This window comes from Sturnira hondurensis, unplaced genomic scaffold, assembly GCF_014824575.4.
Source record: "Sturnira hondurensis isolate 20B ecotype Veracruz unplaced genomic scaffold, ASM1482457v3 Scaffold0024152, whole genome shotgun sequence".
NCBI classification, from domain to species: Eukaryota; Metazoa; Chordata; class Mammalia; order Chiroptera; family Phyllostomidae; genus Sturnira; species Sturnira hondurensis.
The window spans coordinates 8,796,435-9,367,540 of NW_028096783.1; the positions used below are offsets into that span (position 1 = coordinate 8,796,435).

The 571,106-nt window shown below is 49.6% G+C and overlaps 8 protein-coding genes, 1 long non-coding RNA gene and 2 pseudogenes across 20 annotated transcripts; 4 read left to right on the plus strand and 7 right to left on the minus strand.

Moving 5' to 3' along the window:
• The first annotated feature begins 25,991 nt into the window (after window positions 1–25,991).
• Window positions 25,992–30,999, plus strand: ACRV1 (acrosomal vesicle protein 1). Of its 2 annotated transcripts, XM_037038238.1 has the most exons (6): window positions 25,992–26,043; window positions 28,130–28,198; window positions 28,355–28,522; window positions 28,598–28,681; window positions 30,058–30,177; window positions 30,875–30,999. In XM_037038238.1, the coding sequence occupies exons 1-6, from the start codon at window positions 25,992–25,994 to the stop codon at window positions 30,997–30,999; spliced, it is 618 nt and encodes a 205-aa protein (XP_036894133.1). The 2 variants fall into 2 exon arrangements, with proteins under 2 accessions (XP_036894133.1, XP_036894134.1); XM_037038239.1 differs by having other exon boundaries at window positions 28,130–28,203; window positions 28,468–28,681.
• A 14,287-nt stretch (window positions 31,000–45,286) lies between these two features.
• Window positions 45,287–64,246, minus strand: CHEK1 (checkpoint kinase 1). 2 transcript variants are annotated; one of them, XM_037038157.1, is made up of 13 exons: window positions 63,937–64,246; window positions 63,207–63,291; window positions 62,200–62,423; window positions 60,898–60,962; window positions 60,734–60,803; window positions 55,903–56,091; window positions 55,373–55,477; window positions 53,668–53,763; window positions 50,071–50,179; window positions 49,707–49,884; window positions 49,335–49,466; window positions 47,548–47,649; window positions 45,287–46,196 (listed from the first exon to the last, which is right to left on the minus strand). In XM_037038157.1, exons 2-13 carry the CDS (start codon window positions 63,269–63,271, stop codon window positions 46,101–46,103), a joined length of 1,431 nt encoding a protein of 476 aa, XP_036894052.1. In that variant the 5' UTR covers window positions 63,272–63,291; window positions 63,937–64,246; the 3' UTR covers window positions 45,287–46,100. The 2 variants fall into 2 exon arrangements, with proteins under 2 accessions (XP_036894052.1, XP_036894051.1); XM_037038156.1 differs by lacking the exon at window positions 63,937–64,246 and having other exon boundaries at window positions 45,289–46,196; window positions 63,207–63,312.
• Window positions 64,247–67,476: 3,230 nt separating this feature from the next.
• STT3A (STT3 oligosaccharyltransferase complex catalytic subunit A) lies at window positions 67,477–94,057 on the minus strand. 3 transcript variants are annotated; one of them, XM_037038154.1, is made up of 19 exons: window positions 93,956–94,057; window positions 91,888–92,005; window positions 91,110–91,170; window positions 88,844–88,965; window positions 87,666–87,811; window positions 86,179–86,269; window positions 84,513–84,619; window positions 83,652–83,816; window positions 80,174–80,354; window positions 79,814–79,969; window positions 78,905–78,996; window positions 77,829–77,984; window positions 77,412–77,600; window positions 76,404–76,520; window positions 76,185–76,287; window positions 70,770–70,958; window positions 69,634–69,749; window positions 68,105–69,105; window positions 67,477–68,030 (listed from the first exon to the last, which is right to left on the minus strand). In XM_037038154.1, the coding sequence occupies exons 2-18, from the start codon at window positions 91,973–91,975 to the stop codon at window positions 69,067–69,069; spliced, it is 2,118 nt and encodes a 705-aa protein (XP_036894049.1). In that variant the 5' UTR covers window positions 91,976–92,005; window positions 93,956–94,057; the 3' UTR covers window positions 67,477–68,030; window positions 68,105–69,066. The 3 variants fall into 3 exon arrangements, with proteins under 3 accessions (XP_036894049.1, XP_036894048.1, XP_036894050.1); XM_037038153.1 differs by having other exon boundaries at window positions 91,888–92,014; window positions 93,956–94,049; XM_037038155.1 differs by lacking the exon at window positions 93,956–94,057 and adding an exon at window positions 93,875–93,893.
• A 6,020-nt stretch (window positions 94,058–100,077) lies between these two features.
• EI24 (EI24 autophagy associated transmembrane protein) lies at window positions 100,078–111,812 on the minus strand. 3 transcript variants are annotated; one of them, XM_037038196.1, is made up of 11 exons: window positions 111,633–111,812; window positions 109,166–109,278; window positions 106,251–106,396; window positions 105,621–105,681; window positions 104,476–104,542; window positions 103,895–103,968; window positions 103,413–103,532; window positions 102,935–103,046; window positions 102,144–102,255; window positions 101,678–101,752; window positions 100,078–100,854 (listed from the first exon to the last, which is right to left on the minus strand). In XM_037038196.1, the coding sequence occupies exons 2-11, from the start codon at window positions 109,205–109,207 to the stop codon at window positions 100,692–100,694; spliced, it is 972 nt and encodes a 323-aa protein (XP_036894091.1). In that variant the 5' UTR covers window positions 109,208–109,278; window positions 111,633–111,812; the 3' UTR covers window positions 100,078–100,691. The 3 variants fall into 3 exon arrangements, with proteins under 3 accessions (XP_036894091.1, XP_036894089.1, XP_036894090.1); XM_037038194.1 differs by having other exon boundaries at window positions 103,844–103,968; window positions 111,633–111,810; XM_037038195.1 differs by lacking the exon at window positions 111,633–111,812 and adding an exon at window positions 111,427–111,611 and having other exon boundaries at window positions 103,844–103,968.
• Window positions 111,813–113,891: 2,079 nt separating this feature from the next.
• LOC118981461 (phosphatidate phosphatase LPIN2-like) lies at window positions 113,892–116,454 on the minus strand (annotated as a pseudogene).
• A 26,880-nt stretch (window positions 116,455–143,334) lies between these two features.
• Window positions 143,335–183,065, plus strand: FEZ1 (fasciculation and elongation protein zeta 1). Its single transcript, XM_037038247.1, has 10 exons — window positions 143,335–143,489; window positions 148,904–149,248; window positions 155,417–155,516; window positions 168,784–168,867; window positions 170,754–170,922; window positions 174,016–174,287; window positions 175,207–175,287; window positions 176,686–176,761; window positions 180,252–180,317; window positions 182,729–183,065. Exons 2-10 carry the CDS (start codon window positions 148,938–148,940, stop codon window positions 182,743–182,745), a joined length of 1,176 nt encoding a protein of 391 aa, XP_036894142.1. The 5' UTR covers window positions 143,335–143,489; window positions 148,904–148,937; the 3' UTR covers window positions 182,746–183,065.
• A 9,974-nt stretch (window positions 183,066–193,039) lies between these two features.
• PKNOX2 (PBX/knotted 1 homeobox 2) lies at window positions 193,040–447,604 on the minus strand. 3 transcript variants are annotated; one of them, XM_037038201.1, is made up of 13 exons: window positions 447,537–447,604; window positions 382,231–382,300; window positions 294,157–294,262; window positions 276,746–276,854; window positions 262,301–262,440; window positions 241,964–242,135; window positions 230,318–230,506; window positions 213,008–213,137; window positions 212,593–212,690; window positions 211,725–211,844; window positions 197,206–197,282; window positions 196,189–196,367; window positions 193,040–195,238 (listed from the first exon to the last, which is right to left on the minus strand). In XM_037038201.1, exons 4-13 carry the CDS (start codon window positions 276,830–276,832, stop codon window positions 195,012–195,014), a joined length of 1,419 nt encoding a protein of 472 aa, XP_036894096.1. In that variant the 5' UTR covers window positions 276,833–276,854; window positions 294,157–294,262; window positions 382,231–382,300; window positions 447,537–447,604; the 3' UTR covers window positions 193,040–195,011. The 3 variants fall into 3 exon arrangements, with proteins under 3 accessions (XP_036894096.1, XP_036894094.1, XP_036894095.1); XM_037038199.1 differs by having other exon boundaries at window positions 294,128–294,262; XM_037038200.1 differs by lacking the exon at window positions 447,537–447,604 and adding an exon at window positions 442,319–442,392 and having other exon boundaries at window positions 294,128–294,262.
• LOC118981462 (40S ribosomal protein S4-like) lies at window positions 405,298–407,547 on the minus strand (annotated as a pseudogene).
• A 50,390-nt stretch (window positions 447,605–497,994) lies between the features above and the next one.
• On the plus strand, window positions 497,995–517,676 carry TMEM218 (transmembrane protein 218). Of its 2 annotated transcripts, none has more exons than XM_037038307.1 (4): window positions 497,995–498,092; window positions 508,291–508,400; window positions 509,231–509,333; window positions 514,094–517,676. In XM_037038307.1, the coding sequence occupies exons 2-4, from the start codon at window positions 508,291–508,293 to the stop codon at window positions 514,226–514,228; spliced, it is 348 nt and encodes a 115-aa protein (XP_036894202.1). In that variant the 5' UTR covers window positions 497,995–498,092; the 3' UTR covers window positions 514,229–517,676. The 2 variants fall into 2 exon arrangements, with proteins under 2 accessions (XP_036894202.1, XP_036894201.1); XM_037038306.1 differs by lacking the exon at window positions 497,995–498,092 and adding an exon at window positions 506,272–506,938.
• A 2,942-nt stretch (window positions 517,677–520,618) lies between these two features.
• On the minus strand, window positions 520,619–544,974 carry SLC37A2 (solute carrier family 37 member 2). 3 transcript variants are annotated; one of them, XM_037038303.1, is made up of 19 exons: window positions 544,824–544,972; window positions 531,847–531,928; window positions 531,298–531,391; window positions 531,094–531,172; window positions 529,423–529,558; window positions 528,924–529,000; window positions 527,927–528,093; window positions 527,336–527,373; window positions 526,890–527,042; window positions 526,521–526,611; window positions 525,011–525,073; window positions 524,614–524,699; window positions 524,093–524,141; window positions 523,841–523,914; window positions 523,522–523,600; window positions 523,300–523,397; window positions 522,970–523,034; window positions 522,710–522,766; window positions 520,619–521,330 (listed from the first exon to the last, which is right to left on the minus strand). In XM_037038303.1, exons 1-18 carry the CDS (start codon window positions 544,880–544,882, stop codon window positions 522,736–522,738), a joined length of 1,521 nt encoding a protein of 506 aa, XP_036894198.1. In that variant the 5' UTR covers window positions 544,883–544,972; the 3' UTR covers window positions 520,619–521,330; window positions 522,710–522,735. The 3 variants fall into 3 exon arrangements, with proteins under 3 accessions (XP_036894198.1, XP_036894199.1, XP_036894200.1); XM_037038304.1 differs by lacking the exon at window positions 522,710–522,766 and having other exon boundaries at window positions 544,824–544,973; XM_037038305.1 differs by lacking the exons at window positions 520,619–521,330; window positions 522,710–522,766; window positions 522,970–523,034; ... (1 more) ...; window positions 523,522–523,600; window positions 523,841–523,914 and adding an exon at window positions 523,921–524,023 and having other exon boundaries at window positions 524,062–524,141; window positions 544,824–544,974.
• LOC118981512 (uncharacterized) lies at window positions 529,459–540,230 on the plus strand. Its single transcript, XR_005065356.1, has 3 exons — window positions 529,459–529,581; window positions 537,167–537,173; window positions 540,220–540,230. It is a non-coding gene; the product is annotated as an uncharacterized LOC118981512 (long non-coding RNA).
• Window positions 544,975–571,106: the final 26,132 nt, after the last annotated feature.

The window sequence follows — 571,106 nt, forward strand, 5'->3', positions numbered from 1 at the left end:
GAGTAATTACATTTATACAGTCCTAACATTATTTTGGCCCTTTGAAGGCAACCACAGGCTGATGTGGCCTCCGGTGAAAATGAGTTTGACACCCTTGCCCTAACTAATCTATTTTCTAGATTTCCTGGGACTCTGGGTCTCTTGTTCAATTCTATCCTTTCCCCAGGCTAGGCTCTGCCCCTTGCGGTTACCACTGGGCTCCTACTGCACGTGCCCCCTAGTAGAAGCACCTCTCCCTGCACCATCTTCACTTCAGAGGAATTTCCCCTTTATTGTTTTATCACTCCCCTGGTAATCCTGGACAATAACCTGTAAGTCTCCTTCCTGCCCACTTTGGGATTAGGTCTGAGGGCAGAGCACGCGGGGATCCCCTGGGGTGCCTGTGAATGCTGCAACTTCCTAGTGAATGTGGCTTATTGCCTGATTCAGCTCCCTAGTTTATTATTCTTGATGTCTGATTTCCTTTGCTCCCTTCCTTTATTAATATCTAACTACATACACTAATACTGTGAGAGGCTGAAACTGCAATTAGGTTAGGTTTTTTTCAAATTTTAATTGTTGTTCAAGTACGGTTTTCTTTTACCCCCATCCCGGCCCACCCATCCATACCCCCTCCCTCCCATTTCCATCCCCCCCCTCCAGTTTTTGTCCATGTGTCTTTTATACTTGTTCCTGTAAACACTTTCCCCTGAAATTCCCTTCTCTCTTCCTCCTGGACACTATCAGCCTGTTCTCTATTTCAGTGTCCTTGGTTATATTTTGCTTGTTTGATTGTTTTGTTGTTTGGGTTGCTGTTAAAGATGAGATCATGTGGTATTTGTCTTTTACCACCTGGCTTATTTCGCTTAGCACAGTTCTATCCATGCTGTTGCAAAGGGTAGGAGCTCCTTCTTTCTTTCTGCTATATAGAATTCCATTGTGTAAATGTACCATAGTTTTTTGACCCATTCATTTACTGATAGGCACCTAGGTTGCTTCCTGCACTCGGCTATTGTAAATTGTGCTCCTATGAACATTGGGGTGCATAGGTTCTTTTGGATAGGTGTTTCAGGGTTCTTAGGATATACTCCTAGCAGTGGAATTGCTGGGTCAAAAGGCATATTCATTTTTAGTTTTCTGAGAAAATTCCATACTGTATTCCATAGTGGTTGTACCAGTCTGCAATTCCATCAACAGTGCACTAGGGTTTCCTTTTCTCCAAAACCTCTCCAACACTTGTTTGTTGCTTTGTTTATGATGGCCATTCTGACCGATGTGAAGTGGTATCTCATTGAGGTTTTAATTTGCATCTCTCTGATAGCTAGAGATATTGAGCATCTTTTCATGTGTCTCTGGATCCTCTGTATGTCCTCCTTAGAGAAGTGTCTGTTCAAGTCTTTTGCCCATTTTTTAATTGGGTTGCTTGTCTTCTTAGAGTGGAGTTGTGTAAGTTCTTTATATATATTTGGAGATTAAACCCTTGTCTGAGGTATTATTGGCAAATATGTTTTCCCATATGGTTGGTTCTCTTTTTATTTTAATACTGCTTTTTAGCCATGCAGAAGCTTTTTATTTTGATGAGATCTCATTTGTTTATTTTTTCCTCTATGTCCCTTGCTCTAGGGGACATATCAGTAAAAATGTTGCTACATGAAATATCTGAGATTTTCCTGCCTATGTTCTCCTCTAGGAGTTTAATGGTGTCATGGCTTATATTTAAGTCTTTCATCCACCTTGAATTTATGTTGGTGTATGGTGTAAGTTGGTGCTCAAGTTTCATTTTTTTGCATGTAGCTGTCAAGCTCTCCCAACACCATTTGTTGAAGAGGCTATCTTTACTTTATTCTATGTTGCTGCCCCTTTGTCGAATATTAGAGACTTGGGTTTATTTCTGGGCTCTCTGTTTTGGGTTTATTTCTAGGCTCTCTGTTTTGTTCCACTGGTCCATGTGCTTGTTTTTATGCCAGTACCAGGATGTTTTGATTACAGTGGCCTTGTAATACAGTTTGGTATCAGGTATCGTGATCCCTCCTACTTTGTTCTTCTTTTTCGAAATTGCAGCTGCTATTTGGGGTCATTTATGGTTCTATATAAGTTTTTGAAGTGTTTGTTCTGTGTCTGTGGATATGCCATTGGTACTTTAATAGGTATTGCATTGAATCTGTAAATTGCTTTGGGTAGTATGGATATTTTGATGATGTTAATTCTTCCCATTCATGAACACCGTATATGTTTCCATTTGTGTCTTCCTTGATTTCTTTCTTCAGTGTTGTATGATTTTCTGCATACAGATCTCTTACCTCTTTGGTTAGGTTTATTCCCAGATATTTTATTTGTCTTTTTGCTATATCGAATGGGATTTTTTTTTATTTCTGCTTCTCCTATTTCACTGTTGGTATACAAAAATGCCTTTGATTTCTGAATATTGACTTTGTATCTTGCTTTTTTGCCAAATTCATTTATTAGATCAAGCAGTTTGGGGGTGGAGTCTATAGGATTTTCTATGTGCACTATCATCTCATCTGCAAACAATGACAGTTTTGTTTTCTCCTTTCTGATCTGGATGCCTTTTACTTCCTTTTCTTATCTGATTGCTGTGGCCAGGATTTCCAATACTATATTGAATAGAAGTGGTGAAAGTGGGCAACCTTGTCCTGTTCCTGATCTTAGTGGAAGAGCTTTTAGTTTTTGTCCATTGAGTATGATATTGGCTGTAGGTCTCTCATATATGGCCTTTATTATGTTGAGGAATGCTCCCTCTATTCCCACTTTGCTGAGTGTTTTTATCATAAATGGGTGCTGTACCTTATCAAATGCTTTTTCTGCATCTATTGATATGATCATGGGATTTTTGTCTTTGCTTTTGTTTATGTGGTGTATTACGTTTATTGATTTGTTGAACCATCCTTGCATCCCTGGGATGAATCCCACTTGGTCATGGTGTATGATCTTTTTAATGTATTGTTGAATGCGGTTTGCCAATATTTTGTTCAGGATTTTAGCATCTATATTCATCAGCGATATTGTCCTAACGTTTTCTTTCTTTGTTGTGTCTTTATCTGATTTGGGGATTAGGATAATGTTGGCTTCATAAAAAGAGTTTGGAGGTTTTCCATCATTTTGAATTTCTTCAAATACTCTGTGAAAGATAGGGGTTAGCTCTTCCTTAAATGTTTTATAGAATTCTCCTGTGAAACCATCCAGTCCAGGGCTTTTGTGTGTTAGGAGTTTTTTGATTACTGCTTCAATTTCATCTGCTGTATTGGTCTGTTCAGGCTTTCTGCTTCTTCTTCATTCAGTTGTGAAAGATTATATTTTTCTAGAAATTTGTTCATTTCACCTAGGTTTTCAAATTTCTTGGCATACAGTTCTTCATAGTAATTTCTTACAATCCTTTCTATTTCTGTGATGTCAGTTGTAATCTCTCCTCTTTCATTTCTGATTGTGTTTATTTGGGTCCTCTCTCTTTTTTTCTTGATGAGCCTACTTTCAGTCTGAGTGAATAATTTCTCCTGCTCAGTCTTCAAATTCACTGATTCTTCCCTCAGCTGTATAGAGTTTCTGATGAGCCTATCACAGGGATTCTTCACATTTGATATTGTGCTATTTTATTTCTAGCATCTCCACTTGACTTTTTATTAGAAGTTTTATTTATTCTGTGCCTGCTCATGCATGTTGTCTAACTTTTCCAATCAATCTTTTTTTTTAAAGATTTTTATTTATTTATCTTTAGAGGGGAAGGGAAGGAGAGAAGGAGAGAAATATCAATGTATGGTTGCCTTTCATGAGTCCCCTGCTGGGAACTGGCCTGCAACCCAGGCATGTGCATTCCCATGACTGGGAATCGAACCGCGATCGTGTGGTTTGCAGGCCCGCGCTCAATCCACTGAGCTACACCAGCCAGGGCCCTCCAATCAATCTTTTAACATATCAACTATTGTCGTTTTAAAAAGAAACAATAGACCCAAAAGGAGGGACTTTTGCTCAGCTTCACCAAGACTTAATACCTAACCCAGGAAGAAGACGACGGCTAGATGGAGGCTTGTCGATGGAGGCTTGTTGATTTTATCTTTTTAAAGAACCAGCTCCTGGATTCATTTATTCTTAGAATTGTGCTTTTTCATTTCTATGTCATTTAATTTTGCTCTGATCTTGGTTATTTCCTTCCTCCTACTAGCTCTGGGCTGTCTTTGTTGCTGTTCCTTGAGTTCTTGTAGGCGTAGGGTTAGGTTGTTTGCTTGAAATGGTTCTATCTTTTTTAGGTAGGCCTGTATCGCTATGAACTTCCCTCTCAGGACTGCCTTCTCTTGTCCCATAGTTTTGGACCATTGTGAGTTCATTTTTATTTGTTTCTAGAATCTTTTTGATTTCTTCCCTAATTTCATTCTTGACCCATTCATTGTTTAATAGCATGCAATTCAATCTCCATGATTTTCAGTGTTTTGGTTTTTATCCCCTTGGGGTTGGTTTCCAGTTTCAGTCCCTTGTGGTCAGAGAAAATGCTTGGTATGATTTCAATTTTCTTGAATTTGTTGAGGCTCATTTTGTGTCCTATTATGTGAATATATTTGAAAATCTTTGAAAATATTCCATGTGCATTTGAGAAGAATGTGTATTTAGCTTCTTTGGGATGAAGGGCTCTATATATATCAGTTAAGTCCATTTCATCTAGGGCTTTGTTCAATGCCACAATATCTTTGTTGATAGTTTGTTTGGAAGATCTGTCCATTTTTGACAGTGGGGGTTAAAATCCCCTACTATAATTGTGTTGCTGTCAATATCTTTCTTGAAGTCTTCTAAGATTTTCTTTATGTATTTGAGTGCTCCTATATTGGGTACATATATATTTACAATGTTTATGTCTTCTTGGTGGATTCTTCCCTTGAGTATTATGAAGTGACCCTCCGGGTCTCTCTTTGTGGCCATTTTGTGAGTTCTATTTTGTCTGATATGAGTGTTGCTACCCTGGCTTTTTTTTATTCCTGTTCATTTGCTTGGAATACTTGTTTCTAGCCCTTCACTTTCAATCTGTGTAGGTCTTTTGTCCTGAGGTGAGTCTCTAGTAGGCAGCATATGTGTGAGTTATGCTTTCTTATCCATTCAGCTATTCTATATATTTTAATTGGAGCATTTAATCCACTTATGTTTAAGGTTATTATTGATAGGTACTTAATCATCATCATTTTCATACCTGTGTTACTCTCTCTCTTTTCCTTCCTTTCCTTAAAGCAGTCCCTTTAGCACGTCTTACAGAGCTGATTTGGTGGAGGTGTACTCTTAGACTTCTTGTGTCTAGAAAGCTCCTTATTTAGCCTTCTATCTTGATTGAGAGCCTTGCTGGGTAAAGTAGCTTTGGTTGTATTCCTCTGGTTCTCATTACTTAAAGTATTTCTTGCCATTCTCTTCTGGCTTGGAGCATTCCCATTGAGAAGTCAGTTGCTAACCTTATTGGGGCTCCCTTGTATGTTATTTTCTTTTTCTCCCTTGCTGCTTTTAAGATTCTCTCTTTGTCTTGGAATTTTGCCATTTTTATTATGATGTGTCTTGAAGTGGGCCTCTTTGGGTTTCTTTTGATTGGGACTCTGTGTTTCCTGGATTTATGTGACTTTTTCTCTCATCAAATTAGGAAAGTTTGCCATCATTACTTTTTCAAATAGGTTTTCTAACCCTTTCTCTTCTTCTTCTCCTTCTGGTATCCCTATTATTCGGATATCATTACATTTCATACTGTCTTGGTTTTCTCTTAATCCCTCTTCATTCCTTCTGAGCCTCTTTTCCTTTTCTTGCTCTTTCTGGGTGTTTTTTCTACTTTGTCCTCCAGCTCCCTGATCTGATCTTCTGTTTCATCTACCCTGCTTTTGATTCCTTCTACTTTGTTCTTCAGTTCAGATATTGTATTCTTCATTTCCTCTTGGTCCTTGTTGATAGTTCCTATTTCCTTTTTCATGTTGATATAGTCTTCAGAGAGTTCTTTGTAGTTTCCCTGTAGTTTCTGGTAATTCACTGTGAGCTCATTGAGCTTCCTGATAATCATTTATTTGAACTCAGTATGTGATAGTTGAGTTGCCTGTATTTCATTTAGCATTCTTTCTGAGGTTTCCTTCCTCCTTTCCTTTCATTTGGGGATTGTTTCTTTGTCTTCCCATTGTTTTTGAGACTCTTCTTGTTAGCCTCAGCTTCTTAAATTGATCTGTTCTGGCTCCCTGGGTTTATGATGTGAACTTCTGTGGTAGAATACCTGTGAGATTCAGTGGTGCAGTTTCCTTCAGGTATCCTGGTGTTCACCACTTCCACCTACCGTTTTCTATGATCCGTTGGAGGGGGTAAGGTAAAATGGTTTAAGACAGCAAGAGAGTATTCTATGCTATTTATAGTAGCAGTCAGTAAAAAAGAAATAGGAGATCTTTTGGCTATGTATAGTGTTAACCATGATATTTCACCCAACTAGCCACTTTTTAGAAAGAATGGAAAGAAGATAAGACTCTTGTTGGGGAGGGAAGGATTGTGAGTTGGATCTAGAGAGCAGTGAGGTTGCGGGCAGTCAGATTCTGAGGCAAGGTGAGAATAAAGGATACTAAATAGATGTAGTGTGTAAGAGAATAGAGTTAACCACTACAGTAATAGAGTTCAGGAAACTGTGAAGTGGGCTAATATCTGGGAGGGGTGTTGTATAGTATTTACAATTGTATGGAACAGCTACTATTTACAATAATATTAGAGCAACTATCATATGACAGAACCTATGAGATCTAGATACCAAGAATAGACAGTATTGGACCTTCAGTAGTGTGTTAATGGAACACAGATGAAGTGAAGGACAGTAAATTAGCAATACACTATGAATGAGAGAATAGGGAAAACCTGTCAAATGATACACTATAACCAGCCAAGCAAAGAAGATTAACAGTAAGAAGAGAAATACAAAAATATTATTCAAATAAAAGATGTAAGAATGAAAAAATAATAACACAAATATGCAGTATCTTGCGGGTTCTTTGTAATAGCAAAGTGAAATTTGTCTCTCTGTCTCAGCTGTTGGGATGCCCCCTCTTTGGGTCCAACTCTGGTCTTTTCACAGTTCCAGGGGGTTTTTTTGTCTCATTTGTGGGTATTTCCCCAAAATGAAAAAAGCAGACTAAGGAAGGTAGAAGACGTAAAATTGGAAAAAAGGGAAGAAGGAATAAAACAAGAAAGAAGGAAAGAGAAGCAAAAGGAACTGAGAGATAAAAAATAATAAAATTTAAAAATTTTAAAATTACTTTAAAAAATAAAAAGAAAAACAAACAACACACACAGAAAATCTCTTGCTGGTTTCAAACTGGCCAAACCTGTTTTTCCGTTCTTGCTGGCTGCGGCAGGCTGAGGGGCAGGTTTACCAGTGTGGTCTCCAGGTCTCCTGAGGCTTGCATGTCCTCTCCGGTCCCCGGGTGTGGTTCCCAGGTGTTGGAAAAAGCTCTCTCTCCCCATGCCTGGCCAGGCCACCTCTGGTCGCACGGGCTCAGGCACACACTCCTTCCAGGGCTATGCGTGGGTGCTCACAGCCCCCTTGTGTTTGCCACTCAGTCCTTACTCCCCTGTCTGCGACTTCAAGCAACCAGGTCTCTCCCAGTGCTGCTCAAACCCTGCTTGGCCAGGGAGGGAGCACCAATCCAGCTCTCTCCCAAGAGCCCTGTGGCAGGCCTAGTGGGGCCTTGTTGTCCTGAAGCACTCTCCTTATCATCTGGTTTTTCAATGTCCGCTACAATTTTTTATCTCCTATTTTCATATATGCTGTAGTACTGTTGGCTGTCTGCTCTGTTCCTCTGTAGATCAGCAAGGTTTCTCTTCCATGTGTAGAGGGAAGTGGAATCTCATCTCTCTTTTCTAGGTGCCATCTTCTTCCTGGGTTAGGTATTAAGTCTTGGTGAAGCTGAGCAAAAGTCCCTCCTTTTGGGTCTATTGTTTCTTTTTAAAACGACAATAGTTGATATGCTAAAAGATTGATTGGAAAAGTTAGACAACATGTATGAGCAGGCACAAACTAAATAAAACTTCTAATAAAAAGTCAAGTGGAGATGCTAGAAATAAAATAGCACAATATCAAATGTGAAGAATCCCTGTGATAGGCTCATCAGAAACTCTTTACAGCTGAGGAAGAATCAGTGAATCTGAAGACTGAGCAGGAGAAATTATTCACTCAGACTGAAACATGAGGAGCCGTCCTCATCACATTCATACTAACAGTGGCAAACAAGCTCACAGCATCCAAGAGCTATGGGATAATGCCATACAGTCTGACATACACTATTTGTTTCCTAGAAAGAGAAAATGTAACAGAATATACACTCAAAGACATAATAGGCAAGCTTTTTTGAAAGTAATGAAAAATATCAAAACGCAGATCCAAAGAAACTGAATGAATCTCAAGTAGGATGAATACTAAAAACAACAACAGTATCAAACGGCTTAAAACCAAAGATCAGAGAAAATTGTGAGAACATCAAGAGCAAAGGGCACTTTGTGTATTTGTATTTGAAGGTAAACGGTGATAAAGATGTGTACTGTAAGTCCTGGAACAATCAGTAAGAATATTTCAGAAAAGAGGTATCCAGTCAATAATGAAAATAAAATGGGCCCTGGCTGGGGTGGGTCAGCGGATTGAGCACCAGCCTGTGAATCGAAGGGTCATCAGTTGCCCCCAGTCAGGGCACATGCCTGGGTTGCAGGCCACGTGCAAAAGGGCGATGCAAAAGGCAACCGCACACTGGTGTTTCTCTTCCTCTTTCTCCCTCTCTTCCCCTCTCTCTAAATGTAAATAAATAAAATCTTTTATAAAAAATAATAAAATTGAATCACAAAAATAATACAATCCAAAATAGGACACAAACATATCTGTATTCTCCTCTGAGAAAATCGTAAACAATCAGCAAGATGATAAATGTTAATCCAACCACACTAATAATTATATTAAATATAAACAGTATAACACCTTTCAATTAATTGCCCCAATTGTCAGTTTATATTAAAAGCCAAGGAAAAAAAGATATTTTACTCAGGAAAACAAACACATGGAGATAAGTTAAAAATAAAAGGGTGGAAGAAGATATACATGCAAACACTAATCCAAAGAAAGCTTAAGTGTCTATGTTATTATCAGTTAAAGTGGATTCCAGGAAAATGAATATTATCACAGGCAAACAGGGGCATTAGTTAATTATTAGAAAGGTTGATCCACCAAGAAAACTTAATAATACTACATGTTTTCTGCACTAACAACAGAATTTCAAAATGCACAAAGCAAATATCAACAGAATTGAAAGGAGAAATAGACAGAGTCGCAATAACAGTTCCAAATTTTGAAACTCTTCTGTCAGTAATTGACATGACAGGTGGACAGAAAACCACTAGCTCCATTGAGCTGCACCTATGGAATACACAGCAGTACTCAACAGTGCTTTCAAGAACATTCACAAAGACACGTGATACCTTGGGCCACAAAACCTTAAGAAATTTCAAATCAATCATACAGAGTATGTTTCCTGACTATAATAAAACTAAACTAGTAATAGGAAAATAACGAAAACCTCCAAATTTAAAAAATTAAAGGACATAGTTCTAACTGAAAGAAGGAAGTCAAAGGTAAAAAAAAATTTTAATATTTTTAATGGAATGAAAATGAAATCACAATATATCTAAATTTATGGGGCACAGCTAAAGCAATGCTTAGAGGACATGTATAACATTAATCCCAATCAAAATATCACCAATAATTTTTTTTTAAAATATTAGGGTGGTCAGTGAGATGGGCTGGGAAAGAATTCACAAATGGAAGAAAGTGCGGAAAGTAAAGGTTTTATTTTACTTTCCTAAGGGAGGGAAAGGGCTGTGCTGAGCTATGCACCAGCAGCAGCCCTGAGGGGTTGGGGCTTTGAGCTTTTACTGGGTGATGGGGTGGCTATAGGACAGGATATTTCTGTTGGTCTTCCACGGGCTGCAGCTTCTTTTGATGTTATCTTGGGGGCAGGGTCCTGTACATCCTGTTCCGTGAATTCCCGGAGCCTCTGAGCCTTCGGGGCATTTCCAGTAATTTTCTAGCCCTGAGGATAGAGGCTTATGAAACAATTAGGGTCAGTTATGTTTTGTGGGGTCCAGCCAGCTCTGGGAAAGAGGCCTTGAGAAAGTAGTCTTTGTCCTATTCTTCTCCCCTCTGGTTTTTGAGATGAATTTATTCTTAATAACCTGGACCTGTTCTGGTTCTGGGGAGTAGGGACAAATGTCTCTTCTTCTGGCACTACTTCCTGCAGATTATAAACACAGAGTTGGCCCTGCCTGTGGATCCAGGTACGGGTCATTAAGACAGAGAGGATGGAACTGGACAGCCAGAAAGGTGAGGGCTACAGCTGGGGGTCATTTGCCAAAGGAGTCTCCTAGAGCTTGGGCACTTACTCTGTTGGATGAAAGACAACACGTTTCAGGAGACATGGCCCAAAAGCGTCAATAAAGAGAAGAGCTGCAATAGGACCTAGGAAAAGAGTCAGCCAGGAAAAGCCAAGACTAGATATTGGCCTTAAAATTCCCAAAAGGGAGAGGCAGAGTAGTAAACAAATTCTGTATGGCTGACACTGCTTCAGTAGTTCTCAGTAATCCTAAATCAAGGGATGAAAGAAAAAAAATGAAACATTAGCTTGGAAGAAAACTAGAAAAATTAGGATTTGATTCCGTTTGTAGGTCAACATTGTGATTTCCATAGAAACACAACTTCTCTCCCTAAAATCGCCCTCACTTTGTCAAAGAAAATGCATTAAGTCCAGTTTCGATTTGGCCTGATGATTTGCATGAACACAGCAAGAATGGTGATTAACCAGATAGGCTCTCTCAAATCTGCTTGGCTGGAATTTTACAAGGAACCTTCAGACTGAGATCTAGTCAGACTCTCAGGGCAAAGAAGGCAAGCCACACAGCTGCTACCTGGTTTTGCCTGAAATACCCATCAGTTTGGGTGGATTCCTCAAGTTCTTGAGGTCCCTGAAATGTCTTCAGGTTCCTTCCTTGCCATCCTTCGGGAAAGCAACCTTCATGACTCACCTGGAAAGACTGTCATGAATCATGCAACCAAGTGAGGTACCAGGCCGTTTCTCCAAGAGGCTCTTACTGGCTTCAAAGGTGAATCTGAATTCCTTCAGGCCTTCTGGCGATATGCAGAGTCCAGGCGTGACCCTTCAATCATGAGGTTCCAGATGAAGACTTGGTTAATAAAACTGCATTTGAATACTGGTGCTATTACAAAGAGAACAGATTCTTTTTGTGCAAAAAAATGTGTTACCATGAAAATAATACCCACTAATTAAGGGTTGCTGAATTCTGAAGGGATTGGAGGGGAGACAAATATAAATGTTCCAATAGTGATTGTTTGCTTATGAGGGTATGCTTTACAAATTGCTTTAAAGGGAAAACAAAACAAAGCAAAACAAGCTTCTTTATATCTGGAAAACAAAATGAATTAAAACCAGCAATATTTTGAATCAATTTTTGTTTGTCTTATTTGCCTGTATTTCCATGCATCCAGTTAGTCCTTAGGGTTCCATAAACCTTCATTTACATTAAAGGTAAGACCTACTTAGATATCTGTAATTTAAAGTAAGTCAGAGTTCTTTTCATAAACCTTTCCAAAGACACATTTGCAAGTACATTCAAGTAAAACAATGACTGTTTATAAATGACAACATTTAAAATGATATGGTTATAGATTTGAGTATAATAAAATTGTTCAAGACCTTTGCTTCTTTGTAAGATATAACTTCCAAGATAACAATTTCTTGGTAAGTAATAATTACTATGATGCTACAAAAAAGGATAATATAAAGCCCATATTTTTAGATTCATCACATGATTTCAAAATATGTAAAGACCAAACACTATGTAAGATTTTAAAACACTGTACAGAACTTACCAGAAGTGTGCACTGAGCATTGGAAACAATTCATAAATTCCCAGCGTGTGGATTACAAACACCCAGAGTACCACTGCTTGATGTCCCCAGAGGGAACCAGCACCATTGGCTTGTCCCCTGTCATGTCATGTCACATTGGCTTGTCCCCTATTACCCCCGAGCATTTCCTGTTTGAACTTGGATTTAACTTTTTGCCAGTTTCTTCCCAGGGTAGGTTGAAATCTCTAGAGCACCTATTTTGATAATATAGTTACAGAATGACAAAACAAACAGAATAGCTATTATTATTCTGTTTGGCAAAATTTCCCATGTAATTTCAAGCATATTAAATAGGTGTAATTTTTTAAAGCTTCTCTTTCATAAGGAGAGAATATAAACCCTTGAGGCATTCCAGGTGCCCGTTGGAATAGGCCAAAGTCATTTCTCAGGTTTTAAAATTGAAACTTTGGGAAGGTTGTCAAGCAAGCTTAACTGAAAGATTATGACAAAACCTCATAAAACGATTAGGGTCAGTCATGCTTTATGGGGTCCAGCCAGCTCTGGGAAAGAGGGCCTGAGGAAGTGGCATTTGCCCTACTACAATATATCAAAATCTGTGAGGCACAGCTAAAGCGATGCTTAGAGAACATGTATAACATTAATCCCAATCAAAATATCATCAAGAATTGTTTTAGAAATCATTAAGCCATTTGAAAATCCTTATAGAACTGCAAAAAAACTAGAATCTTCAAAACAACTCGGAGAAAGAACGAAGTTGGAGGAGCCAAACTCCCTCTTTTCAAGGTTTGCTATAAGGAGACTGTTTGTTACCAAGGCAACATGGTATTGTCAGTCACAAGGATAGACATGTAGGTCCATGAAGAATAAGGAGAGTCCTGAAGTAAACCTACACCAGGATGGCCAATTGATCCCAGACGAAGGTGCCAGGCTAATTCAACAAAGAGAGGCTAGGATTCTCAACCAATGGAGCTAGGCTGATTGGACATCCATACGCAAACAACCCAGACCCGCACAGAGGGACCACATCTGAGGGAGCTGTACAGTTAAAAGCATGAATCTTACTGTGTGTCAATGATGACCTAATAGGATTTTAATTAAATTTACTGAGGTGACACTGGGTGATAGGATTATATAGGCTTCCACTATACAGTCCTAGGGTATAGGACCTGTATATTGCACTGCGGGCCCACCACTCAAGGTCAGATCATCTGCTGTTGCCATATGCTGGGTTCCCTTTACCTCCTCCCGGCCATGCCCTTCCTCTAGTAACCGCCATACTGTTGTCTGTGTCCGTGAGGTTCAGTTTTATTCGCACATATGAGTGGAGTCATATGCTTCTTAGTTTTTTGTGACTGACACATTTTACTTAGCATGATATTACTGAAAATAATCTGATTAAACAGAACTTGTTAAATGAATTTTGTAGGTCATGTAATGCAATATATAAAGCAACCAATAAAAGGTATAGAAGTATGTTGCAAAAATATCCATGACACATTATATTTAAAAGTGGGTTGTAATTTTTAATATATATGAATGTATATATATTTATATCTAAGTACACACAGATACACACCCTAACCTACTTCACATATTTTTAGTCTTGATCACTTTTACTTGACTTAATCGATAAATAAATACAAGAGAATGGTTGTGAAACAACTGGTAAATGGTGAACTTTAAAGCATTTATTTCAACTTCACTCACTATATCTCTTAGAATGGGAATATATACATTTTTTACCAATAAATGCCTAATGCTTTAAATGTACAATTACCCTATTTGCGGAAACTTGAAAATCTTTCAGATTCTTGAAAAATCACTCCAATTAAATGAAAAAAAAAGAAAAATTATTTTATTCTTACAATTTAAAATATATTCAAAATGACATTTTTACAGCAGCCCCAACTTTTAACCAAAAAGTCAGAACTGTAGTCTCACAAGCTTACCCAAACAGCCACATCTAACCTCAGGATCCTGATTCTTATCGCTGGGAAGGAACACCATGGCCCCTAAAACCAGGCAGACCAGCCGCTGGTTCTGTTCTCCCTTCTGGGCACTCACCGCTTTGTCCTTGGTTATTATTTTTATTTCATCTGCTCCAACACAGACAACTGCTCCAACTTTAAAGAAAGTGTAAATGGATGTGGGGCATTTAATATCTGTGACGCCTGCCCAGATTTCAGACCTCCAGCAATGAGAATCAGAAGACCTCAGTTAAGATTATTCTAAGGGACTTACTGGTACCAGTACAATCTGTTCCCCAACATCTATAGTGGTTTTGAATTACATGGTATTTCTTTACACCTGGAGTGCCTCATTAAATACCAGGTAAACACTTTGCAATCACAATAAGGGCTGAGAGACAAAATTCCCATGACGACTGTGTGATTCACTTAAGATAACCTTGCAAGACACGGCGCAGGCATAACGAAGATCAGGAATGCGCTCTGTAGGTTCCCGCAGTCTAAGAGGGCGACAACCCACTTCCCTTTAAATAGCCTTGGAGAGCGACCCGAAGATGTAAACAAGGGAAGCTCTGGCACGATGGGATGGGACTGCTCGCCATGTCTGCTTGTTGCCAGGGGAAGTGGGGCCCTTGTGGTGTCACAAGAAAAGCATTTTCAGGGACCCACAGGGAGCCTGAGGTCTGTTAGTAAGATCTATTGGGGTGACCACGAAAGGCTGCGCCCAGGCCCCCGTGTCTCATCTCCATCCGCTCCACTGTGGAAAAAGTCCAATCTCGTCTTCGAGCCCAGCCTCCCAGCAGCCAGGAGCCACAGGCGGCTGCTAGGGCCACGGGGCTGCTATAGAGAGATGCCCCCCCAACAGGGCCAGTGTCACCAGAGCAGAGAGAGATTCAATTGTGTGGGGCTGGGGAAGGACCGGGTGCTTTTCTGAAATGACCAAGCAACATCCCAATCTTCTGTGGGCTTGCATTGGATCCTCCCTCTAATCAATCCATTTTCTAGATCTTTTGGGGCTCTGTGCCCCTTATCCAATCTTATCCTTTGTGGGGGCAACTATTCCCGCAAGTTCCCCCCCCAGCCGCCACCATGGATGACAGTAAACAAGACACCACACGATCTGCTTGGGGAGGAAAGGTAGCCGATCCCCCAAAAGGGGAGGGCTGTGAGCAGTGGCCAGTTTCTCAGGGAAAAAAGGCCTCAAGCCCCTTCCTCCAGGGGCTTTTATCGAGTTGTAATATACAGAAATACAGGGTGGCAAGGATCAAACAGTAGATAACATTTCAAAGAAATCTGAGGGCTTAGTCTGAGTCAGAGTCTGTCAGGAAGGGAGTTTTGTAGAAACTTTTAGGATTTCTTGCCTAAACCCTTAGCATATGAATGAAAGCACTCTTAGCAGAGCAGATTTCACAGGTTTTTCAGGAAGTCTTTGTGATGCCAGATTCCCCCCCCCACTCTGCCCCCAGGATCCACTCTGGCAAGGCAAGGAGCTGCACCCCTCCCCATCAGGTTTTCAGGCTTAAGTGGATTAGAGCCTGGGAGTGCTTCTCCCGGGAAGCACAGGTCCGTTGCTTGCTCTTTGTTGCAGTCTCCCCCCCACCCCCAGTCCTTCCATGATGGCCTCCCAAGTGATCCTGTCTGGTTTAGGTTGCCCCTCCTCTGAGGGGACTTACCCGTCAACAACATAGACCATGCTTTGTGGGCAGGGAGAGGAAACTGAGGCAGCATTTGCTACCAAAGACAAGCTTTGTCTCCTGTGGCTCGCATTCCAGAGGTCACTCGCTCATCCTTAGCCATGGGAGGTAGTTACAACTCCTGAAACCAGGCAGAGTGGTCCACAACAATCCTTTTCTCAGACTACACTGACAGGCCCTTATGATTGCCACACTGGCTCCTACTGCGCATGTGCTTACCTCCCCCCACAGCCTGGGTGAGTGGACGGGGAGATGAAAAAGCTGGTCCTTCATCTCTATAGGGGAGGGAGTGATGGCAATGCCCTTGGCAGGGCACTGCTGCCATCCCCTGGGGAGTGTGTGAAACTATAGCTTTCTGGTAGATTAGGCTTTGTAGTATCTGATGCCCTTTGCTTCCTTCCTTTATCAATGTTTAGTACCTATGCTAACATACTTTTGCCAGTATTTTAAACTTTTTCTTAATTATGTATTTACTCACAGAATTAAAACACAAAAACAAAAATTCCAAACAACACCAACCGAAACAATATATGGGATTTATTAGGAAAAAAGCTAAACAGTGGAAAGCAGGAAAGACTGAGTATGATAGTTTGTATGTGTTTAAAACTTCAGCCCTAAGATCTATGAGTAGGAGAGAGGCAAGATGCTGAAGCCCTTGTTGACCTGGTAGAACTGGAGCCACTAAACTGAAGGGATGTGGAGGGAAGGGACCAGATCGTATTCATTACTGTACTATCAGCTCCGAATTCAGGGTTTATCAGTCAGAAAATATCTGTGGAAGAGAGGGGGATGGGTCTTGCTATGGTCCAGTCAAAGGTGGAGGAAGAGAGGGAGGGAGGGAGGGAGAACACCGAAGGTGGTGGGAAGGAGAAAACAGCTACTTGGTGGGTGAAGCTGTTGAAACGTCAATACCTACAGCTGCATAGGAGTGGGTTTCAGGACTTTGAAAGGCTGCGGGAGTATTAAAAAAAGGGGGTTGCTAAATGGGAGGCCAAGGCTAGGGAACAACAGACCAGGGTAAGGAAGGGCCAGGTCTCTAAAGCCCTGTTACAGAAAGACTTCTCACAGCAGCATACAAAATCCACTTGAGTATCTGGTCTGCAGAGAGGCATGGGGACGCACAGGTCCCTACCGCCCTGGGATCCATACAGGAACCTGTCACCTGGAGAGGAAGAAAGACCAGGAAAGAGGACCTCTGATTTGTGGCCTCCAAGTTCAGGTATTCGCCACATAAGAGGTAAAAAATAAATATTTGTTTTTAAAAAAGTGGTTCAGTGAATGTGGAGAAATAGCACGTTGTCTCTGAGGAGATGGACTGCCAAGGTGTGGAGGGACATCAGTCACCAGATCCACGCCCTTTCCCAGGTTCTTAAAAATAAAATTCACAGTTGCCTTCTGCCCCCAGGGCTCCTGAAACAGCCACCTCCCTCAAGATTGAGCACGGATGAAAATAAACAAGACATGACATGATCTCCTTGGGGAGGAAAGGTAGCCGATCCCCCCAAAGGGGGGGGATCGTCCCCCACCCGAGACTCTTCAGGCCCCACTCACCCCTATAGACCTTCTTCACAACGCACTGCTGGCTGCCTTGCATCTGGCAGAAGCTTTCCCCCGCTCAAGCAAACCCCAGTGGAGTTGACTAGATTGCACTTGAAACATTTTAGAGCTGAAAGTCAAAACTGGCATAATAAGGCTCTTCCTGCCCAGTTGGGGGTGGGGGTGAGGAAGGGGAGCATGACCAGTGGCCCAGACACAGCTGGACAATGACAGGTCCTCACCCCTGGTGAATTCGAAAATCACCCAGGTGATTTCAGGGGGACCTGGGAGGAGGCATGCGTGCCTCTGGGCGCAGGGTTTGTGCCCAAGTGCAGACGGGATCTCCCTCCACTTCCAGGGATGGAATGTGCTGCTGGAGGAAGGTCAAGTCCTACCCCGTAGTCAGTCTGACCCCACTGGTAAGGCTGGGGAGCACTCCTCCCAGGCCTCTCAGGAGTAGCCCACATCCACTGCCCACAGGCAAGAGACTGTCTTTGCTCCCTTTCAACTCCAATTTAGGGCTCTCAGCAAGAAAGATTGAGAAGTTGGGGAGTACTAGAGGTTAGAAATGAGCTGGGAGTTAGGTGAAAGCTTAAGCAAAATGGGGGCAGAGGGAAAGGAAGAAAGGGAAGAGGGGCAGAGTGAGGCCAAAATTGGAAGAAGCAAAGAGGAGAGGAGGCAGAGGAGGGGGAAAGAGTGGGGTGAGGTGAAGGCTGTGGTTACTCCTAAGGTTATGGGTCGGTCCTTGTAACTTTTTACTCACTTCCTCATGGCCCCTCAACTCACTTCCGTAGCCCCCCAGAGGGTCTGCTCACCAAGACACAGTACCCATGGACTTCCCAGATGCCCTGCGGGGGCTCACCTTGCAGGAAGCCCCAAAACAAGGAGAGGCCCAGCAGCAGCAGCAGGTGGAGATGCCAACCCATCACCAGCCCAGGACCAGGAAGAGCAGCAGCAGGTCAGACAGAGCTGCAGGCACCCAGCCCCTGTCCAGCTTTATGACCCCGCTGGTAGGGGCAGCCCACGGGAGAGAGGCAAAGGGCTGCACTTCCCCAGGACCCAGAAGGAAGGGGGTCCCTGCTGCCTCGGGCTCTGCACACGCCCACTGGCCGAGGACAAACAAGGGAGCCCTCTTATTTTATGGTTCTTCTACTCAAAATTTTTCCCAGGTTTTAAATGGGAGAGTTGTGTCTGCCCCACTCAGCCCAAGTACTTGGGAGATTAGGTGAGCTGATGAACCTGGAGGGGTGGGGCACCACACCCATGACCTTCCTGACTTAAGGGACCACTTCCCTAAATAAGGTGTGAGTCCAGCTATGGAAATCTCCTGATTTCACAGAAATGGATACATGCCCAGACTGCTGCCAATAAAGCACTCACCTCAAAATAGCAGACTCAGGGTTATTTTCCAGGCAGGCTGCCTACCAGACAAGATAGAGATTTTTATTTGTTTGTATGCTTGACGGATGTCATTTTAAAACACTGATCTTCTGAAACAGGGTATTGAGCTAGATGGGGTTAAAACTCAGGGTGCCCAAGACAATGTAAAAGCAAAACAAAAATGAGAACAAAAATCCTCCAAACCTAGCTAGGAGCTGGGAAAAGGCTGCACAGTAATTAAAAGTTACTTTGCATATAAATAACAGCTGGCTAGTATTATAGAAATGCCGATTGCTGTGCAGCTGGAAGCAGGGAAATGGGGTCAGGTCAGCAGCTCTTTAAGGAGTCCGGATGCCCCACCACTGGAGGGTAGGAGCCTTTCACGAGGCCAGCCTGCCCAGACTGATAAGGTAGTTGGGGAAAAGCTTTCCCTGCGCTAAAAAGGAAGGAACTCGTGCGACATGCAAGAAATCCTGCAAGATGAAGAAGACTCAGTGCAAGTATTTCAACTGGGCCCGCAGAGTGATTCTCTCAAACTCACAGTTCCGGGGTAAGAGCTGGAGAGCACAGAGACCCGGCTGATGGTGCTGGAAACGGTGGGAGCCTAGCCAAGCAAGGATGACTGGGAGAAGCTGGAATGCTGAATGGGAACCTGCATAGCTAAGCTGCAGACTGCTCCCCCCCCCCCCCCCCCCCCCGCCAAAGACCATATCTCTGATTGGTCTGGTTTGGCAAGGGGAGGCAGGACTGATACAGGGTGTAGCCAAGAGGGGTGCCCCAAATAGGGATTTGGAATGGGGTCCAGAACTTAAGATGTCTAGGAAATATTAGAAAGACATACAAGACGTCTTCATCCCTTCCCTCCCAACAGGCGTGAGTTGGGGGAAGGGACACATGGAGCAGGAACATGCAGAGCTGCTTTGTACAGCCACAGCTTTGCAGCTAATTCACCGCATGGTCATTTAACATGTCTATAACCTTTAACTGGTTGCATAGATATGTTAAATAGCTGTGGCCATGCTCTGAGCCAGGGGGATGGAGGGGACTTCCCCCAAAAGATGTAACTTGGGGGCAGGTCCCCCAGGTTATGGCGCCTGAGTGAGTTTGGAGAAGATTGGCTCCATCGCATGGGGCCACACATGCCCAGACTCACAATGTCAGCCCAGTGAACTTGGAATAGTACAGGAATGCTGGCAGGTGTAACTGATTGTAGGAGGAGTCGGAAATGGGGGTACAGAGGAAGATTGGTGCCGGGATTTAAACCCAGACACGGCAGCCACTGGAGAGAGAACCACGCAGTTCTGCCAGAGCGCAGACCCCTGCAGCTTCAGTGGAAGAGAACTGCGTGGCTTTGGAGAGAGTGGGGACCCCAGGGCTTTGGGGTGCACTCCTTGGCCACGTGGCTTAGGAAGCGGAGAGACTCTGCCTGGAAGAAAATGGATGCAAAGAACTCTTGCCTGTAGACCATGAGAAGGTGCCTCATGGCTTTGGATTAATTAGATATCCTGCCTGGATGGCAACACAGATGATGGTGCTGATAGCCTGAATCATGGCTGTTTGCATCTTTCCCTGAGATATGGTACCCTGAACTGAGGGCAGGGGGAGAAGGAAGTGCTGTGGGCATCTGTGGGTATCCAAAAGGACTTTGATATTTTAATGAAGATATTAGGTCACTACTTTAAGTCTATATAGCATTAAATAAACATTTCCTTTCCTTTTCACAAATCTCTGGCATTGAGAGCCATTTTTCCTATGAGACGGACAATGGAACCTAGTCAGGAGTCCTTTCGGTAACAGTAAAACATACCCCCTTGGCCCTGCGTGTGTGTGTGTGTGTGTGTGTGTGTGTGTGTGTGTGTGTGTTCTGTAACAGGACTGTGTGTGTTTAAGGGGCCTTGGGACTTAAAAACAGAAACCTGCCCTCATTCTAAATCTATATCACTTTTAATACATACTCCCTCTCCTTTCCACCTAACTCTGGCACGGGGAGTTACACTTTCCAACAATGGGCAACAGCCCCCTAAATCTGTTCCAGAAGCACACAGCCTGGCGTTCTCTTACAATCTGGAGAAAAAGTTTTGTAGCTTTGGCTTCAGGCTGCTCTGCAACCCTTAGCAGGCCCCATAATGCGGGCCCACCTTTATCCCAACACCGGACTCCAAGCATAAACTCACGCCTTCCCCTCTGCACTGCCCTTCCCCCCCCTCCCCAGCTGAAGAACAGGAAACAAAGGGAAACGGAGGGCTGACTGCACAGGCTGAAACTCCCCAGCCCGGCTCTGGAGTCTGAGGAGGCTGTCACATCCTCCATACCACAATTTTGATACGCCATACAGACTGGGAAACTGTGCTACAGAATAATGGTATCCACCTGATTCTCAAACAAGGGCCTACATGGTCGTTATACAGATGTCCATTTGAGAGATGAAAAAACGGAAAGGAGGCCATCGGCCCCAAGTGATAAAGAGGATAACTGGCAGAATCAACCCCAGGTCTGCAGACTCGATCAGCTCTGTGTTTGGACACCCAGACCCAGGGAAAAGTCCTGAGGTGAAAATCCACCTCTGTAATGAGAGGAAAACGGGAGGAAAAAAAGCTGCACCACCCCAGTGTGGTAATTAATGAGTTCATTAAGGGAAACTCACAGATGAGGGGTACCTCAGGTGGCTGCAAGACAAGAAAGATCCTGGTGCGCTTGGCAGGTGCCAGAGAATTCTGTAGGGTAAGGGGGTGTGTGGGGGGGAGTGGTCATGGGCACTAGTCCGTGAAGGCTACCAGGTAAGGGAAGTTATGTGCTTGACCAGACCAGCACAACAGCCTGTTCCAGGAACCAGCACATAGCAGCAGGCGAGAAAGGGGTGCTGGTTTATAGCAGCATGAACATCAGTCCCCACCAGATCGTCTCTAAGGAGGGCTTGCAGAAAGCAACCTCTCCTCCGGCCCAGGTCCAGCTTGTGGGACGGACAGTGGCCTCGTCATGGAAGAATCTCCCCTCCACACCCTGTCACTCTGACAGGGAAACCCAAGTTTTGATAGGTCCTAAGAGCCTCCAAACTCCTGTCCAAGGACCGGAAGGCAGTCTTCCTGCTGCCAGAGATGGCTCCCTTGGGTATGGAAGGTCCCTAGCGCAAGCTCCACATTGTGAACAAGAATGGATATATTTCATCAGAAATCATTTGTTTGTGATCTGCTAAGAGTAAGGTGTTTAGTAAATCTTCTTCTGGGAATTCATTTAGCTCTAACCCTAGAATGTTCTGGAGCGGGAGAAAGATTGTGTCCTGCTGCTTCGCCCAGCCCCAGCGGCTTCTTTTCTCTCCGCTCTCTGCAGCTTCTCCCTGACCCTTCTTCCAGAGCACCCATCACCCGAGCTCCCCAAGGCCGGGACGGCCCTACCTGCTGCTGTTTACAGCCCTCCCTGCAGTGGGAAACTAGACGAGGCTCATTTTAATCTGTAGGGTGCTGAGGGACTCAGCATGAATTGGGATTGGGGACAGATAACATCAGACCCTGAGGATGGGAGAACATGTGTCATTTTAATAAATAAATATATTAATATGGTTACTATAATACACTTGGAGAAAAAATAAAACCTAATTATGTTCTTGGTACAAATGACACAAAGCTTAACAAAGTGACCTCAGCACGTGCAGGCTTAAGAAAGCAGTCAAATACCTTCTCAGCCACCATCGAGGAGGTTAAAGGAGGCCTCTGTATATTCACCAAAAAAATGGTCTGCATGTTTTTTAAGATTAAGAAATCCTGCTCTGATGCTCTCAGTGAGGAAAGGGTGGAGGCAAGAATTCAGTTCTTCCCAGGCTCATGCAGGATGAAGCCAGGAACCGGAGACCCGCAGCCAGGGCAGCGGCAGCAGCAGCTCATCCAGAGCAAAACCCTTAAACTGCCTCCAAGGCCCCTCTTTCTCTGACTTCTCAGGGAGCCAAAGCCACCCCACCTAGGTTCTCTCCTGTTGCTTCTTCGATCCTGAGCCCTTCTTTGTTTCACTATCCCCAGCTTTAATAAACATACTAAAAAAAAGGAAAAAAATATACCAAAAAATGAGAGCAGTTTAAAGAACCTCTGGGACAGTTTCAACTTCAAGTGTACCAACATTTGCATTATGCATGGAGGTGCTGGAAGGAGAAGAGAGAGCAAGGAATTGAAAATCTATGTTAAGTAATAATAATGGAAAACTTCCTTAACTTGGTGAATGAAAAAGACACATAAGTCCACAAAGTGCAGAGAGTCCCAAACAAGATAAACCCAAAGAGGCCCACATCAAGGTACATCATAATTAAAATGTAAAAGGTTAAAGACAAAGAGAGAATCTTAAAAGCGGCAAGAGAAAAGTAGTTAGTTTCTAAAAGACTTCCAGCTGATTTCTCAACAGAAACTTTGCAAGCCAAAAGGAAATGGCCCAAAATAGTCAACGTGATGAAAAGTAAGGACCTACAACCAAGATTCCTCTACCCAGCAAAGCTATCGTATAGAATCAAAGGGCAGATAAAGAGGTTCACAGACAATAAAAAGCTAAAGGAGTTCATAACCATCAAACCAGAATTACAGGAAATGTTAAACTTTAAGAAAAAAGGAGTCAAAGCAGCCCTGCCTGATACACAGAAACAAACACAGGAAGGCTGCCAAAATGAAGAATAAAGAAACCTGGCCCAAATGAAGGTACAGATAAAAATTCCAGAAAAAGAGCTAAACAAAATGGAGATAAGCAATATCAGACGCAGAATTCAAAACACTGGTTATAAGGATGCCCAAGGAACTCAGTGAGGACCTCAACAGCAAAAAAAGATCCAGTCAGAAGCAAAGGGTTCACTAATTGAAATAAAGAACATCTCATAGGGAAACAACAGCAGAGTGGATCCAGAATCGAAGTCCAGAATCGAATCAATGATTTGGAACATAAGGAAGCAAAACATAACCAATCAGAACAACAAGAAGAAAAAAGAATAAAAAAAAATGAGGGTAGTGTAAGCAGACTCTGGAACAACTTCAAGGAGTCCAACATTCTCATCACAGGGGTGCCAAAAGGAGAAAAGGAAGAGCAAGAAATTGGAAATTTGTTTGAAAAAATAATAAAAGAAAAATTCCCTAATTTGGTGAAGAAAATAGACATGCAAGTCCAGGAAAGACAGAGAGTCCCAATCAAGTTGGACCCAAAGAAAACCACACCAAGACACATCTTAATTAAAATGCCAAAGGTTAAAAGACAGAATCTTACAAGCAGCAAGAGAAAATAGAGAGTTACCTACAAAGAAGGTCCCATAAGACTGTCAGCTGTTTCTCAAAAGAAACTTTGCAGGCAAGAAGGGGTGGCAAGAAGTATTCAAGAAGTGATGAAAAGGAAAGACCTACAACCAAGATTACTCTACCCAGCAAAGCTATCATTTAGAATGGAAAAGTCGATATAAAGTGCTTCCAGGATAACGCAAAGCTAAAAGAATGCATCCTCACCATGCCATTATTACATGAAATGTTAAAGGGTCTTACTTAAGAAAAAGAAGATCAAAACTGTGAATATTAAAATGACAACAAATTGAGAACTATTAACAACTGAATCTAAAAAATAAAAAACAAACTAAGCAAACAGCTAGAACAAGAAAAGAATCATAGATACGGGATCCTTTGAATGGGGAAGGGGGAGGAGGAGGGGGAGAAAGGGGGAAGTGGCATAGGGATCAAGAAGCATAATTGGTAGGAACAAAATAGACAGGGGGGTGTTAAGAATAGTATAGGAAAGGGGGGAAGCCAAAGAACCTACATACACAATCCAAGGGCATGAACTGAGGGGGGTATTGCTGGAGGGAAGGGGTTACAGGGCAGAGGGGGGCAAAGGGAAAAATTGGGACAACTGTAATAGCATAATCAATAAAATATACTTTTAAAAAGCACAGGTAATGGTAAAATGTAGTAAAATAATTCAGAAGTGACAAGCTTTTGAATATTTACCTTTGTTTCTAATATAATTTATTTGTCAATTTATATGTTAATTTAAATACTATCTGTGTCCAATAATCACTGGTAAATTTCCTGAATTCTTAACAATCAGCTCTCATAAGCCAGTTCAGGTCAGGTCTCAGCATATCACCGGTTGAGCACAATTATGAAAAGCCAGTCAAGTAAAAGGTAGAAGTTACTGTTATCTCCTTACTTACAGAATTCCCAGTGAAAATATCACTCACCTTATCTCTGATGTGATTGGGCATATCACAGAAGGGGAAAATCTATATGGACTACCAAAGAAAAGATTTCCCCACCTTTGAATGGTCTCTTTTTCAGGTTGCTTCAGTCTGACCATGGAGAATGTGCTGTCTCCAAAGGACTGTGCCATTGTGTCTACCCATCAGTTTACAAGCTGTGCTCTGGCAGGAAGGAGAGGCCATGGGAACTGAAGCTGGAGAAGCCCTGATCGCAGAGAGTTTTATTTGGAGTTTTGGCAAGACGATCAGGAGGAACTTCATTACTCAGGATTTTAGTTTTAGAAGTCAGTTTTGGCAACAGAAAAAAGAAAAGGATATGGAATGTTCTGATGAGGATAACAGAGATGAAGAGGAAGCTGTTACAGTGGTCCAGGGGAAGAAAATGAGAGCCTGAACTTGGATTATGGGAGAGGAATACATTGAAAAACTAGTTAGAGATAAAACTGATAATAGAATGGTGAGGTGAGGACAAGGAAGAAGTCAATGATAGTACTAAGCTAAAGGTCCCAGGAACAGAGTTGGGGTACAAATGATGGAATCACTAATAACAAATGTTGGGTTGAGGCATTCTGGGATATCCAGATAGAAATGTCCAGCTGGTAGTTAGCTCTGTGGGTGTGAACTAAGAAGAAAGGAGTCTGCGGGCCAGATCGGTAGATTCGGGAAGTCTTCATTTGTAGAGGGTGATTGGCCTGGTTAAGGCGTCCCACGGAGTGTGTGAAGAGTTAAGATGAGGTGGAACAGTACAGTCTCATTTCCCCTCCCCTTCCTCTCCTCTCTCTTTCTCCTTTGGTGTGTGTGACTATTCCCCTGTCCATCTCCTGTTGACTAAACCAAATCTGAATCCAAATCTAACCAGCACTCAGGCAATCTAATCAATAGAGGTTAGCCTTCTGGGGTACAGGGTCAAAAGAAGGCTAATATAGAGAGCTAAACAGAAAACAACCAACCAGCCACACTTCTCTGTCAAGAACAGTTTAAGAAAGTATATAGCTTTTAAGATTTATTACAGAGTATATGTTATTTTGGTAATAAGATTTTTACAAAATAGGGCAGAGAGCCTGAATACACCACCTTACACATGGCAAACACGTAACCTGCACTGGTGCAGTGTGATGGGTTATTGGAGGGCCCAGCTAAGAACCTGAGAGCACACCCCATTGTTAGCAAACATGGGTTGATTCTGAGGTTCTAGAATTCCCAGCTGCAGTGACTTAGCACTGGGAGCTTCAGCTCACAGTTTGTCTCCACGACTCTCGGGTGACCCACAGCAGGGTCCCCTCTTTCCCAAAATCCAGATGAAGGAGTTTCTCTTACTAATGTGTCTTTATCTGCTTGGATCGGCCAGAGGTGAGTCCTGCACGGGGTAGACAGAGGACTATAGAGGTAGATAGAGGATTAGCTCCAGGCAGATATATAAGGTGTTTGTGCCCTTGAAGAAGCAAGACCAGTATCTTAGTTACCCAAACCAATCTGACTCACAGTCATGAATAGCTAAACAAGTTCTACTCTGAGGACTCCTGAACCAGCTGACTCCTAGTTATGGCTTTACCGTTGGAGCCCACTGGCTTGGCCTAGTCCTGCTCCTACTTCTCTCAGCCACTCAGTACCTGATGATCTGTGTCAGGAGAAGATAGGTCTAGGGCTTTTGTGGAAGTCCAACAAAGGCTTGTTCCAGTGAACCGAGTGTGGGAGATCCCGTGTAGTTAATGTGGCAGCAAAGATCTAAGGTGACAGAAATGTAATGTGCCCGGAAGGCCATCTCAGAACATAGCAGGGCTATGGGCCTGAGATGTACATGCTTCTCTTTCGTGGTTTCCAGTTTGTATTTCCTCTTTCAGGACCCGCGTTCCTGGTGGGTTGTATTCCCTCCTTCTTTGTCCAGGAGAATGAGCAGGCCTGAGCTGTTGGTTAAATGACAAAGTGTTTCCTGGAACATGGGTTCTCAGACATTTTGTTTTCGGCTTTCTTAGATTCTCAGTGGTTGACTCAGAAATGTAGATACATAGCTACCTGCTGGTGGTAAGGTGACAGCCAGATGGTGACGCAGTGACTCATGAACTACATGAATGACTAAGAAATCCGTGTACTTCTTCAGGTTTCCTTTCTACAGCAGAAATGTCTCTTTATTAAACTTCTGTTAACTATTAAAGAATCAGTCAGATAATTCTGTAATAACTTTTTAAAAATAAAACCTCCTATTGCAAATCTTACCTTTCCTCCTTTATCCACATATTCTGATCTTTGACTTTCAAAGTCATTTATTTAAAGACTGCAAATCACCCAGAATGAGATGATTATTCAGAACTCTTACAGAGCTAGAGTACTTCGGGGCCTTAGGCTACCTCAGTCCCAAAGATCTTGTAATCCCTCTCAGTTTGGGGCTAGGATTGATGACTCATTAGTTGTAGTTCACTCACCCTCCTCTAGGTTACTCAATCAAATCAAGGAGTAATACTTCAATTCTGTTTGGTGCTACATTCAGGAAAACGAAACTTATGATTAAGGAATATCTGTCCACAGTCACTGATGAAATGGATTAAAGGCAGAAGAGACTGGCCAGAGGAGGATGGCCAGCTAAGGGTTCTGTAATTCCCAGTGTAAGGTGGGGAGAACAGAAAGTTCTCACCTGAACTGAACACTTAAGCAATGGGCTGGGCACTTCACAACTTATCTTACTGACTACTCATGACAGCTCCACGAAGTGGTGTAAATGTTATGTCACAAGGAATCTCAATTCAGAGATATATAAGCAAAGAATGATTTTATCTTAAAATTGATAGAAACTTGGCTTTGAGTCTGCAGCCCATGTGGATTAGCAATTGAGTACAGGAAAGAACTTGAAATTGCCAAATGAAAGCATATTAATTCCTTCTGATAATTTTTGTGTTCATTAGGTATTTGTCATCTCTAGTTTAAAAGTTTTCCTGTCCAAATGTTAAAACCTTCCACCCTCGATTTTAGCTACTATTTAGTTCTGCCACTGAAAAAAACTTGCTTTCTCCCTCTTATATCTCTGTTCTTCTGGCCTTCCACACGCAGAGGACCCGGAGTGAGGGCTGGGGCTGGGCTCCTGATTACATGAGTTGATGTCCAGATGCTGCTCTGTCAGGGACACACATAAGTTTCCCTTCAGGTGGTTTTGTGCCCAAGCCAGGGGCCTCTCTGTGCATTTCTTTATATTGTGAATCTTAAAATTCTTCCCTTTTATCCCAGAGATAGTCTCTGTGTTTCGTTAATACCTGTGTCCTTCATGGTCTCTTGGGTACTTAGCTGACCTCCTCCAACAACTGTATTATCTTTAGTTGCCTGATGTAAGTCCACAGGAAACTAGGGATCCCACGATATTAGCCTTACTCCACAGGAAAGTAGTCTTTGCCCCGGACACACTTTCTCTCACCTTCATCATCTCTCTTCTCTTCCTTCTCCATCCCAGGAGCATCGGGCAAGCCCGATAAGCCCCCTGGCTCTGTGAACCATCAAGCTTCAGCTCAGCGATTTTCAGGTGAGCACTTTTCACCTGAAAAAACAAACCCTTCGGGCAAAGCGGCTGTGTATGTGACTTCTCCAGGCAAGATCTCTCTAAGTGAGCGCCCTTCAGAAGAGCACACTTTAGTTGGACGCGCTTTGGGGGAGCACAGTTCGGGTAAACACACTCCAGGTGAGCCTGGCTCCGGTGACCACGCTGCTGGGAGTGAGCACACTGCAGATGAACTGCCTTCCGGTGATCAGCTGTCAGGAGAAAAGCCTTTCGGTGACCAGCCTTCCGGGGACCAGCCTTCCGGGGACCAGTCTTCCGGGGACCAGTCTTCAGGTGAACAGCCTTTGGGTAGAAAGCCTTTGGGTGATCAATCTTTGGATGAAAAGCCTTCGGGTGAACAGGTTTCAAGTGAAGAGGACCTAGGTGAACAGGCTTCAGGTGAACAGGACTCAGGTGAAAAGCAGTTGGGTGAACAGCCTGCAGACACTCCATCGTCCAACAGTTCAGGTGAGCCACATGGGGATGGGCGCCCATCCTCGACTTCAGGTGGGAAGTAGGTAACGCACCAAGAAACCCGATTTTAAGGGGAGAGTGTAGAAGAAAGAATAGTGAACAAACACTTCACAAACAGCTCTCCTAGAGACTGAGACTGTCTTTACAGGTTAAACAATTTGAAAGGCCCTCTTTTAAGAAAAATAACACAAGTACAAGAGGCCAGCATTCCCTCCAACTTCACTTTACATAAGAAACTATGAATACAAATGCCACAGCTGCCCTGGAAGGGGCTCCTGGAAGACTCATCTTCGGGAGCTTCACACTAAATCTGACTCTTAACAGATTATGTTACAATGCTTTGCAAACTCTGTCAAGAGATATTTAGCTCTGGAGCTGGGGGCTCTTTGTTTGTTGTTGTTGTTGTTGTTTATTTGTATATTTGTTTTGTTAAACATGGAAAGGAAAGCATGAAGACACTTTATTAGATCCAGAAATATGTTCTCAGGACAATGGCACTTCTTTGGCTTTTACTAAAAAGGGGTTGTTTGAGGAAGGAAAAATAAGACCCAAGGCTTGATGCCCCAAGTTATTACCAGATATAAATACTTCATATTTCACCCCACTGCATAAGTAGTGGTGGTACCCCAAATTTTCAGATGAGAGAAGTGGGACTAACACTGCATGGCTGGAAAATGGCCAACCTTGGATTCAAACTTAGGTCTGACTGCAAAGCCCTATTCCTTCCTCTTCTTATGCTTCCTTAACTAGGGAATGGGCAGTGGAGATAGTAAAAGAGGCAACATGGGAGCATTTCAAAGACAATGCCATTTGTGACACACTGATCTTGTCATAAAGGCAGTCTGAAAATAGAGAATGATACAGACTCTTTATAGGGTTGGCCAAATTAGAGCATTCTGACATAGCTTATTAATCAGTCAAATTTTACTCCAAGTGTTTGTGCTTGGGGGTACGAGCATGGTGGAGAATACAAAAGGGAGTCAGTTAAAAAAAAAAAAAGGGAGTCAGTTGTGTAGCAAGGTCTTCTTTGCTCCTATTGAGTCAGACATGGCAGAAGGCCATCTAATTATAAATGTCCGGGAAGTCAATGGGGATATGAATTGGAGTAAAAGTATAAGAGAGGTAAATCTGGGATTCATTAGCAATGAACATCATAGATAAAGCAGAGAGAATGAAGGACTCTCCTTTGGTACAGAAGAGAGATTTATACTCTATCAGACTCAGGGACCAGAGATCCCCAACAAGAACCAAGAGATGTAATGTGCTGTATACAGGCTACTTGTTGCCCAGCAACCCTCCCCAGATGTGTGACTCCTAGGTATGTCCCTGGGGCACAAGAGAATTTCATCTGGCTTATCTTACATTTTCAGGCCCAGCATTAAAATGTGTCACATGCTCTTACATGAATGATCAAGGGAAATGTCTTCGTGGAGACGGAGTCTGCACCGCTCACAAGTCCCAGCAGTGCATGTTAAAGAAGATCTTTGAAGGTACATGGGGACTTCATGAGACAACCTGTGCCAGAATGCACATCCGCCAACTTAGTACTCATGGGGAATAGTGGGGGGGGGGGCGGTTCACAGGATAGGGGCCTGAGGAGGGGTTGAGCTTTTGTTCCCAGAAACTTGGACATTCAGAAAAACCTTATCTTTTCAAGAATTAACAGAAGAATTCCAGCTACTGATGTAGAGGTAGAGACCCTTCCCAGCAGGCCTGGGATATCTTAAAAGGAGGCCAGGAGACAGGCTATCTCTTTTATTAAAGAAGGATGAGTTGCTCCTGAGCCAGTGACCTTAAGCTCAGGACTGCGTCTATCTTTTTTATAACTATATATTCCTAGCACTTGGTACAATGCTCAGTACATTGTAGGCATTTAGTAAATATTGAAAAAACAAATAAGCAATTGTCTACCAGTTTGTGCCCACAGGTTGTTAGACCTGTCTGAGTATATTCCAATACCTCTTTACCCATCTACTCACTCCTCATCCCCAAATAAGGGATCTTGATTACCTGCATCCCATAAACCACATTGCCCGAATAGAGGGAGAGGTCAACCGATGCAGGGGAAGGGAGGTGGAAGGGAGGTCTGACTCACGTCTGCATGCAGACACTGGGGACCCTGGGAGGACGGCTAAGGTCAGAGGCAGAAGCCTCCTGCTCACCACAGTCTGTCTCTGATTCTTTCAGCTGGAAAACTCCAATTCATGGTTCAGGGGTGTGAGAACATGTGCCCATCCATGAACCTCTTCTCCCATGGAACAAGGATGCACATTATATGCTGTAAGAACCAGTCTTTCTGCAACAAGATCTAGAAGCCTTCCTTGCTCCTGGCTCTGCCTCAGGCAGCAGAAATCCCCCATCAACCTCATGGGCTCAATTCATATTTAGTTTCTTTTCCAGTTAACAACTAATCACATGGGCCTCTGCCTGAGTGTCAGACAAGATAATCAAATATGATAATCAAATACCTCTCCTCTCCTGTTCATGCCAATACCCTTACACTTCTGTCCTCCCTTTTCTCTGTTCCCTGAACCCATCTCCCAACATTTTCTTTTTCAATAAATTCTGCATGATTAAAAAATACAGAGTCGAGAAAGACTTCTTTTCCCATCAGTCAGTCACAGAGTCAGCCTGCGTCCTGTACCCCACACACTGAATTGGATGTATTTTTAAACTATTCCACGTTTGTCAAAGTGTAGGTAGGGGTCCTCCAAGGCGGAGGCACAAAGAGGAATACAAAGCAGATATTGGCCTTTACAAGCTTAAACAGAGAGAGGATCCTTCTGACTCCCTTCATGTCCATCCCCGAGAGACACTGCCCTTTCTATTTATCAGTGTCCAAAACTTACCCCTTCTTTGGCCTTGACACTTTTAAGTCTTCAAGAGTCAGCTCATAATTACAATAAAATGACTCCTTTTTATCTGTTGCTAAAGAAATACATAGCAGGCCATAATGCTTAAATCTTTTTTCTCATACATGATGTTAGTAAATCATCTCAGCCTAGAGGAGATAGAGGAAATACAATAATAGTCCCTCTTACCTTGTATTAGCGTTACATTCTTCAAGGTGTTTTTACCTCTATTGCTGACTTTGAAGTTAGAGAAAGGGGACTACAATTCGAGAGTGGGCAACCCATAGCTGAAAAAGGCAAGGAAAGGCCACCAGAAAGGACCAGAGCTGACCAAGACTTTTATCTCAACTGTCTGAAACGTGTGTCAGACTTCTGACTTATGGAAATACAAGATAATGATTTTGTGTTGTTTTAAGCCAGTGTGTGGTAATTTATTACAGCAACAATGAACAACAAATACAAACAATTAGACAGAAAATTGTTGGGAACCGCTCTGCCTGGTTTCAGCAGTTGTAACTGCCTCTCAGGGATAAGACTGAGTGAGCAACCTCCAGAATGCGAGCCACTAAGGAAACAAAACTTGTCTCTGGTAGCAAACGCTGCTTCTGCTTCATCCCCTGCCCCCAACGCTTGGTCGGTTAGTCAGAGATGGGTACAACCCCTCGGAGGAGGGGCAACCTAAACCAGACACCATCACTCGGGAGGCCTTCAAGGAAGGACTCGGGGGACTGCAACAAAGAGGGTGTGATGGACCCTCGCCCCCTCACTACTCTGACATAGCCTGAGTGCCATTTCCATCTGGGAGAATCACTTCCTTCTCCCAGGAAGAGCCAAAAAACCTATGACTTGGAAGGCAGTGCAGCTCTTTGCCGGCTAGAGCGGGTTCCAGGTGATCAGGCGTAAGAAAGAATATGTAAAATCCTGTGAAGCCTGCTTTGTTTAGAATGCTCTCATTTAAATGATAAGGGTCCAAGAAGTTTGTTCCTCAAAGTTTTATGGCTCTTCAGCTATCTGACCCTGACTGAGAATAAGCTCTCATAGTTCTTTGAATACTACCTATTGTTTGATCCTTACCTGTGTTCTTGTGCAAAATGAACCCAATAAAAGCCCATTGAGGAAAAGACTCCTGGTCCTTCTCCTGTGAGAGATTGACCACCTTTCCTCCCCAAGCAGTAGTTTCATTTTCATCCGTGGTGGATGGAGGGACTTGCTGGCAAAGTTGCCCCTACAGGAAATTATCAAAGATACAGAACTCAAAATATCACAAACCAAAAGGATCTACTCAACATTTACACAACCTACCCAACAACAGTTTATACATTCTTTTCTAGTGCCCATGGAAAATACAAAAAAGACCCCGGGTCGATGTGGCTGGGTTGGAGTGTCGTCCCATACCCCCAAAAGTTGTGGGTTCGATTCCCAGTTAGGGCACATACCTAGGGTGCAGTTTCGATCCCTGGTTGGGGCATGTATGGATGGCAACCAATCAATGTTTCAATTTCACATCAATGTTTCTCTCTCCATCCCCTTCTTCTCTAAAAGCAAGGAAAAAATGTGCTTAGGTGAGGATTTAAAAAAAGAAAGAAAACTGACCATGTCATGGGCCATAAAAATACTTAAACAATAACAGAATTGAAGTCATACAGATGATTTCACCAAACACAAGGGAATCAAACTAGAAATCGGTAATAGATAAGAGGAAAATATCCAAATACATGGAAATTAAAGAACATATTTCTGAATCCGCCAGTCAAAGAGGACATATCAAAGGAAATAAAACATCACCTTTAATGAAAAGGAACACACAACATAACATTTGTGGGACACAGCTAATGCAGTGCTGAGGGGGAACTTGTAGCAATAAATGCATACTTCAGAAAATTTTAAAAGGCTCAGAGCAATTATTTAAGTTCTCATTCTCAAGAACCTAGAAAATACAAAGCAAAATAAACCCAAAGTAAGCAGAAAGAGGGAAATAATTAAGATAAAGGCAGAAATCAATAAAAACAAAACAGAAAAATAGAGCAAATCAATAAAAGAGCTGGTTCCTTGAAAAGATCAATTAAAATGGACAAACATCTAGCAAGACTGACAAAGAAAAAAAATTCAAATTACCAGTATATCAATGAAATGGGATACAACTAGAAACCCCGAAGACACCAGCAAGATCCCAAGAGCACACACTATAAACACTCTAAACACATATAAATTCTGACACCTTAGTTAAATAAACCAATTCTTTGAACAACACAAACGACCACAACTTGCTCATTATGAAATGGGTGATTTAAATAGTTTTCAGATTATTAAGGACTCTGAATTTATCATTGAAAAACTTCCCAAAGGAAATCTCCAGGCTGTGATGGTTTCACTGGAGAATTTTACCAAGTGTTTAAGGAAAAATTAACACCAATTGTATATAATCTCTTTGAGAAAACACAGGTGGAGAGAACACTTCTTAACTCATTTTAAGAAACTAATGTTACCCTGATACTACAACCAGACAAAGACAGTAAAAAAGACCTGGCTGGTGTAGCTCAGTGATTGAGTGCGGGCCTGCAAACCACATGATCGCGGTTCGATTCCCAGTCAGGGCACATGCCTGGGTTGCAGGCCAGTTCCCTGCAGGCCAACTCCCAGCAGGGGATGCACAAAAGGCAACCATACATTGATATTTCTCTCCTTCTCTCCTTCCCTTCCCCCCTAAAGATAAATAAATAAAATATTTTTTAAAAAAGACAGTAAAAAAGAAAGAAAGAAAGAGAGGGAGGGAGGGAGGATGGGAGGGAGAGAGAGAAAGAAAGAAAGAAAGGAAAAAACTACAGACCAGTATCTCTCATGAATATAGGCAAAAAAAAAAATTCTGAAGCAATATTATCCAATAGAATTCAGTAATATGTAGACAGAATTATACACCACAGTCACAAGGTTTCTTCCATGGCAAAGCTGGCTCAATATTTGAAAATCAATGTAATCCATATTAGCAGGCTAAAGAAGAAAAATTACATTGTCATATCAATTCTTACAGAAAAAAAGCATTTACCAAAATTCAGCAATCATTCAGGTTAAACTCTCAGAAAAACACAAACAGAGGAGAGTATCTGCAACTTGAAAAAAAAAAGCTACAGATACATTATTCTCAATGACAAAAGACTGGATGACTTCTCTCTGAGACTGGGATCCTACTCAACATAGCACTGGAGGTTCCAGTCAGCACAGTAAGGGAAGAAAAGGAAGTGAGAGGCATGGAGATCAGAAGGAGAGGAAGAAAACTGCCCCTATTTGCAGACAACTTGAGGCTCCCTATAGAAAATCTGAAGAAATCTATAAACACTCCTAGGACCAATCAGCGAGTTCAGCAAGGTCACAGAATACAACATCCGCTATTAATCTAACAAAATACACATATGTCATGTAAGCTGAAAACTGCACAATGCTGCTGAAGGAAATCAAAGATCTTTGTTTAAAATGGAGAGACACACTAACTTACCATAGGACAGTCAGTCAAGTCTGTGAAGTCTCCAAGCTGATAGGCCAGCTTTAGCAGAATTCCAATCCAAAGCCCAGCGGCGAGGAATGACGTCAGGAAGATGATGGACTAGGAAGCTCTGGGCTCTCTTTTCCCTTTAAACAGTGGAAATACTGTTTAAAAAATTAAAGCCTGGCAAAATTAATTTGATAGGAGCTTTGGAAAAACAGTCAAAGATTTACAGCAAACAAGTGAACACCCAACCATGAAAAATCCACATTAAAAATGGTAGGAAGTTTCCCGGTGTTTTCACTCCTTCTGCCCCATCCCCCTTTCCACCGTGGCCAGCGGCGGCCCAACCGCCTGTGCGTACACAGCCTCCAACCCAGGGGCAGACCTGTCTGTCTGCAGCGTTCTAACCTGTGGCAGGCGGGCGGGGCTGCCTGAGGACTGCCTTGTTGCGATCCTCTCCAGAGCTCAGGACGGGAAAAACAGAGTCGCTCCGATCGCAGGCTGGAAAAAAACGAGGAGAAGCAGTGAGCACTGGAGAGCCTCGCATCAAAGCTGCAAGGAACCTGCCGGTGAACACGTGTCTGGTTGGGAGGTTATGGTTTGTGGTGAGGGTGTAAATGGCGAAGCTACTGTGGCAAACAATACATGATACCTCAGGAAATTAGGAATTACCAGCATTTCCACTTCTGGGTATACAAGCAAAAGAATTGAAAGTGGAGACGCAGCGAGGTATTCGCACACCATATTCACAGGAGCATCATTCGCAATAGCCAACAGACAGAAACAATACAAATAGCCATTCAAGAATAAACGGATGAACAACATGTGGCATATAACAAGAAAATGACTATGGCGGCCTTAAAAAGGAACGAAATCTGATATGTGCTAAGTGAAGTGAACCGGACACCACTGAGCAAGTATTGTACGATTCTGCTCATAAGAGGAACTAGAAGGATTCCAACTCATAGACATAGAAAGTAGAATGGTGGGCGCCAGGGGCTGGGGGCAGGGTAAGTGGGAAGTTTTGTTTAACAGGTAAAGAGCTTCCGCTGGGAAGATGCTGAGGTTTTGGAAACAGACAAAAGGAATGATCACACAACAACGTGAGCATTCTGACTAGCCCTGAGCTGGGGACTTAAAAATGGTCTAAATGATAAACCATTTTGAATGGTTTAATAAAACACACAAAAAACCAATTCTATGTTTTATATTTTATCCCAGTAAAAAATATAACCCAGCTGGGTATTTGGTAGATACAAAAAAAGATTTTTCTGGAATTTATATGAAAAAGCCAAGGACTAAACTAGCTAAAACAATTCTGAAAAAGACAAAGTAGAAGGAACCACTCTACTGGAATTCATAGTACATGGGTGTGGTAACCAACACTGTGTGGTGTATTACTGGAGAGAGAGATATACAAATCAATGGAACAGAGCAGAGAACCCAGAAACAGACCCACACATGCAGACAACTATTTTTTTTTTTTACCAAAGAGCAAAAGCAATTTGGTAAAAAAGCAAAGGGCAAAAGGTATCTTTTGGAAAAAAGATAACCTTTTCAACAAATGGTGGTAGAAGAGGATATTTAGAGGCAAAATAATTAAACTCAAACTAAGGCTCACACCTTATACAAAAATGTACACAAAATTGCCCTGGCTGGTGTAGCTCAGTGGATTGAGCACAGGCCTGTGAAGCACAGGGTCGCCCATTCGATTCCCAGTCAGGGCACATGCCTGGGTTGCAGGCCAGGTCCCCAGTGGGGGACACATGTGAGGCAACCACACATTGATGTTTCTCTCCCTCTCTTTCTCCTTCCTGTCCCCCTTCTCTAAAAATAAATAAATGAAATATTTAAAAATTTACTCAAAATGCATCACAGTCTTAAATATAAAATGAAAGACCACAAAACTTTCAGAACATAGGAGAGAATCTTCAAGATCCAGGCCTAGACCAAGGATTATTAGACTATATCTAAGAGACACAAAAATACCATCCATAAGAGGAAAAATAATTGAACTTCACTGAAATAAAAAAAAGCTCTTTGCTTATTTTAGACCTGTTAAGAGTACAAAAAGACAAGCTGCAGAATAGGAAGGTATATCTGCAAACCACACATTTGACAAAGAACTAGTATCTAAAACTTACAAAGAATTTCCAAAACTCAATATTAAAAAACCCAATTAGAACATGATTGAAAGACATGAAGAAGCATTTTGCCAAAGAAACACTGTGGCGGTTAAGCACATGAAAAGGTGTGTTTCACATCATTAGCTTCTAAACGATTAGCCACCAGCCAGCAGAAATGCAAATTAAAATCACAATGAGAATGACTACATACCTATCAAACAGAACACCTGAAATAAGACATAGTGACAACACCAGATGCTGGTGAGGATGAGGAGAAATGGATTACTCAAGCACCGATGGCTGAAATATAAAATGGTACAGCCACTCCGGAAAAGGTTGGAAGTTTCTTCAAAAACTAAACATACCACGTGACCCAGCAGCTGCATTCCTCAGCATTTATCCCAGAGAAATGAAGACCACGTTCATGCAAAAACCTTGTGCATACAAGTGTTTATAGCAGCTTTATTCATGATAGCCAAAAAGGAGAAATAACCCAGGTGTCCTCCAACAGGTGAAAGGACAAACACGGTGTAGTGCACTGGTGCCACGGAACTCTACAGTTAGAAACGAGAATGAACTTGATCTATGGTAACCACCTGGGTGGGTCTCCAGAGAATTTTGTTGAATGACAAAAGCAATTCTAAAAGCTTAAAATACTGTATGATTTTACTTATATAACATGATTATGAAGAAAAATATAGAAATGGAGCCTGGCTGGTGTAGCTCAGTGGATTGAGCGCAGGCCTGCGAACCACACGATCGCAGTTCGATTCCCAGGCAGGGCACATGCCTGGGTTGCAGGCCAGTTCCCGGCAGGGGACACATGAGAGGCAACCATACATTGATATTTCTCTCCCTTTCTCCTTCCCTTCCCCTCTAAAGATAAATAAATTAATTAACTAAAAAAAAGAAATGGAGACTAGGTTACTGGCTTACTGGCTGCCAGAGGATGGAAGTGAGTATGGGCTATAAAAGGATAACATAATTTTCTTGGTGATGGAAATGTTCTGTCTTGATCATATCAGTGTTAACATTCTAGTTGCGATATTGTTTTATGAATGTTGCCACTAGGAGAAGAAACTGGATAAAGAATATGAAAGATGTTTCTGTATTACTGCTTACAATTACACCTATGAATCTAGGATTTTCGTAAAAACATTTAAAAAGGCACATTTACACTCTAACACACATATTAAAATACACAACAATAGTACATAAACTACAAAACTATAAGGTCACTTGATTGTACAGGAAGAGTATAAGGTATTAACTTCAGAATTTGATAAGCATGTGTATCATAAACTATACAGACCCCTCTCTAAATATAGAAGAGCTATAGTTTCAAACTAGGAGAGAAGGAGTAAATGAAATAATTTGTAAAGAAAATATTGAACAAGACAAGAAAAGGGAAAAAATACAAATCCATTGAGGCCAAAATAAGATGGTAGAAATCCATCTAAATAACGCAGTATTCATATGGAGCGTAAATGGAGTAGGTACTCTAGGTTAAAAGACGAAGACTATCAGACTAGATTTAAAAAATAATTTAAAGGGCTATATTTTACACATGATTGAGAAAAGTTAAAAGTAAAAGGCTAAGAAAGATATGCCATGCAAAGCAAGCCTGTGATGCTGGCTGTAGTTACTTGTTCGTTTTAATTTTAATTTTTAAAAATTAACATCAAAAACAAAAACATAAAACCATAGAAGTGAATTTAAAAAGCGTGTAGAGCTCTATGAATCAAGCTAAAAGCATTACTATATGCCTATAAAGAGGACTATTTCTAAATAAGTAGTTTAATTCATTGTCATGAGAAATGACAATGAATTAATTCTTTTTGTCATGAGAAAACATGACAAGTTTACACCTGTGTGCAGCCCACAAACATAACTCCTAAAATACATACAACAAAATTAATAGAACCACAAAGAGAAATACACAAATCTACAATCATGGTGGATTTTAACCTACTTCTTCTGTAATTCACTGAATAAGCAATAAGAACATAAACATTTCAATATAACTAAGTTGAATACAGAGCCATATATAGAAGACTACCCGATAACTATACACACCATATTCTTTTCAAGCACTTATTGAATACGTAGGCACCCGTGGGGTATTATGAACCAAGCAAGACTCAAAAAATTTCAAAATACTAAAGCATAGAAAGTATGTTTTATGACCACCTTCAATAAGCTGAAAATCAACTAAAATATTCATAAAGCCATTTACCATAAGCAATTCTACCCACAGGTGTATACCCAAGAGAAGTGAAAATGTACGCACACAGAGAACCCTGTGCCATGATGCCCACAGCGGCCTTTTCACAAGAGCCAAAAAGAAGGAGCCCAAATGCCCATCGACTGATGAGTAAAGAAAACGTGGCCCCCACACACAGTGAACTATTAGCCACAAACAAGAATGGAGTACCGATACACACTACAAGATGGGTGAACCTTGAACACGTCAAGACAAAGAAGCCAGACCCCCAAATCTGCATATTATACAGTTCTAGTTCTAGTAAGTGTTCAGAATGAGCAAATCCATTCAGACAGAAATCATTATAGATTAGTGTTTCTCAGGGGCCGTGAGGGGGAAAAGTGGTGAGTGACTGCTAAGAGGTAAAAGGTTTCTTTCTGAAGTGATGTAAGCATTCTGGAATCTGGCAGTGGTGATGGTTGAGCAACTTGCTGAACACACTAAGAACCAGCAAAAGAGGTAAAAGGTTTCTTTCTGAAGTGATGTAAGCATTCTGGAATCTGGCAGTGGTGATGGTTGAGCAACTTGCTGAACACACTAAGAACCAGCAAAGGGACCTTTTGAAAGGGTGAATTTTATGGTACATAAATCATCTCAATGAGAGTTTTTAGTTTAAAACAATTCCCAAGGTTTTGGAAATCCAGAAACTTAATTCTAAATAATCCATGGGTCCAAAAATCAATCATAAAAAATTAGAAAGATATTTAAGCCAAATAACAAAAAATACAACCCATGAAAATCTGTGGCGTGAAGTGGTACTTGGAGGGAAATTTAAAAATTTAAATGCTTATGTATACATAGTGCATATAGTTGACAGGATACCAGAGGACTGGTATCCTGAGTGTATATATTTATATAAGACACTGAGGACAGAGGAAACAAATGTGAAATTGCACCACAGAAATACAATCAGCAAATTCAGAGTAAAGAAAATTATAGAGTAAAACAGCTGCATTCTTTTACAAATAAAAATTGCAAGGGGGAAAAATCAGAGAGAGGAAGGGTGAAGGGGGAACTTATAGACCAAAAGTAACTTAAAAAACATTAGTCAATTGCTAATATAGACTTTATTTGGATTCTGATTCAAAACATATTGTAAAAAAATAATAAAATCTGGACACTGAATGGATATCAATAAAGAGCTGTAAGAATAATCTTTTCTCTTTACTGAATTTATTGAGGTGACATTGGTTGATAAAATTATACAAGTTTCAGGTGTACAATTCTATGATACATCATCTGAATACTGTATTGTGTTTACCACTCAAGGTCAAGTTTCCTTCCATCACCATTTATCCCCCCATACATTCTTCTACCCACATCCAACCCCTTTCTCTCTGGCAATCACCATACTGTTGTGTCTGAGAAAGTTTTGGTTTTTGTTTTTTGCTTAATCCCTTCATCTTTTTCACCCAGTCCTGCAATGCCCGCTCCTCTCTGACAGCTGTCAGTCTGTTCTCTGAGTCTGTTTCTGTTTGTTATTTTGTTCGTTAGATTCCACACACGAGTGAAATTATATGGTACTTGTCTCTCTCTGACTGGCTTATTTCACTTAGCAAATATGGGCTGCAGGTCCATCCATGCTGTCTCAAAGGGTAGGGTTTCCTTTTTATGGCTGAGTAGTATTCCATCATGTAAATGTCTCTATCCACTCATCTACTGATGGGTATTTGGGCTGCTTCCAAATCTTGGCTATTATAAATAATGCTGCAATGAATATAGGAGTGTATATATTCTTTTGTATTAGTGTTTCAGATTTCTTCAGATATATTCCCAGAATTGAAAATGCTAGGTCATAAGGTAGTCCCACTTTTAATTTTTTGAGATAACTCTGTACAGCTTTCCACAGTGGCTGCACCAGTCTACACTCCCACCAGCAAGGCACCAGGGTTCCCTTTTCTCCACATCCTTAGTGGCACTTGTTTGTTGATTTAACAATGACAGCCATTCTGACAGGTGGGAGCTGATTTGTGGTTTTAATTTACATTTCTCTGATGACTAGTGACATTGATATCTTTTCATGTCTCTTGACCATCTGTATGTCCTCTTTGGGAATGTGTCTATTCAGGTCCTCTGTCCCATTTTTTAACTGGATATTTCTTCTTGGTGTTGAATTTTATAAATTCTTTATAAATTTTGGATATTAACCCCTTATCAGATGTATCATTGGTGAATATGTTCTCCCATTCATGGGTTGTCTTTTCATTTTGTTGGTAGTTTCATTGGCTGTGCAAAAAAATCTTTTTAGTTTGATGTAGTCCTATTTGTTCATTTTTTTGTTTCCCTTACCTGAGATATATATCAGAAAAATTATTGCTATGAGAAATATTTGAGCTTTTACTGCCTATGTTTTCTTCTAGCATTTTTATGGTTTCCAGCCTTACATTTAAGTCTTTCATCCATTTTGAGTTTATTCTTGTGCATGATTAAGAAGGTAGTATAGTTTATTTTCTTTTTTCATGTATCTGTCCAATTTTCCCGACATCATTTATTGAGTAGACTATCTTTACCCCATTGCATGTTTTTGTCTTTGTCAAAAATTGACTCTATTCTGTTCCAGTGGTCTATGTCTGTTTTTATGCCAGTGCCATGCTGTTTTGATTATTGTGGTCTTGTAGTATAGTTTGATAGCAGGTAGTGTGATTCCTCCAACGTCTTTCTCAAGATTCCTGTGGCTATTTGAAGTCTTTTGTGGTTCCATATAAACTTTTGGAGTATTTGTCCTAATTCTCTGAAATATATCATTGATATCTTGATAGGAAAATGCATTCAATCTATACATTGCTTTTGGTAGTAGGGACATTTTAATGATGTTTTCATTCTGTCCATGAACACAATATATGCTTCCACTTATTTGTATCTTCTTCAATTTCTTTCTTCAGTGTCTTAGAATTTTCCAAATACTGGTCTTTTACATCCTTGGTTGAATTTCTAGGGTTTGTTCTTTTATTTTTGGAAGCAACTATAAATGGGATTGTTTTCTTAGTTTCCTTTTCTGATAGTTCATCAGTGGTGTATAAAAATGCAACTGATTTCTGGATATTTATTTTATATCCTGCTACTTTACTGAATTTATCAATTCTAGTGGGTTTTTTTATTAAGATTTTTTATTTATCTTTAGAGATGAAGGGAAGGACAGAAGGAGAGAAACATCAATGTATGGTTGCCTCTCGTGAGTCCCCTGCTGGGAACTGGCCTGCAACCCAGGCATGTGCCCTGAATGGGAATCGAACCGCGATCATATGGTTCGCAGGCTGGCACTCAATCCACTGAGCTACACCAGCCAGGGCTCTAGTAGTTTTTTTTTTTAGTGAAATCTTTAGTGTTCTCTATGTACGGGATCATGTCATCAGCAAATAATGTTTTTCTTCTTCCTTTCCAATTTGGATGTCTTTTATGTCTTCTTGTCTGATGGCTGTGGCTAGGACTTCCAGTACTATGTTAAGGGTGGTGAAAGCAGACACCCCTGTTCTGTTCCCAATCTTAAGGGAAATGCTTGTAGGTTTTGCCTATTCAGTATGTTTTTTGGCTGTGGTTTGTCCTAGATGGGTTTCATTACATTGAGGTATGTTCCCTCCCCTCTCCCTTTGCTGAGTTTTCATCACAAATAGGTGTTGGATTTTATCAAATGCTTTTCCTGCATCTATTGACACAATCGTGTGGGGACTTTAATCCTTCATTTTGCTTATGTGGTGTATCATGTTTATTGATTTGTGGATATTGTACCAACCATGGATCCCTGGAATAAAGCCCACTTGGTCATGGTGTATGATAGTTTTAACGCATTACTAGATCCGGTTTGCTGATATTTTCTTGAGTTTAGCATCTATGTTCATCAGGGGTACTGGCTGATAATTTCCTTTGTAGTGTCTTTATCTAGTTTTTGATTATTGCTTGAATTTTACTAGTTGTAGGATAATCTTTCCAATAACCAGTAATACTAAACTGGATGGCCATGTGGAGACAAAAATAATACTTGATCTCTATCTCTTATACACAAAAAATTATTTTCAGGTGGATTACAGACCTAACCGTGTAACCTAGAATCATAAAACATTTAGACCATGCAAGAAAATTTTCATAATCTTAAAGTAGGGAATAAGTCCTTACATAAGATATGAGTAAAGATCAATTCTCTGAAGAAAACAGAATAATGTGATAGTGACTGGAGGAAGTAGAAACATTCTGGCTGAGAGCCGAATGTACATCAGCCATGCATACTGCTGGGAGGGGTTCCCTGCAGAAGCTACAGACACCAAAGCCTGGAAGGGGATAAGCCTGGGCTCATTCAATAAAAAGCAAGACGCCTACTCTGCCTACATCACAGAGGAGTAAAGAGGACAGAGGGTGAGTCATGCCGGGCCATGTCAGTCAGAGGGGACTTTCTATTCCATTCTTGATGCAGTGGGAAGGCACTGGAGGTTCTTAAGCAAGGGAACATCACAGTACAATCCACCTTTTTAAAAAATGACTTAAGACCTATGCAAGGAGACTGAGGGAATGGGGAGAGGTGGGAATCAGCAAGAGAGGAAGTGGAAGATACTCATTTTTATTAAGAAATCCAGGGAGGAGAGATGAAAGAGGCTGAACCACAGTGGGAACAATAAAAATGAAAAAGTATTCAGCTTCCAGATACATTTTGAGGGCAGTTTAGATCAAACGAGTGTCTATTTCTTCATTAAACAACTATTTATCGCACGTTGTAATGTATCAGGCACTGTTCTATGTACTGGGGATATAGGGACAGATAAGGTCCCTGACCTCAAGGAGCTTATAGATAACATATTCCTATGGGAGAAGCAGACACTTCATAGATAAACAAACAAAAATACCCTAAAATGTCAGACGAGCATTACAATAAAACGCAGAGTGACAGAGGTGGGGAAATATTTTAGGTAAGTCAGCGAAGACTTTGCATAGGATGTAACACATACGTAAAGATGGAGAGTGAAGCACCAGCCACACTAGTATCCGCGAGTAAAGTACTCCAGGGAAAGTGAGCTGCAGAGGAAAGGACCTCGCGGTGAAAATGTGCTCCTGTTCCGCGAACAGCAAGGCCAGTGTGGCTGTAGCGGCACAAGCAAGCGGGAGAGTGGCAGATGAGGTCAAAGAGGTGGCTGCAGGACAGATTCCCACAGAGCCATGTAGCTCAGACAAACTTTTGAATTTTGTTTGAAGTGTGATGAAAAGACGCGAGAGTTGGGAGCAGAGAGAGAATGCGATCCAGCTTTCAGAACGATCGCTCTGACCGCTCTTCTAAACTCTGGGGGAATAGCAAAGCGAAAAGGAAACAGTGCCTTCAGTGTGGAGGTGTAAAGTGGAGTATATTGGGGATATGTTCGCTGAACTGAATAGAATTTGCTGAACTCAATGCAGAATATGAAAACCAAGGATGATTTCAAGGATGAAAGTCAAGGGTGATTTCTAGCGTTTTGGCCTAAGCAACTGAAACACTGTATGTAACGTTTACTGGGATGGGGAAACTAGAGAGGAACAGGGTGCGACACAGGATCAAAAGTTGTCTTGCGTCTTGAGATGACTATGAGTCCAGGGGAAATATTAGATAGGCTGTAAGAGGTCAAAGGCAGAGATAACTGATTTTGAGAGTTACTGATGGATGGATGGCTGACCATCTTCAAAAGCAACGTTTCTTCGTATTTGAGACTTTGCTGGCTCAATGCTTTAGAGCCACCTAGCAGCTGAAATTTATTCTTTCTATGGGTATACAGTGGCACAATTTACCAGTATATGAATACAAAGTCCCAACCTAATGCATTCAAGGTAATATAAATTTTATTAGAACAAAGTCTTAATAAATCTAAAAGATAAAAGAACCAGGAATCACATCTACTTCTATTATAGCTTCCTTATTTCTCCCTTCTCTCATTCCTTACCACCTAGAAGCTTAGCCACCAATGAGTTCACAGAGTTAGCTATTCAGTTTCAAAATAGAATTTATTTCTGTAATAAAGAATTAAAATATACCTGTGAAAGTAGAGAATAATATAAAAAATTTTAAAATGTGCAATAGTCATTTTAGAGTAAATGTAGTTAAGCATTAGTTTGTGCTCAACTTCTACTTGAAAGATCAACCAATATTTTATATTTATATTTTATTAACTACAGTGGGAAAACCATATCAACTTTCAATTTCAATGAATAATTGTAATTCAAGAATGAGTCTACATACCTCGTCATCGGGCCCTTTTGAAAATGAGTACAAATCTTGGGGATATATTTTCCGAAGTTGACTTCACAGGTGACAAGGATTTTTTTTAAACTAATTCATCCATTTAACCCAATGTGGAGGCAATATATACTTTTTGAATATAACCATTTTGATAAACATGGGACAAGAGTATCATCTTTCATTGTATTGGTATAAAAGCTGGTAAACTCATATATCCCCAAAGCTTGGTCTTCCAGGTGGGTCTCAAATTTAGACACTAAACACAGATGAAGAAATATCTAATGAATTCTATCCCTTCCCCAAAGTTTTATTTACAATTAAAATATAGGTATTATTTTTAGGCAGAACATACAACGATACTGGAAAGTGTTTGACCAGGATGAAGACAATTCTTCAGAGACTACTGTTTGCAGTTTGCACATTGGGATAATCTTCTCTAGGAAGAATAATGTCAACATAGCAGTACTATATTCACCAGGGATCCCAAAGCCAATGGCACGATCAAGTGGCAGGAAGCCACACCTTCTGGCTGCTCACAACATCACTCAGCTTCCCTTTAATCTTCAGGAAGTGTCTCTTGAATTCTAATCCATCACCCTGTATTAGGAATAACATCCAAAATTATGTCAAAAATCTTGGGAGAAGAAATGGCTACATGAACCATTCTGACTTGATTTCAGGCCCATCCCTGTTCCCACCACACTGGGCTCAGAGGGGCAGCCCAGTGACGTCCTGTCTGTCTCAAGGGTTGGAATCTCTGGACCTCAGCCACTGTTTCCACAGGTACCGGAGGTCTGTAAACTGAAAAGAAGCTATGCAACCACACTGAGCCTTGCCAAAGTGCCGAAACAAAAAAGCCAACAACATTCAGTGACAACAGCAATTGTGTTACATAGGCTCTCAACGATGTAATTCCACACCAGGCAAGCGTCGGGACGACAGCGTTGCTGCACATCTGGGACACAGAGAGTGTGACCTCCTCCTCCAACCTCCCTCAGAGCCACAGGCAGCCTCTCAGGAAACGGAAGGCACTATTTCTGTCTTACATGTCAAGGGCTTTAAAACTACATATAACCCCAGCACCAACAATTTCTAAGAAATAATGAAAAATGTGAACGAAACTATGTCTATGAATATTAATCATAGCATTATTAACAGATAAAAGTTCATTAATTATAATGTGCAAATATTTTTGACAAATCATAATGTTGATTAAAAAGATATATGTAAATTCAATAAGAAAAATTTGAAATGCTCCAAAATTACTAAGGGTAATTATTTTAAAGGTAAAAACAATTTAGGATGAATTTACTTTTCTTATTCATTATTTTTTTTAAATATTAAGATTTTATTTATTTATCTTTAGAGGGGAAGGGAAGGAGAGAGGGAGAGAAATATCAATGTATGGTTGCCTCTCATGAATCCCCTGCTGGGAACTGGCCTGCAACCCAGGCATGTGCCCTGACTGGGAACTGAACCGCAATTCTTTGGTTCGCAGGCCCGAACTCAATCCACTGAGCTACACCAGCCAGGGCCTTATTCATTACTTAGTTACATATCCTACAAAACCCAAAAACTTTTACAAAGAAAATGATATTTCCATAAACTGTATTTTAGGATAATGACAAGAACAAATGTTTATAGTATTAAATAAAAAAAGCAGGTACCATATATTTCTAAATGCTGTGTACACGTAAGCTTAGTAACATTTTAAAATAATCTCTACATAAGAGTATATTCATAGCTGAGTACACACTATTAGTTACAATAAGACTACCATAATGAAATATCAAAAATAAATCTGTGTTTTCCCTGGAAAATAAATTTGATTCTTCTTTTCTTCTTTAAACTTTTTTGTATTTTTAAAATTTCTACAGTGAATGTGCGCAAACACTTCTTTAAGCAAAATAAAGTTTTTATTTTGTTTTAAATATGCTGTTCTACGTACCTTAGAAAGCCGGAAGTCAACCAAAATCTTCTCATCCATCTCCACCAAATTCACTTTGAAGATCAGTTTATTGTTTCTTCTATCAGTTGTTGATACCGTTACCTAAGGCAATAGAAATCAGGTCAAGCCAGATGTGTGAGCAGAAGAAACTCTAAATAAAAGCTACAGCCCAGGTCGGTGATACTGCTGAGATAAGACTTAGAGACAAGCTTCTGCAACAGGAGCAGCGCCTGTCGACCGGCTCACTCCTGGGAGGGGTTTTCCTCTCCCCCTGGCTGTGCGTGCTCAGGCCAGCGGTAGCTAGCACACAGCTCCATAACCAGGGCATGAGACTGGGCGAACTCTGAGCCAACGAAATCAAGGTAGTACATTACCCAAAAAAAAAACAAGTGAAAGGAGAAGCAAGTAAAATGATTACAAATAGAATGAGAACAAAGCAAGATTATTAAAACATCAAAAAAGAAAGAGAGTCTGTACTTGTGGCTGACAAGCTACCATAGTTCTGATAAATGGGCAGCATGAAAACATCACACCACCTGAAGGCAGACACGAGGGGTCATGTATCACACGGTTCCATCTCAATGGAACGTCCAGAGTAAGAAGCCCACAGACAGAGAGTGGGTTAGCGGTTGCCAGGGGATGAAGAAGGCAGGAATAAGAAGTAACTGCTATTTGGTGCAGTTGATTCTGGGGGTGATGAAACATTCTGAAATTAAATGGTGACAGTTGTACAGTCTAGTGAATATACTAAAAACCACTGATCTGTACACTTTAAAATAGTTAAACTGGTGATTTTCATCCATTTTATGTGAATAACTTGGATTTTCATCCAAGTTATGTGACTTCTGCCTCAATAAATTTTCCTAAAAAAAAAGTGATTTTTTTCTCTCACTTATGTATATAAGAGTGCTCCAGACTTCAGCACATAGCATTTTCTCTTAACTTTAATTTTGAAGCTTAGAAACCTACAGAAAAACGAAAAGAACCATGTAATAAATCACAGCAAGCCCTTCACTGACCTTACTGACTGACAGAAGTATGTGTTTACTTGTCTCTTTTTAAGTGCTTGTTTTTTTGGTTTGTTTTTAAACTAAGTTATAGACAGCAGAGACTTCACTTCAATATGTTTCTTCTATGAACCAAGACACTTTCTCACAAACCACAATTTTAGGATCATATCCATGAAATCTGACACTGATATAAAAACAGTATAAGACCCACATTCACATTTCCCCTGTTGATCGAGTAACATTTGTTATAGCTTTGTTTCTTTAAGTCCACGGTCCAGTGAAAGGTCATGCATCGCATCCTTCATCAGGACTCTTTAGTCCCCTTTAACACGACAAAGTATCCCCTACTTGGGGGTTTTTGAAACGCCTACAGACAGTAGAACGTCAACGTTACAAATAGGCTATAATAATACAAACAGAAGTTGGTAAGCGGGGGCAGAGGTCGCAGAGGAAGTGTGGGGTTGTTACCGTGTTCACTCCTCTTTCACAGAAGGGAGTCAATTGTTACTGTTACAATTTAAGTACAGATGGGTCTTAAGGAAATAATGACGTGAGTCTCAATATTTGTAATAACTTACTAGTTATTAATAAATCTTTTGAGAAATATTATTCCTTAAGGTAAAGAACATTTTACTTCAGTTCCTCTCATTTCAATTGTTTATTTTTCCAACCAAACTAATTACTTTAAATTTTAAAAATGTACTGATGAAAGTTTTTTATTCAAATATTTAAATGTTTCTTTAGGAAAGGATATAATACAAAATCGATGAAATGTACCTGGTTCATACAGCTCTTCTTCCACTGATAGCCCAATTTCTCGCAAGTCTCCTTCAGGCACTGGTAAGACTTGTCTGCGTCCAATTTGGTAAAAAACCGTGTCATCCTTTTGACCAAGCGCTGCCAGGGATTCTACGTGCCAAGTAAAGAAAAGCAGGATTAATCCGATACCATCATATAGCTATTTAGAGGGAAAATTCTTTTCTGTGCTGTAAGACTCTTCTACATAAACGTCTCCTCTGATTATCTCTTACTTATCAAAACAATTGGTATGAAGTGTTAAGACTTTCAGATTTATACATTGAAAAAAACCTTTAAGGCAATAAAAAATACACGGCTTCCATTATTTTGCTGAAAACGAAATTCTCTCACCTGTGAGGACCCCGGGGTGCCCAGGAGCTGACTGTTCAGAAGCATGTGATCCGGACACGTGGGCTGGGAAAAGCTGATTCCCTGCACCAGCTTATCGATGCACGAAGGGCTGCTGTCCCACAGGGAAAGGCCTGTCCGCGGCTCGGGCTGGGAGCTGGAGTACCTCACTTTGTCCTCGCTGACGCGTTAGGGTGTGGGGGAAAGCGATCTTTAGATGAAATCTGCCAGGCCTTTTTTATAATACATTACACATTCTCACACCAGCAAAAGTGACAATCACTACTAAGATAAAACATACCCATGTATGACTTTCCATGGGAATATTACCTTCAAGAATTACTTGATCTGTGTTCATCGGTCTTACCTAGAAGCACTGTTTACTAGGGAGAAGTCCAAACTGGATTGGATGTGCTTAGAGAATCCGCCGGGAGACTCGGACAGACCGCCTGAAGTGACTCGGGGCCTCTTTGCCCCTGAAACAAATGAAGTAAAATAAACACAAATGCTTTCACCTCTTCTATGCAGAAACTTTTTAATGAACACAACTGGCAACCTGAAGCAGGAAAACTACATCTTAAGTCACTTAACCCCAAATACTTACACAATAAATGGCTTCTCGTACACGATTTTTATGAGGACTGGGGTCATTGTGAACTTATAGGACTCACTTGTCGAAGTGCACAAACCCTGACCACGAAGTATGTCCCCAGACTGGAGTACAAGGCCATAATTTTAACAGTACCATTTATGGTACCAGGGGAATGTTCTACGAAGACAGAGACTTAGCTAAAGAATCAAAACTTCTTAAAATAAAAAATAATTTATAATAATGGCAACAAACACTATGAATCGGCTCTATCCAACGTTCCTCCCTCCACTGAAAAAGCTTTAACAAGAATAACCGTTACACAGAAAATGAGTCACTATAAATTCATGGTTACTACCTTCAGCCGGACCCTCAACACCGACACTTGGTGCTGTGTTCCTCTAGTCCATTTCCTCTCCCTTTCTCCACAGTGACTTTCAAAAGCTCTGCACTCCTGTCGAACTCCAAAATCACCCTGCAGGAGGCACCCCATTTCTCAGTGCATGAGACCGTCTCTCATCTCCCAGACGATAAGGTCACTAGAAACCCCCTCAAGCTACACTACCGAATCTGCTGATTTACTTGCCTTCCTGCCCATCCTCTCCCCACACCAAATGTTCACCCCTCTACTTGTTCTTGAGCCCGCCCACCTCTCCTACCTCCTCAGGGACCCAGACACCCCTTTACTCCCTGTCCAGGACTGCCAGCCTCTTCCTTTCAACTGGATCTGTCCCCAAACCATTCAAACAGGCTTAAACCCAGCCAACCTTTTTATTTGTTAACCCATTCATTCAAATACTTTGGTAAGCCAACTCACATTTTATTAAGGTGGGAGAATCAGCATGCTGGTGTGCTGACAAGATCCAGGAGACGGGGAGAAAGAGGGAATTACTAGACAATGCCCCTGCAGCGGCAAAGGAGAATCAGGTCTCGTGCACGAGAGGCAGCGTTGGCTTGCATGTGGAGCAACTTATCCGTAGCAACAGGGGAGAAAACGACCGTATGAGCAGAGAGACAGTTAGGTGGGGGGAGACGGTAGTGAGAGCTCGTGGAAGTTCTCTTGTGACTGTCTCTGTCTCCCAGTGAAACAGGAAGTGCTGGCACTGAGACTAGGGAAGAGGTACCAGGGGCTGAAGGGAAAAGGAGAGGTACAATAAAGTGATTTAGGAGAGGGGGTTCTGAAAGAAATGGGGAGATGCGTTATGACTGCCTGGGAGAATTAAGGGCCCACTCGGGATTAGAGATCCCAAATTTAGAGTGAACATTGTTTTACGTTCCTGTCCAGTTGCAACTAGCTGTGCGGGTGTAAGCGTAGAGCTCGTAGAAAACAGGACCAAACTTGGGTTAGGTTTTGCCCATAAGTATGATGAAGAGAGAAAGAGGTAAGGAAGTTGAAGATGAATGTGCGCACAAGTATTACAGTGACTGAACTTTAAAATAGTGAGGGTGAAACGGAGGGCCTAGGGAGGTAGCAGAATTAATGGACTGCCAGCCCAGGTGGGGGGCGGGGGATCATTGGGGTCAGGGTGCTAGAGGGAGGAGGAAAAATAAAGCCGCGTTCGGAGCAGAACACCTGAAGATCAGAGAGCGCTAGCAAAGAAAAAGGTCAGAAAACGTGAGGCCAGGGCACTGGAAGGATCGCCCAGATGAATATTTCAGTCACCAAGAGCCACGACAAAAATTACGTGGCCTTGTGTTGGAGAGAATGACAACATGAAAGAAATTTTAATTTGGGGTTCAGAAGGCGACTGTAATGAGTAGGAATGATGGGTGGTGGCAGAGTCCAATAATGAGGTTTGGAATGAATCAGGGGTTGGGAGGGGGAAATGGGAAGAAAGGAGAAAATGACAATGAATAAAAAAGAGGATTTTTATCCAAGGGTAAAAATCCAAGGGTACGAGAGAGTGGGGAAAAAACATCTACTGTTTGAGACGCAGCAGTACCCTCAGGGGAGAGTTGGACTTCAAATAAAGTAAGGTGAGAGGCGAAAGAAACATCCAGAGAAGGGTTAAAAACTCATCTGCCTCCAGCTGGTGTCTTCTCTCAGCCAACGTGTTGACTGAGCTGTCTGCATTCTGCTTCTCTCCCTGGAGCGGCCTCCAGCCCCTGCACAAAGACTGTGCTCTAGCAACACCTCCTGGCCCCCCCAGAACTGTTCCTGCCACACGATGGAATCCACTGGACAAGTGTTTCTGTCCCCGGCCTCCACCCACTCCTTAAATGCTGGCGGTCCTTAGAATGTCATACACTCAATTTCATCATTGACCACTGATTAAATTACCATCTACTTGAAGAAAACACCGAACTCGACGTCTCAAGCCCAGTCCTGGTTCCTGGTACACACAAACACACACCTATTCGACAGTTTTACTTAGCTCCTCCAATGCAACACGTCCAAAACCAAATAAAATCCGCCCGCAGGTCTGTTTCCCCTTGAGCTACATGCAGTAAATGGTGCCACCATTTATTTACAGTTGTTCCAACTAGAAAGGAATCATCCTTGACTCCTCACGCTCTTCCTTTCCCACAGGCAAACAACCACCAGTCCTAGCCATTAAAGTTCCTCAATTTCTTTGGAATCTGTCCCTTCTTTCCAATTCCACTGCCACTAACCCACTCCAGGTTATCATCTTCTCACATCTAGGGTGAGAAACATAAAAAGCAACAGGGGGAAAAGTAGCCAGAAAGAGCTTTTAAAACTGAATATATGATTTGTCATTTCCTTTCTAAAATCTCTCAAAGGTTTTCCCAACGGCCTAAGGAAAGGCACAGAATTTGTAACAAAATTCGTAACATGGCTTACTAGGTCACGTGGCTTAGAAGGTCTCCTTCACAACCCGGTCGCCGTCTACCTTCCCCGCCTCGTCTCAGACTCTCCCCTGCCCTGTGCACTCGTTCACTCGGCAGCTCGTACCGAGTGTCTCCGATGCACCACACACTGAGACCACTGGGGAGACACGGGCGTGGTCCATGCCGTGTCAGCCTTCTTTCTTTCAAGTTCCTCAAATCCCCCCTTTCTGCACCTCAAGATGCCCCCAGGGCCACTCCCCCTGTTCTGAATGTGCCACTTGTCTTGTTAGTTCTCCTCTGGCTAACTCCCCTTTAATCTTCAAACCTGAGATGTAACGTGAGTTCCTCTGGAGGACACGTTTCCTCTGTCACTTAAGACTTGGTCACACAATGAGCTATACTGCCCTGACTTTCAAGTCTATGATTATCAGTAAAATCAAAATTATTTTTTTATATTTGTTTTCCCTACCACACAATCCCCGTGAGGACAGAGAACACAGCTGTCTTGTGCTGTTGACTTGTGATAGCGACTTTGCAAGTTCTTTCCGTTCACAGAAAAAAACACCTGTATGTTAAAGACCTTACCTTTCTTGAGTGGTTTGTTGTACCATCTGTCTTTTTTGATGTCTGGGATGGTAATCCTTACTGATGGGTTCTCAACGAGGATCTTATGCAGCAGAGCTGAAAACAAAACATCGAGACAACATTTACAAAAGAGTCACAAAGAACAGAAAACCTGCAGCCTGTGGCATGGAACAATCTCTTGGTCCCCTTATATCTGAATATTACTTGCAAAGGAGAGAAAGAATAAATTACTAAAGCTACTATATTATGGCTTTACTTTCATGCAGTTGTCCTTTGCTACTGTCTACACTTAGGACACGCTGCCCAGATCTGAGTCTCAGTTACTGGTAAAAAGTAGCCTATGAGCCAAGTAGAATATTTCTCCCTAGGTGACATTAACAGAAATATACAAGAAACTCCCTTACCCATTTTCAATATCAAACCTGTTCTACTGTCATGTTAAGTACTCATTCCTTCAGTTTAAAAAAGTTTACTTTCCAGTATCTTAAGGCATCTTAATTATCTTAACAAGGAATTCAACTCTCTTCTACCACAAAAATAATTTCCTAATGGGCAAAAGACTTAACTGAAAAAAATGAAGTCATAAAAACACAAGTAAAAACACAGGAAACTTTTTTCTAGTGATAGAGTAGAAAAGACCTTTCCAAACCTGACAATACAGTCAAGAACCACAAAGGCCAAGATAATAGATTTAAGTAAATAAAAATATAAGTTGTTTTGCAAGTCAAAATAGCATAGACAAAATTAAAACATGACAAATTATAAGAAATATTTGTAATAAATGCAAGGATAGGAGAAGAGGGAAAAGGCACATGAGTGGTGGTGGGAGGAGGCCTGACTTGGGTGGTGAACACACAGTGCAGTGCACAGATGGAGCGTTAGGGAACCGGACACCCGAAGCCGACGTAATTCTGTTACCAACGTCACCCCGACAGGGTCAATAAAAAACAAATAGATGCAAAGATCTAATGATAATACATTTAAAAAAAACTAATAAATACATAGTAGATATACAACTTCATTAGTACTAAATTTAAAATAACAAAAAAGAGTGAATATATATTTATAGGTCTATCAGATTATTTAAATATTTCTTAACGTAAATTGAGATTGTGATGAAATGATATAAACTTTCTGAAAAGCAACTTGGCAAAGTAAACCAGAATAATTAAAAAGTACATATATTCTTGACCCTGCAATTCCACACCTGGAGTTTTATTTTAATTAATAATTTAAAGGTATGGCTGAGGATTAAGTTATTTGGATAATCATCATATCTTTCATAACAGTGAAAAATTAGGAAGAAAATCTAAATCTCTACAAAGTGAACCAGATGAGTGTAATAAGAAATATCCATTCAGCAGGACACCCACAGAGTCTCACAAACAATGACGTGGGCCTGTAATTGTCGTCACAGAAAAGCTCACAAAGTTCCATGTATATGCAATTACATATTTTTGAATGTTTTCACAACATATCAAATATTAAAAGAAGCACAGAAGCACATATCAAATATTAAAAGAGCTATTTCTGAGGGATTATAGGACTTTTAAAAAATTTTTTATTTACCATGTTTAAATTTATCTACAAGAATCATGGATTATTTACACAATCATTTAAAAGTTAAAAACATGTAATAAAAAAATCAAACAGTCCTATGCTTCATTATCCAAATCCATGCTTTCAATCAGGACAACCCAGTTACCTAGAGGAGCAGAATCGATCTTTTTCCAAGGGTTGAGGTATGTTTTCTTCTCTTTCCAATCAGAATACTCCTGACAGCTGTCACTGGGCTGGTCCCATGGCAACTCTAAAAAGGAAACGAGTCCCAGGTTCCTGAGTGTTCGGATCATTATGCAGTAAAGGGTCCAGGGAAAAATAATCAACAATGCAAATCCATTTCCCCCAGGTTAATTCAATGCAGTGTTCGAACTAAGAGCACCAACTCACAGAAGTGTCAGAGGCACTCAGAGGTGCACCAACCACTCCCTGCCCTTCTCTTCCCAAAAGTATTCACGTGACTCTTGAAACCAAGAGCTACTGTGGTATTTCAATCATAGCTACACATCCCTCATTCTTTAACACTGCTGGGATTAGAAGTTCCAACCTAGTTATAAAAAATTCACTATTAAAATATTGTCATATAAACATGGATGCCCTTGGTTTCTTTCATTGATCTTGGTATAACAGATCTGTCTTTCCACAGGAGTTTTCTAACGATGACACAGTGCTCACCTCCAGCCAGCATTGCGGTGAGTACTATTCCACAGGACCAAACGTCAACCGGTTCTGCATGGAACTCTTTTCTCTTTATAAGTTCTGGAGCAACGTACGGTAAAGTCCCACACATCTTGTTCAACAAGCGCTCACGGTTATTATGCCGGAACACTGTCGCCAAGCCAAAGTCGGAGATTTTAAGGTTATCTACACCAAGGAAAAACAGATGGCACAGGGTAAAAATGTTTCATAACTAGATACATTTAAATAAATAGAGTTCTATTGGAAAATCACTGGTGTTACTTAAGCTTTATAGAACTTGGCTACCTTTAAAACGACCAGTTTTTAAAAGGAAGAAATAAGACATCATCCTCTAGCTAAAATTAGCGAAAGAACTCATCGCTTCTACTCAGAGAAATATCGTCCATGCACAGAAAGACCTTGGAGCCAAAAGGGCCTGCCCTTCAGGAAAAGAGCACCACTCCAGACCTGGGCTGAGTGCAGAGCTGAGCCCTTCCTGGGCTGGGCAGCGGGCAGGAGGCACAGACAATGATTAGGCACAACTTTGCAAGCAGCAAACAAGTCCTGCTGGCAGGAAGAAAATACAGGGGTGGGCAAAAGCAGGCTTCAGTTGTTCACATGGAAAAAGATACACAGGTTACGATTATTACAATCGCTTTATTAACTCGGTGTTTCACATGCTCACAACTATAAACCTACTTTTGCCCACTCCTGTATGTACAGACACACCAAAACTAAAGATCTACAAACCACTAGAACTTCTTGTTGAAGTGGGTAAGTTTAGAAAAGGAGGAGGAACTCTGTATAGAAAAGAAACCAGAAAAGCAAATTCCCACTCTCACTTCCCATCTTCAACACATACAAACTGCAGGCAGAACCTTCAGTTTAACTTGCGCCTGTGGAGTGACAACTGGAACAGAGTGACGCTGTGCTAGCCAATGTGGTGAGAGAAACCAGCGGAGAACACCAACCCCAGACATCTGATGTGCAGGTGAGAACGACACAGAACATTGTAAAACCTTGTAGCGAAGGAATCTAGTCTTAGGGTCAGGGAAGAATCCCTATTTCCAACCTTTTTAGAGGGCAATCTGGCAAAAGATTTCAAAATCTGAAATATTCACACTCTTTGAACTATCAATTTCTACTTCTAGGACCCCACCCAAAGAAATACGTGCACCTACAAACTCACAAACCTAAGACATTCATAGCAGTATTACTTGTAAATAACTTAAGTGTCCATCAATAAAGAAGTGATTAAATCTTATCATGAATGTACACAATGAAACTATGTAAGTAATTGTTTTAAAAATATATATCTACATGTTCTGACACAGAATTGGGTATAAGTGGGGGGGAAAAGGCAAGCATCATAATAAATATTCATTTTAACATGACCCAATTTTTATATTGGGTCTGTGCACAAATTCATGGCACAGTCATCACTGTTCTATTTGTTTTGTTTTTTTAATTTTTTTTATTTATTTATCTTTAGAGAGGAAAGAAAGGAGAGAAACATCAATGTATGGTTGCCTTTCGTGAGTCCCCTGCTGGGAACTGGCCTGCAACCCAGGCATGTGCCCTGACTGGGAATCGAACCGCGATCATGTGGTTCGCAGGCCCGCGCTCGATCCACTGAGCTACGCCAGCCAGGGCTGTTCTATTTGTTTTTAAAAGCTACAAGCAACTGTCCCAAAATAGGGGGATTCTTTATAAATCACTTACATCTGCACAATATAATATGTAAGCCATTGATGATGTTTACCTGTATCTGAGTTGGGAGGTCCCTACTGTAATTACCTTTACATTGACACAATCCCAATAAACCACTGAGATTGAGTTCCAAGTTGCTTATTAGTAGTAATCACTGAAAACACTAATGAGTGACCCCAGTAGTCCTTGGGTTTTGTCCTTTTGTTCTTTTTATGTGCAACATAAAACAGGTTAGAGAACTGCAAATAATAAATTCTAAATTAAAAAGTGTGATTACTTCTAAGAAAAAGGGAGGTATACCTGTGAAGGAATACACAGGAGGACTTTGACTATATTGGCAATGTTTTCTTTTTTTAAGATGATTATTATTGGATAGAAACAAAAAAAAATTAAATAAGATGCAAGATATGAAAAACAATACAGTGAACACCCATTCACCCAACATCCAGTGTAAGAACTTTCTCTCCTCTGAAATCCCCTTAAATACTTCCCAAAATATGTTCTCTTCCTCACCTTCTCAGAAATAAGCACCATTTCTGAGCTTTATTAAGCCCTTTCTTATGATTTTCTCCATGTTTGTATTCCTAAACAATATATTTGGTTTTACATATTTTTGAACTTCATAGAATCACACTTATATGAATTCTTCTACCATTTTTTTTGCTATATATCACATTCCAGAATTTCATCCACATAATTAATTGTAGCTATAAATCACTCATTTTGTCATTTGTGTGTTCTATTGTTCATAGATATTTAGGTTGTTTCCAGTTTTTGCTATTATAAATGAAAAGCCGTGAGCAGTGCATATACATGTAATGTTTCATTGTTTAAGCTGGGGGCACACTGGTGTTCACATGTATCTCCTTTATACTCACAACCCAAGCAGACACTCTTCTGCTCCCATTTTACAAATGAAGACAGTGAGGGAGAGCGAGGAGTGAAACAACTTACCCAAGGCCATACACCCTAGGAGGCAGCCTCGGTTAAACCTTGGTTCCAATGACTCTGAAGTTCAAGCTTTTAACACTATGCTATACTGCCTCTCATATTTTAGAGACATGTGATCCTTCTTTTCTTTCTTTTTTAAGTGTTTTTTTTTTAAGATTAAAAAAAATTTTAGAGAGAGGGGAAGGGAGAAAGAGAGGGAGAAAACATCAATGTGTGGTTGCCTCTAGAACGCCCCCTACTGGGAACATGGCCCACAACCCAGGTATGTGCCCTGACTGGGAATGGAAACAGACACTTTGCTTCAAAGTCTGGAGCTCAATCCACTGAGCCACGCCAGCCAGGGTTCTTTTTTTTAAATCCCTCTTTTTCACTGGATGTTATGTAGATTGAAATCGGCATTTAACAAAATGAAAATTATTTCTAAATAGTTTCTAAATGAGGAAGGAGAATTGATTATAATACCCTCAAGGCTTTTAGGATTCAAAAAGTAATAGAATGAAAAATAGAAGCAAAGGGAATTCTCCCAGCTTGTGCTTTCTTTTCTCAGGATTCATCAACAGGCTATTCTACGGTTCCTTTTTCCCTATATACCAGGTTTTCTGAATATCTAAAATTTTGCTATGTGCCTTATGAAACAACTTACAGAGGGCTAAATAACCAAAGGAAGCTCTTAGATAGTGAGGTTAGTAAATGACCTAATAAAAGGGTTGCTAAAAGATATTTACCAAACCATTAACAAAGATATTCACTAAAGCAGTAACTGGTGGGTTTCTGGTGATTTTTTTCTTCTTTATACTTTTAATCTCATTCCATGATCTTATTTGGTTTTTAGAAAGAGGAAAAAAACCCAAGGTTTTTAGTTTGGGAACAAAGTTTTCATTTTCCAGATATTTTTACATATTCACATCTCTGTTATTTATATAAGCTGGCTTTTCTAAATTTAGCCCCTTGTATGATGGTCAATTAGGGAGCTCAGGAAGAAGTCACAAAGAGGCAGATGAGACAGTCCACTGTTACTTGTGGTGGGGAACAATCCTGCCAGAAAACAATAAACTTCAACATTGAACGAAATCTGAAAAGCACTTTGGCCTAACTCTCCAATCAATGTTTAAATTCCCTCCCCAGTGTCCCTAATAATCAACAGTCTAGTGTTTGACGTACATGTTACAAATTCATTGTTCTCCAAAGCGACCTATTCCTTTTCTGGACCCATTAAGGGTCACCCTCGTATCAATCCAAGCTGCCCTGCAGTTTCCCCCCAAGCGTTCTGAAGCACTGTATGGAAGAGTTAGCAGGTTTCCCTGAGTTTTCAATTACTCCTTATTCTACAAAGTGTCTACACCGTCCATCATTCTGGTCACTCTCCTACAAAAGTCCTTCAGGGGCCCACAGGTCTCCCACAGTATTTCCCCCGGATACCCATTATTTCTGGTGTGGCCTCACCTTAGCTTTCCAATGACCAAATTACACTGGTGACCGTTATGAACTTTTAACCTGCTTTGCTGCCAAAGATATGCCTTTCAACAGTACTTATCTGGTACTTTTTTCAATCTAAATATTGGACATTAGATTTTTCCCTAATGGAAAACAACTTATTAAATCTGACCCAGCACTCTGGTCTGCTAAATTCATCCATTCAATTAGTTTTGAAAGCTAAATATTTTTGAAAGCCTACTATGTGCCGGGCACTATTCTAGTGCATCAACTAGAGTATTAAACAAAACAGAGAAAAATCACTAGCTTATGCAGCTAACATTTCTGTCATCTTTGTAGATCCTGATGCTACAAGCTAACACTTTCACTCTCTACCTACCCCTCTCAGTTTTAGCCGTAAAATCTGACCAAACTCCTTGCACCTTTACCCAAGGGAGAGATTAAAAAGTACAAGCGGGGCAAAGCTAAAGTCTGGGCTATTCCAATAAAAACGTTCACTTATTAATTCATTAAAGAGCTGTTTAAGACTATTCATCTAGTGAGCTACCCGGCACCTAGCTTAGATTTCTCTATCTCATCCATGACATCATGAAGGACTTGTGAAAAAGTTGCCCAAATTCCCAAGACTTTTCAGATTGTTTGCCCTGAAATGTCACTAAAGGAAAAGCCTCAAAATACCCTTATTTGGCTGTGTTAAAATAATTCAGGCAGCAGTGACAAGCACTAAACTTACCCCTTTCATCCAATAGGAGATTTTCTGGCTTAATATCCCTATGAGTTATTCCAATACCATGCAGATAAACCTACGTAGGAAGCAAAGGGAAGCAGATCGGAATTTAGTAACTGACTTCATTCACGCTAACTTTAAGTAAAAGGAGATGAGACAAGTGCACCTACCACTCCTGCCATGAGTTGGTGGAAGAACCTCTGAGCGTCTTGTTCAGGCATGCCTATGTCCGGCTCTATGAGAATTAATCACGAAAGTTAGTTTACCAGGTAAATATAATCAGGAATCAACCACACGGTCTTCTTATTCCTAAGATTAAACATTTGTGACTGAACTTCAGCAAGCACAATCTTATGCCAACAAAAGACTCTGGAGTCCAGTAATACATTGAATAATAACTCTCATTTCTTACTTAGTAACTTACTTAGTAACTCACATTTCCCCATCTGTTACGTGGTAAAAACAAATTAATATCACAGGAAAATTACAGAGAGAAATAACAAACTATTACCCAAACCAAGGACGCAAACCATCCCTTGAAAGTCCCAGCTTATCTTACATTAACCGTATTTATTTGATCTTTCAAATTGTTACACCAAATTCATCAAAATGTTACACCAATATTTTTCCACTCCTGAAATGTAATTGCCCAAGTGGAAGCCTGGGCAAATCTAAGCTAATTTCACTAAATATTTAACAACAGATTTAAACTTCCTATTTGACTTCTCACACCAAACAGTCACGAATGCCAGTGAAGTTTCTTTAGGAAACAGTTTTACTAAGAAATATCCTACTGTCAGTTATTTTATTATATCTTGATCTTCTCTATTAATTCATGATTTCTTTTACCCTCAACTCTCTCCTGAGATTAAATACTGGAGATTCTAAAAAATCAATTTTAATTGTTAACAGGAGGGCTTTAAATAATAAATTTAGGTCCACAGAAGATATTTTATGTACTTCTCAGTGTTCTATAACTTCAAGCCTTTGAGTCTGCATAGAACATTTAAGTAGCAGAAACAGAGTTTACTTCACATATATAACAGCAATCGTAGAAAACTAAATTATTCACGTAAACAAATAATGAAGAAATGTAACAACATGCTATTATTTGGGATCTGTAAATATATGCAATGATTTCATGTAACTAAAGTGTCTACAAAAAATTGCACAGGCAAACAATGCATCACATCTATAATATCACATCACATCACTTCACCATGAAGTGTCACCATTCCTACAATCTCCGAAACAACGTTACTGACCCAAATCACTTAGACAACTTGGGAAGAACGTTTTCTTGACAGACTTCATACTTTCAGGGGCTAAGTTGCCAAAACAAAACAATTTACTCCAATGTCTCTGTTGCATAAGCAATTCTGAATGGATGCTGACCAAAGAGCACACCCGTGTTTAAAAAACAAATTTAGAGACTTCTTTAGCAGAATAATCATTCAAAATCTTTTCCATACCTATGCGATCGAAAAGCTCTCCCCCGCTACAGTACTCCAGAAATAGATACTGGATATTGCCTTCTCTCCGGTGGCCGTAGAATTTCACCACATTCTCGTGATTTAACATTTTATTGATGCAGATCTCTTTCTTAATATTTTCTGGACAGTCTACGGCACGCTTCATGTCGACAATCTTCACTGCAACTGCTTCTTCAGTTCTTCTGTTCACAGCAAGCTGGACTCTGCAAAGAGAAAGGGAAAGTGATAACACTCCAGAGGCCTGAATTCCATTTCTTTTTAAAACCTCAAAAGATTCAACACGACCCATCCAACACTATTTTATATTTTACCTTTACCAAATTCCTCCACCAAGGAGAAACCATGGGAATGGTTCCTGCCATATTCTCAAAAGATTCAATTCATTTTTGAAAGGTGAGGCACAAACGAATGCACTGACATAATGTGCCAGTCCTGTGCTGTATAACCAAAAGTCATTGAACACACGCTTGAGAAAAGAAAATGGGGTAATAGCCATTCTAGGCCCCATCACGAATACACATCCTCTACTCACTCAATTTTAATAACATTACCTAACGTTTATTAATCCTGTGGTCACTATCTTAAGCACCCATAGGGTCAGTAGCATTATTGCTATCTTACGGCTAAGAAAACTAGGCACTCAAGGACATTAAGACGCTTGCTTAACAACAAAACAATGACCCGCAGGGCAAGTGACAGGCTGCCGATGTGGCTGGCTGGTGCCAGGCAGTCAAATTCCGTCTGATAGTCTGTTCATTAGGGCACTACGCCTAAACCCCAGGAAGGAGAATGGCGCAGGAGAAACTGACTTTAGCGGTCCCTTTCAGGTCTTTTCGAAGAAAATATAAAAGGAAACAAAGTCCTTACAAAAGATCATATAGCTTTCAGTCCCCACAGGTCTTGGATTTCAAATGCAGAGACCTGTTTTCTAAGCACCCAGTGCATTAAAATGAACAGGGGTGGGGGTGGGAAGGGCGCCGACTCACTCTCCGTATGCGCCTTCGCCCAGCGTCTGCACCAGATCCCAGTCTTCCACGAAGGGCACTGCCATGACTCCGCGGGGCACCCAGGCTGCATGGGGCAGGAGCCAGAAAAGACGCGGGATGAGTTCGAGGTCCCATCACCTGTGAAGCCGCAGGGCCCCACGTCCTACCAGGAGTCCTCAACATAAATAACAGCTCTGGTTTCCCCTGGCACCTCATCACCCATATTTCATTCCCGTCTAAACCACAGACGAGTACCCCAAACTGGGGCGTTGGGTCCCCTGCACTTCCATTGGCATGCACACTGCACGCTCAGACGCGGCCGTTCTTGTCCCGGGAGGGGACAGAGCAGTGGTGGTGATGAGACCTGGGGGCTGGTGCCTCCCGGGGGCTGTGGAGGCGAGTGGGAGGTACGGGGAAGGTAGCTACGACCACTACAGCTCCTCCTCTCTGATCCCGAAGCGTCCCCTGCCCGAAGGGGATCAGGGCGGGGCCAGCCTGCCCGGTGAGGCGGAAGGGAGAGCCGGGTGGCACACAGACTAGCCCAGGGGTGGCGTCTGCAGTCCCTCTGCCACCCAGACCGAGGGACCCCGGACCCCCCTCCTCTGCTTTCTGAAACCGCCCCTCGGGAGACTCTCCGAGCTCTGAACCCGTTGCTGTGTCCCCTGCATCCAATGCAGACCCCGAATTCCTCTGCAGAGACCCTCGCTACGCTGCCCGCCACCTTCCTCACCCGACAATCCTCTGCCTGCCACCACAGCAATCCAAGTGCAGCGCTTTTCCCGCCAAAAGTGGCAGCGTCACACTGCCGCAAAAGCCGGCGCCCTTGCCGTAAAGCAAGGAGGCGCGCTTTCCTGTTCTCCAAGTTTGGAAGGGTGGCGTCTTCCGTGGCTGGCGCTCTGGTCCCATGAGCTTCAGCAGCGGGCCTGGGCTCCTGAAGGGTCAGGAGGAGGCCCTGGCTCCCGAGGGCCCCCGTGCGATAGCTCTCTGAGACCAAAGGCGTCTTCGTCCGGGGCGGCGCTGGAGATGAGTGCTGGAGGTGAGCGTGCGCGCTGCCTCTTCGCACAGCTGCTCGGCCACCAGACAGGACTGTGGCCCAGGTTCACGCTGTCACCTTCCAGTGCGGCTCAGACCGAGCTCTAGCCGAGAAGCTGGGAACAGTGCTGAAAAGCGATGCTGAAGGGGCAAAGGAAGGTGCAGGGAGGTGAGCCCGGTCCTTCTGGAACCGACTGGGAAGGCAGCGTGTGCAGTCTCTTGTAGTTTGCGGTAATGGGGGAATGACCGATTTTGCCCGGAGTTTTCTGAACCGGCTCCAGAGCAGCACCTTAGCCCCGCCGTTTTTTGGAAGAAGAGCATCTGCATAGCTTAGTCCAACATGCTTGTTGTTCTCACCGTGGAAGAAACAGGCAGGTGGAACGAAGATTGCTTTGTCTCATTTCACAGTGCCAACTATAAAAGTAGAGTAACTAATTTTCATGAGCAAGTGCGTTCTGGAGAAAGGGGCCTGCTTGAGGATAAAATATGGAAAACTGAACTAGGTATTACCTCTTGACAGTGAACGACTGAGAACTCCATGAAGTTCTCTAGTTCTGGAAAGGGCCACATGCATTGAACATAACTAGCTCGATTCTGTTACTGGTAATGGAGTAAAATAAGTGTAAAATATGTCGCGTAATTAACCGTCATCCAGTAAATTTAATTTTTTGAAAAACCACTCATCTGTTTTAAAACTAGCCCAGAACATTCGGTAAGTTTGAACCATGACATCACAGGTCAGGCTTCATATAATAAAGTAAGTTTTCAAGTCATTTACATTTTCCCTGATACGTGCACTGTGTTACAAAGAATATGAAGAAACCAAGAGAAGAACTTGCTCAGTTTCTGTGTGTCTGGATGGAATTCAAGTTATCTTCGCTTGAAAAAAGGCATACAGATTTCAGGCAGAATACAGGGTTAAAGACAGCACATGGGAAAATAATTGCACACAACAGCCTCTGTTCCCTTCTCAGACCTCACTAAAACAGTTAAGTCTTTTAAAGACACAAGAATAGAATATGAAAAAGAAGACTTTGGCAAGTGAAGTCTTTAGAGAAAACAACGATGAATGCTGAAGCCAGCAATGAGAAAGCTGAAAAGCAACTCAATTTACATCAGAGCTTCCAGAAGGCTCAAGTTGAATTAGTGACACCAGGTAACTAAAATGTGGGTGAAGGTGGCGCTGAAAGGGAGTAGGCTGAAAGAATACTAAGAAGCAAATACACACCTGGCTTCTCTCCCTCTGTGAACCCAAAAAACTGCCCCGCCTCCACCCCAGGCTGGTGTAAAACTTGAGGGTAAATACATGGTATCTGAGCTGGTGAGCATCAGGGACAATTTAAAGGGCTGGGTGCCTTACTGAAAACAGATTATGCACTGAAGGCTGAACTTCTAAGCCTTCTTTCTGCCCACTACTCTTAGAAATCTGGCATTGTATCCTTAGAAGATAAACAAGCCTTCTCACAGGAATGTTACCTATATAAAAGGAAAGATCTACAGCTTTCCCAATGGAACAACTCAGCCAGACCACAGGAGTGAGGCTCACATTCAATAAGGCAGACCCCTCTACCTAAACAGACCTTCCAATAAGCTTTTTAGAATACCACTCTTAAAAAGAGCAGACAACCAAGAGTTTGAAAAGGCCTTTAATAGAAGTCAAAGCAAAGGAATATTAAAACAAAAACTCTCTTGGACATTATAAAATCTGATAGCAGAAAACAGGGAAACTACATAATTATACAGATCTTTTTTTTAGGAAACCTTCCAGAAGGAAGCATAAAGATAGTAAACCGAATAAGAATATTGAGCCCTGGCTGGTGTAGCTCAGTGGACTGAGCGCGGGCCTGCAAGCCACACGATCGTGGTTCGATTCCCAGTCAGAGCACATGCCTGGGTTGCAGGCCAGTTCCCAGCAGGGGACTCACAAGAGGCAACCATACATTGATATTTCTCTCCCTCTTTCCTTCCCTTCCCATCTAAAGATAAATAAATAAAACCTTAAAAAAAAGAATATTGGACAATTAATTAATCCAGAAAGTCCAACATCCAAATAGCTTATTTTTCCAGAAAGAAAAACAAAATTGAGGGAAATCCACAGATAACTCAAGGAAGTTTCCCAGAACTGAGGAACTTGACTTTCCATACATAAAAGTTTACCCAGCACAATGGATGATCCACTCCAAGACATATCACTGGAAAAATTTCAAAATACTACATATGAAGAGGTCTGGGGTGGGAGTGAGAGGGAACGTACACGTGCAAAAAAAATCAGAATAGTACTGCACTTCTCAACCTTTAGAAGAGAGAAAACAACGAGCCAATGCCTTCAAAATAATTCTAAGGAAAAGTTATTCACAGCCTGGAACTTTATCTAGCCAACCTACTGAGTATGACAGGAGATATGCAAGGTCCGAAGAAATTTATCTCCCACACACTTTCTCAGGGAGGTAGTTAGAGGTGACAAATCAAGAAGGAAGTCGGGGATTAACATACATAATATGACAGTAAAAGGATTCACCAACCCAACAGGTGTGTAGCAAAGCTGGAGTAAACCAAATGAACACAGCAAATGGAAGACATCTCTAAGACATACCTTATGAATCTGAACATATTAAAAGGAAGTTGGCACACATGAATGAGAATTTGGGGAGAAATCAGTGACAAGCACAAAAAGAAAAAAGAAAAGAAAAAACTCCCTCCAAAAAAGTTAGGGGGAAAAGTAGTAACAGTATACCATATGGCCTACTTGTGAAAAGCTCTAAGGTAAAAACTACCAAGCTAACTTACATCATAACTATAATGGAACCTTAAAATGGTCCATGGGAATAACAGGATGGTGAAAGAGAGCTAAATCTTTACTTTGCCCACCAGAAAGTCATACCACCAGATGATACCTAAAATTGAAAAAACTAACAGCAAAATAAAGCAAATTACTTAATGAGATGGAGGTAAATAATGTGAGAATCAGTGGAGTTGAAAGAGGTTGTCTCCCAGAATCGAAAAACACTATTTTGCTTTTTAGAATTGAGTTGTTTTTACACTAAGTGTACTATAACAATGAAAATGAAATGTAAATTTTTCAAAGAGAAGCTTCATGCAGCCTAAAAAGTAACAAAATTAAAATTATCAAAGCAACAGCTATAGTCGTAAGTTCGAGGGTTATCCCATATATATTATAGAGGAAGATCATTAATGATTTCTAAATGGTATTATTTATGTTGGCAAAAAGAAATTTAAAAAATAAAACTCAGAATAACCCCTTCCACTAGGGAGAAATTCTGCATACTAATCAAATAATGCACTTACATATAGTAAATCAAATACAGTTACATTAAATCTAAATCTAGTATATAAACTGGTTTGGAAGGTTAAGTTTTCTGGGTAAGTACACCTGGGTATACCCTCTGGGAGCACCATTTTGCTTTACTAAAAGCCATGTAACTGCTCCTGTTTCTTCAACAGGTAACAGTAAAGTTACCTCGTACTTTTTTATATGACTTCAGGTTTATACACATCAGTAATATGTCTTACATTATAGCAGTGTCCTACTACACTGAACGTAAAGCTATTTATCCTGACATTACGCACCCACGAGACTTTCAGTTTACTTTTTTACGTTTCCCTTCCCGTCTCCTGCAGTCAGACTAGTGCTGTTCTCAAGCTACTACTACTACTACCAATCCCCCCTCACTCGGAGCTTATTTGGCAAGAACGTCAGAACCAGATCACTGAGATAGTTAGTGGGACATAATGACAACAAATAGGCAGAGACTAAGGGATAAAGAAGCTCACCTTTACATAACTGCAAGAGTTTTAGAGCATCAACTAAAGGAAATGAGCAGAGACTAAAGGATAAAGAAGCTCACCTTTACATAACTGCAAGAGTTTTAGAGCATCAACTAAAGGAAATGAGCAGAGACATGAGCTGTGTTGTGGTTAAGTGAGAATACTAAAGAGCTGGATTTCAAATAGATATGCATGGTTATACTTTGGCTGACTCAAAAATACCCACTGACCAAGTTTTATACATAATGGGTGGAAGAGTTTCTTTTTCCACTGAGAATGAAAAGTAATAATGTCACTGTTTGCCTTGAGTCTTCAAAACTGCTGATTTATTCTCACTTGATTTATTCCTGCTAAACAGACAAACAAACAAACGAACATCTCACTAATCCCAAAGAAAAATGTTAACTAGTCGACCACCCCGGTCAACTAGCCACCCTTCCCCTTCATAGAGTCAAAGAACCTCCAAGGACGAGGCGTGCTGAGAGCAGAGACGCAGTGGCACGCAGCTGCCATTCCTGCCCAGACATGGCCCTCCTCAGTCCCACATTTATTCAGTTGGTTAGAATTTACTGAGCACCCACTGTGTGCAATTGCTCGGTGCTGCAATTTTTGAAATGACAAAGTGTGTATAGGGTCTGACCCAGTCCTTGACAACTTTCCTGGTCTGAGAGAGGCAGAATGCCACTACATAGCTGATTTAGGGAGCCAAAGCATGGATGAGGTCTGCTTTCTGTCCTTCTATCAGCCCACCATGAACTTCTGCCTTCCTCAAACTGGTCAAAAGTGAAAACAAATAAGGCACGTTTAAAAAAATTCCCTCCCTTTAATTGACCAAAGTAAAGCCATGACATTTCATTTGGTAACCTGCTCAGAATTATAAAAATCATTGCATTTGGCCCAGCCCATACTGCCCAGGGCAAAACTTCCAGACAATTCTAATCCCATCACGTTCTGCTGTTATAAACTGCATATTTAAAAAACGTCTTCGGCGTCCTAAATGGGACACACTCAGTGTGAAGAATATCAGAGCTGGAAGACATGTTTATGTCCTTGACAAGCCTCGATTATCCAGGTCCTTCACCTGCAACACAAAGATGTCAGTTTAATATTCACAATCAGGTCAACTTGGGAGAGCTTCGCTACCAAGCTGGGTCCCCCCTGGTCTGAGACTAGCTACTCTCTGCTTAGCCTTTTGAAATACCTCTGTGAGGGGCAGTGTAAGTGATGTACTGTCCAAATACATCAAGGGTTCTCAATGTTCTCTTACGTTAGAGATGTAACAAACTTATCTGTGACTTCGTGCCTCAAACCCTTCAGTAGAAGAAAATGTAGTTCAAAACACAAACACACACTTTCTTGCCCCTCACCCAAACCTGCTTAATCACTAAAAAATATCAAGTTCAACCCCAACTGGAAAAACACCACTGCAACCACTGCCAAAATGGTAGCAGACTGGGGTGTCCATGCTCTCAGAACAATCTAAAATGAAAAGGATAGAATTCTGAGTTGCAAGCTACTTCTCAGACATTAGAAATGTGTGGCCCACTTCGAAGTACCGGAGCCCAGCCGCAGACAGGACGGCAGCTTGCTCCGCATGCCACCTGCTCACCTTGTATATCCTGACCAGCCAATGCTCTGTGGTGTACGCTTCCTCCAGGACGTCGAGCTCAAAGTCTTTGTTCCCAATCTCAGCGTTCCGCACACGGTCAAAGCCTGGTGGGCGCTCTAGAAAGGGACAAAAAAAAGACACACTTCTTTCTACAGTGCTGACTTCCTAAGGAAAGAGCAAATCAACTTGGTAAATTACCCACGAATTAGAATGTTATTACTTAGCCTGCAGTTTTGCTTAGAGAGTAGGACCTGCCCAAAAGGACATCAGGTAGTAAGGACAAACCCAGTGTTACCCTATCCACGTCCTCTCCAAGAGGATGCTTCTTCTTATGTCTTCTAAGAGGTTGGGGGCTAACTCCCAAGCCCCTCTATTCCTGAGGATTGCCACCCTCAGGCCTCTGGGACACACCAGTAACCCCTCCACGGGTCAGAGAAGAGCCTATCAGAGCTCAAAGGCTCATATCTGGTTCAGAAACTGTTCCTAGTGCACAACTAAGAAACTGAAGTCAGAAGGAAAGACTTAACCTAATCGAATTGCTCTCAATATATTTATCTAAGAAATGAAAATTCCTTTATCTGTTCTATCCTGCTTTATTCTTTTTTCCACTGCAATACCCTTTCCTAAGAGACAAAAAAAAAAAAAAGGGTAAGCCCTGGCTGGTGTAGCTCAGTGGATTGAGCGCGGGGCTGCGAACCAGAGGATCACGGTTCGATTCCTAGTCAGGGCACATGCCTGGGTTGCAGGCCAGTTCCCAGCGGGGGACTGACGAGAGGCAACCATACATTGATATTTCTCTCCTTCTCTCCTTTCCTTCCCCTCCAAAGATAAATAAAAAAAATATTTTTTAAAAAATAACGGGTTAAAGCACAGACTCCAGAGCCAGACTGCCTGAGTTTAACCTGACTCTGCTACTAGTTAGGTGACTCTGGGCAATTAAGTATCCTATCAGTCCCTTAATTTCCTCATATATAAGATGGAAATAGTACTAGTATTTACACCTTTTGGGTTATTGTGAGAATTAAATGTGCTACAGACATAAGGCACTTAGAACAGTGCCTGGAATGTGAGAAAAGCTGTGTTAGCTACTAGCACTGCTCTTACTATCGATATTAAAGGGGTCAGGAATCACTCACTGGCTTCCGTGTAGACCTGTCCGAAGCGGTAGTAACACATCTTGTACATGAGGCAGTTCAGCAGCACAGGAGAGCCCTCACGGTCCACACGGAACTCCCCAGTTGGAGTGTAATAGTCGTGCTCCTTGATATGTCTGCCTGTGTCTGTGCTGCCTCCGATGCGGACCATCCACAGGAACTTGTTGATGTCTAGGGAAGAGAAGGCGGAAGAGCGAGCTGCTGCATCACAAAGGTTGCTGGAGCTAAACCACCTAAAGAAAAGGTCACTATTCCTAAGAAAACTCCCCAAATATTTTTCGAATGGGAAATGGTGCCCTTTATCTCATTTATAAAAACTAGAAAGACAATGTGTGGGCAAAACCTTTTTCCTCAAAATACACAGCCTATCCCATAGATTACTGGACTCCTGAAGCCCTATACAACCAGTCCGGACTTAGGTCACAGCTGAAGTTATTTTCAGATATTGGCTGGGGCTGAGTGTCCAACACAGTAGCCACTAGCCCTGTGGAGCTACGGGCACCGGCAACGTGGCGAGTCCAAATTCAGATGGGCTGCAACTGTAAAATACACACCAGACTTCTAAGGCACAGTCCAAAAACAAAACAAGTGTGTGCGATATTCAGTTAGAGAAAATGATTAAAATCCATTTCTAGGGGGTAGGAGGAAGGCAGAAGAGGGTCATGATGGGGTCAATGGTGATGGAAGGAGACCTGACTTGGGTGGTGAACTCACAATACAGTGTACAGATGATGTGTTACAAAATTACGCACCTGAAACCTGTATGATTTTATTAACCACTGCCACCCCAATAGATTAAATAAGAAAGTTAAAGATAAATAAATAATTTCATTTTACTTATTTTGATGTGGCTAACAGAAATTTTTCAATGACATATGTGCCTCCGCTGTATTTCTGTTGGACAGTACCAATCGTGGGAGCGGCAGCTTTACCAGAAAGGTACAGAAGGCATGAACACACCCCCTTTCTTGACCTACAGCTGCAAAGTTACAACTTCTGAAGCATCTCTGTGAGAAGCCAACATTTCTATGTCAAAATACTGATACCACTATCAACTCAACTTATCTCTGAGTACGGTACCCTCTGTACCTCCCCACAGGCTTTAGGGAAATGATGGTTAGTATAGAAAGTGTTACTGATCCGCAAGACAAAAAGATTCCTATCGCACCACTGCAGAGGATTCCAGGATGCATCACAGCGGCTAAGAACACAGACCTGGATCCGAACTGCCTAGGTTTGAATCCCAGCACTGCCAGTTCTACGTGGGTGATCCCCAGCAAGTTACTTCACCTCTGAGTGCTCCAGTCTCCTCATCTGACAAACTAGGAAAATGACAGTGTCTACCACATAGCTGCTAGAGCATTATGAGTAAGAGTATGTAAACTATCTAATGCAGGGGTGTCAAACTCATTTTCACAGGGGACCATATCAGCCTGCGGTTGCCCTCGAGAGCTGAATATAATTTCAGGACTGTATAAATGTAACTACTCCTTAACAGTTAAGTGAGAGCTCAGCGTTGCCACCAGGTAGAAAGGTGGAGGACTGGATTCTGACCTTGTGGTCCTTGTGTTTGTCACCTGTGATTTAATGTATCATTTGTAAGCATTCAATAAATAATGGTGCTGTCTTTATATAGTATCTGCAGTCTTACCTCCACCCTATAAATGGGAAAACCAAGGCACAAGACTTGCCTGGATCACACAGCCAGGACCCAGAACAAACAGGACCCAGAACAAACCCCAGGGCATCAACTCCACTCTCTTATAGAACTAATCCTGTAGCTTCCTTGTACGTCCTTGTGGTATGTTTAAAGCAAAAACCCAACAAGTTTTTAAAATGGAAGTGTACATAAACAGAAGAGATGATCAACAAAATGAAAAGGCAGGCTACAGAATGGAAATATTTGCAAACCATGTATCAGATAAGGGTTTAATACCCAAAATATATAAAGAACTGATACAACTCAATAGCAACATCCCCCGCACGCCCCAACACACACACATATCCAATTAAACAACAGACAAAGGACCTGAACATTTTCCCCAAAAATACTGAAATGGACAAATGGTACATGAAAAGGTGCTCAACATCACTCATCATTAGGGAAATGCAAATCAAAACCACAACGATCCATCACCTCACACCTGTTAGGACGGCAAGAGGTAACAAATGCTGGGGAAAACGACAGAAAAGGGAAACCCCTGTGCAGCACTATTAGTGGGGGTGTAAACTGATACACCCTCACGATGGAAAACAGTATGGAGGTTCCTTGAAAAATTAAAAATAGAATTACTCCACAACCCACCAGTCCCAGCTCTGGGTACACATCCGAAGGAAATGGGATCCTTACTCCAAAGAGACATGAGCACCCCATGCTCACTGAGGCATTATTCCTGACAACCGGGACGTGGAAGCCAACTAGGTGCCTGTCAAGGGATGAATGGATAAAGGAAATACGACACACGTGTATAGTACATATATGTACATACACGGATACTACTGGTATATGTGGTATGTACAGATCATGGAATACCACTCAGCCATAAAAAGAAGGACATTCTGCCATTTCTGACAACACAGGCAGGCCTAGAGGGCATTATGCCAAGTGAAGTAAGTCAGAGAAAGATGAATACTGTATGATCTCACTTTTATGTGTGGAATCTAAAAAACAAACTCACAGAAACTGATCAGACTCGTGACTACTAGAGGCTGGGGGGAGGTGGTGGAACTGGGCAAAAATGGGTAAACGGCACAAACTTCCAGCTATGAGGTAAAGAGTCCTGGGGACGTCATGTACAACATGATGACTACAGTGAATAATACTGCGTTGTTTAACTGAAAGTTGTTAGGAAAGTAGATCTTAGAAGTTCTCATTACTAGGAAAAAATTGTAGCTATGTGAAGGAGTAGGTGCTGACTAAACTTACAGTAATTATTGCCATATATATACATATGTGTATATATATATATAATGTCATTACATAATACAGCTTAAACTTATACAATGTTATGCGTCAATTACATCTCAATAGAACTGGAGAAAAATGGAAATACCATTTTTCCATAAATGATACATAAATGAATATGACTATGGTCTTAATAAACAGACCCCTGATCTACTGGATCATCAGTCAATGAATAATANGGAAATGGGATCCTTACTCCAAAGAGACATGAGCACCCCATGCTCACTGAGGCATTATTCCTGACAACCGGGACGTGGAAGCCAACTAGGTGCCTGTCAAGGGATGAATGGATAAAGGAAATACGACACACGTGTATAGTACATATATGTACATACACGGATACTACTGGTATATGTGGTATGTACAGATCATGGAATACCACTCAGCCATAAAAAGAAGGACATTCTGCCATTTCTGACAACACAGGCAGGCCTAGAGGGCATTATGCCAAGTGAAGTAAGTCAGACAAAGATGAATACTGTATGATCTCACTTATATGTGTGGAATCTAAAAAAACAAACTCACAGAAACTGATCAGACTCGTGACTACTAGAGGCTGGGGGGAGGTGGTGGAACTGGGCAAAAATGGGTAAATAGCACAAACTTCCAGCTATGAGGTAAGGAGTCCTGGGGACGTCATGTACAACATGATGACTACAGTGAATAATACTGCGTTGTTTAACCGAAAGTTGTTAGGAAAGTAGATCTTAGAAGTTCTCATTACAAGGAAAAAATTGTAGCTATGTGAAAGAGTAGGTGCTGACTAAACTTACGGTAATTATTGCCATATATATACATATATGTATATATATATATAATGTCATTACATAATACAGCTTAAACTTATACAATGTTATGTGTCAATTACATCTCAATAAAACTGGAGAAAAATGGAAATACCATTTTTCCATAAATGATACATAAATGAATGAGTATGACTATGGTCTTAATAAACAGACCCCTGATCTACTGGATCATCAGTCAATGAATAATATGTATCTTATCTTAAAATTTCCCTATAATGTAGTATCTGAGAAAACATTTTAAATCTTGTTTGTCTTCCACAGGGATATAAAGTAGAGCATAGGGAATATAGCTATTAATTTGTAATAACTATGTACAGTGCCGGATGGGTACTAGACTTAATAAGGGGATCACTTTGTAAGTTTTATAAATGTCTAAGCACTGTGCTGTACACCTGAAACTAATTTAATACTGAATGTCAACTATAATTGAAAAAAAATTTTTTTAAAGAAGTGCACTTTAGGCCTTNAGGGGTCAGTTCCCTGCAGGGGATGCACCAGAAGCAACCATACATTGATGTTTCCTTCCTCTCTCCTTCCCTTCCCCTCTAAAGATAAATAAATAAAATATAAAAAAATAAAAAAATAAAAAAAAAAAGAAATGCACTTCAAAACTGTATCTAGGTAATATCCAGTGCCTGTGCAGGGACTAGAAGAAAATACACCAGGAAGTAAAAATACCTGATACTTTACAAAAATTTCATTTGTTTTCTATTAAAAATTTCAAATGTAAAAAAAAAGAAAGAAAGAAAGGACAAGTGAAAAATAACAGAAAATGCAGGAAGGACAGCCTATTACTAAAAGATGTTTTTCAACCAAGGAATGCACCAATAAGTGGAACAACATTTTCACAACATTTTTACACAGCTACATGACCAATTTACTATGAAGGAGCAATTACTTCATCATCATTCAAACATCTGTATCAGCACTACATACACGTACAAATAAAAAAGATTTGTAATACCAAGAGTTGTTTAAGGATGCAGAGCAACCAAGAACTTCAAACAATGCTGGTAGGAACGGAAACTGGTACGACTACTCTGGGAATGCCTCTGCCTCTGGGAACTGATGTTATAAGAGGGTGTAGGTTCAGAAGTCCTTAACATTTAAAAGTATGAAAAGGTATTGCTTTAATTTTTTTAAGTTTTTTTTTAGGCAGAGAACAGTATTTAGATGATTCTTCTAAAATTATAGTTTTGCTAATAACCATAGGGAACATATGCTATACATACATACATGCATGTGTATGTATGTACAAAGTAGATAAAACATTTTAAGCTGGCAGGTCATTCTATGGCTTAAACCCACTAAAAAAAACATTAAATCTTAGATTCATTTTCAGAAGCCTTATGTTGTTTGTTTACTGTCTGTGGAACTCCTCCTCGGTCTTAGACAAGTACAGCAGGCCATACCTATATGAGAAATATTTACATTTACTTCCTACTTGTTGCAAAAAGAAAACGAAAAAAAAAGAAATCAAAATAACCAAAAGGCACGTTGCAAATACTTAGGGCCCTCCCCAACTAAGAAAATGTTAGTAACAGTACAAGCACAGAAACATAGGAGCATCATCTAGTTTTCTCAGAGTCTATGCCCTGTAGCTAGAGATAGAATCAAGTACATTACCATCAGAGGAATACCCAGTAAGGCCTCCAAAAATGACCAGCACATAGCTAACATCAAGCTCCCTCATGATCTCATAGGCTTTTTCTTCTGTGGATGCCATTGCCTAGAAAAATACGTGCACATTTCTCAGAGCAAAATTCCAGGTCATACGATACCTCATGGAGAAACACTCCCCACTAGGCCCTGTGGGCCAGATACCCAAATGATCCCTTTACTTACCTGCCCTACTCGAGAAATGTGGGTATTATTCCACGTGTTATTGTCCACTAAAATCGTCCGATTCGCCATGGCTGTAATCTGGTAGCCATAATCCCACCACGACATGACCTTCGCATCCTGAAAGAGGCATAGGAAGTGAAAACAACAAGCTTTCCACTGCATCCAAAAATCACATGCAGAGAATGGAATGGAAATGCATCTGACAGGAAATGAGGCATGGATAATTAATCAATTTCTGTACAAAACAATGCATGCCTAACCAGGAAACAAAGCTTTGCACTTGGTCGTACATATATACATACAACCGTAAAATCTCAGTGCAAACTACACAATCCAACATTCCCGATACTTTCACCACAGCTCACCTTTTACAGACAAGTGTAATGGAGCGGGAGGTGTGGGGGCTGTTCACTATTTCCAAATAAACAGCCTGGCATCATCAGATGATTGTATTAAATACATGTTTTTTAACAGCATCACAAAAATCAATTATAAAGATGGCAAAAACACAAATCACAGGTTATAATAGGGAAGGATTAAAAAATTCTCAAAGTTTTGACTCTTTAAAAATCTAACTCAGAAGTGCTATTTTCAATAGCTACTGCAAGGGAAATCCCTTCAAATCCTCAAATGGTTTCAGCCAAAATGCTAAAAGTGGTTATCATTAGATAATCACTTATGGAAAGCTTATGTTTTTTTTGCTTCTGTTTTCTGATTTTTATACAATGAACATATATTATTTAGCTATAAGTTTTTTCTTCCTTTGTAACTGCGATGGTCTACCCCATGAGAAAGTCACCACGCTGACAATACCAGCAGTGTTGACAACTGAGGTACGGGTCACCACAGAAGAAACCCTAAATTGAATGGAGGTGACCTTTAAGGCTCATTCAACACTAGAGTTCTAGTTACATGTTCTCCAAGCTTTCCACTCATCTAAAAGCTATGATTCCCTATAACATCAAATGTCCCACTAGCCGCCCAATGTTGCTCCTCCCAAATCTTTACCTCTGGAGTATTGTGACGAAGCCAAGAGTAGGCTTCTCGGAAATCATCGAAAATGATCCTGCTGCCATCCCCACCACGAGCAGAGAGCACGATGGAGGGAGAAGAGTAGGCCTCACTGGTCACCCAGGTCGAATGAAAGGTGTAGGTGATGAGAAAGAAAGCCATGACCAGTACCATCCCACTTGCCACCTATAACACGAAAAAATGTGTTATAAAACCAAATTAAATTTACATAGCACAGACCAGCTTCTTACACACAGTCAATGATACAGAGGAGATCAACCAAAACAACTCAGGGGTTAATTACAACCACTTACGACAGTCCTCTGCTCCCCTACTCAAAGAGATGTATCTACATGCACACACACACAGGCACACAGTCTCCCAACCCTGTTCTTGGTGTTGCACAATTCTCACTTCATTCTTAATAGGGTACGTAGAATCCTGCTGCTTCTTGCTCTTCTTGTCTGGACGACTGATGTCCAGATTCTTCATGTAAGTGGACAGCACCTGCGAGACTCCAATGCCAGAGAGAATGCACATCACAGGCGCCAACACCAGCATCAGACGCACCTAAACGAGATCGCAGTCTAATCAGTGGTGGACAAAATTACAGATTTCAACCTCTGAGGAGGTTATGACATCAAGTTAGGGGTTCTCAACAAACATGGCTTTCCAATGAAATAGAACAAAATGGAAAAGAAAAATAATTGATAAATCTACAGTAGTAGAAGCATGCATTTCTTAAACTTTGCTTTTCAGTTATATATGTATATGTGTCCAAGTAATTTAACATAAAAACATTTCTTTTAAAAAAATTCTTTGGGAACGAATTCTCAGCAACTTTAATATGGTAATTTACCTTGTAATTTTATTTTATTTTATTTTTTAAAAGATTTTATTTCTTTTCAGAGAGCAAAGAAAGGGAAGAAGAGAGGGAAACATCAATACGTGGATACCTCTTACGCGCCCCTCTAATGGAGGCCTGGCCTGCAAACAAGGCATGTGCCCTGACTGGGAATTGAACCGGCAACCATTTGGGTCACAGGCCTGTGCTTAATCCACTGAGCCACATCAGCCAGGGCAACCTTGTCATTTTAAAAAATCTATTTCTTAACTGTGGTTTGGGATCAAAAAGTGTGACAAACAGTCTTGTTACATTATATAAAATCTCTTCTGTTTTTAACCTAGCACAGGACAATCCTCAGAGGCATTTAAGGAAAATCAGTGCCTGGGGTTACCATCTCCAACAAGTGTCCAAGTGCCTCGCTCTCGCACACAGGTACAAACAGGAATTCGGGCCCACAACCACAGTGTGTAAGAGCCTCACACATTCCCGTGACGGTAAGCAACAGCTTTGTAACTCAGCCCTCAGAGGCTCAATGGGAAGCACCTGCACCATCATCAGGACCTTCTGACTCCTGCTGTGGAGGAAACGCAAAAGCACCTCAGAGTCAGTGGGAAGGTGTGCCAGGGCTGAGGGAACTACTCACCATCACAGCCGAAAAGTACATGCTGGTCACACCGTACATGATGATGAAAATCCGGGCATCAGACAGGTTGCTAAAGCAGTAATAGAGACCAACTACAAAAGCACAAGAAAAAAGAAGAAAACAGCTAAAAATAACAATCACAGATACATGCAAAAATGTTCACTACAGCACTTTTTAAAATAGCAAAAAAATCAGAGACTGCCTAAATGTCCAACATTAAGGAGGTAAATTATGGTGTATTCATAAAATGGAGGGCAACACATTAATTAAAATATTGCTATAGAGAGATGGACCATTGCCTTCTCCTTTACACATCTCTGTAACTTTAAAAAAACTAACAAATAATATATCTTAAATAGTATTTCTCTAAAATAATACTAACCAGAAATTATTACAATTCTTTGTGAAATGAAAAAAGTCGGGGGGAAATGTATCATCTCATTCATATTCAATAAATAACTGGATGAATATACATCAAAATGTTACAGTAGCAACAGACACGTGGTGAAAACTGAAATCTTTTTTGTACTTGTGTATATTTTAAAAATAGATAACTTACTTTCAATAAAAAAAAGTAAAAAAAAAAAAAAGTAAGTCCACTATATTGCTAAATTCTAAAACATATCTGGATTGGCCAGAAAATAAATTAGGTGAAAAGGCTTTACAACAAGCCATGCCTATTCTGGATTTCAATACCACCAAGAAGATAAATGGGAGGTGGTGGAACTGGGCAAAAATGGGTAAACGGCACAAACTTCCAGCTATGAGGTAAGGAGTGGGTGGTGGGAGAGAGGGACACTGCATGAGGTAAATAAGCAAAAAACAAAAGCACACGGACAAGGGTATTTTGCTTATTTTGAAACAAATGGTGATTCTTACAAAGGACACTTCAACACAAGGCAGACAGACCTGGAAACATGAAGACAAGAAGCTGCAGGTCAAAATAGTACGAGGACCAGGTTGTGGGCTGATGCTCAGACACAGAAGCAATGATGGGGATGTTGTTCTTGGCGTAGGAGGGATCCAGCAGTGAGTAGAAACGCCCCGTCCAGGGAGATATTTTTCCTGGCAGCAAAGAAACAGCAAATATTTCACAATCACTCCTGAAACAAAACAACCCTAACTAATCACAACTTCTCATTTTAATTAGATTCTCCAAGACAGAGGAGAACTAGGTCTTTGTTTAAATGCTATCACTACTTCGAGAACTTATTCCACATCCAAATCCATTTACATTTAATACTAAAAGCCACAATGAGCCTTCCCTACCTGTCAGCATGAGGAGAGCGCCCACGGTGAGAAGGACAAAGCCTACCAGGGAGATGACACTTCGGAAAAGGACTTCAAACTGCTGTGGGTTCAACTTGCTGCGCAGATAATCCACAAAGGCATGGATCTGGCAGAGACCAAAGACCCCGAAGGCCGCCATGTGCTCTGATGACAGGACAGGCTGTTGGTGAAAACATACTTATGAGAGCGGCATGGGAAAAGAGCGGGTCCAACCTAGACCTGAAATATGCTGACCCTAGCTAGACCAAGGGGTCAAATGAGTTCTGAAACCAACAAAGAACTAGGACCAATCTAGAGAAGGGTCTAATTCACCTGCTACACGGTCTGAAGAAAGCATATCACATCTCTGGCCTTTCCTCAAGCTACTACCTCTCAGCCTGTACTGTAGTTTTCTTTTCCCCAAAATTTGCATTCACTGAAATTCTCATCATTCAAGGCCCAATGCAAATACCATTTTCCCCTAATTCTGCCGAACTAAAGTCCATCACTCCCCTCTGTGGTTGCTGAACTTTAAATCTCTTCCATCACTTAAAAGTCTCTGTTTAGACCAGCTGTTCTCCAACTCTAGCAGGCATGGTAATCACGGGGAGCCAGGAGAGGGGGACTGCTGAGCCCCACCCCCAGATTTTCAGATTCAGTAATTGTGCCCTACCCACCACAATTTGCATTTCTATCAAGGTCCCAGACCCTGCTGAAGGTCCAAGAACTACGTTTCCAGAACCACATGCTATAGACCACAGACAGCGCATGTACTTCTTTCCCTGCAGCAAGACTGTGTAACCTCCTGAGGGACCAGACCATACTGTGACTTTTCACATTTCCAGGTTATTGGCAAATTGCATACAGGAGAGGATCAGTAAAGAAATACTTGCTGACCTGTAAACTAGGACAACATGGGAAACCAAACACATATTATTCTTTTATTATTATTTTAATATATTTTATTGATTATGCCATTACAGTTGTCCCATTTCTCCTTCATTCCCCTCCACCCTGCACACCCTCTCCCACCCACATTCCCCCCCTTTAGTTCATATCCATGTGTCTTAAGTTCTTTATCTTTTACATTTCTCATACTACTCTTGCCCTCCCCCCTATCTATTTTCTACCTACTGTCTATGCTACTTATTCTCTGTACCTTTCCCCCCCCAACCTCCTTCCACTCTTCTGTTGATATCCCTCCATGCGATCTTCATTTCTGTGGTTCTGTTCCTGTTCTAGTTGTTTCCTTAGTTTGTTTTTGGTTTAGGTGTGGTTGTTAATAATTGTGAGTTTGCTGTCATGTTAGTATACATGTTTTTTATCTTCTTTTTCTTGGATAAGTCCCTTTAATATTTCATAGAATAAGTGCTTGGTGATGATGAACTCATTGAACTTGACCTTATCTGAGAAGTGCTTTATCTGCCCTTTCATTCTAAATGAAAGCTTTGCTGGATAGAGCAATCTTGGATGTAGGTCCTTGTCTTTCATGACTTGGAATACTTCTTTCCAGCCCCTTCTTGCCTATAAGGTCTCTTTTGAGAAATCAGCTGACAGTTGGATGGGAGCTCTTTTGTAGGTAACTGTCTCCTTATCTCTTGCTGCTTCTAGGATTCTCTCCTTCATTTTTATCTTTGCTAATGTCATTATGATGTGCCTTGGTGTGTTCCTCCTTGGATCCACCTTCTTTGGGACTCTCCGAGCTTCCTGGACTTCCTGGAAGTCTATTTCCTTTGCCAGATTGGGGAAGTTCTCCTTTATTATTGGTTCAAATAAGTTTTCCATTTGTTGCTCTTCCTCCTCCCCTTCTGGTACCCCTATAATTCAGATGTTGGAATGTTTAAAGATGTCCTGGAGATTCCTAAGCCTCTCCTCATTTTTTGAATTCTTGTTTCTTCATTCTTTTCTATTTGGTTGTTTCTTTCTTCCTTCTGGTCCACTCCATTGATTTGAGTCCCAGATTTCTTTTCATCACTATTGGTACCCTATGCATTTCCCTTCATTTCACCTAGTGTAGCCTTCATTTGTTCATCTACCTTGCAACCAAATTCAAAAAATTCTGTGAGCATCCTGATCACCACTGCTTTGAACTGTGCATCTGAGAGGTTGGCTATCTTTTCGTTGCTTAATTGTATTATTTGTGGAGCTTTGATCTGTTCTTCCTTTCGGCCATTTTTTTTGTCTTGTCGTGCCTGTTATGTATGAGGGGCAGAGCCTTAGGTATTCACTAGGGCAGGGCAACCCAGTTACTGGGTTGTGATGCAGTATGTGGGGGAGGGGTCCGAGAGAGAACAATGGCGCTTGCTCCGCTCTCTGTTGGATTTCAGTCCCCTCTGCTGCTTCCCCCAAACAAACTAGGTCCTTCTGGTGCTGATTCCCATGTGGGTGGGCTTGTGTACAATCTAGGACCCTGTGAGGTGGGAGAGTTAATTAGGAGAGTCCAACTCTCTAGGAGAGTCCAATTAACTCTCCTCTGAGGCTGAGAGTCTCCCCCGCACCTCAACCCCTACAGGTGTTTTCCATCAGTGTTTTGAGGCTTTTATTTCCCGGCACTGGGACCCTGGGTTGCGTAGTTTGTCTCATTCCCCAGTTACCTGCAAGCGTGAATGTGAGACCGCCACTGGTCAGCCAGCTGCCTTGTGCATGGTGCCTCGCTTCTCAATTGCTGCCTCGCTGGGTCTGCCCATTGCCACCCCGTGCCCGGGGTCTGCTAGCCTCCGTCTGCACGCCCAGGGTCCGCCCACTGCATCTGCGAGCCCACATTGTCTTGCACACCTGGTGTCACTGCTTCCTGTGCCATGACCCCTCTCCACTCAGCCTGGCGACTCTGCCCTACCTACTGGTCTGGATGAATGTGTCTATTTCAGCTCCTTGGCTGTCCAACTTCCACACAATTCAATTTTCTGTCAGTTCTGTTTGTTATTTTGTTTCTAAATTTTTGTTGTCTTTATTTTGGTTGTGCGAGGAGGCACAATGTGTCTACCTATGCCTCCATCTTGGCCAGAAGTCCACATCATATTATTCTGATTTCATAACTGTCTCTTAACTCTGGAGAGTACTGTGGCTCATGGTTTGTACTCTGTTTCCCAAAGGACTCTGGCTTAGGCCCCATTAAGAAGTTCAGAGGTCATCATCATTGAAAAGAAATACAAATAACTTTGATCACTCACATCAACTCAGCTCCACCAAAATATCACTCTCTCCTCCTCCTTCAAACCCATAACATAAAGAGTCATAAATTCAAACTTCATGAAGCAAATATTAATGGAGAGTCATAAATTCAAACTTCATGAAGCAAATATTAATGAAGAGAAGACTTTAGTGACCAATGATTCTGTTACTTCAGTTAATGCAAGCACTCCAAGGTTAGACCTGTGAGTAAGTCTTACTCCCCTCACCAAAATCCAAGATAAATCGATCCAGTTGGAGCTGCTTAGAAAAAGCAGAAGCTAAAAACCACACTCAGCCGTGGGCTCACCTGGAAGCCCACGAAGGAGATCTGCATGGAGAGAATGGTGCCCAGGCAGTACACCGTACAGTAGGCCACATAGATGCGGTGGGAGAAGCGTCCTGTGAGCATCAGCACCAGCACATGGAGGGGGATCAAGTTGATCAGGAACACGTAACCTCCCCACGAAGAGACCTGTGGCAGCATAAACAAGAACAGTTCCTCCGAGCGCTCCCCCTCAACCACCACCATTGTACTGTAGGATGTTACCTGCGACCTTTTCAAAGAATACCTCTTTACAAAAACCGATAAACCTTATTTATGCCAAGTGGCATAAAGAGTTTAAATAACTGATTCCTTTCAACAGGAATTTCAAATATCCACCCATAAACCAAATTCACGCCCACTGCTATAACTCAATCCCATTCTCTAAGGCTCCTGACATCAAAATCACAACACGAGAGGCAAACCAGCCTTTAGGGTTAACCTGGACGCAATCTACTTGAAGTTCACATGGAGGGTTTAGGGAAACATGCAAAACATGAGCACATGCAAGTAGGTAACAAGTCTAAATGTACACATAAAAATCAGACAAATAAATATATACATAAAGGAAAAATTTAAGGGGAACATATCAGAGAAGAGAGTTGACCAACCTATATACACCCAGAGGAAAGAAGGAATCTGGAGAACTTTTAAAGTTAAAACATCTCTATCTTGCTATTTCCAGTCACTATCCATGCCTGCCTTGGATTAGTCTTTGTATGGATATAAAGACCTCTAGCTTGCACTCCATGGTCTCAAAGCCCAAGAGCTACTGCCACCTCCTACCAGTTGACCCCAGAAGGTATTCAGACAGGGACCCCCTAGAAGACGACAGGGAAAAGTTACCATGTAGAAATAAGCAAGGGCACACTTGGCTGCCCAATAGATGGAACCAGTCTTCACCGCTTTGATCCACATGTAGTAGGTGAGGAGCATGCAAAAGATGGCAATTCCTGCATAAAGAATGCAACGAACAATCAACAGAGGGTCATGCTGCCATCATGTTTAAGACCGCTATTCTGGAACTAACCACCTGCATTCTTATCTCAGATCTACTACTCATTTATAATACAACTAGTTTGCCTTCCTTTGCCTCAGTTTCTTGTGCAAGTGAGTCCATAATAGTTTCTACTCGGTAAGTGTTGTAAAAACAAACTTAATTGTTGCACGCAAAGCACTGACGATAATAACCCCCCCCCCCCCACAGCAGGCACTGAGTGTTGGCCAGGACCATTACAGTTCGTCCCAGGCACTGCATTCCCTGCCAGCGCAGCCCTGGGTATAACATGTCCTGTACCGTTCCACATCTCCTCTCTGCAACCTGGTCCTCACGCCCCGACTGCCCCTCTTTTCAATTTAATTTGGCCTTTGGAAGGCCCAACCTCGGAGTCCAGTTCAACCTAAACTGCCTCCAAAAAGCCTTCCCTGATCCCCAACTCTGAATTAATGTCTCCTTTAACTACATTTCCAAAGTACTCTGTTCTTACTTCTTTCACGGCACGCAACTACCTGCTTGTTAGGAGGAGTTTTTATAAGTCTGCGCTGTATTTATCTTCCTTAATAGATTACAGACCAACATAATTTTACTCATTAATCTATGTCTATAATTCCTTAATTATGAGCCAAAATCACCTTATTATCTTTCTTTATAATACCTAACACTGTTTCCCCAATAACACTCTATAAATATATGCTGAATTGAAAACAAGTCAGTTATTGTAGTCTTAAAAACATCCACTTCTCGCCCTGGCTGGTGTAGCTCAGTGGATTGAGCACAGGCCTGCAAACCAGAGGATCGCAGTTTGATTCCCAATCAGGGCACATGCCTGGGTTGCAGGCCAGTTCCCTGCAGGCCAACTCCCAGCAGGGGACACACAAAAGGCAACCATGAATTGATGTTTCTCTCCCTCTCCCCTTCCCCTCTAAAGGTAAATAAATAAAAATTTTTTTAAAAATCCACTTCTCAGCCCTGGCTGGTGTAGCTCAGTGGATTGAGCGCGGGCCTGCGACTCAGACGATCGCGGTTCGATTCTCAGTCAGGGCACATGCCTGGGTTACAGGCCAGTTCCCTGCAGGCCAACTCCCAGCAGGGGACGCACGAAAGGCAACCATATATTGATGTTTCTCTCCCTCTCTCCTTCCCTTCCCCTCTAAAGATAAATAAATAAAATCTAAAAAAAAAAAAATCCACTTCTCTTATCTAGGGAAAGCAAGCAAATAAATGATGTTAAAAGAAAAGTACCATTCAACACTAAAAGTTCACACCACTTTCATGAGTCCAGAGACGAGTCAAACACCTTCCGTAAGGAAAACCACCAGTTACTTTTCCACACGGGTGGCAGAAAGAGAATATAAACTTCTCTGAGGTCCCTTCTGCCCATTTCTAATCTTCTTGCCCAAATGCCACTATTGCTATTGCAAAACAACAGGTGTGGACCCAGACTCTAATGCACTTCAAGAAGTTCTACTGGGAAACGAAGTGACAGATCTTCTTTGGCATGTTAAGCCTTACCTTCATTGTCGTAGGAGCCGGCCACTGACCGGGAGATGTATCCGGGAACCACAGCAATCATGGCAGCAGCGAGAAGTCCCGCCCCTGCGTCCTGTAAGAAAAGAGGGGAGACAGGAAGTTAACACCAATACATCTCTGAGAGAGGAGAAGAGAAGATCCACTAGGCCATTCTGTACAAAATGGGCCCAGAGAACAGTCCAACACTTTCAAAGGTAAATGTGATGCTAGAAATGCTGGAAATGTTCACAGCACAAGACAGCTAAAAACTTCACACCAATTCTCCACGATGATACCAAGTCTGAAACTAAGTACACATATGCTGAGGACAGACAATCATGCAAGCTGTCAGACATCAGACACTGTCCCAGAATGGGCTGTTTGACTGGGGTCTCCCTAACAACACCTGCACTCCTCGGGACATAAGTCACACCTCTAAACACTATGCAAGTAGAAGCAAAGGAAGACAATTATTATTTGAGTTAAAAAGCCAACTAAGGTGATAACCTATCTGAACTAAAGATTCCAGGAGCTTACATATTCAAGTTGGAACATCACCAGGCAATTTGTGAGCTGAGGTGAGAGGACCAACAAAATGTAACCCCCACCCAAAGAGGAAGAACTTATCTATTAATAAGAATTAAATGTGGGCCCTGGCTGGTGTAGCTCAGTGGATTGAGTGCGGGCCTGCGAACCACACAATCGCGGTTCGATTCCCAGTCAGGGCACATGCCTGGGTTGCAGGCCAGTTCCCTGCAGGGGACTCATGAGAGGCAACCACACACTGATATTTCTCTCCTTCTCTCCTTCCCTTCCCCTCTAAAGATAAATAAATATAATCTTTTTTTAAAAAGTCTTTAAAATAAAGAATTAAATGTGGAACAAGGGCAGCAAGGAGAAGCACGAAAAAGCTGCCCAATTAAACTTGAGTTTCCCAAACCCTCCTACTGGTTTAATATCCTCAGGCTGACTATCCTAACCCTGACTCCATAGCTCCACAAACTACAAACAGCCTCCAAAGAGCCAGGGTCAGCAGAAACCTAGAAAACGAGTCAGTGCTACTGAGTCTGCTACAAAAGCCAAGTGGCTTAAGAATTTTTAAATAAATGCTTTTAAAAATAAACGAATAGCCACTAAAGTGTTCATTTCCAGTAGGAAGAACTAACTACTTTAGAATATGTCCTATAGTTATTTTTCCTCTCCCTTAGACTGTGAGACCTTCAAAATCTAAACCTGACATTCTGCATTTTACATGTTTACCCCCTTATATAGCAATTTACACGTGACTTTCACATGTTCTCTTCAAAGAACACAGTTGTGAATGTAAGAAACCACATACTCTGAGGAGGAGCAGAAGTGAACCCAACAGGCTCAGCAGAAACCGTTTTTAGCCTCCGGCTCCCTGCCACAAAGGTGCAGCCCCCACCCCATCTCCTAGAGAAGCTCAACAACAGTCATGCCCAAGCCTCCTGTCACCCCCAATCCTTCACCTTGAGCTCTTTGGTAAGGTGGTACGTGACGATGGTGGTGAAGGAAGAGAAGAGAGGGGCCAGGAACACACAGACATTCCGAATGTCGATGGTTATGTGGAAAAAATGGAGTACATGGTAGATTGCAGCGGAGGTGATCATTAAGCCTGTAACAGGAAGAAGAAACTCCATTAGGTTGCCCTCGGATAAAGAAGTTAAGGGAAGCCCTGGCTGGTGTGGCTCAGTCGGCTGGGTGCTGGCCTGTGAACCAAAGGGTTGCTGATTTGACTCCCAGTCAGGGCACATGTCTGGGTTGTGGGCCATGCCCCCATTTAGGGGTGGGAAAGAGGTCACTGACCCAAGCCCTGTCCAGGTAGCTTAGTTGGTTAGAGCACTGTCCCGATATACCAAGGTTGGAGGTTCAGTCCCCAGCCAGGGCACATATAAATGGATGAACAAGCTGATGTTTCTCTCTCTTTCCCCCTCCATCCTTTCCTCCCTCTCTTTCCTTCCCTTTCCTCTGCTTCCTTCTTCTCTGTCTCTAAAACCAATTAAAAAACAAAGAGGCACCTGATTGCTGTTTCTCTCACACACTGTTATTTCTCTCCCTCTCTTCCCCTCTAAAAATAAATAAAATCTTTAAAAAATAAAAAAAAAGACCCTGCCTGGTGTAGCTCAGTGGATTGAGAGTGGGCTTGCGAACCAAAGGATCGCAGTTTGATTCCCAGGCAGGGCACATGCCCGGATTGCAGACCAGTTCCCAGCAGGGAATGCATGAAAGGCAACCATACATTGATATTTCTCTCCTTCCCTTTCCCTCTAAAGATAAATAAATAAAATCTTAAAAAATAATTAAAATTAAAAAATTTTAAAAAAGAACTTAAGGGAAAGAGAAAGGGAAAATTCAAGCACCAATAAAGTGACAACACAGGTCTTGACAAACCACCAAAAATACTAACATAGCAACTACAGTTGGCCTATAAATTTCCCTCCTAAGGATTCAATCAGAAGCCTGGAATTTATGAGAAACCACCCATCCCTACCCTCCTATACATGCTGTCCTATTTATGTAAGATCTACTTTGAGGAATCTGTAATCGGAATGCAATTACAAGTGTCACAAAATGAAGACATCATTTTTAAATGGTGCAATAATATACAAATACCTGCTTGTTTAAAAGAAAACACCATTTCCCTCACCTGGGTAAATTGTTCCTCCGATGATCCGGCCCAGTGGGTACCAGGCCCGGTCATCAAACCAGTTATGGAATTTGTAAAATCCCTCCTCAGCAAGGAACCGGGTAGTCCGATAGTTAAAGTACCTACAGCAAGGAATAAAGGATCCATGTCTCCTCCTGTTCATATGCAGGCACTCACAGCAATTTGCAGTCAAGTTTATTCCTCAGATCACACCATTGAGGAACTTACCATTACTAAATAAAGTCAGTTTGGTACCAAAAAGTATGCCAAGCATGAAATCATGTTCTATTACTAGAAGTCTCATTTCTAGCTCCACACTTGTCTCAAATGAAGCACTGCTTCTCTCATAAGGAAATGCAACGAAAGGCTAACAAGATCATAAAGCTCTCTGGCAGGATACTTCGGCAGGCTGCTGGTCGCAGGCATTACCGCCAGACAGAGCGCCCAAGCACCCAGAAGTTGAGACAGAATAGACAAGGGCACCACACCACACACAAGGACACACGCCTGCATTTAAGGGATAAGCATCTCTAAAGATGTCAGTTTAAGGCCATACGCAGGATGGAAATTTTCTAACCCTCTCCATAACACATACTTCTTAATTCTCATGTTATTTAAAATAGTTCTAAATGCCACCTACCTAATAGTATAAAATGCAAATTACACTTTAAAATACTTGATATAAAACACTTCGCATTATGCATGGAAAGGCACAGTTGCTTAGGTCCAAGTTATATAACCCCTTAAGTTTCACACTTAAAAATAAATTTTTTAAATGGCAAAAATATAAACAAATAAATAAAAGGAACTGTTTCACAACTAAAGGTAATCATCACCAACTATCATTCCTGCTCAGCCCTCTCACCCCATTCCCTCCTTGGCCAGTCCAGTTTCAGCAGCTACAGCAGAACTAGCAGAAATGTCTTTCCTTCTGTCATTGCTAATGATTGTTATTTTGGTAACTGTCAAAGAGACAAGGGATAAGAGCAACAGGCAGTCAACATGTGTCAGAACTGCATCCTTTGCCAAACAGTAGGAGAGGCAGAGGGAGACAGCGGAGGTGTTAAGTTAGTGGGAATGGGTCTGAACTAGGGTCCCACGCTGGGCCTCCACTTTCTGCTCTGCAAGAGGAAATGTCAAATCACAAGATCTCTACAGCTCCCTCCAGCTCTGTGACTACAGTGCAGGCATCCTTGCTTTCCCTGACCATCTCACCGCAGAGCTTGCCCATTTAGAGGGTCTGAAGCAAAGCCCTGATTGGGCGTTAAGAAATGAAAGGATGCGAACCCTCATTCATGAGAAAAAATGTAAACCGTTTTGGCAGAATCCCAAAGAAAGTATCTGTACGCCTTCAAAGTGCTTTCAAATATCTATACAAAACAAAAGGACAAATTTGCAAATACACGCAGGAGCGTTCTGAATCAATGCTTCATAAGCTGAATGTACTATCTTTAAGATATCGATGGTGTGTCAAGAACCTACGATTCGGGCTCTCCAAAGTTTTAATTAAGCCTTAACTTTAAGCAATATAGCACAGTGACTCCAGTGTCTAGAGACAGAGAAACCCGAAGTCAAATCCTGGCTCCTCTGTGCACTACCTGTGTAACACTGATTTGCTGCTCCTAGCCTCAGTCTCCTTTGTGAGAAGGAGATAAAGTGTTCCTTCCTCTCAAAGGGTACATATCTAGGTTTTAGAGATAATCTGTAAGACAGTGCTTGGGACAAAATGAATACTCAATAAACGTCTTTCACCTCTATCTTTCATTTAATGAACAATATCCCTAATCAAACTTTCAATTTTGAAAAGCTTTCAATTTTTCTCAGAGACTTAAAACTTAACCGATAGGCCCAATTTCTACCATATAAATTGTTAAATAGAAATAAAATAAGTCATGGATCTGAAGTTCATGCCTTGTGATTTTCTTTTGAGCCTAAAACACAGCAGCCCCCTTTCCTTCAGTCTGTACCACTAACTGCTGACCAAGCTCAGAGGCCAGACGGCTTTTAGGGTAGCCAGATCTTAAGTGATAAGCAGGGATACCAGCAATGCCTCTGACATTTTCTGTAAGTTTAACAGACTCACTTCGTTGATTCTAACAGAAATGTTTCAGAAGAAAACAATTATCTCCTTCAGAAAACGTGAGGGGTTCCCCTGGTACATGTATATAAAGTACATCCCCACCACTAAGAGCTCACTGGAATGTGAATTTAAAACCCATGAACCCAAATGCTTCTCCAAGAAAACAGACCAGGCAAAGGTACTCACGGGTCAAACTCATGGATGACACTTTCGAATCTCAGGACAGCAAAGAGACGAGTGGAGAATGCTGCAAATACCGAGAATTGACATTGTAATGGTAATGTGCCACAGTAGTAGATAGTAGCATTATAAAGATAATAGTATTATCCATCACCCGTGTTCCAGGAATATAAAATGACCCCTGAATAAAATATTTATCCATCCTCCCCACATAAAAGAAAGAAAAGTCCACTTCCCCCTGACGATGGCACCTGCATTTTCCACGCAGGCAGGACACACTTAACCAGCTATTATTAACCAATGCCTGCAACGGTGCATTTGCCTATTACCACTGCCCTCAACTTCCACAGTCATCTTTTATATAAGGTCAGTTCCCAACGATTAACCTTAACTTTGCAGCAAACTAAGAGATAAAACAATCAAGACTATTCTTATAACTCATAAAAAGCTAAAGTACTTTAAAACCGAAAGCTCAAAAGAGACTTTCAGAAATGCTAAGACAGGCAAATAAACTGGAAAAAAATAAATGTCCTTTTGAAGTTAAGCATCCAAGGGTCCTCAGTATCTCTTTCAGCCCTATAAAAAACCAGAATCAGCCCAGCATGCTTCCCTTTCTTTCCTGGATGACCACTGGTCCTTTTAAAATCCTTGGGGTTTTTTGCCTTCATAAAGTTATACTGATGGAAAACAGCAAAAAGAATATATTACCATCTGCTAAAAATAAGAAAACCATTCTTGATTTTTTTCCATCCCCAAAGAAAGAGTGGTCCACATGCAAACTCACACAGCACAGCAGCCATTGAGAGAATGAGAAGCTTCAGAAGCGTGTCCTGCTTCTCATAGGACAGCCGCAAAAATCCCAGTTTAGTCATCTTGACATTGATGGGTGGCAACAGATGTCACTGAAACAGCTAAAATGGAAAAATCAAGACCATGAGATATCAGACACCTTCAATTCACCTAACTCACTTTCCTATTTTATGGTGGCCAAGAAACATAAAGGCGACAGGAGCTAGAGAACACACCTGAGAAGGTCAGGGCTAATACTAACACCTAAGTCTTGTTGGAATTATGGTTGACTGACAAGAAAGGAGGTGCAGATCAGGCCTAGGTGTCAAGACTAAAAAGCAATGATTAGACCTGTCAACATAATCCCATTTCCCACTTCCTCACAGCTAATGAGTACAGAAGCAACACTGGCAACCGTGTGGTACAAAGAGAGACAGGAATAGAAAGATGGGGGCTGGAGAAAGAGATGCAAAGAAAATAGAAAAGAGTGTAAACAGAGAAAAACTATATGGAGAGAATATTCAAGAAAAGGCAGGCAGGCATGAAAGAAAGTGAAGGATGAATATTGAGTACAAAAGTCGAAGTAGAAAGTGGAGAAAGAGAAGTCACAACTGAATTAGCACAACTTATAGCTGCAAACTGCAGCCTCAGTGGATTCTTCTGTTTCGAATACCAGCAGGGACAGCAGGGTCAACTCAAAGAGTGTGACTGATGATTAATGCAGGTATGCTTGCCATGTACTCGAGGAGAGAGGCAGATACACAGATCACTGCACTTCCAATGGGATACATCACACTGTAACTACTGTTCAGATTTCTACCTGCTTCTAATCAGCTGTCTCAGGGCATCTCTGTAATTGACACTACTGATTCAAGCCACTGATCCCAGGGACAGCTCATGGAATCACATGACAATCTGGAGGAAAAAGAAAATGTTTCCTGCTGAAGCGAGAAAAGCTCACAGGAAAAAATCAGATGAAAATAAAATGTTAAGGAGAGCATTAGGCACGGTGATCACTTGATAAACTTCTTTACCAAAGGAGGTTTAGCTGTTTAAGATAGTACTACCTTCAGAAACCCTCAGCTGGTCAAAGGCTAAGTTATAAAGAACAGAATAATAAAGGATATGCAACCTTGTTCAAGGCTGCAGGGGAGGAAAAAAAACTGCACCTCCCTTGGTCTTTTTTCAGTATTACTAGAGGAAAGGAGAAAGAACAAAAAAACACCGGACTGGGTGGAAGGCATGAAGAATCATACATTCCCAGCCCAACAGTGAGAAATCAAGCATCTTCTTCCATAATTCACTGTCCTAGAGGAGTAGTTTTACATATGTTCTTAATTATAATCCCAAAAGAAAGCCTTTATCTTGCAATAAAAAATAAACATCTAACAACAGGAAGTCAATATTCCAGCCACATCCCTCAGGTTTGTGTTTGTTCGCTGGAATGTCTGAAAAGAAAAAACTCAACACCACTGAGCTGATATAACTCGCACTCGAACCTCTACCTGAAAGCTGAGTACACGAGCTAGTAATTCAAGCCAGTTTTCGCTGTACTGCGGTCGCTTTTCGAACAGCCTCCGGCAAGTACGAGCAAAAGCACTTATCTTAAACACTTAGCAACCCTTCTCCTCCTCAACCGTGCCTGCAGACCTGGGGCACCCTTGCCTGCACCCTTTCTCACCCTCTCCAACTCCTTCACTCCCCTCCACCACCACCCCTTCCACTCACTCCTGCGGGTCCCACCTCCCGTCTCCCACCCCCACCGCGAGACAACCGCCACCTCGGCATCCTGAGTGTCTGCCCCTCCAAGAGCAGCCTCAGGATCCCAGCTTCCCTACGTGCTACCGGCCGAAGCGCACCCGCACCCAGACCTGGACATCTTTCCGACCCAGGACCCCCGACACCACGCCCCACACCCCACGCCCCTTCTTTTGCGCTCTCCAATCCACTTCCCCTCTCCACCCCTGCCTTCGGAGCCCCACCTCTGGCACTTCCTTCAGCCCTGCCAATATTCTGGGCCGCACCTGCCGCTATTCTCAAGTTTTATCGCACGGCCTTCTCACCTGTCCGGCGTTCCTCAGGAATCCGCTCGGCTCCCACTGCCATCCGCTCAGCGGTGCACTCAACCCTGGCAAAAGCCGGGTCCGCCTCCTGAATAGCTTCCTATTGGTTGGCTCACGGCCGACACGACACTTCTGGAGAACGATAGGGTTGTGAAGCTGTCTATCAAATACAGAGGCGTGAACAAAGCCGCGCTCCTATCTCTTAAATGGACAGCACAGAAGTCACTTAGCATCTAGGAGGCGGGACTTTATGCTCCTGCTGAGCTGTGACTGGCCTGCTAGTGAGAGCTAAGCGTGGACGGTACCAGCTCGAAGCAGTTTGGTTGAAGGCCGAGGAGTGACGTGTCGGTCAGCGGACCGGGAAGAAGTCGCGGAGTGGGAAAGGTGTTGCCCTTTGACCCCAGTCACGTGACCAGAAGGGGGACCGTGCGCGAACGAACAGCGGAAACGTCACGTCTCTGGGCTCCGATTATGAGGGTTTTTTTTCTTTAAGGTACAGATTGTTACCTAACCTAGGGTTAAAGCTTCCAGCCTGTGACAGTGAAAATGCAAGCGCTTTCCGGGGAAGACGGTCCCCTCTCGGACCGCTAGCTCACCAGCAGTTTGCTATCGCCCCCCGCCTTCCCATCCCCGGGAACCTGTGGTTGACTCGGACCTGGCACACTTGGGGCGTTTCCTTTTTTAGGCCTCGCATGTGCATCTGGCCTAAAGGGGCGGCGGGACTCGTGAAGGAACCCGCGGCGGCTGCACGCAGCCCTTCCCTAGGAGCCGGCCTGCGTGCCGTACCAGCTCAGCCCGCGAAAGCTGCGCTCTGCTGCCGCTGCCGTCACCACGCACACAGAAAAGTTGCTGAAGGCTGGCAGTTTCAGCATCTAGGAATACAACCCAACACGGCGCATTTAAATCATTTAAATCGGTGTTTCAGAATCGAGTACATTTTTCCGAATCCACGTGACCAGGCTCACCATTCCCAGACGCTATTAGCTCAATAAATGCTTGTTTTTATGTGTTCAATGTAATTTTAACAGAATGAAACTGAAGCTGAAGGAATTGCAGAATCTCAAGTAAATGCTTCTTCAAAACAACTTAGGTTTTTTTCTTAATAAGGGGGAAGGGAAATTAAAATAGGATTCCTTTAAAGTGGAAAAAAGTACAGTTGCAAGACCATTTAGATAGGGTTCTCATTTTATTTTTTTTAAGATTTGATTTATTTATCTTTAGAGTGGAAGGTAAGGAGAGAGGGAGAGAAAAATCAATGCATGGTTGCTTCTCGTGTGTCCCCTGCCAGGAACTGGTCTGCAACCCAGGCATGTGCCCTGACTGGGAATCGAACCGCAATGCCTTAGTTTGCAGGCCCATGCTCAATCCAATGAGCTACACCAGCCAGGGCTTTTTTTTTTAATGATTGTGTTTCCTAAAGGAAACTTTGAGAAGTTGAAATATACTACTCAGGGACAAAGTTTAAAATCTAAGCCTAGTTTTGGGACATTCTTTAACCCGATTGATAGGGAAAGATTTATTATCTATAAGCAGAATCAAAGTCAGGACAGCAGTCATTATTACAGTGATCACAAACCAAGAGTTCATGCATGAATTCAGCATATAGTTAATCCTCCTGAGCAAAAGTTTTGACTTTTCTTCTTTCAGAATAACTGTACTATTCCATCAGTTGTTTAAGATAAAGCTATTTTTAGATTGCTTTGTAGAATCATGTCATTCCTGTGGAGCTTTTGGTCTCTCCCAAAGTATCTTTTTACATCTCTTATATAATTGTTCAAAAGAAACATTTGGAGCACACAGGAGTAATAAGATCTATTTTCTTCTCCATGTGCTCCCCAGGACCATTTCCAGGTGTGCTGCTAAGCAAAACTACCAGGATTTCTTCTCAATGCACTGATGGTTCATGTTTGGTTGGATGTTTTGTTTCCTTTCATTAATAATCTATTTCTTGTGCTTTTCGCTTTGATAGATTTTTCGAGTAACTTTGAATGGAAAGCAAACAGTGCCTTTATTTTGTCCTTAATCACTAGCAAAGATGGGTCTAGAATTCTAAGAACCAAATTGGGACCATCCTGTCCCGTACACACAGGAGCACAGAAAGAAGCACTTTTTCAAAGCACTACAATTTTGCCTTCTGTTGGGCTGGCCAGAAAGTTCCTTTGGTCTTTTCTGTAAGATGGCTGTAGAACAATTACTTGTCTTGAACTTATTCAAAACAATTTTGTTAGATTATATTGTGATAGCTGTCATATCTGTGTGCATTAAAAAAAACATTAAAATTGATGAATGTGTATCCATTTTAATATTGAAGATAGAAGAAAATAGCACTTTCAGCATGTTATACTTTATTATTTGAAGAAAAGTAAAAGTGTAACTGAAACAGAAAGATTTGTGCAGTGTATGGAAAAGGTGCTGTGATTGATCGAATGTGTCAAAAGTGGTTTGTGAAGTTTTATGTTGGAGATTGCTTGCTGGACAATGCTACATGGCCAGGTTGAAGTTGGTATCGAACCAAGACATTAACTGAGAACAATCAATGTTATATAACATGGGAGATAGCTGACATACTCAAAATATCCAAATCAATAAAGTTATTAGTGAAAATGAAAAATGTATCTTCTTTCATTTTACAGAGGAAAAAACCAGACTTTTTGGCCAACCCAGTATTACCTGGAGTTATTTTTGAGAAGTCCAGTGCCAGTGTGAATCACATTCCTTTGTAGGTGTCCCATTTTTTTCTGATAAATTATTTTTCCTCAGAGATCACATCCATGTGGGTTTTTTCCTTCATTTTTCCTGCCCTGCACTTGTCAGTCCATTTCTATCTGCAAACTCCAATTTCCACCATTGGAGGAAATTTTTTATTTTACTGTCTCTATGTTTCTATTCATTTTCTTAAGTTGCTATTAGACAAATGTTGGATTCCTGATTCTTGGATACCTGTGTGATTCTTAACTTTTTCCATGTCTAGATTGTTTTGCTCTATGTTCTCTGAGATTTCCTCCATTTTCTCTTGCACTTGCCTCGCTGGGATCGCTTTTATAGGCCACCTCATTTTATGCCCGTAACTGCTTTAATTTGTCCCCTTTCTGTAACAGTCTGTTTTTGTTTCATTGATGCACTGGCCTCCTAAATGTCTATGGAAGTAGTTAACATTCTTAAGATTGTATTTATTTACTTTCAGAGAGAGGGCAAGGGAGGGACAGAGACATTGATTAGACGTCCCCAAATGGGGACCCAGCCCACAACCCAGCGTGTGCCCTGACTGGGAATCAAACTGGCAACTTTTCAATTCATAGATCTCCCGGCACTCAGTCCACTGAGCCACAGCAGCCAGGGCAGCCAGAATTAAAATGTGTTTCTAGAATCACATTTCCTCCAGGAACAGATAGTGTATTTGGGGAAATCTGAGATGATCCTGAGGCTACTCCCTGGTTAAGAATACTTACCTACATGGTCAAATGGTCACTATTTTCCCCAAAGCCCGGAAGCACTACAGAACACCTCAATATGAAATCACAGAATGAGTAAAACAAGAATGAGGCCAATGGTGTGGCCTAATCTCTCATCATACTCATTCTCTGAATTTCAATGTCTAGTTCAAGTTGAGACCTGTGGGAAATGGTAGCTAGCTATTTTAACACATAATTTCTAAAGACTTGCTGGATCACTTTTGTCAGTCTCCTTCACTGCACTCTGAGGTCCAAGTAGGCAGTAACCCTGTCTTTCTGGTTGATCCTTGAACCCACAGTGCCTGGCAGAGAAGGCACTGGGATGTTTGTTACACGATAGTCATCTGTTCTGCCGCCTGAGCCTTTTACTGGCTCTGTGGGTTCCTTTTAGGCACATTCAAAATACCCAGATGTATGGCCCCCATGGTTAAAAAGTCTAAGTGACACTGACCTTTCACTTCTTTCTACTTCAGAGTCCCGTAGCATAGACTTGTTCGGGTGGGGGTGGGGGTGCTGTTGGACCCGCTTCCATTGTACTGATGAACTGATAACCTTCACCAGGGCAGTCGCAGTCCAGGTAAACACAAGAGTGTAGAAGCTGAATAGATGTCCTACTTCTACACTCGATATGTAAGTGGGTGAAAAATGAAGAGACGGAGCAACTATAGTTGCCCTTTTATTCCCAGATGTTATCCTTTTAAGGTGGTTCACAAACCTCTAACCGTGTATTAATCTCCTCTGGGTCTGTCCTGATTCCTCCCTTACAATGTAAGAGCACTTAACAACCCAGCTCATGAATCGGTTCATTTGTTTCCAGCAGACTTAGCACACCCTGCCCAGGTCTGAAGCAACCATTTCTAACTCCTCCCGAGTTGTTGTAATGGGCAGCCTGTCTCTAGACAGGATAAAAGGGTAGTGTTTTGAACCACGTTTATCTGTCCCAGCTGTGATGTCTATCCCTGAAGAGTTTTTGTGAAAATGATTCCTTAGATCTCACTGATTGCATGATTAAAACTCATGCTGATTGTCATCTTTAGTAATCACCTAATTTCCATTGTAGATGTCACAGGACTGGCCTCTCTATGACACTAATAAAACTGTGGACCCCTCCCTTCCAACCACTTAAACTTTAAGCCTTTTCTATAGCAAGATGTAGCGCTGGATAAAATCACGTGCCTTCATCCACTCAACCTCCCTAACCCTTCTAAACGAATACTAACTTAGTTGGTACACATACAAATTCCAGGTGACAAACATGTGGCCACTTAAATACTAAGCTCATTTTACAAACTTAAACAACTACACCCTGGCTGGCGTAGCCCAGTGGATTGAGCGCGGGCTGTGAACCAAAGGGCTGCCAGTTCGATTCCCAGTCAGGGCACATGCCTGGGTTGCAGGCCAGGTCATCAGTGAGGGGCAGGCACATGAGAGGCAACTGCACATTGATGTTTCTCTCTCTCTTTCCCCCTTCTCTCCCCTCTAAAAATAAATAAAATCTTTAAAAAAACATATACAACTAATCTTAAGGTAATCAATTATCAGTTACAAGCTGAGGTCTTCCAACCATTCCCAAAACAACCTGGCATCTCTCCACAATTCTACTGGCAAATGACCACAGATGTCACAGAGGAGTATGGAAGTAAATCTTGTTTTAAATGATGTCTTTTACAGGTTTTTGCACAAGCTGCAAAACAATACCTACTTGTGAGATGCCCATTATTTTAAAATCTATACCTTGAACTTGGTTTTCATCTCCAGCACTGATTTTTAAATCCTTGTCTTGTACATAGTCAAGGTTTCTGTTAACCAGATGTTTCATCTCTTCTCCAATGAGAATGTTCAATACACTGAAATCTAGAAGGATCTCTCCATTCATGCATACACAGGAGAGACATACCCATAGACTGTAAAGCAAATAATTCAATAATCCTAAATTCTCTCTCGAGATGTCAACATGATCATCATAAGCACATAATCCAAACTTCCTCAGGGAACATTTTTCAGGACTAATCGCTCAGAAAACTGTAACCAGATTTACCCAAGACACTCTTGGATTCTATGACTACGTTTCTTGAAGTGATGGCTTATAAATTCAACCATCACACACCTTGTGGGAAACCAGCTAGCATTTAATTGTGACATCTGAAAATTGTACAAATGTTCTGACATCTGCCCCCTCCTCCCATATTTAGCATCTGTAAAATGACAGAGAAACACCACTCACAGGTTTAATGGGTTTAATAAGTTTACCCCGTCAGTTCCTATTTGCAGCACCCAGTATGCTTTTGAAACGCCAGACAGACCCGGCAGTGGCCGACAGTGAGTTCAGACCCGCAGAGTTTAGAGACTCAGGTTCTCCGAGCATTCTGTGTTGCAGTGGCACTTGTCCCAAATCAGTATGTCCCTGTAGTGGGGGACTTTGAATGTACCAGTGAAAAAAGCTTTTTTCCCCTTCAAGGGGAAGAAAAATCACTCAAAACCCAGCAGATCTGGCTGAGGTCTTTTCCTCCTGGCCCATCTCTNAGTGGCCGACAGTGAGTTCAGACCCGCAGAGTTTAGAGACTCAGGTTCTCCGAGCATTCTGTGTTGCAGTGGCACTTGTCCCAAATCAGTATGTCCCTGTAGTGGGGGACTTTAAATGTACCAGTGAAAAAAGCTTTTTTCCCCTTCAAGGGGAAGAAAAATCACTCAAAACCCAGCAGATCTGGCTGAGGTCTTTTCCTCCTGGCCCATCTCTTCAGGCTTATTTTTTGCAGTGGAGCAAGAGAGACCAAAATCTAACCTGAGTTACAAGAAACAAGACAGTGATGGCTATAGAGGGAGTGGCCAGGAGTAACCAGGGTACTCCTTTACCTCCCACATCCAATACATGTGCTTCACAGAAAAACAACAAAAATAACAGGTCCACAATATACAAAAGCTAGAATTACAAAACCCATTCATCCAAGGGTGGTGGAAGGCAGGAAGGGGAGGTGGAGGGGTCAATGGCACAGGGAGAAGAAGTGTTTAAATCAGTCCAGGCGTGGGGGCTGGCAAATGCTAGAAAAGAGCTGCAGAAAAACCTGTGGTCCTTTCAGACTGACAGGTGTTAAAAACCCACATACTGGTGTCAGGAAGATTGTGCCTTATGTGCACCAGAAACAAAAGTCCCGGTTCCTCATAAGGGAATATGCAGAGGGCCCTTGGCAGAGTGGGTCCTGCCTTCCCTGGTAGGGGAGGTGAAGGAGGAAAGAGCCGCACAGCCTCCTTCTAATCCCTCTCATGCCCTGTGGATGGCAGGTGAGTCAGTGGCCTGCAGCAGCCTTCGGTTTGGCAGGAGACGAATGAGGTGAAGGGAACTTCTCTGAAGAGGCTGAGCTACTCAGGGCAGACTGCAGGTAGACCGTCTTGTGGAAGAGTCTGTTGCTTAAGAAAACCACCAAGGAGAAGAGGCGCAACTGGAAAAGGCTAAAATGTAAGAGATCCAACTTGTTAGAGCCCCAGTTGACCAGAATTATTATTTAACAACTGAAATATGACATTAAATTTAACACAATAGGGGGAAATAAGACCAGTGAAATTTGATCAAGGAAGTACACATATTAGACTAACCCAAAGTGATCACAGACTGAGTTCTTTTGGGAAGTGATAGATCTTTTGACCTGCTAGAATCTTTACTGCTAAAGATTCATTTGAAAACACCTTGTTTTACTCTTATTATCAATAAACTCCTATAGCCAGATCACATGGCCCAATACCTTTGTAAGAAAGTTGGCCACTCTTACAAAAACGAGCTTAATTACTTTTATAAGTGCCTTATTCAGTGAATTGTTAAACTTTAAACAAATGTATAATAGCATTTTTAATAAAGATTTTATTTATTTTATTTTCAGAGAGACAGGAAGAGAAGGAGAAAGAGAGGGAGAGAAACATCAATCGGTTGCCTCTGGTACGTCCCCAACCTAGGGACCTGGCCCACAACCCAGGCACGTGCCCTGACTGGAATTCAACCGGTGAGTTTTTGCTTTGCAGGCCAGCACTCAATCCACCGATCCATATCAGCCAGGGGATATAACAGCATTGGTTTTTAAAACATATTTATGTACATATATATGCATGGGGAAATTTAGGGGATATCCCAGAAGTGCTTTTTCTTCCATTAAACTGTATATTAATGTTTCCAGTAATGTAAGAGGTCATTTTTTAAAATGTCTCATTCCCATAATTGTGATATTAAAGCCCCAATCCTTTACACAGAAAAACACTTTGGCTAATACTGGCTAATACTTACTAAGCTTTGCCAGGGGTCTTTGCTTCATTGGCGCTGATAATGAATAACGGAAAGAGGATAGAGAAGAGGCAGCCACTGTAAAAAAAAAAGAAAGAAAGAAAGAAGAGAAATAGTCAGTCACCTTTATAACAGCCATGACTTTGGAAAAGACATGAGAAGCCTAAAATTCCTTTGCCTCTGGTGCTACCATTATAGCTTAATAAACCCTTAATAAAAAAAGGTGGGGGTACATCTTTCTATGCACTGGATATGTCTAACACCGCTCTGGGGGGCAACATAAGAGAACTATGGTATATAAGATCCTGCAGACTAGATGTTAATACTGACAAACATCTATGACTATTTGCATCCTGATGGTCAAACAGGAATGCAGAACGCCTAGCAGAGAGAGAACCAGGCCTCCAGAAGATGCTCCCTCCACTGAGTATCAGTACTAGTCTCCCTCCAGTCCCTCTAGCCAAGTTACCTGATAATGTACGAGGACTGCATTGCTGTGAGGAAAGCCAAGGGCAAACCAAATCCAAAGTAGTAAGGCCAGTTCCTCTCTATGTTTGACAACCGCTGGTGCATTTCAATTCCTAAAACAAGGAGCCAATGTAGTTAAAATCCTTATTTCCTTTTAGTAAAATGACTAAGTGTGGTAGACAAATTATCTGAAGTTTGAGTTTTAGATACAGAACTGCCATTTGGAACACAGCTGAAGCATGTAATTCAGAACTGTCCAAATCTGATACACAGCTTCTATGCAAAGTTTTTACAATCCGATAATCACAATTCAAAGCTGGCAGGCTAAGTGCATCATGAATTTAACCCAGCACACTTTGTCAGGGTTAGTCTAAGGGAAGCGAGATGTCAAATAAAAAAGCAGCCATCACCTAGAAATTAACCTCTTTCAACCACACATACCCCCACAATTATGCCAAGGGCTTTTAAAATATCCCAAAGAATCTGAATGTGCTGACGTTACATTAATTTCTCTAATTTAGAATATCTCGTGCTCATTTATGCCAACTTCTGGCTCAGACCTACATCACATTAAGCACCACAGAGGGAATGCTGCATTGCTGAACCCCTCGGCATCGAGGTTAAGACTTAAATCCTGAAAGCCAAATGTAAGTTCCCCCTTGCCAAAGATGCTACTTCCTTCCAAAGATGGTTTGCTGAGGGCCTACGCAATAAATAGTTCTAGGAAGTCTGCTTAGCAGCAGCATTGCCCAACAGGGCCTCCAAGTTCTGAGTTTCTTTAGAGGGACTTACCTTTGTTAAACCAACGATATTCAAAGCAGTACAGTGAGTAGAGAAGGGACATATGCAGAAGACTAACCAGCTGACCAACAAGGTGGATGGGAAAGAGACTCACAAACATCCCCTAAAGAATAAACATGGAAAATCTTAATTCCGAGTCTTCAGAGACCTGACATGATTCACCTGCCACTTTGGGTCATTGCTCTCTGCCCAGACAGCTGCACAGCTGCGTCTCAAGTGCCTACAGAGCAGGAGAGTAGAGAATGCCGGGGTGGCAGGGAATAGCAGGTAAACTCATGTTTCCTATCATTCTGTGATTTTTTATTTTTAAATTGCCTAGTTGTTTCTGTAAAAGAAATGATTTAAAAGTCATTACCTCCCATAAAGTATAACTGCCCCAACACAAATGCAAATACCCTGTCTTTATAAACGTCCCTCTGGTGAACCTTGTCTTTGTAAATGTGTCCATGTACCCAGAGGCCAGCCTCACCTGGATGAGGAAAAGAGCCTGGAGCAGAAGGTTGAAGAGCATGTCAGCAATGATTTTGCTAACACTAGGGAACGGGTGAGGCTTCCTTCCTGACACTTCGAATGCCAGATCGGCTATATCCTGTAACAGAGAAAGTAGCTCACCCAAACAGGAACTGAAGGGCCTCAACATCCAGCCCCAAAGCTAAGGCCACTGATCTGCCCTTGGACCTGCCAGTTGAGAAAAGCCCCTGGACATCTGGCAATGAGATACTCTGGTGGCCTGAAACAATAATCCCATTTTACAAGAGCACAAATGTCACCTGCTGCCCGCTTGACCAAGGAAAGCTAGAAGATCGCTCTCTGCGTGGCCACTAACTTCACAGGCTAAAGCCTACCACCTGCCAACCCCCCATGCTGCAGGACCCAGTCTCTACTCTGCCCTACACCTACCTGAAACCAAATGGCATTCACAACTTTGCTAAGCACAAACAGGGGGAGCACCCAAAGAGCACTGAAAATCGACGTGAGGAAGAATTCCAGCCACGACCAAACATCTCCATGTAGAGAGGGATCACCTAAGAAAAGGAAAAAGAGTTATTAGTGTAACTGGAGAAATGGAAAACCAGAAGACCAACTAGGGAGCCCCTAGTTGTGACTATTCCCCGACTCTGACTGCCTCCCACAGCTTTGTTCCTTGCCAGCGCGTCACTGTACCTATTTTAGATAGTCCTACTCTTCGTAAAGATACCAATTCTGGCCAAAACTCGCCTTTGGAGTGGCCATAGGTAGGGGCTGCTCACCTGGTGGTGGCTGAGATGTCCCAATGACTAATGGTGCACAAGACACAGGAAACCTCCTGGGTGTAAACCCCAGCTCTGCCATTCACGAATGATTTAACCTCAGTAACCCACTTCCTGTTCCTCCCCATAAAATGGTCTCTATAACACCCACTCAAAGCGTTGTTGAGAGGTTTGAGTTAAAAACATCCCAAGAGCCTGGTACGCAGGACGTGTTCAGTACCCCAAGGGGGCCAGGAACAGCCGCCCACCTCCATCCCAGCAGACAGCGCTGCAGGCACTCACCAATAATTTGGGCCGTTACTGACTGAAGTACAGGAATGAACACGCGATAGAACAGGAGGAGACTGAACTGAAGGAAAGAAGCAGTGAGGTCAATATTAAAAGCCCTTCTTTAAAACAAGAGTTCGGAGTTTCAGGGTAATTGTTTTCTAGATGGAAGTGACCATTATAAATCAGAAGGCTTGAAGTGACACCACAATTGGACTTACGTCTATTCCCATTACTCCAACTGACAGGCACAAACTCTACACTGCCTATAAAAACAGTGAAACTTTTGGGGGCAGAGTAGGCAAAGTAGAATACTACTTTTCAAATAGTATTCAGGACAAAACACAGGTACCGACTAAACACACAGTAATACTGATTAATTGAAGGTAACACCTGAAACATCTGTGAAATGTTTAAATTAAGGAAATTTGAATTATGTTGAATTACAAGTCAAAGGAAATATTTAACCAAGGTACTCAAATTTCAGCTCAGCCTGTGTTGGTTCTCAGTGACTTGTAGGCCATCTCTCCTGGCGTGGGCTTCAACAGATGTCGATTCTAATAGACCGCTGTGACTACATGGGGGGAGAACCTTGCCCTTGTCCACCTGTCCTTCCCCTCTGACTCCCCATAAATGCTCAGCCAAAATGTCCAGACAGCGTCAAGAGAAAATGTTAACCTATGACGACATTAAAACTTGTGAGTCAGTCATTTTTTAGGAAAAATTAAAATGCTCTCCCTTTATTTCAGGGATAGCCCTTTATTTACACACAAGCGGTCCCCGAGTGAGGACCACTGCAGTTGCACAGGATCTTGAGTTATGATCTTAAGCATGTATGAGCAGGTGAGAGCTACTTGCCTCAGTTTAAAGAAAACAGTTAACTACTTTTTTAAAGATTTTATTCATTTATTTTTAGAGGGGAAGAAAAGGAGAGAGGGAGAAAAATATCAATGTATGGTTGTCTCTTGTGTGTCCCCGCTGGGAACTGGTCTGCAACCCAGGCATGTGCCCTGACTGGGAATCGAACCGCGATCCCTTAGTTCGCAGGCCCGCACTCAATCCACTGAGCTACACCAGCCAGGGTGAAAACAGTTACTTATTAACAGCAAAAATCTGAAGATGCTTATAAGGCACCTGGAAGTTAAGAAAAAAGAACTTACCCAGAACACGCCACCATTCCAAGCGCAGCACTGGAAAATTCTACTGACAATACGGGGCTCACTGGAAAAGACCACAGGTATTTAGCTTAGAAGGCATACGGGCCACTTCCGTGCTGCCGCGCAGTAGCTCTCCATTCTGTCTCTCTCACTGGTGTTCATTTCCCAGTACCTGTTGTTCTGTCTTCCTCATGGCAGTGAGAAAACACTAAAAATATTTCCAGAGAAGCAGCTTTTCTTAACACATAAAATTGATTCTCCAACATCCAAGACTGGAGAAGATTAAAGCAGGATGTCTGTGGTTCTATCAATAAATAAATCCACATAGGCTTTCCTAGAAAATAATTTTTTTGCGGTTCTTTATTCACCATTCTGATGTAAAAAAAACAAACAAACCAAAAAAGACCATAGTATCTGAGCAAGGATTATCACTAGAGCCAAGTTTAATTCAATGTGGGCGTATGGGGGAGAAGCACTGATAACATTTTGGGGGAAGAAAGTGAAAAAGAAGGGGTTACTAAAATTCCAAGTCACGACCTAGGGTTCTGATTGCATACTGAGGATCGGTCGCTGCCTGAGCACCTTCTGGGGGAGGAGGGCTCACGTGCTTCCGCGCCAGCCTCCGCGCCTCACCTCTCCTGCTTCCTCTCTGTGCTCTGGGCCCTCCTCTGCGCCAGGGCGCTGCCTGCCCTTCTCCGCCGCTGCTCCTCTCTCTTTTGCTGAATTCGCGCATCAAGCTTTGAGATGGTACAAATTCCCCAGATGGAGTCTTTGATTCCCTATAGGCAAGAGTATTATTTTTAAAGAGGGAAAATTATGGATCAGAAAATACTTTCTAAATTTATATGCAGTAAAGTGAAATCACAGTGGAAACCATTGTATTTATTTTGCTATGTGGCTTAAGGGAAGTTTGATGTTTTTAAAAAAATAATTCCCAATTTGCAAAAGAGTTGCAAGAACAGAAAACTTCCTAATACCCTCTCCTCCAGATTCACCAAATTAATATTTTGCCACATTTATTATTTTTACATCTATACAGACTTTTTCCAAATCATGAGTAGGTTGCTCTACCATGTCCCTTCACTTTTAATTCTTTGTTGTGCATGTCCTACATAATGAACAATAATATTCTTTTATGTAACTACAAGGCAGTTATCAACCTAAGGAATTTAATATTGAAATACTTTAATCTCCCAGTCCACCTTCCAATTTTCCCATTTGTCGCAGTATGTCCTCTACAGTACTTTCCCCCTCAACTGTCAGGCTTCAGTTCAGAACCATGGGTGTATTCAATCTGTCCTGTCTCTCTAGTGTCCTCTGCTCGGGGACAGCTCCTTAGCCTACTTTTCTTTTTGAAGTACACAGGCTGGCTGTTTTGTTGTTGTATTTCCTCAATTGTAGGTTTGTTTCCTTATGATTAGATACAGGTTACCCATTTTTGGCTGGAACATCACCTAATGTGCTCTCCCAGGTATTACATCCAGAGGCACACAGTGTCTGTCTGTCCTCGCTGGTGGTGTTAATTCTATAAACTCAGTCAAGGTGTTATCTAGCTTATCCTTTGTGCGGCTGCAGGTTTCTCCCCTTGCAACTAATGTGTAATCTGTGGACAGCCACCTCTGAGACCATTCTAATGGTCTGACCATCCAAATACCTGCTCAAGTTCTCTCACCCAGGTTCAGCGTCCACTGACAATTCTTGCCCACGTCAGTCGTAAAGAACATGATTGCAAAAGAGTGGGTTTTCCAATCCCTCCACACTAATCAATACCATAAAGCCAAGTTGCTGCCCTTCCTTATACTCTTCCAATATCAATCAAATACCTATAGTATCATCAATATCCTGTACTAAACCAGTGATACAAGGATAAATTAAACACTGGCTTCTCGAAAGGACCAGGGCTAGACCAAGGTTAGAGAAAGACACAAAGAAATACTTATTGTAAAAATGTGAAAAGCTGCAGGAAAAGAACATGCCAATAAGACAGAAACAGCATAGTAGTACGGCTGGAGGACAACATCTGTAAAGAGTGTATGATGGGGGACAGGGTTGTTATGTCTATAAAGACAGTGCCAGAGGCACCTGCCAACCACACTGGAAGAGCTTCAGCAGCAGAAAGGTTACTGTTCACTGCAAGCACCAGGACTGCGCTTCACACAGTTCAAAGGCCTGTGTTCTCTCAGCGACCCACCCAGATACCAAGGCATCTTCAATGAGCCAGACACTGGCCACATGGAAAAGCTCAAGAAACAGAACCTGGCAGGAGAAGTGTACAAGTAAACAGCAACAAAAATGACAGTTTAATTAAGTGCCACAACGCCTATGTCCAAAGCAGAGCTGTAGCACAGGGGTGTTCGATTTCATGAGGCAACAGCACACAAAGGCAACCTGGAGGCCGTGGCCAGCCCGGGTCTAAGGAGCGCATCTTCTCCTACTACTATTGGCTACAACACATTTTGGAGATAATTGCCAGGATACAGAGAAACGGACAAGTGTATGAACTACTGACTGATAAAACCATACATTGGCATGGCTTGCACCTGATCTTTACCTAAAAGTAATTTTTAGTCTCATTTTGCTTTTCACTTCTAAATTTTCTAAAAATAATTTAAATATTCAAGATAGTTGAGTTCAAATGGCTGTGGGCCTAGCATGTGCTAGAATGCAGACAGGATCCCCACCTGAGACACTCGAGTCTCCTGGGGCAGACAGACATGTAAAATTCGCAATGCAGAATGGACCCAGGGTTGAAATGTTATCATACCAGAATGGCAAGACAAAGGGGTAAAGGTATTAAAAGTAAATCACATTGCATGATGTCTCTCTGGCCCTTCTAAGACCTTCCATTTCCCTTTAACTCAAAGATCATAAACTGTGAAACATTCCCATTGAGAAACCAATCTCCAGCCCCTGCCCCTGCCCTTCCCCTTCAGAGGCAGCCTCTCCTGCTCCTAGGCATATAGCTAGAGGGGCCACAACTAGGACATTAGGCCTCAGACATCCATGGCAACAGAAGTTCATGCCAGTGGAAATTTGGGTGGCTAGGTTCTAAACAGGTATTTCTGGGACGTTTTCCTATGCATCATCACCTGCACCTTGTAGAACGAAGGCAGGGGTTTCTCTAATGTAAATTTCCAAATGAAACAGTTTAGGTAACAGTAATGTAACTGATGTTCACCGCTCAGTTTTGACCGACGTATCATGGTTACAGAAGAGGTTTACACTGGCAAACCCTAGGGAAGCATACAGAAGAGCTGTGTGCCATTTTGCAACTATTCTGTAAGTCTAAATTTATTCCAAAATAAAGTTAAAAGTAACCCAAAAACTCTGGACCCAAGTTGGCCAGAATTCTAATACGGGAGACACTAGAGAGATCTACTAAGCTTCTGCGAGATGCAGGATAATGCCTATCTCTTCAGTAGAGTGGACTGAGATGAAAACCTGCATGTGAAAGACCCAACAAATATGGTATCAACTCCAAAACACTTAAAAGACTTCCTAGTCAGTTTCCACAGCAAAAGGGTCAAGAGGTGGCTTGATGTACTCACCCTGGCAAGGTCCTGGAGAAAGGTTTTGACACTGTCGGCCATCTCTCCACCACCCACGCTACCAACTACATAGAAGACAGAGAGGCATCCCAAAATCTTTCATCATGAAGAACCTGGAAACACATAGAGCATAGTGGGGGGCAGGGATATTTACCTAAAGATAAGTTACTTCATGTACATTTCTGCATGATGCCGTTTTCCACATAATTATGTCTCTAATAGGAGGGCAGCAGAGTCTAGCACTGAGATACCAGGACAGTGAATGAAGTAAGATTATCCGTGAAACTACTGACATCTGCAGTTGATAAATTATTTTGTACTCACCACCCTTTCTCTTTCACAGGGGTACATTATTGTGGGACTAGCAGTCACCTCACTGGGACCCGCTGTCCCTAATTGCCTCCCCTATACATTCCAGTATCCTCTTACGCTATATTTATGCTTGATGTATAACCTCAAGCACTTCAATGAAAATACAAGAGCAAGATGAAACTTCTAACGAAAACTACTAAATACACACTTCATATACAAAGCCCTCTGGCACACAGTTGCATATAAGGCATGATGTGAAATTTCCCACCCTGACTTCCAAATAGGTCTCTGTATGCTTTCCAATTTTAGATATATGACTATACAAGTGCCATTTTAACAAGCATGCAAGAAACAGTGGATTTTAAACTAGGCCAAAAAAGTTCACGTGTATAAATATTCTTTCACTCACCACACCTTTCCCATTTTATTTCTCAGCTGAATGAGAAACCCAGCTTCAAAAATTAAGAACTTCAAAGGCAATATATATAAACAGTCTTAAGATCTATGTTCCCATTTACTGTTTTTAAGGGGAATGGAAAATCCGTTTTTGAAATTTTATTAAGAACTTGGGCTTCCAAAGGTGTCAACCCTGACTAAACTACTAATCTTAGGGTATTATCAATTTAGAGATAGATCATGACAGAATTTCACAGGCAGCTTGTTTAAACCTCAAATTTCAAAACAACCACCCTTTCCCTGACCTACAACCATTCCACCAAACTGTCCCTAACTGACTCTACTGGACCACTGCTGCCCAGAACCGAAAGCGGAGGGAACACAACAACAGCAAGAAGGTGACTTGCACAACACCACATGAACCATGCCCTACAGGTCAAACCCTTAGGTCAAACCCTACACAGATGCACTCACTGCGGGTAGAGAGGTTTCTAGGCAAGAAACTTCTCTTAAGACTCCCAATTAAAAACAAATACAAAAGCATCTCCAAGTGATAGATAACTCAGTGCCAAGGGAAGAGTAAAATGTCCAATTTTGACACATAGACACTAGTTTGTAAAAGACTATCACGAATTCACTCTTTACCAGCTACTTCCTAATCTATACAGTAAGAATATTAAAATCTCCATTTTTTTAGTATAATGTGCAATAACATGAAAACAGAAACTTCTCCATAAATGTAATCCCACTACAGAAGGAGCTACTTTGGGAGCCTAGGGAAGCCGGAAGCCAATGCCTTAGTGGGATTTCTCAAAGGGCAGAGAGACTGCAGCATGTCAGGCCCAGCCCAGAACAGCTTCCTTACCTGAACCTGGCTTCTGCATGTACCAAGTGGCAGGTTACCTACCGACCAGCAGTGGCCTTTGAGAGACAAGTCCCTTCAATTCTATGTGGAGATCCTAGCAGCTTTCCTACAGGACTATCTGGTGAGTTATCGGTTTGACAAATTGCCGAGGCGTGGAGAAAAAGTAACTTGTCACAGTCTGAGTCCACACAGACTTAGGGGGAACCCTCCAACGACACTGGAAGGACAGAAGATGCATCTGGTTCACATCAGGTTACAGATGGAGGAACTGAGAATCCAAAGACAAATAGCTTAACCCAAGATTACAGCAAAGAGAGAGGCTAGAGCAAACTTGAACACTGGTGTTCTAACCCTCAGTTGGACTTTTACCCCAGGGGACTGTTGTTTACCCGGAGCACCCCACGGACAAAATGTCTCTTAACCCTGGAAGTACACCTAACCATTAAATGCTCCCCATTCACTGGAACTTGGGAGGCACTTAGTGAGGCACTGACCCCAAGAGCGGAAAGCAGGGAGCGGTCAGACGCACACCAGGTGCAGGGAAAGTGAGCACCCTCCTTTTTACAGGCTCCTGGAATGGCTCCAGGTCCGCTCGGACGCGGCTCCCCGTAGTTCCTCGGCAAAACCGAATGAAAACTGTGGTCTCCCTCGGCAGCCACAGCTGGGCACCAGGCGCGGAGTCGCTCACCTCTCATGTGGGTCACTCGGAGCCTAAGGACGGCCGCGCCGCACCTGGGCATTCTTTTCCAGCCGGGGGTCCCTCCCGGAGTCACTCCCGCAACCACACGACCCCGAGCTCGGGCCCTGCTGGCCCTCACAGCTCTCACCACACTCTCCTTACACCCAGGGCTCTGCCGCGCGCCAGTGACCTGGCTCCGCCGAGACCTCACCTACCCGGCAGCTTCGCCGCCTGGGCCCGGCCCGGCCCCGGTCAGGCCCCTAGCCTACCGCCGGCCACTCGGATTCTCCCCGCCCGACCGCCGGCAGCCGCCCGGGCGCTTCCAGGGCCGAGGCCACTGCGCCCGCACTGGGCATGCCCGGGCCGCGCGGGGCGGTGGGAAGTCGACTGGCTCGGAGCCTGGGTGCCCAGGGCAGAGGGGGCGGGACCGATGCGGCAGAGGGGCGGGGCAACATGATGGGGCGTGGCCTAGCTGTGCCCGCATTGGGCATGCCTGGTGGGCAAGGGGCAGGGGAAGTCGGTGGGCGCGTAGCCGCCACAGCCGAGGGGGAGGGGTCGCAGCGGCGACGGAGGAGGCGAGGCCGAGCTGCTCTCGCACTGGGCATGCCCGGGCCGCAAGGGGACCCTGGGAAGTTGGGTGGGCGCTGAGGAGAGCCTCCCGGGGCGAGGACGACTTGGGGCGAAGGATCTTGGGAAATCCAGTCGGTCCACCGGGCCCCAGCGTGTTCCAGTCTTCATCTGGGCTTCCCTGGGTTCCCTGAACCCTTCCTTATCTCGCCTCTTCCGGATCCGCCATCCTGTACTTTGCGCTCACCCATTTACTTATGCAGGGTTGCTTGTCCAACAGGAGAACAATAAAATGCAAAAGTCACCTTGGTTTATTTGGTTGGAGATTTTCTGTAGCCAAAGGGTAGGAAGCCATAATGGGTTTAAGTGAAGCTTCAGATGATTACTAGGACAAACCGCCTTGCCATTTGGCTGCATTAGGTGTGCATTCTAAGTGATGGTTGAGATAAAAACAAAAAGTAAACAGAAGTAAGACTTTTCATCTCCGTCCCCCCCAGGCCACTTCTACCCTGGGGACAGCAGTTTCTTGGCATCAAGCCCCACTTATAACCTTTTTCTCCCTATTCCCAACCTCTTGTAGATATCTCACTCCCCATTTCTTTTGTGTTCACTTCCTATTTTCCTTTCCCTTTAGCTGTGCATAGAGCTGCTAGAGCTGGGGCTACGTATAGAATCATATTTTTACAACTAGAAGATACTTAGTGTAACCTTGTATTCACGGGGAACCTAAAGTCCAGATATCAGCGGCAGAACAACTACCCAGGCCTTCTGATTCTCCCAGTTCAGTGGTCTGGGCTGTTGACCTTGTCTCTGGGGGCCAACTTCCAGTCCTATTCCAAAGCAAGCCAGCCCCTACCCGGAACCTCCTGAAAGCTTACCTTCTCTTTAAGGTAGAGGATGCTCAAAGTTGGAACTAGCAAGATGGAAGAAGTGAATGAAGCATTTAGAATAAAAGAAGTCTTGAAGTAAAGGGCCAACCAGGAATTTATAGATTTATATGTGTAAACTCCAATAGGGATGTGGGCAGGAGGTCTTCTTTCTTATGTGTTTCAGCTGTGGGAAATCCCATTTTCACTGAGAACAGATCTAGGAATATCTACTTCTTTCCTTTTCTTATAAATATATTTATTTACTCCACCACTGAAGTCATTACAAAGAGAAGACATTCCTAAACTTTGCTTTTTTTCCATAAGAGTAAATCTCTTCAACTGCTTATTATATTGAACTATATAGGAAACGTTTTTATTTCTTTTGGAATTTTATTTTGATTCAAATGAACAGTCTATCTGCTAAGGCTTAGATATCTTGTTATAAAGACATTTAAGTGGTTTAATGATAAACTCATTATTGTAATTATTAATTACAAAAGTAGCAATTGCTCCAAATACTATTCTTTCTCAAAAGTGTGATTTTAGAAAAAAATTAGTAGGTATGAATCTACTCCAACTTGTTTCATGGAAGGAAATCTTTTTTTGGGGGGGGAATTACAACACTTTACTCTGTGCAATATTTTGGTCCACTCTCATTTAGCTCCTTTTTTCTTCCTTTTGAATTATGCAATGAGAAGAGCGCTCAGCACACACCTTGACACAAAGCGTGTGTGAGAACAGACAAGTGACAGCAACCCAGGCCTCCAACCTCATGTCCTAGGTCGGAGCTCCCCTTGCTTCTCCTGCTGGGACACTGAACTACAAATCTAGGAGGGTGAAGTAGATGGCAGTTCGACTGCAGGAGCTCCCCTTGTCCTTGCTGGTACTTGGCTGTCAACACAGGTCTTGCCCCACACTGTGGCTGGAGGGGAACCTAGTGTCTTCTGTCCAGCAGGTCACCTTCCCTAGCTGCACATCGAGAGACTGAGAACCTCACTCCCCCCTCACCTGGCCCCATGACCCCAGCCAGGGGCTGCCTCAGCCCAGGACATCCAGGTCCACTTTAGGGATTGGATCTCACCTGGAGCAGAAGGAGCTGAATTCTGGGCAGCAAAGGCAGAATTTTGTTCCTTGTTGAGAAGTGAGAATGTGTGCTCCAAAAGCTTGCTCAGTCTGTGACACGGTGATTTGTTTCCTTGGGTCCTTTCTTGTACTAACTCACCCTTGGGTTTCACAGTGAATATTCTGCAATCTAGGACCTACTTGTGTGTGAACATAGACATCCTTTGGACAGTTTCCAAAGGCAGCCTAAAAGGGTTGCTTAAATGGGGCCAACAGATTCTTGATGTCATTTAGACACTCAGTGTTGAATCTCTCTGGTTTATTTTCTATCACTTCCCTGTGGAAGGTAGAGAACAAGCTGCTGGGGACAGCATCAGAGGACCCCACGGCAAGATCGTGTGCCCTTTCCATCAACCCAGTGCAGGTAGCCCCAAATCATGTTGGCCAGCAGAGCAGTACAGAAACTTATAGCCATTCTTGGTGGTGCTGTGAGAGAGCTTTGCAACACCCAGTGTTTATTTATTTTTTAAATATTTTATTTATTTATTTTTAGAGAGAGGGGAAGGGAAGGAGAAAGAGTGGGTGAGAAACATCAGTGTGTGGTTGCCTCTCATGTGTCCCCCACTGGGGACCTGGCCTGCAACCCAGGCATGTGCCCTGACTGGGAATCGAACTGGCAACCCTTTGCTTCGCAGGCCCGTGCTCGATCCACTGAGCTACACCAGCCAGGCCAGTGTTTCTTTTTTAAGATTTTATTTATTTATTTTTAGAGAGACAAGACAGGGAGAAAGAAAGAGAGGAAAACATCAATGTAAGAGAGAAGCATTAATCAGTTGCCTCTTGTACGTGCCCACAACCCAGGCATGTGCCCACAACCCACTGAACTGAACCCACAACCCAGGCATGTGCCCTGACCGGGAATCAAACCAGCAACCTTTTGCTTTGTGGGACGATGCCCAACAAACTGAGCTCCACGGATCAGGGATGACGAGCCCAGTCTTTACCAAGTTGTGGAGCAATCTGTTCCAAAGCATCAGACTTGGTTATTGTTCTGAATATATCAGAAATGATGATCTTGTTATTCCGGTTTCACAAGTAAATGGTGCCTGCACAGTGGCAGGTGTCTTGAAACTGGGTTGTAATACTAAACATGACATCATTTGGGCCATCTTGGAGCTTTTGTGATCTGGTCCGAGGAGAGGAGGAGAGACTCCTTCCACACGGTCGTGGTCACGGTGCTGTGGCTCAGGGGCTCTGTGGGGATGGGGGCCACTTTGATTGATTCTTCAAGCTCCTGTAACTCCTCCTCACTGGATGAGTTATCCTCCACTGTCCTGCCATTCGTTGGGTTCATTGTGCTGGGTGGTGGGTCACTGGGGGGTGGTACCTCGGGTTTCACTTCCTTGGCCTCTGGCAGTAATTGGTCTACGATTTCTCTTTTACACCAAAACACCAGTTACCAGATTTCTTTGGCATCTTATCTTTGACTCAGGACTTGACTGTGGCCTTAGGCAAACTCTTCTGGAACAGCTAAGGATCATGAGAGCAACCAAAGTCCAGTTTTATTAATGGTTATATATCTGTATTACAAGGTTACGATTGCCTCTAAGTCCAGAGTTTTCTGCAAATTTGTGATAAGTAACGATATGCTCCAGGGATTATCTTTAGAAATTTCTCTGTTCTCACTGAGGTCCCCACAAAGGGAGAGAGTGACAGTAAGCAAGTTCATGGCAGAATCCAAGAGGCACTTGATGACACTCTTGCTGCTGTGCTTCCCATGGTCTGTGGGGACTGGGAGCCAGGCAGCAAGACTGACTCAGGCCACTGCCTGCAACCAGGGTCTAATCCACTTTTAGGGAAACAGAGAGCTGCAACCCCAGGTTCTGGAGCCTTTAAGTCATCTGGGTAGATATCCTCAGGTCCTGATGTTGCCTTCTCCTGTGGACACGTTTTTTCTTTGATGGTGAGTCTACTTTAGCTGCTGGTTTTGATTCCAAGGGTGCCTCCCCCAGTGATGACAGCTTAGGAAGGTGGTCTGCCTCTAACGTGGATGAAACTGGGCTCAGGGGGAGGCTGGAGGAGTTCTGCTGCAGAAATTGCATCACTCACCTGCTTACACAGGGCTCTGGTGTGGGTTTCACTACAGTACGGACCGTTTCTCTCACGGATGCATCCTTCTCAACCCGATGGAAGGAAATCTTGCAAATCCCAACAATTATGACATCATCTAGAATTAACAACAATAATAGTTACACCTTGCATTTTTAAAGAGTTCTCAAATACATATGCAAGATTAGAGGACACTTGTAAGATTTGAGACAAGTAGGTAAAGGTATTATTTTCATGGTTTTATAAATGAAGAAGCTGAGAACGAGCACTAAACTCAGGAGACTTGACCTCCAGTCCAGCTATGAAGTTTAGTTTCTACATCCATAACACAAGACTATGAAAATAAGTGGTGTCTATTTGAAGGTCCCTTCCATTTGTGTGGCTCCATACCTTCATGAATTGGTGACAATACCAGATCTAGAGGCCACATGTACCCTAGCTTCTAGCCTTGGAATCTTCCAGGGGTGAGAGATTTGATGATTTATTAAGCATGTACTAAGTACCAGACTTTTCACATTTATTATTTCACAACCACTGAGACAGGATGGTGAGAAGCTAGGAGAATTCCTTGGCAAGTGGAATAGGGAGCTGAGGCAGAGAGCTGAACACAACGGCTGAGCAATTCACAGCCAGATGCGGGACGTCACCTCCCTGGAGATAATATCTAGGCCTCAGTTGCATTTCAGCTCCATACCCAAAAAAGCAGCAAAACCAAGTGGGCCGTGCCAGGATCAGTTACAATGACTAACGTGCCCCTGCCCTGTTACTGACCAGTAGTGGAGACCACAACCCTTAAAAGACACACCTGGAAAACTGATGACTATTTTGCTGAAACCCTCCCCTGAGACCTCCCCTAAAATTTCCACCTGCAAGAGAGAGATAAAAGCCTCAAGACCTTTGTCCTCTCTCCCTTCCTCTCTCTCTCTCTAAGAAAAAATCAATCAATAAAAAACTTTTAATAATCTTTATATGAACTCTGGAAGTCTGAATGAGTCTCCACATCTAGTATGTTTCATGTAAATGGAATCATACAACATGTAATCCTTTGGTTTCTTTCACTTGGCATAATGTTTTCAAGGTCTATTCATGTTGTAACATGGACTTATGTAGTAGCAAAGAAATTAAAATATTTTATTTGTTTATATTTTATTTATTTATCTTTAGAGGGGAAGAGGAGGAGGGAGAGAGAGAGAAATATCAAAGTATGGTTGCCTCTCGTGCATTTCCTGTTGGGAACTGGCCTGCAACCCAGGCATGTGCCTTGACTGGGAATCGAACCGCGATCCTCTGGTTTGCAGGCCTGAGTTCAATCCATTGAGCTACGCCAGCCAGGGCTATACTTTATTTTTTTTTATTGCTAAAAGATATTGGTGGGGGACTCAAGAGTTGGAAAATTTTAGTTTTAGGTGATAGTCAATAGGCTTAGTAATTAATGCATGTAAAAAGCTATTGTTTCAGAAACTGAAGGTATGACCCACTCCGACTCCAGAAGACCACACGCAGTTCCACCTTTGTGCCCTAGGAGGACTGCAAATGATCAAGATGGAACCTGAGCCACTGTGCTCCAGGGAGAGAAGTTTACCGCCTACAACACAAAGAATCATCAGTCAACAGGTGGAAGAATGGTGCAACTTCTTGTCTAATTAACCTTTTCCCTGAATTCCAAATCCGGTGCCTACACTTTTCTTCTCCTTATAAAAAGGGTCCATTTGAAATGGAATGTAAGACAGTCTGTTAGGATACATAACCCACCCTCTTCTCAGATCGCTGGCCCCCTTGAATAAAGGGCCCATACAGATTCAATCCCTGTCTCTGCTTATTGGGTCTGAGAGTGACAGGCGGCACGAACACTGGCTTTTCCAGTTTCATATTCTGGCAACTCCTTTCTGGGAGAGACTTTAGGACTTGCCAGTAAGTCTGGGTATTTGGCAGAGAGTCCATTGGCTGGACTGGGGGCCCTGGGTTGTGGATTTGGAGACTCCCTAGCCGCTGCCAAGTGATTTCACTTGGGGGCTTTCCTTCCCCTACTCTTGGCACCTCCCATTGTCTTCCCTTTTTGATTGAATCACTGCACTTTCTGGTGCAGGTTACAATCCTGGGTCATGACTTAGATCATCAGGAATTAAGGTGCCTTCTGGTTTACAGAGCTCTGTCTGGTAAAAAGGTGTCTTCCGGTTTACAGAGCTCTGTCTGGTAAAAAGGTGTCTTCTGGTTTAATTCAGGTGCCTTCAGGTTTTATGATGTTGCAGACCTATGTCTCATAGTGAAACAAGAAAAGCCAATGTTCATGCCACCTGTCACTACCAGACCAAATAAGCAGAGACAGGGATTGAATCTGTATGGGCCCTTTATTCAGAGGGCCGGCGATCTGAGAAGAGGGTGGGTTATGTACCCTAACAGACCATCTTACATTCCATTTCAAATGGACCTGTTTATAAGGAGGAGGAAAGTGTAGGTAAGGAGTTTGGAATTCAGGGGAAAGTTAATCAGATAAAAAGCTGCAGCATCCTGTCATCTGTGTCTTGCATGGTGGTTTTTATCTGTGTCCTGCGTGGTTGGTGTCTCCCCCGCTGCAGCACAATGGCTCGGACACCATCTTGATGGCTTGCAGTCCTCCTGGGGCACGAAGGTGGAACTGCTTCTGGTCTCCCAGAGTCAGAGTGGATCATACATTCAGTTACTGGAACAATAGTTTTTTACATGCATTGATTATTACGCTTATTAGCTATTAGCTAAAACTAAAATTTTCCAACTCTTGAGTCCTCCATGAGCAGAATTGAGGGAAAAGGCCTCTGTTCTGGGAAACAGCCCTTTGGGGCAAATTTTGGCTGATTTGTCAACTTATGTTTATAAACCTATCACTAAAAAAGAAAGTGGTTTTTACTGTCATGCTGTTTGGCTTACATATTATATAATCTAGATTCAGGAGAGTGCTGGCCACTGAATGGGTCTTTAAATTACTGTATTATACTGCGATTAGAGTTGTTTAGTCAAAATCAAGAAAGTGGAGTGAAATGCTTTACCTAGAAACTTTTGTAAATTTACATAATAAGGATGCAGGGTTGAAAGGAAATAAATTAATGGTCCAGCCCTGGCTGGTGTGGCTCAGTGAATTGAGCGTGGGCCTATGAACCAAAGGATCATGGTTCGAATCCCAGTCAGGGCACATGCCTGGGTTGCAGGCCAGTTCCCAGCAGGGGACTCACAAGAGGCAACCATACATTGATATTTCTCTCCCTCTCCCCTTTCCTTCTTCTCTAAAGATAAACAAATAAAATCTTAATTAATCAATTAATTAATTAATTAATGATCCAGAGAAAAGGAAATTTGCTTGTGAAAAATAGCGGAAGCTCAGAGGAGAGGGCCCAGGAAGATCTGGATATAATGGCTGCTATGAGCATGGTCCAGGTGCCCATGGCTCCTCCAGCCCTGGGGTATCTCCCTCCCTACTCGGCTGAGGGAACTGGGGAAAGTGCGCCTGAACTTGTCTCACGTTCTGGAACCCATCAGGAAACCAAATTTAGTGAAGGACAAGCCCCAACTGGGGCAGGGCAATGCCCTTTGCGAAAACTTCCAGTGGGAGTGGGGCCAGAGGGCCAGCCTGCTGGATGTTATTGGGCGCATGCTCCATTTTCTACATTGGAAAAGCTCTGAAAGAACCAGAATACAGTCCTTTAGAATGGACGAAGCAGTGCACTCAAGCTTTTAAGTTCCTGAAGGGGCACCTGGCTTCTGCACAGACTTGATGGCTTCGAAACCCACTGAAGCCCTCTCAATTATACGTTCATGAAAGGTAGCCATTGCCCTAGGAGTCCTCACCAAATGCTTAGTGACCTTCCACAACCCATTGCACACTTGTGAACTAAACTAGACAGCACTGTCCTGGGGTGGCCCACCTGCTTAAGAGCAACCACCTGCAAGCTCTTAAAGGAAGCTGAAAATTTTCCCTGGGACAGCCTGTCACCATTTATGCATCTTACCAAGTGTTGAGCCTGCTGGAGCAAAAGGGAAATTTATGGCTTACTGCTAAAAAAAAGTGGCAGGTACCAAGCAATTCTCAACAATCCTAACATCTCCCTCAAAACTGTAAATAAGTTAAATCCTGCCTCTCTTCTCCTGGAGCTTGACTCAGCTGTGCTAATATGTGACTGTGCTGAGATAATCAATGAAGTTTATTCTAACAGAATTAACTTATAGAACCTCTAAAAAAAAGGAGTCTGGACTCTCTATGCAAATGGAAGCAGTTATATGGACAAAGGAACAGGAAGTCTGGGTGTGCAGCTGTGACACTTGGAGGAGTGTCACAGGCCTTGGCCTTGCCACCAGGAACCTCTGCTCAGAAAGCTGAACTGATCGCATTGACGAGGGCATTGGAATTGCCGCACAAAAGAAAGTGAATATGTATACCCACGCAAGGTATGCTTTCCTAATTTTGTATGCACATGGTTCAATCTGGAAAAAAGAGGACTATTGACTTCCAATAAAAAAGAAAATTAAACATGCAACAGAAATGTCCAAATTGTTAGAAGCTGTTCAGGAACCTGTACAGGGGGCAGTTCTACACTGCCTGGAGCATGGGACAGAGGACACTGACGTGGCTAGAGGAAGCAGCCTGGCTGATTGAGCAGCAAAAAGGCTGCTAAAACTATGTTTATAATGCTTTTGGTACCTGTTCTAGACTTGTAATGACTTGAACCTGAAATTCAACTGCATACAAAAGCTTAAGGTTGGGGTTTTAATAAAGAAGGTGCTAATAATGAATTAATTTTTTTAAAAGTTGTATTGCTTCCTAGACATTCAATAAAGCCAGTCATGACACATTTGCATAAGACCACTCACTAAGGAAGGGGCTTATTAACCATCTATATTAAACTGTGGTTCACAGGTCCTGGAATTTCTAAAGCCATACAAAAAAATAATTGCTAGGTATGTTATGTGCCAAAAAAGCAAACCCAAGACAAAGTCCCCAACAGAAAAAAAGAAAAACAATACCAAGGACAGTGCCCTCTTAAGGACTGGCAAATAGACTTCGCCCAGAAGCCCAGGGTCCAAGGGTGGAACTATTTGTTAGTCTTTGTTAACACCTTTTCAGAATGGGGAGAATCCTATCCTAGAACTAAGAAGTCCTGAGAAATAGTGAAAGCCTCACTGACAGAAATAGCCCCTTGTTTTGATCTACACAGCAGCGTCCAAAGTGATAATGGACCTGCTTTTGTTCCAGAAGTTACACAAAAGGTTAGTAAATTTTTAGGAATCAAGTCAAGATTCCACATGGCATGGAGACCTCAGGCTTCTGGGAATGTAGAGAAAATGAATCACATCTTAAAGAAATGGAGAACCAAGCTGGGTCAAAAGACTCATCTCCATTGGAATCAAGCTTTACCTACAGCCCTGCTCAGGATAAGGGCGGCTCCTCAAAGTGGAATTCAATGAAGTCTTTATAAAAGTGTATATGGGCAACCATTTTGGGCTATGATTGGGGTGGGAGATGTATATGTAAGTCAAGAAGTGAAGGTAAAGAAAAACGTACAACACTTAAATCAGACTTTAGCTGTAATGGATGACCTTGCCTATATTACAGACCTCTCCCCTACAAGTTCGCTGCATTCCTTTAAGCCTGGGGGTGAGGTGCTACTCAGGACTTGGAGGACAGCATCTGCAGAAAGCCAACTAGAAGAAAAGTGGACTGAACCTTAGGATGTACTCCTCACCACTCCCACTGCGATAAAGTTGACAAAAATAAAACCTTAAATTCATCACACCAAAGTAAAAAACGCTCAGAGGAACGATGGACCACCAAAGCTCAAGAAGACCCAAAAGTCATCTTTTAAAGACACTGACTTTTATTCTTTTCATTATTTTTGTTTAACCCCATGTTATGAAGAACTCGTTCCTTTAAAATAAAATAAAAAATATTTGGGTATATGTAGCATAAATATTCTAAACATTTCTAATTTGTCTTGCAGAAAATGTTAAACTTTCACTTCACATCTTAGAGGTGCTTGCACTCCCCTGGAAAGCCTTCAAAATTATACTTTGTTTAAGCACATCAATAAGAAAATAACCTACTCCAATATTTATAATTAAGGGCCTGTGGTAACTCTAAAGGACAGGGAAATGTTTTTCTTAAAATTCACTGATGCAGTCCCAGCTGGAAAGTGTGCAACTTTTGTCAACTGTACCAGAAACTGCTCTGTGTTTCAGCATAGCTTGCTGTTGCATACAACGTGCCCCTTATGTGGCTCTGCAATTAAATGTATTCCTAAGCCCCCTACCAGATGGTCTGATGATAGGCTACGTGCCTAACAACAAAATAAGGACTTCCATATGAAACTAATCTCATAAAAATATAATAGTTTCGACTAACACTGGGGAATAAGGGGGTACCCAGAAGTTGGAACATTTCAGTTTTAAATAGTCAATAAGCTTGGTAATTAATGCATGTAAAAAACTATTATTTCAGGAGCTGAGTATGACCCACCCTGACTCCAGGGGACCACACACCTGGGTTGCAGGTCAAATTCCCCAGTAGAGGGCGCTCGAGAGGCAACCATACATTGAGGTTTCTCTTCCTCTCTTCCTCCCTTCCCTTCTCTAAAATTAAATAAATACAATCATTACCAAAAAAAGAGATTTCATCACAGGTTTATTTTATTTTTCAACTGTACATCTGGTGTCCCACCTTTGTTCCCTAGAAGAGCTGCAAGCAATCAAAATACTATCTAAGTCATTGTACTCCAGAGTAAGACGTCCACTGCCCAACACACGGATGAAGAGTCACTGGTCCAAACTGATGGAAGAATGCTGCAGCTTTTTATCTGATTGACTTTTTCCCTGAATTCCAAATCCAATGCCTACACTTTTCTTCTCCTTATAAAAAGGATCCATTTGAAATGGAATGTAAGATGGTCTGTTAGGGCACATAACCTGCCATCTCTTCAGATCGCTGGCTCCCTGAATAAAAGGACCATAAAGATTCAATCCCTGTCTCTGCTTATTTCTTCTGGTATTGATGATTCAAAGAATTGTAGTGTACAAACTATTAATGCTTTCCACCGACAAGATGCTGAGAAATTCCTGTAATGTGCAATCAAACCATTTGCTTGGACAAGACAGTCCAGGAAAAAGTAAAGTAATGCTAACGAAGACAGTGAACTAGCTGTCTTGTGATTGCAGACAGGACTTACTTCATAAGAAGAGTGCAAATAAAGTCCTTAAAATAGTGACTGGAACGTACTAAGTACACAGTAAATGTAAGATTTTATTACTATCCTTATCTAACCTCTGAAAGCTAGATTTCTTTTGATGTGATCACCAGATGTAGAGTTGAAAAATAAAATAAACCTGTGATGAAACCTCTTTTTTGGTAATGATTTTATTTATTTAATTTTAGAGAAGGGAAGGGAGGAAGAGAGGGAGAGAAACCTCAACGTATGGTTGCCTCTCGAGCGCCCTCTACTGGGGAATTTGGCCTGCAACCCAGGCATGTGCCCTGACTGGGAATCCACCGGCATCCCTTTGGTTCACAGGCCGGCATTCAATCCACTGAGCCACACTAGCCAGGGCCTGTGATGAAATCTTTAATAAGGTAAATATCTATACTCTCTCCATTGAACTAAGTTTTGTGTTGCACTGGAAAAAGCTCACAGCTAGAGGTGCTCCTTGTTTTACCAGAAACAGAAAGATTAAAGGATAATTTTCAACAAAGGTGAAACAGGACTCTCATACAGATTTTTTTTTAGAAAAAGAACATGTTAAATTTTTAATTAATTATTAATGAGGGGACCAGTAAGATGTTATAACCAGTTCAAAGGAGAAGTTAAAGAAACACAAGTTCATATGGAGTAAAGGAATATAAAAATAAATTTACAAATGAATGGTAATCTGACTTTTCCCAATGTTCAGGGGCATAGTGAAGCCATTGAGTTTCCACTTGAAAGAGTTAATTTGCATGTATACAGGCAAGAATTGCTTTGCATTTCTATTAGTTATTTACTATTTATAAGTAGCTTAAGGGCAATGAAGTTGGTCAGAATATGCCATCCAAAATACACAGCTTTAGCATATTGATTGTTTTGAGCTGAAGGCATTTCTACCTAAAAGCAGGTCACAAAATTTCTCATGAGAAAGGTGCTCTTCCTAGACCAGGAAGAACATTCCCATCACTGGAGACTGGGATTTGAGGCTGAGATAAATCTGTCCAAACAGACCTGCTAGAAGAACCGCGGTCATTCATTAGATTTCCCCCATGTATTTCCTAGTCACTGTGCCACTTTTTACTGCCCCTCCCTCAAAGCCCTTTGTCTCATTGGGGGAGATCAGGCTCTTTCATGGGATCGAGGAAAGCATTCAAAGGACCCAAGCACGGGAGACTGTGGTGTGGCGCAATGTTTTATTCATGTGGATGGCTGCTCCTGGGTCGCCTTTCTGTCTGTCCTGCCATGGAAAATCAGAGCCAGAGATCCTGGGCCATATGAAAGCTCAGCTCAGTCCTGCATCCAGCCAGTTTAGCTTGTGGTCTGGGCTGCAGTCTTTTGTTGTGCTGGGGTATTCAGGCTCCCACCTGGAGCCTGCATGTGGAGTCTGTGCAGCCATTGGCCGCACAGCTGCTAAGGCCACATGACCATGGAGAGAGGATGCACAGGCGCACAGGGTGAGTGCAGGTCCTGAGCAAGAGAGAGAAAGAACTTCCGTGTTCCACTTGGATTATATTAGCTTGGTTTCGGATGGATCAGGTGCTTTTTCAAAACGACCAATCAACTTCCCAGGCTTTTGAGGGGGGTTTTGATAGGTTTCACCCCCCCTTAGACTGATGAGCCTCTATGGTCCAGCACCTCCTCCTGCATCCCCCCAGAATCCAGTACCGGAGGGGAATAGGAGGGGAGTTTTCATCCCCTTAGTGCAGCAATGCTGGAATCCCCAGGAATATATGAAGCTTCCTGGTGAAGCAAATGGGCTTGTGCTCCCCAGTTTACTAAGCTCATTGTCTAATGCCCGTTGCTTCCTTTCTTATTAATAATCAGCTAACTACTGATGGTAGGTAACATTGTGACTTCTCCACAAATTTATTATTTTTTTGTTTAAAAGTAAATAAACTCTTGGTCCTAGCTGCTTTTTCAGATCTTCATTTTCCTTATGAAGACTTCCGTGAGCACATAAAAATGTTTTAAATTTTTTCTGTTCTATTCCCCTGTTAATTTGTTTATGTCAGTTTAATTTTCGGGTACAGAGTCTAAGAGTAGAAGGAAGTTTTTCCTCTCCTACAGTCGTGGAACTCTAGAAACACATCCATAGGGATGTGCTCAAAACAATGGCTGGTTTTTCACCCAGAGTAGAGAAACCCAGGAACATTTTTTTCACTTATGCAAGGGAAGGGGTTCAGAACAAGCCTTCCAGGATGTGCCACTTTGACATGCAGATGACTTTGAGTTGAAGATAACCAAAGCACAGCCCTGGCTGGTGTAGCTCAGTGGATTGAGCACGGGCCTGCGAACCACACAATCGTGGTTCGATTCCCAGTCAGGGCACATGCCTGGGTTGCAGGCCAGTTCCTAGCTGGGGACTCATGAGAGGCAACCATACATTGATATTTCTCTCCTCTCCTTCCCTCCCCCTCTAAAGATAAATAAATAAAATCTTTTAAAAAAAAGATAACCATCCTGGCTGGTGTAGCTCAGTGGACTGAGCACAGGCCTGAGAACCAGAGGATCGAGGTTCGATTCCCAGTCAGGGCACATGCCTGGGTTGCAGGCCTGTTCCCTGCAGGCCAACTCCCAGCAGGGGACGAACGAAAGGCAACCATACATTGATATTTCTCTCCCTCTCTCCTTCCCCTCTTTAAAAAGATACATAAATAAATAAAATATTTTTAAAAAGATAACCAAGGCAAACCAAGGCACAAAGACTCAACAAGAACTTTTACCTCCCTCTTAACTGTCTAAAAGAATTTAGAGGGCCTGGCCCAGGAAGAGAACTATCACCAGAGCAAGATGTTAATAGTGGGCTGAAGGTTTTCATGGCGAACAACAGCAGATGCTAGACCTTGGTCCTTGAGATTGGCTAAGAAAGGATTCAGAACCAAGAACTCAAATATACATGCAAGTTTATTTAGAAAATCACAGAGGCAGAAGTGAGCCAGCCAGGCTGCATCAGCTCAGGAACCAAGTTACAGAGGCAAAAGGAGTGCCCTTGGAGCTTAGGAGAAAGGGAGCAAAAGTACACACCTTGAGGGAACAAGGGGGTGGGGAAAGATACATGCATGCTTGAGAGGCAGAGACAGGGGTGGGGGGGGGTGGGGAGAGAGAACTGAGTCTTTCATCTTAAGGAGCTTTATATGTTTTCCAAAGGTGGGGAGTTTTAGGGGAGGTCTTAGGAAAGGATCTCAATAGAATATTCATCAGCTTGCCAGGTGTGTCTTTTCAGGGTCATGGTCTCTACGGATTGGTCTGCGCTAGGGGTCATTAGTCATTGCAGCTGGCCGTGATGTCAGCCATGGCACTGATTCACAGTTTTCCTGCTTGTCTGGGCCTGGAGTTGAAACACTACTGAGGCCTAGATGTTATCTCTAGTTTGACCAAAATTCTATCTCTGTGGCCCAGAGACCCCAGGCTTTGTTCCTAAGATTATTTGATGCAGATCAGAACCTCATTGTCCTGAGGGCTTAGTTCTTAAGGGAGTGGTCTTGCAAGGCTTGTATGGGAGTCCTATGAGGTTATTCTCCAGCCCCCTTGTATCCCCCCTAAGTGGTCTACCACACGACTAGGAACGTGTCAAGGGAAGAAAGGGCAGGGGAGAGGCTGAAGCACATGACAAGAGGTGAAAGGTCAGGTGGTGTAAACTGCCCAAGCAGCTCTGTGGTGCGGAGGAAGGGTCACCCTGGGTGTGAGGTCCCGCCCTACAACACTTCTTTTCCCAGTTTTGCCCACTGCTAGGTACTCAGGGCTGTCGGCCCTGGTGACCTTCTGTACTAGGCACATTATTCCTATGCTGCTCACTTCTGTCTAACTGTCTATCATATCAGGGGGAGCTTGGAGGGGATAGTCGTTCAAAGTTCTCTCTGTGTCCTTATGTCTTTACAAGGCGTGACAAACATTTGCTCTTCCCATCTTCCTGAGCAGTGCCTTCCCTGTGAGGACCCAGATGGCTACTCCCTTCTCCTTGTGCCTCAATTGCCCAACCGTCTTTGGACCTCTCATCTACGTGAGGCTCTCATACATACAAAATTAATTCCTTGTTCTTCTGTTCATCTGTATTACGTCAATTTAATTAATAGGCCAGTCAAAAGAACCTAGGCAGGTAGAGGAAAATATTTTCTTCCCCAACACAAGCTAACAGGAATGATATTTATTACTGTTACCATTTTAGGTGTGATGATATTGAAGCGAAAGAAAAATGAGTTGCCTGAAACAAAGTGGTATGTTAGGAATTTCCCTCTCAATGAACATTTCAAAAAATAGCCCTCTTCACCTAGGAATTAAAGAGGCAATATTTTTATGACAAAGTTAAAAAAAAGGTTTGAACTGAATCTTCAGAGCCCAGGAATTAAAACAAAAATAAAATAATCCTTCCTTTGTGAGCTAGAGAGTCAGGGCTATGGGCTGGCTTGGCTTGGCTTTTCACGTTAAGCCACTAGATCGATTAGAACTCTGCAATTTGCTAAGACTTAAATACTTTATTTATTCCAGGTTTTAACAGTGTCATTGAAATACACTTCACATACCCTACATTCCACCCACTGTGGATCATATGGTAGCTCTACGTTTGTTTGGATTTCTTAAATTGTAGTAAAACACACATAACATAAAGTTTACTATCTTAACCATTTGAAATTATGCAGTTCAGTAGAATGGAGTAGATTCACATTGTGGCACCCCCAATTTCCAGAACTTCTTCATCTTGTAATTAAAGTCTGTGCTCATTCAACAACAACTCCAGATTTCCTCCTTCTCCCAGCCCCGGAAACCACCATCCATTTTCTGTTTCTACGAATTCCCCCTAAAGGGCTCCTATACAAGGAAGCATAGAGCATTTGCCTTTTTGTGACTGGCTGATTTCACTGAGCATCATGTCTTCAAGGTTCATCTGCGTTATACCATGTATCAGAACCTCCTTCCTTTGGAAGACTCAACAGTATTCCGTTGTATGGACATGTCGCATTTTGTTTATCCATCCATCCACTGACGACACTTGGGTGGCTTCCATGTCTTGTCCATTGTGAGTTGTGCTGCTGTGAACGTAGGTGCGACAGAGGAGAGACACTTTTTCTTTACTCTCTTTAATTCAGTTCCTGGGATCTGTGATGAAACAGACTAAAGATTAACAGTATAAAAATCACATAAATGTATTAATGTTTATGTGCACGGAAATTCACAGAAAAGAAGCTCAAAGAACCATTGAGCCCAGGGGGGCTTCTATATCCTTTTAACAAAAGAAAAAGAGTTTGAGCTCCAATGGACAATAAGTTGTGGAGAACTGAGTAGAAAATACATGGGGGGGGGTGGCGGAGAGGAAACTAAAGGAGTATAAGGACTATTTTAGTAAGGTCTGTTTATGCAAAATCATCTTGGTAGTCACGCCCCATCTTTGAAGATAAAAACTACTTTTCTCGCCCCGATTTCCAGGAGGGAGCACTTTCCTCAAACATAAGTTCGTGCTCTGCTTTTGGGCACAGAAGATAACTATGATTCTTTGAGGAACTGCCATTTCTTATTGACAAGTGATGAAAACTGGGGAAGAAAAATCTCATCATAGCAAAATCTGAATAAAGTAAATTGTGTTTCAAAAATTATGTGCTACTGTTGTAGGTGAAAATGGGATTCTTCCACAGAATCACAAGAAAAGTATTGTGGGNGGGGGGGGGTGGCGGAGAGGAAACTAAAGGAATATAAGGACTATTTTAGTAAGGTCTGTTTATGCAAAATCATCTTGGTCGTCACTCCCATCTTTGAAGATAAAAACTACTTTTCTCGCCCTGATTTCCGGGAAGGAGCAATTTCCTCAAGCATAAGTTCGTGCTCTGCTTTTGGGCACAGAAGATAACTATGATTCTTTGAGGAACTGCCATTTCTTATTGACAAGTGATGAAAACAGGGGAAGAAAAATCTCACCATAGCAAAATCTGAATAAAGTAAATTGTGTTTCAAAAATTATGTGCTACTGTTGTAGGTGAAAATGGGATTCTTCCACAGAATCACAAGAAAAGTATTGTGGGAACCCATATGGGAGGATGAGGGGCTGGTAAAATGTATTGGGATAGAAATGAATGCCCCAGGTTCCCAGTGCCTCATCCAGGCCAGGTGGCTCAGCTCTGTCCCGCTGCAGAAGTCCGGTCTTGTCTTCCCCAAGCCCAGAAGGAGGGCCAGGGTCCAGAAATGCTGTGCCATTGTCCTGACACCGGTGCGGTGCAGTGTCATTCAGTCCACACCAAAGCTTGGTCCAGCTCAGTCTCTGTCCTTCCGCTAGCGTAGTCTCTGCTCCTGGTTGTGCTCAGCGGCGCTGTGGCGCCTGTCGCATCCGGGCCTGTGCTTGGGCCCGCATTTGGAGCCTCGCTGGGACCCGCATGCTGCTAAGGCCCCCCACTGCTGCTACGGAGAGAGAACAAGTGAACACACCGGCAAACCTGTGCTGCCTAACGGAAGAGAGGCCCTAGTTACGCTTTGATTGCCTCGAGTTTGGGAAAGACTAGGTGCGCTTTCAAACTAACCAATCCCTTTTCCAACCTTTGCAGGCTTGTGCTGGGCCCTCCCCCTAACCAATTCAGTCTTTTCCCCAGATTAGACCCCTCCCCTTTACGGTTGTCATTTTGGCTCCTACTGTGGGCGTGCCTCACAATAGAAGCACCTCCCTCTACCATCTTGGCTTCTACTGGGCATGCGCCTAGCAGAGGAAATTTTTTTTTTTTTTTCCCTGCTGTTTTATGGGTAACCCATTCTTCTTGCTGGCTTTGTGGATTGGGGTCCTGAGAGTGGAGGATGAGGTGGTCGCCTGGGTCGCCTGTGATTACTACAGCTTCCCAGTAAATCAGACTCACTATTTGATTCAGCTCCCTAGCTTATTGGGCTTAGAATCTGATTCCATTTGCTCCCTTCCTCTATTTATATCTAACTAGCTACACCTACTTAACTATAACTAACACTACAACTACCTAAGACAAACCAGTAACAAAAACTGTGTATTTTACAAAGAAAATAAATAAACTTTTTGATTTTGGGATTGTGGATGACTAAAAATATTTTTCATCATTTTTGAATTTTGCATTAACATACATTCTATTTGAGGAAAAGCCGACTTTGCTTTTTGTTTTCAAAGCGGTGTGGCTTAGGCTGGTCAACTCAGGAGGAATACCATAAGGAGAAAAGCAGCTCATCAGAGGAGATACCCAACTGAGGAGACAGCAGAGCACATTTCGCACTGTGCCACTTTTCCAGCCAGACAAAGAGCCCAGATGTATTAGTATATTTACATATTAACAGGATCTTCACAATGTGGTGCCTATTGGACGCCACACTAGGCAAAACAATGGACTTGAACTAATGCCAGGCGCCTCTCTCCCAGTTTAGGGGATGGGGAATTTGAGTGGAGGTGGCAAGATTTGGTCCAAAGTCCAGCCTGGAGACATCAGGATAAACAAGATGTGTCTTCATGTTCCCTGGGCTGAGACCCCCGTCTGTCCCTTTTTTGTCCTGGGGGCAATAATGGTCTCCCTTTCTCCTTTTGTGGATAAGCCCTGGCTGCTGGAATGCAGCAGCTCTTCTTAGTAACCATGGGAACGTATTGGCATGGCAACCTGGCAGTTTCAGCAAAAGGCAGCAGTGGGGGGAGAGATGGAAGGGGAGGGGTGCAGTTCTGCAGAAGGAAGGAGTGGGCAGCCTTCTTTCCTGCTGAGGAAAGAAAAGGAACAGGGAAGATGCCTCACTCTCTGGATGGTCCCTCAAAGCCCCTGATGAGTTCAGACCTCACTCCATAATCCAGTTCAGGAGGGCCTGGGGAAGGGTAATAAACCAAACCGGACTCCAAGACCTAGACCTATTGATGCCTTCATATTCTAAAGTGTGGCTCAGAAGCACTGGGAAAGGGATAGGGGCTGAGAGACTCAGAGCAAAAGGTCTCACAACATGTGAGCAAATTCTGACATTAAGTTTTCATTGCCGGCAAAAATATCACACGGAGCTTTTGTCGGGCTCTGAGAGTCCAAGCACCTTTTCGTTAAAGATGTCTGGAAATGAGGACATTTTCAAGCAGCATCTAAAGCAAGAAATGAATCTATGCAAAAGGTTCAGGAAGGCTGAAAAGGTAGTAAAAACACAAACAAACAAGATCTACTAGGGAGAAAGAACTTTTACCGGAGAGGAAGGAGTGGGCAGCAGGACAGCTGACAGTGCATGCCAGGCCTCTCTCTCGGCTCACTTAGAATTCTTGTCATTATTGGTTTCTCTGATGGACAGGGTGTGAACCGCGGCTATTCTGGGCTTTGGAATCCGATGGTCCTGGGTGAGAACCCTGCCGTGCACCTTCCTTATTCTGTCTCTATTTCCTCATCTCTCAAGAGATCAGGATAGTAATACCTACTCTATAGGGTCACAGTGAAAATTAAATAAGGTTTTTAAAGTTTAGTTAACAGCAATACTAGTGAAAGCTCCGCGTGTGACAGCCACACAAACAAGAGCCTGCCTGTCACAAGCCTGGCTCCTCAGAAGTGGCCCTGGGTGGTTCTGTGGCATCATCACCTGACAGCTGACCACGCTTTTTCCCCTTTCTTCTTTATTTTTTAAATATACTCTTTATTATATTTTTCTTATTTTTTTAAAAAATGCATTCACTTTAAAAAAATAATAGCATTATTGAGATGTAATCATCTGCCATAAAAGTCACCCTTTTCAAGTATACAATTGGGTGGGTTTTAGTACAGTCACAGAGTTGGACAGCCATCACTGTTACCTAATTTTGGTATGTTTCCATCACCCCAAAAGAAACTAAAGAGGCTACACACCTAATTCACACAGTGAATAGCATTCACTGTCCATTCCCCTCTCCACATAGCCCCTGACATCCACTGATCTACTCTCTTTCTCTATGGACTTATCTATTCTGGATATCTTACATAAATGGAATCACATGATTTCTGACTTTCTGTGTCTGGCTTCTTTTACTTAGCATAGTGTTTTTAAGGTGCACCCATGTTGCAACATAGGTGAGTGCTCTTGTTTCTTTTTATGGTTGAATAATGTTTCATGGCATGTACCTACCACATTTGTTTATCCATTCATCTCTCCATGAACACTGGAGTTGTTCCCACTCTTTTTGGCCACTATAAATAAAGTTAATGACATTCAGGTACAAGCTATTGTGTGCATGTGCTGATCAAGTCTAAGTTCATGGTGAGTTGAGGACTTCCGGCCAAGATGGAGGCATAGGTGGAAACACTGTACTTTCTCTCACAACCAAGTTTAAAGAAAGTTAAACAAAGTTTTAGTAACAAAAATACAACCAAAACACAGAAAATTAAACTGTATGGAAGTCGGACAATGAACCGTTCAGCCAGACTGGTAAGAGGGGCAGAGCCAGCAGCAGAACAGGGTGGGCAGGAAAGATCCCCCGGACCAACCCAGGCATGAAGGCAGCCATGGGCAGATTCCAGGTGTAGAGTAGCAACGGGCAGACCCAGTGAGGGAACAAGGTGGCAGGCTAACTGCGGTCACACATTCTCGTGCAGATAAGCCAGGTGAGGAGCGGGCAGTGAGACACACCACACAGGCCCCAGCGGCAGGAAGCAGCAGAGGAGACTGCCATTGCCCCTTTCTGACCCTGCCCCCACATACAGTGTNTTTTTTAAAAAATGCATTCACTTTAAAAAAATAATAGCATTATTGAGATGTAATCATCTGCCATAAAAGTCACCCTTTTCAAGTATACAATTGGGTGGGTTTTAGTACAGTCACAGAGTTGGACAGCCATCACTGTTACCTAATTTTGGTATGTTTCCATCACCCCAAAAGAAACTAAAGAGGCTACACACCTAATTCACACAGTGAATAGCATTCACTGTCCATTCCCCTCTCCACATAGCCCCTGACATCCACTGATCTACTCTCTTTCTCTATGGACTTATCTATTCTGGATATCTTACATAAATGGAATCACATGATTTCTGACTTTCTGTGTCTGGCTTCTTTTACTTAGCATAGTGTTTTTAAGGTGCACCCATGTTGCAACATAGGTGAGTGCTCTTGTTTCTGTTTTATGGTTGAATAATATTTCATGGTGTGTACCTACCACATTTGTTTATCCATTCATCTCTCCATGAACACTGGAGTTGTTCCCACTCTTGTTGGCCACTATAAATAAAGTTAATGACATTCAGGTACAAGCTATTGTGTGCATGTGCTGATCAAGTCTAAGTTCATGGTGAGTTGAGGACTTCTGGCCAAGGTGGAGGCATAGGTGGAAACACTGTACTTTCTCTCACAACCAAGTTTAAAGACAACAAAGTTTTAGTAACAAAAATGCAACCAAAACACAGAAAATTAAACTGTATGGAAGTCCAACAATGAACCGCTCAGCCAGACTGGTAAGAGGGCGGAGCCAGCAGCAGAACAGGGTGGGCAGGAAAGATTCCCCCGGACCAACCCAGGCATGAAGGCAGCCATGGGCAGATTCCAGGTGTAGAGTAGCAACGGGCAGACCCAGTGAGGGCACAAGGTGGCAGGCTAACTGCGGTCACACATTCGTGTGCAGATAAGCCAGGTGAGGAGCGGGCAGTGAGACACACCAAACAGGCCCCAGCGGCGGGAAGCAGCAGAGGAGACCGCCATTGCCCCTCTCTGACCCTGCCCCCACATACAGTGTCACAACCCAGCAACTGAGTTGCCGCACCCTGGTGAACACCTAGGGCTCTGCCTCTCATACATAACAGGAGCGAACAGACCAAAACATTATGGCTCAAGAAGAACTCAAAGCCCCAGAGCCAATAACTCTAAGCCACCAAGATATAGCCAACCTATCAGATGCACAGTTCAAAACACTGCTGATCAGGATGCTCACAGAACTGGTTGATTTTAGTCACAAATTAGAGGAACAAATGAAGGCTAAACTAATTGAAATGAAGGGAAATGCACAGGAAACCAATAGTGATGGAAAGGAAACTGGGACTCAAATCAAGGGAGTGGACCAGAAGGAAGAAAAAAATGACCAAATAGATAAGTATGAAGAAACAAGAATTCAAAAAGATGAGGAGAGGCTTAGGAACCTTCAGGACATCTTTAAACGTTCCAACATCTGAATTATAGGGGTATCAGAGGGGTAAGAGGAACACCCATGAGTGGAAAACTTATTTGAACAAATAATAAAGGAGAACTTCCCCAATCTGGCAAAGGAAATGGACTTCCAGGAAATTCAGGAAGCTCAGAGAGTCCCAAAGAAGGTGGACCCAAGGAGGAACACACCAAGGCATATCATAATTACATTAGCCAAGACTAAAATGAAGGAGAGAATTCTAGAAGTAGCAAGAGATAAGGAGACAGCCACCTACAAAGAAGTTCCCATCACACTGTCAGCTGATTTTTCAAAAGAGACCTTACAGGCAAGAGGGGGCTGGAAAGAAGTATTCCAAGTCATGAAAGACAAGGACTTACATCCAAGATTGCTCTATCCAGCAAAGCTTTCATTTAGAATGGAAGGGCAGATAAAGTGCTTCTCAGATAAGGTCAAGTTCAAGGAGTCCAGTATCACCAAGCCCTTATTATATGAAATATTAAAGGGACTCATCTAAGAAAAAGAAGATAAAAAATATGAACAGTGAAAGGACAGCAAACTCACAGTTATTAACAAGCACACCTAAAACAAAAGCAAAATAAGAGGACAGCTAGATCAGGAGTGGAGTCCCAGAAATGAAGATTACGTGGAGGGTTAGCAACAGGTGAGTGGGAGGAGGAGAAGGGGGGAGAAGGTACAGAGAATAAGTAGCATAGACAGTAGGTAGAAAATAGATAGGGGGGAGGACAAGAATAGTAGGGGAAATATAGAATCTAAAGAGCCTGAGACATGTGGACATAAACTAAAGGGGGGAATGGTGGGGGAGGGGGTGTGCAGGGTGGAGGGGAATGAAGGGGGGAAATAGGACAACTGTAATGGCATCATCATTAAAATATATTTTTAAAAAGTCTAAGTTCATGGTGTATCAGGCCTCGTGGTCTGCATGTGATCAGATAGAGGCAGGCAGATGTCATTGCTTCTTTTTAAATTTCCTCCTTACTACACCTTCCTCTACTTCTATTTCATCCTTACTTTTGAAAAAAATATTTTATTTATTTATTTTTTAATAAAGTTATTTCTTTTTTAAAATATTTTATTTATTTATCTTTAGAGGGGAGGGGAAGGGAAGGAGAGAGGAAGGAAACATCAATGTATGGTTGCTTCTCGTGCATCCCCTGCAGGGAACTGGCCCCTGCCGGAAACTGACCTGCAACCCAAGCATGTACCCTGACTGGAAATTGAACCGCGATCGTCTGGTTCACAGGTCCACGCTCAATCCACTGAGCTACACCAGCCAGGGCTTTATTTATTTATTTTTAGAGAGAGGGGCAGGGAGAGAGAAGGAGAAGGAGTGAATCATCAATATGTGAGACATACATCAATCAGTTGCCTCTTTCACACTCCCATCTGGGGAACTAGCCTACAACTCAGGTATGTGTCTTGACTGGGAATCAAACTAGAGACCCTTCAGTTCACAGGCTGGTGAACTCAATCCACTGAGCCACAGCAGCCAGGGCTTCTCCTTACTCTTATTCTCATCTCTGCCCCATAGAGCAGTGTAGTCAGTCTCACGCAAATTTCCAGATAGGGCACTTTGACATACTCATAAAATATATTATTTTTTCCTCCCACAAAAGATATTCTTGGCCCTGGCTGATGTGGCTTAGTGGATTGAGCCCTGGCCTGCAATCTGAAAGGTCACCGGATCACTTCCCAGTCAGGGCACATGCCGGGTTGCAGGCCAGGTCCCCAGCTAGGGGTGTGTGAGAGGCAACCGATCGGAGTTTCTCTGACACATCAATGTTTCTCTCCCTCTGTTTCTCCCTCCCTTCTGTTCTCACTAAAATAAATAAATTTAAAAAGAAGAAACTGCTCCTGCATTTCAAAAAGCATTAAAAAAAAGGATATCCTGTCGGTGCAAAAGGGGAAGAGGGAGAGAGGGACGCTGATACATAGACCAGACTTATTTTTCAAGAACAGTTAAAATATCATTTAGAAATACTTTTCTAAACTTTCTCTTTGAGATCATCTATACATCCTAAAAAGTATATAATTAAATGAATTACTATACACACGCCATTTAGGAATTGCCTGTGTCCAGCAAGGCAAGGATGGATAGAGAGTTGCCAGATAAAATACAAAGATACATTGAGTGCCCGCTTAAATAGGAATTTTAGACAGACAATAATTTTTGGGTATAAGTCTATTCTATGCAATGTTTGTGAAGACTTACTTAAAAGTATTCATTCTTTATCTGAAATTCAAATTTAACTGGGCATCCCTTATTCCCATTTAGTAAATCTTGCAACCCTAGAAGGGAAAACTAAAGAATGTCCCATAGACATAAATCACTTTTATGACTGGATAACAACTGAGGTCTGGTTATAGGAAATCCCAGAGTAAAATGAAATATGGAATTAATTGGTAGATTTAATTCACTCCCTCGGTAGTGTTTTGTATAACTGACTGTATGCTTTTGCTTTCTCACAGTTTCTCTATGAAACAATCAGGAATCTACAAACGGAGAAACAAAGGCAAAGATAGTAAAAGACATTTCAAGATCCCTCGGTGAGGAGGACTTCTGCCAAGATGGAGGCATAGGTGGAGACACTGTGCCTTCTCCCACAACCAAGTTTGAATGCAACAAAGGTTTGGAGAACAAAGACAGAGCCAAAAAACAGAAAATTGAAGTATACGGAAGTCCGACAACCACTAACTGTTCAACCAGGACGGTAAGAGGGGCGGAGCCAGCAGCAGAGCAGGGTCGGGCAGGAAAGATCCCCCGACCTCAGCCCGCAAGTAGCCCAGATCCAGTCAGGGTGTGAGACAGACTGACCGCGGTTGCACATTCTCACACAGTGAGACAGACCACACAGGCCCCAGGGGGCGAGGGCTAACGGCGGTGGCACACTCGAGTGCAGTGGGACGAAACGCATGGGCCCAGTAACAGTGGCAGCTGCAGCACCTGTGGGGGCCGAGGCGGGAGGCGGCAGACGGGACACCATAGTTCCTCGTTGACCCCGCCCCCACATACAACGTCACAACCCAGTGACTTAGTTGGCCTGCTCTGGTGAACACCTAGGGCTCCGATCCTGCTATGGAACAGGCACGAACAACCCGAAAGATGGCGCAAGAAGAACTCAAAGTCCCAGAGCCGATAACTCTCAGCGACCGAGAAATTGCCAGCCTCTCAGAAGCACAATTCAAAACACTGTTTATCAGGATGCTCACAGAACTGGTTGATTATAGTCACAAATTAGAGGAACATATGAAGGCTAAACTAATTGAAATGAAGGGAGATGTCCAGGAAACCAATAGCGATGGAAAGGAAACTGGGACTCAAATCAATGGAATGGACCAGAAGGAAGAACGAAACATCCAACCAGAAAGGGATGAAGAAATGAGAATTCAAAAAAATGAGGAGAGGCTTAGGAACCTCCAGGACATCTCTAAACATTTCAACATCCAAATTATAGGGGTACCAGAAGGGGGAAAGAAACAGCCACGAGTGGAAAACGTATTTGAACAAATAATAAAGGAGAACTTCCCCAGTCTGGCAAAGGAAATAGACTTCCAGGAAATCCAGGAAGCTCAGAGAGTGCCAAAGAAGTTGGACCCAAGAAGGAACACACCAAGGCACATCATAATTACATTAGCCAAGACTAAAATGAAGGAGAGAATCCTAGAAGCAGCAAGGGATAAGGGGACAGTCACCTACAAAGGAGTACCCATCAGACTGTCAGCGGATTTCTCAAAAGAGACCTTACAGGCAAGAAGGGGCTGGAAAGAAGTATTCCAAGTCATGAAATCCAAAGACCTACAGCCAAGATTGCTTTATCCAGCAAAACTTTCATTTAGAATGGAAGGACAGATAAAGTGCTTCACAGATAAGGTCAAGTTCAAGGAGTTCATCATTACCAAGCCCTTATTATATGACATGCTAAAGGGACTTATATAAGAAAAAGAAGATGAAAAATGTTAACAGTGAAAGGACAGCAAACTCACAGTTATTAACAAGCACACCTAAAACAAAAGCAAACCAAGAGGACAGCTAGATCAGGAGTGGAACCATAGAAATGAAGAACACATGGAGGGTTAGAAACAGGGGGGTGGGAGGAGGAGAGGGGGGAGAAGGCACAGAAAATAGCATAGAGGGTAAGTAGAAAATAGATAGTGGGGAGGGCAAGAATAGTGGGGGAAATATAGAATCTAAAGAACTTGAGACACGTGGTTATAAACTAAGGGGGGAGAATGGTGGGGGAGGGAGTGTGAGGGTGGAGGGGAATAAAGGGGGGGGGAATAGAACAACTGTAATGGTATAATCAATAAAATATATTAAAAAAAGATCCCTCAGTGAGTTTAGGGTCAATTTAAACAAAATATTGTGATTGGCTTTTAAAAGAAAATGTAGAGTTTAGATTTATCAACTTTAAGAACAGGAAAAGATTTTACTGTAAGCCCTCTATAGTGTATAAAGATTTTATTTATTTTCAGAAAGAGAAAAGGGGAGGCGATGGGGAGAGGAACCTCGATGAGGGAGAGGAACATCTTTTGGTTGTCTCTTGCACACCCCAGCTGTGGACCTGGCCTGCAATCCGGGGCATATTTTTGTTGTTTTTTCATCAAGTGACTGCTATTCCAACAGAGATGACTACTCTGGAATTTATCATTATTCTTGGGGTTGATTTATTGTCAATTTTTACAATACTGCTTATTCTTTTTTTAAAGCAATATGGTCTTGCCCTGGCTAGTGTGGCTCTGTGGATTGAGTGTTGGCCGGTGAACCAAAGGGTAAGCAGTTTGATTCCCAGTTAGGGCACAAACCTGGGTTGCAGGCCAGGTCCCCAGTAGGGGGCGCTGGAGAGGCAATCACACATTGATGTTTTTCTCCCGCACTTTCTCCCACTTTTTCCCTCTCTTTAAAAATAAACACATAAAATCTTTTTTAAAAAGCAATATGGCCTTGTTCTTGTTGCATGTGCTTTGTGGTCGGGATTTACCTCAGACTGCATGGCTATGAATAGATTTTGAATCATGGGGAATATTCCATTTCCCTTGTGGAAACAAATCAGGGAGTTTAATCAACCCTGGAGATCAAGGGTGGGGATGAATATAGGCTTGAATTGCATGTTGGTGTTTGAGAACTACCAGTGATGGAAAACTCAAGTAGTTTTAATATATCAGCAGGTGCAAGCTCATCTTTATTTACTGGGCTGTGACTGACAAAGGTTTTCAATAAAGATTCAGCGACTCATTTCCAGAATGTCAAGAAAAACTGGCTTTTTCAAGATGGATTCTTCAAAGGAAGATCAAATAAGATGAGTGGAATACACACCATACTGTCACTGAATTTCTAAAGTAAAAAGTCATTACTAGTGCCCTGGCTGGTGTAGCTCAGTGGATTGAGCGCGGGCCTGCAAACCAAAGGATCGAGGTTCGATTCCCAGTCAGGGCACATGCCTGGAGTGCAGGCCAGTCCCCAGCAGGGGACCCACGAGAGGCAACCATACATTGATATTTCTCTCCTTCTCTCCTTCCCTTCCCCTCTAAAGATAAAGAAATAAAATATTTTTAAAAAGTCATTACTAGTTTACAACCACTCAAGAAAAGAAAACCAAGAAACAAAAAAGGACTAGGCAGCCCTGGGAAGCCAAGTTTCTCCTCCCTGAAGCTATCAACATAGAAACTGTGTGTAATGTCATATTGGTTTCTGAGTCCGGTGTGTGGCTAGACCAGATGATTGTGAAATGTTTTACATATTCCAAGAATCTTTGATTCTATTGAAGTAAATTAGGACTAAAGGCAGTTTAGTTTAGGAACTAAAATAAGCCCCTAGAATGGTATCGGTGTGATTCTAGCAGCAATTGTTTGTGCTGTATCCCCCACAACCAGCAGTTTGTACCTATGGCCGAGCCTTCTTTGTTTTTTCTTATTTATAGGCGCGGTGCGCCTTTGTACGTACCCAAGCTTTACTGCTAGTTCCCTCTGTATGAAATGCAGCCCCACCCTGGCAGAAGGTTCACTTACCCCTTAAAGACCTGTGTCAAAGGTGGTGCTTCTCAACTGGGGTGATTTTATCATCCCCCCCCACCCCGGGGGTTACTTGAAGTCTGGCGACATTTTTGGTTGTTACAACTCAGGGAAGAGGGTGGTGTTACCGGAACCTCGTGGGCAGGCATGCTGCTACACGGCGCACAACCCACAGGACAGCTCCCTACAATAACCCCTTAGTCTTAACTAATTACATCTGCAAAGACCTCGTTTCCAAACAAGGTCACATTCTGAGGTTCCGAGTGGATACAGATTTGAGGGAAGAAGCTTTTCGGCACACTACAGGTTTCGAGGAGTAGAGTTTGGAAACCAGTCTCTCAACTCTGAATCTCTGGAGGGCATGCCCTCATTTTTTTTACCTCCCCGGCTTTTAGCACAGGTCACAGAACGCAAAACAAACAAACGAAAATGCTGCCTGGAAGTTGCACACCTACGTTCACAGCAGCCACAAGGTGGAAACAACCCAAACGCCCTTAGACGAATAAATGGATAAACAGGAAGTGGCATATCCATACAATGAACTATTGTTCAGCTTAAGAAAAAGAATGAAATTCTTTTTTTAAAAGATACTCTTGTCTTTTTAAAAATATTGTGTTTATTTCTCTTTAGAGGGGAAGGGAAGGAGAGAGGGAGAGAAACATCAATGTATGGTTGCCTCTGGTGTGTCCCCTGCCGGGAACTGGCCTGCAAGCCAGGCATGTGCCCCGACTGGGAATCGAACCTCGATCGTGTGGTTCTCAGGCCCGCGCTTAATCCACTGAGCTACACCAGCCAGGGCAGGAATGAAATTCTAACATACGCTACAGCATGGGTGAAACTTGAAAGTACTCTGCCAAGTAAAATAAGCCAGACGCAAAACAACATTGTATGGTTCTGCTTATAGGCGGTACTTAGCACAGTCAAACCCATAGAGGCAGAAGGCGATTGCCAGGGGCTGCAGAGAAGAAGGAAGGGGGAGGGATAACTTGAATGGGTACAGAGTTCCAGGCTGACACGACGAAAAAGTTCTGCAGATGGACAGCAGTGACACCTGCAATAACAGTGTGAATGTACTTGATGCCACTGGATTGTACACTTAAAAACGGCTAGCACAGCCCTAGCCAGGCGTGTCAGTGGGTTGCAGCATCGTTCCATACACCAAAAGGCTGCGGGTTTCATCCCTGCTCAGGGCAGGTACCTAGGTCAGGGTGCACACATGCGGGAGGCAACCGATTGATGTTTCTCTCTCGTATCAACATTTTTCTCTTTTTCCTCCCCTCTCTCTGTAAAAATCAATAAACATACCCTTGGGTGAAGATTTTAAAAAGCAGTTAACATGGTAGGTGTTGTTAGGTGTATTTCACTGCAATAAAATGAAAGAAATGTTTGCTGGAAGAATAACTGCTTATGTTCAGGGCACGCATCCCAGATCCCTAGAATGTCAGTCTCAGCCTCCAGTTCCTTCAAATCCTCACAAAAATAACAACAGAATTCACTTATTGAATACTTACTCTATGCCAGCTGCTATGCTAAGCATTTTGCGTGATTGTTGTTTTAATTTGCACATCAACCTTGTAGTAGATACTGACATTCCATTTGACAGACAAGGAAACACACATGGGGCTCAGAGAGGGTAAAAAGCTTGCACAAGGTCACCAGCTAATAAAACACGGCGGGGGGGGTGTTGAACCCGAGTTTTCTGCAGAGCCCAAGGTCTCACTTTGCTGTACTTCCTGGAAAATTTCTCTCAAACCTGTGAGTCCCATGCTTTGCAGATGCGGACAGAAGGTGGCCTCTAGTACAGGGTCCCCAAGCTTCTGCTAAGGAAGACAGTAGCCAAGGGTTAAATAGCGCCTCTGTCATGCCTGGAAGTACTTTACACATAGTACTCTAATCCTATGACAAGTCTCCAAGGTGAGTGCTGTTAAATATCCTACTTCAGGGAGAAGGACCTGAGACACAAGAGGGTAACCCGCCCAAGGCTCAGCACTGGGTATCATCTCAGGAGAGCAGACTCAGGGACCTTCTAGCCCCCGACTTTCCTTCCCCTCTAGCAGGAAGAAACCCTCTGGTTAGTGACACCAGAAAGGCAGAATGACCAGCTCTTCCTCCTGCTTCATCGGGACCTTATTCCCTTGCTTTGCCTCTTTCTTGTGATTGAAATGTTTGTATAATGAATGAAAAAAAAAAAAAAGAGCTACGGAAAGGCTTCCTGCTGCTTTCAGCTGCAGTTCTCAGCTTAGCCCAGGCTCGCACCACTTTCTCTGGCCTCATCTAACTTGACAAAGTACTCGGGTTCTCCAAGCAGACACGCTCTTCCAGGTAGTTTCATGGATACTTGCGGTACTCCCACTTTTCACTGTCTGCTCTCATGAATTATTAGACAGGAGGTAAAAGCACCTATAAGCACAGGCATGTATGGACCAGATAAATGAACGAGGAGTAGATTTCCACAATGCCCTAGGCTCTTCTTTGTATCACCTAGTGAATTACCCTCATCAGAAGTCCGCCTGGGCTGGAAACCTCAGTCAGCATTATTAGCGTGGATTCAGCTCCCATTCTGCACCTTTGGGTGGTAAAAGTGCTGATCGTCTTTGGCTTGAGGTCTGAACTGGCTTGTGGCTGGCAGGCATCCCTCAGCTTGCCCACCCCAGCCCCAGCGGAGTAGAATGGGGAGTGGGGAAAGTCCAGGGGTCCTTGGAGTGTGTCTGTAGGCATCCACTAGCTCATCCACTCAGGCACCGCCTAGTTTTTTCTAGAACTTACAGCGTCAGGCCCAATGAGACTTGCGTCCCAAGTTACTGCACGCGCACAACTTGGATATCCTGCATATTCCTGTCGGGAGCAGAAAGGCCGATGTTAAAGGGGGCGGGGGGAGGCACTAAACTTATAAATATTAATAGAGGCAGCCACCTGCTCCAAGGAAGGCTGCGAATGTTAACAAGGAGATGACGCATGGGTCCCGCGCGTGCCAGTGGGCGGGAGCCCGAGCGCGGGCGCGGTCCCGGAGCCCGGGCACGAGCGACGGGAGGGGCGGAGGGCGGGTGGAGGGGAGCTCGCTGCTGCCGCCGCACTGCCCCGCAGCTGCTGCCCTGCCGCTCCCTCGCACTACGCTCCAGCAATTCTGTGGATGGAGGTGTCCCACTGAGCCCCGGGACCCGCCTCCCTCCGCCAGGACCCGCACAGGTGCAGTCGCGGGGGGCGATCTTGTCCGGACCGACCCACGGCCGTGGGTGGGGGGTTGGACAGGGTGGTAAGCAGGCCCTGCGACCCCGGGCTTCCCTGCCCGTAGGTCTAGAAGAGCCGCAGCCTCGCACCCCTTGCCGTGTGCCATCCTGGAATCGGAAAGGAAAAGCCCGGAGGCCGGCGCTCTCTGCCCAGGCGTTCGCAGGAGCGCAGCGGGGACACGGCGCCGGGCTGGGGACGTGGGACCACGGGCGCTGCAAGCAGCATCAGAGCCTGGGCCCCCAGCCAGGCCTGGTGCGTGTGTGTCTGAGTGTGACTAAGGGTGACCGTGGCTGTGTGTATGTGTATGGGAGTGTGACAGTGTGTGTACGTGTCAGCGCGCCGGTGCGGGGGTGCGTGTGTGCATGTGTGTGTCTGTGCACCCGAGCACGCGGCGTGGGGCCGGGGAAGCAGGGGGCCCGGCGGACGATGCCGGGTGGTGCGGGAGCTGTGGGTCGGTGCCTCCCCCGGTCTGTCACCTTAAAAACTCAAGTCGTCTCTGCCCCTAATAACCCGTCCTGCCTTCCGCTGTGCTCTCCCCGGGGTGCCAGGCCTTCCCCAGGACCCAGCACGCCTGCAGGGTCAGCACCCGGGCCGCTGCCGCAGGCGCTGGGGAGCGATTGTCGGACCACAGGACAGGTCGCAGAAAGGACGAGTGTGGAGGAGGGCGCGCTGCCCACTGTGGGCCCAGGGTCTCTGAAGCTCAGAGCGCGACGCTGGACAGAGCTCGGGGCGGGGATTATTATCACAGAGAGAACCTCTTGCCTATCTCTTCCATCCTCGCTGATCGACACCCCCAAATCCCTACCCATTCCTGTGTCCCCGTCTTGCTTGGCCAAAAGGACCAGTGGAGTCTGTGTGCGCCGGCGGGGTGAGCCCAGCTTTCTTGGAGCGCCAGCCATTGTGCTGCTTGGAGGAGCCTTTATTTACCCCCACAGGCCAGGGGCGGAGGGTAGGGGGGATGCGAGATGAGGGTGAATGGAGCAGCGGGGGGAGGGGAAACAGGGGAAGCAGAACCGCTAAGGGATTGCTGGCTTGTGTGCAAGGAAATACTCTTTCCGTCAAAATGTGAAGCTGGCACGATCTTGGGCACTGGCCGGGTGTTGCTGCGCAGCAGCAGGGAACCCGAAAGTGCATTAGTGGAGGGCAGGTGGGAGGGGCGGTGGGGGGCACGCAGAAGCGATCGATCTATGGGGCAAGTAATGGGAAGCAGAGGGCACTGTCCGGGGGGCCTCTGTGGAGGCGCGGTGAGTTCTCTGCTGCTCTGCTCCACTCTGCTCAGCTCAGCCAAGCAGGGACTGGGAGTTTGTCCGGCACCACTGAGCTGCATGAGAGGGAGGCTTATGTGTTTCCTACCAGGCCTCTGCTAAGCTCCGAGGTGCCTTTTCTTTTCCAAATTACACTATCTCTTGGGAGCCAAAAATAAATGGAATAGATTATAGTACGTAATCAAACTATACTCCTGCCCTCTGTTCTATGATAAAGAGAAAAAGATAAGACGAGCCTTCTATGGTTTCTTCTTTCTGTCATTCTTCATATGTTTTTTAAAAAAATCAAATTTGAAAGTACAGAAAAAAAGGGATAAGCGACTGATTATACTGACCCTAGCTTTTAAGGTGGGAGGAGACTCTGAGGCGACCTGCAATTAAGGCAGAAAGATGGGCGAGCTTGCCAGGATGCAAGAGCAGGACTTCTCAGTTGGGAGGCAACGAGGAAGAGCGAAAGAAGGTGAGCTGAAGGAAGGAGATAGGGGGGCACCGTTTCAAGAAGGGCTTCCAGCCCCAACCCAGAACCCCCTCCTCAAGACCATGGTAGAGCCAGTCAAGATGCCTGGCTCTCATCTCCTCTGCCGTGGCCGGAGGTCTTTCTACAAATTCTGGGCTCACTTTGGGTGTTGAGTGACTTCTCCTTCCCAGCACAGCTTTCAGTCTTAGCATCATCATGTCTGGCTGCCAGGCGTCACGCCAAGCTTCCTGGCTACTAGGCAGTGAACTGGTGGAAAGAAATCAAGCTACATTATGGGTTGTGATCATGTCTCTGGACTCTCAAACTCTGATGTAGATTTCTTCCTTAATGATCCTCTAGATGAATCCGTTTCTCTAGAGGCTACTGAGGATGGGTACTTTCAGCATAATCTTCCTGTTGCCAACATTCAAAACTCAATCTGAGTCCTAGATAGCCCTCTTGTTGCTGGTTAATTAGTATAGATTGTGCTATTTCAAATCCCCACCCCCTTGGTATCTATCACCTGCTCCTTCCAGCACACAGTCCCTCCTAGAAAAGAGTATACATTTAAAGGAAATATAAATTTCCTTTCCAGTTAACTTTCATGTCTCTCTGAAATGGGACCCATGATTCAAAAGGCTTGGACCAAATGAACTGAAAATACGGGTGCCTTAGCAAAAAAGATGATAAAATTCATTCAGCAATAGTTCTCTCACGTGATAAGCATTTTGAGGTTAGTGTGTCATAGCAGGGGCAGTTTTTCTGTCACTTGGAGCACTCCCACCCCACATTTCCATGGAACTAAGTTATTCCCATTTTCCTAAAATCACTGACATTTATCCGATACTGTGTATTCCACACATTGTGCCTAGCGTTTCAAAGATGGTCTCATTTACTCCACAAAATAATCTTCAATGTGAGCACTATTCTAAACCCCATTTTAGAGGTGAGGAAACTGAGGCACAAAGAGGCTGCTGATTTGCCTGCAGTCTCAGAGCTGGGAAGCGATAAGACCAGGGTGGGAATGCAGAGTCCAGGCACATCGTCATCCTCACAAAGTCCTACCTCTGTTGACACAGACCCCTTACCAGTAAGACCTTCCCTACTCACTGTTCAGTCTGTGATCTTATCTAAACTCACGTTGGCACTAAGGGCCCCCTCATCATTTCTGTGCCATAGGTGGGCCATTTTGGCAATGTAGAGAAACCTATGGGATCCTTCTCTGAATATGTTTTAAATGCATTAACTAAAATGTAATTATACTCAAGAGCCCTTGATGTCTGTAGACCCTCGGTGAAGAATCGCTCTCGGACGATTAGTCGCATGTGGCTCAATAGCTGTGGTGTCCAATAGGGTAGCCATTGGTTACATGTGGCTCTGGGGCACTGGAAACACAGCCCGTCCAAACAGAGACTTACTATGAATGTAAAATATACCCTGGATTTAACCAAAGGATCATGGTTCGATTCCCAGTCAGGGCACATGTAAGCCCTGACTGGTGTAGCTCCGTGGATTGAGCACGAGCCTGTGAACCAAATATAATACCCTGGATTTCAATGACAGTATGAAAAAGATATAAAAGTGTATCATTAATATTTTAAAATATGGATTACGATTTGAAATGGTGATAGTTTAAATATGCTGGATTAAATAAAATACATTATTATAATTAAGTTATTAAGTCCATATGTTATCAAATCAAGTTCCAAAGGTGTGAGCTCTATACCCCCGCCTCCAGTTTAACAAACGAGGTCATCAGGACCCACGACGCTTGTCCCTGAGCCAGACATCGACAAGTCTGTTGCCCCTTAAGCCTGTGTTCTTCCCAAGATATCATCCTGCTTTTGTATTTTTTATATTCTAAGGTCATATCATGTTGCGGTTGTAAAGTATAAATACTCAGAATATGCTTCGATGGGATGCTATGCCCCCTGACTCAACACCAGTAAAAGCCAAGGAAGAGCTGTCCAGGGCCTGGCATGCCCCTCACTTTGCTTATTTAGAGTTTTAGCTCCATAGAGATGGAAAATGGCACTCCTACCATCAAACCCAGTTTTTGCTGTCTGTTTGGTTCTTTTCAGGTAGTAGTTCCAATGTAAGCATCTAACTGGATCAAAAAATCACAGAGACAGAGAAGAGTTGGGTTGCCTGACTTTGTTACAAGGAAGGGAGTTTTGTGTGCAGACAGGGGTAGGATAGATAATGGTGCTTGTGCTGCCTGAAATTGAAAATGAGAAACTGAGCGTGGGGTGAGAAGATCGTTATTCAGTGAGTGCGCACTGATTGATTGCCTGGCCACAGGGCAGTGTGTGCTAGGAGCGGGGAGGGTGGTCAGAGGACGCCTGTGCCCTCAAGGAATTTAGATTCAAATTGGCGAAGGGCTTGAGGGTACACACAGATGGGTACATCAGGGACGAAGGCAACGAAGAGGGCCTGGAGCTGTTGGGAACTGAAGGGAGGTCAGAGTGTGCAGCCTTCCCGGGTGCAAGGTGCAGGGTCCAAGGTGTTCTCATGGATTCTGCTCTGGGACACACAGTTCGTCTTTTCTTTTTGTATCACTGTGAGAGAGAAACATCGATTGGCTGCCTTCTTGTATGCACCTGACTGAGGATCAAACCTGCAACCTAGGCATGTGCCCTGAGCAGGAATCAAATCTTCGACCTTTTGGTCCATGAACCAGTGCTCCAACCAACTGAGCCACACTGGCCTGGGCAGTAGTGGGTCTGTCTTTTACGGGATAATGGATCATTGACTCCATTCCTCTAGTCCCAGACACACGCTCTATGTCTGGGAGGAACTCTGGTGCTTGCTTAAAAGTCTCAGTCGGTGTTCTATTAGTTTCTTATTTATTGAGGAAGGTAGTCATATCCTGGGCCATGAATTCCTATCCAAAATCCTTGGGGCCAGGCATGTTTAGAACTTTGGTTATCTCAAGTTTTGGAAGGCAGTAATAGAGTGCATATTCTGTGTAGCATCCCATGGGAGTGAGGGAAACAATCTCTAGAAATGGGATAACAAAACCACATGCAGCTTTTATGTTTGCATAGATTAGGTTTACTTGCCAAATGAGCTTAGGTCAGGTCAGGTTTTGCCGCCAAGTAAGTTATGAAGAACCACCAGGTTTTGGAGCCCAGGGTTAAGGATTTGGACATACGTTGAACAATATTGACGTTTATTGTCTGCCAGCCGCTGTTCTAAGCTCTCCCCTGTGTTTGCTCCTTTACCCCTATGACAACCCTGAAACGCAGGTTCTATTATTATTTCTGTCTTGAGAAGACTAAAACGCAGCACAGAGAAGTTGAGAAACTTGCTAAGGTCGGAGCTGGCAAGGGGCAGAACAGGACGTGAGCCTAGGCAGTCTGGTCCAGGGGCTGCACGTGCACCACTGAGCTTTGTTTTTCAGAGCAGGGAATTGGAAGCAAGGATGTCTCTCAAGTTTACTCTATTTAGGTTAGCATTATTCATACTGACAATGATGTTTGAGCTCCTCAAGTGAGCAATAATGAGGAAGTACAGGAGCAATGGATGCCGGTAAAGTGGAATCTTTGGTTTTAGGGAGACACAGAGTAATGGAATGGGATTCCTATCGGTCAGCAAAGCTGGCCCGAAAGCCCAGCCCAAGCTCACTTTGTCTCATTTATTTCTCTCAGATAAACGAATCCTGAGAGCTGCAGCTGTGCCAGAATGGAGGCCCCACTAGTGAGTCTGGACGAAGAGTTTGAGGACCTCCGGCCCTGCTGCTCAGAGGGACGGGAGGAGAAGCCCCGGTGTTTTTATGGCTCATCTCCCCACCATCTAGAGGACCCCTCCCTGTCTGAGCTTGAGAATTTTTCTTCTGAGATAATCAGCTTCAAGTCCATGGAGGACCTCGTGAATGAATTTGATGAGAAGCTCAATGTCTGCTTTCGGAACTACAACGCCAAGACCGAGAACCTCGCTCCTGTGAAGAACCAGTTCCAGATCCAGGAGGAGGAGGAGACCCTGCAGGATGAGGAGTAAGGAGTCCTAGTTGTCCTCTTCTGCTTCGTACCAGAACCCTGTAGCTTGGGGCTCCCGGACATAGCAGTGGTTTCTGGCTGTGAGTTCATGGCTTCTTGCCTACATTTTTATGTCAGTGGGGCAGTGCCCAGCAACTAATGACGTGCCCTGCAGTGTCCGTTTATGGCCACCGGCAGCGCTTTCTTAGATGGAAAGAATGGCTGAATGTAATGAAGGAATTTTAGGAAATAGAAAGCTTTTCCTCGATACAAATAGAATTTCAGGAGCATGGTACATTTGGGGGGGGGTCTGTCTTCAGCTTTCTTTATGTCAGTGGGAATCCACCCAGATATCAAAAACAAATGAGGACCTGAAAAAAGAAATTAACTATGAGGAATCTATGTCATTAGAACAATTCCTTCAAGAAACACCAGAATTGTGAACATCTCCAAAGTGTTTACAGTCCCTTACCGCTGTAAAAAATATCTGTAAAAAAAAAAGATTAGGATGTGTCCAAATAGGAACATATATCAATTGAACAGAGAGCCCATGGAATTACCCCAGGCAACGTAAAGGTGGTGACTGGGAGAAGTGGTTTCTGGGTGGGAGCATCGCCCATGTCACCTACCAACTACCTTCTTGGGTCTGAACTGTAGTCGAGAAATGGGATCTGAGAAAAGAACTGTTTGGGGAGGGACTAGAAAGAGAAGGGGTAATTTGTCATATAAATGAAAGAACGGTGTTTGGGCATTTATGAAAAACACATGAATTCCCTGTAGAGATCAGAAATGTACCAGTCGTTCGTTAGGCATTGCACAGGAATGACACATGGCTGGTAATGGAAGTTTTGAGCAACTGTGCTTTGGGTTCTCTTTTTACGGACTTGAGTGGGAAGAGTTGGCCATAAACAAGCTGGGTAAGAGGCATGTCCTGGAGGCTTGGGTCTGACCGTATCTGGCAGACGGTTGCTTCTGTGGTGACTAATTAAGACTGCATCTCTGAATACAGGGCTACCCATCTGTGGCTTACTATTATATCCCCACCGTCTAATATAGTGCTTGGTGTGTAGTGAGTGATCAAATAAATATTCTTGAATGAACTATTGAACATTGAATGAGTTGGATGAGCAATAACAGCTAGCCTCGTAGGAATGTGTGAAGTATTTCTAGGTCTACCCCATTTCTGTCTTCTCTTCTTAATCCAGTCTCCCCTAAAGACACAGCCATAGAGAACATCTCACTCTGGTGACTGGTACCGTCTCCATGCTGAATGTTCTGATTTCATTTTACGTTTCAAACCAATCCTTTTTAGATACTGAGACTGTTATAATTTGCTCAACTCTTTTAAATCAAAAAAAAGGGGAAAAATGTGGAGCTTGATTGTACAGAGCATTTTTTTACTGTAGTTCATTGCACCAGGCAATGAACTAGAAATATAAGGACTATGAATTCTAATTTTCCTACTCTCACTAACTCACTACGTGACCTTGGGCTAGTCACTTAACTCTAGTTGGCTGCGTGGGTCCTCCTCTTTGAACCCTCCAGAGCCCAATCTTGATGAAGCGGGACTAAGGACTCTTGAAGAACCTAATTTCTTACCTCATCCTGGCTGCGCTCTGAAAATGACATTTTAAGATGTGTCCCATACCTTTTGCTTCCAGCAAATCATTTTTCTGCTATCTAAATCCCCCTCTGCCTCATTAAGGATGAAGGCCCAGCAAGCAGGTTCTTGCTCTCTCCCAGCACATCGGCAGAGGCCACTCAATGTCAATCACAGTCATGTGGGATTATTGGTTGTATCCTGATTTTCCTCACTTGCTTGCTTCATTGACTGACTCGGCTGAAAGACCGAAGGTTGAATAATTCCTTAGAGATCAAGTATGATTTGGGGATAATGTCGAGGGAGGAGGCTGGGAAGAGAGAAATGAGCACTCTCTTTTCTAGCCAGCCCAGGTATCTAACTCTTTACAACTTACAATAACATCAGAATTAAGTGGCATATTTTATTTTCTAGACACCTATTCAGATGTTTCAACTGTAGAATTATGGTGAGGTAACGGAGAAAGATAATTGAATATCTCATCTAATTGCGATTCTCCCGAGCATAGCTCTCGTGTTCTAGAAACTTGCTTGGGTTTAGGATTTGGAGAGAGATTTCACCTCCAAATGAATGGGAAGTGTTTTGGGTGGAATAGAACTGAACACAGAACCCCTTAAATCAAAAGCAATGGCGTTTTTGGTCAGACTAGCCTCCGTAAAGAAAGCACGACCGTAAGGCACATGCAGTCATTCCCTTTGAGGTCTGGTTGCTCTGATTCCCACTGGGAGTGTGTGGCTGCTAAGGAAATGGCCGAGATATCGCCTTGTCTCTGACTCTTCAGGGCACGGAGCCTTCCACGAAGGTTAGACTTGAATAACCTCTCCTGTTTTTGAATTTAGAAACGATTTCAGAATCTCTTCTTGGCTTAGGTGTGATCGCTCTTTATCACAAGAGACTGAACCTGGGGACCAGAGGTCCCCAGAGGCCGATACACAATGGGAATGGGCGGTCTCACCTCACCTCTTTCCTTATTCGAGTCCCTACCAGCCCTCCTCCGAGGGCCCTGGATACAGAGGGGCCAACATTTGAGAACACAGACAGTTCTGTTCTTTAGATGAAATCATGGGGTTAAAGGTGATGTTAAAGACACAGGCTAAGTCTGCACAATATATAAATAGCCTGCGGGCACCACACTGTAAGTTGAAGACAAATAAATATTAAATAATCAGCTAGGAAAAGCTGATAGATAACCGTGATTTTTAGGAACGTTCATTCTTTTCTTAGAGGTTCAGTGTCCCCCTAGAGAAGGCAGAGATAGCATTAATTCTGGTTAAGCATTGGGACGAATCTAAAAAGTTGTTCAAAGTCATTATTGTGCTAGTAACTCTAAGTGTTAACTGCGAGAGCACACTCATGTGAACACACATCTAAGGGTGGACATTGGCACAAGACACAAATGGACACTGGCCAAGGTTCATTTGAGGGACTTCAGCCTGAGGGGGTTCAGGGACTGGTCACCAAGTTGCAGTTCTGGGGCGCCCCGTACCCTATTTACCATATTGCCAGATGTAGATGTGTCGGGATGGGTGTGTGCAGCAGGGTTAGTGTAGCCTTGATGGCTACATTGCCCGTTTCAGCCCCGAGCTCTTGTCTAGGTGTATTATCACAATCCATACTGTTCGGTGTATTCGTCCTCTGCCAGCACCCTTCCCCAAATCCCTAGCGCTCTGCTGGAAGGCAGCGTAATCAATTCTGCAGGCCTCTGAGCCCAAGCTATGAAATACGCACCTGAAAAGACTTTTCTGTTATTTTCTGCCAACCGAATCTCGGGGCGGCAGGACATGATTGAGGCAACCTGTTTAATCTTAGCTCTTTGATGAAAGGTAGACTAGATGGCTGTCGAAGTCTCCTTTCTGCAGGATAAGAGTACGGAGCAGGCTGCGGCTCAGGGAGTGGGATTTTACTGTCTACCTCCGTGTTCCCACAGAGGGGAATTTGTTCATTTCCAAGGGCCCTGCTTACCATTGGAGAGTTAGCCTCTCTGGGGAGAAAGCCCTTCCCTCTCTCTTCTTCCCTCCACGCTCCTCAGTCCCGTGGCTGCCTGCCTGTCCGCGTTCTGCCTTTGCCTTCCATTTGCCCTTCCCTGGGCTGGGGATGGGGGCGGAAAGCAGCGTGCACCCCTGCTGCCCGAGCCATTGTCTTCTGCAGACTGGTGAAAAAGCACCGTCCGGAACAAGGTAGCTACAGATGTTTCGCACACAACCAGGTTCTGAGCTGCAGTCCTAGGTGTGATTTGGAACTTTACAGTGTTCTGTTGCCCGTGCCTGGCTTAAAAGTCATCCAGAGTTGGAGGAGTTAAATGGTTAGGAAGCCAGGCTCTATCGCCTGGATTCAAACCCCACCTCTGTTATAACGGCTGCATCAACTTACACAAGTTAAATAAACTGGCCTAGGTTTCAGTTCTTCCTCATTAGCATCTGCCGTACAGAGTGGTGAGGAGTGACTAAATCAATCCTCGGTAAATGTTTGGAATAGCACCTGGCTTACGGTGAGTGTGTGTGGGTTTCGTGTTGGCTGCTATGATTGGTGGGGGACGGGCACCGAATAAATACAGGAAGGGTCTGCGAGTGACTGCAAAGAGATGAGAGTCATTCTGTGAAGGTTGTTCACAGACCCCAAAGGATAGAGAGCTCCTCGAAATGAAGAAGAAAACCTGGACAAAACCTGAAAGAGAATGAAAATGGGGAGGAGATAAAGGGTTAGGAAATTGTCACTAAAAATCTAGAATTAGGAGATAAAATACAGTGGAGGATCGTGAAGGCTCAGATGAGAGAAGTTGCTGTTCCCTAAAAGATTTGCCAGTTTCCAGCTGTCACCTTAAGGATGTGGACAATTTGAAGATCACTGGACAATGTGCAGCCCATTGAAGTCCCCAGCTTCCATCCTGCCTAGGAGAGAGGGACACATGGCTGTGGACTATTTTGGGTTTTGCTGAATTTCATTTTCCGGGCACTTGCTGCAGGGGACAAATCCGAAGGTCAGTGCCTGCACGCATTTTTGTTAAGCTTCTCACCTCAGAGAATATGATGCAGTGATCTGATGCAAGCAGGGGGCGTCCCCACCTTTCTAGTGGGCGTGGCACTTGCAGTTTGGTCTCCGGGACGTCAAATCACGTTTGCCTCGGGGCTCTAGAATGCTAATGAGATGTGGATTTGGAATTAGGCCGGATTAAGGAGGTGCTAATAGTGCCTGATAGAGATTGGATTATCCCTCTGTTTACGGAGTAGACTCTGAAACCCTGCTGAGTAGATGTCTAGTGAACGCTTGGTGAGCGCTCCCGAAGTGCTTTCTCGTATTGTAGGAAAACAGTGAATGAGCGGATCACACAGGCACCGCCATTAAAGTGTGTTTTCGTGAACTCATTTCATTTTGTTGCCACTGCAAATTGTACGCGCCGTGCACTCGGAAAATCTCTTTGCTTATACACCCATGTATCATATAGTATTCCTGATTTTATATACGTTAAGCGTTAAGAACTCTTCCCTCCCTCATTTTATGTATCTGATTTTGATTTCAAGTGTCTGTGCTCTGTTTTGCTCTCTTTATAAATATATAAATAATAGATAATATATATTATATATAGTATATAATATATACTATATATAATATATACTATATATAATTTGCACTTATTGTTTCAGCATTTTAATCCACATTTTGTCGTTTTTTCAACTTGATCCGTATAGATTACTTACTTCAAATGGCTATTTTCTTGCATTAATGTTATGTACACGCTGGTTTCACAGGTGTCGCTCACACTGGACATGCGCAGGCCCGGAGGGCATTGCACAGAGGTCTCCTTTCTCATTCTTTAGTATTAACTAGAGCGCTGCTTGCTTCCGGGGTTTTCTACAATTCCCGTTGCTTAACTCACTTATTTCAGAATGATTTGTTTGGGGGAAAAGGGAGGTGGGAAAAGTCCNTCGAAATTTAAAAAAAATGTAATCAAGGGAGCCCCGTCTTCTCCCACCAAGAAGTGGTTATGTAGATAGAGGTGTGTTCATTTCTTCCTCGCATACGTTTGCTTTAGAGGGTCCATGATGGAGGCGGGGCACACTCCACCTCTGTCGTTAGAGGGCAGATTGTGGGCTCACTAAACCTGTTGGGTAATAAGTAAACATCAGCAATGTTCGCCCAGATAATGACCCTGCGCTTAATGAGATCCAGCCAGAAGATCTGCCTAGATCTCCCCTCCCCTCCCCTCCCCTCCCCCACTCTTCTCTGCCCATAAGAAAGGAAACATGGGTATTACTTAGTTTCCTGAGATGTGAACTATTTTGTGGAAGGGCAGATTTATTTTCTAGGGTAATTTTGTTATTGTCAGAGGTGGTCTCACTGTACTCTACCACGTGCATCTCAATGGTGAGAAATTCCTGTTCCCCGAAGCAAACACCTTGCACTTGGAAGCTCCCAGCCAGGGTGAGCCTCTGATGCGGTGTCTGAGCTGCCTTGCCCCTGCATGCTGGAAGACAAATGCCTCAGCCTGGAGCTCCTGGAGGCCCCTCTCCTCCCCCGCCCCCGCTCTTCCTTCCTCCTGGGGGTGGGGCCACAGATGGGTGCTAACAAGAGCTTCTCTTTGTTTCCAGGGTCTGGGATGCTCTGACAGACAATTACATCCCTTCACTCTCAGAGGACTGGAGGGACCCAAACCTGGAGGCTCTGAATGGCAACAGCTCTGAAACTGAGGTACCTCTCTGCTCCCTCAAACACCGCCCCCAACTTTATAGGGCTTGAGAAAATGTGGATTCCAGTTTGAAAAACACTTAGGAACTTAACAGTCTTCCCCATTAAACACTCAAAATCATTGCTGGGAAGGAGGAGCTGTAGATGAGGGGCACATCGGTGTACATGGGGTGACGAATTGTTACCTGTGAACATGGAACGTTAGGTGGTCCGAAGGAAGAGGAGGGCAATGGCTACCATGAGTTTCTTTTGTGTTCAAGTAATAATAGTTAAAAGGGACAGTTTAGTCCCACCAAGCCAGTGCTGAGAGCAGGTGCTGATGCTCTGTGGCCAGCTCAGGGCCTGGCTAATGACCAGAGTCGGGGCCCAGCTATTAGGGAGGTGGCCACACAATGGGGAGGAATTCTTTTTTTCTTAATTGTTGTTCTATTACAGTTGTCCCAATTTTCCCCCATTGCCTCCCCTGCCCAGCGCCCCCACCCCTTCCACAGTCCATCCCCACCCTGTTGTCCATGTCCAAGGGTCATTTATACCTGGTGTGAGGAGGAACTGTTTATGGAACTCAACCAAAGAGACATTTATGTTGCTGGACCTGAGTCTCATTCTGTGATTACTGATGTCAAAGAAAAAAAGTAGCATAAAGGCTTCTGAATAAATAAAGAAAATATTTATTTGGAGTTGATTTGCATAGGCTTTGGGGAGTGAACTTCCAGAGAATCCAAACGGCCCCTCCTAGCTGGTTCTACATATAAAAAGATGTACTCATTTAATGGCTAAAAGCCCATTTCTGCCTCGCTTGGTTTTCTAGTTTCAGCTAAAAAGGAACTTTGACAATTTCTTATCAAGAAGTGCTGTCAGGCACAGTAAATGAAGGAGGCAGGATGAGTCTGCTATTCCTAGGCGTTCTAGAATTAAGTTCAAGTAAAAGAGCTAGAAAGAGATTTCTCTTACTGCCGATATTTCTGCGTATCATTGCCCAAAGTAGCAGATAATCAGTTGGCTGATTTTGGGGGGAAAGGTGGTTGTATATGCTTCTTAACTCTTCCAATACTTAGCAATCCAAAATACTCAAACATCTCAGGGCTTTGTTGACCGCGGCAGGTAAGATGTTAACGTTAAGACTAAGATTTGTCACCAGACCGTCTCGGGTCCTGGTTTGAACTCCCCACTGTGTATTTTCTCCTGCAGTGCTTGTGTGTATGGTGTTTAGGACGTACCCATAATGCAAAGGGGAATATAGTCAATACAGAAACAAATCTAGTTACCGAAATTAAAGCAGATCCATTTTGGTGCAAAAAGCAGATTTTGCTTCGTTTTCGCTTTTGCCACCTTCCCAACTCATTTTGAGGATTAAGCCAAAGGACATTATAAGTTAACCTGCCCTTCAAAAGGACTTCCATTTATCCTCATTTGCAGATTTCCCTCAAGAGGGTTAATATTTCAGGGCAAATTGAATGACCCCGAGAAGGATGATGATCTTGAGCGTCGTTCCTTGTAGAATTTCTTCCATCTCACCCAGGGGAAAAGGCCAAGGCAGCAAAAGTGGATGGATCAAGGTTATTTCATTTCATCCTTAATGATCTGCATTCATTACAGTGGAAATGACTTGCTAGATTAGCCAGGGCTCTGAGTTCCTTCTGTAAAATGTACTGACCGGATGCCCTTGCCAAGCGGACGAACACGTCTGGTGGGCTTCTCTCTAGCAAGCTTGCGTATCTCTTCTTCTGCTTAGGTGATTCCTTGCCAGGAATCAGGCGTGTTTGTTCCCAAGCCTGTTCATGCTTGTCCTTGTGACTGTAAATAAGTCATTTAATTAGATATTATAGAATGTGTTGGATCATGACTGCAAAGAGAGTCATTTTTGCTTTAATGATTTTTTTTCTTTTTATTGATTCCAGAGAGAGGGGAAGGGAGGGAGAAAGACAGGGAGAGGAACATCGATGTGAGAGAGAAACATCGATCACTTGCCTCTTGCATGAGCCCCACCAGGGACCGAATCCGCAACCTGGGCGTAGGCTGTGACTGGAAATCGAACCTGCGACCTTTCACTTTGCAGGATGACGCCCAGCCAACTGATCCACTCTGGCCAGGGCATTTTTGCTTTTTTAAAATGGAAGTAACACATGCACATGGTTTTAAAAGTCAAATAATACTTTTAAAATAATATAAGACTAAAAACAAATGAAAAGAGCAGCCCTGGCTTGCCTTTTCCTGCTCCGTAGAGGCAACCACCTATCTTTCTTTGGACTGATGATCGTTTGGGCAGGTATCTCCAATTTTCTACGTAACACATTTACATTGCTGTTTCTTTGATGATTTAAAATGAGCAGTTTGGGTGTTATCTATTACTTTGTATCATGGAAGATAAGACTCAATTCTTTCATATCCCCTCCAATGCTCCAACTCAACCTACCCCATTCTAACCAGGGTTGTCACCAATGTATAGTTGAATCAGTGTTAAATATACAAGCCCATGGTTTACTCTGTAAATACTCCGTAAGTACTGTTTCTTGCTGAATCATGCACCGTGTGCTGTAAGAATATTTCCTCCCTTGTACAACCTTTTGTTTAATCTGGAGGAAGCCTTACCTTTTCATTTGTTTCATTTCCTTATATACCTATATATCATGAGTTCGACCCCAAACTCTGAGGGAACTCTAAATCTCAAAATCAGGTTTAAAAACAATCAGATATTCTATCAATTCGACTTTTTTCTACAAAACGTCTGAGCTTGTACCCTCTATGTTTCTGTCACGAACTAGCCTGGTTGTGCCCCCGCCACGCCACCCTGGTCTTGGGGACCCCCAACCTTCGTCTGGGGGTTTCTTCTTGCCTCTCTCCAGTCCTGTGCCTGACATTTTTATCTTTTTGTTTGGATGAGAAAAAATCAGTACACTCTTCAGAAAGAGTACAGAAGAATATGCATTTTAGAATATATGAGAATGTCTATTACTATGTCATCTCTTTGTTGAAGAGTCTGACTTAATAGTTATTTTAAGTTGCAATTTTTTTGTTCTCAGAATTCTGAAAACATTGTTCTTTGTATCATCTGGCTTTCAGTGGCTGCGAGGAGTCCCAAATCTATTTCATTCCCTGCCATTTTGAAGATTTTATAGAGAGGGGGAGAGAGGGAAAAAGAGAAGGAGAGAAACATTGAATGTATGAAAGAAACATTGAATGTATGAGAGAAACATCAACGATTGCCTCTTTCACACCCCCAACTGCAGACCTGGCCCACAACCCAGGCCCGTGCCCTGACTGGGGATTGAACCAGTGACCTTTGGTCCGCAGGCTGGTGCTCAACCCACTGAGCCACACCAGCCAGAATGACTCCCTGTCTCTAATATGGGACTCTCTTTTGATTCTCTCCAGAGCTTTTAGGATCTTTTTCTTTTCCTTTCTCATTTGAAATTTTGCAGTAATATATCTTAGAGTGAGTTAAAAAAACTTTTATTCACTCAATCTGCATTAATTCGGTGGCCCCTTTTAACCTGGAAGCCCGTGACTATATTGTAGAATGTTTTCTTGTGTTATTTCTCTGAAGAGTAATTATTTCTGTTTTCTGTGTCGATTGAGATGAATATATCATTTTCTCCTTCATTATGTTAATGTGATGAAATATGTGAGTTGATTTTCAAATATTAAGTCAAACTTGCATTCTTGAGATAAACCCAGCGTGGTCATGATGTATTGTTATTTTATGTTATTTTACTTTTTGGTTTTCTTTTTCTTCTCGCAGCTTTGTTGAGGGATAATTGGTGTAAAATGAATGACACTTATTAAAGTGTGCATTTTGATTAGTTTTGATGTGTGTATACATCAGTGAAACCGTCACCATAATCAAGATATTGAGCACATCTGTCACTTTCCCATTCATCCCCCAACCTCCAGGAGACCTGTTTCTGTCGCTAAAGATGGGTTTATACTTTCTAGAGTTTTATATAAAGGCCTGGCTGGTGTAGCTCAGTGGATTGAGCATGGGCCTGCAAACCACACGATCGCGGTTCGATTCCCAGTCAGGGCACATACCTGGGTTGCAGGCCAGTCCCCAGCAGGGGACTCAAGAGAGGCAACCATACATTGATATTTCTCTCCTTCCCTTCCCCTCTAAAGATAAATAAATAAAATATTTAGAGTTTTATATAAAGGGAATCATGCAGCATGTAGTCTTTCTTTTCTGGGCTGGTTTTTAAAACTCAGTATAATTATTTAGATATTTGTCCATTTTATTTTATGTATCAACAGTTCATTTTTCATTGCTTAGCACTATTCTATTATATATGTATATATAATACTATAATTTTGCTTATTCATTTACTTATTGATGGGCATCTAGGTGGTTTCCAGTTTTTAAACATTGGAAATGAAGCTACTATGAAAAATCTTGCGTAAACCTTTTTGTGGGCATATGTCTCCGTTTTTCTTGGGTAAAAACCTGTGAGTAGGATGTCTGGGTTACCTGGTGAAGTGCATGTTTCGCTCTTTAAGAAACCGCCAGAGTGTTTTGCAGTTTGAGAGCTCCAGTCATTTCACAACCCCATCAATGCTCCTTATGAACAGCCTTTTTAGTTTTCAACATTAGAGTAGGTATACAGCAGTATCTTCTTTTGGTTTTAATTTGCATTTCTCTAGTAACATATGATACTGAACATCTTTTCATGTGTTTATTTACAAGTGTGTCTTCTTCTTTGGAGAAGTGCCTGTTCAAATCTCTTGCCCATTTTCTTTTTGGTTTGTTTGTGTTCTTATTATTCAGTTGTTAGAACTCCTATGTTAAAAGGTAAAAAAAATGAAGCATAGTAAATTTATGAATTATTTGAGCAAAAATCAATTCAAATTGGGCAGTGGCAAACCAGAAATGGTTGGGAGTATTCCTCCGACATGAGGTAGGAAAAAAGACTTTTGCAGAGAAGAGATGGAAGCAGAGGAAAGAAGTTATTTGATTGGCTATAGTTTGCTTAAGTGGCTGTACTATTTGGGAAAGCCTAGTTGGTTGGTTGTGATTGGTTGTACTGTGGTTTGAATTCTTTTTTTTAAAGATTTTATGTATTTATTTTTAGAGGGAAAGGGAAGAAGAGAAGTATCAGTGTATGGTTGCCTCTTGTGCGTCCCCTGCTAGGAGCTGGCCTGCAACCCAGGCATGTGCCCTGACTGGGAATCAAACTGCGATCCTTTGGTTCACAGGCCCATGCTCAATCCACTGAGCTACACCAGCCAGGGCTGTGGTTTGAATTTTTAACCTTGAGGCATTAGAGATTTAGGTTCAGGTTTGCTTAACAGGCCACTGAGGCAGTAAAGCCTCTTCAGTCTAATATCCTTGTTTAATTAATTTAACACATGTATTCTAGATATAAGTCCTTTGTCTGATGTATGTTTTATGCATATTGTCTTCTTACCCATGGGTTGCCTTTTATCTTTATTAACATTATCTTTTAAAGATCAAATGTTATTTAAATGTGATGAAGTCCAATTTATTGATTTTCCCCCTCTTTATAGCGCGTGCTTCTTGTGTAGTATTTCAGATATGGCCAAACCCAACATCACTGAGATTTTTTTCTTAAGTGTTTTAGAAGTTTTGTAGTTTTAGCTGTCATAGGGTTTATGATCCATTTCAAGTTAGGTTTTGAATATGGTGTGGGGTAACTAGCCATGGTCTGTGAGTGGGTGTGTATGTGTGGCTACCCATTGTTCTAGTACCATTCATTGAAAACAGGATCCTTTACCTATTGAATTATCTTAGCAACTCTTTTGAAAATCAATTGGCCACATACGTGTGGCTCTGTTTCTGAATTCTCTAGTCTGTGTCATTGTCAAATACACATAAAAATATATGTATATTTTTATGTCAACATCATGCTGGATTTATTACTCCAGTTTTATAATAAGTCTTGACCTAAATTAGTATGTTTTCCAGCATTGTTCTTTTTTTTCAAAATCGTTTTGGCTATTTTATAGATCCTTTGTATTTCTATATAAAATTTGAAATCGGCTGATCAATTTCTACAAAGAGGCATGCTAGAAATTCAGCTGTGATTGTGTTAAATACTGGGACTGTATAGTTTGTATATTGGGACTTTTTCTTCCTCTATTTTCTGAAAGAATTGTGCTAGTTTGGTATTATTTCTTTCTTAAATCTTTCATAGACCACACCAGTCAAACCAGCTGGACTGGGGGCTTTTTCTGGGGAAGGTTTTTGATTACAGGTACAATTCTTTAATAAATATAGTTCTATTCAGACTTTCCGTTTCTTCCCGGGTTGCTTTCTGTTAAATTTTACTTTTTAAGAAATGTGTTCATTGAATCCGTCATTGAATGTTTCACCATAGTTGTTCATGCTGTTCCCTTAGTTTTTTACAGTCAGTAGGATCAATGGTGATGCCCCTTTTATTACAGAGATTGTTAACTTGTGTTTTTTTCTCTCTCTCTCCTTCACCCCTCCCTCTCATCAGTCCGTACAAGCATTTATCACTTTTACTCATCTTTGTGAAGAACCCCTTTTCTTCTCTATTGTTCATTTTCTAGTTTGGAAATGTCTTCCCTTAACTTATAATTTTCTTCTTTGTATTTACTAGGGACTTACTTTGCCTTTCATGTTTTAAGCTTGTTAAGATAGGACTTTAGATTATATTTTAAACTTCAAGAAACAATAGGGCTCTTTGTTTGTGCTGCTACGACAAAATACGACAAAGTGGGCAGTTTTCACACAACAGAAATTTATTTCTTACAGGTACAGAAGCTGGACATGGAGCCCAGGGGCCAGCTGTCTGGGTTCCGGGAAAGGCCTGCTTTTGCCCACGTCCTCAAGTGGCACCAGGGGCTCAGGGGAATTTTAGACATTTACCCACATACTCACCATTTTCAGTATTTTTATATTTGTTCCTGGAGATCTGATTTTCCACCATTTCCTTTCAGGTCAAAAAACTCCCCGTAGTATTTTTTGCAGTGTAAGGCCACAGGATGGCAGATTCTCTCAGCTTTCATTGACTTCATGTTTTCTTCCTCTGTCAGGGACCACAGCCTTGTACTGCCAGGGTCCAGGGCCGGCAAACAATTGGCTCATAGATTCGGCCCAGATTTATAGCCGTTCACGGCAGGAGGGGTAAGTCGGGGACCAGTTCCCCTCCCGTGGTTAGTGAGGCCATCTCTTCTGTTTCCACTTGTTGAAATTCCTTTAATTCAAGAGTTGAATGGAAAAATATCCTGATTTTTTTCCTTTTCATGTTTCATCTCCTTCTTTTATTTTACTCTCTAGGTGACTTCTTGACCTTCTCAAGTCTACTCTACGTTGACATTTGCTATCACATTTTTCATTTCTAAGAGCTCTTTCCTGTGTCAAGGAAGCAGTGTTTTCTTGCCATCCCTCTGAGGGGAGTGACGATGGGAAGGGATTTCTTCTGCCAACTGTATTGCTCCCCCCCCCAAATTATCAGAGAAAGTTCATTTAGAAAGTCACAGAGGTGGTAGTAGAAGTGAGCCAGCTGGGCTGTGTAGGCTCAGGAGACCAGTAATAGAGGCAGAAGAAGGGCCCTTGGAGCTCAGGAGAGAGAAAGGCAGGGAGAAAAGAGGGGAGGGCAAAGTGCGGGAGCCGTTATTGCTTTTGATTTTCCTTCGCTATAATTTGGTTTTGCTCCTGTCTCTCCCATCGGGAACTGTCCTCCAATGGCTGACAATCCCTGGACATCTTTTCCTATTTAAAGGTGGAGTCAGAAGGCTGAACTCTTTTGGCGGGGCGGGGCTTGCCTCCTGCTCGAACACCTGCACGGTGATCTGCCAGAAGCTAGCCGGTCATTTCGTTTGGGGACCCCCAATACCGGCATGTATCTGCAGGCCCTTTTTCTTAGACCGTGTCCCAGAAGTGCGCTGGCTACAAGGTGCAGTCGTCCAAAGTCTTGGCCGAAGAGAATAAGCCTGCGTGCTGGTGTCGTTGGACACTAGTCAGGGCAGGAGGCTGGGCGTGTGTGGTGAGTAGGCAGATTTTTACTCAATCCCGCCCCTTTGGGTAAGATCCCTCACCCCTACCTTCATGGGACTAGTGTCTCTGAGTCCAGAGCGTCCCTAGTTCAACCTTCCCAGAGTGAAATTTCTGGTGCTTTTTAAAAGAAAATCCTCCCTGAGGATATGTTTCTTGATTTTGGAGAGAGAGGAAGAGGGGAGTGGGGAGAGAAAGGTGTGGGAGAGAAACATCCATCCATCGGCTGCCTCCGGTATGCACCCTGACCAGGGATCCAACCCGCAGCCCTTTGGTGGATGGGACAACGCTCCAACTGAGCCCCTCGACCAGGGCGAAATCTCCAGTGCTTTTGAGAGGGAGAGGATGGTAGTGGCCTTTCCACAAAGGAAGAGAGAAGAGACCTGGCGTCTCACCGCTCCCGATGAAAAATCCCGATGAAAAATCCCGACAGATCCTTTTCAGCCACCTCCCACAGCTCCCTGAAATCCCCAGTCCTGAGCCTTTCAGGGTCTTCATTGCGAATCCATGTACCTTGGGCAGCTTCCCACACAGGGTTTAAACTCTAACTCTCTCTGGGTGGGTAGGTCAGCGTCTGCTCTCCGGGACCTCTTTTGCTCTTCCTGTCTCTTCTTCAGTTTGTTTTGTCCCTGTGGGACACTCTTTTTTTGACCCCTTTGCTCTTCCTTACAGAGGGTCTCAGGAGGACGAGGAGATAAATGTGTGTGCTCCGTGTCCCATGTTCCTTCCTTCTACTATGAAAGCAGAAATGGAAGCCATTTAAAATTGTGTTATCATGGGGATGATGCAGGAGAGAAGGTGAAACTCTCTATTCAGAGGCCTATCGTGGGAGATGTCTTGGCCTCATCTAGGAGCTTGGTGAATAAATAAATGCATTTTTATTTTTTCACATTTATATTTTTAGGTCAAAATAATATGTTTCAATCATGTATGTTTATGTGTATTGTTATTACGATTCACAATCTTTACTTTTATTGTTTTTTTAAAATTAATTAGCTCATTCTGATTCTGACTGTGATATAAAAGATGGTCTCTTTTCCCTGTGACTTTCATGAACAGGAGATGGCGGCTGTCTTGGACAAGAGGGCGTGGAAGTTCAGGGTCATTGGTTACATCTTTCTGTTTCCCAGGTGACCGAGCAGCTCGGTCACCCGTAGAGGTGGGGCTGAGTACAGGAGGCGGTAGTGCTACCCCGAAGTCGTGTCCTTTTCATTTGTTCATTAATTCTTTCAGCATCTATTTGCCGGCTGCTCGCTGTTGGCGGTGCTCTGTGCGTCTCACTGTGGGGACCCAGGGGCATTGACTACCCCGCACATGGGCATTTCCCGACAGCTCATAGCCCCAAAGGGATGTGGTAGCTTTTCCTTTGGGCTGGGTACATGTGGGTGACTTTCTAAATGTTTTCTACTTTCTGACCGGAGGTGAAAGTATATCTTTGTTCTCTTAATTTTGGTCAAGAAGGCAACCGCTCCTGTGAACAGGCGTGGCGAGGGGAGGAAAGCACTGTGCCGCAGACAGTCCCTTCTGTCTACGGACGCAGTAATTTGGAATGCGTCAGCAAAGGACCTGGTTAGTGGTCATAGTGAACACAAGGACTCACTGTACTTTCCCTTTCCTTTATTTTATTTTATATATTTTTAATCCTTACCTGAAGACATGTCCATTGATTTGGCAGAGAGAGGGAGAAAGAAAGAGAGAGGGACACCCACGCGAGATAGATGGATGGGTTGTTTCCCATACGTCCCCCAACCAGGGGTCAGACTCGAAACCCTGCTGTGCGCTGACTGCAAATCGAACCTATCACCTTCCGGTGCACAGGACAATGCTCCCACTGGCTGAGCCACCCGGCCAGGGCGGGACTCGCTGTAACTTTAAGCCGCACTCAGAGGACCCTGCAGTGAGATTAGTGGTGTCGCAGGCACCACGTGACAAGGCCTAAAGCCACACTCTTTACCAAAAGCACGAGGAAGGAACAGCTCGCTGGAGAGTATGGCCAGACTCTTTCTCTGGCTCTAGGTCTTCTTTGATCCGTTCTAGAAAGAAGACAAGCTGGAAGGACAATTCTTCTTGAAAGAGCCGTAGTTTACATGGGCAGTATGGCAACAGCTTGCAGTCTGTGTCTACAGAGACATTCAGGCCGCGATGACCTGGCCTGCAGATCATTTTTGACCGTGGCCTTCCCATTGCCACCGCCTCCCCATCATCACACGACAGGCTAATGGAACTCCTCGTGGCTATTTCTGTGCCTCGGTCGTATATTAGGAGTGAGCGTATTCATATCGCCTTCCAGGCACACAGTGCTTATCCACCTATCTAGCTACCGTCTATCAGCGTATCTGTCAATCATATCTTATTCATCATATACGTAAGTGCCGTCATTTTTTGAAAATCTCTTTCTCCCTGTTAGTTCTCTTCCAGCTTTACCTACCCCTACCCCTTCCTACTGTCTTCTTATCTCTGCTTCAGCCTAACGTGAAGGAACCCACTTCAAAGACCTCAGTCCGGTGGCCTTGGAACCGGAGTCTGTCAGTATCAGGAACAGGCAACTGCAGAGATCGGGTCACTGCTGTGACCAGTCTCATCTACAGAGCCCTTTCAGAAGGACTTAGTCGGCTTCCTTTTTGTGTAAACAATTAATGTACAAAGTCTGTCACCCTTATTCCTCTTGATCATCATCTAATTTTGACATTGCATATGACATTGTCCTGATCACAGAAGGCAAGTGGGGGTCTGTAGGTGACATTGTGAGGAGAGAGGGCTTGTTGAGAAGTGACAGCACCTGCTGAAGCAGAAGAGAGTCGGGCAGGACTGAGAGACAGTGGGGGCGGGGGCCCAGAGAGAGACGCAGGCGAGAGAATTAGGAGGGGAGGCCAGGGACGGAGTGTGCGTGGTAAAGGCAGACAAAAGGAGGGGGTAAGCCGCATGTAGAAGAGAAACTGGGCTTCCTGGCGAATATGTTGTGCATGCTTCTCCTTTTATTTATTTATTATTTTTAAATATTTTATTTATTTATCTTTAGAGGGGAAGGGAAGGAGAGAGGGAGAGAAACATCAATGTATGGTTGCCTTTTGAGGGTCCTCTGCTGGGAGTTGGCCTGCAGGGAACTGGCCTGCAACCCAGGCATGTGCCCTGACTGAGAATCTAACCGCGATCGTCTGAGTCGCAGGCCCGCGCTCAATCCACTGAGCTACACCAGCCAGGGCGCTTCTCCTTTTATTTGATTTTATGTTTAGTGTAAGGCTTCTGAGGTCTGGGAAAATATGGGGTAGGTACACTCCCATAATGCTAGGAACTCTAGGTAGCGTTCACAAGCTTGCAGTTGGTTTTCCAATCTCTTGTAACACAAGCCTGACAAATCCGAATCTAGGCTTTGTGCCAGAGAAGGAGAGAGGGGAAAGCTCTGACTAAGAGTCATTCATGCCCCGGCCTATAACATTTGAGCAGCGAGAAGATGTATCTAAAAGCCCCCCGCCTGCCTTCCACCAGGGACACCAAGGGGGGCCCTCTGGAAGGGAGAGGGTGTGGTTGAAAGACACCGTGTTAACAATCAGTGATGTAAACCCTCTAAAATTGGCCACGTTTTGGAAAATGTGAACCCTCTGTGTTTAAAATAGACTTAATATTTTAAAAATCCAGTTATAGACTTAACCCTGCTCTCAGATGCTAATGCAAAAAATAATCCAAACAGAAAACAGGATGAGCCATCTTCTACCCCAGGACTTTCTGGCCCTAAAAACGTTCTGCCCTAAGAGTGCAGCCGTGAACAGGCTGTGGCGCCGGGAGTTTTGTTCTGCATGGCGGGGAGCTGGGCAGCTGGGTGGTACCCCAGGCGGTGAACTTGGCAGAGAGAGGAGCATCTGGGCTCGACAGCAGAGATGGATGTCACCACCTGGCACATAGCCCCCCAAACGGTCCCATTACCTCCCCATCCTGCCCCTTCTCCAGGTTGAGCGCAGATGGCATTTAATATATATTTGATCAATTTTTTATGACATAGTCCTGGTTTTGAGCAAATGGAGACAGAAGGTATGTGTTTTGTTAGCGGAGTCTGCCAAGGTGGAGCTCATTGAAGAGGGAAGACGTTTCTGAGGGCAGACGGCTTCTGGCACGGCTGCTTGGGGTGGAACTTGGTGTCTTCGGTTAGAATAGGAATGCGTGGCCCCAGGGAAGAGGCGGAGGGGCATGCCAGCCACTGGTGAGCAGAGGAAAAGTGGGCTCTGCAGAAAGATTTCCTGAAGACATTTTGTGTCTACATGTCTACTTTGCACCTACATGACGTTCCAATTGGATCTCTGGAGACAGGCAGCTTGTTAGGTGATTTAGTGGCTTATTTTTTCCAGATTTGAACATACATGCCAGACTATGGCTGTTTGGGATGTGGGTGGTAAAGCCAGATAACCTGTGAATGCCTCAGTGGGCACCGACATCTAGAATCCTGATGGTTGTGAACTTCAGAATCTTACTTGGGATTACGGAGTTTCAGAACCACAGGGCAAATGTTTGACAGTTTTTGTTGGGTAGTTTGTCCTCTGGTTCATGTGGTCCAGCTGTTCCGTGTCCCAGATGGATTCATTTGTCCTCCATCAGCTGGGACACCCCAGGTTCCAGCAGTGGGACAACACTTCACCAAACTCTAAAAACAGGGCTCTCTGCACTGGAGCAGCCCCCCCCTTAAAATGCCTAATGAGGTAAATTCTGGAAACAAACCCTGAGATGGAAACTCCTTGTACAAAGAAGTCTGTCTTTGCTGCAGGAGTTGGTTCCAGAATCATTCCCCTCCAGAAGATTCCTGTTCACACAAGGGCAGCCCGCCTCTGGGGGAAAGAACAGTGCCGCTCCTTCTGAGTCAGACTGGCGCTGGCCGCTCACCCCTCGTTGTCTTTTGCTGAGCGAGCCGCACTCAGTGGGGCGTGCAGTGTGCTGGGGGCACATGTGAGGTTGGACAGGACTCTGGGGCGTCTTCACACTCCCTTTTAAAAAAAAGATTTCACTTATTTATTTTTAGAGAGAGGGGTGGGAGGGAAAAAGAGAGGGAGAGAAACATCCACTGGTTGCCTTCCGCACACCCCCAACTGGGGACCTCGCCTGCAAACCAGGCCTGTGCCGCGACTGGGCGTTGAACCGTGACCTCTCCATGTGTGGACCGATGCTCAATCTGCTGAGCCGCACCAGCCAGGGCCAGACTCCTTTCTTACCCAGTGGGTGGCTAGCGTGGCCTCTCGGGCAGTGTCATCTGTTCTAGAGACTACGGGGAACCCTAGTTCTGCTGATGGTCAACAGAATTCCATCCCCCCACCCCAGATCCATGACCAAGAGGAAGAATTCAACGAGAAGAGTGAGCATGACTCCGGCATCAACGAGGAGCCCCTTCTCACAGCAGATCAGGTAGGAGCAGCTCCTTGGTTCTTGGGATTTTTTCCCGTTTTTTTTTTTTGATAGAGAAAAACTTTAAGAGAATACACTATCACATCCCATGACGGCAGAAGAAAAATGCGCGGATGACCTGGAGTGTCTTTCGGAAGGGATTTCATTTCTCTTTATGCCGCAGTGTGTGCAGCTGCTGTGGATAGGAGGGAACCCAATTTCTGCCACTTGGCTAGGGGGGCGCTCTGCGTTTGGTAACAGCCAGGGGCTGGCCGGTGTTTGCTGACTTTGCTTCCTGATAAGCTTCATTGAAATTCATTGAGCCCAGAGTGCGGACTGCAAAACAGGGGCCACGCCCCTGTTCTTCCACCAACAGACGTGGTCATGGAGGCTTTCGTGTGCTGGGTATTTGCTCACGTTTCAGAGAACACTGAGAATTCCGAGCCTTTCAAAAGCAGGCTTAGAGACACTTGTCTTTCTTTGTTTGTCAAAAGATAAAAATAAAAAAGGTATAGTGCTTCACATGTGATTGAGTTAGTTATATTTTGGGCTTTAATAATTTATTCCTGGAGGAGAAGAATATTGGGTCTCTGGGTTTCTCATTGAACCTTTTAGTCAACAGCTGTGGATGGCTGTTCTGAGTAGGCACCACGCACGTTTTCTCACAGAGTAATTCTGAAAAGGCTCCGTTGGGAGCTTTGGATGCCAGAAAGCTTTTCAGTAGAAGGAATGCTTTTGTGTTTGTGGTAAAAAGTGGGATATAAATAGGTGAGGGTCCAGAGATTGAAGGGAACCAGGTTGAAAAGGACAGGGGTGAACAGTTATTTTTGTGAGTTTTTGGAGCAAGACAGCTCAGGGACACAATTCAGTGGTAACTGCTCTGAGAGAAAGGGACTCAGCCATACAATTTACAAAGGGGGCTGCCACTTGCTTGCCTTCTATGAATGGCTTTCAGGGGTTGAAGATTGCATGTCCCTTAAATTGATGACTAGAGAGGAGAAGGTTGGGAAGTAAAACGGCAGTTATGCTAAAGGAGGGGACCATACGTCTTCTTATCTCTGCTTCAGCCTAACGTGAAGGAACCCACTTCAAAGACCTCAGTCCGGTGGCCTTGGAACCGGAGTCTGTCAGCATCAGGAACAGGCAACTGCAGAGATCGGGTCACCGCTGTGACCGGTCTCATCTACGGAGCCCTTTCAGAAGGACTTAGTCGGCTTCCTTTTTGTGTAAACAATTAATGTACAAAGTCTGTCACCCTTATTCCTCTTGATCATCATCTAATTTTACTCTCACTTCCAGGAGCTGTCCTTCCACCGAGAGTGTAGATTAGAGGGGATTTCTTACCTATTTTCTGTTCTCCAGACCCTACACTTTATTACTTTATTATCTTGATTTTCACTTGTTGCCAGGCAGCTTTAGTTCCTGCCTAGAATTTTGGACAAATGGCCATTTCCCTCTCTGTCAAAAACCTCCGCCTCTGGAGTCGTGACAGGAACACTTCGTTGTTGTTTCCCCCCAGTCACACGCATTGTGACCACGAATGGACTGAGTGTGGTGTGAACGCTGGGTGGATAAAACACTTTCCCACTTAGAAGCAAAGTGCTCAGCAAATTGAAGTCAACGTTCCCTTCCAACAGCTCTGTTGCATTTCCTGAAAGAGCTGTTTATCTCCAATAAAGCTCTCACCTAAACACTGTTCTTGGAAGAAGCTTTGCCTAAAAGAAAGAGTGGGTGTAAGCCTTGGGTCAGATCTATTTTTATTATTATTTAATATTTATTAAGTAACAACATGGCTTTAGGAATTTTACAGACAGCAAATGAGCCATGTCCTTCTCTGATTGAAATTCAAGCCCAAATGTCCCTCCAGCAGAGGACACAGTCAGTGGTCTCTCCTGTACCTTCTTCAGGTAATTGAAGAAATCGAGGAGATGATGCAAAACTCGCCAGACCCTGAGGAGGAAGAGGAGGTTCTGGAAGAGGAGGATGGGGGCGAAACTTCCTCCCAGGCTGACTCGGTCCTCCTGCAGGAGATGCAGGCCTTGACCCAGACCTTCAACAACAACTGGTCCTACGAAGGTGAGGGCTTGGGGGCAGGCCTGCCGAGGATGACCCCTGCTGGGGCCAGGACTGTGCACGCACTTCACAGGTGGCCAATAGAACCTCACACCTGGGGAGTTGGCAACATCTTTCTTACAGGGCATCAGGCAGAGGGTAGCATTTTCAGAAATAAAAAGGCAGTTGAGCAAATCAAAATGGTAGAACTAAGCAAAGAGTAAGACTAAAGCAGAGTAGGTAGAAGAATTCTGAACCCATTATTCAAAACGATGCCACTATAAAAATCAATGAAAGTAACCCTACAAAAGGCAGTAATAATGGCTCATGTTTCTGGAGAGCTCTCTATCAGCCACCCTGTTCCAAGACTTCCTGCACACAATCTCCTTTCATCCGCGCACCAACCCCATTCGGGTTGAGCTGCGTGTTCTGAGAGTTAAGCAATCTTTGCAAGGCCACTGTTGCAAAAATGTGATTACAAGCAAAATCTCCTTTCACTCAGAAAGCCTTTCCATGGAAGCAGGAAGAAAGAAAACAATTTTCTCACTGAAGAAGCATTAAGTTAGAACATGACGTAGGCCATGAGCCACCCGCAAAGGGACTGCGGGACCAGAAAGAAACCTCACTCTTATGGAGAGCCAAGTGGCTGAATCCATTACACTAATTAAGGTTTGCAATTTGGAGTCAGGTGACAACAAAGGTCCCATTATCCTCCTCGAAGATTGCTTTTCAGAGCAATTCCCCAATTCTTGAGGAAACATTTCTGAGCCCAGAGACTGGCGAGAGGCTTATCTGGCCATTAAAATGACTGACATTCACTTGAAGAGGACAGAGAGAGAAATTCTGGGAGAACAGGGAAGTCAGGGAGGGGGAAAGTCTCCTCCTTTATTTTCAACAGGGAAAAGCAAGCCTCTTACTGTGACTTTGCATTTCTCCGTATACCACAGACGAGTCAGACGGGTGGGAGCCAAATTTGAGGCCAGGTAGGTTAACTCCAGTGTCCTGACTCTTAATCTGTGTATCGTATTGATTCCCTGACACAGATTTGTGGTAATTATGATCGTACAAACAAACAGGTGGATGAAGAATGAAATGAAAAGGCCCTAGCCAGTGTGGCTCCATTGCTTGGCGCATCATCTGGTAGATTGAAAGGTCGTGGGTTCAGTTCCCAGTCAGGGCACACAACCAGGTTGTGGATTTGATCCTCAGATGGGACACATATGAGAGGCAACCTGTCGATGTCTCTCCCTCACAATGATGTCTGTCTCTCTCTCCCCCCACCTCTTCCTCTCTCTCTAAAAGCAATGGAAAAAGATGTCCTTGGGTGGGGATGAAAAAATGGAATGAAAACATGTAACACAGCAAGGACAAAGTTGAGTATAAAATCCATCAATCTACAGATTGATGTCATTCTTCTCCCCCATCCCCTACAGGGATGATGTCATTCTTGCTGCAGGAGGGGCCTCTTCCCTGGGAATAACTCCTTTGGATGCGGGTGGGGGATGCTGGTGGTGGGGACTTAGGAACAATGGAGGAATAATGGAGGGAGAAGGTGGGTTGGGTCAGGACACACAGATCCAAACAGGGATTAGAATAGCAGGGGAGAAAGAGGCGTGACCTGAATTGGGCAGGGGAAATGAGACTCTGGCAGCGAGGAGCGGAGGCAGGGCGGTGACACTCGGGAGGAGCCTGTGCAGAGTGATGGAGTGGACTTGGCTGCGACTCCGCACTCACAGCTGCCCCGGTCAGGCCATTCTCAGCCATACAAAGGTCCCAAACATAGACACAGTCAGCAGAAGGCTCATGAGAACAGCTGAAATGCAGAGTGAAATGGCAAAGCAGAAGGAGGCGGACGGCGCCACAGAACAAAATAAAGGGGGAAGTTGGACCAAGTCAGCAAGTATCCGGGCAAAGTAGAAACAAAAAGGAAGAGGAAATCGAGATTCCGAGGCAGAAACAAAAGATGCCGTTAAAAAAGGGTACATTTGCTCTCTGAGTCCATTTTGTTTTAAATCCTCACCCAAGGATATATCTAGTGATTTGAGTGACAGAGAGAGGGAGAGAGAAAGAGACAGACAGATAGCAGATAGACATTGATGTGAGAAGAAACATACATTGGTTGCCTCCCACAGGGCCTCAACCAAGGATCGAACCTGCAACCTTTTGGTGTACAGGACGACGCTCCAACCAACTAAGCCACCTGACCAAGGTTTGAATCCATTTGAGATGAAGAAGTCTTACGGGATAAGAATTTAAAATGAAGTTATCTTGCCCTTTCCAATAGAGCTCAGTTGGTTGGAGCATCATCCCATACACCAAAAGGTTACCAGTTTGATCTCCAGTCAGGCTGCCTCTGGGAGGCGACCAATTGATGTTTCTCAGATTGATGGGTTTTTCCCCCCTCTCTCTTTTCCTTCCTCTCTCTGTAAAATCAATAAACATATTTTTAAATTTTAAATAAAATCACCCATCTCTCATGATCTCAGGTTCCCTCTCCGTTTTCTAATGGTAGTAGACCACTCAACCCGTTAGGGCCCATTTTCCACTCCGAGTTGCCAGTCTCCCGTGTGTTGCACACACTTTTGACTGCAGGCACTGTCGCACCGGACGACAGGCACAAAGAAGGCCTCCCATTGCTATGCTTGTTTTGCTCCTGATCAGTTCTGGGGAATAAGTACCACCCTCCGTTCCTCTTCAGCACCAGTGCCAAAAGCTCCTCGTAGCATCCCCTCCCACCACTGCCAATTCCCGATCCATTTCACAGGAAGAATGCGATATCACACAAACAGGGAAATGTGCAAGACCAAGCAAGGGATCAGGGAACCACGTGTCTGCCCACGTACTTTTTTTGTGGGCGGAGTCCACGGGCTTCCTTGGGGGCTGTGTCCTCTTCCTTCTTTGTTTCCCTGAGAGTGATGTTCTTCTCTGCAGACAACATACTGGCCCTGCCCTTCCCGGCTTGCCCCTAAATTGTGAAGGTCTTTCCTGGCCCTTTGAGGAGATGGAAGGGGTCTCCCCCAGAGTGGCGGTCCCACCTCAAGAGGCCGTGCCCCCGGGACCCTCTGCAGGGGCTCTGGCCTGAATGCAGGTGTCACCTGTGGGCGGTCTTCCCCGCAGGACTGAGGCACATGTCTGGCTCTGAGCTGGCCGAGCTGCTGGACCAGGTGGAAGGTGCCATCCGAGACTTCTCGGAGGAGCTGGTGCAACAGCTGGCCCACCGGGATGAGCTGGAATTCGAGAAGGAAGTGAAGAACTCTTTCATCACGGTGCTCATTGAGGTCCAGAACAAGCAGAAGGAGCAGCGAGAGCTGATGAAAAAGAGGCGGAAAGAGAAAGGGCTGAGCCTGCAAAGCAGCCGCGTGGAGAAGGGGAGCCAGATGCCTCTCAAGGTACTTGAGCCCCGCAGCCGCAGCCGGAAGCCTGGCTGCGTGACGTCAGAGCTTCAGGTCCCACCTCCAGCCCTGCAGCAGACTCAGAGATAGGCCTGTGCTGAGCAGTGACGGGGCAGGACACTGTGGTGGACAGTGGGGTGCAAAGAGGGAGAAGAGGCCACCTGTCTCCTCTCCTCTCCAGAGGACTCAGGTCTAACTGGAGGAGACAGGGGTAAACACGAGAAAATCATTGAATGTGTTCTCTTAGTCAAGACCTTAGAAAATTGGGGTGAAGATATTTAGGACTCGGGGTCAGAACGCCTGCTGCTTGCTGAGCTTAGAGGCCTGACTTCGCTCTGTAGGTTGTCCGTAGGGTGTTTCAGGATTGAAAATCAGGATGCTTTATTGTTATATCGACGGGATTCTTCAGACCAGTGGTTCTTAATGAGGGAAGCTCGGTAGAATTATCTACGGAGATTTTTCAAAATGCCCTGGCCTTGCTCTCTCCCATACCCACTGAACTGGGCCTGGGTCGGTGCATCTGGAAAAAGCATCCCGGACAAGGACCGTTGCTGGACATCTGCCCCTTCCCAATGACTGGGCATTTTGCTTTCTTCCCTAAGATTTTTGCATCATCATCTGTCCACGTTTTGCTGCACGGCTGTATTTTCCTATTTACACAGCAGGGGTGGATATGAAGGGACCCTGGGGGTGACTTGCTTGGATAGGAGTCTTTGAGACTCTTTATGCTCTGAGAGCCCAGGGTTACATTTGACCTGTCTCTCAGCCCAGGTCTTACATTTCCTGTCCAGTTGCAGGCCTCTGAGGCAGTTGCCTGGGCCGAGTGGTGGGGGTCATGGGTCTGGGTGGCTGGGGGAGGACACACAAGTCCTCCTGGGGGCGGCCACCAGCATTTCTTGAGTCTCTTCTCCCCCAGCGCTTCAGCATGGAAGGCATCTCGAACATCCTGCAGAGCAGCATCCGTCAGACATTTGGCTCCTCGGGAACTGACAAACAGGTACGAGTTGTCTCCCTGGTCCCCGCCCCCTCCTCCTAGACTCGCGACTTGGTCCCCCCACCCCGCGCCGGCAGAGCAGAGAGTGGCGATTCGATAGGATTATCCCGGTGCGCCTCGGCGACCCGGGTCCTCACGTTGCATCTACTCTGCAGGAGGAACAGAATAAAGCTTGATACTCGACACTGCTTGTGGACCTACAAGTTTACTTGTTTTAAGAACTAAATGCATAAAAAGGGAAACGCATTTGATGATCGGTCCCATGGGAGAGCTTAGACCCGCCCACGGGAACTTCCTCCCTAGTCGCCTGCCCAGACTGTGAGCCACGCGGTGGCCTCTGCGAGTTGGCTCTGTGCGGTCAGTTACGTGCCTGAGACGCATCTCTGGTTACTCAGATGGTGTTCAAAACCTTCCCCGCGCGCCCGCCTGGCGCTGACCGCTGGTGCTGGGCCCCCAGGCACAAAGATGGGTAGTTCCGGCAGTTCCGACTCCTGCACCCGTGGAGCGCACAGTACAACAGCGGCGGCCCGTGTGCGAATAGACGAGGGCGAGATTGTGCAGTGAGTGCACGTAAATTATGTACGTGTTTTACACACGTTGAGAGCTGAATCCTAAGTGTTAGGATCCTGGAACACAATCTGGGAAGAGATTTTAGGAATGTTTAACTCAGTCCCCTTATTTCACGGCACTGCGAACTAAGGCCCAGAGAGGTCAGGCAAGATTTTCCCGAAGCCACACAGCTGTAGGGAAAATAATGTGTGTAGGGGGCCAAGGGGCAGAGCGAAGACTAACGTACAGTCTTCTGACTTGTGGTCGGGAGGTCTTCTCACTCACTCTGCCGGCCGCCCTTAGAGCCCCTGACAAGGTCTTGCTGGCCTAGTGCCTGATACTCCGCCGCACCGTCCCGACCCCCGCCCGCCGAGAGGATTTTGTTGTAGCAGTGCCTCAAATCCAGCAGAGGGCGCAAACCCAACATTCAAGTCCAAGGGCTGGTTGAGGTTCTGTTGTCGCCTGTCATTTTGACAAAAGAAACCATTCACTCCCAAATTGCAATACAAAAGGTAAGAAAAAATATAACACCCTCTCTATGCTCCCAGCCTGCATGAGGAGAATCTCACCAGGACTTTTAGGTAACCAAAGAGTTTCTAGTGTCTGGAAAACGCACAGGTTGGAATGGCGGGACAGTGTGTCCTGGCAGTCAAGTCTTAGTTTGTCAAGAGGCACGCCCCAAAGACAAAGCTCCTGAAGTGGCGCTGTGCGAGTTAGCGTGGGTGTCGTCGAGCATGCACGGAGCGTGTTTGCTAGGGAAGAGCACAGGCCCCGTGCAGGTGGTCTCACACGTCTCAACCCCAGAGGACTCGCAGCCAGCGTCTCAAGCCCCTCATGCTGTTTGTCTTGTAGTACCTGAACACAGTCATCCCTTACGAGAAGAAAGCCTCGCCTCCGTCGGTGGAAGACCTCCAGATGCTGACAAACAGTGAGTTGCTCTCATTCCCAGCGAGGTCAGCTACTCGTTTTTCGGCACCCTTCCCTGTGAGTTGCGTCCTTGGTGCTTCAGGCCTGAGATTTCGGGGAACAGTTCTAGATGCGCTCTGTAGCGTTGCCTCGCTTCCCCCTGGGGGGGGGGGGGCAAAATTAAAGTACTCTACAGCGATGCCTCTCCCAGTTCCCTCATGGGAAAAGATTTGCCAGAAGAAAATAAGCCTGTGAAAAAGGTTGGGGGAGGGGGCGGGGCTGCGCGGGGACATTCTGGCCCTCCCAGCAGCTGTTCTCCAGGCTCCGCGTTCTCTGCAGGGCCTGTTTTCTCCTCCGCAGCTTGAGGACACGCCTTGGTCTGAACTTGCGTGCCCAAAGCAGGGAGCTCGGTCTGTGGGGCTGGCTGTAGTTTTGATGAGAAGCAAAGTTTCTTGGGTGGGGGAAGGCCGACTGGAAAGAAGAGAGTCTGCTTTTCTTTTCAAGAAATGACTGCCTCCTCTCCTCCACTTGGGCTCTATTGTCAAATATTGATAAACATTCCGAGCCAGGAGAGAAAGCATTGAGTATAAAGAGCCTTTTGCAGGTAAAATCTCTTTATATACATCCATCACTACAACCCCCCACGTGCCGGGTCGCGTGGTGTGAACCATCAGTGTCAGCTTGCTTCTTTTAGGAAGAGAACCCTAGGCTGAGATGTGACAGGCTCAGTGAATCAGGAGCCGTCCGTCTCCCTGGCAACTGAGCGCTGCGTGAGTGGCGTACCAGCCAGGCTGCCCAGCCCACCGCAGCGCAGCGGGGGCGGCGCTGCGCCCGCCACAGGGGGTACCTCGGCGGATGGGAGAGGAACTTCCTCTGCCCAGCTGAGACGGATGCCTGCTGAGCCCCAGGGCTAAAGGGGACCAAACGTTCTCATTTTGATCAATTTGGGAAACTAAAGCAGGAGGTGCCGGCAAATAGAAATCCCGCTGACATCGATGAGTCCTGCGTCCTTGAGACTCCGGAATTTTAAATTCAAAAGATGTTGGCTTCCTCCTGACTCATTTTAAACTCCTTAATTTGCATAAATATGCACTAAGATTTTTTTTTCAAGGAGCAGATAGAGACGAACTAACATTTATAGGTGTTCGTGTTTTCACAAGTAGTCAGCATTTGGAAAATAAATTGGGCAAATGATGAAGGCTGCTATACACAAAGTAGTCTGTCATGGTCTAACAAAAGGAAGAGCCATATAGTTATTACAGATCCTTGTTAAGGAATTCAGTGGGAAATCCTTTCATTTTAATTAAGAAACAGTGGGTTGGCTGACATTTTTTAAGCTCACTTAAACAATCGTAGCTAGAGTATATCAATCACTTAGAATACCGGGGAAATACTGAAAAGTGAACAAAGGAAAATAAATAATTCATTGTCCCCTGGACTGTGGTTACTGTTTTGATGTCCTTCAGCTATGACATTTCATGTCTTTTTCATGTAGTTGGGATTAGACTGGCTATAAAATTTTGTATCGTGATTTTAGTCACATCAGTTAACATTTGGTTAACATTTTTTATGGCTCTCTCTTCTATCCTGTGGATATACCACAGTCCCATATTTTATTCCCATGAAAAGAAGAAAAATGTCCTCTTTCCTGAATACCGATTCTCCTGTAGGTTATGAGAGCTTTTTTTTACAAGTCCTTGTGTGGATTTGTGGACAACATCTCCTCTGTACTCTACTCCAGAACAGGCCGGAGACCAGCTGTGGGCACTGGACAGCCCATACAAATTTTGGATTTTGGAGATCAACTCAGACACCTATTGGCTGAGTGCCCTTCTTGTATTTTTATGGCTGCCTTCTTGGTGCAGCATCTGGTCTGGCTTGTGCTCAGTTGCAAAGCATCTCCAGCCCCTTCAGTTGACATGAATACATGTCAGAAATACAGAAGAAACAACACAAAAGAAGCCATTACCTGGGGGTCCTCGGGTTCAGTCTGTTTCCAGACCTGGCCACCGACTCATGCCAGTGCCGGCTCTGTTCTTCACCCTCTCCTGATTTTTAGGATCGAGGTTCAGGACCCTGCCCCAAGACTAGGCAGGGTCATCCAGGAAGAGCAAGGGCGTGGATGTGGGTTGGGCACCTGCCTCTGCGGTCGGGGCTCCCTCTGCACCCCAGTGATCAGGGCCTGCTGGCCTTTGCTGTTTTCTCTGCTGGCAAACAGCGGCGCCTGCTCGCTGAAAAGACCCAGACACTGTGGACACGTCACAGAGAAAGGAGCATCCCCTGTGGTCACGCTCTCAGAGATAACACCTTCTAACGGTTCCATGCATGTTCTTCCAGGTGTTTCTATGAATGTTATCGTTTATTTAAAAGTTCTTTTTTCACTGTTGAGTATGTCTTTTACATATAGATCTCTCTCATTTTTCATACACCTATATAACACTACGTGGGCCCTGGCTGGTGTGGCTCAGTGGCTCGAGTACTGACCTGCAAACCCAAGGGTCTCTGGTTCGATTCTTAGTCAGGGCACACACCTGGGTTGCAGGCCAGGTCCCTAGTCGGAGTCCCGAGAGAGGCAACCACACATTAATAGTTCTCTCCCTCCCTTTCTCTCTCCCGTCCCCTCTGTCTAAAAATAAATAAATAAAATCTCTTTAAAAAAAGACTACGTGGGATAGAGTTTATTTAAGGAATCGTTGATGAAGAAATCCACCAGTAGCCACCCACTCCTTACCCTCATTTTTTGATATTATAAACAAGGCCCAGCCACTTCCGTAAAGGATTTTCTACAAGGCGACTTCTGTAAGGTGAATGATAAGCATGAGAAGATGCTACCTAGTTTAATAGCAGAAAAAGCTATTTTAAAAACTTGTATCAAAAGCCCTTGGGCTGTAATAACACCTCATCGTGTGCGTCCCGTGGAGCCCTGTCCCGTTTCCATAAGAAGTCTGTACGCTCTTTGGGTCCATCAGTATCTTGCGTTTCCACGCATTCTAGTGCTGTACTGGGCATGACATAGAACGTAAATATTTGTCAGATGAAATTCATTTGTTATCAACAAACTGGAGGTGAGGGAGTTTTCTGATGATAGGTTTGTACGACTAGAATGTCTAGAGGCAGCGTGATGGCTTATTCAGTGATGCATTCTGACATTCAGATGGACTGCATCTGAAAGCTGCTTCTTTTTAAAAATGGTTTTATTTCCTTATTTTTATGACTATTAAAGATATCCACTTAGGAGATGACGTGGAAATTATACAAAAGCAAAAAAGAAAGGTAAAAAATAAAGAAAAAAGAAAAGGAAGTCACCAGCACTTCGACTCTCGGTATATTCACCACCGCGGTGAAGGCTGCCTCTTGACAAACGGTTCTAGACTTTCGCTCAATGCTCAACCAGTGTCTGGTTTCCTTGGATCGTTTCTTACTCACTTGGGCTTGGTGGGTTGTTTGGCTCTAAAAGTGAGCTTTATGCCTCGATGATACCGCGGCTCATCTCTGTTTCTCTCCTTCCCTAGTTCTCTTTGCCATGAAGGAAGATAATGAAAAGGTGCCAACTTTGCTAACCGACTATATTTTAAAAGGTAAGAGTGTCCCAGCCCTGGATGGTGTGGCTCAGTTGCTTGAGTATCATCCACAAAGTGAAAGGCCGCAGGTTCGATTCCCAGTCAGGACACATGCCTCGGTCGTAGGGCTGGTCCCTGGTTAGGCTACATTGAAGAGGCAACCGATGGATGTTTCTCTCATGCACTGATGTCTCTCTCCCTCTCTTTCTCCCTCCCTTCCTCCTCTCTAAAAACAAATAAATAACATCTTATAAAATAAAAATAAAAAAAGAGAATCCCAGCCCTCTGAGAACAGAAGTGGTCCTCTGGGCCCTGCCCCCAGGACTCCCGCTGACAGTGTGGACTCTGCCCTGCCTCCTTCCCACACGGGGCAGGGCCGGGGGGGCGGGGCAAGGGGACAAGGTCAAGGCCCTCATGGTCATGGGGTTTGCCTTGGGCTGTTGCTTGGAGGCCCGAGAAGAAGATTCCATTGCTCCTGTGTCACCAGAGTGACTATACATGAGAAGTAGCTAAATCAACAAAAGGCTGATTGTGACATTTCTGGGGAGCTGGGCTCTTTAGTTGGGAAAAACAAAGCGTGAGGACGCCATTAACAGTTTCCAGCTGCATAAAGGCAGCAAACATGAGTCACAATGAGCTACCTCCTTTCATAACTATTTCTCATTGTATTTTGTATTTATTTAGCAAATATGAAAGCAGAATGAGTGATATAATGTACTTTTAGGTACTTAACATCCTGCTTTAACAATTAGGAATGCATTGTCAATTGTGTTTCATTAATAGCCTTTCTAACTTCTCCCTTCCAATTATTTTCAAGCAAATCCTAATTCTATTTTCCATACATACATATTTCAGCATACATTTCTAAAACATAAGGACTCTTGAAAAACATATCCACAATAGTATCACAACTAGGCAAATAAAACATTTCTCAATATCATTGACTATCCAATGGTGTTCAGATTTCCCTATAATATATTTTTCAGTTTGTTTGACTCAGGATCCAGTGAAAGTCTACACTGCAAATGGATCTGTCTCTCAGTCTCTTGTAATATAGGGCCTAGGCTCCCCCTTCCTGCCCCTCTCTCCTTAGTCCTTGACTTTTTTTCTTGAAATAAGCAAGTTGTTTGCCCTTAGATTTTCCTCATTCTGGCCTTTGCTAGCTGGTTTAATTTAAGGTGTCCTTCCATCTTTTGTGCTTCCTGTTCATTGGCAGAGCCAGAGACGTGATCAGATTCAGTCTGAAATTCTTGCTGAGCGCTATGCCGTTCATGGTGCTGAACTTCCTTTAAGAGACATGTACAGGCTCTGGTTTTCTTCCTTTCTGTGGCATTGATACCTGTGTCAGTAATCTGCCCCGGCTGCTAAAACAAAATAACCACTGCCTGGTTTAAACCACAGCTACTTAGTTTCTCACATTCCGGGGGCTAGACACCCATGATGCAAGTGCCAGCAAACTTGCTTTCTAGTGAAGACTCTCATCGTGCGTGGCTTGTGGACTGTGCTCTTTCCTTCTGTGCGTGAGGAAAAGAGAGAGAGAGCTCTCTTCTGTCTCTTCTTATAAGGACACTAATCCTATCAGATCAGAGTGCCACCCTTATGACCTTCCTTAACCTTCCTTTTTCAGCAGCTCCATCTCCAAAAACAGCTGTCCTGGGGGGTTAGGACTTTAGCATATGGACTTGGGGGAGACACAGTCTTCAGGCCTTAACAGTCTCCACTGATAATCAGCCATTGTCAAGATCCTTTGCTGCACCAGTTTTTGCTCCGCACGCACGCCACCGGGCTGGGTTTCAGAAGGCTGTGGAGCTCCCTTACGGACTTCTGAACTGTATTGTTTCCATAAGGATCAGAGAGATTAATCTTAACTTTCTGCAGAAGGGATTTAGGCTAAACATTGGGAAGAACTCCTGACTCTTAAAGGTTTTAAAAGAGCAGCAAATTTCTCCAAGGACATTTTCAAAGAAGGTTTATAGAAACGGGTTCCGTAAGTCTGGGAACCTGGGGGCTAGACTTTTCCCCGCATGATCCGCTGAAATGTCAGTGAATTTATAAAACTAGTTAACATTTACTGGGCACCGTCTACTTGCCTCTGAACCACCCTTTGGGGTAGGCAAAGGCACAGTCTGTTGTGTAGATGAAGAAACAAGTAAGAGGGGCGAAGTCTTTTCCTTAGGGTCGTGGAATTAGAAACAGCGGATCCAGGGTTTGGATCCAGGCAGACGGGCACTGGAGACCACACCCTTATGACACCAAACAGCCACCTGCCATCAGCTCTCCTTTCTTTTGCAAGAAAGACATGTGACTGCGATTATTTCTGATTCTAAGGGGGCGGCTCTCTGCTGAGGATGCTGGTGGTGAGCTGGTCTGCCCGCTCTCAGCCCGGGCCACTGTGCCTTGACCTCTGTCCTCTCCTCTTCTTTTCCCAGTGCTCTGCCCTACCTAACCTCGCCCCTGGGAGCAGCCTTGCCGCGGAGGTCACTGAGCAAGAGTCATTCCATCACAGGGACTGCATGACACCACGTAACCTCCGGCCTGTATTCAAACGTGTAGAGCTTAACCTGGATTAAACACGTGCAAATGCGCGGGTCCTTTGCTGTTGTTGGCTTCTAGTCCTAGTAACCATTGGGTGCATGACAAGGGGCAGGGCTGGGGACAATGCGGCCTGCCCTCCGCCTGTGTCGGGGGAGGCAGATGCCCTCGCCACTCATTATGGAGTTTGGCTCCAGCCCTCAAAAACAGCTTACACTTTAAACTAATTTTGAAATAAACCTTCATTTAATTAATATTCTTCATGTGCTTTGGAGTGTGATGTCTGGTAGCCCCATTACCAATCCTCCAGAGAACGGCTCCCTCAAGTGATGGCCCATGTCTGTGGTGGCTGCATGGTGGCCAGCGATAGGAGCATACCGCTGTGGTCCCAGTGGGGCTGCAGGTGGCACAGACAAAGGAGGGGGCCGTCCCCAGGCTCAGAGACCTTGCGCCTTGGCAACTGTAGAGGGAGCTGCAGGATGTGTGGTGGGAAGTTCTGGGTGGGGGGCTGTCCGCGGTGGGGAGGCTGTGGAGTGAGCAGATAGAAAGGGAGCTCAAGGAGCAGTCAGGCAGCTGCGCCCCTCCTGGAGAGACGGCCGGCCTGGCTCCCAGAGGTCCTCCACAGCCCCTCGCCAGGGACCTGGAGGCTCAGGGGCTGGAGGGAGGCAGCTCTGTGACCTGTTGGAGCTTGTGGGACTTCACCTGCTCTCCTGCCTGTCCCCAACGACCCCCGGGAATCGTATCCCATGACCGTGCATACCCAGCCCTGCCCTTCATGTCAACCTGGGGTTCCAGCGGCTGTCACCCTCGAGTGCCGTGTCTAGCACTGGTGCCGGACAGCTGCCAGCCTTGCTCAACTGGTAGGTGAATACCGCCGTCGGATCTGGGCGCTGGCTCAATTCCACACCCAGGGCTCTCTTGGCTTCCTTCTCCAGCTGCAATGATATCAACCTTGCCAATTGCCACCGCTTTATCTCAAACAAAAACTTTCATTTAGCATTTGCTAAGCACCTGCCCCTGGCCTTAGCATTCTCCACACATGGCCTCACGTCACAGCGCCCGCGTGTGGCAGGTGGGTGCCGCTCCGCCCCGATGTCAGAGACGACCGTGCTGAGCAGCAGCATCCGGTTTCTTATCCCATCAGACCTCTGCTCACAATTAGGAGCTCAGTGTTTGTTGAATGAAGGGTGGTGACTTCACAGGGGCCACGATCCACACAGGTGACAACAGAAGGCATCCTTGGTGCCTGCCTCTCGCTTTCTGGGCCTTCCCTGGGGGGAGGGGGACTTCCCCTACTGGGGGCACTGCTCCAGTGCCTGCAGCTCGGATTTGGGCATGTACATGGAGTGGAGTATGGGTGCGCACAGAGCTCCTCCTGCCACGGAAGAGCAGCAAATAGGTACGTGTGCACATTCTCAGGAGTCAGCGAACGGATGGGAGTTCCAGACTTTGACGCCAGGGTGACTTTAGCTCTGCGTTCATTGGTGCTCCGGCCAAGGGTGCAGGGGGTCACTGGCACTGGGCGGCCCTGAGCGAGTGAACACCGCCCACAGCGGGGTTCGCCAGTCTCAGCAAAACGGAAGCACTGACGGCCTGCCTCGGGTTCGTCAGATCTGGGTCAGCCCCTCCTTTCCCCAGTTTGTCTTGCCAGCATGCGTCTGAAGCAGCACAGGCCAGCTCATCAAAGCTGCTGGCAGCTAAACATACATCTCACGTGGCAGGCAGGCCCTTCCCTGTGGGGAGGGGTGTGTCCAGGAGGGAAGCCGAGGCTCCTCTTCTTGTCCTGTCATCCATGGGGGCTTTGAGAGGGAATAGTAAATCAATTTCTCCTGGCTTTTTTGCCAAAGTATAAACGCAGAACTCCAGGCCCTACCCCAGATCCACTGAGTCAGAAGCTGCACCGTGATAAGTCTGCAGGCAGCTGGTATTTGTGGTACGTCGTGGAGAAGGTCGTCTCTAGGTCTCCAGTGTGGCTGCAGCCCCGGCCCTGGGAGATGGAACCTGAACAAAGCACAGGTAGTATGAGAATGAGCACAGATGAACGCCACTCTCTCCCCCGGCTTCCTGTCCTGCTTTAGGACCTGAGGTCTTGATTGCAGAACTCAAGGCCAGCCCCAGAGGTCCACTCTCAGAGGTCCTGGAAAGCCAGCTCAGCAGGGTGGTCTCCTAGGTAGGGAGGAGGGTGGTCTGGCCCTTGGGTACTTTTTTTAAAATTATTTTTTTAGAGAGAGGGGAAAGGAGGGAGAAAGAGAAGGAAAGAAACATCAACTTGTGGTTGCCTTTCATGCACCCCCAACTGGGGACCTGCCCACAACCAAGGAATGTGCCTTAGCTGGGAATCGAATGGGTGACCCTTAGATTTGCAGGTCAGCACTCAATCCACTGAGCTACACCAGCCAGGGCTGGTCCATGGGCTCTTTAACTGAGGTGTGTTCCCATCAATGAAAGGCCCTGAGGTGGATTTGGCCGAGCCTACTCGCTTCAAGTCCTAGGAATGGCAGCTCCATCGCAGAGCCGGGCAGTGGCCTTCACCGGTGCCAAGCTGAGAGGATCTGATCCTATAGGATCCAATCCAAGGAGGCCCAGCCATTTTCCAGACAGGTTCTCCCCACATTCCCCGTCCTTGTAGTTCTGTTTCAGGATGGGAGACAGATGTGATATCTCAGAAAGAAAACCCAGAAGGAAGGGTGTTGTGGCCCTGATGCCATTGAGATAAAATGGATTAAAAAATTAAATCAACCTTTTTCCTGCTGGAATCGCACCTGCAGCAGGAACATCATCCACTCGTGGCCAGGGAGGAGGAAGAGATGGAGGCGATCAGTGAGAAGGATGGGCCCCCAGCCATTTTAGGATGAATGATAAACTGAGTCCTCAAGGACATCAGCGAGTCCATCTGGTGGCCATTTGGGAGCACCCACTGTGTGCTAGGCAGGGAGTCCTGCCACTGGGGGCACGTGGTGTCTCACCAAAGGTGTAAGCAGGGAGCCCAGCACCCACTTTCCTTGCACTTGATTTCCGCGGAAGGCAGGAGAGGTGGCTGTCCTTGCCCAGCTAGCCTCTGTGATTAGTATGCGTGGAGAGTAATTAACTGCTGCTCTTGGAGAAAAGACGCTCGCGTTCTTGATGGAGCCTGATTATTTATTTTCTTGGGAGGGTGAGAGCACGTTAGGATTTCTGTCTGAGCCTGAGCCTTGCCCTCCTCCCTTTGCCGGAGAGGGGAAGCACAGGCCACTCCCAGGACCAGAACGGGGCTGTGGCTCCACATTAATGCCTTTCTTTCGAAAGAACAATGAGCCACCTTAGCCCACAGCTCAGCAGCTCCACACCGCGCCCAAGCCCTCATGCATATTCATCTTGCTTCAAAGAGCACAGCATGGAATATGCAAATTAACCAGGCAGGAGCTGGTTGGCATTTTGATAATAGCTTTGTCTGAAAAACCCCAGAGACATGTGCACCTCTAGTTCCTCTCCCTCCCTCCCTCCCTTTCTCCTTCCTTCTTTCTCTCTTTCCTCTACCCTGTGTCCCCATCCTCATTCTCTCCTCAGCTCTCCACCTGCCGGAGAAGAGGACGGTGAATCGCAGAGCCGGAGAAGCAAGTCAGGGAAAGAACCCGGTGTCCGCATTCCAGTCCGCTGTGTTTTCACTTTATCCTCTTGCTCTTCCTCCTTGAAGAGACGCGTTCTGCTTTTCCCCTTCCTGGAGTGGGACCTGGTCTGACAGCGCCTCTGGCCCTGGCCTGTCCTCAGCTCTCAGTGGGGCCCCTCCCACTTCATCTAGGCTCCCATTCTCTCTCTCCCCCAAACATGAGCTCCCTTCTCTTTGTTCTTCCTCCATCTTCCAACCTGGTTTTTCCTCTGCCCGCAGCATTCAAGCCGGAAAAACACCAAGAACCTGGCCTTGCCCTCTGACAGGCTAGAAGGCGTCACCCGCACAGGCCGAGGGCTCGGAGGGCTCGGAGGTCAGCTGTCGGCACTGACCTCACGCCTCAGTCTGACACGTGCCCATTAGCAAATGTGCAGTGGACCTCCTGTTGCCGCCTCTGCACCCCAGTCTGTGGACGGTCCGCAGAGGCCTCTCCCCCAGAGCAGTTCCTAGAACAGCACACAGTGCCACTTCCTCTGCAGAGGGGACCTAGGTCCTTTCCCCTCCCCACAAATGTAGATGGCTCAAGTTTAGGAGCTGGTGGGCTGCGGGGTGGGGCGGATGCTGGGAGAAGCTGGTTAAGGTTTGCATCTGGGTCCCTGAGTGCTGTTTCATCTGGGACCTGAGCGGAGAGGAACTAACCCCGGGCTGGGCTGCTGGTAGCTCTCGGGATTGCAGGAAGCAAGGGTGTGGGGGCTCCTCTCCTGGCTTGGAGGGCCAGCCCTGGTCAAGCGGAGGCTTAGGGAGAAAAGTTACCCCCAGGAGGAGTGTGTGTTTGCCATTGGGTTGAAACCTTAGCTCTACTACATAGATCATCTATTTAATGTCTTTGAGCCCTAGGTACCCCATTTGGACATGGGGACAATAATATTAACAGTAGTACTAGCAAAACGTCCAGGGTTACTTGGAGTCATCTACAGTATCTAGCGTGTATGCTACATGCTCAATCCATTGTGACTTTTGTTTTACTCGTGAACTTTGAAAAGCTTAGAGAAAGAGTTGGCCCTAAGGCTTCCTGAGCCTGGGGGATCTGATCATCGTTTCAATTCGTTGGACACAGAACCTGAAATTAAAAACGAAATGACTCAAAATGACAGGGTGTGACCTGTTCCCCTAAAATCAGCCCTATCCCTATTACCCTTTATCCTCACAAAATCCGGCTCACTGATTGCTCCACGACACCTGGCACCTGCTGATTTTAGAGCTGGGGGCCTCGGGGAACCCTGGCCGAAGACAAAAAGTGAAGAGGCAGGAGTTGTGTCATATTCAAGTTCATTAGTGCAAAGCAGTGGAGGAGTGACGGTCAAATCCAAGTTCATTTTGTGCTTCGAGAGAAGATTCTATTTTCTTCGGTGAGAAGACTGGTGGAGTGACAGAGGGGAAAGGACAGACCACCAGACACCCTTAGAGAAGCTGCAGGCGCTTTGTGACCAGGCCACACGATAGGACGGGAGGACCAACCCGAGAGGTTCGAGAGAGGCGATCCCGATCTCCGGAAGTGTCGCCCCCTTGTAGTAAGCAAGCCTTGAAGACCACAGGTGCGCAGTCTGGAGCGTTTCCCCGTCATCCGTGTGTCTGCAGAAGGCAGAGCTCAGATCACGGTGGGAGTGGGGGTTGGGCGGCTCGGGGCGGCAGTTTGCTCTTCCTGTGCGGAGAGGCACTGGGCAGTAAGGGGAGCTGGCCGTTTACAGTGCTGAGGACGGGACGCCTGATGGTGTGGGCAGGTTGGGCTTACTGACTCTTTGTGACCTTTCCAGGGCTGAGACATGAGTTTTTCCTCCCAGGCTTGGATTCTTACGTGCAGACACAGCTGGGAGGGGCAGCCTTGAGAGCATCAGGCATTTTGGGCTCCCAGCAACTGCGCTGCAGATTCTTTTCTGAAATCGGGCTTGGGTGCCATTGCTGCTCGGCGTCACTGGAGAGCTTTTAGAATGCACCTACCTTGGCCCCACCCTCGGAGAGTCTGACTAAGTAGCTTGAGAGGGGAACTTGCCTGTGGCGCGGTTCTTGAGGACTCCTGGGATAGGAGCTGTGGGGAGACAAGACGCCACTGGACCTGGAGGTGCCAGGCAGATTCCTTCAGGAGAGCGAAGTTACTTCATCGCCTCCCAACATGTGGACACACAGCAGCATCCAGTCCAGAGGGCAGCAAGGCAGGTGAAGCGGGCTGGCCAGGGGGCGGGGCTTGTCCAGGAGGAGGAGCTGGGGAAGGGGCTGCGTTGTCCTGGAATCCCGGGACGAGAGTTTTGCAGAGTATCAGTCCGCTGAAGAGGAGCATGGCGCCCACGCCCTCTGACCCCCTCGGCGTGCAAGTGAGGCAGCGAAAGCGTTAGGTGGTCCCTGTGTGTAAGGGGAAGTTATTCGCAGCATCTTGGCCAACTCCAGGGAAAACCAGTGTTCTTCTTTTCCTGCAAAAAAGCATGGAAGGCCCACGAGTGAATGGAGTCCTGGGTGTCCAGCCTTGTGGCGCCTCTGGGCCGCACTGGAAGGAGAAGAGTTGTCTTGGGCCACACATTAAATACACCAACACTAACAAAACAAAAAAAATCTCATAATGTTTTAAGTCAATTTGCGATTTGGGGCAGGGCTGCATTCATAGCCATCCTGGGCTGCGTGTGGCCCTCAGGCCACAGGTTGGACACACACAGGCCATAAATGGGTTTGGTATGACAAAAATTCTGCAATACTATGGGGAGAAACAACCAGCCCAAATTCACAAAATAACAAGTGGATGTGAGACACGTGCGCCTGAAGTGAGTTCTCTGAATAATGCTTGGGTGCAGTAAGATGAAAACACATCTGAAATGAAAAGGTATAATGAGAAGTACACAACTGAAGGGAATTGTCTTAAATGGCTGATCGTAATGAGATGAACATAAATCGCAAGGCTGGTAATGAATGAAAAAAATCTTGCCTGATAATACCAGGTGTAATGTCTACACCCGAAATAAGTGGTCTCAGTGCACTGCGTGTAATGAGATGCATATAATTTTAAAGAGTGTAATGAGATGAAAAATAAATCAAGCACTTGTCTTAAATGGAAGCCGTACGAAGATGCACACACCTGAAGGGCATTGTCCTAAATGGGTTTGGTTTAATGAGATGCATTTCATTTGCAAAGGGGCTAAATGAGATCGGCTCAGAGAGAGGCTGAGAAATAAGAAAGCATAAGATACCTACACTTGAACGTGGTATAATAAAATCTGTGTCGTCTGTGGGATGGAAAGAAGACGCCAAAGTGAAAAGCCACACAGAGCGTGATGAGATCGGCTTCCCTCTGCCAGTCCTCGGGGACCCCTCGGCCTGTGACGCTCTGCAAGGCTGAGTTATCCTGTGTCCCTTCCCCATGTCAGGCACAGAGCAGGCACCACTGAACGCTTACTGAATGCGTACCGGGCTCAGGGCGCTGCAGTTCGTATAGCGAGAGGAAGTTCACACCAGGAACTTCCAGAGGCAACTGAAAACTCTTTTCTGAGAGTGAGGTTTCTCGGAGTCTTCGGGCATCTTACCTAGAACCTGGGGAGAGATGGGTGTGGGGCCTAATCTGCATTTATAACAAGTGACCTAGGTTGCTTTATGCCCTGAGGCTCCGAAGGCCTGTAAGAGGGCAGGTGGGTGGGTAACACCTGAGTGGAGATGTCTGAAAAGAGACACAGGTACGCTTTGCAACTGGTACACCATCAATTGCAAAAGTATCTTTACTTCCACCAACAATATGTCATCTCTGTTTTTTCTTTTTTTCCAAAGGCAGAGCCCTTCTGCGCCATCTGTTTTCTCTCTTGATGGAGCAATGGGCAGACAGAAATAGTTCCCTTCTTAAAAACAACCCCTCACCCCTGGCCCGTGACGTGTCTCGGCGGGATGGGCATCATCCCAGAAAGTGGAAGGTCACTGGCTCCATTCCCTGCCTGGGCAGAGGCCTGGGTTGTGGGTTCGGTCCCCGGTTGGCAACCAATCACTATTTCTCTTTCACATTGTTATTTCTCTCCCTCTCTCCCCCTCTCTCTAATAAATAAATAAATAAACTCTTAGAAAAACACCACTCAAATTTTGGAAAGGCATAAAAAAGTGGGGGTGGGAAAGGGGCGCCTAACTAATCAATGAGCCAACCAACTAGGGCCAGCCTGGGGACTGGCCGCTGCCCCTCAGTTTCAGTGTGGGGGCCGCCTCAGTGGCCGCTGCCAGGGGCCTGGAGACCACACAGGGAGGAGCTGCCGCGGCCCAACCACACCCAGTGGCTACTTCGCGTGAATAGACGTCCTGAGCCACTCGATTGCCTGATGTTTCGAGAGAAACTAGGAATCTGAATTTTTATGTGCAAGCTTTTACAAAAAAAATTAAAAACAATGTATGGGCCAAACAAAACGCACCTGCAAGCTGAATTTGACTTGCCTCCGTGTTTGATGTGAGAGCCTCTGGTTCTGCCCCTCGGAATACCAGAGTCTGAGGTCATGCCTAGGACGACATCTAATCTTAGCTGCTAGGGGACATCCTGAGCACACGTTTAGTCTCAATCTTTTTTTTAGAGGCGCTCTTCCTTTCTGAAAGAGGAATTTTCTTTTATTTTTAAAAAAGATTTTATGTATTTCTTTCTAGAGAGAAGGAAAGGTGAAAGAGAGGGAGAGAACCATCAGTGTGTGGTTGCCTCTTGCGGACCCCTTACTGGGTGGGGGTCTGGCCCACAACCCAGGCCCGTGCCCTGACTGGGAATTGAACCAGTGACGCATTGGCTTGCAGGCCCACGCAGTCCACCAAGCTACACCAGCCAGGGGTTCAGTTTCAGTCTTGTACGAGAACGTAAACTCCTTAGAGGTAAGAGCTCTGTCATTGTTGGACCACGACTGTGTCCTTGGCATCCAAAACTGCCTGGGTCAGAGTCCGTGCTCAGTAAACACCGAATGAATGAGCCCAAGCAGACGGCACGTGATAGCACCACTGCCTGCACCTCATCCCATCCCAGGCCATAGGAAGCACGGCTCTGGGCATCAGCTCCCTTGACTGGGACTCTCCCAATGGGAACGGTCCAGGATGGGTGTTGGGGCCAGCAGTTAGCCTAAAGAGTTCCCATGGCCCTGATGTCAGGGCTCTGTTTGGGGGAAAGAGCTCTGCCCCCGCCTTCTCTCCAGGCACACTGTCCCATCTCACGTCCCCAGGGACGGCCGCACACCTCCTCGGGTTGGATGGGGTTTGGGCTTTGCGCAGGGTCCCTGCCTCCTCAAATGTAACCGCCCACACCTTGAATGACTTAAGAAGTCTTTTTTCCGGTTGGCAGCATGGCCGAGAGATGGCAGAACGTGGGAGAAAAACTTAGGAAGGGGTGGGGAAGGCTGCGGCAGGCTGCTCTGTAGTTTCTTGGAACAGTGGTCCCTGAAGTGTGTTTTAGGGGACACTCCTACAACTGAGTAGATATGGCTTGCCAAAAGGCAAATAAACGTGGGGAACAGGTTGAACAAAGTTAAACATGTTTCTTTCCTGCAGGTCTTTTCAGAGGCTTTATATAGTAATGTGCCTATTAAAACATCACTAACAAAACATAGTATCATAGACTCATTTGGCCATGGATTTTTTTTATAGCTTATCTTTTAATAGCGTGTTCTCTGGAAAAGACTTCTAAAGTCTGCCCGCTTCCTGACTCTGGAAGTAAGGTTCTAAGGGAACCTCTTCTTTCAGGTCTTGAGCCTTGCCCCACTCGCTGGAGGCCCTATGCGGAGCTCTCCGGGTGTGACAGGGAGGGGTCGAGTGGGGTGGGGGCTGGGCTCAGTGACAGCAGTGACCCGCAGGGCCACCACCAGCATCTGAGCTGCTGCGGACCCATTTTCTGAGTAACCAGTGCCTTCCCCATCCTCACGCAGCCTGGCTCTGGGTGTCCACGGGTGAGGGCAGACTCCACAGCCTTTGCAAATATAAACAGGAACTCCTCCTCCTGCTCCCAAGTGAAGCTCTGGACATCTTGGCAGCAATGCAGCAGCGCCGGGGGAAGGACACCCCTAGGCTGAAGGTGAGGACAAAGCCTGCCTCTCACTCACCTGGAGAGATGAGAGACAAGCTGCTCCCAAGTTTCATCTTACCCCAGGGAGTTTAGCGTGAACTCTGGGGTTCAAGGGCAGGCTCCCCTCTGGAGGCAGAGCCAGGACTGAATGTGGCGGCCAGAACTTGCTCTCGGCAGGGCAAGGTGGGCATGTGAGGGCAGGGGCACAGCGGTGGCACCAGCGTCAGTGAGGAAAACCCTCGGAGCCCAGGATGGAGAGGGGAAAAGCAAGGCCTCCAGAGGGAGGCAGAAGCTGGTAGAAGAAGGCACCCACATTCTGAGCTCCCCACTGTCCTGAGGAAGGTGGCCGGGAGCGGCAGCACAGGGAGCCCTCCAGGCTTCTCTCCCCGTCTCTCTGCCTCCGAGCTAGACACACGTGGCAAGTGTGCCAAACTTGGCAGTCTCCCTCCTGAGGTCGCCAGAGAGCCCTCTGCCTGCCGCCCTCCACAAGGTGCCTATTCCACAAAGGTCAAGCTGAAGCCTCCTCAAGCCCACAGTCCCGCTGACCGCAGAAAGAGCAGCACGCAGCGCAGTCACTGTGGGTAATAAGATTTACTGGAAACGTCTCAGCCACATTCCGTGCTGGTTTGGTGGATACATCAGGAGGTTGCATAACATCAGGCAGGTGGAGGGGCTGGGAGGACGCGTGGGCACGTGTGTGCAGGTGCTGGGCTGCGGTGGTCAGTGGGTGTGTGCGCGTCGGTGCATGCGTGCCGGTGTGTGTGAACGAGAAGAACCAACCGGAAAAGGAAATGTATTTTGTCCCGCTGCACGGTGCCAAAAAGCTAGACTTTCTCCTACCTGTGGCATCAAAAGGGAGTAAAAAATGATTGAATCGTCAAGATTATAAATAAGGTTATTTGTTTTTCAAAAATCCCTATTAAAACATTAAATATCAGCTCTTTTGGGGAAGAAATACATTCATCTTAGGGAGACCTCAGGAAAGTGGCCGTCCTTCAGCTCCGCCCCAACCAGGTGGGGGAGGGGAGCCCCCAGAGGGCCCGAGGGTCCCCTCACGCTGAGCCAGGTGGCCATGCACGTCCTGCCACAGGAGATGGCCGGCGAACAGTGTACAGTGAAACTGCAAGTCCGTTAAATTAAACTCAATGGGAAACACGTGTGTGGTCGGTCCTGCCTTCACAGCCGTCGGGGTGAGTGAGGGGCGGGGTGGGGTGGAAGGGCACCGACCATGGGGACCAGAAGTTGGGGTGGAGGGTGTGTGTCAGGGCAGATGGTGGAGGGCCTCCTCCCTGCGGGAGCCCCGGGGCCCCAGGGCCGTGTGTGACGGTGGGGTGCAGGCTAGGGAGATGGGTGGGGTGCCACTGGGCTCTTAGGGGCCACTCCTGCGGCACCCCCCACACTTTGGAAGTTGATGGGAGGAGGCATGTAGCACCTTCTCCAACCCCTGGCTCCTCGCTGGGCTGGATACTTCTCTCCAGGTTCTTCTGCCTTCTCTGAGGGATCGAATGAAGAAGCGGGGTGGAGGCTGCTGACCTGGGCCTGGAGCAGGGGCGGAAGGGCTCCAGGCTAACCGGGCCCCACCCCTCTGGTGGTCTGCGGGGAGAGGGTGGGACGGATGAGGCGCTCCACCCGAGAGCTGGAGCATTGGGATAAGACACCACTGTCCTGTTGTTACAGGAGCTCAGTTCCTTGACCGCCTAGGGACAGGTGTGCTCCCCAAAGTCACTTCGATGCGGCTTCTAGCCCAGGTCCTGCTGCCTCCTTGGGTCCTGGAGCCAAACCAGGTGAAGGGACTCCTCTTAATCTCCTACAATGTGAGCTCACCACCGTACCCTTTGTTTCCGGGAGACCGGGCGGGAGGGAGGGAGGGAGGAAGAGCAGTTGGCTCTGGGGGCTCCATCCCTCTCTCCCAGGTCCACGGTTGCTGGAGCCCAGAGATGGGCCCTTGGAAGAAGGAGCTGGAGCCCTGTGGAATCCAGGCCTCACTCTGGTCTACACCATGTGATGCCTCAGGCCTCACCAGTCCTCCAGACACTGGCTCGATGTTCGGGCTCCCTCCTGCCCTTGAATGTCTCTCAAAGGAGCTGAGAACCTGTGCAGGGGGTGGAACCCAGACCCCGCTAGTCTCTGTCTCTTCTCCTAACTCTGTCCCCTGGAAAAGGCTCTCTGCAAACAGCACTGATCTGCCTCACAGTGCAGGGCTTGTAAACGAAGCAAGTCCTTCCACGGGGGGAGGCCTCCGGGTGCCATCCGTCCTGGAACTCTGATGAATCCGGATCTCACTCCTGCCTTTCCTCACTGGCGGATGGACTGGCCCCACCAAACCGAGTCCTCCGCGGCTCTAGGGGAGCAGGGATGGGGTACCATGGAAGCTTGGGAGTTTGGAAGGAGCAGGTGTCTCCTCTGTGTTTTTTCAAGCTACTGATTTTGGGAAGCTGGGACACAGCTTCCTCGGTGCTGCCCGCCAACGTCCCCTGCCCCCCCACCCTGAAACCCTCCTGGCAACACTCCGCTCCTGCCGGGCGATCAGTGCCATCTGGGCTACCGACTACTCCAGGGGGTCACTGTGTTCCAAGCCCAGGTCACTGACATTCGTCGTTTGAAGCTCGTCAGCCTCCTCCTCCAGTTCCTCTTCCTCTTCCTCTTCCATCTCATCCTCGTCCTCTTCTTCCGTCCCGTCCAGTGAGTCCTCGTGCGCAGCCATCATCGCCTGCTGCATGGCCATGGTGGCATTGTCTGAGGACAGGGACTGCAGGTTGTCCAGGCTGATGGAACCTGCGAGAGAGAAGAGGGCAGGTCAGGCCCTCGGCCTCAGATGTGGAGAGTTCAGCAACCGACCATGAACTTGTGAGCCCCTTCCACCCCATCCCCAGCAGCATGACTCCTAGTTACCATCACCGAGCACCTTCTCTGTAAATGTGTTACATGCTTTTGACTCTCTAACAACCCTGTAGGGGAGGTGTCATCATCCCTCCCAAAGAGGAGGACACGGAGCCTCAGACAGTGAAGTCACTAGCTCACGGTGACAGTCAGGGGTGAGAGAACTGGCATTCTCTCCCTGGCTGATCTGGCTCAGAGCCTGGTTTTCCCACTACGCCTCACAGGACAATCGCCCATCACGTAGAAACCACCTTGCAACCACATGAAGGCGTGTGTACAGGAAGGTGTGTACACACGCATGCACACTGGCACCCCCCCCCACACACAGTGGTCCGCGTGTGCTGTGCTGTAGTGTCTGGCTCTGTGTCGCCCACTCTGCACCAGGTGACTGGCGGTTAGAACAGTGCCTGTGAAGGAAGGTAGGAGGGGGCAGCTGGGAGGGCAAGGCCCTTTCCTGCCTCTGCTCATGAGCCGGCTGCCTGTCTGGTGTTTATGGCTGGCACTCGGGAAGCTGTGCAGACACTGCCTGGCCCTGAGCAACGTAGGGTGAGTGTGGGGGTGGGGCTCTGTGGAGCCGTCATGGGCTCAGATGGCCATGGACTCCCACTGGTTCCCCCACTGCTTTGGGCTTATTAAAATGTCTGTGCAAACACCCCCTTCTTTCCGGCTTACACACAGTCTTTGACGGGGACCAGGGAGGGACAGCTATTGCGACAGAGGGGCCCCTGCCTCTCCAGCAGGTAGAGGTTCAGCCCTGGGATCTTTGCACAGCTATCCTGAAGGACTTCCAGGGGCCTCGCACCCACCAGCCCCCAGGCTAGAACCCACTCAGCCCCAGGCCTTACCATCCGGGCTCGTCCCTGGGGCGCCCCCTTGCTGCTGCAGCACACCTGCCGCGATGGAGTTGGGCCAGAACCTCTGAGTGGGCCGGTGCTGCGACTTGATCTTCTTGGCTTTAGGGGCGGGGTCAGGGTTGCTGGCATCCAGCATGGGCTGCAGGATGCGCCTCCGGGCGTTGATGAACCTGCCCAGGGGCGAGGGTGGACACCTGGTTAGTCACTCCTGGGTGGTGGGTGGCCACAGGTATGTGTGCCCGTGTGCGCGTGTGCGTGCAGAGAGGGCTAAGCTGCTTCCAGACTCTCAACAGCTGATGTGCTGTGCAGAACAGACTGTGGTCTGATCTGGGGGGGTGGAAGCCCAGCTGGGGAAAGGCCCTGGGCACTGAGGAGCTCAAGGAATCACTCGGTGAGCATGAAGCAGCGCAGGGCGAATGCAGGAGGATGGTCGGACACCTGTACTCAAGACCCATCAGGGTCAAACAGAGGAAGGGAGCGCCCCCCTTTGCAAAGGCACCAACCTCTGGCTTCTCTGCAGACAGCCAAGGGCTCAGATCAGGGAGCCAGCCTTCGGGCACACTCCCCTCCAGCCAGACCCCTCTCTCTGAGATTCCTAGGACAGCCCAGCCAGACACAGAGAGGGGAAAGTGAGGTCCCTGGCAGGTCAGAACAGCTGACTCTGCCTCTTCCTTCCCACTCCTACCTTTGCAGATGTTTTGGTTTGCGGTTATCAGCTCACATAGAGAGAGGTAGACCAGGTGACCGCGTTTTCTAACCAGTGATGTTCTTGGCACTGCTTCCCAGCAGAGGGCGCTGAGAAGCTGCAAATGGAGCCACAAGGGCCTGTGTGGGATCCTGGCCTGCCACTTCCAGTCCAAACCTGTGGACTGGGGGGCACTGGCTGCAACTGAGGCAGGACTGGGCGTTCTGGTCTCTCCTCCCTGCTGTGCATTCTCCTGCCAAGCAGGCACCTCCCCCGCCACCTCCCCACATCTGTGAGTCTCTGGGCGAGCGACGCTAACTCACCAGTTATTGACTTGCAAGAGGGTGAGGTTTGTCTGGGCCGCGATCTGCCTCTTCTCATCCTCCGTGGGGTAGGGGTGCTGAAACGAGAGGGGAAGGGCTCATGTGGGGGGACAGGTGGTGGCCTGGCCCCCTCAGGGACCATGCCCACCTACAGGCACTACCTGGGCGAGGCAGCCCCCATGGTTTGGAAGCCCAAACAGGGAAAGTGGAATGTTCAATTCCCAAAGCGTGGGCCTATGGCTTGGGAAGCGGCTGCCCCTGCCTTTGGCGCCACAGTTAGGGGGGCATGGCTCTCAGCGCAGCCCCCCATCCTGGGACCAGGGCGGCTTCCCTGTGGGCGGATATTGATCGCCTCCAAGGCACTTTCCACCTTTTGCATTTGGTTCTCTCCCCACACCCACCCTGGCAGGCAGGGCGGGCAGAGCTGGGCTGAGGACTCACAGGGGCACCGAAAGCCCACAGGACTCTCAGCAGGTGGCGAAATGAGTCAATTCGACGTGAATGAACTGATGTGTACTGTGTGTATACTGTGTGCCCGGGCTTATGCCAAACCTCCTGGGAAGCCAGAGGCACAGAGAAGGATCCAGACCACTTGTAGAACACGGGTAACGGTGAACCGTTTTCCTGCTCCTACTCACTTATCCAAGCACATCGCCAACACTCCATGACAGTCCAGTTGGGCAGCGTCATCCCTGCTTTGCTGAGGCAGAAACTGAAGGCCTCACCCTCATTTCCTATGCAGTGGCCCCAGTTTGGAGCTCAGATCTTCTGATTTGAGTCCAGGCCTCCCCCCCTCCCCGTGTGATCACGGCCCTAGACCGGGCCAGTGGCAGGCGGGGGTGAGCATGGAAGGGGTGAGGGGTCCACACAGTCTCCAGGGCACCTCAGTCCGTGCACCAATGAATGACACACGAGTCTCTCTCGGAGACTGTGGCAGAGACCACGTCCTCTCGCGTCATCGTCGTCCACATGCTGTGACGCACGATGGCGGCTGAGTGAAAGCGGAGACAGAACAGTGGGGGCCATGGTGTGGGTCAGGAGTGCCCCAGAAGCTTAGGGGGGAGAAGGGTGTTGGCCGGAGGGTAGGGAAGGCTGAACAGGCCACGTTAAACAGTGGGGGAGTTTTGAGGGGCAGTGGGAAGGGGGCCTGTCCAGCTACCCCGGCTGCAGAGCCACATGGTAACTGGGTCTCTGTGTCTTTTCGGGCCTTTGCACAACACCGACACCTGGGAGGCATGTGATGCAGGGGCGATGGGTATTTGAATGGGTCAGAGCGCTGCCCTGGAAGCCGGAGGGGATTCTGGGGCTCCTAGGGCAGAGGGGGGCCAGGATTATGCCTTAAGGCTGAGGTGGTGTGAAAGCGGTGTTTGGGCTTTCCAACGTCCCAAAGGCTGGGCCTCTGATTCTGGCTCCATCCTGACTACCTGGGAGCTCTCAGGCGAGTCTGTCCCTGAACCCTGCACCCCAGAGCCCTCTAACGATCAAATGAAATCACACTTGCAAAGTGCTCGGTAAGAGGCGGTTTTTCATGTTATTAGCACTGGAGGGTGTCGCAAGGTGCGTAAGGCTCTCTGAGGAGCAAGTCTGAGATCAACAGTCCTGGGGGGGCCTCATTATCAGTGACAACGGTGGCCCGCTGCTCTGTGGCCTCGGCACCCCACCTGAACGAATTGGAACCAGGTGTTGTTTAATTCCCACCTCTGGCCCGACTGCTGAGCCAGGACGCAGGCCCTGCGAGCCGCACAACATGAAGATGCTAACAAGGAGGAGAGCACGTCCGTGAGGAGGAGCCAGTTTCACCTGATCGGGAGGAAGCTGGAGGCGGGGAGGCTGCAAGGAGAGGCTGCGGGCCCCACGGGGCAGAGGAGCTGGGCTCTGTGCATCCAGGGCCCTCTGGGGAGGGCGGTGCCCTGTCCTGCCACTGCTCCTTGGGGGTCCCGTCCCCCTTACCGAGGAGCCAGCTGCCTTCCTGTCCATAGCCAGAGAGTCTGAGAACACAGCGAGACTTTTTAGCTCCCTTGGGCCCCTCCAGGCCCTCTCCTGCCTTCATGCCTTTGCAAATGCTGTTCCCTGCGCTGGAATACCCTTCCCCCTCTTTCCCTGCATGAGTGAATCTGTCACAGAGAGGGTCCTCCTGAGGCCTTTCCCAACTCCCTGTGGCAAAGTTAGTCTCCGCTGAACTTGAACGAATGCATTTAGCAGTCAGAGTAGCAGTAGGTGGTAACAGGTGTCTCCCGCCATCCCGGGAGCTGATCCCAGGCAGGGGCCCGGTCTTATCAGACGTCGTGTCTCCAGTGTCCAGGCCAGCAAGAGGCAGAGTGATGTTCAATGTCCGTGTGTGGAACAGATGAGTGAACCAATACAAAAAGAAGACGGCTGGCCGATTTCCTTGGCAGAGCAAAGCTGGCCTTGCCCACCATGGTGGTCCACCCGCCTGCACGTTCGGGGAGGCCGCTGCAGCCTGGTGCCCACTGGTGGGAGATGCATGACCGCTAAGAAAGCAGTGGGGAAGGTTCTAGGCAAAAGGGGAAGCCCTCTATTCAAGGGCAGTGTGCAGTCCTCTTGGTGCTAAGAGAAGGGGGGCCAGGCTAGTCAGAGAGGACTCCCCATGGACATGGGCCTTCTGTGAACTTTGAAGAATGGCCATCCTAGTGAAGGAGCGGATGGGCCTCCCAGCGGGAGCCCTGCACCAGGACTTATGTTTCAGCCAGTCGGATGGAAATCCTTCCACTGTAATGACCTCCAGCCCTGGCCAGGTGGCTCAGCTGGTTGGAGTGTCATCCCATACACCAGAAGTTCGCAGGTTCAATCCCCAGCCAGGGCACATGCCTAGGTTGTGGGTTCTATCCCTGGTTGGGGTGCATATGGGAGGCAACTGGCTGATGTTTCTCTCTCTCTCCACCTCTCCCTCCCCCCTTCCTTCTTTCCTCTTTAAAGTCAATGGAACATATCCTTAGGTGAGGATTAAAATAAATAAATAAAAATATAAAGGAAATCTGTCAGCCTCCCATGGAGGGGTAGCGTTCGCTGTCTCTAGGGGGCTCCTGGTTGGGCCTCCGAGCAGAGTGGACATCACAAACCCACAGACTGACTCCTCCGTTAACTGGAGCGGGGCAAGGGGGCATCACAGAAGCCGGCCGGCTGCTCTCTGTGGCTGAGGATACCAACCCTTAACCTCCCAGAGTGCAGGCCCACACCCCTCCCTTCTGGGACCGTATCCTGGGAGGCGTGTGTCGGAGGCCATGGGGTGAGCCGCAGCGGCTGGTCCCGCTCCGGGACAGGTGTGTTAGCCAGGACATTCCTGGTGCCACATGGGAGTGCCCCTGGGAGCGGCACGGCTCCGCCGCCTCGGACCAGATGGCTCTTGAGGACACAATCAAAATAGCCTGGCCCCGAACAGACCTGGATTCGGTCAATGCTACTTTTAGCACAACTGGAACGGCTCGGGGCCAAGGACAGGGTGGGGAATCCAACGAGACCGGGGGAACCACCGCGCCCTGGCCATGCTGCCCGATGACCTCTGGAGAGGTCAAGTCCTGCACCCACCCCCCACAGCTGTGTGACCTTGGCAACGTGCTGCTTCCCATCTTCCATCCCCGGCTCCCTCAGCTTTCATGGAAAATAACAAAAGAGTGTCTATCCCTGGGGCTTTGGGGACGATCAAACGAGATCACGCAGAGACGCCTCCCAGACACCCTCATGTCGCTGAGCACTCAGTCTCCAGAGAAGGGAGCTGTAGGGTCCACCCCGAGCAGGTGCTCAGAAATCCAACCCCAACTGTCCCCGCCTCTCTCTGACACCTCCCTTTCCAGCCCCACAAGTCAAGTCCCACCTGGGCTCTGTTGAAGCTGGAGGCATCTTTCAGTTTGAAACGGGTTCTGCCCCAGGGTCTTGGGTCTGAGAGAAGCTTGCCAGGGCTGGGTTACAGGCCCCTGGCCACCTCGGTCACTGAAAGCCCACCCGAGATTATCCTTCCATCCTTCCACCTCCTAGCCAACGCCGACAAGCCTGCGGTGGGCCCGGTCACTAAGGGACACAGCTCATGGGAAGGAGCAGCTGGCCAGCGTCACTGCTCCCTGCTGGCGGTGGGGCAGGACTAGAGCCAGCGTCCCCTTCCCATTTCCGGCCATGACCAGCACAACACAGGAGTCAGACACACCATTCTCACTCATGACCGAGCGTCTGCTCTAGGAGGCTCAGGGGCCAATCAGAGGGAGGCAGCACGGGGGTGGGGGTCCCCGAGACAAACCATACTTCATCATCAATGGCAGGGTGCACCTGATTCCAGAGGTGCTCAAACGGAGAAAACAAGCCTTGTAGAATGGAGAAGCACAGTACATCACCCAGGAACTTGTCTCTCCTACCCCCGCTGCCCTGGCTCAGCCCTCCCGTCCTTTCTTTCATCGTCTTGTTTCTGCTCCCCGCCCCCTTACAGCGGTGTGCACGCAGAAAAGCCAAGAACTAAAATGCAGAGCTTCCTGGGTTATCATGACCACCCACGTGACCATCACCCAGGTCAAAAACAAGACACCGTCAGCCCCCTTCCGTCCCATCCCAGCCACACGCCCTAAAGGAAACCGGGTTTTCATGGCAGTTACTTTCTCGCGTTTCTTTATCATTTTAGTATTCATATTATACCTTTAAGCCTCATAGTTGGTTTCTGGACTCTATATAAACAAATCATGCAGTGGGTAGTGTCTCCCTCCGTGGTGAATTCCTTCACAGTGGTCCCATGTAACTGTAGCGGTTCATTTTTATCGCCGTCTAGTTTTCCCTCCTGATAATCTACTGTCTTCCTTTCTTCGCCCTCCTGAAGTCTCCAAGCTGTTCTCCCTCCCTCTGATTTCTACTCGGATCCATCCCTCACACTGGTAGCCTAACCTCCCCCCCGCCCCCCCCCCCCCCCCCCGCCCCTTGAGCTCGTTCTGATTGGCCCTCCCATGAGCTCTGAGCACTCACCTTCCCTGGGACCTGGGATTCCACAGGGGGTTTGTTCAGTGGTCTGTCACCCCAGCCAGACAGACTGCAAGTTTTTGAGAAAAGGGGCCGCACCTTCCCTTTCACCCCCACCTCATCGGTGGGGAGGAAATGCCAGGCACGTGTTAGGTGTTCCATGAATGCCTGATCATAGGCACCGTGGGGTTGCTGGCACTTGTCACCTTCCCTTGTGTACCTGTGGGTGTGAAGGTGGGTGGGGGGAGGATGGGGGAGCTTCAGGGATCCTGTCTGCAGGGTCAGGCTGGCTGACTTAGTAATAGTGCTGTCCCCGCCTGGGCTGTTTCGTGAGTGTCTATGGGGGCAGAAAGTGGGGTACTCAGGAGTCGGGTGGGGCACGCCACTCAGCTCTCCAGACGTGGCTCAGAGGCAGCCGTGACAAGTGGGTGAGAACGTGGGTCCGGGCCCCAGCCTGCCAGCTGCAGTCCTGCTTGTCACCTGCCTGAGACCCCCGGCTCGTTCCTAAGCCTCTCTTCAGTAAAATGGGGAGAGAATCCCGCCTCCTCAAGGCTGTGATAGAGATTAAATGAGCCTGTATCTGGAAGGCACTCAGAACGGCGTCTGGCGCGCACTGCGGGTGTTTGTTAAATAAACAAATAACAAGGAAAAGAAACCTGCTGCCCTGAGCATGTGGCTCCACCTCCGTAGAAACCACAGGTTGTTTCCCCGACAGATGCCAAGCCCGGCTGCCCTTCTGCACACGCCTGAGTGTGCTCCTTTCTGCCCGAGGTTTCCCCTCCAGTTCGCAGGGCTGGAGCTGCGCGCCCGGTGGGGCATTTTCTCCTAACCTGGGTCTCAGGCTTTTTTAGGGGGGTTTATGTGAGGTTGGAAATCTCCCCTGGCCATTTTCTGGGTGGGATCTCTGGCTGAAGCTGCCCGGGAAGCACTGTGGGGCGCTGCACGTGTCCTGCTCACCACAGGGAAGGTGGGGCGGCACCTCTGGTCAGGACTAAATTCTAGCCACTCTTCCAGGCCCAGCCCCCAACCCAGCGCCTCCCCCAAACCCTGTGAACTAATGCCCTGGAGGTCTCCCCCACCCCAGGGCAGCCTCACCCCCAGGGCAGGAGGAACTTTCAGCCACGCACCTGAAGCGAGTTACAGGTGTGCGGAGACACTGCCGCCCTCGGCCCCGAGGGTGGCTTAGTGGAGGGAGGTCAGGCAGTGGGGGCCCCTGGCTGCTGTCCAGCTGCGGGCAGCCTTGTGGTGCTGCCGTCACTTTCCATGTGCACCATCCTGGGAAGTGGGGTGGGCACTTGGCTGTGCAGCGCCTGGTCACCCGGTCACTCGGTGTGGCAGCTCCTCTGCTCTGGAGCTGTGGAAGGTCCCTCTGTGGCACGCAGGCCTGCCTCCCCACTCGCCCGGCTGGAGAGCACAGGCTGTGCCCGGATGTCAGACGCTCACAGCTCTGCCTCTTCCCCCACAAGAGGCGTTTCCACCACATACCAGGTGCCTGGAGTTCAGAGCCAACTTTGAACACTACGGAGTGCTGACTTTACAGAGTGCTCTGCGCAAGGACAGGGCACGCGTTCTCACGGACTTCTCCAGGCCCCTATGCAATGGGAATTGTTATTTGTATTTCACACACGAGAGACTGAACCCAGGGGTGTCCCACACTGGCCCCGGTCACGCCAGTGGGGAGGGCAGAGCCAGACTCACACCCTGCGTCGCCGGCCACACCCACACTCCGTGCACCTGAGCACCTGTCAGGCACAGCGCTTTTCAACATAGTGCCGATTGTCTTCGCCACAGGTAGGCCTTACCATGTCCACTTTATGAGAAGGAGATTAACATCCGAGAAAATAACTGACCCGTCCAAGGTCATATAGAAAATTTAAAAATGGAGCTGGGCTCTACCTCAGGCCTGTCTGCCTCCAAAGCCCCGCACTCCAGGCTTCCCCGACCCAGTGAGTCCCTTCTGCAGCCCGGACACCCGGCACCATGTCCCTTTGGTCATGTGACATGTCTCCTGTCGGTCATCTGAGCAGACACCCCCATCCTGGCTGCCCTTCTCTGGACACAGCTCGCCAGAGGACCTTTGGAAATCTGATGCTCAGTCCTGGATGCACCATTCTGGACGTGTCTGACCGGCGCAGATGGCCAGAGTTCCCTTGTCTCTCCTGATCACCCCACTCTCGGAGCCTGAGTGCGGAGTGTTTGTACGACAGCACTTGGGGATGCCATGGGTGGAACCCCTGAGGTTTATATGTATAACCTGTCCTCTAATTAAATCACCAGCCCCCAAGTGCTGAGGTCATGTCAGGTACCTGGAACTCATGTGTGTGTCTAGAACTAGAACATGTTGTTTTTAAAAACAGCTGATCTCCGGACTAGCCTCGAAGGCCTGTTTCGGCGCTCAAGACCTGTGTTCTGGCGGAGAGGGTCCCACAGGCGGCAGGACGGACAACCAAGATCTCCCTCTTCTCTCAGGGACAGAACTAGACCTGGGGAACTCTGAGGTGGGTGGGCACTGACTCTGTGTCAGCTTCTCCTGTTTCGCGGCCCTGGTGACACACCCCAGCACCTGTCCTCACAGGGCCCTGGGGCTTTCCTTCAGTCACGGCGTTCTAAATCTGAGGCCTCCGCATCTGGAGGTTTAGGGCCTCGTCCCCTGAAACTGTGTTTGTGATGATGTAGATCAGGCTTTCATCAGATTCGCAGAGGGTCACGGGCCTGGAAGACGTGAAGAATTGCTAGAAACCACCCCCCTGGCCACCCCATTCTGGCTTGTCTGCTCAAAATGCTGCATTAAAAAATGTCTCTTCATCTTCTGCCACTAACAAGCACTGGCACTCTTCCCATGAAGCTGATCTTAGCTGAGTGGGAGTAGGAAAGCAAGCTTTGCACTAATTCATACTAAACTGTGAATGAATAATAGCCTCCTGAACTCTCCGAGGCATCTGCTTCAGGCAGGGATGGGATCATTTCAAATGGATCTCGGATGAGTGAAGTTTTAGACAACAGAACACCGTAAAGGAAAAAGTAGCAGACCAGATATTCTGCAACAGGGGCGGTCAAGTCTCTCTGAGCCATTTTCTTGCTTTTCAAGGTTTTCTTACTTTTTCTTTCACAGATTCTCCGGGAGTGTCAAGACCTCGCAGCATTTCCCAAGGCAGGACGGCTGATGGGGACTCCCTGGGTGAGGCTGAGGGAGTCTGCTGCAACAGCTGCGTTCTCTATCAGGACAAAGTGCTTTTACTCCATCATATTATTCCATCTTCACGAGAGGGCTATGAGCTGGAGACTGTGGTCCCCATTTTACAGCAGAGAAAACTGAGGTTAATGTGAGGTCAAGCAACTTGTCCCAGGTCCCTGGCTAGATGGAGGGGCAGAGAAACCCCAGTCCGGATCCTGCCTTGGGGCGCCATGTCCACTCCATAGACTGCGCACTTTCTGTTGGTCAGAGATCTGATTGTTTCTCGTCAGCTGGACAGATGGATGCTGTAAGTGGGCCTCCGGCAGAGATAAAAGCAAAATTCCCTTAGGGCTTCACGCAATGCTAGGCACAGAGAAGGCGGCATGGCTTGTGAAGACTGCTGAGTGGCCAACGGCGACACTGAGGTGCAGAGGACAACACTGGCCAGGTTGCGCCTCCTTGGGCCTCTGTGGCCAGTGGCCCACGAGCAGGGTCCACGCTGTGCTGGGCACACCGCTGCCCCACTGCCCCTAGAGGGCTGCCCAAGCCCGGCCTGGGAGGCTCTTATGCAGTGGAATCTGCCAGAGTCCCTCAGACACGGGTGGGCTCAGGATAGCAGCATCTTCCAAAAGCCAGAAAGGAGAAACAACCCACCGTCCATCAGCTGATGGACAGATAAACCAAGTGTGGTTCACCTGTGCTGTGGAATATATCTGGTCATATTGGAATGAAGCCCTGATATGTATTTATTAAGAGGTGGATGGACCATGCATACATTATGCTAAGTGACAGAAGCCAGTCACGAAATATCGTGTATTCTATGTATGATTCCACTCCTGTGAAGTATCAGAAACAGGCGCATCCATGGAGACAGAAAGCACATCACTGGCTTCCGGGGGCTGGGGGGCGGGCAGCTGGTGGGTACTGGGCTTCTCTCAGGGATGGTGGGAACAACCCGGAAACAGTCGGTGGGGGTGATGGCACAACTTTGAAATACGCTCCACATCTCTGAATTGCACAGTTTAAAAGTAACTTTTATGGAATGTGGATTATATTTCATAAAAAGTCAAACAGAAAAGCACTCCTGGTGCTTTTTTGTGACTATGGCAGCTCCCGGGAGGGCTGGGAGCCAGGCCTCAGCTCGGTGTGGCGGGGTGGAGAGCAGCTGCCTAGCGGACGGGGCTGGGGCGGCAGCAAGCAGCGTGCAGCTCTGGCCCCGCCGGATGCTGACCAGGCTGTGAAGGTGATGGGTGAAGAAAGCACAGGAAAGGAAGAGAGCGTGAGGCGGCCTCTCCACACCTGAAAACCACGCAGGCACGTCAAGTCCGACCCCTTGGCCAGCATCGGGCTTTGTGCCTCCGCTGAAAGCCGGGGACCCTCTGCTTTACCTGCTGGGGAGCCCAGAGACGCTGTGGTTTCTTGGATCACTGGGGAGGTAGCGTAGTCTAGCGGGTGAGAAAGTAGAGCCTTGAGTTATACAGACCTGGGTTCAAATCCTGCAGGGCCTTGGGGCCTGAGTTACCTTCTTTGGGTCTAGTTTTGCTGTTTGTAAAATGTGGGTGATAGCAGTGCCCACTTCCTGCGGGGGCTGCATGGGTCAAGAGACAAGGTGGGAAGATGGGAGCCTAGCCCACGGCCATGGTTAGCGAAAGGGCAGAGCCTTGGGCACGACGGTGGGGGGCTGCTGGGGCCGGGTTCCCCCTGTAGGACCCTCCCCCTACTCTTCCCACACAGAACATTCTTGTGAAGCTGCTCCTGTGCTGGGGTGGCTGGAGCACAGAGAACGGTCACATTTTTTATGGAAAGGCACAGAATCACCAGGCAGGGCGGGGCGGGGCAGGGGGAGGCTGGGACCTGGAGCAGCCGACAGGCCAGAAGCTGGGGAGGAAGTGCAGCCTGACCCTCCACCCTCTGCCAGCTTTTCTCACCCGGCCTGCGTTTGCTATGGGACCACTCCTTCCAGCGGGAGTCTGGCCTCTCCCAGCCACAATGCATTAGCGGGAAACCGTCACTGGGGTCTTCAGGGACCCGGGAGCAAAGCAGCTAATGGATGAAACCATCCAGTCTCCCTGCAGCCGACCAGCAAAAGGGCTCCAGTTTACTCTCCATCCCAGAAGCACTTTGTCATCCGCACACACTCCTGTGGCTGCTACTGACACAGAACCGTGGCGACGACAAGAAGCCTTGGACACAGGACAAAGAGGATCAAAGAACACTGACTCGCGCCCAAGAGGAAGAAGACAACAGGAAGAGCCAGCATTTACTACAGAACTTCCAAGCTTGCAGACTACGGTACAACACTCCCCATTTCTTCCGTAAACCATCGGAACCGATGTCCACACTGCCCGCAACACTGGAGCGGAGCGGGCTGCTCCGCAGGTGCGCAGTGGCTGATTGGTCTGCTCATCAGCGAGTCAGCGGTGCTCGTGTCAAACCGGTTTACGCCAGTTATATGTGTTGCAATCATGGAATCAACCCAATGACACTCGAGTCCACAAAGAAAGAGTTACTGTTACTAAACGCACACACCGCAGCACAACCTAAGTGGAACGCTTTGAAAAGACAGGAGACTCGGGTTTGCTTCAAAACACCACCCAGGGAGGCACAGGGAGGCAGATGTCAAGAGACTGGAATACGCAACAGAAATCCAGGAAGATCCTGCAGCCAGCCCACTTCCCAAATGTCAAAATTCTTCTTCCATTTCAAGCAGAGATGGAATTTATAGATGTTATATTATAGGAGAGCTTTGTGCAAGTAAAACGACAAACTTTAATCAGAAAAAGATCTTGGCCCTGTACCAAAAGATTAGTGAATAAATGTATGTACATCTTTTAAACGAGAGTAAAACGTGACTTTTTAATGGTTGTTCCTTTCCATAACCAGCTTTTCCCATTACCCTGGACACAGATACCCCTGCAGCTGCCCCTCCTGCACCGGACGTGAGGACGCCTGGCTATTGGGGTTTCTTTCCTACAACTGCACAGCTACTACACGCCCCACGCAGTGGGGCGTTGCCCCAGAACTACAGTCACAGGGTGGTTCTGCAAACGGCAGTGGAGACAAGGGAGACTGAGAGTGACCACACGTGTGCGGGGAGAGTGCCAAGCCACACCCCCGCTGACGAAATCACAATGCCCCCTCCTATGCTGAGAACACAGACACAGGCAAACCCCGTCTGACCCAGACTTCCCCAAACCCTCCCCAGGAGTAGCACCCCGACGCCCTGCTGCCCACGACTCTTTGGCACGCACTGGGGCCTGCAGAAGAGGCGCTGCGTATGCTGCCTGGTCTTGCGCAACTGGCAGCTGAACTGGAGACACGAGGTGCGTAGATCTGGCGCACATACCTCCACACAGGACAGGTAAGTAGCAACAGGAGTCAGTATATCCTCATGGCAGTAAAACCAGCAGGGGTCACAGGTCAGAAACTTAGGTCAGCCCTCTGCTGCTAATTGATTTCCACACATTTGGGGCCTTAGCCTCAAAAATTTGCCCCACTGTTCTAGAAAGTGTAAAGGGAACTAACGTTTCTCACGTGCGACTGTGTGTCAGATATAGGTTGTCTCACTTGATTTCCATAACCATGGAGAAGGGGTGTTAGCTCCTTGTTCAAGGAAAGGGGCCAGAGCGAGGGTATGGCCGCTGGGCAGGCCTCTGTCCACGCCCCTGTTTGCTCGACTTCTGAGTCCAGCTCCTGTCCGAGGTGCTCCGTCACCAAGAGCCTCTACTACCTCTTTCCTGAGCTGGTGTTTGGGGGGTGGACCAGCCCTGGCCTCAGAGGACAGCTGGATCATGCCGTGTCCCTACAGTCTAGACTTGTCCCTCTCCTCCGTAAGTTCTGAGTTCTGTCTGAAAGACCCAGAGGTCTCTCCCTTGTCCCCTCTCGATGGCTGCTGCAAGGATGGCACTCACAGTGGAGGACCTCGCTGGGGCTAAGTGCTTTATTAATGGCACCCATACTGTATGCCCCCCGAGCTGGAGAGGGTCTGGGGGCGGGAGGGTGCGGGCGGAAAAACCTTACTCATGCTATTCACTGAGTCCTCCCATCGTCCCAGGTCCCTCTGGTGCAACCCACCTGGGTTCCTCCTTCTCTTCCGCTTTGTGCTCCAAGTACCCCTCTCTCTTTTCCACCTTGACCTCCCTCCACCACCCCAAGTCTGGCTGGCAGGGGCTGGGAAGCTGAAAGAGAAGGCCCTGAGCTACAGATGAGGCTCAGCAGGAAGGGGTGAGAGCTCAGGGTGCGAGCTGAGGTCAGAGGGGAGGCACAGCAGGAGGGACCCATAGGACAAGCCCCCAGTCTCGGGCTGGTAGGCTGTGAGGGTGCGTGGAAGGTGGCAGAGGAGCCCACGGTGGGCGACGGGACTCGGGGAGGGCGCTGGCCCAGACGCCTGGGATCTGGGAGCCTTGTCTCTCGGCCACCTGTCCCTCCCACACCTGCCTTTTTTGCCCTCACAAGCGAGTTTGCAGGTATGTCCACAGCTGTTTTTAAGAATGTATGTGCCTGGGAGGTGAGGGAAGAAAGAACAGGGACTAACACACATTGAGTACCATTGTGCCAGGGCCTTGGCAGTGACTTTGTTGCTTCAGCATCGTCTTCACAAGAGGTGGGTGTGACTGGGCGACAGAGCGAAAGGTGAGGCCCAGGTGTGAGCTGAGGTCTGGCTGCCTCAGGAGCCCAGGTGCTTCCTACCAGCCCTCGGCCCCACAGCCATGCCTCCCTCACCACAGGGCTGGAGGCCTTAGATCTGTGCTGGGGAGGGCGGCTGCCCGCCCCTTGGGCACAGAGAGGATCCTAATTCAGGAGCTCTACTTCCCACTACAGGGGGCAGGGAGGGGGGGGCTGAGCATGGGCCCCTGGGGAGCCCGGCAGAGCCTGTCAGCTCCCGGGCAGTGGGGGGACCAGAGCAGGCAGGGGACCTGGGCGTCCCCACCAGAAGCTCGAGCTCCTGCGTCAGGGCTGCTCCCAGAGGCCTAAGGCTGACCCTGGCCCTGGCCCCTTGGCTTCATCTCTCGGCCCTGGAAGTCGTTCCAAGCTCTTCTTCTCACCTCAACCCTCAGCTCTGCAAATTAGGTCACTGTGTGTCCCCGGGGGTGTTTTCAAGAGGTACTCCCTCAGCAAATGTCTGGTGGCCCCAAGTCCCTGGAGTGGGAGATATGCGTGGAGAGACTCAGAGGTCTGGCCACAGCGATTACCCCAGAGCAGTTCTTTCCAATCCACCAGGCGCCCCACATTCCTGAGGCAGGGTCCCTAAGATCGCACATCTGAGAGCCATGGCCTCAGCCTGGGCCCTGTGGCTTTGGGAGGCGCTCCTGTTTCCCACAAGGGACTGTGCAGTGACTGACAGATGGACAGACTGATTCCTGGAGCCATTCAAGTGAGGAAGAGCTTCCTTACTCTTGGTTCTTCCCACACTGCACAGGCCAGTTTATGTCCTCAGTTATGGTCCCGAGCTTGGCATTTGTCTGGTGTCTGTGCACCTACGTCCTGCCAAGCCAGGCCGAGAGCTTCCAGACCGCTGGGCACCCACCTGCACTCAGAGAACCTACCTCCCCACCCAGACACACACACACACACACACACACACACACACACACCACAGTCCGCCCAGGCACTCACTGGCCTTCATTTACCGAGATGGCTCTTGGATGGCGTTAGGGGAACACAGTCATTGAAGTCATGCTTGACGTTCAGCCAAAGGCCTGCTACTGCACGAACCCTGCAACCCCAGCTCCTGTCTCGCTGGTACACACAGCAGACCTCTTATCAACGTCACGTTTGAACCTCAGGCTTTGTCTCCATTTCACAAAAGTAGCCCCAGAGGCTTATGGGAGCATGTGCTCTGCCCCACAGAGCTGAGCCGGTCCAGAGAGGAACCAGGACCCCTCCGCGTCGGTGGTCTCGACCAGGGCTCTCCTGCCCTGCGCCTCATTGGGGGCTCTGGGCAGAAGGAAAGAGACACGTGTGCTCTGCCTCCCCAGTGGTGGGGATTCTGGGAAGCGGAGGGCAGAGTGGGAGTGTTTTCTTCCTCACAAGGAGGCAGAGGCCTGCAGGCTGCTGTGGGAGAAGGGCGCAGGAGCAGGAGGCCGGGCGGGCCCCACAGGACGGGGCCCCGCTCATGAAACAGTTCTGCCCACCGGCCCAGGGCTCAGGTCTCTGCAGAATACATCTGTCCCACCCCCTCTTTGACGTCCCCCCCCCACCCCCACTTTTGTTTTGCAGCAGCAGCAAGCACTAGAGATAGCCTCCCAGCTTCTAGTCCCACAAGACCCTCCCCTGTGACTTGGCCTCCAGAAGGTGACATCTCCACCCCAGAGCCACTCTCCAAGGCCATGCCCTCTGGAGACCTGGGGGTGACAGTGGAGCCTGGTGCCCCTGGCACACACACACTCACCATGAGATGCTGGAAGAGCCAAGAACGCATGATATTGGTGGCATGCTTCGGCAAGACGCCACGTTTGTTCTTGGACTTCTTATCCTCATTGTCCAGGAGGGAAGAGAGGTCAAGGTTAACCTTTGGGGCATGTGGAGAAAAAAAATCGGCATCAGCAGCCTGGTGCCCAGCAGCTAGGGGCCTGTTGTCATAGCGATGGCAGGCTCTTGCTGCCAGCCCCCTTCCCAACTCATCCTAGGGCCCTGGGGGGCCAACGGGCAGGCGGGGGGAGGGGTTGGAGGGGCATGAGAGAGAAGAAGGAGGGGGCAGAGCCATGCACAGAATACAAGAGACGAAATTGCCGTAAGCTGCCCAGTAGTTAGCATTTCTGGAGGCGCTGGCAGTGTGCAAAGCAACTTCCTGGCCGGGACCATGTGAGCCCTCAGGGCAGCCTGTAGGTTGGCTGGGCTGTGCGCAGTTCCTCCTGTCAATCCCCCTTTTGTGGACAAGAACTCGGGGGCTCACAGAGGTTGGGCGACTTACCCACAGGGACAGAGCTACTGTCAGATCTCAGGCCTCTGGCCTCACACCCTCGCACTCTCCCCTGTGCCCCCCCTTCTGTACGTGCTCTGCCTCACTGAGCTCCAGAGGGGCTCCAGGGGCTCCAGGGGCCAGACCAAAAATAGGAAGAGCCTTTGATGTTACCCGGGAGGCAGCAAAGTCCCAGGAGCTGGTAAACCCCTCCAACACCAGCTTCTTACCTGTGAATCGGGGGTGAGGTTAGCTCTTCGAAAAGTAATGGGGACTGTGTAAGTGACTTGTGAGCAGACGCTCTGTGGTCGCCCTCCCCCTCTCCCAGGCAGATGAGCACACCCTTGCTCACACTCACCTGTGTGTTCTGGATCTGGATGGCTCCCTGGGGGATTGCTTGGGTGACCACCTGACCCTGGGAGGTTACCATGGTAACTGGCTGGTATAAGGCTCCACCTGAGGAGACAACCAGGTTTTGTGTGCCCTGTCATGGGGGCTGGTGCAGGGGGCATTCACATGTAAACAGTTCTGCTCCGGAGACCTTCAGCCCCTGTGGAAAGGGGTGGGATGGGGGATGGAGGTGGCACATGCTGGGGGAGGGACAATAGCCTTGCTTGGCCTCTGAGGGGCCCATGAGACTGTGACCCAAATCACAGTCGAGTCCTGGTGCTAACCATGGACGAACTTAGAGAGCACTTTGGGTAAGAAACCCAGCGGGCAGCCCCCCTTCCGTTTCCCTTCCTGGGGGTGTCCCCACAATCCCCTGCACCAACCTGACACCACTTGTGAGTTGACAGTTGTCATGGCGATGCTGCTCTGCTGGAGCGCGGAAGCTGGGACCACAATGCCCTGGGGGTTACTGGAGACTCCAGACATGGAATTGGGAGAGTTCTGCAGGAGGTCCTGGAAGCAAGGGAGGCTCCATGTCGCCACAGCCCAGACCCTCCTGCCCCCTTCCTCCTTCCTGCCTGCCCGCCCTCCTCCCTTCTCCCTGTCCCTGCCCAGACTCAAATCCGAAAGGCTGTTCTCATGGCTTCTAGAACGAGTGAATGAGAAGGTTCCATATTAAACATCAACCAGCCAACCAACCAACGACAGTCACCCACTGAACCATTCCTTCCGGTGCGAGCCTGAGCCATAAATTACCCCAGGACCCCACATGGTCCCCACTTGGTCTCGCTTTGGAATTTCCACCATTGATGCCTGGGTCCAACCCAGAGATTCTAATTTGCTTGGTCACGGGGGTGGTTGGGGTTTGGGGATTTTAAAAGCTCCCAGGTGATACCAGTGTGCAGTGGGGTGAGACCAGGCTTTACCTGCCAGCACCACCGTCCGCACACTCGGTCGACTCCATGAGCCTCCCCCCTGGCCCTGCTCACTTCTGTGCTCACCTAAGTCACAGCGCTTATTACACCAAGTCCACACACACGGCGGCCTCTCAACTTTTACCTCTGTCTCCTTAGCACCTAGTGGCTGCTAGAATACTTGTTAAATAATAACTGAAAATGGCCGTCTTCGAGGGGCATCTCTCATGAGCCTTGACCATTTCATTGGTTCCTTCCTCGGCTTCAGGCCCCTGACACAGACCCCACAGCAGACAGAGTCCCTTTGCCCCACGCCATCAGCCTGCAGCCCCATTTTCCAGGGCACAGTCTTGCAGTTAGTTTCTGCAGTAGCCAAAGCAGCCAAGAAGACCCTCCCCACAGCGCCCCCACCCCTGCCCCAGCACTCTGCTCCCCTCATGGCCATTTAGCAGCTGGGCAAGGAGGTGCCCAGACTCAATGCTGAGCAATTGCACCCGGAGGCAAAGGAGGCTGGGCCGCAGGCCGCAAGAAGGGGCCGTGAGCTCTCCTGGCTTGATGGCTGGGCACACGGGGAGTTTGTGAGGAAGGAGCTGGGCGAGGGTGAGAGGTCAAGGCCTATAGGCTTCCGTTGCAGAAAGTGAGGTAGGCNGCAGTTAGTTTCTGCAGTAGCCAAAGCAGCCAAGAAGACCCTCCCCACAGCGCCCCCACCCCTGCCCCAGCACTCTGCTCCCCTCATGGCCATTTAGCAGCTGGGCAAGGAGGTGCCCAGACTCAATGCTGAGCAATTGCACCCGGAGGCAAAGGAGGCTGGGCCGCAGGCCGCAAGAAGGGGCCGTGAGCTCTCCTGGCTTGATGGCTGGGCACACAGGGAGTTTGTGAGGAAGGAGCTGGGCGAGGGTGAGAGGTCAAGGCCTATAGGCTTCCTTTGCAGAAAGTGAGGCAGGCAGCACATGAGGTGTGGTGAGAGGAGCTGCAGAGGACCTGCTGGGGTCTCTCAGCTCCTCCAAGCACAGGGCGTGACCCTGCTATCTGCCAGCCGCCAGGAGCTGACACTCTAATGCTCAAAGCCTGGGTTCCTGCAGCATGTGTGGAAGGGTTTAGACGGGCACGCTGTCAAGTAGGGGAAGGGAGAAGACTCCAGCTTCCTGACTTTGTTCTAGGACTGGTGGTCGCTTGGGCCTTCAACCTCCAGGGATGGTCTCGAGTGCGGGGTGGGCAGAAACGTGTGTTTGCAGGAACCTGCAGCCAATGACTGCGCACCAATGGTAAGACACAGGAAGAGTGGCAGAGGCCCAGGGGACAGCTATGGCGGGCGCCTCCCAGACCCAGGGACCTGGGAAATGACAGAGCCCTTCAGGAGGTGGGGTCAGCCCAGTGAACCCCTGGGGCATCTCCTCCAGAGCTGCCATTTGTGCCCTCCTGGACTGGGCCTGGCCACAGAGCTGGAGGTGTGCCCTCCAAAAACAGGGGTCACTGTCCCTCCTCCACCCACCCATGTCTGGCAGGGCCCCTGTCTGAGGCCTCGCTTCTATTCTTGGCTCACCTCCACTGCTGTGGCCGTGGGGAAGGGGCAGGCAGCTCTTGCTCCACCTCCGACCCCCTTTCTGGGACTTGGGGAGCACCTCCCAGCGGGCGAGGTTTATCCTTCGAGCGGAACTCTCGGTGTTCCCACTCACACACTGTGAGTCCAACACTGAGTCTGACCCGTGGAGGCCTAGAAACTGGCAGGGCCCTTACAAGCCACATATTCCAACTTCCTGAGGTCAAGTAAGGAGCTGAGGCTTAGAAACCCAAGTGCTGTGTTCAGGGGCCCAGCTGGTTAGCAGCCCCAGGACTTCACAGCCCTCCTTCACCCACAGCTGCCGAGAGCTGGGCTGCACCGGGCCCCTGAGGCACAGGGTTCCAACAAACACTTAGTGAAGGCCAGTGGACAGAGGACCGAGACCCAGGATTGCAAAGGCAGCGTGGGTGCCCTGGGGAAAGGCAATGGGAACCAGCAAGTCAGAGCCCTTCTGTCTCCTGGTGCAGAGAGCCTGCTGACCTCCAACAGTCCGAGAGCCCGAGCCTTCGCCTATGCATCTGCCTCAAGATTAAGTTCCTCTCGCCCACATCCCAGCCAACCGTTCTCACAGGGTGTGAACAGCACAGACATCATTCAAAGCTGAAGTGAACTTGGAAGGTCAGTTTCAGCAAGGATGCGGTCCCTCCATGCACACACCCTGAAACTGAGGGCGATAACTTTCCAATGTACTCCTGTGGGGACTCAGCCACGCCATGGTGACCCTCTGTGGGGAAGGATATAGGGGGATTTCCAGCATTAAAAGTCATCCCAGATTTTCCTACCCACCCCAAACTACCCAACAATGTTAGAAAGACACAAAGTCAGTGAGATAAACCCGAGACGTACACCGTGGGATCCAACCACCACCCACTTCACTCTGCAGGGGCCAAAGGCTGACCACCGCCCTCAGCAATCACCTCGGCAGTTTGTTCCAACCCCGGCTGGTCCTTGGCCTTGCGGCCTGGCCCACCTCCATGCCAGCTCGCCCTGTCTGGGTGACTAAGTGCATTGCATGTATTGGATCAGACGTTTTCCTTTCCTCTTACTCTGGGCTGCTGCTGGAAGGTGCTGGGAGGCAGACGAGCTCTATTGGCAAAGGACAGGAATGGAGACCCACAGGGGCAGAGAGCCAGGGCTGATTCGGCCACAGCCTGGCTGGGCAGAAGAAAGAAGCAAAATCTTGGCATCCCCAAGGACTGAGGAAACGATATTCACGCCTCACGTTTGTAGATACGGGTTGACCAGCAAGCCCGCCTGGGCCCTGGGGTGTTTGCAAAGACACAGACTCGGAGCCATGGAGTCGGGCCTTCGGCAGTCTGCATTTTCACCGACCTGCGTCAGGGGGGATTCCCTGTTCATCACAACACACACCGAATATTAGAGAGCGCGCTTTCCCTGTGCTATTTCACTGTCCTGTCCCCACAAATGCTATTGCTTGAAGAGGAGCTGAGTTCCAGAGAATGGAGGTCATTTCCTAGAGTCAAGTAGCTGTGTCCCGAACCCAGGTCTTTCGGTTCTGAGCGTACCGCCAAAGCTCACGGAGGGAGACACGCTTCGGGGTCAGACAGCCAGGTGCCTGCGTGAGCACAGTGACGGGCACCTGCGGGCACCCAGTGAGTCACTTCCCACTCCCTCTTGCTAAAGGCAGTTGGCCAGAAAGTGGCACAGCCATGCTTGACACCAGCGCTGCTTGGACCCTTTCCTGAGCCATAGAAGAGATTCTTCTGAGGCTCCACACCTGGCCACGGAGGTGGGTCCCTCCATGTGCCCCGCCCCCCNGCTCACGGAGGGAGACACGCTTCGGGGTCAGACAGCCAGGTGCCTGCGTGAGCACAGTGACGGGCACCTGCGGGCACCCAGTGAGTCACTTCCCACTCCCTCTTGCTAAAGGCAGTTGGCCAGAAAGTGGCACAGCCATGCTTGACACCAGCGCTGCTTGGGCCCTTTCCTGAGCCATAGAAGAGATTCTTCTGGGGCTCCACACCTGGCCACGGAGGTGGGTCCCTCCATGTGCCCCGCCCCCCGCCCCGCATTCCTGCCTCCTTGCCTAAGACGTTCCGGGGCCAAATGTGCACTCCCGAAGTAGAAGCTGTAGTGCCTGACCAGCTCCGGGGCTTGACTTTGTAGCTATTTCAGGTTGACTCTGTCTCTATGGAGACCCGTGCTCTGAACCTCTGGGAACGGTCTTAGGTCTTTCTGAGGAGGGAGCCACTGTTGGCAGCTGTGGGAGCCCTTGGGGGAGAAACTGTTAGCCAAGCACACGGTGTTACTGTCTTCTCCCCAGCCTCCTTTGGAGCTTAGCCAACCAGGTGGAGGCTGTTCCACCTAGATCCAAAGAGAGCTGCTGCCTCCTCAGCTCCCGTAATGAGGGACAGGGCACATTTGGGACCGCTCCTGTGATGTTTTTCAGCCTCCCGTCTCACGTCTCTGCTTGAATCGTGCCGACACCAGCGGCTGAAACCTGCATATCCAGCTCAAGAGCTCTTCATCTTGTTCCACCAGGGACACGGCACTGTGTCCCCAGGCCTTGGGAAATGGCTGGGAGCCAGGGTATCCTGGGCATCCCTGGCTTCGGTGGTGGGGCCATTCCACCAGACTGGGGAGTGTGCGGCCTCCTACTTTCTAGTAGTGAGATTTTCTGGTAGGAAACAGGCCAAAAAGCTGAAGACTTTCACAGTTTCTCAGGGATGTGTCTTCTAGGGCACAGGCCCAGTGACTCAGGAGTCAGGGGAAAGCTGGCTGCCACCAGCTGCCCTGGAAGCCTGCCTTGTCCCGCTGCTTGGGCGTAGGTTCCCCAAGACACCCAGAGCCTCACAGGAGGGGGCCCAGCAGGAGGAGACGGGCTCAAAAAATGGTGGAGAGCTTGCACCCCTGGACTGCACCCATGAACCGGCTGTAGTGCCGGGCAGAGTCACTCCTGCTCGGTGGATCACAGAGGTCACTGGGTGAGTTTCCCCCCAAATCTCATCTTTGGGACCAACCCCCCCAAAAAAGACTTGTTCGAAGGAAAACCTGACTGAGAAAAAGTGAAAGGCTCTGGGACTGCCTTTGGAAGCTGAGGTGGTGGGGGTGGTTGGGGAGCGCACATGAACTTGGACGTGGCGGGCGGCAGTCAGCCTGGGAGGGGCTGGGTCTGACCAGCCGCCACAGGTCTTCACAGTTACTAGGGAAAGAGCTCGTGCTGCCTGGGAAGACTTGATTTCCACTAAAGGAAGGAATTTCTGGGATAAACCGTGATGGGAGGAAGAAAGGAGTGAAGGAGAGAACTGATAGAAAAGTTATCTTTTTGTTTTGAAATGCTGGAATTTCTGTCTCACCAGGATGCCTGTGAAACAGGGGAATAAACTGGACGACCTGCACAGGTCCTTCCACCCGAAGATTTTTAAACAACCAATGCCATTCCCTACGGTTTACTGGGTGCATGGCTGGGAGGAGAGTGGGTTGAGGGAATAGGGGGCCAATGGAGAGTCTGGTGGGGCCCCAGCGGTCTGCCATGAACACACCCGGCCACTAGGCGTCCCTGCTGATCCACCAGCTCCAAGTGGTTCCCCAAAGCCTCCCCATTCCACCCCCTAGCCCCTCTCCCTGGAGGGTGGGCTTGTTCTCCCACATACCAGAGCTGGGGTGTGGGGAGATGACCCAGAGTGCCTCACTGCCGCTGGGAACTTGTCTTGACGGACCCCTGCGAGCCCACCCTCTTGACTAATGCATCTTGGGGACCCTTAGTACTGGACATACAGCACACTGTGTTTTCTTAGCGTGTGGCTTGTTTCCCTAGCTGGGGCGCAGGTTTTCTGGCTGCAGGGTTCTTGAGGGAAGAAGGGTCTGTATTTGAACTGCCCCAAGCTGCCTAGCACGGTGTGGGCCACATGGTAGATGCTCGATACACAGGTGGCGGGCCTGGGTTTGGACCTGAGATGGGGTAAGAGCATGCCTCATGGGTGTGGGGAGGTCACTGCTGTCCCCAGGCTCAAGTTCCTGGCAGTGTCACCTCATTCTGGCAGCACCAGCGTCCTGTCTCAGGCTGGGAAAAGCTGAGTTTCCAAATTCAGGGAAGCCAACTGCACATAAACAGTCGCCTAATCCTGTGCTTATTCCACTCCTGCTGGGGGCCTTAGTCTCAGGGAACGGCTCTGGCCTGCAGGGATGGGAGCAGCTGCAGCTCTTCCGGAACATTCCTTCACAGAAGGGCAGACCTGCTCAGGTTTCACTGGACTGGCTGGGAGGCTGCCTTCTTGGTCTCCTGGACCCCTGGGCTGGGGCTGGGGGCTGGGGCGTGGCAGGGGGAGAGTTTAAGTGCCTAGGATGGGATTTAAGTGGGGGAGCTCCTAGAAATCAGTTTCCCATGGCTGTGGTCTGGGGGCGTCCCCTTTTCATCCTAGTGGTGCCCCCGCAGGTAGGCCGCCTCCTCCTGCTCCTGCCCAGCAGTAAGATGCCCAGCCAGACCCTCAGGGTGCTCGGCCACTGGGCAGGATTTTCGGGGGCCTGACTGAGGTGACTGCCCCCCACCTCATCGGCCTCCTGCTAATCTCGAAAACACAAACTCCTTGTGCAGGTCAAAAGGCAAGTCCACCCTCCCCAGGGAGGAATGGACTGATGAGGCCCCTATTTTTTTTTAGGGAGTAAGTAGCACAGCTGGCGAATTACACCTGGTTGGCCAGGCCCAGGATCGCAGAATTGTGTTCACTTTGCACCTCTCTTCTCCCTGCTCTCAACAGATTAGCAAATCCAAATTCTTGCTTCCTAATAATTGGGTTCTTGCTCTCTAGTCTAGAAAGCCTTGGGCTACAGCAAGTGGGGTCGTCCCTCCTTACCCAGATCCCAGGACCCCTGGTTATCCTCCCTGCGTGTCACAAAGAAAGCAAAAGGACTTAGCATGACAAGCAGAACACCGACTCTGCGGCTTATTAGACGCATGACCGTGAGCGAGCCTGCGTCTCAACTTCTCTGAACTTCCCTCTCCTTGGGTGCAAAATGGAGAAAAGAATGTGCCCTTCACAGCCTCCGTGAGAGGAGTAAGGAAGACGATGCGGGTGAAGTACCTTGTACCCACAGTGCCTGAGATGGAGGGGGTCCGGGAACTGCAGACGTTCTCTCCTTCTCTGCCAGGCCTCTTCGGGGCAACAGGGGCTACACAGTCCATTTGTCTCCATCATGTCTCCAGCCTTTACCACACTGCCGGCACACTCCCCTACCTTTACAATGGTTGGTGATGGGACATCCCTGCTGGCTTCAAAGCACAACCCTCCCCCGCAATTTGGCTGCAAGACCCTTTGTTATTCTATTCATGGGTCACAGCCATTTTTGCACGTTTGGAACTGGGCAGGCTCAGTAGGTGCTTGAGTAGATGCATGAATGACCGCGCCTCCTCTCCAGGGCTCTACAAGGCTGCCTCTGCTCCTCACCTCTCCTGGATTTCTCTCTCTCCTGGGAACACTCATCTTCAGAGGTCACAGATAGTCTCCCCTCAGAAAAGCCTGCCTGAGGTGCTCCCTCTCCTGGAAGTCCTTCCCAGGGCAGTGGCCTGCAACTTCTCTGGTCACAACTTGCCTGATCACAGTGGGCAAAGCCTTCCTGCTGCCTCTCTAGCCCACACCAAGGGTTGTTCGTTCTGTCTTTGCAGAAACAGACCTGGCCATGAGGGTGGGCAGATTGGGCCTGGGCCTTCCCTGGGGAGGAAGAAGGATGCTGAGTGGTGGCCGGGGAACCTCAAACCACACAAGTGGTTTGCTCCACCCAGACCCCTTCTTGTAGCTCCTGCAGTCTCTTTGGAGGCTCCTCCTGGGCCCTTCCTTGGTATGCCCCGCCCCCGAGCCTCCTGGGGCTCACGTCATTCAGCTCCTCGGTTGTGACTCATAGCCTCTCTCCCTGAGACCGGAAGCCTCTCCTGCATGATTCACTTGTGTCCTCATAGGGACCTAGCATGGTGCACACCAGCCATGCCCTGTGAATGCTTGGCCACTGCACGAGAACTGTGGCTCAGTCCGGTTGGCTGGCACAGAGCTGGGGTTTACAGCTCCATGGAGACAGAGGGATGGATTTCAGGTCAAATTAATATTTGGCCAAGGCGGGAGTTAGATTCTTGCTAGTGGAATCGGTGCGCTTGTGCCCTCGAGATAAAGACAGGAGGACACCGAGTTCGAGTTCCGTATGAGCCTTCTACTGAGGAACTGCTCCTGCAAGAAGCCTGGGCTCTGAGGAGTCAGCAGGCCCAGGCGTCACTGGGTGCAGGCAGGACAGGATGCTTTCCCGGGGATGTGGGGAGAAGGGGCTGTGGCCCAAGTCCTTGAAACTGTGCTTCGGTCCTCAGCTTGGCAGAAGCGGCCTCCCTCGCTCCTCATCCCTGCTGCGCCCGCAAAGAGAAAGCGCATGTATGGAAACGGAAGACCAAGCAGGGGTGTGCCCTGACCTCATAGTGCCGGGTGGGGACACAGTATAATATCTGAGGTGGTGGTAAGGGGGGCTCATTGAAATTAAAAAACATCTACTTTGCAACACAGGGCTGAGTGATTAGCACACGGGGGAAACCATGAGCCAGCAGTTTGCAACAAAGCTGGCAAGGCTACTGGAAGGCTGATCCCGAGGCTCAGGTTCCAGAGAGGACACCCCTCCCTGGGCCAGGCTGGAGCTCAGTGCTGCTACTTCAGGCTGGGGAGACAAAGACCCGAGCATGGTGGACACGCATGCGCATGCATGCACATACATCCACACACACACACATGTGCTGGACAGTGTTTTCCTCTCTCCTCCCTGCATGGGCTCCTGCTCCTGATCTCCTTCCATGGAAGGCCCATGCCAGCCACAGGCCCATTCCTGACCTCAGGAACCCGGGTCACGGATGGGGAAAGCAAATGTTGCGTCCTGCTGGCCTCCACCCCTCTCCACACAGCTCTGACTTTGCACGGGCCCACATCCTTCACCTCAGGGTTGCCGCCAGTCCTCCTTCCGTCTTTTCTGCCTGTCTTTCTTCACCTCACTTCGCCGCTGCTCCAGTCCGAGTCTCTTCCCCCACATTGCCCTTTTCTTCCAATCCTTCAGCTCCTTCGGTCCCTCCAAGCCTTCCTCTTGAGTAAGCCCCTTGACGCCTTCTTTCTTTCCCTTCCCTTTCCCTTGCTTTTGTTCCCTTCTCTCTCCTCTGGCTTCCTCTTGCCTCTCCATCTCTCTCTCCAGCTTTCTCACCATATGACTTCTTTTGACAGATATTTACTGGCCAGCTTGCACGCACAAGACCTTGTGATGGCTGCCATCGGGCTACCTGTCCCTACTCAGAAGATGTTTGTTATCTGGAAGAGGAAAATGAGGCTTACGCAAATGATCATAAGATAAAATCACATGTGATATTCACCGTACAAATGGCCCAAGGGGCTCCAGCTGTTAGCCGAGAGGGAGAAAAGTCCGTTCCGGGCGGGTGTCAGGGAGGTTTCCACTGGGAGAGCGGCCCTTTTCTGGCCCTTGAGGAAGAGGCTGGATTTGGCTCTGCAGAGCTGGGAGGCATCACAAAAGCAGAAGGGCGGGGAGGAAGGGTGACTTGGGAAGGCCTTGCACGTGAGGAGGAAAGATGTGAAAACTCCAGGGAACCCCAGAGTTTTTGAGCAGGAGAAGGATACGAACAGAGCACTAGGAAGGCAAATCCAGCAGCAGGAGCTTAAAAGAGAGGTGTGCGTGGACATGTGCCCACAGGTGAGAGTGTGGCTGTGTGTGTACGTGTGAGTGTGTGCGCACACACGGGTGTGGGGGGGTGCCGAGGACGGCCAGAGCCAACAGGAGAGCAGGTTCACAAGCCCCGGCATGGCCTGTGTGTAACGATCTCATCTGCCCACTGAAGCCTGAACCACGGAGGTGGTGGCAGGCAGGGGTAATGAAAGGACAAGCCTGAGAAACGCCTCAACAAGTGTCTTCCCTTCTCTTTTGCCCGACTGTCTGATTCTGTTCTAAGCGGACCAGGGCCTTTCCACAGCAGCCACCTCAGGGCCAGCTTCCTGGTCAGGCAGAGCTCTGACCCGGGTCTCCGCAGGGACCAAAGTTCTTTCCTCTCTCCTGGACCTCGGAGGCACTGAGTGCTGCCAGCACCCCTGAGACCCTACCCATCTGGAGCCCATGCCTGAGTCTCCGCCAGCTCTGTGTCTAGTGACCCTGCCCATCCGGATGCACTGCCAGCCTCCAGACCCCAACCCTGAGCGGCCGCCGTGACTGCCAAGCCCTCTGGCCCTCTTCTCTTCGCCCACTGCCCTGGTAAACCCCAAACACCAGTGCTTGGGGTTGGGCTGGAGGGCCCAGGATGGGGAGGCCCAGCACCTCTCCAAGGGCCTGATTATTTCCAAAGACCGGTGCTAATTTTCTGATATGATCCTCGCATCTCTGTGAGGCACTAAACCCTCATTACTTTTCCTGACCGATGCATTCTAATTAGATCAACACTTAAAAAAAATTCACAATAGCCACAGGATGGCTTTCCATCTCATTAACTCCTCACTTATTATTTTCATGAAAATTACTGATAAAAATGTGCATCTCCATTTGATGGGGCCTCACAGCCTCCTCGGCGCCTATCTTGCATCTCTCCTGTCACCCAGGCTGCGCAGCGTCGCCATGGCAACCCACAATAATAGAAACTAATAAATTACAAACGAGATGCTCGTTGAGCAATTATTGTCCTCTTTTATGCAAGTTTCTTGCTAATTTTGATCATAAGGGAAAGTACAATAAGACTCTGAAGGAATGAGTCTATTTCTGGAGAATATTAGCAAGCAGAAATCCGGGCGGCTGTTTTCAGATCTGTAATAAAGTGATTTGGTGATTGCAAGCAATGGGGAGAGGAAATAAACTTCTGGCCTCCTGTCCCATGCACTGTTGTGCCTCACAGAGACCCACTAAGGTGGGTGTGATGTGATGCTTGTCATCAAAATGAGCAGGGCATGGCTGGCCTAGAGGTCACCCTGTCCCATCTTCCGCCTCTACTAACTGAAATCGCCTGTGTTTGTCCTTAATACTTAGGGATGAAAAACAACACCCCTTTTCTGAGGCACTCTTTCTGGGGCTTCCCATCATTCATCCTAGAAGGTTTACCTGGATCCCCAGCCTGCCCGTCTAATGAGAAGAGGCTACTGTGGGACCCTCCTGGGGACCCTCTGTGTGTCTGTCCTGGACTCAGAAACGCAGTGGGACAGGAAGAAAGGGGGCCACCTGTGGCTTATGCAGATACCAGCGAGTTTGATGGAAAGGTATCAGCAGGTTCAGTCTGTAGGTTCTGGGAAAATATTCTGTGGCACCCAGGAACAGGGACACAAAGGCAACCAGCCGTTGTCGTGCTCAACACACCAACGTGGGTGGAATGCACGCCACAGCCCACGTAAGGGCCAATGATCCCGAGTGCTTTTCGGAGGGCGTAGGGTGTGTTGTATTTTAGGGAAAAAGGGTATCTTTCCAAGGTCGCCCTCTCTTGCGACTACACTGTCTTTAGTAAGCAGAAGCCTTGCTCTCTCTCTCTCTGGCAATCGCGGCACCCCATGGGCATGGGTCAAATGTTTAAAGCCATAAGGGTACTCGCAGCAACAAAGCCACCTGTGACAGGATGAGTTGGAGGTGGACCAGGAAGGAACACTAGGTTTCCTGCCAACTGCAAGGAAAAGTCTATGCAATGAGAAGCACACTGTAAAACACTCAGAAGCCCATCCCTGTGGCACAATCCCCAATCAGGTTTTAGGCTTGGAAGAGAGAGCAATGAATTTCCCTTTCAATTAGCTTTTTTTTTTTTACAAGTGCCTCTGTGTACTCTTTCTTTAAAAGCTGCTTTTTGCAGCCCCTTTGATTCTGCCTTTCCCCTCCACCTGCCTGCGAACAGAAAAACAGATAGTAAATGAGTGTTTCGGTTTCAACCAGACTCCAAAGATTGCTTTCAGAACTCAGAGTCAGTTAACAGGGTTGTTTATGAGTGTCTCAGCTTCTTGCAAAAGTACCGAAGATAAGAAGCATTCCTCCCTCCAGCGTGAGATCTCAGGCCTGAGATCTCAGGCCTTCCTACGTGAGTAGGGGCCTTGCAGAGGCATCTGGGTCAATCCCTGAGATGTGCAGGGGCCTCATAAGGGACTTCTAATCACCGTAATTGAACTCTCAGCTTGGTCAGGGAGCACGATATAAAGGTTGGTCACCTGGCACTTCGAGCCCCCCCTTGCAGTCTTAGACAGGTGGGAAAAACCTGAAACCCATAAGCGGGGTTAGGGTACCCTGGATACCAGGCAGCCCTCCCTGACAGTTTTCACCAACTGTACATTTCTGACCCACCACACTATACTCCCTAATAGCTAATTAGCTAGGGTTTACTACGGACCGCAGAGTCTGAAAGGGCAGAAATCGAAAGTAAAAATGGAATCTTTTACAACAAGAATGGGCTCCTTAAAGAACAAGAGCATTGTTTCATGCTAATTTAGCAGTTTTTCTTAAAGCTGCTGTCTCCCCGATAATGGATCTTTAGACTTAGTTTTAGGAAAAAGTTGGGCAGAAGTTGAAACAGCACCAGGTGGTATAGAGATAAAGACTAGTGTCTCACTCCCTCATTTAGAGGATTTAATTTGAAAATACTGGTTTGCATGAATTTTATTTTTGTTTCTGTTTGAAAAGTAACGTCTCATTCTCAAAACGTTTTAGTAAATAGAATGAGATCTCTAATGCTGTTACATCACAAAGTCTACCCAGAAAGAATTTAAACTGATTATTAAAAAAAGAAAGAAAGAAAAGATCTCACTTCCCTCAGATAGTAAAACGTGCAAGAAGAAAAACAATGAGAAAATGTCTGTTTTAACTGTTTCTGAATCCTCTTTCTGAAGATCCAGGGACGGCTTCATCCCTGGGAACAAGCTATACTGAGCTTAGCCTCCTCCCTCCCTCTTTTCCAGCCTCCCTAAAAAAAATTTCAAGGGCACTAGATAATGAAACAGTTCACTTTAGAGCACATTCCAGGAATGCAGCAATCACCAAGAATTAAAAAAGTAAGTAAATGTATTTGCCAGTAGAGAAAAACTGTTTCTAAAAGTTATGAATGTGTTCATAAATTTGTCAATCTAAAGCATGCTATAAGTGGGATAGGAGGTGTGACGTGTTAAGGAAATATTAAGAATCCTCCTTGTTTATGCCAGAGCTGTGATCTTTTATTGTAAAAATAAAATATAAGTGTACTATCTCCCAGGAAGAACTAGCCCTTCTCCACAGAAGACTGAGTATTAATTTTTAACTTGATACCTATAAACACTGATCGTTTCCTTGGGGGAGAACTGGCTATTCTCCCAGAGGGAACCGTTAATTAATCGAGTCACAAAAGGCCCTTGGCACATAACCACTTTTGTCTAAAACATGTTTGAGCAGAATCCCCTCATACTCCCCATTTTCCTTGCAAACTCACCTAAGAACTACCAAGTCCTAAAAACAACATGACAGTTAACTTGCTGCTCCAACTCATTGCAGCTTGCAAAAAAAGTAGAGGGCCTGTCTTTCCAAGTAGAGAAAAAAAAGGCACTTTTAAAACTGAGGCTATTTTTCAGCCAACTGCCCACTACCTGTTGTAAACTGGAAAGCCAAAGGTTAAGGGCTTAAAAGAGCCCTCCCAGCAGGGTGAAAATCAGACCTCCTAAACTACACCAAAAAAGCAATAAAAAAAGTTAAAAGACTGTTTCTTTATCATTCCCAAGCTAAGCAAATTATTAAAGAATGTCCTGATTGCCAAGCCCTTACTAAGGCATCTCCATCCATGGGACTTAACCCTAAAAGACTAAGTTCTGAAATGATTTGGCGAGCAGATGTCACTCATTACTCTCCCACTGGAAAATTCAAACACATGCACATTTCTATTGATATTTACTCTGCATCTGCTTTAACAGGGGAATCTGCTAAAAATATACAAGTCCATTGGCTTGAAGTCCTTCAGTCATTTGGGTCAGCTTCAGCAAATTACAACTGATAATGGCCCAGGATATCTTGCCCATTCTACTCAGGCCTTCCTTCAGCGTTGGAATATCCAGCATAAAACAGGAATACCTTATAATCCAACTGGTCAGGCAATTGTTGTAGGGGCGCATCATACCTTTAAAAATCTTTTCAAAAAAAACAAAAATGGGGAGTCAGGAGCCTACCCCCCAAAATTTGACTATGTTGGCTATGTTTACCTATAATTTTTTAAACTATGATGAATCACTCTGTACTCCAATTGAGAAACATTTTCAGAAGAAAGAGCCAAAGTCATCTTATCCTCAGGTTTTATACAGAGATCTGCTGGGAAATGGCTCTTGACAAGGCCCTGTAGATCTCTTAACATGGGGAAGTGGGCATGCATGTGTTTCCATCCCTACAGGTCCTGTCTGGCTTCCAGCTAAAAGGGTGACACCTTATCATGAACAAAACAGACATCAAGCTCCGCTACCTGGAAATGAAAACTGATCAGCTAACAGACCAGATAACCCATTGGAAGAAAACAAGCACTGAATTCTGGTGCCAAAAAATGTGATTTATGTTGCTAAGTATTTACTAACTTATTTTTTTGTTCATATTCACACTTTGTGTTTTCCTTTAAAGGAGCAACTTTATGCTGCAAGCAAAGAGCAATACAGTAATTACTATCAGCTTTCCATAGTAACTACAATTGGCCTGCATACCCAGGAGAGGATTTATCAAATTCTCAATCCCCCTCTGGTTCCTCCTTGTACTTTAGACAAAAGCCATAAAGACTCAGTCTCTTGGCCTTTGTGTAGAGGACCAAATGCTACTATTGCTTTTCTCCCCAAAGGTCCTTTTGTAGTGGAGAACGGGGGAGCTAATTGGAAAGTACTGGCTAAGCTCGGCACAACAATGTTTTTGGCTCTGCCTCGAATCCCATATACTAACATGTGGTGGGAAGGGCCTGGTCCTGGGCACCTGTAATCAGAATTGTTTCTCCCAACCACACTAGCCCATGGCATTACAACTCATGGAAAATGGGCTTGCCTTTTATTGCTAGAAAACACCTGTATAAAAAAAAACTTTAAAGCCTCTATCAGAATGGCCCTCTAAAACAAGATTGGGTCACAGTGTGTACCTCTCACCCTTACTTGTTTTTGGCAACTCCAGGGACAGCTCAAGTCTTTTATAACAAAAATTTATTCTTTGCCTGTCCCTGCAGGCTCCATATATGCCAGCTGTCTTACTCATCTCAATATCACTCAGTTAACCCTCACTACAGTTTATATAGTTAGGAGACAAACTCAGCTATGGGTGCCAGTTAATGTAAGCAGAGAATGGGAAGATCCCCATGGCATAATAGTGCTTAACTATGCACTGGGCTCTTTAAGAGTCTGAGAGTTTGTTGGCACTTTGCTTGCATGTATTGTTTCTGCTACAGTTGTCACAGCTACTGAGGCCACGGCAGCTGCTGCCCTCACTGGGTCAGTTCAAACTGCTCATACTGTTGGTGTTCTCTTAACCAACTCCACTTTAGAAATGCTTCAACAGGCCCAGATTGATCAAGCAATCCTGACTCCACTTTCTGCAGTTGAATCAGCGCTCAACTGGATCGGTGAACGCCAGATTGCGCTAGTGACCCGTCAGCAGCTGACCTGGGATCCTGGTTTCTCCAAACTGTGTCACCCCACTACAATGGAACTACAGCCAACACTCCTGGAGTGATATTCCACATCATCTAAGACTAATTTAAAGGGACAAATCAATAAATTGCAACTAGAGTTACATCAACAGTTGCAGGACATTCAATGCTTAACTAAGCAAGAGATTCTTCAAACCCGTAATGATAATCTTGGTTCATTAAACCCAAAACACTGGTTTGATGGACTCAGTCTAAGGTTGTGGTTCATTGGAGCCACTGGTTGGAGCCATTGGTTGATTTTAATAATGTTTTGTATATTATGACGCATTTACAAATTATTTGCCCAGGGTGGCAAAAGAGACCACCAACTAGCAAGTCTTGTGGGATACATCACCACAACAGCCTTAACAAAAAGGAAAAAAGGGTGGGAAATTGTAGGGGACCGGTTTGTCTTGGCCTGGCAAATGTGACTCAGCTCTGTGTGGAAAACATACAGAAGTGAAGTGGTGGGCAGGAGCCAGACCTTCAAACCGAGTTTTCCCGTGGGAATCAGGCCTAGAAAATGCATACAGACTGTTATGGCTTGCTCTTGCTGAAACTCCATCACCCTTGTCTAAAACAACAAATGCATATTGTCTATCTTCAAGGTAATTCCAAAGCCTGGGTGAATTTTCCCAAGGACAGAGCTAATCAGCTCATCGCCTTTCCCCTCTGCATGTTATTTTCATTTCCTTGATTGTCCCTAAAATGTAGACAATAATAGTCTATGTAACAGATAGTAAATCTTTCTCTGCTGTAAGACCCGAGGAAAACAACGAAAGCCTGTCCACCTAAGGGCCGATGTGCTCTCCCCTTGAGACAGTGGCCGAGGCACCCACAGGCACTCTCCCCTTACGAGAGTAGCCATGCTGTTCCCTTTTTCGCCACAGAACTGTTGTCACCTGTGCACTTATTCTTGTCATCAGCCACAACAGACGGACTTTGCTGGTTGGGGTCCGCCATAATTCTGCCCTGGAGAGAAGAGCCCACCCTCACCCAGAACACACAGCCACAGTTTTTCACGATTCCCAGTTTCCAGGATGAAGGTAACAGGTGGCTCTTGAGAAACAGTGACTTAAGGTGACATTTGCAGTGACCCTGAACCTTAGGGAGACAGACGTGCCTGGCCAGGGCAAGCATCTAGACAACACCCAGGGAGAAGCAGCCCCCAGGGTACCACTCTTCATCTTTCAGGCTCGCGGGATTTGCAGCAGGGCCCCTTCCCCAAACCCTCCTTCTCAGGAAACCGGGGAGCTCAGCAAGGCTTTTTGTGGGGTGGGGACATTTGGGTCCTCTCCCAGGTCTGTCCCTGTCTCAGCCTCCAGTAAGGCTTCCCGTCTACTTAACTCATGTGACCATTTCTTGGGGTATCTTGGGTCAGGAAGCCAGGAGTCACGTTGGACACTGTCCCTTTCAGATCGGGTCATCTCCAGGGAAGACGTGACTCTAGGGAATGCCCTGTCATGGTGAGCACTGTCGAAAAGGCACTAGGGTGCCTGATGGGTAGAACAAGGAGTTTGTCAGAGGAGGCCCTCCCGGTGACAGGGTCTGCTGAGGTGACCTCAGGACATCCCTGCATCTGACTTAGGCGCTAGGACCCAGCCCTGTGTGTTACCTGTGAGTGAAGATTTATGGAGGGCTGGTTGGGGGAGTAGGGCCCCCCGAGATCATTCCTGAGCAGGTTATCGCTATGCATCTTGGTTTTGAGGCAGGTGATGTAACGGTTACAAAAGTCCTTGCAGAGTTCATTGACTTTCTCCAGCTCCAGCAGGTGGATTCTCAGGACCTGGATTGCCTTCACCATCTGCAGAGAGGGAGGACAGGTGAGCCCGGTGTCCCTGTCACATTCCCCTCGCTGCCTGGACCCCCACGCACACCAGTAGGGAGGAGCCCGTGCCCTGGCCTGGGTCTGTGCCTCCTCACCCACGTGATCCGAATTCTCACCGTCCACTGCCGAGGCTTGCCTGCCTCAGGCCCACTGTTATTGCTGCTGTTCTTGAGGCAGTTGTGGTGTTTGCTCTGAGGAGAGTGTTTGCTCCTTAGAGGCAGGAGACCAAGTCCCGAGCCCCAGGTCTGTCATTTCTGATTTGTGTGGCCTTGGGCAATTGCTTAAGTGCAATCTCTGCACCTTACTGTCTGACAAGGGGGACATGATGTCCTCTCCGACACCGTGCAGGTTTGCTGGGGGGATCATGTGAGGGGCTGCTCCAGCTGCAAAGCACTGGAGAAGCATAAGGAAGACTGAGATTAGAGACTCTTGCAGGTGCCTCGAGAGCCAGGAACTGTCCTTAACCACACGTGCTGAGCACGTCACGGAACGCAGGTCACCTTGCAGATGCCGCAGTGGTCCTCGCTGACTGACTGAACCATCCAGCATGACCTAGCCAGGCACCGGAAGACCTGACTGTGGCAGCCTTTCCTGTGACTTGGGTTGTACATGTGCCTGTCTCTCCTGAAGGACATTCCTAACCTTCTCTTGTCAAGAAGGTAGTTCTCCACTGAAGTTTTTCTCTTTACCATTGTTATCAGCATAAAGGGGAGGCACTAAGAGAAGTATGGAGAACAGAGGATAGAAGAAAACTTCTCTTGGCCCAACCATTCTACAAGAATAATCATTTTTAAAAATTTTCCACGTGCGTATATTTTAACATAGTTTCTGTGCATGCATGTTTGTGTCCTGTTTTTGCCCTTGGTTTACCCAATATAGTTTTGTAAGCAGCAAGATTGTCCTGTCTATTCGCCCACCCAGACTGTGAGCTTCCAGGGGCAGCAACGGCATCTAATTTGCTCACCATGCACCAGCACAAATGGATACCAAATAAATACTTATCGAATGGGTGAAAGTCGTTGAGCAAACATATTTTTAATTATTGCAAGTTATTCTATGTGTGTGCCATATTTAACCAATTCCTTGTTATTGGGCATTTTAGATGACTTCCAATTTTTCAATTTTATAAAGAAAATGTTACAGTGGCTATTTTATAAACTTATAGCTTTTCCTCATGGTTCTGCATTATTTCCCTTGGGTGGATTCCCAGAAGTGACAGGAAAAAAGCTATGGGCATTCTTCACGCTCATGATAAATATTGCCAAGTTGCTTTTCAAGAAAGCACTGTTTAAACAGTGTTGGTGCCGGTGGACATCCACAAGCAAAAGGGTGAATCTTGATCTACATCTCACATCTTTTGTAAAAGTAAATTCAAGTGGGTTAAAGACCTAAATGTCAGACATTGAACTATAAAACTTTTAGGAAAAAAAAACAACATCAGAGGAAATCATCAAGACCAAGGACTAAGCAAAGAGGATTAGACTTGACTCCAAAAGCACAACCCAGAAAAGGAAAACTGGATAAACTGGACCTCATCAAAATGAAAAGTGTTTGATCTTCAGAAGGCCCTGTGAAAGTAGATGAAAGGACAAACAGACCAGGAGGAAAAATGTTTGCAAACCTCGTAGCTGACAAATGACATACTTAGAATGTACAAAAAGCTTCCAAAACTAACCAGTAAAATAACAAGCCGCCCAATTAGAACACGGGCAAAAGACAACATCAGACTTTTTGCTGGAGAGGCTATACAGATGGCAAATAAGCCTGTGGAAAGATGTTCAATGTCATTAGCCATCAGGGAGATGCAAAGGAACACCCCAGTGAGCTATCACTACACACTTACAAGAACGGTTCAATAGAAAGCAGCGGTAACACCAAATGCTGGTGAGGGTATGGGCACAGGACCCCTCATACGTCGTTGAGGGTACGTAAGGTGGTGCCGCCCTTCTGGAAAGCAGACTAACAGTGTCTGACAAAACTAAGTGCGTGTTTACCATGCAATCCAGAAATGGTGCTCTTGGGCACTTAATGCAGGGAAAGAAAAATGTAGAGTTGCACAAAAAACCCATATGCAAAGTTCACAGCAGCCTTATTTCTAACAGCCAAACACTGGAAAAAAAAAAACACATTTCAGCAGGTGAGTGAATACAGCATCTGTGGTACAGCCCGATCCTGGATCAATACTTGGTAACAAAAAGGAACGAACTACTGATACACTTGATAAGTTGTGTGAATTTCAAGGACATGATGCTGGAAATCCAGTCTCCAGAGATCACGCCTCTGGTGTGCTGGAGGAGGCCATTTATGTAACACCCTTGCCATGACAAGATTATAAAGATGAACAGAGCGGTGGTCGCACGCAGGCGGTGGGGTGGGGGAGGGAGGGAGGCAGTGTTCTGTGTCTTGACTACCAGAGTCTGTATGTGCCTGTGTGCATGTGATAACATTGCACAGAACTAAACACACACACATGTGCTCGTAAAACTGATGCATCTGAGTAAGCGTGGTGGATTGCATCTTGTCTACTTCCTGTTGGCCAAGTTGTTCTACAGTCCTGAGAAGGGAGTCAGGACTTCCCTGTATTAGTTCTTATGGCTGCTTGTGAATCTATAATGACATCAAAATAAAAAGCGAAGGTGGGGCTTGCTGCCTTTTGAGGGCTGTCTACGTTGCCACAAGTAATAGCAAAAGGCCCTGTCTCACCTCCCCCTCCCACTTCAGGCTGGTATTTTGACGCCCAGGGAAACAAGGAAGGGAATCTGTCCCAGAGCATCTGACTTCTGCTGGGGGAGAGCTGCCAGCCCCCTCCCCTCTGAGCTCCGTTGCCATTTCAAGTGGGAGGTGACTAAGGAGAGTCCCCGGGTTGGCCATCAGAATCGTCTGATGGGCAGGCGCTGTACTCAACTAATTAAGGGCTCCTGGAGACCTGAATTAGAAGAAGCATCATTCCAAGAAAGAAACCAAGAACTGTGTGTCTCCACACAGTGCTCAGTCACAGGGTCTGGTCCTAAGGAAGTGCTCCCTCCACGCGGCTGTGACTGGGGAGACTGTGCTGTCCTAGGCACAGAGGAGAACGGTGACCTTGGTATTGATGATCTGAACTGAAAAACTGGAGTTAGGTACTGCAAAAATATTTGCTCTTGCCTGAATTATCTACTTGCTTTGGCTATGAAGATCCTGTTTTTGTCTCTCAGAGTAATCAGCACAGTATAAGGGGTTTAATAAATACTCGTTGATTGATTGATAACAATACCGAACATTTCTTATTCTTACTACGGTTCATTCCCTGAGTTAGACCTATGGCGTGCCTCTTACCCACTCCACAGCCACCCCCACAAGTGGGTGCATTATTGCCCATACCTCGAGGTAGGAGGGAATGGAGCCCAGAGACGCTGTGTAACATGCTTAAAGTCACACAGCTGGTGAGTGGCGGAACCAGGACGTGAAGCCAGGTTGCCTATGTCGCTTTGCCCTCAATGGCGGCTCTCGGAATTTATGGAGAAAGAGAAAATGGCAGTGTAAATGGTACATGGTTTAGGGAGAAAGTGGCTCCATGGCAGGAATTATGGGATTCCAGGAAAACCAAATAGTTTGGGGGACATTATCATTATTTCCAGAACCCTCCCTCACTCAGCCGCTAGGATGTCTCCTCTCGTACTCCTGGCCTGGCCCCCAGGGGTCCGAATACCTCACCCACGGGAGTGGCTGCTTCCTGGAGGCGGGGGATGTGGGGGTTGGACTGGCAGGTGCCTTCCGTGTCCGATTCTCTGAACGTCACCGGGGTGCCTGTCCTCAGCTCACTGATGGTGCTGGGAGGGCCGCCTTCTAGGTGAGCAGAGGGTCTGGACCCCCCAGGACAGGTGGCTGTAGCTGGTCCTCAAGGCTCTCCCAGTGACAACCTCGTCATGCCAGACTGCCTCTCTGTTTTCTCAGTCTGTTTATCAGATTCTTCCGTGAATCTGCCGGCTTCTCTCCTGCCTTAACAGAAAGTGCTTATCCAGCCTCCCGTAGGCACCAGGAACACCTAGTGTCTCTCTCAGCACAGCGCCCCTGAATTTAATGTTACCCACTCACCATAAATATCGTCTCACTACGTGCCATACACTGGGCAGGGCCTCTAACTTGAATACATTGTCCTATTAGCTTTGTCTTCTCCAGGCAAAAGAATCCTAATTCCTTAAACTTTTCTTCTCTTTCTGAGCTTTCCCTCACTGGCCTAGTTTTCATTTTTAATCAACATTTTATTTGCTTATTTATTTTTGAGCCTTTTCATGAAGTAACACACACTTTCACATACAGAAAAGTACACATATGTATTCATTTGTTTAAAAAACATAGCCCATAAGTACTTATTATTACAAAAAAGGATCAGAAAATGTGAATAAGTGAAACAAAATAAAAGTAGGATGTACCTGACGGGCTCTGCTGAAATGAAACGCACACAGGGCGCCTGAGCGGACCTGGTGCTTGGTGCTCAGCGGGGGCCCGCCTTTTGGTCTGATAAAGCGCAGCTGAAGGATTACTTTTTCATGGAATAGTAGACTTGGTTTAAAGATTTAAGGGGGTAGAATAAATCATAATGGTATCCGAGGCGATGAATATGTAGGGCCTATTCAGTGTCAGAAGAAAAGCCCGGCAAAGCCATCACCGAGGGGCGGCTGCCTGGCCGAGCAGAGGCCCGTGGGGTGGTGGACTGTCGAGCAGCCGGAACCTGAGTCCAGGCCTGCAGTTGAGAAAGTGGGCGATATCGGGCCAGGAGCCTGACTTTTCTGAGCCTCAGTTTCCTCATTTGTCAAACGGAAATATGATCATCCCTAACTCACACGATTTGCTAAGAGCTAAGGGGAATAAGAATATGAAACTGCTTTAGAAACCACAGGAAACAAAGAGCATGTGCATTTTTAAACGCCTTTTAATAATTTCTAGTATCTTGTTGGCTTTTGCAGTGCTATCCCATCTTCAGCTAGCGGGAAAAAAATCATTTCTGGTTTTTCTTCTATATTCATGTTTTATAAATCATCCTCTGTCCTATGCGTTTGCAGTTTGGGGGTTTTGCCTGTAAATCAGAATAGAACTCTGATTTATTAAACTACTTTTCTAAATAACCAATGCCATATAAAAAGTTATCCCAAATTTTCTAGAGCAATAACAATTCCACGTAATTTAATATCACCCTCGACTGTGACAAATGCATCCTTAATGCCTCTCCCCAGGTTTTGCTTCGCCTTTCAGCTTTTCTCCCTCCCTGCCTTTCCAAAATACGGAAACAGCCCTAATTTTCTATGACGTGCCCTTCAAAGGAGCAGAAGGAGCTGCAGCCTCACACTTCCACCTCGGACCACGGCGCGGCAGCCCTGCTGGTCCCGGGGAGGAACATGGAACCCATGTTCCCTCTGAAGCCACGTGGCGAGATCTTCTGCACCTATTGCTTCCTGCTTGGGCGTTCCGGCCACGTGTTTTACCTCTCTGTCAAATTTAGGATGATAATAATGTCTGCACTGTAGGGTTACTGTGATAATGGAATAAGATAATGTATGTACATGTCCTGGTCACAGAGTAGCTCTTTGATAAACATCAATTCTTTATGCCAACATGGGCCCTTCACAGCCAAGTCCCTTCTGAAAAGTGGCCTCTCTTGTAGGATCACGGCCTCTTCACTGGATGGTAATAAATCTCACCTTTCAAAAAAAAATTACATACAGAGCACTTTGCCAGTCGTGAAATGCTTTTCACTCCATTAGCTCATTTGAGTCTCATAACCACGGGACGCATCTCTCCCGGAGACAAGGGGACTGAGGCTTGGAGACTAGGTACCCCGCGAAATTGCACACGCCGTTGGGGAGGCGCTGGCCGTCTCTCATCTAGGGGCTGGGGAGCTGAACGGCTCTCCCTCGCTTACAGAGGAAGGAATGTATAAACACACACGCTCTGATATTTCCTGGTGGTCATTAGGGCAGCCAAAGCTAAAATCGAACTGGGAATTTTTCTAAGTGCAAAGTCACAGGAACAAGAAAGGGGACTTGGAAGAAGGATGGGGACTAGGGTCTGGGAACTGCCGATGACTGGGCGATAGAACGGGCATTCTATGGAAGACATCACACATGACAAGTTAAATGCTTTTGAGTGAATGGCGTGGCGCTTCTCCTTGGACGTCCTCCATTGGAGAAGCGGTGTGGTGCGGAGGCGGGAGGTGGGCTTTGGGAATGAGACCCGCCTGGCGCAAACACCCATGGTTCTGAAACTTGCTGGCTTTGGGTTCTCGGGCCTTGAGCCCTTCCTCTGTGAGTTGTGGGCAGGGCCATGGTGAAAAGTGAAGAGCAGAGCAGAGGCTCGAGAACAATGGGTTTGGGAGGCTGAGGCCAGCGTCTTCCACCTGCTGAAAGGCCCAGGACAATGCACGTGACCTCTGCACTTTACTTTCCTCCTCTGTAAAATGGGATAACAACAGTGGCTCCCTCGGAGTTGCACTGAGCGGGGGCTGAGAGGTGGCTAGGAGGGAACTGAGAAAAGACCGGTGAGAGGGCAGCGTGGCTGCGAGGAGGGCAGTGCTGGGGCCCCTCCGGTGACTCCCCTGCCTTGTGCCAGCTGTGTGCTGTGGCCAGGGACAGATGTCACCTTTAGTCTCCTTAAAGTGGGAATAGGAATCATCATAATATGTGCCTGTGGGTTTCAAAATAGACATTAGTAAGAAATTATATGACAAGTGTTCAGAAGAGACCCTGCCATCTGATAAGTGCTCTGTAAATGTTAGCTGTTGCTAGCTTGGGTTGTTCTTACCTCCTCTCCCTTTCTGGGTGTCTGCAGGGTTTCCCGCTCCTCTCTGGGAGCAGGCCCTGGGGGCTGGGGCGACTCTGAGTGGGGTTGGTGGGGCCCTCCCGGCCCAGACCTCTGGCCTGGCTCCTCTCCCGGCCTCGGGCCTCTGGCCCCGTCTCTGCAGCGTCGACCCCAGGGCCTGCGGGGCCCCATTTTGGAGCTGGCTTCGTGGTCAGGCAGCCATAATCTCTCCCTCGAGCCACACCAGGGTCTCATTAAAACGTGCCCCATAAATGTTAAAAAATTTACACATAAAAAAATTCCATGCATGTAACTGAAACCGTAGGTTTTACAGCCTCGGTTTGAAATCTTGCATAATATATAAAACCGTGGCCCTCCACTGGGGGCCCGTAAATCAGATTTTATAAAACAAAAAGCATTTACCTTTCAAAGGGGTTTGAGGAACTTGCAAATTTTACAAACTTTACCAACTGCCAGTCAGAGGCTGTTGGACCCAAGCAGGAGATCAGCAGGCCAGGTAAGAAATGGGCCTGGTGAGCACGGACGGGGTAGGCACAAGAAGTGGGGTGGGGAGTACCTCGGTGCAGCTAGCCAGGGGGCACTCCAGCCCCCCCCCCCCCAGCAGCTGGAAATGGGAAGTAGACAGGGTCAGAGTGTGGGGTTGAGGGGAAAGGGTGCGGGGGAACTTGGATAAAGGAGGACTTTGTTGCCCCCAGGGAGAAGAGAGGTGGGTGCCATGGTGGAGGGGGCACCACGTCAGGAGTCAGCAGGCCTGGTTCTGGCCCCAAGTCCCTTCCCTTCTCTGGGCTGCGGTGTCTGCACCCATTAAACAGACATGCTCCTCTGTGGAGCCGTGTTTCCCCTAATGTGTGCAGGAGCAGCTGGCCAACCGGGAAGGGGGGCTCCCTCAGGAGCTGCAGCCTGGGTGCCTCTGATCCCTGGGCAGAGCTTGGCCAGCCGTTCCCGAGGGAGCTTGTCTGGGAGACCCACCTGGGAGCAGGGCAGGGTACAACCTGCAAATTGCTTGGAGGAGGAGGGGGCAGCTGGAGGTGGGGAGGACTCAGGACCCAGGAGGGCTTGGTGGGGCTGGGGGGAAGGTGGGTTCAGAGCTAGAAGTCCCAGGGTGGGACAAAGTTTGGGGGACCCCAGTGTCCTCCTGACAACTACATCAGTGAAAGTCAATATTCAAGGGCAGAAGAAAGCCGCCCTGACACACACACATATATAAAATAAATCTCCCAATTATCTCAGCTCATTTGCTTGGGGTCTCTCATTTTATGTCCCTGCTCCACTGCGCAGTATATCTGTCCGGATAGAGAGTTACAGTCCGTTGGGCTACGTGTGCAGGGTTGTAAAAAATACAGATGCCAGATTAACTGGCTGAGGCGCTCGGCAGCTGATTGAGCTGATAATGACGCGATCTGACCTTTTTCTAATTTCTAATTATGTGCATTTCGGCTGTGCTGGCTACATGATTCTTGTTCTAATGACGGCCCCTGCGGTTGGCCTCCCCACCCCCGCTCCCCACAGGGGACTACAAGAGGGGCAGCGAAGGGCACTGCTTGGCTCCCCAAGTGAAGTTTCGGGGGGCTGGGAGGCAGGGCTGGGAGGCAAGGCTGGGAAGCTAGAATGCCTCGCCTTCAAGATGCCGCATTTGAGATCGACCTTCTGGATGACACGCGTTCCTAAAGGCCACTTAGTCCCATGAGCCACCTCATGAACGAGTTTAGTGTGGTCACTGGGGAGGGCATGAGGCCCACAGGGGAGGAAACCCAGCCTCTGGGGAGTGAAGCCCTCAGAGGCACAACATGGTCAGCGGGGAGCCTGGCCCCGTGGCTTTCATCTCCACTGGATGCTTCTTCTTCTGCCCCTTTCCCATAACTGACCCACCATCGGGGGTCACTTTGTAAAGGACATGATTGCCTAACCACGATGCCATACCCTCAAAACTAATACAACATAATATTGACTGTAAACTGGAACTGAAAAAAAATTTAAATTATTTAAAAAAAAAAGAACTAGTCGACCTATCAACCAGTTGTGACTAAGGCTAACTCCTCTAGGTAGATCAGGTCCAGTGAGTAGATGGGAAGTCCAGGGATGGCTCTGCCCACTGGCCCACCCCCAGCCGGTGGCCTGAGAACTGGGAACTCTGCAGGGTGAGGGCTTCGGTGGCAGCTTCTACAATACCCCCTCCCTCCGTCAGGCTTAGCGCAGAGCAGGCACTTAACGGAGTCTGTTGGGTTGAATCAAGAAATCTGCCCTGGGTGGTGTAGCTCAGTGGATTGAGCACGGGCCTGCCAACTGGACGACCATGGTTCAATTCCCAGTCAGGGCACATGCCTGGGTTGCAGGCTAGTTCCCAGCAGGGGACCCACAAGAGGCAACCATATATTGATATTTCTCTCCTTCTCTTCCCCTCTAGAGATAAATAAATAAAATATTTTTTAAAATATTATTATTTCAATAAAATAATAATAATAATAATAATATTAATGATATTATAATTATTTCAGTGAACGGACCCAGAGAGCCCCAGGCAGTGCTGGCAAGGGGGGGCGCACAGAGCGGGGCACGTTTTGGCATTTTCCAGGCTGTTCGAGAACAGGAGGCTGCCCGAGAACAGGAGGCTGTCCTCGGTGGGCCTTCCAGAGCTCACCTGGCGGGCGGCACTGGGCCAGGTGTGTGAGGCTTACATTCCCCAGACTCCTACCTCTAAGGAAGGTTTCCATTTTTCCACACCCCTCAGTCTCATTTTAGGTGTTTCCTATCAGCACAGGCCTCGATTTCGTAACAGGTAAGGGAACAGAGCTCTGACCCCCTCCCCTAGCCCTGGCCCATGCCAGCTCCCACAGAGATGGCTGCCTCACCCCCGAGTCGGTGATTGCTGCAGGCATAGGTTCTGAAGGCCAGTTTCACGGCTGCTGTGCTGGGATTCTTATCAGTGGACCAGCGAGGCAGGGCCAGACCAGCCTGCACTACTGTCTGGCCAGCTGGGGACCCACAGGGGGAGGGCTCTCTGGGAGCCTGAGAGACAGGGTCTGGGCCCCTGAGGAGTGTGGCTGCTCTCTCCGGCCCAGGCAGAGGGAGGCAGGGGGGCACCAGTGCTCTGGGGCTCTCGGGCACCTGCACCGATGCTCCCGAGGGCAGCAGGGGCTATCCTCTGGCCCAGGCCTGCTCCCTCTCTGAGCGCTGCCCCATCCTTTCACTGCCCACATGTCCAGGCCAGGGCGGGCTCTCCCGGTAGCCCCCTGGACTCCATAAACATCACATTCAACCCTGGAGGGAAGCAGTGGGTGGATACCTTGCAACACGTACTAATGCCAAAGTAACTGAATCCGCCCTGCAGTGCACCACCAGTGCCGTGTGTGGGCGTGTTTCTTTCTTCCTATTTGGAGCCACGGCTGCTTTTCTGTTTCCCTTCTGGGAGCAGGTGCTGGCTGACCTCTGCACGTGAGCGGTCAGCACTGGAATCAATCGATTTGCGGAAGAGAGTTTTGCAGGGTTTCCAAATTCACCGTGCATCATCTGGGTAAGCCACCCACAGAAGAATCAAGAATTGCGGCTCATAATTCCAGGAAGACTGTTTTCACAATGAATGAACAGAGCACCCTCTCTGTTACTCTCTCTCTCTCTCAGCACAATTCCCGGGCCCAGCTAAGAATTTCAGATGCCACCTGATCTGGTGACTAGCAAGCCTTGGTAACTGCAGTCGCCCAGAAAACAGACAGCTGTGGATTCACCAAATATTCAGATTCACAATTTCCTGGGGGTCAGGCCAAAGAATATGTATTTTCTAAAAAAGCTGTAGGGGCGCTGGCCGGGTGGCTCTGCTAGTTTGGAGAGCATCATTGGAGCAAATATTGGAGCATCACTGTGTGCACCAAAAGATTGCGGGTTCGATTCCCAGTCACGGCATGGACCTAGGTTGTGGGTTTCATCTGCAGTTTGGAGCATGTACAAGGGTAAATTGATCAATGCCTCTCTCTCACATTAATGTTTCCTTCTCTACCCCCCTCTCTCTAAAATTACTGGACATATCCCAGGTGAAGAATAAAAATAATAAAAATAACAAAAAGCTGTAGTGATAATCTGGATGACAAACTAGTTTTAGGAGCCTGATCTTCTCTGTCCCCTAAATGGGCAGGATTATCCCTCGGCCTCCTTTGCAACATGACTGTGTCTCCAGGTCTTTCTAGCTACTGCTGTGCTTGAATACACCGGCCACCTCATCCTCTGCACAGTAGCGCCCAGCTCTTGGCTCCTCTCTGGGCAGCCGGACAGGTGTCCTAACACACCTGTAGCAGTTCCAGCCCTCGGAACTGCTACCCCAGACATGTAGGGTGCAGCAACCCACCTTCCCTCCTGTCTGCACTGCAAGAGGCTGGGTAGGGGAGGCGGGTGCTGCCGCGGGCGGAGACCAGAGAAGGGGAGCGCTCCAGCAGCAGCGCCTGTCCTGCAGCTCTTGGTCTGAGGGACTTAGAGATGGTTCTCAGCTGCTAGGGAGGGGCGCATCGAGTGCCTCTCCCACGGCGGGCACGCAGCACTTTTTTGTTGAATGAATGAGTGAATGAATAAAAGGATCCTCTCTAGAGCATTTGGAGAGGACCCTGGGGTGGGGAGGAGACCCTAGCCAGGGTGGGGCTGGAGGGTCGTTACCAGATTGTCCAGTTCCGGGTCGTCGCTGAAGAAGGGTTTGTGCTCCTGCTCCTGCTGGTGGACGAAGTTCTCGATGTCCACGTCGAAGCTGGCGGACGTGATGCACTCAGAGCCCTGGGTGGCCTGTTCACATTTCTCAAACAGCAGCGTCAGCAGCGGGAAAAGAGGGTGCCTGTGGGGGACAGCAAGAGCTCACACATGCGCACACAGACGCTGGCTGCCGGCTGGGCTCAGAAGCCACCAGGGTCCCTTTCCCACACTCCCATCGTTTCTTCTCCCAAGGTCCCCCTCCTTGAAAATGTCCCCAGTCTCCACAGTCAGCCTAGATGGCAGCATTTCATGTGCTGGTGGGGAAGATCCTGTCTCCCATGCCTGGGGCCTCAGAGGGCCTGCCTTCCTCCCCACGGGGGTGCCTAAGTTTTCTCTTTGGTACAATAAACTGGGTGGACATTTAATGAGAGTGATGGGTATAACCCTTCTAAGAAGTAGGTGTCCATTTCTGGTTCAAGGTCCACCCAGGAAGGAAATGTAAGAAGTGTCCAGACAAGTCCTGGATGTGAACCTTGGTGGTGGGACACCAACCCATTCCTGACTGCCTGGAGCCAGCTAAGGGTGGCACCTATGTGTCGGTGAGTGTATTCAGGGCAGGTGTGTGAGCCTGAATTCTGGCCCGCACCTGCCAGACAGGTGTCTCTGCTTGTCCTGCATCTATGAGCCCCCCCCAGTTCAGGTCGGACACCTCAGAGCGTGAAACCACCTCCCTGTACTTGCCCAGCACCGCACACTCCACACGTTTGGAATGAAATGATGATTTGCAGACTTATTTGCTCACTGTTTTCCTCCAGGACTGCCCTGTCTGAATGGCAGTTGTATCCTCAGGGCCTTGTCCCGCATGCTCATGGTGAGCACTTGCTATTCAGTTGATGGCAATGACTCAGGGGGTGGAGAGCATGTGAGCGAGTGTGAGCGGGGCATGGTGTGGTTCTGGGGTGTGTGATGTAAGCGGAAGGGCTTCCCTCGCCGGCTCTGTGCGTCTCAGCTGAGATGTCACCCACTCCGGGAAGCTCCCTGGACTGCTCCTCCCCCACGCTGTGCAGATGGCTCCCTCAGCTCTTTGCTTTGTCACCTGCCTTCCTCACTAGAATGTGAGCTACCTAAGGGCAGGAGGCAAGCCCACACCACTCATCACGGTCTGCTGAGTCTAGCAAAGATGTGGATCGCACTAATCTGTGTGCCTGCGTGCATATGAAAGTGCATCTCGCTCATTTCTCTGCAGTGCATGCAAATTGCTGTGTTTTAAAAACAAGCAAGGATGCCTGCGTTTGCATGAGCTGTTGACACTGGAGCCCCAATTCCTCCCATGGTGGTCCCCACAATGCATCTGCATGCTGGGACAGTAGGAAGCAGGAAGCATGTACCTGCCCCCCCCCCCGGGCCTCTGCAGAGGGATGTTCTGGCCAGCACGGTCCACTAACACTCCTGCAATGATGGCAATGTTCTCTGCCTGCTGTCCAACATGGTAGCCACCGGCTAGTCGGGGCCAGGATGTTTAAAATATGACTGTATGTCTCGGACACTGAATTTTAAATTGTACTTAATTTTAACTCATTTTAATTTAAATAGCCGCATGTAGCTTGTGGCTACCATATTGGAAAACACAGTAAGACCTGAAAAGGCATACAGACTGTGCTTCCCCCCGCAGCACGCTGTGATTAAACGCACCAAGAGGAGAACCGAACACTCAGCCTACACAGTGTTTGACGGTGCAGGGGGCAGCCTACAGGCCTGATCCATTCTGGGATTCTAATAATTCCAGGCCAAAATACAGAGGTGCTTAGCCCCCTCCACACTCAAACCCATGCCTGCTGGTCTTTCTACTCAGGCTCAGGGGCAGTGGGGGTGAGGGGAGATAGATCTCTACTTCGCGTGAGCTGCTTGCCTTGTAGAGCCTGATCTGGACACTCTCCCCAACCCTTGTTGTGGGAGCTAATGCAAAAGCAGGGGGCCCTTGAGGCTGCAGGCTGGGTTATAGTCCGCTAGGGAAAAAAGGGTCGGTGCCGAGGGTGGCCCATCTGCAGCCCCAAAGCTCTAGACGGTCTACCCAGCACCACCAGGAAGCTGGTAGGGAAAACGCTGGATTCACTTAGCCATCTGGCTGAAGACAAAGAGAAACCAGGTGAAGGGGTTAAACTCCAGCGTAAGTCTTCATTTGCAGCCACTAATACCGCAGCATATTATAGTCTAATCTAACCTGATCCCAGTTTAATGCAAGATTCTCCTGGCCCTGAGTGGAATACCAAAGGAAGCCTTGGTGGCTGTAATTTAAGCAGAGCCTGCTGTGGTTTAGCTGAGGGACATGAAAGGCAAATTCCAGACGGTGTTATGAATTATTGCGCCTGATGAACCTTCCTACTCTCAACAGATGCCTGCTGCCATTTAAACAGCCACTAGATCAATTAGGAATGAAAGGCACAAATCGACTCTGCACAAGGGCACTAAATTACCAGGAACTAATAATCCGCAGCACAGTGCCAGGTGGTGGGGGGCACCCCCACCGGTCACCACTCCTTTCCTCCTCACGTGCCGGAGGGAGGGTGGGCAGCTGCCGAATGAAGAGGGGGCAGTGTGCGTGCACGTGCGCACGCGTGTACCTGTCGGGGAGATCCAGTGTGTGTGTTGTGTAAGTGCGTGGTCTGGTATGTTCCTGCCATGTGCACACACAGTGTTGGAACTACATAGCGCAGATGTGTGTGGGTCGGTGTTAGAAGCTGGGGTGCAGGTTTTGTGTACTATGAGTACAGAGCACGTGTGCCCTATGTTGTGTGCAGTGCATGTGCCTGTACCACGTGTTTTCTGAATGCACTTTGTGCGGGGACTGAGTGCTATGTGTGCGCAGCATGAGTGGCATGTGGGGTGGGGAAAGAGGGACCAGCTGGTGCCTGTGTCCCCCATGTACTAGCACCAGAGTTGGGGTTGGGGCTGAAGGGTGGGCTCCTCTGCTCCTGTCCCTGTCCCTGCAGGTAGGAGAGTGGTCAGGGCGGGCGTCTCTGAGGAGGTGACCTTTAAGTTAAGCCTGGAACAATGAGGAGATGGTCATGCAAAAATCCAAGGCAGAGGCATTCCAAGCAGGAGAAAAAGCAAAGCACTTGAGTTAGGAACGAACCTGGCACACTTCTGGAACAAAATCTAGATGAGTGTGGCTGGAGCAAGGTGGACAGGAGGGGAGTGGAGGGAGATGAGGGGGAGGAGGTGAGCAGGGTCAGACCATGGGTCTCAGACAGAGCTGGCCTTGCGGGGAGTGGGGCGAGGGGGTGGAGGCATTGTCACAAATGCTGGGAACAGGGGCGCCCCTCCTGCAGAGCCACAGCACGGGCCCTTTTCATGAACCTCTCACTTCTAGGTGTCAGATCTCCCCAGAATGTGTGTGTTGGGTTGTGAGTATCTGAAGGTGTTTTCTGGGGCTTCTGTGATGTCTCAGAGGAAGGAAACATGCTTTCCACCCCCACCCCACCAAATTAACCAGGGGCCCATGAGCACAGAGCTGGCTTCAGGGATGTTGGCATGGCTCCCCATCTCCAGCCCCTCCCCACCTGAGCCAAACTATCAGTTTCCAAATCCTCCCTACTAGTACCCCACCCTCTCCAGGCTCCTTCCCCTGGTTCTACCTACCCCAGCCCCTGGGTTCCTGAGGGCAAGAGTTCAGGTGGCACCTGGGCTCAGCCACATTTTTCACATGGGCCACAGCCAGGGTCAGTGACCGCCTGTGGCACTGGTGCTCTGCCCCCCTGGAACCCTCCATAAATCCAGACCGTCATTGGGCACCTGCTACCTCCAGGGTAGAGGCAGCTGAGACACCGTGCACCACCTCCTGAGAAATAGGCTCAGCTCCCCAGTGATTCAGTTCTGCTGTGGGCTTCTCTAAGCCTGGTCCCAGCCCTGTCTCCAGCCCTGTCCCCAGCTGCCCAGACCACAGCTGCCGAAGAGTTGCCCTGTATTTCTAAGCTGCCCACCAACACCACTGCCTGAGGCTGGAGATGAGGCAGGCAGCCATGGTCAAAGGCAGGGACCCTGAGAACTGGGGTCTTAGTCACCTGGGACACAAATGTCCCTGTGTGTTCCAGGCATGAGATGTAAAGAAGGATTTCCCAGCAGGCCTGGGATACGGGCCCCCCGAGCTCCTCTTTATCTGAATTATATGGGTGTAAGGAGTTCCCACTGGTGCTGTCCAGATCTCTCTCCTCAGAGGCTAGAAGCAGGAATGTGGGAACTCGGACCGAGGGCCCAAAGATGATGGACAGGATGTGAGAGACGGCCGCTGGACTCTACTTCCAAGACCCGAGGGCCTCTGACCTCTGTATGAGCTCACCTTTTTTGCCTGCGCTCACCTCTCTCCTCCTCCACTTCACCTCGGCCCGACCGCCCCTCCACCCCAATCTCTTTTAAGCCGTTCAAAATTTGGAGGAGATAAATCTTACTGCCCCAGTTCGGTGAGATTTGGAGCCTCGTCAGTGCAGAACAAATAAAAGGAGTGAAGTGGCATGACATTTTACCGCAGAAGAGAGGTCGTTTCCAGCCACTAATAAAAAGGATTTGACACAGACTAATAAAGAGAAATGAATTTCTCTAATGGACTAATTTAGCCCACTCAGCACTGTGCCTGGCTGTGGGGAGGGCAGGCAGAGCCGGGGCAGGGAGGGTGGCATGGCTGGAGGAGAGGGCAAGAAGAGATGATCTCAAATCACATTTTATTGTTTCCTTTTCCTTTCCCGAGTCGCCACGCCTGCCTCAGCCTTACTACCTCCCCCCAGGAGCACCTGAACCAAAATCAAGCTCAAGTGCACAGTTCCTGATAACAAGCAAAAGGAGTAAGGGACCCCTCCTCCACAGGATCCCAGCCCTGCATGAGTCTCAGAAGGCGATTAAGCTGGTTATGTTGATCTCTAAAGGGGCTTTAAGCCTGGGTTTGGTTTAATTACTTCTGGCATTTCTGCCTTCACCAGCCTGGGACGCCCAGGTTGGGGCAAGGAGGGGTAGGAGCTGTGTCCCCTCCCCCCACCCCAACACACACCTGGGCCCCAGACTGGGCTGGATTTTGGCTGCAGTCCTTTGTGGAGGTGAATGCCCCCCTCTCTGTAGCAGCAAGACCGCTTGTTCAAGCTCCAGTTTTAGTGCAGTGCAGAGGGATCCCCTACACATGCACCCACACACCCCTGGGAAGGCTTCTGAGAGCGCCCGGCGGGCAGGTAGGCCTCAGCACAGCCCGCTCCAGCCCTCCCCGCCTCGGGACAGAGGCTCTTAACATGAAGTGGCTCAGCAGGTTTCCCTAACATTTTCAAAGACCTGCTGGTTTGGAAACCACAACTTCCTGGTAATTTTTACAAGTGCTCATCCCTGACTTGAGGTTGCCCTATAAGGCAGAAGCTTATTTCCTTTTGTTAAAAGGAGTCAAGAAACGACAAGAGGACCCTTTTCTGCTTTCTTTCCTTCTTCCTTGGGCAACCTACATGAAAAACATTTTTTTTTTAAACATTTCCTCCTGCTTAGAGGGTCAGACACAGAGAAGCAGAGAGAGGAAAACGAAGGAACGCAAAAGTATGGAGCTTTAGAAAGGTTCAGACACACAGAACACACGAGACAGGGACGGGAGTGGTTAGGTAGCCAGAAGCAGAGGGACACAGCCCCTCGGGGGCGGGGGAGCGGTCACACTCAGGGGAGCCGCTGGTGCTGATTCCCTTTCTGGGTGATAAACCCTGCGATTCACCGTGGTGCGGTCATCGCTCCTGAGTCTCTCAGCCGTCTCTTCCCTTGTGACCTTGGCCAGAACTGCAGACCTCAATTATGGGTCCAGCCAAGTGTGTGGCAGCTTGCCTGGCTGTCCACCTTCTGTCCCCGTGACTGGCCTTGGAGCCCCCAGGTCCATCCCGAAGTTCACCTCACAGCCCAGCCTCACCCAGCAGAGGGGGGAGGCTGCGGGGGGCCGGGGGGGGCGGGGGGGGCCGGGCCAGCGCTTCTGCCCTCCCTGGGCCCCAGTGGCATCTTCCAACGGGGGTGGAGGGTCGGGACGAGGACAGACGATGGTTGGGGTGGGGGGTGGAATGTATGGTCAGAGAGCAAAGTTGCTGGGTGGAGATTTTCAGGGGGTTCAGAAGCCTGGCCTGGGTCACACTGCTGAGGAGAACCTTACTTAGCCTGTGGGCTGGTGAGGTGGCAGGAGGTGGGGCCGGCAGTAACCAGGCTGGTGGGTGGCTCTCCAGCCCCCCACAACCGCATCTCTGCAGACACACAGTGGAGGTCTCGAGTGGCCGAAGCCCCACCACCCTGGAAACGATATTAAAGGGCCGCAACTTTGATCCTCTATTTCTAGTGGTCCAGGTTAGAGGTCACTGGGGTCACAGAATCGGGGACAACACCCCAGAGCCACTTTCCAGTTCGGCCCGCTGCCTCTTTCCTGGGCACCTCTTCATGGCCAGAAGGCTGGTGACAAGTATTCATTCCGAGGACTGTCATGACATTTTTCCTGGACGCCAGTGAAATCAAGTTGACGTCCTCAGATGAACACCCAGGCATCCATGGTGTGGCCTCAGCTTTGTGTTCCGTGTTTCTCCTCCCCAGACTCGGCAGCATGTGTAGACGGACGGGTGCAGGTGGCCCAGGCCCCTGTATCTGAGCCATCCCCCTCCACCAGCTCCAGCAAACCAGGCTGCCGTTGCCTTACTGGTCCTTCCACCTCATCTGCCCACCCCACCTCCCTGCCTCCCTGCCTGTCCTTTCTGATCACCTACAGGCTCAGCTCTAACTGCCATCCCTCCTGCAAAGGCTCCCCACTGGTAGGTCCAGCGAGAGGAAGCCTTACCTCCCTTTAACCATCAGGAACGCTTCGGGGTGTCCACCTGCAATGCACCCTAACTTAGGGTGAGAAGCTGGGCATCTGAAACGAGGGCAGACTTTTGAGTTGCATAACTGGGTGACTTCGGGGCATGTTCTGGAATTTCTCTGAGCCTCGGTTTCCTTTTCTATAAAACAGGGACAACACCACCTCCAGGAAGGCAGGTGTAAGGATTCAGTGAGGAAGCGAGCCAAGTGTCGCATGTACAGTGAGCTGCTCCTTTTCCCTGGAATGGTGTGTACGGGCACTTTTTTATCCAGAGCAACCTCAGCACCAATCAATCCACATTCCCATCTCTACGGACTCATTTGGCAGGGAGAACAGGCCCATGGCCAGTGTAAACGGAGGTACAGAAAGAGGAAGAGAGGCAATGTACAATTTATCAGAAACCCAGAGCCTCGTTTTTTAAAACCAAAAAAACACTGGCGGTGAGAATCCCATTTCATCTCCCTTATGACATTCAGAACTGTGGTTGCCTGTGCACAGACCGGCCTTCCTCACTACACAGTGAGCCCCTCTGGCCCACGACCTCCTCAGACCTCCTTCTGAGTCCCCAAGGGTCAAGCACCGTGCACGGCACACAGCAGAGGATCAGAAATATTTGGTGAATCGCCCTGGCTGGGTGGCTCCGTTGGGTGGAACATTGTCCCGTACACCAAAAGCTTGCAGGTTCAAAAGCTAGTCAGGTACGCATGGGAGGCAACCCATCAATGTTCCTCTCTCTTTCTCCACCCCTCTCTCTCTAAAATCAATAAAGAATATCCTTGGGTAAGAAAAAAATGTTTGGTGAATCAATGCATAGGAACAGATGACGGAATAAAACAGCACCAACTGCAAGAATGAAGGTTCTGAGACACAGCCCTGAAGTTCCTTCCAGCTCAGAATGCATTCCCACCGCAGTCCTGGGTCAGCCACTGCCACCTGTCAGCCTCTAGCCACCGTCGCCCAGGAGGACCTGCCTCCTCTGGGCTCTGTTGGGGTACGGGGGTCGGGGCTGGCAGGGTCCTAAGGGGAGGGGTGACACGAAGGAAGTGCCCGCGCAGCCCTCCACGCTGCTGCCCCTCGGAGGCACCAGATGGAGAGAGCAGAGCGGGGTGGAGGAGAACAAGCCAGCAACTCTTGGTTGGGTGTATTTTTGCCTCAGGTGTGACGTTAGCGCCATGCGGGTGTATTTTTAGTCCTGCCCAGTGGGCGGTATGTTAGCCTGGGCTGTCTTGGAGATCACTTCTCCTTGCTAAATTGGAATCGCGTCTCCTAGCGTCTCCGGCTCCAACTGGCGCTCCTCCCCCACGTGGTGGCCACGTCTATTCCTGGCAAGTGGGGGCCCTGGGCAGGCCACAGTCCCGTCTCCCTGCTTCACATACATCCGAGCATACACACACCCTTTCTCTCTCTCTCTCTCTCTCTCTCTCTCTCTCACACACACACACACACACACACACACATATCCTTCCCTGTTGGCACATTTTTAAAAATGTGAAATCGCAACTAAGTGATTGTTAAGGCTGGTCTTTGGGGGCAAGAATCCAAAGAACCTAAAACTGAAGCCCTGGTGGGATCTCATGTCTGGCCCCTTCATTTCCCCCCACCCCGTTTTATTAAGGAATAATGGATACACCTGTGTAAGTGTAAGGTGTATAGCATGCTGGTTGGACTTCCGTACATTTATAAAATGATTACCACAGTCGGCTCAGATAACATCCATCTCCTCACAGAGATACAATAAAAAGAAGAAAAATGAAAAAAAAATGCTCCTTGGGATGAGAACTCGGGATTTCCTTTCTTAACAGCTTCCCTGTCCACCACACGGCAGTGTCGGCCACAGTCTTCGTGTTGTGTAGCATCGCGTCCCCGGGACCTGTTTGCCTTATTTATGACTGCAGTTTGTGCCTGTGACCACTTCCTCCAGCTTCCCCGCCCCCTACTGGTGACCACAAGGATGACCTCTTTCTCTACCGGTTTGATTTGTTTGCTGTCTTTTCAGAATTCACCTGTGAAATCACACAGTATTTGTCTTTCTCTTTCTGACTTATTTAGCATAACGCCTTTAAGGTCCATCCACGTTGTTGCGAATAGTAAGATTGGTAAGATTACCTGCATTTTTATGGTTGAATCATATAGCCATACATATATATGTATATATATATACATCTTCTTTCTATATTTCTCCATTGATGGGCACGTAGGTTGCTCCCATGTCTTGGCCACGGTGAATAATGCTGTTATGAACATAAGGTGCAGACAGGTGTTTGAGTTCGTGGTTTTGTTCTCTTTGATGTACTATCCTCAGAAGCGGAGTTGCTGGGGCAGGCGGTAGCTAAGGTTTTGAGGACCCTCCGCACTGTTCCCCACAGTGGCTGCACCAATTTACCGCCCCACGGTGAGGGCTCCCTTTCCCACATCCCCACCAGCCTTTGCCATCCTTGGTTTTTCATCATCCCTTCCTTTTATGGAGAGGTAACTCGGGCCCAGAGGAAAGAAGCGTCTTTCCTGAGGTTAGGCAGCAAGTGAGAGGCAGTCCGAGCTTCCATCCACGTCACCAGGGATTTCACAGCCCCAGAGAGAAAGCACTTCGGGAAAGGGATGGTGGAGAAAGTGGCGCCTGCCGTTGTCCTTGGTCACTGGCAGTGACGAAGCACACACCCACACACAGTCGGTGGCACTTTGTACGTTACAGGTGCGTTCCCATGTACTTAACTGCGTTTAAACACCCAACACTCTTATTCCCATTTTACTGATTAGCATACTGAGGTGCCATGTGGTTAAACAGTCACCTCCAGCTCCTAAGTAAACGAGCTGAAATTTAAATCTGGGCATGTAAACTCCAAATGTGGGCTCTTCCCCCTTCCACGTACTATCTTTGAGTGGTGATTGGACTTCCTTCATCCTCCTCCCCCTTAACTCTCTACGGTCCTCGTGTCCCATGTGTCCTGGAGTCCCGGAGCTGGGCCACCCTGTGAGGACCAGGCCCGCTGCCGCCCACGAGTGCCCCGCTCATCGGATGAGCTTCCAAAGGAAGCTTTTCTCCTCACACTCCCCTGTGTGTTTGGACAGGGCTTTAACCTTTCCATCCACCTTCCATTTTCTCCTCTGATGCCTCCAGAGCCGTTAGGTGATCTGCCCAGTGGTGGAGCCAGAAGTCAGACTGAAGTCTCAGTGTGATGGTCTTGACCACGAAATGGACCAGCGCTTGGGAAGCGCAGAGAGTGGCACTAAGACTGGCTTAGTGCTGCCCTGGTGAGAAGCCACGGGCCATCTGCACCGGCAGAGACCCTGCCTGCGGTCTCTCCTTCCGCCCCAGCCCCTGCCCCCACCTCCACACACACCAGCAGGGGCCTAACTGCTGGGAGCAGGTTCAGTCCAGCGACCCCTCCAGACGAAGCCCCCACTCACTGCGTGCCTTCTCCCTGACAGCACTGTCCAGTTTGCACTGGTTGTCTCCTTTAATCCTGACATCACCTGACCAGATAAAAGTCACTGGGATTCCAGTTCGCATCTCGTACTGGTGTGCCTCGTCCTCGCCAGGACCTTTGACCTCTCAGCTCTGCCTGGGCCAGGTGGGAGCTGTGGATGCAGCACGACTCACTAGTTCTGCACACACCTGCTCCCTGGGCCACCCAGGGCAGCCTCTGGGCCTGCAGCGGGATGTGCAGAGGCCGGGCCAGGGGGCAGGGGTCTTCAGATGCCTAGGAAAGGCAGGGAACCGGCTCGCCTGGTGCCAGCAGGGAGAATGGGCATGGTTTTACATCCAGATTGTGGCTCCAGCAGAGTCGTTCCCCTGACTACAGGCAGCAGTTGAGATGTTAGTTCTACGCCAGCAAATCTACCTCCTTCAAAAGGCCAGCAGTGTCTGCTAGAGCCCCAGCCCATAACGCCCAAGGCAGGATGCAGCCTGGAGCACCTGCTCCCAGCACCTGGTCCAGAAGCACCTGGTCCTGACTCCCACCTGGCGTGGCTGACCTTCTCCCATGACCATTCCCCCGCAACCTCGCCCAGCACGTTCCGGGAATGACCAAGCACAATGCCATGGAAGGCACAGGGTTAAGCTCCAGGGTCAGCTCCCTGGAGCCAGAACACCCTTTGGTCATGAGGTGGAAGAGTTCCCTCAAAGACACTTCATTAGGAAGGACCAGTTCCCAGGCTCCTGGCCCAGCTGCTGCTCAAAGGACTGTCACCTCTGTCCAGCCCCAAGCTAGGGGTTCCTCCCACCCCATCTTCCAGCCCTGCCCCAGGAAAGGCAGCTGGGCTACCATTCCCTGGGGTTTCACCTCTCTTAGGATAACTAGTGCAACTCTCCCACACTGCACTGCGGGCCAGCAGCTTGCAGTCAATTCCGCAGACACTTTTCTGAGGCCATCTTATGTGCCAAGTTCATGACAGCTACTTTCTGTGGCATCTTTCTCCCACTCCTCAGACTGAGTTTTGCTTCTTGAGAACCCCTCCTGGAACCCAGTGGGACACTTTACACACAGCAGAGCTCGGTGCACGTTTAGCTGGACAGTGGGGTGAAGACCACCCATCCAGGAGCCCTCTCTCGTCTAGATTCTTGCTGCATCACCTCTCAGCTTTATTTTGCAGCCTGACCAAGCCCTGCTTGCATTCCCCCAGACTTTTTTAAAAGATTTTTATTTATTTATTTTTAGAGAGGGGAAGGGAGGGAGAAAGAGAAAGAAACATCAATGTGTGGTTGCCTCTCGTGTGGCCCCCACTGGGGACCTGGCCCACAACCCAGGCATGTGCCCTGACTGGGAATTAAACCTGCGACCCTTTGGTTTGCAGCCTGTACACAATCCACTGAGCTACGCCAGCCAGGGCACCCCCCCACCCTGACTTCTGATAGCAGCTACCACCTGCAGAGGGCTCGCTCTGTGTCAGATTCTTTTTCCTAATCCTCACCTGAGGATATGTTTATTAATTTTAGAGAGAGGAAGGGAGAGAAAACATCGATGGGTTGCCCCCCACCCCGTACATGCCCCGACTGGGATTTGAACCCATAACCTAGGGATGTGCCCTGACTGGGAATCAAGCCCACAAACTTTTGGTGTATGGGACAATGTTCCTACCGAGTCACCCAGCCAGGGCCATATGCCAGATTCGTTACCAAGCTCTTTACATGCATCACCTCACTTAATCCTCATGAGGATCCTGATGAGGAGAGAGCACTGTTTTTAGCTCTGTTTCACAGATGAGGAAATGAGGCTCAGTGGTAGTGTCCAGCTGTGCAGTCAGCAGGCAAACCCAGGCAACCTAAGGTCAAAGGCTGTGATCCTCACCCTGGATCCCACCCGTCGAAACGCACTCAACCCCTTCACATTTCAAACAGCCCATGGGTCACGCGCCAGTCCCTCCATTCCACCCCCCCCACCCCAGTCTGCCTAGCAAACACTGATCTGCATGGCAGGTATTGTCATATAAGATCTAATTTTGGTCTAGCTATCACGATTTTCTTTTTACAGTTAGGAAAACAGAAGGCCAGACTCATAAACAGAGAGCAGGCTGACAGCTCTGGGGGCACTGGTCAGGGGGTGGAGGGGTTGAGCGGAAAAGAAAAAGGACTCATGGACAGGGACAGCAGTGTGGGGACTGCAGGGGGTAGGGGTGGGTGGGGGTGGGTGGGGGCGGAAGAGGGTATAAAGAGGGTAAATGGTGATGGAAAAAATACAATAAAAATGTTTTAAAAAAGAAAATGAAAGGCTCAGAGACTAATGTGCCCAAGGTGACAAAGCTAGTTATCATCAAGTCTATTTCCAGAGTTCGTCCCACTGCCCAGCACGGCCACTCTGCGGCATTGGCACCTCGAGCTATAGGGCCATCCGGATCAAGCCTGGGACTCCGGTGACCTTCAGAAGGATGGTCACCAGGGAGCCATGTGAACGCTGCCGCTGCCCTGTTCTGACCTTTCCCCAGAGGAGTGTGGATTCTAGAGGGGCCCAGTCTGGATGAGAAAGGAACAGGCATGATATCCACAGGGCTCTAGAAATGTGTGTTGCTTTTATTGAACTGGAATGCGACAGCAGGTCACACACGGGCAGGGGAGGTCTGAGTTTGCGGCTTGCGGAGAGAGGGAGAGCAGGCAGTGCTGGAAGGAAAGGTCACAATTCTGAAAGCTGAGAAAATAAAGAGGCAGAAGAGTGATGTGATGCCTGGCAGGGTTTCTGGCGCTGCCGGGAAGGAAACTGTTCGTGCATTATGTGGGAAAGGCTTGGACTCAACTTGGAGAAGGTGGGGAAGTTGGGGGTGAGGGGGAACCTTTACTCAAGCAGATGAAAAGAGATAGACAGTGTTGGGCACGCTCTAGTAAGGAGAGAATTCACTATGTTGGGGTTAAGGAGAAATATCACAATTGCCAGCTCTTATAAAGCACGAACTCTGTGTGAGGTACTGTTCTGAGTATTAATGTATTAAGAGAGAAGCTTTCAAATTCGGGACCAGACGTAGACCAGACAGGCCAGCGAAGACCAAGGTTATGGCTAAAGACAGGAGTAAAACCATTCCAAAGAATTGACTGTAGATGTGCTGAATTGTTTAAACACAGAGACTATGGGCCTGCAACTTGGCCACCTGCGTGGGGTTTGTATTCGAGGCAGGCGAGGGCCACCTGCGCCTCTTTTCCCAACTCTGCTTAGTGGCAGCACATTGGTAGCTTGAAATGGGCCGTGGTGCAGGCGTCGACACCATGGAGCCTGGCAAACGCTACAGATCAGGGCTCTCCTCTCTCCTGAGAGCCAGTCTGCCGCCACACCACCTGGGACCACGGCATGTGCACGGGGCACTGCCTGGTCCAGTTAACAGGCCCATTCGACAAGCACTGATTTGGTACATCAGCCAAGCTGCTGGCTCTAAGGTGGTGCGTAGTGCACCGGGGATAAATCAATGAACAAAACAGATACAGGCCCTGACCTCACCAAGTTAACGGTCTGGTAGGGGAACCAGAAATAATGTTCAGAGACTTCTGGCCCAGATGGTGTAGGTAGACACACTGTGCCTCCTCGCACAACCAAAATAAGTACAACAACAATTTAGAGACAAAATAACAAACAGAACTGACAGAAAATCGAACTGTATGGAAGTTGGACAACCAAGGAGTTAAAATACACACATTTATCCGGACTGGTAGGCGGGGTGGAGTGGGGCGGCCGAGTGGAGAGGGGTCGCGGCACAAAAAGTGGTGGCACCCGGTGCACAAGGCAACCCCAGGCACACAAGACGGCAGCAGGCGGACCCTGGGTGTGGGGTGGAAATGGGCAGACCCAGTGAGGCGGCAACTGTGAAGCGAGGCACTGGGTGCAAGGCAGCTGGCTGACCAGGCGGTCCCACATTCACACGCAGATAAGCTGGGCGAAAGTGGGGAGCGAGACAGACCGAGCAACCCAGGATCCCAGCACTGGGGGAAAAAGCCTCAAAACACTGACTGAAAATACCTGTGAGGGGCCGGCCAAGATGGAGGTGTAGGTGGAAACAGTGTGCCTCCTCCCACAACCAAGTTTAAAGACAACAAAGATTTACTAACAAAAACGAACCAAAACAGACAGAAAATTGAATTGTCGGAAGTCTGACAACCACGAACCATTCGTCCAGACTAGTAAGAGGGGCAGTCAGTGGCTGGGGGAGAGGGGCACTGGAAAAAGCAGCCGGACCGACCCAGGCACACAGGTGGCGGTTGGCACATCCCAGGCATGAGGTGGCAACAGGAAGACCCAGTGAGGGCGCAAGGTGGCTGGCTGACCACGGTCACACATTCGTGCGCAGATAAACCAGGTGAAAAAATGGACAGTGAAACAGACTGGGCAACCCAGGGCCCCAGCACTAGGAAAGAAAGCCTAAAAGCACCAATTGGAAAAACTTTCAGGGGTCGAGGTGCTGGGAGAGGTTCCCAGGCTCACAGAGTTCTTTGGAGAGACCCACAGGGTCCTCAAGGGTACACAAGCCCACACACCTGGGAACCAGCACCAGAAGGGCCCAATTTGCTTGCGGAAAGCAGCAGAGGAGACCCAAATCTGAGACAGGGCAGAACAAATGCCTTTGCTCCTCTCTGACCCCGCCCCCACATACAGCATCACAACCCAGCCACTGGGTCGCCCAGCCCTGGTGAACACCTAAGGCTCCGTCCCTCATACGTAACAGGCTCAAACAGACCAAAACATTATGGCTCAAGAAGAACAGGTCAAAGCCCCAGAGCCAATACTTCTACGCCACCAAGAGAGAGCCAACTTATCAGATGCACAGTTCAAAACACTGCTGATCTGGATGCTCACAGAACTGGTTGATTTTAGTCACAAATTAGAGGAACAAATGAAGGCTAAACTAAGTGAAATGAAGGGAAATGCACAGGAAACCAATAGCGATGGGAAGGAAACTGGGACTCAAATGAAGGGAGTGGACCAGAAGGAAGAAAAAAATGACCAAACAGAAAAGAATGAAGAAGCAAGAATTCAATAAAATGAGGAAGGCTTAGGAACCTCCAGGACATCTTTAAACGTTCCAACATCCGAATTATAGGGGTACCAGGAGGGTAAGAGGAACAGTGACAAGTGGAAAACTTATTTGAACAAATAATACAGGAGAACTTCCCCAATCTGGCAAAGGAAATAGACTTCCAGGAAGTCCAGGAAGCTCAGAGAGTCCCAAAGAAGTTGGACCCAAGAAGGAACACACCAAGGCACATCATCATTACATTAGCCAAGATTAAAATGAAGGAGAGAATCCTGGAAGCAGCAAGAGATAAGGGGACAGTCACCTACAAAGGAGTACCCATCAGACTGTCAGTGGATTTCTCAAAAGAGACCTTACAGGCAAGAAGGGGCTGGAAAGAAGTATTCCAAGTCATGAAATCCAAAGACCTACATCCAAGATTGCCCTATCCATCAAAGCTTTCATTGAGAATGGAAGGACAGATAAAGTGCTTTTCAGATAAGGTCAAGTTCAAGGAGTTCATCATCACCAAGCCCTTATTACATGAAATGTTAAAGGGACTTATCTAAGAAAAAGAAGATGAAAACTATGAACAGTGAAAGGACAGCCAATTCAGTTATTAACAACCACGCCTAAAACAAAAGCAAACTAAGAGAACAGCTAGATCAGGAGCGGAACCATAGAAATGGAGATCACATGGAGGGTTAGCAACAGGGAAATGGGTGGGGAGAGAGGGGTAAAGGTACAGAGAATAAGTAGCATAGATGGTAGGTAGAAAATAGATAGGGGGAGGGCAAGAATAGTATGGGAAATATAGAAGCTAAAGAACTTAAGACACATGGACATGAACTAAAGGGAGGGAATGTGGGTGGGAGAGGGTGTGCAGGGTAGAGGGGAACGAAGCAGGGGAAATGGGACAACTGTAATAGCATAATCAATAAAATATATTTAAAAAAGGAAATAATGTTCACACAATCAATTAATTGTGAGTGATGCCACAAAGGAAAAACACAGCCTACTCTTGAACACCTCGAGTTTGAAATGCGCGAGCCCAGTTATACAAGGAGTTTTTCCCAATAAATACATGGCCCTATATATCCACGGCTTTTTTGTCCACGATTCAACCAAGTGTGGGTCACACGCCAACAGCATTTTGCCTTCCCAGCTTGAGTTCCCAACCGCAGATCAAAAGTACTGTGTTCTGTCTGCAGTGGGTTGAATCTGTGGATGCGAAGGGCTGACTATAGTTAAGTTTTAGGGGAGTCAAAGTCATAGTTGGGTTTTTTACTGCCCCGGGGTCAGCACCCCTAACCCCCTGGCTGTTCAAGGGTCATCCTATGGGCGGCAGCAGGCTCTCACCCCCTGCATCTGATTCGAAACTCAGATCTCTCGCATCGTTACCGGAGAAGCAAAGTACAACGGCCCCAGTATTTTCTCAGTGCTCAGGCCTCCATGCAGCGTTTCCCATCAGTAACAGGCGACTTCTTCAGGCTGAGCGGGCACTTCCTGGGCTCTCGAAGAGGCTTCCAGCCTCAGGGGTGAGAACCACCGCGAGAGCCTCAGAGCAGTCTCAGCAAAGCCAACCTCCTCCTCCACTTGCACCTGGCCAGGCCAAGCTCCTTGCCTCGCTCCTGCTCCCCAGGACATCACGGTTTCCATGGGAACCCACTCACTTCAAAGGGGAAGGAAGGAGACAGAGGGGAGGAGGGAGAGTGAATGCTGAATTAACCTCAGGCTCTCGGCCCTTCTCTGCAGCTGCTTGGAAACCCAACCAGCAGGTTGGGCAGCAGCCGCACACCAACACGAGGCTACACTACAACCTCTTCAGGGAAAATACCGGGCTGAGGAGGAGAGACCTGAGTGGGCCCAAGGCTGCAGGCCCCACTGTGTCGGGTGGGGAGGCCGCCTCCTCAGACCCCTTCTCAGTTTCCTTCCTGGGCACAGACACAATTACCCGAGACATGCGCCCAATCACGGGATCTGCTCAGACCAGACTGCAGTTGTTAATCTGTGAGGGACTCCGGGCTGCCTGGCTGATTAGCCCAGATGATGCTCTGGTATGATCCAATTAAAGACAGACGGGGCCTCCCCTCTGCCCCTCCCTGCGCGCACTCACACACGCACTGTGCCTGCATCCGAAGGAGCCAGGACATGTCATTAACACAGCCTCATACACAAGGAAAATCCCAGGGGCCCTGGCAGGACCCCTCCATCACAGGCACCTCGCACCCCTCCTTTTTGTCACACTGCCCCTTTGCCCTGCGGGGGCTGGGGGGGGGCAGTTGGCAGGGAGGGGCCTCCCCTACTCTCTCTCTATCTTCAGTTTTGGGAGGGGCTGCGGTAGGGGCTCCCAAAAGTCAGTGTGGGCACTAATCTGAATTGAAAGGGTCTTGTTACATCTATTGACATGAAATGCCAACTCCCTGAGTGCTTTGGAGCAGTCAGGCTGCCCCAGGCAGGCAAATCTAATTAAAATTACTTGTCCCTACAGAGGGCCGGGCTTCCTCCCAGTCATCTCAGAGGGCTACAGAGAGGGCAGCTGGCACTAATGAGAGAGGTGTGGCTGTGGGAGAGGACCCTGGGGCAGGAGGTGGGCAGGGGCTGCAGAGCAGAGAGGCTGGGCAAACTCCGAGGGCTGTGGGGGTCAGCCTGGTGGGAGAAGGTAAAGCCTGGGTGTGAAGGTGAACAGGAGGAAGTGGCAGTTCGTGGGAGGGAGGTGGTCCCCATGGACACTTCCCACAGGGGACCACCTGCCTCCCCTGCAGCTTGGCCTGGGTGGGGAAGGATACTGGGGTACTGGGAAGGGCTATGGGGCCCAAGGAACAATTGGTGGGAACAAGGGGACCTCTACAGTTTGTGCCAGACACGGTGCCAGGCACACGCACGGGCTGTGTCTTGAACTGGTTGACGGGTTTCCGCCATGAAACTAAAGCTCAGAGGCTAGAACAGCACTAATCTGGGGGTCTCTCCAGACTCCACTCTGTGCCCACCCTAGGTCCCTGCACCCAGGGGGCCAGGCGGGTGCCCAGGATCAGGCTTTAGCGTGCATATGAATCATCTGGGATCTCGTTACAGGCAGATCACCAACTGTGAGGCTGGAGTGGGGTCTGAGATTCTGCATTTCTAATCAGCTCCCAGGTGGCACCAGGCTGCTCCCTGTGGGCCGTCCTTTGAGTAGCACTGATCTAAATGGGGCGTCATGGCTGTACCCCAAGTCATCAGACCATCAGACAGCTTCCAGAGGCCACGTCGTTTTCCTCTCCTTTCTTGCACCCCCCACAGAAGCCCCAGCCCACCATGCAGGTTGACTTGCTGGTGGCCATGAAGCCTCTTCTCCCCACACCCAGCCCCTTTGGCGGCGGGCCATGCCTGCAACACAGCGGCTCTCTGCTGCCTGGAAGGCTCCACTCCCCCCGCTGCTCCTCCTGGTGAACTCTCCTGCTAGCCTTTAAGACCAACTCTTACTCGGCCTCCTCTGTGAAGGCTTCCTGCTAGAGCTGTGTCTGGAGCGACCGAGAACCGTGCCCTTGCCTTTCTGGGGTTTCCTCTCTCCCCTGCATGGGGCCAGCACGGGGCCTCCACCTAGACACAGCGAGGGTTCAACAGAGCACGTGAAAGAAGGAGGGGAGGGATGACAGGCACATCCAGTTCCCTGATGGTTGGGGGGGGTGCTGGCTGGCCCCCAACCTTCGAGTCTGTCCGACAGGACTATGACCAGATTGTGGTGTCCTTTGGGGCCCAAGACAGAGCACACACACGTGGCCTTCAGGCAGCTAGGCCTGTGCACTGGACGGGCAGGGAGGGGAGGAGGGAAGGGGAGCCAGCACTGATTTATTTTTTCCTCCAGGCCCTGCAAGGACCCTTGGGCCGGGATCTGTGGACCAGAGCTCCCTGTTCTGAACTCCCAGCTGTTGGCATTAGAGGCATTCAGCTCACCTGAGCAACTAAAAATAATGCTGATGATAATGATAATAACAGCGGTAATCATCACCATTACCATAAAGGCACTGTCATTTGAGGGTGGGGGCAGCGAAGAGGAAGGAATCAATCTTCTTCCTATCTGCCCTGGGTGGCCCACTGCGCACGTTGCGTGGTTAGCACCTGTTGCAGCACGTGTCGGCCGCAGGTGAGCTGAGCGCACCCGGACGCCTGGACGTCTACGCTCGCATGGCGGACGTGAGCAAGGCGCCAGCCTCAGGACCAGGCATGACCCAAGCACCTTCTCTCAGTGCTGTGTGTTCCCGATGGACAAGTGGGAGTTCGGTCCCCTCTGGGGCCCTACTCAGGCCTGCCCTCAGGTGACTCCAGCTGCTCACCAGCCACAGACATCAATAGGACTTTCCCTGAGCTCCTCCCTGCTCAGGACTGTCCAGGGCCCAGCCCTGGGGGCTTGGGTTGGGGCAGAGGAAATGAGTTCCTGCTCTCAGCAAAATCCCCATTTGGGGAAGGGGGCCAGAACCTCCACAGCTGCACACAGCACCTGTTGCTAAAAACCAGAGATTACCGCGAATCAAAATGTGGTTCAAGGAACAGCTGCAGGAGCGTCCCCAGGAATGCGTTTACAAGTTCATATTCCTCTTCCTAGAGCCGAATCTACGGTTCAGCATTTCAGAGCAGGGAGCCCCAAACACACATTTTAACATGCTCTGCCAGTGATTTTCAGGCATATGGAGTCCTAGATGGCGCAACAGGTATCCGGTGCTCTTGTTGGAGTAAAGGCAACGAAAAGGCGAGGAGGCAGGGAGGGGTACCCAGGCAGCTGCCGTTTGCTGAGCTCAGGATTTCTGGCTCATTAGGGCTCATCTCCCCGGCTGGGATGAAGAAGGGCTCCTCCCAGAAAGTATCGCAGACAATTCCAGAAAGCCAGCGTCAACCCCCGGTGGCCAGCTGAGGGATCTCTGCATTGATTTGCGAGAGAGGGCCTAGCAGCTGTTGGCCGTTGTCTTTGATGAGCCCACCCACTGGCTCGCCAGCTCCTCTCTCACAGCTCTGGTCTGAGGCCGGTTGGGGGCTTCTCAGCACAGCCAACGCTCTCCTACCTGTACACAGCTCGCTTGTCAGCCTCCAGCTGGGCCTGGGGGTCGATGGGGGTGCTGGGCACGGGAGTGCTGGCAGCAGCTGCGGGGGCGGAGATGTGGACAGCCTGGGCCTTGGAGGGTGTCTGAGCAGTTGCCGTCATCTGTAGGAAGAAGAGGAGGTGGCGGGTAAGCGTGGCCAGAACAGCTGCTTCATCAGCTGGAGCTGGGAGCCTGCCTCGCCCGGGGCGGGGGAGGGGGGGTGTGCGTGGCCCACAGACCTGTGGGAGGGACCTGTGAGTGTGCATGTGCTCCGGTGGGAAGAAAGCACATCTTTCCTCAAATGAGAACGTTCTAGAGAACAACACAGGGCCTTCCAAGCTGGGCGTGCAGGAGCACGCACTTTAAAAGAGATGAATCTTCCTGCAAGGGGAGGTGGCAACCTCTGTCCAGAAGCAGAAGAAACCAGAGTGATGGCGCTTTAAACTGTGCTGATGGGCCATCGGGGACCTATCGGGCAGTGTGAAGTTTGATTCGATGCCTTTGAAGAGGAGGAAAGATTAGCTGAGTCAGTTCTCATCTGGGCAGAGAGGTCTAGTCCACTCAACGCTAGCCAGAGGTAGTTGTTTTAATGGTTTTGATGGAAAAGGAATGATTCTCCAAATTTGGTTTACCCAGGCACTTGAAGATAAGTGGGTTTTAATGGACAAGGGGCAGACTTCTGCTCTTAACCATAACAAATACTGAGGGCGGTTGTTTTCATCCTGCTATATGTTTTAAAAGGTGCCTCTAGGGCCCTATGTTTTTCAAAAATCAGAGCAACTCCTTGAAATATCACATGTTGAATTTTCTTTCTGTACAAGATTTTATTTAAAGAAATGGCTAAGTGGATTTAAATTTGCTGCTGACAATCAGTAGAGAATATAATGCTTTCGTACTTCTTGTAGTCAGACGGGTCCCTAAGGCGTCACGAACGCTGACCCGTCTCAGCTGGCACCTTCCTCCAGCCTGTCCGTGGTGCGGGCATCACTCTTGCCGCACGCTCCCCACACCGTGCTGTCAGGCACACAGACTCCTCTGCCTCCCAAACTAAAGCTCCATTCACATCCTTGCCCCCAGCACCCAGCTGGCACAGAGGGGATGCTCAGTATTTGTTGAGAAAAATACATGAATAGGTAAATGAATTACTACACCTTAAACAAATCAGATATGTTATAGCCAGAAAGTTTATTGTATGATCTCGGTCCCTGCTTTCTGGAAGAACTACTGTACGTCCATGAACATAGCGCAGCGTGGCTGGTGCCAATATCTCCGAGACAGCGGCTGTCTCACTTTCCTCACTTAGTCCCTGCTCAGATGCGGTGTCTCCAGAGAAAAACAGCGCCACTCGGCCCCCTTCCTCATCTTATCTCGTCACCCTCAGCATGACCACGAGCTACATATCTACTTGCTGAGTTGTTTGCTCTCCCACCCCAGCTAAAATTTCAGCTCATGTAAAAGAGCTTGATTTAACCGCTGTATTCCTGGGGCTCACAGTAGCCTGGCACTAGTACATGCTTAATAAATATTTGCCGAATCAGTTAACTGAATTAGTGAGCAACGGCTAGTGAATGAGACTGAGAGTGTAAGAGAAGTGTGTCTGCTTTGCTCTGCTGCGTCCCCATCATTTTCCGTTGGGACGGAATATCCCCATCACTGTCAGCCGAGCTGGGGGACGTCCCCAACTCAGCGCACAAGAGCCTGGACACACACCTGGTGCTGTGAAGCCAGTGGACAGCGCCTTGACTGCTACTGTCTCCCGGCATTTGCTTTTGACTTTGGGCAAATCCCTTAAGTTTCTTATCAGCAAGCACACTGGTGTCCTTTTAGGGTTCAGGAGTATTAAAGAGATGCTATAAGGAAGAACATAGAAACAAATGTTCAATTGTGAAAACAGAGAGAGAAGGTGGAATCAGAGAAATACTAAACATTGCTAATGTTGATCTGAACCCGTTTCTTTCATTCACAAGTGAAACTGACTCCTTGATGCTTCTGGAGCCCCTGCCGGGTCCTAGGCACCGTGCTGGGCTTGCAAGGCCACGTGCCTGCTCTCAGGGAGCTCGGCCTCTGCAGTTAGCACGCCTGCTGGGCCGGGCAAGTCGGGAGGGTGTGGTGGACGTGGACGGGTGCTGCCAGCAACCTCAGCATAGCACCTCCCACAACATCCTGGGGAAAACACGGAGCAACGCGCCTGGTGTGAATGAGTCGACTGCCGGGAAGCAGGGCGAGAGAGTATGGACGGATGGCCGCTCGAGGGAGGCTTCTGGGAGAGGGCTCTGCTTCCTGCTTAGCCCTCTTCCCAATGTTTCTATCGGCCACTTAGAGGACATCTGAAGAAATGTCCAGTGAATGTGTGGGTGACATGAAACTGAGACCCAAGAGATCCTTACACATGCTGAGGCCACATGCTGAGTCTAACAAGATTCATTTTTATCTACTAAGCCAGAACTTACCACTTCTAACACTTCAAAAAAAAATCAATAACGTAAGTGTGGCACAGGGGTGACCCAATTTCGCGGCAGTGTTTTTGTTGACAGCCATCCATTCTGTCCAAAGCATCATTCGTCTGTCACACGCACAGAAAAACCGACCTGAACTAAGGCTAACTGAGGCCGCATTAACAGATGCACGGTTCGAACAAAGCTTCTAGCCCCCTGCCGACACGGGTGCAGGAAGGCACAGTCATCGGAGCGTCGACCAGGTGAAGGGACTCTGCACCACGTCGTACGAGGAATGTTGGAAGGAATCTGAATGTGTAAGAGAGACTTGGGAGAGGGAAGCGATGGAGAGACACGAAAGCCCCCTCCGAACAGCTGAACAAAGGAGTTGGTTCTGCCAGCCTCACTGTGCGTGCCTCAGGGGGTCCAACTACCAACAGTGCAGTAAGTCGGTCTGAACTGAGATGGATTTGGGCTCACCCCAAACAAGCTCCCAAGCCTCCAAGCTCCCCAAGGCTGAGACAGGCTGTCTCCTGGAGACTGGCTGGGCCCAGCAGGGGCTGACCGATCAGCGGGGCCCCACCGATCAGCTGGGCCCCTGTACGGGGTACGGAAGCATTCGAGCTGGGTGGCTGGGGTAGGTGACGTCTGAAGTCCCTTCCAACACTAGCAGGCCCGGACCCCATGGCAGGGCTTCAGTTACCACCACACCACCTCTCCCACCCCCACCCGAGCGGGGAGAGGCTTGGGTTAGGCGATGCGTGGTGTGAAAGGGTGGGGGGGGGCGCGGGGGGGGGAACTCTGAAGTGCTCCTCAGGTGGAAGAGCGATGACTGTTATTAACACAAGATTCCCAGAATGTGTTTCTTTCCTAAGTGAGGCATAGCTCCATCTGCACGGCCCGTTTACGGGTGAAATACAAGGCAGGCTGCTGTGCTCCAAGGAGACCACAGTGCACTCGCAAATCCTGCACAGGCAGCAGACGGGAGATGGGGTGTGGGCAGAGCACCGCACAGACGGGAGGCCTGGTCCTTCTCAACGAGGGGAATGAGGCACACAGGAGAGCCACAGTGGAACAGCGTCTGGGGAAATTTCTGGGAGATCAGGGAAGCCTCAGAGAGTGGAATGAGCAGGAGATCCAGGCCCTGGGTTTGATGCTCCTTTGTTGATTATTAGCTATACATTTTAGGGTGAATTCCCTGAACTTTTGGAGGCCTGGTTTCCTTATATGTGAAATGCAGGTGTAACACCTACTCTCTGTGAGGCTACGAGGGTTAATCAAGGGAACAGGGTGATGGCTACTAGATAGGGTAGGGGTGGGGAGTGGGTGGCAGCGTTCCCTGGAAGGCCACTGCCATGAGCTGTGGGGCTGTGTCCAGAGCCTACACAGGGTCCTAAGGTTCCAACCTCTGACCCTAGGGTCTTTTCCTGGGACAAAGACCCTGGGCCACTGCTCCACACTCTTGCCTCCATAGACGCTACAGGCTCTGGGTTCTGTCATCCAGCTGGACCCAGGTCTGCCTTTAAGCTGGGAGCCAAAGGGCCCTGACTGACCTTGGTCTGTGACACCTGGAGATGGAAGTCCTGCCCCTGCCCCTATCCTAAAACAGACTGGGAAGGGTGGGGGGTTGTAAGCTGTGTGTGCAGGGATGCCGAATCTGGAGGGGCTGACAATGTAGTCTGACCACGGAGATGAGCTGGAGGTACTCCGGGGGGAAGACTTGGGGGGAGCCAGTGAGCGGCACACCTGCCTGCCTGCCTCAGCAGCTCTTCCTGCTATTGGAACGCCCCATGGAAGCCCTCTCTTCCATTAGGCGCCACCCCCCGCCCCCTGCCATTGTGGGGCAGAGTGGGCACATCCGCTCTGACCAGCTGATAATACGTTTCTGCAGCCTTTGCGCTCAGCAGCAACCCCGTGCAATAAGTTAGTGTGATGCCCATTCTACATGTGAGGAGCCTGAAGCCCACAGAGGAGAAGAAACTTCTAGACATCACAGACAGTTTGTGCAAATACTGGGGCAAGGGCCAAGGGCATTCTGCCGGAATCACACTGTGTGAATTATCGTATGCAATTACTTTCCTTTGAAGAGGAGCGTGGGAAGATCCCCCACACCCACTCCTGAGTGAAAAGGAGGGCAGAGAGGAAGGGCACCGGAGTCGGGGTGAAGCTCCGCTTCCCAGCACATGCTCCTGGGTCTGCACCCAGCTCACCCGGTCCCCACCGCAGGCCCTGCTCCGCCCACCCTGTGACAATACTTCCGTGTGGAGCCCGGGTAGGAAGGCAGGGGTGGTTTATTAAACGAAGGTGTTCGGGGCTGCTTCCTTGGGGGGCTATGGAGGAGCTGGGGGAACCGGGGCCTGAGAAGCCCAAGTCGGCAGGGTGCCCAGGGCCAATCGTGGTTGACCGCTGCCTGCTGCCATGCCGAATTCCTCTCTTCTGCTCGTGGGAGGTGGGAGCAGGTGGCTCGGAGTGGGGACGACACCAGGTTTTTCTAGAACCCCACGAGGAAGTTTGCAGAAGACACTGGCGTCAGGTAGAACTGAGTTCCACCTTTGCCATTCACTGCTTGGCGCCCCTAGACGTGTAACTGGATCATCTGGGGCTCAGTCTGCTCATTAGTGGAGTGTCAGTGGTGCTCCCTACCTCCCACCAGCCTCATGGGCATCACTGTCTCCTTCAGTGGGTCTGGCCGAGCATCAGGGACGGCCAGGACTCCCGCTCTGGGCCTCCACAGGGTTCGGCTGTGTCTGCTTCCTTGCCTCTCTNATGAAGCTCCGCTTCCCAGCACATGCTCCTGGGTCTGCACCCAGCTCACCCGGTCCCCACCGCAGGCCCTGCTCCGCCCACCCTGGGACAATACTTCCGTGTGGAGCCCGGGTAGGAAGGCAGGGGTGGTTTATTAAACGAAGGTGGTTCGGGGCTGCTTCCTTGGGGGGCTGTGGAGGAGCTGGGGGAACCGGGGCCTGAGAAGCCCAAGTCCGCAGGGTGCCCAGGGCCAATCGTGGTTGACCGCTGCCTGCTGCCAGCTGCCATGCAGAATTCCTCTCTTCTGCTCGTGGGAGGTGGGAGCAGGTGGCTCAGAGTGGGGACGACACCAGGTTTTTCTAGAACCCCACGAGGAAGTTTGCAGAAGACACTGGCGTCAGGTAGAACTGAGTTCCACCTTTGCCATTCACTAGTGGCTTGGCGCCCCTAGACGTGTAACTGGATCATCTGGGGCTCAGTCTGCTCATTAGTGGAGTGTCAGTGGTGCTCCCTACCTCCCACCAGCCTCATGGGCATCACTGTCTCCTTCAGTGGGTCTGGCCGAGCATCAGGGACGGCCAGGACTCCCGCTCTGGGCCTCCACAGGGTTCGGCTGTGTCTGCTTCCTTGCCTCTCTCAGCCACTAGACAGTGGGCCCTGGAGGACAGGGACCCACCCTTCCTGTTTCCTGTTGCAGCCCTGGGTTCAATCCAGAGAGAGCTCAGGTATCTACTGAGGCAGAGATGGTGGGAGAGAGTGGGCGGGCCTTTTCATCAAAAGGTGCCTTTTTTGCTTCAGATTTACTCTCTTGACCCCAAATGCCTCAGGCTACAACACAGAAGTCACAGTCCCCGATTTCCGGGGTGTGGTGGCCTCCAGCCCAGAGCTGGAGGTAATCAGACACAGCGGGAAGTGCTGGCAGGGGCACCTAAGGGACTGGACCCTCTGTCTGTGTGACGCGGGCAAGTTGCCCACCCTTTCTCATCTGGGGCCCTCACCTACAGCGTGGGCACCACCATACGTAAGGCCCAGGGCTGTGAGAAGTCAGAGATGATGCAGGCAGAGTGGCTGGCACCGGAAGACATTCAGCTCGTGGGGGTTACGTAAACGTCATCCCCACAGCCTGCAGCCCATGGCCAGGCCATTTTTGCTTCCATCACATGGGCCACCCCAAGGACCCTGCCCCTGCGGAAGGAAGCTGCTTGCCTGTATAAGCACCCAAGGAAGTGGGAGAGGGCACCGAGGTGCTGTGGAAGGTGACACCACCCATCACTAGCTACGTCACCTTGGGCAAGAGACAGCTCCTCTGAACTTCAGTTTCCCCTCAGGTAAACATGGAACTGCTGATGCCTCTTCCCAGAGCCGCAGGAGACCACGATGAGGGCGCACTGCACACGGTGGCTGTGGCCCCTCTGAATGCAGCCCCACACTCTGCTCTAGACACCCCAGCACCCGCACCCCCTATGCCCCTATGTGCACCCTTCCACCACAGACGGCCCCGGTCTTTGTGATTTTAAACCCACCAGCTTCTCACAGGGTCCTTTCTGCAAACCCTGGACAACCTAGGCCTGCAACTTCTCCGCACGTCCTCCTCCGAGGATGCCGTCCCCAGGCAGGGAGAGAGCTGCCCATGGCCAGGGCCCGCCCCACCAGGAGAAGGAACACAGCGGGCGGCACAGGCCTTGCCCCACCAGGGGTGGCGCTGGGCTTGGCCAGGAGCAGGCATGCCCTGAATCCCAGGGCCAGCAGCAGAGCAGGATCCAGTTTCCTCCCGACCAGGAGGGAGTCCAAGAACCTGGGGGGAGGTCAGGGCTTGAAGTCATCTGGTAAATACGAGGTTGGGCCTGAACAGGTGGGAGGCAGCGAGGGACACTGCCAGTGTTCTGGGAGGAGGGCACTGCCACAGGCCCGGGCCTGCTCATGGACCCTGGCCTTGGGCCTTGTCTCCGGTGCAGCACCCGCCCCTGCACAGCACTGGCTCAGACCCCGCCATGCAGGGCTGTCTGAACCCGCCCTGAGATTTACATCCTGGGGCCTCTGCTCTCCCAGCCACCTCCGCGGCAAGTGTCCATGAGCCAACCCAGCCTCCCTCCTGGCCAGGCATAAGCCCATTCCTTTTCCTGCTTGGCTGGGGCACTGAGTCTCCCAGGAAGCCTTCCTGATTCTTCATATCCCCACCCCGGGGAGCCGCACCCCTGGCCTGGTGTCTCTATGCGTTAACCCTAATGCCAGGGACACTGTGGGGCCTTTCCCTGTCTGTCTGCCTGGTGGACTGGTTTCCCAGCTCCTGTTCCCATGCTGGCTCGTGGTGGGCTTCCCCAGTATGTTTGTCAAATGACTGAATGACTGACCGGATGGGGATGAGTGAGTGACATGTTAGAGGCTCAGGGATCCAAACTGGGATGGGGCCAACGAGGGCTCCTCCAACTGTCCATCCCTCCCACCCCCACCCAGTGAACACAGGAGGTGGGGGCCTGGCAGCAGCCCAATTTAGTTCCAAGAGGCTCCCGGAACAGCAGGCCTGGGTCATCTGCACTGACCCCAGGCTGATGGGTGTGACAGACCACAGAAAGGTTACCTGGTGGTGAAACCGGGCGGTTCGACTGACTGACTAATCTTAATAGAACTTGTAGGCAGTAGTTCACAGAAGGAGGCTTGTGGAACGTCCACTGGCCCTGCCCGCACTGCTGGGCTGTCACTGAAGTGCGGCTCAAAGGAGGGAGGCTTCGTACTCGGCCGAGTCTTTCACATCCCAGCTTTGTGCACCTCCCAGGGGGCCATCTGCCCCTACCCTGCCGTCCATTTCCAGGAACCTCACCCTTGTTTACCGTAACAGGGCCGACCAGTGATTGCTAGGAGGGCTTTTAGGGGCATGTCAGAATTTCAGTGTGTGAGCACTGTGTGTGCATGTGTGTGTGCGTGTAAGAGGGGTATTTACCACTAGAAACACCCATTGTATGTGCCTATTGTGTTCCTAAGAGAAAGGAGAGTACTTCAACTTCAACCCAGTCTTGGCCACTGGACAGGTCTGGAGAATGGAGCAAAGAGTCAACGTCAGTGCCACGGGGGAGGGGAGGCCCAAACCCCGCTGTGCTGCCTCTCGTGCCCGTGCTCTCGGCAGTCCCGTGAGGCAGGAGGGCAGAGGCATTCCCATGTCCTCGGTGAAGAAGCTAAGGCCCCCAGTGGACTGAGCTCCCTTAGGGCAGGAACAACTGACTTTGTGCCCCCAGGACACTGCGCATGGTCTGCAAGACCCCAGGAGGCGCTCGCTGTGCGTGGGATGGGCCAGTGAAGGAGAGAACCAGCACGGAAATGCCTCGCCTGCTTTTGTATAATTCGTCAGCAGTGGGGCTGGGACACGGCCTGGGATTCCTGGACTTCTACTACTCGTATTGGAGTTGCCCACTCCTGCGCAGACCAGGAGCTCCGAGGACAGCAGACAGCCCTGGGCCCCTCCTCCCCGGCCCCCACCCGCTGGGCCCTGCAGACCCTGGAGCTCCTGGAAGGTCTGGGGGAGGGAGGCAGGGCTCCTCGGCCCTAGGCGGCTAGATCACCTGTTCCCTGATTTATTTTAAGCTTTGTATACTGGGGCCATTGACTATTTTTGTAGTTGTTTAGGGCACTCATCCTGCTTGGAGGCAAAAGGCTAAGACACTGAAATCTCTCTTCTTTGGGTCAATATCAGAATTCAGGTAACAAGCGCATCAAATGGAAAGCCTGCTGGGGCCATCCGAGTGGCAAGTTGTTCACAAGGCGCCGGCCCATCCTCCCCTAAGGGGGGAGGTAAGGGACCTGAGGTGGGACCTGAAGCTGCTTGGCCTTTTACACGTGAGGACTTCAGGGCTTGAGTGAGTTGGAGCTTGGGGATATGTCCAGTTTAAAGGCTCTGGTGGCCCAAGCAGCCAGGGAGAGAGGTCATGGTGCATGAAGAGAAGAAAGACCCAGCAGAAAATTAAAAGGAAAGAGAAGAGTCTGTTTGGAGTCTGTTTGGATGAGTCAAAGCAAGGGTAGCAGGTCGCCCATAAGGTCCCTGAGGTGCTGCCCCCAGGGACACAGGGAGCTGTCAATCACAGCCACAGAAAAGGCTTAGGGGGATGTTCAAAGCTGCTGAATTAACTCCATTGCTGCAAAGCGAATGAGTTTCACAGGCAGCTGAGCAGGGGACCCCCGCAAGGCAGGGGCTCCAGCCCTTAAAGAGATGAGAGGAATATAAAGTGTGAAAACATCTGAACTGGCTTCTGACCTCACAGCTGCACGGCCTGGGGTGGGGGCGTTCACAGCCAGGGGCCCGGCCGCCCCCTCTGCCTCCAGTTAACGACCGCAGCAAGGGAACCCTGACGGCTGATCAAAGGTTCAGCTGCCCAGGGTGTCTGCTGCCCTGGCCCTGCCCAAGTGGGAGTGGAGCTGGGCATGGGAGGGACAGAGAGGTCCAGCCTCCCTGCTGAAGCAGCCCAGGGAAGGTCAGATAACACCACCTTGGCCCCAGGTCCCAAGCTCGGTTTCATGGGGTCCTGCACACCATTCCCCCCGACTCTGTGGGCTGCAGATTAGAGGAGGATGGAGGAACCCAGCTTGAGTGGAAGGGTCCCAAGGTAATGCCAGACTTCCTTCTGATGTGAGCTTCCCGCAACGCCCTGAACCAAAAGGTCTGACAGTGGCCCTGCCTCCCCCTGGTCAGTGACAGGGCTGCATCCTTGGTGAGCTGCCAAACCTTCTTCCTATTCAGTACCATCCACCAACAGGTCACGCCACACATTAAGTACCTCACTGCCTACACATCAGTTTGTCCCTAAACTGTTAACTGCGTGCCCTCATCAGAGAGGCGGTGCCCAGTGGGCGAGATGACACCCACAGGACGTCTGCTTCTGAGTCTAACGTGCCTGTCATGACATGCTGAGGACGAGAGGGCACAGGGAGACCAGATGCTGAGCACGTGGGCAACTGAACCAGATACAGTGCTTGTCTTCCCGTAGGCCAAGGACAAAGATGTTTGTGGAATGGTCTGTGTCTATGTTTGAGGAAGAAGGCGGGTGGGGTGCAGACAGCAGCAGTTTTTTGTGTGTGGATGAGGCGAAGGTGGGGGCGGGGCTCAAGTCCAGAGGTTTCCTGCGATTGTGGTGGAGGCACCCAAAACGAGAGCTTTGCTCGGTGGGCGATGCTGCCCGTGGGGCATTACAGGAAACGGGAGGCCTTGGAGGGCATTCAGAGGTGGGGAGGGGGTACGTGAATGCAGGGTGCGAGCCCGGGAGTGAGGGGGCTGCCGTGCTACCACAAGCGTTCTGGGAGAGACCGGGTGGAGCTCGCTGCGAGGGGGAGCAACAGCCGAGACCCTTTATAAGCAGCGGGGCGCTGGGCCATGGGAGGGGGGTGTTGCGAGAGGCCAGGCGGCAGCAGAGGCACAGAGATTCACACAATACGGAGGGACCACACACCTGGTTCGTGCGGGTCTCCTTGGAGAGTGTTTTCCCTAAACCATCACTATAGAACTTTATGGTCCAGATGACGCGCCGCTGCCTTGCAGGGCACACGGGAGGGCCGTCTGGATTAGGGCCCAGCTACAGCACACGCTGCACCGGAGGTGCTGCACGCAGAGATGGCCGGTGCTGTGGCTCCAGCAGAACCTCACAGGAAGCCACCAGGAGGAGGATGCCAGTAACAGGGTCTCCAGTGGCCACTGCTTTTGCGCTAAGCTCATGGTCTGTCTTTAGGGCACACTAAACGTGGAGCAGTGTCCTCACTGGTGATCACCGAGCTCCCCCGAGTCGGACAACGGAACCGGACGCAGGGCCCAGGCGCTGAATGACCGTGAAACCCACCGGGTGTGCCCCACAGCAGGGGGCCAGGACCACTGCTGCTCCTCTACTGAGGTGGGAGGAGGGAAAAAACTCCTCATTCTTAATAACTTTATTCCCTAAACTTCAAAAATGAAATTGCCAAGTTAAGAATTTGCCTTGAAAAAAAATTCTAATTTATTATAAAGAAGGTCCGGGGCTTGGGAATTTTTTTAATGCAGATTCCTAATTTTCCAAAGTGAGGTTCTCCTGTGCATTTGAATAGATTATGCTCGGTGCTGCTAGCCCTTAGCACAACGGGAACTTTATTAAAACGACTGCATGGGTCTCAGAGGGAGGGCTCCGCTTCTCGCTTCCTTTTTCATTTTGGGGACTTCATATCAGAGACCATCCTTTTTGACTGTGGAAGAAATTGGGTTTCCGGGGAGGTGATCTGGGGATGTGCTCAGCTCTGCAGGCCTCGAGGAAACACGTCGTGCTGAGTGCCCACGTAATGAGATTAGACCTCAAGGAACGAGGAGGAAGTGGGGGTCCTTTCCACCGCGCCCCATGCGTCTGCCCCAAGCTCCCACTGGGCCTGGCTTTCCCGAGGACACTGCGTTTCAGAGAGTGGCTGGTCCTCTAGGAAAATGAGCACTCGAGGGTCATGGAGCAGGGCTTCCCTGAGATGCAGGCTCAGCCTCTCGACATCATAACGCCAGGAAGGCAGGAGGGCCCAAGCAAGTTCCCCAGCAGGACACTCACAGGGAAGACAGTCCCCTGCACAAGTCACACTCAGCAGCTCCCGAGAGTGGAAAGGAGGGCCTCCTGAGAGTGGGGAGGGGGGCTCTCCGAAAGTGGGCTGGCCTCCAAGTCTAGCACTGGCCCGAGAGACGGCCTTTCCAAACCGGGAGCCTGGGTTCTGGCCACGGCACCCACCGCTGCCCACCCACCCATTCCACTGCCGCCCTGACTCCTCCCAAGATTCGCATCTAGATCAGTTTCCCTGGGAACCAGCTCTGGCCCAGGGAAGCCCCATGGCAATCTAGCTGTAGCCTAGTGGCCTAGCCAAGGCCATAAAGACCCCCGACCCTGGCCTGGTGACAACCATGGATGTGAGATTTCCTCTCAGAGTCTTCATTCCTGGACATCTGGGGTCACGAATAGGTGTGTGTGGCTTCTCCAGTGCAAATAAAGGTGATTTTTCTTTTCTCTTCTTTTTTCTTGCCTTCCTTCCTTCCTTTCTTCTTTTTTCTTTCTATTCCCTTGCTCGGAATAAATATGAGTCTCCCTCCTTCCTTCCTTCATTCCTCCCACACATCCCTCCCTTCTCCTCTCCTTTGGAGAGGAGAGACTTGGGACAGTCCCTGTGCCGGGAAACTGGAACCCCCTTTCTCACTCCAAAGGCCAGGACAGCTCAGTGGTGGCCTCCAGGGGGCCTCAGTGCTGCTGCCCCGCCTCCACACCCTCGGGGGCAGCTGGGAGGTACTGAGGCTCAGCCGCAGGCGGAGGCTCCCCTACCAGACTGTACCTGCCTCAGCGTCCGTGGGCAACACAGGCCCCTCCTGCAGCTCTCCTGCTCATCCCCAGCAAATCCAAACTTCTCCCAGTTGCCCAGACAGCAAAACAGGTCGGGGGAGAGGGAGTAGCTCCCAGCTGCCAATCCAGTGCTCCCTGACCTCCTGGCCCCACCCCACTCAGTTCCTGAGCCTTGGGTGTGGGAGTGAGGGCCTTTGCACCCACCACCTGCTAAAGGCAAGTGGTGTCCTCTGGCTGCTCCCATTGCTACTCTGGGTCTTGGGGAGCAGCACCCCGCTACAAAAGACACAGCGGAAGTTCCTGCCTGTTTACCAACACCTCAGGGCCCCCAACACTGCCTGAGAGAATGAGGGCACCGGTCCTGCGCCTGCTGAGAAGGACGATGCTTGCCCCTGTCGTGGACCCTGGGTTCTCAGGTCTCCACCAGTCCTGCTGCCTGTTCTTCATTCTCTCTACAGAGGGAAAGGGCCGGCTGTTGCTCGCCTAGAAGCTCTCACACAGCAGCGCTGTGTCAGTGCCAAGTCCAAGCTGGGGTGAGCCATGGAAACCCTCTGACGGGGTGGAGGGTTTGCTGGGCGTGAGAGCAGGTGGTGTGGGAGAGCCGGGAAGGAGCCTGGAGTCCAGGTGTGGGAGCAGGGGTAGGGCAAAGGGAATTGTGCTCGAAGGCTGGTGAGTGGCCCTTCCGCAGGTTGAGGAGGCAGTGGATTTTCTTGCTGGACTCTCTGTAAAGTATAATCTCACAGGGAGGGACACCAGGACAGGTGGAGTGACCACTATATGCTCCCTCCAGGCTGGGGTGCTGGGACGAGAGGACCTCATGTGAGCAAAGGTCTGCCTGCCCTGAGACCGCCTCTGAGCATGCTGCCCTGCTGGGCAGAGCTCTGTGTGGTCCACGGGAGCAGCCGTGGGTGGAGCGCCTGTGAGGGGGCGTCAGCGGAGAGCCGAGGCAGGGAGGAGTGAGAAACGCCGCCTGGCACATGGCACGGCCCCGCTTTTGTTCAATGAGTGAATGAATAGTCTCCCTGGCTGCGTTTCACATGACAGATACTTGATAAATAATTATTGAATTAACACTGACTTGTGAGACCAGAGCAGAGAAAAAGGACAGTGGGAAGGTCAAGGTCAGCAGATGGAAGCTTCCGTGAAAGCAGAGCGTTGCGACTAAGTGGGAGTCTCAGAAGAGTGAAGGGCGGGGTGAGGCGCACATGGGGGAGCAAAGGTGAGAAGTGATCAGCTTCTTCTAACCCTAACCTGCCCACAAAGGCCGGGCCTGGCTTCCAGGAGGAGGGGCGGAGGCCGTGGGAAGATAGGGACAGGATGCAGCCTTCCACAGGAGCTGAGGCCAGATGGGGGTCTTTGGGGAACCGGGGGGCTGCTGTGCCTGAGCCGAGGGGCAGAAACCGGGGACCCAAGGGAAGGGTAGGAGGGCATAGGGAACCAGGCCTGTTTTCTGGGTAGAAGCTGAGCAAGTCCTGAAGGGAAGGGAGATTCCTCCGATAGGCAGGCAGAGAAGGGTGGACAGAGGGACTCCAGTGACCCTGAAGGGGCAAGGGGGGCTGCATGGGCAAAAGGAGCCTCCTATTAAAAAGTCTCCCCAAACACGTGGAGGCAGATTCCCTTTGCCTGTGTCTCCTCCCCAAGCAAGGGGTTTGCAGCACTTGCCTGATGGCTGCTGTGAGCGAAGCAGACCTGGTGGAGACAGTGCCGTGGCTTGGCGCTCTGGGCAACGGTCCTGGTTGCTGGCAAGTTACCCAGGTAGGATCTGAACCCTGCGTTTGTCAAATGCAACCATTCTCTTTCGGGGTCTGTGTTTGCCGAGCTCTCCCCAGAGAGGCCTCCCCAGGCCTGACAGGAAAGGGTCCAGAGCGCACCAGGCCCTGCCCTGGGCCCCTGCGAGGTGACGCACCCCTCCCGTCGGTTGGTGGACACTCACTCACCTGTGGACTGTCCTGGTAGGGTGGGGGAGGGACATTTTGCGTGGCCATCATCGTCAGAGCTGGGGCTGGGGAGGCATGTTGCATCATGGGATTGATTCACATCAAGGATCTGTGGCAGGAGAAATGGGGCCACACGTTAATACTGAGCACGGGGAGCCCCGGAACCAGCAGGTGGGCATCTTCTCAGGCTGGGCCACCTGGACTAACTGGACACAGCAAGGGATGAGAGCCCTTTAGGGGACCAACTGGGAGCTACGCAGAGAGGCCCAGGAGGGGCTTGCTGTGAGATGTGACTTGAAAGAAACGATATTCAAATCAGATGTGGGACAACCTGTACTAAGCCATGCTTAGTTTAGCACCAGCTAGGGGTGGGGGCTGGGCGGGGAGGAGAGGGGGCAGGGGCGTGGCTGGTGGCAGCACAGGGCACATGTAAAGACAAGACTGCTTTCCCAGTCCCAGGCCTCCCAAGCAGCCAGCAGCACTGTCTGTGCAGGGAGGCCTTGGGCCTTCGCCCTCCCATCTCCAGTCCCCACCTCTGCCCCATCCCAGGTGTGCTCACCACACCCCCTAGTGGTGGGAAGGGACGGGCATCTGGCCCCCTTCTCAGACTGGAGGGTAGAGGAGGCCACCCCCTGGTGACCTGGGAACACCTGAGAGCGTGGGGAGCACCCAGCACCTGCGGGCCTGTCTACGTGCGTGTTTGTGATTATGGGCACGTGAAGGCGCTGCCCGTTCTGCAGAGGGAGTCTTTCCTGCGGCTTTGCTCCACGTGGAGTGATGGCCGTGCAAGGGCCAGAGGGGCCATTGGAGCCCCGTGGTCCTCCCCCTTCTTACAGAGGAGGAGACGGAGGCCCAGGGGAGTTTGGGGGTCGGGGTGCTACCGGACAGAGATGGAACCCAGGTGTCCGGGTTCCCAGCTCCTGGTCTGCTGTACTGCGTCCCCGATCCCCACCCCACGACAGGACAGCGAGCTGCCCTGCTGGACCTCAAGCCTTCTGCTTGACCCAGAACGTGCTGCTGTAAGTGGAGACCGCCTGGCAGTGCCCCCTGCGGTAACAGGACGCCCAGAGAGTTGTTTAGCTCAGCAGGTGCCCTGAAATACTTGGAGCTGGAAACCACAGGCCAGCTTCCTGATATGGGCCTGTCGCTGTGGGGCTCGGAGATGCCGGAGAGCCTCTGTGGGTGCAGGACCTGTCCCCCAGGGGAGGGCGTGATGAGCTGAAGACCTTTGTGACCCCAGCACTCAGACACCCTTCTCCTCACGGCCCCCTCCCACCCTGCCCCCACCAGGGTCTTTCAGAATGTGCACAGCCTGAATTCTGGGGGAGTCTGATGGTGTTCCGGAGCTGCCCAATAAAGGGGGGCTCTCGGGGCACCACGTGGTATGTACGTGTGTGTGTGTGTGTGGAGGGGGTTCTTTTTCAGGAAGGGTAGAAAAGGTCAGTTCAGGCTGACCCCAGTCTCCAAGGGGCCGGCTCTGCTTTGACCCTAAGTGCACACGTGAAAGCACCGCGAGTCCAGGGAGTCACGCAAATACAACCAATGTCAGCCGTGTGCAGGGAGCGGCGCTGGGGGAGGGGCAGGGGCAGATGGGAGCAGGCCAGGTCCTCTCTGCGAGGCGCGTTGGGAGTGGAGGCAGGCGACAGCCCAGCAGGAGAGGGGAAAGGGGAACGGAGGTTGGGGGAGGCGCGTGGTGTGGCGCGGCAGCTTTTCCTGTGCGGACAGTGTGGCCCACAAGTCACTCCCCGAAGCCTCTGATGCTTCCTCCTCACCCCCCTCACCTTACTATGAAAGACGGCCACCAGGATGCACCTGCAACAGAGGGACGACGCCCCATCTCGCTGAGCACTGAGACCCAGATTTGCAAAGAGGTTCCAAAGGGCCCTGAGAGGAGCCCCATCTCTGGGAAGGGAGCTGATGCCTGTTTATGTGTCAGGCCTTCATCTGGGTGTCGGTAAACATTCCAGGAAGGTCAGGGCAGAGTGAAAGTTTCCAGAAAGGAAAAGAAGATATAGGTTCCTTAAGCAGGGTATAGGCTCCTTTCAAACTTTCCGAATTAAGGCTTTTGAGAGATTTGAATGGGTGCGCAATCTCTCTCTTTTGGTCCCTCAGAGAATAAAGACAATAGGGGTATGTTGGGGGGGGACGTGTTAGGCTCAGCCTTTCCTGGGATTCTGGCAGATGAGGTCAATCTTGTTGGGCCTACAGGTCCTGAAGGCAGATCCCTTCTGGGGACACCGATGTCAGATGCTCCTTTGCCAGAAGTAAGTGAACCTCTGTGGGGCTGTAATGCCAGTAGCCTCCAGCAGAGGGAGCCTGGGGGCAGAATCTGGGGTGGAAGCTCAACAGGAGGTTTTAGGGGCAACTGCCGCCGGGTCTGGGTCACTCTGTATCCTCATTCCAGGACAAAAAAGCGGCAAAGCGGAGGAAGTGCAAAGAGAGGAGGATTTGGGCTGAAGGGAGGAGTCTTTAATCTGCATTCTTTTGTTCCTGGTGGAACGACTGCGAGGTCAGGTCACTGTAGAGTCACTGCCCCTAGAAACGTTTGCAGCAGCAGGGGGCTACCCTGCCTGCCTTGAGGAGGGGTGGTGAGTGCGCTGCACCCAGAACAGCGCCTGCGAGGCTGAGAGGAGGTTTTCCAGTCTGGAGCCGCCTGTCTCAGAGGACACAGGAAAATTTTCCAAGGATCCAGATGGCTCCCCCCCTCCCCCGCCCCGGGTCACCACAGGCCACTAGACCACCTCCCCATTTTTCTCTGAGGGCTTCTCCTGCAAGAGAACAGAAGGCCTTTTCATCAGGGGCTTAAGTTTCCTTCTCTGCTCGCTCAGACACAACAGCCTTTGGTCACCTGGCACTGCAGAGACCTGCTGTCCCTCTTCCTCTTCTTCTTTTAATCTGCACTGAGGACACATCTTTACTTATTTTAGAAAGGGGGGAAGAGAGAGAGAGACATTGATCAGTCCCCGCCCCCCATCTAGTATGTGCCCTGGTAGGGGATCGAACCTGCAACCTAGGGATGCGCCCTGACTGAGGATGGAACCCACAACCTTTTGGTGCACAGGATGATGCTCCAACTGTCTGAGCACCTGGCCAGGGCAGGTATCCACCTTCTTTACTTCACCAGTTCCCAGCACACATGAACTGTCCCATCCTTGGGAAAGCCCACCACCTAAGCTTGGGGCTTGAGGGGCGATGTGGAACTGTCTGGAGAAGAACGTGGGATCTGCCTTGTCTTGCCTGAGACCCCACCACTGGGGTGTGGGGAGCTCCTTGAGCAACTTCTGGGTGCCAGCCCTTTGGGGAAGCCCACCCCTTCCGCACTTCCTCTGGGAGCAGGGAGGGGAGCAGCAGGAGGCCTTTGAGCCCATGTCCGGGGCTGGGAGAGGCTATGCTGCCCTGTCCAGAGGCCCTGGCGCTCTGTTACCAGACACCAGGTCACTCGAGGGAGCACAGCCAAGGCTGCAAGTGGAGAACATGCCAGGAGCCATTTACCACAGGGAAATTTCCCATGGAGGACATGCTCGTGTGGAAAGATTGCTTTTAATGCCGAAAACCTTTATTATGTGACAGCTAAGAGGGGAAAGAAAAAACACCCTAATGCAACACTCAACCCTACATGATATCCAAGGAGAAATTGCGTCACTGATATCATCAAAAGGAGCTACCAATGCCATTTTCCAGCACAGGGTCAGGGGTGGAGGGAACCAGTGAGGCAGCCTGTGTGGGGTGGAGTGGGGTGGGGGAGGGTCCGGGAAGGACACAGCTTTAGGAGGTAGGAGTGGCCAGCTCTCTGTCTCCCCAGTTCTCTGGCTCCCCCAGCCCTGCAAGTGAGGTCCTCAGGCTGGAGCCCAGACTGAAGCCTGTTGACAAACAGGCTTAGAAACAAAAGACCAAGCTCGTTAGGAAGGAGCTCATTAGGACTTGTTGACATGAAACCCATTACACCAATTAACATTCCATTAACTGCGGGGGCAGGAGGGGTTAACGCTGCCCCCAGTAATTGGGCTGGGGTCCTGGGGTTGGGGGCTCAGGGCCTTAAGGATGAGAAACAAACTCTAATTGGCAACTCTCTGGCCAGCTGGCCCCCGTGGCATCTGTTCCTGCTCCGGAACCTAGCTCAGTCCGCACGGCCTCCCACTGAAGTGGAGAGGGAAGGAAGGGACTGGGCACCCGTGCTCCAGACTGGGGACTGGCCCAAGGACAAGGAGGGGTGTATCTCCACCCTCTCGGACCCTGAGAGACGTGCTTTCTTCATCCAGCCCCTCCCTTCTGGACCAGTTTCTTATTCCCGGGGAAGTCAGTCCCTTCTCCTTTCAGTTGGATGTGATGCCCCGCTCACCAAAACGCTTTGGAAGAGCTAGAATCCTTGAGGCCCAGAGTCTAATTCATCTGAAGAGTGTTGTAGGTAAGGGCAGAGGGATGGGGGAGGGGCACACTGGTCCTGAGCCAGCCAGCCTTCGCTCCCTCCCTTCCTTCCCTCCCCAGCATGGCAGCTGAGAGGCACTGCCCAGAGTCCCTTAGGAACCCTTCTCTTCTGCCTCTGACACACCAGCAGTATTTTCATTATTTTCCTCCCCTTGCTACAAGCAGAGGCTACATAAGTCCCATTCTCTGTCCGGGCCTCAATTTCCTAATCTGGAAACTCCTGTGATGTGAGCCTGTGCTTAGGGTCCAAACATCTGCATTCCATGCCCAGCTCTGCCACTTCTGTGTGGCCTGCACAAGTCACTTTCCCTCTCCAACTGCAAAATGAGGGATTTCACCAGAATGTCCTGAAAAGTCTTTGCCCGTGGTTAGCACTGAACACAAGCTTAGCTGAATGGGCTAGAAACAGTTGGGGTGCAGCTTGAGACTGAGGGATGGAGGCCCCTGAGGTCCCAGGTGGCCCTCCTCCACCCCAGCCCACAGCCCCCAGGTGGTTACCACTGCTCCCCGTGACCCCAACCAGGCAGGCCCCTCTGAGCAGCTGCCCAGGCTGGGGTTCTGACGTCTAGACCGATTTGCAGGAGGCTGAAATAACACAATGAACTCAGCAGGAGAAACCAAAAGGCTGCATTAGTAACCAGGCTGGCTTCAACTTCTCCCTGTGGAGCAACTGCCTCAACCTGGCGCAAGCCATTTATTTTCCTTCAGCTTAGAGAGTTTGGTCCACAATGCCGGTCTCTCGGGCCCAGCGCCCTTCCCGCACTCGGCCTGTAGGTGGCGCCGCGGAGCCCACTTTAATTGCATTATGTAATATAACCTGTTTACTAAATCATGTAATCAGTCGCCTCAGGATTTACAGCTTTGGATGTGTATAGAGAATTGGACTTTGAGTCAAATTTGAAAACAAATAAAAATGAGAGACAGCTGCTGATGATAGTGTGATATTCATCTTTTGGAAACAAAGCACCCCACCGCTATAAATTATGCCTGGAAAAGAAATGTTGGTGGTGGGAAGGAGTTGGCCAAGTCCCCTGTGCTGGCAGCTCAGAGTGATGAATCTTCAAATAATGGTGTCAACCTGTCACTAACTTCACGTGACTCTGTGGATTTATCTAAAGAAACAGAGACACGTGCATGAACACACACAGATACACACCCACCCAGGTCTCTTCACAAAACCTGGAAAGGGCTGGAAATCACGAGTGGAAGGAACTCCGTGGTCCCTGCACGTGGGTTCCTGGAGTCAGCACCGGGCAGTGACAGGAAATGAGACCAACGTGGGGAGGGCGAAGGGGACCGGGCGAGCGAGAGGATGCACCTGTGGCCTGGGAAGCTTTCGAATGTGAGGAGGTCTGGTTGAAATGTCTCAGAATGATGGGAAGTGGAGTCGGCTCCCAGGAGCACCCCCCCCCCACCACAGCACCGCACACCCTGGACCTGTGGCTTTTCATTTCACTCCGGTGCCCGGTTGCTTAGGGGCCCGAGGTACCGAACACAGTGGCCGGGTGGATCTGTTTCCCCCCACCGTCTTTCTGACCTCGCAGTGCTGGGGGCAAGTGGCAGTTCTCTAGCCTGAGGAGCCGAGGCTTGGAGTGTGGTGTGGGAGCCCGGGGTGGAGGGGCGGCCGTGTCTGTCTGTCTCGGCAGGCAGGACAGACGGGTGGGAGAAGCAGTGAGTAGGATTCACTGTCGGGGTCAGATCCCCAGGCTTGTTACTGTCCTAAAGGCTGGCTGGCTACTCGAGTTGAAAATGAGCCACCACTCCATTAATCAGGTCTCAGGGGATGTCAGACCTGGCACAGAGCCCAAGTCCTTGTAGGATGTCCCTGCCAGGAGGGCCACTCCCCTGGTGCCCCTCCGGGTCCTGCTTGGAACTCTCAGTGGGAAATAATTCTGTCCTGACTCCAGCCAGAAGCAGAGAGGACAACCACGACAGAGGGCAACTCAGGCCCTCTGGCTACCACAGCTCTCAGCACTCGTTGTCATTTGTTACCTTTCTGGGAAGCCTGTGAGGTGGCACCCGGTCAGGCCCTATCATGGTGATGCTGGTCTGCAGAGAGCAGAGCAGAGACAGAGCAGGACCAGCCTGAGTTTGGACAAGGACTGCGGGCTTCTGTGCCCTGAGAGATGTGGCCGTCTCTCCCCTGCTCCCTCCCCTCACCCCAGCCCCTAACTGCCCTGTGGAGTGAGTGGTCTTTGGAAGGCTGAGGAGCCTCTGTAAAACCATAACACCTAGAGACCCCTGCTCCCACCCAGGAGTGGGGCCTCTTCCCCATGGCCTGCAGTCCTCCTCCCAAAGGCCATCGTCATCTCCTCTCCTTTCCCACCCCCAAGTCTATTTAGCTCTTTGCTCTTCATCTGGAATAACAATTCACCCTCTGTGTGGCTGGGTCAATGGGTCACTTATGCCCTCACTGACCCCAGCAAAAAAGCTTGGCTGGAGAGAGCCAGTTGGGGGAAGGGAATTTTATCCCTCTATCCCTCAGAGCCCATGGTTTATTGGAGAGGGGAGAGGTTAGAGGTCACACAAGGCAGAGGACTTGACTACACCCTGATGTGAGCTGGGCTGCTGGCCGGCCTTCAGAGACCCACATCACCCCCCTCGTCCCTGCCCAGGTCTTGCGAGAGGAGCCCCATCTTGCCCCATTGCTTCCTGCCACACCTCTGGGATCCACGGGCCTTTCCCTTCCCAGCACGGCAGGGCCCAGAGTGCAGGGCCACTGCCCCGCCTCCTCGACTCCCCCTGTTCAGCTATTTTTCAGTCTGGCTTCAAAAAGTGAACCAGAGTCAGGATTAGGAGGGAGAGCCCTTCCCTGCCCCAGCCCTCTGCTGCCTGGCTCTGCCTCTCCACACTGGGCCCCGAAAGGGGCAGCCCCCCACCCCCACTTTGGTTGTCACGCCTTTTCTGGCTTCAAAAAGCCGCTGATATATTTTACAAACTGAAATAGCAATTTAATTCCCCCTGATAGTGGCAATTGTGCATTAGATCTCCCTACCGAGGAGCTTAACAATGATTCCTTTCATCCAACTGCTTGCTGCGCCCTCGTCTGAGAATCGGCCCCATACGAGCAGGCAAGAGCTCTCTCATCACCCTCCCCTCCAGCTCTCAGCACCTGAGGAAGATCCTCATCTCCTCTTTAAGCACTTTACAACTTGGCGACTTCCCCTCTGGTTCCTTTAAATAAAGTAAAACAAACAGGCCAACAAACAGAGGGGAGGGGGAAAGCATGCTAGCTGTAAGGGTGAGCACAGCCCCTGCCTTCTTCTCATAAACAAGGGGCTGCACCTTCCCCTGCCCGATTCCGCAGGGGGACAGCGGCCGTGGCCCCGATGGTCACCTCTAATCTGCTGGAAAGTGGGGGCTTCTCCACCCCCCCCCCCCAAGGGGAATCGCTAGTCTGGTCCTGAAGTCACATGCTCCCACAGCTGGGCCCTGCTTTAGCCAGTGATGCTCCCTTCAGAATGCCCTTCCCTTCCCGGAGCCCCGCCCCTTGTTGCTGCATCCCGGGAAGGGAGGTCAGGGGCCTCTTCGCTGGCCTCGGGGTGGAGAACACAGGCAGGCTCCTGGCAGCCCTTCTCCCTGCCTGCCAGGAGTGGGGTCCTGCCCTCTCTTTTTCATCTCCAGCCCCCTTCATCTCTGTCTAAACAGCGTGAGTGGGAGAGGTGGGGAGGCGCAGGGAAAGGAGAGCTTGAGGCCCTTTATTCAATTATTATTTTTTTCCTTTCAAGCCTCCAGGCCGCCCCAGCCATCAGGGGGCAGAGGCAGGCTCTCCAGCGTGGGGGTGGGGATATGGGGTGGCGCCTAGGGTGAATCCCAGGGCACCTCGGGCCCGGGCCAGCCTGCTCCCTGAAGACACCATCACGTGCCCTCCTGTCTGCACACACACGGAGAAACAAGTCTAAAAATGAACCCAGGGACTGAAATCCCCCTCGACAAGCCCGATTCCCAGGTTTGTTATTATTTGCCAGGAGCTGACAGCAGACGCTGTTCTGGAACCCAGCTGAGAAAACAACAGGCCAGGCCCCTGGGGCTCAGGGCTCAGCAGAGACAGCCCAGCAGCCCCGGTGCCAGGACCCAGGTGGAGGAACCTGCTGCCCTATGAGGCGCCAGCGCGGCAGCCACTCCCTGGGAGGCGGGGTGGGGAAGGAGAGCAGGGGCAGCCAGGGGCTGAGGGGCCGGGAGGTGGGGGGCAGGGAGCATCTGCAGCAGCAGGACTGGGTTTGGTGGGGTCCGCAGAGGTATGAAGCCCTGACACTTGCCCAGTCTGCCACTCGCAAAGCCCTCAGCGCTCCCAGAGGCAGAGGATCCTGAGAAGGTCAGCCAGAACTCTTTTCTCTGCAGGACTGTCCCACATTCTCTGGCTGGATGGCATCTGGTTCCATTTTTCAAACATTCCTCCAGGACAAATAAATGGTCAGGAGTGAGGGCCGCAGAAGAAAGTGGTGCTCAAGGCCGTGTGCCGTCAGAAAGCAGCTACTCATCCCGACAGGGCCCTACCCAGCAATGCCAGTCCTTCCCCTCGGGCCTTTGTGGTGCTGTAGGTGAGCTCATAGAAAAAGGGAAGGACCAGGGAGAGTCCACAGCCATGAGGTCAGCTGGAAGGAGGACAGGCAGCCCCAGGGAAGGGAGAACAGTGGGGTGGCTGCCACAGGAGAGGAAGTGATGCTGGGCAGCAAGGCCACTCCTGGCCACTGCCACTCAAGCCCCAACTGAGCAGACACACCCTCGATCACCTTCCGAGAAGTGTCTTCTCCATGCCTGTGCTGTCCCTCTCCTCGGCCAGCAAGGCCTTCTGCACTGCACTACCCTTCATTGAAACGCAGCTCAAACCCCCATTCCTCCGTGAAGCCAGCCTCCACTTCCCACGGCAGGGCCATCCTCTCACTGGGAGCCTCGCCTGCAGACAGAGCAGGGCGAGGTGGTATGAAAGGTCTCAGTGTGCGTTTCCATGTTATGGAAAATTGCTTCCGCCCTATGTCCTTGTTGCCTTTAAACCTTATACTCCTGGACAGATAAGACCATGGCTTTGGCCTTGACTGGGTGGCTCAGTTGGTTGGACGTCATTCTGCAAAGCGAAAGGTCGCCTGTCTGATTCCCAGGCAGGGCACAGGCCTGGGGTGCAGGGTGGACCCCCGGTCAGGTACAATATCCGACATCTCTCTTCCTCTCACACTGATGTGTCTCTCCCTCTCTTTTCCCCTCCACTTTCCTCTCTCTAAAAATAAATAAATAAAATCTTAAAGAAGAAAGACCATGGCTTTGCCTTCTCTTTCCTCCCAGGGGGAAGAGAAACTGTAGGACGTGATCTCACAGAGAGATCCCGAATATATGCACAGTCACAATATAATGTCTCTGGTCTGCCATTCAGATGTGAAACAATCGGTCACGTTGGGGGAGGAAAACAGGACACCCTACCAGTGCCCTGGAGTGGACATGGATGGGGGTGAGATGGTGACACAGATTAAGAGCAACTTCCAGCAGAAAGCCCTCCCCAGGCACCTGGCGCGTACTAAGCTTCTTACACAGGCGATCTTGCTGCTTTTTCTCAAGGACGCCAGAGTGTAGGTGTGCTGGCTGCCCCTCCTCACGGGACGGAGAACTCAGGCCTAGAGAGGGCAGGAGAGCTTCCCAATGGGATGCACAGTCTGACTTCGGAGTTTGGGTTTGAGCTGGAAGCCTCCGGGGGGAGGCAGGAACCAGCAGCGGGGAATGGGGCCCTGAGAAGGAGGGGATGCGCACAAGGAGCCAGGCTGACTGTGGAAACAAGCTGCCCTGAGTTGTCAAAGGTGATGCTGACGTTACTCGGACATTCACCAAATGGGGGCCTTTGTGCACCAGTTACTCCTGGTGCCTTTGGGAGGAGGCGGGTGAAACAGCAAAGGCTTGTTTCTGGTGCCCAGTCACGGTCGGACAGTGGTGCGCGTACAGACTTGTTTAAATACTTCACTGCCGTTTCTGAAACCAGTGGGAGTGGAAAGCTGAAAGTTCTCAGGCCAGAGGTAAGAACGTGGTCCTCGTCTCCGTGATGCACCTGAGACGAAGATTGGAACGTTGAGCAAATCTCGAGTCTTGACTGTAGACTCGCTGGGCTGTGGGTTTGGTTATGAAGGGAGGAATAAAAGTGAAAGGCCAGTCTGAAACGAGGGAAACACGTGGCTGAAGACACATCTAGAAGGTGACGTGTCATGGGCACCGGATCGCGTCTTTCAAGCTGCCTGGCAGTGAAACTCTGGGGACACAGGCTTCACAAGAGTGGGGGCTGTCTGTGCCCTGACTCACACTGACCAGGATGCTCTCAGGGTCCCCTTCCTGTCAGCCAGGACCAAGGGGCCCTGGGGTGGTCAAGGTTGGGTGGGGCCAGCCCACTCTCCGCACCTATCTCTGCCTGGCCTTCTTTCCCCACCCCACCTGTGGTTTTGGGGGACCACCCACAGCTGCAAAAAGTCCCTGTTCGAGAGAAGTGTGCCCATGACTCACAGGCTCAGAGGCCTCAGGCTGTATCTGTGGAAAGTCTGTATGTTTGAGTAGTACTGTTTTTTTTCAAGTCAAGGGACCCCATCCTTAGGGGGCATCCAATCTTCTGTCATGCCTCCCGGAGTCATAGCCTTATCTCCTGCAGAAGTCCCTCCCTGAGTCTCCTCATGTCCCAGGTTCCTCTCCGGGTTCTCAGCCCGGAGAGGTCCCAGGCAGGTGTTGGAGAGGGTGGTGGTGGAGTCATCACCCACAGCCTCCGAAGCAGGCAGCCATTAAACAGGAGAGCTGTGGTCCGCCTCCCAGTGGCTCCTGGCTGTCCCTTCTCCAGTGACACACCCTTTCACCTCCAACCTTGAAAAGGGGCTTGTCATTCTCTGGCCTCTAACAGGAAAACCTTTAGTCATATCCTGGCCCTTTCAGTCCTCAGGCACCAAGGAGAAGAGTTTCATATGAGCCGCAGAAGCTTTGAATACCAGCAACTTTTCTGAAAATTGTAACTCGCATCAAACCGTACTTCTGCTTTTTGTGACAACAGCTCATTTCCTGTTGCTGTGGTCTCAGTGGGAAGACAGTCCAGTCTTCAGTACAGAATCTTGTGGACTTGAAGTTCAAGATTGTGCCTCTATTTTCCCCTCTTCTTCCTCCAGTAAGGTGGACCCCATTTCTCAGGGCAGGGCAAGAAAAGAAGACTGTCTCTTTTGCCCAGCGGACTCTGGCACTCAGGGACTAATTAGGATCCTCCAACTCAGAACAGAATGGTCCCCTGGGATCTGCGCCCTTGTTCGTCTGGACCTTCCCATGTCTGGCCCTCAGGGAAAGGGAGTGGGGCACCTTGCCTTTCAGATCTAGAGGTTCTGTCCAGAGCAGGCAGGTCTGGGCAGGCGGAGGAGCTGCACAGGGGTGTCAGTCCCTAGGGCCAATCTCAGGGTGGAAAGGAGGAGTAAACGAGACTTTCCATCTAAGATGCCACCCCAAGGGCACAAGGTGGCCTAAGGCAGGGGCAGGTTCCTGCTGTGGGCAGGCCTCTCTGATCCTTTCTTTTTAGGGCTTAGCCATCTCAGGTCAGGGCGTCTGCTGTTTCTTTGTCCCTGGGACAGTTGTCGTGGCCAGGGATCCTATCACCGACAGGAGCTGTGTGTGCCTGTGAGCTGGGCAAGTGTGAGGAGTAGGGGAGATGGGCAGAGTGGGGTCAAGAGGAAAGGAGCCCATTTAAAAATGACTGGGGGGGGTTCAAAGAAAGGAGTTCCCAAGGGGGACATTGAGGGGATGCTGAAGCAATGGAGGGTTCGGGGAACTGTCCCTGGTGGGAGGCGGGCCACTATAGCTGCCCTAAGCTTGACCTCAGCTTCTGTCTCCCTTGTCAGTCCTCACCCTCCTCCCCAGTCCCAGGAGCAGTGGGACCTCAAGGCTCTGAGCAGATTGCAGAAGAAGACAGTGGCAGAGAAGGAGTGTCCTGAGTGGTCGTGAGGTCTGATTTCTCCCTGTTCAAGGGAAAACCTGCCCAAGTTCATGCAGAGAGCTGGACATAGGGTCCCAAGTAACAAATTCAACAATCACTTCCTGTGCACCTACTATGTGCCAGGCTCTGTGCTGGGCAGAGAAAGTTCCAGAAGAACAAAACAGGCGATTGAGCAGAATAAATAAGGAAACAATGAAACGGAGGGCTTCCCTGAGCTGAAGCAAGACAGGTGATTCAGACTGAGAGGTTTCCCAGGCCCTGAGAGCCATGAGAAGAATAAGGGAGCCAGTGTACATAGAGCTTGGGCATGCCGAAGGGAAATCTCAAGACTTTGAAGGGAAAAGAAAACTAAATGTTTCTACAAATTCTCATTGCAAGACTAGAAGTAAGATGCCCTGGCTGGTGTGGCTCAGTGGACTGAGTGTTGGACTGGGAAGCAAAGGGTCGCTGGTTCGATTCCCAGTGAGGGCACATGCCCTGGGTTGCGGGCCAGGTCCCCAGTGTGGGGCACATGAGAGGCAACTACACACTGATGTTTCTCTCCCTCTCTTTCTCTCTCCCGTCCCCTCTCTCTAAAAATAAATGAATAAAATCTTTTTTAAAAAAAGACCAGAAGTAAGATGGCACAGCAACATCTTCAAGATGTTGGACATAGGGTTATGAACTCAGGTCAAGTTTGAAGGAAAACAGTCTGTTTTGGACGTGTAGGAACTCAGAGTTGATTTCCCACCCATTGATATAAAAAGGTTCCAGCAAAACAAAGCAGTGGGGGACAGAAGACAATGTCTACTCAACCTGCACACGGGGCCCAGTGTGACCTGAGGGGTTGGGGGACAATGAGAGGGACTGGGGGGTTGGCCATTACCCTGGGGGGCTCATCACTTTCTACAAAAATTTCATTTCCTTTCCCATGGTCAAGTCACACTTTGACCTCTGTAGCTGAATAATATTTCCACTTTATAGTCGCCCTACGGTTCAGAATACAGAGGCCACTGCAGTTACATGATAGAATATGAATCCTCTAAACCTTAAAGATATGAAACATACTATCATAATAGTATAACTATATATAATACTATGTACTATGTTATATATGCCTATGACATATTTACTGTATTAGATAGAATGCTCTTCATTAAACATAGATATCAAATATAGTTTGATAAACATGATCAATTGACACACGCTGGCTGGGGAAAATGCGTGCTGATCCCCCGCTTTCAGAGTAGGGAGCTAACAGGGAAACACGTGAACTCGGAAGGAGGGACTGAAGCATATGACCCACCATAACAAACATCAGCCACTGAAGTATATGACCCACCATAACAAACATCAGCCAGCGAATACCACATTTTTCAGACTATAAAACACACTCTCCAAATTTGGGAGGGAAAAGGGGTGCATCTTATAGTCCGAATGCAGCTTGCCTGCCTCGCTGTGGGAACAGGACGTCGGCCTATGTTATTTATGTTATTAAATATTTTACCACATTTTTTGTTTCAATTTTTCCCCCTAGTTTCCTCCTCTAAAACTTAGGTGTGTCTTACGGTCTGGTGCGTCTTATAGTCCAAAAATTCAGTAACTAAAATCAGTGATAGCCTGGCACTGAGGTTGGCTTTGAATGGTGAACCTCGTGGGTCAAGGCTGGGAAAGGAGGAGCACCTTTTATTCTATCTTATCTTATATCTTGTATGTTTGCTTTTCCTCACACATATACTTTAGTTCTAATTTTTAAAATAACTAAAAGAAATAATGAGCATCTATGTAGAAGAACACTACACAGTAGCCAAAACTAAGGCAGTACCTCTACTTATTTTGACTTGGAAAAGTGTCCACCATGTGACCTAGGTTTTAAAAAAAGCAAATTTCTAGTAAAGTATTTAAAACGCAACCTTTAACTGTGTCCAACTAAACACCAAAACCAGCGCACTATGGGCCGCGTGGCCTGCTTCTGGAAGTCTTCCCTCTCTGGTTTCCAGAAGATGCACATCACCTTTGTTCTAGGTCGGAGCTATTTTATGGGTGTTTCAAGCAGGGAATGTAAGCTCTTGACTAGAGTGATCAGTGCAAAGAGTGGTCTGGAGGGAGCTGCTCCGGGACGAAGGCCTTCCTCAGAGACAGCTGATGGAGACGCAGAGGGAAGAGGAGAACCCGAGAGGGGCAGGTGTGAGGACTGACAGGTGCTCAGAGAGCTCCGGTAAAAAGCAGAAGTGGAGCCTCATCTGAGCTCACTCTACTGGATTCACGTCCAGAAGAGAGAGAACAGGGCTTGTTAAAAGCCAGTGTCAGGGAGAGGGGCTCTGAGACGTTGAAGCCTGGGGCAGAGACCTGAAGCCGTGGCCTTGAAGCGAACCCTGTGGGGAGGTGGCGGGGCCTGTGATCCATTTCAGGAGCTGCTCAAGGTGCAGAGAGCTGTGGACGTGAGCAATCAGACCAGATGGAGCTTCCTTTGTGCCCATGGAAGGAAGCAGCTTTCACGTGGGTGGGAGGCAGCATGGGGCGACTGGGCCCCACAGCCCACTGCACTCACTACGTGCCCGACATTGTGTGAAGGGCCTTCTAGTACATCAGTCTGTCGGACCCTCACAGAAGGGGGACCCTGTGAGAAAAGAGATGGTGCCCGTTACCTAAAGACAATGATGGTCGGAAAACTGGAGGGGCCTCACTTGCCCCAGATCCCAGCGGCAGAGCCAGCACCTGGGTTGGTCTGGTCTGAGTCCCTGCCTAGGGATCGGAGGCCACCAGTGAATGTGCGATAGTGGACCGGTAAGAGGAAGAGTGTCTCTCCCGAACTGGGGCACAACCAATCCCGTTTTCCTCCAGAACCCTGTGTACGAACCGGTCTGTCTCCCCAGTTCAGGAACCCCGAGGGGCACTGATTGGCTGTCGGGAACCAGGCTATCCATTGGCCCAAATGGGACCCTGAAAATCCTTGCCTGTCCCTGGGGGGTTTCAGCAGTCAAGGTGCCCTTTTTCACGGCTTTGAGCCCCGCAGAGCCCTGCTGTGCCTGGGGGCAGAAGGAGATGGGCTGGGACGGAGCCTCAGTGCTGGGAGGAGGAGAGAAGCTGTCGCCCCCATTCTTGGTCTCTGGATGCTCAGCTCTATACCTGTCCCCCACCAGCCTCCAGGGCTCACTCAGATGTTGCCCTGGGCCCCCCGTGGCTCCCTAGGTGCCTCTGCCTCCACGGAGCCGCTCACTTGGGGGCGGCAGGCAGGCCCAGGAGAGTCTGTGTCAGTCCGGGTGTGTCATTGACACGTGGAGATCATTAACAAGGCTTATTTTAAAGTTCTAATTGCAACATGTAAATGCTCCCCAAACTGATGTGTAATTGCTACCCCCTCCACCCCAGCCCTTCCCTTCTGGTGCCAGCTTTGCAAGGAGAGAATTAGAAAATAAAAAGGGGGTGGATTATGTAAGCAAAAACGATTTTAAAAAAAGAGAGCAAGAGAGCTAACAATTTAAGTGAGACAGCTGGTCGCTCCTCTGATTGCCACACTTCCAGTATCAGTTGCAAAAATGGTCCCTGCCGCTCACACCCATCGGAACAAGAGTGTCAACTATATTCGGTTCCTAGCACAGACCAGCCTGGCACTCCCTCGGCAAGACAGCTCAGCGGTCAGTGTGTGTGTGTGTGTGTGTGTGTGTGTACACTGTGGGGTGGGAGGAATCGGGGTGATAACTTGAGGTGGCCGCTCTCTCATCCCCAGAAGCCTCCGTGCTACAGAAAGAACCCAGAGCAGGGGTTAGCGCTCTGTCCACCAATTCCCACCCTTCCCCACGTTCTACTGTGTAGGGAGGGCAGGGGCCCCTCCACGCTCCAGGCACCGTCTGGCGGGTTTGGATGCCAGAATCTCCCTATCTCCTTCAACCCCACCCCCCACCCCCCGCCCCACCCCCACAGCCATCCCCTGCAGTGGACTCTTTTCAATAGCACTGTGCACACAGGCCCCAAAGACTGTGAGCCTGTCTCCCAAGTGGGCATCACCCAGCCCAGCCTCACCAAAGCCTTGACCCCTCCAGACATGCCCTTGTCTCTGGCTTCCACCTCCAGGAGCCACAGCAAGTTGCAGCATGTGCCCCAGCTTAATGCACCTGACACAGAGCCCCCCAAACAGCCAAGAAGGGGACGGTGGTCCCTGGCTAATTCTGCTGCTCTCAGAAGGTGGTCCTCTTGAATATCTGTGTATTCACTAACTACCTGCTCGGGAGGCAGGCCTCCCATTCACCTTTCTGGTTAACGCTCCCTCTCTCTCCAGGGAAATCTCTCTCCAACATCTTGAGGATGTTGGCAAAGATTACTGCCCCCCAAATGACGGCTGATGAACTGTAAGGTCCTGGTGGCCCTGAGACAACAGGAAACTTACACAGTCCTGGGCGGGGTCCCTTGGAGTTGGGGGCCAATCTCACCACAAGAGACCGGCCCTTCCCACGGCACACCGGGAGGAGGAGTGCTTTTGGGGTAACTGGATTGCCACATCCCTGCATCTACTGACTTGTCTCCCAGGGGAAGTTACTTAAGGGGATTTAAAGAACCCTATCTGATAAGAGGATTAAATGAGATTTTCTATTCAAAACGTTTTCTACATTCTAAAGAACAATTTTCGGAGTTCATCAGAAACACCTGGGACGCAGTCTCCTTCAAGTTCATCATCAAAAGCACGTGGGGTGCAGACTCCTGGGCCGTAACTCTGACTCACGGACGCAGACTCCAGAACTGCACTTCTGGCAACGCGCCCCGGTGAGGGCGCACACTGCAGGGGTTTCGGGGCTGTCATCCCACGGCGACGGGGCAGCAGCCCAGCCCTCTGCACCCACGCCATGCACTGTTCGCAGGGGGTGCAGGAGGAAGGGGAGGCACGTGGGGAAGGGCAGCACCCTCAAACTGTCCTTGGGGAGGAGACCTGAGACGTGAAGCAGCCCGTGTGCTCTCCAAGGGAGCAAGTGCAAAGTGCTGGCTGGCGTCTCGGGCTGGGTCTCGAGGCTTTTGGAAGACAAGAGCGTCTGCCCGGAGCGGTAAACTACGTGTGAAAGGACGAAGAAGCACGTCTTACTGTTCCTGATCCTGGTGGCCTCCTGGATGGCTCTCGGGAGACTCACCCCCCTCGTCTCACTTCCAGCTGGGCCAGAAAGCCTTCCTGTCAGCTCCAGCCAGCACACCTGTGAGGAAAGACAGGGCAGCTCTGAGAAGGGAAGGAGGGGAGGGCACCTGGGCCAACGGGGGTGCACCACCCACCTCGCCCCCAGGCTGGCTGGACAGGGTCCAGTGCTTTTGCCCTGCGGGCCTGGCTGCCATCATCTCCCTTCAGGTCTCCCTCCTCCGTGTGGCTGCTGGGGCCCACCCAGCCATTCGAGAGCCCAGCGGCTCACCACAGCGGGAAGTACCCTGTCGTCATCTGTCTGGTTTCCTGACACCCGGCGTCCATGCGGCCTGCCCTCCGCACCCCCCACCCCACTGTCCCCAACAGGGCAGGGAGGCCTCAGTGATGCTGGGCCCTTGTCTTAAACTGCTGGGAACACAGGGGAAAGCGGTGAAAGTGTGACCATTTCTGATGTGTGGATGGGTTTCAGGGGTCTGGGGCCTGGGAGCCCCGGATGGGGTGGGGGGAGGGGTGCCCCCGGTCAGCAGACCGGGAGAGCCAGGAGAGCAATGGGCCCCAAGTGGATGTTAACAGTGAGGGACGGGCAGCCTGTGGCCCCAAGGGAGCTTTGAGTACACGACTTTCATTTTAGATTAAATTGAATCTCTTTTATTCCTCACTATCTGAAAAGGACCAAGGTGTTGGGAGATGGAGGTCGATGGTCAGCGCCGCCCTGCGGCCCGGCCTGGCATGTCCCAAACTCGCACTCCCACTTCTCCCTGCGGCTTAGGGTGGGCAGGGCGGGGCAGGGCGGGGGGGGGGGGGNTCCCCTCGGGCGGGGGGGGGGGGGGGGGGGGGGGGGGGGGGGGGGGGGGGGGGGGGGGGGTTGCTGCCTGGTGCCCGGCTGTATTTTCAGCAGCACCTGGCGCCTCTTCAGCCAGGAGCCCCAGCCCTGCACCAGAGGTAAATGCATCTTTAACAGTCACAGCTCCTTCCTAGTTAACGCCATCTCAGTCTCCCTGTAAAAACACATTTGCGCCTTAGTAAAGAATGTAATTAACCAGCGACATGACAACGGGAGGAGCTGGCTGGGAGCTGCAGCGAGGAGGTGGAAATTCAGACATTCGCCTGAACAAGACTTTCCACCTTCCTTCCAAGGCGTGAGTGTGAGTGTGAGAGCATGTGTGAGCGTGTGCACATCCGTGTGTGCCCTGCAGGGCAGTGAGCGGGCAGACACAGCCTCTGGGACCCCCAGGGAGGAAGGAGCCCTGGGCCGCAGGGAGAGGGAACTGGGGCAGGCTAGGAGGAGGGGGGAGCTGAGAGGAGATCCAAGAGGAGGCAGGGGGTTAATAACTTCCCGTGGACAAACACTCTTTGGACTGAAACCTTTCTCTGCACACTCCACATTCTCCCCAAGGGGAGCTAAGGGTGCCAGACACTCACAGCAGCAGGAGGCTTGGGTCCCCCCATCCCACATTGCCAGCCCTGGAGTAGCCACCTGGAGGGACCCGAGGACCAGGAGGAATGGAGAGAAAGCCTGTTGTGAGCATCAAATCACTGCCACCCCACGCCTGCCTCGGCCGCCCCTCCTACCGGTGGCCTGGCCTGTGAGTTCAGTGGACTATGTCCAGTTCTCCGCCCCCCGCCCAGGCGGCAAACTGGGGAGACAAGTCAGATTCTTCCATCCTCCACTTCCCACTGCTCTCCAGTCAGGGTGGAAGGTGGTCTTTTCTCCTTTGCATTCCCAGTGACTCGACCCAGAGAGGGCCCTGGGCCTGCCTCCACCTCCCACCCACCATGCTGGCCAGCCGGCCCCCGCCACCCAGTGAAGCCGGACTCAGCTTCCCGACTTCATCCGGCCTCTGTCCACACCAGGCCTGCCAACACAGCCGTGAGGACTTTGCTGCCCTTGGTGGGCTTGCAGCCCCGTCACCTCATCCTCCGGAACTTTCAGTGGCTCCTGACTCAGAAGGCACCAACAAACGATCGCTGACTGTCTCACCAAGCGCAGCCGCCCACAGGCCCGCAGGGTGCCCCTACCTGCCTTTCTAGGCTCACCTCTCATCCGTTCCCCACAGCCTGGCTGCCCTCCCCCCAGACAGGCCAGTTCCAATCTCCAGACCCGCGCCCCTCTCCTGCTGCCAGCTCTGCACTTCTGCCTGACCACACCCTAACCGCTGCTCCACAGTCAACTCAAACATTCCGGCTTTCGCCTCTAAAGCCAGGAGCCGTCTTGCCTCCCCGGTGTTTCGGGGTAACACGCCGCCCAGCTTTCCCTGACAGCTCTTGTGCTTTCGGTCTCACGCAGTAGGGTCTCACGTATCTTTCATCTCTTCCCAAACTGTAGTCCCCTCCTGGGCGAAGACTCTGTCTGATGTCTGCACAGTTTTTCAGTTTGCAAAGTACCCTTATACATAATATCTTCTTCAATGTTAAATGCTAAATGCTATATATTTGAATATAGTAACTCAATCTGTATTACCTTTACCAAATAATACATGCTGATGTACAAAATAAATAAGAGGAAGAAATTTTAGGTTCGTGGTAATTGATCCTATGATACAAAAATAACCATAGTTAATATATGGAGCAAAACTCTTCTTATAAACAATGTCAGACTGCCCTGGTGAGGTGGCAGGGTTGGTTGGAGCATCGTCCCACACACCAAGAGGCTGCAGGTTCGATCCCGGCGGGTCAAGGCACGAAGGGAGGCAGCCGATCCGTGCTTCTCTCTCACATCGGTATCTCTCTGTCTCTCTCTCACCCTCCCTCTTATTCTAAAATCAATGAGCCTATCCTCAGGTGAGGATTTAAAACAAAAAGAATTGCTTTAAAAAAACTGTCATACTATAGGTACTGTTCTGTAACCAGCCTTTTATATTTAGCAACATATCATAAATACCACTGCATATAAAGGATATGTATATTATAATCTCAGTGGCTGTCTGGCACTCCATTTATGGATACACTAGATCACTCAGCCAAATTTCTATCGTTGTGGTTATTTCCAGTTTCTTATATTATAGAGAAATAATGCTCCCTCTTGTAGCCATGCTTTGCTCCAGATGTAATCGCTGTCTTAGGGTAAGTTGCTAGAGGTGGAGCTTCGAAATCTAAAGGTGTGGTCATTTAAAGAAATTTTACCAATTTTCCCTCCCTTGTAGGGAGGTCCCACCAGTTTATGAGGTCTACTCTGCAGTGTGCGAGAGACACCCATTCCCTGCAGGGCAGTTGTTCCCATTTTACAGATGTGGGCAACGAGGATGACGGAGGCTGAGCACCAGCCGGCGGAAGAAAACAGCCAGCAAGCAGCTCGTCTCCTGACTGTGGGCATTTTGCTCTCCCGACCTCCCCACCTCTCTTCGCCCTTAGATGTCTTACCAGTCCAAAGGCAGTGCTGGCCAGAGTCAGTGCCATTAAAGGCTGGGCTCCCCGAGGAACGGGCAGAGGTGATGTGCCCTGGGTCGGGGGCTGGACCTGGTGTCCACCTCCCCCACACCCCCAACCTTCCCAGGTGTCTGAGGCCAGGGGAACCTCTGTGCCTAGGTAGAGTTTTACTATGCCCTATCCCACCTGCCCCACTGCTTCAATTTAGCCTCCATCTGTGAAGAACCAGGTGCTGGGGCCTGGGTGTACAAAGATGAAACACACACACACACACACACACACACACACCCTGCCTGTCTTCGGGGTGCTCACAATCTAGATGATGAGGAAACATCTGTACCCTGTGATGTGTGAATGGTGCTGCTTCTAGCTGTCAGTCTCAGTGGCAGGGACACAGGCCAGAGTCTGGGGCAGGGCTGCAGATGGAGGAAGCCCTGCCTGCCTGGTGTGTTCTTCGGCCTCTAAGAGCTGCTGCCACTCTGGTGCTGAGGGGCTGGAGTCCCCTCCCAGCGCGGGCTGCAGTCGGGTGCTGGCTTTGCCATCCTTCTGCCCCAGCTGCGCCTCTGCCGCCTCCCACACCCCGGAGGTGGCACTGAACCAAGGAGCCCGGGCCCCTCCGAGAGGAATTGCACCCATGTTGGGGAAGAGAAGTCCACCGAACTCCCCACTTGAGGACTAACAAAATGTATGCTTGAGAGAGGAAGGACGGTCTGAGGGGACACTGAGTGTCCCACTCAGGGCACGCTTCAGGGCTACAACTCACATAGATTTCCCAGAAGTGACAGCGGCCTGGTTGCTGGCAGCCTAGAGGAAGCTTCCAGGCACAAATGCAGCCTGTAACCTCCTTTCTCTCGCTGCCAGCCATTCCTCTCAGCACAGGGAGGCAAGTCACACGGCAGGAGCACTGGGGGGAAAGAAAACTGGCTGGGCTGGAGGGAGAAGGTTGCCCGGGGTCACCGCCACCCTTCCTACCCCAGCCACCTCTCCGAGCCACTTCCCCTCCACACTTGAGCCTGCCTTGCCCTGAAGGAGGGGGCCTGGGTGTGCCTCTCTAGATCTGGGCCAGACAGAACCCATGACCTCCCCTTTTGTTGCCATTCAAAGTCCTTCCCCCCTAGAGGTGAGCGGAGGCCTGCAGAGTTACTGCCCTGATCCTGAGCTGGGCCCCGGCTGCCTGACGGGCAGGGGGACAGGCAAGGCAGCAGCCAGACCGAAAGGGGAGGGATGGGCAGGAAGACACGGGCTCTGTGTGACCTGGCGGGCCAGATGTTCAGGGGACAAATAAGGAGCCAGGAACTTCATCCTGAAGGTAAAGTCCCTTCTGTACCCACAAGGTCTGCAAGAAATGGAGCAGCTCCAGCCCCTCCTCCTTAGCTCTGATCAGCACCCCCTGCCTACCCCACGTCATTCTTCCAGGGCACCTCTGACGGGGACAGGCAGGCAGCCCCGGGGAGCAGCTGCGCCTGTTTTGCCAACTTGCACTTTACACTGTCTGCAGATGAACAGGACAGGGGTGAAGATGAGCCACCGGGCTCTGTCCAGAAAGCCAAACTAAGACCGGTCCTTTGACCACTTTGAAGAATTTGCCCCACCTTGGTATCTATCCCAGGAGCAAACCCCCCCAAGCCTTCCTCCACATCAGCGGGAGAGCCTCAAAAGAGTCTGTTCTTTCCCCGGAGCCCACCCAGGGCTGTTCTCGCCTAAGCACAGTGATGGGCATGTGTGTGCCTTCTAAATCCTTTCAGACTTGAACCTTTTCTCCAGCTACGTCTGGCGACTGCTGTCTCACAACCAAACTCATACCATGTCAGAGGCCTCTGTCCCCTGCCCAAGACACATGCCCTTCTGGACGGCCACATGTTCCCCCATCTTCTCCGCTGTCCAGGTCCTACCCAAGCCTCCAAGACAAATTCACATCCTACCTGTCTCTGAACTTCTGCAACTGAGTGAAGTTGGCCCCTTGCACCTGCACCCTGTGCTCTGCCCTTAATCTGCCTCTAGTTTGTAACCTTCCGATTTCCGTGTTAATCGAAATCTCCTCAATGACACCGCACATCCTGAGAACAAGGCCCGTGTCTTTAATTTCTCTGTGCCTTCCATTTATACCCGGGTCAGTACTACAATCATGTAGGTCGTTGAAAGGGTTATTCTTACCACGGGGAAAAAGAACCACTACTCTGGCTGATGTGGCTCAGTGGATTGAGCACTAGCCTATAAATGGAAAGGTCACAGGTTCGATTCCTAGTCAGAGCACATGCCTGGGTTGGTTGTGGGCCAGGTCTCCAGTTGGGAGTGTGTGAGAGGCAACCAATTGATCTCACACATGTTTCTCTCCCTTTATTTCTCCTTCCCTTCCCCTCCCTCAAAAAGTTTTTTAAAAAAAGGAACCACTATTGGAAAATATTACAGCAAATCAATGCTTAGCCACTTCAGTGGAGAGTTTGCCTACCTGGTTATTATCACTCATTGTCAAAGCCATTATAGTTCTCTGTACTTCAACATGTCTCTGAATTGAGAGCTTTTGGCCAAATTATGGGTTAGTTCGTGTCTCCTACACAATAAGTGAATGTGGGAGAGAGAATACAGTGGGGTGGAAAAAACTCTGAAGTCCGACGAACTAGGATTTCAGGTCAGCTCTCCTTCTTACCAGCTGCCTGGCCTGTGTCAGTCTTGGTTTTTGCATTTCCGTAAAATGGGAACTCCCTAACTCCTGATGCGCTTCCTGGTATAGCGAAGTACTCGGCCCTGACACAGACTAAGCTTTAATAAATGGTGACTATCGTCTTTCACGACAGTGACAGTAATAACAGTTTGTTTAGATCTTATGTGGCAGAATCCTGCTCATCCTTCGAGATCCAGCTCTGTCAAGTTTTCCTTCAACGCCACCCTGCCCCACACAGGGTAGGTCCTTCCTTTCTTTCTGTCCCCCTAATAGCTGGGACCAGCTCTCTCTTAAAAGAAAGCCATGACTTCCAGGCTGTGTCTCACTAAACTATTGCCTCGTGCTCCTGAAGGCATCCCTCCCATGAGCTCTGAGCTTCCTGAGCCAGGTGTTCCCACCCCCGAGCTTCCAGCTCTGGCCTGGCCTGGCCTCAGGCCCCATGCGTGTTTGCTAAGGGAGAGGATGATGAATGAGCAACAACGCCAGAGCCATCAGGAGACCTGGCAAAATACAGAGACTGGTGATAGCAAATCCATCATGGAAAGCAAATGTCCCTTTTAACTCAACTGAGACCAGCCCTACATGTAGGGAAGTCACTGAATTTTCCCATCAGGATTTATTTTCCTGGGGAAAACTTCGGCCCCACCAGAAGCCCTTTGGAAATCTCCGGAAAGCCCTCCTGTCTCCATCCCTCCTTGCCCCCCAGGTGGGCTCAGTCCCTCCCCTACTCCCTGCTATTCCTCTCCTCAGTGAGCAGACCCTCTGGCTTCACCCGACCAGGCTGCTGGGTGACCCTGGTTCTGAGCCAGCCTTCCCAGCCCCAGAGGCTCTCTCCAGAAGCAGGAGAAGGCCAGCGCACTTGGAACAAGCTAATCATTCTGTGTGGCCCCCAGAGTGAGCGATCTCCGCTGTCCTCCTCTCCACCTGCCACACCTCGGCTTGGCCCGCGGCCTCCCAGACAGTCTCCCTCGGGCTGTGCTGCAGCCACAGGGGCCGCTGAGGCGGCAAAGAGCATCCTGCGCACAGTTCTCCCAGTACTTATGCCCCAGACTCTGCCTGTCTGCTTGCCAGTCTGTCTGTCTGTCCGTCCCACTAGATTATATAATCCTAGACTGATGTGTACCTTGGACATATCAGGCGTTCAACAAATACTGGTTGAATAAAGGAGTACATGGATATATTTAGCAGAGGATATTATTTAACCCTTTCAACAATCCTATAAAATAGGAGGCTATTAGTCCTGTTTTTATTTTAAAATGTTTTTACTTATTTATCTTTAGAGGGGAAGAGAAGGAGAGAGGGAGAGAAATATCAATGTATGGTTGCCTCCTGTGTGTCCCCTGCTGGGAACTGGCCTGCAACCCAGGCATGTGCCCTGACTGGGAATCGAACCGCGATCCCTTTAGTTGGCAGGTCCGTGCTCAATCCACTGAGCTACACCAGCTAGGGTTGGTCCTGTTTTTAAAAGGGGGAACTGAGCTTAGAAAAGTGACTCGCTCAAAGCCACAAAGCTGGTTTAGGGTCAGAGGGAAAGAGCAGAGTCCAAGCCTGAGCACGCTGGCCACCCATCCACCCACCTCCCCACCCACCCCGCCAGGGAAAGGTGCTAAGAGGCCGGGCGGCTTCTGCTGCCTGCCCGGCTTGGAAAATAAACAAGACAAATCCTTCTTCTCATCATTTGGTGAGCTGGTGACATTTCGTTCGACAAAAAATCAAGGAAAAGCCTCTGCTGGGACCAGTTTTGGGACAAGGCTGTGATACTATCGCTTTATTGAAAGAGGATGCTAGGAACTGGGCTCTGGATGGCCTTTTACACGGAGTAATTAGGAAATGAGAAATTACTTCTTGAAAAGAAATAGTGATCTACACATGGTTACAGCAATAGCAGTGGCAAGAACACACATGCATGCACACACACATAAATAACCCCAGAGACACACTCACAGACCTGCGAAGGTGCGAATTCTGGCTCACGGTCATGGTCATGGCCGAACGCCCATGAAGAAGCCCAGAGAGGCCTGTGGGATCCATGCAGCCCTGTGGACACACCCACCAGCGAAACACTCTGATGGCCCTGACTTTGCCTCCCAGGACTTCCAGGGTGAGGTGTGAATTTCCCCGGCAGGTGAATTTCAGTCACTAAGGAATGCACCGGAAGCATGACAGGGAAGAAATTCCTCTCCCTGTGCCTCCCTCCCCTTCTCAGGGCCCTGGTCCCTCCCACAGGAATCCCACAGGCATGCTGCCCCCTGAGGACCTGCCACCCAAGGCATGCATCCCCACCTGGGGAGATTTACACCTTGTGTCTCACGGAGGCTTCAGTCGTAACTGCCCCTGGAGGACAGCAAAGGAGCGAGGACAAGGACGGGAAAGGGCATGTCTGTACAATTCCCTTTCAGGTGCTACTCAGAAATGAATCTCAGATATGGAAGGGGCGGTACAAGAATTTTATTTAAAATGCCTTTCTCCTGTGCTGGCTGGCTGGGTCAGTTGGCTGGAGCAATGTCCTGGGCACCAAAAGGCTTTGGGTTCAATCCCCGGTCAAGGTGCATACGGGAGGCAACCGATTGATGTTTCTCTCCTCCAACCCCCTCTCTCCCTTCCTCTCTCTAAAATCAATAAACATGCCCTCAGGTGCAGATCTAAATAATTAAATAAATACATACACACATAAACACATGCATAAATAAATAAAATGTCTTTCTGCCCGGGCTGTGTGTGACGGGTTGTGTGAAGGGCTGGGAGTGGAGAGGGTGTATGAAAGTCAGAACCGCTCCAGCCGCAGTGATTTTGATCTGCGGTGGGAGTGGAGGCCAGGATCCCTGTTCTTGTATAATTAGCCACTGAGAACCTCGGAGAGGCCAGGACGGCACGGGACCCAGGAGGCCTGGCACTCTCTATACCTTTCCTGTAGCAGCTTGGAATGGACGTCGGGCACATTGCTACCTGGGCCTCAGCATCTCCATCTGAGACATAGGACAGTTAGGACCGAAAGGTCACTTCCACTGGGTTTGCATCTGGAGGCCCTGGGCGCTGCCATGGCCAAGGTGGGTGAGGCTTTGCCTTGTGTCTCACCCACCCTGTGTCTGTGGATGATTTATATCCCCCGGCACATCCGGCCACACCCGTAGGCTTTGTGCTTGAGCTTCATCGTAATTCTGTGCAGCTACAAGTGCCGGAACCAATATTCCCATTTTACAGATAGAATCATCAAAACTGAGGCTTGAAGTGTTTTGGCTAACGTCACAAAAAGAATCATTACTGATTCAAATTCCATGGAATTAAAATCTTCCTTTGGGCATCATTCCCCTTACGGTGGGGAGGGGGTGAGGTTGGCTGCAGAATGCACAGCCTACCTCGAAAGCCCTGGAGTTTGTCTGGAAAATGTTGTTTTTCTGTTGCCCAGGTTGGACTTGTTAAATAATAACTGTGATTTCAAAGCTTCTGCCACCTTTTTTGCACCACTTAGGGTGGAGGGCCAGGTCAGATGGTCTTTCTTGTAGGAAAAGATTTAACATCTTTGGCTATTGAAGGAGAAACCGAGCCTAGTCTGGGAGAGGGAAGATTAAAGAAAAGGAAACTCAAATGTAACTCATTCAACAAAGGCTACAACATGCCAGGAACTGTTCGCAGGAAGACATCTCAGCATTCATGGGGCTTACGCTCTGGCTGGGGGAGAGGACGAGAGCAGCAGACGGATGACAGGAAGGCATGGAAACGCACGTGCAGTGTCAGACAGTATGGGCAGAGGGGCAAAGGTCACTGGAAGGGAGTAGACTGCCAGGACTTTAAAGTCCCACTAACTTCCCAGGAAAACGAGGCCAGCTCTCCAAGGCGGAAGAGTGCAGAGCTTGGAGCAGAAGGGAGAGAGGAGAAGGTGCTGGGAAACAGGCCAGGCCGCAGGACAGACAGACAGACAGTGAGAAGCTCCCTGCAGGGACAGGAGAGGAGTTTGCAGCCGGCAGCTCATGTGCGCAGGCCAACTGGCTCCTGCTCGGGTATCCCCAAGGGCTGGGACTCGGGGGTGCCACGAGTGAGTCACCTGGAGGGCAAAGTTCAGGGACCAAACCTCCGCAGGGGCCTGAAAACAGGATCGGGGCAGCGCCTTGACAACCATGTTAGAAAGCGATGGGATTCTAAGAAGAATCAGGAGTGGCCAAGCCTGTTATTTACGTTCTGCTTATCATGTGTTTTTGTTATGAATTTTGATTTTTTAAAAAATATCACATTACTGCTCTGGCCAGGTGGCTCAGTCATCCCACACAGCAAAGGGTTGCAGGTTCGATTCTTGGTCAGGGCATGTATGTAGGTTTTAGGTGGGCTACCCGGTCGGGGCGTGTCAGGCAAACAGCTGATCAGTGTTTCTCTCTCACTTGGATGCTTCTCTCTCTCTCTGTCCCTTCCACACACTCTCTCTTCCACTCTCTCTGAAAGCAAAAAACCTATCTTCGGGTAAGGATTTAAAAATACTGCATTAGAATAGTTCTCTTGATTACTGAGTTTTTGGTCCCCCTCAGAGTTCCTGCCTGAGGTGAGCGAGCTGGCCGGCCCGAGTGAGGACAAACGTCTACGCAGCAGCTTCATCACAGCGACAAAGGGCAGGGGCCACGCCCCCTGGGAAAGCTGTCCAGGGAGAGGGAAGGAGGCCACAAAAGCAGGATGGGGAGAAAGGGAGCAGGGCCTTGAAGCAAGACGTGACCTGGAGAATACGCACGCCCTTCCTCTCTTGGGCTCTGGGGAAGCGGAGCCTCATGCAGTGTAGGAGGGAATCTGAAACTGCTCTATTGGGACACCCTTTCGCACTGTAGAGGGCTTGTGGCCACGCTGGTGACAGCACAGAGCTACTGGTCCCCGATCTGCCTCTGCCACGGTACACCGTGCAGGCTCAGGGCCAATCGGGAGCCCCGGGAGTGAGGGTGCTGAGTAGCCCTTGGGCCCCGCCAGAGTTATGCTGTTGCCATGGCCCTGGCCTGGTTGGGGTGGGGGTAAGGGGAGGGGGAGGGGAAGGAGGCCATTAACTGCCTTCTCTCCACGGGAAAGGAGACGGTAGCACCTGTCACATGTCTGCCTGAGGAAAGTGAGTTGTAGGGACACGGGGTGGAGGGGAGGATGGAGGGGCAGGGACGATTCGGCAGGCCGAGGCCCGAGTCCAACACGCACGGCAGCACGCCAGCACGCCAGCCTCAAGGGGAGCGGCCTCGCCCGAAGCCAGCCTGCGCTCCTCATGGTTGCTGCTCCCTTCTCTCCAGTGCCTTCTAAACCGGACCATAAACCCGTGACCTTAGACAACTCACTCCCATGCTCGAGAACCTTATAAATTCTCTTTTTAGATTTTTGTTTATTGATTTGAGAGAGAGAAGCAGCAACTAGTTGTTCCGCTTATTGATTAGTCCATTGGTGGCTTCCTGTATGTGCCCTGACTGGAGAGAAAATCCGAAACCTTGGTGTATTGGGATGACGCTCTAAGCGACTGAGCTTCCCGGCCAGGGCAAAAACCTTATTTAAAAACTAAGTCACATAACACGAGACCTTTCATGATATGGCTCCTACCTAACTTTCCAGGCTTATCTCTTATAACTCTCCTCTAGGCCAGGGGCTAGCAAGCTCCACTCAGGCAAACCCCGAGGGTGTCTGTTTTCGTAAATAAAGTGTTACTAGAATATAGCCACGTCCATTGGTTCAGTACTATCTACCGCTGCTTTCCAAGACAGTGGTGGAATTCAGAGTCGCAGCAAAACTCCTGAACTGAGTGCCGTCTGAACCTTTCCACAGATCACTGAGCCTGGTCTGCGGTGGGGCAGTGCGCTGCCCTCTCATCTACAGACTCCACGCACAGACGCCTCTGCTCCATTTCCCTGCTCAAGTAGCTGCAATACAGCTCCTCCTTCAAAGGCTCTGTGTAAATATTATTTACCCTGTAAAGCCTCCTGAGTTTCTATAAAGAATCACTCACACCCCTCACAGCCATGGCACATTACCTAGGCGGTGGCCCTATATTCAGCGCCGAGTTTTTTCTGACTTCTGGGAGTTCACTGTGTCCCATTTTAGCTGCCCCTGTAGGCAGAATGCCCAAGGGCACAGACGGTGGCAGTGGGTGTTTGCCCCTCAGAGGAGCCTTACCCACAGGACATGACCAACTGATGCTTGCTGGAGCGAGAGAAGGAAGGGGGCTGGTCCTAAATGAGTCTGAGGCGGTGTCTGTAACAGCAGCAAGCTGGCACAGCCAAGGACAGGGGAGGCAGCAGCCAGGCAGAGAGGAGGCACGGGCCACTCCTGGCCAGGGGAGGTAGCCTGCTTGTGTTGGAGTCCTTCTGCCCACACACTCAGCGCAGGAGGCCCCACAACGCCTGGAAGCCCCCAGGCGCCCTGGCACTCCACTTCTCTGGCTCAAGGCAGCCCCCACCACATTCCTCCCAGTTCTGCCCATCCAAACACTCAGGGGCCCCCCTGACATCTCCCAGGCAGGCTGGGGTCTCCATACACGGCTGCCCCCACCTACGTGCTGTGCCTGCCATGGCCAGCACAGTCATGGCTGCCTGAGTCTCGGTCGAGCTAGGAAAGGAGAGACATGGCTTCGAGGGCGATGGCTTATTTTTGTGGGTTCTGAGCTGAGGCTGAATATTGATCAGAATTTAGATAAACACCTCCTGTCATAAAGCTCCAGCACATTCTACAGACGTCAGCTCACCAAAGTGGGAAACTAAGGGACTGAGATGACCTGTGGACACAGTGGCGTTCTCCCTCAGTTCTCCACGATGCAGCCAGAGAAAGCTTTCTGAGGTGCAACGCCCGGGCCACCCCTCCCCTCTCTTCCCCTGTTTCCAACATGTCACTGGCTTCCTGTCCCTCTTAAGATCAAGGTGGACGCGCTCACCACGGCCTGGAAGGTCAGGTGCCTCTGGCCCCGCTGCCCCTCATTGGCTCTCTGTCCAGCCACCCAGGCCCTTGGGCCCTCCAACAGGAGGTGCTTCTTCTCACGACGGGAACTTTGCACAAGTGTCTCGTCTTCCTGGAAGATGCTCTCCCCTCATCCACTTTCCAGTAATAACGGTTTCACTTTCTCAGCTCACCTCTTGGGCCAGGGAAGGCTCCTTTGGATACTGTGTCCTGTAATTCCATTTGTAATCAGACACTTGTTTGGGATTGAGTGAGGCCTGTTTTCTCCACCAGGCTGTGAGCTCCATGCGGGCAGGGCCCGGGGCTCAGTTTGCTCACCCAGGATCCCGGGACCCCGCGCTCCGGCAGATGGGGGAGTGATCATCCTCCCAGCGTGAGCCCAAGGTCAGCAAGGTGACCTCTCTCTCCGTTCCTCAGTGCAGTGAATTAGAGTGACTGGGAACCGGAGCTAGGGATCTGATCCCTCTTTCAGCTCTTCCTCCTGCTCCGTCTCCTCACCAAGCTGCCTTTCGGGTCCCTGCAGAGAAGGCCCTGTGATGGAGTTCCCGCAGGCCCGGGCACGTGCTCTGACTTCTCAGGTCAGGACAGGGAGCAGAGCCATCAGGGCGGATCCACAGGGGGCGGGGCCAGCCAGGTGGGAGTGAGGGGGGTGAGGCAGGCCTGTTTCCCCTGCGCTCCTTCCCACGCAGTCCTAGGCTCACAGGGAACCCAGCAGAGCCTCTTCCATAGGTCCCACCATCATCCCTCCCCCCCCTCCATTTGCTATTGTGTGGTGTTCCCGGTGTTGCATGGTGTTCCTGGTGTATAGTGAGTGTTCCCGGTATTGTGTGATATCCTGGTGTTGTGTAGTGTTCCTGGTGTGCAAGGACACCTATCCCCACTGCAGTCCAGTCTCCTTGATGAGAGGGACTCTGCCCTAAATGACTTTCATCCGCCATAGCCCCTGGGACAAGGTCCAGCATGTGGGGAATATTTGTGGATTCCTGCTCTTAGGGGACGTGTGTACAGTCTTGGGATATCTGCCTGCGATGGACAGATTCAGGCCTGGGCATGGGGTAGTGCCAGGGAGCTCATGGGACACTGTGGCCCCAAGTGTACAGAAAGGGCCAGCCAGTGTGCCAGACCAACACTAAGGCCTTCTAAGTCCAGCTCACCACTGACTAAGAAGCAGCCCGCTCCATGGGCGAGCTCATCTGAAGTGCAGGAAGGACAAAGGCTGCCCGGGTCTGGGGGAGGACACACCCCTCAACACCCCCTCCAGTGGCTGCTGCAGCTGGGGTGGGCCAAGTACACAGGCTGGGGCCCCACCTGGGAGAAAACAGAGCAGCTGGCCCCGTGCTGGCACCAGGCCTGCTCCCATGAACCCAGGGCCCGCCCCTAAATAATGGAAAGTGCATATGGCCCGAGGCAGCGACTCTGAGACTCCAAGGCCTGGCCTGGGGCAGGACAGGCCACCAATGGTCTGGTCAGAGCAGAAGGATTAATAATGCATCAGTTTCAGTGCAGAGAGAGGGTTTTTTCTGCTTCACGAACAGCAAAGTGAATGTTTGAGCATCACGGCAGGGGGTTAATGAGGACTCTGATTAGCTATTCAGATTTCTCCACACGCCTCAATCCATCTTACCCTGGAGGGGACAGGGACTACAGCCCAGCCTTCTCCTCCCTCCACTCTCCATGGCTGGGCTGGAACAGGGGGCTGGACAGGACTCTAGAGGACCCAGCCCAGCCCTGACCAGAGGGACCACCAGCCGGGTGTGGCACGGGCCACAGGGGGGCTGGTGAGGGTGCTGTCTCGGGCCTAACCAGCCCACGGGGGCACCCCTGCTGCACCCAAACTCCCCTCTCACACCTTTCCCCAACCCAAGGGGAACACTCTTCTTTCCTCTCAGGCGAGGCTGCAGACTGACCAGTGCTGATCCAGCATCCACCCAAGGCCCTCGGCTGGAGTTGTCCCCTGGGCTGGGGGGCCAAGGGGTATCCTCACCCGAAAAGCTCTGCCTCTGAGTCCAGGCTGGGTTGGCTCAGGGAGGGAAGGTGCGGACTTTGGGCAGCACTGCCTCCTCCCCGAGCAGCTGCCGGCCTCCTGCAACAGTCCCCATCCTTGTTTCCCCCCTGGGGACACCAGGCTCGTGACAGAGCCTGTTCATCGAGCCCTGACATACAGGGCACGAAAGATGGGGGAAAGCCTGTGGAGAGGCAGCCTGTTCTCAGGAAGGGACATCGCTGGGCCACCTGGACAGGAGCCCCGGGCATTTCCCGCTGTTATAGCACAGACGGACTTCTGAGCAAGGGCTCTCCCTGCCCTCTGGCCCCCTAGCTTCCAGCCTGGCTGCCGCAGCCCAGGACCCAGATCCAGACCCAGATCCACAGGTAAGAGATGTCACAGTGGACACAGGCTGCAGCTGGGCAGAGATCCTCTTGGTACCGTCACTGAAGTCCCCCAAATGCCCCTCTCTGGAGGTTCCTGAGTTGCTGCCCCCTCACATCAACTCCAAATTTGCACATTGCACTTTGAAGGCCCTTCAATTCTCCCCAAGGCCAGGGTCTGTCTTTCACCTCCTTAGCGCCCACAGGTCGTCTTTGGCCCTGCACCCTGACTGCTGTGGGCCAGGGCCTTAGCTGTCTCTCCTAGCTCATTTGTCTGGAATAAGCACAGCAGGCATCCACGGGCTTCCTGAGTGTCGCCCCTGTGCCCCGCGCTTCACCCGGGGTCTCACTGACCCTCGCCACCTGTGAGGAAGGGGCTTACACTGCCTCCAACAGGACTTCCTGCCATGGAGTGTCCTCTGTCCACATCTTCTGTGCTGTGGGCACCGTGGACTATGGAGCACTTGATCCGTGCCCGTTGCGGCTAACTCAATATTTAATTTAACTGAATTTAATTTTAATTTATACAGACGCATGTGGCTGCCAGCTGCCGAATTAGACAGCACAGACGCAAAGGGGTCAAGCAGCACCCTCAGGGTCCCACGGTGCCTGGGGGCCAGGAGCCAGACAGGCTGTGTGTGTCTGCCCAGAGGGCAGACGCGAGTTTCTCCTCCGCTCTCCTTGAGGCCTGACCATCGGGCGCAGGAAGAGGCGAAGGCCCAGAGTAGGGGAGGGGGTGGAAGGGAATCAATGAGTCTGGGGGCTCTCCTGCCTGCCGCCCCCCAGCCAGGGCCCTTGAGGAGGCTGGACGAGGGCCCAGCGCTGAGTCCCACCCAGGCTCTGCCCCCGAGGTGCTTCGAGTTCACCTGAAAGGCAACACACACCTCACCCAGCATAGGGGGGTTTGGATGCGACCCCTAACTCCACCCCACCCCACCCCAAACTCAACCCCCCACCTATGAGCATGTCATCCCCATTTTGCCTGCTGTTCCCACATTTGCTCCTGCTGCTTGTCGTTGGGGACGAATGGCTCCATCCTTGGGGTGGACACTTGGAAGGGAAACCTAGAAAAGCCCCTACCTGTCTTTCCCTCCCGCACCTTCCCGCACCTCTCCTTTCCATGACATGCTCTTTCTCCCTCACGACCTGTTTTTAATCCTCACCCAAGAATATGTTTTTTTTATTGATTTTAGAGAGGAAGGGAGACAGAGAGAAAGAAGCATCGATCAGTTGCCTCCCGTACGCACCCCAACCAGGGATCGAACCAGCAACCTGGGCACATGCCCTGTCCAGGGATGGAACTCGCAACCTTTTGTTGTATGGGACGGTGCTCCAACCCACGGAGTCACCGGACAGGCCTCCCTACATGTACTTTAAACACCCCTTCGTTTCCGTCCCCTTTGGCCACCTTCCCATCGCCCCCCTTCCCATTGCCCCAGGCACCGTGGCCTCTTCCCTCTCACATCACCACCTGCTCCAGCCTTAACAGGCGCTTTCCGGAGTCCCAGGGGCTCTCTCGGCCTCTGTGCATTCGCTTCTGCGGTTCTCTCTCCCCGGGCGCCCTTGCCCACCTCCTCTACTGGACAACCACACATTCCTGACGTCTGAGCATCCTTGCCTCTGGCAGATTGTGACCCCTCCTCCTCACTCCTGTGGCCCTGAGCTCGCCTCTTTTGTGCTGCTCACCTTACTGATTACACGGCATTCTCTGCGGTCCCCTTGGTGGCCTCCTCCTGTGTGCTCAGAGGGCCTGCAGTGTCTGTTCCATGGCAGGGGGGCAGGAGGAAGGGTGCACGTGTGGCTCAGGTGCAGCGGTCACTTGAGACCTAAAGCACCTTCTGCCCCTGCCTTCCCTGGCACTCAGTGTGAGTTCTCACAGCCCCGACAAGGCTCAAAGACGGCCTGACTCTGCCTCAGCTAAAACGGCCTTGGGTCTCCCCAATACCTCTGGCCTCACATCCTGCCCCGCCCCTCGTCCCAGGTCCTTCCAACAAGACACATTACTCACAGGAGCACCAGGCACTGCCTGCAGGGAACCTCGGTTTCATCAGGGAGAAGGCAACACACGGTGCACCCACCTAGGGGCCAGAGTCACCACACATACGTGGTTCTTTCCTACACACAGCGCTCGACCGCTTACAAAGCAGTGCCTTCCGTGCTTTCTCTTCTGAGCCTCAAGACTCTCACGTCAGGAGGGAGCTCGGGCAACGTTTCTCCAGGTCATAGGTGAAGACATGGTGGCTCAGAGAAATGGAGGGACTTGTTCGGTCTCAGAGTGCTGGATCCTGGACTCAAAATTCCCAGGCAAGGGCAACAAAAGAAAAATGAACAAATGGAAGTATATCAAACTAAAAAGTGTGTACAGCAAAGGAAATCATCTATAAAATAAAAAGACAACCCACAGAATGGGAGAATATATTCACTGATACATCTGATAAGGGGTGAATATCCAGAATTTATAAAGCATTTACAAAATTCAACACCAAAAAACAAACAACCCAATTAAAATATGGGTAAAGGCCCTGACTAGGCACTTCTTCAAAGAGGACATACAGATGGCCAACAGTCATATGAAAGGATGCTCAGCGTCACTAATCATGAGAGATGTAAATTAAAACCACAGTGAGATGTCACCTCACACCTGTCAGAATGACTACCACCAATAAATCAACAAAGAGCAAGGTGGTCGATGCAGAGAAAGAGGACCCTGGGCACTGTTTGCTGGGAGTACAGACTGGTACAGCCACCGTGGAAAGCAGCATGAAGCTAGCTCAAAAAATTAAAAACGGAACTGCCTTTTGACCCAGCGATCCCACTTCTGGAAATATATCTGAAGGAACCCAAACACCAATTTGAGAGAATGAAAGCACCCCTGTGTTCATTGCAGCGTTATTTACAATCACCAAGATACGGAAGCAGCCGAAGTATCCATCGGTAGATGAGTGGATAAGACAACTATGGGACATTTACACAATGGAATTCTACTTGGCCATTTAAAAAAAGAAAGAAAATTTTACCCTTGTCAACAGTATGGATGGACCTAGAGAACATTATGCTCAGTGAAATAAGCCAGTCAGAGAAAGACAAATACCATTATGATTTCACTCATATGCGGAATCTAATCAACAAACTGAACTAACAAGGAAAATGGGGACAGACTGAGATGGAGAGCAGATGACAGCTAGTGGGGGGAGGAGGTTAGGGGGTGGAGGGATCGAGCAAAAAGGGGAAAAGGACTCATGGATGTGGACAACAATGTGGAGATTGCTGGGGGGAGGAGGGTATAATGGGATTAAATGATAATGGAAAAAATACACTGAAGATTAAATTAAAAAATAGATTCAGATCTTTGGTTGTAAGTTCAGTGCTCAATCTATGGGGAGGATGGGAATGTCAAAAATAAAGTCTGCAGTTTGGAGGGGGTGCAATGAGTGTATTTGAGGATGTGCTGTGTTTAGCACTTTTTAAAGATTTTATTTATCTTTAGAGGGGAAGGAAAGGAGAGAGGGAGAGAAATATCAATGTATGGTTGCCTCTCGTGCGTCCCCTGCTGGGAACTGGCCTACAACCCAGGCATGTGCCCTGACTGGGAATCGAACCGTGATACTCTGGTTTGCAGGCCCACGCTCAATCCACTGAGCTACACCAGCCAGGGCCTGTGTTTAGCATTTTGATGGGGTCCTGGGACAGAACAGAAAGTGTAGAATGAGTGCCCGGGCTGAACCCTCCACCCCCAGCCTGCTACACAGTCCAAGCACCATCTCGTTTCTATACCTTTGGACCCTCCCCAGGAATTCACGACCTTTCCTGCATGTGACTTCTGCTGTTCTACCCAGCCTGCCCATCCATGCATCTTCCCCGGATCTTTCCAAGCAGACACAGTCTCTGCTCCTCTGGGCTCTCATAGCACTTATATATATCAGCGTTGCCATCTTGGGCTCATCCTTGTCTGAAGCCACAGCAATGGGTGCGCCCGCCTTCTCCACCATGTTTAAGGCGGGGACAATACCTGTTCACCTCTGCATCACCCACAGTATCCAGAACCGTGCCTTGGGCATCAGAGGTGATCAGAAAATATTGGCTGGGTTGAACTTCATTGCTAATTATATTTGTAAGGAGGGCTGGTAAAAGAAGGTTAACCCATGTCTTCCCGATGGTGAAATTTAATGGACGTCCTATCTTCTGTTCGCATGTTCAAATCTGAGCTCCGGGATGATTGAAAAAGTGCATGTGCAAAAGATGAGAGGAGGGGCTGATAAACAAGAAGCCAAATGGGTAACCCCGTTAGCAGTGCTCTCAGAAGGCCAAAGACCAGAATGAACCGCATTTGAGACCACCTCCCACCCCACCCCACCCCCACATGCATTCTCCCTCTCCTCTCTCTCTTAAAAAGAAATACTTAAAACAAAATGGAAAGAGAGGAAAAAAAAGAATTGAGACAGCTGTAGCCTGGGGCAGACATGTGAGGTAACCTGACGACAAAGGGAAGCAAACAATTTAACTTCCACTTTGCTTTGTTTTCTGCAAGGACATCGGCCATCAAACCAGGGGGAAGAAAAACACTTAGAAAGAATTCAGGTTTGAGAGCTGAGGAAGCGATAACTGAGTACCTTAGAGCTTTAAATGAAGTCAAGGCTGTGGATCCTAGCAAACGACCTCCTGTGTGGCAAGGACTTAAAGACAGGATTTTAGAACCGCTGTTTGCTGTTTGTGAACTGATGAAAAGAAATAGTTTTTAGGGACAGAAATATGTGAAAGTGGTATTTTCATGGAGTGGTAAACAACAAATTCTGGAAGCCAGATAACAACAAGCTTAATATTAGTCATGAACAAAAATTCTGCATTGGATTAATTATGGAAAACATAATGGCCAAGAACAAGGATTGCTTCATTGAAAAAGCCATGTCAAACCAACTTCATTACTCCTTTTTTTTTCACTACTCCTTAAAAAACCATAGAATTCCTAAGTTTCCCTTTCTATAGGTAAGGAAAACTCTGAGAAGTATCTTGATTTCAGCAAGATATCTGACAACTTCTGTGATACCTTTCTTGATGGGATAAGAGTGAAGAGTAAGGTGGATGGGAGAGTAAGTAGGTGAGCTTTTAGCTAGAACCATGACTGCCTCCAAGCAGTATTTTTTAAAGTTTTTTAAAAATTGTTTTTCAAGTACAGTTGTCTCCACTTTCCTGCTCCCACTTTCCCTGGCCCCATTTTTAAAAGATTTTATTGATTTACTTTTAGAGAGGGGGAAGGGAGGGATGAAGAGACAGAGACATCGATGTGTTGCCTCTCCTACGCACCCCAACTGGGAACAGGGCCTGCAACCCAGGCATGTGGCCCTGACCAGGCGTCACACTGGCGACCTTTCACTCTATGAGACGACGCTCACCCAACTGAGCCACACCGGTCAGGGCTCCCAAGCAGTACTGATAGGAAATTTGGGGCTGGGGGTAGGTCTTTCATGTTGTAGTAAGCACCTTTGTCCTGTGGAGCATTTTCACCAACAATTTGTACGACGTTGTGGACAGGGCGCTTACCATGGCCCACACTGGAGAGGCTAGTTAATGGGTTTAAGGAGAGAATTAAGATGGAAAAAGAGCTTATGAGGCAGGAAACGGCTGAAAGCAAGGTGATGTTGAAGAGAGAGACATTCTTAGAGTGAAATGCAGACCATGCCCACGAGGGAGGTGGAGCTTAAGAGCATGTCATGCGGAAAACAAGGGGAAGCTTGACTGAAAACCCAACAGGTATCAGCGTTTGTTATACGTCGCCTGCCACCCCCAAGGTAATTGCAACCTTGGGCTGCATGCCTACGAGTCCAGATGAAGGAGGCGCTGGTTCCAACCACACTAGGGGACCACACTTACCTCCCGAGAGGAGCGCTGTTAATATGACATGCATCTGGGGAGGAAGCCAGGATGGTGAAGAAGGTGTGCGAATACACACGTGCAGGACTGTAGACCTCCGGAGGGGCCCACGTGTCGCCCTCCATATGTAAAGAACCACTATGTGGGGGGGTGCTGGCCTTATCCTGGGCCGCCCAGAAAGCAGAACTAGGACAGGAAGGTAGGAGTGGTGGAGACGCATTTCCCGTCCATGTGAGGGCGCTCCACCAGTGAGCGCAGCCCCAGTGTGGGAGCCTGGCTGTTGGAGAGGCCTCCCCACCTGGCAGGTCAAAGCTGTCGACCTCCAAGGCCTGTTGCACCTTGAGGATGTGATGAGACCCCTGAGTGAGGATAATCTTTCTGATTGGGGCAGAGCCTCTCTGGGGTCTTCGAATACATTGCCAAGGCCACCATCTCCTCTGCCGGTGCAATAAATCTGGTTCTGCCTTCTGGGGACCTGCTCTTGGGAGGAAAAAGCCAACGCTGTCCCTCACATTTCTCATGGAGACACCCCCGCTCCCAACAGCTCTAGGAGGAACGTGACTCCCACTTAATCTTCCCCTAGGCTGTGAGCAGCCCTGGGCAGAGACGGGAAAGAACAGCAAAGGTCTGGCTGCCACCCAGGGAGCTCAGGGGGCCGGTGAGGCTGTCTGGGCCCAGCCCCGGCATAAGCCGGAGGGCTGACCACCATGGCCAAGGGCATGGCCCACAAGCTTATGACTTGTCAGAAGGGCAGAGCAAGAAGCAGTCAAGAGCCACATTCTAAGGAAAGCCACCCCAATAGACAAACGGTCTCCTGGGACCCTACACTCAACACACGAAGATGTAAATGAAGTACTGGTACCTGTGAGGGATCCCTGGTTCCAGTCACCTTTACCCTTTGCTCACCCGCTCCCCCTTCTCAAATAGCCACCCCCTTCCCAACCGTGTCTGCTCTCCTAGCCCAGCTTACCCGCCAGGGCCCACCCTTCCTGGTCTCTCTCTAGTCTCCAAATCAAAGGCATTTCCCATTGCAGTGCTCATCACATTCTGTCCAGAATTATGAGGAGTTGCGTTTGTGCCCAAGGTGCCCCCCTCCACTAGCAAGCAAGCTCCTTGGGGGTAGAAAAGGGTCTTTGCATATTACAAGCCTTGCATATTAGCGGCAAGATGGCAGCTGGCAGACCATTGAACTGGTGGCCTGAGGTTCTGGTCCTGCTTGGACACCAAGCCCACTGGGCCTCACGCCCCCGAAGGATGAAATGAGTACGGCAGCAGACCCTTAAGCTCCATTCAAGCTCGTACCTTTATGAATTTGTTTTTAAAATGTGGGATTAGGTATTTTCCCCTTTATCACTAATGTCAAATGCTGTTCATCTCATGGTCTGCTTTTATTTCTGGATCATTTTCTGCTGTCACTCATCCAGCCCTGTATCCATCTGTCCATCCATCCATCCATCCATCCATTGGTCCATCCACACAGCCTCACCTCCAGCCAACATTTATTGTATCCCTCCTCTGTGCTAAGTCACCAAAAGACTAAGATGGGCACGCTGCTCACGAGGAAGGCACGCTTACAGCAAGGACACAGCCAGGTCAACCAGTGACAATTACAAGGCGATGAGTGCTGTCGGAGGGGAGCGTAAAGCACGCTGGGACAACAGGGAAAGCGATGGGGACAAGGATGCTGTAGGAAATACTGAAGCCACTCAGCACCCTCTCCGCCCTCTCACCCTGCGGCCTTCAACCCTCTTTCTCAGCCCATTCTCCCAAAACAGCTCTGAGAAAGCAGAGACGTGTGTGAACCCAAAGCAGAGAGCAGAGGGGACTGACCCCCCAGTGCACAGAGTCGGGGGTCAGGCCTAGCGTGAGCCCAGCCCCCTGCCCAGCTGGGCTCGGGGCTCAGGTTCAGAGCCTGAACTTTGCAGCGTCGCCTCTCCCCACCCCCACTGCAGCAGCTCCCTTGACAAGTCATTTATTCCTCCATAACATTTGCTCGAAGAAACGTTACTGCTGAGTTATAGCCGGGACCATTATCTCACAATAACTGTCTGGGAAATGTTAATGTTAATGCATGGATCCTGCGGAATGCCACATTAGGGGTTTTATGGTGGACATAACATTTTTATGAACTTTTTCTCTGGTAGCATCAGTCTTTGATGGAAAGAAAGGAAAAAAGCAAAAAAAAAAAAAAAACAGACAGTGGAGAGGAAGAAAGGGAGCCGGCCCACAGAGAAGTGGCCCAGGGACCAGACGTGCATCTGATAGCACTGGAGGCTGAGCCACTGAGCGCCACGTGCCCTGCTTGGGGGTGGGCGGGGGCCTGCTTGGCAGGGCTCCAGTGGGCCGAATATCTTTAGTGTTAGGTATTTGTGAGTGGGGAGCAACCAGCCAAATTGGCAACTGGTGGGAGACAGGGTCTACTGGGGCAGACCCATAAAACTTTCAGCCCATTCAGCCACCTGCTGCCTGGCAGGCATTCATTCAGTGCCAGTGGGGACCGAGGGAGAAGTGGGAAAGGTGCATGAAGCTTAGTGGGGTGGCCACCGTACCGCCAGGGTGTGGGGAGAGATCCCTGGAAGAGTCACTCTGAGGGCTCACCTTGGGAAGTGATGGCTGATGGCTTAAGGAGACTTTAATTTCTGCCATTAAAAGGGGAAAAAAAGGAAAACAGAATCTTGAGAATGGCAGTATTTTACACCTGGCTTTTAGAAAGGACTAATAAAGGCAGTGTTTAGCATTTTATATCCTGACTCAAAAATAACGATCTTTGGTTCTCATCTCAGACATATTTTAAGTGAGCTTGTGTCTCTTACCTCCAGAATATGCTTTCGGGAGGTTGGATTTACAGCTGTGTTCTTTACCTGCCCTGGGCTCCAGTGTAAGTCCCATAACTACTGCGTCAAGGGCTGCTTGCCTCTTCGCTCCTCTCCTAGCCCCCTCTGCAATCGCCCTCGATGCTGTTACTGCAATTTTTCCTACAGAGTGCTGTTTAGCTCTCGACCCTGCAAGACACCCCACACCTGTCTCCAGCCATCCCTCTGAGTACATGGAAACTTGGGCTGGGGGTGGGGTGGCAATGCTGCTCTGAAGACCCCTCCCCAGCTGTGCCAAAATCACGGCCGAGAGTCAGCCCCTGTCCAGACCGTGCACGCCTGTGAGCGGGGCCGGGGGTGCAGGTGGGAGCCTGGGGGCGGGGTGTACGGTATCTGAAGCAGGACGGGATGCAGGCAGTTGGCAGGGGGCTGGCCCTCTTCGAGGACACAGATGTGGGCTTGCTGTGAAAACCCAACCTGTTCCCTCGGTTTGGTACAAAGAGCCTGTACCCGCAGGGCAGGACCTTCAGGTTCCAGTTCTGTAGTCCTGTGACTGACTACATGACCTCAAACAGGTCACTAAGACTCCAGAGGTCATTCTCCCCCGTAAGGGGCTGAGGCCTGAGTGGCAGTTTCTGAGCTCTTCCCGCTCGGGGACTCTGTGATTCCAGTGCCCACCCAGACCACTGGGGGTTGCTCGGGTGGGCATGGGTGTCTCGGTCACCTCTGACGCGAGGAGAGTGCCTCGGGGATTGGGTGAGATGGGTTAAATCCAGATTTCACCACTTCCCAACTCAGAGAATTTGAACAGTTTTTTTTTTTTTAATAAACCCTTAGTTTCCACTGTTTGCATGTGAAAAGGAAACTGCCATGCTTGCCTTGCAGGTTGGTTTCCTGAGGCTAACCCGCCTCCTAACGGGCCCAGCAGTCTGCTTTCCCGTTCTGAACTAGAATGGGAACTGCATGAGGTCAGGGATGTGGGTTTGTTTCTTCAGAGCATTCATGCCTAGGACAGCACTGGGCACACAGCAGGCCCTCAGCCAGCATTCAGTGAATGAAAGAATATCAGAGTGGGCCCGGGTGAATATTCGTTCCTCAGCATGTCCATCCTTTCCCCAGTCCAGACCCCAGGGTATTTGCCCTAAAGCTCTCCAGCCAGGACATTCTCTGGGCTTGGGGAATTTTCAAGTCTCTTGCCCCCAAATGCCAGTTTGAGGGGTGTTGGATGTGTTCACGACCCGAGAGGCAGACGGCATTAGCACAAGCCCTCACTTCTGCTAGAGCAGGTGCACCCGGACCAGGCAGCGCGCTTGGAGCCCGCCCCTTTCCCAGCACACTCCGCCCCTCCCCAGGTGGCTCCCCTCTGTTCTGGGCTGCCCCTAGCTGGCTCCTGGGGATCTCCTGCCGTATGTTTCATTCCACCTTGAAACTGCGTGCTAATTGTTCTGAATGAACTGTTGCAGCTGGAAAAGCAGGCCGGTCATTTACAGACCTTAAGATAACACTCAGCTTCCCGTAAGTGAGGGGGTTTCCAGGGAAGGGAATGGAAAGTCTTCCTTTTGGGGCCAGAGCCAGGCAGGGTGGGTCCTGGGGCTGGGGCTGCAGCCAGGGCCTCAGCTCCTCTCGCTCTCTGCCCACGGGGGCCATTTCCCAGCAGCCCCACCTGAGCGGCGTCTCCACATATGCCCAGAGCTGTTTGCTGATTTGCCGTGGCTGCTGAGGCTGCTCCCACAGCCATGCCCCTGGCATGTGCAGTGGGTCCCCTCTGGCCACACCCCTCGCCTCTGGAAGTGGCAACATCCCTGCCTTCTCTAAGAAGCCTTTCAGGATTGGCTTGTACGAAGACCCTCATTCAGATGGGCGTCCCACGTCTATGGGAGGGAATCGGAGAGGGGGCTTTGCAGTGACCATGAAGCCTTAGGCACCCCTCTGCTGGCTCTCCGCTCCTGTTGGACCCCGCAGCCTCCCGCGGTAAGGGGCAGGAATGTTGTCTGTATCTGTGACGTCTCCCCTGTGCCCATCCCAGCATGGACGCCCAGTGCCTTCCACGGGTCTGAGGTGCTGATTCAGCTTTGTCCTACATTTCTGTCAACGCTTCCCAGGCACAGAGGAAGAAATGTTTAAGTGGCAGTTTCCTGATGAAGGAGGAGGAACCTTGAAGTCAAGAGGACTCTTAGAGGCCACGATGCTGGACTCCCTTAGTCACGGCGAAGGCCAAGGTGGGACGGGGGGCCTCACTGTCTGCAGGCCCAGACCAGTGCTGGCTCTGGGCAGGGAGGACTCCCTACCGCCCTTCCTGGTCTCCATGCCTGGGGCCGGCCTTCGACCCAGGGTGCATTAGCAGGGTGCCCGGGGGCTGGGAGCAGAAGCTTGGAGACTAGGACCCAGTGCCAGCTCTCCACAAATTAACTGTAAACTTCAAGCATGTGGTTCAATCTGTACCCCTATCTTCTCATCTCTAAAAGTGAGGGTGATACAATATTTGCTCTGATTACCCATCAGGGTGGTTTGAGGGTACTAAGAGAAATAAATGGAAAAAGGCAATGAATGCTAAAAAGCTGAATTCAAAAGTAAGAGGGTTAGGTTTTGCTCATTTCCAGGGCTCGGGGGCTCTCGCTGTTGGGGGCTAATATGAGAGAAGGTGTGGAGAGGGAGCAGTCTGGGAAAGCGCTTTTCCTCCTGGTTCTCCGCACCCAGCACAACGAGCTGTGCGAAGGGCTGCTGGCGAACCAGACGGAGGCTTGGGTCCACCCTGCCTGCACCCCTTCTAGAGGATGGCAGAGGCCTGGCCTCTGAGCAAGTGAGCACCGGCAGAAGGCTCTCGATCACACCAGCTGCCTCTGCCTCGTGGAGCAGTGAGCAGGGGTGGCCACTTGCTCCACAGGCTCCTGCCACCTCCGAGGTTTCTCACGACTCAGGTGTTCGTTCCCTGACTTCCGAGGCCCTCCTGGGAAAAGAGAGGCAGAGTGGGCATGAGAGAGGGGGCAGGGGACTACCCTTTAAGGGGTGTCCAGCCAGAAGGAAAAGGGGCTATGGGGCTCCTGGCCCAGCTGCCTGCCCTACATCCCAGTCAGGTACTAGGATATACTTGGGACGGCCAGCTCTAGGCAGGCGGCAGGGCTGAGCTGGGGCAGCCCTAAGCCTGGAGGATCTGACTGAAGCCTTTTGGCCCCATGGCCCCACCAGCACATGGGGAAGCCCATGTGCTCAAAGTGGGCCTTCGTCCAGCCACAGAGGGGGCAGCAGGGACGGTGAGCCAGAGGCCAGCCTCTTCCCCAGAGGGCTCTGAGTCTACTAGTGGTCTGTGCTCGCCTGCGGAAGCCACGGGGCTGGTTGAAGGGAGAGTCACGGACGGAGAATTACACCCATATCAGCCTCGAAGGAGAGTGTGGAAAGCAGGTCTCCAATCAGACAAGGTCTCAGATTGCCCAGGCCTGGATCAGCTCAGGGCCAGACAGTTGGCTCAGGGACGGTCTCTCCAGGCCCAACTTCTAGGCCTGAGGGCTGAATGTGGCCTTTGGACCCATGCGTCAGGCTTTCTTCTCTTTACCTGGATGCCTGTGCTCCCTCCTCTGCCAGTTGATGGCCTACTCATCTTTCAGGGACCGGCTCAAATGTCACCTTCTCTGTGAAGCCCTCCTGGGTCTCCTCCAGGCAGCAGCACCACCCAGGCTCTGGATTCTTCTGGCAGGCACAGTTGGCTGTGTCTGGAGTGCCTCAACTTAGCCCAGTCAGGCAGCACTGGGCCCTGAGCTCCTTGCAGCCATGACCTTGCTAACACGCCGGGGGTTCTCCAACAGCACCCCATACAGCCTTGCACACAGTAGGCACTTACACAATTGCAGGCATGCAAATGTGTAATTCCACGCTTGCCCTGGCCTAAATTGCACATGTGAAACTAACACCCAGAAAGGAAGAACTGGAAGGAGGGCGGGGCCCGCCGAAGCCTGCCCTGGGAAAACACTCCCGGCTTCCTCTCCCACTGCCTGCCTCTTGCCCAAGCCAGAGCCAATCAAACCCAAGCTTTTTTATTATAATCAACGATGAAACAATAGATGATCTTTTGACATTTCTAGGGCTGTTTGGAAGGATGAAAGATAATATGTAATGAATTCATACACTTCTCTGTGTTTCTTGGCTCCAGCAGCTCTATTTCCATCTCTTTATGTAGGAGTCCTGGGGAGCTGAAATCCTTGATAATGCCAAACAATTCAACACTTCATTCTCTCTTTACTCTGCCTGTACCACAGAAAAACACCGACTGCGTCCTGCCAGCTGCAGGAAGCGAAATCAGAGGCCGCGTTCCTTCTTGCATGCGGAGGAAGGTGGTTCTGCTTTGGGGGCCTTGTCCCTCCCCCAGGGTCTTGGGAATGAGCACTCAGGGCCCCTCCGTCTGACCAGTCCAAGGTGAAGGAGAGCCCGGCCCCACCTCCTTTCAGAGGTTATGAGCTGGGGGCTCTTGCACCCCAGGAGTGTCCAGGATTGCCTGAGACTCTTCCTCTCCACCCGTCTGTCCCTGTTGCCCATGGTCGTTTCCCAGATAGTCCCAGAAGAGGATGCCAGCACCAGTCAGAACTCCAAACACACTCTTCCTAAGCCAGCTTAGGACGCTGGAGGTCAGCACAGCAGGCTGACGCCTTCGAGCCCAGGTCGCCAACCTGCACAGAGCATTTCAGCTCGGAGCCAACCTAAGCCTCTATTACCAGCACTGTCATTTCCCAGAGAAGGGGACTGGGGACTAGAGAGAGGGTAAGAAGTGCCCAGAGCCACACATCACAATCTCTAAAGCTCTCTCTTCTAGCCCCTAGGTCAGAACCTGTTTATTTGTCCCTCCATCCTTTGAACCATCCAACAAATATTAAATGTCTGCCACGTGCCAGGCACTGCATTCCCATCCTGGCAACGTTCCCTGAGTCTGGGAGCTCGGCCTTCAGGTTTCCCCGTAGAGACTCAATGCAGGCCTCCGACAGCTGGACCAAGGGCAGGCTCTGTCCGGGACAAGCAATATCTGGCTTCAGCAGGCACTTGAAACTCCCCCCTTCCCTCCCCTGCACCCACCTCTTCTCTCTCTCTCACACACACACACACACATGCACACACTCTCACTCACCTGCACTAAGCACACTGAGTGCAGAGGCAGCTCTGATTCATTAATGCACCATTCCCTCCTTTTCACTAATGGTAGTCCAGAGTGTGGGCTCAGGAATGTAAATGCCAGGGCTGGACTCAGTTCCACAACTGCCTGCCTGCTGGGGGCCTGGGGCAAGGTGTTAAGCATTGCTCTTGTTTATATCCATCCCTCCAGCGACTGCTCCTATGCTTCGGTCCAGCTTTAGACAGAGCCCTCCACTCTGGTGGCCAGGCTGAGGGACATGCAGCCCAGGTGGGATGGGGTAGGGGCAGGCGGGAATGTTCCAGGTGGGGTGGGGTGGGGTTAGGCAGGAATGATCCTGCAAGCCCGGGAGCAATCGGCCAGCTCCTCGGATCTTTAGCAAGAACACTCTTGCACAGATGGCCCCAGGGCTCATGTCCTGCTTCGAGATGCTTGGCTTTTCTGAACCTTGAGTGCGCTTTGGGGGCCCTTCATCTGCCCATATACACCTGCACAGCCCATACTCGCCTCAGCTCCTTAAGGCGGCCTCAGCTGCTGCTCAACCGCTCGCATGACCTGCGGGCCTTCCCAAACCTTCACGCCCTCCTCTCCCCTCTCACACAGGCTCAGGTTGGTCACCCCTGGGACAGAGCAGCCAGAACAAAGGTGACCGAGAGCACTTGTCCTCAGAGGGGTATGGCTGGGAAGGAGTCACAGAAATGTGACAGTGAGCTTGTCTATGTCCATCCAGGGAGGGAGGTGATGCTGACCTGAACCACAACAACAACAAAAAAAGGGCCGGGAGGAGAGCCCTCCAAACAGAGGAAATGGCACTTGCAAGGGCAGCAACTGGAAGGCGATGCAAGAAGTACTGAGCAGCGTGTGCCCGTGAGGAAGGAGTGGCAGGAGACGAGGCTGGTGAGGCAGGAGGAGGCGGGGGGGAGGGGGGGGGCAGAGGATCCCAAGAGCCCGCCCTTTATCCCTCCAGCAGCAGCCAGTTTTCTCGAAGGGACAGCACTCATTCACAGAGATCAACCTCAAACGTCTCCTCCTCCAGACCTTCTCTGGCTCCTCTAGAGTTAAGCACTTGCCTACTCACACTTTCTGAATGATGAGTCCCTGCCTCTCCTACAGTACTTATCACATTACTCCGTGTCTTTGTCTGAATGGCTGTTTCCACCACCAGACCAGCGATCAGGAAGCACTTTCTATTCAATTTTAGATCCCCAGGAATTAGCAGAGGGCCTGACTGACTCAGGTGCTTCCTAAATATTTTATGAATGAGTGCATGGGAGCAAACTGTAGTCAAATGATCTACTCACTCCCTGCTCTCTGACTGCATTCTGAATCCTCAGTTTAAATAATAAATTCTGATTTGGACCCATAATTATCTGTTTTCTCATCTCCATAATAGTCATAATACTCTGAGGATGGCTGTGAAGACTAGATGATAAAAGCGAAAGTGCCCAAGACACAACTCGTAGACGTTAGTTTCCCTTCTCTTTCATTCAACTCGTGTTTATTAATTATCTACTATGTGCAAGGCACCGGGCTCATAGTAAAAACAGAACAAACTCCCCGTCTGCATAGGCCGTACTTCTAATTGGGTGAGACGCAATAAAGAAACAAGCAAAGGCACCTCCAGCCAGATGGAGATAAGGGTCACGGAGAAAAACTAGCCAGGAAAAAAGAAATCAAAGGCACCAGGAGCCGGGCGGGGGTCGCTCTTCCCTGTAAGGGGGCCGGAAAGCCTCAGCCTCACGGACAGCTGGGCAGAGACTCAAAGCGGCTGAAGTATTCGTGGCAGGAGGCAGTGTGGAGGGACAGCAAGGAGGCCAGCGAGGCTGGAGCACGGCGAGCCAGGCGATATGGCAGGGCTGGCAATGACCAGGTCAGGTGGGGCGGGGGGAAGATTTGAATCGTTACCCTTCCCGGCATGGGGGGCCAGCCATCGTTGGCTTTTACACAGAGAGCGGGGTGACCCGATTACCATTCGAGAGGGAGAGGCTGGCTGTGGGTTGGAGAACAGACCCAAAGGGAGGAAGCTGGAACGGGACGCCAGGTGAGGAAGCCACTGCGGTCATGTAGGCAGGAGGCAGTGGACCCTGGGCCCAGGGTGGAGCAGGGGTGGCAGTGTGGTCCGACCTTTTCTGAATTCACTGGTACAGAGTGTGGAAGGGAGGGGCCAGGTGTCCTCGAGGTGTCGGACCTGAAGGGAAAGGCTGCCGACCATCTGCAGGTGGTGCGGAGGTGGGGAGCCCAGAAGAACATCGTCATAGGCACCTGTTGGACGTATGAGGACATACGGGGGGATTACACAGTGTACATACGAGGGACGCATGGGAGAAGAACAGAAGATGGCACTTACGAAAGAATGAATCCCACAGAAGTGCCCAAACAATGGTACAGACAATGGTACCCTGCCCACCAATGGCTCAGCAGGGCTAGGGCGGTGTTGCCCAGGCTCTGAAACTGCTTTCTTGAAAAGCCACCCTCACCAAATCCAGTGACCTCATCTCAGACCTCATTTCCCTTTCACTGATGACCACGTCTGACACAGGGGCATGCCCTGTTCCTGCAGCTTCCCTATGCTGCCCCACATGACGCTCCCTGGCTCCCAAGTGGCACACAGTGTGCACACAGGCGCACGCACGTGGATTGATGACTGAGTATTTGAACTCCGTATCTCTGGAGCTGACCCCTCTCCCAGGGACTTTGGTCTCATGTGGTTATTTCCTCTAGACCTCCAGTGGTCACCTCTTGTTCATGCGGTGCTCAGTGGCCCTCCCTCTCCCTTTTCATGTTGTCCTGCTTGTTTCTGTCAGTGCCACCAGGGTGTCCCGATGCTTGGGCTCCAGCCCTAAGCTCATTTTGGCTTGTTCCTTCTCCCCATCCATTATCTACTCGGCCATCAAGCACCATCCCCATTCTCTAGGAAACGCTCCCTTGTAGCTCACGGCTCAACCCCTGGGACACTGTGGCCCTGCCTCTAGCCTCTGGGTCTGGCCAGTCCTCCCTAAGGCCACTGCCAGGCTGGTTCAGTGAAAAAGACCTGATGATATGCTACTAGTCTGGTTTTTCAAAAAGGTTTTATTTACTCATTTTTAGAGACAGTGGAAGGGAGGGAGAAAGAGAGGGAGAAAAACATCAGTGTGAGGGAGAAACATCGATCACTTGCCTCTTTCTCGTATGTGTCATGACCCGGGACCCAGCCCACAATGCAGGCCCGTGCTCTGGCTGAGAATCAACCGGCGACCTTTCGCTTGGCAGGACGACACCTCAACAACTGAGCCACACCAGTCAGGGCTCTACCAGCCTGTTAAAAGGCGCCCGTGGGTCCTCAAGCCTGGTGAGACCGAGCTGCAATTCCTCAGCCTGATGTGTCTCCTCCTACAATCACATCCCACCCTTATCTCTCACTGAACCCCCATACTCCGCCCGTCCAGGTAGTCGGGGGAGCTAGCACCTGTTGGGCACCAAGTACGGCCATTCACGAAATCACATAATCCTCATGACAGCCCGGCCCCCCAGGCAGGCATCAGCATATTCACTTTGCAGACGAGGAAAAGGACTTCCAGGGAGAGGGGCAGCCCCGGCTGACGCCCACGCCCCCTCCACCATACCACGCTTCCCGCACACACACCAACCCTCCCACGGTGGAGAGTCGGCTCCTATTCTTCTGCCCACACTCCAGGCCCTGCCGTGCACCTCGCCACGCAGCCTGTCCCCTGATCCCCGCCCTCTTATCCTTCATGGCCCGGCTCCCAGGTCCCTCTCTTCACCTGGCCCCACTTCTCCCAGCTTCTATGACTTGACTTCTCCCTTCTCGTTGCACGTAAGTCGGTTTTTTCCTGTCCGTCCTCCTCCCCCGATCACCTAACTAGAGAAAGTCACCCACCGTAGTAACTGCAGGCCCCTAAGAGCAGGGGCCTGTCTCAGCCTCCTGGGCGTCTCTAAAGGAGATAGTCCATAACTACTCATGGAAATGAAAACAGGAGAACGACGAGTTCCTTATCAGAGGCCTTCCGAACAACCACAAGCAAGACTCATATACACTTCATTTGTTTAATGCATTCATGTTCTCTGGTTAACATGGAAAGAACGGTCTGAAACTACAGGTGAAGTAGGACAGCGATGTAAGGAAGCTTTTTTATTTACGAAAAATGTTATCACCACGTTAGTGGCGGTGAACTTCAGAGTTTGGCTTAGGAGACAGCTTCCTTCCTTAGCACGCAGTTTTCCACAGCTCGAACATTCTGTGATGTTTGGACTTCCTCCCCCACCCCCCACCCCTCCATGTCTGACTGAGACCCAGGCTAACGCATACAGCCGTTCTGACAACATCTGAGTGAGCGGGTAGAGGAGGAAGGGAGAAGTATTTCCCCAGAAACGGTGTGTGCGCACGCACGCACAGGTGTGTGTTACAGACACTCCAAGCAAAACTACCTTCACACGAGGCTGGTCGTCGACGAGGGCTGATTCTCTCCAAAGTCTGAAGAGAAAAGGTTTGCAAAAGACAAAAGACCCCAGAGGGTAAGAGGGAGAATCTTCCAGACTGGAGACCAGAGGTATTTGTCCAGGAGGCCCGTCAAAGAACAAGGCAATGAGTTATTGAAAAAGGAGAATCTCTTCCCAAGAAAGAACAAGTAACACCCAACACCAGGGAACTTCCTGGGGAGGGACTCCTCTGAAAAACACTAAGAGAAACTGAAGGTGGGGGGGGCGGGGGGCGCCGTGCTGCGCATCACTCACTTGCCTGTTAGTCAGGAACCTGCCCACTAGCAGCACATGGTGTGGGCCAAAATAACCCCTCAGAAATTCATTTTTGTGATTAGGCAATTAAAGGCATGGGCGCAGAGGCAAAGAACCAAAACAGCCCCTCCTAGGGATCATCTATGCACACACACACATGCATGTCTAGCAGAAAGGGCAGTGTGCTTCCGAACAACGCGGTTCTGCACTTTGCTCTCTCTTCTTGGTGTTGGTCTCTGCATAAGCATAGGTGGTCTGCAGCGACTGCCCCTCTTCCCCCGAAAACAAGCCCAGGGCACAGGGCACTGTCCCAGTCTGGGTTCTGGTCCACCCTGGACCTCTTCTCCTACTTCCAATTTCACATTCAACATATGTGTCCCCAGGTTTGAGCTGATATAAAGTAACCTGGACCTAGGTCTGAGAGAACCCACTGCCTGTTCTCTGGGACGTGAAGTTCTGATAGGAAGCCCAGGGCAGAGGGAAAGGAAGGGGTCACCATCCCCCGCCTTGTGAATGAAGGCAGCCTTCCATGCACAGCCAGACCCGCTAAGTATCAGCACTCTAGATGGAGTGCCCACTAGGTGCCCAGCCTAGGAGGAGGAGCTGGGGACTCAAAAATGAGCCCCTACCTTTACAAGATACAAAAGGGGGTGCCCCCAGAATCCAGCATCAACATCACGACCAGGAAAAAGTTCCTTAAACCGAACGAGCTGGGGTCAGGCCCCCATCCCCACCCCATCCCTCAGTGGCCAGCGGAGGGAGCCCAGTGGGCACTGGTATTCACTCGTCTGGGGCGGCTGCTCCCACAACCTCCAAAGAGACTGTCATTAAAGCTTTGTCCCTGGCTCTCTGATTTACATGTACAAATAATCACTGTCAGGGGCCCAAGCCCCAGAGAGCAATAATAGATTCTGGTGGAAGCAGATGCAGATGCGGGAAATAAAAACAAAAATGAAATGCGCCAGCCTGGCAGAGCTCGGTGCTGAGGAGTCCTGGGGCGGGGGGCAGAGCTGCAGGAGGCAGGCTGGAGACGGCCCACCAGCTCACGTAGGGACGGGTCGCTCCTCTGCAAAAGCTAGTCTAGGATTCTTTTCTTTTTTGTAAATTGTGGTCACGCATATAACATAAAACAGGCGATTCTAACCATTTTTAAGTGTAGGACTGAGTGGCAGCCATTAGTCCCACTGTCACGCAACTGTCACCACTGTTTCCCCAACTTTTCCATCGCCCCAAACAGAAACTTGCCCCCTTTAGTCAATAACCACCGTCCCCACCACCCCCGGCTCCTGGGAGCCTCTAGTTGGTTTTTGCCTTTATGAATTTACCTGTTATAGGTATTTCATATAGGCATAACCATTTAATATTTGTCCTTTTGGGTCTGACTTGTTTCACTTAGCTCCTGTTTTCACGGCTCATCCATGTAGCAGCATGTGTCGTAAGCTCCTTCCTTTTTTAGGGCCGAATACCATTCCCCCGCATGGGCAAACAGTACATCTTGTCTACCCGGGTGCCTGTGGATGGACACTAGGTTGTGTCCACCTTTGGCTGTTGTGAGTAACACTGCCATGGATACGGTGCACGCACTGCCTGTCGAAGTCTCTGTTTTTCATTCTTTTGGCTTTATGTCTAGGAGTGGGACTGCTGGGCCGTGTGGTAATTCCATGCTGAGCTTTTGGAGAACCCGCCAGACTGTTTCCCGCAGTGGCTGGCCTGAGACTGGAGAGAACGACCTGGCCCTAGCTCTGGGAGGCAGGGTCCTGGGCACCCTAGTCCTGGGAGACCACATGGCACACTCAGGCCCACCTGACCCAGCGCGAGAAGGAGGAGAGAGGCCAAGTGGAGACGCGTCAGAGGAGGGGCTAGTTGGGTTGGCCCTTAAAATCGTTCCCTAGAGTCCCAGCCAGCTCCTGTGGGGGGAGGGAATCTCAGAGACCCCCCCCCAGCCCCAGCCCCTCAGCTGCCTCTTGTTTTACATGCCAGAAGTGAGGCCAGGAGAGCTGCTGACACTCGGCCTGTCTTGTGTCCCCACTTCTTCCTGCTGTGCCGCCTGCCAGAGCTGGGGCTGGGGGCAGGGGCCCTCCCAGGGCAGAAGCAGGCAGACACCCTATTGCCATGAGTGGGTACCCGGGCTTCTTCCGGGTCTGGTCTGCATCCACTCCCTCGGCCAGAAATTCCTCTTACCCATCCCCTCCACCTGGTTAACTCCTCGCTGCCCTTCGAGGTCCGGCTCAGGTCACCTCCTCACACCCTGTCCCACCGTACCTCGCCCCCCACCTCCTCGGTGGAGTCCGGCGCACCCCTCTGGGCCCCTCTAGCACCTCAGGAATTCACTCCAGAGCTGTCATCATGTTTCGTGCTGGTCACAGCTGACTGAGCGGTCTCCCCCACCACACCATGGGCCTCCTGGGGTGGAGAGCGAGGGTTTCATCTGTGCATCCCTAGGCCAAGTCTCGGCACCTAGTGTTTGATGAATGAACCAATGAGTGAATGACGTGCTTTGTACAAGCACGCTGCTTCACGAATGCTAATTGACGGACGGACTGGGTGCATGGATGGGCGGTCCTCCCAGGACTGAGAAGAGCCTCTGCAGTAGACTCTTGGCTCGTGGTCAAGCCCTCACTCCCTCCTTTATTCATTCATTACAGTCACTGCTGTGTGCCAGACTCTTACTTATTAGGTACTGAGGTTCAGGTGCATGACGCGCAGGGACCCCTCAGGCTCTCTCACCAGGAGCCCACAGAGAAGTGGGTGCAGAGTAAAGTAAGCAAGAGGTGCAATTCCAGCGACTCCACTCCCCCCGCACACAGGCCTGGCAGCCCGTCCCACACCTGGCCTGGCCCTCTCAGCCCCACCCGTCGCTGCACACAGCCCTCGGCACTGCTCCCGGGACCTGGGGCCTGGAGCATTAACAACCAGGAGGGCGTGGGGTGCTCCCGGTGTCCAGCCCAGCCCACATCAAGGACCTCATTCCCCTTCAGGGATTCATTCCCTCCACACAGCTGGTCATCAGAGGTGGGATGGGGGTTGGGAGCGAGCTCTGATCCTTGCTCTTTCATGCTGGGTGTCGGGGGAGAAGCACAACACCCTCTCCATTTTTTCTTTTAGATGAATAGAAACAGACTGAGGCTGCCGAGCTAAACCCAGCCCTCCCAGGCTTGTGCTGCTTCGGGGGCGGGTGAGAGGTTCTTGGGTTCAGGATAAAGCACGCAGATGGCACAGGCACCCACTGGAGGCGCTCACACATTTAATGAACACTTGGCAACCCGCTAGTGGTGAGCGGCCATTTTTTTTCTTTAAAAACTGATTTAAGGTTCTAGTCTCCCTCCCACCTTCACCTCCTCTGCCACTAGGATCTGGTCCAGCTAACTGCAGGCTCCAGCCGGGGTCACGGTCCCCTTTGTACTGACCCTTTGTGAACACCCCGTCTTGATGGAGCCTCGCGCTGCAGCACCAGGGCAGCTGTTTCTGCTCGGATCTGACCCAGACAGCCAGCTTGGGGCTGAGAATGAAGTCTCGGTTTTCTCATCCAGAAAACGGGGAAGGGAAGGCCAAGAAAACGGACTGCCATGGGAGTAAGATTGGAGACGTTGAAGAACTTGCACGTTGCCCTGGCCGTGTGGCTCAGCTGGTTGGAGCGACAGTCAGTGCACAGAAAAGTTGCTGGTTCAATTCTGGGCAGGGCCCATACCTAGGTTGTGGATTCATCCCCATTTGGGGTGCTACGGAAGGCGTCCAGGTGATGTCTCTCTCTCTCTCTCTCCCCCTTCCTCTCTCTCTCCAATCAATGGAAACATGCCCTCAGGTGAGGATTAAAAGAGTAAAAGAAAATAAAAAACTCATCAGTTGTCCCATTTGATCCTCACTGAAAGCATTAACTGGCTACCCACAACTCAAGGTGAGCCCAGAAGGTCTGTGGAGCAGACAATGTGATTCCCATTTCAGAGCAAGGAATCTGAAGGACAAAGTTATGTTGTCTGCCCCAAACATCTGCCCCGACCACAGGTGGGTCAGTGGCTGAGGCAGCAAGAGTGTGGAGGTCCGGGAGAAGGGACACTGCCTGTTGCTAGGCTCCTCCCACTGTGGGAGTCCCCCCTCCACCCCCTGGCAGTGCAATGGCGTCCCCTGATCAGCTGGGTCCCCTCTCTGTGGACTGTGCTTGAAGAACTGACCATTTCCTGACCTCCCAGGACGTCCACACCCAGGACAGCTGAGAGAGATGGTTTGGGGTTGACCAAAAGGTACAAAGTACCCACTGTGTGCCTAGTGCTATGCTACGTATATGTGCATTCCGTGCAAGACACGTAAGATGAGGTCTTCTTTCTTACGAGGAAGGCAGTTTTATGGAGAGACAGGCTGCTCACACGTGGGTCTGACGGAGGGTGGGTGCCCGGGCAGTGCCAGCACTGCTCCCGCACCTTCAGCGTGCTCACAAACACACAGCCACGTGACCTCGCTAACACACGGGGAGCTGGGTGGACAGCTGCCTAAAGGAGACACGTGTATGCATGGTTCAGAGGAGGCGAGGGACACCGGCAAACTGAGAGATTAAGAAAAAAAGACTGCTACCAACTTCGGTAGAGACTCGGTGAAGCTATGGGTCACGAGGACTTAGGGAGGGCTCCTCGTGCCCTGGTAGGACAAACCCCGCTGGGAGCTGGGGGCAGAGTAAGCGGTCCTGACTGTGTGACCTTGGGCTGGTCACCTCCTCATTTTCTTCCTCTCTGAAGGAAGAGTTCAGCGGTTCCCACACTGGACAGGGCGTTAGAACATCTGGAGAGCTTTTAAAACAAAACCACACCTGGACTCCTTCCCGAGAAACGTTTATGTAGTGGTCTGGGGCAGGGCTCCGCCCAGGCCAATTTTTAAAAGCCTCAGTGATTCTAACAAGCGGTTGGGTTGAGAGCCGCTGCACTGGGCGACCTCAAAAGGTCCCTCCCAGCTTTCTCATCTTTCCCTTTTGGACAGAGTGTGCCAGGACTCCGGGCTTCTGTGTCTGGGCAGGAGGCCTGGAGCATTAAAAAAATGAGAGAAATCCTAAGAAAAGCTTCACCACGATGCCAGAAATCGGAGCTTTGCTCTGATGGAGGCCAGGTGGAGGGCTGTCCTGCCCATCTGGTCCCCATTAATCCCAGGGCATGTTTCCCGTCCCCGGCAGGTACTTGAGGCTGGGAGCAGCCCCCTGGGTGGCCCTCGGCAGGGGCCTTTCAAGCCAAGCCCTGCTGACAGGCTACAGGGCTCCGTGGGGCCTTCCTGGCTTCCAAGTCACTCGCCCCCTCTTGGGGGTACAATCCCAGGCAAATTAGAAACCAAAGAAGGCAGATGCAGAAGCCCTGGCCTCCCTTTCATTAGCAGTCTGTCACAAAGCGTGAAGGGCTTCCATAAATTCTGCAGCTCAGCAGCTGCCGGGGGAGACCTGGGAGGCAGAAGATTCATTTGTTCCCCAGAAGACCGAGTCTTCAGGAATTTCTAGCCCCTTCCTCCCCCACCTACTCTGCCAGGAACTAGCCCGAAGCCACATGTGGCTGTCTGCCTGTAGGATTCTAAGGCTTTTCAGGGAGGGGAGGATGGGACTACCCCATCTGGCGAGGCCCCCCAGGACCCCTTCCTCCCTGCTAATGTGGGCTGGGGGAGTCAGGCTCTGTTTCCACAAGGAACCCCAAGCCTTTGGCTGCCAACACATGCTACCCTCATGCTGTCGCGCTGGTGGGCAGCTCAGTGTAAGTGCATGTTGTGTGTGGGGGGAGGGCGCGGGTTGGATCTTAGCTGTGAGATGCCCACCCACCAGTCCCAGCGTTGCTAAGTCAGGTTGCTGGAGCTCGGGGTTGGTGGGCAGCCTGGAGGCAGAAAGCCTAGGCTGAACCCCCACCTGGATCCTCCCCAAAGTGGTGCTGCTTCTCCTTCTTCCCCTGACTGCTCCCGAAATGGCAGAGTGCAGTGGGCCGGCCTGGGCTCTGGGACCAGCCAGCCCTGCAGTGGGGTCCCAGGGCCAGCGCTTACTGGCTGCATGACTGTGGCGAGCTAATGTTTCCTTGCGCCTTTGTTTTCTCATCTACAAAATGGGACAATAAAATACAAACCTCATAGAGGGATGCTGACGATCAGTGCGGTAAGATTATTAACTGTGAACATCTGAGGGAAAGGACGATCAGCGGATCCTGGGTGTGGTCCCCAGGCGGCAGGGGACGCAGAACTGCTCTCTCAGTGAGCTGAGAGGTTCCCTGTGCAGCACACGCTTCCTGGGCTGAAAACTCCCCAAACACCCTCCCTCTCCAGAAGGGACGAGAAGAACCCAAGGCTGCAGGCCACACTCTGCCTGACACTCACAAGTGCCAGCCTGCCCTGCACCTTGGGGCCAAGCCCCACTGGGAGGCTCTGGCCAGGCAGCAACACCAGCCCTGAAGCGGGAAGGGGCCACAGGCCTTGCCTAGAAGTGGCCCTCCCTCGGGGAACCAGGTCCTGAATCACAGGAGTCGGGGTGTGTGGATGAGACGAAGAGGTGTACTGCGGAACACCGCCCTGTCCATGGCTAGGCCCTGGGCAGGCTGACAGCAGGCACCCCAGCCACCCCCCAGCCCTGCAGTGGCCATAGGCAGTAGGGAGGAAGGACCCCCAGAACCTCAGTGGGTAGCAAGGAGTGGCACAGTGGGTCAGTACCCACCCGTGCATGAAGTCTGGCGAACCTTACTTTGAAGATATGGAGTTGGTGTAAATTGAAGATGGCGTTTGTGTAACGCTCCATCTTTACATCAAATTCCACAGCCAGGGAATTGTTTATGTTTCAAAAGCATTCTTTCCTCTAAAAATCAGTTACTGTGACATTTACATTTAAAGTGACAGCTTCCTAATACCTTAAGTATGACTTGATTTTTAAAAACCCCGTGGACTCACAAGTTCTCGGGAATTGAAATTTGTGAAGCACCAAAACTTCTTCTAGGCGCCAGCTCCACATTCTTCACTTGCCCAGCGGCCTCTGTGCCCTGTCCTCAGTCTGCCTGGCGGCCCTGCATTCCTTCCTCTGTTCTCTGTCGCCCCAGGTACACCCACCGCTATCCGAGTGTGTACTAGGTGCCCAGCACTGGGCTGGCAGCTGGTCTCACGGTCCCTGGGTAGTCCTCACAGCGAGACCCTCACTGTGCCCCTCCCTGCCCCTGACCTACCTAGGACCAGTGGGGCACGGGTAAAGAAATGCTGAGCCGCCTGCGCTCTGGAACGGTGATGCCTCCAGGGCCAGTTTCCAACTCCAGCGAAGGAAGAGTCGCAGACGATCGATCCCCTCATTGCGCAACACTCCCAACCCTCATCAATAACCGCAAGGGAGGAGATAAGGGTAACATATAAAACGCTTAGGAACTCACGGGCTCTGAGTACTTATTCACCTTCTTTTTTATTTTCTAAATTTTAGTGAGCTACATATAACAGAATTCTCCACTTTATAGACTTTTGGGGGCTGTAACGTACAGCGTGCGACTGTAGTCAGAGTTCACAATCCTGTTTCGCATATTTGAAAGTTGCTAAGAGAGTAAATTTTTAAAATTCTCAGCACAGGAAAAAAAGTGTAACTATATATAGTGACAGATGTTAACTAGACTGGTTGTGGGGATCCCTTTGCAAATCCACAAACATGGAATCATCATGTTGCACATCTGAAAGTCACATGTCATATGTCGACGGTACCTTCATAAAAACACATTTACGGGCGCACTTTGGTGTCCAACCCATTCACACGTTGTGCAACCACAACCGCTTTTTTTAAAAAAGATTTTATTTATTTATCTTTAGAGGGGAAGGGAAGAAGAGAGGGAGAGAAACATCAATGTATGGTTGCCTCTCGTGAGTCCCCTGCTGGGAACTGGCCTGTAACCCAGGCATGCGCCCTGACTGGGAATCGAACCGAGATCCTCTGGTGTGCTGGCCCGCGCTCAATCCACTGAGCTGCACCAGCCAGGGCAACCACAACCGCTTTCGACTTCCAGCACCTGCCACCATCCCAAAGGAAAACCTCGCCCCTACACAAGAAGCCCGTACTTTTGCTTTCACCTGTAACTTACTAAATCTAAGTGGACGTCATTTAATGCTAATCATGGCTGTTTTTAGCCAAATTCTTGAAAATTTAACAATCAGCTCTTGCAAATGGGTACCAGCTGGCCCCAGGACAGCGCTGCGCAGAGACCTGGGGCCTCGAGCTGCCACACTCATCCACAGCGAGATGGGGAGCTTTTGAAACGCACTCCTTGCACAGAAGCCTCGCCGTAGACCTGTGGGTTAGATCGCCTGTTATCCCCGTTGTACAGAGCAGACTCCAGGTGAGGCTACGCTGAAGCTTCAGCCAAGTCAAATGACGTACAGCCCAACATTAGAGCAAATCTAAACCCCTCGGCCTACCTGTCAAGACTGCAGACTGGGCCATCTTTACTTACTCAGTTTGTTTCTCCCCACCGTTGTCTGATGCCCTAATCCCCAGCTAGGTGTCGAGATAGAACAGGGAATCTGGTTTCCAAAAGCTCCTCGTCAGATCAGGGTGAAGGAGCAGCAGCCTGGGCTGCAGCTTCGGCTCTGCCTCTGAGATGTTGCACAAACCACCCTCTGCCCCAGGCCCCCTCGGCTAGAGGGCCCCAGACTCCGGGATGCTAGGGGACAGCCTTTCCGTCCAGCAGCCCACGGAAGGCATCAGGGGAAGCCCAGGTTCTGTTCTCTGCTCAGTGGCCAGCTCCCCTCAGATGGAGCCCCTTCCGCTGCTCTCAAACCAGAGTGGATCCCTACGCAGTCGGTCTCCAAGGGCCCCGCGTGCCTAGAGGGCTGGATGCAAGCAGCGCCCTCACTGAAGCTGCAGACCCAGCAGTAGACCAGCCATAAATGAAGACCGTTTTGAGGAAAGCTGCTGAGACCCGGAGGTGGGGGCGGCCAAAGGATCAGATGACCTCCAAAAGTCCCCGGTGTCCTCTCCCAGAGCCTGGCCTGTGGGTTTCCTGAGCGAGATTGCTTCCAGGCCTGGAAGACATCATTCCCTTCATAATACAAATAATCACCAAACGCGCGCGAGCACTTGGTAGCCTGGATATTCACTCCAACAATTCTCTGTGTGGATGGTGATTAGACCATCATTATCTTAATGCTTCTTAATTTATCTTTCTGATTAGCAAGTTACCATTTTATTTGCAAAAAATAGCCTTCTGCTGGGTGGAAGCCAGCCGAGCGCACCAGCTGTCATTTTCTCTGCACTAAATCAGGCCGGGCTTTAGTTGGTCTCTGGTGAAGCTATTTCTTGTGTCTTGGCGCAAACACGCACCACAGTCCATCATGACTGTGGTTAGAATCTAAACCTCAACCCTGGGGGCTACAGGCTGGGAGGGCACCTCTCCCCAGGGGAGGGCACCAGGTGAAACACTCCCGCCCCTATGGACTCACTCAGGGAAGGGCTGCCAGAGGCTGACCCCCACACTGCTTGATGGGACTGCCCGTGGAGCCAAACGTGCTGAGACTGGGAGTGAAGTCGGGGGGAGGTGGAGCATAATAATAGTTGCCACCTAAAAAGCACTCGCCATGAGCCAGGCATCATGTGAAACACGAGATCCATGATCTCGTTTAATTCTCAAAACAGCCCTGTAGATGTGTACCATTATTATTCCCCTGTATGGATGGAGAGACCAACGTGACACAGTTTGTCTAAGGTCCCACAGCTCCTAAGTGGCACAGCCAGTTCAGAACCTGATCTTTGAGATGCTCAGAACCGATGACGTTAGCTGCCATGTTTTATCTCCCAGGCCGAGCATGCACAGGACGAGACGGGAGATTTTAGGGCACATGGTATCATGATGACTTTTTCTTTTAAGTCTTTTTTTTTAAGAGAGAGAGAGGATCCAGGGGTGGAGAGAGAGAAACATCAGTGTGTTGTTCCACCCATTTATGCCTTCATTGGTTGCTTCCTCCATATACCCTGACTGGGGATTGAACCTGCAGCCCTGGAGTATAAGATCGATGCTCCAGCCAACTAAGCTACCTGGCCAGGGCAAGGGTGACTCTTGAATAGCAACGCTTAGCTGGTTCCCCATTCACAGAATGCCCAGAATTAGCATCTCTCCAACCACCCACAAACATCATTCTCTTTTTCTCACTCTCCACCACCCCGAGGAGTTGGTTCGCTTCTTTCAAGTTGCTCCGGAAACATCAGGTGATTAGGTGCCTTATGTCACTTGATGTTTCCTTTCAAACTGACCGTCCTGCTCCTCCATCTCCTAGCCCTGGACAAACCATGCCGCCTTCTGATCCCTATTTCCCCCCCAACAAAATGGCTTTGTTGTCTTCTATCCCAGGGACATACAAGTCACTGCCCAGGCACATGGCTGTTCTGCCACTGTCCCTAAGAAGTCTATCACATTTCCTCTACGTGGAAATCCTACACTTCCTCTGTTTCAGGTGCCCCGTGACCCCTCCAGAGAGAGGTATTCCTAGACATTCTGTGTATGAGGGAAGGGGGGTGTCACTACTCAGCCCTTCGACCCCAGGGGAGGTCTTCGGGTGGAGGGAACCCACTGAAGGAGCAGTGGCTGTGGGGTGGAGTCTTGACCCCGCCTCAGCGCTTGAGGCGCCCCCCACCTAACCACATGTCCTCCTGGTTAGCAGACATGCCTTCTCTCTGTTAGACCTATAAGCGTCTAGTCCGCACTGTCCAACGTGGCAGCCATCAGCCGCGGGTGGTTATTTCAGTTTAAATGTAAAACTCAGTTCCTCGGTTGGATCAGCCACATTTCAAGTGTTCAATTGCCACATGCTACCGAATCAGGCAGCGCAGATCCAGAACGTTTTGACTGCTGCTGAAGGTCCTACTGGGGAGAAGCAGTCCGGGTAAGCCGGTCCTCTAAACCCACTTGGGAGCCTGCATGGACGAGTTTGGACATAGGTAAGGTACAAAGTTAATGGATTATGGTCAAATATTTTCTTCTCTTTGGGTTGCAGAGATGAGTGCTTTTCGAAGTGTGGCCCCAGGCCAGCAACACCATCCAGAGCCTGGTCAGGAGTACGAACCCTCGGGCCCCAACTCACACCGACAGAATCAGAGACTCTGGGGGTGAGCCAGCCATTCCAGGGGGGTGCACTCCTCGCCATGCACGTCTATCAATAAATATGAGCACTTTACAAATATTCTTTCAGCTAAACATGGCAAAGACACTGTGAGATGAATAGTGGGATGAATAGTGGGATTCTACAGGTAGGGAAGTGATGTTCCAGGTAGGCGGGATGGAGTCCAAGGTCAGCAACTGGCAGAGGTCCGTTTCACACCCAGTTTGATCTGACTCCACAGTCAACACACCAACTGCCCCGCAAAGAGGTCCTCCCCCCTCACCACCATCTTGGAAGGTACTCGAGAGGTTCTTATTTGACAAGCTGAGCAGGGCGACCCGAGACAGGAAAAGGGATGCGGGCAGACCTCCCACGGAGCAGCCAAGACAGCGCTGTCCCTGGCGACAGCGGCTGCACTTTGTCCTGAATGGGGAAATGAGGGGCGTGGGGAGACTCTAGGGCTAGGTGTGCCCCACTGAGGACAGTGATCTTTTCCGGGGTCCTCTCGTTTGGTCAGGCACTCCAGGACTTTGTTTCAAGGGCACATGTGACTTCAGAGGCCAAATTGTTTTAAAAATAAAATTCTTCCTGGGTGACTATAGATTTGCTTTTCTTAAGCATCAAGAAAGCCCTAGTGGTCGCATTAAGGATTAGAGCTGGAAATTGCTGTTGCCTCTTTAATCTCTGCAGCGTCCCTGGGCCGGTGAGTTGGATTTCACAGCAAAGGAAACATATGGTTTGTTTTGTACAGAAGTCGTGCTCCTGAAACGTTCAACAAGCGTCCATCGAGCACTTAACGTTACCCAGACACTTTCCCCCGGGTCGCCTCACTTAATCTTCAGGACAACCCGAGAACATTATTCAAGATGGTGGCTACTATAATCCCCATCCGACAGACAACAAAAGAGAGACATTCAAGAAGTGGCCAGCCCGCACTCAAACCCAGGCCTGCCTGTTTCGCTAAGTGCTCACTCGTGACTACACTACGAGTCTACAGCGTCTGGCACTGGGGTGAATTAACAGGAGGGATTGGCCTCTGGGGACCTGAGGACAAAAACAAGAAAATCTCAGGCACAGCAGCTTGATAAATTTAGACAGGGAAAGTTCTCTGTGGTGGTGGGTCAGCCATCGGGAAACCTTTGAAGGAACATTTCTAAGGGGATTTGTATAAATTGTGCCAGTCTGCACGTTGCTGGAATCCTATTCGATGGGATCGTGTGTGTGTGTGTCCCAGGGTTTCCCAGCCTTTCCTCCCGGGGTACTCCAAGCTGGCGCTGGCCCCTGATTCTCACAGGCCCAGCAGGGAAGCTTGACCCCAGCAAGTGCCCTGAGTTCCAGAGGATACTGATGTGAGGGTGGGGGTTGTTGCCGGACCAGAGACTTCTGCATCCTCCCTGAAGTGTGAGCAGCCCCTGGCTCCGGAAAAGCTATGCATTTCATTCCCAGGAAGCCAGCGCTGTCACTGAGACCCCAGTTTGCTCTGTTGCCCTACCTTCTTGCAGACCTTCGGCCTCCTGGCCGAAAACAAAGGAGCTGCTCTTGGCCACCCTGGAAAGCCAGCAAGATTGAGCAGGTGGGAGGCAAAGGGCTGGGCAGTGTCCTTGTCCACCTCAGTTGCTGCCGATGTCTGTCACCGGGCACCAGGGACAGCCAGATCCAACTTGCCATGCCCATGTCATGGCTGGCTGGGCTGGGGGCATCGCATGGAGTGCAGGGGGGCCATGTGGGGCGTGCGACCCCGTGAGACTTGGAGCCTCTTCCTTGGGAGGACCCCACCAGGTGTTTTACAAAGAGCACAGAGTAGAAACACCTATTGCCCTTTCAATTGCCCATGCCACTCACAAAGGACCCTGCACCAGGCAGCTCATCTTAATTCAAACCCAGGAAGGATTTCCTCAAGAGAGTCCAGTTCCTCTCTGAACTATAGAAAAGCTGGAGAACACCCATCCTACTGTCTCTCTGAGTTAGCCAGGCTCGTGTCCGCCCTTCCCCAGCATTTTGGACACTGAAGGCTGATGGAGAACTCCCCCACGTGGAGAGGAATTTGCTAGAGGGGACTCAGCCTCCTGTTGCCTTGGTGCAGAGGGCCTGGGCCTGTCTGCCCCCCACGCCCCCCCAAGGCCTAATTCCCCATTCAGGATCCTGGAGGCCACTCCCCGGATGCCTGCAGGTTAAGAGGGGTGGTTAGAAGCTGAGCTTCAAGCAGCCCCAGGAGTCTGGGTGCAGGTTCCGGCTGTCGCGAGGTGCATATCAAAGCCGGAGTTTAAAAACTGTACTGGGAATAGTGCAATTATCTCGCTTCGCCACATTTCTCAGCCCTGACTGAGGTTTAATTAAAGCCCAAGTAAAAACACAGAGTCGCCATTTCAGATATCACCCCCACTGCATGCTGGTCAAAAAAAAAAATGGAAAGGAAAAAAAAGTCCTTTATCAGGGACTTAAAATTTTTTCTGTGGGTATCTTCCAGCTCAGTTGGATATTATTCCTTCCTAACAACCTCTTTAAAGAAAACAATATATAGTTAATATATATGTATAAAATGAGTTAATCCCCCATAATCTTCTTGAGTTATACCTAAAACACAGTTTCTTCCAGGTGACCTTTTTAGAAGAGGCTGTTCCTATGGCAACCACATTGTTTGATTCAGTCAAGAGAAAAATGCTGCATGGAAATGTATTTAATTTTGCTTAATTTGATGCTGTATTTAACACTTGCACAGGCTGAAAGTGGAAAGGCGGGAGCCAGCTTGTTGGGGCGACAGCCACTGGCTTCCTGTCCTGAGCACAAAGGACCCCCCCCCAGAAACCAGGGTCCACTCAGTACCTGCCCCTGGCTCAGGGCTGGGGCATGGACCCGCGGGGTTCCAAGAAGGGGATGGGAGGGGCTCTCCAGGCAGTTCCTCAGGTGCTGGGCCAAAGAGCAGGTAATGCAAGCTGAGTAAGAACAGTGCCTGCTGGTGACCTAGCTTTGGGCCTTGTTCTGTGGCTCCCACAGCATTTCCTCTCAAATGCGAGGGGACTGAATTCAAAGACCTGCCGGACACCAGCTAGCCTGTGAGAGCCCGCGTGCCAGTCTGGTCTCCACAAGTAGACCTGGGGGCTTCACGGAAGCCGGAGGGACTGTGCTCACCAAGTGGCTCCTTCATCTGGCCGCCCCAGGGGGCGTCGCAGCCTGGTCCTGGGAGGTGTGGGCACAGCCTTGCCCACAGCAGGTCACGGCCAGTACACGAACTCCTTGCCACCCAGGCATGCCCACAGTCACAGATGAAGATACTAAAGCAGGGTAAGTGAGGACACTTCCCCAAGGTGCCACAGAGGGTGAGAAGGACAGAGTCCCTAGGCCAAGGGTCCCTCCAGGCCAGGTACATGTCCCTGTTTGCAGCAAAGATGGTGACTGTAAGGGGAGGGACAGGCACGGCGAGGCGTGGTGCTCTCCCTACAGCAGCCAGGTCAGGAGACCCAGCCTCCCTCACACACCTGCTCCCTCCGCCTAGGCCTGTGTTCTAATCCCACTTATTAATTCGGTGGCCTAGGAACTATTTAGTCTCTCTGGACCTAGTTTCCTAATCCGAAAAGTAAGAGCTGACTGAGGCTTCCTCAGATGCTTTTCCTACTGTTCCTACTTTCCCCTCTGAGGTAGGATTCCAACCTCCCACCCCAAATGTGGGCAGCTATCGCCCCTCCAGTGGCGGGCCAGATCGGCCACCCAGGTCCTCGGTCTCCCCATCACACCAACTCTGGGGAGCCAGCCCCTCACCCAGGTCTTCAGCAGAAGCTCTCACACCTCCATCACAAGCCAAGCCCTGCTGTGCCACTATCCTCAGTCACAGACAGCTTTGACTTTCAGGATTAATCCCATCGCTCCTCAGCTTCCGGTCCATGTGAGTCACCACTGGGACCCTAAGTCTGCCTGATGTGGCACCACTGTGTAGGCTCTCAACTCCACGTGGCTGTGTGCATCCCTGCAGACTCCCTGAGCCTCCTCTGACCATGTTCTCTGGAATCACAGTCCTCCGTGACTGTCCTTTAGTTTCTTGCTTTAAGTGAAACCTGGTGTCCTCTGAAGGATGTTTTCTTGGAGCCTCTTCCAATAGAGGCTATCTCATCTTCCGCATCCAATGTATTTCAGAAAGCAGAGGTGGGTAAGGTGCCTTCCTCACTCCCCATGGAAACTGCCTTTCTTCTTTTAAAAAAGCCTAAGCTTATTGGAAGAGCTTATCATCAGACCTCACGACCCCATCTACACATCAAACATTATCTTTCTACGAACTTCCTGGTCATTCTACTAAGTCACGATGGCTCTGGCACCTGCAAGTCTGATTCCTCCACGGCCACTCCCACCGTCACCATTAGAGACCTCAACGTCCGTGAATACCATCCACCCGGTCCCCTGGCCTTTTAGTTCTTTCACCGTCTCAGCTCCAGTGAGCTTTTGCTCTACTCACACAGGCCATCGCCTGAGACCAATAACCGAATCGCTCACTAGCTGTAGATTCCCAGTGCCCCACTTTCTGACCGTCACCACCCTCCTTAGAGCTGGCCTACTCCGACATTCCCACTCTATCAAACCTCCAACCTCTCAAGACCTTCATTTCACGAAAAGCCCACTTTCGGTTATCCATCGCTACCTCTCCCCGTGTGCCCATGTTCTTCCCCACCCAGCTCTGACGCCACAGTCCGGCACTTGAACAGCCCTTGCCATTAGCCTGAACCACTTGGCAGCTCTCCTTCCACTGTCCTGGTCTAGCAGAACTCAAGGCCTGGTGCTCTATCCAGTTATTCAGGCCCCACACGGGAGCAGCTGAACACTGCTGGAGAAAAATGACACAGATTTCTGAGCAGACACGCTGCAAACATGACCACAAATCTCACTCAACACTGTCAGAAAAACCTACTGCATCTCCCCAGAAAATTCAATTTCCCAATCTCTGGGGAAACCATCATACCTCCTTCTCTATCCTCAAGACTCCGACACTCCCTCCCCTACCTCATTCTCAGCTGACGACCTTGCCATATATTTCAGAGAAAATAGATTTTTTATAAGACGAGGGCTACTTCATTTTCCCATCAACAAGTCCTTTATTGTATCTGCATCAGAACCAAAACACTCTGCCTACCCCACCGCCAAGTCCAATGGGAAAAAAGTCCAGGCTTCTATCCAAGGTCAACACTTTCATTGGGCTCAGAACTCATTTTTGTGCCTCGTTTCAAAAACTGTTTTTGCAGTCTTTTTATCTTGCATTATCATTTTCTCCTTCTTTCCTGGGCCATCTCCACTGACACGCAAACATATCTCAAACGCTGGCGTACAAACATACCTCCATTCAGTGAATGCTTTCTTCACCCCACTCCCCACTTGGCCGCACTCTCCGCCTCTTCCATTCTCGACCCCTTTTGAGCTCTCCTGCGTGGCGGACCTGATCAAAGGCGTCCGCATCCACTGTTTCCACTTCCCCACCTTGGCTCTCTGCTCACCAAGCCAAGCTCTCTCCAGTCGCCCCCCCGCTGATGATGCCCGATCTCCAGGATCACTAATGACTGCATCTTGCTGAAGTAAACGCTCAGCTCTCTATCCTCATCTCGCTCTCCCAGCAGCATCTGGCACAGTTAGCCCATTGTTCCTTCTCAAAACACTCTCTGATGCAGGTCCCGGGGCCCCTCTCCCCACTGGTCTTCTCACATTTCCCTGGCACTCCTTCCCATCTCCTTGCTGGCATTTCCTAAAATACTGGAGGGGCCTCAGCCCCTTCTTTTCCTGTCTGATCTTACCTAGTCCTGTGGCTCTAAAACCCTTCGCACACACTCAGGTCTCTCAGATTTACTTCGCTAGCTGTATCTTTTCCCAGCTCCCCAGACATCTGCATTCAACTGTCTATTCAACATCTCTATTTTGGTGCCTAGAAGGCAACTCAGACTTGGCATATTCAAATCAGATCTTTTAACTTCCCTCCTCAAATCCACAAATCCCCTCCTGCCAAGTTTCTCCAGCTAAGTAAAAAGTGCCCTCTCCGCCCACTTGCTAAAAATCTGTGACTCTGGATATCTTCCTTTCCCTCAGTCCCAATCCAGTTCATCAGTAAGTCTTCTCCACTCTACTTCCAAAGTCAATGGGAGGATAACCACCTGAACCCAACCACTAACTTCTCCCTTCTAGCTCCATGGCCAAGACCAAGTTCACAGAGCCTCCCACCAGGTCTCCTCAAAACCACGAAGCAGCTCATGTGGTCTTTCTACAGCCCAGTCAGGTCTCCGCAAGCGCCATGTACAGCCCTGCGGTCGGCCCCTCTGTAGGTGGAGTAAGAACTGGATGCCTGTGTGTGGCTTCCTAAGACCCTTCGCACGGCGCTGCCTGCTTCTCTGACCTCATTTCTCTTCATTCTACCTCTCATCTGTGAATTCCCAGGCGCATGGGGTCAGACCCAACCTGACAGCTTGGCTCTTGCTTTTCCGTCTGCTGAAAGTGTCCAGATGTCCTTCCCTCCTACCCGTACATGGCGGCCACCTGCCCCGATACCAGCTGAGGCACTCTCCTGCAGTGCCCCGCCTCCTCTCCGTCTGGGCTGTCCCCAGGACGAAGCAGTTCTTATCTCCACTTGTGCCTCCTTGTTCAGTCGGGGCCCCCCTCCCCACTTAGAGGAGGAGCTCCCTGATGGCAGGGATGCTGCCTTGCTCTGTTTCTCACACCTACAACCGTAGGCACTTAATGTTTGTTAACTGCATACACTAAGGAAACTATTTGAGGCTAGTCGTGGGGACACTGGGAACTCTGAGACCCAGAGCAGAAGTGGCAGTAACATGAGAGTGAGGTGTGAGTCTGTGAGGGCTGGCACGGCTGTCTCACCTCTGTGCTCAGGGCAGGACCCGCAGCCGGGCTGGCTCCTTGTCAGTGCATAATAAGTACAAACATGTGGGAAGCGTAGCACAGCATCTTGGAGTCAGGCAGTCTCTTAGCCCTTGGGATTAAGCTTCCACCTAAAGCAAGATTTTCCCTGTATTCTAAAGCACCCCTGCTGGGTGAGGAAGCCCAGTGACTGAGCGGTAGTCCAGGACCACAGAGCTGCCCTGGACCTCCCATTGCTCAGCCCCAAGGCATCCTCCTCCCTGCAGAAGGCTTTTTTTGCCCTCCCCATGCTCCTTGTTTGCATGTCCTTGCCCATATTCTTGGCACCTACTTGGTATCACATGGCTGTTTCTCTAGTTTATTAAAAAGTAATAAACAAACAAATGTCCTGGTTTGGGGACGAGCTCTCCTACATGAACTGGAGGAGCCCCATGCACCCGGACAGCACCACAGGGGTGCAGAGCTCTAGGTGGCGTGGTGCTGTTCTGGGCGTTCTTCTGTGTTCTTGGGGGAGACGGGGCCTTCTCTGGGAGTGAGGGCGCCTGGTCTTCTGCTGCTAAACATCCCTCACCTTCTGGGCTCACTCACTCTCTTCCTCAGGACCCTGAGGATGGAAGGGGGCGCACACAGCGGTTAGGAACGTGGATCCCCTGAATCACAAAGACCTGGGCAAGATCCATGTCACATGCCCATGCGCACTGTCGGAGGTCTGGGAGTCTCCTCCGCAGAGTAAGGACACTAATAAAAATCAGTTCAAAGGATTACTATGAAAGTGAGTGAGGCCACGAATGCAAAGTGCTTAGCCGCCCTACAGATGAGAATTGTCACAGATATAAATCCCCCAACCCCACCCCCTGCCTCCCAAGCCAGTGTACCGCCACCTTCACCGTGGTTAAGAGGAAGAAACTTCTCCCTGGACCGCACCCTGATCTTACTCCGACCACCCAAGAAGATTCTTAGGCTGCTGGTTCTGCTCACGTGAGTGTCCACGAGCCAGCTGTGTCCTAGAGGATAAGCTCCCAGAGAGAGTTAGCTACACCTACACCCTCCTGACTTCCGAAGCGTGGCAAGGAGTTCAGCACTTATCCAAGGCTTTGTTGATTATGGGGGGGGGAAAGCCCTACACAACGTTAGAGCTGCAAGGACCCCCTCCCTCCCCACTGTGCCCCCTCAAGAAACCATCTAGTCCTACCTTCTCCTTTTGCTTATAAGCAAACACACAACACAGGAATCCGCGGGGGCACAGAGGCACGTGGTGACCGCTGGGACTCAGAAGTTCTCCCTCAGCAAGGCACACTGCCCCGCTATCCTCAACCCCCAGTTCCCCTCCACCACAGAAACACACTGTGCAGCACACCAGACCACCAGGATTTTACACCCCAAAGTCTCTCCATCTAGGCCAAAGCTGAGAAACTCTTTCTTTGCTCTGTTTTTCGTCACCCCTCGTGCGTGGGGCGGAAGGTGGCAGAATAGAGTCTCCAGGTCAGAGGGCAACTCAGTGCCAAGGACACTGGTGGCCGAGACTCCGAGCCGCTCTCTCCTGTGCCCACGCACCCCGCCCTCTCCCTCCCATCTGCCCGCCCTCCTTCTACATTCTCTCCTTTCCTGGTTTCGTCTGGCTTGTTTGCCTCTTGGGTTGTTTGCTCAGAAGCCGAACTCTGTTTGCTAAGCCATTATTCATTTTCATATTACCTGGGATATTTTCAGCAGCTCCTCTGGGTTTTTAGGAGAATTTCAAGTGGTGAGAAGCTTCGTGGGCTGTAAGGCAAACACACGTCCCTCACCTGCGAGCCCCGCCTGGGGAGCCCGCCCGCCTTACCAGCTGCCTTCCTGAGCAGCACGGCCACGGCCTGACACTGCCTCTCACCCCGGGCTTCTGGGGAGCAGGGCATGCTTTTCAGCAAACAGGATGCGAGTTTCCCCAAACCTAAGACGCTGCCGCCAGCTGGCTGGTTTAGGCTCTCCACCGATGGGCCAGGGACACGCAGGCCTTCACCTTGCCGCCCCTTGCAGATGTCCTCCCGGCACTGCAGCCGGAGCTGCTGAAACAAGGAACAGCAAGCCAGACAGAGGGGCGGACGCCTGACCTCTGCAAACAGTGCCAGGAAAGCCCCGACTCACTGCTGCTCCTCTGTGTATGCCAGGGCCCGGGGCTGGGGCACCGGAGTGGGTGCAGATGACAGAGACAGGAAAGTCCAGGAAGGAGAAGGCTGCTCCCCTGGCCAGAGGCTGGAGAGCTGTCCCTGAGCCTCATTTACGCGACCAGGTCAAACCTGAGCAGCATCTCTGGTCCTTAGCTCAGGTCCGGGTAGAGCAAGACCTGAACCTTCCTGTCCATTCTGGAGGAGAGGGGGAGGGGGACACCGAAGGAACATGGACACATATTAGTCCCACTTATTAGTCATGTGCCCTTGGCAAGTTCCTTGACCTCCCTGTGGCTTAGATATCTCAGGGTTGACTTGAGCATTAAGCGAGAGAAGGTGATGCGCGTGCCCAGTAAGTGGTGAGGGCTTTTTCAAGTGTCGGTTATTCTTCACCCAGGGTCAGGCATTTCATCCACGAATCGGTCACCTGAGGACTCAAGATCAGTCTCGCCGAGATGGACTCAGGAGAAAAACATCCAAGGGCTTCCTTCCCAGCGCCCCACACTCCCTGAGAGCCAGAGGCATGGCTACTGCCAGCTTTCACCCCCCTTTCCTCCAAGCCCCCACGAAATTTGTTCTAAATGTTTGAGGGCACGAGGCGAGAGGCCTAGGTTATTGGATATTTATCCCATCTAATAAGAGGCCCTGGGTGGCCCTGGGCCAATTGGCTGACCGTGTTCTCGAGGTTTGCCACTGCAGAGCTGTGCCCTTGCCCTGCCACCCCAGGCCCTACACATCAGGAAAACCAGAGCAGGTTTTCCGAGCAGCACTGTCGCAGGGGTGGGCAGCAGAGGCTCCCTGCTCCGCTGCCGGCCCCCCAGTGGCTTCGATCAGAGTCACATTGTTCCTGGGCTCAGTGGGCTGAGTGGGGCCAGGAAAAAACTCCGGGCCCCGAGCTGGAGCCTGGTCCACAGAGGAGTTGTTTCTTCATGAGCCTTGCAGAGTTTTTTCTTGAGAAAGTCATCAAGTGGCTGCTATCTTCCTCTTAATCTGGCTATTTTCATGACAGGATGGACATCGAATAACTAAGCAGACCCGAAACCTCCTGTGGGGCAGGGGCCAAGTCTCCTCTGAAAAGAAAGTAGCTGGTGGAGCACATGCATGGAAAACACTGAATGCCTGGATGGATGGATGGATGAAGAGAGGAGGGGCCAAGAGCCCTCTGACGTGGGATGGAGGTACGGCTGGAAAGCTGCCTGGGTGCAAATGGGAGTCAGTCCATTCCAGAGAGAGGGCACGGGGCGTGTACCCAGGTGGCGTTCAGCATCAGAGAAGTCCAGAAAGAAACCAGGAATCTCCTTACAGAGGGACATGGTGGACAAATGGAAAGTTGGTCTTACAAATAAGGCAGAAGCCTATTTTCCATAAGCAGAGCCAAATAGCCACGGTGGCCTTGCAGAGCTAACCCAGAGCTCCTTCAAGCCATCCCGAGAAAGAAGACCCAGCTACGTCCCAGAGCCGGGGCAGGACCTACTCGGAGGGCAAGGTGTTGTGGCCATTGCTGTGGGGGGGAGAGGATGACAGGGTGCACAGCAGCAAAGTCATCGGAAGCTCCTCCCCAGGCAAAAGTCCAGTCACCAGGTCGTCCATGCAGAACCCACTATTTCCCCCCACAGGAACAAAGGAGGCTCAGCCTCCTGATCCAGCCAAGCAAGAGCCCCTGGAAGGCCTGGCAAATGCCCCTCATAAGGCCTCTTGGGTCAGACACCAGACGCCCTAAATAGTCCGTGCCTGTCATAGATGCCGATCCTGAGTCCCCCCACCCCCTGCCCCCCAGGTTGGGCAGGAGAGCAGGTGTGGTGATGGGTGATGAGTTCCAGATTTTCCCTACTGTCCTATTTCTGGAGACATAAAATGCAGAGGGCAGAGGAGAACCCACCTGGGAAGGTCGGCTGGGAGCTGGGTGCCTGTTGTTTTAATTCTCTCCTCGGTGGACTCACAGCTGAGGAGGCCACACCAGTCTCCCAAATAGAGTGGCGAATGGCGACACAAAACAAAGGTGTGTCCCAGGGCGTTAGGCATCCCCTCATACTTCTCTACCCCACAAAGCAATTAGCGAGAGTGAGAGCCACAGAGAATGGTGGATTTTTAGCTTGGGCACCCATGCTGAGTGGTTTCAGGCACAGGGATGGTAAGAACCATGATTCGATAGGAGGGCAAGGCTGACAAATGCCACGTCAAAACTCCCCGGTCCAGGCCCTTGACATGGTACATGGAGGGTTATGTCCGCAGGATCAGCAGTCTCTAAAAAGAGCCCCTCGCCACCTGCAGGGGGAGAACCACAGCTGGAGTCCAGAAGGAAACACCGGTGATGTCGTGATGTTCCACAGTCGGCTTTGGGACGCTTCCTGGGCAGAGAAGCAAAGTCACTGGAAGCTCCTGGGCAGTGCAGGCGGGGCTGGTTGCAGTCCCACCTGCACAGCAGTGATGTGCCCACAGGGACTGATCAGTCCAGGAAGGCTGAGGCTTCCAAGCACTAGCCAGGAGTCCCTAACGCCTGGGGAGGGGCCGCTCTGTTAGATGCCTTTAGCAAAGCCAGGAAGGCTGCTGAGTGGAGAAAGGCAATGAGCCGAGTTCCTGGCAGCGGTCGGGGGCTGGCCAGTCCCACTGTCATCCTGCCTTGTTCCTGCCACATCTCCAGGGCCAGCGTCAATGCCCAGTGTGTAGGAAGCCCTCGGTAGATAGTTAAGTGAATGCATGCATGAACCCCAACCTCTAGGAAACTCCCCATTACTATTTCCCCAGCAATCAGTTGTGGAAACTCACCAAAACTCCAAGGACCTCCACTATGCTCCACCCCAAAATGTAAAAAGTGGCCTGCACCTCAATGTCCCAGCACCCTTTTGAATGCACGCTACCAAACACACTTGACGAGATCTAGGCAATGCCCTCCCCATTCTGCTAAAGAGAAAAGCACGTCTCCTGTCTCACTTCCACACTGATTCTCAGCTCCACACTGGACAGTGGACACCACGAGCCTCTGCCAACCAAACGCACATGAGTCACAAACAGCAGGGGTGGAGTGGGGCGCAGAGGCGGGGTGCACAGGCGGGCAGCTGGTGCACCTCTGCAGGTGCTAGCAGGTAGGCCGACTCCCCAGACCTTGCACCAAATGTGGCCCATGCGCTGATTACAAAGTGGAATTAAATGACATGCCAAATTTAAGAGTTATTCTTTCTAATAAATATTTTGCATGGGATGTATTTATAATGGCATTAATTATTTATGGTGCCATATAGAGAAAGCATAAATATAAAGAGAGAGATCAGACAGTTCCTGTAGGAGCAATAAAGCGACATTTCCATCAGGATGATGGATCCCTGCAGTCTAACTCTGGGGCTGGGGTGGGAGGGGGTCAGAGAGGGAGGGGCACCTCGGGAACAAGTCTGACAAGCGTCACGGAGGCTTCTGAGGGAGGAATATGTTAAAAATGAAAGTGAGTACAGAAAGTTTAAATATTTAATACCCACATTAATTCTAATTCACACTTTCTTTATTTTTCAGATTAAAAATTTACAAGACTTCCCGTCGCTTTCATCTTGTCCTCCCACGAGGCGCTTTCTGGTCACTGTTCCGGAACCACCCTCAGCAGCACCCAGGTGAAAAGGGGGGCCCAAGGACAGGATGTCCCCCCCACCCCCCCGTCAGCATCTCCCCAACTCCCCTGGGAAGCTACTAGTGCTGGGCCTCTGACGCCAGAATGACTGATGGGCCGAAGCCACTTCCTGGCCTCCTCGGCTCTCCCCAGCACAGGATTCTCAGAGAGGATGCAGCCAAGCTGTGGTTTTAAAGAGCATGCCCGAATCCAGACCTCGTCAACTCAGAAGAAATATCACCATGGAACTGATCCCTCTCTGGAACGCTCGATTTCTGTCCCACACAGGCCCCGGGCCCCTGCCCTCCGGGAGCTCTCATTCTCAGGCCAACCTAATTAGCTTGAGCGTTATCTGCTTTCAGTGATGTTGCCCTGGCCAGAAATTCATTTAGATGCAAGGAAGAAATGGCTTCCTGAGGCTTGCCATTGGGAGAGGAGCACTGGCCATGCCGGTGCATCTGTGCCAGCACCCCCCGCCCAGCTCCAGCCCCAGCCACACACTCCCACCCCGCCGGGCACTCAGCTGGCAAGCAAACACCCTCGAAATGATAACACAACATACACCAGTGTTCCCTCAACACTTGCTTCCCCGCATCACATCTGTCCTCCCATGGACAGGACCCCACGGCGTCCTGAAGATTTCATTTTACACACAGGAAACCCAGGCTTGGAAAGGTCACGTGACAGGTCCAAGGTCTCCCTACCGCAAATTAAAATGCTTTCCCTGTTACCACACAGCCTCTCCGGCCTACTGCTCCCAAATCCTGGACCCAGAAGGAAAAGGGAAAGCTGGGTCAAGAGATTCTTTTCAGCCCCAGTCTCTGATTTCGGAGTGGCCAGTCTGCACGGTGGGCCTGTATGCTCAGAGGTGAGAGCAACGTGTGGTGGAGTCACACTATGCACTGCTCACCTGGAGCGACCACCGGGGCCTGGCTCCTGTTCTACTGCCGACCCTCAGGTCAAAGACCCTCAGAGGGAGCTGTTGGCAAAGTTGTCTCAAGTCCCAAGGTCTCCCAGACCGTCCAGACCATACCTGTCAGACACCAACGTGGTATTTCCTTGCCCTCCTCTCGGCACTCCATCCCTCCCATCACCTACCACAAACTCCCGTACAAAACACCTTCACAAACAGCGATGATAAGCTCCACATTCTAATGAGCCTCTGCTCACAGACCAGCTCGGGCCCGGCCCCATTGCTCCTGTTGTGCCTGCCAATCTACACATGCCTGTGTGCACACACACGCACGGGGCTCCTGCCTTCCGGAAGCCGAGCTTGGCCCGTGGTGGGGACCAGAGCACTGGGGGCTGCTCAGGGCTGTTTGTTGTTCTTACTTCCAGGTACCTGCTGGAGGAGAGCCAGCCCTTTGAACGAGACAAACAGAGCTAGCAATCATCCCCCTTCACATCTGGAGAGCAGAGTCCTGCACGGCTCCTGCTTCCTCTCTCTCCTATAATTCACACCGCCTCCTGCAGGGCCGAGAGGAGAGGCCCCAGCCAGGCAGGGGGCGGGACTGGATAGGCTCAGAGACAGCTCCCCTCTGGCCAAGGCCCCTGGGCACCAGCACGCCTCGGGACAGTCCACAGATCTGCCAGGCGCAGGAGCGCCCATGCGTGCTTGGAGAGAAGGGTGTGCAGGGTCCAGGAACCCAGGAAAGAGGAAGCAAGGAAGAAATGCTCTCCTTCCTCGGGGGAGGCGCACTTGGCAAACTGGGAAGAGGTCATCTTAATCCATAAACCTACTTTTATTCTTAAAAAGCTATCTTCAGCCCTGGCTGGCGTAGCTCAGTGGATTGAGCATGGACCTGTGAACCAAAGGATTGCGGTTCGATTCCCAGTCAGGGCACATGCCTGGGTTGCAGGCCAGTTCCCAGCAGGGGACGCACGAGAGGCAACCATACATTGATATTTCTCTCCCTCTCTCTTTCCTTTCCCCTCTAAAAATAAATAAATAAAATGTTTTTTAAAAAAGCTATCTTCAGAAGAATGAAGGATTGAAAGGCTCAGGAGTAAAGAAAAATCAAATTGATAAATGCCTGCAAACAACAGTGGGACATACGCCCGCCTCCGAGGTATGTTCCTGGTAAACTGGGACGGGGAAGGATTGGGGGTCAGCAGACCGACTAGTTCCGTGACCTTACACAAGTCACTTAACTTGGCTGAGCCTGATTTCTCCCTTTCAAAGTGAGAGAACTCTTCCTCCCTGTGAGGGGTTAATTCTCCTAAGCTGACGCTCCCTGAGGTCCCCTTGCATGCTGGCCATTATGAGATTTGTCATATCACTCAATTCTCACAAGAACCTTGTGAGAAGGGAACTCTCCCCTGTTCTGAGAGATGTGACAGCTGAGTGACCTGCCTAGGGGCAGAGGCCAGGTGGTGACAGAGCTGGGGTGGGGCCCCGTGTCCTGCCCTACAGCACCCACACTCTCTATTGCACCACGGTGGTCTCCTGACAGGCACATGAGGTCATGGGCACCCACGGCCTTGGCAAGTTTCAAGCCCCCCCGGGGCTTGAAAAGGAGTTGAATAGGAGTTGACGTTTCCGAGCATTTGGACAATTGAAGGGAGAGGGGTACTTTTCCTTTTTTAAGCTTCCCCATTCAGAGGGAAGGCAGAATTTTCCCCCTCCTCTTGGTCTAGAAGCATTGCCTCACTTTTCAAAGAAGACCCGTAGACCTGGAGGGGGCAGTTTCAGGTGAGGGGCAGAGCTGTGAGGGCTTCGCTCCCTCAGCCCTGGCTCCCTGGAGGTCGGGGGCAAGGCCTCCTGGCACCTGACACCAGGGTCCCATCTGGAATGGAGGTCATCGGAGGGGAGCTGAGCAGCCAGGCAGGGGGAGGGCAGGGGTGCAGAGACCCTGTAGGGGGGCCTGCACCCAAGGGCGGGGGGAAAAAGGGAGGCTTGTCACAGGGCCATCTCTGGTGCTGGGGACTGGCGTTGAGCATCTCAGGTTTTGTCCAGGAACTCGAACTTCTTGCAGAGTCTGAGGTTTGCTGGGGTGAGTTTGGTCACAGAGGATTTGAACTGTGTTTGGGAGGCCCTAGGTCACACTGGGTTTCTTTGGTGCCGAACTTCTTAAAACGTTTGTAACTGTTGAGAAACCCCGCAGCTCTTCAGGAATACCCAGTTTTGCAGTGTACAATGCGCACCCACATTTCTGGCCCAAACTTTCAGAGAATAAAAACCTTTCAGTTAGATTTTTTAATTCAATTTTTTAATTTACTTATATTTAGAAACAAAACTGATTATCATATTCAAGTATTATTTTGCGTATGGATATTGTCACTGTTTTCTAGAGTTACACTTTTAACGCATAGGCATACATAAAAGAATTTAAAACATTTATATAGATAGAGAGTGAGTACTACCCATGCATAATGTGCTTCCTTATTTTTCCCTCCAAAATTTGGGCAAACAAGTGCGCATTATACATGGCAAAACACAGCACGCATTACTGAGGCGGTTCTGTTTCTGCAGCTTGCTCGGTGTTGGAGTACCTCCCACCCCACCCACAGAGCCCACTGCGCTGCAGAGCCCACTCTGACAAGTGCTGATCTGGGGCGACTCTCCCATTCCACAGTTGAGGTCAGCACTGACCCCGAGAGGGTGAGGACCCTGCAGCTTCTAAGGTGGGCCACCTTCCTGAGCGACTTCACCCTGGGAGCTGGGTCCAAGGGTGAGGCAAATGTGTGGCTGAAGCTGCGGAGCATGGAAGAAAAAACATCTGTCCCTCCTTTTGAGGGGGTGGGGGCTGTAAACGGGGTGAAGGGAAGGGAAGGAAGAACCAGGCCCCTTGACAGTGAGGAACATGTAACAGCATAGAGGGGAGAGACAGCTGGACAGGTCGCCCCAAGAACAGTCCTTGCCTCCCCAGGTCTTAGCCGGGACCACCCAGGTCACTTCTCAGGACCCAAGTGCCAGCTCCAGTGCCCAACCCTGCAGCCATTAGACCTACCCAGAGACACTGTCCCTGACCTCAGCCTCCCCAGTTACTAATGGCTTCTTTCTGGAAACAAGCTCCATGGTACTGGAGCCAGACAGCAAGCTCAGCCAGGGACAGAGAGCGACTGGGAGAGGATGCCCTCTGTGCATCCCTGAAGACGCTGCCCTTCCCCGGCTTTGACTCCTCACCCAGGAGACGGGTCAAGGTCCCACAGCTCCCAGTCCGTATCTTCTCCTCTAATGAGTCTCCCTTCCAAGAGCGTCAGGTGTGAAGCCAACCTGCCCTGGTCCAGGGAGCCTATTCTTAAGGGGCTCAAGAAAGGTGACCTTCTCCACCCTCTAAAAATGGGGAGAGGACTGGCTGTAGCCTGTCTTCCTCTGAGGTCACTCGGGTGGGGTGAGCAGGATTCCGATGGTCCTGGGAGAGCGGGCACGGGGCGAAGGCCGGAGAGCGCCCCCGCTCTCCGTTATCTGTCACGACAGGACCTTCTCCTGGTTCTGAGCCCGGCCACAGCGCTGCTGTCCAGATGCAGACAAAGGCCCAATACTTCTTCCAACCAGGCAGTCTGGGGACCGGTGGAGAGTGGGTGGCCAAGAGAGGGGGCAAGGGAGAGCCAGGACAGGAAGGGAGCCAGCATGTCTTGTCCTCTGGCCCTCACCCTTTGTGCCACGAGAGGCTCCAGATAGCCACTTTCTGGGGGGCCCGGTCTGGCCCTCGAGCAGCCTCCCCCTCCTGCTTTGCTCCTCAGCCACATGCCCTTGGGCTGAGCTAAGTCCAGAACCCGGCTGAGTAGGGGAATTGTTCTGAGAAAGTGGCCCGTTGGGTGGTTGCTATGGAAACCGACATACCACAGTGCTGACCCCGGAGAGGTTTAGCACGCTCCCCCAGCAGGGATGCCAGCAGCTGGACTGCAGCTGTTACAACGTAAGTGGGGGCTGGAGCCGCTGCCGGCAGTCCCTGCTGTTTGCCCAAACTAGTCTGGCAGCAGCTCCCCTCCATTTGCTCCCACCCCTGCTCTCTGCGCAGCCTCCCTCTCATGCCGCCAGGAAGGGAGCAGCTAAGTCTGCCCGGGCTGGAGGGGTGGGCACGGGGGAGTGAGGTGCATCCTTAAAGAACAGTGCCACACCCTCCCCGTTGCATTTCGGAGGAAAGTGAGGCCGCCCCACACCCGGGCACGGCAGAATGGTGCCTCTGGCCCTCCCTGCAGCAGCTGGGTGCCCGGTGTGGGTGCTGGCATGGTGCAGATGGGACGCGTTTAACCCAGCATCGCTCTGATACAACCACGGTGGGGAGAGGGGTGTCACTGACCGAACAAAGGGGGCATCAAAAAATCGATCACAAAACAGAAAGAGGGATACACAAAGAAGAAAAGAAGAGTGAGTTGAGGGGCCATGGGGGATGGGTGGGAGAGGGACATGGGGAGGTTGGAGGAGCAGAGAAAGTTGGAGGAGAGAAGAGAGGAAATGTGATCCTGGTGAGTTGAGGAGAGGCTAGGCTCCAGCTAGATTCTCAGCCCCTCCTTCCCCAAGGCAAGCAGGTGGCGGCCTGAGGCCTGATTGCTTCTGAAAGGAGAGGAATGGAGAGCAAAGGTGCAGTGGGTATTAAAATCAGTTTGGGGAGGCATCTCCTGCCATCCCATAATGCCTTGAGCTCCCCAAGTGGCCTAAAACAAACACACCCCCTGTCTCCCCTCCTGGTGTGAAGCAGCAAGACAGTCCCAACTAATCAGGGCAGGGTGATAAATAAACACCCCCAGCAGGGGAGGGGAGAGGCGGCACCCCCACCTCACACGGTGGCCCTAGCCCCAGCCATCTTCACCAGGCGGCCACACACTCGCCTCCATACCCCTGCACAGTCAGCCTCACACCGGGTTGTTCCGATTCGCCCCTCACCCGCGCAATTCCTTGCACCTGATCCTGCAAGTGGAGGTGCATCCTACCCCCTCCCCAGCTCCCCTCCCTCATCTAGAACTGGGTCCAAGTCACCAATGCACTGTGAGCAGGCGACTACCATCTCTCCTCCAGAAGCCGTCTCTCTGCTCCTCACGTATTGACACCCCTTTTAGTACTCTTCCCCCAGCCACTCTAAGGCAGGCGGCTGCAGGCAGCTGAGGGTGCACTGCATCTTCGGTCCATCAGAGCCCTGGAAAGCTGTTTTCTTTACGAAGGCTTCACCCCACAGACAGGACCCTGGGAACAGCTCTGGGACTTGCCAACATCATTACGCCCTGTAATCAAAGGCTGGACTCTGCAATGGGCCAGCAGCTTGCATTGCCTGTTACCACCTTTGTAACACAAATCTGGTATCTTAGGGGAGTGATTTCCATTGTTGGCAGATCCAACAAGAATAGCATAGGAGCTGATGTCCTGCTCCTCTCATCCTCCCTGCCCTCTAAGCAGGGCCAGCTGCTCAGTTACAGATGCTTAGCCTTGACTTCGGGGTGAGATGCACTGGCTGAGGAGCCTGGGGCTCCCACCCCAGGCCAGCGAGATGATCAAAAGGCATCCACTGAGCAGCCAACTCTGCTCCTGGTGCTGGGGGTGTGGCCGTGAGGGAGACCTGTGGAGGAAGTCTGGGGCAAGGACCATGGGCAGAACACGTTTGCAGTCCTCATGGAAGACAAGACAGACCCTCTGCATGAAACAGACAAATCACTGCTCAGCAACAGAGGGCCCTGTGTGCTGAGGCCACGGGAGCTGAGGCACTGTTTCCTGAGGCCAAGTACAGGTGCTCCCTGCGTGGACGTGGGTCTCTGAATGAACTGTGCCGGGTGAAACCAGATCTCCAAAACCACCCCACGGTGCAACTCCAGCCAGAGCTCCCTCTTCTCTCTCCTCTTCGGAAAAGACAGACGCACAAACATCAGACTCTAGGAAGCAGCAGCACCCCATCCTGACGGCACACTTTACCCTGTTACCTGCCAGCCCAGGATGAGCAGTGGGCCAGGACCAAGGACCCCAGGTCTCAATCACCTTGGACCTTGGTCACATGCCACAGGAATGATGACCAGCATTGACAGTTTCCATGTCACTTTATCACTTAAATCCACCCCCACCCCGTGACACAGATGGGAATGTTTCAGATGTGGGGAGAGGAGCCCGAGGCAATGAGACGTGGACCGCAGGTCGTGCCAACGTGGGTTGGCACTTGGGAGCAGCAAGGCCAGACTCCCACAGAGGCCTCTGGTCCTGGGCCTCCCCTCCCACCGCTCCACAAGGCCTCCCTGTGACTTTCCATCGCTCACAGGGCTCTGCGCACCACAGGCGTCCAGTGAGCACCTCTCGCACAGCGGGGAAACTCAGAGTGGCGCTGGACGCCATGGCAAGACAGGTTCAGCCGTGTCCACGTCCAGGGCAGGGTGGCAAAGGGTGTGACCAAAGCCCACGTAAGTACTCAGCCTCTGAGGGGCAGTCACCCCCAAGTCACAGCTGCCATTGTGAAAAGACAGGGGCAAAGGAACTTGTTTTAAGTTGAATTGACTTCTAAAACATCCTCAAAACTCCCAACCTATGCATGCAGCAAACATCTTTCTGATTAATTAAAAGAACAATGGAAGGGGGAGAGTAGGGGAATAAGCGGGTTGGGACAGCCAGCAGAGAGTGGTTGTGTAAGGAGTAGCCAGGCCCCCAGCCAGGCTCACAGGATCCACGGCCGAGCTCCTGCTGATCAACCCTCTGAAGCAGAGGAAAGTGGGCCCTGCCCAGGCCCTGAGAGGAAAACAGGCTGGAATGCCCCTGTGCCAGATAGGACTAAGGGCAGAGTTTTGAGCAGGAGCCCTGTGGGGCCAGGCTCCGTGTGCACTGGGGCAGGGGGCTTCCCCCCATGACCGAGGCACTCAGGGTGCCTGACAGAAAGAGATCAAACTCCTGCTGTGCACCGAGTTATTTAGAACCAGCACCAGGATGGAACCACCACCAGGATGGAACTTTATTGGTCACTTACTACAGAATTTTAAAAAACGTCGGAGCTGGTGGAGATTTTAAGGACCCTTTTGTATGTGTCCTGGCTCAGAGGCTAGACCACAGTAGATGCCCCCAAAAGGTTTATCAAATCAATGAATGGGTGAGTGAGTGAATGGAGAGGGATGCAGAATTCTGAAACCTCCAACTGATACGATGATGTGCTGAGACCCCAAGATAGTAAGGGACCTTCAGAATCACCCAGATGAAAACTGCTCTGCATGCTGCTGGCTGCCTTTCAGGGTCATGTTCAAGAACTGGCGCTCTTAGGAGGGCAATGCCTGCTGAGTGGGACTGCAGCCCCACTCTGTTGGACCAACCTGCATGGAGTTTCTAGCATGTGGTCGACACTGAGTGGTACTTCACTGCCCCTTCCACCCACAGCGGGCTGGACTCTGCTTCCCACTGGCATGCACAGCTCTGCTGCTGCAGCTGAGGCTGCAGAGGGGCCAGGCTGTGGCGGAAGCCCAGGCAGAGAAACATGTTCTCTGCATCCTCTGGGGTCCCAAGCAGCTTCTGGTGTGTGTTAAGGGGGACCAGGACGACCTCCTCCTGCCTGGCCCTCTACAGCCTGGGGAGTCCTCCACCCACTGGCAGCCAGGGAGCAGAGCGAGGGGCTGAGGTTACCACAAGACAGCTCCTCTGCGGCTCTCTCAGTGGCCCTGTTTTTCAGACCTCCAGTAATAAAAACAAGCCAATAAAATGAACATGAAAATATATTCATTAGGATTTATAATGCTCATTAAAACTGCCTGTGTACGAAAGCATGACTTAGCTTCATATAAGTGGGAAAAAATGCAAATTATACAGCATGCAAAGAAGATATTTTCCTAATCGTCCAATCAAATGTCAGCCCAATTATCTGTGGCCAACCCAATGGGTTAAAATTATACTCTCTCTCCTTGGACACAGCGAGGCGCCTGAAAGTGTTTCATTTTAATAAAAATGAAATCTGGACCCTGCAGAAAACCAGCTTCACTAATGACGTGTTTACACAGAGAAAGACAATTTCTAGTTAATGGTGATTACTACCGAGAACAAATTAAACTTCTCAGAGTATATGGGTTAGAGATAATGGGAAAGGGGGGGAAAGTTATGGTTTTAGTGTGTGCGTGGTGGCATGGGGGGACAGGGTGACAGAGGAAGACAGAAGCTGGGGAAACTTCAGGAGGAAGTTGAGGTGGTAGGGCCACCGGAGTGGGTGTGGAGGAGAGCGCCTAGGAGGCTGGCTGGCTGCGTTGGTTCTGCCAGGCCCAGCTGTCAGCTCGGGCAGTGGGTGCTGGCAGCCGCCCCTGGGCTGGCCACCTTCCGCGGGGGCAAGGCCCCATTCACTCTCAGGCCCCAGGGAATCTGCCATTCTTTCTCTCTCGGGAAAGCAAGTAACCGATTCCTACCACTCCCAGTCATTGGGAGGGAATGACAAGGGGCTCCTATTTCACTCCACTGGCTCAGCAAGGGCCGAGACTAAAACAGGCCTGGGCCTCAGAGCCCTCCCAAAAGGCCAAGGGGCAAGTAAGCTGGAGATGGGCAATGGAGGAAGCAGAACGGACAGGAGACAGAATGAGAAAACAGCAATCATTGCGTCAACATGACTCCCCCCACCCTTTACTAAGCCCCTACAGCTGGAAGGCACTGCCCCAAAATGTCACTGGTTTTCATCATTGCCTGTGGGGCAGCATCAGCATCTTCCTCCTCGTTTTCAAAGCAACGAAACTGAGGCCAAGAGATGTTACCAGGCTGCCCCACGCCACGTGCCCAGTAAGAGAATCAGCTGGGTTTCCAACCCAGATCTGTCTGATGCCAGCGGTCATGGTCCTCACCATTAGCCTACGGGGTCTTGCTGGGATGAACGTGAAGCCCTCGAGGCTGGTGTCCTGAGGCCAGCTTACTGCCAGCCGACCCTCTGCACTCAACTTCTAGCTACTCCTTTGGCCACTGGAAGCCATGGAGATACCACTGCAACAGCAAAATCTCATGAGCTGCCAGGCTCCTTCTCCAGTCTCCAGCCTCCCCCACCTCCTACAACCAGGTGAGCAGGGCAGGGGGAAGGGAAGGGAGCCAGGAATCCTGTGATGCAGAGTTGTAAATGGGTGTTCTTTTGTAAACAAGAATAATCATTGTGAACAGGCCCAGAAGCAAACAGTCCCCAAATCAGGAATTTAAGCTCAGAAGTGCAGAATAATACAGCTTTGGGAAAGATTTAATAATAGTAAAATTAAAATTGTAGCTGAAGCATAATGAAGAATGTGGTACAAACAGGCACTGCAAAAGAGAGAAAAAAAAAAAACAAAAACAAAAAACTGCGCAGATTAGCCCCTATGGAATAGTGATTGGTTGAGAGCACCGGTAAACAATGCACAGAAATGCAACTTAATTATCTCTCAATTCTTAGCATTCTACCAAAGCTCTTCCGGAAAGCTTTGATGTTGGCAGCAGCCAGGCAGCAGCGACAGCCGCTCTCCTGTGCCCCTGCTCCTGGAGGAAGATTATTACCAAGCCCAGAGCAACCACCCCAGCAGGCCGAGCCAGAGGAGAGCAGCGGGGTTGATCTGCTGAGAGTCCAGGAACTGGACCATGGCCTGGGAGGAAGGCATCTCCCGGGGCTACCAGGTCAGGGGGTGGGCGGACGAAAAAGAAGCCCTGAGGACTGGGCATAAGGATCCGGACCCTGGTTGGGGAGTCCTAGCCGACAACCTGTCCCCACAGCTAAGTGGATAAGCCTCCTTAGGGAGCCCCATCTTGTCAGCCCTGGATGGCTCAGTGAGTACCGGCACTTGCTGGGTGGAATCTGGCCTGCTCCCTGTCCCCACCCCGGACACACACACACACACACACACACACACACACAGTGAGCACCTCCTGGGCGGGAATGTTGTGTTCTTCCTGGGTTCCCCCCTGTGGTGCCCCGCCAGGGTTCTGAGCAGCGGGGGATGAGACCAGTGGAAGGATGACACTTGATTCTGAGTCAGATGTCTCTTTTAAGGGTGCTTCTAATGGCATCTGAAGAGACCATTCAAGGGACATCCACATGCAGAGACCCAGCTCTAGAGCCCGTGGCCTGCTTTCTCTCTTCTGAGCTTACCCCAGAACGCCGCACCCCTGCCACTCACCCATTTCTTTCCTCTGGGTGGGGCGGGGCTTTATTCTTTGTGAATGGCTATTCTCAGGAACAGGGCAGGTCTGCATCGTCTGGTTGGTGGGTTAGGTGCAGTCCCACCTGGAGGCAGGTGGGTGGCCCCGATGACGTCTCGTGGTCACAGGCAAACACAAGAAGCTAGTGCTATGGACCATGAGGCCTCTCCATCCGTTCTGCCCCCAATTCACCTCCTTTCCTCTGCTTGTACAATCTCCTAGGAAGGCTCTTGACCTTTTTGAATCTTGAAGTGCAGTCCAGATTGACCCCAAGGGACCCCCAATCACAAGGTGGGCTGGGGGATCCTGGTCTCTTGGTGACGAGACCAGGCTGCTGGTCCTGGGGCCATCTACTCCAAAGCTCACCTGAGTACCAGAGGCAGGGCCACCCAAGTCCCCAGAAAGCCTTTGATGCCTGAACGAAATCACCAATGAACAGGCGCCCAGACTGCCGAGGGGGCTGGGGTGGAGGAAGAGAAGGCTTTCTGTGCCCATGGAATGAGGGTGCTGTCATAGTCCCCAGTGTTGCACTGCTCTGGAATGAAATGTTTTCTGCGGTTCCTGAGGACTGAAGGCTCCACCCCTTTCTCCTGGGAATCAGCTCCGGAGCCGCCTTCATTTTCCCAGGTGGGTTAAGCCCCCATTTTACAGACTGGACAACTCAGGTGCAGGGGCCTTGGAGCAATAGTCTTGGTCTTTCTGTGTTTCTTTTACTCCCAATTCCCACTGAAAGGGAGGGAGGTCGCCCGAGATGTCTGCGGGGGTCAGTGGTGAAGCTGAGGGGCCTGTATCCTGGATGCCTTGCCTCCTGCGGGGGCGGGGGCGGGCACGGGGGCAGGCGCGGGGGCAGGCGCGGGGATGGGAGAGAGGCTTTCAGTAGTGATGCATTGACTCCAGACGCTGAGCTACAGAGACCCGGTGTGTCAGAGCTGACCAGAAGCCCATCCAAACCCTGCCTTATGTGACAGGCGATTTCCAGAAGTAAACAAAGCCTGTCCCCCCCCCGCCCCCGCCCCACACTTCTACCTCCACCAACCCCAAATTCACCACCTGGTTAATCTCTAATATCTTCCTGCATGTGACTTTCATAATCCTTATCTCCTGCTCAAACTATCCGCCTTCAGTGCGGCTGACTGTTCCACCCGGTCCCCACTAAGACATACATCCCTAGAGGGTAGGGGGCTTGCAGGTGCTCGGCAGTGTCACCCCAGTGCCTCCCACACAGAAGGCTCACACCACAGGCACCTGCTGGATGAGAGAATAAAACGCCCCCAGCCCAGAGCCTCAGGCCCACTGTCATTCCCATGCCACTTCTATCGATTCCATCTTGGGGTGGCTCTGTCGCATTTTAAAATCCCACCTCAACCCATGAGCAAGGCTGGTGCTCAGGGCCAGTGAGGGGCTGCATGGGACAAAGGGACAGGCCCCTACAGCCTGGAAACCTAAGAGGAACGTCTATGGAGTTCTCACTAGGTAGGTCCCAGGCCCTTGGCATGTGCTCATTTCATCTTTAGAAGGTGGGTTTTTTCATCCTGCTGTGTCCACTGACTGGCCATGTGACCACGTGATCGTCACTTCCTCTCCTGGGCCTTCTTTTCTATCTCATCTGTAAAATGGAGAAGGGTGGGCACTAATGCAGAATGTCTACTGGACTGTGATCTCTGAGAGGACAGGGCCTGTGCACCCACTCCCACATCTTCATTGTCCAGCTCAGTGCATGGCATGGTATAGGCTCTTAGCAAATGAATGAACGAAGTTGTAGTCTGTCCAGCCTGGTCCTGGACTTCTTGTCCCACGTTTCTCATTGACCTGCACCACGCGGGTCCGTTTCCCATCTCTCTTGGGCTCCGGGGGCGTTGTCTGTTGATTGCAGGAGCCCCAGAGGACCTCAGACTTGAAATTCAGCTAGATCCTTGTCCTCGGTGTCCCAGAGAGTGAGGCAGGGACACCTGACTCAGCACTAGAGCTGGAGGAGGAGAGGGCTGGCCAGGATGGGAAGAGGACTCAGACGAGAGGCAGCACCACAAAGTGGTCATGACCTCGTGCATCGCTGCAGCATATGGAAACTCAAACCAACCTGGGAGCCAGACAGGCAGGACGGCCGGTTCTCATCATCTTACAGACACAGAAACAGGCTCAGAAAGCATTGGCCGCCTGCCCAAAGTCATGCCGCTGTGTAGTGACCAGGACCCCCGCCTCTCAGAGCCAGTCCGCTTTCCCCCATTTCCTCCCCTCACTGCCCTCATACTGTGACCAGAGCCCTGGCGCCTTGGCTCAGGAGGGAGCTGCAGGAGGCGGGGCCCGGCTCTTCCCGAGTGCCGAAGCTCTTGGCACCCATGGCAGCCTTGGAGGAAGGCCAATCAGAGTGAGATCAGGAAGATGCAAAACTGTTGGTGACTTTTTGCACTTGAATATGCAAAGACACATTTTATTCTTTGCAAAAAAACCCTGCTTGGCAAGTGCCGTGGTGCTAAGTCTCTGAGGAAGATGGAGGCGCTCACCTCTTCACTCCAGCGGTCTGACGGCACAAGTGATGCCTCTCTGCCTGTCTGCTTCCTTGGTGCTCTCCCCAGCCCCCGGGAGCCCAGGAAAGCCTGGAGTTACATAAGCACCTCATCAGAATAAACACCCAGCTAGACACTGCTTCCTTCAGTTCCCCGCCCTGGAGGCGAACTTAGGTCATTCCCACATTTTCCGGAATGCAGAGGGAGATTTTGCTCCTGACAGCTGCCCCCTCATGACAGCGGGCATTGCCATGGGGAGCTGAGCCCAATCTGCTTGCTCCCCCAGAATGGACAGGGGGTGGGGCTAAGGGATCTCCTTTACTCTGACCTCTAGTGCCTCCCTCCCAAAAATGCTGGCCTCCCTACTAGCGTGCATGTATTCATAGAAAACCTACAGTGTGCCAGGCTCTGCACTGGGCACCAAGGATATATACAAGAGTGAGCCAAGATCACTTCCTGGAGTTGAGGCAACAGACTCAGAAAGACATTACTATCGAGAAATGTATACATCCTGGGAACCAGTTGCAAAGGAGGGTCTGGCTCTGCCAGGGGATCAGAGGCCTTCACACAGGGCCTCGAAGGACATGGATGGACGGATGCATGGATGCATGGATGAATGAATGAACGGATGAATGAATGAGTTAGGCTGTATAAACTGAAGGCTTGAACAGCAATATGGAAAACAGCAAGGAGGACTGAATCAAACCATTTCTCTTAGTCCTCGGCTGTCCCCAGACTGACGCTGGTCTGGCCAGACTCCCTCTTTTCTCGACTCTAGGAGAGCAACTGCTGGCCGTGGAGCCCTGGTAGCCGTTTGCTCAACCTCTTTGTGCCACTGGTGCCTCCTCTGTAAAACAGAGCCCGTAATAACGCCTACATGGTAGCATCATTGTGAGGACTGAACGAGATCCTGCATGTCAGTGCTTAAAGGGTGCCTGGGACATAGTAGGCCTTGAAAAATATCAAAATCATTATTATTACTTTTATGACTACTATCACTGTGGCTGCTGGCCAGCTACCAGGGACCTGAAAAAAATGCCTCAGAGGCACAAAAACACTTCTGGATGTACTTGACTCGCCACATGGTGTGAGCTTCAATTCTTCACTTCCAACCCAAACATATCAGAAACGGCCTTTCTACTCTTCCTCAACTGTAAAATAAAAAGCCCTGTAGCCGAGGCAGCCCTGCGCCACGGGAGCTGCTTGGGCAATATTTGAAGGCCTCCGGATGGGCTCTGTGCCTGGGTCAGAAGTCAGAGCCCGCACGTGACCTGCTCATGCAGAGGCCCCTGCGCACCGGCATGTTAATGAGCTCCGCAGATGCGGCCACACGTGACCCCGAACCGGGAGGAAATTCCGAGATGTTCTAAATTAGAGCTACAGCAGCTGGAAAGTGAGAGAAAAACAGGACTGGCAGCCTGTTCTCAGCGGAGGACCAGCCCTGACAGAGGACTGCTCAAATTCCTGGGTATCCGCTGGAACTTCAACAGATTGATTTCCAGGTGGCTATTTCGGCAGATCGTCCTAGCCAGGCGCCATCGAACGGTGGGAGGCTCCGTTACACACGGCCTTTCCGGGCCTCAGCTGCAGCCTCTCTGCAGGAGCAGACAGGCCTTTTCTACAGGCTGTGAGCCTCTCCCAGAGCTGGCTCCACGTCTCCCACCCCTTCACCTGTAGCTGATGTAAATTCTTTCCGACGGTTTCCATCTCCTTCCCTCTTCTGCTCCTTGATGTACAAAAACACTAGCAAACTCCCACACGAAGGACACGCTGTCTTTCCTACCCGGCGATGCTGCTGCCGGTTTAGGCTCCGGGCCCCACAACTGGTCATTTTTTGCCCGCAGTGGCCCAGTGAAGCCTGTTTCCCATAAAGACTTTCAGCTGTGGAAGTTGACATTTTTGGTGTAACAGCAGCCCTCAGAAGAGTGAGCTGACACCTGTACACGACCCACAGGCCCCGCTGGTGCAGGTGTGCGGTTCCAGAGCTGTCCTCGAGCTTAGGGTCCGATATCCCCGGGGAGCTATGAGGACTTCTCATGGAGACCCGTCCTTGTCCCGGATTCAGGACGCTGCCACGCATTCATCCGCCACCCAAACCGGAAAAGCAGCTCTCATCCCGGATTCCCCCTCCCCCTCGGCCCCACCCATTTCCAGCCTTTCTCTCCTCCACCTGTAACACCTCACCAGTGCACACGGTGTTCTCTTTCTCTGTCGCCACTTCCTTCCTTCAGGCAGCGCATCATCCCTTGCAACAGCTTCCTAAAGGCCTCCTTGCCTTTTATTTTTTATCTTTATTTATTGCCTTCTTCTACCCATCCTAGGTACCGAAGCAAGAGCAGTCTTTCCAAAACATAGGTCTGGCCAAACCAGCTCCCTGCATAGAAGTCATCTGTGCGCCCCCACCCCGCTCCCTGGTAGCCGGACATTCAAGATCCTCCACAGTCTCCTGCCCCACCTCTCACCACAGCCTCAGTCCTGCTCCCTTGGCACTCGGCTGAGTCCTCGTCCTTCAGGGATCAACCCAGAGCCCTTCTCCCAGAAGAAGCCTCCCTTGACCCCACAGTTTTATTAGTTGCACCCCCCACCACTCCCCAGTGCTTGCAGGATGGTCTGCTCTTGCCTGGCTACAACACTTGACATCCCGTACTGGAAGTGCCTGCCTTCCAGTCGTCCGTCCCTGGCTTCTCCCTGCCCTCTAGGCTCCGAAGGGCAAACCGCAATCCTCAGTGATGCCTGAACACAGCGCGCAATAAACTTGTGTGGAATGGACAACAAATGGACAAATGAATGAATGAGGGACACATGAATGATAGAGTTAGGATGCATTAACTGAAGAATAAGTAATACGTAACCGGAGATCATCACCACATTGGAAGCTGAGCGCAGTAAGCAGGCAGCAGAAACAGCGGACAGGGGCTCGGAGAGGTCTGGGGCTGACCCAGCAGGCAAGGAGCAGGAGACACGGGGAGGGGGGGAGGACCCTGCAGGAAGGTGGGGAGGACATCTGAACACGCAGGCCCTTCCCACGCTGCTCCAGAGCTCTGCACCCCACCGGCGGAAATCTCAGCTACCTGAGAACAGAGGCTCGCCAATGAGAGAGACTTACGCTATTTTCTAAACTTTCTTTAAATTAAAATCAGGAAACGCACACACATCCACATATACCCCACAGACATCTTCGTCACCGAAAAGTTGCTCCCTATAAAATAAAAGAAGCTGTTTAAATGTCTTCCTTCCAAGCTAGCCCCACAGAGCTGGAGCTGAGAATACATTAGCCTTTAATGAAGTGAGACTCTCATCTTCCAGGAGACACCTCATTTAGCGCAATTGTTTCGGAGCCATTACGGAAAGACAATTACAAGGAAGCGGGGAGAGTAATTGGAAATGCTGGCAGGAGTTGGGCGAAATGATAATAAATAAAAATATTCAACCTAATAAGCTTCCAGGAGGGGGTGGGATGAAGAAAATCAACATAATTAGAACTGAACCTTAGCAAGGAAAAACAGACAGCAGGGTGGCGGTGCTCAACTTGTACAGGAAGAAAGGGGAAGTCACACGCAGGGACGCTGGTTCCTGGGCTGCCGGCCGCGGGCCCCTCAGGAGGCGGTGGGAGGGCGGAGGCGGAGGCCCAGTGTGAGTCGTTCCTGGACACAGAAAGCTGGGTGTGTGAGAAAGGCTGGCCCAGCCTGGCGCCGTCCGTGTGCGGAAAGGAGGCCCAGGAAGGAGCGCAGCCCCGGGCCCCGGTTCTGCTGCTGCCCATCTCCAGGGCGGTGGCCGAGGGCAAGGGGCCTGGGCTTTCCGGGCTGTGCTCTTCTCACTTTCAGAGGAGGGAGGCAAGCGGGAACATCTGTAAGCAGCTATCTGCCTCCTGTGAAGGCCACCTCCCTCTCGTGTTCACTCCTTATCTGATGGGCCCTCTCTCTGGTTCTGAAATTTCAACACGGGGCCCGCAAGTCAGGCTGAGAGACTCAGCCTCAGCCTCAGCATCACTTATATAAAAATCATTCCTGACCCACTCTCGTCCCCCATGGCCTGCTGAGCACACACTGCGGCCCACGCAGGGCCTGGCCATGCCCACGGGGTCTGTCTGGCACTGCTCTGGACACAGCACTATTGGTTGCCGGGCCTGTCTCCCTAAAAGGCCGTGGGTACTGACTGGAGCGTTTGCAGAGGTGATGGAATGAGGCCTGGGATTTGTTTCCAAATAAGCCCAGTGAACGGGGGAGCGCTGCTTACATTATGAAGGTTGTTTTTGTTTGGCTGCTTTTTGTTTGGCTGTTTCTGAGAAAAAGGAATGCACGTAATTGGAGGGTGCGGACCTCTGACTTGTCACCGAGCACCCAACTCAGAACCTGGTGCACAATAGACACGTATTTTTTTGTCATTGTTGCATAGCGGGTCTGTGGTAAACACGTCCTGTGCTGTCGGGGGATAGGCCATTGAGGATTAAGTCAAGGTCAAATTGTGAAACTTTAAACGATTCTCAGACAGCCTCAATCGATTCAAATGAATATAAGTCCAAGTCACACGTAATTTACCGAGCACCTACAGTGTCCCATGGACACTCACAGGGCAATAGGATCCCCAGCTCCTTTCCCTGAATTTGCTATGGGATCAGATTCAGGATGTGAATCTTTGGGCATGAGATGATGCCGCACTAAGGGGTGAGACATTTGTCCGGAGACACTAGCAAATACACACTAGTCTCACCTCCTGGGCAGTGGGGCAGTGGGGCAGCGGCCTAAGTCCATGGTCCTCAGATGGGTTTATAACCCTACAGTAAAAAATTCTAATTTATATGTATGAAATATGCATGTACATATATACATCAGGCATGCTCTTCCACCAATACATGGCGTGTCTTGTGGAACATATTCAACAGCAGAAACCTAAACAGGATGCGATAAAAACACAAATAAACAAAGGTATAACGTTTTCTTCTCTTATTCCAATGGCCCCGCTTGCAGGCTCTTTGTCAGAGACGTTGCACAGAGGGTATCAGCTTGCTGAGACCTGACAGGCCTGCCCCGCAGAAGTAATTCCAGTCTGCTCAGCGCACCTGACAGAACTTAACACCTGTTTTTCCCTCACTGGCCGTGGCGTCCAGTTTCCAGGAACTGGCAACAAAGGTGCCTCCGGGTCCATCGGAACCCTGGGACAGAAAAGTCAGAGTGGAGGGTGCGAGGAGAGCCCAAACACCTCCCTCTGAAGGCGGCTAGGAGTCCCGTTCATTCGTTCACTGGGTGCTGTGCTAGGTGGAGCGAGGGTGACAAGCCGTCAGCCACGGACCCTGCTCTGACCCACTTCATGGAAAAGGACAGATGCAGATACACTGGGGATGTGGGTGGACGGGTCAGTGCTGGAGACTCAGACCTGATGCCCTGGGAGGGAGAAACTGCGTTCCGCAGAGGGAGTGGTGGCATGGGACAAGAGAGGTGGCAAGAGACGAGGGCGACGTCGAGGGGAAGAGAGGTTTCAGGAAAAGGAAATGTCTGTGGCAGAGACACAGGGGCAGTAAATTAAGGGGACCGTTCTTCTCTGCCCGTCCTCAGCTCAATCTGGAGGCTGCACTCTGAGGCCAGTGAGTGGGAGAGAAGGAAGACTTCCTAGAATTGCAGACAGGAAAGATGGGGACAGGCTCTCAGACCAAACACCCGAAATGAGACGGTCCCGCTGCCGTGACTGCCTCCCTTCACACGCGCCAGTGGCCCATCCAAGGGAATAAGCATTTACTGAGGCTCACAGGACAGGAAGGCATTCTACCACAATGGGCCTGCCCCTCTGCTGGGGGGACCGAGGAAGACCTGGCCTCCACGCAGGGCAGAGTAGACACCCATGAGGGCCGGTGCTGGCTCCAGACGCTGCACTCAGAACTCTCTACCTGGACTCTTTTACTGGAGCAAGGCACCTCTAGTAAAGATGTCACTGAAGTACAGGGCGATAAACAGTCACAGTAAGAGGACCAAGATACACCGGAGCTCCAGAGAGATAACCCCTGGCTGAGATGTGGTCACACACTACACATCACCCAGAAACTGAGCTCTGCCCAGGTCAGCGAGCGGGGTGACGGGCCTTCCAGGCAGAGACCCTCAAGTGAGGAAGCAGAGGGGTACAGAGGGTACAGAAACTGCAAACCCTCCTTATAAAGACAGATGGGCCTAGACTCAGCAAATCCAAAGAAAGCAGGAACCATCAGGTCCCTGGGAGGAGACCAGAAGCCCCGGGGGTCACTCTCAGGCTTGCCAAGTAGTGCCCAGAGCTGGGTACCACACACAGTCAGCGCATAATAAATGTGTACTGAGTGCAGCTTGTCATCTCTAGGACGTAAGAGCTGGGATAAGCAATTCATTCTTATAAAACCCCAGGCAGGGCCACATGCGGAGATGCAGTTATTAAAGTCTTTTGATGAGAGAGGGAGAGGAGGGAGGAGGAAGACCCTGTCCATCATCTTGTCGACAGAGCCCCCGCCCCTCGATATCCAGACGCAGGCACAGGGTCTGAGAGGGAAAAGCAGACAGCCATGGGCAAGAAAGAAACACTAGTGACCACGTTCTGACCCCTGAAGCTGCGCAGGCATGCCTGTTCTGTCTTCAATTTTCCCAACAGCCCTGTAAGGTGAGATTGTTCTCCCCACTAACCCATGGGGAACCTGAGGCTAAGACATGGTCCTGTCTCATCAGGGGAGGGCACGGGAGAGCAGGCACTAGAGCAGAAATCCACTGCACTCTGTTCCTCCCGAGGCTTCCACAGGGCGGGCAGGGGACGGCCAAGATGGACACCAGCAGGCAGGGCACAGCCCCAGGTTCGGGGTTTCCTCCCATCTCTTCATGTTCTGCTGCCCCCTGGACAGCCCTTGGTGAAACCCAGGAGTCAGTAAGGACCTGCCTCAGGGCCCAGGCTGAAGACGGCCGCAGCCATCCAGACGTGGAAGGCTCTCTGTGAAGCGCATCTCAGAAGGACCCGTGGTAACTGGTCCACAGCAGCCTCCCACCCTCCCCTCCCCCAGCTCCTCGCTCCAGCCTTGATCTGCATTGTGCACCTAGAAAGCCAGCACCCATCCTACAAAACCCCTGGAACCTCCCCAGGTCCTGACATTGCCCTCCCCACCCAGGAATCAGAATCCTACCCCAGGACCCTTGGTGGCTCCAGGCAAGCCATTGCCTCTGTGGAGACTCAGTTTCCCCACTCAATACTGAGGAATCCAGTGATCTCTAAAGTCGTTGAGCATCCCATGAGCCTCTTTCTCGCTCCCTGGAGTGTTCGGTTTCCTCCCTGCCCCACCCCACGGAAGCCAGGCACCCTCCCCTCGGCTGGGTCACCTGCAGGCTGAGTGACCCACCCTAGACCCTAGGAGCCATAGGCTCTGCCACCCTAGTGGCCAGGTCCCCGATTCAACACCAATACCAACTGCTTCAGATAAGAGAGGTGTCCAAGCGCAGTGGGAAGCACACCATCTTGGCAGTTGGGGAAGCCTGGGTTCAAATCCCACGCTCCTCTTTCTAGCCGTGGAACCGTGAGCACGTTGCTTGACCTTTCTGATTGAGCCTGGCCCCCTGGTCTGTGCTGGTGGAGGCCCTGTCTCAGGGGGCTGGTGGGAGATGCCCACAGACAATGCCTGAGAAGCACTGCGGGCCGTGGCCATCACAGGGCAGACGCCATTCCTGTCCTTCGGTCCCTCCTGGGCTGGTATCGCAGTGGGACTCCCGGAGTACTTGACAGTCGTGGGGATCACATGGTGTGAGGAAGAGCTGCCACCCACACCCAGCCAGACACCAAGGCTCAGCAGTTTCATGACGGAAAAACCCACCTGCCAGCAGCAAAGGGTTCCCTGGGGAGAGACCCAGACGGGTCACTTGAGTGTGATACGCTTTTTTAAAACTGGGCTTAAAGTTATAAAGCAACAGCAGTGAAATCCTCCTGCCTCTGCAGGGACTTGGGCCCAGGTGGGAAGCAGAGGTGTTAATTAACCCCCTCCCCAACCTCTTGGACAAGACCAGCCTGAACACCGTCCCTCTCACTCTCCGGAGCCAGAGAGCGGCTCCACCACAAGGCCTAGCCTGGAGAGGGATCCGCCTTGTGGACCAACCTCACAGGCACCCCCAGATCGCCACCCCCAGATGCCCACCCCCACCCAGCCTAATTCAGTCCTAAGTATTCCTAAGGTGCCTTCCAATTTCCCGCTGTAATAAATGGCACAGAATGCAAATGGAGGTGGATGTGGGACACAGATGTTTGCACTAATTTAATTGAGGGAACACCTTGGATTAAACACTTTGCAAAACACTCACAAACAGGTTCAGTGCATTCGGTAATGAAAAGCCTTCCAGCCTCTGGCACTCTGCTGTGGCCGCCTGGGGCTGTGGAGAGTCGGGAGGGGGTTGGGGGAGGGGGAGGCCCCAAGCTGGGTGGGGACAAGCCGCCTCCAGACACAGGGATAAAGCAAGGGAGCCAGTCCCTGGGAGGGCTTCCTGCAGACCCCCCACCAGCTGGGGCCTCAGAGAGACAGAACCTGGAAGGGCTGGGATGGAAGGAAGCAGCACCTGCTTCCGCAGGTGGGTAACTGCTCACCTGCAGGGGTCAGCAACAGGCAGGTATCTCCCCGCCGTCCTCAGGACTCAGCTCCAACCTGCAGGCCTCGCTGCCTGTCTGGCTGAGGGCCAGCTACCCGCCACCTATGTAGAACTGGAGTCCCCAAACCCAGTGACCCCAGGGAAGATCAGCCTGTTTGAGCTTCTGGGCATGAGGGAAGGCGAGAAACAGCTCTCAGAAATGTGGGAGGAATGTAATGCAGTGCTAAGTTCTCTGGAGCTTCTCCTTCCTCACCTTCCCCTACAGCTTAGGGTGCCTCAAAAGCTCGAATTCTGGGCATTTGCCAGACCTCAGCCCTTCCCTTTGCCTTTTCCCAACCATCCACTCATCCTCAGTACCTGCCTTAGCGGTGCATGCAGTATGGAGAGGGGCAGACTTGATTAGCCTGTGATAAATGCCCTCAGGGAGGCGTGCATGTCCCTGGAAGGGGCCAGTGCAGGACCTTGGCAGAGAGGGTCAAGAGACCGCTGGAGAAGAGGGGAAAGCGGAAACAGCACAGGCTGGGATAATGGGGCACAGAGTCTGGGCAGCTGTAGAGTCCCAGGATGGACCATCTACATGGGCCACCAGGGGACAGGTGGCCTGCATGAAGACAGGCCGCTTTCACCAGCCTTTCTTCCACCCCGGCCCCTGTAAGTTTGCACAGTCGGACAAACCTGAATCAGTTTCCGTACTGATTGCTCTGCAAGCCCCAGAGTTCAAATCAGGCCTGGGCGGTTCGCTATTCCTGGACACAGAATCCCTAATTTTCAAACACAGAGATCACTTCAAGTGTAATAATCATTATAGCAACAACCTCTTCTACTCCTAGGGCGCTTTAGAGCTCATAAAACACTTTCACACATCCCCTATAATCCCACCAACAACCCTTTGAGAAAGCTGGGAGAGGCAGTATCGGTGTTCTTGTTTTCTGGATGAGAAAATTAAACCCAAGTTCCCACATGTAAGTAGCAGCACTAGGTAGGGCTCAGCTCAGGCCTGACGCCGAAGAGCATGCTTGTCCACTCATTCCATCACTCACTTGTTCATTCAATCATTCCGTGCATCGCGGGGCATTTGTTGAGCACCTACTAAGTACTGAGAAACGCTTCAGACTCCGCATGGCATGGTGCGGATGTTAGGAAGATGAGAACCCAAGATGAAGAGACAGATGCCGGCAGACACACCAAGACCAAAGGGGAATGCCGGTGGGGCAAAGAGCAAAGCGCTGAAAGTCAGGAACCAAGGAAACCACAGAGCCACTCTCTTCAAAACTGCCTCGGCCTTACACACACACCCCACAGCCTGTACACGCACACACCACACATATGCACACTGAGCACACACACGCCCTTATGACACAACTGAGCTGTTCTCCAGGGGTGTCCCTGTGCCCTGAAGCATGGAATGCAGACTCTTCCACCCTGACGTCCCCTCCACTGGCTGGGTAAGAGTCCAGCTGGCAGCCAAAGGCTGCCCTGCACAGCCTGGGCTTTGCCAGATGCACAGGGATTTCAGCACGTGTAAAACCCAGCCGCAGGGGAGCAAGTGTGTGGCTTAGATAAGGAACGTGAGTGGGTGGGCCGATGAGAGGGTGAGTTGAGGGATGGAGGGATGCGTAAATGGTGGGGGTGGGAGACAGGCAAGCATAGGAACTCTCACCTACTGCAGGTGGATCCTGTGGGCCCCACCAGTGAGCCCAGTTACTTTGTCCTCTGACGAGGACACAGGAGCCCCAGTTCCCTCTGCAAAAACAGCACCTGCCTTAGGATCCATGTGAGAATGTGTGAAAACTGTCACCTGGAACAGGGCCCAGAACACAGAAGGAAATAGGGCCTTCCCACCTGCAAGTGAAGGCAACAGTACAGGTAGCGGGCAGCCCAGCAACTCCATGGTCGCCACGGGAGTCAGCTCTTGATCCCAACCACATCCGTCCTGGAGCTGGGGACCCCACTAGACAGTGCCACTCCACCGTTCACCCTCTTCTCCTTGGTTCATTCATCCACCTTATTCAACAGGAGGGCACCTGTCATGGCCAGGCATGATTCTAGGTACTGGGATTAGGAGGATAAGGTCCCCCCCTTAACTTGGATAGACAGACAAACAACCACGACTGAGGCCCTGTGATGACAGAAGGCACAAGGAGTGCAGCCATGTTTTGGGAGAGAGGGGGAGGCTCTGGAGGGAAGTATCATGGGGGATATTTGAGCTGGGTATTACAAATGGAGAGGGGTGATCCAGGCCAGGGTGATTCCAGACAGAGGAAACGGCGACGCTACAGCACTGAGGTGTGAAGCTACACAGAGCACTTGGATGACCCGGCATATCTGGGTGCCGGGGTGGGAGAATGCCCGAGCGTCCGAGGGTCTGTAACAGACAGGGAAGAGGGAGCAGCAAGGGCGTGGTGGATGAAACTGGACAAGTAGACAGGGTTGAGCTGCAAAGCCCAAGGTGAGCCAGGCCAAGGAAGCTGCAGACAGTGAAGAGCCAGTGGGGGCCATGGAGCGCGGGTGAGGCACCGTCAGGTACAGCAGCCTTCATCAGGCTCCGACTATTGTAGGCGCAGCACTAGGTTCCTCCAACCGGAGGAGGCTGCCCTTAGCTAGCTCTGACGATAAGTGAATGTAAGGAGGTATTCTCCTCTTTGATTCAGGCCGTCATTCCTGGAGAAATGGCCAATTTTGGAGCAATTTATCTTCTCCGAAGAGCCAGACTGGCTGGCTAACAACAAAGGCAAGGAGAGCAGTTCCCACATCACTAACTGTCTTTAGCATCACCACTGGTCCCCCCCAACCCCCATCCCCCAACCCCCCACCACAGCCAGAGCTACTCAGAGCAGTCTGTGAAAATCCTCAGCCCCTCCTAGGGATTCTGGAAGAATCTGAGAAGGGATCATGGAGACATAGAGGAAGAGAAAAGGGGAAGAAATCCCTCAGGCTGGACACAGATTTATGACTGTCTAGATTTCCAGTGAGCAGGAAAGAAAGGCAAGGTGGGTGATGGCAATCACTTTGTAGTTTCCAAACCCTGCTCCCAGCCTTCCCCGTCCTCCTGCTTGCTGTAGGGGTGTCTCTCCCGCCAGCTCTCTCTCTCCCCTCCCCAGCCTCCCGGTCCTCCTTCCTAGGTCCACTCCAGAAAGGTTTATGAAGAAGCTACAGGCACAGTCACGCCAACTGAAAGGAGATTTAATTAGCAAAATCTCGTTAGGCAAACAAAATTATCCGTAAGACAATAGTCCTCTGGACAGGGGGTATGATTAAACAAAGCCATTAATTGAGAGAGCCGCTTTGGCAGCTTCCCGGATGCACGCATCCCGGGCGGGCTCCACTGGCTTCCCTGGCCCAGAGGAAGAGTCCCCGCCTCCTGCCGCCCACCCCGCCCCTCCCCCCTGGGTCTCCTGCTTCCAGAGCCCCTTGAGTTGGGGCTGCAGACCTCACCGTCTCATCAGCGGCCTCCCTGCCACCAGATTCCTGCTAAAGTGCCTTGATTGCATAATGTCTATTTGCATAATGTAAATTGCAATCTCCTAGCTCAGGAGGCAGGAATCACAGAACAGCCATTATTTTTTACCACTCCACAAAAATTCTACATTTAGAAAGCAGATTTGCAGCTCAGAAAGCCATATAAATCTGAATCTGCCAGAAACGCCATTAAATCACTCCAATTAAACCGGACCGACCAAGAGCCCTGTCGCCATTCTCCGCACACACGAGGACTCCCGGCCCAGATGGAGGCCATGGGCAACTGGAGGCTGTGGCAGCCGGGCAGGGAGCAGGAGCTGGGGGAGGCAGGAAATTACATCATAGAAACCTTAGCACTCGCCGCAACATGGGCGCCCATCAAGACCTGGTAGAGAAAGGAGATTTCTTGCGGGCATACAATCTGTCTGCAGACTTTTAATTTACGGAGCAGGAGAGAGCTCAGGAGGAAGGAGCCTGCACCTGCAGCAAAGGTAGAGCGGCAGATCCAAGGTGCTTCACGCAGGGGTGAACCGTCCTTGCCTGTAGCAGCTCTTCAATGGCCTGTTCTTTCTCCTCCCAAGTCTCGCCTCCAGCCAACCAAAGGAAAACTGAGGACAAATCCTGCTCAGACTGGGCTGGAATCTGAGCTCCTCTTAAGGGCTGTTTCCTGGGGGGCGGGGGGGGGGGTCCCCTGGGGAGAGAAGTGAGTCACGAGGCCCTGGAAGGAGGCATTCCCTCTGACAACCACTGCTGAGTCCAGCTTCCCCACACTGCCATACCTGGTTACTCTTTGCCTCTTTATGGCTCATTCAATATTCATTTGTCAAAGGGCAAGATGCTAATGTGTATTATTAAAATATCAATAGTTCATGAGTGAACTTATATGGACGGTACAGTAAAAGGAAAGATTCTTGACCATCTCTGTCAGAAGCAGTGGAGAGGAACAACCACTCAGCTCCACTTTCTATTTATTCAGCGGGTGGACGGCTGCCCAAACCGTTCTGAGCAGCCACCACGTGCAGGGGTGGCCCGGCTGCTGTCGTGCAGGACCTCGCTCAGTCCCACGGCAGGCCTGGGAAGTGTGTGCAGTCCTATTTTCAGGGTAGAGATGGGGAATCGAAGACCAAAGAGATGGGCCCAGGATCCTAAGTCACAGGCCGGGACTCAAACTCAGCTTTGGACTTGAAACCCAGTGCAGTACCCCTCCGCCCGCCAAGCTGGAGCCTTGAAAATACTAATGATCTTTCTGTTCGTCTCTGCTCCCTTCACCTGCCCGAATTAAACATTCGCTTCCTGACTTACGTTTCACAGCGGGGGAAGCAGGGAACAGGAAATCACTACAAGCTTCTGCGCAGACTGGTTTCAAGAAAGTGGGCCCCCACTTTAGACGAATTTAAACAAGTCCCCATTGTCTCTTGTGCACATTTAGAATCTCAGAGCTGGGGGGGACACTGGACATGGCATAATCAGACAGCCCCATTTTACAGGACAGTAAACCGAGGTTCTTGGAGCCTCACAGTGAAGCGGTTTCCTAATTTGATTTCAGCTCCATCCCTAACTTTCTCCATCACTTACTAGGGTGTTTCTGGTGTTCTCTCAGCCTCTGCTCTTCTCTATAATACAAAGCTAATCACAGTGCCTCATACAGTAGTGTAAGCGTTCAATGAGAAAATGCTGTCAAGTGGTTACTCGGCTTGGTGCCTAGCGTGTAGTCAGTGCCCGGTAGGTGTTGGTTATTAACATTACTACTGAGCTGACTTGCGAAAGACTCCAAGACTCCCGCCAAACACCAGCACCTTTCCAGCAAAACCAAGCCCACCTCACCCTCTCTTCCCTGGCCCTCCCTTTCTGCGTTAGACACTCTCAGACCTCAGTCCTTTGTGAGAATGGCCGGGTTCTGTGTCCACTCTTTGATTGCCTGAGTTTTGTTTCTATCCCCTTAAGTGACAACAAGGCACCCAGGGCACTAAGATTCTCTTTTGAAATTTAGCTGCATCTGGGTGGGGAAAATGACAAAGGACAGGAGCCTGGTCCTTCAGGGCGGCCCTGCTTCGCCCCCAGGTTGTAAAGTCAGAGGGGAAGGAAGGAGACAGGCGACATGGGGCGCGGGGAGGAAGGGCTGCTCCGGCCTCCCGTCCACGCACGTCCTGTCGGCTGGAAAGTACCCCAGTGTGGAAGGCCACAGAGCTGAGGGTCTGGAGGGCTCTGGATGGGAATGAAAGGCTCGAGGCTTATAGGGTCCCTGGTCATAGGAGTCCTGGAAGGGAATTCCCCCTTTCAGGGCCCTGTGACTCACCTCTCCCCGGTGACCCCCTAGGAAACAAGGACTTGGTCCAAGTCCCTCTGCAGACCTGCACATCAAACTGTGGACTGTAAACCAGACCCAATCTGGCAGAGACGGACCAAAAGGCAGAGGTTTCCTCCCACTGCAGGGCCTCAGACACCCGCATACCTCAGGAAGTCCTGCCTTGGGAGGAAGCCTAGTGTGGTCCCTGGGGGCCCTCTGAACCCGGCCATTCTGAGGGTGCAGTGACAGTGTCGTGACCTAAGGTGAGGGTTTCTTTAGCCTGTCCTTGAAGACAGATGAGGCCACGTTGTGCCAGGCTGTGCAAACACTGGCTGTGGGGGTGGTGTTCTCCAAGCTCCATGTCATTGCGCCGCTGTTCTCCCCGCCTGACGCATGGTGGTCGAGCTCTCTCTGTGCTCCCTTCTTCAAACCTGGGGCCCTGTCCCTGCCTCCGTCGGGGATGTGGTGGAAGTGACGCCACCTGCCTTCGAGGGCAGGCCACAAGAGGCAACCATGTTCCCTCCTGGCTCCCTCCTGGCTCCGCCTCTGCCCCAGGAGGTGCCCTCTGGCACCCAGCTGCCAGACGGTAAGGAAGCCAGCTACAGGGGGAAGCACACAGTCTGGCTGATGACCCAGCTGATGTCTCAGCCAGCAGTTAGCATTCAACCCCCCGAAGGATGGGCCTGTGGATGATTTGGGCACCCAGATTTTTTTTTAAGATTTTATTTATTTATTTATCTTTAGAAGGGAAGGAGAGAAGGAGAGAAATATCAATGTATGGTTGCCTCTCATGAGTCCCCTGCTGGGAACTGGCCTGCAACCCAGGCATGTGCCCTGAGTGGGAATTGAACCGCGATCGTGTGGTTCCCAGGCCCGTGCTCAATCCACTGAGCTACACCAGCCAGGGCCTGGCACCCAGATTTTGATTGGCCCCAAGGGAGACCTGGGGGAGCAGAGACCAGCTGCCCCTCCTGGGTCTGGTGTGGATTCCCATCCCACAGATGGTGTGAGCATGAGGAACACTGTTCCATCACTCAGCTCAGGGGTACCTTGTTGCACAGCCCTGCCCACCGAAAACCGCTGAAACTAAATGAGCACGTTCACCGCCTCTCGTTCAAATGCAGCCGTCACCAGCCTCCTCTCCGAGACCCCAGGCTCCCAGACTGTTTCCTGCTCAGCAGGTCCCAGGCCCAAAGAGCCTGCCTCCCTGAATCCTGTCCTCCAACCCCCAAAGACCATTCAATTCTTCCCGTGCCTGAGCCCTGGGACCTGAAGAGACCTCTTTCTCCTCGTTCCTCAGTGCAGGCCAAGCCTGTGTCTCTGCGAGGGAGCTGTGTCTGACTGTGCATGGCCCAGGAGCCTGGCCACTCTCAGGGACGGGGAGAGAACATGGAGACCTATTTCCCCCAGGCACCCTGCTCTCATTAAGGTTCACGCTCAGCTTGCTCCCCTCGTACTTGACTTGACTTACGAGGACCCTCTAACCCCCAGTGAGAGGACGCATTGATTCTTACAAAGGTCATTATCGTTCCGCTCTGGCTCCCTCACCGCCAGCCCTGTCTCCTAGGTAGGCTTTCCTGGAGCAAGATGGGGGGAAGCACCTTTACCACCCCCTGGGCCTGGGGATCCGACCACTCCAGAGCCTGGGCTGCAGAGGAGGTGCCCCGGGAGAGGTGGCCGTCAATCACAGAGGCGACCAGCACCAAATCGCAGACCATTAGGCGGGAGGGCTGGCGCCCTGCTCACTCACCGGGCAGCCATCGGCAGGATGTTAGACGATCACAGGGCGGCCATTCTTATGATTTATTCAAATACTCATTACAGTCAATCTATTTTTACACAGAGGTGAAGATGTGTGCTGATAACGGTTAATCATTTATAATTCCATGGACTGGTTGGAAGCCAATGTTCTATCAAAGTCGGAGCAGCGGCTCAGCCTCTGGTAGCCGCAGAAGCAGGGTGGGGGAGCCGGGGCAGCCCAGCCTCCCAGCTCACATCTGCGGAGTGGCAACCGGGTCGCGGGTGCACCGGGGACATGCAGATGTGGGAATCCCAGACTACTTCCGGGGAACTCCCAGCCTGGGGTGGGCGGGCAGGGTGGGGTGCTGCTCAGAACGTGAATGCAGCTAAGAAGTTCGGAAAAGGGAGAAATCACTTGTAGCTGGAGTTACCAAAGAAGGCCCCACAGAGGAGCCCGGGCTGAGGCCGGGTCCTGTAGGTGAGCTCACTTTGCAAGGGGAGAACCAACATGAACCAGTCTGCACAAGTATAAGGTGGGATATCACTGGGGAAGGGAAGGGAAGTGACCAGCGGTATTTCCTGGTCCTTCTCCACCCCGCCCCTAGAAATAACAAGATGTAAAAGCAGGGACAATGGCCTTAGCCCAGGCCCCTCTCTCACGGACCCCCAGGCTTAGCCCACACACAACAGGGTCAGCCTTGCCAACTCAAGAGCGTCCCTCTGTGACACTCTGATACAGTAACCCAGCAAGGCCACCTACTGCACAGTCAGCGGTGTAATTACATAGAATGTCATATGACAGGACATCTGTGTCACATCCAGACTTAACCTAATCAAAGGCCCGCTGTAGTTCAGATTCTGATGAGCCCATAGTTGAGTGTTCTCTCCTGCGAAGGGCCTGGTGTTAAAGAGCAGGCTTGAGCTGGTCTTTAACCCACGACCTCAATGAGTCGCCATGGAAAACGCCAATCAGATTTACTCACAGTTCACAGTCCTTCTTCTATTGAGCGGCATGGAGGACAGACAGCTTCGGCGTCCTGCTCCAGACTTCACCTGTTGACAAAAGAAACATCTTTATAGACTGTGTATGACCCTGCTGGGAGTGACAGCCAGGTGCAGATGACAGGAAAGTCAGTGGCAGGTCAGGCTCAGGAGCAGGCCCAGGCCCGGCGGCCCCGTGCCCACAGTGCTGAGTGAGAAGTCTCCCGAGCAAGGGACTCCTGGTACACAGCTGTCATTGGAAGGTGGCTAAGCGGGACAAAGAGATGGGATCTCTCCCTCTCTCTCACCTGCTTGTTGCCTCAATTTCTTTGAGTTCCATCCCCTTCCCCATAGCAATCCCTGAGAAAGATTCCGGGCTCATGGCTGTGGCTGGCCGAGGCAACAATGAGCTACTTGTGCCTCCTATCTGGGAGGACCCCAAGCAGGGGACAGAGCTGAGCAGCCTGTAGTGTATGTGGGGAAGGCTGCAAAAAACAAGCAAACAAACAACAAAACGCATGCTGTTGTCTATGGCACGAACATGGAAAGGTGATGTGGGAAAGAACTTTCAAGACACATTGAAGAGTCTAATTGGGCTGGAAGGAAAAGGATGTGTGTGGGAATAATCGGGCAAGGCTGGGAAGATCAACCGTATGACTGTCTTTGACCCTCTTTCTGGGATAAAGTGGCAAAAGCAAGGACGAGAGTGAGGAGGATGCAGCAGGTAGTATCGTCAGGTGTTCGCGCTGATTAACACTCTCGAGTGGCCGCAGGAATGAGGCCCGCAGATCCTGTTACAAAAGTGCTGCCACGTCACTGGGGGAATAAGATTAACCACACAAAACGGCATCAGACAAGACAAGACTCTGTGTAAAGTCGAGCTGAACTGAGACTATAATTCTCCCTCCACAGAGAATCGAGGGCCGCGCACTCAAGGCAGTTTTCAGGGGGCGGTGTAGCCTGGCTGGGGTCTTGGAGGGCTAGGCGGGTGAGATGTGGCTGACAGAACGGAGGGAGAGGGGAGCAGTCCCAGAAAGGAGGACAGAAAGTACGCAGAGCCTTGGGACAACACAGAGGCCCGTCAGTCCAAGAGAGACCCAGGCAGGGACTGACGCTGAGCAAGCCGGACCGGCCAGAGCATCGGGGCTGCAATGTTCAGACAGGGAGGCCGGGCTGGGCTGTGAGCTCGTGGAGCCGTGGAAGTGTTTGGTTTTTAACCCTAGTTGATACAGAATACTATATTCATTTCAGGTGTGCAACACAGTGATTCGACATCTACATGTTTTATCAAGTGATTACCACAAATCTAGTAACTCTCTGTCACCATCCAAAGTCACCACTGAAGGTTTTTCAACAAGACAATGACAGGAATAAGAGAAGTCCCACCCACCCCCACCTTTAGTATTGTCCTTCTAATTGAGACCCAGAGGCTTCTTGGGAGAGGAGGAATTTCAGGTAGAAGCCTCGGGCACGGACTATAGCGTGATGTGCCCATGGAAAGAAAACGTCCTTCCTGTTCATGGTCATGTCCACTAGGACGAGGCACTTGCTCTGAGGCTGTCTGGTACCCCCTGTGCAACCTCAGAGACAAGACCAGATCACTGGATGGCAAGTCTCTGAGGACAAAGACCGCACCTTATGCAGCTGTGTAGTTAGTAGAATACCCAGCATGCGTCAGGTCCTCAGAAAAAGTCAGTGGAAATGTTTAATGATGGATTTTGTTTATTCCAGCCAGCATCCACTACCAGCATCTCAGAAACAGCCCCTGGCAGCAACAGGCTCCAGCCTTTGTCCTCCTAAGGTGCTGGCCCCGTGCTGCTGGGCACACAGGAATGCAGCACACAAAGTCTCCAGGCTGAACTGACCGTGGCGGGGTTTTGTCCCAGTCTCTGGGACCGTCTGCTGAGACAGCAGTATCTCTGAAGAAGATACGGCAGACTTGCTGTTTGCACACACTGCAAAGCTTTGCCAGAAAGATAGATTCCAGAGGGTTACAAAGCTTTTAACATGCTGAAAGGATTGGCCCAAACTAGAAAGTACATCTTTCCTCCATCAGTTTTTGCTTCTTGCACAATAACATCATGACAGCCATAAATAAAATAATTTGGAAAATAAAGTAGAATTGCCTACCACCCCATCACTCTAAACCATCCAGTCACTTTATGTTCACATGAAAATCCATTTCTATTTTTTACAGAATTGTAGAAAAAAGTTAACAGGAATATACACACCAATCCTACTCTTGCATCCAAAAATCAATTGCAAAAGCACAGAATAGGGTGACTTGGTTTAAAAAAAAGTAGGTTGAGTTAAACACAAGCTCAGGATGAGCCCAGGGTGCGGTGTTGTTGCCAAACCCATAAACTGTGATCATCGGTGCGTTTGTAGCCATACCATGTCCAACCGAGGGGTGAACAGCCCCCTCACTTTGGGTCTATTGTGTAAGTCTGGCCTCACATTTTACTAACTTTATAGCGATGAGTAGAAGAGAGCGTGAGCAAAGGCACCTGGTGGTGGGAGTACCGGTTAAAGTTCCACAGACACAGTGTGAGCTCTGGGGTCAGACTGCATGGCTCAGCCTGACTGGCGGGATGACTGTGGGCAAGTTACTTAATCTCTCTGTGCCCCAGTTTTTCCTCTGAAAGGTGGGGCTGGCAAGGGCTCTGCCTCAGAGGCAGGTTGTGAGGACTGAAGCTTCCATCCGCTGTCCCGTGCTCACAGTACCTCACACAAAATAAGTGCTTGTGGAATGTTAGCTACCGTTGTCCTTCTTTTCGTCATCAGGAGGCTGCGCAGTAGAGGCATGAAAGAGGCAACCAGAGATGTGTCTCCCTTCATCCCTCACTAGGGTTGTCACTGGTCCTAGAAATCCTAGCCAAGGCAGGGACCCTTCAGCCACCTGGGGGTCCCCCAATGTTTGAAGAAACTATGAAAGAGAAACTGCCTTGCTCTGGACTGTAGGGTTAGGACTAGCTAATAGATGTTAAAGGAAGCCAATCTTCAGCTCCAGATAAGAAAGCATTTTCTAGCTATGAGAACCAGCCAAAACTGAGTTAGGCTTCCTCCGAAAACAGTGAGCCCCACCACATGCACTCGAAGGGGAACCCTGCGGCAGGGTGCAGTCTCCAGACGTGGTCTTCCCATCAGTCCAATGGTGAAAAACATTCACAGACCGAGAGAGTGGACAAACTTGTATACTGATGGAATATTAATCGTGTTCCCTTTCACCATCGTTCCATTACGTAATTCAACCCCTCAAAGGTGAGGAGAGGAAAAAGAACTGTTCTCTGGGTTGAACAGAGTTGAACAGAGGTGAACAGGGTTGAACAGAGCCCCACGAAAAGCATTTACGATCCATGTCTGCTTTTCTCGCATGCACACGTACCTATGCATCCATGCACACATATGCACACGAGTGCACATGCAACCTCTCTGCATTGTTCTTGCTTTGCACTTGTGACCATGAGCTGGTAGAAAGTCTTCCCTGACTGGCACCGACCCATGGACCCCACTGGGGAAGCATCTGTGTGCAGGGTATTTTAGGCTGTTCTGAAGCCGGCAGTTTGCGGTCCTGGCAGGCCAGTGATCGTGCGGAAGGCCTTCAGACCAGCACCCAAGCACCAATGCAGCCAGAATTTCGGCTAAGGCTTGTTTTATTCACCATAAAAATTAAATGGAACCATAAATGAGTTTGACCACTCATGTTATAAACATGAGGGAGTTTGTGAAATGATAAATGTGGAGGGAGTCGTTGAGTGCTTGTATTTGCTTGGGAAAGAGGTGGGGAGAGCGACAGAAGAACACTTCCCACGGCGGGCAGCACGTGCTGAGGGACAGCGGAGGGAGGGCCCACGAGGCTGGCTCAACCAGGTGGGCTGGAAGGGTGGAGAGAGGCGAGCCATGGGTCTAATGCGGAGAGCAGTAGACCCAAGCATTGCAGACACAGGCTCGTGCCCTGGCTCAGTCATTAACTACTACCTCGCACCTAATAGTTGGCTCTGGGGCAGCAACCCACCCAGCACTGCACAGGCCTCCTTGGAGCCTGGTAAGAACCAATACTAATCCCACACCTATCCTTGGTCCCCTGGGCCACAGCCAGCACTGGACACCCAGCTGCAGAGACACCAGGAAAAGTCTCTCAGTCGCATTCTCCAGGCCCGGCCCAGTCCCAGGACTTAACTTTGGGCTTATACCTATAAGTACAGGTGTGTGCAGAAGACCCTGCAAGGACTGTTGGCCCCAGTGGACTAATGCTAATAATTTTCGTGCATGGGAGAAGGAACTGGAGACACGGTGACCTGCTGACAGAGATGGAAATGAGAGGGGGGACTCGCGTGCACAGAGATGTGAGGGCTCCCAGGGCAGCAGGGCCCCCGCAGAGGGTGGAGGGTCTGCTCACAGGGCACCTTGCCTGGCCCCTCGGACATCCTCTGAGGTGTGAGCACACCAAGACTTGCTTAGTGTCCACCAGGAAGGTCACCGCTCCTCCTCCCGCTCAGGTCACTGAGCTGCCTCACGCTTTCTTTCTCCTCCTGAGCCCAGTCAGTCTTCCGGCCTCTCAGTTCTCCCATTTTTGCCCATTCACCACCTCTCCCCAGCCCAGGCTCTCTCTGAAACACTCACTTGATCATGTCCACTCGTCCTCAGAACCCCTTGATGACCCCTCATGGCCTGGCAGAGGTGGTCAGCCGGCAGCCCCTAGGCTAACTCCCCCCTGGCCCGGGGTTTTGTAAATTCTGCCAACATCTAAAGAGTGGGAAAGCTCACATTTGAAAATAGAGAATTCTAACTTTTCCTAAGGAGCCAGATGACCTAGCGAGGCCAGTCCTGCATTACCACGTGGCCCCACCGACACTAGCACCAGCTGCCCCCTTTCAATCAGACACAGCTCCTCCCATTTGACCCAGAGAGAGGAGCCAGGATCACCCGGAATTCTCTCCCGTCACAGGCCCCGGCTCCTGGAGGCTGATGCAAACTGCCTGCTGAGGAGTCTCAGGTTCAAGGTGACCACGTGGCTGGGTCAGGCAGAATGGCATATTCTGTTCCCAGAGGCAGGCTGAAGGAGCAGGTCCAGAGCAAGACCAGCACCACCAGCAGGCCCACCCGGTGTCCTTCCCTCTCCCACGGGCAACTCCTCCACCCCAGGCCAAAGAACTAGTCTCCAGGAAGCCCAAGGCAGGTGCTAAAGAGACCCCACCCCCTTTCTTCCTGAGACTCCACCCCCAGAGTCCAGCCTCTTCCCACCCCCAACTCAGTGGCACTGAATCCCCTCCCTTTATTTCCATCCCACTATTCCTATCAAAGCCCTAACAGCACATATTTTGTTAATTGTACAAACCTAATGGGGGAATGCATTGGCAAAAAAGGGTAATGGCCATCAGACCAGCAATAAAACAAAATTAATGGCCCATAGGAAGAAATCATGTCCACTTAATCCCAGCTCAGAAACTCTAATAGAATAATGGAATACCAGCGGAGGGTTTTTCTCTCTATGTAGATTGCTTACACCATGTTAATCACTTGCAAAGCAGGCCACATACCACTCTGGCTCGCATGACCCTCCAGGGAAAGTAGCAGACCAGAAACATTTAGTGCAAGACTCATTACTGACACGCACACCGCAGCGATGCCTCCCCGCTCCCGCCCTCCCCCAGGTGACTCTGGGACAGCCAGTGAGAGGGGTCGGCGAGAGCCATCAGGGTGGTGGGCTGGGAAGAAAGTTGCATCATACCCAATAACAGCAAGCACTTACTGAGGGCTTATTACGTGCCAAACCTGGGGCCAGCTGAGCACGTTCTGCGTGTTGCAGGGACGTGTCCTGTTCTCATCCTCACAGCTGCCCAGTCCAATGAGGTAGCCACTAGCCACATGTGGCATTACAAATTCAAGTCCTTGTTAATTAAAATAAAGCGAAACCTAAAATTCCGTCTTCGCCCTCACCGGCCACATTTCAAGCCCTCGGCAGCCATGTGTGGTGAATGGTGGTTGTTCTGGAGGCTGAGAGACCACTTCCCCCACTGTGGAACACTGTCTAGACAGCGCTGTTCCGGAGCACTGAGGTCATTTCGTCTTGCCCATTTAATGGATTTGGAAATCGGGGTGCACAGAGATGAGGCAAGCTGCCCCAGGCCGCAAAGCCGGCACACGGCTGAGTGGGGTCTGCCCCAGGCCTGACTTGGTTGGTCTGGCTGCAGATTCCCCACCTCACCCTTTATTTCTGTGCAGAACCAGCAGTCGAGGCAGCAGGGAGGCCTTCTTAGGGAGGTGGGCCAAGTGTCTCCTATGTCCTCTGCAGTGCCCTCCCCCAAAGCAGACAGACCCCAGGGCTCTGCCCCGGAGCCGGCTCTGGGGTGTCTCAAACCGGGGAGGGGCAGCAGGAAAGGGAGGGCTTCACAGATCATCCAACCCAACCTCCTTCCTTTTATGAATGAAGCTGCTGGTCCACAGAAAAGCTAGGTGGTCTGCCCCAGGTCAACCAGAGTTAGGACTGTAACCAGGTCCCCTGACGGCCCCCCCTCACTGGCCAAGGAAGAGGAAAGAGCAATGTCCAGGGTCCACCTGAAGCCACACAGTGAGAGAAGGAGGTGTCTCTCCATCCTCCCTGGAGAGTCCTGAGCCAGGGTCAAAGAGGCCAGGAGGGGCCCAAGGGCACTGGGCTCTGCAGAAAAGTGAAAAGGGAAGAACGAGGGGCAGTTCGGGGCCCAGAAACGCGGTGATGACAAATGTGGCACTGGACTGCTACTCTGTCTGGGCAAGGGAGTGTGACAGGGTCCACGACAATCACAAATACACACACACACTGACTGCATGGCCCCAAGGTGAGAATGCATCCTGTAGAGAGGAAAGTGGGCGTGCCTGAGGATAACAACAGAGCAACATCCACGGGGGGAAGATGTGCAGAACCGCCCGGATGTCGCACCCACTGGTGGACGGCCAGAGAGCTCGGGCGTAACCATCCTGGATAAAGAACAAGTTGGATATGTGCCTTCCACACGCAAGCTGGCCACCGTGCTCAAGGTAGGAAAAGTACGGAGCAGACTGTGACACGTGGTGTGATTCCATTTGGTGGAAGCAGAAGAATCCAGAGCAAGTTTGCCCTTTGCGTGCGTGTGTGTGTGTGTGTGTGTGAGCACAGAGAAGGTGGAAGGGACCGCCTGGAGTGTTCCCTGGGTGCTGGGGGGGAGCGGGGGCCAAGGGACAAAGGCTCGCCATTTTTAGCATTTCTCTGCCTTGTTGCTGGGTACAGTGAGCACCGCCACTTTGTCATTTCTTCAAAGAAACTTAATTTAAAAAAATGATAAAAAAGAAAAAGAGGTTGGACTTGAGAGGCAGCCAGGCCTGACTTCAGAGCCGCCTTACACCCCACCTGTGGGGTTTGGGGCAGATCCTCAGTCTCTCCGCATCTCGGTGTCCTCACCTGGAAGTTGGTCACAAAACTAACACAGCACAGTATTGTGGGGGCGCTGACAGGACTTTGGCGACCCAGCGCACGGCCTGTTCACTGGTGTCGAGGGGTGCCCTGCCCGGCACACACACACACACACACACACACACACACACGCTTCCCGGGTCAGGCCTCTCAGGCACTCTCACACCCCCAAGTTCACCTTGTATTATAGTTTTAGTGTGCTATCCCCCCCAAGATTGTAGGCTACTTGCGGGTAAGAACAGTACCTTGCTCATTCATTCATTCAGTCATTCATGTATGCCATTTATTATTCAGTTAATAATGATGTCTTAGGCATGAGCACCAGGCACTGGGCCTGACATCAGAGGTACAACAACGAAGAAAACCGAACAGTGCCTGCTTTTACGGAGCTCACACTCTAGTGGAGAAAACAGGCTCCACACACAGGTGATGTACGTGTGTGTCGCATCACAGCCACGCTACATACAATGTCGAGAGGGGCTGAGCCCTCAGAAGAAAAGCTCAGCATGAGACGGGGGCAGACGTGACCTGAAAAGGAGGAGGACGTGGCGAGAGAGGGGACAGAAAAGAGGCTCCAAGAGCTCCTTTTTGTCTGAGAAAGTGCCCTTTGTGATCCCACAGCCCCAGTGAGATAAAAAAAAAAGTTAGTTTAAGAATAAAATAAAAATAGACTTGAGCGAAAGCGGAGAATAATCAAGACTCCTTAAAAACACCCCTCCGCTCCTGAGCGTGTGCTCGGAACAGCTGAAAGCAGAGATTTGAAGACAGCAGCAAGAGCCGCCCCCAGGGTCCAGCAAGGAAGCATGGGTAAGCACACGGGTGACAAGCGCACGCAGTGGAAGGCTACCAGCCTGAAAAAGGAGGCAAATTCTGACACGTGCTGCAACACGCACGAGCCTGAAGGGCACTATCCCACCCAGATGGAATAATCTAGGCACAGCGGAAGGAATGCCACCTGACTCCATGCCCAGAGGGAGCTAGAGTGGTCAGCTGTACAGGGACAGAAAGCAGCAGGGAGGGTGCCAGGGGCTGAGGAAGCAGGGGGGCGGGGGGCAGGGGGCTGATGACCTGGTAGACACAGAGTCTCCTAGGTAAAAAGAACTCTGTAAGTGCAGGGTGGTGACGGTGGTACTGTGAATGTACTTAATGCCACTGAATTACACATTGAAAAATGGCTAAGGGGGTGAATTTTATGTGTATTTTGCCACAATTTTTATTTATATATTCATATAATCTATACATTTATATAACTTAAATTCTATATTAATATATAATATTTATAATAATATAAATATATCACATTAGATATAATAATATCTATATATTATATACTTGAAAGAATATATAGTTATATATGTATATAACTATGTGTATAAACATATATTTACATATTTATAAGTATAAATAAATATATATATATATATACACACACAGGAGTGAGCAAAAGGAGGTTTATAGTTTTGATACAAATCAATAACACAATAGTGAATAAATAATAATACAAGAATAAACTGTTTCACATGTTCACAACCGTAAACCTGCTTTTCCTCACCCCCGTGAGTGTGTATTCCACCACTAACTTCTTCCAATTTCTACTAAAAAAAAAAATAGCCTGGGATGTTAAAGAGCGGAAAGGGGGCAGGAGAAAGCAAGGAGAGGCTGTGGGGGCCCGGGCAGAGGGAGCAGGAGCCCTGCTCGCTGAGCCACAGTGGGGAGACGGCGGTGGGCAGCGGGGCGTCGCTGGGAAGACAGGGGCCGGGCACCTGAGCCAGTCTGCCGACCGGGCACCACCTGGGCCAAGATGGCTCCAAAGGGTTGATACTGGACAAATGAGACACGACCTGGGGTAGCAAAGAAATGCAAAAACAGGTTTTTTAACTGGTGGGAGATGAAAGGCTGTCGGCAGAGAGCTGGGCCCCTCTCTAGTCTGAAATGAAAGGCAGTCAGAGAAGGCAGCCACAGCAATGGAATGATGAGCAGGAATCTAGGAGGGGAGGGGACTAGGAGGCCCCTAAGCTGAAGCTCTGCGAGCAGTATGGGGTGCTGGAAAGGGCTGGGGACCAGCCTAGGAGCCAGCCCTGGTCCCCGCTGCCCTCTGACGTGATGCGCATCACCCTAACTCTCTGGGCCTCGATTTCCTTGTCAACCGAATCAAGTGGCTGACCTGGAGCAAGAGGAATCTTAAGGTCGTAGGGGTCCACAAAGCCTTGAGATTTCTAGCCAGAACGGCATTGCTGTATATATTTTTCTGTCGATTTACAAATTTTCCTGAGACTTCAAAGCTGCCCAAATCCCCAGAGGGGTTAAGAATCAGTGAAGAAGAGATTCACTAAGCTCGCGTTCAGCTAAAAAGTTTTGAGATGCCAAGAAATCTTGGAGGAAATACCAATAAATATTTGGGCCTCAAATAAATCAAGATGTTTATCCTGCCTTGACCACAACACAGGCACATTTCTAAAGTGAACTGAAGAGATGATATACTTTGAAAAGTTAAAACCATTTCTTGGGGTGCTGTTCCACAGAAAGCAGGCACAGGTCTGCGGCGGGCACAGAGGTGGGCACAGGGGAGGGCAGACGTGGCCCTACCCCGCCTCCTGAACTGAGGCGGCAGTGCCCAGACCGTGTGGGCTGTCGGCCACCGTGGCTGAGGGGAAGGGACCACTCCTTCAGCCTTGCGGAGAGGGGTCTGGGAAAGAAAGACAAGCGCAGCCTCCCCGGGAGGTGTGGCCCAGGGCAGAGCAGACGCATCGCTGCGTGCCGAGTGGTCCTCATTCTGCACGGGGCTTGCGTTGGGAGGAAATTTTCAACTGTTTGACTCCGGAAAGTGACAGAAGGAAGACATGGCAAGGGGGAAGCACAGGCAGGGGATGGTGTCTGGCCACCACAGCGCAAGACCCAGACTGAAACCCCTGAGAAGGACCAAGGCGGGGGTCACCAGGAGACCCCAGCCACGATGGGCAGGGCCCACGGGAGGAGCCGGCTCAGAGTCGATGGGCAGCTCGTGGGTTGGAACCAGGCACGGAACCTTAGTCTGTTCTGCCTCCTCCTTTCACATCTGCAGAAATGGGTTGAGAGGGACAGAAGCCAGGCCAGCGGTGCCTTCTCCGCCAGATGTGTTTTACGTGTAACCCATCTTAGACAGCCCCTTACTGGGCTGGAGAATCCAGCTCCCTGCCCCCAGGCAGCCTACAGAGGAGAGACAGATGCCAGGGGACGCAGGGGCTCAGTGTCCTCTAGAAGGCATGAGGGGATCTAGCAGAAGAGGGGCCCCCACTTCAGGCAGGCACATCCAGATGGGGCTGAGGCAGGGGTCAGCCGCTCCCCCTGACCAGTGTGGGGAGGTAGTGGAAATGTTCACTCTGACGTCCACGCCACGCCAACAGCCACCCACATCTCAGAGAAGGGGGCCACCATGGTGACCTCAGAGGGAGCCCCCACGCATTCCGCCCCCACAGGGCCTGCGCCCCCTCACCAGCAGGCCAGCTCCAGGCCCCATGGAGTATGGCTCTCCGCACAGCTCTTCCCACTCATCATTCCCAACTCGCCTCCGGGGCCTGGTCCTGAATACTGTTTCATGAATAACTTAACAGGCTCCAGCTTGTTTAACGGAGGTGAGGCAGATGCGTACAGCATGGGCTGAGCCGGAGGACTCCAGCTGGGCTGAATGGCTGGGACCCCGGCTCTCTGCGAGGGGCAGCTTAGTGGAGAAGGCCACCTCCACTGGTGTCCCCACCTGGATCCCAGAACACAGTGGGACGCTGAAAGAGCATTTGTTTCCAATTGTTCTGAGCCACTAATTTGGCTCCAGGGTGTAACACCAATCTGAGAACAAACGGAGTAGGAAAACTGTGCCTCTCTTGAAAGAGGCCCCATTTCTCCGTAAACAGGGGAGGGCAGGGAGGTTTCCTGAATTCAGTGCAAGTGCGCAGCCTCCAGAGCAGAGCTGGCCGTATCCCTCGCCAGCCGGAGTCACCTGGCTGCACTGCCATCTGCCACACCTGCTCATTGCTCCTCCGAGAGGCCCCCAGCAGAGGACAGATCACTCTGATGGCAGGTAGATAAAAACGGGATCCCTTGCTAGCAGTAACCACCCAGAACAATCTCCCTCCTGAGCAGCTGACTGTCTCCACCTGGCACCTGCCAGCCAAAGCACCGGCAGAGGGGCCTCTCCGCATGCGCAGAGAGGATGGGGAGGCCCCTCTGCCCTGTGACATCTCTGCTTCTGACGGCAGGAAGAGCGAGCTCTCTCCAGGGCTGAGGGGAGGGAAGACCAGGTAAGTCAGGGCTGCCCTAGGCGCTTCCTCAAGACGGAGGCACAGAATCCACTCTCCGAAGGGCCCTTCTCATGCTGAAATTGCCTCCTTTTGGCTTAAAATTACCTCCCTTTTTGGCTTAAAATGACCTTCCCTCCGAAGGGGCTCTTGAACAGAAACTGGTAGACAAAATGCCTTGACCAAGCTTTACTACTTCACCCCTGCCTCCCAGGAGAGAGGCTGCAATTTTCAGGAGAAAAAAATGCCTTCTAGCCCTGGCTGGTGTAGCTCAGTGGATTGAGCACAGGCCTGTGAAGCAAAGGGTTGCTGGTTCAATTCCCAGTCAGGGCACATGCCTGGGTTGCAAGCCAGGTCCCCAGTAGGGGACACCTGAGAGGCAACCACACATTGATGTTTCTCTCCCACTCTGTCTCCTTCCTTTCCCCTCTCTCTAAAAACAAATAAATAAAATATTTTTTAAAAATGCCTTCTTTACCAGTGTGTGATTTAGCTAGGCAGTGAACCCATACATCCAACCTTGTATAAACATATACTGAGAAGAAATTTTTTTTCAATATCTCCAAGCAGTCAAAGTCACAAAATCTTTGCCCTAATGCTTGTGAACCTTCTCATAAGGAAAATCCCAAGGCTCTTACTTACAAGCTTCTTTACTCTGACTTTACACCTGCTTCTAACAGGCACAGTGTCTGGTATCTCTGGCCTCAGCTGATGAGAAGCAGTAAGAGAGGAGGGGGCTGAGGCTTCCCCAGAAGGCACGCTGAGGTCATGGAGGGCAGGCCAAGGAGAAAGTATCACGTACGGTTGTGGATTAGTCACTTCGGGAGATTGGCAGCATGCCCACTGTTTAAACATCCATGGAGCACTTTAAGGACTAACTGTCTTTAGCTGTCTTGAAAGTCCCAAGGGAATGCCCTACTTGTTGCTTCCAGGCCGCAGGGTTCTTCCTGCAGGTAGTCCTGAGCTTGTGCAGAAGCTGCCTGTGTTCCTTCCTGGTCGGCCTGTTTATTCACCCACCAGGATGCTCTCACAGCTCTTAGGGATGCTGGGCAGGGCAGCGATGCATAAAGCAAGATGAGGCAGGTGAGTCTTTTGATGCAGCACATGCACACAGGTGTATGCACATACACACACCAGGAACACCTGTTCACAGCAGGTGTTCGATGGAAACATGTACAGATGTTAGAAAAGGTACGTGAAGGGAGACGGGCAACTGGCCAGGTGGTCCTTTGACCCACCCTAGCTACTCACATGAGAATCTTTACAGGGAGGGGCTGCTGTAAATTAGGTGTCAACTACAGTGTCATCCTACCGAAACGTTCCATGGTCCCCCAAGACAAACAAAAGGACAGCACCACATCAACCTGGAGGAAGGTGGAAAAGATTCTCCAGTTCACCCTGGAGAAAGTGGGCGCCCCCTGCAGACGTGGCCTCCAGGTGATGAAATGAACAGTTTGGGGCCACCCGCATCTGAGAGGCTCCCAGCTCCCGGGTCCACAAGATCCGGGTTTGTTAAAGGTCCTGCCCACCTACCAGCCTGATTTATTTTCACCAAATCCTTCGAAGGAAGGATTTGGGTCAATTGTCTCTCTCCAGCCTCCAGCCCATCATTCAAAAACATGCACATTTTCTTCACAGCCCCTGTAGGTCACTGCCCAGATGCCCAAGCCAAGAAGACAGCCAGTGGCTCTTCATCCTCCCCCCAGGCCCTGGGACAGCAGGCCTGGCACTGTCATCATTTTGGGGACACAAGGTCTTTGAGAGACTCATAAGAGATGGTGGGGGAGAGGTTGGGACTCTGGCAATCTGTCCTGAAGAATTCAGGTTAATGATTTATATATGCCTTAAAAAATCTTCTGAAACAAATGACATACGGATTGTGTGACATTTGAAGGAAATTTGCCAGTGTTGCTCAGTAAAGCATAATAAAGATATGCAGCCCATAATAATAAGTTACTTAAACTCGGGGCACTAAATGATTTATTACTTGCCTCCACATCCTTTCCAGCTACAACTGAATCTGAGAGTGTGGCCACACCGCACACACCAGCTCGTAACGCCTCCAACACTGACCTGCACAGCTGCTGTTAGCTGCAAGTGCACTGCCTTCCCACCCCCATCTCTGCAAATGGGCTGGGGCAGGGCCCAGAGCTGGGCGGATGTACCCCAAACACATCCCATTCCACCGCACTTCTCACATCAATGTCACATAATGCACATTCGTCTTGCCGAGAGATCTCCTTCTCTGGGTCCCCTTCCTGTCCACCTCTTCCACAGCCCTCAGTGCCGTGCCGTTGGGCCACATCAGTCCTGAGAGAAGACGTGCACCGGACTCATGGCCTCCGGGTCCTCACCAGCAGCTGGTGGTGAGCCAGAGAGACCAGAAAGGCAAGAAGTAGAACACAAAGACCTGCCCTTTCTCTGGGACACGCTCACGCAGTGGGCACGGTGAGGTTTCTGCTGTCCTGCTCACTTACTGGGCCTCTTCCCTGTCCCTGGGTGTCAGGCCCCTGGGTGCTCTGCTCCCTGGGAGATCCCACACCCAGGCTGCTGCCCAGACCATCGGCAGACCCACCTCTGCCCCGGAATTCACATCCAAGGGGCTGTGCTGGCTGTCTGGTGGGAGGGAACGTCACCAACACAGTGGAAGTCTGTGGACAAATGGAGAAAGAAGGCCAGGTTGGCTCCCAGGGACTGAGTGACCGGAGAACTTCGGAGACTGGCCTCACGGGGTGAAATGACCCTCCAGGCCCCCTCGCTTCCCCATCAGGCTTCCCTCCTGCGTTCCCCACGCCTGCGACCACCTTCGGTTCTGCCTCTGCCTCACCCCCACAGCCGACCAGGCCATTCGCCTCCACTCCATTTCTCATATCTTCCCTCGTCATCTCCGTAATTCAGAGCCCAGGGATGAACATCTGCACCTCTTCTGGGATGTTTTATGGGATTGCCACAGTGTCTCTGGTTTGCTCTTATTTTTTAAAATACGTAACATGGTTCAAAAATCAAAAAGGGTACACAAGTGTACACTGAAATCTCTCCCTCTCATTTCTATCTCCCATTTGTCCAAGTAAACAAATACACATTTTGGTTTTCCATTTTCTGGGCAATGTTCTGAACCTTGGTGGACTTTTTTCTTTTTCCCGCTAACATATTTCCAGAGATCTTTCCATCTCAGTGCAAAGAGAGCTTCCCCACTCCCCTCTTTAAACGCACACTATTCCATTATCGTGATATCTGGGTTCTCTCCAATTGTTTACTATTACAAATCGTGTTGCAAATAATAAACCTAACACATATCATTTCACACATCTTGCAAGTATATCTTAAGATCAACTCCCTGTTATGTAATTGCTAAGTCAAAAGGCAATTTATAACTTTGACGAATATTGCCAAATTGCTGCCTGCAAATACAGACTGATAACAAACTCCACGAATGCTGCCCGTCTCCGACATGAGTGATTAGTGCTGTCTCAGGAGTTCTCATTTGCATTTCTCCTACTCGGTGCAAGACTGAACAACCGTTCACATGTTAAGGGTTGTTTGTGTTTTCTTATCCATGAATGAATAGTCTGGTTGAATTCTCTGCCCACTTTTTTTCTGTTGGGTTGTATTTTGTTGTTGATCTTTAGAAACTCTTTGTATGTTAGGTAGAACAGCCCTGTGATGTGAGTTGCAATTTTTTTCCAGTTTCTCATTTGTCTCTTGACTTAACTTCAATCAAGTACGTTGCAGGTGCTTCTTAAAACTTTTATGGGAATTCCCACAGGCCATTTGTCACTGCCTCTGGCACTGCCACAGTTTTACAGCTGACACACTTCATGGCTTTTAAGGGCCAGCCTGGACTCTGGGACCATGCCTGGGACTGCGGACAGCACTGTAGGACCCGGAGGACAGCCAGTCTGCGAGCAGAGATGATACCCGGGGGATGACAGAGAAAGAACCTGGGTGCTCGTCCATGTCTCTGGGCCACCGAATTTGTCCAGCCCTAGAGCAATCCTGGTTCTGAACTTTATAACGTACAAGGAAAGAACTTCCTTCCTGTTTAAGACACTTGGGTTTGGGTGTGCTGTACTTTCAGCCAAAGGCAGTCTGACTGATACACACCTAGAATGTTCTCCTGGCAAAAGTCTGATCTTTTCCAGTGGACGTCCACCGCCGTTGAGGACAGCGTTGTAGAATGTAAGCCTGACAGTGCCCCTCCCCTGCGTTGATACTGGTCACAGTTCCCCATCACCCGCAACACACAGCCCAAGGGTCTCGGCCCGCAGCCTGGCCCCACTTTCCAGCCTTGCAGCTTTACACCTCCACACTGTGGCTCACCCTGTCCCCACTCTGCTCTTGAGGGCCCTTTCCCTCCACCCCAATTCCCAGTGGTTGGCTCCACCGTCACCCCTCTAAGCTAATTTCAGACCGGGCCCCTCTCCCCACCTATCACCCACAGGCAGCACCCCTCACCTTCCTCTATGGCTGCTCTAGCCTCACCATCTCCACATCCTCTTACAGGCCTGAGTCCCCACCCTGCTCACTTCCGTGCATGCTCCGTGAAGGCAAGGGCAATACCTTACCCATTTCTGCATGCCCAGTACCTGCATCAGGGCTGAGAACAGGAAAGGCGCTCAACTAGTGTTTGCAAACCAGAATGGAGCCTGGGCCTCATCTCACAGATGTGCCCCCACAGATGCCCAGGAAGACCTTCCCCAGCCCAGGTCCTCAGAGCCAGCACCCGCCGACCCAAGTCCAGGTCTCTTTTACAGAGAACCCAGAAGAAAGGTCCATCCTAATGCACCTGCTCTGAGAAGCAGATGGGCTATTAAATCACCAGACTGATCGGGGCCATTTGCCTCAAGCCAGTGTCCCCGATGCTGAGACAACCACCTACTTCAACCGAGAGTCAGGGTCTGGAGCTGCCCCCTGGCCGCCTCGCCAGCTCGGTGACTCAGAGAAATTTCTTTATCCTCTGGGCCTCAGCTGCCTTATTTGGCCAAAAGGGATGAGCAGGCCGCCGTGAGGGGCACTGAGTATAATGTCTCACACACAGCGCTGGGTAAATGACACGCTATTTCCCCCCAAGAACAGAAGCCAGCCCCGAGGTCAATGAGCAAGTCCATGTCCAGCAAACCCCAAACACTCCATTTACTGGGCTTGGACGCCAATGCGGGGGCTGAAGAGCAGAAAAATATCTATGGGAGCAACCAGGGAGAGGAGACAGCCAGCATCCACTGAGCCCCACCCACAGGCCAGCCAGGGGCACGTGGCATGCACCTGTCAGTATGTTCTTACTTAACATAAACCCCTCTCAGCAGCTGGGGAAAGCCTCATTCTCTCTATTCTCCAAAACGTATGAGGACCATGGGTGCCCAGTCCACCTAGAGGCAGGCAACACAGTGGACCAATGTAATCTAGTCGAAAAGTCTGACTGGAAAGGCCCTTCTTTAACCGCTTCCCAACTCCTTCGGAAACCCAGGCGCAGACGCCAAAGACTGAGTGTGCCGGGTGGCCACCAGGCCTGGGGAGGAGGACTGGCAGGCATGCGGCCCCCTTGGCCTGTCCCAGCAGCATTTACCTCTGCCCTCTGGTTTTCCTGAACTACAGGGTTGTGCAAAAGAGTAGCTCACATCCTGGTGCAGGCCCTGCGTTCCGAGCTGAAAGACCCCGGGAATGTTCTGTCCGTTTTTAAAAGCAAGACCTGGAGGGAGACCGAGTCATGGAACTGTGCCACCCAGAGCGCTGTGCCTGCCAAGGTCCTGCTCACAGTCCAGAGCACTTGCCCCCAGCCGTCCTGTTCCTCGTGCAGGCCTTGGTTAGAAAACCAGTCACTCCTGCACTGATGCCCAGGGCCCCATCTTCCTGGTGGGAGGAAAGCAGCCCTTCTCTGGCAAGCTGATATCTGGACAGTCTGAGGGCCTCCCAACTGCTCCGGAAGACGCAGCGCTCCCCTCCCAGGAGTGAGCAAAGCTGCCAGAACAAGAGGGGAAAGCTTGCAGCCGGAGTTTGTTTTCACGGAGATTCAATTTCCTTCCCTGAGGCTCCCCCACCCCAGACTTCGCTTTGTTGGAGCTGGCACTCAGCAGCCACCAGGTACACGGCCATGCACCCATGCACCCGTCGTGCCCTCAGTGGGGCTCATGCCTTCACCCTCTTCCCAGGTCCATAGGCTCCCCCACTCTCCTAACTCAAAAGGCCCTTTGAGACACTTTGGAGAGAGAAGGGGCTCTCAAAGGGGACAGAAGCTTCCCCACTCAAGTCAAGGTACGGAGGGGAGAGATGGGGAGAGAGTTGGGGAGGGGGAGGTGCATGCACACATCTGTGTAGGCAAGGGGACGGGGACTCCTCACTGCCCCCCGGTGTCCCTCGGGTGGAGGCCCTGTGGGCAGTTCACTAGGGGCTTAGACAGCAGGTGCTGATTTCCACGGCTGTCCCCAAGGCAGGGCTCAACTTGCGGAGGCAGGCTGGCCTAGACCAAACCCAGAAGGGGACAAAATTTGTCTTAGGTGGACAACCCCTTCTGGATCAGCTGCCTTCCCAGGTACACAACTTAGAGATTCCACTTGGCTGTCTCTGAGTGCGGAGGAGAGGGGCTAACAGCAGAAATCTGTCCTTCGGAAGCGCTGCTCGCCCCTGGTGTGCACCAAAGGGAGAGGAAGGGAGTGGCAGGGGCAAGGTGCACCAGAGGAGTAAACAGAGGGGTGAGTTGCTACAGGCAGAATTATAGACAACTTAAGAGGAGATAGGATCAGAGGCGGCAGGGGCCCAGCTGTCCTCAAGGAGCCCCCGGGGTGGGTCCTGACACAGAATGTCACAGGCAAGGACGTTAGCACCTGGCAAAACTGCCTTTGACCCTCAGCCCCACAGCTTGCTGAATTTGCGATCTGAGGCAGCTTACTTACCTCTGTGGGCCTCACTCCCACGACCTCAGATGGAGCTCAACCCCTCCAGGATGGTGTGAGGGACAGACAGGGGACTGAGGTCGGGTCAGCACACTCAGGACTTCTCCTCAGGGGCCCACACAGACGGTGGAGCCTTCTCCCTTGGCCCACCTCTCACCCAACCCCCTGCCCTGTGTGAGGCCAACGGTAGAACTTTAAATGTCTACCTTTGTAAGTGTTATTTCATCATAAGCAGACAATGAACACAATTACAAAGTGTGTTTCAAAACTGGAGTCCCATTTGTTCCCCAAATGGTCTTATTCCCATTTAAGAAGCGGGGACATAGAAAGTCAGAGACGTGAAGGGACTTTCGCAAAGTCACTCAGTAGTAAGCAAAGGTGAGATGTGGCCAGTCTGGTCGGTGTCCAGGGCAGACGTGACAAAAGAAATCTGCCCCAGGAGGGCTGGGGGAGCAACGATGGGAAGAGGCGTGGGGCTCATAGGATTCTAAACAAGCCCTCAGAGCCGAACTGGGAAGACCAGAAGCTGACTGCAACTCAGAGGGGACATCTGTGAGGCAAAGGGGCTTGGGAGAAAGGACAACTTCACACAATTTCTGTAGCAGGCCAAGGGGTCAGGGAAAACTGTCATGCTTCATCTGTGACATAGACACCTGTGGGAAGGAGCCCTGGGCCAGACAGGGGTCCGAGACGCTGACCATGTAGTAGAAACAGAATCTACATAATTTTACTTTCAGGTTAACTTAGGCCGGTCAAAGTGAGTTCTGAGGCTAGACCCTTAACTACGCACCTACCTACAGAGTATGTGCCCAAGGTCCCCATCACATGGCAATAAACAGGGATGGGAGAGGAACCAGGGGAGGCCACGGGGCCTGCCCTAACTGAGCCAAGAGGACCTGCAGCTCGAGGTGGACTCCGTGGATTGAGTTTCCTTACCAGACACACCTTCCACTTGACGGGTACACGGAGCTGGCTGTGATGTTCCTGCCTCCCAGCATGCAGTGAGGTTCCCTGACAACACGAAGCTCTGACGGGCCTCTTCCTCCTGACCAGGGCCAACCAGCCAGAGCCCAGCCAGGTGCCATCAGGCCTGGCCTAGAAGGACAACTTCAGGAGGACACCCAGCCCCCGATCCCAGATCTCAAACCCGTAACCACCAGCTCCAGAAAGAACACCATCCGCCTGCCCCGTCCGCACACCCAAGGCCGGACACCCATCTCTGGACTAGAGTGCTGCCCAGCCGGCTGCACAGGAGCTCGTTCAAAGGCAAGATGAGGTGTGCCGCCCCGGCGCAGGGAGGCTGTTGCTCTGCGCTGTGAAGCAATTTCAGACAGCCTCCTCTCACTTTCAAATGTACTTAGTCAACATGGAAAGGATTGTGAGGGCCAGAGCTCCCACAGGTAGCACTAAGGGAGAAGAATAATGTTAATAAATCATTTATCATGCGATCCAAACAGGGCTGTATTTTTTTCCTTAAAGGCAAAGGCAATGCCAAAGACAGAGAGCTGCATAGGAAACCGAACGCACTGTGACTTGTCCCCAAAGGTCGAATGTCTGCAAGTGGAGCAAGGTGGCCTGTTTATATGATTTTCATATGCAACCTGACCCTCAATACTAATTTTCCAACCTCAGGTCCTCCCTCATCCCAAAAGCTCAGACCGGCAAAGCAGGCAGCGCCCTGGAAAGACAGCTGATGGACACAGCTGCACTCCCACCCACTGTGAAGCTCAGCCCAGGGCCTGCCTGTCTCCCTGGCAGCTGACTCCACCCTGGGGCAGCTGGGCTGAGCTGGGGGCTCCAGGACCAGGAGACGACAGGCCACAAAATCCTGGTTGCATTCTTGCAGGTCTCAGCTCAGATGTCACCCCTCAGAGAAGCTGTCCCTAACCACCCCAGTAGAATGTTGCCCACCACCCCTCCCACTCTCTACCCTCTTAACCTGCTTCATTTTTCCTTCTGAGTAGTCATTACTGCTTTGCATTAAATGACCTAGATGTTGATCACGTGTCTCCCCTGCCAGGAATTAAGCTTCATGAGGGCAGGAAATCTGTGCTGACAATTGATCCCAGCACACAGAATAGTACCTGATGCATAGGGCTGTGTTTCTGTTGGATGGAGGGAGGCATGGAGGGATGGATGGAAGGATGGACAAATAATTACAAAAGGTCCTTCCCCTCATCCAGGGAACACTGCAGACTGAGAAACCCTTGTTTAACCCAAGGAAGAAGATGGCAAACAAGAACAGTCCATCTCGTTGATTTCCAAGTGTGTCATGTCAACGCAGAGCGAACTGTTTCTGTTCACCGTGGGCCTCACCCCTCCACCTGCAGCGCGGCTCTCACTCCAGTGCCAGGAAGAAGGGGGCGGGGGAGCCGGGGAGATGGACTGTCTCCTGCCCAGCATCACCAGCGCCACGCTGTGCCCCTGACCTACTAACATGGCCTCCCAGCCTGTGAGATGGGTTTTATTGTCCCTTACCCCAGATAACAAAACCGGGGCTCAGAAATTGAAAGTAAGTCACCCACACTTGCTCAGCAAGGAAGTGACGAAAGGAAGCCAACCCCAGGCCTCTCCCTTACCCAGTGATGTCACACCGAAGGGTCTAGCCCTTTGCCTGTGTGTCGGTGTGTTGCCCCAGAGGAGAAGCATGCTGTACCAGGCACACCCCAGAGGTCCTGGCCTCCGCACCATTCCGGAAGTGGAAGGGAGACAGTGTAACCACCTCGTCCCAGTTTCCCTGAGACTTTTTCCCCACTGAAGGTCCCGTGTCCCAGGAAACCCCTTTGTCCCTGGCACACTGGACAATCAGTCACCCTTGGCAGGAGAATACCACAGCTAGAGACTGCATCCCGAGGTCCCTGAGCTGAAGAGCCCATCCCCCATGCGTCCCACCTGCAGGTGGGCCCATCTATGTGTGTGCCTGTGGCTGCGGGTCCCCCAACCCCATGCCTGTGCCTGACTTGGGACACACAGGTCAAAGGTCATGCTGGCACAAGGGCAATGCAGGAAGCTGGGAGGTGTCATGGCCTTCCTGCACCCTGAATGCAGACTTTGGTCTCAGAACAAGAAATGCGTGGGTTCCTTCCCTAAAGGACTGCCACCACCAGGACTAGAGGACCTCTCGAAGTGAAGAGGGCAGATTCCTGGAATTCCAGCCACTGAGAGGCTGGAGAGGAAGCACAGAGTTCGGGACTGCCAGTAGGTGACCAAGAAGTACCACAGGGTCCATGGGACAAAGCTTCCCAATGCCCAGATCAAAGGCATGGACTCAGAAGGAAAGGTCGCCTCTGTGGGGTCTCTCTCTATACAAGAAGCGGCCCTCTGTTCTCCAGCTGGGCTTTGGCAGAACCTCTGTCGTGTATCTTCATTCTCCTGCCTCCAGAGGGAAAGCCTGTTCAGGGTCAAGTCCGATCCCCCAGCCCTCAGCACCTCTACCACCTTGCTTCACCTCCAGGGATGGCCAACCCACCCTGAACCACCCCGATTCTGAGCAGGAGCTAATTGGTACTTCTGCTGCTAGATTAAGAAGAGAACTACCCAGAACATGGGTGGAAACCAAGTGGAGGTGAGGGCAGGGTGGAGAAGGCAGGGGGCAGGGTGTGAGGGTACATGAGGCATGCTCTCCGCCTCCAAGATTTCTGTCAGGGCCTCAAGAGAGGGGTTCTTGGCCCTTTTGTTCACACACAACAAAGGTGGCTCTGACCTCACCTTGCAGCCCAGAGCTTTGGGTGCACCTTTCCTCTCCACCCTCCAGACCAGCCTGGGTCATTTCTGTGTTGTGGGCATGTGACTTCGCGGACAGCCTCGGCTTTTCCATCGGGTGTTTTCTGCGTGGCCTGGCCCCGTGTCTTCAGAGTTTCCCTGACGTCCTTCCTGTCCTCTTCAGCAGGCTGGACCTCTCACCTCCTCCTCCTGCTTCCCTCCCACCTCAAAAGCAGAACCCCCTCTCCTCTCCCAGCTGGTCCCACCTGGGCTCTGACTCTCCATCTGCACGCACCCATCCACGGTGAGGATGCATTCCTACATCTTCAGCATCCCCACCTTTACCTACAAACACGGCCCCTTAGGCATGAAAGCTCAGGGAAGGGTCCAGCCCAGAGGCTCAGATCCATGGAGCACCAGTGGCCTGGGATCCTTCCAGGACCCACTGCTTACCAGTCCCCACCTGACTCCCTTAAACACGGTGAGATTAGGTAAGCTAATGGACTTGAAGTATTTTATACATTATAATATGAATATAAAGAATTATTTAGTCTTTAAGTCATTTTCTTAACCTTCTGAAATGATAGCCCTCTCATCTCTCTCTTCAGCAATCTGTGCTCACAGCAGCCATGAATCACGTCCCATTCTCTCCCAGCCCCTAAACCTGGCCACCACCCCACGACTATAACGGCACCGCCCTTGTGGTGGCTGAGTGCTCCGCAGTGGCTGAGCGCTCCAGGGTGGCTCTCTCTGCGGGAAATGAGGCCAATTGTCCTCCGGTCAGCACCTCCAGTCACCATGCGCAGGCTGCCAGTGCCAAACGTGATGGAGTGAGAGACTTTGTTCATTTCGCCCACTGCTCTGCTTGGCAGCCAGTCTCGCTCCTCTCTCTTCAGCAATGGGGAGGTGGCTACCCTTTCCACAGGGAAGGGACACCCAGGGTTTGCTGCCTTTGCTGATAACAAAAATGCTGGAGAGCCGCATGGCAAAGCCATTGCCATTGGCGTCTGTCACGTGAACTACATCTAAAGAACCAGGGCATCTCTCTCTGCTGGTGGTCACGCCAGCTCTTCCCTGGTCAGCCCCTCTGGTCACCACACGCAGGCTACCAGTGCCGGACTTGACGAGGTCAGTAGCTTTGCCAGGGCCCAAATCAACTGGAGGGGTGCCATTCACCAAGATGAGGGGATCCAGGTAGCGGGTGATCAAGCCTTGGGAGTCACCAGGCGACGGATTCCTTTTGTGCCCACAAGGATCTTCCTCACTGCACGACTTGTCCTTGGCCTCCTCAAGTGGGTTACAAAGAACAGCAAGGCAACCGTTGGTGTCAGAGATCAGATGGAACTTCTCTCTGGCCTTGTCAATGCTGGTGACACCCACAAAACCAGCAGGGTAGGTTACACGGGTTCAGAACTTGCCCTCAATCTTAATAAACTGCACGCAGATCCTCTTTCCTTCCTCTCCTGTGAGGGCATATGAGAGTCTGCTTCTTAGGAAAATGATGACAGGGAGACACTCTCTCAGCTTGTGGGGACTGGCAGATGGCCGAGAAGCAAACACACTGGTCCGTTTACCCAGCATNAGCCGCATGGCAAAGCCATTGCCATTGGCGTCTGTCACGTGAACTACATCTAAAGAACCAGGGCATCTCTCTCTGCTGGTGGTCACGCCAGCTCTTCCCTGGTCAGCCCCTCTGGTCACCACACGCAGGCTACCAGTGCTGGACTTGATGAGGTCAGTAGCTTTGCCAGGGCCCAAATCAACTGGAGGGGTGCCATTCACCAAGATGAGGGGATCCAGGTAGCGGGTGATCAAGCCTTGGGAGTCACCAGGCGACGGATTCCTTTTGTGCCCACAAGGATCTTCCTCACTGCACAACTTGTCCTTGGCCTCCTCAGGCGGGTTACGAAGAACAGCAAGGCAACCGTTGGTGTCAGAGATCAGATGGAACTTCTCTCTGGTCTTATCAATGCTGGTGACACCCACAAAACCAGCAGGGCAGGTTACACGGGTTCAGAACTTGCCCTCAATCTTAATAAACTGCACGCAGATCCTCTTTCCTTCCTCTCCTGTGAGGGCATATGAGAGTCTGCTTCTTAGGACAATGATGACAGGGAGACACTCTCTCAGCTTGTGGGGACCGGCAGATGGCCGAGAAGCAAACACACCGGTCCGTTTACCCAGCATCCCATGCTTCGGGCCTGCCACACGCTTCACACGCTGCTCAGGACCACGAAGCTGCACTCGACGCAGAAACAGCTTGTCTGCTATTTCTGCTGACGGTGCCACTTCCCTTCCTATCGGCCTTCCGAGCTGCAGGAACCTTGGAATCCTTGCTGACGTCTCCCTCACCACTGCCCCAATTTCACTTCACCCCCGCAACCAACCCAGACCAACACACTCCCACAGGGCGCAGTTTAAGCCCTAACAGGTCCAACCCCAACATGTGCCTCCCCGGCGACTTTCTCCTTCCCCACTGTGCACGCGCTCGCTGCTTCCTTTATCACTTACACTCTCTGGCCGTCACAGCCGTCTCCTGACTCACTCACTGATCTCTGCTCTGATCCACCCTACACACTGGTGTCAGCAAGACCTTCCCATAATGCAAAGTCTTCTCTTGTTGCTCCTTCTGTCGAAAACCCGTGCTGGCTCCTGAGCCCAACAGGACAAAGTGCAGATTCCTACACCTGGCGTGGGAGCCTTCAAAATGCAGCTCCAACCTGACCTCCAGTCCTAATTGACGGTCTACCTCTGTGCCGCTCCCCCACCCCAAGTAAGTCAGCGTATTTCTCCTTCCATGACTGGGCTCCACACCGGGGTGACTTGGCGCCTTGGCGTGTCCCACCTGTCCGTCACAGTGCCTGTCTCCCACCACTGCCTATGTGAACCCTATGCTTCTTCCTCCATGCCCAGCTCACACACCCTCTTCTCCATGAAGCGCTCCCTGCAACCCCAGAGAGCAGTTCGTGTCCTCACCCAGCTCGCAGTGTGTCCTCTGTGATCCTCACCGTCTGTGGCACAGCTGCTCATGTCTTGTCCAACCTCCTGTATCAGACTCATTCACCACTGAAGTATGTTTAACCCCCTTCTAAGCCCACAGTAGCTGCACAATAACTATTTGCTAAATAAAAAAGTGAATGACTGAACTACATCTTTCCAGGGGTTTCCACTCTAAGCACCAAATGGAGGGTTTGCTCCTCCCCCATCCATATGTCCTTTGGACAAGTCAGGCGGACAACCAGCCATGCCTCCCATCTGTTTCTTTTTTAAAATATTTTATTTATTTTTAGAGATAGGGGAAGGGAGGAAAACAGAGACGGAGAGAAACATGATGTGCAAGAGAAACGTCGTTGCATGCCCCACCCAGGGACCTGTCCCGCAATCCAGGCACGTGCCCTGACTGGGAAAAGAACCACAGACCTTTCGGTTCAGAGGCCAGTGCTCAGTCCGCCGAGCCGTACCAGCTAGGACTGGCCTGTCTTACCAGATTTGCTGTTGTTGTGACTGTTGTACCTGACACAGAGGTCTCGTTCTCTGTCGCAAAACTTTCTGCTCCTTTCCACCCTTCCCACATTCTCCTCCCACCCCTGGGTCTTTTTGGCGGGGGTGCTCTGTCACCCTCCCCTGAATGCTGTGGTCCTCTGGAATCTGCTTCTGCTAACTGCTCCACTCCTGCACCCTCTCCTGAGTGATCTCATCCATGGGCCAATGGCTCCCACATATCTATTTCTAACCATGTCCTCTAGCAGGTACATTTAATTTCCTGACAGACAGCTCCTCATCTCCACTCAATGTCCCATAGATATTGAAACTTGGTATGCTTTTTTTCTTTAAAAAAAAAAAGGGAAGAAGGAAGGTAGGAAGGGCCCACAATACCCATTCCTCTTCTTCTTTCCCTAACAGTCGTTGAAACTACCATCCACCCAGTACACAGGTGAAATCTTAGGTCTCTACGGAGTCCTTCCTTTTCCTTACGCTCTCAGGGCTCTCCAGTCTGGCCCCTCCTCTGCACCCACACCACCACTGCCTCAGTTCGGCCCTCGCCATGGCTTGCCTACAGTCCAGCAGTGGGTTTCTAACTGGCTTCCCGGCATCTATCTGGTCTTACCCGAGTTAGTCCAGCTCCTGGGCACCTCCAACGGGATCTTTCTGAAACACGAACCTGTCCAAGGTGCTCACTAGCCTAAAACCCCTTCCTGCTAATGATGACTACAATTTACGGAGCACCCTCTTTGCTCCAAAGCTGCTCCTGGCACTTTTTGCTGATTAATTCAGTCCTCACAACAGCTCAATGAGATAAGTACTATGTTTACACCTTTTGTGCAGAATAAAATATTGAGGCACCAAGGGACTGTCACTCACCCAAGGTCACACAGAAACAAATGCCAGAGCAGGACACCTGGCTCCTGCACCTGCTTCTCAGTCCCAATTTCGTTCTGTCTCTTCCAAGGCTCCGCACTGGCTGTATGAAAACACTCCACGCTCCTCAGACACCAGTCCGGCGAGGCTCTCCACGACCCAGCCACCTTTGCAGATCTCCCCCCACATTGCAGACCCCCCAGGGGTGGGGTTAGGGCTCACTGGCCTCTATATCTGCAGAGCACACAGCGTGCCAGGACGCAGTAGGTGGCCCATACGCATTCACTCTACCCCCTCAGCTGCCTCTGTCCCACCCCAGCAAGGCCCTGGCCCAGTCATTCCTGATCGCCCCAGTGCCCGGCCACTTCTTCTCTGAGTCCCCTCAGCAGAGAATCTGTGCCACTCACCTAGTAATTAATTAGGCCGTTCCACTTGGTGACAACAACCCTTGCACTGTAATCCTCACTATTATTTAACGCTTGTACTGTAGCTTTTCTTTTCACAAATCACCTCCCTAGTCAGTGGCCACAGTTCTTTTGGCTGGCAGTTAGGGGCTAGGTCTCACTTGCAGTTCTGTCTTCCTCAATGTCTGGTACATCCCAAGTGCCTGGTAAAGCTGTGGTGGTTCAGTTTAATGCAACCCGGGGAAGCTGAGTCTGGGGCAGGGCGTGCCAAGGGAGAGGAGGGGAAGACCCTGACTCTGAAGGAGTCAGAGCAGAGCAGCAATGCACAGAGCACAGAGCAGCAATGCACCCGGGGCTCAAAGGGACACAACCCAGCCTCTGTCCATCCTCTTCCCAGGAGGAGTCACCTGCGGGCTTCGCCATACATCTTTTCTTGGACGTCATCCAATGCAGAATTAAAATTCTTGATTCAGAAACAGGGGTCACAAAGCATTTATAAGAGCCCCAAATGTCACTCTGCCCTCAGTCAGGGAGCCACCAGCCCAGACCACTAGACACAGGACCCCTCGTCGCATTAATTCTGCCACAGCTGACCCGAGAGCCATCAAGTACTCAACCACCCCGGGGGCTTTCATGGATAAAACTAGACAGTTCCCATGCAAACTGGGATGAGTTGGTCACCTGTGAATAGGATAAAGCAGCGGCTTGAGCCACAGGCTCATGAACTTGCATTTGGTAGATACCACAGGGATGAATCCACACACTCCTTACTACTCAGTGTGGACCTCACGCCAGCTGCATCAACAGCCCCTGGGAGCCTGTTAATGCGAATCTCAGCCCCACTTAGACCTACTGACTCAGAATCTGAATTTTAACAAGACACCCAAGTGACTCATTTCCACATTACCCTCCAAGAAACATGACTTTAGCAGCCCCTTCTCCCTGGACATCCAACACCCAGCGACCCTGGCTGCATCCTGGACCAAAACTAGACCCCCACCAACCCCACCCACCATCCTACCATGAACTAGATTTCCCTTTGTAGAGAGGAGTAGGTCTTGCTCCCTCCTTGGTGCAGCTAATCACAAGATCCTTTCCAGCTCCAGAATCTCTATGATTCAAACAATGTTGAAGATGAGATTTCCTCTCGAGGGTCTGACCTCTGTCCCTGCCAACCCCTGGCCCATGGCTCTCTGGGAAAAAGCAGTTTCAGGGGCCCAGAGCAAAGGGCAGCAGGGACTCTTATTTTCCTGAACCTGGGGCCCACGTTCTGGGCAGAGGAATGCAAGCGTGGGGGAGCTTTTCCTATGGAAAGTGGAGGCGAGACACTGGCTTGGGGAGAGGAAACTGAGGAAGAGGTGGCTCCAGAGGTGACACAGGGCTTCTGGAGCCCTGCGTGGTTTCCTTGCTTCAGGACTCACCCGGACACGAGCCCCGACCGCTGCCCACTCGCTTTACGTGGAATGGTTTGCTAGCCCACGTCACACGTGACTCCTGGCATTTTGCTGGTGAAAAAGCAAAGGATCACCCCGTTGAGGTCTCAGTCTTGACTGTGCACCCCAAAATCCTAGAGTGAGTGTTTCTGGGTTTATGGCCTGAAACTGTAGGCCTGTCTCAGTGACTGAGGGGATGGAAATCCTCAGCAGGGGTGGGGGTGGGGGAGGGGACTGAGGCTTTGCAGTCTTGTCCCCATGGGACATTGTACCAGCTCTGCCATGTCCCCTTCCACTGAAAAGCTACCCTCCGCCCACCCAAAGCTGGGTTCGGTGCGTGGGAAGCAGGGGCCTCACACCACATGTGACAGTTGTACCCCGGCGGAGTACTGGCTTGATGTCCCATGAGACAAGGGAAATATATTTTTTAAAATTTTATATATATAGAGAGAGAGGAAGAGAGAGAGGGAGAAACATCAATTTGTTATTCCGTTTATTGATGCACTCATTGATTGATTTTTGTACGTACCCTGACTGGGGATTAAATCTGCAACCTCAGCATACTAGGACCACAGTCTAACCAACTGATTTACCCTGAGGGGGTGACAAGTTAAACATTCAGAGGCCAGACACGAGGCCCAAGCCCTGGACCCCTCCCTCTGGGCTGGAGCAGAGGTTGGGGGGACAGCGTGTCCAGGAGGCCAAGCATCATGGTTACCAAACACCAGAGCATTTAGCTGAGACAAGACGAAGGGCACAGAGGGAAAAACTGACCCCGGTGGAGTTCCAGGATGAAGGCACATACTGAGGGGTTGCAAATATTTCACCTCTCGGTGGAAGGCTTTTAGACTCTAAAAACACCTGGCAGCTGGAGAAGGGGAGGCGACAAGAGAACGGTGAGTGAATATGCCCATCTCTAAAAAGAAAGGATATCTGCTACAGTTTCAACAGCATCATCACAGGAAGCTTGACCAAACAGACCCCTGGCTCTGTGGGGCAGTGGTGGGCGGAGGGTGTCTGTCCAACAGGACCCCACCCCTCAACTGTAGACTCCCCCCCCCCCCCCCCCCCCCCCCCCCCCCCCCCNCCCGCCCCCCCCCCCCGCCAGTGCCCCAGAGCACGGCCTCCTTCACCCTGCCCTTCAGAAGGCTTACAGGGAGGGAGGGAGGGACAGGGAGGGAGGGAGGGACAGGGAGGGAAGGCCCTGGAGGGGCTTTGGGGTCTGTTCCCTGCCAGCGAGGGGCTTTGTCTGCTGGGCAGTCCTGCGAGTAGCAGTGCAGCCCCTCCCTGGGCAGCGGCAGGGACCCGCAGGACACAGGAAGACCACCCTGCACCTCGGCGAGGACGTCTCCATGGTACACCTGCAGAGCCACCAGGCCTCTTTGGGGACAGACATTTCTGCACGTGCCGGTTCAGTTACCTCGTCCACGGTGTTTGGAGGGAAGTGAGAGGAGGAAGGAAACGGGGTCCAGAGCCTCGTGGCTCCCCGCCCCCTGCCACTACCCCTACCCCACCATCAGCATTTCCCATTCCCCCAGGACCCAGGGGAATCAGGGCAAATGCTCCGGAGCAGCGGGGGCAGGGAGGGTCACAGCTGCAGCCTGGCAGCCCCAGCCCCCAGCATGTCTGGGGTGAGATCGGGGGCTCTCTCGGGGTGCCATTCAGGCCCCGTCTTTGGGGGGAAAGAGCCAAAGAAAAACATGTATTTATAACGTGAACTTCCCTCTTCTCCTTCCCCTCAGCTAACTGATTAATTAAATGAATACAAAGGCTGTCTTGTTGGGAGCCCCAGCCGCACGGACCCTCTATGTTTTCTTTAAGCTGGCCCAGCAAACAGGAAACAAAAGGCTTAATTCTGTCTGGTTTCGTGATGGGGGCTGTATGTCACAGCCAGAGGCTGGGGTTCTGCCAGACCCTGCAGAGCAGCCACAAGGCAGCTCGCGACCCCCTGCCTCCTGGCCGGGCCCACCACCCCACAAACACATGATTCCCCAGCCCCAAGCAACAGCCAAGCTAGCCTGGCTCTGGAAGAAATGCGTATAGGCTGGGAGAGAAAGACAAGGGAGCCAGGAAGACCCCCAAGAAGGCCCTGGAAGAAAACCTCGGAGGGAGGGAGTTGGAGAAATGTGACCCACTGGGCCACTAAGAAGGGAGAAAGGGAGGCAGCTGAATCTGGGACTTTCCTGGTGAGTGAGCTGAAAAATCACCATTTCCCACCTGCCACACTCCCTGTCCTTGCGAGTCTCCCAAAAGTCTTTAGCCGGCAGGGACACCGGCACTGCAGCCTCCCTCCCACAGGTGGGAACTGTGTGCAGAGAGGGACCGAGACGGGCCTGTCACATCCCGCCATGTGCCATCCCAAGCTGCCCTGACCCAAGCCCGCTGCACTATCTCCTTCTCTCCGAGGCTTTGCCCTCTCTTCTGTGGCCAGGCCTAAGGAACGTTTTTCTTTTCTGGGCGTCCCCAGGACTTTGATGTTGGCAGTGGGCAGTGGGGCGCTGCTTTTTCTCTACCAAGGAAGAAAGCAGTACCTGGGGGTGATTTTAGCTGCCCTGGGTGTACCTCCAGAGGAGCTCCCAAGAGATCGTGGGTCCAAAGGATGTGCCCCAGCCCTTCTCCCCCATCTCCCAAACCTAACCAGGACGGCCCTGGCCGGGTGGCGCAGTTGGTTGGATCGTTGTCCTACAGCAAAATGTTGCACGTTCGATTTGCAGTCAGGGCATATAGCTGGGCTACAGGTTCAGTCCTGAGTCGGGTGAGTACAGGAGGCAACTGATACATGTTTCTCTCTCACATCAATGTTTCTGTCTCTCTCTCTCCCCCTTCCTAGCTCTCTCAAATCAATAAAAACATATCTTCCAAAGACTTCCGGCCAAGATGGAGGCATAGGGGGAAACACTGTACCTCCTCGCACAACCAAAATTAAGAACAACAAAGACTTAGAAACAAAAACACAACCAAAACAGACAGAAAATTGAACTGTACCAAAGTCCGACAACAACGAATCATTCAGCCAGACCAGTAAGAAGGGTGGAGTCGGTGACCGGCGGAGTGGGGTTGTACCGGGAAAAAGCGGTGGCTTCCGGCTGACCCAGGCGTGTAGGTGCAGTTGGCAGACCCCAGGCGTGGGGTGGCAGCAGGCGGACCCAGTGAGGGCTCAAGGCAGGTGGTTGACCACGGTCACACATTCACACACAGAAAAACCAGGTGAAAACACAAGCAGTGAGACAGACCGTGCAACCCATGGCCCCAGCGACAGGAAATAAAGCCTAAAAGCACCAACTGAAAAAACTTTCGGGGGTTGATGTGCCGGGAGAGGCTCCCAGGTTCACAAAGAGTTCGTTGGAGAGACCCACAGGGTCCTAGAACATACACAAGCTCACCCACCTGAGAACCAGACCAGAAGGGCCCAATTTACTTGTGGGAAGCAGCAGAGGGGACCAAAATCTGAGAGAGAATGGAAGAAACGCCATTTCTCTTTCTCTGACCCCGCCTCCAGTCACAACCCAGTGACTGGGCTGACTGGCCCCAGTGAATAGCCAAGCTTTTGCCCCTCATACTTAACAGGTGTGAACAGACCAAAAATTTATGGCTCAAGCAGAAGAACAGCTCAAAGCCCCAGAGCCAATACTTTTAAGCCACCAAGAAATAGCCAACCTATCAGATGCACAGTTCAAAATACAGGTGTTCAGGATGCTCACAGAACTGGTTGATTCTAGTTGCAAATTAGATGAAAAAATGAAGGCTACACTAAGTGAAATAAAGAAAAATGCACAGGGAACCAATAGTGATGGAAAGGAAACTGGGACTCAAATCAATCGAGTGGATCAGAAGGAAGAAAGAAACAACCAACCAGAAAAGAATGAAGAAACAAGAATTCAAAAAAAACTAAGGAGAGGCTTAGGAACCTCCAGGACATCTTTAAATGTTCCAACATCCGAATTATAGGGGTACCAGAAGGGAAAGAGGAACAGCAACAAGTGGGAAACTTATTTGAACAGATAATAAAGGAGAACTTCCCCAGTCTGGAAAAGGAAATAGACTTCCAGGAAATCCAGGAAGCTCAGAGAGTCCCAAAGAAGGTGGACCCAAGGAGGAACACACCAAGGCACGTCACAATTACATTACCCAAGATTAAAATGAAGGAGATAATTCTAGAAGCAGCAAGAGATAAGGGGACAGTCACCTACAAAGGAGTTCCCATCAGACTGTCAGCCGATTTCTCAAAAGAGACCTTACAGGCAAGAAGGGGCTGGAAAGAAGTATTCCAAGTCATGAAAGGCAAGGGCCTACAACCAAGATTGCTCTATCCAGCAAAGCTTTCATTTAGAATGGAAGGGCAGATAAAGTGCTTCTCAGATAAGGTCAGGTTCAAGGAGTTCATCATCACCAAGTCCTTATTATATGAAATGTTAAAAGGACTTATCTAAGAAAAAGAAGATAAAAAATATGAACAATATGAACAGTAAAATGACAGCAAACTCACAGTTATTAACAACCACACCTAAAACAAAAGCAAACTAAGGAAACAACTAGATCAGGAGTGGAACCATAGAAATGGAGATCACATGGAGGGTTAGCAACAGGGGAGTGGGAGGAGGAGAAGGGGGAGAAGGTACAGAGAATAAGTAGCATAGGTAGCAGGTAGAAAATAGATAGGGGGGAGGGAAAGAATAGTATGGGAAATACAGAATCTAGAGAACTTGTGACGCATGGACATAAACTAAAGGGGGGCATGGTGGGGGAGTGGGTGTACAGGGTGGAGGGGAATGAAGAGGGGGAAATGGGACAACTGTAATGGCATAATCAATAAAATATATTTAAAATGCAAAAAAATAAACATATCTTCCAGTGAAAATAAAGAAAAACACAACTAACCAGGACATGGCACAGAGGACCCATCCTTCTGGCCCAATCTAAGCTCTCAGCTCAGAAAGCTTTCATGGAAACCAGGCTCTGGGAGGCCTGCAAAGAGACGGGATGAGATGATGCCACAGAGAAGGTGACCCTGGGCTGAATCGAGGCCCGTGGTCAGAACCACATGAGCACAGCCAAGCCCACTACCTCAGACTCTCAGTGCACTGGGGAAGCTTGGCTGAGTCCCTCCATGTGCCAGGGTCCTCAGCCCTAGGGGCACATCAGCAAACAAGGGACACAGACTTCCTGCCCACGTGGGCACGCATCCCTCTGGAAGACAGAGCAGGAGAACCAGTGCCCGCCGGTTCACCCACCCATTCCTTTGCTCAACAGGCACTCACTGAGGGCACGGAGGATGCAATGGTAACCAACCAGACACTGTCCCTGACCTCCTGGGGAAGGTCGAACAGGTGAGTCAGATATCAAACACCAGATCACACGAATAAATATGTGACAGTGAACTGCAATGGTCTCGATGAAGAACCCCGGGGTCTGAAAGATCCCTCTGGGGTCAGTGGAGAGAGAAGCTGGGGACAAGGGGCCAGCAGAAAACAGCCACAGGGCCAGGTGAGCGGTGACAGGTGCAGACCAAGGGTGTGACACGGGGAATAGAGAGATGTGCATGGGGACACGACTTAGCTTATATAAAAGGTCACGTTGACTGGACATGGGACTAGGACACGTGGCTGTGAGGGGCAGACCAAAGTCAAGGACGATCCCTTGATCAGTTTTCAGCTCAAGTACCTTGGTGAATCCTGTGGCTCTTCAGGGAGACGGGGCAGGTGGGGGAGGCACAGACTAAGTTGAAGGCAGAAGAGATCAAGTTGGTCTGGCCCTTCCCTCCCCGGCCTTCACCCCTTGAAAGAGAATCTCTGCTCATCCTTTGCCTTATTTCCCAGGGTGACTGAAGATGGTGATGACGGAGAACGAACTACCTTGGCAGGAGGGTCCTCTGGCCCAGCCTGGGTCCCGCTTGGGAGGCAGGAGGCCCGCACCCAGGATCCACTGTGCACTGAATGGCATACAAGGTGTGCTCCTCACCTCTGGCCCCCCAAACATCAGTGTCCTGGGAAGGCTGAGCCAGGAGGGGCGAGCCTCCTGCCCCAGCATCCAGTGCTGAACTGGGACTGTGCCTTAGCTGGTTGGATTCACAGCCCCTGATTTCCTTGGTGAGTGGCTGTTAAGCCTGTCTTATCTAGTCCGGAGGGAAGCAAGAAGAGACCAGTAATTCTTAAGCAGCTGAGGAGCCCCAAGTCAGTGATCCGGGACAGTGACATGCACCGTATTGTTTTCTTTGCAATAACTGATTAAACTTCTGGTTTGGGTTTCCCTGGATGGATACCAAATTACGTTTGCATTGAATGAGTGTGTGGAGCTGCAGAGGCGCCTGGCCGTGAGTAAAGATGAGAATGGAGGAGGTTCTGCGATGAGGAGGGGGTGCGCAGAGGTGGTAGGAGCAGCCTGGGCACCACTGGAACCCAAGCGCTTCAGCCCCTTTGGAGCAGAGCAGAAGCTCTGGAAATGCACAAGTCGGGTCGAGAAGTCCAGAGCAGCTGGGGCTGGTCGGCTGGGCAGAAGTGCCGGCAGGTGCCAGCTGGGGTGGGCAGAGGGCCTGGAGTGGGGACTCTGACAACCACCAGTGAGAAGGGGAAAGAAAGGAAGGTAGGGAGAAGAGGATGAGGATCTGCCAAGGAACAGGAAAGAATGGAAAGTGGAGGGCAGGAGGGGTGGCAGTGGGGACGCCCCTGGGTCAGAGAAGCCGGGGGTCAGGTCTGCAGGGCTAGGACTAAAGGTCATCTGAGAGCAGGCCCCTGTCACAGGTCGGAGAGACTCCAGGGAAGTTAAAAATGAACCTGCATTGATGAATTTGCCCTGCAGGGAGAAGACTGGTCCCCAAGGTCACCTGTGCTCAAGGAAAAGCTACCTCAACACTAGCATGACTGGGCTCTATGGGCAGGAATGAGTATATTGAAGGAGACCCCAAAAGCAGGTTTTCAAGGGAGAAAAGGTTCCCACCCCACTGCCCCTCCTTCTTACCCCTCAGTGCTACCAAACAAAGTGGGAGCCCAAGTAGAAAGGCTGACGCAGGGTGAGTGTCCCCAGCCCACCCCCGCCGATCTGCCCTTTCAATCATAAAAGCCGAGGGGAGCGAATAGGATTCCAGACCCTGAATTCTCTGAACTCTGCAGGAGAAGCAAGGATGGAACACTGAGAGGCCTCCAGATGGGGGCTCCACTCTGCGCCCTGACACAGTTCATCTCTCTGCTCGCTGCTTTTCTGATCAGTAGACATGAGAACAAGCCCCGGCAGACACAGACCCAGAGCTCAGTATCCCAAACACCTCTCCAGCACAAGCCTGCCTCTGAGGTCTAAACAAAGAAGACCCGGCTGCTTCCCTGGAAAGTCCTCCCCGGGTCCTGCAAGGTCAATGGAGTTTGTGGGAAAGTAACAGACAGGCTTCCCAGAGCCTGCCATCTGTGGCCCTCGGCTGTGGTGCAGCCCACAGAGCTGGCTGTGTGCAGGGCAGCAGGAGCAGGAGCGAAGAGGACCCACACAGAGACTCCCATAGCCCTTTCCAGGGTCCCACCAGCTCTCTGCAAAGGCACCTGCTGCCTGAACAGCCCCAGCTGCCCCACTGACCCCAACTTTATAACTGCTAGGACCCCTGGGGGGGTGTGCTCTCCCCGATGACTCGGGCTCACCCCTGCTCTTGCCCCATCAGAGCTTGGGCAGGAAAGGACTCTGAGGCGGTTATTTATTATTAAGAAGAACCCCCAGCAGAACGCTCCCAGCCTAGTTATGTGTTACTAAGCAAGTTATTCACTCTCTGAATATCAGTTTTTACACGTATATAATGGGATAATAACATCTCCCTTGCAAAAGCAATATTTCTTGTGCAGTTTCTAAGAGTTCAGGCTCAGAACCAGACTTCTGGGGTGCTAATCTTATCTTCCCAAATTACTAGCTGTGTGACCTTTGGCAAGTGCCTTAACCTCTCTGTGCCTTTGTTTTGTTATCTATAATATAAAAGAGGATAAGAGTGCCTATCTCACAGAAGCGTTGTGAGCAGTGAATTCACACAAAGAGCTCAGAACGATGCCTGACATGTAGTAAATGCTGAATACGTTTCAGTTATTATCTCTGGCAGAGGCCATGGTGAGAATGAAATGATCTGGAGCAAAGTGTCCAGAGGCAGGCAGGTCCTATGTCCCCACAGGAGGGTTCCCCCCACCCAGTGGGGACCACACTGCCCGGCACACAGTAGATGCTCCCTGATGATGGGACCTTTCTCCTCACTGAGTATGTGTTGACTTGGACTGTTTTAAAGTCACAGAGTCTGCATTAGTGAAGCAGGTGGGGGTAGGAGCAAGGCCCCTACCAGGTGGGAGGAGGGAAGGGAACGTTGAAGGAAGAGTAGGACTGGGGGTCCACTGATTGAAGGACTCACTGAAACCCCAAAGTGGGGGCTACACACCCCCTTTTTGTCATGCAGTGTAATGCCAACCTTAGGAAAGGGGAGAACGGTGGGCAGGTGCGGGGGGGTAGGTGGGGCAGCAAGAGGCCGAGTCCCCTGCTGTACAGTGAGGCCCCTCCTGTGGGGACACAGGACTGGGAACCACGAACCACCCTCCAGACGCCCACAGCTCACTGAATCCGTCTTCCCAGGAGCCCACTTGAAAACCCGCCTGGGTCACCTCCTGATGAGAAGCAGGACCAGGACCAGGGGAGGATGACTGCTCCCGAGGAAGGCTGGGAGTGGGAGTGGCCTGGGGCGGGGCTGGAGTGGCCTGCAGCTCTCCCCAGGGACCATAGAACCCTGGTGGGAGCAGAGGAGCTGAGTGTGCAGAGCTGTCTGCTTGGGGCTTGCTAGAACCCTCGGTGCGTCCAGAGGCACCTCCACTGGACTCTGGGAAGCCCTGAGACACTGTGCTGCTCTCCGTGTTCCCAGCCTTGGAGCCACCGGCAGCTTAGAGCCTGGAATAGCGCGCATCCAGCCGGCGGATATTGCCTTGGCTTACAGAGGGCCTGCAGAGTCATGAGTACACTTCGTGCTCACCACATCCCAAGGGGACACAAGGGGTCCTACCCCCACCTCGCAAATGAGGAAACTGAGGCTTAGGAAAAACAGCACATCTGGAACATGCTCCATTTCGGCCTTGGGCCGCAGCCCCCTGCTCTGAACTTCCCACTCTGCACCCACAGTGCCGCCTCTTGTTCAGCCCTCCTCGAACAGGAAAGGGCACGGGGCGGGGCCGAGGGGCAAATTCCTGCCTGCTCCGTTCCCAGGCCACGGTCTGTCTCTGCAGCAGAGCTTCCTCCCTGAGTCTAAGGCAGGTGGGGAGGGGTCCGGTTTATTGCAGGCACAGGACAAAGCGGCCAAGCCCCTCATAATAAGGAAGAGCTGGCTGTACATTATGCACACATTTGTAAGTTATGAGCATTACAGAGAGAGAGAGGCACATAAATTAAAGCGGCCAACTTGTATGCGCACATGCACGCTGGCACGGGCAGAAGGCTGGCTCTAAATGGCAAAAATTAGCAGCTTGAAACAGTAAAAAACCTCAACTTTGCCTCAGAAAGACGCAGGGCAACTTCACAGAGTTTTATGTGGCCCATAAATTAGAGCCGAGAGAGGGCCTTGCTGCAGACAGGGGCTCTCCGCCTCGCAGATCCGTGTGGCAGAGTTACAAATGTCCCGGGCGGTTTATACACAACAGCACAGCGTGAGTTTGCTGGGGGGTATTGGAGCTGGTAATTGCTATTCTAAAACTGGCCTTGTAAGCTTGAAGAAATGTTTTGAAGGGGGAAAAGAGCCAATTTAAAAGCTTTATAAAGCCATAAATGCCTCCTGAGCAAACCAAAAGTAATCTATCTGGAGAGACAGGCCATCCCTCAAACCCCGCGGAAGACCCTGCAATGCTGCACGGCCCAGAGGAGGTTCCCCCTTAGGTCCCTGCCGACACAAGGGAGTCACCTGTATGGACCCGGGGCTGCCATCTGGTGACCTCAGGACAATCTTCCCCTGGACGCAAGAACCCGCAGGCCCCTGACAGCGCAGGGAGATTTTCCCTGGCAGTGGGGCTGACTCCCCCAAACACGAGAGCCATGGCTCCCTGTGTCTTCCCTCCAGCGGCCCTTCCTTCCCAGGTGGGCCTAGCAAACAGGGAGGGGTGGACACGGGGGAGGCATGGCATGGATCTCCAACTTGGCCTCAGTTCCATCCACAAACTGGGGCCATTGTGAGAATCGAGTAAGGGAGAGTATGTCAGCACCTGCCCCTCGCACTCAATAAAGAGCAGCTATTATTATTTTATGGGTGTTGGTACGTGTCGAACAGGGGTGCCCCAGGCAGAGGGCACCTTCCCAAGGCCCCGCCTTCTTCAGACCCTCTCCTGCCAGGCTCTCTGTGTCAGGGTATCCATCAGGGCATCATCTCAGAATCCTTGCCAGCAGCACGCAGGCTCGGACACCAGCCGTTTCCCGGGGAAACAATCCCAGAGCCTGCTTCCTGACTTAATTTACTCTCATCTCCCTTCAGACACATTCTTTAGCTGCAGCCCCTGCCCTCGCCTCACAATTTCGCCCAGACCAAGAATCCCCTACTAACCCGGATTACCAACTCAGGGACTCTTCACGCCAGGGGAGGGGTGACCCTCCCCCAGGTCTGTGGCTAGGAAAGCCAAGACTCAGGGAGAAGCAGCCAGATTCCCATTCTCCCACCCTCTGTCCTCACCCCCCAATCTCCTGCTCCTCCCTCATCCACAGTGGCCTCCGCCCGATAATCCAACTCGCTTTCGGATGCCAATATTTCATAACGGAAAACAAAAGCCATATAATGCACAATTACCCACTTTCCATTGTGTTTTAATGGCCCTATTGACAGCACGGAGCACCACACAGGAGCAGTAGAAAGGGATTTGAGATCAAGCTTCCAGTGAAATGTGTTTTTAGTTATATGTATTTTCATAGCTTTTGCAACACCTTATTAAAGTTGAAAGCTACATATAACAGCACTACCGGTGGCACTTTCCAATATACCACTGAAGTCACATTTCTTTACGGCCCAAACAAACGTGACCCAGCTGCCTCTAAGCAGGACTTCCCATGTCCTCTTCCCATGTCCTCCTCCAGCCCTCCCGAGCTGTCCCCGATGCCCCCCTCCCAACACTTCTGAACTGTGGGCGGAGAGATGAGACGTTCTTCTAAGGCACTGTGGCAGGCTCAGCCAGGGCGGACCTCTTACAACCTGCGATCACAAAACCAGAGGTCTTCCCTGCTCCATCCCCCCCCCCACAACCCTCTTACTGGGAACTATCTTGGTCTAACTGCTGTCCCACATCCGAAATTACGCCAAGCGAGTTCCCATCTCCAGGACTTGGCTGAGGCCGTGGTGTCTTCCCGGCTCGCTGCCCATCTTTCCCTCTGTGATCTAAGTCCCTGCTCAGCCTCGAAAACGGCTGTGATCCAGTTACAAGATAAGGTCACCGTGCAGGAGGCTGCCTGGGGATGGGAGACAGAGCTGCCATTCGTGCTAGCTAGGTCCCCTGGGGCAAGTCTCTGACTCCTCTGCTTTCATTTTTTGGTTCAGCTACAAAATAAAAGTTTGAAATGCAGGATTGCAAGGGTCCTTCCAGTTCTGGAATTCCTACCTGAAAACATATTAAGGTTCTCTGGGCAGTATTTACTTAATGCCTACTAGGTGCTTGGTGCCGTAAGGACAAGACAGGGTCCCCGTTCTCAGGGAGCCTGCAGTTTCCTGGAGGAGAAAGGCACATCAGAAGAAAAAGTGAGATTACAGCAAACACTTCCAGCTCCAGTTCAAGACAGCGACATATAAAAAGTCATGAGGCAGTAAGTAATTAGACACCAAATGAATTGTGCAGACAGTAACTGCTCTAGGCCGAGGAGTCCAGAGGAGGAGCGAGTGCCCAGAGGTGGGCTCATCCCAGGCGCCGTGCTCACGAGGGGGGGACCGGCCCTGGGCCTGAAGGACACATGAGAGACTTGCCCCCAAAGGAACCACCAGAGAGTGAGTCCAGGTAAGTGGACCTTTATGAGCCATGGTGGCCGTCAAAGGGCAGGGTCAGGGGACAGGGCGTCACCCAGTGACAGTGGACATGAGCTTCATGCTGAGAAACTTAGAGAAGACTGTAGACCAAAACAGAGGCAGACTGCAAAGGGCTCTGAGTGTTGGTGCCAGGCTAACATGTTTGAACTGGGCCCTGCAGGAAGCAAGGACCATTGAAGTGAGCACAGAGCACTATTTTCAGAGAATGACTCGGGCAGTGGTCTACTGGGTTGGGTTGGAAGTGAGAGGCACAGGCAGAGAGGAAACCAGGGAGAAGGCAGTGGCTACAGGGCAGGCAGTGGGGACGGAGCGATGTGCCGGGCACAGAGAAGGGTGGGAGGACAGCCTGGCCTCGAAAAGGTTGTGGATGGGCTGACCATTCATTTGCTGTCCAAACTTGAACACTTCCAAGAGTGAGAAAGGAGCCAGGACAATGACGATGGGACGCCAGACTTAAACCAGGACTGTCCTGGGCGAACTGGCGTGGATGGCGGCTCTGCAGACCAGAGAATGGAGGAGAGGGGAAGGAAAGGCGGCCTCCACCGCTTCAAGCCTGTGAGACAGGGACATGTGAGAGTTGCCAGGAACGGGTGGGGAATGGGGACAGGCAGCGGGACAGGGCAGCAAAGACGTAAGGGAAGGAAAGAGCTCGGAGCAGATTTCAAATTCTTTGAAGACAGCACTCAATCCTATCTGAATTATCACACAGACATTTGCCAAACTGAAAGGAGATCAGGAACCTGCTGCGTGTAGGGGAATCGGAGGCAGGGTACCCTCTGCCCTGGGCTTTTTCATTTTGGGGTTTGTGTTAAAAACAGCAGGCAGCGGAAGTGATGCCCTGACTGTGGTCGGTAGGGTAGGTGATTGTCTCGCACGAGAGGGACAGCAATGTGAACATTTCACCTAAAGCGTCCTATGGCGTGCTGGAGTGTGATATTGTTGTTACGGAATCACATGCTCATGATTTTGTGATAAAAGATTTGTATGTAATACAACAGGGGCATTATTCGTCCTGTATTTCAATAGACGTCCCTCTGAGTGGGTTTGTCCCTGCCGCCATCTGCAGCCTGGGAAGTCCCATCATGCCCTGATAATTTGAACATGCACTAAAAACCTAAACAGGACCCGCACAGGCAGGGACTCAGCCAGCCCCGCTCCAAGCAGGGCACAAGAGGCAGGGCACTAAATTTACCCACGCCCCTCTTCTGACTAAAATGCAGAAAATGAAGGCAAAAGAAAGAGGAAATTCAACCTAAGGGATAAAGAGAGCAAAACTGCAGCCTTCCCCTGCCCTGGGCTGACTGGGACTTTTCTGTGCGGGAATCACCAGTCAGTGGCTTCTGCTGCGTCTCGTCCAAGCTGAAGGTTAGCACCCAGGATCAGCACCCAGAAATCTGAGGACTTCCCTGCGGACTGCCGATCCCTCTAGGCGGGACTCGATTCCGGGATCACGCCCACACCTTTCCTGCAGACACACAGGCTTGCCAGTCGGGTCGCATAACATCGTCCTCAGTAGGATCTGATAGAGCTCCAGTGACCCAGAAATTTGAGGCAGAAACTAAACTTTGGCTATGAATTATCCAGGAACCTGTGGCTGCAGTTACTTGAGCAAACTAATCTCCCTTAGAGTGTTGATTACTGCTGAGTTAACAGGACAGGGATTTGGGGCAGGACACAGTCACCTGGCTCAGGACTTCTCCTTGACCTGCAAGAACTTGCTCCCAACCCTCAGAAAGAGTTCCCTCGTGGAACCTTTGGAGGGAATCAGCTCCACGAGTCTCCCCACCAATTGGGCATCGGCAGCATCACGACAGAACGACCACACACCAGCCCTTCCCCTCTTCTCCCCACACACACCTGCAGGGTGCAGTAAAGCTCTTTCAGGCCTGATGGACCCACAGCCCTGAGTCCTGCTGAGGGCAGGGTGCCCCTGAATGAGTGACCCATCAGGACAGTCTGAGGGGGGGGCAGGCAGTGTCTCTGCAAAAGCCTTTCCACCCCTTCAAGCCCCAAGGAGGTTGTGCTACACCCCATCAAGAAGAATGGTTCATCCTGGCTGGTGTAGCTCAGTGGACTGAGCTCGGGCCTGCAAACCAGAGTATCACCGTTTGATTCCCAGTCAGGGCACATGTTTGGGATTCAGGCCAGTTCCCAGGGAGGGGACGCATGAGAAGCAACCATACATTGATATTTCTCTCCTTTTCTCCTTCCCTTCTAAATATAAATAAATAAAATCTTTTTAAAAATTTTAAAAAGAAGAACAGTTCTTGCTCTTCCCCCCTGACAATACTGGACAGCAAACAAGGACTCAGCTCACAGCTCAGGAAACACACCACACACGGCTAACTTCCCCCGAACCTGCACATTGCCTCCCACACTCGCCTTCACTCCCTCACCTCTAATAAGAGTGGGGATGATACAAGCCTGTCTCCAGGGGCTGTTGCAGGATCAAATGAGGTAATAAAAGCGTCTCCAACATAGTAGGAACTTAGCAAATGTTAGGGTTTTAGCTCAGCTGACATTTTAACGATGCGATTAGCGATGCCATGAAATTGGTATTTTCTAACTAGTGGGTATTTTCTGTGCCCTAGACTCCAACTACAACTCCCTGCTATAAATGCTGTGTGCCCCCAAACTCACAGGTTGAAATCCTACTCCCCAGTGTGGTGGTGTTTGGAAGCAGGGCCTCTGGGGGATAACTGGGTCGTGAGGGTGGGGTCCCCATGAATGGGATCAGTGCACTTATAAGAGATGACCCAGAGAGCTCCCCCACCCCTTCTGCCACGTCAACAAGACAGCAAGAAGTCAACTGTGTACAAAGCAGTAAATGGTCCCTCAACAGACACACCCAATCTGATAGTGCCTTGATCTTGGACTTCCCAGCATCCAGAGCTGTGAGAAATATATTTATGTTGTTTATAAGCTAGGCAGTTTATAGAAATTTGTTATATCAGCCCAAATGAAATAAGTCATTCTCCTTCATTTTTTCTGTTGAGCTATCTCAAAGCAAACGGTTGCCCCCACCCCCACCTGACCGGGGACCCTAGCAGTGGCCCATCATCAAAAGGACAACAGGCAGCTAACATCACACTGGATGGTGAGAGGCTAAAAGCTTTCTCCCTGAGACCAGGAGCAAGACAAGACGCCCGCTTGCAGCACGACTATTCAACACCGACGGGAAGTTCTAGTCAGAGAAACTAGGCAAGAAAAAGAAACAGAAGGCATCCAAACTGGAAAGGAAGAAGTAAAATAATTTCTGTTTGCAGATGACATGATGCTATATATAGAAAATCCCCACAAATCTACAAGAAAGCAAACAGAACAAGCAAATTCAGCGAAGTCGCAGGGTGCAAGATCACATGCAAAAACCCAACGTGTTCCTATACACTAGCAATGCACAACCTGAAAAGGAAATCTAAAAAGGAATTCCACTTACAATAGCATCTGAAAGGATAAAATACCTAGGAAGATGTGTAACCAAGACAGCGAAAGGCTTGTTCACTAAGAATTGAAAATCATGGCTGAGAGAAATTAAAGGGACCTAAATAAGTGGAAACACATCTGTGCTCACGGATGTGAAGACCCGCTGTCGTTACGATGTCAGTACGACCTACAGCGACCACAGATGGAAGGCAAGCCCTATCACACGGTTCTGGGCAACTGGGTTTCCACATGCAAAAGCAAGAAGCCAAATGTCTACTTCACACCACATATAAAAATTAATTCAAAACAAATCAACAATCTATGTATAAGAGCTAATGTCATAAAACTTCAGGAAAAGAAAACATAGGGATAAATCTTCAGGACCTTGGATTTGGCAATGATTCCTAGATATGTCCCCAAAAGCATATGCAAAAAAAAGAAGCCAAACATAAATTTAACTTCATTAAAATTAAAAACTTTTGTTCTTCAAAAGACATTATCAAGAAAGTAAAGAGACAATCTACAGAATGGCAGAAAATATTGGCAAATCATGTTTTCGATAAAGGTTTAATTTTCAGCATACACAAGGAATTCCTGTAACTCAACAACAACAAAAAAAACCCCTCAATTTTAAAATGGGCAAAGCACTTGAATAGATGTCTATCTATAGAAAATACACAAATGGCCAATAAGCACATGAAGAGATGCTGGACATCATTAGTCATTAAGGAAATGAAAATCAAAACCGCAATGAGATACTACTCCATACCTACAAGAATGGCTATAATTTAAACAGAAAATAACAAGTGTTGACAAGAATATGAGGAAATTGGAACCTTTGTGCTTTGCTGGCGTGCAATGTAAAATGGTGCAGCCATAAGGAAAACTGCTTTGGCACTTTCTCATAAAGGTAAATATGGAATTACTGTATGACCCAGCAATTCCGCTCCCAGGAATATACCCAAAGAACTGAAGACAGGGATGCAGACAGATATTCGTATAGCAGTGTTCACTGCAGCACTATTCACAACTGCTCACACACAGAAGCAACCCAAGTATCCATCAACAGAAAAAATGGGTAAATAAAATATAATACGTACATATAATGGAATATTATTCGGCCATGAAAAGGGATGGAATTCTTAGATATGCTATAACATAGGTGAACCTTGAAAGCAAGCTAAATGAATAGACACAAAAAAGCAAGTATATTACAATTGTGCTTTTATGAAATATCTAGAATAAGCAAATTCATAGGCACAGAAAATCAACGAGAGGTTACTAGGAGCTGAAGTGAGGGCAGAGTGGGGAGTTACTGCTGAATGGTTTCAGAGTTTCCGTTGAGGTGATGAAAAAGATTTAGAAATAGATATGGTACTGTTGGCACAACCCTGTAAATATAGTTAAAGCCACTGAATTGTACACTTAACAACGGTTACAATGGCAAATTTTATTATATTCATTTTAGCACACTATGAAAGGACAGTGGAAAGATAGGGTATAATTATTTAATTTCCCATGTAAAACTAAACTGAACCAGAGAGCCTAACTAAAGAAAAAAATGGGTTGATTTCAAGCTCGAACCCAACAGCTGTAAATGCACACGGGCTTTGCCACAGCTCTGCTCAACCGCAGCGTGGGGCCGGGCACAGAGGACACTGAGCAAAGTCCAGAAGGGGAGGCCCAGGGATGCTACCTGCTTTCTTTCAAGGCACCCACAAATAGAGTGGGACTCCCCCAAAACGCATTCACTGGACAAACGTTTATTCAGTACCTATTACGTGCCAAGTACTGCACACACAGCAGAAAACAGAGAGTAACTTGAACCTGGCTGGTCCTCTGAGATCTGAGAAGTGGCCTGGAGCCCGGGGCTGTGCTCACCCCTCAGGAGGATGTCTTTCTTCATGGTTTGTTTTGGGTTTTAAGTGAAAGGACTGTGTGGATGGGGAGGCACGACACAGGTGTGAGACAGTGCTGTTGCCCTTACTAATATGCTAGGGATTTACCAGGTCTTCTTGGAAGAATCGGCCTAGCTAGCCGGCACCCACCTCAAGGCCAGGGACAACAATCAGATGCTTTCTGATTCCCAAGTGTGGGGAAGAGAGGCTCGAGGAGAGAACAGAGAAACACATCAACAGGTGCAAAGTTCTGGGGGCTCAGGTCTCCACCCCACAGGGAGCCCGGAACTATGGCCCCCTCTCTCCCCTGCAGCAACTGGCTCCCCCACTTCCAGGCTGCTTGGCTCAAAGCCCCACCACAAAGTGGGGTCTTCGCCCACCAGCTTCCCCCACACATGCCCTTGTTGAGGGTTTACCCTGCTCTGCCTACTCAGTCCTACCCAACCGTCAAGGCCTGGCACGTGCAAGACAGGATTTCTAACAGAAAAAGTTCAAATGCAGGTGGGCCTAGGTTCCGGTCCAGGCTTACCAGCTGTGTGACCAGGGCCTCTGCCACATGTCAAAATGGGGCTAGACAGACCCCCAGGCCAAGCCTGCTGTAAGGCAGTGCACGCCCAGGGTTCGGCACGCCGCCCACTCCTTCCGTGAAGTCCCTCCTGGTCCTTCCAGCTGCTCTGATGTCCCCTTCCTCCCAGAGCCTCCCTCTTCCCACTGCCTCTCATCTGGCAGTGACCCCTCTGTGTCCTGTGACGTCTCTGGGGGTAACACACTCTCGTGTGTATCATGTGATCCCCCACAGTAAGGTAACTCACACGCCAACCGGAAGCTCCCTCAGGTACAGGCCGAATCCTATCCCCTTTGGTCGCCCCCCCATGGTGGCCAGCGCACAGTGGGTGTTAATGAATTAAAACATAGTTGAGCAAACGGAGGATCCCCAGGCAACAGAGGAAAACCCCACAGGAAACAGACACACCCAGCTCTGAGGAAGGGCCCATTCAAGCCCTCTGCTCTGGATGAAACCATTCGCTGCCCACGCTGGCACTTCATGAACACGCCATTCATTGCATGAGCAAAGTCGGTGGATGCCCCAGCTCATTGAGGTCAATTGTCGTGTGGCTAATCCAGGGAGAACAGTTGGTCTGATATCACCTCATTTTATAAATTAGGATGTCTCTGAGAATGATTTTATCTTCTCAGTTCCATGTGAACATTAAGAAGAGTCCATGTAAAATCATTAATGTTTAAAAAACAGAGTCACCGTCCCCTCCCCTGGGGAGAGGGGGCCCAGGAGCAGGCTATAGTGGCCGAGGGTAGCTGGCCAGGCACTCCAGCTGTCACCATCCTCCACAAGCAGACGGCTTTGTGTTTTCAGGAAAGTCAGAGGAGTTGGGAGAAGGGGAAGAGACACGTGGAGAGCCCAGGAGTCTGCCCATCGGCTCAGCCCCCAAGGCAGGGCAAACAGCAGGTCACCCGTCTCTCTCCACCTCTCTCTTCACAAAAATAAGCCCCTCATAGGCCCCTCTCCGGAGCTGCTGCCAGGCCAGGGCGCGGCCATGCCCAGTCCGTGTGCAGCTGGCTTGGAGAAGCTGGAGAAAATGTCTCCCAGCCTGGCCTCTCTGGGAGAAGGAAGCAGCTACTTCCTCCATCCAAACCCCACACTGGGAATAGAGGTGGTGGCTCAGAGGGCTTAGCCTGTCACATGCAACACCTACCGTGGGCTGGGAGCTCTGGAGGCCTCAGGCCACTGGGGAGCCAACACAGCCCCACAGTGGGGTTATCAGAGTACCTGTTTTTACAATTGAGGACATGGAGATGCCAGTTAAGATGCCTGGCCAAGGCCAAGCTGACAGTGCATGGCAGATGTGGGACTTGAACTCTGGTCTGTCTGAAGCCAGAGACTTTTATCTTTCAACTAACCCTTCCGTGGACTTTTATTGTTGGGAGATTCAGAAGGCAAATTGAGGGAGCAAGGGGACAGCCACTAGCAGGTGCAGGAGCCCCAGTCCCATGACGTCCTCTCCCTCCTGACTGACTCAGAGGGTGACCAACTGGCCCGAGTTGCCTTGGACTGAGGGGCTCCCTGGACATGGGACTTTCAGTACCCAAACCAGCATGGTCCAGGGCAGACCAAGACGGTTAGCCACCCGTGACTGAGGCCTCCTTGAGCTTTGTGGCTCTCCAGAAAAAAAGGTATTTTCAGAATAATCGAGGGGCACTATCAGTGACTCGTGCTCTGAGTAGAAGAACAGCTTTAGGCCTGTCCCCCAGCACAGGGCCAGGTCCCACAAAGAAATCTTCTCTCGGTGTCCCCGCTCCAGGCTCAGGCCAAGAGTGGCCACTCTAGGTTGGGCTGGGCGTAAGGGCCCTGGACAGAAGAGCAGAGGAGCTGGGTGCGGGGAGTGAACTGAGACACTGCCCTACCAGGTGCTCACTACACCCCTGCAGCAGGGAGATTATCAGCCTGTTTCACAGACAGAACAGCGACAGCCTTGGAGAAGTTCAGACGATCTTCATAGAAGTTCCCGAAGGTTTAAGAAGTCTGAATCCTGAGTGTCTCACCGAGGACAGAATCTAGGCAGAGGCCCCTTGACATGAGCCCAAGGAGACCTGCTTCTGGGGGGTGGGGTACTCCCCCAGCCCCCTCTGGGAAGCCAGGAGAGGACCCCACTCCCGTCGGTCACCTCCAAGCATACGCATTGAGGCAGGAGGGCACTTGTCCCGACCACAAGCCCTTTACCCAGGCACTCCGAACCACTGTCCCTTCCACCTGGCCATCCAAACACTCCTCTTCTGATTCAGGCAGTACCTCCTCCAGGAAGCCATCCCTGACTACTCCAGCCTGCAGTGGAACTGTCTCCCCTGACCTCCTACCACCTTCCCATGTGTGTCTTCCATTCTTGCCTTGGGCTGTTTATTATTTAACTTAATGAATAAGAGGGTGAACCCGGGTGACAGACCCCCTGAGCTCAAATCCTGGCTCCCTCACACACTAGCTTTGAACGGGTGGCTTCCCATCTCTGTGCCACAAGTTATACACACACATGGGAGTGAGGCAGGGCATCCATGCACGGGAAAGAGTGGTCCTGAGACTCGAATGAGTTAATAGGCATGAAAGTGTTTAGAAAGTACCTGGTACACAGTAAGCACTCAGTAAGTGTTTACTATTATTATTATTATTATTTGGATATTGATATTAGTGAAGTACCTGCCTAGCTAGACTCAAATTTCCTGGCATGCAGGGCCTGAAATGGACACTTCTCTGCGTCAGTCCCCATGTTAGGCAGACGCACTCTGAGCAGGAGCTGCACACACCTTTCCTGTGGTCGGACCTTTGCAAAAACTGGCAGCTCCTCATCTCACTGCGGAGGGCCGGCAGAGATGCATGTCTACCTGCCAGGGACCCCCAGCCGCCTTTTCCAACACCCCTAAAGTCATCCCAAAGTGTCTCCCAGGAGCTCAGCAGCAGCAACAGAGATCTTGGAATGAAATTACAGCCCCTCAGGCCATGGGGCCCCAGGAACCGAATTCAAGGGAGCCAGAGCCCTCAGGCCATCTCCCGACCTCCAGGCAGTTGGGGGTAGGGGGCGGGGGGCGGGGGGGAAGCAAAGCCCCCAGGGGCTGTGTCCTGCAGAAAACCAGATCTTCACAGAAAGAGTTCTCTAGAGAGTCCCAGAGGCCTCAGTTCTCATTCCAACCCTGTCCTCTGTGATCTTCCCCAAACCCCTTGACCTTTCTGGGTCCCTAGTCACTCACATATGAAATGACGAGGTCAGTCAAAGATCAATTACTTAGTTCCTTCCAATCCTGGTGTGCACTGAGTCAGTTTCAGAGAAAGAGAAAAAGAGAATATGAACCTAACGAATCATTTCACAAGCAACCCGCTCCCCACAAACATGCACCAGGCTTTTTTGACATGCAAGCACTGTTCTGGATTATAGTACTGAAAAAAAAAAAACCCACACAACAAAATCAGTTAATTATTGGAGGGAAATAAAGAGAATCAGGGAGAGCCAGGGATGGGAGAAAGGGGATTTCATTTTAGATGGGGCCTTCAGAGAAGGCCTTACTGGGGCGGGAAAAGGGGGCGCGGGGGGACCATGGGAGAGGATCTCTGGAGAAACCGAGAGCAAGCCAGGCGGACACCTGGGGGAAGTGCTCCACCCAGAGGTGGCAGCAGCCCACCCTGTTCCGGCTGCCACGGGGAGGTCTGGCGTGACTGAGCGAGAAAGGTGGCCACAGGAGTTGAACTAGGAGGCGGAGAGTCAGCCACGGTAATGACTTTGGCGTGTGTTCAGTTATAAATTCAAGTCATGAATGCTTTCGCACAAACAAATTTGACAGTGCTCACTTCCAGGATGAAGGCAAAGCTCCCTCTCCATGTGTCCGTTTGTCCTCCCCTCTCCCCACCCCGCAGCCCCTCAATCCGTTTGTGACTGTTATCACTGCTTTCGCTGGGAAGCAGGAAACGGTAGCTTGGAGATGTGGAATCTCAGGCAGCCTCTCCCTCCACTCCTGGAGGTACAGCCGTCCAGAGTCAGACCCAGGCCGTCTCGCTGGGATCAGCCCTGGCCCCATCACTCTGCCCGGCTTCCTTGACACCTATCAACCCCTTCCTCGCTCCCCAGGCCCTCACACCTGCCACGCCCCCGGCTGGGACACCCTTCCCGCCTGTCTTCCTCACTTCCGTCTACTCTCCCTCCAGGCCCCAGGTCAGACATCACTCTCTCAGAGAGGCTTCGGTGCTCTCTCTAAATAAAATCTTCCTGTTAAGTGCTCTCCTGGGTTCATGTTCTTCCTGTCAACACTCTGATGACACTTGAATGCTCGTATGTATTTGTACGGTTTTTAAAATCAATGCCTCTCTTGATTTGAGTCCCAGTTTCCTTTCCATCACTATTGGTTTCCTGTGCATTTCCCTTCATTTCAATCAGTTTAGCCTTCATATGTTCCTCTAATTTGTGACTAAAATCAACCAGTTCTGTGAGCATACTGATCACCAGTGTTTTGAGCTGTGCGTCTGATAGGTTGCCTATTTCTTGGTCACTTAGAGTTAGTTATCGGCTCATCAAGGGAGTGGAGCAGAAGGAAGAAAAAAATGACCAAACAGAAAAGAATGAAGAAACAAGAATTCAAAAAAATGAGGAGAGGCTTAGGAACCTCCAGGACATCTCTAAACATTTCAACATCCAAATTATAGGGGTACCAGAAGGGGAGGAGAAACAGCAACAAGTGGAAAACTTATTTGAACAAATAATAAAGGAGAACTTCCCCAATCTGGAAAAGGAAATAGACTTCCAGGAAGTCCAGGAAGCCCAGAGAGTCCCAAAGAAGGTGGACCCAAGAAGGGACACACCAAGGCACATCACAATTACATTAGCCAAGATGAAAATGAAGGAGAGAATCCTAGAAGCAGCAAGAGATAAGGGGACAGTCACCTACAAAGGAGTGCCCATCAGACTGCCAGCGGATTTCTGAAAAGAGACCTTACAGGCAAGGAGGGGCTGGAAAGAAGTATTCCAAGTCATGAAAGGCAAGGGCCTACAACCAAGATTGCTCTATCCAGCAAAGCTTTCATTTAGAATGGAAGGACAGAATAAGCGCTTCTCAGATAAGGTCAAGTTGAAGGAGTTTATCATCACCAAGCCCTTATTATATGAAATGTTAAAAGGAACTTATCTAAGAAAAAGAAGATAAAAAATATGAACAATATGAACAGTAAAATGACAGCAAACTCACAGTTCTTAACAACCACACCTAAAACAAAAGCAAACTAAGCAGACAGCTAGATCAGGAGTGGAGCCACAGAAATGGAGATCACATGGAGGGTTAGCAACAAGGGAGTGGGAGGAGGAGAAGGGGGGAGAAGGTACAGAGAATAAGTAGCATAGATGGTAGGTAGAAAATAGGGGAGAGGGCAAGAATAGTACGGGAAATATAGAATCCAAAGAACTTGAGACACATGGACATAAACTAAAGGAGGGGAATTGGGGGGGAGGGGGTGTGTAAGGTGGAGGGGAATGAAGGGGAGGATTAGAACAACTGTAATGGCATAATCAATAAAATATATTTAAAAAATAAAAATAAAAAATAAATACAAATAAATGCCTCTCTATTCCACCCAACCATAGACTCTGTCCACACGGAGGCTTCATCTGGTTTTGCTCACTTTTCTATCCTGGGAACAGAACAGTGCAGGGCACACCCTCAGGTACCTGAAGACCTAAAGGATGATGGTTGAATGAAAGGATTGTGTACCCCAGGCCTTCTGAGGCACAAGGCGAGGCCAGCTCGGGACTCTGGGATGGGCTCTGCGGGTGTGGCGGGAGCCATGAGCTAAGTGGGGAGGGGCAGGAATGGGAGGGGAAAGGATGGGAGTCCCTGAGCCCAGAGTAGGCACTTTACCCAAATTATCCCATTTCATTGTCATGGCCGCCACAAACTGAGAATTACTATCCCACCTTACAGCTAAGAGAGCTGAGGCTCAGAAAGGAAGTTTCTACAAACATGTCTGTAGCCCTGACCAGTGTGGCTCAGTTGGCTGGACGTCATCCCACAAAGCAAAGGGTCACCAGTTGGATTCCGTCAGGGCACATGCCTGGGTTGTGGGTTCAGCCCCCCACATTGGGGCACAAAAGAGGCAGCCAATCAATGTTTTGCCCTCTTGTCATGTCTCTCTTCCTCTCTTCCTCTCTCTCTAAAAATAAATATAATATAAATGCATCCGTAATCACACTTAGTCTTTCTGATGCTACGGTCTATGCTCTTTCTGCTCTCCCCCAACTGCCCTCACCTGGGCAGTTTCTAATCCAGCTCTGCCCTTGATTTCCTGTGTGACCTTAAGCAAGTTTCTGCCCCTCTCTGAGCTTCAATTTTCTTATATATGAAATGCAGAAGTTGGAGTAGATGCCCCATGTCCTGTCCAATTCTGACATTCCATGACTTTAAGATTCTATGCTTCTAACTGTACGAAAGCAACAATGAATACTACAGGACCCAACTCAATGTCAACCACACCGTAAACACTTCACAGATGCTCATTTCCTCCCTTCCTCCTTCCCTTCATCCGTTCTTCTTTGCCCCCTCCCCTTCCCAACTCGCTGTTTCAGAGAATATCTGCTCCACAGCCCTCCTGGAGGCTGCCCGTGCTGTCCTGGCCTTTCCAGGGACCCGCAGCCCCGTCTCCCTGCTGCCCAGGAACCCCACCTGGCTCCGGCGTTGACGCCCCAGCCTGCAGTGCCCTCGACAGCCGTTCCAGGTGTGCTCCCCAGAGAGACTCAGGGTCTTCCCTCAGCCTGGCCCCTCCTGCATCCTGAAGGGGCACCTGGTCTCTGTCCAGCACTGTGGGGACTGAGGAGGAAGTGACAGAAGGGGACTCACATACACTGAGCATCTCCAGAGGCCGGGGGCTGGATCAGGCTGTTTGCTGGTTGTCTTATTTAATCCCCGCACAGAGCCATTGTTACCCCTACTTCACAGAAGGGAAGGGACTAGGCAGGGGTCAAAGGAGTTGAGAAATCGCACATGCAGCCCTGCTGGTCAGGTCCCGGGGCGGACAGCCTTGGTCAGCCCTGGGGCCTGAACCTCAGCCCAGGATCTTTCTGCCCTTCCCTCGAGAGCACCTTTCTTTTCGTATCAGTGTGACTTTGGATTCTCACCCCAGCTACTGAAATCCATTAAACTCTCTGGCCACCTCCCTTGTGCCTCTCCTCATCACCCCCACCAAAGTACCAGGCTGCAAACTATTCACAAACTGTCCCCAGGGCTTCTGAAGAGATGGCATAGCCGTAGCCACTTCACTCAGGGGTGTAGCCACATTGAGAAGTTGATTCCGTCCCCTCTGGAAGACAGGCCTGTTCGCCGATGAACACCGTCCTCCAGCTGGCACTGGGAAAGAGGGGTGAGCCTTTCCCCCCAAGCTCCCAGCTGCTGCACTTGAGAGCAACCCAGCACTCAGACGCAGGGAGGATGTGACCGTGGGCATCTCCAGGCACCCCCAGATGTGATCGGGGCCCTGCCTGGGGCCGCAGGAAGAGTCGGGAAGGGTACCTGCCTTTCCTAAAGGCTCCTCTGGAAAGCCACACCCTCAAAGGAGGACACTGGTGGGTTGGGGGAGCAGGGGGCTGTGGGAACAGCATCCCCTGTGCTCTGCGAGGCAGCCTGGACCAGAAGCACAGGCGAGAGCAAAAAACCCCTGGCAGGATTTCCTGAGGCCCACTGTCCTCTTCTTGCCTGTTCTGTCCTTGTCTGGGATGGAAGGAGAGCCCCGGGGATGGAAGGGTGGCCAACTCTCCCCCTGGGAGGGGCCTCAGTTGAGGACTAGAACTCTAGGGGGCCCCCCTGAGACTACCAGAGGAGGTCACACTCCTCAGTTATGTTCTCATGACTTCCCGGGCTCCTCCATGGCTCTTGTCTGGGTTTCACGAATCACCTATGGAGCTTGAACTCCCCACCTCCCCTGTGAACTCTGCTGGAGGGGAGCCCGGCTGGAGAGTTCACGACCGTGTACCCAGCACTTCTGCCGCGCCTGACACACAGAAGGTGCTCAGTAGACAGCAAGTGAACACATGCTACCAGCAGGGAAGAACCCTGGTTCAAGCTGATGGGACATGGCAGGGGCCCCCCCCACACCCCAGACTCTGGTGGTCCCTGCACTGCATTAGGTGGAAAACTTTAGCGAGGACAACCTTCAGCGCATAGTAGACACACAAGTCAGGTGTGTGGGCTCTCTGCCAGGATCTGGAAAACCCACCGAGGGTATGGCATGTGCCCTGCTGCAAGGCAGAGGTGGCCGGTCAGGCTTTCGCCCATAAGTGAGCTGTTGGCACTGTGCATGAGCGCGCTCTACTTTAATCAGTCACAGCACCGGTGCTGACCGATTCTCTCCCACGTAGTACACACCAGACCCCATGTAGGTGCTTTCATTCACGTGTGTATAGTGTGCATGACACAGCTGCACCCACTAACCCTGCACAGCTCAGACAGTACTACGACCACCAATTACTGATGAGGACAAAGCAAGGCCAGCTTCTCAGGACGTCCAGCAAGCATCTGGCCGAGTCAAGCCTCATGCCCCAGGAACCCCAGTCACACCACCGGTGCCCTGCCCAGCCCAGGGCCCTGTGCCTTACCGGGGCCCCTGTGTGCTGTGGAGCACGAAGTCTGGGGTGGCAGGGGGACAGAGAAAGAAGGCAACAAGGAATCCAGAAACCTTCCCCCAGACAGACACCTCCCTGGAGCAGGCAGCAAGCTGGGCTAGAAAGACCACTGAGCCCAGGACCACACAGAACCAGCTGGATTGACCGTGGGCAACTCTCTCACCTCTCTGAGCCTCACTGGATGAAACAGGCAAGCCCCCCTGCCCACCCCACACAGGGCCCAACCCACAACAAAAGAGACTCCAATTCGTGGTCTTGCTCAGCTACCCAAAAACCACAGAGCTCAGCAAAATCCTTCTCCCTCAGTCTGTGGGCGTGCCGTGGCAGCCACCGCCCCAGAGAAAGTGCAGGTCCGCGTGGTCAGGCAGGGGCCTGGCACCAGGACCCTGCACAGGAGGAGCACAGGGAGGCTCTCCTCTTCCCTGCCCTGCCCCCAGCTAAGGGCACTCCCCAGAGCACGACACTCTCCTTCCACCCCTCCTTGCAAGCCCAAGGAAACAACCGAGAAGTCGTCCAGGACAGCAGAGGTCCAGCTCGGAAAGGGGTTTTCCTGACCATGGGAGATGGCAGCCTCATCTCACTGCCACAAAGAGGCTCTACCGCATGGGGGTGCCTTCCTGAGGAGAGCTGTGCCCAGCAAGGAGCAAGCCGCTGTCCCTGAGAATGGCCTCCAGAGCAGGCTGGGGGAGGCCGTAGAGCTCCTGGGCTCTCCTCTGAGTCACATGGCAGTGAGGAGTGGCCTAGAGGACCGCTTTCCAGGGGAGTCCAGCCCTCCAGAGAGGTGTCTTGGGGGCAGGGCCAAAAGAGGGGCTCCCGCAGGGCAGTAGAGCAAGACCAGCGCTTCCACCGGGGCCACCTGAGAGCAGCAGCACTGAATGCCCGCCACCGGCTGCCCTGCTGCTGTCCCCGTGGCCCTCCCGAGGCCTACGGGACTCGGAAGGGCCCCTCCAACCAAGAGGTCTCCCAGCCCTTGCAGCCAATTAAGCGAGGCCCATGGCCACTGCAGCCACACCTTCCCTAGATGTAGGGCCACTTACCTAAGCAGAGCAAGACAGGCCCTAGCACCGCTGGGCTAGTCATCTCTTGGTCTCCAGGTCTGTGGTGCTTGGTGGTCTGGGCCACACCCCGCAGCACGCAGTCACGCACTGTAGACCCAGGGAGGGGCCTTGGGATAATCTGGTCTAACCTCCTGGTAACATAAAATGATGATGCTGCAATCCAAGGAAGTTACGAGCGTGTCAGAGTCACACAGCTTTCCCTGGTGACATCGAAAAGTTCAGGCTCCAAATGAAACAGCGTGGCTCCGAGGGGAAAAGGCCCTGACCCTACACAGCCCACGAATGGCCATGCATTACACTGCGGGCTCAGGCCACGCTGGTGATGGGAGAGCAAGCCCCTCGGACCATGGGCGCTGGGCACAAAACCCGAGTCTCTGGGGCTCTCTTGCCTCTGACCCAGAAGTAGAACCCACAATCTGTAGGGAATATGGCCTCCCCAAGAAGGAGAGGCACAGCCCTGCACCCCCACAGCTTAGCAGAGGCGTTGGGATAGAGCAGTGCACAGGAGCAACAAACCGTCTGAGGGAGGACACTTAGAGGAACCCCTGGGGGTGGGGCGCACTGCCCCTACTGTGCCACCCTGGCATCAGGGAGACTGCCCGCCTCAGCAGCGTCAGCAGGCCCCTACTAACGGGCTGAATGTTCCCCGGTGTCTGCCAGGACTGTGAGGGTCCACGGTGGATGTCAACCCCTGGGGACACTCTCCTCCCCCCAGGCCCCTTACAGCTCAGCTGGCAGATGGAGGCAGGAAGGCCGCAGGGCCGCTCTGTCACCAACAGCCACTGTCATCACTACACCGCCCTGCCCCTCCCTCCACCGCCACCTCTCCATCTTTGCGCTGGTCACCGGAGGCTTTGTGGGAGTAAAACCAGTAGACCTTCTAAGGTCTAGGTTTCCTAAGAGCCAGAAACTTCACCCAGGGTTGGCCAGACAAAGGTGTGGGTGATGGAGGAGATGTGCGCTGGTTCCTTTAAAGAGACTCTCAGGACAGATGTAGGCGGGCCCCGGGGCAGAGAAGCTCCCGGAGCCCAGCACAGCACTGGCTCTGGCTCCCAAAGGCCAGAGAAAAGGCCACAGCCATCATGGGTGGACCTGGGCCTCCTTAACTACGGCACTTACTCCGAAAAAGGGCAGACACACGGTACCCCCTTCCCGGACCGCACATTCGCCACTCTCAGAGCCTCAGCTCCCCACATTTGTAAAATACTGGAACAACAGCCCTTCACCTGCTCCACAGAGCTGACCAGAGATCAGAGGAGCGGGCGCCTGGGAATGTGCTTTATTAGGAAAGAAAAGTCATATTCACCATGAGCTTACCACATGCCAAGCACTTTTAGATCGTTTCTTCAACAATCCCATGTGCTCTGTATTATTATTATTATTATTATTATGACCATATAGCTTAGAAAACTGAGGCTCAGAGAGGTTGGATGATGTGCCCAAGGACACACAGCTGAGTAATCGTGGAACCAGGGGCAGCACAGAGACTCCGACACCAAAGCCTGTGTTCCTTCTCCCAACACCACACTGCCTACAAAAGAAGCTAATGTCGCTTTTCAGGAATAGGCCGGTGAGTTTTCAGACTATAAATGCCGCCCTGGTGGAGCCAACCCCTGCTGCCAGGACACACCCATTCGAGCCAGGAAGTCAAGTCAAAGCCAACCCACTCTACTGCCCTGGGGCCCACCACAAGCCCAGGGCATCTCGCCCTGGCCAACGTGCCTCTGCAGCTGTGTGCAGTCTCCACGCTCACCTGGGGGTGGGGGTCAATGACCACTCGGACATGTGACAATACAATTAGGAGGAGACCCGGAATCATGGAACTTTGGGCAGAAAGGGGCTTTTGAGAGCAATTTCAAGCTCCTCATTGGCTAGGCGAGGAAACTGACACCCAGAGAAGGCTGGTCCCTTGTCAAAGGTCACACACAGGCAGTGTCCACCACCCTCCAACGTCCAGTCGCAAGCCCAGTACTCCCCACCATCCCCACCTCCTACAGCAGTGAGCCCCGGGGCCCTGAGCTGGCCAGATTTGGACCTCCGATGTCCGATGTCCGAGTCCACTCTCCTGGCTCAGGAAAGGCAGGGAGACGGGAGAGTGAGAGCAGTGGGCTGGCGTCAGGGAGGGAGTTAGTGCTTCGTGCACTAGCCCCACCCACCGAGAAGGCTGCGCAAAAACCCTCCTGGGAGTTCCTCCATGCGGGGCAGAGGCCAGTCCCCCAGGGGCCCAGGGGTCCCCCTGAGGCAGTGGTGGCCCAGGTCGTCCCCAGGCACACTCGTCAGGGGCGGGGGGGCTGAACTCTTCACTCCGGTTCTGTTTGGCCCCACACACTCCCAGGAGCACTGCTGAGAGCTCCTCTCCCCTAGAAGTCTCCCTGCTGCCCTGCCACGCCCTGCCCCTCAGCAGCACCCAGTTCCACCTGTGCCCCCTCTGGTTTACGACAATCTGTGCCTTTTATCACGTCGTCACCTCTGATGTGTTTGTGTGTGTGGTGTTCGCCCACCCCCTAGGGACAGGTCTATTTCTGCCACAGCCCTGCGAGGTGTGCACGCCGCAGGCAGCACCAGGCCACAACGTGACCGGCTGTTTGTCCACCGCTTGCTGATGGTGCCAGTGGCCTGCGAAAGGGCCAGGCCACATCCTAGGGAAGCAAAAAGGAAGAGGAGTGGTAAGCCGGGTAGGTCAGCCACCGGCTCCTCAGTCTAATAGGAACGGGAGGGGGAGAACTGTGACCAAGTCTTTCCTGCGCACCAGGTACGATGCTGGGAGTTTTACAAACACTCGCTCCACAGTCCTGCGAGCTTCATACTTTCATTTCCCACTTTCCAAGGTGGAAATTGAATCAGAGATGTTGAACAACTTGTCTAAATTCTTCTGATTACCAACTAGCAGAGGCAGGGTCCCCAGGCAGCTTGTCTGATGCTAACTAAGCCTGGACCCCACCCTGTTTGCCAGCAGGCCAGCTCTTTGAGGACGGGGACCCGATGTTACATGAAGAGGGGGCTTCCATTTGCTGCTGCTGCTGCTGCTGGGTCCTTGATGCGTAGGACTGTGCCCGGCACACAGGAGACACATTGAATACTTGCTGAATGAGGGAACACCATGCTGCCCCTCCTCAGCAGGACAGGACAAGGCTTGTGATGCCAGGTTCCTGGGCCCTGTTTCCGGGAACTTCAGACAACTCTTTGTTCCCTTGCCACCCAGAAAGGCCCCCAACATATGCAAGCTCCTGCAAAGGCCTGGTGAAGGGTGAATGGGCTTACTAGGCCTAAGACGGGACCAGAGTGGGAGCGGGACCAGAGTGGGAGCGGGACCAGAGTGGGAGCGTAAACTGAGTGAGAGAGACTAGCCCCTAATGAGGTGGGGAGTTCAGAAGTGTCCTCAGGGCTCTGGGACCTGCTGGTTCTGGGCCACTCTTTGGCTCCTCCCCATCCCTGGGGCTCCCTCAGACCCCCGCTGCCTTGTCTGAGCTGTACTGGAATTGGCCACATTCCTATTAAGCAGAGAAACTAACAATTACGCCACCCACCCTAGCTCCATCAGAACCCTCACAGTCTGCTCCGGGGCCCCAGGGCCAGCTGCTTTTCTCCACATTCCAGCCAAAAATAATACGAGAATGAAGCTGTTTGGTGGAGACTTAATCTAATCTTCATTGCTTCAGTTTTAAAATATCCTGCCTGGTTTAGGGTTTCTTATTACACGCAGGGATGTGTTTTTAGTGAGATAGGTCTTAGCAGAAACGTCCTTCATGTAATTAGAAACCCAGGCAGGCAGGGCCTGTGGTGAGGCTTCCAAGCCAAACAGCAGGTCCCCTGAAGACAACGCGTCTGCAGCTAGTTCACTGAGCAAGTCCTTCTCAGGCGTCTAGGGCTTGGTGCTCCCTCACTCCCCAGGGATCTGGCAGGACTGGGCCTTCCCACTCTCTTGCATTCTCTCAGGAAACCAGTTGCTCCTTCCACCTCAGGCGGGCTCTTACCCCCAATAGGAATAGAGACAAAGATGCCGCTCGAGACTGCAGGAGGCGGCTATGGAGAGGAAAAAATTACCCCAAGGAGTCCCCACAGACGAGGGAGAATTAAAGGCAAACCTTCCTCTGGAGCCCCGTCTCCAGGATCAAGGCCGGCTTTGAAAAATCAGGCGTGGCAGTGGAAGGAGTGTCTACGTACACTTTTGTGTAAGTGCCAGGTGTGACTTCTTGGGCTTTTCTGGCCCAGAATCCACTTTGATCTGCCAGCATGGAGACTGCTAAGGGAGGATCAGGCAGGGCTAGCTCTGGACCAGGGCCCATCCCCCAGCATGCCCGCCCGGATGTCACACACCAGTTGGTGCTCAGGCCTTTTCTTCCCCGTGGCACAGAGAAGAGGCTGGATTTCTGACAGGTCAGACTCTGTGTTCCTCTGATGCATGAAAGCCATTCCGGGCAGCACCACTGGGAGAGAGCATGCCGGTTCCCCCAGTGTGGCAACTTAGCTGTCCCTCCTGATAAAGTGCAGGTGTTTTTTGGAATCACAGCAGGGTTTTCAAATTGTAGGATGTAAAGAAAGGCAGGAACCAACCCTTTCACCCAAGTCTCAGGTCTCCTGAGACTCACGGGGGAAGGCTGCGGAACCACACGGGCCAGAAAACACTCTGAGGGCCGCGGTGCTGCGCAGAAGCCTTCCCTCTCCCGACCCCTTTTTTACTTAGAGTCCACCCGGAGATTCGTGCAGGGGTCACTCCTCGGAACCCCAGAAGGGAGTCCTGCGATGCGCTCACTTTACAGATGGAGAAACGGAGGTCCAGAAGCTAAACGACCGGCCGGAGCGCTGTAGTCAAGCAGGAACTGGGTGGAAAGCTGCCCGGCCCCCAAATTTCAGCCTGAACACTAGCTCAGCACGATGACCTGCCAGCCCTGATTATCTCCTTCCTCTGTTCCCACCAGGTATTCCATTTAATTAAATTAGCTGATCCCCATTGCAACGAGCTGGCCAAGCAGCCTGGCCAGAGCCCAGCCTCTGTGGCTCCTCCCTCTAAATTCTGCTTCTCAATAGAATTCAGTCTTCAATAAGTCACGAGTGTCACGCGAAGTGTTTTGTACAAAGTGTGGCATGGTGGCTGGGCTCAGGATGATCTGCTTTCACCCTCCCCACACGCCGATCTTCGTTTGATCAGACGCTCTGGTTCCCATGCCGTCACCTCTAGCAATTGCATCACACGTTTATATATATCTCAGCATCACAGGCCTGGTGCCACCCAGCATAGGAAAAGGAAAACTTAGAACAGCATTTCTCACCTTCCCCAAACTAATTTAGAAAATGTGCTCCAAATCAAATAAATGGGGAACAAAAGTCTGAAATTGGAGATAGAATTGGGGGGGGGGATGCTAACTAAATAAATAGCATGGAAATCTTGCAACATGCAGGAAGCCTATAAATTTTATAGGTTGTTTCTTTAATAAAAACAAATTCAACTGCTAACAACACAGTATTATTAAGCCGCTAACGTTTAAAAATCTAATTTGGTCTGCTCCACGCTGTTCAGGGGCGCGTGGCATTCACCCAGAGTAAGGAAGGCAAGTTGATGGGGTGGGGTTGGTTTCTAGACCAGGCTAATAGAAGCCCCTTTAAAACTCAGCCTTTTTTGCTTTCTAGGCATGCCTTGGTCCCTAATGAGTTACAGCCCCAGGTCGAAGATGGACATGGCAGAAAGAAATTCACCACACACTCCGAAGTACCCATAAACATCAAGGCCAAGGGAGAAGAGGTATGTTTCCAGTTAAACCAGAACTCCATGAATTCAAGATTCTCCACTCACGAGACAGTAATTCTCCTTATTTCATCACTAACCTACTTCAAATGTGTTTATACAATTTATTGCTACTGAACTTCGAGGCAACTGGTGTAGAGTTAATGAAACCCAGCTTGGAGAAGCTTTGAACAACTAACCACAGTCTAAATGGTTATGACATGTGGTCGAAGCCGCAGCCCGGCCCCACGGCAGTTGGTGTGTTAGGACCAGTCAGAAAACGTTGTCATCTCACCTCCTGCGCCAGAGAGATTGGAAAAGGGAAAAGTGCTGAAAAATAGCTTTCCACATTTCTCCTCAAGGTTTCCAGACTTTCTCCCTGACATTTTAACACATCCATCTTACTAAAAGCAAGGCAAAGCCCCTCCCCCCAGTGCCCAAGTAAATATTTTAGTTGCAGTTTGATTTGGCAGCCAGTGGAAATCCTGAAATCCAGTTCGAGTTTAATTGAATAGGGTCAGGCCTGTGTAAAGCAATGGCGAGGAGGGGTGTCGGGGGAAGGCGCCAAGCAACATGTCAAGTCGGACTCAGCGAAAGTACAAAATGCGAGAAAAGAATGTGCAGACGGCACTGGACCGGAGGAGGAGCGAACTCCACGTCCTGCACCGCTCGGACACCAGTGTTCACGGGCCTGCATTGCCAAGGGGCGTCCTGCCCCGGCCGGCCCCTGGGGGCTCCAGGGGACTCTTCGGGCCCAGGCCCTTTCGGAAGAGTAAAGGGAGGTCCTGGACTCATCACGGTCCCACAATAAAAGCCCCCTCTGAAAGCAGCACTTTCATTAACTTAAAGCGATCTACAGACTTAAAAGCAGAGAGCAGTCAACTCCCAGGAAGGCCCATAAAACAGCCGGCCGCGAGGTCGGTGCACTTCAGTGCAATTTGCACGAGGCATTTTACTGTGAGCGGTGGCCGGCCCATCTCTCTCCGGTAACCCCCTGCCCCCTTTTCTAAACAGCTGCTCTTTCTCTCGGCTTTCAAGCCTTCCGAGCTCACAAAGGGGAGGCGGGGACGGCAGTCTCCGTAGGGTCACGGCTCCCTCCTGTACTCAGGCTCGCGGCCGGAGAGAGTGCAAGAATTCCAAGCCTGCAGAACAACAGCGTGGAGCTCCGCTACGGCCACTCGTGGGTCGCGTGTCTTCTGCACCCGGAAGCACGGTCTCGCAGCTCCCCCAGGGGTGCGAGAGGTTGAGCTCAAGATTGTGAGGAGGAAATTTCAAACCTCCTTCCAGCACCCACCCAGCCCCAACACACTGCTCCCCCAGTTGGCCAGAGGGGCAGCCTCCCGCCCCGGTCCGAATTTCTCTCCTTGCCCGGAGCTAGGCCTGAGCCTGAGTGGAGGGTCCAGCTCCAGCGGGAGATCGAGAGTCCAGTAACAGGAGACCCCCTCCCTTCCCCCCAAGGTCCCGAGGCCTCGCGAAGGCCAGGATGGCAGAGTAAACGGGAGGTCTATGCGTTAGACTTGTCGGAATTTCTGTTTTTGTGTTTGAACACCATCATTTTCTCCGTTTTCAGGAGGAGGTCACCTAAAGCCGTCCACCAGTTGGAGAGCATTTAATATCTGAGAAGTTAACACGCTAGAGAAGTCCGGGGACAAGAGGGGGAGGGCAGGAGACCCTGAGATCCTCGCCCGCACCCGCCCCCCCCCCCCGGCCCCCGGGCGGAATATCGCTCCCGAGGCACTTCGAGCGGGCTTCTGGACCCAGCCGCAGCACCGGAGGGTCCACAGCCGGGGACTAGAAGCAGGGTGCTCGAGTTCGAGCCCTCCTGGCCTTCGACCCACAGTCCAGACTTCCGCGGGCGCAACGCGGCTCCTGGCTGCTGGAGCTCCGGCGCAGGCCGCGGCGCCTGCAGACAACCGAACCCAGCCCGCTGCGCTGCGCCCGCAGACAACCCAGCGACTCCCGGGGCCCGAAGAGCCACCACGGTCCTCGGATCCACCTCGAGCCCTGCGAGGCTGCCCTGTCGCTTCACCCAGAACGTCCCTCCGATTTGTCCGCTTCCTGGAATCTTCCAACTAGGACCCGGTCCTGTGCGCCTCAAGTCCTCTCTTCCAAAGGCTCTTTCCGGGAGAAGCAGCAGAAATTCGGGACTCGCCTGCCATGCCTCGGATCAACAACTTCCATCGCCTCCCTTAATGCTTTCCCACCCACGGAGCGTGGGGAACAGCGCGCACGACCATACACGACCATCCCAAATTTCAAAAGCCTCAACCCCGATAAAAAGTCGTAGTCCTATGCTTAAATCCTAAAGAAAGCTACCCGTTCCTCCGACTCCAGCCTCAGATGAACTCGACCCCCAACTCCCACCTCCAGCCCCCTGCTCTGGCGGGGCCGTGATTCCGTCCTGAAACTACTCGGCGGCCCTTCGGTCACTCTTCTGAAATCGGCCCGGACCCTGTAACCCAAACTCCAGCCGGGCCCCGAACCCGAGCCCTAGTTCAGGGCCGATGCACCACCATCCCGAGCCCGGGTCGCCCTGCCGCACAGGCACCTCTGAGACCCCAGAAAGGAAGCCCACTTCGCCCTTTTCTTCCCCCGGTTCGGGATCTGGGAAAGCCCGCACACCTAACCTGAAAGAGTCGCAAACTTTGCCGCAGCCCCGAGACCCTGCCTATTGACCTCTGCGTTCCATCCCCTCTTTTACGAACTCGTGCCAGGAGTTCTAGATCTAGAACTAGATCCAGGAGGGCTCCTCACTCCCAAACCTCGCAGGGGCCCCACGCCTCCCTCACCTCACCGAGGACTCCCAAATATCCGCCCAAAGCCCACAAGCCTACAAATCATCGCTCCTGGCGGGGCTGGGACCCCTAAACTGGACCCGGGGATTCCAGCTTCCCTGACTTGTGTTCCGAAGTCCCCTCCGATCCGCCTGCAAACCCCATTCGCCCAGGCCGGACTCAGCGGTGGCTTGGACTTCAGTCGCCCGGCTCGAGTCTGAGGCTGCTCCCGCTTCCAGCCGCTCAAAGGCAGCCTCAGGGTGGTGGAGCCCGCAGCGTCCGCCCAAAGGGCGCCCGAAGCCGGGAGAAAGAGAACCCTGGAGCCATCCTCGCCCTACGATCGCCCGGCCCCGACCAGCCCGCACCGGGCTCCAGCCAGCGCGCCCGTCCCTGCTCTAGGTCCCCGGCGCAGCACCGCGCCCGCCCGCTACAGGGCCCGGGGCCGGCGGTCCGCCTCCCACGCGGACAATGCGCGCCCGGCCCCTGCCCTAAAGGGCTAGGCAGCGGCCACCACGGGGCTGCGCGCCGGGCGCCGGACCGCCTCCTCCCGAGCCTCGCCCCGCTTCACGTCCGCGGGCGCTTCCCCAGCTTCTCTCTGCGCGCTCCCTCCTCGCTCCCTGCTCCCTCCTCCCTGCCGCCTCCCTCTCTCCTCCCGCTGCCTCCCTCGCTCGCTCTCCTCCTCGCCCTGTCGCAATGAATAATACTCCGGCTTGGGGACCGGAATAAAACACGCGCGCTCCGAGGCAGCCGCCCGCAGCCGCGCCGCCTGCAGAAGCGGCTCTGACATGGAAATGAATGACAGCTTACCTGATGCCAATCTTCATCAGACTGACACCGGCGTGACAACACAGCCTATACTTCCCAGCACTGCTCAGGACGTCAGCGCTCAGGGACCCGCCCCCGCCCCCCACCTCCCTTCTCCCCACTCCCCTCTCCCCACCCCCACCACCCCACCCGCTCCGGCCCGGCGCTTTCCCGGCCGAGGAGCCGCCGGAGTGTCTCCCTCTGCTGGAGGCTTTTCTGAGACTCCGGGTCAGGGCCTGCCCCTGCCACGGGCGCGTGCAGAACCGCGCTGGGCAGGAAGCTTCGGACCGCACGGTGGCCTCGGACGTGGGAAGCCGGCGGACCCCCGCAACCTCGGGAAAACAGCCTCTGTCCCCGGTGCCAAGTCCTTCTGAGCACACGGTCCAGGCAGAGCTCTGAGACACCCTCTGCTGAGCGGACGAAGACGAGGACAACAGGAGAACTCCCCCGAAATCACGAAACTTAAAACTGGCAAGGAATCCTGACCTCCATCTTCACTCCGTCCCCCGCCCCCACCCTGTTCCTGCCAGGCTGGCCTCATTTTTATGATTGCATTTGAATAAATCTTGCTACCCTTGCCCCAGAAAAGGTGTTCAGACGAAACTCCGGTTAGTTATTCCTATTCTCAAGAGCTTTTTCAGCTGTGGGCTTCCTGGGGCGTTTGGGTCACGGAGGGAGGGACCGTGTGATGGGCTGGGGCGGAGGGAGAGATGAAAGGGGGTAGAGGCTTTGTCAGTAAATCACCTCTTTGCAAATACCAGGCGAGCCTGTTCTCTGTACCGCTGTTTTCATTCTAAAAGGTCCCAGGGTTCTGGGGGGTCGGGTTGGTGTAATATAAAGGGAGACCAGCTGGGCTGTTTCAGCCCGGGCCCGCTGGGGTGGCTGCATCTACTTCGGGGAGGACATTAATCTAAGTGCCTTCTCAGAGGAAGGCCAGGGCAGGCATTCCACAGAGATACAGATGCTGGCTGCCTGGCTCCACTACTCAGCACATGGCCCCGGGGCATAAAGGGACTGGAGGGCCCTTTCCGCCTCCCTGAAATTTTCTCTTGGCTCCCCGTAGAGGAGCCATTTCAGCCACAGTCAGGCGGCCATTGATCCTCTGACCTCAAAGCAGGCAGGGGGCCTGGGGAAAGCCCAGACAAAGACACTGATGGAAGCAGGGAGGCAGAGAGTGAAACCCAAGCTGGCTAGGTTTTCTGTAAAGAATCTGACCCCAGGAGCTGGAGGCGGCCCCTTCCCTCCTTCCAGGCCTCTGGGTGACTCTCATCTGCCCCCATCCCGGGCAGGGTTGCGAGCCATTAGCATTTTATGGCTCAGAGAAGGCAACTGTGGCGTTTTTTAAGCATCGCAGCCCTGATACACTGATAACACTGTTTGTCTAGATCCTCCCAGGCCCCCCAGTTTCAAACTCCAAAGTTGCCTGTGGAAGAAACTCTTCCCCCAGAGCCTCCATTAGAGAGAAAGCTGAATCCTCTCACCTTCACGTAGAATCTCCAAAGACTTCACTGGGTGGATTTATGTCGCCCCAGCCTCTGATCTGTGGTCAGAGACTCCGGCTGCTGACAGCATAATCGCTATTATATATTATACATTGTATAATAATAATGAATGCACTTGCCCTTTTTATGTGGTACAGAAGCGGCCAGATCCTCCAACCCAAAGGCTGGAGGTCAGGCTGCTGGAAACTCCCAGAGGGAAGCCCTCTTCAGAAGCAGGAGGGGGAGGGGAGGTCCTTTTGCCCCTGCCTGGGACCCCTGCTGGGAGGGTTTTCTCTCTGTCTCTGGGCCCCCAGAGGGTTGCTGTCGCCTGCAGAGTCAGAGGGGGAATCAGGCTGAATGTGAATACTTAACCCCATGGGACAGGTGTCAGGGAGCCGCAAACAGTATTGCAGGCCACAGCCACGCACCACTGACTCCCTCCTGTCCACCCCTCCACCTCATTTTCTGAAACCTAGTTCAGCGCCCAGCTCTTTCTTGATCAGATCCATTGGCATGAGCTGTCAATTTTTGGAGTCTTTTTAAAACACTGTGATTTCTACTAATACCCTTTGGATACTTTAACATGCCCACTGTAATATTTTTAAGTGTATCTTGTTTTGACTTTTTTTTTAATTCGCAAAGGCTTAAAAAACTATTATTTAAATCAGAAGTGGTGAACACAAGGCCAACACAGGGGCTGAATCCGTTCCTCCACCTTGTTTTATCCAGCCCCGCACCTTGTTTCTACCCGGCGGCAGCAGCACTGAGCTCTCGCTTGACGATTCAGGGGTAGTTACATTTACACAGTCCTAAAGTTACATTCGGCCCTTTGAAGGCAACCTCAAGGCTGATGTGGCCCCCCAGTAAAAATGAGTTTGACACCCCTGACCTAAATGTAACCATTCTTCTTATAACCATTTGGAGCAAATATTTGTCTTGGCCCACTGGACAGCCAGCTGTACACCAGCACTAAGGATCAAGAGCAGAAGCAAAGATGTTCAAGTTCAGCTTCTGTACTCAAGGAAGTTTTATTCTAATGAAAGACAAAGCACTAATGTATAAAACATCAAATAATAATAATGCAAGATTATTATTAAGTAATAATAATCCAACAGATGAAATGAGCTAGCCAACCATCAATGAACTAATGAATTCACAATAAGTCCAAAAAAACTTCATGAGTTCCATACCTGCCTGTTGGCTCTGTCAGTGAGTCTAGACTTCACTTCAGATCCCCTGCTGTCTCTCCCCTATTGTACTTCTGAGAATGAACATGAGGTTGAAGAAGGGCCCCGTGTCACGTAAGTCAGCGGCACACCAACATTATAACTGCACAGGAGTTCCTGCCAGTCCTCGTCACCACTCCTAAACGCCGGTGTTGCTAAGCCTTGGTCCTGGGCGGCCGCCTCTCTCTCCACACTTGCTTTGTCTTCAGGATAAGCAGCCTGCACCAGCCCAGGTTGTCTCCTCTGAGCTCCAGACAGGTACAGTTGGTGGCATAATACTGTTTATGTCGCCCTGTGAATAAACATTTAAAACTTTTGTATTAGTCTGCTCTGGCTGCCATAACAAAATACTACAGACTAGGTGGCCCAAACAACAGACATTTATTTTCTCACAGTTCTAGAGCCTGGAAGTCCAAGATCAAGATGCTGGCAAAACTGATTTCTAGTGAGACCTCTTGTTCGGGCAGCAGACGCCCCCTTCTTGAGATGTCATCACACGGCCTTTCCTCTCTGTGCACCCGACACTGCCCTCTGGCGCCTCTGCCTGTTCTCATAGGGGTGCCAATCCTATTGGGTGACGGCCCCATCCTATGACTTTGTTTACCTTTACCTCTTACCTCCATGAGCGCCCCCCATCCAAATACAGTCATATTGGAAGTATAGTACATGAACTTGTGGGGGGGGTGCAGAATTCAGTCCGTACCACTGCCAAATTACCAGCTCCCTTTTTCTCCACCTAATTATTTTTGACAAATCTTGATGGAGAGTGAGTTTCTTGGGGTCGGGGGACAATATTTTATTTCATCCCAGGGTCCTTAAAACCTGGTACAGGGCTCAGTCCAGAAAACATGTTAAAGAAATACTTGTTGCGCTGAACTGAATGGAAACTCTTTCTCCCTCACTGCCCAGTGCTGGCTGAGGGACTTACCACCAGTCACCAGGCGTTATTTCGATGATTTTTTCACTTGTCTAATGCCTCCAACAATCTCAGTGCTTTCGATAAACTACCAGCAGAACGTGCTACCTAAAACAAAAGTTTGTAGGGTTTGGCCTAAGATGTTTATTAAGTCTTATAATAAAAAGTAGGGCCTTCACAGCCACCTTCCTTAGCACAGCATCCAAGCGCCTCCTCCTCATTCGGCCCCATCTACCTGTCAGGCTAATCTCTGGGATTCCAGCTCCGCCTTGCAGAGGCACCCAGTGCAGGCCTTGGACTTCCTCTCTGGGAGTCTTTACAGTTCGGAGTTTCTGGGTTCACCCCTAGAGAAAGCGGGTCTGGAAAAGGGCCTGGGAAATAAGGATTTTAAAAGCTGCTGCATGAAGACAGTGAGAAGATAAGCCACAGACTGGGAGAAAATATTTGCAAAAGACGTACCCGATAAAGGACTGTTATCCAAAATACACAAAGGTCTCTTAAAACTTAACAATAAGAAATGAACAACCCTATTAAAAAATAGGCAGAGTGCTGAACAGACACCTTGCCAAAGAAAATAGTAAATAAACCTGTGAAAAGATGTTCCAATCATATGTCACTAGGGAAATGCAAATTAAAATGAGGCGCCATTACACACCTATTAGAAAGGCCCAGACCCAAAACACTGGCCAGACCAAGTGCTGGTGAGGATGTACAGTTGGTGGGGATGCAAAATAGTCCAGCCACCTTAGAATGCAGTGTAATGGCTTCTTACAAAAGCAAACAAACCCTTTACCACATGACCCAGCAACTGCACTCCTTCGTATTTACCTAAAGGAACTGAACAGTTGTGTCCACACAAAAACCTGCACACTGATGTTCATAGCAGCTCCATTCTCAACGGCCAAAGCTTGGAAGCAAGCAAAATGAATCAGCGGGTGAACAGAAGATTAAACTGTGGTCTGCCCAGATAATGGAATACCATCCAGCACTAAGAAGGAATGAGCTATCGGGCCATAAAAACCCAGGGAGGATTCCTAAGTGCATGTTCCTAAGTATGAGAAGTCAATGAAATGTCTACATGTTGTATGATTCCAACTCTATGACATTATAGAAAAGGTACAGCCATGGAGATGAGAGGAAGATCCATGGCTGTCAGGGGGGAGAGAGTGGGGGGAGGAGTGAATAATCAGAGCACAGAGGATCTCAGGGCAGTGAAGATCCTCCTCATGACACTGTAGTGATACATACGTGTCTTTATACATTTGCCCAGCCCCACAGAATGCACAGCACCGAGAGTGAGCCCTGATGTAAACAATGGATGTAAACGGTGGGTGATGAGACGTCAGCAAAGATTCATCAGCTACAACTGTCGATAGTGAAGGAGGTGGTGGGGGGGTTGCAAGAGCAGGCATGGGAATCTCCACATGTCCTGCTCAATTTTGCTGTGAACCAAAAGGCTCTAAAAAATAAAGTTTGTTCCGTTTTTAAAAGCAGCTGCACTGGGAGGTTTGGGCCCTTCCATCCCAGAGCTCAGCAGGCCAGAACCCCCTGTGTTGCTCAGCCCTTTCTACTCTTCCTTCAGCCTTGACTTCTCGGTCCCCCTCCTACCTTCCCAAATTCCATCTGCTATTAAGACTTAGCTCAAAAGTCATCTCTTTTCCAAACTTCCTCAGAGTCTGCAGCAGAGAGCACCAGATTTGGAGTCACATGGACCTGGCTCAAAATTTCACCCTGTCACAGGAAGACACTGACGCTCTCCAGGTCTCAGTCTCTGCCTTTGTGAAGTGAGGATGTTCAGGGTTTCCAGCTCATGAGACCACGGGGATTGGAGAAAATGGTGAAGGCCAAGATCGCAGCACAGTCCCTGGCACACGGCAGGCTCTCCAGTAAACGGAGCCGTTAGATTTAATAACCCTTACCTCAGGCCTCCAGAGCACTCACCAGTGCCTTTATTACAGCCCTGATTTCATTGGCCAAGGAAAGGAGACAGCACTTCCTGAGAACGCTGTGGCAGGCTTGGGCGGCTGTAAGCACAGATAATGGGAGTACAGAGAGAAGAAGGGCCCCTAGCCCCAGGCCTCCTTTCTGACCTGGAGCTAGGTGGGACTGTGGTGTGGGGGAAGCCAGCACCAAGCAAGGAATATTCTGTTCCTGAGTCAATTAACCAGGGCCCACCCCTGGAGTCGGGTGGGGTGGGGACGTGCGCTGTGTGAAAACTAGAGTGCTCTAAGTCCTCCAAAAGGTGAGGCTCCAGGACTCCACTCTGAGCTGGAAGTAGGGACGTCCAGGCCCTGGCCCATCTCTGATGCACTGTTTGGCCCTGTGAAAGCGCCTGGACCCTGCCATTCTACTCCCACCCTCTGCAGATATGGGGGATGCAACCTGTCCTCGGGGTACATGATAGTCAGTCAGTTGGGTTGTATATCTGACCAGCTTCTCTAATACAGGAGCAATACAATCCCAAAACCACCCAGAAAGCCTGTTGTTCTTACGGTACTGACATAGGTAGGGCAAGTAAGTTTCTTCAAGCACCGCCCCTTCCCACTGCCAAGCCTTACTTCTCCCAACCGTCAGTGCACACACAGGCACACACGTGTGCAGCACACATGTGCACACAGTACACACATGCACATGCCCACACAAGCCCTCCAGGGAGCTGCCAGGCCCTGGCTCCAGATGAAAGGCTCTGTGAGACGCAGGAAATAAAAGAGAAGAATTTTGAGTGATTCTCCAGTTCTTCCCAGGTGCTGGCAAGGGGTGGCAGTATCGCAGCCAGTGTGAAAGAACAGAGAAAGAGGAGTATTTTATTTAGACTCTAAAATGTTACGGTGATTTCCAAAAAAGTGCTGCTGTGGGAAGTGGCATCCCAAGGGCTTGGTCACGACACTCTGAGGGAAGAGGACACGAAGCTGTGCCGTCTAACGCAGCAGCTGCCAGCCCGAGTGGCAACTGAGAACTTGAGATGCAGCCCATGGCAGGCCCGTAATGGGTTTAGAAGACTTAGTGTTCAAAAAAGAATGCAAAGTGTTTGTTAATAATTAATTTACATACGGGGTGGCCGAAAGCAGGCTTACGGTTGTGCAAATGGAAAAAAGACATGTGGGTTGTCATCATTACAATAGCTTCACTAACTCCCAAGAAGCTCATGGTGCAGCTGTAAATCCACCTCTGCCCTGCTGTATACTTGATACTGAATGACGCTATTCTGTTTACATTGAATTAGATAAAATAGGCTACCAAAATATGTTCACCGTTTCTTTTACATTTTTGAAGTGGCTACTCGAAAACTTAAAATTAGTGTGTGACTGGCATTTGATTCTCACCAAAGCCTCTCTCTGGGCTCTGTCTCTGCCCAGCGTACACTGCATCTGCATGCTGAGACCTTCGTCACTGACCTCGTGTCACTCTGGCTCCCCAGCTCTTCGGTCTATTCTGCTTCATGCCTATACCCCCCAGGACCAGCTGAGGGGTGGGGGGCGGGCAGCAGGACATTTGCTACCCACCCCCAGACCGCAGAGGCTCAGCTCTCCCTCTTGCGTCCCAAGGGCTACACGAGGTTTTAAAACTCCTACCCTCCCCAACACAAAGTCCTCTTCTCCTACCTGTACCAGAGCACCCATCCCGAACCCCTAGTCCCCCACCCCCTTTCAAACACCTCACCACCATCCATCACAACGGTCACCCCTGCTGTCACTGCGCTCTCCCCTGGCCCTATTCACAGTCTCACCACCCTCATCCTCACTGCTCTCATGGAACTGCCCTGCATCCTTCTGCTCCTCCCATGGACCATCTCCTCCCTGTCTTCAGGGATGAGCCCTACGGGCTGATGCTGCACAAGCCCTCCAGAGCTGAGGATTTTGCATGAGTCCACCCCAGTTGGGCTGGGCTCCCAACTTCTTTCTGGTGGCTGGGACCTTCAGAAGCCAGAGCAGGGCTTGGAGAACCAGGCAACAATTCTGGAAAAGGAGAAGTGGGTCCTGTCCTGTCACATTCAGAGGGAGGGGGAGGAAGAATAACCAAAAGAGGGAGCAAGGAACCCAACTCACCCAGCATGGTTTGCCTAGCAAGGGCCAACAAAACCAGGGGTTGACAACAGCAATTGCTCACCTCTACGGATGATTTGCTAAGTGTTCAACATGCGCCCCTCCCCCACACGGTAACACTCAGGTAAGGGGAGTATCTTGGTACCAGGTGTGGACTTGGGCGCTCTGCCTCCAGAACCCACACTCCAACCCAGGATCTGATTCTGCCTGGCTTCTTTGTAAAGTGAACATTCCCTCCCTCCCCCCATCATTCATTGGCTGGTATACTCACTCAGCACACAAACACCAATAGCCTCTAAAAAATGTACCTACCGGTGTTGGTTCCCATTCAGCATCTAAGCCGGTCAGGCACAGGCTAGGCCCTTAGGCTATGAGGATGAATAAATTACAACCCCTGAATTCACAGAGATTGTACGGGTTTATGGGGCCAGCAGAGATGCAGAGACGCCTTCCTCCGCCTACAGATCCCACTCCCATTCTACGGGGAGAGAAACTGAGGCCTCTATGAGGGACGAGGAGGAGGCGAGCCTCTAAGCTCCCGTTTTAATAGGGCAGGTAGGAGTTGGGCTGGATTCTCCAACCAAAGCCGTCCCACCCTCCCCTGGAAGTTCCACAACACACTCTGTCACTGCTCCCCTGCGGGCTTCTTGACAGACGCCGCAGGTCTTCTCCTGCCACCATCCCCACTGGCTGCTGTCACAACGCACAGAGGAGCATCCACACTCCAGTGAAAGCATCCTCTCCCGGAATCCCACTCCATTCGGTGCACCCCTGTCCTGAGTCCTTCTGAACTGTGTGCTCACAGCTCCACTATGGTAGTGTGCACGTGAATGCCACCGTGGATGCACTCTTGCACTTCAGACAGGAATGCATTAGCTCCCTGGGCAGATTTTGAACTTCTGAAAGGCAAAGGCTATGTATGTACTTCTTTCATATCTTACCTTGTCCTCCCAGTGTCCCAGTGTTTGGTGGGAACCTTAGCCTACGTGCATTGCTTGAATCAATGGCTTGGTTTACTGTGCACAGCTGTAACTCTGTACGCATGTGTGCGTATGGGTAGTATCCTGAACCAGCACGACCCGTGGGGGTGTTTGTGCATACAGGCATTCGTGTGGACATATGCACATGTGTGTGAGTGAATTCTCCAGCTACTGGAGTCTTGGAAGCTTAGACACACATCTGTGCCATCCATCAATTTCCAGACATTATCTCTGATGATCGTTTCCTGCCAAATCTTCGAGTTGCAATTAAGAAAGTAGATAATTTGAAACATTTTCCTCTGCATGTGGAGATAGATTATAATCCTAATTTGATAAAGACTGTTAATGACTCATTAGCCACCCTTGGCTTCTCCTCAGGTCAGCCAACTTCCCAGGCATTGGGCGAGCGTGGCTCAGGCCACCCGATGTTATCACAACCACAGCACAGAAACAGAAAGACACAAGTTAGCCGCAACCACTCGACAGCCCTCCAATTCTTTTTTTCTGCAGTTCCCAGGTTTGGGCATAGATTTTCTTTTCCTGGCTTTGAACAAAGCCTCGAATTTTCCGACAACCAAAATGCTCTCCCCAGGGTCTTTGCTCACAGCTGGAAGTGGCCTGCACGAAGCGCCAGCCTCCCCCTGCAGAGGTAGCCGGCAGAGAACCACTGTTCTCAGACCTCTGGGCACCGTCCCCCCACCCCTGCCGCACAATTGGGTTCACAGGAAGTGTTCCCCAAGGGCGTTCCTGGGAGCACTGACTATTTCAGGCTGTTTGCAGTGGGTGACCACACATTGGCCCCCTTCTGCTTTGGCTGACCTGGAGGCAGTGAGTACAAAGGCCATTTAGATGGACCCCCACTCAGGCCCTTCCTTTCCAGCAGAGCGCCCCCTCTCCTAGCCCCAGGCTTAGATGGCGGAATGCTCCCCACAAGCTAAAGCCATGGGTCACCCACCCCTCAGAGAGTGGACACCGGTGGCCATGTGCGCAGCACGCAGGCACACACGAGCACTCGTCACAAATTAGCGTGCAGGACACACGTCCCCAAGCAGAGAAGCTGCATGTGTACATGTCCAAGGACTTCTCTGAATGACCCTTGACCCTGAGATCTGGCAACAGCACAAGGAGGAAAGGGAGGCTCGGTCAGCCAACAAACACAGATCTTTGTTACCTGCCTGCTATGTGCCAGGCACTGTGCTGCGTGCTGGGGCAACAATGACACACAAACAGGATGGACAACCTGGGGATCAAACCCGGCGGGACCAGCGGTCACTGCATTCAGACCTGGGGCAGGTAAGGGCAGCATCTGCAATCAAGACCAGCTTCCTGAGCACTAACTCCCTGTCTGTCGCTGCTCTGCTGTGTCCCCACTGTCACTGGGGAGGCTTGGGGTGAGATAAAAAGCCTCTGCTCCCCAGACCCACTGCAGCCTGCGCAATCGATCAATGTGACAAACGTCCTCTGGGCAGGACCCTGAGGCTGCCTCCTCAGCCACCCACCCCTCCCTGCTTGCCAACGAGTCCAGGGAGATCTGAGCAAAGGGGTGACGGATAGCCCTGTCGAATTGTTCCAGACTCCGAATCCAACAGGGGCCTGGAGAGCTGTATAAATCAGAGCGGGGCCAGGCTCTCACAGGCATGAGGGCTTGAGGAGGGAAATGGAAGGCAAGGGACCGTAAAACTGTCTGTGGGCCAAGCCACTTTATTTCAAGCCAGGGCCAGGGAGAGGAAACCTTTGCCTCTCAGGAGACAGACTCAATTTGAAAAGGAGACTAGGCTGGCAAGGTCTGGATGTCTGGGTGCACAGAGAGGCGGGGACCAGAGAGGCTGTTCCACAGACGCTGGGCAAGATGATCCTCATCTCTGGTGTCCACGTGTTCCTACCACCCAATGGGAACACGAGCGGTGGCATGAAACTTTGGTTTCAAAACTTTGGTTCCAAACTTTGGTAAGATTTCAAACAATTAGCCTCTAGTGAGGACAGAAGAGTCACATTTTTTTTTAATTTTTTAGATTATTTATATATTTATTTATTTACCTTTAGAGGGGAAGGAGAGAGGGAGAGAAACATCAATGTATGGTTGCCTTTTGTGCATCCCCTGCTGGGAGTTGGCCTGCAGGGAACCAGCCTGCAACCCAGGCTTGTGCCCTGACTGGGAATCAAACCACTATCCTCTGGTTCGCAGGCTCGTGCTCAATCCACTGAGCTACGCTAGCCAGGGCTCAGAAGAGTCACATTTTACCTTCTCTGAGGCAGGGACAGTGGAACAGAAGAAAAAGGCAGTGCTGAGCAGGGCTCTAACCACCCAGCATGCCTAGGGGTGGCAGGAGTCCTTGCTGCTTTGTTTCCTTGGACACTTACTGAGCAGCTACTTCCTGCAGGCCCTGGGCGACGGGGCAGGGATGCAGCGATGAAGGGCAGGCTGGTTCAGCCCTGCTCTCAAGTATCGCTCGGTCTGGTGGGAGAGACAAGGAGGCTGACCCATGAATCAGGGGCATATCATTTGCTGCCCCTGATCACAGCACTCATAACAAATCGCCACATTCATGATTTTGCTTGTCACTCTCCCCTCATTCGACTGGAAGCTCTTCAAAAGGAGAAAAGAACGGGAACCAACATTTCAGTGCTGGTTCTCAGCTCCCATTCGGCACCTTTACAGTCCCTTCATCTCCACCACGGCATCTGGTAGAGATCTTCATGGTGGCTTTCTATTACCCTCTCTGCAGGTGAGAAGACTGGGGCTTAGAGGGGTTAATCCACTTGCCCAGGACCAAAGCAAGTGTGTATAGTGCGGGTGGGGGGAGCTGGGACTCAACCCATTTCAGTGTGTCCCCACATCCTGCACAGGGTCTCTCTCTCTCTTATGTTGTGCCTTCAACACCTGATTTTAAAAGGTGCTGAGCAGTGTGGGATTATGCTGGATGGGTGGGTCAGGGAAGACTTTGCTGAGAAAGGGCTTACTCAACAGTTTTAAAGAACAAATGGAATCTGCCAAAATGAAAAGGAAGGAAGTTGATGTAGATGGACATGACGTGCAAAGTAGCCTGGAGGTGTGAAACAGCATCAGGTGTGCTGCCCACCTACTCAGAAGCCCCCCCCCCACCCGTTTCACCCATGAACCCCTCCCTAGCCCTCCCATCTGGGTCTTTTTTTTTTTTAAAGATTTTATTTATTTATTTATCTTTAGAGGAGAAAGGAGAGAGGGAGAGAAACATCAATGTATGGTTGCCTTTGGTGTGTCCCCTGCTGGGAGTTGGCCTGTAGGGGACCGGCCCACAACCCAGGCATGTGCCCTGACTGGGAACTGAACCGCGATCGTCTGGTTCGCAGGCCTGTGCTCAATCCACTGAGCTACACCAGCCAGGGCTCCTCCCATCTGGGTCTTAAGGAGCCCAGCAGTTGGTTAAGATGCAAATGGACAGCAGAAACACAAAGGGGCCTCTACCAGGGAGGGGAGGGTTTTAGCTTTGTTGTTACTGTTGTTATCTTTCCTGGGACTAGAATGTAAGGTCCAGGCAGGATCCAGTCTGCTTTGCTCACAAGTAGAATTCCAGCACCTGGAGAGACAGAGCAGGACTGGGGAGAGGGGGTCTACTTTGCTGCCCTCCCACGATGCTGGTATCACTGGGCCAGTCTGGGAGCCCCTCTTGTTTGGGGTCAAGGAAAATCATTCTAAGGCCAGATGAGAACCAAGGTAAGACCAAAGGAGATGAGGCCCAGGGTCACTGAGCAGCTGGCAAAGTCCAGCCATGCCTTCTCACTCTTCTCCATGTGCTCCTCTCTAGTTTGGGCACCCAAAGGAGCACGTGAGCACAGAGAAAAGGGTCACAAGCAGATCTGGGACATGTCCCCCCCCCCCCAGCTTTCATCCTATACCGAAAGGACAGGCGTCCTCATGAGGCAGAAGCCTGAGAAACATCCGTTTTTAAGAAACAATATGAAGAAGAGGTGCTTACAGGGAAAGCTAAGGAACTGTGAGACCCAGAAGACACCCAGTCACCCATCCACCTTCTCATCCGAGCGGTTATCACCCTGGGAAGACCTACCTCTAGAAATCACAAAAGTATTCACCAAGAACGAGAATGGGAGAGGCTAAAAACAGTGATTGCAGAGTTTTGCAATAATTTCTTTAACAGAACAAAGAGAGGGTGTTGGGAACTGGCTGAACAGAGAAATCATAAGCCAAGGACCTGCAGTGGGGGTTGGTCCACTAAGCAGAGCCCTGAGAAGGTCAGCCCTCAGAGGCACCACGCCCCGGCTAGAGGGGGGCATTGGTGAGAAGTTCATTTATAAAGGGGCTCCCACCCATCCCACACAGCCATCCAGCCATGCCCCTCTATCCTCCAGTAGACAAGAGCATATTTTCCTTGGAGAACCTGAGTAAGAACAATTTGGGCTGGGGATACCAAGCATGGTGAAGGGTGCAAAGAATTAAAGGTCTACATGCTGATCATGCCATGTGTCCTGTAGTCTTTTCTTTGGCCTTGCTGCCAGCCCCCCACCCCCCACACCACCAACCAGTGGATTGGAAGATTCTTCTTTAAAGAACTGAACAGCCCCAGAGAGAACTCCGCTTAGTGATCTCTGAGGTTCCCTCAGTGCAAAGGTTGACCTTCTGCCTGATCCCCCTAGAGAAGCCCACCAGTCAACAAACTCTGCAACTTACGTAACAAGCTTCCCAAATCGACTTCTAGTGCCTCTTTCTCAAATATAAAGAAACAGTTGAGAATTCAGATATTTAAAGAAAGCCTCAAATACGACAAAGGGAGCAAACAAATAGGGAAAAAAGGAGATCTGAGTTGACAGAGATTTTACAAGGAGAAAATGAACAGTTCAAAAGGCGCAATAACACTAATTCAAAAGATAAAAGGAAAGGTTGCATTCACTTAAAAAAAAGAAGGAGCCTGGCTGGTATAGCTCAGTGGATTGAGCGTGGGCTGCAAACCAAAGGATCATGGTTCGATTCCCAGTCAGGGCACATGCCTGAGCTGCAGGCCAGTTCCTGGCAGGAGACGCATGAAAGGCAACTGTACATTGATGTTTCTCTCCCTTTCACCTTCCCTTCCCCTCTAAAGATAAATAAATAAAATCTTTAAAAAAAGAAGGGGTTACAAAGGAAAAAATTAAATAAAAAGCCTCTTTTAAATTAAAAGTATAATTAGCCCTGGCTGGTGTGGCTCAGTCGATTGAGTGCTGGCCTGAAACCAAAGAGTCACTGGTTCAATTCCCAGTCACGGCACATGCCTGGGTTGTGGGGCAGGTCCTCAGCAGAGGGTGTGTGAGAGGCAACCACATATTGATGTTTCTCTCCCTCACTTTCTCCTTCCTTTCACCTCTCTCTAAAAATAAATAAAATCTTTAAAAATATAAATAATGTTGTCCAAAAACTCATAAAGATTAGAAGATAAAGCTGAGGAAATGGTCTAATGGGTGAAGCAAAAGGAAAAAGAGGTAAATAATAGGAGAGAAATAAAGGACCTTCACCTCCCGATTAGCCCAGTACAAACAATAAAAAAATATATACACCAATGCCCACCATCATTGTTATTATGACATTTTAAATCATGAGGGATAAATAAAAGTTCCTGAAATCTTCTAAAGAGGAAAAAAACAGGTAAAAGAAAAAAGAATAAAAATGACAGCAACTTTCTTCAAAAGTAACATCAGATATTTTAAAATAGCAGGGAAATATCTTCTAAATTCTCTACAAATATATTTTTCAATCTAGAGTTCTATACCCCAATCAACTACCAGTCACCTATAAGAACAGTACAGAGATCTTTTCAGATAGTCAATGACTTGAGACAATTGCCTCTGAAGCGCTCATTCTTCAGAAGCTATTGGAGGATGGGGTTTAGGAAAGTTAGGTGATGGTCCAATAAAGAAGATACGGAGTTCGGGAAATAGGGCACGCAACACAGGAAGTCAGTAAAGGAAATATTCAAAAGGATGGTAAATAAAAGCTTCTGGATGACAGATATTCAGTATCCCAATGCCAAGAGCAACCAATCCAGATTAGAGCAGAAAAACAGAAGGTTACTGGAAGGATAACTGTAGGGGGAAAAGTGGAACAGATGGACTTGAAAGTATGAGACCCATCACTGACAAGTATGTAGCAGAGTTGCTGAACCACTTTTTAAAAGTAATTATAAGTACACTTTTATTGATATCAGGTCAATTAAAAAAGGGAGGCAATTGCTAACTAACTTCAGGATAAATAAAAGATTGTACAAAAGAGGAGACATGACCACAGCACACTATTTGACTTAATAAGTAAATAATATTTGCAAAGTCATTAGTATATAAACCCAAATATCAATTTAAGAGAAAAGAGAATTCATATCAGAGAGTTAGGAGGGAAAGTACGAGGATAGATTTGGGGGAGAAGGGTGTGGAAGAACTAAGTTCTCATCTACCATGAAAGTCAATATATAATTGAGTAAATCAAGAAATAGAAGTATACGCATATTATTTAAAAACATAGTAATATGCACAAAAGAGAAAGAACCATAAGAATGGAGAGTGATCCCTTTGGAAAATAGGAGTTGGGAGCGTGAAGGGGGGAGGTGAGACAACCGTCGATTTCCAATCTATGTGTATTTGTTCTTTGATTAAAATAAAAATGAAACTCTTCCTGGCTGGTGTAGCTCAGTGGATTGAGCGCGGGCCTGCGCACCAGACGATCGCGGTTCGATTCCCAGTCAGGGCACATGCCTGGGTTGCAGTCTGGTTCCCTGCAGGCCAACTCCCAGCAGGGGACACATGAAAGGCAACCATACATTGATGTTTCTCTCCCTCTCTCCTTCCCCATCTAAAGATAAATAAATAAATAAATAAATAAAATATTTTTAAAAAAAAATGAAACTCTTTGGAAAGGGTCCCTATGGCACACACACAGCCCAGCTTAGCTTCTCAGGATGTGGGATCAGGTGGTGATTTGGATCCAAAGCTCTGACCGAAATAACTGATACATTTATATCTCAGTGTCTGCACTTACCCCTTGGGGATCTCACAGCGTGGCTGGTGGTCGAAACTTTCAAAGACTGAGAAACCCGACCCTGGACCACAGTTGTGGTCGTTGCAGGCACTTCTCAGACATATCTTGGTGAGTCATGTCTGAGCGAGCTGCTCTCCCCGACTCAAGCACCTTGATGACCAAATCTCCAAGCCCTAACAAGGTGAACTTCCCTTCAACCTTGGAAGCTCTTCTACAATATTGCCTCTTGTACAAAGTTTTTTCCGATGCCTCCTTCTCAAAGAGTCCTTTCCCCCCTCTTTTGGCCTACTTTTGAGCCTTCTGTGGACAGCTCTAGCTGGAAATAAGCCAGCTCTCCCCTGTGTCCCGTTGGTGGCCACCAGCTGCTGCTAGTTAGGCTGCAGGACAAACAATCACAGGTCACAGGGGCTCATGTCACAAGGATGTACCTCTCATCTTGCTATGCATTGGCGGGGGCTGGTTCTCTCCATGTCTTTTCCCCGTGTGGGACCCAGCTGGAGGGACGTGCCTCTGGACATGCCGCCCTCCTGGCAAATAGAAAGAGAGGATGAGGGTGGGACCACAAAATGCCCCCAAAAGCCTCTGCTCAGAATTAACATCACTTCTGCTCAAATTTCATTGGCTGAAGCAAGTCAGTCACGTGATCAAGGCTGAAGACCATGGCACAGATCATATAATCTTTTCACAGGCAGAGGCAGCAGGTAACCGGGCGTAATCCCAACTACTACAGTCTCCTTGGTGGGACTCACATCCCATTTTTGTGTCCTGAACCCAGGACAATGGTTGCCACCAAGTAGGTACTCAGGGCATCTTCGCTGACTTGAACTGAATTGTCAAATAATAACTTAGCCTCATACACAAACTGGAGGACAGAGAGAGGTTTGGGAAAGGGAATGGGCCCGAGGTAGAGCTGGTAGGGCAGTGGGAATAAGCTCATGGCATATGCACTGGCTCTGCGCTTGGAATCCAAACGCCTAGGTTCTAGTTCTGACTCTGAAAGTCATTACTTCTCTCCAGGCTCATCTTTGACGTGAGGTCCTCCTTAGAGGACCCCCAGGGCCCCTGCCGGTTCTGTAATGGAATCCTTTAGTCAAAGCTCCTTACCACCTGCTTGCCAATCTGCTGACTTCTGTTGGTCACGGTACCCAGTTTTACAACTGGAAAGAAAAATCAGCCCCAAAGTCACTTCTGTGCTGAATGAATTTCTCAAAACTGAAAATTCACCCATGACAAACGAACAAACAAAACTATACTTCAAAAATAAATTCGTTTTCAAGAAGAACGTTCAGTGGTAAATGTTTGTGTGTTTAGACAAATCCTTTTCTGTTTCGCGCACATGGCTCCAGACAGGGGGACCTCCTCCATCGTACAAAGCCAATCACCACGACACTGCAGGACAGAGGCCCCGCGTCCGAGAGCATCAACGTGGAGTCTGGGCTCCCACAGACACTGGGGCGTCAGCTGAAACTCGCACACACCTAAACCTGGTTTTTGTTTTTTTGAAGCTTTTAGAAAAAAATTCATCTAAAAAGCCTTGAGAAATTCTGTAGCTAATGGGCTGACGTATGAAGAGATTTCTTTAACAGAGTCTGAGCGCTGAGCCCTGTGCTCACATCGGCAGAAGGCAAGTGCTGGGATGACCCTGTTTGGGTAGAGAAACTGTTCCCCATGTTTCCACCCACAAATCCTGGACGCCAGCCCACGCGCTCACCACCACCAGGTAATAATAAGAACATGTACGTAGCGTTTGCTGTCTGCCAGAACTGTGCCAAGTTTCTTCCATGTACCGTCTCCCATAACTATCCCAGCAAGCCTAGTAAATAGGTGCTGAGACCGTCTCCATTTGGGGTCCAAGGCACAGAAGGGCTAACTGGCCTGTCTGTCCGATGTCACCCATGCCATGGCAGGGCTGGGCTTTGAACCCAGGCACCTAGCACCTTAGTCTCTGCTAAGGCCACCTCTGTGCCACGCTGCCCGAGTGTGCCATAGGCTGCCGAGCTGGATTCAGTTCTGGATATAGATGTAGCCTGGGACTGTAAGCGCACCATCACCCCATTGTCCTTAAAGAGCCCTTTCATCCGGTCCCCGCAGCAAGCAGCCCAGGAGACCAGGGTCCCCCCCTCGAACTGTGGAGTGATGAAAATGCATATAACCGGCTCCCTTGAAATACCAGAGGGTAACTTTTCAGGTGGATGCCATCTATCTTCCTCCAGGACCGAGCGACCGGACTCCGTGCCCCCTGGCCTGGGAGGAGGTAAGAAAACGTAACCTCTGGGACAGACAGGCCCAGCTTCTGGCGGCCACCACACCGCACTGCAGTCACCAGGCCAGGCTCTTTCCTGTAAGGCCAATCAATACTGCCCCATCCCACATCCCCGCCCTTTCCTGGTCCTCGGTCTGTAACTGCTATTGATTACAGCAGAGCTGGGAAGCAAATGCCAAAATATATCAATCAATCACCAAGATGGCAAAGAGACTTTATTAAAACCATTACACCTTCTTCTGTTTTCCTACCCGCCCCAGCTTCCTCAGCCCAGTGGCCATTTCTTTTGGAAGGTTTCCAAGAACTTTGCAGACATGATCTGCTGGCTGGTGGAATTTCCTCTGTTTGGGGAAAATTCAGACCCAGAGACGGAGCAAGAACAAGCCCCACAGTGAGAAGATGGAAACCAGGTGTGTGAGCGTGTGCGTGTGCACACGTCTGCACGGTGCATGTGTGAAATGGGCAGGTACCTGTGTTGGTTTGAAGAAAAACCTAGAACCTACTCCCATTTCAGGAATATTTTGTAATTATCACTGAAATTTTTACAAATCAGTTCTTTCTGGTCACTTAATGTCCCTCATTAACTGGCTTAATCATGAAATTTCACTTTATAATTGGGTTCTAATTGGGTTCATTTTAATGCTGAAAGAGGTAATTTGCATAAGCAAATGACAGGTAACAAAACCCTTTAGGGAGAACCAGGAATTCAATGAGCCCCAGGCCTGGGGAGGGGGCTCAGGATCAGGAGTCCCGCCCTCCCCCAGACCGAGTTCTGCTGCCGGGACCCAGACATGGGGGACAGCAGAGAAGCATTTCGAGAGCTTCAGCAGATCTCTAGGCCAAGTGGAAGCCTGCCTTGAGGCAGGAGAAGTGGACGGGAGGTGAAGTCAGGAAGAACCACCGCTGGTCAGTGAAAGACCACAGAGCTTTCTTCCTAAGGAAAGTCCAGGCAGGGATTTAAGAAGCGTCACCAGTTCCACGCAGCAACTTGACAGCTCTCTTTCTGGGTGAAAATCGTGCTGGACTCAGAGAAGAAGGGAAAATAAGCAGATCTGACACCCGTCCCAACTCTGCCACCAACCAGCAGGGATCCGCCTGCCAGGAACCCGAACTAGATCCCATCGAACTAGATCCCATCGAAGTGCTCCCAGGTTTCCAGGCTCCTACTATCATCACCAGTCATTGAACAGTTCACTCACTCGACAAACATGTACTGAGCCCTTGCTGTGAGCAGGTATGGTAGACGTACAGAGGGTCACAGCAGGATGGCCCAAGCTCCAAGCTGAGGGCCAAGGGTGAGGCCTTGTCTGATGGGACTGTGTCCTTATAAGAAGAGGAAGAGACATCAGCATGTGCCAGAGAGGCTGTGTGAGGACAGAGCCAGAAGGCAGTCCTTACCAGAAACCAGTCCTGCTGGCCCCTGGATCTTGGACTTGCAACCTCCAGAACTGCGCTCTAACTCCCCAGTGTGCTATCTTTTCTTAGGATAACCAGAGCAGACGAACACAAGGGGAGAGGGGAAGCACCCAGCACTACGGTGCACGGGTCAAAATCAGTTCCCCTCGGCAGGGCATGACGGAAGGGTCCCCGAGGGCCGACCCCCATGCAGTCTGAGGATTCGCAGGGAAGGGTCCCCAGGGCAGGTGCCTACACGCATGGAGACCAGGAGGTGAGAGGCGCAGGTTCTGCCAGAGGAGCTGAACACGATTTCTGAGGAAGGAGCCTGGGTGCCAGAGGCAGAGCAGCGGCCATGAGGTTGAGGGGGGACAGGGACGCCAGCTGGAGGAGGTCTCAGGGGCCAACTTGCCCCCAGAGGTCTCCAAGACCAAGAAGCTGTTGTATCTTTTGAAACTTGGAACTCACACTGTTGAGGCGTCCGATGCTGCTGGAAAAGAATGCCAAATTGGGTTGTTCGGGCACAGGGAAGTAGTCAGTCTCCTCCCCACGGCGCCACGGAACTCCTTCCTGGGCACATTTGCATATTTCCTTGTGGAAATGCCTGGCTTTGTCTTTACACACATTTTCCCTGCCTTTCAGAATGTCGTCTTCTGACACCTGCCTTCAGGTCTGCAAAAGCTTTGCTCTGTTAATAACTGTAGTGCTACGCAGTTGGCTGATGCAAACCCTGTACCAGGCACTGTTTTAAGGGCTGTATATACACCAGCTCTTTTAATCCTCACAACATCCCTAGGAAGCAGATTCTGTTACCTACAGTTTATCAGTGAGGAACCTGAGCACAGAGGGATTAAGCCAGTTGCCTGGGGCCACTCAGCTAAATGGAAAGAAAGCTCAGGATTGAAACTGAGGTGGGCTTCCGGTTGTCTGCACTCCCAACCTCTGTGCTATATTGTCTTTGGGAAAAAGAAAAGAAAAAAAGAAGGACACTGGGGCTCCCTTAGGTTCCCGTGGCTACTTTAAGTTGTGGGGGTGGTTCTTTCTGATTCTAGAGTCTCTGCTTTTAATCTGTTGAGGGAACATCATGGAGTGGTTGAAGAAGTAGGAAATCAGGAGCGACAGTAGGGCTCTGGGTAGACCACATAACCCAAGCATCAGCATCCCGTGCCGCCTCATTCGTTCATTTAACAAATACTTACCTAGAGCCTACTCCTCCACCTCAGGCACTGAACTGGGAAAAGCAGGACAAGAGGAGGAGGTAGATACTGAGAATGACTGTGACCCTCACCTGCTCCGTCCCCTTTGTTCTCATCGAAGGAGCTCCAGGACTTCACCTTCCAGGGGAAGGGGTTGATACACAATAATTACAACAAATTGTTACAGTGCGACTATATATTTTTATCACTATACGCCATTTGAGCTGGAGGTGAAGGATAATGGGAATGTCCTAGGAGGGTAGCAGGGCTTCTTGGAGCTTTCCTGGCAAGTATGTTGTAGATCCCCAAACTCCTGGACACAGAGTGTGGCCCAGCCCTGAAAACGAGCACAGCTTTACTGGGGTTCACACACCATTGTGGCAGACAGCCAACGGCCGACAACAGCCAACAGCACCGGGCAAGAATGCCGCTTCTACACGTTTTCTGGGCTTCGAGATTCACGGGTTGTGGAGAGCAAGGGAGGAGAAGGTGGAAGAGTCATGGGTTTCCATTTGTACAGTCGGAGGCGGCTCTCAATTTCCACCTCCACCTCCCTCAAGCCCTCTCCAGTCCCCTGCCCCCTCAGCCCCAAGTCTTAGCTTTTCTTCCCAGTGTTCTTCCTTCTCCTCTCTCTCTTACCTGCCCTTCCACGCCATGTGGTCCCAACAGTTATCCCAGCTGCAGATTCTCCTCTGCCCAGCCCCAAGAGAAGCTCTGTGCCACAAGAGGTCTAGGGGCTGCAGTTCAACGATCTGCCAGCAGGGAGCAGGCCTGGTGCGAGTCTCCATCCTGCCCCCAACCTCCCAGCCCCCAACCCAGTCACAACTCCTTAGAGATGCAAATTGAGAAGCAGCCTTCCTAACCAGCGAGGGCTACTAATTCTCTGACGAGTATGCAGATTTCCGTACTGCCTTTGCCTGGGTTTATTTGTTTTACTTTGCAATAAATTTAATGCAGACTCCCTGAAGCAGAGAGGCAGATGGACTATAAACTGCATTTTGAGCAGCCTTGGTTGCTAGGTTTGTGTGGGTTTGATCCCTGCTTAAATTATATCTATGAAATTTGACATGGATTTGGGTCTGGGTTTGCCGGCTCCTTGGCGCTCTGGAGCTGCTTCTAGGGAATTTACTAGGGCTGACTTGATCACTGGGGCTTTGATTTCTCACAGAGGCTAACAAGGAGGCTGGAGAGCCTGGCTAGAGCAGGACCCAGGGAAAGCATGTGAGCGGGCTGGGTGTTGCCTGCCCATGGTAGGCAATGTCAGCATTGTTGTCCCATGCCCCTTGCAGGGCCCGAGGTCACACTCACCAGGGACTTTGTGCAGAAGCCTGTGCTGGCTCAGACAGGGAAGTAGGGGGCGGAGGGGGGGGCGGGGGGGGGCGGTTGTGTAGTGCAAAGTGCCCACAAGAAGTTCAGAGTACAAGAACAAAGTCCAATGCACGCATGGGGCAGACATAACTAAAACATCTATGAAGAGGCACTGATGAGAGCGGCACAAGGTAGCACTGTGCAGCAATGTAAACTGGGCGTGAGGGGGCGTGGTGGGCAGGGGTGGGGCAGATTGTGACTCACCCCTTGCCCTGTGTGGCAGTGTGTAGCCTTCTCCCCTCCCCTGGGCCCTTCGTGGAGCACTGAAGATGAGGAGGTGTGATGAACTCGGAGTATGACAAGCTGGGTTCTTGTCCCAGTCCCACCAGTCGCTACTTTGTTCAAATATTGGATAAGATGCCTGCCTTCTCTGAACCTCAGTGTCCCTATCTGCAAAATCAGACTCACATGATTATCCTGAGGACCAAGTGAGATGATGTTGGTGAGAAGCCTGGACGCTCTAAAAGGCAGGGCAATGAACGTTATGTAATGGAGCGGTGCCCCCTACATTGCAAAATGACCGCTGAGTGGAGTAGGAAGGCCCTGGGGTGGAGGGAGGGTATGAAGGGAGCTTTGAAACACTGTCAGTGCGATTGTGGAATGAGTCGGGCCCCACAGTCCAGATGAGGCGTGGGGTCCAGCTCTCTAACTTGGTCCTTCTGCTCACCTGCATGCAAAACCTGTCTGTGAGAGGGGAGGACAGGCTGGGGCACCTGGGAAGGTTTCCGCAGCAGCACATCCTAAGCACTGCTCTGCAAAACTCTGAGGGCCCAGACCACCCAGGCTGAGACCAGCCCCCAAGACCCATCTTTCCCCAAGGGGAGCCCCAGGAACTGGGCAGAGCAGCAGACAGGCATGAAGGAAGGGCCCCTTTCTCTGGATTTCTGCATCCTTTAGCCAGAGAGTGGAGTAGGGGAGGGAGCCCCAGGCAGCAATGAAAGGAATGTGTTTAAAGAGCCAAGACAAGAGAGAGCTGAGTTGCCAAAGCAAAGGAGCAAAGAGAAGGCAGAGAGCAGATAAGGAAAGAGGGAGGAGCCAACAAAACCAAGATGTTTGTTCCCCTGCACGTTGGGAGAATCCCCAGAGAGAAGGGAAGAGTGAGTGAGAAAAGATCCAGGAGGACAGAGAAAGCTCGGCTAAACAGCCGAGCTTCCCACAGGGAGATAGAGGCCCCATGAAATGGAAATGGGGACTTGGTCACCATTGGAGAGAGAGGCTGGGAGCTCTGGCAACAGTTTACAGTTAGGGGAAAGGAGGGGTCATAGAAGCTGGGGGTATCTCACACACAACTGGCTTGGAAAGAACATTGCATTCAGCCCAAAGCAGGGGGCGGAGGGGGAAGGGGGGGCAAACAACTGGCAGAATTCCCTCCAGAACAATGGCAGCCCCCTCACTTCTCCAACCTACCTGTCCCTTCCAGCCCCAATAACCCACTAAAGCAAAAACGGTTAGTTGCCAAGATTTGTTGAGTTGCATTTGGTGATCCCCCATACACATCCCAGTGATGTGTGTGTGTGAGGAAAGGGAACCCTAAGTGCTGCGGCAGGGACGGGAGGACAGGCTGTGTCTGAGGGTCAGGGGGAAGGGGAAGGGGTGAACGCAGAAAGAAGGACAGCCAGTCAGATGCCTGCTCTTCACGGACCCTTCTGAAGGAGGGTGAAGAAACCCAGCAAATACAGGCCACGAGGTCAAGAGGATGACCACACAAGTGCTCCAGAATTGTGGGGGGCGGGTGGGATAGCGCCACCCTCAGACCCACCACCAGGTCTCTGTCAGACTGCAAACTTCAGAAGGAGCCCACACTGGTTCTTTTCCAGGTCCGCCCCTCCCTAGGGGCAAGGAACAGGGTGCTCGCTCCCCTTCTAGGTCACATTCCAGCCACCCAGGCCAGCCAAGGGATGGCTGTTAGGGGTGGGGGGAGTGCGGTATGAACCAGGTCGGGGCTATGCCCCCGAAGGGAGTGTGAGCAGGTCTTGGGACTGGGGCCAAGGGACACAGGGGTCCTTGCAGTGTGGAACAGAACCAGCGACAGGCATCGCGGGACTGGGGGGCATCACTCGTGCCTTGGCCTGCAGACACCAGCAGCGGCCCTGGGTGAAGGAGAGCCTGGCTTCCCAGGAGGAGGTGAGGAGACTTAAAAAATGGTAAAGGTTAGAAGCTTAAAGGGAAAGGGGACAAAAGGAGGAGGGACAATCCGACTGCACGTGTGCGTGGAAGAGGACAGTGGAGACAGAGACACAGACGGATCTCCGGTCATGTGTGGCACAGGCTCAGTCTAACCACCACTCCCTGTGTATCTGAAATTCATATTTGACTGGTCGTCTTATGTTTTGTCTGGCATCCCTCCCTGGGGACCCGAGGGGTTGGAGTGCTGGCCCCAAGGTTGTGTCATGAGTTGGACGAGGGCAGGGGCCCTGTCCAGGAATGAGAGGTCAAAATCCCCCTGGAGCTACACAGGCCAGAGAGCATTCACTATACTGTGGATGCAGCTGCAAAAAAACAGGGTCATTTTCAAAGGCCCTGGGCTATATTGAGATTATGGTTGAAGTCTCTTATCTCTGAAAAGGACTTCAGGATGGAACCAGAATCCAAGTGATATATAAGGAGTCCCTCAGGGAGGAAAAAAAAAATCTCTTTTTGCAACCACTGCAATCCCAGAGGCTAACTAGGTCTAAACTGATAAGAATTTCCTCCACTGGACAGCATTCTGCCCCAGTCTTTCAGGTTGGGAAGAGGGACCCTGTCAGCCAAAAAGAGAGAGAGAAAGTGAGACAAGGACAGAGAGAAATAGTGCTATAAATAACACTTTTCTCAAAAGTTTACACCATTTGGCCCTGGCTGGTGTGGCTCAGTGGATGGAGCACCAACCTGTGAACCAAAGGATCACAGGTTTGATTCCCAGTCAGGGCACATGCCTGGGTTGCAGGCCAGGTCCCCAGGGGAGGGCGCTTGAGAAGCAACCACACATGGTTGTTTCTCTCCCTCTCTTTCTCCCTCCCTTCTCCTCTTTCTAAAAAATAATTAAATCTTTTAAAAAAAAGAGTTTACACAATTCTACACTATTTTTCTTTCTCCTACTAGAATTGATGCTCTTTAAAGTTCTTTTCAGAATCTAACCTCTCTGATGCTACATTCCAGGAATAAATAGAGAAGTACATAAATCAATAATAACCCTATGTTGACCTTGAACTCTTATGAACAGGAAAAACAGGAAAAAAAATATCAATGGTTGCAAAATGAAAAAGGACAGAGTCAAAAGGAGGTTTTTTTAAAATCGAAAAAAGTTTTATGAACATATTATGAACAACAGAGAAGGGAATAAAATGAAAACAACCATAATTTAAAAAGCACACCCAACAGTGTCCCGTTAAGTAATTGGATGAGATTCAGCAGAGCAGCAACTGGTGCTGAGTGCTTTTTTAATTTTCTCCCTGCTGGGCCTCCTCTTCTCACAGAATCAACAGACAGATTGACTACTTGTCAGAGAGGACGCTTTCACAGAGCACAGTTGAAGTCTTCAGTATTTCTTTTTTCCTCCATACTCCCTCCCCAAAGAGGGAAATCTGATCATTATTTTTTAAGAGCCCAAATCTAGAAATGATTAGTTCTGTGCGTGCATGAGGATTATCTGATCACATCATGCAAAGAGTTCATTGCCCCCCAGCCCACCTGGGAAAGCTGGGTTCAATAAGAATTACTAGTTGCCTTTCCTTCTTTTTTTTTTTTTCCAACTTTTTTATTTAATTATTTTTCAAGTACAGTTTTCTGTCTATTACTCCCATCCCATCCCACCCCCCATCCTCCCCCCTCCCTCCCATTTCCACCCTTCTCAGTTGTTGTCCATGTATCCTTTATATAGGTTCCTCTAATCCTTCTAAAGAAATCAACTTTGAAAGGGCGAAAGACAAAGGCAGACCCAACAAGTATGCCAGTGCGGCAAGTGAAGGCCAGAAGGGCACCCTGGGGCCTTCAACAAACACGAATTTTGCAGAAATTTCAACCAGGCAGGACAGTGGGGCCCACAGCATGGGGTGGGGGTGGGGGATGACTCAGTTTTAAACCCTCCACCCACTCACGACTGAGTGTCAGGGCTCTGCACCCTTCCACAGCAGAGATTTAGTTTGGGGAAAAGGTATTACGGTTCAAATTGGACTAATACTGTTCACTTAATTTTTTAAGAATTTTATTTCTTTTTAGAGAGGAGAAGGGAAGGAGAAAGAGAGGGAGAGAAACATCCATGTGTGGTTGCCTCTCGCGCACCCCTCCTTGGGGACCTGGCCTTCAACCCAGGCATGTGCCCTGACCGAGAATCAAACTGGCAACCCTTTGATTCACAGGCCGGCACTCAATCAACTAAGCCACACCAGCCAGGGCTTAACTTTTTTTTTTAATTTTAGAACCTTGTTAGCTATAATAAGCATTGGGAAGTCATCCCTGACTTTTGCTTGCACCTTGTGCTGTGATGTAAAAGTCTGTGTCCATTTCAGATGTCGGGGAGAGTATGTCCCCTCTTTGAAAAGGGGGCTGTACATTAATCTAGTATCAGTAACAGTGACGGAGTGGAGAACTTTGGCCTGGAGAGCCAGACGCTCTGGGGCCTGATTCTAACATAATTTGCTAGGCAACTGGGCAAGTCTGCGACTCCGTTTCAGCTCTGAAACGGTTGTTACACACGTGCCATGCGGTGCTCTGAGGGGCAAATAACATGATGGGGGCAGAAAAACAATTTTTTAAAATTTGTTTCCCTTTTTTAAAAATATTTTATTTATTTATCTTTAGAGGAGAAGGGGAGGAGAGAGGGAGAGAAATATCAGTGTGTGGTTGCCTCTCATGAGTCCCCTGCTGGGAACTGGCCTGCAACCCAGGCATGTGCCCTGACTGGGAATCGAACCGCAATCCTTTGCTTTGCAGGCCCGCGCTCAGTCCACTGAGCTACACCAGCCAGGGCCAGAACAACAATTATTTAAAAAGTGTTGCTCAAAACATTGGGAAACGTGTTTTTCCATGGCGTCATAATAAAGGGCAAGCAGTTTCCCTCTCGAAGCATAATTCCTGGACTTGTCTGCTGGAACTCAAGGGGACTGAAGCGACTCTTGTCGCTTCCACAGCTGAGGTCGGCTGTGCATGAACACTCGGCATGTGATAACCTGGCACCGGAAACCAAAGGGTAAAGGGCAAATTACTTCATAAGTGGTGAAAGAAATTTGAATTGCTGTCTCATCACTGAATAAGAAAATAAACTCTATCTGGATTTAATACCTAAATGGGAAAAGTAAGACCATAAATTAATAGGAGAAAATATGAGGTGGGAAAATGCTTTTCAACAAGATCCAAAAGCACACCCTAAGGAGAAAACTGGACTGATTTTACATCAACATTACAGCTTTCGGTTCGGGGAGGCACTCACCGGTGGAATTAACAGGTGGGTAATGCCTGAAAGAAGACGTGTGCACTAACGAATGTTCAGGGAATCCCAACAAATTAGTAAGAAAAAAATCGGAAGCAATGGAAAAATGAGCCAAGTACATAAACAGGTAGTTCATAGAAGGGGACATTCTAATGGTTAATGAGCCTCTGAAGTAATGTTTCACTTCACCAAAAAAAAAAAGAAAGAAAGAAAGAAAAAGAAAAATATGATGCTGCTTTACATCTAATAAATTAGCAAAAATTAGAAAGCCTGATAATCCCAAGTGCTGGCAAAGATGAGGACAAGCAGGAAAGCTGACAGGTGGGAAAACTGTACAGCAATTTGAGAGAGCATTTGGGAAGGTGACTAGAAGGAAGGAGGCAGAGAGCCCGAGGCCCCACTCTGCCCCGACACTCTGTGGGTACATGCCCTGCAGAAACTCTCACCTTGCTGATGGTGGGAGCAAAGTGCCTGGGTGTCCATCAGCAGGCGAACAGAGGGGTAAACTGTGGTAGCTAATAGGACATAAGCCCCTTTTTCAGGCCCTCTTTGCCAGAGCCTGCTAGACCCCAGAAAGCCATGACTGACCCTAATTGTTTTATGAGCCTCTATCCTCAGGGCTAGAAAATTACTGGAAGTGCCCGGAAGGCTCAGAGGCTCCGGGAATTCACGGAACAGGACATACCGGACCCTGCCCCCAAAGATAACATCAAAACAAACTGCAGCCCATGCAAGACCAACTGAAACGTCCTGCTCTGCAGCCGCCCCATCACCCAGTAAAAGCTCAAAGCCCCAACCCCTCAGGGCTGCTGCTGGTGCATAGCTCAGCACAGCCCTTTCCCTCCCTTAGGAAAGTAAAATAAAACCTTTACTCTCCGCACTTTCTTCCATTTGTGAATTCTTTCCCAGCCCACGCCGCCAACCACCCTAACAGTAACCACAGATGACAACACTTTATGCACTGGTGAGAAGAAATGAATAGGTCCATTTAAAACAGCATGGCTAGGCAGATCTCCAAAACAGAGTTGGGATGAGGGTAGAAGCAGAATATACTTATAACACTATACCATTTATGAAAAATTTAAAACACACAAAGCAACGCTACATGTTTCAAGAACATACATGCAGATGAATAGACTGATGGAAGGTGGGTTGGAAGCATACGTATCATTGTGGGTATTGGGGTGCCCCACCCAGTCCCTTCTTCAGGGCCGATGTGCCCACCCAGGTGCAAGGATATCAGTGCTGAGGCCCAAGGTTGCATCCTCAGGGAAGCGTCCACCCAGGGTTATACCGCTTCAAGGGGTATGGTTGACAGCTGACGGCTGGCTGGTACAGAGATTTAAAAGGCTTGGAGCCCCTTGCTTCAGTTTGGGAAAACTCTAAAGAGTCATGCCAGGTCCAAAGCTTCCGTGGGCTCAGCCACGTCCTCAGATGCAACCACAGCGGGGATCAGCTTCCTACAGTGAGGCAGGTAGGATCAGCCCCACCCTGCTATCTTCAGTTCCTTCCACGTGCATCTCACCAGAGCACCCTGAATAAACCTGCATGCGGCTCCCCGTTTCAGGACTTGTTTCCAGAGAGCTCTGTCTAAGGAACATATTAAACAACCACGAGCGACAGCCTTTGGTGGGGAAGAGGAAACAGAAGGGGAAAGTCATCCAGCAGACCAATGAGCAGTCTCACTGGACTGGTGACGATGGCGTACCATGAGATGAGGGGTCTGATTGGCTCAGTCACGTGCACAAAGTCCGAACTGTACAGCAGAAACAAAAGCAAAGGCAGCCATCTCCCTGTGGACACTGTGCAAGTTTCCTCTCACTTGTTCGCCTTTTTCCTGTAATTAAACATCAGTTAATCTTCTGCTGGTGGGCCAGTGGTGAGTGAAGAATGCACTGAGAAAAAACAAGGAAGGTGAAAGGGCAAGGACTTAGGGTTCTTAGCCCTGTATTCTCAAGAATCAGGAAGCTGTGGACCCCCTCTGGCCCATGTCTATCCTAGCCACAAGGAGCTATGAGAGATAGATACGTCCCACCCAGCCGGGCTGTGTGGGAGTGAACAAGAGACACAGAGAGAGAAAGAGTATGAGAGAGAGACAGAGACACAGACAGAGACAGACGGAGGAAAAGACAGAAAGTGTGTTTCTACTCAGGCCAGGAACAGCAGAGCCTCAACAGTGTGGATCCTGTTCTTCCCACTCACTCCAGCACCAGATGGAGCAAGAGGTCTTTACAGCTCATGAGGGGCAGAGGCTGCTTACGGTGGGGGGGGGGGGGGGGGGGGGGGGGGGGGGGGGGGGGGGGGGGGCGCAGCTCCGTCCACCTCTGAAGCAGATGCCACACTGGCTGGAGCATCTTGCTCTGCCTTCCACTCCCCTTCCTGCCCACCTCTCCCCTCCTCTGACTCGCCTGCTTCCTATTTTTCTGTAACAGAAACTTGTTCACTTCCCTGGTCCCTGACACAGACCATTTCCTCTCCATACTCCCCCCACCACCACCACCATGTTTAGAGTCTTTTACCCTTTTCAGGGTCTATGTGGGTCTCCAGTTAGCTTTGCACCCACACACTGACGCTGATGAGGTGAAGGGGACAGAAAAACTGGTGCCGTAGTGCCTGTGTGTGCCTTGGGAAGAGGCTGGTTCAGTGGGTGACCAGAAGCAGAGGTGCCTGGAGTTTCTCCTCTTCTCACTCAAAGAAAAATAGAGGGCCATGTTTGAAGGTACATAAGTGAGTTATAATGTGAATTCACCAACCCACTCTTGCAATAAAATGTAGTGAGCTCCTGCTGTGTAACATGTACCTTTGGGGGTTTCCAAAATGAGTAAGATGGGCTACTCGGTCTCCAGGAGCTTACAGCCTGGCAGACATGTAAGACTCGCACACAAGTATCTACAGTATAATGTGTAACATGGTCATGGCAATCAGAAGGTCACCCCCAGGTGCTACGGGTGCTTAGAGTAGGGAAGCTCAAATTAGAAGGAAGAGTCAAGTGTTTCCTGGGCCATGTAAATTTTGAGATGGATTGCAACTGACGGATAGAATTTGCTCTTAATATACTTTTAAAATTAATTTTAATACATTTGAAAAATACATTGAATATTTTTAAAAACTACTGTTTTTTTTAAAAACTGTCTAGAGTAAGAAATCAATATCCCCCCTTCACCCATCACATTCCATCCCCCCAACTAACTACTTGCACAGTTTGGTGCATATTAGCCCTAAGCTTTGGATGCAATGATTTTAACGAAAAGGAAAGAACCAGATGTGAGACAAGAAAAGGCAAGTTGTGTGCCTAGAGGGTGTGGCAAAAGTGGATGAGAGATGACATCGTAAAAGGAAATTAGTGTCAGGTCACCGAAGGTCTGATTAAGAAGGAGTTTGGGATTTGGGACATTCTTCAATAGGCAATGTCTTAAAAGAAATGGTTGAAGGAAGTAGGGACTTTTGTCTAGAAGAAGATCTAAGGGCACGTGGCAGCAATAATTCAATTATATAAAGGGCTATCATGTGGAAGAGAGATTAGGCTTTGCATTTGAGGATCCATAGGTCAGAATTTGGGCTAGTAACCATAAGTTTGGGGAGTGGTACTTCAGTCCCATATAGAAAAGGACTTTCTAACAAACAGACCTGTGCAAGGAGAGAAAGCAGGACCTGGGAGGAAGTAAGCTCCTCTCCACGGGAGAAGCCCAGGCAGAGGCCCTCAGACCAATCGCTGCAGGTGAGGGTTCTCGCATCAAGCAAGCCGCTGGTCTGAAGAACCTATAAAGTCTTTTCTCACACTACGATTGTCCAGTAAAACTGCAAAGCGGGAAAGGGGTTTTAACTGAGGAGTTATGTGATTAGGTCTGTGATTTGCAAAGATTAAGATTAAGCTGACAGAGCCCTGGCTGGTGTAGCTCAGTGGATTGAGCGCAGGCCTGCAAACCAGAATATTGCGGTTCGATTCCCAGTCTGGGTTGCAGGCCAATTCCCAGCAGGGGACACACGAGAGGCAACCATACATTGATATTTCTCTCCCTCTCTCTTTCTCTTCCTCTCTAAGGATAAATAAGTAAAATCTAAAAAAAAAGATTAAACTGACAGAAACATATAGATTGGGTCAAAGTAGGTTGAGGAACAATCTTAAATGAGCATGCAGCAAATGGAAAAGCTCACTCAAACAATGTTAAAAATAGGTAAACATGGTCCATCTCCTCACACAACTACATCAAAATTACAATCAAATTATACAACAACCATCACTGAGAACTGGCAGAAATTGAGCTGGATGGAAGTCTGACAACTATGGAATTAAAGAAATCACATCCATCCAGGCTGGTAGGAGGGGCAGAGACACAGAATGGCCTGGTCCCATATATACATGTAGCAGGTAAAAATTTGGGAAAGATATCTTGGGAGTGAGGATTCCCAGCCCCATACCAGGTCCTCCAGCCCAGGGTTCCAGTGCCAGAAAGATAAGTCCTCATAACTTCCAGCTGCAAAACCCATCAGGGATTGAGTCAATGGAACAAACTTCTGGAGTCCCAAGCAGCTCCTCTTAAAGAACCCACACACACGGATTCACCTACTCAGACTCACTCCCTCTGAACTTCAGCACCAGGATAGCAGTTTGAAAGGCACCAGTGCCATACAGGGAGGAACTGAAGTGGCTGACATCAAGGTGAGAGCTGGGGCACAGCTTTCTCCCAGACAGAAAGGTGGGCGGAGCCACAGAGCCATAGCTGAGACTCCATAGACCTGGCTAACACTGCCCTGCCCTAGAGATCCCCTGAGGTTCCATCCCCACCTAACATAGAGCTTTTAACAGTAGCTTTTCCATATGAATGGCTGGTAATGGCTCAAGCTTCAGAACTTTCTAACTCCTCTCAAACACAAAACAGCAGGCCTTAGTTAGCCCCTGGGCCCCATGCCTCTTGCTGTGTGGTCTCAGGCCCAACACTAGCAGCAGCCAGCCTGATACACAGCTTGCCTCACCTGGGAATCTCCAAGCCCTGCAAGAGTAGCAACTATCTCAGATTGCTCTATAGCTCAGGCAGGGTGGCCCCAGGCAGAACACAGGTGGGGGCTGACCTTGGCCTGACCACCCAGGAAACCTCAGGCCCTGGCATCCAGTGGGTACCTACAGACCACGTGGGAGCACCACCGCCCTACCCCTGCACAGCTGATCCTCCACAGAGGGTGGAGGTTGGTGTCAGTGGTCACAACCAATCTTTGCAACTCACCGGCCTGGGTAAATCCTTCCCATCGAATTGCCAATGACAACCAAAGCTGCACTACAAGAGAAGGGTGTACTCAGCCCATGAGAAGGGTGCACCTAGAGTCCCCAGGTAGGGTGGTAAGGGAGGCTGTGCCACTGGACTCCACAGAACACCTACTACATTAGGCCATGCTACCAAGACAGGCAGTCATAACAGCTCTACCTAATACACGGACACCAACACAGGGAGGATGACAAATGAGGGGACAAAGAAACATGGCCCAGATGAAAGAACACATCAAAACTCCTGACAAGGAACCAAAGAAAATGGAGATAAGCAATCTATCAGATGCAAAGTTTAAATCACTGGTCCTAAGGATGCTCAAGGAACTTACTGAGGACCTCAGCAGCATACAAGAGATTCAGTCAGAAATGAAGGATACACTAATTGAAATAAAGAACAATTTACAGGGAAACAACAGTAGAGTGGATAAAGCTGAGAATCAACTCAGTGGTACTGAAAGGAACATAAGGAAGCAGAAAACAACCAGTCAGAACAGCAAGAAGCAAAAAGAATTTAAAAAAAATAGTATAAGCAGCCTCTGGGACAACTTCAAGAAGTCCAACGTTTGTATCATAGTGGGACCAGAAGGAGACGACAAAGAGCAAGAAACTGGAAACCTGTCACTACATGGCCAGATTCCTGCCCAGTCACTCTGCCATAAGACCCACTAGTCACCAAGCCCAAACATCCCCCCAAAACAACACACTCACACACACACACACACACACTCATATATGTATATACAAACACAGACTCTCTCATCTTTAGGATATCATTTGCAAATACTAATTTAGAGCAAATTTTTAATAATCACTGAAAATTTGAGGTAAATCTCTAACCTGAGAAAGAACTAGAGGTCAAAATAAAGGAATTTTGAGGAAACAGATGCAGACAGAAAAAGAAACTTCAGGAATAAAATAACTAAAAGTGAGGAGAATCGAGAGCTCAAACTGTATTCATAAAAACGAACAGACAACAAGAAGTGCTTTTCAATATTAAAATGTCCAAAAGTAAAACGTTCAATAGAAAAGCTAGAAAATAGTTGGGAATCTCTCACAGAAAACAGAAAAAGAAAACCAAAGTGGAAAAGAGACGAACAGGGCTAAGAATATTTGAGCATTAATCTGGAGGTTTCAAAATCCAACTAATAAGAGTTCCAGAAAGAGAAAAGAAGGACTTGATGGGGAGAAATTATCAAAGGAATAACACAAGAACAGTTCCCAGAACGAGACACCACAGTTCCCTGGGCTGAAAGGGGTTCCTGGGTGCCAACCACAGTGAGGGAAACCACGCCATCAAGGAATGTCACTGTGAAACTTTAGATTGAGTACAAAAAGGAAACCCTAGTCATGGGAGCATTCCTCACAAAAACGAGAAGTTGGAAACAACCTAAATATCCATCAACTTGTGAATGCATAAACAAAATGTAGTATATTCATACAATGAAACACTATTTGGCAATAACAAGTATGAAGTTCTCAGACATACCACAGTAAGAATGAACCTTGGAAATATTTTGCTAAGTGAAGGAAGCCAATTGCAAAAGACTACATATTGTATGATTCCAATTATAGGAAACATCCAGAATAGGCCAGTCGATAGAGATAGAAGGTAGGCTGGTAGTTGCCCAGGGCTGTGCGGGCAGTTGAGTGGAGGTGGGAACTGTTAGCAGGTACAAGGCGGCTGTCCTTTGGGGCTGCTACAATGTTCTAAAACTGTTGTGATAGTCACACAACTCTGCGAAGATACCGAAAACTGCTGATCACATACTTTCAACAAATGAAATGTATGATGGATGAATTATATCTCAGTAAAGCTCATACATGAAAGAAAAGGAAAAAAGAGAGGGGAGGCAGGAGGGAGGGAGAGAAAAAAGGGAGGGGGCGAGAGATAGAGACCTAAAAACTTGCAAAGAGGAAAAAAGTTTGCATACAAAGGAATAAGAATCGGAATGGAAATGGACTTTTTGAAAACAAGCCTAGATACAAAAAAAAAAAAAAAAAACCCAATGGTAAAACAAGGTCTTCAAAATTCTGAAGAAAAATAANAAATGGACTTTTTGAAAACAAGCCTAGATACAAAAAAAAAAAAAAAAAAACCCCAATGGTAAAACAGGGTCTTCAAAATTCTGAAGAAAAATAACTTTTAACTAATACAAACTATGGCTCAACTATAAAGCCCAACAAAGACATTTTCAAAAATACAAATACCTGAAACTATCTCCTGTAAATCCTTCCTAGGAAGGCTTATGGAAGAGATGAATACCATAAAAACAGGGAGTAAATTAAGAAAGTGGAGACAGGGGATCCAGGGAAGGAAAGGTTCCCACGGGAGAAGAACGAAAGGAATTCCCAAAAGGTTGACAGAGAAAAATGCCACAGGACTCCAGACTGACAGTCTGGGCTGGAGCAGGAGAAATAAGACAAAATGAACTGATAAATTATCCAATATCCTATGGATCCAGTATCCTATGGATATTGGAGAGAGGGAGTTTATAATTCTAAAAAGTTTGTAAAATAGATTAACAACTAAAATATTAGACTCAAAACCATAAGAATCCTAGAAGAAAACACAGGCAGCAAAATCTCAGACATTTCTCATAGCAATGTGTTTTTCTGCTGTGTCAGCTCAGGCAAGGGAAAGAAAAGAAAAAATAAACAATGGGACCACCTCAAACTGAAAAGTTTTTGCACAGCAAAGGAAGCCATCAACAAAGTGAAGACAACCTACTGAGTAGGAGAATATATTTGCCAATGACACAACTGATAAGGGGTTAACATCCAAAATTTTATAAAGAACTCATATAACTCAACACCAAAAAACCCCAAACAATCCAATTAAAAAAATAGGCAAATGACCTCAAAGATACTTCCCCAGAGAAGACATACTGTGGCCAACAGACATATGAAAAGATGCCCAATGTCACCAATCATCAGAGATGCAGATTAAAACCACAATGAGATACCATCTCACACCTGTCAGAATGGCTACCATCAATAAATCAATAAACAAGTGTTGGCAAGGATGTGGAGAAAAGGGAACCCTCATGTACTGTTGGTGGGAATGCAGACTGGTGCAGCCACTGTGGAAAGCAGCATGAAATTTCCTCAAAACATTAAAAATGAAACTGCCTTATGACCCAGCAATTCCACTTTTGGGGATATATTTGAAGAAAACACTAATTTGAAAAAATACATATATGCACCCCTGTGTTCATTGCAGCATTACTTTTATAATAACCAAGATTTGGAAGCAGCCCAAGCGCCCATCAGTGGATGAGTGGATAAAAAAGCTGCGGTACATTCACACAACGCAATACTGCTCAGCCATAAAAAGAAGGCAATCTTACCCTTTGTGATAGCATGGATGGACCTGGAGAGTATTATGCTAAGTGAAATAAGCAAGTCAGAGAAAAATAAGTACCACATCATTTCACTCACATGAGGAATCTAATGAACAAAATAGAAACAAACTCAAAGACAGAGAACAGACTGCCAGCTGTCAGAGGTCAGGGGATTGCTAGGCTGCTAGGCTGCTAGGCTGGGTGAAAAGGGTGAAGGATGCCTGAATTCTGTGCCCTGCTACCTTCCGGCAGCCTCTAAAACTGTTTCCACTTCTCATTTTGACACTCTTAAATGACCTCCCAATTCTAGAATACTGTGTTCTGGCAAAGACATTTCTTCGGACAGTGCTGCCCCATACATATCTCCTCCCCTTAAAATGCAGAATCCAGCTCCGATTTCAACAACCCAAATCCTTGATGCTGAGGGCTAGGAAGCTGGTTAAGTTCTCCTCAGAGGGAAATCAAATACCTGATATATAACCTCCTGATAGCTACTTTTAATGAGATCAGCAACCTTAGCCCTTAAAAATTCTGCAAATGACCAGTCTGTTTTATAAATCACCATGCTAGGCATGCCCCTTTTTCTGGGATTACAGAGTGACTTAATGCCTCTGAGCATCATTCATCTTACCTGCAGAGGCCTTTTCGACTATTGATCCCTGATCTTATGTTCTGCTCTGCCCAGGTTTGGAATTACCAGCCTCTCAGGGCTGTACTCACCAGGACTCTGCAGAAGCGCTGCTAAGGTTCTCCCTTGAACGAGTTCAGGAGAACTCGGGGAAACCTAATGCGCGGCCTATGATACATGCTGTTATGAGAAATGCTCAGGAAACAGGTGGGGATCAGGCACTTTGAAGCATTATTAATCTGTCCTCGGAACCTGTTTGACTTCTCACCCAGCTCTGGCACAGGCCTGAGACCTCCTGCCACTGTGGTGGCAGTGGGTGACCAGGCTACTGCAATGGGGCGTGGAGAAGCAAACAGCCCACCAGAGGGACACTGAGGTGAGAAGCAGCGAGGAGGGGCCAAGGGACCCTGGATTCCTGACAGAGAAAGGCTGCATCTCTGCTCTGACCCCATCCTTCTTCCCAACCATCGTCAACTCTGCCTCGAGGGTCCGGGGCTCAGAGCGGACTCCGGGGCTCCCATCTGCCAGCATCCTCTCCACCTCTTCTCATAGCTCCTGAGTCTGGCTCTAATGCTCCGTGCCTAATGCTATGCTCCACCCCAGCTGCCCTTGTCAACATTCAATCCGTATCTGCCAAGCCACAAGTTCTCCTTGTACACTCACTCCCAGGAAGCATTTTTTAGAAAAGACTTTATTTACTAATTTCTAGAGAGGAGAAGGGAAGGAGAAAGAGAGGGAGAGAAACATTGATGTGAGAGAGAAACATCAATTGATTGCCTCTCATCCACGCCCCGACTAGGAACCATATCTGCAACCAGGCATGCTCCCTGCCTGGGAATCAAATCAGTGGTGACCTTTCGCTTTGCAGAATGACACCCAACCCACTGAGCCACACTGGCCAGAGGCTCCCAAAAAGTCCTTTTTGGTTACATAATGACATATGAAGAAGACAGAACCAGGATTGGAGAATGTTTTTATTTCTATTTTAATTAATAAGTTCTCTAAGGGTTTCCTTCTGATCTTCATTTTGGTTCTTGCTTACGTACACAATGGATAAGAGCACATTCTTCAGACCACTTTTTGTATTTCCCCAACAATTTATATCTGATGATCCCCATCTCTCTACAGCTAGGATAAAATCTTCAAGGTTTTAAACACTCAGAACTTCAGTTAACCCTTATTCTAGAAAAATACTTGAAATTTTGAGTCCAGAGCCTGATGGGAAGTTACACACCTCATTCAGGGCAAGTGGTTGCAGTTCATTCATTCGGCCGTACATCCATCCCTTACCATGAGGAAAACCCTGCTTTTATGTCACTTAAATGGACATGCTCTGTGCACTCCATCCCAGGAGAAATCCAGATTTTCGTCACAGTGCTCCTCTAACGAGTCCCTCGTGCCCTTTAAAATAGTCACCATCCTGCCCTGACTGCTGTGGCTCGGTGTGTTGGGCCCGTTAGGGCACTTGCCTGGGTTGCAGGTCCTGGGTTAGGGATGTGCAGGAGGAAACCGACTGCTGTTTCTCTCCCTCTCTTTCCCCTTCCCTTCCTTTTACAAATAAATACATACATAAAATAGTTACAATCTCAACCTTCCCATGCTACAGTACCTGGGACAGGGAGTAAAATTCATGTGTGTGGGCAGATGAGGAAACTGACGTCATGGAGCAGAAGGGGTCTCGAGTCACATACCTGAGAGACAGCCACGAACAGAGTCCAGATGCTCTGGTCCCCAAACCTCAGGGCCTCCCACTGCTACCCACAGAGGGTCTGCCCTTTCCCGAGCCTCCATGCTGGTCAGTTGGCCACTGCAAGGGTCGTTTCCTGACGGCATTTCCTTTCCCAGCATCCCCAGCAGTGAAGCTGGTGTTAGCCAGGTGCTTCAGTTTGTCTGGGATTCTAACTCCAGTTATCAGCTCTGCGCAGGTCCCTCTCTGAACCCAGAGGCCTGCTCTCCTCAGCATCCCGTGCTGGCAGGTTTCTGAGAAGGATATAGTTATGCGTATCTGAAGCTGCTGCCATCCTGCTTTCCTGTCTTGATGCTCAAAACCAACTTCTACCAGAGGCTGAAGAAAAATGATACAGCCTGTCTCCTCCAGAGTAGAAGACAAAGTTCCCTGGGCATCACTGCACTCTCTCTTTAAATTATTTGGAGTTTGAAAACAAGTGATCTGGTTAGACCTTTAGACTAACCGAGTGGCAACAAGGAGGCTCACTGCTCCTCTTGTTCTCCCGACGAGAGTCATAAGGAAAAGACAATGATGTCGGTGTGAGTGGGGCCCATCTTCCCAGGGACCTGGAGGAGAGGTGCCACCTGCCAGGTCAGCCTCTCGCCGGGCATCCCACTAGGCCCCTGGGAGCACTTCTCATCCAAACAGGACCCTACAGTGACGAAGGCTTGTGGTCAGGGCCCAATAAAAATTGGTGGTAGGTACCCAATAAGTATTCGTTGAATAAATAAATAAAAATTTTTAATGGCCGCAATATCTCTTCGGTATTTAGATTACCCTCGCTGTGAGTAGAGAGAGGCTAGAAGAGACAGAAAGGAAATGAAAATGAGTTGGGCACTGAACCAGAGTAAAGCTGTGTATAAACACGAGACAGGAACCACGTTCTCTCTGAACGCACTGGCTTCTCCACATGCAAAGACTCAGAGGGCAATGGAAACTTATTTCCAAGACCACCAAACCAGTGATCCAAAGAACTCCGAGGCCTATTCGACCGAGGGAGAGAAAAATTCCTCCTCCGGAAACCCACATTTTTGCAGAGCTGAAGAACTTGCTGTTTCCCAGCGTTAACTAAACAATGCCAGCTTGATTACCAAATATTAGAATTGGGAGAAACAAGCATTGATGCAAGTAAAAGAATATTCGGCTGCTGACTTAAAGACAAGTGAATCGCTAAATATTTTTATTAGCAGCAAATTTGCTGCTTGCTGGAACTAATTTCACGCCCTGTAGATATGGTGCTTAAGTTGGAAATGGCGTTAAATTGCTGTCTCCTTGCAGTGGGTAAGGCTTCTCCGGTGGCAACAAGCACTAGCTGGTACCAACAAGGTAGCTCCTCTAAGACAGGCAGCTCTAAAGCCAATCATAGGGAAGCCCACAGGAAGTTCCGCCTTACATTTCCCCTCCTGCTTCCAAAAAAATGTTTCTGTCTAAAAATCCAAACCTTTGAAAAAAAGAGTTGAAAAGAAAGGACTGTTCCTCCTAAGGTCCTTGAGTTTCCCAGTTCGATCTTTTCTCTAAATTCACATTACTCTTTAGTTAGTATTTTCAATTTGTCAATCAATTGTAACATATAGTTTCTTGTGTGTCAGTACTATCTTTTCAGCGACACCATATAGCTCCTAGAAAGGAAAACATTCCATTTTATCTCCTGAATTGGAGCTAAAGTGAGCCAACAGGTACAACTCGCAGGCCAAGGAGTCAGAATACAAGAACTGATGCAAAGATAGTAGCACGGAGGATGAGGCCAGGTTAGAAAAGAGCTGAGCAAAAACGCAGAGATCACAGCAGACAGGGCGCGTGAAGCAGGTGAGCAACCCATAGCGGAGGCCACCCACCTGGAAGGTAGGAGCTGCTGTGGCTGAGAAGGCAGAGCCAGAGGACGCATTAAACAGTGAAAGTCCGAGCAAGCTGTGGGTGAACAGACAGACCAACAGAACGCAGAACAGACGCCTAAGGTCAAAAAAGGCAAGGGTCCAAAAGGCCAAAATGACAGTCAGGAACTACATGGAAGCTGAAGAAGGAGGAAAACACGCACATCCACATGCACAGGCAGATTGAGGTGCTCACTGATAGATGCTTAGTGGTCAGCTAATACTAGAACCAACCTGGGTTCATAAAGAGTAAGTTTGCCAAGTGGAACTCATTTCCTTGTCAGCATAGTTCAGTAGCTGACACAGCAGATCCTGTTACTTATTCTCTTGCTTAATGACTTCTGAGTTGGCTGAGCCCTTTACCTTCCGGATAAAGCCTTAATTCGTCAGAGTGGCATCAGAGACCTCCACACGCTGTCTCATTTCTCTCCACACATTTCCCTACACCTGGACCTCCAACCACGTGAGAGTACTTGTTGTTCCTGAACCTTCTGAAGACATTCGCTACTCCGTGGTGGCACATCACATTTCTTCACTCCGGAAAACCTGCCCATCTCCCCTCTCCACTTATCTCACTACAATCCGATGTATCTTTCGAGGCCCAGTTAAAATGTCCCCTCTCCTGGGAAGCCCTCCTTTCTCCTTTTCCACAAGAAGGGGTAATCTCCCCTTGCTCTGTGTTCTCTGTATACTTTGTTTATACTGGTAAGGACAGTACAATATAAACTATACTACATATTACCTACTATATTTTATATTGAGAGAGTATATATAACTCTAACACAAATTACAGGTGACACATATTTAACTATACACACACTGATTTGGAGCTGGTGCATATATGCCTGCCACCTCTGATAAACTGCAAGCTCTTTAAGACAAGAATGCCATCTCGGGTGTTTTTATGTCCTCAGCACCTAACACAGAGCCTAAAAGATAGGAGAGCAATAATAAACGTTTATGGGTTTGAATGGGAAGAAATGCCAAACACAATGTTGTCTTCAAAGTTACTGTTGTAAAATGGATCACTAGGTGGAACCGAAGCTGTCTGAACACACACCCGGACTGGAAGTAGACCCCCAGTGCTACCAAGTTCTGCCCTAGACAACATTTTTATTAGTGACTTGGATTAAAACCCATAGTAAATGTTTATTGAATGTACAATCAGAGCCACTCATGCCATCAAAAAGAGTAGCAAGATGTTAAAAATGAATCTCATAGGCTGAAATCTAGTAGTCTGGAAAACAAAAGATAAAGATTAAATCATGTGAAGTCCTATATTTAAACTTCAAAAATAAATTGCATACACTGAGTATCATGAAGATTTCACTTGGTGATAATTAATGTGCTGAAGAGTCAGAACCTTAGTTAATCAAGAGCTTTTAAAAAGCAAGCAGTGGGACATGACCGGTAACAAACAAAGCAGCAGTAATGGTGTCACTGTTCTCCGTGCCTTTTGAGCTTATTTGAAGTGTTAGGAACCATTCTACTACCCGATTCTGAAAGACGCTTTGATAAACCATGGTTCAGCCACACAGCTGCGACAGAGGTGGGAAGGAGTCTAGAAGCAATGATATAAGCAAGGAGCGGCCTCTGTGTGTGCTTACCTTGGAAAATGGGAAACTAAGGGGAGGTTTCATTGATATTGTCAAATATTGTTGAAGTGCTCTTTTATGTGTTTCTACAGATTACAAAGCTGGACACTGTGAGTAGGAGTTATGAGGAGGCAGAATTTGGTTTAATACAAGAAAAATATTCTCTAAAATTTACAGCCATCCTTCAATGAAGTAGGCAGCTTTGGGAGGTTGAGAGCTTCCCCACCCTGAACATGGTGTATACAGAGGCCAGATACCTCCATAAATATAAGAGATTTATGGAAGAGATTATTTGTATACATGCAAAATATAAATATCTTCCTTTGTTAAATCTTTCAGTGGGTCATCAGAATCTGCAAGACACTAACTTCCTTATCATGCCATGAAGGCTCTTCAGGACACTATCCCATGACCCCTGGCTTCGTCTCCGCCCTTACCTGACCCCCACACCTGCAGCCCCAGCGCACTGCACCCCACAGATGCTCCAAATGCCTCTCCCGTCACCTACCCTCCTATTCTCTCTCCTGCCTCCAGAAATTTGCATGTGCTGTTCCTTGTGCCTGGAATCACTTTCTTCTTATTCTCTGTGGCTAATTTCCAGTCATGCATAAAGACCCTGCTCAAATGTCACCTCGGAAACCTTCCATGACCCCTCTATCTCCTCTCCTGCACTTAGGAAGCACCCCAGATTTACCTCTGATATGGCCTTTATCACACAGCGGGGTTTCTTGTATGTCCCCAACAGTCCAGTGTGAACAGTCAGAAGAGAGGGACCACAGCTTCCCCATTTCTAGGGCACTGCTTAATATATATTTCAGGTCATTTTCACTTAGGTTGAAGCCTGATCGAGGGGTCGGGCAAAATCTAGTTCACTCCATGGCCATTCATCTCCAGAAACAGGGGCTTTGGGGAAATGACTTATTTGAGAATGGCGATCCTTCTCAATGGTGGACCACTGAAGTGACCCCACACTGTGCTGCTTCCTCTCTCTTTAAGGAATCTGGCTTCATATCTGTCATTCCTCCAGCCACCTGTCCTTTGTCACTCCCTCCTTCCTTCTCCTTGTCCCTTACTTATGTGCTTCCTGACTCTCCTAACCTAAATTGTCTCAACCAGGGAAATATGTTGGCAGAACAATCAAAGAAGCAATTCTATTTATTAGATTAACTGAAATCACATCTACTGCCCTCAGGGGCTCAGAGTTTGTGTCGCAATCTTATGCATTAGCAATTTTTACTCCAGAGAGTCTGGATGGTGCCCCAAAGGTGGGCGAGACTGGTTCTGAGGGAGAAAGGCCCAGAACTGAAATCTGCAAGGGTTCTGTCCTCCCTCGTGGACAATGGTCCTCACCACACCAAACCATGGAGTGTTCTCGAGCTGTACTCCATGTTCTCGGGCCACACCCAGGTATTTGGGTGCCTCTGACAGTTCCATTCCTGGTCTGATTTAGCGCTGAGACCTCTTTCCTAAGTTGTGGGTCTTTCAATCCCAGAACACAATACCCATCTATGAAAAAACCTTTCCATTTCAGCAGCTGAGCGCTCAAATAAAATTTGCCCCCTATTTTAAAATCCCTAATAATGGGTCTGGCCATCTCCTTCCACTCGGAGCTCAATCACTGTGGCTACACTACCCGGAGCTTCAGCTTGACCCTGCTTGGAAACCCTCTGAGAGAACAGACGGAGCGTGCTCATTGGTGTGCCCGCAGCTGGAGGAATGGAAGCATATCTCAGCTGCTTCTTGGACACAGTGAACTTGACATCTTGCAGGGAAGCATGGGGCTCAGACCTGCCATGGGCTGCAGCAATGCCTCCAGACATCTGCTAATCCAGAAGCCCCACGGTTCTTCTAATACTCTCACACTCTCCATAAAACATCACGAGTTCCCTCGCCCATCTACCAAATGTTCCTGTATAGGCTCCAGCTGAGTTTGCCATATAGATCCTCCCAGCAGCTGCCTGCTGTTGTGCCTCTCGGGCTGTGGTCCTGTCCTCCACGAGAGCTGAGGAATCACAACTCCCAGAGTCCTTCTCTTGCCAGCCTCTTCATCTCAGCTCCCCAGAAAGGATGGCTGACTGCAAACCGAATGCTGGGCAGGCCCAGTGCTAACACGTTCTCGTGCTGTTTAATGCTTCATATCCTCCTTCTAATCTGTAGGAACACAAAGGGACATGAAACTCCACCGTACCACCACCCTCGGCACTCTCCAGGAGAAGAGGCTGCTTTACAAACAACAAAGAAATCCTACCCACCCTACAGATGCTGAGAAATCAGCCTTCCGCTGCACATACTGGGAGGCGCTCACCAAAAGCTAGTTAGTGACTTGCGATTACAAGCACGGAGCCCCATTCTGACCTTACGCTCCATTGACTGGTATCTGGCACACTTGTTCTGTTTTTGTTTTTTGGCAGGCAGGTCAGATCACGTCGCTGGGCAAAGCTCAGCGCAAAGCTCCGGGCAAAGCTCCTCTAGTGACTTCCGTGTCCCTCCAAAGAAAGCTTTAGCCCTACAACACCCCCTGTGAGCCCCCTCCCCTCCAGCTCCACGGGCCTGGCCTCCTTCGCTGTCCCTGGAATCCACCTGCACCCCTCAGGGCCTCAGGCTTGCTTGGCCCTTGCTCTTTACGCTCTCACTTCAGGTCACTGCTAAGAGGTCACCTATTCAGGGAGATCTTCCTTCATCACCTGCACAGAGTAATCCCCCACCTCGTGCTCCTTCATCAGTCCTTATTCCGGTGCCCCACATTTCTCTTCATAGCTGAAGAGATTTTTTAAAACATATTTATTTGTTGTTTTCTGGATCCTGCCATTGGAGTGTAAGTTCCATGAGAGCAGAGCTTGTTTTGCTTTCTTTATCCTCACTTCTCCGGCACACAGGAATACTCAGTATAAGTATTTGTCAAATAGACAAACAAATGATGAATGAATGGCCCACTCACGGGCTTCCACACTAACGGTACATGATCACGTACCATTTGTACGTAAGCAAATAAGGAGGCAGTGCCTGGCAAACCAAATGAAACTCATCGTCCTCTATTTTTCTGTACAGAAAACAGAGGCTAAAAGTTGAAACTAAGACTCACATAAACCAACTATTGCTCCATTTACCAGAACCCCAGTTTTTCAAACAATGATGCCCATAATCAGAGTTCCACTCCCCCTCTTCCCAGCAGGCTTTTCCTATTCTTTAGTTTCATAAACAGATCTTAGGCCCTAGCCAGCTAGCTAAGTTGGTTGGAGGGTGGGCCTGTACATGGAAGGGTTTGGGGTTCAATTTCTGGCTAGGGCACATGTCTAGGTTGCAGGTTTGAATCCAGTTAGGGCACATGGGGAGGCAACCTATCGATGTTTCTCTCTCACATCCGTGCTTCTTCTTCTCTCTCTCTCTCTTCTTCTCTATCTAAAATCCATGAAGGCATATCCTCTGGTGAGGGTTTAAAAAAGGAAGGAAGGAAGGAAGGAAGGAAGGAAGGAAGGAAGGAAGGAAGGAAGGATGGAAGGAAGGAAGGAAGGAAGGAAGGGAGTCTTAGAACTTCCCAGCACGAAAGACCTTTCCATCTATCAAACAAGCCAAATGACCCCAATCTTCTGGTGACTGAGTACCCTAAAACAGCTCATTTGGTACCATGAAAGCAGACCAAATTCTTCCTTGTTTGGGCAGAAGAGCACTTTCAGAGACTACACAAAAGCCCTGACNAAGGAAGGAAGGAAGGAAGGAAGGAAGGAAGGAAGGAAGGGGGTCTTAGAACTTCCCAGCACGAAAGACCTTTCCATCTATCAAACAAGCCAAATGACCCCAATCTTCTGGTGACTGAGTACCCTAAAACAGCTCATTTGGTACCATGAAAGCAGACCAAATTCTTCCTTGTTTGGGCACAAGAGCACTTTCAGAGACTACACAAAAGCCCTGACTCCCACTTGTTGAGCCAACTGGTTAAATTTTCTCTGAAGAACACTTTGATTTGTAAGAAGAGGCAAATAAATTAGAAATCAAAAGCCTGTTACTTGTCTGGTCCATTTCTGAGCCTCATGAAGACAGAATTCACCCCCTTTCTCCAAACCAGGCGAGGAGAGGCTTTCAGGAGACAAAGCTGCAATACACTGAAAGGAGCTGTCCAGGTCGGCTTCCCATTCTATCGTCATCTTCGGTCTGCTTCCTCATCTCTTGAATCCAGGCTTAATAATGTACAGCGGAAAGGCATTTAATAAGCAAACGACCAGAGTGGAGCTGCCAGCACCGCACAATGGGCTGCCTGCAGCAGCACCCACCCTTCCAGCTCGCTTCAGCAAAAGCAATCCCATTTGATAGTTTCCTAAAATTAGTTCCTTTGCGGCTTCTATTAATCAGGACGCTCTTTGGTGAGAATTACACTGGGATTTCATCACCATCTGAGTTCAACCACTTAGTGAATCTGATGAATTTTTATCACCCTTTTGAGTGGCAGAGAAGATAAAAAAAAACAAAACTTGTGTGAGCTGATATGAGAGGGCAAAGCGCATCCTTCTATCAGCTGAGGTCTTACCTGAGAACCTACATCAGTCTCCCCAGCACACCTCTGAGCAGGCCTTCTCCCCCAAACACATCTTTTATGTATCTGTAGTTCCAAATCTTCTTAGGGTCGTGGGCTCTTAAAAATCTTAGAAATGTTATGAACACTTTCCCCAGAAAAGCCAGCATATGTATGAATACATACAGACTAAACTCCCTCTCCGCTCTCCACACATATGCGCCATCCGTGTACTCCAGAGCCAGAACTGTATCCTGTGCTTTTCCAACCGTCCTCACCTCCCTTAGGAACCTTAAACTGGAACAGAAAGTCAGCCACTTCTGCATTCCTTTGCTGAAGGAGGAGATTTTATAAAAGAGAAAAAGAGCATAAAAGTAAGAAAGCTTTTCATGATGGCCGTACACCTTCTGAGAAATGAGAAAAATAGAAAACAGAACACATCTCTTATTGGCTGAAACAGTGAAATCCCAAGTACCCATCAATTGATGTCGGCTCACTGTATTCGTCTGGAGGAGACACGAGATCGAAATTGGCAGAGTGCTCAACCTCCTTGCCTCGGACCACAAAGCACCCACCCAACCCTAAGTAAGTCACAGCATATAGGAAACCACCCTCGAGCCCACAGAACCAGGGCTCTACTACCATTGAGTATGTGACTTTAGGCCAGAAGTAACTTCTCTCTCTCAATGGGAGACTTTAAAAAAATGAACACTGCATAGTTTCCAAAGTCTTTTTCAGTTGCAACATTCCATGGGGATCTGATTCAGGAGTGACCTCTGAGACAGTAAGGATCAGCGCTTTCTCTTCCGGGCCCAACAGTGAGTATGTCAGGCTTACACGCCATCCCGTCTCTGCATTAATCACCCCACTCTGCTGCTGCAAAGTGGCCCACAGACAACACACACACACGCATCGGCACGCCTGTGCTTCAGTAANTGAACACTGCATAGTTTCCAAAGTCTTTTTCAGTTGCAACATTCCATGGGGATCTGATTCAGGAGTGACCTCTGAGACAGTAAGGATCAGCGCTTTCTCTTCCGGGCCCAACAGTGAGTATGTCAGGCTTACACGCCATCCCGTCTCTGCATTAATCACCCCACTCTGCTGCTGCAGAGTGGCCCACAGACCACACACACACGCATCGGCACGCCTGTGCTTCAGTAAAACTTGACGGATGGACACTGAGATTGAGTTTCATGTTTTTGTTCTTTTGATTTTTGCCCCCAACCATTTAAAAATGTAAAAATCATTCTTAGCTTGCAGGGCATGCATAAAATAGATAGCGGGACAGATTGGGCCCGCAGGACATAGTTTGCTGACCCCTGCATGAGGTAAATACAGGGGTACCTCAGTATTTGCTGTTAATATGTTCCAATGAGTGGTGAGCAAGTGGTGATTAATGAGGCATTTTCTCTTGCAGGGCGGCATCGTGACTCATACAAGTTCTAGCAAGTGCAATGGTGGCAAGCAAGGGCTGGGGTCTGAAACATTTTTTTTCTCATTAAAACGTGACGAGTGCCAGGTCTGATGAGTTCCGAAGACAACAAGTCCCAAGGTACCACTGCATTGTAATCTAGAAAACCATGGTGGTAATTCTGGTTGTCCTCAAAAGATTAGTAACTACTGACAATACAACTCGGGGGGCGGCGGGGGAGGGGATTTTTGTTGACCCAGTTTCCCAATTCAGCAGAATAGAACAATGGTAGTGTTTGAGTCCCAGTTAAATACCAACAGTTTCTGAAGTTTTAGGTACATTCTCAGAACATACCTGCAGAAACGTTCAAATAATCACACATAAGAGAATGTAAGCCAACAATTCAGGGCTCTCAGTCAGCAGTTTTGATAACTGTAAAATCAACAAGAAAACTTTGTCTTCTCTGGAGTCATTTCTTTTCCTCCATTACTCTAACAAACTCACCTCCCTACCCTACCTCTCTATCTGGCAGCACAACCCACATTTGAGAAAGAGGAAATTAGACATTGGTATTTATTGTTCTTGTTGCCTGGACATTTTTGTTTGGGTAGGAGAAAAGAAAATTGTAATTAAACAAAATGATATGCACTGAACAAGTATATTATGAGTGATATATACATATATGTTGATATATATACACATATATGTGCCCAGTATATGTATGTGTGTGTATACATATATATATATCTCAATGAAGAGAGGCACCATATAGCAGGGCATACAGAAGACAGCTTTTAAAAAGAGAAAATGGGATAGTCAAGTCATCGGTCTTCTTTAGAGTGAATTTTGATTGAGAGATGGCAAAAGATGAGTGCTACAGTGACAGTATTTCTGTCCACTTCACTAGGAGGGTAGAATACCATTATTTAATCAGAAAACTAATGGTGCTTCCCAGTTAAGGAGTGACACAGAGGTGGGGTTTGGGGGCAGGTTTCCTTCTTACAAGGAAACCTAAAATGCTATATCCAACCAGGGAGATTTAAGAAGTCTAGAACACCTCCTCATGTGGGCCCTATTCTTAATTTATAATTTAAGGGGAGTTAGTTTGATCACTAGAAGTATGAGAAAAATAACTTTTTCATACTTCCCCCAAAACATGAAGGCCTCAGAACTGGTCCTAAGCAGCTGGTCTACACAATGTTATGCTCCATCACCTGTCTCTGGCTTAGACTAGTTTCTCCATCATTTCCCAGATACTCAGTGCTTACTCGTGTCTCAGCCTCTGCAACTATTTTCTCTCCTTGGATTCCCTCCCAACCCCGTTCCACCTTTCCCATTACTACTAATGCCAGGGCTGGGCACCAGTTCTAGCTACACTATGAAGGCTCACATTAGCTTCAGCCAAAACAATATTCCCCCCAAATAATACAAGTGAAGATGCTCTGAAAACTACAAAATGCCTTGAAAATACGAAGTACAGTTATTATAATCTTGGGGGGTAATTAACTATACATTTGGCCCATTTTTAGAGCTTGCTTTAAAGCATTTCCTGTTTCAAATGCTATCGACATTAGCAAACCACAGGCTATTAAGCCAGTAGTCACGTTGTATTTCTTTTGTATCCTCACAGCCCCTGCCAGAGTTTAGCTACAATTAACACTCAATTCCAATGAAATGAATTAATCGAAATAATGGCTTTCTGAACCACACAGCTCCTCACGGTTCCAAGTAAGATCAAGTTGCTAAACACCTAAGAAATTGTTGGTCAGTACATATCGCTGTTAATGAAACCTTGAAAACAGAATAAATTTGAGACGTACATTCAATGAAGTTCAACCGTCTTCTTCCATTTCATTCATAAAGCTACGACTCAGCATTGGATTCCTTAAATCAAAGATTCAGTGCCTCAGGATTGAATCGTTTGCTTCATGATGTTTCAGAATGTTGTCTAAGGTCAAAAGTTCAAATACTGCAGCTCTCAGATTTGGTACTTTTTTGATTTTTGTTTTCCTTTCCCGGTTCAGCAATACAGCATGCATTCTGTCCTATTTCCTTTGGTTAGCCTGGTTTAAGGACCTTTGGGTCTAACAGGGTACAACATCAGAAACATCACCGCAAGGTTTAGTTTGCGTTAGGTAAGAGCAATTTGCTAAAAGCATGGGTCAGCTCCAGTTATAGATGCCTGGAGGTGTGGCTGGAGAAGAGATTCACCTGATTGACCCTGGCCTCTTTTCCCAGTTCTGTCCTGTGAGAATGATCCTTGCCACAGTCTACTTCATGAGAATAACAGAAGAATAAGGCCACATAAAATAGGGCGAGGTGAGCATAATTGAAAACGTGATGTTATCACAACGAGTGCTTCGTACTCGGTTCTCTCCCGGAATACTGTTAAGGACCCTGAATGACCGGACCCCCGCCTTCAACACCGCGTCTGATTTGCCCACCGGCGCCAGTGGGTCAGGGTGTGAGATGCCCATCAGACCCCCAAACATGCACTAATATCCAGACTGCTGTACGTATCTCCACACTCCGAGACTCGGAAAAGGGTTGCCCAGACGCTTGTGCATCCCGGTAGGGCTCGGCAGCCTCCAGAGGGAGACCCGGAAATCAGCTGTTTTTCGTCCGCCCCGACAGCCCGCCCTCAGGCTAGACTGACCAATGAGCCCACGGGTTGCCTAGGCGATGGTGTGATTGACAATGGGTGGGGCGTGCGCGAAGCAGACCTACGGTTCTGACCAATCGGAGGCCGTAACGAGGTGCGGCGAGTTCACCTAACGCGTTGCCTGGAGCCACGGCGGGAGTAGGCAAATAAGGGTAAGCTGGCCGTTAAAAGAGCGACGCTGATTAGAGGATCTAAAATCGCCTGGATGAAAGCCCACTTGTGATTCGTCCTGGTAGACCAAAGCCGTGGTGAGCGGGAACCAGCCGGACCGTTTGACGTGAGTAGGCACTCTGGGGGGGTCCGGGGGAGGGCGGAGGTGAGGAGTGGGGCCGCTTGCAGAGGAGAAGGTGGCGGAGGAGAGAACGGCGATTCTGGGCCCGTGGGAGCTCGGCCGGAGGAGGCTGGAAGAGGTGGGGCGGGAGGCGGGGCACTGGCCCTGAGACCATCCTGGACTATCCTTCCAGACCCGAGACCCGCGGGCCAGTAAACACATAATTTCGAGAAGGAAGGAATGCTTTATTTTTCATCCATCTAAGAAAGTGAAATGTCAACGACTGAGTCAATATCTTATGACCTCAAACCTAATTTCTCTCCCAAATACCGGGGGTAGCGAGTGAACATTGTGAAGGTGACAGGGGAGGTGGGGTGGGGTGGAGCATTGAGTCCCGGGGAGGGAGGGAGGTGAGGCCCGGACAGTGTTCTGTCGCCGGACGGAGTCAGCACAGGCCCTGGGAGAGGCCAGCGTCCCAGAGAGTGATATGTCCACTCTGCAGCCCTGAGTGCCCGGGCCTGGGTGATGCGGTGACCGACAAGGATCGCCTGGCGCTGATGGCCACATACCAGCACTGCCCAGGAGAGGGGACGGGGAGACGTGGTCTGCATCCACTGATCCCCATTTCTATGAGTTCGTTAAGAGATGGTGCCACACCGAGGGCATTTAGGTAGCTTGACAATTGGTTCCCGCCCCGCCCCCACGACTTGCATTCTACTTAGTTACCAAGGTAGAAGAGGCATTATTCTATTTTAAAATTCAAACCACAATGAAGTGTTTAAAGTAGAAAAATAAAGTGTGAGACCCCCTCCCCGCGCCGCCAATTATTTTTAAAGGGTTGGAACAGCTACAACGAAAGACGAAAAGGAATTCTCCAGAAGGCACTTCCCTGTCCTAACCCACTGTTTGCTGCTGCCTCCGTGGGCTGGCGTTTGAAAATCGGGGAGTGGGTGAGATATCTATTCTCCCCCACCCCCCACCCCCGCCCCAGCAGCACTAGGGCTGCCTCACCACATTTATACTGATGGTAAGTCACCGTGTAAGGCCTTTAGNATTTTAAAATTCAAACCACAATGAAGTGTTTAAAGTAGAAAAATAAAGTGTGAGACCCCCTCCCCGCGCCGCCAATTATTTTTAAAGGGTTGGAACAGCTACAACGAAAGACGAAAAGGAATTCTCCAGAAGGCACTTCCCTGCCCTAACCCACTGTTTGCTGCTGCCTCCGTGGGCTGGCGTTTGAAAATCGGGGAGTGGGTGAGATACCTATTCTCCCCCACCCCCCACCCCCGCCCCAGCAGCACTAGGGCCGCCTCACCACATTTATACTGATGGTACGTCACCGTGTAAGGCCTTTAGTACACGCGTGCAGGGGTCAGTCAGCTTAAGGCAGCGATTTTCAGCCGGTGTGCCGCAAGAATTTTTAAAACAGGCAATACTTGACTTGTTCAGTCAAGGGCACTGACCTCTTTTTCCTTAGGATGACAAATAAATGACAGCAGCCAACACAACCATAGCCATCCAGTGTGAATGCATAAAAATTATACCGGTTTTTTTGCACATAAGCAAAAAGATAGATTTGGGGGCGTGCTGCAGAATTTTAGTTCTCCCTGAGAGCTGGGTGAAAGGGCTGCAGGAGCGACTATTAAATGAAGGAAGAATGCACGACAGAAAAGTTTGAGATAAACTCTTTCCAACGAAAGACCACAGCGTGAGCACCGGAGGGAACATTGGCCCCTTATTTGCTCTTCCTGTCTGTCAGCCACTGAACAGAGGGTTCATATTTAGAGGATTTTCTTCCAGCTCCAATCTACCTGTTTGGAATGCCACAGACATTCAGTAAATGGACTTACTCTGGAAACCGGGTTTTTAAAAAAGATTTTATTTATTTATCTTTAGAGGGGAAGGGAAGGAGAGAAATATCAGTGTATGGTTGCCTCTCATAAGTCCCCTGCTGGGAACTGGCCTGCAACCCAGGCATGTGCCCTGACTGGGAATCGAACTGCAATCCTGTGGTTCGCAGGCCTGCGCTCAATCCACTGAGCTACACCAGCCAGGGCTGGAAACTGGGTTTGAACCATCAGTTCTCAGAGAAGGCTCGAAAAGGCCCTGGATGTTACATAAAGACACTGTTCTTTTTATTTTTTAATCAAAGTTTCCTCAATAATTTAGCTATTCCAGGATGGAGAAATAATAGTATTATTAACATTACAATCACACTGAATTAACAAGATGAAATCACTAGGTGTTCACTCCTTCCCCACAGTAACACTCTGTACTGTACCCAGCCCTTCCTTCTCAGTCTTAGTGAGTGAGAAAATGCACAGTTTGGTTCTAAGGTGTTGAACTTCATTCTTACACGAGCTTGGGGATATTTATCTCATTACTTTAAAGCCAGACCATATACTGAACCCAATGTCTCACGGACTTTTACACTTTTGTGGAGGACTGATGGGCAGTATTTCTAATGATCAGCTTCCACAGCCATTTGCCGTGTATTCTAGGTTCTAGAGTTGGTCCAAGTATTACAAGTTATTTGTGTAATATCCCAAACAGCAGCAATTAAACTAAACTAGCTGTCTTGTTAAGGGTCATCCATACTATTGGCTCAGTCAACCAAGCGGGAATCCTGTATCATTTCTCTCATTATTCAAAACGTTTTATTCAATTACAGTTTACATTCAGTATTCTCTTGTATTACGTTCAGGTGTACAGCATAGTGGTTAGACGGTCCTATACTTTACAAATTGCCCCTCGCCCCGCCCCCCCAACGGTTGCGGTGCCCGCTGGCCCCACCCACAGCTATTGAAGCCTTATTGACTGAACTCCCAGTGCCACACTCCCATCCCAGGGATTGTTTTGTAACTGCTGGTCTGTACTTAAACCTTTTTTCACCCAGTCCCCCAACCCCTGTCCCCTCTGGCAACCATTATTCTGTTCTTTGTATCTATGAGTCTGTTTCTGTTTCATTTGTTTGTTTATATTGTTCATTAGATTCCACATACAAGTGAAATCATACGTTATTTGTCTTTCTCTGACTCACCTATTTCACTTGGCGTAATATCCTCTAGGTCCATTTATGCTGTTGCAAATGGTAAGATTTTGTTCCTTTCTATGGCCAAGTAGTGTTCCACTGTATATCTGTACCATTACTTTTTTTAACATTTTAACACTTTTTTTAAAGATTTTTTATTTATTTATCTTTAGAGGGGAAGGGTCTTTAGAGGGGAAGGGAAGGAGAGAAATATCAATGTATGGTTGCCTCTCGTGAGTCCCCTACTGGGAACAGGCCTGCAACCCAGGCATGTGCCCTGACTGGGAATCGAACCGTGATACTCTGGTTCGCAGGCCCATGCTCAATCCACTGAGCTACACCAGCCAGGGCTGTACCATTACTTTTTTATCCACTTGTCTATTGATGGGCTGCTTCCAGAGCTTGGCTATTATAAATAACACTGCAGTGAACATAGGGGTGCATCTATGTATTCTTTCAAATTAGTATTTTGGGTTTCTTCAAATATATCCAGAAGCGGAATTGCTGGGTCATAAGGCAGTTCCATTTTTAATTTTTTGAGGAGACTTCATACTGTTTTCACAGTAGCCACACCAGTCTGCATTCCCACCAACATTGCACTAGGGTCCCCTTTTCTTACATCCTCGCCAGCACTTGTTTGTTGATTTGTTGTTGATAACCATCCTGACAGGTGTGAGGCGATATCTCACTGTGGTTTTAATTTGCATCTCTCTGATGATCAGTGACATTGAGCATCTTTTCATACATCTGTTGGCCATCTGTATGCCCTCTTTGGAGAAGTGTCTATTCAGGTCCTTTATCCATTTTTTACTTGAATTTCTTTATGTTGAGTTGCATGAGTTGTTTACAAATTTTGGATACTAAGCCCTTATCAGACGTATTGGCGATTACATTCTCCCATTCAGTGGGTTGTCTTTTCATTGTGTTGATGGTTTCTTTTGCTGTGATCTCAATTGATATGCATCTTGCCACCAGTTACCTTTTAAAAATTAACTGAAAATTATAAAAATAGTAAATATTACCCTGCTAGTATAAAAAATGCCTGTACCCTACAAACTAGATTAACAAACATTAACATTTGGGCACATCTGGTCAAGGTTGGGTTTTTTTGTAATCGAATGTCCCAGATTTAGTTCAGATCCCTTTTGATCTCCCCCCCGAACTGCATACCCCTTCCTTTCTCCCACCTCAGAGGCAAACACTGTTCTGAAATTGCTATGTTTATTCATGCCTATGTTTTCATACTTTTCCTGTATATATGTACATCATAAACTATATATTGTTATCAGGTATTTGTAAATTTTAAAAATACAAGTATTGTATACTATGGCCTTCATTTTGCAACTCACTTTTGTCACTCAACATCATTTCTGAGGTATGTTTGTATTAGTACAGATAGACCGAGTTTGTCCATTATGTGATCATTATGAGTGGGTGATAGTTCATCCATTCTTTTATTGATGGATGTTTAGGTTTTTCCAGCTGTTTTGCTATTATAAACTAACCTCCTTGTACATGTCTCTTTCTGCAAGAGTTTTTCTAGAGCAGTGATTCTCCAAGGGGGGGGGTGGTACTGTCCCTTGGTCATATTGGAATTTATGAGGGCATCTCCCCGGGTCTACAGAGCAGGACTGGAGATGACAGGTGTTCTGCGGGGCAGGGACAGCCCCTCACAGGGACAAGGTGCCCTGCACCCTGTACAACTTCTGTGTCCCACAGGACACTCAGTTATAATCTGAACCTAGAATCTAACTTTATTTTTTTGTATAAATATAATGTCATTTTTGGCACAGTTGAATATAGTTAAAATTTTCAACAATGCAACTGTAATGTAAATCAAGGGGAAAATATTCTTATTTGTGGTTTGGGACTTTAACAAGAGTTGTTCATCACTTTAGAAAAATCCCGTAACTGAAGGCAGCCCAGCTCGTGGTATTTGCGTTTCCACCCAATGCACCTGCACCAGCTTGCCTTTCGTAGCTTCTGCGTTCCTGGTGATTCTAAGTTTAGGTGCAGGCATCTGACTGCTATACTTCATTATGTATTCTAGTGTAGTCAGCCCGAGCATTTGTATCGTTAAGCATATGCTGTTTTATAATGAATTGCTTTCCATTTAAAATTGGTTTCCATGTATGATATAGAGATCTAATTTCATTATTTTCTGATTGGATAATCATTTGTCCCAACACTGTCTATGAAATCCACTGAATGATAAACCCAGCTCTGTCCTGTGCGAAGCTCTCATAAATGCATGGCCCAGTTTCTGGGCTCTCTGTTTCGTCCTGCTGGTCCAAGTGTCTCTATGCCACTGTCACACTGTTTTAATTACCTTGGTTTTATAATGTGTCTTGTGGCAGTTGGTAACAAGAAAGGCAAGTTTCCATCCTAGTTCTTAAAATTGTTTTTGCTATTCTTGGGCTTTTGCTTTTCCATATGAATTTAGGATCAGTTTTCAAGTTCCACAAAAAAGTTATTTTGAGATTTTGGGTTAGAATGGCATTGAATTGATAGACTAAGGAAAATTAAGACCAGTTAAAGTTGCACCATTCCATGTAGGGACTTGGGTTATTTCTCTGTTTGGGTCAGTGATATTTTTCTAGTAAGGTCTTTAAAAATATATTTGAATAAAGTTTTATAGTTTCTGCCATAAAAATCTTACACAACCTTCGTTGGATTTTTTCCTACTTATACATATATACATATTCATATACACATCTTTGTATCGTGCAAGTTTCAAATATATTCAAAAGTGTGGAAAACGGTATATAGCAAACACTTATCACCTAGTTTCAAGTTAACTTATGACCAGTCTTTATATTAGTTCTCTTCGCCTCATCTCCCCCAGATATTTATGAAGTTTCTAGACATCATTTCCTGTTCTCTGTGTTGTGTGTGTATTATACATATCATAAATTATTTTTTAGAAATACAATCACATTTAAAATGCATTTTTTTACTTAAAAAGTAAACAAGCAATTCTCTAATATCAAATACCCAAATCCTGTTGTCGCAGATGCCCCAGCTGCCTCACCAAGGAAGGTTTTGACAGTTTGTTTGAATCAGGACCCAGACCAGGTCCATGAATTACATGTGGCTCATAGGTCTCTTCAGACTCTTTCTTCAAAGGAAACTTTGTATTATAAACCTTTTAGTGAAACCTACCACACACACACACACACACACACACACACAGAAAAGTATGCAAATCAGATACAATTTTTAAAAAGTAACAAAGCCATGTAACCAACACCTAAATCAAGAAACAAAGTTTTAGGCGCCCCAGGCTCCCCTTCTGCTTCCCCACTCACTACAGGTAACCATACCCCTGACTTCTAACCTCAAAGTCAGTTTGACCTGTTTTTGAACATGATGTCCATGGAATTACGCGGTTCAAACTCTTGTGCCTCCAGCTCTTTTTCAGTCAGTATCTGTGAGCCTCACCCTTATTTCTGGGTATATTTGTAGTTTGTCCACTCACATTGCTTTATGCTATTCCACTGTATGAGTGAGTAAATTGTATGTATACCACACTCCATCCATTTGATTAATGGATATTTGGGTGCTTTCCGTTTTTAGCTGTTTCAATAGGGCGGCATTGAACTTTGTGCACGTCTTATTGAACGTACTTGTGCACCTCTGTTGGGAACACACTGGGGAATGGAGGGGCTGCGTCTGGGACTGGGGACATGTGCGGACTGTGGAGCTGTGTCAGATGCAGCCTGCAAAGCTACTGTGACCGTGCGCTCTCGCCCACACTCCTGGCAACCGTTGGTGTTGTCTGTCGTTTTCGTTTTAGCCACTCTGGTGGGTGTCTAGGGGTACTCCCTTCTGACTCCCATTGGTAATTTCCTGATGACTAATAAGGTTGAGTACCTTTTCACATATTTACTGCCCATTTGTATATTCTCTCTGTGAAATGTTTATTCTTATTTTTACCTGCTTGATCTGTCAGTTTCTGAGAGAGGTATATGAAAACCTCCCACTGAATTTGCGAGTGTGTCCATTTATTGCAGCAATTCGACTTTTGGCCATATGTATTTTGAGTTATATCTTGTTGGTCAATTGTTCCTCTTGTGACTCTTTCTTATTTTTTTTCCAAAACATGATTCTTTATTAATTTTTTCCAAACGTAACATTCTATTTTGCCTGGTACTAATACGGCTTCCCCAGGTTATTTTTTCTTTTGTTTTTATTTTATTTGTTTTTTAAATTGTGGTAATAAACACATAACATTAAATTTACCATCTTCAGTGTTTACCTGTATGTTTTTAGAACATGTACGTTTATCTTAGCAAAGCCTACAGGTAATCATTAACTCTCACTTCCTCCAGAGTGAGAAAACAACCAAAGGTAATAATGATTTCACTTGAAACTATCCTTTCTCATCTTCCACATAACCGTCGGCAGATACTTTAGTTCTACCTTGTTTTAAACTAAAAAAAAAAGTAGTCCTTACTTATCATTGCACAAAGCTTTACCCTCAACATTTCCTTGTATTTTCCTCACCATTCCTCCTTATAGATCACGCCAACTTTCTGGGTTCATTTTCTTTCTTGCTAAAGTGTATCTGTCCACAGGAGGTGAACTCCATCTCAGCCTTCGCATGTGGGGAAGCATCTCTGTTTTACACTCACTTGTGGGGGAGCCATCGTGCTGACCGCAGTGCATCCCTGCAGAGGGGTCTCGGTGGGCCTCTGCTGGGACCCCGTGGGCTTCTCACTCTTAGTCTGGTTTTCTAGCTGACCTTGGTCCTTGGGATTCCGTATCATACTGGCAGTGTGACTTGCCCCCCACACCTCATGTGATGTAGGACTGGAGTTCAGATTCTCTTGGGGTACCCCTTTTTATCCATGCCCTGAGGTACTTGGCCAGCTTCCCTCTAAGTCAGGAGCAAACTTAGTCCCTGTTTCAAATGCAGATGAGGCCTTTCAGGGCCTCTCTTTATGCCTCAGTTGTTCTCCGGATCGCAGGGCTGAGACCTCACCTGTCCAGGAGGGGACGCTTCTATGGCTGTGTCAGGTTCCAAAGACCTTTGGGCTCAGCTCCTGCTCGCCACGCAGGCTTCGAGTTGCATTGCTCTTGACAGCATTTAAGGGTTTTTCTTTATTACTTTTGAACTCCCCTGTGTATTAAATTCTTTTTGTTCTATTTTTTAGAGCATTTTTCAGTGTTTGTTTTTTTGGGGGGTACTTTCCTTGTCAGCTCTGTCCCTGCTCTTCCTACAGCCGGTTGACCAGAAGCCTCAGTTGTCTTTCTAAGACTAGATATGATCCTGCCACTCTCCTTCACTTGGTTTCTGTGAAGGACTTGTTAGCACTGCTTCATGTATTTACCCAACCAACATTTACTGAACAGAATCTCTGGTGAGAACGGCGGGTACTGTGGTAAGAAAGATATAAAGACTCTGTCCTCGTGGAGTCTTCTGTTTTACTTGGGAAGAATAGAAGATGGAACTGTAAAAGATCAATAAAAATGTAAACTACAGTCTGTGAGATGTGCTCTGGAGGAACTGGAGTGGTGGGGAGTAACTTTTGGGGGGCCACTTTAGCTAGGCCAGGCAGGGAAGACCTCTCCAAGGAGGCCACATTGAGAGCGAGCGGGAGCCATGCCCCCTCTGCTGCCCTCCTCTCTGCCCACCCTTCCCTTCACGCTTGGCTTCGGCCACACTGGTTCTGCCCAGAGGAGCCCATACCAGGTCGCCTCCTCACCACCTCAGTTTGCATCACACTGTGTTTCAGAGGGCGATGTGCACAGCTGTTTACGCGACTGTGGCCTCCAACTGGCCGTGAGCTTCTGTCCGGTGATGCATCTCATTTACCATGTGAGCCCAGCCTGCAGCCCAGTGCTGCGTGTGGTGGGCACAGGAAAGGGGGATTGAATACATATTTGGCTTTATTTTTCAGCAGTTCTTGCTTGGGGCTTCCTTCTCAATACCTTTATAACTGGACTTCTCAGAGGTAATGATTTTTGTGGTACGTAAACCATCAGAGTGAAGAAAACCATCACCCCGAGGAGGAAGTTTCTGCTTAAGATTTACCTCTGATACTGTCAGGGAAAAGCAGGGGCGGTTGGGTACTGTGGTGTTACCCTGCGGTGGGTCGGATGGCTCCCCCAAAAGATACGTCCACATTCTAACCTCCCGAACCTGGGAATGCGACCTGACTTAGAAAAGCGGTCTTTTCAGATGCAATCAAGGTTAAGGATGCTGAGATGAGACCAAATCGGGTCATTTGGGTGGACCCCCTAATTCAATGGCAGGTGTCCTCATAAAAGACGGAAGAGAAGACAGAGACACAGAGAAGTCAGAAGAAATGGGAGGGATGTGGCCACAAGCCAAGGGGTGCCTGAAGCCACCAGAATCTGGAAGAAGGGGGGAAAGATTCTCCTCCAGAGCCTCTGGTGGGAGCGAAGCCTGGATGGCACTTGGTTTCTGACTTCTGGCCCCTGGGCTGTGAGAGAGCCGTGGCTTTCTGCTGTTTTGAGCCGGCTGACTTCATGCATCTCTGTCCGTTGCGCCTCAGTTACCTCTTCTGTAACATGGTCTAGTAATGCCTGCCTTGGAAGCTTATTGCCATGATTCGATGAGAGACATTTGTAAGGCACTCGGCACTCAGGGATTGCTCAGAAATAACGGTGTCCCCCCTTCTTCAAGGACTTACGTGTTTGCTTCCTTTTGTGAGTAAAAACTCATCAACAAAGTGGGGCAGTTCTGTCTGTGATTGCTTGGTGAGTCCAAGGTCATACCAGGAACTTACCCCGAAAGCTCCAGCTCCCACATCGGCTCCCTGGGGCCTGGTGCCTTTGACAGAGCTCCATGGGGGTTTGTATCAAGGGAGAGTTCAGCTTCCTCCCTCGGGCCAGGGGAAGACCGAGTAGATTGCAAATTTGGAATGACCCACCCAGAGCAGACAGCCGCCACTCTGTCCTCAGCAGCAAGGAAGGTTTGGTTCTCAGTGTCTAATTCCTGCCGAGGCCTCTGAGCCTGGACATTCCCTAAACCCGTCTCGGCAGTCATCGGAAATCCCGCACAATGGGTTTGCACTTGCTGCTTTGGGCTGAGTGCTTTCATAGGCCCAGGAGCATGCAGAAGGTGGGTGGGGCCCGGAGCTGAGGGTCCTGCCCCGGGGCCCAAGTCTGAGGGGCCTGCAGGGCTCATGCCTCCTCTCCCCACAGATGGCCGGCACGGTGCTCGGCGTGGGGGCTGGCGTGTTTACCTTGGCCCTGCTGTGGGTGCTGGTGCTGCTGCTGTGCGCGCTGCTTTCCAGAGCCCCCCGCGTGGCCAGGTAAGGCTTCCTCTCCCCCTGAGCTCACAGCAGAACAAGCAGCAGCGAAATCGCTGATGCTCAGTACACGTTTAGAACTCAGAAGGGCCTCTTTGTAATTGCTGGCACATTGCAACCTGTCCTCATACGTACTAACTGTGTCCCAGGCTCTGAAGTAGAGGCGGGAGGACAGGGAAGTGGTATTTTTCAGTTCTCACTGTAGAGGAGATGGGGGCACATGTGCTGAGAAGAAAACCTGCTTTCACTGCCCGTTGAATTTCTTAGCTTTGTACATGTGTGAGTTTCACAATTGTTCAGACTGCGGCCGATGCTCGGTCCAGTCCCTGAGGCTCTGGCCCTCGGCCCAGCAAAGCAGAAGACCCACCAGGTGATGGCCGGCTCTCCCTGAGGCCCAACTCCAGAAGACAGGCCACAAGCTACTGAAACAGCACTGTAGTGTCACACTCTCCAGCCAGACGGTGTCAGGATAGAGCCGCGAGTTACAGAATTTACGGAGGGGTTCTGGTCTAAAAACAATCACAGAAGTAGTGCGGGGAGGGCTGCCTCGGTTTTTCATGATTAAGACTGCGCAGAGGCAAAAATATAAACTACCAATTTCCACTTGTAGGAGGAGTTTTTGGAGTGAGTGGGGTTACACAGGAAAGCACCCAGTTGGTACCTGCCCAGGAAAGGGCTTTGGGACAAAGGGGGAAGCGTGTCTGCATTTCCGGGGCCAGTGCAGACCACAGGTCCCTGGGCATCGCCAGTGGGCCAGGGAGGAGCCCTCAGGCCTGACTGACAGAAAGGGGGAGGGGACGGGAAACAGCGCTGACACCCTGTCTCCGGCCCAGGTTCTCCGTCCTGTTCATCTTCCTTGGGGCTCTGATTGTCACCGCCGTGCTGCTGCTCCTCCCCCGAGCCGGTGAGACCCCAGCCCCGGAGGTCGAAGTGAAGGTAGGACGATTGGTTTTATTTTGCCTCCGGAGGTGTAACTCTTCTTTCCCTTGACCTAGACCTTGCTCTGGCCCCGCGTGAGCCCTGATACCAGGTGGCTGAACTGTGTGAGAAGATCTGTAAAGTTAAAGCAATGACGATGGAAGCTGGGGGGCGGGCGGGGGTGGGTGTTTCAGGGAAGGGGGCGGTTTAAGTCGTTTCCTGACGCCCATCAGGGTGAAGGAGCAATGTGTCTAAAACCCACCTCATCCTATGAGCGGAGAGAGGGGAACGAGCTCGGAGTAGGAGCAGGCCTGGTCCCGTTCAGGGCCGGGCTCACACACTCCGTCCACCCCGTGAGCCTGCAGTGCCCTCAGGGTGCTGAGCCGCATGCTTTTCTGCCTCCACGGGCTCACGGTTTCCGTTTCTGATGTGAGAAGGCACTTCCCATAGAGAAGAGCGGTGAGGAACGGAAAAGGCTTCTGGAAAGCAGACGTCGTGTGCATGGCCGCGGACAAGCACTCAGTGGCTTGTCCCTTCGGGCCTCCTTCCCAGGCCGCGCCTGCCGGAGCCCCTTCTCTGGGCCGATTGTGTTCATCTCTCTCCTGGTCCTTCTCTGGATGCACCGCTTGTTCTGGCTCATCCCTGACTGGCCTGGCTTTGTCCTGCACAGCTGGTCTCAGATCCCTGGACCTTGATTGGGGTTGACCTCCGTGCCATTATTCCTGCTTCTTTCCGCCCAACCTCCACTTTAGCTTTTTCAGCTGGAGTGATGAGAATAGCTGACATTTTGGGGGGAATTATTGCTCACAAAATCCTGTGGTAAGCACATCCTTTGCATTATCTCAGTTAAACCTCTGATCACCCTAAGCGGTAAGGAGGAGGGACCAGTACTGTCCCCAATTTATAGATAAGAACTCTGAATCTCCAGGAGGTAAGAGCTACTTGCCGCAGTCAGACATATTTAGGAAGAGAGCAAGGACTGAAGCTGAGCTCTGTCTTCAAAGCTTTCATTGTTGGGGACTCAACGGACTATTAGGGGGCAGCACAGAGGGTTCATAAGTGACAGCTTTCACACTAGACAGTAGTGCACAAAACCATAACTTCTGACCTAAAATTGGCAACTATTTGCAAACTCTGTCTAGGATTCACCATGGCAAAAGGGAGGAAAAGTGCTCAGAAAATTCTGAGGGAAATAATACTTAGCGCGCCATGAAAGGAATCATTCCATCCATGCGTTTCTCTTGCCAGCATTCGCCAGCCACTGTCAGTGTGAGTGCTGTGTGTGAGCGAGGGGCAGGCCCGCACCCCGGCGTCCCCCACCCCCGGGCATCGAAGAAGGCTGCCGTGTTTCTGGATTGCTGCAGATGTGGTGTTGGCGGAGGGCACAGAGAAGCCGCCGCTCTAAAGGAACCCCGTTGTCCTCTGTCCTGGGAGTTTCAGACCCAGGAGAGGGGAGTGGGGTTTGAGCAAAACACATTCATCAGTGAGGCTGGCGGGACTGGAGTTCTCGTTTTCAGGTTTTGAGAACCGGCCCCTGTAGCTGCCTGGCTCAATAGCTATCAATAATACATGGCCTGGGCCTTCTGCACCCAAGGCCTGCTAATTGGCTAATTAAAAAGTGAAACGTGTCGAACGAGCAAACATGTAGCCCGCAGGAGACTTGTTCAGTACTGGAGCCAAGGTCAAAGTTATGTTAAAGCTGTCTGATCAAACTGACCTTTGTTCTAGGTTGGCTGTGGGGGTGTCTCTGGAGCAGCCCTTTCTTCTTGGTGTCTTTGGGTCTCAGCGATCACCTCAGCATTTGGGCTCCACAGGGGCTTGCTGTGTCGCCCCTGTCACTACCTCTGCCTGCTGCTGTAACAAATTGCACAAATGCGTTATCTTAAAAGTGAGCCAGAAGTCCGAAATCAGTCTCCCCGGGCTAAAAGTCCCCCGAGGGGTTGGAAGGGCTAACTCCCTTTCTAGAGGCTACAGGGGGGAACCTGGTTCCTTGCCCTTCCCAGCTTCTAGAGGCCACCCCTGGCTGGGGGCCGCCTTGCCCCGCCTTCAGACTCTGCTTCCCTCCTGTTTTTAAGGATGCTGTGCTTGCACGGTCCCGCCTGGATTATGTTAAGTTCCACTAATTAGCGAGTTTAGTTCCATGTACAGCCTTAATTCTGCTTCACCGTACAATCTAACATTCACAGCTTCTGAGGATTAAAATGTGGGCCTTCTTGTACCCTTCTCTCATCTGCCACAGTCCCCTTTCATGTGTTAGAATCTCTTCTGGGGACCAGGTTTTCAAAGCTTCTTGAAGCTGAGAAGTAACCCAGTCCACTGGTTTCTGTAGCTGCTCCACTGGGTCCGCGGAGCAAATGTCCCTTTCCTGCCCAAACGAAAGCACCGCCATTGGGCAGCAGATGGGGGGGCGGGGGGGGCGAGCCAGCCCTGACCCTCGGTCTTTGTCGGCAAAGACTAACAGCTTTGGGGCCTCATGTATGACGGGTCAGCAGGCAGCCAGCTGTGTGATTTGGGCACCGCATCTATCCCCTTAGTGTTTTATTTTTTATTTGTTTTTTGCTGGATTTATTGGGGTGACATTGGCTAATACAACCATACATATTTCAAGTATGCAACTCACTAAAACACCCCTGCGTGCGGCACTGTGCACTCACCACCCACAGGTCGCTGTCCTCCCCGCTTCGCCCCTTTCCACCCCTGCCACCCCTGCCACCCCTTCCCTGGCAGTCGCCACACTGTTGTCTGTGTCCAGGTGTCGTATGTCTACACACATGCGCACGCTCAAACCCGTCACCTTTCTTCACCCCCCAAACTGACAGCTCTCAGGCTATGGATTTGTTCTGTGTATCTATGCTTCTGTTTCTATCTTGTTTCTTAAATTATCTTGTTTATCGAGTTCCACATACAAGTGAAATCCTATAGTGTTTGTCTTTCCCTGACTTATTTCACTTAGCATAATATTCTCCAGGTCCATCCATCCACTCAGGGTCTTTGGTAAGAGTGTCTTCTTTTGCACGGCTGAGTATTATTCCTTCTGCAAATGCACCACAGCCTTTTTATCCACCCGTCTACTGATGGGCACTTGGGCTGTTTCCAGATCTTGGCTGTTGTCAATAACACTGCAATGGACATAGGGGTGCACATATTCTTCTAAATTACTGTTTCGGGTGTTTTCATCTGTACCGCCAGAAGTAGGATTGCTGGGTTAAAGGCAGTTCCGTTTTTCACTTTTTGAGGAAACTGAATCCCCAGTGGCTGCACCCGTCTGCATTCCCACCAACAGCGCATGAGGGCCCCTTGCTCCGCACCCTCGCCAGCACTTGTTTGTTGATATACCGACAACAGCCATTCTGACAGGTTGTGAGGTGATATCTCACTGTGGTTTTAACTTGCTTTTCTTTGGTGATTAGTGATATGGAGGATATCTTTATATGTCTGTTGGCCATATGAACTTCCTCTTTGGAGAAGTGTTTATTCAGGTCCTTTGCCCATTTTTTAGGAGGGTTGTTTGTCTTCTTGGTACTGAGTTGTACAAGGAAATCTATAGATTCAATGGAATTCCTATTAAAATATCAATATTTCACAGATATAGAATATTCCAAAAATTTATTTTGTGAGACCACAAAAGACCCTGAATAGCCTCAGGAATCTTGAGAAAGAAGAACAAAGTAGGAGGTATCACCCTACCTGATATCAAACTATACTATAAGGCCACTGTAATCAAAACAGCCTGGTACTGGCATCGGAACAGGCATATTGATCACTGAAAGCCCAGAAACAAACCCATGCTTTTATGGTCAATTAATACTTGACACGGAGGCAAGAAAATAAAAACAGAATAAAGACAGTCACTTCAATAGATGGTGCTGGGAAAACTGAACAGTACATGCAAAAGAATGAAACTAGACCATCAACTTACACCATCCACAAGAATAAATTCAAAATGGATAAAAGACTTAAATGTAACTCACAAAACTGTAAAAATTCTAGAAGAAAACACAGGCAGTAAAATCTCAGACATCTCTTATTTTCGCCAATTATGTCTCCCAGGGCAAGGGAAACAAAGGAAAAAGCAAACACGTGGGACCACGTCAAACTGAAACGCTGGCGCACAGGCAAGGAAGCCCTCAAAATGAAAAGGCAACCCACCGCCTATGCGGGAGAACACAGTCCCCAGTGACCCATCGGAGAAAGGGCTGATTTTCTCTTAGTGTTTCCTCTAACCCCTGGAAATGCTGGGTTGTGAATATCAGGGTTCGGCACCTTCTGATGAGTTTTAAAGGGACTGCCTTTTCATTTCGAAAATGAGCCCTCCAGATTTGGCAATGGGTTGATGATTTTTGGCTTAGGATTTTGCATGCACGGGATTTATTATAGGATTGTATTTTTAGGTGTGTTTAACATTCTCCGTGATAAAAAGTTAACAACAGAAAGGAGCCTTTCTGAGATCAAGCAAGTGTCTCTCGAGCGTTTCCAGAGAACGTAACACGTGATTCCAGAACACAAAGGAACCCATCTAGGGTGTTCAGCATGTTTATGAATCTCCTAACTCAGCCATAGGTTTCCTGTACTTCATTAATTCTTTCTTTATCTTGCATTTCTGGCGCAGAGAGTTAAGAACAGGTTCTTCCCAGCCACTTACAGAGGAGACCCAGGGCAGGGTGTTCCCGGGAGTTAGAAGTATGAGCAGACCCTGGGCCCACTCATCACAGACTGCAGATGAGCACAGCCAGGTGCTGGAGGGATGGTGATGTCCTTGTCATTGTTTCCTTCTCCAGATTGTGGATGCCTTCTTCATCGGCCGCTATGTCCTGCTGGCCTTCCTCACTGTTATCTTCCTTGGAAGTCTCTTCCTGGTTCTAACTAATCACATCCTGGAGCCAATCTACGCCAAACCGCTGAGGTCCTACTGAGCACTGTTCACGGAGACCCTCACTCGATGATGTCGCTGAGCAGAACGGCACTGCTCAGGCCCTTGTCTTCACAGTCTTCGTGGCTGAAGATCAAGGGAAAATCCGTTCATTGCTAAGACAAATTCCCGGACACGTGGTTACAAAACTGTCTCTTTGGAGGTAGATTCTTGCCAGCTTATGAGGGTCACTGCTCTCTTCTCCGCACCTGCACCTCATGTTCTCCATCCGTTTGGTAAGGGGATTAGCAACAGTGAATGAGCTGCTCAGAGTAGGTTTTCAGTCAAGACATTGGTACGTGGATTTGGGGAAAAGGCGCACCTGGCTTCTGCTGTCCAATAAATGAAAGAATCTGGTCCTTTTGATAATCCATAAAATTCTTAGTTATAAGGGTGGGGTCACTTGGAAAAGAAAGGTCGTTTTAATGTGATGAGGCGGAAGACGTACTCAGGTGCTGGTTGCTGACCGCTCGCCGTGTGCATCAGGGCACAGGGCCACCGTGGTGCCTGCCTCAGCTCTAATAACACAAGATGCACCCCCAGAGGCCCGGCTCTCAAGTCAGACTCTTGGCCACAGCTTTCTGAGTCTAGTATTTATGTATATCAGGGTTCGTGAAAGAATGTGGGAAAGTTGATTGTTTGTCTTGCTGCTATGTATCTCTGGAGTCTTCTCCTTCCAGGATTTGGTGGCCTTTCTGTGACTTATTTGATTACCATAAGAGTCCATTTGGGGTTATCGTCATCTCTTTCATCTTGAAAGTAGCCCTTTCTCCAAAGCTGATGAGGAACGTGTATTCCCAGGGCTAGATACAACTTTGTGCCGGTCTGAGAGCCGAGGCCAGGTGAAATCTGTCCCCACGTGGAGGGGCTGGCTCCCCTTTGGCAGCCTCATCCTGCCTCTCCGGAGCTATTTGAAGAAGAATCTCCTGGCTTAAAATTAAGAGCCAGAAAACAAGCTGGAAAGAGAGCTCTGAGTGCATGCTGTTCTGTCAGCAGCACACTAGTTCCTTTGGAACGGAATTTACTTAATGTTTACAACAATCTCTTACCACCCCCATTTTAAAGCAGAAAAAAAATAAAGGCTTTAAGAGACTTGCTGACTTGGCCAAGCTTTCCAGGACAGCCAGCACACTCACCAGCCGAGGAGATGGCAGGGCCTGCCTTCCACTGGATGGAAGGCGCACTGAGTGGCCTGGAGTTTTGGTGGGGAGTGCGAAGAAATTGGGGCCCCTTCTCCTCTGCTGTCTCCCCTGGGTCCTGTTGTCATTGTAGAGACAGTCCTGCCGCCCCAGCGGGGTTAAGCTCTAAGCTAAAAGTGGAGCAAACTGGTGACTGGGGAGCCATGGGTCGGTGAGGGCCAGCTGCAATGACCCCCACCTACCCTTGAACCCTGTCTCACTCAGTTTGGAAAAGCTTCGCAGGTACGGCTCTGGCACAGAGGGCTTCAAGAGAAATAGTTTCTCAGTCTGGCCTGGAGCCCTTAGCTAAGAAAAGAGTGCTCCCCCCACCGCAGATCAGAGGAAGAAAGGGGGATGCGGAAATGCGGAGTGAGGTGGGGCGAGGAGCGAGGCAGGCTGTCGCTTCTCCACCGGGACCCGGCACTGAGGCCCCCAGGTCCTGGCTGTCCTTGCTGCTGTGGAGCCTGCCCAGTGACTCCTAACAAAGCACAGGCTGCCACTTGTCACCTTCTCCCGGCAGACTTGCTGAAAAAGCAAGTCTGGGAAAACTCTTCCAGGTTTCTGACCATGAGTTCATCTCTTTTATTCCCCAACAAAGGTGTCCAAGGATTAGATTGATGGACAATGGCAACCAAGTTTGAGGGGGCTGCTTCCATGGACAAAACCGTGTTACGGTTGAAAACGAAATTTTTTCACCAACACCACTACCATTTTTTGTTGTTGTTTCCTCAGATGTAAGAGGCAGACTCACGTGGTAAGGGCAAAATCATAGTTGGAACCAAGTCTATTTTTAGCTCAGCCGCCTTCTATAGAGCCCATCTGAGAATCCCAGCCGCAGTGAAAAAAAGGATAGATTACTTTCTGCCTTCACACTCGAGGCTGTCACATTCAGCCACCCCAAACCCCACGGGGCTGGGGTGCCGAGTAGAAGTCTGCCGGGGCACAAAACGGCTTTCCCTGAGAGTTTTTCAGGGGCACCCCCTAACCAGCGTCCCATCGGGCATCTCTTGTGCACACAGCCTTCCCGGAGGCCGTCCCTTAGCTTGGTGCCCCCATTCACCAGTGTTTGATCAGGTGGTACTATGCTTATTCCCTACCCAGACGGATCCTGTGGCAAAGAGACTGTGGTCACTAACCCCTACTCTTTGGGGGTGGAGAGGGAGAATAACCCAAGGCCTCTGTATAAGAAAGGGGGCTATAGTTCACAGCCTTCTACAACTGCGTGCTGGCAAACGCTAAATCAGCAGGACATCACTCTTCCCTGCGCAGCGCCCACATTTGTCTCATCCACTAGGCGGCGCTGTGCTGTGTTTTATAAGCCTCTCAAACCAGGGAAAGCACACTAGGTAATGTTTTGACAAGCTCTTTAACTTTCTCTTTTAAAAAAACGAAAGCAAAGCTTACTTTCTCTATTGATGCATGATATCAGACAGTTAATAAGCAATTCACAGTTTTTGGACCAGCGTTCTGTTACTCTTCACTCCTGGATTGTCCTTCACTGGATAAAGAAACCTGCCGTGGTCGTTAGACAGAGACGCAGGCATTGAGATACCAGGGTTTTAAATTTGTTGAAGTTTCACAGCTAGTTAGTAGAGAGGCTCAGACTTGACAGGAGGATTCCTGGTACCTCAGTTCTCAAGACAATTTAAACATCATTTTGGGATTTCAGACAACACCTGATTTTTCAATTGGTTAATAGTATTTCTTCGCTATTTGTACCCCCCATTTTCCTAATCCATACCCCCCAAAATGGTGAAAGTTTTGTTAAAGAATTCCTAAACATTTAATCATAACTTCTTGGCTTAAACCTTCAAGTATTTGGAGGGGCAAGTTTCCAGATGTGGGAACTGGAGCCATAGGGGAATGAATCTTGAAAATGCTGATTATCCCCAGAGGGACATAAAACTCAGAATTGGAGGTTTCAGAGTTCATGGAGTTCAATCTTTGGCCTGTAGTTCCATCTCAATATTTGGGAATATTCCGCTTTTCACATCCGGAGATCGCAGTTGTTATTACACTGAACAAACAGGTGCTGCGGGTTTTTCTAAGCGCTTTGTAAGTGTGTGTGATCCCCACAGAGGCCCCGTGAAGCAGCTGTTCCTAATAGCCCCACTTCACAGGTGGGGGCAGGCGCAGAGTGGCGCGGTGATTTGCTTGAGGTCACTCAGCAAAGGGGTAGACTGGAGTAAGAATCTGGAGTCAGGCAGTCTGGTCCAGTGAAGCTCTTAATAACTGTACAATGTTGCCTCATAAGATGAAAACCAAGAAGAAAAAAAGGAGGGGCCAGGGTCAAGTATTGCAAAATCCAGTTGATAGAAATACTGAGGAGAGGTCAGAGCCTAGTGGAAAACCCAGAATCTTAGCGATCAGCCAGGAATTCGGACAAAGCAGTCATGCACCTCAGAGACGAGTTCATTGGTCATCTGTGATTTTGGCAGGTCTTTGCTCTGTTGGACGTGGGTCCCCCCTCTTGCTCAGTGACCCTGAACGATTGGGTAGCTCCTAGAATGAGTTTTCAAGGAGGACTTACACAGTGATCTCTCTCTCTTAAGCACTGTCCACCTGCATAGTTTGATACTTGCTGGTTTTCAGAGGCACCGATGGAAGATTCAAAGCCACAAGCCACGAATGTGTGTTTCTTGATCTGTGTGTCTAGGTCACGGCAGCTGCTGTTAAAAAGGAATAAAAAGGTCCCCAGTTCCCTAGTCCGATCTCCACCCCAACATGCAGCCTTGTCTAAGTTTCCTGGGACCTGAGAAATGGCGGCAGGACCCAACCAGTGCCCAAACCCGTGGACAGAATGATGAAGTTCAGTTTTCTGGTTTCCTACTTCCTGTTCGGTAACCGTCGCCCACTTAGCAGGGTTCCTGCCTTCAGAGGGCGCTTGGATTGGGACAAGTGTGCACGTCTGAGCTGCATCAGTGTCCCTGGACATCCCCTTCACTGTTTTTTAGCCTCTGGGGATGTCTTTGGTTTCCTGTCTTCAAACTGATGTCGCCCAGCTTTACCCTGAGAGCAGACTGTAGTTTCCTCCAGCTGCTGTGACAGTGGTTTAGAACACTCATATTATCTTACAGCTCTGGAGGTCAGAAATGGGAAATGGGTTCCACGTGGCTCAAGTAAAGGTTCTGGTGGCCCTAATGGTGAGTCCTGGTGTCTTTCCTAGCTCCCAGAGGTGCCCACACCCCTTGGCCAGTGCGTACCTCCTGTGTCTTCAAAACCAGCATCTTCTCATTTGACGCCCGACCCTTTGGCCTCCCTGTTTCATTTCTAAGGAGCCATGTGATTACCTTGGGCTCTCCCTGATAATCCAGGGTGGCCCCCAGTCCCACGGTACTCAGTCACATCTGCTGTGTAAGATCACCTATCCACTGGCTCCTGGAATTGGGGTGTGACCGCATGGGGGAGGCGCAGCCTTCAGCCCACTGGAAAGTACGACCACACCTCCCTTCCCTAAAAATTGCCTCCTTCCACCCTCCGTCTTCCATCGGCTGCCTCGCCTCGCGCCTTCCTATACCCAGGCCACCCCTTCCTCTCCAGCGCTGCCCCCAGTCCTCAGGGTTCCCACCCAGCACTCAGGATACGTTAATAATTTCCGTCCCCTGCCCGCAGTGTAGCGGTGGCCTCCGAGCGCTCACACCCCGGGAGAGCCGCTTTCCCTCCCTCCCTCCCGGTGGCTGCTTTCCTCCCCCGCTTCCGCACTCGCCCAGCCTCCCAACGGATCGCTAAAGGAGAAATGTAGAGTTATTGCTTTTTAATTACAAGTGCTATTGTAACATCTATAAGGAAGAACACTTTCAGCTTAATTGAGACCAAATGTGAAGTTAAATTAAATGAATAACTAATTAATGGAATGCTCCCGCACGAGCCCCCAGTGAATGCTGAGGCCCAGAGAGGAGGCAGGTGCCGCCCGGGGGACCAGGCCTGCCCAGCGCCTGGCTGTGGCTGCGAGCCGGGGCTGGGAGGCCGCGGCAGGTCGGACCTCAGACCTCTCCCCACACTCCCGCCCTCAGCCACGTCCCCCTGGCCGAGGCCAGGCTCTGCGCCCGCGTCCGCCTGTCCCTGGTGCCACACGTACCTGTGGGCGGGCGCGGGCGTGCCCTCATTTCCCAAGCTCTGGATCTGACTCATTTTAACTACTTGCCTGGCCTGCTCCCTAGCCAGCTGGGCAGCCCCGTAGCTCAAGCCCTTCACGGTCTCTCTTCGCGTGCCTTTCCCGCTGATCCCTCCCCCAGCCCCCTTTGGGGCCAAGCCCCTGCCCCTCACGTCCCCTCGCATCCCCTCTTGCGTGGTTTATGGATGCGCGCTGGATGCGCGCTCATTGCGGGCGTGTCCCCCAGGGCTCTTGGAGGGCGGGCAGGGTTTTGTGCCCATTTTCTAGATGAGGAAAGGGGCCCAAAGCCAATAAGGGGGGCGGGGGGAAAGCAAAGACCTCGAAAATGCCAAGAACAGTGTCCGCCCTCTGACCCAGGAAGAAAGAGGATGGTTGGCCTAGTGAAGAAACCTGTGTCGTCCCAGGAGGAGCCAGGAGGAGCCAGAAGGAGCCGGGGCCACGCGGGTCTCTACCACGGGGTTAGGGCTCCATCTAGCGGCCCCCTGAGGGACGACGCCAGGAAACCTTGATGGGCAGTGTTCCCCGACGCGGAGCATGTGGCACCGCCACCTGCGAGCCTTGACAATCACCGGTCCCTGATTGGCTCCTGATCTCAACGTTGGTGTCAGGCGCCCAAAGATGTCCGTCTCCGTCACCACCGGCGTGTGTGCTGCCTGTTCTAGTGCTGAGGGACGTGTGTGCAGCTAACGCGGGGCCCGCGCGGCGGCCCAGTTCACGCAATGGCTCTTCCTTCTGTGGGGCTTCCAGCTCCCGGTTCGCCCCACGAATCACTCTCACTGTCCCGAGTAACTCCTCCGGGAAGGCCCGCGCAACCAGCCCCAGCACCCAGCGGGGGTCCCCGCCCCCGCCCCACCCCCCAAGGACCGGCAGGGGCCCAGGCCCCAAGGAAAGCTGCGTGGGCGCTAACAAGAGCTCAGACCCACACGCCAGGAGCTGCGAGGGAGACAGAACGGGTGCGCAGGGGCCCAGGGGCCCAGAGGACAGGGAGCCCCAGCTTGTGACAGCTCCTGAACCTGCTCAGGGCGTCCATCCCGTTCTGGGCGCAGCTGCTCCGTGCGGAGAGCAGCGCTGGCATCCGGGGAGCACTCAGTGACCACCGACACTTTATCAAAACACTGGTGTTTTTATCATAACACAAACTGGTATTTTCAGTCGTGGCCCCGGCTCCCCACCCCTCAGCACTGCCTCCACGTGTTGTCTTTGCTCCAGACATGGAGGGCTGGGGCGGGAGGCGGGGGTGAGGCCCTCACTCTTTGGGGTGGCACAGGCACCAGCCCAAAGTGAGGGCTCCAGCTCGCCCCTCCCCCTGACCCCAGAGGGTACAGACAGCCCTGCCTTTAACCCAGGTGGGTCAGGAGTGAGAAGCAGGATCAAACAGAGACAGAACAGCTGGTGGACAAAGGGATGAAAAGAGCCTGGGTAGCCCCGCAATCAGGTCAGAGTCCCATTGGGAGGGGCCAGCTGATCACAGGGGTTCAGCTTGCACACATGCCTCTTCCGCCTCGGCTCTGCAGCCTCTCCCTTCTGTCCTGGAATGTGAACAAGCAGGGGTCTGGGCAGATGCTTCCCTCAGCCAGATGGGGGCACCATTGTCCCTCAGCTCCAGCCTGTCCCTCTGCCTGGTGTCCTCTTCCCGCAGAGGGCCCCCCAGCCTCCAAGCGTCCCTGAGCGCAGCGCTGGCTGGCTGGCGGTGGAGCAGCAGGCTTGCCCGCAGCAGTCTGTGGTATTTGGGCTGTCTGGCCTGGGGGACACTTGGGGACTCAGCTGGGGCCTTCTGTGCTTCTTTTCAATCAGGGCCTCATATTTCTTTATACCTGAAGGAGGAGGAGAGGGGCAGTGGGAGAGAGAGTGAGATGCAGGTCCATAACCTCCTGCTCTGATGGTGACAACAGGGAAGGGGGGGGCCTGGGGTCCTTGAATAATCGCCTTAATGCTTGTTTTCTACATCGGGGCTTCCTCCCACCTCTTCAGCACAGGGAATAGGCCAGATTAAATTTAAAACCTTACAATATTTGTATGACAGTTGACTGCTTTAAAAAGCAACACCACACATCACGTATCATCTCAGCCTCAGATCAACCCCGTCAGGCGTTTAGGGAGAAGCATCTCCACTTGACACTTACAGATGCGGAAGTTCAGGGAATTAAACCTGAGGTCTTATAAGATAAAGGTGAGCCGAAAAGTCGGGACTGTGAGGGGGTTCCGATTCCAAGCCGGGTACTCATTCTGCTCCCCATGTACGGGGACAAGCTGAAGTCTTAGGCACATCGGAGCCCTGAACCTCTGGCCTCTCACCTCTAAGTGAGCGTGTCTGCCTCTCCAGGAGGCTGGGAGGGGAGCTAATCTATCTGAGTCAGGCTCCTTCCAGGCCCAGAGAGAGGCTTCCTAAGGGTTCATTCTTTTCCCCGTCTGCTTCTTTTCGACCCTGCCCCTGCCCTTGGCCTGGCGCAGGAAGGCAGGTGGAAGAAGCACTGGTCCCACAGTCCAGGCCCCCTGCTCCTCCAGCGCAGGGCAGGACAGAGGTCTCAATGCCTCCTGCTCTCAGTTTTTCTCCCTGGACCCTGGATGAGGCCTTCCCTCAATAATGGGCGGTTCCCATGACCCACATCTCCCACCCAGACCAGGTCTGCGGCTCTGCCAGCCTGTCCTTCACAAGAGGAGAGCCAGAAAGGCCAGGGCAAACCTCAGCCCCTGCACAGAGCCCACCTCTCGCCACCAGCTCAGCCACCAGCCTGTCTGTGCAGCCTCCATGCCCACCACCATAAGTAGCAGACAGAGCACACCAGCCGGTCACCAACACTGATTCGATTTTGTCCCAGAAGCTTTGATTGGGTATTGATTCTTTCTGCATGCCTTGGGCAGAGGGGCCCAGGGACCCTTGGTCTGAACTTCTGGAGCACCAGCAGCGCCGGGTTGGGTTCAGAGAGAACACGTTTCCCAGGCTCTGCCTGCTCTGCCCTGGGATGTGTCTGAAGCCCTATTGCTGTCGCAGAGAAGGGGCTGCCAGCCTTGGTAGCAGCTCAGACCTCTTAGGAAACACATCCGAAGCACCAGGGTCTACTTAGGTTGACAGTCTTTGGAACTGGCCCCAAGGAGAAAGAGGAAGTTGGAAAAATCACACGGAAAGAGAGAGGATTTGCATGCAGGACCCGCTCTGATGGCACATGAGCCGCAGGCTCCAGGACATACTCACAAAAGTCATGGGACTCGAGGAAACTATTACCGCGTGGGGGTTAAGGCCAGACAAGAGCTAGGGAGACACATAGGACAACAGAGGGAAGGTTAGTGGCTGGGGCGGGGGCGGGGTGGGCCTTGGAGGAACATGCCCAGGGCCAGCGGCACTTCCCCAGGTCTGCGCTGGAGCTGGGCTCAGGCCGGGCACAGGGCACCCGACCACGGTTCTGAAGTGAGATTGGGAGCGGGGGGCGGGGTCCAGCTCTCCCGAGGACTCACCCGGTATCTTTGCTCAGGGCTGATTTCCAGGCCAGGATCTCTTTGTACACCAACCGGCAGAGGAGCTGGGGGAGTTTGAGGCCCGGGGGAGAGGTGGACATCAGCCTGGAGCACAGGCTTGGCCCCAGTGCTGGTGACCAGCAGTGGGTGGGCAGGAGGGAGATGAAGGGCTGGGCCCACAGCCTCATTCACAGGGGTCGCCCACGGCGGGTGAAGTGGCTCTTAGCGAAGGGCTGCTGTCCAGAGCCCCTGGTGGACAATGCTCAGGGGTCTAGCCTTGTGGGACAGGACACCCCACAATACCCATGTGGGCACCCCAAGAAGCCTTACCAAGCAGGCCAGGACATCTGCGGAGATGAGCATGTAGAAGACGTTGTTCCAGCCCGTGGGGGAAATGAACCCAGCCAGCAGGGGCCCCAGGGCCGCGCCTGTGTGGAACACAGTGTCAGAGCAGGGGACGCACCAGGGGACCCCGCCCATGGGATGGCCACAGTCCACACACCCCAGATGGGCTCAGCCCTCAGTGGCCAAGAGCCAAAGTCGGTCACGGACCTATGGACCCGGTGCCGTCAATGATGGCCGTGACAGTGGACAGTGCCTTTGCGTTGCCCTTCAGGCTCTTGTGAGTCCCCTGGGGAGAGAGAGCAGAGTGAGGGCCCAGACCAGGCCTAAGAGGCACTGACCTGGGGACAGGCGGCACTGAGGCTTAGAGTTGAGAGGAAGGGGTGGGGAACCATGATGGATTCTGAAGGACTCTGAGGATCTTGTCTGTGTAGCCAAGAAACGGGGAAAGGGCTCTGGGGACCAGGAGACAGAGGCCCTGTCCAAGACCTCAAGTGACCCCTGGCATCGGGGAGGTGGCCGCACTTACTAGGTCAGCTGAGACAGCAGTGGTGATGAGCGAGTAGGGGCCATTGACCAGGGCCCCGCAGATAATCAGCATAGCTGCAGTGGCAACAGAGACAGCAGACAAGGTCAGAGGCCAGGGGCTGTGGCCAGCCCTTTCCCTGTGGCAGGGTGGACCCCTGGCATCAGACCGAGCACCTCTGCTTCCCTCAGCCTCCTGCCGATGTCCCCAAGGCAGTGCCCTTCCTGGGGCCTGGCAGTGCACGCAGTGTCTTACCTATGGAGAGGGTGACCCCGTTCTGGCCAAATTGGTTGTACACGAACAGCTGGGAGAGAGGAAGAGAGAGGCGGAGTTACGTCCAGGCTTCCCACGGGCTGGCCCCCCCGCCCCGTGATGGACTGGAGCATGGAAGTCTGGAACAGCCCACTCTGTGCTGCCCTGGGGTCCAGCAGCGCCCCCTGCTCCTCTCCCTTCTTACACCCAGACCTCTCACTCTTCAGATGTCCCAAGGGGGGGCGGTGGGTTCTAAGATGTGGTCATTTATTGTTTCCTTTCCCTGGAAAATCTCTCATATCTAGCCTCAATCTCCTATTCTTTCCTGGGTCCAGAAGTTGATCAGCTGGTCTCCGCTTCTCCGCCAAGGCCAAAGGTCACTAATCCCACACTCTCAGACTGGGTCTCTTTGCTGTGCACAGGGACACACACAAACACATGTGCATAAATGGTAAGGTGCACCCTGTTCAGCAGCCACGCACAGGTACACAGGCACACGCAGGTGGCCCTGAGGTCGTACGCACCAAGGGGGCAGCCAAGATCAGCATGACGCAGCAGGTGGTGGCCCTGCCATTGATGTAGTCGGAGATGAGCCCCGCCAGGATGCCACCTGGAACACAGACCGACTCAGCTGCCCCAGGCCCAACCTCCCACCTGCATGGTGCCCCAAGCCTGGGCCCCATCACTCTGCCCCTCGCAGGCCTGGGTCTGGCCTTCCATAGCCCGCAGACATCTGCCTCTAATGTCCTCCTTGTACCCACTGCTTTCGGGAAGACCAAACTCCAGGGCTGTCTTTCTTAGGGCCACACAGCTGGGCAGGAGCCCAGGTCACATCCCACGGGCAACCTGTCCCTTCTTTCTGCGCCCCCCACAGGAGAAGAGGGGAGTGCAGCGCAGAGGCCGAGCTGGGCAGGGCCTCACCCACGATGCCGCCAACGTCGAAGAGTGTGGACATGTCCCCTGAGTCCTTGGCGCTGAAATGAGCTATGGAAAATGCAACAGTGTGATCAGACCCAAGGGCTCAAGGCAGACATCCTGCACTGTCCCAGCCAGAAAGCCCCCAGCCCAGGCCCACGGCCTCCTTCTTCAGAGGAAGCAGTGAGAACCCATGGGGAAGTGACTGGCTGAAGTGACTTTCCAAGTGTGTGGCCAGACACCTTCTCTGGCCCCCAACCTGACCTGCTGTCTTCCCAGGCGGGATAGCCTTGCCTCTCAGCCCAGCCCTCCCCTGAAAGCACTGGGACCTGGCCTGGGAGCCCAGCCCACTGGGCCCCTTCCTGTGGGGATAAAACTCTCCCTGAGCCTCGGCCCACCCAGGCAGCTCCTGCCCTGCTGCTGACTGAGTGGCCAGCCACGGCCAGGAGGCTTCCTGTCCACCTGAGGTCTCTGCCAATGCACAGAGCCAGGAGGGAGACTCCCAGGAAAGGGGCCCAGGCCTTGCCCTAGAATTAGGAAAGGACTCTCCAGAAGCTCGACTGGGAGCCCAGCCCTCAGGGCTGACTCACACTCCAAAGGCAGCACTGAGGCCACGAAACAAAGAGTCTCAGGTCCAGGGAGCTGCCCTGAGGCTCCACCTCTATTTTTGCAAGATGCCCCTCAGATGAGAGCTCTGGGGTAACTTATAGTTTGAGATTTGGCCCTGATTAATGCTCAGGGTATCCTGTTTAGAGTAAGTACAGTATATGGCAGGCAGCCTTGGCCCTTGGCGCTCCATGGAGGGAACAGTGCAGCCCGGGGTGGGGGCCTGGGCCCTGGCACGGCTCTGAGGCCCAGGGCCTGGGGCAGGGGCCACTTCCTGTGGAGTAGCCACCTGAGTTATGGCAGAGCAAAGACCCAGCCCAGATGGACATAAACATCCTTTTCAACCCCAAAGGGACCTCTCCTCCTCTGTCCATCCTTGGATGGGGCAGAGGCGGGAAGAGCAGTTTGTGGGGTGGGCAGGGCAGCCAACCCAGCACGGGGCAGAGCCCCCTGAGGCTGCAGGCAGCCCCTGGGAGAGGAGAGCAATGCTCCCCGCCTGGGCTACAAGCAGTGGGTGGCTCCCCGGGCCTCTTCCTGCAGCTGGGGGAAACTTTGGGAGGCATTCAAAAGGCGGGGCTTGTCTAGTACCCTCTGATCCCACCCTTCAGTGGGCAGAGAAGGCGGGGGTGGGGGTGGCTCTCTCCTACACTGAACAGTAGAGAAGTTAGGGAGGGTTACAGGACAGAGCTCAGAGCCCTGTCCCCAGTTCCCAGGGGGGAGAGGCGGCTGGAATCAGGGTGTCAGGGGCAGCATACAAGGCTCAATGTTCCATTTAAAGACAAAAATCTCTTCTTACCCTACAAGCGGTTCAGCGGGGATCCCTCCAATATCCCAGACTCATCTGCATCACACAGTAGGTTTCCTGTCAGACCAGAGACCCCGCCTCACCTTCTCCTCCCCCGGGACTTACCCACGTTGGAAATGTAGAGGGGCAGCCAGTAGAGGAAGGTGTAGCTGACCAGCTTGGCGAAGAGCAGACACAGAGAGAATTCAATCACGCCCTGGGAGGCATAGCAGAGGGCTTGGTGAAGTGGACGCTCCCCAAGGGGCAGCCGGGCACCTGCCACCCCCACCCCACAAAGCCCCTCAAGGCCACACCCACTCTCGGTAAAAGCACTGGGCCTGTGGCCCCAATGCTGCGGCAAGACAAGCCTCCCCCGACCCCACCCCAGGCATCTCCTGTGAAGAAACCCTGGACACCATAGGTCCCCCTGAGCCTCCTCATCTCCTGCAGAAAAATCTAGAGAACCTTTCTCCCCTCCACCCCTCAACTCCTCACCGGAATCATGAGTGCCCCCCAAAAGCTGATGGCGGCCGGCTGAGCGCTCGGCTCCTTGGAGGATCCAGCCGCCGCCTCCAGACTGCGCTCCTGGTGAGAGTAGGGGTTACTCCCAGGGTCCTCCGGGTTGTTCTGATTTTCTTCCAGCCCACCCTGAACAGAGATGAGGCCCTGCTGTGGTCACGTGCGTGTGCCACCTCCTACCAGCTGGAGGGATGACCCGCCCCACCTGAGAGGCAGGGGCTCCAGAGTGGGAAGGGGTGTGTGTCCCTCCCCTGGGCTGGACTAACCACCTGCAGGCCCCTTGGACTGGTGAGGAGCCAACCTAAGGGCCTGGCATTGGGCCTATGTCGTAGCCGTGTGCCCAGGGCTTCCCCCTCTCACCCCCCAGTCCAGTCTGGGGGTGGAGTGGGGGGCAGGGCACGGGCGTGGGGGCTTGCACTCACGTGGTGCTGAGGGGGGGTGCAGTCCACATCTTCTGGGTCTGAAAATGAGAACATTCTAAGAAGCTTTCCTCAGGTTGGGCCCTCCCCCTTGCACTAAGACTAGTTAGTCCCTTGCCCCAAATTGGCCTCAGGACAGAGCGGGAACTGGGTGAGGGGGTGTGTCCCGGGAGACCCCCTGCCAGGCCTGGCTCCTGACAGCCAGCACCGCCCTACTGCCACCCCAGGGACTTCCGTTCTCCCCATACAGAGCGGCCCACCACCCAGCCAGGCTGACTCTCAGGCTGTCAGGGAATGGGGCTAAGAACAGCCAATGTGGGGGTGTCCTGCCCACCCCAACTCCCCCTTTTTACCCCTCAGATCCAGCCAGCAAGTACCAAGCACTGACTAGGAGCCAGGCATTCAAACTACCCGTGCCGCTCACACCCTCACCTGCCCCGGGAAAGGCATGTGACAGTCCCATCTACACATGGGAATGCTGAGGCTCAGAGAGACTGCTCGTCCTGTCAACCCCGGCCCTATGACCCTTACACTTCCCACCAGAGCCAACTGCCCTCTCCCAGCGTGATGGGCCCGGGGAGGGGGTCCGCTCACACTCGATGAGAAAGAGGAAGGTGAAGACTCCCATGGTGGCGATGATGATGCCTGGCACGGCGAAGGACAGGCCCCAGGGCCCGCTCACCCAGACGCCCGCGATCAGGGTGCCCAGAATGTTGCCCACGGACGTGTGGGAATTCCAGATGCCCATGATGAACCCCCGCCTGGAGGGAGGGGGAAGGGAGGGCAGGAGAGCAGAAAAGGTAAAAAGGCAAGCACAGGGTTCCTCTCGGCTGCTCTTGCCAAGTGCCTGAAGCTGTCCTGGCTGCAGACAGCCTCCCTGCCAAGACAGAGGAAGGGCGGCTGGGACCCAGCGAGGGGCAGCCAGGCCTGCGGTCCCTCAGCAGCACGCAGGGCTCCCCAGTGGAGCTCTTGTTCTCCTAAGGGGTCAAGCCCCCAGCCCTCTCTCTTCCCTGTGTCCCCGTGGCTGTGACTCTTAAAGCACCAGTCCACCCCTCCCCACCCCCAGCCACTTGGCAGTGTCTGGAGAGTTTTGACAGGCACTGCCTGGGGTGTGCTGATGGCCTTGCAGGCGGGGAGGCGGAGAGGATGCTGCTAAACACCTGCAAGGCGCAGGACGGCCCACAGCTGAGAACTGTGCAGCCCAGAGTGTGAAGTGTCGAGGGCGAGAAAGGCTCCTCGAAAGCAAGTTTTTGTGTGTGTGTTTTGTTTTTTTTTTGCACAAAAGCCAGTTCAAGAAAAAAGAATACAGTTTTACAGGCTTCATTTATACTGTTAGGAGAAATGGAAATTCATTTGGTATGAGGAAAAGCATAACTGAGGTTGTGTTTTATGCCCCAAAACCTTATCAGTGGAAGATCAATACTGCTTTCTGGTCACTAAAATGTTTATCTCACTCAGCATGTGAAAGTCAGCAAAACGCAGACAAGTTTCTCATTCCCCCCTGAAATTACATGAGGGGTCTGTGAGTGACCTCCTCACTCCCCCAGCCCTCCCAGGGAATCCCCTGCTCACACTCCTTTGTCACACTCACTTCCCCTTCCCGAACCAGTTGCCAACACAGGTCACAACCGAGGGCCAGCCCGTGGTCTGGACGAGGCCATTACAGATCTGCGGGGAGAGAAGCAGCAGGTGGGACAGGCCCCGTGTGCTGCCACCTCTCTGCTGTGACCCAGCCTGGGTTGAGGAGGGTCAGTGTCAGGGTTAAGGGGCCCCCACGAACCACCACACAAGCCTCCCTCTCCCCTTGCACACATACGCACCCCCTCTGTGCCCTCTGGCCCAGATTCTTGGCTGCAGAGACCCAGTCCCTCCAGCATGGTGAGTGAGTGACACCAGGGCGGGGCTCAGGGCTGACTCGAGGGAGCAGGCAGAGGCCTGGGAGGTGGGGGTCAGCCCTGTGGAGCACCACAGAGGAGCAGTGGGATGGGCACGGGGGGTGGGGCCCAACCCATGACCTGGGAGCAGCAGGGAAGGACCAGCATCTTTCTGTGATGGAAATGAGAGGCCAAAAGCAAGATGGAGGCTCATACCTGAATGAGCACAAAGTACCAGAGCTCATGGATGTTCCAGAAATACGCCAGGCCGAAGAGTGAGGTGAAAAGGCCGCTGAGCAGCATTCCGGCTGTAAGGTAGTAACGCAGGGGCAGCCGCTCCCCAAAAATCCCACTGGAGAAGACAGAGTTAGGTTTGTGCCTTTCCATTCCCCTGCCTCCATTTCTTCCCCCACCACACCACGGGAGTGACCCTGATCAAAGTGGCGACCAGTGACCTCCATGCTGCCACAGCCAGGGACAGCCTCTGTCCTGCACTCACTAGACCTCTGCTTTACTCGAAACTGCTGACCACACTCCTGGAGGTGTTCTTTCCACCGCCTGTTTGATTGTACTTTTGCCAGTCTCAGCCCCTACCCCTGGCTGACCACAACTGCTCATTGACTTCCCTCAGGGGTAGTCTGGGATCGAACCCGCGACCTTTACGGTGTATGGGGACAACACTCCAACCAGCGGAGACACCCAGCCAGGGCTCAAGGAGCAGTCTCTCGAATCCTCAGTCTGTTCTCTCCCTCCCCCAGGGCGGCAGCACTGCACGCAGATGCCCTCTGGACACCGCGGCTGGGGGCTCCCAAACGCTAAAACTGAACCCCTCGGCCTCCTTCTCTGGCTCAGCCCCTTTCCCTGTGCCCTCACTGGAATGGATGGTAGCCCCATCCTTGGCCACGCAGGCCAGAAACAACAGAGTTACCTCCGAGTCCTGCCTCTCCCTCCCACCCTTCACATTCAGTCTCAAAGGCCCACCTATTCTACTCTTCCTAAAAAAACTGATTTGAGAGGAGAGAGAGAAAGAGACCGTGATGTATTGTTCTATTCATTTATACCCACATTGGCTGGTTTTTGTATGTGTCCTGACCAGGGACTGAACCTGCAACCTTAGCGTATCCAGACGACACTCTAATAGACAGAGCCACCTGCCGGAAGACCCATTCTTCTCTAAAAGGGCTCTCCAATGTGCAGTCTCCTCCCCGTCTCTATTACCATTGCTCTCTCTCAAGCGTTCCTCAAAGCTTAGCTGGACTCTTATCAACCTGTTTCCTAGCACAATGATGACCAGGCCTTCAGTCTCGCCCTCCCTTAACCTACCTTTCGTCCCCCGCAGAGTGATCTGTCTGTAACACACACCTGAGCACGACACCCTGAGCAACACCCTTCAGTGCCCCTCGGTGCCCATGCCCGGCACACAGGGCCTCACTTCATCCCTCAGCTCACAGTCCCACAGACCTGGCACTAACCCCGCCCACCCACAGAACCTGCTGCTTCATGTCCTCACACCCCTCATGCCTCACTCCACTCCGCCTCCCTCCACGGACTGCTCTGCACCAGTGCAAACAGGATCTCGTTCCCACAGCCTTCCCTTATTCCTCTTCTCTGATCCCAGCTGGGACGAGTGACCACCTCTGGGCCACCAGAGCATCCTTTCCAGGCAAAAGAGGCCCTGAACGCGGGAGTCAGCCAGATGAAGGAGCAGACTGGGCAACCCCGGAAGGAACAAGAACAGCTGCACATCGATCACACGTGCAGAAGTCTTGGTCTCCTTTCCACCTGGGGAGCCACTGGCCCTTTCACTTCGACCCTGTGCCCCCCCCCCGTTAATCAAGGGGAGGCAGCAGCTCTGAACCAGCCACTCCGGCTCCGCCTCTCTCTTACCTGATAAACATGCCGATGGCGTAGGCCACGAGGAAGGCGTTGTCCACGCCCCCCAGTAACTCCTTGTAGTTGTTCTGGTCTGAAAGCAGAGGGCAGAGACGAGGCTGGTGGCTCGGCTGCCCCTGCCAGCAGCCTTTCTGGCCATGGACAACCCCTCCCTGGGGAGGGGAGCAGGGAGTGGGGAGCAGCCGGCCCCTTTCTTACCAAATGGAGACCAGTTGCACCACGTGGTGTCGTTGGCATCATGGGTGGCATTGGAGGGCTGGATTATCTCTGAGCAGTTCTGGTGTAAACGGCTCTGGACAGGCAATGGGATGCACAGGTCAGGGGCCCCGACGCCCATTTAGCCCGGAGAAGAGCGAGCAACCCTTCTCCCCAGCCACGCCAGCACCATGGCCTCCCCACTGCACTCTGCTCCTGCCTCTGGGGCCTCCTCCTGCAGGAACTGGCTACGGGGACAGGCGGCCACATGGCTCCCTCAGTGAAGGCAACACCCAGAGAGCCCAGTTCCCTCACTCTCTGCACCTACCCGTAGCCACTAACACTGCTGTCTCGGTGAATTAACTCACGAGGGGCACCTAGAAAGTTCTCTGGAAAAACAGAGCCACTGAAAGGGGAAGCCAGACAGTGAAGGGGCGGCTCGGCGATCACAGAAGGATAGCCATGGGCCAAGTTCCAGATCATTCTGCTGCAGTGTATTTCCGCCAGGGCCCGTGGTCTCCCGTGCTCTTCCCCACCCCAGGCCAGCCTCACCTTCACCACACTGATCGGCTTCCTGGACATGTGAAAGCAGGTGTAAATTAAGAAGGTGAGCAGCAGGATGAAACCTCGGTACCTGCAGGAAGAGGCGGGCATCTGGATAAGCAGGAAGGCCTCGGGCCACCTGTGCCCACTCTGGCAGCCCCAGGGCCTCGGCACCCCCAACTCTCCACCCCGGGCTCTCCTTCAGACACAAGTGCCTTGCGCGGAGGCCACAGGGAGGGCAGGAGCAGATGCCCGAGGCCAGGAAGCTCAGGGAGCCCTGCCTCCTGGTTCCGACGTCCGAGTGCTCCCCACAGCACCAGCACCCTGGCCAACACCGACCTGTTCCTCCTACTCTTGCCCCTGTCACCTCTGCATCCATCTGGCCTCACTGTGGTTGGGGTCCCTTGTGTAGCGGGTGTAAGAGAGATGGGGGTGAGGAGTTGAAGTCTTTTATTTTTTAAAGATTTTATTTATTTATTTTTATAGAGAAAGAGAGAGAGATAAACATCAATGTGTAGTTGCCTCTCATGCACCCCGCACTGGGGACCTGGCCTGCAAGCCAGACATGTGCCCAGACTGAGAATTGAACTGGCAACACACTAGTTCGCTGCAGGCCAGTGCTCAGTCCCCTGAGCCACACCAGCCAGGGCTTAAACCCTTATTTAAAATGCCGGAAATGATGGGAGTGGGTGGGAAGCTGATGGGGCAGGAGGGTCTGTGTTCACGGTGAGCCAGTGGCCCTCTCGTGCCCAGAGCACAGCAGTGGCCTGCGCGTGACCATGCTCTAGAGACCATGCCCGTGACAGTGCTGCTGACAGTATCCTCTTCCCTGCCCAGTCTCACCCACCCCCTAGTCAGCAGATCATGCTTTACGTCTGTGGCTCACACATCACATGTGCCCTCTCCCATCCCCTACTCCTCACCCCACGCCCTGGTCTGGGATGGAAAGAACAAATCAGCCAGACACCAGTGAAGTTTCCATGCATGCCCCCCTGCCCCCCTTCTCCCGAGGGTCTGGGAAGGGGCTCCGTGCCTCTGACTCACTGTCTACTTCCCCAGCACAGCATCAGCTGGGCAGGGTCAGAGGCCAGGAGCCAGGAAACACATGGAAAATAGGCTTTGTGATGGTCCCCAGCCCAGGTGGAAGGACCAGGCATTCAGAAAGACCCAAAGCCCCGGTTCAGTGAAGATCTCCTGGAGAAGGATACAGAGGAAGGCCAGGAGGGACTACGATGCCCTTTGCATCCCTCAGCTCAATGCACCTAAGGGGCAGGACACTGTGGCTTCCATCTGCTCATTCTGGGGTCTGCCTCCAAAGCCCAAACTCACTGCCTCCAAATGTGTCATGCAGGCTACCGCTTGTGAGATCAAGGGGTGTTTCAACAGAGCCTGGATTTAGGCTGGGCTCCCAGGCTCATCTCTACTCACCCCTGGCCCTGAGCTTCCCCCCTGGGTTCCTGTCTCCATTTGCCCCACTGCCCCCAGTTCATCTTGTTGTAACAGGGAAGATACACCTGCACTGCTCCATTACCCAGCTTGAAATGTCTCAGAGGCTCTCCATTCCATTAGGAACGAAGTCCAACTACTGTCTAGTCTGGCTTTCACATTCCTCCGCAACCTGGTGCCTCTGGCTCTCAGCTCCCAAGGGTGTGTGGGTTCTCTAGGGACTTGCGTATTTTCCAGGGAATCTGGGGTTACTCCAAGCTGTCCATCACACTGAGTGGCATCAGCAAGCTTGGCTGCAGCAATGTTTTCTGGGTTCTGCCCATTGGTAAATGGCTCAGGACTCCCAGTTCGGGGGCTTAGAGTATCTGAGGGGCATTTGGACAGGGTGCCTGCAAGCCTTCTTCATAGGGCAGTGGGTGGAAGAAAACCACAGCCCTATAGGAAACTCTGACCAGTGCCCCGCCTGGGAGGCTGCCTGGCCTGGGGAAAGGCAGAAAGCTTTGAGCGAAGCCTCTAACTGACTAGGCAACCAAACGCAAGTCCCTCCTGCTTCTTTGCCCCTGGTTCCCTCCTTCAGTACACACGGATGACACCACCAACCACATCTATCTCAGAGAGAGGTGAACACAATATTATTGTCCCCTAGTCCCTAGGTCCCTGTTATGTCACCAGGAAGACTCCTGGGACACAGTTGAGCCTATCTTGACTGCCATGTGGCAGCAGCCACTGACCCTGGTGATAAATTACACCTTCTCTGAATCTGAAAGGTCCCTGGGGCCCCAGCTCCGACTGTTCTCCCATGACAGGCCTGGCAGTGAGGCCCCTCCCGTGGCAGCACCTGGCATTGCCCAGGATGCCAGGCCGCACCTCGGTAGACACTCGGAGCCCCCTGAGGGGCCAGTCAGAGCCACCAAGTCGCTCAAAGCCTAGCTTGGTTGCCAGACCCCCTTTTCCTGCACCCCCACTAACCACCAACACACAGACCCCACTGGAGCACCAGGCCCTGTCCACCTAGGAAGGACCCAGGCCACCCTCCCTCGGCTTTCCCCTGCCTGTGTCCCCGCTGTTCTCCCTGCCCTTCCAGCAGTCACAGGCCAGTGAGGAGACGGGCCGAGTTGAGGCGACAGCGCCATGAACGTGGACAGCCCTGCATGACAAGGACACAGGGAGGGGACGCCGGGGCCCCTGGGGTAGGAGCAGGGTCAAGGAAGGATTCTTAGAAGGGAGGCTGTAGTTGAATCTTCCAGAACAAGCAGGAAGCAGCCAGGTCAACCAGAACTGGGGGCAGGGATCATGTCCGGGACAGCAGACTGTGTGTGCAAAAGCAGAGAGCGTGAAATAACACTGCCTGTTTGGGGAACGCCACATAGTCCCGGATGTGCAGACGGCAGGACTGAGCCAAGCTGGAAAGGAGGCAGGGGACAGGTCATGCGGGGCCGAGTGGTGGAGGTGACAGTGACAGAAGTCATGGAAAGGAGCCTGGATTTTCTAGATCAGAGAGGTCTGGACACCATGCAGGCGAAGTTGGGGGAGAGGCAAGGCTCTGCTCTGCACTCTGTTTTGGGAAGCCCGAGACAGGCTCCCTCCCTGACGGCAGGGCCAGCTCCCTCCACCTTTCCCGTTCTGCCACCACCCGCCCCCCCTCCCCCCCGCACACGGCTTCACACAGGGCACCCTCGGTGGTCCATGGCAGGGAGTTCGTTTCTATGGTAGAAAAGAGCAAGGACTTAGGACTCAGGCAAAACCTGGCCTCACTCCTTACACCTGCTGCTCTTCTGAAAAGCAGAGTTGACACCTTTCTCACAGAGCTACCGACAGGTTAGGGGGATGAGGAAGCAGAGCTGGAGGGGCTGGAACAGCCCCTGCTGCTCTGTTATGGGAGGTGAGCGGGGTGGGCCGGTGCCACACTCCTCTGTGACGGGAGTTCCAGGCTCTGGACTCCCTGGAAGGTCAGAATTCGGAGGCCAGGACGCCCCCTCCTGCGCATTTCCCCAGGACACACACCTGGGCTAGCTGAACCAGCAGTGCCCTCCCCTTGCCTGGGGCAGAGTCCAGTGCCCACAGGTGGCTCGCCAGGGTACCAGGGTTCCCTTAGCAGCAGACAAGAGGCTCAGTAGACATCCGCACTGACACCCTAACTGACAGGGGTCCAGCCCTGCCCTTTTCCAAGGGCCTGGCCTAACCTCTCTCAGCTCCGGCCCCAACCCTGAGTTGTAAAATCAACAACCAAGAGCGCAGGAGAGTCACGACTCCTGGGGATGGGGGGCAGGGGGTCCTCTGCAGTGCTGTGTGATGCACCAGACCTGGCACTGGCCTTCCTGGGACTTCCTGCCTGGCCTCCGCGTGATGGACAGATGAGTCCAGAGTCCCGCAGCTGGCTGTGCAAAGTGCACTTGGAGCCAGGCCCCCTCTGAGTTCCACCCTCTTTCCATACCACTTTGGCAGCTGTCCTGAAAAAAAGACCAAGGTGCACCGCTCAAAGGGGACTGGGGACATCTGTCAGGTTAACAGCTGGGCAAAGCTGAGGCCACAGCCACCAGACGCACAGCAGCACACAGGAAGGACAGCAGCCGCACTCCCGCAGCACAAACTGCAGGTTTCACTTCTCTCTGTGCAGCCCAGCCTGCAGCATCCGGAGGCCCAGAGGGCTCAGAGGGCAAAGATGCACAGCGGGGCTTTGCCTAGCTACCCAGGGTGGCTGCGAGGGGAAGGGATGGCAGCCTGGGTGTGGGCGGGGTCGAGCTGGCCTGGCACAAAGGCCACAGACCATGGACATGTGTGGCAAGGTCCTCCAGGCTATCCCAGGAGGGGCCGACTGCCCCCAGGACTCTAAGCCTTAGTTAGCAGGAAGGGACACTGTCACACCAGATCTTAGACAAGAGGCCAAGAAGCAATGGAGAGCTGACACTTTTCCGAGTCCCACCTCCACTGGCCTGGCCCTGGGTACTGAGTAACCAAGTCCAACAGAGAGGAGGACCAGCAATCTCTCAACGATAAGCTGAGTCCAACATACTCTTCTGAAGGAACACGATAATGGCTTTATCAAGCACGTTAAGACTTTTCACTAAGAATACCTCTGATGTGGGAGCCAACAACACATTGTCACAAAGTAGCAACAGACAACGAACAAACAAGGGCCTATTACCACCCAAAGGACCCACCACCGGCACGATTGGAAACAAGTTAACAGCTCAGCAGAGATGCCGACCTCAGGAGACGCGGCCCTCAGCAGAGACGCTGGCCCTTCCCCAGTGGCTCCCCAGCCAGTCGTGCCCAGTCCCTGCATCCCCTTTCCTTGCTTTGCCTACATGCTGACAGTCCCCTCGCCCGTGTAAGGCCCGTGGGGACTTACACTCCCTCATCAGCAGACCTCCACCGCTCTCTGCCTTAGCTAGGGGTTGCTGGGTAGGTGTCTAGGGCTTCTACCGTGGCCACGTGACAGGTTATGCTGGCTGTGGCTGCAGGTGACCTCAGCACTTGCCCCGAGAGATCTGGCTTGGTGGCCTGTCCTTGGATGTGCCTGTTCTATAACTCAGGGGATCTGAGAAGGACAGAGTCCTGGGAGCCACCAGGCCAGCAGTGACAGCGCCCCCGCTCCGCCCCTGCCAAATCCCCACTGCCTCTGGGAGACTTCATGGTGGGCAAAGGCCCGCCTAGGACAGATAGTGCAGGGAGGAGTCCTGAGCCAGGCCTTCAGTGTACCAGATGGAGCAGGGACAGCCCAGGTCTGAGTGGCCTCTGAGCCCTGAGGACACAGAACCGAGAGCCAGCCCGAGGAGCCCTCTGCTTGCTGCCCTTCCTCTGGCGGGGCGCTTGCTCAGAGAGGGGGCGCTGAGTCAGCGCTTGGCCCCAAGCTCCTTCCCACAGGAGGGTCCCACAGGAGGAGGCCAGTGGGCCCAGGACTTTATAGGATAAATAAGTAGATAATAGAATGATCTTGTTTTAGGAATGATTAAAATACGGATTGTTTTACTTCGAGAAGGAAGCTAAGTAGGGGAACCCAGAGCATTCAGACAGAACGAAAGGACCTGGCTTTAAGCTTCAGCATGAGGCTTTACTCAGGCAACTGAAATAACTGTGAAAGGGTGTGAGAGGTGGCCATTCTCCTGAAGGCTAGGCCAACAGCACAGATGGAATCGTGTTGGTGGTGGCAGAGCCGCGTCCTGCCCAGGGAGGGAGATGGTGGCCTTCCTCTCAGAATCCTGCGGGGGCCTCATGCCTCACCCCTGTCTGCTCCTGCTGAGCAGGAAGGACCCAGGAGATGAGGCCTGAGCCAGAGGCCAAAGCAAGAGCAGCAATACTATCTGTGCTCACTCCGCCCCAAACACTGACTCGGGGACTTGACCCCCAGTTCTGCTGTGACTCCCAAACAGCTCCTCTCTGACCTCAGCAATCGTTGGCACAGCTGGACTGGAAGAAATAAGGTCCTGGCTGACAACTTAGACTGTTCCCAGACCCTTGCTGCCTTCCAGGGGCCCAGTCAGACAGTACTACCCAAAGCCAGGAAGGCGCACAGCATTCTGGTCTGTGCAGAGGGAAAGAGGAAATAGCAGAGTGGAGGAGGAAGCAGGAGCCGCTGGGGAGAAGGCAGCAAGCACACGAGGGGTGGGGGAGGGGAGGCAGGATCACGCACTCTGCTCTGTGGGTTGGGCCCTGGACCTGGAACCCTGAGGAGAGAGATAATGAGGATAATGGGCATGGCCTTTCCAGGCTGTGCTCCCCAGCTGTCTTCCCTGTTCAGAGCAGCCTTTCAGTATCACAGCTCAGTTTAAGGGGCCCCTTTATGCTACCTTGCCTGGCATCTCTTCACAGTTACCAGGAAAATAAGACCCAAGAGAGCTGTCTGGGCAGCACCAGAACCCTGATCCAAGGTTGTCTGGCAACCTGGAAAAGAACGTGAGACTTGGGCCCGAAAAGGATGTCTCAGTTTCTGGCTCTGCTGCTTCCTGTGACCTTGGGCACCTTGTCTGACCTCTCAGAGCCTCAGCTCAACCTTCTAAACGAGACAATCAGCTGCCACCACACGAGACTGTCGGGGAGTTAGACAAGATGCAGTGCACCTGGTAGCATGAGCCCTCAGGAAACTCAGAGGACAGGGCCATTCACTCTAGCAGTGGCCACTGGCCAGCCTTGGCCTTTCCAGCTCACATGGGAAGAGTCGGCTGTGTGTGAGGGGAGACAGCAAGGTGGGGGGGAGTTCACACCACAACTCCTGCTTTCCTGCCTCCCCTCCCAGCATCCGGGCTCATCCAGCGGGTCCCTCCTCCCACAGGCTTCCCTTCTCCCTGTCCTGAGCTGTTCCCACTCGCAGGGCCCCAGGAAATGGTCCAGCCCCATAAGCGCAGCCCATCACACCTCTGGCAAGACACCCATGTTGCTAGCTGCCCCAGATATGTCCGTGCAGATGCAGACACAGAGGTGGCGCACTGACCAGACCCAGAGCTGTGGAGGACTCCGAAAGGCCCTTGAAGTAGCTAGCTCTCTGCCCCGTCCTGGCCCAGGGGGCCTGCCTGAGGGAGATGGGTGGAAACTCTGCAGTCTCTGACTTTTGCTCACACTTGCCTCCCGGGACCCTGAGTGTTCCTGCAGCCCCCTTGCTCCTAGCTGCAGCTACATCCTAGGCTCTTGAACAGACAGGTACACCTGCACTTCCAAGCCTTTTTGCTCCACACCCTCTGCTCATAATACCTCCAGCTCCACCAAGTTACAAGCTACCTTTTCCTCCTAATAAGGGGGAATCCCTGCCTCCACGGAAACTCACAAGCACCCAGCAGTTACCAGGCACTGACTGTAAGCTAGCCACTGGGCTAAGTGCTTTAATTGGCTTCTCATTCAACTGCACTAAAACCCTGTGATATAGGTTCCCTGTGATTTCCATTTTAAGGACAAAGATTGGGAGCCTCATAGAGATTAAGTGATTTGTCTAAGGCCAAATGGCCACGAGATTGATCTTTTCCCCCTTCCCTGCCCAGATCTGCAGGACAGAGTGGGAGTCAGGCTAACCAGGGTTCAAATTTCAGTTCAGCCACTTATGGGCTGGGTGATGCTAGATAAGCAACATAGGTTCCTTGGGCCTCAGTATATGCACGTAGGTGGGGACGCTTTGCAGTGAGCTACAAATCAACAATGCCAAATACAGAGCAGGAAAAGCAAGTAGAGGAACAGTCTGTAATTCGTGTCTAGTCAGTGCTTAACCTGAGCTGGTCACTGATCTGAGTACTTTAATCCTCACAACGTGTTACAAGAAGGTACTACTAGGATTCACACTTTACAGATGAGGAATCCAAAGGTCTAGCTACGCCTGCTTTCTTCACTTCACTTCCACGTCCTCCCTGGGGACTTGTGGAAGCAATAAATTTGATAATGAGCATCCACACCCATTCTCTAGTCTGATCCTTAGTTCCAAGAAGGTAGGACCATGTCTTATTCACCTTTATAGACCTCAAATCTCAGCATAATAATGTGCCTACAGTAGGAACTATAGTAACACATAGTGTTTGATAAAAGTCCAAATCTACGTTCATGAGCAAAGAAGTGAAAGAACAGTTCTTGGGCCCTGGCTCAGTGAATTGAGCACTGGCTTGTGAACCAAAGGGTTGCTGGTTTGAGTCCCAGTCAGGGCACATGCCTGGGTTGCGGCCAGGTCCCCGGTGCAGGGTGAGAGGCAACCACACACTGATGCTTTTCTCCCTCTCTTTCTCTCTCCTTTCAGCTTTCTCCAAAAATAAGTAAATAAAATCTTTAAAGAAAAAGAACAATTCTTAAGCACCCTCATTAGCCACAGGGGTTCAAGAATGCTCACATACCATGTTTATGACCCAGAACCTGCCTTTTATTGATGGGGAAACCAAGGCTTAGAAAAGCCAAGCACACAGGGCACACAGTGGCGAAAGGGCTCCAGTCCACCTGGAAGATGCTGGTGAGCACAGGGGTCAGACTCCCGCTGTAGGACGTGTGTGACCTAGGTGTGTGTTTGTGAGCCCTTCTGAAATGCCTGTGTGGTTCAGGCTGTTTATAACTAGCCAGCCTCCCCACAGTCCCCACCCCCGTGTTCCCTGAAATACAAGGTAGTTTGGTTAAAGGGTATGAGTCACATCTATGAATGAGACTCTATTAGGAACAATGGCATCAGAGAGGTACAACTTTGTATCCATGGTAATAAGATGGATTTATGTTTATTAAGAAGGAAAAAGAGAAGTTTTATCCTGAAGTGAAACAGCTGGGCCCTGGCCAGGGTACTCGGTGGGCTGGAGCCCTGTCCCACGCACCAACAGTTTGTGGGCTCCATCTCCGGTGGGGCCACACAAGAGGAGGCAACTGATCGGTGTTCCTCTCTCTCACGTCTCTCTCTCAAATCAATAAAACATCCTCGGCCGAGGATTTAAAAACAAGTCGTTTAAAATGACTGGTTGTTCCAGAATAAGGAGAGAACAATGAAGGACAAAACCTGAATAGATAAATCTGTAGGTTGCGAGCAGGGAGTTTGATTTGCCTTGGATGACAGTGTGTACAAGTAATGAGTCTAAAGAGAGGCAATTAAGTGTTTAGGAATTGTGTCAAAGCTGGCTCAGCTTTTATTCTATTCACATCATTTTTCAAAAAGAGGCTATGGTTCCTTTAGTATCAAATATAACGTCAATTCACAAGTAGAATTTGGTTTTCTGTCTGTTAAAATCACAAAATTTTCTTGAGTATTGGTTATGGGTCTGCTCTTAATGAGAGATTATAAAATGTTATTTTTACCTTCCTAGATTTCTCTAGGAATCTGCCTAGACAGCACACATTCTGTGTCTTACCAGAATAACACTCCATGCTTTCTAAAACAAAGACTCCCTTTTTGGTAAGAGCTGTTTCTTTATGGTATCATCTTCTACATTCATTTTTAAACAAAATATTATCACTTTCAAATGCGTGGGACAAGCACTGTTTCTTAGCACTAGTGATAAGCAACCAAATCTCTTAAACACTCCTGATTTTGCCTTCCCCAAATCAAATCCCAGACACAGAATAAACTAAGACCATCAGGATATTGTTTGTACCTAAGACTCTCTGAGATGCTAAAAAGAGCTCTTGGAAAATCACAAAGATGTATTCTTTTGCCTTTTAAAAAGAGAGGCTAGAAATAATCAGGTTTATTTAATATGTTATTGTTGACCAATTACATGGAAATAATTATGAAATTGAGATCCTCAACCTCCTCTAGGTCAAACATTTTGTATCCTCACCTGAGGACATTTTCTCATTGCTTTATAGAGAAAGGAAGGAAGAGAGAGAGAAACACTAAAGAGAGAGAGAAACGTGGATTGGTTGCCTTCTCGTACGCATGCCAACTGGGCATTGAACTCACAACCTGGGTATGTGCTCTGACTGGGAATTGAACCGGTGACCTTTTGGTCTACTGGATGACATTCCAACCAACTGAGCCAACCGAGCCAGGGCTCTAGGTTAAATTTTAAACAGTAAGTGTTATTATTTATGTACAGTTCAGAAATTGTATGTTGTGTGAGAAGTTTCTGTGGATCTCTCAGTGCCCTCTCTGGTCCACGATCTGTTTCTAGGTGCCGGTGTCTGGTGACGCATTCCCTAATAATAAGAGCATAGCGTTACCGGTCATGATCGCGGTTATGATTGGAAATGTTACCTGGGCGGCAACCTTACTTCTTGGAGTCTAACACCTTCTAGGTCAGTGGTTTTTCACCAGTGGATGTGCATCCTAACACAGGTGTTTAGGACTTACTCCAGACTTCCCAAATCTCTTCAGTCGATATTCTTGGTACATCCTTGGTATGTTATGTAAATCATGTCTCTGGATTTCTATCTCAAGAGTTTTCCTCTATAAAAAGGATGTTCATCCATTTTTAATAAGTCAGATATTACATTCACTGTCTTCTTTGAAATTAGCCTCCTTACATTTTTAGCCACTGTCTAGATTTTGGGGGGTGAGGGGGTGGCTTTGTCTTGTTTTGCATACTTCAGGAACAGTTACGTTTGCTTTTCGGCTGCATTGTTCTTGTCACGAATTCTCATCAGGTCATTCACTTTTCAAAATTATCAGTAATAAGTTCATGTATGCTTTTCTAGGTCTCTGTCACCTACAATAGGGTTTTGTTTCACTCCGATGCTTCCTGAAGGAAGTATGCCTCCGATTGACCTGCAATCAGCTGTAGGTCAAAGGTCTTATCCTTGACGACCAAGAACGGTCTCAGAAAACACAGTACCAAGAACTTCCTCTTAGGCACAGGCTTCCCGTGGCATCACTCAGACATCTTCAAGAACACACCAGTGGACTGAGTCGGGACTGTCGAAACTCTTTAGTCAAGAAGCAGACAGGTTGTAAGACCGCTAACCCGATTCGATGGAACAAGAATTAACCACTCAGAACGGAGTGACCGCTGTGGGGTGGTTATCGTGTGCCTTTGGAACACTATAGGTGCTGTTCTCTCGTTCTCTTCTCTAGGTATAGGGAGAAGCTCTTTCTTTTTCTTCTTAAACTACACATAACCCAGGACAATTTAGCACTCTATCTTTGTGAACGGAAGTGAAGCATTTGTGAATATCCTCCCTACCTGATTGCCTAGAGTTCATCAGCTATTGTGGAGTTTTCTTACTTTCCACAGCAATACAGTTATTTGCAAAAGTTTAGTAACAATCTGTCCCCTTGTTTCACAGCATTATTAGAAAAATTGGTTATGCAGCCAAGGCCTTCCCTGGAATGTCATCATCGATAGTGATGCCCATTTAATCAGACAAACTAGTCCCTTTTAAGGCACTGAGGTGGACTCTGTGAAGCCAATACTAATAAAACCCTCCCAATAAAACTGGCTTACTGTTTCCTCTTACAGGCAAATAAGGAAGGTCACTTCCTGGCCAGCCCAAGGACCTTAGGATGTTTGGAGGACCTCAGGAAGGGATGAATTTGCCCACATTTGTAGGTAGAGCAGGTAAAACCTGATTTATAAGTGGGCATGCTCTTTGGAGTCTCTCTTTGTAAATTATGGTAAAACACAGGGCCCAGGAGAAGGCCTGCTGGAGTGTGGTGGGCAGGGTAATAATGTGGGTGTAGTAATTCATAGTTTTCATTTCAACGTGTCACCTAAAGTGTCACAGTGTGCTTGAGGGTGATACTGTTATGTTACAGAATTACATGCTTACGATTTTTGTGATAAAAAGGGGTGTTATTTTGCCAGACCCTGCATATGCAACATAACATTTTCCATTTTCACCATTTTTAAGGAAACAGCGCAGTGGCATTTGCTCCCTTCACATAGCTGCACAACCGTCTTCACCCCCCATCTCCGGGGTCTTTTCACCTTCCCAGACTGGTGCTCTGTCCCCACTAAACAGTGACTGCCCCTCCACCCCCCACATTTTCTTTTTTCTACATTATAACACCTTCTAAGTCCCTCATTATGAGTAAAATGAAATCTTTAACACATGCTCACTTTTATATTCTTACGAGGGTCAGGTTTTATCTGTTTCTGAAAAATGTATTTTAACAGTCCCAAACTCAGAAGGGACCAAATGCGTCACGTACCCACGTGATGGAGGCAGGGAGGCATGAGGACTGTCACCAGCAGGAAGGCGCCTGGCACGACCAACTGGCCCAGGACCACAGGCTTAAGAGTGTGGGCCCTGTGGCTGTAAACCCAGGCACAGTGGGCCATGTGCAGGGCTCCTGCCCTATCTGAAGTGAACTCCTTAAGTTCTATTAATACAACTTGGGGATTTAGGCCCAGTATTGCTCCACTTGTTTTTCAAGAGAAGCCAGGAACCTGGCTATTTATGTTGAATTTCATAATTTGTAAATGATGAAAAAATTTGTAAACTAACAGAATACTAAAAAAACCCCAAACACTGCAGACCCAGCAAAGCCCCCAGTGTCTATCTCTGAAGGCTGAGCTGCAGGCTCTGCACCCCCACACCCCAACAGGCGTGGTCTCCTCCACTCCCCTTGGTCCAGGGGGAAGCTACTGTGGAAGTGGCTGGCCAGCTGCTGGGGTTGCCCATTGTGGGGGTAACCACTCAGCTGAGGGGCAGCTGCCTGCTCTGGTCTGAAAGGTAAGCCTTCCCTGGTAAGTCTCCCAGGGCCTGGAGGTCCTCAAAGCAAGCGCCCAGGACCACTGAGCTCTGGGCCTCTGTGTTATCCAAGGGTGAGAAGACCACACAAGACACTGCAACTCCAAAGGTCACTTTGCAGCAACTCCACCACCCTGGCCTCGGCTCCCAGGCCCACAAGTCGGTTTGCCCAGATGCTCAATAATATGGAAGTGAGAAGGTCTGAAGGTCCGCCCCGGGGTGGGGTGTGTGTGTGTGTGTGTGTGTGTGCACATGGGGTGTGTGTGTATGTGTGTGTGTGTGTGCGCGCGTGTGTGTGCGCGCGCGCGCCAGCCATTCATTTTCATCCTCCCGCCCCCACTGCTGAAGGAGCCCTGGCTCAAGGGCTGCGAGACTGCCCGACGCCCGGTCCCTGGTGCCCCTGCTCCCTGCCCATGGAAGGGAAGCTGCCCGGGCGGCGCACCTCCCTCCCCAGCTCTGCTCACCAGCTGTCCCTGGAGAAGGTGCGGAGCAACCAGATGCCCGGAGCCAAGGAGGACCGCATTTTGCCTGCTGGCGCCCGAGGGAGGCGGCGGGGTAGACAGAGCAGGGCGCAGGATGGTGTGTCTCAGTCGGCAGCAGCTGGGTTTAAATGCCGCGCCAGCGGGCCCGCCTCAGCCTCGCTGCCGTGGTCCCGCAGCCCCCGCCCCCTGGCGCCTGACCGCCCTGGAGTCCTGGCCAAGCGCAAACCGACTGCCCACCCTCCAGCGGATGCGCCAACCCGGGATTTTCTCCTGCTTTGCCTCGGGCTGGGGACACGCAACGCACGGAACTTCTGGGGCCACTCCCGCCCGAGTTCCTCGCTCAATGCCTCACAGGGAACCGAAAGCCACAGCCCACACGTCTGAGCTCTATGCTACACCCTGTCTGTCGTAGCTGTTCTTGCAGCGCCTTCGGGTCCCCAGAAGCAGTGGCCCAACAGAGACGGGAAACTGAGGCAGGCTGGAGAGCTGGAGCTGACACCCGGTGCCCCTCATTACACCGCTGAGTGTGGGCGCCCCTCGGAGAGCAGGGGGTATCTCAGGGAGTTACAATACGAGTCCCAAATACACCCCCCGGGCGGGACAGAAGCTTCCCGTCCCTCTGACCCCACACGGTGTGTTGAGGAAGACAGGACCCACCACGCCCCGCACAGAGACTGGCCTCCTTGTACTCCCAGTGACAGTGCAGCGACAGCGTGGCAGCTAGTGTCTCCCTCCGGAGGCAGCAGCCAGGACGTGGCCAGCGAAGGCCAGTCTGGGGCACAGAATTCTCTGCTCTCAACAGCACCCTTCCAGCTCTAGCCTGAAATCTCCAGCATATTTCCACCTATATAAAGAAGGCACCACAAGATCTTTTAATAGGAACCTAGGGACCATCTACAGAGGGTGGAGAGGGAAGCGTTCACCCTGAGAATAAAGTTGCTAACAGAACATAAAACAGCACTGTGTTTGTGCAAACCACTGTCCGCCCTGACCCCACCTTGCCCCTAATTTCTGGGAGTGCCCAAGCCCTTGGTTGCTCTGAAGGTGGAGCAACACCTCCACCAAACCGGTTAGAATCAGGAATAATGAGCTTGGCTGCTACCAGCAAAGAGAGGGTAGCACTCCTGGAAAACCCTCTGTGAACACCAGGCAGCCTGTGGCAGGCTGTCAGGGCAGGAGGAAAGACAGCAGCAAGCAGAGGCCAGAAGGCAGCAGGATACAGGGGAGAGGAGAAAGGGGGTAAGGAGCCCGTCATGGGTGATGTGAAGTACAGAGAGGTGCAACGCCCAAGGGAGAGGGCAGCTCTCCTGCTCCTTAACACACCTGCAGCAGAGAACAGTGGTACCTACAGGAAGTGTGGGAAGGGACTGGCTCAGAAACTAAAGGAAAAGATCCTCTGTTCTTCCTGTGAACAGACCTATAATTTTCCAAAAATGCTTCCTATGGTTTCAGAGGATCAAACCCCTATGAGACAGGAGCTGGCTGTGCACGGTCCTGTTGCCCCTGAAATACCAGTTTCTACCGCTGGCGAGTTTTACTGACCGTCCACAGGGGCTTTGGCAGCCAGCTGTCTGCTCAGGCTTTTCGGACATGGCAACAAGTGTCTCCCCCTTTGATTTTTCAAAGTCACGCAGGGGCCTGACTGCCTGAGAAAGTCCGTGAGAGTAAGTGCCATGAGAATGAGCCACTGGGCACCAGAAGCCCAAAAATGTCACCACATACACAAGTGTCATTCTTCAAACGTGCTGGCTTCCTCCCCTGTTCTCCTCCTAGATGCGGCAGAATCAAGACCCAGACCCTTGAGGGAGGAGTTAGGATATTAGGAGAAAGAGAGATGATTCAACCTTTTCAAGGCTCAGTGTCGCATTAGGCTTTTTCTTTTATTTTGTCTTATTTATTTATTTCTAGAGAGAGGGGAAGAGGAGGAGAAAGAGGGAGAGAAACATCAGTGCGTGGCTGTTTCTCACACGCCCCCTACTGGGGACCTGGCCCGCAACCCAGGCTTGTGCTCTGACTGGGAATTGAACCTGCAACCCTTTAGTTCTCAGGCCAGTACACAACCCACTGCACCACACCAGCCAGGAAACATTCGGCTTTTTTAGAGTGGTATAGTGACAAGAACATGGGCTTTGAGCAGGGCCAGTCCTGGCGCAGGCACACCTCTCTCCGCACATCAGTTCCCCTCTCTGCCAGGTCTGGAAGATGACAGCCACCTTGCAGAACAGCTGTGGGAATTAAACACAATGCCTAAAAAATGCGGGGCCACATCAAGTGGGTTCAGTAAGTGGAGCAATCACGATGCGTGTGCAAGCTTATTACTAGGATCAGAGAGTCGTGACAGCTGACAGCAACTCATGACATTTAGAAGTGAGAACAGACTGCATAGGTCAGAGTAGAGTTTTTATGGTGTCCGTGGGTACAACTGAATAGGTCTTGCCACCAAATCTTTAATGTCCCATGTGCACACTTGTGTACATGTGTGAGTGTGCATGTATGTGGGTATCTGGGTACATTTGTATACACACCTCACTCATGGAGTTACTATTAGCATCAAGATAACACACGCTGAACAGTTTTGAGTTGACACGGATGAGAGTGTGAGCTAGTGGCATAAAAATGAACCAAGTTATTATATCTCAAATACGTCAGATGTTGAGGTGTTACTAAGGAGGGTAGCAACTGAATTTCTTTCAGCTAACACAGTAAAAAGATAGATAAGCAAGGTAATCCTGTCTCCAGAAAGATTTTGTTTCTCAATAAAAGACCATATTCTAGAAGGGTTTAGCAAAGAGAGTCCTTGCCTTGATATAACTGGTCACAGAGGGGCTGCCATCTATTCAAGATTGGGCTGATGATGGATCACGTGGCCTGTGAATGGGCTTTGGGGACCACTATCAGCCAAGCATGAGGGCAGCCCTGCTCTCAAATGGCCAGCTAGTGGTGGCCACAGGTGTATATACGGACAACCAGGAGGCAGGTAGTCCCCAGAAAGTGAAGGGCAGGTTTAGTCAGTGGTTAAATTATCACAGTCCCCCAAGGTTGCTTTGTTCAGGGGGGAAATTAAAAGGAAATTAAAAGGCTGCCAAAAGGGAGGCAGCCTCAGATGGCCCGGTCACACAAGATGAAGACAGCTTTTGGCTGCTCCTGTGTCTGAAAGTAACGATTCATTTACTCACTTAACAAACCCTTGCTTACTGCCAACTCTGCGCCAGGCACAGTGCTTATGTGCTGAGAGCACACTGATGACTAAAACAGATACAGCCCGAAACTCAAAGAATTTACAGTTGAAAAAGACAGAGCTACATAGAGACGCAATTCCACCTCAGTGAGCTCTGGCAGAACAAGAAATTACTTGCAGACGTATGTCCACACTGCTGTGGTCACTTTGGTGGATGGGAGGATGCTCCAACTTGTCGCCTGAGTCATCTGGCCAAGGCGACAAGGTTTTTAAGGAGGGCTGAGATGTGATCAGATCTATGTTCTTTTCTTTATGTGTGTTTTCTTATTTAAATAGATTTTATTGATGATGCTATTACAGTTGTCCCATTTCCCCTTCATTCCCCTCCACCCTGCACACCCCCTCCCCCTACATTCCCCTCCTTCAGTTCATGTCCATGTGTCATAAGTTCTTTAGCTTCTACACTTCCCACACTACTCTTGCCCTCCCCCTATTTTCTTCCCACCATCTATGCTACTTATTCTCTGTACCTTCTCCCCTCTCTCCTCCTCCCACTCTCCTGTTGCTAACCCTCCATGTGATCTCTGTTTCTGTGGCTCCACTCCTGATCTAGCTGTCTGCTTAGTTTCTTTTGTTTTAGGTGTGCTAGTTAAGAACTGTGAGTTTGCTGTCTTTTCATTGTTCATATGTTTTATCTTCTTTTTCTTAGATAAGTCCCTTTTGCATTTCATATCATAAGGGCTTGGTGATGATGAACTCATTGAACTTGACCTTATCTGAGAAGCACTGTATCTGTCTTTCCATTCTAAATGAAAGCTTTGATGGATAGAGCAATCTTGGATGTAGGTCTTTGGATTTCATGACTTGGAATATTTCTTTCCAGCCCCTTCTTGCCTATAAGGTCTCTTTTGAGAAATCAGCTGACAGTCTCATGGGAACTCCTTTGTAGGTAACTGTCCCCTTATCCCTTGATGCTTCTAGAATTCTCTCCTTCATTTTAATCTTGGCTAATGTAATGATGATGTGCCTTGGTGTGTTCCATCTTGGGTCCAACTTCTTTGGGACTCTGAGCTTCCCAGACTTCCTGGAAGTCTATTTCCTTTGCCAGATTGGGGAAGTTCTCCTTTATTATTTGTTCAAATAAGTTTTCCACTTGTTGCTCTTCCTCTTCCCCTTCTGGTACCCCTAAAATTTAGATGTTGGAACGTTTAAAGATGTCCTGGAGGTTCCTAAGCCTCTCCTCATTTTTTTGAATTCTTGTTTCTTCATTCTTTTCTGTTTGGGTATGTCTTTCTTCCTTCTGGTCCACTCCATTGATTAGAGTCCCAGCTTTCTTCCCATCACTATTGGTTCCCTGTGCATTTTGCTTCATTTCACTTAGTGTAGCCTTGATTTTATCATCTAATTTGTGACCAGAGTCAACCAGTTCTGTGAGCATCTTGATCACCAGTGCTTTGAACTGTGTATCTGATAGGTTGGCTATCTCTTGGTTGCTTAGATGTATTGGCTCTGAGGCTTTGAGTTGTTCTTCTGTTTGAGCCATAATGTTTTGGTCTGTTCGCACCTGTTATATATGAGGGGCGGAACCTTAGGTGTTCACCAGGGCGGGGCAACCCAGTAGCTGGGTTGTGACACTGTATGTGGGGGCGGGGTCACAGAAGGAATAATGGCACTTGCTCCACTCTCTCTGGGATTTCAGTGCCCTGTGCTGCTTCCCAGAAGGAAATTGGGTCCTTCTGGTGCTACTTCCCGGGTGGGTGGGTTTGTGTACGTTCTAGGACCCTGTGGGTCTCTCCAATGACCTCTCCTGTGAGGCTGGGAGCCACTCCCGGCACCTCAACCCTTGCAAGTTTTTTCAATCGGTGTTTTTAGGCTTTATTTCCCATCGCTGGGGCCCTGGGTTGTGCGGTTTGTCTCACTACCCATTTTTTGCCTGGTTTATCTACATGCTAATGTGTGGTCTCAGTCAGCCAACTGCCTTGCATGCCCCACTGGGTTTGCTTGTTTCCTCCCCAACCTGTGTCTGCCAACCACCGCTTCTTCCTTACTACGACCCCTCTCTGCTGGACGCCGACTCCATCCCTCTTACTGGTCTGGATAAATGGTTCATTGTTGTCAGATTTCCGTACAGTTCAATTTTCTGTCTGTTCTGATTGTGTTTTTGTTTCTAAATCTTTGTTGTCCTTAATTTTGGTTGTGTGAGGAGGTACAGTGTTTCCACCTATGCCTCCATCTTGGCCAGAAGTCCCAGATCTGTGTTCTTAGAGGTGAAATAGACATTTAAAAGGTCTTTGTCAGACTTCTGGTTCTAGGCCAAGATGGAATAGATGTACTTCTCCTTATATACTTGCTAAGTGCTAAAAACCCCAGGCATTAGATATACAACAACATCAGAAAACTCTAGAAAAGTAGAGAGAGGAAGGCAGATTAATGAGCAACCTCAGGATCTGAGGAAAGACACAGTCGTAATCTGTCTGGGTTCACTTTTGCTTCATCTGTCCTTGACAGGGTGCTGAAGGGGCCCGCAACCCAGAAGTGCCAACGGCACAAACAAGGAGGAGGAGGAGGAGGAAGAGGAGGAGAAAGTGCCGATGAAAGCTGGCTTTATCTAGCTAAAGGAACAAGAAACACCCTGAGAACAGAGGACACTGCTGCTCCACCCCACTGCCATCAGTAAAGGCAGTGTGGAGCCTCCTTCACACCTGCCTGTGATGAATTGCCCCTGAGCCCCACCTTGGGGGTGGTGCCAGGGAACTCCAAGCAGGAAGCCAGGACCTACACCACCTTGTGGGGAAAATGAGCACCCCAGCCCCACCACCCATGCTGGGTGGTATCATCGGAGGCCCGGTAGAAAGCCAGGACACCCACTCTCCAGGCAGCTCAGGTGCCCTTCCCTACCTTGCCAGGCATAGCTACCAGGCCAACTAGGGCACCTGGATTGGGACAGCCCACCTAAAAAGAGGAGTAAACACTGGATCCAGCGATATGCAGTCACTTTCTTAAAAAAACAAATGTACACTTACCATTGCACCGTTGCACATTTATTCCCCAATAAATAAAAATTTCTGTCCATCACAGTACCCTGTACATAATGTCCACAGCAGCCTGGAATAGCAAAGAACAGGAAACCACCAAAACATCTCTCAATAGGAGAGCAATTAAACAAACCGCGGTACATCCACACCATTGGATACTACTCAGCAATAAGGAGAAACAACCACTGAGACATGCAAACCACAGATGAAGCTCAATAGCATGATGCTGAGTGAGAGAAATCAATCTCAAAAGGCCACATATTGTGATTCCATTTATATCACATCCTCAAAGGGATAAAGTTACAGAGATGGAAAACAGATTGGTGGTGGCAGGGGTGAGGGATGATGGTGGTGGGGACAGGTGTGGTAATGGTGCTACAGCCATGATTTTCAACCAGAGTGCCACAAGAATCTTTAAAACATGCAATGCCTGGCCATTTAATCAGGGCACTGACCTCTTTTCCCTTGGACTGTCAAATAAAAAATGACAGTAGCCAACATACCAAATAGCCATCTGGTGTGAATGCCCTGTCTTGAACCATATATATCATAGATCATTTAATAGTTTCATCTTATTGGTCATGTCACTTAATAAGGTTGCATCTGATTGGTTAATTCTTGGCACCAGAAATCCTCATATTCAAGTGTACATACCTGGTTTTTTAAAAAAAGTCACTCTGCAGCAAAAAGAGTAATTATTATTATTATTATTTTTTTGGTAAATCAATCCAAATGTACCTATTTTTTGTCAAGTCAGCAAAAATATAATTAGCTTTTGTGCATCACAGAATGTTGGTAATTAGTTTATGTGTGCTGTGAGATGAAAAAGGTGTAAAATCGCTGCTCTATAGTGTAGTACCAGGGAGGCGTTTGTGGTGATGGATTAGTTTTGTATGTCAGTTGTGGACGTGTTTATAGCATCAACACACATGGGAAAATGTCACACAGAGAACTTCACTTGCACATACACACTGTGCCAAGGTCAACTTGGTGTACTGGTCCTATCTGAACTATTTTTGCAACTTTCTGTAGATCTATAACTATTTTATACCAAGTTTTGAAAGGAGTGGGGAAAAGCAGTCCTTTGTCAACTTTTAAAAAACATTTAATCCTTAGCCCTGGCTGCTGTGGTTCAGTGGATTGAATGCTGGCCTACGAACCAAATGGTAACTGGTTTAATTCCCAGTCAGGGTAGATGCCTGGGTTGCAGGCCAGGTCCCCAGCTGGGGGTGTGTGAGAGGCAACTGATTAATGTACCTCTCGCACATCAAGGTTTCTCTCCCTCTCTTCCTCCATTCCTCTCTCTAAAAATAAATTTAAATAAATAAATAAACTCTAGTACCTACTGAATAAAGTATTAGCTTAGTGGTACATAGTTAATTTCAGGGCCATCTTGGTCCCAAGCTTTAACAAAAATAACTAAAACAAAAACTTTATTGTGTTTTTTCCATGACCATTTAGTCCCTCTGTACCCCCCACTTCACTAGGAATCACCACACTGTTGTCTAGGTCATGAGTCCTTTTTCCTTTCAGTTCGATCCCTCCAAATCCCTAACCCGAAACTGTCATCTGCTCTCCATCTATGAGTCTGTCTCTGTTTTGCTTGTTAGATCAGTTTGTTCACCAGATACCACATATGAGTGAAATCATTGGCATTTGTCTTTCCCTGACTAGCTTATCTCACTTGGCGTAATGTTCTCCAGGTCCATCCATATGGTTGCAAAGGGTAAAATTTTCTTCTTTTTTATGGTCGAGGAGAATTCCATTGTGTAAATGTCCCCTAGTTGTTTCATCCACTCATCTATTGATGGGCACTTGGGCTACTTCCTTATCTTGGCAATTGTAGATAATGCTGTAATGAACATAGGGGTGTTCATTTTGAATTAATGTTTTCTGTTCCTCCAGACATATCCCAGAAGTGGGCTCAATGGGTCAAAAGAAGTTCCACTTTCAATTTTTTGAGGGATCTCCACCTGCTTTTCACAGTGGCTGCATTTCCACCAGTGGTGCATGAGGGTCCCCTTTCTCTGCCTCCTTTTTCTTGTCTGAGAAGCTACTTACTTTTCCTTTCATTTTAAATGATAGCCCCACTGGATAAAGTAGCTTTGGTTGTAGGTCCTTGCTTTTCTTCACCTTGAGTGTTCCAAGACACTCCCTTCTGGCCTGAAATGTTTCTGTTGAGTAATCAGATGCCAGTCTAATTGGTACTCTCTTGTAGGTAATTACCTGCTTTTCTCTTGCGACTTTTAGGGTTCTCTCTTTGTTGTTAAGCCATGTCATTTTTATTATGATGTGCCTTGGTGTAGGCCTCTTTGGGTTCATCTTGTTTGGGACTCTCTGAGCTTCCTGGACTTGTGTGACTTTTTTCTTTACCAGGTTAGGGAAGTTTTCAGTCATTATTTCTTCAAATAGATTCTTGATCCCTTGCTCACTCTTTTCTCCTTCTGGTATTCCCATGATGTGGGTGTTATGTTTCATGTTGTTTGAAATGTTTCTTAAGCTCTCATTTTTTAATTGTTGTTCTTTTTGCTGCTGTGCCTAGGTGTTTTTTCCACCTTGTCTTTCAGAGTACTGACTATCCTCTGCTTCATCTAACCTACTGTTTACTCCTTCCAGTGTATTATTTATCTCAGATATTGCATTCTTTATATCTGACTGGTCCCTTTTTATGATTTCTGTATTTTTCCATGCTCTTGAAAAAATACTGTATCCTTATAATCAATTACTCTAAACTCTCTATTGATAAATTGTTTGCCTTCATTTCACCTAGTTCTTCTGTATAAGTCTCTTACTCTTGCACTTGGGGTTTGCTTCTTTGTATTTTGCACTTTAGATGTTAAACTAATCAGCCATTAAACCTATCAATTGTTAATCTAATCAAGTTGTGATCATCACCACAGGGTGGGACAGGGCTCCGGCTTCCCCTCAGGCTGAGGTCACTTGGAGAGGAGCTTCTGTGGTAGGGCTCAGCCCAGCAATCCTGGCAGCTGTTCCATCAGTGCTGTTCCCTCAGTTCTCTCCCCAGGGCCACCAGCCTGGACTCTCCTCAAGCACCTCTAGTCCACTCTGCCTTCCTTCTACCGTAGCCCAGGATAAGGGGCTGCAAATGAAATTTTGTGTGTTGGCCTTTAAGAGGCTTTCCCTGGCAGACAGAAAGCCTGCTGCTTTTCACAGCTGAATGTTATCTGGGTTTCTTTCTGGTTCTGGTGCCACAGGCTGGGGAGCCTTTGGGTTTAGACCCCACACTTTTCAGGAGGAACCCCCCGGCTGCTAAAGTGTGCCTCCAGAACTTCAGCTGCTGCCTGTGGGAGCCCAGCCAGCCCTCTAGTGCTTCCCCCACACTCCCTACCAGTCATGTAGTGGTGGAGCGGTTTCTTCCGTCTTTCCATGGCTATAAGGCTTCTTTCCAGCTAGTGTTCAGTTGGTCATTCTGGATGATTTCTCTACAACATAGTTGTGATTCCAGATTGGTCCTGGGAAAAGGTTAGTGTAGCTTCCACTCACTCCTTCAAGATCATTGATCTGCCCCTATGTCAACTTTTAAGTTCCTTCTCTAGTAGTTCTCAGTTTGCTAATCCTTTTTTTTAAATCCCCATCTGAGGACATGCCTACTGATTTTTGGAAAGAGGGGAAGGCAGGAAGAGAGAAAGGGGGAGAAACATCGAACATCGATGTGAGGGAGAAACATCTATTAGTTGTCTCTCATAAACGCCCTGACCAGAAATCAGAGACTAACCCTGTAACCTAGACATGTACCCCGACCGGAAATCAAACCCATGACCTTTCAATTTGTAGGATGATGCTCAACCAAGTGAGCCCCACTGGCCAGGGCCTGGTTTGCTAATCCTAGAAACAAGGGATGGCAGGGCTTTACCTTTTAACTATAAATCTTTTGAGAACTGCAATGCAGCAGCACATTAACTCAAGTTAACATCTAACTCATCAGTTCGGATTTCAAGACTACCCCTCAATTCCAAGTTATTCCAACCCTGCTCTTATTTAACTCCTGCTTTTCTACCGCTGGATGGCTAGGAGACCACACTCTTTGCATCCCTCAGACGAGGATACTTAGGCTTATCAAGGAGCACTAGCACCTGAGTCACACAAGGATGGTGGATAGGCGAGATGCCCACTGTCCCGGGGAAAGCAGACTCCTCGGCACCCAGGATAACGGTAGGACTGCTGACCTGCCTTCCATCCGCCATTGCTGTTTTGTGTTTATTATGGGGAAGACTTTTTTTTGTAATTTTGTGAAGAGCAATAAAACAGGGAGAACAGGTTGGACAAATGAAAGTTGAAAATTGAGTTTAGAAATCAGAAAAATATGACTTCAAAGAACGATGATTTTTTCCCCCACAGGCAAGGGCTGAAAGGTCTTTAAGAAGAGACTGACACTAGTAAGGCTAAAGGAGAGCTGAATGAGCAAACCAGAGCCACACAGTAAGGGACCGAAGCCAAGCCTGTTACCCCCAGATGTCTACGGCAGCAAAGGCAGGCCCCGATCTGGAAAACCTCTTCCACCTCCTTTGCCCAACAATACCTTGACCCTAGAAGGACTGGCCTCAGATCTCTGGCTCCAAGTACATCATAGGCATTCCTTGTAAAAACACATGAAGAATAGGCTACAGGGTGCAGAAACCAAGTCTGAGACTGAAATTCCTGGGAGGGAGAGTCCCAATTCTAGACCTGCCTTCTGAGAAATGCTTCCTCTCAGGCCCAAGTCCTCCCCTTCCAGAGGAAGTATCACCGAGCTCAGCATCATCGAGATGTTCACCTTTACGCCAGCATGTGCTCTCGTAACTTCTGTTCACTGAGTGCTGTTTCCAAATCTTTTTCCCCCTTCCTACTAGTGAACTTGGAGAGGTTCTTCCCAGTTTATAGTGACAGAGCTTCAGGTGGGGAAAGGGCGGGGCTGGGGGTGCCCAGGCATCTCCAGAAAAAAAACCAGGAAATTCATCAGTTTCTTTCAAATCCTTGTGCTGCCTGTAAGTTCTTCAAGTCTAACCAAGTCCTTGTCTATTTATTGCACAAAGTCAAGTTTAAGATGAACACACAAGTCTCAAAATTAAAAAATTCAATCAGGTTGAAAATAGATGAGCTATGAATGAATAGCATATTTTGCCATGTATAATGTGCACCTTTTTGCCCAAATTTTTGAGGGAAAAATGAGGATGCGCATTATACATAGATAGTACCTGAAATACCTTGTATCTACTCTTGTGTTTTGTGATTGTTACATAAAATTTCTTGTGGCATAATATGTTCAAAAATAAATGCTAAAATTCCTTTATAATACAAAAAACAAGTATATAAGTATAAATATGTCAAAATTGAATTAAAATATTAAAACAGAAGATTTTTTTCCTGAAAGTTTGGGCCAAAATCATAGGTGTACACTATACACAGGAGTGCATTATATACACCAAAATACGGTACACAGCATTTAAAAAGTCAAATCTGAGATTCCTTATGAAAACTTCTGGCAATGCAAACTTAAGAGGACCTGGGTGGTAAATTAACACTCATGCTCATCTTTATAATCAGATCCGGTCTAACGAGACCAGCCTTAGTTTGTAATGAAGAATTATCTTTCTTCCCCTGGCCAAGTAGCTAGGATGACTGGGGTGTTGTCCTAATATGCCAAGGTTGTGGGTTCGATCCCCAGTCAGGGCACGTGCAGGAATCAACCAGTGAATGCAGGAATGCATGGAACAACAAATCGATGTTTCTCTCTCTGTCTCTTTCCCTCCATTCCTCTCTCTAAAATCAATCAAATAAAAATTTTAAAAAAGAATTATCTTTCTTTGAGATTATTTTTTATTTAAAAAGAAAGCAGGCTATAAAAAACACTTTATGCTCCAGAGGGAAATTATGTATTGTCCAAAGGACTCCCCTCCAGGTGATTGAATTTTAGTCTATAGTTGATCTAAGTCATAACCCTTCACATTGTAAATAACTATGGAAAAGATCATTTGTCCTTTCATTTGGACTTCAAATATTCATTTAGTGAGTTTCTCCTTTTACTTTTTTAAAAACCAGTTATAACGTGTTCATTTCCCTCATGAGTTAGTCTTTAACACATACTCATTTAATATCTGAGTCATGCGTTTATCTGTCTTTGGAAATTATCTCTTAATATATATAAACAACTATCATGTAAGGCAAACAAAGATGTGCTACATATAGTTACATAAGGCTGGCCAGGAGGAGGGATTGCTTCTGATTGAGAGAAACCAGCTAGGTTTTCATGAGGCAGGTAACTAAGTTATCACAGAGCAGTAGCAGTACTTTGCCTTAAGAGTGAGTAGGACTTTAAGTCTCAGCACTGCAAGGGCATTTCGGGCAAACAAAGGGCCCACTAAACCTCAGGGGCAATCTTGACCCAAATGTTCTTAGTCAGCACACAGCACCCCAGAGTCTCGAGGAAAGGCCAGACTCAGTCCCATGAGATTCATGTGGGAGCAATGCCCAGTTTGGAACCAACCCCAGAGAATCTCCTTATACATTATCCTACCTAGCGAAGCCAGAGGTAGGCTCCTGGCAGGCATGAGGAGCTGGGGCCTGATGCGTTGGTTCATGCTCAACCCTGCTCTATTTCAACCTCTCTCTTCCCTTGCTCTTCATTGTTAATCCGGCCTCAGGCTTGCTCCTTATGTTTTCCTGTGTCACCACCCCCGCCCCCATCTCAACTGTTTCTGGTCTTCCTTTATCTATAATCCCTGACCCAAGATACATAAGGCAAGAAAAGAAGTAACTCTATGTGAAAGAAGACTCCCTGACCCTGAACCCTAAGAGAGCTATATAACAATCAAGTTTTATGTGCAGGATATAAAGTTCCACTGAGCGGCAGATAGAAATGTGCTGACCAGATCTATGGCAATTCCCAGAGTGCCCTCCTGGGAAAACAGGGCGAGGCACATGCCTCGTCTGGCTGAACCAGATGTAACTCAGTCTTGACAAAGGACTGAGTTGGGTGGATCTTGTCGGATCCTCGGAAAGATTTAATGTAGGCATCATGTCACCCTCTGGTTGAGCAGTAAAACAGGGTGTGCTAATTGGCAATTTAAATAATACACCCAATCATTTGGCAGCTAGGCACTCTCTTTCCTTAATTCTCCACCTTTAAAAAATTTGACTTAGTCAATTTTAGTACAGGATTGAGCAGTGAGTAAAATCAAAGCACCAAATGCAAATCCAATGTAAATGCCATCATAACCTAGGGACACAGAACATTTTTTCTCTTAGGCATTAATATGGAAGGTCAGATTGGATGTCCCTGTGTTCCTAGACCTACCTAGCTCACTCCCAGCTAAACATCAAGGATTCCATGTGGCTAGCCAAGAAAAGCGAAGCAGGCCTTGCCCCTGACTGTACTCACCATATTGCAGGCACTACGTGAACCACGGCACGTGCACTATCTCACTGAATTCTCACAGCAACCCTATCATTATTCCCATTTGGCAGATGATGAAACTGCATGCAGAGTTTAAGTAACTTGCTTAAGCTCGCACAACTGAAATGCAGTAGAACCAAGACTTAAACTGTAACTGTGATCTTGACCATCACACAAATTCCCCCAGAGTACCAGGGCCTTTGAAAAACAGCAAGAAAAATCTTGACAATAAAGGACAATTTTTCAATCTCTAGAAGACTCTAATCAGAGGGAACATAGAAATATAAATGACTTTGCCTGTCCCTGAATTGAACCACATAAACATTCTTACTCCCATCTCACCCTAAGATTTCAAAGATTCACTTATTAAATTACTATTTTGTTCTTTTTGTCATTTATACCCTAATGTTCTCCATGGTCTTTCACCCCTGATCTTCTCAACCTTTACATGCCTAGAAATTCACCGGATTATAAAACCAGGAGACTGGGTGCCTGTGTGATTACTAAGGGTGCCTATTTGATCACTCAGGGTATGAGCTAGGGAACTTTATGCAGACCTGGCCCACTGGGATGAACCTAGGTTCTATCTAACCCATCTTTCCTAGAGAACAGCCACAAGGTGCTGTGGCTTCTAGGTCCTAATCACCCCCTGATAATAACCATCACGTCAGAAGTCCCACAATTAAGGCACATTACTTTCCTATCTAAACCTCCTATTATTCTCTTCATCCAAACCAGAAAACGGAATATTATTTGAATGACAATTTTCTCAATTCTCTCAAGTATGGTGCAAAACTATACCATTCTAGGTGACTAGAAGTTAATTGATTATGTACAATCAATTCCTTAGGACAGTGGGACCTGATTTTGTCCGAGAACCAAATGAAAAAAAAAAGGCCTCAAGGTTTGATTACATTGAGTTCCGACTTTTGGAGGGGCAAACATACTTCCCCGGAGGTACTATATGCTTCGTACTGCCTCATACCTGGAAGCACAACATCTGCCCTCGTGCTTTCAGTGATGTGAGCATGGCTGTCTAGATGATGACACTGTGTACCAGCCGCGCCCATTAAAGACTGCTGCAGGTGTCTGGGGGTGAGGAAGGAACCTAAGGCAAGAGTTGAGTGTCAGCTTCTTCAGAGGGCAATCTCACCTTGGGGGCCTGAAAGGGACGGACGATGACTCACGCAACACGCCACCAAACTGTCTTAATCAGAAGGAATCAATCTGACTTCTCCTTAGCACCCACTTCTGATAGTGGTCAGTAACTCTGAGAAAAGACAGGAGCTAGACCATTCATCTTATTTTTTTTTATAAACAGCTTTATTACATGAACTAAGGATAGAAGGGAGGAAGATTTATTTGCCTTTCTGGACCTTTCTTTCTTTTCTTTTCTTTTTTCTTTTTTTTTAGAGAGGGAGAGAAACATTGATTGGTTGCCTCTCACACACCCCCAACCGGGAACCTGGCCCGCAACCCAGGCATGAGCCCTGATGGGAATTGAACCAACAACCTTTTGGTTCACAGTATGACACTCAACCCACTGAGCCACACCAGGCACGGCAACCATTGATTAATACCTCGAGAGAGACCTTTAAAAATCTAAGTCGACATATTCAAAGTCTTACACCCAGAAGAATGGGCCTAATACACCGGGAAAACATTTGTTTTTATCCTCCTCTATAATATGTCCAATGTTCCAAATCTTTTTTTTTCTGAGAAACATGAAAAAATGCTCAAGATGGGACACAAAGAAAATAAACTATGCTCACTAAGAGGGAAACTAAAGGAAATATTCTGCTCCTAAAACAGAATCTAAATAAACACAGGAAAGTAATAACTGCAACCTCCTTTTTACACTTTAAATGGCTAGAAGACATAAAAGCAGCAGTTTCCGGCCCCTTCGCCCAGTGGGTAGTAAAAAGCAGTGGGCAATCTTATTCCTGCCCATCACGAAGGGCAAGGCAAAGACTGGACAATTAAGTAATACGTCGGAACAGTGCAAGAAAGAAGGCGCTGCTGACTGCATCAGAGCACCCGGTGCGAGCTGTTTTAGGTTGGACTGTCCAGGAAAACGCGTCCGTCACGCACCAGCCTTCTGACTTTTGTTGTTGCTGGGAACCTAGGACACCTCTGCCACCACCATAATTGTGACACGGCTTCTATCTTGTACATGTTCTGTCCTCCGGCCTGGATTCTGGAAGCTGATGAAGTTCCCTCGGGCAATAGCACAGCCAAGCCTTCCTGGGGTTGTGCTCCTCTTACTGGACCTGCGCACACACGTCCCTCCTTCCTCCTGTTCTGCCCCCAGTCCACTGGGACCTGCTGGACTTGCATCGCTGACGATGAGGTCAGTGCTGAAGTCAGCACAGAGAACGAGCTTGTCCCACCCTTATTTCACTGCTCACACTAAGTCCCGTCACCCGTCCACACTCAGCATGGACAATGAGGAGACAAACTGGAGGCTTAGGTCAAAGTATAGAATATAATTCATAAACTTGTAAAATGTTAAAGCTACAGAGGAGACTGAATGTCACTTAGTATAACCCTCTTATTTTATAGAGGAGAAAACTATATCCCAGAGAAATTAAATTATTTGTCCCAACTCCCAATTCCAATGAGAGAATGGAAAACAATGTTAAATGTCTAAAAACCTTTTAAGATAAAAAACATTAGGTAAAGCTACTAGTCATGTAGAAATACTTGGAGTTTTTAAAAGACAAAGCTGTTCACTTAACAAAGATTTACTGAGAACGTGTGATGTGCAGGGCACCGTCTTGAGAGCTGGGGAGAGAACACTGAACAAAACAGACAAAATCCCTGACCTCATGGAGTGTGTAGCCCAGCAGGGAGGGGGAGCCACGTGGGGTAGCACACGTGGTTTGTCACGGCTGGAAGCACCACAGATCTTCCATCTGGGTGTGGGGGTGGAGGGGTTGTACTTTACAACAGGATAGACAGGGAAGGCCCCTCTATGAAATACATCTGAATACAGACTTGAAAGAGATGAGAAAGTGAGCCCAGAGTCACCTGAAGAAGTGCCCGCAGACATAGCCAACACAAAGAAAAAGACTCTAAATGGATTCAGGATGGCAGCGGAGTAGGTGAAAGTTACACTGTCCTCCTCCTCCCAGGACCAAATTGGAACTACAACTAAATTATAGATAGAACAGTGGAGCTGAATAACCAACTGAAGGCCGGTTGAGTAGAAGTCATATAACCAAGGACACAGAGAAGCCACGCAGAGAATAGCAGGAAAGATGGAGACGCAAAGGGCCTGGCCCCGAGCTCATGTTTGACGGTGGAGAATCCAGAGGGGTATCTCAGCTGCAAAGGTCCCACCAAGGAGCAAGGGGTCTCAGCCCCACACCAGGCTCCCCAGCCCAGAGCATCAGTACCAGGAAGATGAGTACACACAACATCTGGCTGTGAACATCAGCAGGGACTCTGTCTGCCAGGTTGAAACTGCTAGCCCTGACTGACGTGGCTCAGTTGGTTGGGTGCCATTTTGCAAAGCAAAAGGCTACCGGTTTGATCCCCCATCAGGGCACATGCCTGGACTGTGGGTTCAGTCCCCAGCTGGGTTGCATACTAGAGGAACAACATGATTGATGTTTCTCTCTCACATCGATGTTTCTCTCCTTATATTTCTCCCTCCCTTCCCCTCTCTAGAAATACAAATCTTTTCAAAGATGAGAAATGAGAGACTGCTAGAAGACCAGTGCCCTCACAAAGGGTCAGAGCACAAAATCCCATTCCCAGGCACTCGCCGAGACTCCGGCACAGGGATGCTAGCTCAGAATGGACTGGAGTCACACAAAGAAACTGGGTTGTGTATGTAGCTTTGAAGACAGGGCTGGAGGGACAGCCAGGAAGGTCCCTGGGCTGTGCCCCTCTCCCACACCACCCTCAGGTGCCAGCTCTCCTGGGGAAATGCGCTAGCCCCACCATCCTGACTTGGAGACCCCACCCTGCCAAGCTCCTTCCAAGTTCCTGCCCAGTGGAGGGATCAGCAAATTGTGGCCAGCCTGGGTTCACACATCAGACTTTCTTGGAGGTTCTCAAGGAGGATCAAGCAGACTCAGGGGGTGACACAGATGCACAGGGAGAAACGGAGTAAAGTAGTTTTAGGGCAAGGGCCAGTTTTACCTGAGTGTCCGACTAGCACCCCTCCCCCACTGTACCGGCCGGAGATGAACTAGCCCCATCCTTGTGGCTCACTGTGGCCCAGGCCTGCCTCACACTCTGCAGAGGGATCTGAAGCCTGTGGCCAGCCTGGGACTATGATGTGGTCTTTCCGGGAAAGCTCTCGATGAGGTCCAGGTGGAATCAGAGGGTGTCAGAGCTGCACAGGGAAGGAGGCTGGTTGTGTGGCTCTGAGGTGAAGGCAGCTTTTCCCTGCGCACCCCTGGCTGGCACCACGGTTCGGTGCAGAGGACTCCATGCACATGGCTAACTCCACTGCCTGCTTCCTACCTCCAACTCCCCGCCTGAGGACTCTGAGACCCGGCTCTACCGCAAAGGTCTGCAGGTCCCGGGCAGTGGCAGCAGACCCTGAGACATTTGCTGAGTAATCTCAGACCCACACTGATGCTGAGCTTAAATCTGTATCAACTTGGTAAAAAACCACTTGCCCCTGCTTGGTGACTCAGAAGCTGCCTCACACAACTCGCATTTGCCACAGGCTCTTTCAGTGGCTGGACTTAAGAGGCAGCCATCAGGTGGAGGCGGATCTTCAGGTGCCTTGGGCCTTCTGCTGACCTGCCCCAGGCTCCGTACTCTTGGAAGCCAACCTCAGGACGCAGCTTGACCACTCCCATGGACAAGAAAGCCCAGCAGAGGCTGCCACCAACCACAAACGGCTGTATGGCTCCTAACAGGTAGCCTGGTCACAGGGGCGTCTCACATCAACCCGTGCCAGGGCCCTTTCCAAGAGGCCCCAGAACCAACATACCCAATAGTGGGCTTTAGAGCACAACCCAATTAGCTCCACAAGCAGTGTGCCCGAAGCACCTTGGAGGGAACCAGACCTGGTTTGGGGGAATCCTGCATCAGTGGGCAGGCCTCACACAGAAACTCCTACACTGATTGGGAGTGATCCTCACAGTCAGCCAGCCCAAGCACCAAGACCACCATGGACAGACCAACAGCAGTAAAGCCTCAACTACAACAGCAGGGATCACATAACCCACACAGAGGACACTCCTGAAGCACCTAGCTCAAAAGACCAGGGAGGCCATGCCACTGAGTCGCAGAGAATACTACACAAGGTCACACTACCAAGACTGGGAGACATAGAATACAGACAGGCTGCCGACATGGAGAGACAAAGAAACATGCACCAAATGAAAGAACAGGAAAAAAAACAAAACAGAAAAAGATGTAAATCAAGTGGAGGCAAGCAATCCACCAGATACAGAGCGCAAAACAATGGTTATAAGAATGCTCGAGAAACTTAGTGAGCACTTCAACAAATAGACAGCAAGCATAAAAAAGATATAAAACCATAAAAAGAACCAGTCAGAAATGAAGAATATAGTATCTGAAATGAAGAATACATTAGAAGGAATCAACAGCAGGTTAGATGAAGCAAAAGATCAAATTAGCAATTTGGTAGGCAAAGTAGAAGTCTACCAAAAGTGTTTTGTCCAATCAGAGAAACAAAAAAAAAAAAAGAGAGAATTAAAAAAAATGAGGATAGTTTAAGGGACCTCTGGGACAACATCAAGCGTGACAACAATTGTATCATAGGGGTACCAGAGAGAGAGAAGAGAGGGATTGAGAAACTATTTAAAGAAATGATGAGAAAATAGTTCTTTAACCTGGTGGACAAAAAAGACACACAAGTCTAGAAAGCGCAGAGTTCCAAAAAAAGATAAACCCAAAGAGGCCCACACCAAGACACATGCTAATTAAAATGAGAAGTGTTAAAAATGAGAGAATCTTAAGCAGCAAGACACAGACAGTGACTTACAATGGTGCTCCAAAAGACTGTCAGCTGATTTCTCCACAGAAATATTTTAGCCCAGAAGACAGTGGCACAAATATTCAAAGTGATTTTAAAAAAGTGACTTAGGAAAAAAAAAGACCTACAACTAAAACTTCTCTACACAGCAAGGTTATTGTTTAAAATTGAAGGTAAAATAAAGAGTCTCTCAGACAAGAAACAAGCTAAAGGAGTTTATTACAATCAAACCAGTACTATAAGAATGTTAAAGGGACTTCTTCAAGGAGAAAGTAAAACATGAGGAACATCATTATAAAGAATAAAATGGACTTCCGGCCAAGATGGAGGCATAGGTGGAAACACTGTACTTCCTCGCACAACCAAATTTAAGGACAACAAAGATTTAGAAACAAAAACACAACCAAAACAGACAAAAAAATTGAACTGTATGAATGTCCAACAACAACGAACCACTCATCCAGACCAGTAAGAGGGGCTGAGTCAGTGGCTGGCAGAGAGGGGTCACAGCAGAAAAAAGCAGTGGCTGCCAGACCGACACAGGCACACAGGCAGCAGTTGGCAAATCCCAGGCATGGGGTGGCAACGGGCAGACCCAGTGAAGGCATAAGGTGGCTGGCTGACTGAGGTCACATCACACATTCACATGCACATACGCCAGGTGAAAAAATGGACAGTGAGACAGACTTCGCAATCCAGGGCCCCAGCGACAGGAAATAAAGCCTAAAAGCACCAATTGAAAAAACTTTCGGGGGTTGAGATGCTGAGAGAGGCTCCCAGCCTCACAGGACAGTTCACTGGAGAGACCCACAGGGTCCTAGAACCTATACAAGCCCACCCACCTGGAAACCAGCACCAGAAGGGCCCAATTTGCTTGTGGGAAGCAGCAGAGGGGGCTGAAAGCCGAGAGAGAGCGAACCAAACACCATTGCTCCCTCACAGACCCCACCCCCAGTCACAACCCAGTGACTGAACTGACTGGCCCTAGTGAACACCCAAGCTTTCGCCCCTCATACTTAACAGGTGTGAACAGGCCAAAACTTCTGCTCAAGCAGAAGAACAACTCAAAGCCCCAGAGCCAATACTTCTAAGCTACCAAGAGACAGCCAACCTATCAGATGCACAGTTCAAAGCACTGGTGATCAGGATGCTCACAGAATTGGTTGATTTTAGTCACAAATTAGATGAAAAAATGAAGGCTACACTAAGTGAAATGAAGCAAAATGCACAGGGAACCAATAGTGATGGAAAGAAAACTGGGACTCAGATCAATGGAGTGGACCAGAAGGAAGAAAGAAACATCCAACCAGAAAAGAATGAAGAAACAAGAATTCAAAAAAAAGAGGAGAGGCTTAGGAACCTCCAGGACATCTTTAAACGTTCCAACATCTAAATTATAGTAGTACCAGAAGGGGAAGAGGAACAGCAACAAGTGGAAAAGTTATTTGAACAAATAATAAAGGAGAACTTCCCCAATCTGGCAAAGGAAATAGACTTCCAAGAAGTCTAGGAAGATCAGAGAGTCCCAAAGAAGGTAGACCCAAGCAGGAACACACCAAAGCACATCAGAATTACATTAGCCAAGATTAAAATGAAGGAGAGCATCCTAGAAGTAGCAAGAGATAAGGGGATAGTCACCTACAAAGGAGTTCCCATCAGACTGTCAGCTGATTTCTCAAAAGAGACCTTACAGGCAAGAAGGGACTGGAAAGAAGTATTCCAAGTCATGAAATCCAAAGACCTACATCCATGACTGCTCTATCCATCAAAGCTTTCATTTAGAATGAAGGGTAGATAAAGTGCTTCTCAGATAAGGTTAAGTTCAAGGAGTTCATCATCACCCAGCCCTTATTATATGAAATGTTAAAGGGACTTGTCTAAGAAAAAGGAGATAAAAACTATGAATAGTAAAAAGATAGCAAACTCAAAGTTATTAACCAGCACACCTAAAACAAAAGCAAACTAAGTGGACACCTAAAACAGGAGCAGAGCCACAGAAATGGAGATCACATGGAGGATTAGCAACAGGGGAGTGGGAGGAGGGGAGTGGGGGAGAAGGTACAGAGAATAAGTAGCATAGATGATGGTGGGTAGAAAATAGACAGGGGGAGGGCAAGAATAGTATGGGAAAGGTAGAAGCTAAAGAACTTGTGACACATGGACATAAACTAAAGGGAAGAATGGGAGGAGGGGCTGTGCAGGGTGGAGGGGAATGAAGGGAGGAAAATGGGACAACTGTAATGGCATCATCAATAAAATATATTTTGAAAATGTTTTTAAAAAAGAATAAAATGTCAACGAACAGTACAAACCCATCAATAATCACTTCAAGTGTCAATTAGGTGCTGCTATAAAAAGACACTGGTGGCTAAGTAGATAAGAAAACACAACACAGACGAGAACATCAGCTGTCCACAAGAGACCCAATTCGAGGTGAAAGACTCACAGAGACTGAAAATAAAAGAATGAAAAACAGATATTTCATGCAAATGAAAGGTGAAAGACTCACAGAGACTGAAAATAAAAGAATGAAAAACAGATATTTCATGCAAATGAAAACAAACAACAAGCTGCGGTGACAATGCTGACATCAGACAGGACAGACTGACAGCAGACATTCGCAGAGGATTTCAACACCCCACTGACATCACAGACGCATGTTCCCGACAGAAAATCAACACAGAAATAGTGGCCTAAAATGACACACTAAGCCAGATGGATTTAACTGACATTTTCAGAACATTTCACCCCAAACCAGCAGAATATGCATTCTTTCCAAGTGCACATGGAACATTTTCCAGGATACACCACATGCTAGAACACGAAACAAGTCTCAATAAATTTAAGAATATTGAAATCATATCAAGTGTCATCTCCAACCAAAACGGTATGAAAGTAGGAATGAATTACAAGAAAAACTAAAGGAAAGTATACAAATCCATGGAGGCTGAATAACATGTTACTAAACAATGACTAGGTTAAGAATAAGATCAAGGAAAAAAACAAAAGATACCTTGAGACAAGTGAAACCAAAAATATAAGCCTGAGTGTATGGGACAGAGTGAAAGCAGTCCTAGGAGGAAAGTCCATACGACTGCAGGCCTCCCTCCAGAAACAGGAAACACCTCAAATAAACACTCTAATCTTAAACCTAAAGGAACCAGAAAAAGACAACAAAAAAGCTCACACTTAGAAGAAAAAAATAATAAAGAACAAGACATAAATAAACACAATAGAATCTAAAAAATCAATACAAAAGATTAGTGAAACCAAAGGCTGATTCTCTGAAAAGACAAGCAAGACTGACAAACCTTTAACCAGGTTCATCCAGAACAAAGTGAGAGAAGACTCAAATATTCAATAAGTAAAATGAGAAATAAAGGAAGACAAGTGACAACTGACATCAAAGAAATACAAAAGGATTATAAGAAAACATTATGAGCAACTACATGCAAACAAAGTAGGAAATCTGGGCAAAATGGATGTATTTCTAGAAATATACAATCTTCCAAAACTCAATCAAAAAGAAACAAAATCTGAACAGAGCACCCACAACCAATGAAATCGAAGCAGTAATCAAAAAACTCCCATCAGACTTCTGCCAAGATGGAGGCATAGGTGGAAACACTGTGCCTTCTCCCACAACCAAGTTTGAACACAACAAAGGTTTGGAGAACTAGGACACACCCAAAGACCAGAAAACAGAATTATACGGAAGTCCGACAACTATGAACCGTTTAACGGGGACAGTAAGAGAGGCGGAGCCAGCAGCGGAGCAGGGTCGGGCAGGACAGATCCCCTGACCTAGGCGCGCAGGCAGCCCGGAACCAGTCGGGGTGTGGGGCAGACTGACCACGGTCGCACATTCGCGCACAGTGAGACGGACCACACAGGCCCCAGGGGGCGAACCCAGTGGTGGAGGGATGACGGCGGTGGCACACTCGCGTGCAGTGAGACAAAACGCGTGGGCCTGGTGACAGTGGTGGCTGCGGCGCTGGGGCGGCAGCGGCAGGTGGCAGAAGGGAAGCCATTGTCCCTCTTTGACCCCGCCCCCACATACAACATCACAACCCAGCGACTTAGTTGCCCTGTTCTAGTGAACACTTTAGGGCTCTGACCCTGCTACGGAACATGCACGAACAGCCCAAAAGATGGTGCAAGAAGAACTCAAAGTCCCAGAGCCAATAACTCTAAGCGACCGAGAAATTGCCAGCCTCTCAGAAGCACAATTCAAGACACTATTTATCAGGATGCTCACAGAACTGGTAGATTATAGTCACAAATTAGAGGAACATATGAAGGCTAAACTAATTGAAATGAAGGGAGATGCACAGGAAACCAATAGTGATGGAAAGGAAACTGGGACTCAAATCAATGGAATGGACCAGAAGGAAGAACAAAACATCCCACCAGAAAGGAATGAAGAAATGAGAATTCAAAAAAATGAGGAGAGGCTTAGGAACCTCCAGGACATCTTTAAACGTTCCAACATCCGGATTATAGGGGTACCAGAAGGGGGAAAGAAACAGCCACGAGTGGAAAACGTATTTGAACAAATAATAAAGGAGAACTTCCCCAGTCTGGCAAAGGAAATAGACTTCCAGGAAATCCAGGAAGCTCAGAGAGTCCCAAAGAAGTTGGACCCAAGAAGGAACACACCAAGGCACATCATAATTACATTAGCCAAGACCAAAATGAAGGAGAGAATCCTAGAAGCAGCAAGGGATAAGGGGACAGTCACCTACAAAGGAGTACCCATCAGACTGTCAGCGGATTTCTCAAAAGAGACCTTACAGGCAAGAAGGGGCTGGAAAGAAGTATTCCAAGTCATGAAATCCAAAGACCTACAGCCAAGATTGCTTTATCCAGCAAAACTTTCATTTAGAATGGAAGGACAGATAAAGTGCTTCTCAGATAAGGTCAAGTTCAAGGAGTTCATCATCACCAAGCCCTTATTATATGAAATGCTAAAGGGACTTATATAAGAAAAAGAAGATGAAAAATATGAACAGTGAAAGGACAGCAAACACACAGTTATTAACAACCACACCTAAAACAAAAGCAAACCAAGAGGACAGCTAGATCAGGAGTGGAACCATAGAAATGAAGAACACATGGAGGGTTAGAAACAGGGGGGTGGGAGGAGGAGAAGGGGGGAGAAGGCACAGAAAATAGCATAGATGGTAGGTAGAAAATAGATAGGGGGGAGGGTGAGAATAGTGGGGGAAATATAGAATCTAAAGAACTTGAGACACGTGGTTATAAACTAAGGGGGGGAGAATGGTGGGGGGGGAGTGTGCAGGTGGAGGGGAATGAAGGGGGGGAATAGAACAACTGTAATGGTATAATCAATAAAATATATTTTAAAAAAAAAACTCCCATCAGCCCTGGCTGGGTGGCTCAGTTGAGTGGAGCATTGTCCCATACACCAAAAAGTTGTGGGTTTGATCCCTAGCAGGGGTATATATGGGAGGCATGATAAATGTTTCTCATCTCTCTCTCTCTATCCTCCACCCACCTCCCTTCTTCTCTCTCTAAAATCAATAAAAATACAATCTTTGGTGGGGATTAAAAAAAACCCAACTATCAACCAACTAACGTCCTGGGACCAGATGGCTTCACAGGTGAATTTTTTCAAACATTCAAAGAAGAACTAACACCTGTCCTCAAATTATCCTTAAAAATTCAAGAGAAGGGAAGACCCTGGCAAGATCATTTTACAAGGCCAGCATTATCCTAATTACAAAACCAGACAAAGACACTATAAAGAAAGAAAATTACAGGCTAATATTCCTCATGGACAGATACAAAAATTCTCAACAAAATATGACCCAACTGAATTCAGCCATACATTACAAGGATCATACACCATGATCAAATGGGGTTTATTACTGGGATGGAGGGTAAATGCAGTGTTCACAAACCAATTAATGTGATACACCACATGGACAAAATGAAGGATGAAAATTCGCAGCTAACATCGTAACTACTGGTGACAGACTAAATGCTTCCCACCCAAGATGAGGAACAAGTCAAGGATGTCCACTTCATCACTCCTATTCAGTGTTGTACTGGATGTTCTATCCAGGGCAATTAGGCAAGAAAAACAGATAAAACTTATCCAGATTAGAAAGGTAGAAATAAAACTATCTCTATTTGCAAATGAGAAGATCTTAAATATTAAAAAAATCCTAAAGAGCCCCCTAGTAACTATTAAAAGTAAAAAATGAGTTCACGACAGTGCAGGATCCAAGATCAATATACAGAAATCAACTGTATTTTATACACTTGTACTTAACCCTGAAAATAAAATCTAAAGAACAAAATCAAAAAGATAAAATACTTTGAAATAAATTTAACAAAGGAAGTACAAATCTTATGCTTTGAAAACTAAAAACAGTATTGAAATGAAAGACTTAAATGGATGGAAAGATACCCCATGTCCGTGGGTCATGTGGCACCAGCTCCCAAACTGATTTATAAATTCAGTGCAATCCTTATCAAAATACCACATGACTTCTTTTGCAGCAAGGTGATCTTAAAATTCATATGAAAAAGGCAAAGGACTCATAAGAGCAAAATAATCTTGAAAAAGAAGAACAAAGCTGGAAGACTCACACTTCCCAACTTTGTAACTTACTACAAAGTAGTAATCAAGACAGATTTTACTGGTATAAGGATAAACATAAAGATT

Excerpts from the sequence above, each read along its gene's own strand:
- ACRV1 (XM_037038238.1), top strand. The coding sequence starts at position 25,992 with ATGAAGGAGTTTCTCTTACTAATGTGTCTTTATCTGCTTGGATCGGCC. Across the intron at positions 28,199-28,354 it reads TTCAGCTCAGCGATTTTCAG|GTGAGCCTGGCTCCGGTGAC; the intron begins GTGAGCACTTTT and ends AACACACTCCAG. Across the intron at positions 30,178-30,874 it reads GTTAAAGAAGATCTTTGAAG|CTGGAAAACTCCAATTCATG; the intron begins GTACATGGGGAC and ends TGATTCTTTCAG.
- CHEK1 (XM_037038157.1), bottom strand. The coding sequence starts at position 63,271 with ATGGCAGTGCCCTTCGTGGAAGACTGGGATCTGGTGCAGACGCTGGGC. Across the intron at positions 62,424-63,206 it reads GGCGAAGGCGCATACGGAGA|AGTCCAGCTTGCTGTGAACA; the intron begins GTGAGTCGGCGC and ends TTCTCTTTGCAG. Across the intron at positions 47,650-49,334 it reads AGAAGAGCTGTATGAACCAG|GTAACGGTATCAACAACTGA; the intron begins GTACATTTCATC and ends CTATTGCCTTAG.
- STT3A (XM_037038154.1), bottom strand. The coding sequence starts at position 91,975 with ATGACTAAACTGGGATTTTTGCGGCTGTCCTATGAGAAGCAGGACACG. Across the intron at positions 88,966-91,109 it reads GTCATCCATGAGTTTGACCC|GTACTTTAACTATCGGACTA; the intron begins GTGAGTACCTTT and ends TCCTTGCTGTAG. Across the intron at positions 84,620-86,178 it reads CGGCTCCTACGACAATGAAG|GAATTGCCATCTTTTGCATG; the intron begins GTAAGGCTTAAC and ends TTCTTTATGCAG.
- EI24 (XM_037038194.1), bottom strand. The coding sequence starts at position 109,207 with ATGGCCGACAGTGTCAAAACCTTTCTCCAGGACCTTGCCAGG. Across the intron at positions 103,047-103,412 it reads AGGCTCTTTTCCTCATCCAG|GGGATGTTTGTGAGTCTCTT; the intron begins GTGAGGCTGGCC and ends TTTATTCTTTAG. Across the intron at positions 100,855-101,677 it reads AAGACCCCTGGCAAAGCTTA|CCTTTTCCAGTTGCGCCTCT; the intron begins GTAAGTATTAGC and ends CTTACATTTTAG.
- FEZ1 (XM_037038247.1), top strand. The coding sequence starts at position 148,938 with ATGGAGGCCCCACTAGTGAGTCTGGACGAAGAGTTTGAGGACCTCCGG. Across the intron at positions 170,923-174,015 it reads CAACAACTGGTCCTACGAAG|GACTGAGGCACATGTCTGGC; the intron begins GTGAGGGCTTGG and ends TCTTCCCCGCAG. Across the intron at positions 174,288-175,206 it reads GGAGCCAGATGCCTCTCAAG|CGCTTCAGCATGGAAGGCAT; the intron begins GTACTTGAGCCC and ends CTTCTCCCCCAG.
- PKNOX2 (XM_037038201.1), bottom strand. The coding sequence starts at position 276,832 with ATGATGCAACATGCCTCCCCAGCCCCAGCTCTGACGATGATGGCCACG. Across the intron at positions 242,136-262,300 it reads GACAAGCGAGCTGTGTACAG|GCACCCTCTTTTCCCGCTGC; the intron begins GTAGGAGAGCGT and ends TGTCCCCCACAG. Across the intron at positions 197,283-211,724 it reads GGCTCTTCCAGCATCTCATG|CACCCCTACCCCACGGAGGA; the intron begins GTGAGTGTGTGT and ends CTCTCGTTTCAG.
- TMEM218 (XM_037038306.1), top strand. The coding sequence starts at position 506,723 with ATGCCCCCTCTGCTGCCCTCCTCTCTGCCCACCCTTCCCTTCACGCTT. Across the intron at positions 506,939-508,290 it reads TGATGCATCTCATTTACCAT|ATGGCCGGCACGGTGCTCGG; the intron begins GTGAGCCCAGCC and ends CTCTCCCCACAG. Across the intron at positions 509,334-514,093 it reads CCCCGGAGGTCGAAGTGAAG|ATTGTGGATGCCTTCTTCAT; the intron begins GTAGGACGATTG and ends TTCCTTCTCCAG.
- SLC37A2 (XM_037038303.1), bottom strand. The coding sequence starts at position 544,882 with ATGCGGTCCTCCTTGGCTCCGGGCATCTGGTTGCTCCGCACCTTCTCC. Across the intron at positions 529,001-529,422 it reads GGTACTTTGTGCTCATTCAG|ATCTGTAATGGCCTCGTCCA; the intron begins GTATGAGCCTCC and ends CTCTCCCCGCAG. Across the intron at positions 524,700-525,010 it reads CGACGTTGGCGGCATCGTGG|GTGGCATCCTGGCGGGGCTC; the intron begins GTGAGGCCCTGC and ends TCTGTGTTCCAG.